The sequence below is a fragment of the Cetorhinus maximus genome, chromosome 2, assembly GCF_964194155.1.
Source record: "Cetorhinus maximus chromosome 2, sCetMax3.hap1.1, whole genome shotgun sequence".
NCBI classification, from domain to species: domain Eukaryota; kingdom Metazoa; phylum Chordata; class Chondrichthyes; order Lamniformes; family Cetorhinidae; genus Cetorhinus; species Cetorhinus maximus.
In genome coordinates, this window is record NC_135880.1 from 156,454,831 (window position 1) to 157,031,546 (window position 576,716).

Consider the following 576,716-nt stretch of genomic DNA (forward strand, 5'->3'; position numbering starts at 1 on the left):
CCCAAGACACTCAACCTGATTGTTAACCACCCATCCAATCTTTGTGTCATCCGCAAACTTACAAATCCTACCCCCCACCCCCCCATAGTCATCTATGTTGTTTATATAAATGATGAATAACAGGGGAACCAGCACAGATCCCTGTGGTACGCCACTGGACACTGGCTTCCAGTCACGAAAGCAGCCTTCTGTCATCACCCTCTGTCTCCTACAGCTAAGCCAAATTTGAACCCACCTATCAAATTACCCTGTATCCCATGTGCCTTCTTTATAAGTCTCCCATGTGGGACCTTGTCAAATGCTTTGCTGAAATCCATATAAACTACATCAACTGCACTACCCTCATTTACACACCTGGTCACCTCCTCAAAAAATTCAACCAAATTTGTTAGGCATGACCTCCCTCTGACAAAGCCATGCTGACTATCCCTGATCAAACCTTGCCTCTCCAAGTGGAGATAGATTCTCTCCTTCAGGATTTTCTCCCATAGTTTCCCTACCACTGACGTGAGACTCACTGGCCTGTAGTTCCCTGGCTTATCTCCTCAACCCTTCATAAATAGCGGAACCACATTAGCTGTTCTCCAGTCCTCTGGCATCTTCCCCGTGGCCAGAGAGGAATTAAAGATTTGGGTCAGAGCCCCTGTGATCTCCTCCCTTGCCTCCCTCAGCAGTCTGGGACACAAATCATCCGGATCTGGAGATTTGTTCACTTTTAAGCCTGCCAACACCTCCAATACCTTGTCACTCCCCATATCAATTTGCTCAAGATCCTCGCAGTCTCTCTCCCTGAGTTCCATACCTTCATCCTCATTCTCTTGGGTGAAGACAGATGTGAAGTATTCGTTCAACACTCTACCGATGTCCTCGGCTCCACCCATAGATTGCCTCCTTGGTCCCTACTCTTTCCCTGGTTATCCTCTTCCCATTGATATACTTATAGAATATCTTGGGATTTTCCCTACTTTTACCAGCCAGAGCTTTCTCATATCCCCTCTTTGCTCTCCGAGTTGCTTTCTTAAGCTCCACCTTGCACTTTCTGTACTCCACTAATGCCTCTACTGATTTGCTCCCCTTGTACCTGCTAAAAGCCTCTCTTTTCCTTCTCATCGTATCCTGAATATCTCTGGTCATCCATGGTTCTCTGGGCTTGTTACTTCTATCACCCTAGAGGGAACATGTTGAGCCTGTACCCTCCCCATTTCCTTTTTGAATGCCCCCCACTGCTCTTCTGCAGATTTCCCCACAAGTAGCTGTTCCCAGTCTACCTTGGCCAGATCCTGCCTTATTTTACTAAAATCCGCTCTCCCCCAATCCAAAACATATTTTTGCAACTTGTCTATTTCTTTGTCCATAACAAGCTTATGTTGAGCAGTTGGTTTGGAGATTCTTGGTTCTGCAGGTTAGCTGAAAGGAGTTATCCTGTTTCCTTTTCAACTCTGAATTTGCTGACTTGTGACTTGCTTCCAGCAATCGGGGAGAGACTTTTTACTTGCAAGCTCACGGATGTCTAGTTGATGTTCTTCAGCTGTGACCTTCACAGCACCCACTAGCACCAGAACAGAACGCCAAAACTAGCACAGAGGCCAGGGTTGCAGTTGGCTTTTAACCCCTTTTCTTCTATATTCCTGGAAGGGAAGAACAATCATGTCTTTCACCCAGGGTTTCTTTCGACTCAGATCATGTCCACAGTCTGGGATATAACTCAACAGAAGATGGTTTCTGTTGAGATGGTAATCAGTTTTTTTTTGCATTGTATCTCTTCCTTTGAAGTGTCTCTATCTGAAGGAGGCCTTGATGTCTTTTTAGGTGCGAAATTCTGTTCTCTCTGGACTAGTTGGTCACGTGTAATCCCCATAGGAATTTCAGCAAGTGGTTACTTTATAGTCCAAGGCAGCTTTTGCTTGAAGGTACTTCTTTAAAAAATGTCATGGCTCACTGTGGATAATGCGCTGTAATATCAAGCCTCACTGTTCCCCGAGCCGCAACAAATGTGAAAAGTTTGACCAAATCACCAGATTGCCCTAATTCTACCAAACTGTTTAATTTAGGTTAACAGAATATGAACACCAGCTTTGTAAACTTAATAAGTCAATAACTGTTTATTAAACAAATTGTCTTTATCTAGTGGCAAAAGAAAGAAATATGAACTGCTAACTTCTAACACTATAACTTAAACTCTACCACCTTCATAAATCCCTACACACACACACACACACATACACAAGACATAGATTTTAAGGGTGGGATAAAACAGCTCAATGGCACCAATCCGGTGTACAGGATTCGATGGGTTGATTTTGATCAATGGCTTCCAAATTCCTTTCAGTTCTTGTTGATGACACGAGGTGGTCTTTCGGCACTTTCAGTCTGTAGTTCACTGGTTGAGCACTTGCCTTTCAAAGTCTCTAACTGTGGTTTCCGCCTTTGCCTCTTGATAGGGGTTTTCAGAGAAAAAGAGAGAGCAGATTATAGAGATATGAGGAGAAAAAAAACCAGCTAGCTATTATTGTGGAATTACTGGAATCTTCCACACAGAGGAGAAAGAGGTTTTGGGTCTTGTTCCTTTCATGCTAGGAGCTAGTCTACCCACTCACACAAAACCTGGTTACCTGGTCAGGAGCCAATTAAAATGCTGTTGTCAGGCAGCTCCCTTGATCCAGGACTCCTTTCCAGCACCATCCTGTCTTTTATGGCACACTCTGTTCCAGGACTGCAACATTGTATATATCTCTCATCCTGTTCTAGTGGGCATGTCTATCCACTGCAGCCATTGTAATTTTACCACAGTCCAGCAGAAAATAAAAAAGATATGTTCTTTACCACAGTCCAACAGAAATAAAAAGATATCTTCCTTACACATGGCTTACTAAGAGGTTCTGAGCTATGGCTTCAAAGGAATAACAAAGATCATCTCCAACTAGGTGTTCGATTACAACATTTGCAGCAGTTGGGCTAACCAGAGGTGACATTAGTCTACTGCTGATATTGTACCAATTGGGCAAACAAAATGATAGATCTTTAACCTAAGTCAGAGTATAAAAGCTGGTGGTATTAGGCTAACTGTTGTGTGGCAAAGACATTTATCATTAGTTGCTTCTAGAACAACATTCCAACTGGGGGCACTTTTTTGCCAATGTCTAGTCCTAGTCCACTCCAGCCATAAGAAATTGTTTTTGGAATTCAACAATGGTAACGCTTTTGAATGCCAAGGGACGATGTTTAGATTCTCTCTTGTTGGAGATGGTCATTGCCTGGCACTTGTGTGGCGCAAATGTTACTTGCCACTTATCAGCCAAAGCCTGAATATTGTCCACGTCTTGTTCCATTTGCACATGGGCTGCTTCAGTATCTGAGGAGTCGCAAATAGTGAATATTACACAATCATCACCGAACAATCCCACTTTTGACCTTATGATGGAAGGGAGGTCTTTGATGAAGCAGCTGAAGATGGTAGGGCCTAGGACACTACCCTGAGAAATTCCTGCAATGAATTTTCTGGAACTGAGACGAATGACCTCTAACAGCCACAACCATCTTCCTTTGTGCTAAGTATGACTCCAACCAGTAGAGAGTTTTCCACAGATTTCCATTGACTCCAGTTTTGCTAGGGCTCCTTGATGCCACACTTGGTCAAATGCTGCCTGATGTCAATGGCAGTCACTCACGCCTCATTAGAGTTCGGCTCGTTTGTCCTTGTTTGAACCAAGGCTTTAATGAAGTCAGGAGCTGCGTGGCCCTGACAGAACCTAAATTGAGCACCAGTGAGCAAGGTATTGCTAAGCAATTGCCACTTGATAGCAATGTGAAGACCCATCCATCATTTTACTGATGATCGAGAATAAACTGATGGGGCGGTAATTGGCCATGTAGGGTTTGTCCTGCTTTTTGTGTACAGGACATGGCTACGCAATTTTCCACATTGCTGGGTAGATGCCAGTGCTGCAGCTGTACTGGAACAGCTTGGTTAGGGGCGCGGCAACTTCTGGAGCACAAATCTTCAGTACTATTGCCAGAACATTGTCAGGGTTCATAGCCTTTGCAGTAACCAATGCCTTCAGCCATTTCTTGATATCATGTGGAGTGATTTGAATTGGCTGAAGACTGACATCTGTGATGCTGGGGACCTCCGGAATAGGTCGAGACGGATCATCCACTGGGCACTCCTGTCTGAAGACTATTGCAAATGCTTCAGCCTTATCTTTTGCACTGATGTGCTGGGTTTCCCTCATCATTGAGAATGCGGATATTTGTGCAGCCTCCACTTGCTGTGAATTATTTAATTGTTCACCCGGATTCACGATTGGATGTGGCAGGACTGCATAGCTTAGATCTGATCCATCGCTTGTGGAATCGCTTAGCTCTATCACTTGCTGCTTATGCTATTTGGCATGCAAGTAGTCCTGTGTCGTAGCTTCACCAGGTTAACACCTCATTTTCAGGTATGCCTGATGCTGCTCCTGGCAAGCCCTCCTGCAGTGGACCAGGGTTGATCCCCTGGCTTGGTGGTAATGGTAGAGTGGGGGATATGCCAGGCCATGGGGTTACAGATTGTGGTTGAGCACAATTCTGCTGCTGATGGCCCACAGTGCTTCATAGTTGCCTAGTCTTGAGTTAATTGCAACTGGGCAACCTGGAAGTGCCTTAACAGACTTAGGACTGGTGTTGGTCGTTCAAAGGTGTCACTAAGCAAATGGGGATATTCAACCTGCCCGACAACTTGTGAATGTGGAACTGAGCCACAGACTATGCAACATCTCCTGCAATGTCTATTGCTAGAAGAACCCTGCACTGTTGCAGAGCTTGCCGGATTCAACAACAAGGCACAAAAATGTGTCCAGTTCTGGCTGGGCCATGTATAGACTATCCGTGGACATGATAAGAAGTCGTCTTGAGTTGTAGATCTGTTCGAAACCTATTCCATTTAACACAGTGTTAGTGCCACACAACACAATGCAGGATGTCCTCAACATGAAGACGGGACTTCGTCTCCACACGGTCTGTGATACCCTCCTACTGATACCATCATGGACAGATGCATCTGTGGCAGGCAGGTTGGCGAGGATGGGGGTCAAGTATGTTTTTCCCTCTTATTGGTTCCCTCACCACCTGCCGCAGACCCAGTCTAGCAGTCATGTCCTTTAGGACTCACCCTGCTCGGTCAGTAGGGTTGCTACAGAGCCACACTTGGTGATGGGCATTCAAGTCCCCCCACCCAGAGTACATTCTGTGCCTTGCCACTCTCAGTGTTTCCTCCAAGTGGTGTTCAACATGGAGGAGTACTGATTCATCAGCTGAGGGGAACAGTATGTGGTAATCAGCAGGTTTCCTTGTCTGTGTTTGCCCTGATGACATGAGACTTCATGAGGTCCAGAGTCAATGTTGAGGACTGCCAGGCCAACTCCCTCCCGACTGTATAATCCTGTGCCACCACCTCTGCTAGGTCTGTCTTGCCAGTGGGACAGGACAAACCCAGGGATGGTGGTGGTATTGTCTGGGACATTGTCTGTAAGGTATGATTCCATGAGTACGACTCTATCAGGCTGTTGCTTGACTGGTGTGTGAGACAACTCTCCCAATTTTGGCACTGGCCCCCAGGCATTCGTAAAGAGGGTTTTGCACGATTGATAGGGCTGATTTTGCCATTATCCCTTCCGGTGCCTAGGTCAATGCCAGGTGAAGCATCTGGTTCTATTCTTTTTTGACTTTTTAGCGGTTTGATAGAACTGAGTCGCTTGCTAAGCCATTTAAGAATCAACCACATTGCTGTGGGTCTGGAGTCACCACCCAGTTTGCAATCATTAATTTTGATAATAGAAAGCTGGATATTAAATGCTTGGTTTTAGATTTTAAAAATGACGTGTCAAGTGTCAATGGCATTATCAACAGCAGCTTGTGGGTTGGTATTAACTGATTGCCAATGATGTTTCTAACCCTAGTGCAAACTCCTAACCCTTGACTAGCACCTGACCCTCATGCATATTGTCAACAAATTGTCAATAATAAGGTATGCTTTCTAATCCTAACCACCAGCCTCAAAAACCAACTCCTAACCCTAAAAGCACATGGTATCAATAGTCCAACATTAGCTCATCTCCTAAAAGCAATGAATGCAATAGATAAATCACAGATTGGAGATTGATAGCAGACAGATGCTTAGTAATTGAATACATTTGTATTAGCCAAGGCTTATACTGGAACAGCATGCAGCTAAGGTGGCTACTGGAAGATCCTTGGGGGACTACAAAGATTAATGACCCATGGGTTGGGAAGAGAACCCTGGCCAGAGATGCTTTAGTTAACTTTGGAACCAAGTGATGGCAGCCACAATGAGCTGGGGAATGGACAAAAGGCAATTGAGGAAAAAAGTTATAGCTAGCCATTTCAACCCCTAGAAGTAAACATGACTACAACAGTTAAAAGAAAACATACACCAAACGCATACTGTTTTGGGACGCGCGAAAAGTCTGTTTCTTCCTTTTCCAATGCAGGTTTTATTTTCTCTTCCTCGCTTGTTTCTCTCCCCTTTCGTTTGTTTTCTTTACCTTTCCCTGAGCTGTGTGTGTGTGTTTCTGCCTTTTCATTTGCCTCTTCTCACCCCCGGCAGGGACAATGGCAAACTCAGCCCTCACCTGTAATGACCTAGAACTTGCTGCCTACGAATGTGGTGGAAGCAGAGATGATCAGTGATTTCACACATAAATCAGAATAGCACTTCAGGGAAGTAAACTTGCAGGGCTCCTGGGATCGAGCGGAGAAATGGGACTGACCCCAGCTATGACCTTTCTCCTCCCGATGCGTCTCCTAGCCTTTCCTCCCGCTAACAGCCTCGATGGGGGGGGGGGGTGGGTCTAACAGCATGGATTTGCTAGCTCACCACCGCGATTGAAGTTTAGTATCCGGGATTACAATCTAACAGGCGTTATTCCATTTATTCTAACCCAGCCAGCCAGTTTCTGCTCTAACGGGCATGGATTCCATTCTAACGGTTTTTCATTCCATCAGGCAACGCCCAGCTGCCGAAGTCCCACGCATGCGCATCCCGGCCACAGTGCTGCGCAGGCGCCGAGGGGAGGCCAGGCGAGTCGTTTCTCACCGGAGCCGGGAGCGGGATGACGGGTAATTTATTAGTATTCACGGTGGGGGGGTGGGGGAAAATATTTTAAACTGTCTGGAAGTAATGCTACGGGCAGGTATCTGGTGGGTGCGGGGCCAGTTTACGAGAGGGAAGTGCGTGGCGATTTAGGAACGACGGATTTTCTTTGGGATCGCGCCACAGAGGAGACCCTGAATAGGGAGGGACCCCATCACCCTCCTCCACCTCTCTAAGCAGTTATAGGGATGCGGCAAAGCCTCCCGTCTCTGGAACTTGTCTTTAGTTGAAGCCCAGAGTTTTAACTCTTCACCTCCGTGCACATCCTCAAACGCAGACAGCCAGTGCAAATACTGCAGAACCTCTCGCACCACCTCGCTTTTTATCCTTAATTAGGCTTGAAATTGCACCTCCCACCAATCATCAGCTAAGACTGAAGCTGAATAGCCACCGCCTTATCCTTAACCAGTGAAGTATCTGTACCACAACTCTAATTACCTGTGGTTCCAGTCTCTTAACCAGGGTGTTAAACTAAGTCCCGTCGATACCAAAGCACTAATATATCAGGAGAGGGGTATAAAGTGGCTGTGACTATTGGGCATGAGCTGAAACAGTTAGTCAATTCAAAAACTGAATATTCAGCATTGTGTTTATTGTTATTAGATTTAAAGTATTAGCTAAATATTTTTATACTTCGACTGCAGTTATGCTAACATGACTTAGAGTGTTTATTGAGATTTAAGTTGTTAACTAGTCCTGCAAAATTCCAGGAATATCTGGGAGACGGAAGTCATTGTCTTTGGTCTCTGCCTGAAATTCCATTCCCTAGCTACCAACTTCAACCCCCTCCCTGGCATCTGTCTGAGATAAACCAGACTGTTTGCATCCTTGGCATCCTGTTTCACCTTGCGATATGCTTTTGAACACATCCCTGCCATCACGAAGACACTGTTTCTATCTTTGTAATGTTTCCTGACTAAGCCCTCTGCCTCAGCTGTTCTGTTGCTGAAATCCTCATGTCTTCATTTCCTCTTGACTATTCCAACACACTACTGGCTAGCCTTCCACCTTCTACCCTCTGTAAATTTGAGGTCATCCAAAAGTCTGTTGCCCATGCCCTAACTCTCACCTATCATTGCTGTGCTCGCTAGCCTACATTGGCTCCCAGTCAAGCAAACCTTGATTTTAAAATACTCATTTTAAAAAAAATCTGTTCCTTCCTATATCTGTAATTTCCTCCGGTCCCATAACCCTTTAAGATATCTGCAGTTACCTAATGCTGACCTTTTGAGCATCCTTGTTTTTAATTGCTCTAACATCGACGACCATGCCTTCAGTTGCCTTGACCCTTAGCTCTGGAATTTCCTCCCGAAACCTTTCTGACTCCCTACCTCCTTTTCCTCTAAGACACTTCTTAAAACCGACCTCCTAGACCAAACTTTTGACTATCTGCTCTCATCTCGCCTTATGTAGCTCAGCATCTAATTTTGCTTTATAACACTCTTGTGAAGTGCCTCAGGATATTTTGTGTTAAAGGCACTATATAAATATAAAATGCTGTCAAAATATGAATTCTTTTTGAATTGCAATCACTTTTGTTGTTCAGGTACATTGATTTGGTTAATCCAAAATTTCTGTCCGTCCATGGATTAACTTCTCATTTTCTTTTCATTTTACATTTTGCTTGAATGTAATTTGTCTTAATTTAAAAGAATGAGCTTTGAAACCTCCCCTACTTGTCATTCTACCTTAAGGGCCTTACTATTCATAGAATTACATAGAATGTAGAGAACAGAAACAGGCTTTTAGGTTCAACTGCTCCATATGAGCTGCTTCCTATGCCTATTTGTCTAACTCTATCAACATAACCTATTCCTTTTCAAAGATGGAAGCTAGATCCAAAAATAAACTTTGATTAAAATCTGGTCCTCTGGCAATAATCTGATGATAGACTGATTGTCCTAGATCCATCAGTCAGATGATGTAGAGCTTGTCTGAACTGAGACCAAAGATCTGGTGCCAAAGAATCAGAGATAATTTCCAGCTTGCATGAACGTTAAACTATCTCCCAGTCTTATAACCAGCATTGGAAACCCTAGTTGGAGAGAGTGCAGCTTAGGTTTACTAGAATGATACCTGGACTCCAGGGGTTAAATTGAGAGGGGAGTTTGCTCAAACTAGGATTGTATTCCTTGGAATTTATAAGGAAAAGGGGTGATTTGATCAAAATATTCAAGATATTAAGGGGAACAAATAGGCTAGATAGGGAGAAGCTTTCTACTAGTTGGGGAATCTAAGATGAGGGATATAGTCAAAAAATTAGGGTCAGACTTATCAGGATTGAAATTAGGAAACACTTATTCTTGTAAAGAGTGGTAGAAGTTCTGAATGTGTCTACAAAGGGCAATAAATACTGGATCAATTGTTAATTTTAAAATTGAGATTGATAGATTTTTATTAACCAAAGATATTAAGGGATATGGGGCAAAGGAGGTTCATGGAGTTAGATCATAGGTCAGTCACAATCTCATCGAATGGCAGAAAAGGCTCTAGGGGTTAAATGGCCTACTCCAATTCCTATGTGTCATGTTGCATCTAGGGAAAAGAGTGGCTTCTTAAACCTTTGAGTAAAGTGGAAATGTTGAAATGCTTTTTGAATCCATTGTTTGGACCCTAAAGTTTTACCTCAGTATGACAGCCCGTTGGTCAATTTAAGAGCATACGTGACAATGCCAAAGTTTCCTTTGAAAGTCTGATTTGAGATGGCACAGGAGCTCAGGTTCTCAATATTCTTAAGCAATTGGCTTCTTGCCTGTTCCTATGTTTTCAACTTTCCTGTAGTCCCAACTGAATGGAAGGTAGCAGAAAACACATCTGTTTTCAGATCAAAGTAGCATCTTGGAAATTATTGAGTATCCCCAATGTTAATTGTGTAAAATCTCAAGAAAACAATACTGGATAAGAATTTGTTACTCGACAATAATTTGATTTCAAGGCAAAGCCACAAACTTGTGACAGACTTCATCTATGATTCAGAAATGGAACAGTTTTGTCAATGTTCAGCTCGGAGTTGGAAGTGTACCCTTGTATTCTCACCAGAGTACTTGATAGCATCAATGATACAGGCTTCATTGGGTAGTTGCTGCTTGTGTACTGTCTGAAGTTTTAACTTTGCTACAGGGTTTTCTCAGAAGATATAATACCAAAACAAAAACAGAATTACCTGGAAAAACTCAGCAGGTCTGGCAGCATCGGTGGAGAAGAAAAGAGTCGATGTTTCAAGTCCACATGACCCTTAAATAGAACTGAGTATAGTTAGGAGAGGGGTGAAATATAAGCTGGTTTAAGGTGGGGGGCGGGGGGAGAGAAGTTGAGGGTGGGGTGGTTGTAGGGACAAGCAAGCAGTGATAGGAGCAGATAATCAAAAGATGTCACAGACAAAAGGATCAAAGAGGTGTTGAAGGTGGTGATATTATCTAAGAAAAGTGCTAATTAAGAATGGATGGCAGGACACTCAAGGTACAACTCTAGTGGGAGTGGGGTGGAAAGACTGACAAGGTATTAGTTTTAGATTTAAAAATAATGGAAATAGGTGGGAAAAGAAAAATCTATATAAATTATTGAAAAAAACAAAAGGGAGGGGGAAGAAATGGGGTGGGGATGGGGGGAGGGAGTTTAAGATCTAAAGTTGTTGAATTTAATATTCAGCCTGGAAGGCTGTAAAGTGCCTAGTCGGAAGATGAGGTGCTGTTCCTCCAGTTTGCGTTGGGCTTCACTGGAACAATGCAGCAAGCCAAGGACAGACATGTGGGCAAGAGAGCAGGGTGGAGTGTTAAAATGGCAAGCGACAGGGAGGTTTGGGTCTTTCTTGCGGACAGACCGCAGGTGTTCTGCAAAGTGGTCGCCCAGTTTGCGTTTGGTCTCTCCAATGTAGAGGAGACCCCATTGGGAGCAACGAATGCAGTAGACTAAGTTGGGGGAAATGCAAGTGAAATGCTGCTTCACTTGAAAGGAGTGTTTGAGCCCTTGGACGGTGGGGAGAGAGGAAGTGAAGGGGCAGGTGTTGCATCTTCTGCGTGGGCATGGGGAGGTGCCATGGGTGGGGGTTGAAGAGTAGGGGGTGATGGAGGAGTGGACCAGGGTGTCCTGGAGGGAACGATCCCTACGGAATGCCGCCAGGGGGGGTGAAGGGAAGATGTGTTTGGTGGTGGCATCATGCTGGAGTTGGCGGAAATGGCGGAGGATGATCCTTTGAATGCGGAGGCTGGTGGGGTGATAAGTGAGGACAAGGGGGACCCTATCATGTTTCTGGGAGGGAGGAGAAGGCATGAGGGCGGATGCGCAGGAGATGGGCCGGACACGTTTGAGGGCCCTGTCAACGACCGTGGGTGAAATCCTCGGTTAAGGAAGAAGGAGGACATGTCAGAGGAACTGTTCTTGAAGGTAGCGTCATCAGAACAGATGCGACGGAGGCGAAGGAACTGAGAGAATGGGATGGAGTCCTTACAGGAAGCGGGGTGTGAGGAGCTGTAGTCGAGGTAGCTGTGGGAGTCGGTAGGCTTGTAATGGATATTGGTGGACAGTCTATCATCAGAAATTGAGACAGAGAGGTCAAGGAAGGGAAGAAAAGTGTCAGAGATGGACCATGTGAAAATGATGGAGGGGTGGAGATTGGAAGCAAAATTAATAAATTTTTCCAGGTCCCGACGAGAGCATGAAGCAGCACCGAAGTAATCATCGATGTACCAGAGAAAGAGTTGTGAGAGGGGGCCGGAGTAGGACTGGAACAAGGAATGTTCCACATACCCCATAAAGAGACAGGCATAGCTGGGGCCCATGCGGGTACCCATAGCCACACCTTTTATTTGGAGGAAGTGAGAGGAGTTAAAGGAGAAATTGTTCAGTGTGAGAACAAGTTCAGCCAGATGGAGGAGAGTAATGGTGGATGGGGATTGTTGGGGCCTCTGTTCAAGGAAGAAGCTCAGGGCCCTCAGACCATCCCAGTGGGGGATGGAGGTGTAGAGGGATTGGACGTCCATGGTGAAGAGGAAGCGGTTGGGGCCAGGGAACTGGAAATTGTTGATGTGACGTAAGGTGTCAGAGGAATCACGGATGTAGGTGGGAAGGGACTGGACAAGGGGAGAGAGAAGGGAGCCAAGATAACGAGAAATGAGTTTCATGGGGCAGGAACAGGCTGACACGATCGGTCTGCCAGGACAGTTCTGTTTGTGGATTTTGGGTAGGAGGTAGAAGCGGGCCGTCTGATGTTGGGTGACTATCAGGTTGGAAGCTGTGGGAGGAAGATCTCCAGAGGAGATGAGGTCAGTGACAGTCCTGGAAACAATGGCTTGATGTTCCGTGGTGGGGTCATGGTCCAGGGAGAGGTAGGAGGAAGTGTCTGCGAGTTGACACTCAGCCTCCGCGAGGTAGAGGTCAGTGCACCAGACAACAACAGCACCACCCTTGTCAGCGGGTTTGATGACAATGTTGGGGTTGGACCTGAGAGAACGGAGTGCAGTAAGTTCAGAGAGAGACAGATTAGAATGGGTGAGAGGAGCAGAGAAATTGAGATGACTAATACCATAATACCAAGTTGTAATAAGTGGATGCTTTTCATAGCATATACTCAATGTTCCCTCTGAAATAAGATGATTCCTAAACATTGGCTGGGGTATCTATTTTTGTGTAATTCATGATGAGCATGTGAGCACCAAGCAGCTTCCATGTTTATCTATGTTTTCATCAATAACACAGCGAATATTCATTAAAAGTGTGATCTTGCTGATTATAATATTTTCTATGGATTGTTTAATCCTCCATTAGTAGGGTAAGAACCAATGGAATTCATGTGGATAGATAGACTAGACTAGAAAGTGGACAAATGGTGTGTTACTTCAGAACTGAGAAAATATGAATATTCATGTAAGCAAATCAGATAATTCTGTTCCCCATTCAAAACTCTTCTGTACACATATAACATCTTCTCAGTTATGAATATCCGGGTTTGTTAGCTTTGTAACTCCCATCTGTGCAATGCTGGGGCAAATAAATGGTTAAATTGGCTGGAAAGCTGGTATGAAAGGAGTAATCATAAAGAAGGCTTGATTGTACTTGTTAGCATTTTTAGTATTCTATGAAGATCAGATCCATCCAGAAATGAATTATTACAACCCCATTTGCCAACATACGGAGAAATTTTTGTTCATGATATTTATATAATTGCGACATTAGACAGTGAAAATAACATATTGCATGCCAGAGTCCAATATCTACAATGTATGAGGAGGGGCCATTGATCTCTGCATAGTTCATGACTAGAGGAGCATGTTAAGTTGCTTTGGCATAATTGTAGCCTTCCACATTTATGCATGATTATAAGCTGTGGGTTCTCTTTACCATTCTAACATCTAGAATGTTTGCATCGGATATCACCACTGAAACTTCACACAGTTTGGCATAATCTCCCAGATTCAGTCCCTTATTTGCACAAGTTCAGAAATGGGGTCAACTGACATTGGTTTTTTGGAACATAGAAAAACTAATCCTGAATTTCTCTATATAGATTTTGCTGTGCAATAAATACTCTTCAGTTTCAAATTTACAAGACATTTGTCCTTGGAATTGCATCTGACTGTCACCTATAATAATGCATTTAAAATTTACTTCTGGGACATGATTTTAGGGAATAATTGTAACTGTAGCCCTGAAGATCCGTTGATGTTATATCAAGAAATTAATTTTATGATCCTTGGTTACTTCTAGTAACTGTGGAAGTCCTAACACTACAATTTCCAGGCCACATAAAAGGATATTCTATGTATATTATTATGATTCCAGTTAATGTTCGAAAAGAAATCCAGACATCCAGTAATTAACTGACAGAACTACAGCCCAAGATTTCATGTTTTTAAACAAAAACAACTTTTATTGTATACAAAAAGAAATTAGATAAATAAACTCCATTAATTTAACACTATAGTTTAAAAAGACTTATGTTATAAACTCAGTTCCACTTGTTACTTCCCACCAAGAGTTCCCTTATCTTTTGAAATCTTGAAGGTTTATTCACTTCATTAGGGACCAACCTAAATGTATGCCACAGTCCTTTGGAATTCACTCTAATTCTCTTCAATGTCCCAGCTATCCTCTGAGGTGAGATTTTATGGGGATCCTTCCATTCACTTTTTGGCTAAGCGGCCCTCCATCTTTTCTTTAAGACCTCATGACTGAGTTCCTTAGCTCTTTGTTTTGGTTGCTGGCAGATATCCAACAGCCTTCCAAGCTAACTCTGCTGACTGTTTTCTGCCACAAGGTTCTGAGAGGACCACTGTAGATTTCTTCATCTAGGTTCGAGCAAGGCTAATCTTCCAGCTTCTTTCCTCATGAATTTCAAACTGAGCTCAAGCCCTGCCCGCATTCCCCATGGTGAATAGTAAGGTTAGTATTTTCTGTGTTTGCCTGACCAACATTCATCTCCTTTTGGCTCCCTCAACTCAGTGAACTGCAGCCTACATCAAAACAAAACTGCAACTGCCTTCTGTGAAGAAAAGCACAGATAAATTAAACAAAAGAACCTTCTAACCCCCAAAGCATAGTAAAGGGTTACCTCTAATGATGGCTACTGAGTATGTGCGTAAGGAGCTGTGTCACAGTGATGTCACTCACTGAGAGATGAGATGAGTGAGAAGCACATCAGAGTAGCTCCAGCTATGTCTCGGTCTTATTTAACCTTTGTAAATAGTTAGCATGTAAATAAATGTTCATGAACAAAAGATCATTGCATCCAGCAAGATCTCTTCTATAGTTGGAAGCCAACGAACCCCAAGATAAACCCACAATAATAGATGGTGGTAACAGTGACTACATCCACAGAGGAACAGTAGAAAATGGTGGGAAAAGCTTCAAGTGAAACCCAGCAACAGTGCAGAGCAGTAAATAAAGAAGTTCAAGGCCAACCCAGCAACCATACCGGCAATGATCAAATAACGAGGGCAGCCCAGTGACTGGCAAGACAAGCAGCGTAGAAAAGGCAACCTTAAACCAGGTTGAGAAATGGCTACTATTTTGTCCCTACCAGAATCCTTTTAAAATATAGAGAGCCCCAGACAGGCTGAGCAATGACAAAATTGGCGAAGACGTTTTACTTGGTATGCAATGCCTCAGGTCTTGCGAGTAAAGAGAACAAAGATCAAGTTAGCACTTTGTTATATGCTGTTGGGAGCATAGCAGATGACATGCTAGTCAGATGGGGGCTGGACAAAGACACAGCGTTCTACGAGGATGTGATTGGAGCCTTTGACTCATGCTTCAGTCTTTGTAAAAATATTGTCATAGGACAAAATTTAATTGGCGCAGCCAAAACCAAGGTGAAAAGATTGATTGATTCATCAATGAATTGTATTGCTTAGCCAAAAATTGAGTATGGAATACTAAAAGATGGCCGAATTAGGAACAGAATAGCTGGCATTTTAAATGAGAATCTCTCTGACTTCTTACAATCTTGGGAAGGTTTAAATTTAAGCAAAGCAGTACAACTGGCCAGACAGGCTGAAGAGTGGAAGCAGAATAAGGCTTTTGTTCAAGATGAGAGGGAAATTTCCCAAGATGAAGTTGCTCAGTTTGTGGGTTGTTAAACTGAAAGTATAGCAAAGCAGCAACCAGGGAAATGCCCCAAAAAGGCTCCAACCACCATTTTCCAATGTCCCCACTGTGGCGGGAAGGAGATCCACAGGCGGGAAGAATGCCCCTCCTGAATTGCACAGTGCCATGGGTGTGGCAGGTTAGGCCATTTTAAAGTGGTTGGCTGGTCCAGAGGAGAAATCTGTGAAAGAAAATTCAAGAAACTCCAGTTGACTCAGAATGCTGTGAATCAATCTTCATATATTTGATTGCATAATTCTGTTTAACTCCGTCTTGATTATTCTGTGACTATGTTTCTCAGCAATTGCTACTAGACCTGGTTCCTGGCAACGTATTATTGCCACCATTTCCTGTTTTATTATGGACACTGGTGCATTTCTGTATGGACAGTTTAACTCGCTTTCAAAAGCATTCCTCTCATTTTTTATTTTAACTATCTTTTTAAACTCATGTTATTCCCTGGCCACTTATGTCCTTCCTTAGTTTAGTTTATCCTATGATCTCCTTTCTGTTTTGTTTATATTCAGGCTTGTTTCATTGCTCATGTAGACCTCCTTCTGAACATGTCCTAAGTCCTCACTACCTGACTTTCTGACAGATACTCCTTCCTCCACCTGTGCTTTTCTCTGGAATGTGACTGTGTTCTGAATAAAACAATTATCAGAAGTTCCTCCTGGTCCCTTATGTTTTAGAGTATCTCTAAATCGCACTCCAGCTCAAAGACTGGGCCAGAGTGATTGATTGAAGGAAGAGACATTTCCTGCAGTTGTGTCGCTGTCCAGTAATTCCCACATAACCACAGCCCCAGGACATAGCCCTTTCTAGTCATTTTCATTTTTTGTTTATTGATAGCCTGAAGTAATATTAAATAGATTGCTTTTGTTTGAACAAAATACTTTTTACTCACCCATTTTGCTCGCCCTCAGAGATCCTCCTCTGTGTGCTCTCTGTGATGTTACTTAGTTTGCACAGGTTCATTCACTATGTTGATGGTGTGAGACTTTTGCAAATTTACTTCAAAATTTGTTTACCCTTTACTGCTGCTATAGTTTAAATGCTTGGGGCTGCTCCTGTGGTGCTCACCCGGCCCTGATGCTCTAAGTCACTGCCATAAGACACTGACCTATAAGACTAGTTACCTTTGATAGAATAAGATACCAAAACAGTAAAATGTTAATGAAAAACAGATGGAAATGTTATCTACAAATACAAAACACATTGAAATTCACTCAATTGTAGTTTCCAATAGTAAAAAAACAATTTAATAAAACAAACAAACAAATATACAAATTCTTACCTGTTACCCAACAATCTGCTTGCTCCTCAGCAGTGACGTTCACCTCTGAATTTTTTTCTGTTTTCAACTTGCATTCTGACTCTAACTTTCGCTCTCACTGACTCTCTTCAGCTGATTTCCCAACTTTTATCTGTTGTCCTCTTGAACTATTTTCCCTCAAGCTAGCTCTCTCTGCTCTCACTTATTGTAAACTTTATTTCATATTTTGGTATGAACCCCTGTGGCCCAGGAGACACCCGAATGTTTCTCATGGCACAAGGAAACATTGATCCTCCTTTACCCCCAGCTTTCTTCCCCAATATCCTCTCACTTTGATTAGTCTGGACTCTCCATTGATGTTTTACTTGTTGGGGACTGTTTCCTCCCATCCCTGGATATCCAATTCTCATCCCAGTTTCCATTCTCACCCACTGGTCATAACTTTAAGCTGGAGCTCGACCATTTAAATGAGACTTGGAAATTGAAATGGTCAGAATTTCACAGTGAGGAGTCCATGGGGATTTTCTTTGCACCCGCCCACTCTGAGCACCTCAGGGCTGTGGTCGGGGCTATGGTATCTGCTTTATTCACTAATTCTGGGAGTGTATTCCACAGCTCCAGAACTCTTGTGTAAAAAGGTTTTTCCTACTCTTTACCCTAAATCTTTTGCATTTAATCTCATTGTTATGTCCTCATACTCTATACCCCGCAACCACTGGAAAAATCTGTTTCTATCTACCCTGTTTTCATTGTTTGAAGCACTGCTGTCAAATCACTCTTTATCTTCTGCTTTATAATGAAAACAGCTATTCTTTATACAAACACAAGGAGGATGAGGAACAAACGCAATGGATTACAGGTGCAAATTCATTTAGTAGAGTATGACATGATAGCCGTGGTTGCTTGCAATTCATATGCCATGTGGGAACTTCAAGACACTTCACATCTCTTGGAGAACCATGTTTAGGAAGTGTCTCCAGCTGCTTGAGTTTGAGCTCAAGATTTTCCAAACTTGATGGGCATCTGGAGTCACCGCGGAGCATTAGGGAGGCTGAGTTTTTCCTGGATCATATATTTCTGTCACACAGACAGAGGGAGTTCAGGATAGTAGATGGGTGGCCATCTGGAGAAGTAGGAAGATGCAGGGAGTGCAGGAGTTTGCGGGCTATGTGCCACTCTCAGACCAGTACTCAGCATTGGAGACTGCTGGGAGTGACAACACCTTGAAGGTATGCAGCCCAGACCATGGCACCAATGAGCAAGGGACAACAAAGGGGGAACAGTAAAACTTCAGTCATTATAGCAGATTTCATAGATAGGGGGATAGAGGCATTTTTGTAACTATTATTGTGAGTGCTGCATGGTGTGTTGCCTTTCTGATGCCAGGTTAAAGGACATCCCAGAGAGGGTGCAGAATATTTTGCAGGAGGAAGGGAGTGAGCCAGAAGTTATGGAACAAATCAGTACCAATGACATAGAGGGAGCAGATATTGAGGTCCTATGGTCAGACATTCAGTGGTTAGGGAGGAACTAATCTCTGAATTATCCCAGTATCACATGATAGCAAGAGTTGAAATAGGAAGATAGGGGGGATCAATGTGTGCTTTGAGGCATGGTGCATGAGGGAGATCTTCAGATTATTGGGACCAATACCCAGCCAGGAAGCACCTATGCGAAAGGGATGGGTTACACCTCAACAGAACTGGGACCAATGTCCTTGTGGGGAGGCTCACTGGGGAAGGTTTAAACTAAATTGGCAGGGTGGTGGGCACCAGCACATAGAAAAGAGGAATAAAGTGCATAAGTATTGGATAGTACTCGAGAAGGAAGTAGTACCATATTAGATATGAGCAATTGATGAAGAACTACGAGAAATACAAAGACAGATTTAGAATGCATCCATGTAAACACACAAACTGTGGTGAATAAGCTGATGAGCTACAATCACAAATAGCTGTGTAGGAATCTGATGTAGTGGCAATAATGGAAACAAGACTTAAAAATGGTGAGAACTTGGTGCTTAATATTCACGGTGAAAAGGCCCGGAACTTCAGTTACCCTGGAGGTTGTACCCTGGGCGTACCCCAGAGGTTGCGCTGGGGGACCGCCCAGAAATCCCCATGCAACGACTGCATGGCAATTGCCTGGAAAGTTTAAACTTCTGATCGGCAATTACCCTGCGCTGGGAACCATCCAAAACTCAATTTTAATTCAGAGACTTTGGATGATTCTGATTCTTTTTGCAGAATAGTTACACAAGAAAAATTAAAAGGATTAAAACCACTTCTAACTCCTGGATCTTACTACTAATTCCCCCAATATCCTCCCCCAACCCTACATTGGACCCCCCCCCGACTACCCTCCCCACATCTCAACTACACTCCCAACTCCCCTAAACAAACACACACCCTTTCAACTACCCTCCGGACTACCTCTCCACCCGCTCTGACTAACCCCTCACCCTCCCACCCAACCCCTGTTCGCTGACCACCTGACCCCAACCCACACGATGACTCAACCACCCCCCCGTCACCACCCATGGGGGAACACTTAGATGAGGGCAAACTAGCCAGATGAACGTAGGAGCAGGAGTTGGCAATTTGGCCTGACGAGCCTGCTCTGTCATTCAAACAGGTCATAGCTGATGATTTACCTCAACGCCATTCCCCCACTATCACCATGTCTCTTGATGTCATTTGTATCCAGAAATCTGTCAATTTCTGTCTTGGACATGCTCAATGATTGAGCTTTGACAGCCTCTGGGGTAGAGAACTCCAAGTATTCACCACTCTCTGTGTGACATAATTCCTCTTCATCTCAGCCTTAAATGGCCTGTACTTTATTCCGAGACTATGTCCCCTTGACTTAGACTCACCAGCCAGGGAAAACATCCTATCCACATCTACTCTGTCACGTCCTATTGAAACTTACAAAATTTTTTATGAGATCAACTTCAATTCTACGAAACTCTAGAGAATACAGGCCCTGTTTCCTCAATCTCTCCTCATCGGATAATTCCGCTATCCTATGGATTAGTCTGGTGAACCTCCGTTGCGCGCTCTCTATGGCAAATATATCCTTCCTTAAATAAGGAGACAAAACTGTACATAATACTCCAGGTGTGGTCTCACCAAGGCTCTATAACATTTCAGCAAGACATCTTTGCTCCTGTACTCAAATCCCTAGCGATGAAGGCCAACATACCATTTACCTTCCCAATTGCTTGCTGCACCTGCATGCTAGCTTTTAGTGACACGTGGACAAGGACGCCCAGGTCCCTTTGGACATCAACACTTCCCAACCTCTCACCATTTAAGAAATACTCTGCCTTTCTGTTTTTTTTCTTACCAAAATGGCTAACTTCATGGCTATTCACATTATATTCGTTCTGCCATGTTCTTGGCCATTCACTTAGCCTGTCCAAATCCCCTTGAAGCCTTTTTGCATCCCACTGGCAACTCATATTCCCACCTAGTTTTATGTCATCCACAAATTTGAAAATATAACATTTGGTTTCCACATCCAAATCGTTTATCTAGATTGTGAACAGCTGTGGCCCCAGCACTGATCCTTACGGTTCATCACTGATCATTACCTCACTGGTAATGGCCTGACGTCATGAAAATGCCCCGTTTATTCCCACACTCTGTTTTCTGTCTGTTAACTAATTCTCAACCCATATCAGTATATTACCCCCAATCCCATGTGCTCAAATTTTGTTTACTAACCTTCTGTGTGGGACCTTATTAAAAGCCTTCTGAAAATCCAAATACATCACATCCACTGGTTCTCCTTTATCTATGCTGCAGGTAACATTTTCAAAAAACGCCAAAAGGTTTGTGAAACATGATTTCCTTTTCATAAATCCATATTGACTCTGCCCAATCATATAATTATTTTCTAACTGTCTAGTTATCACATTCTTTACAGTAGATTCTAACATTTTCCCGAATACTGACTTCAAACTAACAGGTCTGTAGTTCTCCGTTTTCTCCCTCCCGCTTTTTTAAATACTGGGGTTACAATTGCTACTTTCCAATCTGCAGGAATCTTCCCTATAGAATTTTGAAAGATAACCACCAATGCACCCACTATATCTATAGCCACCTCCTTTAACACTCTGGTATGTAGTTCCATCTGGTCTAGGAGATTTATCAACCTTCAATCCAATTACTTTCCAAGTACTCCCTCTTTATTAATATAAATTTCTTTCTGTTCCTCATTTTCACAAGACCCTTGGCTCCCTAATATCTCTGGTAGATTCTCTCTATCTTCCTCTGGGAAGACAGACGCAACTTAATTATTCAGTTTCTCTACCATTTCCCTATTCTCTATTATGGATTGTGCTGTCTCTGCCTGTAATGGACACACATTTGTCCTTGCTAATCTTCCCCTTTTCATATATACCTAAAGAAGCTTTTACAGTCCACCTTTATGTTTCTCGCTAGCTTGCATTCATATTCTCTTTTCCCTTTATCAGTTTCTTGGTTCTCCTTTGCTGGATTTTAAATTGTTCCCAATCCTTGGGCTTACCATTTTTTTTGGCAAGTTTATAAGCCACTTTCTTTGATCTGATGCAATCTTTAACTTATTTCATTAGCCACAGTTAATTTGCCTTTCCTGTTGGGTTTTTCTGTCTTAGAGGAATGTATGTTTGTGTAGAACACGTAATACTTCTTTAAATACTAGCCATTGCCTATCTAGAGTCAAATCCTTTAATATATTTTTCTAATCCACCATAGCCAACTTGCCCCTCATTGTTTAGATTTAAGACCCTAGTTTCATAATGAACGAAATTACTTTCAAACTTACTATAAAATTCTATCATATTATGTTCACTATTTCTTAAAGGCTCCTTTACACCAAGAATATTAATTAACCCTTTCTCATTACATAATACTAAATCTAAAATAGCCCTATCTCCAGTTGGCTCTTCACTGTACTGCTCCAGAAATCCATCTCCCAGAAACACACTCCAGGAATTCATCCTCCACAGCATTAGTACTAATTAGATTTACCCAGTTTATATGTGACTTGAAGTTGCCTATTATTATTCTATTACCAATGTTACATGCAGCTCTAATTTCCTGATTTATACCATGCCCAACATTACCACTATAGCTTGGTGGCCTGTAAACAACTGCCACCAATGTTTGCTGCTCCTTGCTGGTTCTTAGCTCTACCCAAACTGATTCTACATCTTAATCCTTTGGTCTATGATCCTCTCACTAATGTACTGATCTAGTCCCTTATTAACAGCACTACCCCACATCCTCTTTCTTTTTGTTTTCCTAAATGACGAATATCTCAAATATTCAGTTCCCAGTCTTGGTCACCCTGTAACCATGTCTCTGTAATGGCAATTAAATCATATCCATTTATCTCTATTTGTGCCTTCAAATCAATACCTTGTTGTGAATGTGACATGCATTCAGATAGTGCCCTTAACTTTGTCTTTTTAACATTATCCGGTTTTTGTCCCCATTTGATGCCTTCTAATTTCACTTACCTACTTCTTTACTTCCTGTTACCAGCTTTTCTCCCCTGCAATTTGAGCTCCCTCTCAGGTTCCAATCCCCCTACCAATCAAGTTTAAATCTTCCCCAACATCACCCTGCAAATCTCCCTGTAGGGATGTTCTTCCCAGTCCTGCTAAGGTGCAATCAGTTCATCTTGTACAGGCCCCCACCCTACCCTAGAACCAGTCCTAATGCCTCAGAATTCTGATGCCTTCCCTCCTACGTAAATTCTCCAGCCATATGTTCAATCATCCAATCCTCCTATTCCTATGCTCACTAGCATGCAGCATTGAGAGTATTGCTGATATTACTGCTTTTGAGATCCTGCTTTTTAATTTCTCTCCTAACTCCCTAAAATCTGCTTTCAGAACCATATCCCTCTTCCTACCCATGTTGTTGGTACCAATGTGGAACATGACTTCTGGCTGTTCACCCTCCCCGAGAAGAATGTCCTGCAACTGCTCTGGGACATGCTTGACCCTGGCACTAGGGTACAGCATACCATCCTGGAGTCACGTCTACGGCTGCAGAAATGCCTGTCTGTTTCCCTAACTAATGAATCCCCTATCACAATTTCTTTTCCACTCTCTTTCCTCCTGTGCAGCTTAGCCACCCATGGAGCCACAGACTTGGCTCTTGCTGCACTCCTCTGAGGAATCCTCTCCCTCACATATCCAAAATAGAAAACTGGTTAGCAAGTGAGATTGACTCAGGGAACTCCTGCACTACCTGCATGGTTCTCTTATACTGCCTGGTGGTCACCCATTCCCTTCCTGCATGTTCCTAACCTGCGGTGTGACCACCTCCCTAAACGTGCTACCCACGTGATTCTCTGCCTCATGGATGCACCACAGTGACTCCAGCTGCCTTTTGAGTTCCGAAACCTGTCGTTCAAACTGCTGCAGCTGGTGACACTTCCTGCAGATGTGTTTTTCTAGGAAACGTGGGTCCATGACTCCCCACATTCCACGTGGTGCACTTTTCACTTGGCAGAGCTCTCCTGTCATACCTTAACTTTTACACCCATTTATTATAAATGGAATAACTTATCGTTTCTCACCAATCGGCTTCTTCCCCTGTACTGAAGTTTGAACCAAATACTGAAGGCTGAAAAAGATAGATCTAGGTACTGCTGACTGCCTCTAGGTCCTCCTTCCAGCCACTCTTCTTTGAGCTGTTGACTGCTTTTGGGTCCTCTTTGCGCCCTCTCTTCTAGGTGCTTTTGGCTGTCTCCAGGTACTCATTTCATCCGTGCTTCTAGGTGGTGGTTACTGCCTCTGCGTCCTCCTTTCGCCTGCTCTTGTAGGTGATGGTTACTGCCTCCGTGTCTTGTTTTAGCCCACTCCTGGAGCAATAATGGAACTAAAGACTCACAGGCAAAACTTTAATGGAACAAAGGCTGATCTTTAAGCCAAAGATGTTTCAGATATGGGTGAGGTACATTTGGACAAGAGGGAAAGATAGGAGAAATAAAGCCCATGGCTCCTTGAATGTGAAGAAAGATAGAGATGTTAAGTTGAACTGATAGGGTAAATAGAGAAAAAGTATTTTTGCTGATTTTGGAATCTCGGCCTGGAGGAAACAGACTAAAAATTAGAACCAGGCCTTTTAGGATTGAAGTTCTGCATCTAGTCTACCACTCTATACTCAAAGCATGGTGGAAGCTTGGAACTCTCTTTCACAATGGGCTGTTGATGCTAGACCAATTGTTAATTTTAAATCAGAGATTGATAATTAACTAAAAGTATTAAGGGATATGGGACAAAGGTAGATGTATGGAGTTAGTTTGCAGATCAGCCATCATCTCAATGAACGGTCAAGGCACTATTGCATACTCCTGTCCCTATGCTTCTGGGTTTTTGAATCTTTATTTTTATATTTCCTCTTACTAGGCAGCATTCCAGTGAATTTGTGTTTTTTCTCTCTACTATCTCAACATTCTTCCAATTGTGATTCCCACAACTGTATACAGTACTCCAATTGTGATGTACCTCAGGTTTTATGTCGGTTCACCATTACATCCCTGCTTTTATATTCTACAACTCTTGCCTTATAGCCCAATATTCCATATAAACTCCTACTTTTGTCGCAGATTCTATTGCCCTCCCTAATGTCCCAGGTAGAAGTTGAATGCAACCTCGGCATCCTATTTGACTGATCTGAGTTTCTGACCTCCTACCCTTTTCATTACAGTGACCTCCATAACATCACCTGTCTCTCTCTCTGTCTTTGCCTCTGCCTCTGTCTCAGCCTATCTGCTGAATCTCTCATCTATACAGTTGTCACCTCCAGACCGAACTAATCCGATGGTCTCCTCTCCACCCTCTATAATCCTGAACTCATCAAAAACTGTGTACTTCATATCCTGAACTGCAGTAGCCCCACCCATTCATCAGCTGTGTACTCACTGACCTACACTGGCTTCTGGATAGCAATGCCTCCAATTTGAAATTCTCATCTTTGTATTAGCATCCATTCATGGCTTTAACCCTCTCTCTGTATCCTCTTTCAGCCCTACAATCCTTTGGAAACTCAGCATTTCTCCAACTCTGACGTCATGTGCAGATGTGACTGTAACTGGGTTAGATTTAGGATAGTTATGGAAAAGGATGAGGTTGGGCCAGCAATAAAAGTTCTAAACTGGGGAAAGGCTAATTTTACTAAGATGAGATACGATTTGGCCCAAATAGACTGGGAGCAGCTACTTGCAGATAAAACTGTGTCAGAGTAGTGGGAGACACTTGAGGAAGAAATAGCGAGAGTACAGTGCACGTATGTTCCCATAAAGACAAAGGTGGGGGACAATGTCCAGAGAACCCTGAATGTAAAGGGACATAAAGGTTAGGATTAAGAAAAAAAGAGATGCTTATGGCAGATATCGAGGGCTCAATACGGCAGAGTCCTTAGAGGAGTATAAAAAGTGCAGGGGGGAACTTAAAAAGGAAATTAGGAAAGCTAAGAGAGTGCATGAGAAAGCATTGGTGGGTAGAATAAAGAAAAACCCAAAGGGGTTTTTAAAATATATAAAGAGCAAGAGAATAACTAGGGAAAGAGTAGGGCCAATTAGGGACCATAGAGGTAATCTGTGCATGGACCCGGAAAACGTGGGTACAGTCCTCAATAAATACTTTGCGTTGGTCTTCACAATGGTATAGGATGACACAGGTATAGACATCAGGGCGGAGAACTGTGAAATATTGAATGAAATTAACGTAGCGAGAGAGGAGGTACTAGCGGGTTTAGTGGCTTTAAAAGTGGATAAATCCGCAGGCCTGGAAGAGATGTATACCAGGCTGTTGAGGGAGGCAGGGGAAGGGATATTAGAGGCCCTGACAGTAATTTTCAAATCCCCTCTGGCCACAGGTGAGGTGCCAGAAGACGGCTAGTGTTATCCCATTATTAAAAAGGGAGGAAGCACTAGACCAGGAAATTACAGACAGTCTAACCTCAGTGGTGGGGAAGTTACTAGAAAGAATTCTGAGGGACAAAATATATCTGCACTTGGAGAGACACGGATTAATCAGCGATAGTCAGCATGGATTTGTTAAGGGAAGGTCATGTTTGACAAATTTGATCGCATTTTTTGAGGAGGTAACCAGGAGTGTTGATGAGGGTAATGCATTTGATGTGGTCTACATGGACTTTAGCAAGGCCTTTGATAAGGTCTCTCATGGTAGACTGGTCAAGAAAGTAAGAGCCGATGGGATCCAAGGCAAAGTGGCACATTGGATCCAAAATTGGCTGAGAGGCAGGAAGCAGAGGGTGATGGTAGAGGGATATGTCTGTGACTGGATGTCTGTTTCCAGTGGGGTTCCGCAGGGCTCGGTGCTGGGGCTTTTGCTGTTTGAGGTGTACATAAATGATTTGGACTTAAGTGTAGGGGGTATGATCAAAAGTTCGCGGATGACATGACAATCGGTAGGATGGTAAATAGTGAGGAGGATAGCTGGAAACTGCAGGAGGATATCAATGGACTGGTCAGGTGGGCAGAGCAGTGGCAAATAGAATTCAATTTGGAAAAGTGTGAGGTAATGCACTTGGGGAGTGCTAACAAGGCAAGGGATTACACTATGAATGGTAGGACCCTGGAAAGTACTGAAGATCAGAGGGATCTTGGTCTGCATATCCACAGATCCGTGAAGGTACCAGAGCAGTTAGATAAGGCAGTTAAGAAGGCATATGGGATACTTGCCTTTATTAGCCGAGGTATAGAATATGAGAGCAGGGAGGTTATGCTGGAACTGTATAAATGCTGGTTAGGCCACAACTGGAGTACTGCGTGCAGTTCTGGTCACCACATTATAGGAAGGATGTGATTGAACTGGAATGGGTGCAGAAGAGATTTACCAGGATACTGCCTGGGCTGGAGGGTCTGAGCTATGAGGAAAGATTGGCTAGGCTGGAGTTGTTTTCCTTGGAGCAGTGAAGGTTGAGAGGTGACCTGATAAAGGTGTATAACATTATGAGAGGCAGAGATAGGGTGGAAAGGAATGCACTTTTTCCGTTTGTAGAGGGGTCAATAACCAGGGGGCATAGATTTAAGGAAAGAAGTAGAAGGCTAAGAGGGGAGTTGAGGAGAAATTTTTTCACGCAGTGGGTGGTGGGAGCCTGGAACTCTCTGCCTGAAAGGGTGGTTGAGTCAGAAACACTGGTAACATTTACGAAGTATTTAGATATTCACTTGCGTTACCATAGCCTCCAGGGCTTTGGGCCAAGTGCTGGAAAATGGGATTAGGGTAGTCAGATCTTTGTTGACCGGCCCAGATACGATGGACTGAATGGCGTCCTTCTGTGCTGTAAACGTCTATGAGTCTATGTGACGAGTGGAGTCCCACAGGGGTGTGTGCTAAGGCCTCAACTTTTTACGATTTACGTTAGTGACTTAGATGAGGGGAGTGAAGACATGATAGCTAAATTTGCAGATGACACAAAGATAGGTAGGAAAGTATCTTGTGAAGATATTGCAGATGGATATGGATAGGTTGAGTGAGTGGGCAAAGATCTGGCAAATGGAGTTTAATGTGGGAAAATGTGAATTTGTTCACTTTGGCAGGAAGAACAAAAAAAGTAGAGTATTATTTGAAAGGAGAATGGCTGCATAGTTCTGAGGTACAGAGGAATCTTGGGGCAGAATTTTTCATATGGCGGGTGGGCTCAGCAGGAGCAGGCGGGGGCGGGCCCGGAACTGATCGCCGCCCATGATCGGCTCCGTGCCGCCATTTCATGCGGGCGGGCCAATTAAGGTCCACCCAGCGTAATATGCGGCCGGTAGCGCTCAGCGCCACCTGTGCAGGCGGGGGGGAGGAGGGAGAGTCAGGGCCAGCGCTCTTTCGCGCATGCTTCAAGCCCAGAAATTGAATTGATAATAAAATTATTAAAGGTGTAAAAATTTATTTAAACATGCCCCCTCGTGATTGTGTCACATGAGTTGGGACATGTTTTTAAGTTTATGAAAAAATTTTTATTTATTCAATAAGCGCTTTGGGAAACATAAAAAGTGTGAAGGCCGCTTGGCCTTTTCGCTTGCCCGTCAACCTTAAGATTGGACAGGCAGTGTTTAGAATAACTTTAATTAGATCCTTAATGACCTTAATAGGCCGTTTACAAATTGCCGGGCTCGCAGCTGATTCTGGCGCGTGCTCGCCGAATGAAACATCACTACTGAGCACGATGATGCCGGGACGCACGCCTTACGTCATTGTGCGTCATTTACGCGTCAGCATGTCGGGCCTGCCCCCACACGTCAACTGGAAAATTCTGCCCTTTGTGTTCTGATATACGTGTCACAAAAAGTTAGTATACAGGTACAGCAAGTAATTAAGAAGGCTAATGGAATGCTATCCATTATTACGACAGGGATTGAACATAAAAGTAAGGATGTTATGCTTCAGTTATACAGGGCATTGGTGAGACTGCACCTTGAATACTGTGTACAGATTTGACCGTCTTATTTAAGGAAGGATATAAATGTATTGGAGGCAGTTCAGGGGAGGTTTACTAGATTGATATCTGGAATGAGTGGGTTGTCTTATGAGGAAAGGTTGGACAGATTGGGCTTGAATCCATTGGAGTTTAGAAGAGTGAGGGGTGATTTGATTGAAGTATACAAGATCCTGGATGGCCTTGACAAGGTGAATGTCGAAAGGATGTTTCCTGTTGTGGGTGAGTCCAGAACTAGGAGGCACTGTTTTAAAATTAGGGGTCGCCCTTCTAGGACAGAGATGAGGAGAAATTTTCCCTGAGGCTTGTGCGACTTTGGATCTCTCTGCCTCAGAAGGTGGTGGAAGTGAGGTCATTGAATATTTTTAAGGCAGAGGTTGACAGATCCTTGTTGGGCAAGGGAATCAAAGGTTATTGGGGTTAGATGGCAATGTGGAAATTGAAACGCAAGAAGATCAGGCATGACCTTGTTGAATGGCAGAGCAGGCTCAAGGGGCCTCCTGTTCCTATTCCTTATGTTCTTATGTTGCTGTGTGAATCTCATGCTCCCTTTTTCCTGAAATGGCCTAGCAAACCACTCAGTTCAAGCAATTAGTGATGGGCAACACCCATGTCCTATGAAAGAATGAAGAAAAATGTAAATAGATGCAGGAGGAAGGGTGAGGCCAACAATGGTAAGAACCAAAAAATATATTCCTATGGTAAATTTCAGTGTGGAGAAATGGTGTGTTTTTGACCTTGCAAACACAAAGATTTTAATGATTAATCTGGAAAAAAAAGTGGAATTTTGGTTACACCCTGCAATCACTTATATATGTTCACAGAATATTGTGGAATTTATGGAGGAAGCTTGCTTCAATTTTTATACTTTTATTTTTGCCAGTGAAGTGTTGACTGCTAAATCTTAATTGATTCAGGATGTTTTCCACATTTTAGTGTTAGTAAATTATGTAATTGTAGATTTAATATAACAGTAATCAACAGTACTTAATGGATAATAACATTCTGAAAGTATTAATTAATTGGGCAACCCTGGCGAGTTAATTTTGCTGACTGTGGGAGATTTGCAAAATATACTCATGTAGGTATTGCTCGCCATTTTCAACAAAGTATGAAGAAGATTACCTGTGTTTTCTCCTCCCCTGACCCTCCATCACATTATCACTGACCTGTAGTATTTTTTAGATTCATTAATCTGTTGATAAGTATTAACTCTAATGATTCTGCCTCAGTGGTTTTAATCTAGGGTCTGTTTGAAGCATAGGATGAGCTCCTTATAACAGCTGCAGCAGTTTGGTGTTTAGTATTTGTGTTAGAAATTGATAGCTAGTGTCAATTAGTTTGTACACAGCCTGCTAGATGCACGCAGCTCTTTGAAAACTTCTACACATAGACCTTTACTTTTTTTAATGCACTTACCCTGATATTCAATGTTCACTGACAGTGTTAACTTCTTTTGGCCGACTTTTTTTTCTGCTTTTCATTGACTTGTCAGCCGTATATTTTCTCTGTCTTTCTGACACACTAAATTTCAAATTTTCTGTTTTTATAGTCTGAATATCTTACCAGCAGACATTTGTAGAACAGGATTTCAGCGATAATATTAAATGTACCTGCAGTGCAATATCGTGTGCATGTTAACAAGCTTGGCGAGAAGATAATTGATTTGTCAAATTATAGTTTTATTCATTAATGAAATACTTTATTTTTAAAGCTATTTTAAGTGAAATCAGACTAACTGAATTTAATTTCAATATTGATAGTGCTTGGGGGAATTATTTTAGTGCTAAAGCCAACTTAAAACATTAGTTCATTGTCTATGGTGATATACATCACTTGCAATGTTAAACTTGTTTTGATATCTTCTCTTGGTTGATTTATTTGTCTGTGCTTTTATATTATATTAAGCTTTTAATTTACAATAAAAATGCTTGACCAGATTTACAGAAGACTTACGTGACTCCCTTATGGCTGGCTGGGTTGCTTAACTTTGTCTTTTTTAACCATGACTGGAATTTGATCCCTCTTTAATGTCTGTAGACATTGATGTTTAATGTTTATTCATTTAACTTCTCTTCAGTTGGGATGGATAGCTTTGTGAAATAGGTATTTTAAATACATTTGTAATTAGTTTTCCTCTGTTTATGTAAAAGGTGGGGCATTCCACCTCAAAGACTTAAGGCTAGGATGTCAAATCTCAAGGGCAATGGTGAGATTGAGATTAAATTAATTAACCACAGTTAGCCATGCTGGTGTGCTGAGATAACCCTTTGAATAAATTCAAAACAACCAAAAACTGTTTCCATTTATTGGTCATGAAAAGTTACCTTTTAGAAACTAGCAATGAAACAGATTCAGCCAACCAAATTGCTCGTTTAAAATCACCAATTCAAAAGCAGTAGCTACCTCAAAGGAATAAATCACAATTTTCAAAAAAACTGACTCTTTAGAGCTGCAGCAACAGTTCCAATTTAGATTTTGCCATTTTAGTGAGTTCAGCCATCTTAAAGTTTACTGCTGTAATTCTAAGGTACAAGGAAATCTAATGCACAGGCAAGGTAAAAAAACAATATCTTTCCTATCTACAATATAAATATATATCCGGAAAACAATGGTAAGGATTTGCAGCAAGAGTGATGATGAGGCTAATGACACTCCCTGGTATCATGGAGTAAATCAGGCAGGAACTTCCAAAGTCCGCACATGTGCATTTTACCCTGCTCCTCCAAAAGCTTTTTTGTACCATCATCTCACTGAGAGACTTGGGATTAATGTACATGTAAGGGCGTGAAGTTGCACAACTTACCCAATAGGTAACCACTAAGGATGCCAGAAAAAGTTAGGGCTGGTTTATTTAGGTGTGAGTGAATTTTTAAAAGTGTAATTAGTGTTAATTACTACCAAGCAACCTCGCTGGTCCTGAAAGTTTAATTTTACAAGACTAAAGTTCATTCCTTCAGAATTTAATTACCGTTGGAGAGTTTAAAAAAAAACTTTTCTCCTTTCTTTTCTCTCTTAATCCTTTCTTTTATTCCATCTCTTGTTTCTGTACATGATATTATAGAACAGGGCAGACAGTGCCTTGGTTTAACACATTAGCTGAAAGATGGCACCTCCAACGGTGCACCACTTCTCAGTACTGCACTGGAGTGTCAGCCTAGATTTTTGCGCTCAAGTCCTGGTATAGAATTTGAACCCATAACCTTCTGTCAAGAGGCAAGAGCACTACCAACTGAGCCGGAGTTGAAGTTGGAAATCAGAGACGGGTGTGTGGGATTGTTGAGATTGGAGGGAGCTCAAAAGAATTGGGAGCGGTTGTTCAGTTATTGGTGTTGGCGAGGCATGAATGCTGGATCCAGCATGTGAATGGGAGCAGACTTACCTTCTGGATCCAGTAGGCCTCCCCCTCCTTTCGCCACTGGATTCCCAGAGGTCTGGGAAATTTGGCCAGCCAGTGTTTTGAATTTGAATTTGTGGAAATATCAGGCTGTCAACCTCACTATATTTAAATTACCAAACCACCTCCTTAAAGTGGATTGGCTGCTCCCTGGCCAATCTTTTCTCCGTTAAAACTGGAAGTGAGAAAGGTGGAAATGGGTATGGGTTGAGATTCAGATTTTTAACAAATTAGCCTCTCAGTCAACTCAACATGCCTGTTTTTTGAGCGGGGTTAAGATTCCCCCTGCATGTCTCGGTAAGGATCCTTCAGTCTGGTTGAAGAGCCATGCTTTAGCTTGTGCTGCTCACATACATCACAGATACTTTATAGACAATACCATGCTGAAAAAGATCTCTAGTAATTGTAAGCTGCTGTTTAGAAGAGCATTAAAAATCTCAGTAGCTAGAGGGCAAAAGGCCAGAATTAGTGGAATGCAGTTATCTTGGAGGATTTTGAGGCTGGAGGAGATTACAGAATTAGGGAGGGCAAGGCAATGGATTTGAAAACAAGGTTGAGAATTTTAAGATCCAGGCAATGTTTGACCAGGAGTCAATGTAGGTCAGCAAACACATGAGTGACAGGTGACCAGGACTTGGTGCAAGTTAAGACATGAGCAGCCAGCTTTTGGATGACCTATGGAAGGTAGAAAGTTGGAGACCAGCCGTGAGTGTATTGGAATAGTCGGTCTGGAAGTAGCGAAGGCTTGAATGAGGGCTTCAGCAGCAGATGACCTGAAGCAGGAGCAAAGTCAAGTGATGTTATGGAGGTTGAAATAGGCAGTCTTAGTGCGAGCGTGAGGCTGATAACTCATCTCAGGGTCAAAGGTGAGTCCAAGGCTGGGAACAGACTGACTTTATCTCAGATAGTTGCCAGGGAGAGGGATGAAGCTGATAACTAGGGACTGAAAACAGTGGTTCAGTCCTCCAAATATTTAATTGGAGGAAATTTCTGCTCATTCAGTTTTGGATGTCAGACAAGTAGTATAGTTGTTTAGTAACAGTGGAGGAATCGAGAGAGGTGATTGTGAGGTAGAGTTGGAAGTTCAGTGTACATGTGAAAAAGAACAATGAATCATTTTGCAAGGAACAGCATTTAGATTAGGAACTGGAGGGAACCAAGGATAAATCCTGGGGACACCTGCGATAATGGTGTGGGAACAGGAAGAGAAGCCATTGCATGTGATACTCTAGCCTAACCTAGATCGACAAGAATGGAACCAGGTGAGAACAGTTCCAGCCAGTATTGGAAGCAGATGTTGTGGTCAACCGTGTCAAAGACTGCAGACAGCTTGAGAAGGATAAGGTAGGAAATTTTATCTTTGTCACATAGGATGTCATTTGTGACTTTGAGAGCTGTTTCAGCACTGTGACAGGGTCAGAAACTTGATTAGAATGTTTCAAACATGGAGTTCTGGGAAAGGTGGAAATGGATTTGGGAGGCAACAAGTTCACGGACTTTGGAGAGATATAGGAGGTTGGAGGTGGCACGGTAGTTTGCAAGGACAATGAGGTCAAGGGGTTTTTTTTGAGGAGAGGGCAGATAGGGGCAGATTTGAATGAGAAATAGAACCATAGAAAGTTACGGTGTAGGAAGAAGGCCATTCAGCCTATCGTGTCTGCGCCGACCAAAAGAAGAGGAAAAAAAAGAAACTAGCCGTTCGTTTTTAATCCCACTTTCCAGCACCTGGTCTGTAGTCTTGTAGGTTACAGCACTTCAGTTGCAGATCCGCCTTTTAAATGAGTTGAGCATTTCAGTCTCAACCACCAATTTAGGCAGCAAATTCCAGATGCCCACCTCTGGGTGAAAAAGCTTTTCCTCATGTCCCCTTTAATCCTTCTACCAATCACCTTAAATCTATGCCCCCTGGTAATTGACCCCTCAGCTAGGGGAAACAGGTCTTTCCTGCCTACCCTATCTGAATGAAGAAGGAAAGTCGCCGTAGTCCCAAAGGACCATAATGTCTCTCATTAGAGGGAGACGACTGGTGGTGAGTTTAACCTGAGGGTCACCACAGCTCAGGCAAGAGGTGAGGTTGAGAAGGCTTCATCGATGACCTCAGCCGGTACGGGAATTGAACCTGTGCTGTTGGTGTCACTCTGTTTCACCTGCCATCCAGCAAATTGAGGTAACCAATACCTATTTCCTGTCACTGAGCCAATTTCCCCTGTATCCCATTGGATTTCATTTTTTTGACCAGTCTGCCATGTGAGACCTTGTCAAATGTCTTACTGAAATCTATGTAGACAACATCCACTGCACTACCCTCATCAGTCGTCCTTGTTACTTTCTCAAAAAAATTCAATTAAATTAGTAAGACATGATCTTCCCCTAATAAAACCATGCTGACTGATCAATCGTGCCTTTCTAAGTGACAGTGTATCCTGTCTCTCAGAATTGATTCCAATAATTTGCCCATCACTGAAGTCAGACTGACTGGCCTATAGTTAGCTGGCCTATCGCTTGCACCCTTTTTAAATAATGGCAAAATGTTTGCCGACCTCCAATCCTTTGGTACCTTGCCTGTATCTCGTGAGGACTGGAAAATAATCTTCAGAGCATCCGCTATTCCCTCCCTGGCTTTCTTTAACAGCCTGGGATACACTCTATCCAGCCCTGGTGACTTATCTACCTTGAAGGATGTCAGTCCCTCCAGTACCACCTCTCTCATTATGCTTATTGTATCTAATATTTCACACATCTCTTTAACTAGAATGTCTGCATCACCCCTCTCCTTAGTGAAGACAGAGCCAAAGTACTCATTGAGAACCTTGCCTATATCTTCAGCATCAATGCACAAATTACAATGTAGATCTCTGATAGGCTCTACCCTTTCCTTAGTTATTATGGACAACACTTGAGAGAGAACAGTATAGGCTAGCATGGAGACCTGCAGGAGAAGGTAGGTAGTCAGCAGTCTAGTTGTATTAAATGGAGGGAGCAGGAGGTGAGTCTCATGGCCGAGATGGGCTCAGGACATGAGGGAGAGATAGAAGAGAAACTAGAGAAAGATGCAAGTTTCAGGGTGAGGGCGGAGGCAGCATTGGAGCAAGTTTGGCCAGCTGGGCTAGTGGAAGGAAGGGACATGACAGAGGCAGTTGATCGGATGGTCTCAATGTTAGGGATAAAAAAGGTCCAAGAGTCCCTCGCACTTATTATTGCAGCTGAAGGTGGAGGAAACAAGGGAGAGGGATTTTAGAAGATGGTCTGCAGTTGAGACAAGAAACCAGGGCTAGCTTTGTTTTCCAGGATGATCCTAGAATAATGAACAGTTTCAGCGGACGCATGGGATCCAACAGTGTTTTATGTGGTTGAGGCGATCTGGCAGTGGATAGCTAAACCAGTTGTCCGCCATAAACTTTCAAGTCTGTGTCACTTTGACTTAAGGGAGTGGAGATGAGGGCCTTCTGGGGGAGTGGCCCTGGTGAGAGAGAATAATTCTTTTACTGGGGACTAGGGCATCAAAAGTAGAGGTGAGGGTGTAGTTGAGCAAATCAGTAGCTGCAGATATGTTGTGGTGAATGGAAGGCCAAAGGCTAGACGTTGGGGTTTTGAAAGTGCAGTTTTAAGTGAATTGGGGGATAGCTTTTTTTCAGGGGCAGGGATGGAAGGAGTGTAGGGTTGGGATGTGGAAGGGGATATAGGTTTTGAGTGACACTAGGATGGGACGGCATGAGATGGCAAGTCAAAGGGGTGGCTGTGGATATAAATTGGGGAGCTTACAGGGAGAGATTTAGGGAGGATAAGAGGTCAGTGAAATCAGAAAAGAGCATGATAAATTGAGATGGAGGTTGAAATCACTGAGGAACCAAAGTCATTTGGTGCAGAGGCTGAGGGAAGAAAGCAGTGAACTTATCTCATTAAGAACATTTTTATCGTGCTTGGGAGGGTGGCAGAGAATGATGATTTTAAGAAGGTTGGGGGATATTGAAGAAAGTGAGATGCTCAAAGGAGGAGAAAGTGCCAGAGGAGTAGAGGGTCAGTCTAAGGTCTGAACGGGTAATAAATGCCAAACCACCACTGCAACGGTCTTGGCTGACGAGTTATGGAAGATGTAACTAGATGGAGAGACTTCATTGAGGGGCAAGATGTCATCATCCCTCAGCCAGATTTCCATTAAAGCCATGATATTAGAAAAACATAAACGTGCCAGAAATTTTGTTGATCATAAGTTAAACTAAAGCTTTACAGGAAAAACTATATTTGAACGATAAGTGATCTTTAAGGAAGAAATGTTTCAGTTGAATTCCTTAAGCAAAGCCAACTATGATAAGATGAGAGGGGAAATGAACAGGAAAATAAGACTGGCAAAAAGGAAATATGAGAGTAAAATGCAGTTAACGTAAAAGGGAACCCAAAAATCTCTACCAATGTATAAGTAGTAAGCGGGCAGTAAGACATGTGGTAGGGCCTATTAGGGATAGAGAAGGTAATGTATGCTTAAGAGGTGTAGGATATAGTGAATAAGTTGCCTGATCCGGATGATTTGCATCCCAAATTGCCAAAGGAAGTGGCGTTTAAGATAGCTGAAGGGCTTGCCACAACCTTTCAATCTTCCCTTGATACAGGAGAGATGCCAGAGGATTGGAGGATGGCAAATGTGACACCCTGCTTCAAGAAAGGGAGTAAAGACGTTCCTAATAACTACAGGCCGGTCAGTTTAAAATAGTGATGGGTAAGGCTTCGGAAACAATAGCTGGGGAAAAACTTAACAGGCACTTAGAGAGGTTTGAGTTATTTAAGGGGAACCATGGATTTGACAATAGCATATCATGTTTGTTTAATCTAGTTCAATTTTTTTGTTGAAATAATTTTTGATGAGAAGATTGATCAAGGGAATGTAGTGGATGCTGTCTATATGGACTTTAACAAGGTGTTGACAAAGTACAACATAGAAGACTGGTCAACAAAATTGAGGCTCAAGGAATAGGAGGGTCAATGTTAGCTTGGATAAAATATTGGTTTAAAAACAGAAAACAGAGAGTCATGGTAAATGGTTGTTTTTCAGACAGGAGGATGGTACATATTGGTGTTCTCCATGGTCAGTATTAGGACCACTGCTTTTTGTTGATTTATAAAAATGACTTGGATATTGGAATACAAATTTGCCAATGATACCAAACTTGGAGATTGGCGAACAGTGAGGATGATACCAGTTGACTGAGTAGGCTAGCAGAATGGGCAAATAAATGGGCTTCACAAAGAGGTATTGAGTACAAAGGCAGGAAAGTTACACTGACCCTTTCGAAAGCTCTGGTTTGGCCATAACTACAGTATTACGCCCAATTCTGATCTTTACACTTTAGGAAGGATGAGATTGCCCATGAGAGGGAGATTTACCAGAATGGCATCAGGGATGAGTAATTTTAGCAACAAGGATGGGTTGGAGAAGCTGGGGGTGTTCTTGGAGCAAAGGAGTTTGAGGAGAGAGCTGATAAAGGTGTGCAAGATCATGACAGGTTTAGATAAGGTAGACAGAGAAAAACTTCCCATTAGTTGTTGGTACAAGGACTAGAAGACACAAATCTAAGGTTTTTGGGCAAGAGATGCAGGGGGATATGAGAAAGAACTATTGTGCAGCGAGTGATAATGGCCTGGAACTTGCTGTCTATGAGGAAACAGAGGTGATGAATGATTCCAGAAGGAAATTGGATGATGACTTGAGAAAAATAAACTTGCGGGGCTACGGGAATAGAGTGGGGTAATGGAATTGACTGGTTGCTCTACAGAGAGCCGGCATGGACTTGATGGGCCAAATGGCCTCTTTATGTGCTGAAATGATTGTACAAGGGTGGTTGGAGTCTGGAACAAACTTCCTGAAAGGGTGGTGGGGGTAGGTTCGATCGAGGATTGCTACCTGAAAAGAAAGAATGTGCAAGGTTACGGGGATAAGGCAGGGGAGTAGGACTAGGTGAAATGCTCTTTCAGAGAACCAGTGCAGACTCGATGGGCCGAATGGTCGCCTCCTGCACTGTAAAGATACTGTGATACCATGTCTCTTTAATGGCTTGTCTAACTCTGAGGTTGTATGATATTACAAACGCACAGTTGTAGTTCTCCATACTCCTACTATAAAATAAAAGGTTTTTGGATACAAAATCCATCTCCACAAGTAATGCTTTGCTTTGTAATAGAATCCTAGAATCAAAGGATTATAGAATAGTGCAGCATTGAAGAAGGCTATTCCGCCCATCGAGTTTGTGCCAGGTTTTTTAAAGAGCAAACCAATCTGTCCCACTCCCCCGCTCTTCTCATATATTCCTGCAAATTTTTTCTCCTTCAAATATTTACCCAATTTCCTTTTGAATATTACTGTTGAATGTACTGTTTTGATCTCTGTGGGGGAACTGTAAACCAAAATAACCAAATTTACCAAATGACCTCCAAATTAAGAAATTAGCAAGATTTCACTTTTTGGAGCATTTATCACTAACCAGAACTAACGCAAATTAAACGTGAATAAACAGGCAAATTATACTTCAAGTAAAAAGGCAAATTTCACTTTAAATAGTTGATGCAACAAATATATGCCTTACACAAGCACACGCATCCCTCTCCATAGACATGTGGCACAGTTCCAAAGTTCTCTAACTTGGCCTCTGGTATGTAGGATCGCTCACTTTCCCACTTAATTGATTTGGTTCACCGGCAGCTGTATTCCATCTGCGGTCCCAGGAGACTGTTGACACCCGAATGGCACCCCCCTGCAGAACCTCCTTGGCGAGGTTCACAACAGTCTTAATGGCACAAATTCTCCTGGGACTCCTTTACCACCCTTTAATAAACCCTATTAAACAATCTGGTCGACTGTCGCAAAACTGAAGCAGCAGCAGTAAAATTGTCCATTTCACAATCTCTATTCTAACCCTGTCTTCGACATTCAGTCTTGTTTAACTGTATTACACAAAGACAATTTCTTGTAAATGAATCTTCCCTGTTTCTGGTTACAGGGCTTTTTGTATCTTAACTTTCTTCCCGTTGGCACTGCTTCCAGGCCAAGGGTCGCCAGGCCATGTGCACTAGTATTTCTTATTATGCATGAAAATTAAAATTGATTCCTTTGCAATTGATGCAATCTTTTAAAAACTCCTTTCAAACATTCTTAAAAACAATTACAGATTCCCTAGACATTTTACAGAAATTACAAATTTTCCTTGCCATATTCCTTCCTGGCCAAAGGTCAACACAGTATCCATCACCCTATTGGGCAGTGCATTCCAAATTCTAACTCCTCATTGTGTAATATAAGTTTTTACTCAAGTCCCAATGTCATTATGGCACAAAAGGAGGCCATTGGGCCCATCTAGCCCCTGCCGGCTCTCTGTAGAGCAATCCAATCAGTCCCATTCCCTTGACCTATCCTTGTAGCCTATAAGTTTATTTCCTTCAAGTGCCTTCTCATCTCTTGTTCTTTCCTCAACCACGTTAAATCTGTGCCGTTTGATTATGGACCCATATGTCATTGGAAACAGTTTCTCTTTATTTACTCTATCATGATTTTAGATAACGCTGTCAAATCTCCTCTTAGTCTGCTCTAAGGAGAACAGCCTCAGCTTATCCAGTCCATACACATTTAACTGTAATTCCTCAGCATTCACACCCGTCCAAAAGTGTAGTGTTCTGAATTGGGCAAAATTCTTCAGCAGGAGCTGAACTAGCATTTTATGTAGGTTTAACATAACTTCCAGGCTTTTGTACTCTAATGTCTCTATTTATGAAACCCAGGGTCTCATATGCTTTATTAACTGCTTTGTTAACCTGTACTGCCATCTTGAAAGATTTATCTCTCTCTTGCATCTCCTTTAGAATTGTACCATTTAGTTCATATTGCCTCTTCTCTTGTCTAACCAAAGCACAGAATTTTACAATTCTTTGCGTTAGCTTTCATTTTCTATATCCGTGTCCATTTCACCACTATTTTTGTGTCTTCCTGAAATCTTATGCTATACTCATAGTTTGCTACATTTCGAAGTTCCATGTAATTTGCAAAGTTTGAAATTTTGCTCTGTGTATCCAAGTCCAGGTCATTAATACATATCAAACAGAACAGTGAAGTAGCTGTTTTTTTTAAAATGTAACTATATTTGGCATATAACAATCAATAGTTCTGATGAAGTATACATGTGCTGTGCTTTGCTGCATTCATGTCTTTTAAATGATCATGTGGCACTAAAAGTCAGTGGTTGCAAGAGGACTTTTTCCAATGGATGAGAGTCCAACAAAGATCATTGCTAATTTGCCACAAGTTGGAACACCTTTACAAGAAGTGGAAGCTTTTAATTGGTGGAGGAAGCAGTGCTTTATTTGCTATACTAAATTTGGAAGTATTGGACATAGTAGGAAGCAGTGTTAATGTCACTGGACTTGTAATCCAGAAATCCAGACTAATGCTCTGGGGACATGAGTTCAAACCCCACCATTGAATTTGAATACAATTAATGAAAAAAAAATCTGGAATCAAAAGCTAGTCTAATGGTGACCATGAAACCATAGTCGTAAAAAATCCATCTGGTTCACTAATGTCCTTTAGGGAAGGAAATCTGCTGTCCTTGTTTGGTCTGGCCTACATATGACTCCAGACCCAGAGCAATGTGTTTGACTCTTACATGTTCCCTGAAATGACAAAGCCTACAAAAAGGAATGGAACCAGATGGAACAGGACAGGCCCAGCAGAGGTGGTGGCACAGTGGTATACAATCAGGAGGGAGTTGCCCTGGGAGTCCTCAACATTGACTCCGGATTCCATGAAGCCTCATGGCATCAGATCAAACATGGATAAGGAAATCTCCTGCTGATTACCACGTACCGCACTCCCTCAGCTGATGAATCAGTGCTCCTCCATGTTTAACACTACTAGGAGGAAGCACTGAGGGTGGTAAGGGCACAGAATGTACTCTGGGTGGGGGACTTCAATGTCCATCACCAAGAGTGGCTTGGTAGCACCATTACTGACCAAGCTGGCTGAGTCCTAAATGACGTAGCTACTAGAGTGGGTCTGCAGCAGGTGGTGAGGGAACCAACGAGAGGGAAAAACATACTTGACCTTATCCTCACCAACCTGCCTGCCGCAGATGCATCTGCCAAGACGGTATCGGTAGGAGTGACCGCCGCACAGTCATTGTGGAGACGAAGTCCCGGCTTCACATTGAGGATACTCTCCATCGTGTTGTGTGGCACTACCACCGTGCTAAATGCGTTAGATTTCGAACAGATCTAACAACTTGAGACTGGGCATCCATGAGGCTCTGTGAACCATCAGCAACAGCAGAATTTTACTCGAACGCAATCTGTAACCTCATGGTCAGGCATATCCCCCACTCTACCATTACCATCAAGCCAGGAGATCAACCCTGGTTCAATGAAGAGTGCAGGAGGGCATGCCAGGAGCAGCACCAGGCATACCAAAAAATGAGATGTCAACCTGGTGAAGCTATAAACACAGAACTACTTGCATGCTAAACAGCATAAGCAGGAAATGATAGACAGAGCTAAGTGATCCCACAGCCAACAGATCGGACCTAAGCTCTGCAGTCCTGCCTCATCCAGTTGTGAATGGAGGTGGACAATTAAACAACTCACTGGAGGAGGAAACTCCTCAAATATCCCCATCATCAATGATGGAGGAGCCCAGCACATCAGTGCAAAAGATAAGGCTGAAGCATTTGCTACAATCTTCATCCAGAAGTGCTGAGTGGATGATCCATCTTGGTCTCCTCCGGAGGTCCTCAGCATCACAGATGCCAGTCTTGAGCCAATTCAATTCACTCCATGTGATGTCAAGAAATGGCTGAAGGCACTGGATACTGCAAAGGCTGTGGGCCTTGACAATATTCTGGCAATAGTACTGAAGACTTGTGCTCCAGAACTTGCTGTGCCCCTAGCCAAGCTGTTCCAGTACAGTTACAACACTGGCATCTACCTGGCTATGTGGAAAATTGCCCAGGTGTGTCCTGTACACAAAAAGCAGGACAAATCCAACCCGGCCAATTACCGCCCCATCAGTCTACTCTCCATCATCAGTAAAGTAATGGAAGGGGCCATCAACAGTGCTATCAAGTGGCACTTGCTTAGCAATAACGTGCTCACTGATGCCCAGTTTGGGTTCCGCCAGGGCCACTCAGCTCCTGACCTCATTACAGCCTTGGTTCAAACATGGACAAAAGAGCTGAACTCCTGAGGTGGAGTGAGAATGACTGCCCTTGACATCAAGGCAGCATTTGATGGAGTGTGGCATCAAGGTGCCCTAGGAAACTCCCTGCTGGTTGGAGTCATACCTAGCACAAAGGGAGATGGTTGTGATTGTTGGAGCCCAGTCATCTCAGCTCCAGGATTTCACCGCAGGTGTTCCTCAGGGTGGTGTCCTCGGCCCAACCATCTTCAGCTGCTTCATCAATGACCTTCCTCCCATTAAAAGGTCATAAGCGGGGATGTTCGCTGATGATTGCATGAGGTTCAGCATCATTTGTGACTTCTCAGACACTAAAGCAGTCCATATCCAAATGCAGCAAGTCCTGGACAATATCCAGGCTTGGGCTGACAAGTGGCAAGTAACATTTGTGCCACCCAAGTGTCAGGCAATGACCATCTCCAACAAGGTAGAATCTAACCATCGCCCCTTGATGTTCAATGGCATTACCATCACTGAATCCCCCACTATCAACATTTTGCGGTGGTTGCCATTCACCAGAAACTGAACTGGACTAGCCATATAAATACTGTGGCTATAAGAGCAGGTTAAAGGCCAGGAATCCTGCGACGAGTAACCCACTTCCTGCCTCTTCAAGGCCAGTTCTCTATCTAAAGGCACAAGTCAGGAGTGTGATGGAATACTCCCCGCTTTCCTGGATGAGTGCAGCTCCAACAACGCTCAAGAAGCTTGACACCATCCAGGGCAAAGCAACCCGCTTGATTGACACCACATCCACAAACATTCACTCCCTCCACCACCGACGCACAGTAGCAGCAGTGTGTACCATCTACAAGATGCACTCTAGGAATTCACCAATGCTCCTTAGACAGCACCTTCCAAACTCACGACCACTACCACCTAGAACGACAAGGGCAGCAGATAGATGGGAACACCACCTCCTGGAAGTTCCCCTCCAAGTCACTCATCATCCTGACTTGGAAATATATCCTTCACTGTTCCTTCACTGTTGCTGGGTCAAAATCCTGGAACTCCCTTCTTAACAGCACTGTCGGTCTACCTACACCACACGGAGTGCAGCAGTTCAAGAAGGCAGCTCACCACCACCTTCTCAAGGGCAATTCAGGATGGGCAATAAAGCCCACATCCCATGAACGAATAAAAAAAAACACCTTGCATTGACCAAGGCACTGGAAGAGGCAACAGCAAACCCAGCCTTGTTGACCCTGCAAAGTCGTCCTCACTAACATCTCGGGGCTTGTGCCAAAGTTGGGAGAGTTGTCCCACAGACTAGTCATGCAACAGCCTGGTATGGCATACCCACAGAATCATATCTTAGAGTCCATGACCCCGTCACAAACATCACCAGCCCTGGGTGTGTCCGATCCCACCTGCCACCAGAGGTGGTTGTATGTAGTCGGGAGAGAGTTGCCCTGGGAGCCCTCAACATTGACTCCAGACCCCTTGAGGTTTCGTGGCATCAAATCAAACATGCACAGGGAAACCTCCTGCTGATTACCACCTACTGCCACCACTTAGCTGATGAATCAGCACTCCTCCATGTTGAGCACCAATTGGACAAAACACTGGGGTGGCAAGGGCACAGAATGTACGCTGGGTGGGGAACTTCTATGTCTATCACGAAGAGTGTCTCAGGTAGCACCAGTACTGACCCAGCTGGCTAAGTAATAAAGGACGTAGCTGCTAGACTGGGTCTGTGGCAGGTAATGAGGGAACCAACAAGAGGGAATAAAACTACTCAACCTCATCCTCAGTCTGACATTTTTGATAGGAGTGACCAGTGGAGGCAAAGTCCCGCCTTCACATTCACGATGCCCTCCATGGTGTTGTGTGGTACTACCACTGTGCTAAGTGGGATAGATTTCGAACAGTTCTAGCAACTCAAAACTGGGCATCCATGAGGCGATGTGTACCAACAGCAGCAACAGAGTTGTATTCAGCCACAATCTGTAACCTCATGGCCTGGAATATCCTCCACTCTACCATTACCATCAAGCTGGGTGATCAACCCTGGTTCAATGAAGAGTGCAGGAGGGCATCCCAGGAGCAGCACCAGGCATACCCAAAAATGAGGGGTCAACCTGGTGAAGCTACAACACAGAATTACTTGCATGCCAAATGGTGGAAGCAACATGCGGTCGACAGAGTTACAACCAACGGATCACATCTAAATTCTGCAGCCCTACCGCATCCAGTCGTAAATAGTGATGGGCAATTAAACAACTAACGGGAGGGAGGCTCCACAAATATCCCCATCCTCAATGATGGAGGAGCCCAGTACATTAGTACAAAAGACAAGGCTGAAGCATTTGCAACCATCTTCAGCAAGAAGTGCTGAGTGGATGATCCATGTCGTCCTCATCCTGAGGTCGCCAGCATCACAGATGCCAGTCTTCAGCCAATTCGATTCACTCTACATGACATCAAGAAATGGCTGAAGGCACTGGATACTGCAAAGGCTGTGGCCCTGACAATGTTCTGGCCATAATACTGAAGACTTGTGCTCCAGAACTAGTCATTCCCCTAGCGACAGCTAAATTACTGACATCCACCTGTCAGCGTAGAAAATTGTTCAGGAATGTCCCATCCACAAAAAGCAGGACAAATCGACCCTGGCCAGTTACTGCCTCATCAGTATACTCTTGATCATCAGCAAAGTGATGGAAAGGATCATCAGCAGTGCCATCAAGTGACATTTGCTCAGCAAAAACCTGCTCACTGACACTCAGTTTGGGTTCTGCCAGGGCCACTCAGCTCCTGACCTCATTACAATCTTAGCAAAAAAACTGGACTCAATCCTGGAGCTCCCTTCCTAACAGCACTGTGGATGCACCTGCACCATATAGATTGCAGTGGTTCAAGAAGGCAGATTAGCACCACCTTCTCAAGTGTTGCCTTTTTGAGGAACTTCAGCTCAGAATTTATGAGCTGGAGTCTGAGCTGCAGACACTACGACACATTAGGGAGGGGGAGAGTTAACTGGACACTGTTTCAGGAGACAATCACACCCCTTAGATTAATTATTTCAAATTTGGACTGTGGTCAGGGACAGAAGAATGTGACTGCAAGTGAGACAGGTATGGGGATCCAGAATTTAGATTTGGAGGATCTTAGCCAGTGCCCTTGTCTAATAGGTATGAGGTTCTTGCTCCCGGTATGGATGAGGGCACAGACTGCAGGGAGGATGAGCGAACTGACCAGAGCACCATGGTACAGAGCGCCATTCATGTAGGGGGAGAAAAGAGAAATGTAGTAGTAATAGGGGATAGCATAGTTAGGAGAATAGATACTGGTCTCTGAAGCAAAGACAGAGAGCCCCGAAGGCTGTGATGTCTATTTGGTGCCAAGGTTAAGGACATCTCTTCTGGACTGAACTTGGAGTGGGAGGGGAAAGATCCAATTGTTGTGGCCCATGTAGGTACCAATGACATAGGTAGAACTAGGAAAGAGGTTCTGCTGAGGGACTACGAGCAGCTCAGGGCTAAATAAAAAGCAGAACTACAAAGATCTCCGGATTACTACCTGAGCTACGTGCAAATTGGCATAGGGTAAATACTGCAGGAATTCACCAAGGCTCCTTAGACAGCACCTTCCAAACCCACAGATAAAAACAAAAAACTACTGCGGATGCTGGAAATCCAAAACAAAACAAAAACAGAATTACCTGGAAAAACTCAGCAGGTCTGGCAGCATCGGCGGAGAAGATAAGAGTTGATGTTTCGAGTCCTCACGACCCTTCAACAGAACTGAGTAATATTAGGAGAGGGGTGAAATATAAGCTGGTTTAAGGTCGGTGGGGGGGTGTGGGGGAGGTGGTGGTTGTAGGGACAAGCAAGCAGTGATAGGAGCAGATAATCAAAAGATGTCACAGATAAAGGAACAAAGAGGTGTTGAAGGTGGTGATATTATCTAAGAGAATGTGCTAATTAAGAATGGATGGCAGGACACTCAAGGTACAGCTCTAGTGGGGGTAGGGTGGAAAGACTGACAGGGCATTACAGGTATAGATTTAAAAATAATGGAAATAGGTGGGAAAAGAAATATCTATATAAATTATTGGAAAAAACAAAAGGGAGGGGGAAGAAACGGAAAGGGGGTGGGGATGGAGGAGGGAAGTTCAAGATCTAAAGTTGTTGAATTCAATATTCAGTCCGGAAGGCTGTAAAGTGCCTAGTCGGAAGATGAGGTGCTGTTCCTCCAGTTTGCATTGGGCTTCACTGGAACAATGCAGCAAGCCAAGGACAGTCATGTGGGCAAGAGAGCAGGGTGGAGTGTTAAAATGGCAAGCGACAGGGAGGTTTGGGTCTTTCTTGCAGACAGACCGCAGGTGTTCTGCAAAGTGGTTGCCCAGTTTACGTTTGGTCTCTCCAATGTAGAGGAGACCGCATTGGGAGCAACGAATGCAGTAGACTAAGTTAGGGGAAATGCAAGTGAAATGCTGCTTCACTTGAAAGGAGTGTTTGGTCCCTTGGACGGTGAGGAGAGAGGAAGTGAAGGGGCAGGTGTTGCATCTTCTGCGTGGGCATGGGGAGGTGCCATAGGTGGGGGTTGAGGAGTAGGGGGTGATGGAGGAGTGGACCAGGGTGTCCCGGAGGGAACGATCCCTACGGAATGCCGCCAGGGGGGTTGAAGGGAAGATGTGTTTGGTGGTGGCATCATGCTGGAGTTGGCGGAAATGGCGGAGGATGATCCTTTGATTGCGGAGGCTGGTGGGGTGATAAGTGAGGACAAGGGGGACCCTATCATGTTTCTGGGAGGGAGGAGAAGGCGTGAGGGTGGATGCGCGGGAGATGGGCCGGACACGGTTGAGGGCCCTGTCAACGACCGTGGGTGGAAAACCTCGGTTAAGGAAGAAGGAGGACATGTCAGAGGAACTGTTTTTGAAGGTAGCATCATCAAAACAGATGCGACGGAGGCGAAGGAACTGAGAGAATGGGATGGAGTCCTTACAGGAAGCGGGGTGTGAGGAGCTGTAGTCGAGGTAGCTGTGGGAGTCGGTAGGCTTGTAATGGATATTGGTGGACAGTCTTCCAAACCCACTATTGCTACCACTGAGAAGGACAAGGGCAGCAGATAGATGGGAACACCACTGCCTGGAGATTCTTCTCCAAGTCACTCACCACCCTGACTTGGAAATATGTCGCCGCTCCTTCATTGTCACTGGGTCAAAACCCTGGAACTCCCTAACAGCTCACCACTACATTCTCAAAGGCAACTAGGGGTGGGCAATAAATGCTAGCCCAGCCAGCGAAGCCCACATCCTGTGAATGAATAAAAAAAAATAAGATTAGAGAGGTAAATGTGTGGCTCAAAGATTGGTGTGGGAGAAATGGGTTCCGATTCTTGGGGCACTGGCACCAGTACTGAGGAAGGAGAAAGCTGTTCCATTGGGATGGGCTTCATTTGAACCATGCTGGGACCAGTGTCCTGGTGAATAGTTTAACTCGGGTTGTAGATAGGACTTTAAACTAATTAGTGGGGGGAAGGGTTCAATTGAAGGGAAGTTTAAAAAATCAAAAAGAAACAAGAGAGCAGAGGTGCAGGGTAGTGAAGAGGTGAACGATAAACAAAGTGTGACAGGAAGGGGCAGAAAAAAAAGAGTGCAGCAGAAATTAGAACCAGAATGAATAACAGTAGTAAAAAGTCAAAGCTTAAGGCTATTTATCTGAATTCACGCAGCATTTGTAACAAGATAGATGAGTTGACGGCACAAATAGAAATAAATGCATTTGACTTGATAGCTATTACAGAGATGTATTTGTAGGATGACCAAGACTGGGAACTCAATATTCAGTGTTCCGGAAAAATAAGCAAAAAGGAAAAGGAGGTTGGTTGGCTTTGTTAATAAAGGAAGGTATCAGTGCGGTGGTGAGCAGTGATATAGGTGCAATAGATCGCGATGTAGAATCAGTTTGGGTGGAAATAAGGAAATAACAAGGGGAAGAAGTCACTGGTGCGAGTTGCCTATAGGCCCCTGAAGAGTTGCCTCACTGTAGGACAACGTATAAAACAGGAAATAATGGAGGCGTGTAAGAAGGGCACTATAATTGTCATGGATGATTTTAATTTGCATATTGACTGGACAAATTAGATTGGCATGGAAGACGAATTTGTAGAGTGAATCAGGGATTGTTTCTTAGAGCAATATGTTGCAGAACCTACACGGGAACAGGCTATTTTAGATCTAGTAACGTGTAATGAGGTGGGATTAATAAGTGATATCGTAGTTAAGGATCCTCTAGGGGGTAGAGTTCACAACATGGTAGAATTTCAAATTCAGTTTGAAGGCGAGCAACTTGGGTCTCAAACCAGTGTCCTCAACATAAATAAGGGCAGTTACAGAGGTATGAAGAAAGAGTTGTCTAAAGCGGGCTGGGAAAATAGACTAAGGGAAAGGTCAGTGGATGAGCAGTGGCAGACATTTAAGCAGATATTTCATAACGCTCAGCAAAAATTTATCCCAGTCAAAAAGAAGGACTCGATGAAAAGGATGAACCACCTGTGGTTAACAACGGTGGTCAAGGAGAGCATCCAGTCAAAAACTAAGGCTTACAAAGGGGCGAAAACTAATGGTAGGCCAATGGATTGGGAATTTTTTAGAAACCAGCAGCGGATGACCAAAAAGCTAATAAAGAGGGAGAAAATTGATTATGAAAATAAATTGGCAAGAGATATAAAAACAAACAGCAAGAGCTTCTATGGGTATATAAAAATAGAGTGGCTAAAGTGAGCGTGAGACCCATGGAGGATATGATGGAGAATTGATAACGTGGAACAGGGAAATGGCAGATAATTTAAACCAATATTTTGCACCGGTCTTCACGGTGGAGGACACTATAAACAGCCCAAAGATATTAGATAAGCAAGGAGCTAATGGGAGGAAAGATCTTGTAACAGTCTCTATCACGAGGGGCAAAGTATTTGGTAAACTAATGGGACAAGACACAGACAAGTCGCCAGGACCTGATGGCCTGTATCCAAGGATTTTAAAGGAAGTGGCTGCAGAGATAGTGGGGGCATTGATTGAAATATTCCAGAACTCACTGGATCCCAGGAGAGTCCCAGCGGATTGGAAAACCGCTAATGTGACATCCCTGCTCAGGAAACGGGGAGACAAAAAGCAGGAAACTATAGGCCATTCAGCCTCTGTCATTGGGAAAATGCTAGAGTCCATTATTAAAGAAGAAATAGCAGGATATTTCGAAAAGCTTAATGCAATCAGAGTCAACATGGTTTTGTGAAAGGGAAATCATGTTTGACAAATTTGCTACAGATCTTTGAGGATATAACAAGCAGAGTTGATAAAGGGGAACTGGCAGATGTCGTGTATTTGGATTTCCAGACAGCATTTGATAAGGTGCCACACAAAAGGTTATTGCACAAGCTCGGGGTTCACGGTATTCGGGGTAATGTATTCGTATGGATTGAGGGTTGGTCAACACACAGAAGACGGAGAGTGAGGATTACTGGGCCTTTTTCAGGTTGGAAAGATGTAACTAATGGAGTGCCACAAAGATCAGCCCCGGGGCCTCAATTATTTACTATCTATATTAATGACTTGGAGGAAGGGGCAGAGTGTAGTGTATCCAAATTTGCTGATGATACAAAAATAGGTGGGAGGGCATGTTGTGATGAGGACATTAGGAATCTGCAAGGGGATATAGATAGGTTGAGTGAGTGGGCAATAACTTGGCAGATGGAGTTTAATGTAGGAAAGTGTGAGGTCATGCACTTTGATAGGAAAAATCAAAAGGCAGACTATTATTTAAATAGAGAGAGATTCCAAAAAAGTGAAGCACAGAGGGATCTGGGTGTTCTTGTGCATGAAACACAATAAGTTAGCATGCCGGTGCTAAGAAGGCAAATGGAATTTTGGCCTCTATTGCTAGGGAATTGGAGTTTAAAAATAGGGATGTTTTGTTATAACTGTATTGGGTGTTGGCGAGGCCGCACCTGGAGTACTGTGTACAGTTTTGGTCCCCGTATTGGCATTGGAGGCAGTTCGAAAGAGATTCACTGGGCTGATTCCTGAGAAGAGGGGATTGACTTATCAAGAACGGCTAAAGAGGCTAACCTTTATTCATTAGAGTTTAGAAGAATGAGAGGTGATCTTATTGAAACGTGTAAGATTCTGAGGGGGTTTGACAGGGTAGATGTTAAGATGTTTCCACTCGTGGGGGAATCTTGAACTTGGGGACATAGTTATAGAATAAGGGGACACTCATTTAAAACTGAGATACGTTGGAATGTCTTCTCTGAGGGTAGTGAATGCCTGGAATTTTCTACCCCAAAGAGTTGTGGAGGCTAGATCACTGAAAGTATTTAAAGAGGAGGTAGACAAATTTTTGAAATAGTGGGGAGTTGAGGGCTATGAGGAGCTGCATGAAAGAGGAGTTGAGGCCTGGGACAGATCAGCCATGGTCTTATTGAATGGAGGGGCAGGCTTGAGGGGCTGAATGGCTTACTTCTGCCCCTATTTCTTATATTTTTATGTTCTCAAGGGCAGTTAGGGATGGGCAATAAATGCTGGCCCAGCCAGCGATACCCACATCCCATGAACGAATATAAAGAAATGGATACTGGGTGACAAATTTGACAAAATTACTTTAACTCTGTAAACACTGGCATTGTTCAACTTGAAGTGTGCAAATTCACCTCAAAGTAATGTAAACAAAACACTGACATGGTGGTGTTTCACTGAATTTTTGTTGTCTTGAAACCTGGAAGCACCATCTCCCAGAATCCATGATAGTGAGACTATTATAACTGATGCAACTAAAAACAATTATTGATTTTTTTTTGATGATTTGTCACTGAAATCTCTGCTCGAGATGAGGGCTAGGTGAACTTATGAACACTGTTTGGTTAAGGGCATGGATGATTGTTCTTGGTTGTGATCTCTTTTCAGTTAGGTGCAGGTGGGATTACATACATCCCTGTTGGTGCAGGGAGAGGAATAATGTTTGCTGTATAGGACTGAGTAGAAAATATCTGCTTAGCTGGTTGTGGTGTTCCTTGCTTTTACTTAAGCGAGGAGGGGGGTTCTGTGGTAGATGTTTGGGGTGTCTTAATAGGTTAGTGGAATTAAGATGATTGCTCGTAAGTGTGGAAGAAAGAAATGCTGTCTATACATTGTGTTGGGCATGGTAGGGAAGGAATTTTGTTGCAAGGTTTTTGTATGTTAACAATCTTGGGGAAGTGGTGAAAAGTTATGGTTGTTCTTGATGCCAATGCTTGGTGTGGTCCAGGAAACAAAACCTTTAACCTTTGTCACAGGTTTGGGTGCTGTTGAAAGAGACTTCGTGAATTGCTGCAGTACAGCCATGCTGCACTAGTGCTGGAAGTGGCAAATGTTTTTTTAAAGGTGCCGTATGGAGTGCAGATTAAACATGCCACACCCTCCTAAATGGTTTTGAGATTCTTTAGTGTTGTTGGAGCTGCAGACATCCAGGAATGTAGAGAACATTCCACCACATTCCTGACTTGTGCCTTATCGGTGATGAAAAGATTTTGAAAGGTCAGGAGATGACTCACTCATTAGAAAATACCCACCCTTTGAACTGCTTACGTCTTTGTTCAGGTACAATGCCCTAAGAGGTCAATGGCTACCATTAACCTCCATGTCAATCTTGCTCTGGAGGCGTGGATCATCCTTGTTGGAAATACATTCATCCAGTTTGAGAGGCCCATTAAAAAGATTGTTCTTTGTTCTTTGTCTACTTCCACCTCTTTTACCACTGATCTTTCCCGTCAGCATCAGACTTCTTGAATCATGATTTCCTATTACGTGCCCAAGAAATTCAAACTTTCTCCTCTTGATCTTGGTCAGCAGAGTTATTGAGGCCTCATTTTACGAGCACCCCTTCATTGGTAGTATGACTTGTCCAAGATGTCTTAATTATTTGCCTCAAAAACCGCAACTCTGCAGCCTCAGTTCTTCTCTACAATGCTTCACTGATCGTCCAACACTCAGTTTCGTATGTTAAAATTGGTGTGATGTAGTATTCCAGGATTCTCAGCTTTATTTTCATGGCTAATTTTGAGTTGACCATAATCATCTTCATCTTTTGAAATGCATCTCTGGCCATTTTGATCCTTCATCTTATTTCTTGGTCGCACTTTCCGTCCGATGTTAACATACTTCCTAGGTAACAAGATTTGTCTACCTGTTTGAACTTTCCATTCTTCACATTCTGGTATGATTTTCTTCTTGGATGCTACTAGACATTTTTGTTTTTCAATTTATGTTCAGCTCTTTCTTCTAACTACTCTATCCAAAATGTTTTGCAGTTTTTCTTCAGAGTCGGCAATAAGAACGGTGTGTCATTGGCGTATCTTACATTATTAAAGTTGTAACCTCCAACTAATAACCCAGGTCAGTCTTCAATCTCTCTAAGAATAAGTTCACTATACAAAGTAAAGAAATCTGGGGAGGAAACACACCCCTGCCTGATCCCTCTTTTAATCTTCACAAAATCGTTTAGATTGTTCTCAACTTTTATGGCTGCAGTTTGTTCTCTTATAAAGATTTCTTATCACTCTAATATCTTTGCCATCAAGGCCAAGAGACTTAGACATGCTCATCAGTTTTTCAGGTTTCACTTCATCAAATGCCTCGTTATAATCAATAGCAGGGTTGTCTAGAGATCCTCCAGGGTATGGTCCACCCTGCCCTTTTGCGAGTCCCAGGTTCAGCTGACCTGGCTGATAGTCCCTGGAAAGGTCTTGTGCAAGGGTTACGGTGAAACAGAGCAGTGGATTTTCTTGGCTGGCGGAGACGTGGTTCAACTGGTGTAACTACATCGTGCTCGAGCTATTGTTAGTTGAGCACTGCAACCTGAAGAAGGCAACAACAAACCACTGCATTACCTTGCCAAGTATAATTATGGACCAACACAACTCAAAGAAAAACCACAACAGCATCAAGGGGGTCCCCTGCAACCCAGGAGGGAATGCCTCGCTCGGTGTGTTATGTGCTACAGGTGACACCTAATCCTCATCATACTGCTGTAGCATCCAAAAAGAGAGCATAAGCGTCAGAACATGGAATGTGGGAAAAGTGGAAAATTGATGAATGCCAAGCATGAAATGAGGCATTTGAAAGTCAACATTCTTGATTTTAGTGAAACGCGCCGGAAAGGCAGATAACCTCAATCCCCTCCCACAGCACCTTCCCATGCAACCGCAGAAGGTGCAACACCTGCCCCTTTACTCCCCCTCTCCTCACCATCCAAGGGCCCAAACACCCCTTTCAAGTGAAGCAGCACTTCACATGCACTTCCCTCAATTTAGTCTACTGCATTTGCTGCTCCCAATGCGGTCTCCTCTACATTGGAGAGGCCAAACGCAGACTGGGTGACTGCTTTGCGGAACACCTTCGGTCTGTCTGCAAGCTTGACCCAGACCTTCCTGTCGCTTGCTATTTCAACACACCACCCTGCTCTCATGCCCACATGTCCGTCCTTGGCCTGCTGCAGTGTTCCTGTGAAGCTCAACGCAAACTTGAAAACAGCACCTCATCTTCCGATTAGGCACTTCACAGCCTTCCGGACTTAACATTGAGTTCAACAACTTCAGATCATGAACTCACTCCTCCATCCTGATCCCCTTTTTTCTAATAATTATTCTAATAATTATATATTCTTTTAATATATAAATTTTTCTTTTCCCACCTATTTCTATTATTATTTTAAAAATTTATTGCCATCCATTGTTTTATCCCCACCTTTTAGCCTATTTCGATCCCTTCCCCCCCACCTCACCCCCACTAGGGTTATCTGTCACTTGTTCATCCTGCTTTCTACCCTTAATGTCACCATTAGCACATCCTTTAGCTAATATCACCACCGTCAACCCCTTTGACCTTTTGTTTATGACATTCTTGGCAATCTCTCCTTTGCCTCCACCTATCACTGGCTATCTAGCTCCACCTGCCCCACCCCCCTTAAACAGCTTATATTTCACCATATTTCTATTTCTCTTTAGTTCTGATGAAGAGTCATGCGGACTCGAAACGTTAACTCTGTCTTCCTCTCCACAGATGCTGTCGGACCTGCTGAGCTTTTCCAGCAATTTTTATTTTTATTTTCGTGTTTCTAAATCCCTAGTTCAAGAAGCATCCAAAAGGGAAATACACCTGGAAAAGTCCTGGCGACATGACCAGAAATCAAATTGACTATGTGACAATAAACAACAGATTCCGAAATGCAGCACAACAACAAAAGACATACCCCAGTGCCGACTGTGGAAGTGACTTATGAATAGGGCTAGAAGCAAGATAAAGCCAGAAATTTTGGTTCTTCAGTGTGGTTTTGTAGAAGATAGAGGACTGAGAAATGCTATTTTTTTTGGTACGCATGATATCAGAAAGAGTCATTGAGATGAAAAAAGATGTATTTTATTGATTGTAGTAAGGCATTTGATAAGGTGAAGAGCTGATGAGCATGTTTAAGTCTCTTAACCTGCTTGTATAACCACAGTGTTTAGGTGGCTTGTCCAATTATCTTTCTGGCCAATGTGGAATCCCAGAATGGTAATGCCATTAAATGTCAAAGGGAGGTGATTAGATACTCTCTTCTTTGTGTCTGTTTAGGTCTCCCTCCCTCATTTGTGCTGCCCTTTCTTTCTCTCTTCCCAGTTTATGTTACTGTCTCAGGGCTCAGAGTTTCTAAGTAGTTTTCATCCTCGCGACTGAGAACAAAGTGGTGTGTTCAGAATAGTTGTTTGCAAGCTGTGATAATTGGAACACTGCACATGTGTGAATTGCATATACATGAACTGATTCTCCTGAATCAGCAGCAGCATTTGGGAGATCAACTATCCAATTCTGTAGACTTGTGTCCAAGGTTGAGTAGGTGTCTAGGTCTTTGCCCCCTGCTGTTTTTGAAGTGACCACAAAATTTGTGATAGGAGACATAGGATGACTCATTTTGTGTTTGCCATGTGTCTGGCTTGACTAAGAAACTTGCCAAATAGGAAAGGATTGTGCTTATATTGCTGAGTTGCACTGAATGTTGGTACACAAAAGCAGTACTGCTTTACTAGTTTGTTTTCACAAGATTTTGTAGTGTCTTCGTGAAGACCATTATATTCTTAAAGCACGTAAACGTACAGATGATGGATAATAGGGAGTGACTGGCACTACATTGTTCATTGCAAATCTTAACAGCATGAGTTCTTGTATCAACTGTACAACCATGGGAGGCTAAATCTGTCCTCATAACCAATAAAAAGCAAAAAATTACTTCTTGAATACCACCTACCACTCAGCCCAAAAGAAACCGTAGAAGATTCCCTGCTTTTGTTCCATAATTACGAAGTTTGAGAACAGGAGAGAGATGCCTTTCCCTGGTGAGCTAGAGTTTTATTTTACCTTCAAGATTGTGAGCATTAAAGTGTGGTCCTTCTCAAAAGTCATGGTTGAAACTGCATCCATTTTGGAGGCATTTATTCTCCAGGGTGGAACCAGTTCTGAACTGTAGATGTATGTGGAAGAAGTTGGTGTCCATTTATATTTGGGGCTGACAGAGGAGAGTGCAAGAGGAGGACTTGGGACAGGCAGCCAGCAGCACCTAGAGGAGAGTGCGAGAGGAGGACCCTGCGACAGGCAGTCAGCAGCACCAGAGGAGAGTGGCTCGGGATCCCCCTCTCGCAGGCAGTCAGCAGCACCTGGATGGGAATGTGAAAAGAGGACCCTGAGCCAGGCAGTCAGCAGCACCAGAGGAGAGTGGCTTGGGATGGTCCTCTCGCAGGCTGTCAGCAGCACCTGGACGGGAATGTGAGAAGAGGAGCCAGGAACAGGCAGTCAGCAGCACCTAGAGGAGAGTGCAAGAGGAGGACACTGAGCCAGGCAGCTCTGCTGTACAGGAGGGGTGAAAGAAGAGGGGAAAAGCAGTAGTAATAGGGGAATCGTTAGGGGAACAGACAAACACTTCTGTGGCTATAGACATGACTCCAGGTTGGTATGTTGCCTCCCTGGTGCCAGGGTCAAGGATGTCACAGAGTGGCTGCTGGACGTTCTTCTGGGGGAGGGTGATCAACCAGAGGCTGTGATCCACGTTGGTACCAATGACTTAGGTAGGAAAAGGGGATGAGATCCTGAAAATAGAATTTAGGGAGCTAGGAAGGAGATTGAAAAGCAGGACCAGTTATTGTGGTCCACGTCGGGACAAATAACATAGGTAAGACTAGGAAAGAGGACCTGTTTGGGGATTATCAGGAACTAGGAACTAAATTAAAGAACAGGTCCTCAAGGGTTATAATCTCCAGATTACTACCCGAGCCACGTACAAATTGGCATAGGGACGCGAGAATAAGGGAAGTAAACACGTGGCTAAAGGAGTGGTGCGGGAAAGAGGGGCTCCATTTCGTGGGGCACTGGCATCAGTATTGGAACAGGAGGGATCTGTACCATTGGGACGGTCTCCACCTGAACCGATCTGGGACCAATGTTCCAGCGAAAAGGGTAAATAGGGTGGTCAACAGGACTTTAAACTAGAAAGTGGGGCGGGGGGGGGGTGGGGGAAGGGTAAAACTCCAAGAAATATGACTAATGGGAAACAAAGCAGCAGGTTAGCGTGTGGGGGTGGATTCAACTTCATGGAAAATTATGAAAAAACTGAAAAGAAAGGAGAGCCCAGGAGAGGCTATTAAAGTCTCCAGAACACAAAATAGGACAGAGTGTTTGGAAAGGGCTTGGAATCTAACTTCAAGCACATCAGATAAAGAGATGACAATGAGAAAGGGGACGGGAAATACAGGACTGAAGGTGTTGTATCTGAATGCACACAGTATTCGAAATAAGGTAAATGAGCTTGTGGCGCAGATTGAAATTGGCAGGTATGATGTGGAGACATGGCTGCAAGGGGATCAGGACTGGGGGCTAAATATCCAAGGATATACATCCTATCGACAAGATAGGCAGGTTGGCAGAGGGGGTCGGGTTGCTTTGTTAGTAAGAAATGAAATTAAATCGATAGCAAGAAATGATGTAGGGTCAGATGATGTAGAATCTGTGTGGATAGAGTTGAGGAACCGCAAAGGTGAAAAAACCATAATGGGAGTTATGTACAGGCCTCCAAACAGTAGTCAGGATGTGGGGCACAAGATACACCAGGAGATAGAAAAGGTGTGTAAGAAAGGCAAGGTTACAATGATCATGGGGGATTTCAATATGCAGGTTGACTGGGAAAATCAGGTTGGTAGTGGATCCCAAGAAAAAGAATTTGTGGAATGTCTACGAGATGGCTTTTTGGAGCAGCTTGTGGTGGAGCCCACTAGGGAACAGGCAATTCTAGATTTAGTGATGTGTAATGAGGCAGATTTGATAAGGGAGCTTAAGGTGAAGGAACCCTTAGGAGGAAGTGACCATAATATGATAGAATTTACCCTGCGATTTGAGAGGAAAAAGCTGGAATCAGATGTAACAGTATTACAGTTGAATAAAGGCAACTACAGAGGCATGAGGGAGGAGCTGGCCAGAATTGACTGGGAGATGAGCCTAGCAGGAAAGACAGTGGAACAGCAATGGCAGGAGTTTCTGGGAGTAATTTGAGAGACACAGCAAAAATTCATCCCTAGGAAGAAGAAGCATACTAAAAGGAGGACGAGGCACCAATGACTGACAAGGGAAGTCAGGGACAGCATAAAAGCTAAAGAGAAAGCATACAATGCGGCGAAGAGCAGTGGGAAACCAGGGGATTGGGAAGCCTACAAAGACCAACAGAGGACAACTAAAAAAGAAATAAGGAGGGAGAAGATTAAATATAAGGGTAAACTAGCCAGTAATATAAAAGAAGATTGCAAGAGTTTTTTTAGATATATAAAGGGAAAGAGAGAGGCAAAAGTGGACATTGGGCCGCTAGAAAATGATGCTGGAGAAGTAGTAGTGGGGAACAAAGAAATGGCGGAGGAACTGAATAGGTACTTTGCGTCAGTCTTCACAGTGGAAGACACGAGTGACATCCCCAAAGTTCAAGAGAGTCGGGGGGCAGAGGTGAGTATGGTGGCCATTACCAGGGAGAAGGTGCTAGGAAAACTGAAAGGTCTGAAGGTGGATAAATCACCTGGACCAGATGGATTACACCCCAGAGTTCTGAAGGAGATAGCTGAAGAGATAGTGGAGGCGTTGGTGGTGATCTTTCAGGAATCACTGGAGTTAGAGGGGGTCCCAGAGGACTGGAAAATCGCTAATGTAACTCCCTTGTTTAAGAAGGGAGTGAGGCAAAAGACGGGAAATTACAGGCCGATTAGCCTGACGTTGGTCATTGGTAAGATTTTAGAGTCCATTATTAAGGATGAGATTTCAGAATACTTGGAAGTGCATGGTAAAATCGGGCAAAGTCAGCATGGTTTCATCAAGGGGAGGTCATGCCTGACAAATCTGTTAGAATTCTTTGAGGAGGTAACGAGTAGGTTAGACAAAGGAGAGCCAATGGATGTTATCTACTTGAACTTCCAGAAGGCCTTTGACAAGGTGCCGCACAGGAGGCTGCTCAGTAAGATAAGAGCCCATGGTGTTAGAGGCAAGGTTAGATTAGCATGGATAGAAGATTGGCTGTCTGGCAGAAAGCAGAGAGTGGGGATAAGGGGGTCCTTCTCAGGATGGCGGCCGGTGACTAGTGGAGTTCCACAGGGGTCTGTGTTGGGACCATAACTTTTCACTTTATACATTAATGATCGAGATGAGGGAACTGAGGGCATCCTGGCTAAGTTTGCAGATGATAGAAAGATAGGTGGAGGGACAGGTAGTATTGAGGAGGCGGGGAGGCTGCAGAAGGATTTGGACAGGTTAGGAGAATGGGCAAAGAAGTGGCAGATGGAATACAACGTGGGGAAGTGTGAGGTCATGCACTTTGGTAGGAAGAATAGAGGCATAGGCTATTTTCTAAATGGGGAGAGAATTCAGAAATCTGGAGTGCAAAGGGACTTGGGAGTCCTAGTCCAGGATTCTCTTAAGGTTAACTTGCAGGTTGAGTCGGTAGTTAGAAAGGCAAATGCAATGTTGGCATTTATTTCGAGAGGACTAGAATACAAAAGCAGGGATGTGCTGCTGAGGCTTTATCAGGCTCTGGTTAGACCACATTTAGAATATTGTGAGCAATTTTGGGCCCCGTATCTCAGGAAGGATGTGCTGGCCCTGGAGAGGGTCCAGAGGAGGTTCACGAGAATGATCCCAGGAATGAAAGGCTTAACATATGAGGAACGTTTGAGGACTCTGGGTCTATACTCGATGGAGTTTAGAAGGATGAGGAGGGATCTGATTGAAACTTACAGAATACTGAAAGGTCTGGATAGAGTGGACGTGGGGAAGATGTTTCCATTAGTAGTAGAGACTAGGACCTGAGGGCACAGCCTCAGAGTAAAGGGAAGACCTTTTAGAACAGAGATGAGGAGAAACTTCTTTAGCCAGAGAGCGGTGAATCTATGGAATTCATTGCCACAGAAGGCTGTGGAGGCCAGATCATTGAATGTATTTAAAACCGAGATAGATAGGTTCTTGATTGGTAAGGGGATCAAAGGTTATGGGGAGAAGGTGGGAGAATGGGGTTGAGATACTTATCAGCCGTGATTGAATGGCGGAGCAGACTCGATGGGCCGATTGGCCTAATTTCTGCTCCTATGTCTTATGATCTTATGACCTCTAAAGCAATAATCTCAAGACTACTCTCAGTCTCACATGCAAGCAAGCATAGAAATAGGAGAATTGAGCGAATAAACACGTGGCTGGAAAACTGGTGTCGGAGGGAGGGCATCAGATTTCTGAGGCATTGGGACCGGTTCTGGGGAAGCTGGGACCTGTACAAGCCAGACGTTCTACACTTGTACAGGACTGGGACAAATAACCTGGCAGGGAGATTTGCTAGTGCTGTTGGCGGGGGTTTTAAACTAAATTGGCAGGGGGATGGGAACCTGAGGGCAAATTCAGAGCAGGGAACGGGAGGTGGAGAATTAGTGAGTGGCTCTGAAAGACAGAAGCAGCACAGGTTAAAAAGCATACAGCACAGGAATTTGGCAGTGTTGAAAGGTATATCTGTAAATACAAGGAGCATAGTAAATAAAGTCAATAAACTGAGGGGACAGATAGACACATGGCAGCATGATATCATTGCTATAACGGAAACTTGATTTAAGGATGGGCAAAAATGGCAGCTCAACATCCCTGGATAGAGTTTTCAGGGCGGACAGGGAGGGGGATAAAAAAGGTAGGGGTGTTGCATTAATATTATAAAAACAAAAAACTGCGGAAGCTGGAAATCCAAAACAAAAACAGAATTACCTGGAAAAACTCAGCAGGTCTGGTAGCATCGGCGGAGAAGAAAAGAGTTGACGTTTCAAGTCCTCATAACCCTTCAACAGAACTGAGTAATATTAGGAGAGGGGAGAAGTATAAGCTGGTTTAAGGTTGAGGGGGGGGGGATGGTGGGGGGAGAGAAGTAGGGGGTGGGGTGTGGTTGTAGGGACAAGCAAGCAGTGATAGGAGCAGATAATCAAAATATGTCACAGACAAAAGAAGAACGAGGTGTTGAAGGTGGTGATATTATCTAAACGAATGTGCTAATTAAGAATGGATGGCAGGACATTCAAGGTACAGCTCTAGTGGGGGTAGGGTGGAAAGACTAACAGGGCATAAAAGGTATAGATTTAAAAATAATGGAAATAGGTGGGAAAAGAAAAATCTATATAAATTATTGGAAAAAACGGAAGGGGGAAGAAACAGAAAGGGGGTGGGGATGGAGGAGGGAGTTCAAGATCTAAAGTTGTTGAATTCAATATTCAGTCCGGAAGGCTGTAAAGTGCCTAGTCGGAAGATGAGGTGCTGTTCCTCCAGTTTGCGTTGGGCTTCACTGGAACAATGCAGCAAGCCAAGGACAGACATGTGGGCAAGAGAGCAGGGTGGAGTGTTAAAATGGCAAGCGACAGGGAGGTTTGGGTCTTTCTTGCAGACAGACCGCAGGTGTTCTGCAAAGTGGTTGCCCAGTTTACGTTTGGTCTCTCCAATGTAGAGGAGAGCATTGGGAGCAACGAATGCAGTAGACTAAGTTAGGGGAAATGCAAGTGAAATGCTGCTTCACTTGAAAGGAGTGTTTGGTCCCTTGGACGGTGAGGAGAGAGGAAGTGAAGGGGCAGGTGTTGCATCTTCTGCGTGGGCATGGGGAGGTGCCATAGGTGGGGGTTGAGGAGTAGGGGGTGATGGAGGAGTGGACCAGGGTGTCCCGGAGGGAACGATCCCTACGGAATGCCGCCAGGGGGGTTGAAGGGAAGATGTGTTTGGTGGTGGCATCATGCTGGAGTTGGCGGAAATGGCGGAGGATGATCCTTTGAATGCGGAGGCTGGTGGGGTGATAAGTGAGGACAAGGGGGACCCTATCATGTTTCTGGGAGGGATTATTGGTTAAAGAATGAATTACTGCTGTGGGCAGGGATGATATACTAAATGAAGCATCAAATGAGGCCACATGGATTGAGCTCAGAAATAAAAAAGGGACAGCCGCACTGCTAGGAGTGTACTATAGACCCCCAAATAGTGGAAGGGAGTTAGAAGAGCAAATATGTGGACAAATTTCTGAGTGCAAAAGCAATAGGGCAGTAATCGTTGGGGACTTCAACTACCCTAATCTCATTTGGGATACTAACAGTGTGAAAGGCACAGAGGGCCCAAAATTAAGAGAACTTTTTTAGCCAGTGCGTAACAAGCCCAATGAGAGGGGGCACAATCTAGATGTAGTTCTGGGAAATGAAGCTGGGAAAGTGGATGAAGTAGCAATGGGGCACCATTTTGGAGATAGTGTCCATAATATAGTTAGATTTACCATCATTAAGGAAAAGGACAAAGATAGAACAGGAGTAAAAGTTCTAAATTGGGGGAAGGAAAATTTTACAAAGCTATGGGGTGAGCTGGCGCGAGTGGACTGGATACAGCTGTTATAAGGAAAACTTTGTCAAATCAGTGGGAGGCATTCAAAGGCAAGATCTACGGCCATAGTGTAGACATGTCCCCACAAAGAATAAGGGTGGTACTGCGAAACCTAGAGCCTCTTGTTTATCTAGAAGCATACAGGCCAGATAAAGCAGAAAAAGATAGCTTATGACAGTCACAAAAGACTTAATACTGTAGAAAGCCTAGAGGAGTATAGAAAGTACAGAGGTGAAATAAAAATGGAAATTAGAAAAGCAAGGAGAGGATACGAGAAAATATTGGCAGCTAACATCAAATAAAATCCTAAGATGTTTTACCAGTACATTTAAATCAAGAGAATAACTAAGGAAAAGGTAGAGATGTACATGGTAACTTGTCGGTTGATGCAGAAGATGTGGGCAGGGTTCTCAATGAGTACTTTGTCTCTGTCTTCACTAAGGAGAGGGATGATGCAAACATTCTAATTAAAGAGGAGGAGTGTGAAACATTAGATACAATAGCATAGTGAGAGAGGAAGTACTAGAGAAATTGACACTCTTGAAGGTTGATAAATCACTAGGACCAGATAGATTATATCCCAGGCTGTTGAAGGAAGCCAGGGAGGAAATAACGGATGCTCTGAGGATCATTTTCCAATTCTCACTAGATATAGGTGAGGTCCCGGAGGATTGGAGGTCTGTGAACATTGTACCATTATTTAAAAAGGGTGCGAGGGATAAACCAGAAAATTATAGGCTGGTCAATCTGACTTCAGTGGTGGGAAAATTAGTGGAAACAATTTTGAGAGACAGGAAGAACTGTCACTTAGAAAGGCCCGGATTGATTAGGGATATTCAGCATGGTTTTGTTAGGGGAAGATCGTGTGTTACTAACTTAATTGAATTTTTTGAGGTAGTGGCAAGGAGGATTGATGAGGATAGTGCAGTGGATGTTGTCTACATGGATTTCATTACATGGGATTACAGGGGGAGGGTAGCAGGTTGAATCCAAAATTGGCTCAGTGACAGGAAACAAAGGTTAATAGTCGATGGATGTTTTTGCGAATGGAAAACGGTTTCCAGTGGTGTTCCACAGGGCTTAGTATTGGGGCCCTTGCTGTTTGCTGTATATATTAATGATTTAGACATAAACGTAGAAGGCATGATTGGGAAATTTGCATATGACACAAAAATTGGCTGTGTATTTGATACTGAAGCGGATGGCTGTTGACTCCAGAATTATATCAATGGTTTGGTTGAGTGGGCAGAGAAGTGGCAAATGGAATTCAATCTGGAAAAGTGTGAGGTAAATCAATTAAGGAGGACAAGCAAAACAAGGGAATACTCTATAAACGGGAAGTTATTGAGAAGGGTTGAGGAAGTGAGAGACCTTGGAGTGCATGTCCACAGGTCCTTGAAGGTGGTAGGACAGGTGGACAAGGTGGTCAAAAAATATGGAATGCTTTCCTTTATTGGGCGAGGTATTGAATACAAAAGCAGGGATGTAATGATGGAACTGTATAAAACACTGGTTAGGCCACAGCTGGAACTTTCTGTACAGTTCTGGTCACCACATTGCAGGAAGGACATAATTGCTTTGGAGAGGGTGCAGAGGAGATTTACAAGAATGTTGCCAGGGCTTGAAAATTGCAGCTATGAGGAGAGATTGGATAGGCTAGGATAAAAGAAAAAAACTGCGGATGCTGGAAATCCAAAACAAAAACAAAAATACCTGGAAAAACTCAGCAGGTCTGGCAGCATCTGGGGAGAGGAGCACAGTTAACGTTTCGAGTCCGAATGACCCTTCAACAGAACTAAGTAAAAATAGAAGAGAGGTGAAATATAAGCTGGTTTAAGGGGGGCTGGGACAAGTAGAGCTGGATAAAGGGCCAGTGATAGGTGGAGATAACCAAAAGATGTCACAGACAAAGGGACAAAGAGGTGTTGAAGGTGGTGATATTATCTAAGGAATGTGCTAATTAAGGGTAGAAAGCAGGACAAGCAAGGTACAGATAGCCCTAGTGGGGGTGGGGTGGGGTGAAGGAATCAAAAAAGGCTAAAAGGTAGAGATAAAACAATGGATGGAAATACATTTAAAAATAATGGAAATAGGTGGGAAAAGAAAAATCTATATAAATATAGAAAAGGGGGTTGGGATGGAGGAGAGAGTTCATGATCTAAAATTGTTGAACTCAATATTTAGTCCGGAAGGCTGTAAAGTGCCTAGTCGGAAGATGAGGTGCTGTTCCTCCAGTTTGCGTTGAGCTTCACTGGAACATTGCAGCAGGCCAAAGATGGACATGTCGGCATGAGAGCAGGGTGGAGTGTTGAAATGGCAAGCGACAGGAAGGTCTGGGTCATGCTTGCGGACAGACCGACGGTGTTCCGCAACGCGGTCCCCAGTCTGCGTTTGGTCTCTCCAATGTAGAGGAAACCGCATTCGGAGCAATGAATGCAGTAGACTAAGTTGAGGGAAGTGCAAGTGAAATGCTGCTTCACTTGAAAGGAGTGTTTGGGCCCTTGGACGGTGAGGAGAGGGGAAGTAAAGGGGCAGGTGTTGCACCTTCTGCGGTTGCATGGGAAGGTGCCATGGGAGTGGGTTGAGGTGTAGGTGGTGATGGAGGAGTAGACCAGGGTGTCCCGGAGGGAACGATCCCTGCGGAATGCCGCCGAGGGGGTGGTGAAGGGAAGATGTGTTTGGTGGTGGCATCATGCTGGAGTTGGCGGAAATGGCGGAGGATGATCCTTTGAATACGGAGGGTGGTGGGGTGATAAGTGAGGACAAGGGGGACTCTATCATGTTTCTGGGAGGGAGAAGAAGGTGTGAGGGCGGATGCGCGGGAGATGGGCCGGACACGGTTGAAGGCCCTGACAACCACCGTGGGTGGAAAACCTCGGTTAAGGAAGGAGGACATGTCAGAGGAACTGTTCTTGAAAGTGGCATCATCAGAACAGATGCAACGGAGGTGAAGGAACTGAGAGAATGGGATGGAGTCCTTACAGGAAGCGGGGTGTGAGGAGCTGTCGTCGAGGTAGCTGTGGGAGTCGGTAGGCTTGTAATGGATATTGGTGGACAATCTATCACCAGAAATTGAGATAGAGAGGTCAAGGAAGGGAAGGGAAGTGTCAGAGATGGACCATGTGAAAATGATGGAGGGATGGAAATTGGAAGCAAAATTAATAAAATTTTCCAGGTCCAGACGAGAGCATGAAGCAGTACTGAAGTAATCATCGATGTACCGGAGAAAGAGTTGTGGGAGGGGGCTGGAGTAGGACTGGAACAAGGAATGTTCCACATACCCCATAAAGAGACAGGCCTCTCCTCACCGTCCAAGGGCCCAAACACTCCTTTCAAGTGAAGCAGCATTTCACTTGCACTTCCCTCAATTTAGTCTACTGCATTCGTTGCTCCCAATGCTGTTTCCTCTACATTGGAGAGACCAAACGCAGACTGGGTGACCGCTTTGCAGAACACCTTCGGTCTGTCTGCAAGCATTACCCAGACCTCCCTGTTGCTTGCCATTTCAACAGTCCATCCTGCTCTCATGCCCACATGTCCGTCCTTGGCTTGCTGCATTTTTCTAGTGAAGCTTAACGCAAACTGGAGGAACAGCACCTCATCTTCTGACTAGGCACTTTACAGCCTTCCGGACTAAATATTGAGTTCAACAATTTTAGATTATGAACTCTCTCCTCCATCCCCACCCCCTTTCTGATTCCTCCCCCTTTTTTTTCCAATAATTTATATAGATTTTTCTTTTCCAACCTACTTCCATTATTTTTAAATGTATTTCCACCCATTGTTTTATCTCTACCTTTTAGCCTTTTTTGATTCCTTCACCCCACCCCACCCCCACTAGGGCTATCTTTACCTTGCTTGTCCTGCTTTCTACCCTTAATTAGCACATTCCTTAGATAATATCACCACCTTCAACACCTCTTTGACCTTTTGTCTGTGACAACTCTTGGTTATCTCCACCTATCACTGGCCCTCCAACCAGCTCTACTTGTCCCACCCCGCCCCCCTTAAACCAGCTTATATTTCACCTCTTCTATTTTTACTTAGTTCTGTTGAAGGGTCGTTCGGACTCGAAACGTTAACTGTGCTCCTCTCCGCAGATGCTGCTGAGTTTTTCCAGGTATTTTTGTTTTTTCTTTTGGATAGGCTAGGGTTGTTTTCCTTAGAACAGAGAAGGCTAAAGAGTGACCTAATTGAGGTGTACAAAATTATGAGGGGTCTAGATACGGTAGATACGAAAGACTTGTTTCCCCTAGCTGAGGTGTCAATTACCCGGGGGTATAGATTTAAGGTGATTGGTAGAAAGATTAGAGGGGTCATGAGGAAAAGCTTTTTCACCCAGAAGGTGGTGAGCATTTGGAATTCATTACCTAAATTGGTGGTTGAGGCTGAAACGCTTAGCTCACTTAAAAGGCACCTGGCTCTCCTTATGGTGTGCTGTAACCTGCAACGCCATGGACCAGGCGCTGGAAAATGGGATTAAAATGAGCTGCTAGTTTATTTTTTCTCTTTTTAGCTGGTGCAGGCATGATGGGCTGAATGGCCGCTTTCTGCACCATAACGCTTCTATTGTTCTACATCTGATTAATTATTAAATGAATGCTTAGCAACTTTAGATGACATACAATAGATATGAACTAAAATGAATGGGTCCAAGCACCACAGATTATCAATAAACATAATTGGAATCCCTTGTCTCTGTATTTATGCAAATTGCAAATACAATTTTATGAATTTCCTTTCAGGATAATTTTGACCCCAGTGAGATTGACTTCACCTTACAATTGGAAACATGTTGGAAGGCTTAGGTAAGAATCATGTTCAGTTGTCATGTTTTTGTAAAGAAAACGGTTTGCTAATTAATTGGTTCTTTATAAATGAGAATGATACATGCCTATATTCCCAAAACAGGTGCTGACACTGCTTCTGTGCCACTTAATTGTATTCATGGGCAGAAGAGTATATTATGGGTGAAAATCAAATGCAGTATAGTATTTAGCTGAACTCCAACTCATGCAGATTCAGCTTCTATTTTATGGGCCCCTGGAAAGAGTTTTGGGGAAGAGGGGTTATATTACAGGCGCAGTGTCTCAAAATTGGCATCCTTGGGCCCAAGTACACGCTGGATTTCAGATCTTGCCAGTTTTCTGGTCGGGCGGTTTATCTGGCGGGGTATGATGTTACTCTTGATCACTAACACTGCCTGAGGTCGCTGTGGGTCCTACCTTCAGTAGGATCGTAGTGAGAAACTCCCCTTAGCACCCTGGTTTTATGGAAGACACCTGGAAGCCTTTTGTTTTTCAGGATGTCCCTTCATGGAAGTTGAAACTGGTTCTGAGCAAACTAATATCAGAATCTTTTAAACCTGGGCTCGGTGAACTGAAGCTCCTTTACCTCAAAATAGTCGCAATTTCAGCACGGTTTGGAGAGCTTATGTATTGCAGATGGTAGAAACAAGTCTACTTTCCCTTGTTTGTAGACGGAGCAGTCCTTGAGACCAATCCTTCATTTTGCTTATAGTTAAGTTTATTGATGAGTCTGGAAATCATGCAGCAGGGTCAGGTTGGGCAGATCGGGCCGATCAGGGTTGGGTGGGGTCAAGTGTCCCTCTGGGCGAAACGACAGGCTCGCGAAGCAGATAACTAACCAACTCGCCAACAGCAGCACCTCGAACAAGCCAGTATGTTTTGTCACTCATTTAATAGGACTTAAAATTCTTGCGTGGCCCACTTAAAAAAAGGTTTTTGGACATTACTGGTTTTTGAATAGCCAAATTTGAGGTCTAGCATCTGAAGCACAATTGTGTGCAACCTTCACATTTATTTAGGTTTAAGCAATCAAGCATTTTTTTTTTGCTTACAGTTTTAACATTTTTCAGATTGGGAGAATTTAACTTGAATTTGAAAAAAAAAATTCTTAGTTGAGTAGGTGGAGTGCTGTGCTTTCACTCTGCCACCTAATTTTGAATTCAAGTCAAACTGGCTGTAATAATCCTAAAAGAAAATAATTCAGACAGTTGGGACCCAGCTCAAAGTGGGCACAAAAAGTGGGATGAATAAAACCAAAATACTTTAGAAATGAGAATAATATCGCCAAAAGGAAGGAAATTAAATTGATAAATACACAGCATTGATTTCTTTCAATGTTTGACGTCTACTGTAATAATATAAATTGTAGCAGCTTTTTAATATGTATTATGTTTTAGAGGGGCTATTAAATGGTACTTTGTGTTGTGGGGAGCGAGTTGAATAACAATTACAAAGGCTATCAGCATATCCATAGCAACAACTGATAGAATACTACTTGACAGATAAATAACCCTTCTTAGAAGTACTATTAATTTATTTAGTAAATAGTAAAAGAGTGAAGCTAGTGAGTACTAGAAAGGAGTTATGCTTGTGGAGACAGAGGCCATAGATGAGGTACTTGATGAGTACTTTGCATCTGTCTTCACCAATGAAGAGGATGATGCCAATGTAGCAGGAAAGGAGGAGGCAGTACTGATATTGGATAAGATAAAAGTAGAGGAAACACTTAAATTGTTGGTGGCCCTCAAAGTAGAAAAGCCACTGGCTTGGATGGAATACATCCTAAGTTAATGAGGGAAGTAAGGGTTCGAAATTGCAGACCTTCTGGCTAAATCTTTCATTCATCTTGGATATGGTGGTGGTGCCAGAGGACAGGAGTATCAAAAATGTTATTTCCCAGTTTAAAATAAGGGTGTTGGATTCACCCAGCAACTGCATTACTAATGTCAGTGATGGGGTAACTTTTAGAGACAATAATCCAAGACAAATTGAATTGACATTTGGAAAAACTTGGGTTAATAAATGTAAGTCAACAAAGATTTGATATAGGTAAATCATGTTTGACTAACTTGATTGAATTAATTGATGAACTAATGGAAAGGGTTGATGAGGGTAATATGGTTTATGTTATGTATATGGACATTCAAAAGGTGTTTGATAAAGTAACACATAATAGATTTGTAGCAAAGTTAAAGTCCATTTGGCTAAAGGGATAGTGGTAACATGGGCAGAATTGGTTTGGGGACAGAAGGCGGTGAATGCCTGTTTTTCAGACTGGAGCGTGTTCCCCAGAGGTCAGTATTAGGATCACTGCTCTTTATTATATATACCAATAACCTGGAATTGGATGAATTTCAAAGTTTGCTGATGGCATGAAACTTGGAAATGTAATAAACAACGAAGTGTATAGTAACAGATTTCAGGAGGACAAAGATTAGTGAAATGGGCATATACATGGCAGAAGGAATTAATGTGAAGAAGTGTGAAGTGATATATTTTGGTATGCAGAATGACAAAAGGTAATATGAACTCAATGGGCCAATTTTAACAAACAGGAGTAGAGAGACCTGGGGGTGCTTGTACACAGATCTTTGAAGGTGGCGGGAGAATGCGGTTAAAAAAGCATATGGGATTCTTGTCTTTATTATTAGAGGAATAGTGTACAAGAGCAAGGAGATTCTGGCAAAATTTAATAAAGCACTGATTTGGCCTCAGCTGGAATATTGTGTTCAATTCTGAGTGGCAAACTTTAGACTGATTAGGCCTTGGAGAGGGTGCAGAACAGAATTATAGGAATGGTACCAGAAATGAGGCAGTTCAGTTATGTGGAGGGACTGGAGAAGCTGGGATTATTCTCCTTAGAGCAGGGAAAGGTAAATGGAGATATGATAGAGGCGTTCAAAATCATGAACCGTTTTGAGAGAATAGACGAGGAGAAACTGTTTCTAATGGCAGTAATGTCAGCAACCTATGGGCACAAATTTATGCTGACAGGCATAAGAACCAGAGGTGGCATGAGGAATCTTTTGTTTTTTTACACAGGGAGTTGTTGCGATCTGAAAAAAGGGTGGCAGAAGCAAATTCAGTAGTAACATTCAAAAAAGCATTGGATAAATACTTGAAAGGAAATTCCTGAGTTTATGGGGTAAGAGCAGGGAAGTGGGAATAATTGGATAGCTCTGCTAAAGAGCCAGCACAGGGAAAATGGGCTAAATAGCTGCCTCCTGTGCTGAATCATTCTATGATTTGATCATCCCAGCTATCTACCTATGCACTGAGGCCAAATATGTAACATTCCATATGGCATATAGAAGTCCCACACTTGCCTCACATTACCAAATATGGAGGGCTTTTTATATTGGTACTCATCTGTTTGCCCTTATTGTTGGAATAGTGACTTCTTCAAGTTGGCATTACTATGTTAGCATTTGCTTTTGAATGAAATTTGCAAACAATCTGAACAAAGGAATAATAAAACTCACTCCAAGTATGCATTTGTGTTCTTTGGAGGATTGGTGAGGCATCAATCAGGTTACATCTGTGTACCATGTACCTATGTACTATATGCATTTATCATTGGATAATATGGATTCATATTATTTTGTCAAATTTTTCACCCAAATCAATTGTACTTATAGACACCCAGCGAGCTTTGCAGGCTGTGGAAAGATTACAGGCAAAGTTACGAGAAAGAGGGGATGTGACAAATGAAGAGAGACTGAGCTTATTGAGATCTGTGCTACAGAGCCCACTCTTTAACCAGATCCTGAACCTGCAGAGCTCTGTTCAACAGCTGAAAGATCAGGTAAAAATCAATGTTGCATGAAAAACATTATTAAAGTTGGTTTATTTTGAGTATTGAATGCATTATTGGTCTTTAGTTTCAGTTCTAACATTGACCATCACTGAGTACATGGAGTAAGTGCATCTTACTGGTATTGCTGCTGATCCAAACCTAAAATAAACAAAACTGAGATTCTTTACCATTAAGAATTGAATATATTTAAGATAATCTACCTTGCATTTAATCTTTATTACTGAAATATATCTCAATAAACATATAAAAATGAACAAGCCTTTGAACTGTGAACAAAATGTTTCTGTCCTGTTATAATTTTATGCAATATCAGTTTCATTTGTTCATCATCTTCTACTTTTTAAAAAATTTCCATTGTCAGGAGGCTGAACATAAACTACTTGCATTTAAAGAAAGAAAGACTTGCATTGTTATAGTGCCTTTCATAGCTTCAGGACATTCCAATAGGCTTTGTAGTCAACAAAGTTCTTTTGAATTGTAACCACTTTTGTGATGTAGGAAATATATGTGCTGATTTTAATGTAACAACATGCTCCACGGTTGAAGGTTAGACTCAAGCAAGAGTAAAGAAAAGTTAAAATCTAATGGAGTTGGTGAAAACAAGGATGATGAGTGAGTGGAACTTAGTAAGGGAGAGGATATAACTACAGAGTTTTGGATGAGTTGGAATTTTTAAGAACTGAGCTCAGGAGGATTGCAGAAAGGGAAGGGGAAAGTTTAGTTTGGAGATGCTGAAATCATGGAGAAAGGTTTTAGTGGTATTGGAGGTGAAATTGGAATAGTGACATATCAGCAATAGTAAAACTTGAATTTATAAAGCACTTTTCAACATAATACAATGTCCCAAGGCGCATCACAGGAGTATTATAAAACAAAATTTGACACCAAGGTCCATATTTTCCCCACAATGCAAATACTCTCCATTGTGGCGAAAATTGTGGAAATGCCTGAAAGTCCTAAGCACCGCCCTGAACACAGCAATCCCCGATTTTATGGGTGCGGGATTGGGGCAGGGTGCCTTTTGCGCATGCGCATTTTAAGGATGTAGCTGGCTATTTAACTCATCAGTTGCCTTAACTGAAGTGGGATTTTGGTAGGCCAGGAGTGTGAAACTTGAAGTGTGCAAATTGGACCAGGTAAGAGCAACTTTGAACTTTGTAGATTCATTTGGGTAGACAGGGTACCCTTTTGGAGATATAAGGTACCCCTTTGGATTTGTTCCCAGGACACCTTTGGGGGAGGTTAGGTGCCCTTTGGAATTGTTGAAAGTAGGCATAAATATTCATAAACTCACTGGAACTGTCAATAGACTTGTCAAGATCAACTGTCATAACTATCAGAAACACCTGCCAAAGGGAGCTGTCAAGCTGACAAGGCATTTAAAGGTCCCGCCCTTTAAATCTATGAAAAAAATGTCTCCAGTGTTGAAAAAATGATTGCTTCCCGCTTCACTCTGTTGGCTTAAGCCTGAGTGTTTCTATTCCTGGATCAGTGCTGCATGACTGGCTTCACAACCATCCATTATCAAAATATGCTGCTTGCATTACACAGTTTAATTGACAGCTACAAGTGGTTATAGCCCCTTTGATGCAGGACTATGAATTCCAATGCTTGTTATTAGAAGGGGTTGTGCACTTGAATGAAATATTTGTTGGCATAAGGCTTTATTTAGTTGAAGGAATGCAAATGTAGTAAATAGATTTGTATGAATGGGAGTGTTTTTTCAATATAATGAAGTGTGCAGTAGACATGTCAAAATTTATTTTATCTCATCTCTACATGGGTCCGGAGGTCTGCCAATGGCGGATGCTAGGTGAGTTGGCATGGTAAGTGTAAGAGCAAAGGGTGGTGGGTGGGGGACATGGTTTGGCATGAGTTGGCACTAAGCTGATAAAAGGGCTATAAATGGCCATGGGTGGTGGGTGAATGATAAAGGTTGGCATGCCAGGCATGAGGGGGCCACATGGGTGGGTACAGGGGCATAGTTGGCATGGTGGGAAAGTGGGACCATGGGGGTGGATACAGGGGCATAGGTTGGCATGGACGGAATGAGGGGCCAAGGGGCGTGAGTACTGGGCATGATGTGGCATGGATGGAGTATGGGGAGTGTGTAAAGAGATGTGAGGGATGAGGGCTGGAGGGATGCTTTATGTTTTAATCTTTATTTTGGACACAATGATGAAGCCCCGAGGCAGGCCTTCCACCCAACTGCCTGCGCACCTGGCGGTCTCCTCTCTTCTTCCTGGTTTGCCTGCCCTGATTCCTATTCTAGCCTGCTCCCCCAGACCAAAAATCTGATGCCTGGGCTGCCATTTTAAAAGGTCAGGCTTGTGGAGCCGGGAATTCTCCTAATTCTGTGCACCCGACTTGGGAGCAAAAATCTGGGCCCAAGTCATATGAGGAGATATTGGGGCAGATGACCAAAAGCTTGGCCAAAGAAGTAGGGCGGAATCGCCGCAGATTTGCACCAAGTGTGGGAGCAGGCAGGAAAAAGGGCGTTTTACCCGCTGGCCTCAATGGCAGGTTTTCATGTCGTATTGTCCCATTCCCGCCTCATCGTTCATTATGCATTCCCGGGAACCATGCCAGGTCGCTGGCGGGGGTCCTCTGATTCACTGGCCCTGCAATCATCTCAGGCCTTCAGTGAACCATGTACCATATTTAAAGGTTGCCCCTGCGCATAGCTAGCACTCTTCAAAGGATAGGAAGCTGCTGGGAACTGATGGCTGCCAAAAGGAGGAAACATGCTGCCCCCAGATTTAGCGATGCCTCCCTTGAGCGCCCACTGGATGCAGTGGAGGCCCGCCGCGATGTCCTCTACCCCCGAACTGGACGAAGGCCAGCAAGCAAGGTGACTAGTCGTGCATGGGAGGCAGTGGCAGCAGTGGTGAGCGCCAACACCCTGCAAAAGAGGACAGCCACCCAGTGCTGAAAGAGGATGAATGATCATCTCTGTTCCACCAGGGTAAGTTACTCTTCTCATCACTCTCTACTCACACGCTCACAAATCCATCACACATCTACAGGTATCTCACTCACTGCCAGTTCAAGGGACATCACTATTCACTCTTTCACACACACCTTCATCTGCCCTGTGGATCATGTCCTCATCCAGTCCATGGCACTACTCAGCAACCACACCTGGTAGGCATCCTTCTCATCTGGCCTGGCAGATGTTCTGCTTACACACTCTCCATCTGTCTTCATGCAGGACAGGCTGGCACACAACAAAAGGGAGAGGTTTGCAGACTGGTGGAGGAATGCCTGAAATCAAGGACCTCACAGACTTTGAAACATAGAAACTAGTAGCAGGAGTAGGCCATTCGGCCCCTCGAGCCTGCTTCACCATTCAGTATGTTCATGGCTGATCCTCTATCTCAACGCCATATTCCCACTTTCTCTTCATACCCCTTGATGCCTCTAATATCCAAAAAATTTATCAATTTCTTTCTTGAATATACTCAGTGACCCGGCTTCCACAACTTTCTGTGGTAGAGAATTCCACAGGTTGACTGCCCTCTGAGTGAAGAAATCTTTCCTCATCTCAGTCCTAAATGGCCTGCCCCATATCCTGAGACTGTGGCCTCTGGTTCTAGACTCCCCAACCAGGGGAAACATCCTCTCTGCATCTTGTCTGTCTAGCTGTGTTATAATTTTATACCTCCTTCTAAAATCTAGTGAATACAGGCCCAGTCGAACCAATCTCTCCTCATATGACAGTCCTGCCATCCCCAGTATCAGCCTAGTGAACCTTCGCTGCATTCCCGCTATGGCAAGTATATCCTTTCTTAGGTAGGGAGACCAAAACTGCATGCAATACTCTAGGTGTGGTCTCACCAAGGCCTTGTATAACTGCAGTAAGACATCCCTACTTCTGAACTCAAATCCTCTTGCAATGAAGGCTAACATACCATTTGCCTTCCTAATTGCTTGCTACACCTGCCTGTTTACTTTCATTGACTGGTGTACAAGGACACCCAGATCTCATTGTACATCTACATTTCCCAATATGTCACCATTTAAATAATACTCTGCCTTTCTGTTTTTCACACCGAAGCGTATAACTTCACATTTATCCACATTATGCTGCATCTGTCATGTATTTGCCCAAACACACAACTTGTCTAAATTACCCTGAAGCCTCCTTGCACCCTCCTCACAACCCCGCCCAGTTTTGTCATCAGCAAACTTGGAAATATTGCATTGGTTTCCTCATCCGAGTCATTTATATATATCATGAATAGCTGGGGCCCAAACACTGATCCCTGTGGTATACCACTAGTCACCATCTGACATCGGAAAAAGACCCATTTATTCCCACTCTTGGTTTCTGATCTGTCAACCAGTTCTCAATCCATACCAGTGTGTTACCCCTCATCCCGTGTGCTTTAATTTTTCCCACTAGCCTCTTATCAAAAGCCGCCTTGAAATCCAAATACACCATATCCACATGGTTCTTCCTTATTGATTCTACTTGTTACATTTTCAAAAAACTCCAGTAGATTAGTTAAGCATGATTTCCCTTTCACAAACCCATGCTGACTTTGTCCAATCCAGTTAATGCTTTCCAAGTGATTTGTTACAATGTCTTTTATAATGGACTCTAGCATTTTCCCCACTATCGATGTTAGGCTAACTGGTCTGTAATTCTCTGTTTTTTCTCTCCCTCTTTTTTAAATAGGGGTTACATTTGCCACCCTCCAAACTGTTGGAACTGCTCCATAATCTATAGAATTTTGGAAGATGACCACCAATGCATCCAATATTTCCAGGCCACTTCCTTTAGTACTGTGGGATGTAGCTTATCAGGCCCTGGGGATTTCCAGCCTTTAACCCCATTAATTTCTCTAGCACCATTTTTTTTACTAATACTGATTTTCTTCAATTCCTGCCTCTCACTAGAACCTTGGTTTCCTAACATTTCTGGGAAATTATTTGTGTCCTCTTTTGTGAAGACAGAACCAAAACATGTGTTCAATTCTTCTGCCATTTCTTTGTTCCCCATTATATTTTCCCCCGTTTCTGACTGTAAGGGACCTACACTTGTCTTTGCTAATATTTTTCCCTTCACATATTTATGGAAGCTTTTACAGTCAGTTTTTATGTTCCCTGCAAGTTTACTCTCATACTCCATTTTTCCCTTCTTGATCAATCTTTTTGTCCACATTTGGTGAATTCTAAACTGCTCCCAATCCTCAGGCTTGCTGCTTTTTCTGGCAATTTTATATGTCTCCTCTTTGGATCTAATACGATCCCTAATTTCTTTTGTAATCCATGGTTGAGCCACCTTTCCTGTTTTATTTTTGCACCAGACAGGAATGAATAATTGTTGTAACTCATGCACAGAATCACCCAGCTGGACGGCGACGACCTGGACTGTTCCTGGGCTGATGGTGAGGTCGGCAGTGCTCAAACAGGTAAGGATCCAGCAGTGCAACATCCATCAGACAATCACTATGACTTACTGTTGTGAGTCACTTCCCTTGTTCCACAGTCCCCTGTCATGCAATAATTATCTCTCCTTGCTTTTACAGGCACATCTGGGAAACCGCCGAGAGGGTCCATGACCCAGGTCCTCGACTCAAGCCACAAAGAAACCTCAGAAGAAGAATCTGATGACAACCTCATTGAAGACCGTCACAGTGCTCACCCACACCCTCCGCCAGTGCAGAGAGAGACACCTCAGTGGGACCTGTTCTAGAGTAGCCTCGGGATCACAATCTGGAGAACACATTGCACTGTCTGATTCATAGCAAGTGGCAGCAGGGAATTCCCAGGTTTCCAACACTCAGAGGACTGCGGGAGACGGGAAATCTGCTGAGCCCTAGTCAGACGAGGAGCCTCTGGACTCGGTCATACCTCAGTTGCTGGAGCTGCAAAGGCAAGCTCGGGAACATCAGGAAGGCATGTCCATTGAACTCTTCCGATTGCAAGGCACGATGGAAAAGTCCATCTACCTTCAGTCTGAGTTGATAGCACCAGCATGCCAACATGCTGAGGCCAACACTGGTAGCATGGTGGACACCATGGAGAGCTTGGCCCAGGACATCGGTCCTGCACTGCTGCATGGGCTGAACTCCATCACTGATGCCATAGTTGGCCTCCAGCCGTGTCAACGCAAGAGGGGTGCAGGGCAGCTCAATCTCACTTCAGCTTCCGCTTCCCCTTCTCCTCAAGGAGTCAGCCAGGGACCCTCGGGCATCCATAGGGAGGAGGATCAGCAGGTGCACACCCTGGGCCCATCCACCCAGATGACATGGGGAGTGTCTGGCACATCTAAATACCCTCTTCCTGTGACCCCAGCAGCTCCAGCTCCACTGCCACACAGCAGGACCCTGAAAGAAGGCCTTGGCCCTCCAGAGGACGCCCATCAAGGTTATTCCAGACAGGGCGTAGCAGTCAGCAGACTACCTCCACCTCCGCTGTGGATATCAGGGAGCACCGAAATGTAGCAGCAGGGTTAGGATGGTTAGGAAGATATAGTTGTACAGCCTGGACATGGGTGTTGATCACTTGTACATGATGTTCAATATTGTAAATTAACTCCCAAGAATGTCTCCTTGCCCACGGCTCCTTGTTCTGATAAGCAGTGCTCGTGTCGCTCAATTTGAAAAACTTTGACCCTGCACAAGATAAAGGCAGGTGTCTCAACCTAGGGCCTCTTCCCTGTGCTTTGTGCAACCTTCCCAGTACACTGATGGTGTGCTTTCACAGTCACTGGACACATCAGTCATGCCTGCACCCTGATGGGGCTTATCATTGCTGCCAGAATGTCCTGGGCCAGAGGCACAGAGTTCCGATATTCTCCCGCTGTTCTCTCAGCACCTTTGAGGTGCGACTGGCCCCCATCTCACCAGCATCTGTGTCTGGTGCTGGTGTGGTCCTGAAGCATTTAGCTCATGAAGGATGCCATAGGATCAGGAGAAGTTAAAGTTTCCCTGCTGCATCTCCATGATATGACTGCAAGTGAGCTGCCATCAGCCAGACAGGAGTCAGACATTCACATAAGCTGTGTGAGGATCTATGGAATGTCCCCACTGCATGTGGTTATCATCCCCCTGGAATGTAGGGACTGTGGGCATCCGCTGTGTCTCCATGACAGGTGCCTTATCACAGAGGGTATGTGCACTGCCATCAGCCAAACTGGAGTCAAACTTACGCAGATGGAATGTGAGGATCTGTGGAGTCTCCTCACTGCTTGTCATCGTCATCCTCCACGAATCTAACAGCTATGAGAGCCTCTCGAGCGCGCCTGCCTCATCTGGCCAGTGCGATGGCCTTACTGTCGTCATCGAGGACTACTGCACCCTCATCGGGGGAAACGTGCAGCTCCTCCATTGCCTCCTCAACCAGCTCCGCTCCGTGTTGCAACAACAGATTGTGAAGGGTGCAGCAGACGATGACGTTATGTGACACCCTCTGTGGACTGTATTGCAGGGCTCCACCAGACAGGTCTGGGCACCGGAACCTCATTTTCAACATTCTGATGGCTTGCTCCACCAAAGTGCGAGTTCCAGCACGAGCCTCGTTTTATCTTCTCTCTGCTGTACTCTGAGGCTGCCACACAGGCATCATTAGCCACGCCCTCCTTGTCCCCAAGGAACAAATCCTTCAGCCCTTCTGGACTCTGGAAGATGTCAGGGATCTGAAACCTACTGAGAACATCGGAGTCATGGACACTCCCTGATAACCATGCGCAGACCTGTAGGATGAGTTTGTGGTGGTCGCACACCAGCTGAACATTCAGCGACTAAGAAGCCCTTGCGGTTGACATAGTTGACCGCATGTTGCCACGGATATCTGAGTGCCATGTGAGTGCAGTCAAGGGCACACTGCACCTTTGGGAAACCTGAGATCTGGGCGAATCCCAGCACACTTGCTTACTGACTTTCCTGATCCCGGGCTAGATGCACAAAGTTGTGTGCCTTTGCCAATATGGCTTCCATGACCTTCTAGATGCATTTGTGCTTGGAGGCTTACGATTTCCCATAGAGGTCACCTGTGGAGCCCTGAAAGGAGCCACTGGCGTAAAAACTGAGCGTTGTGGTCACTTTCATGGCCACTAGTAATGGATGCCCTCCATGGCATCAAATCCTGCAGCAGGTGGCAAATGTGACCGACCATTTCCCTGGACATGTGCTGTCTTCGACATGGCTCTCGGTCATCTGCAGGAATGATGAGCGCTGTCTATAGAACCTGGGTCTAGCTATGTGCTCACCAGCAACGGTACGCTGTGGCTCTTCAGTGGCATGCATAGGAGCCCCAGCCGCCCTTTCTTCATGAGGGTGCTGCTCTTCCCTCTGTCCAGCCAGGCACCTCCGTCGCTGTCTTCTCCTTCATCTCCGCTCCCTATAAGCCATGAGGCATACAGCTAGGTCACCAGGTTCCGTGCTGCTGCAGGATGAAAGGGAGAGAGACGTGTGGGTTAGTATGGGTGTATTAGGAACCTCTCTTGGAGATCTGAAGGCCTCTTAACACATCCCGGCGAGTGCTGGCCAAGACTAGGATGGCCAGAGTTTAGTGTGCTGCATCAGGCTGTCCGAAACCTTACACACCACTGACCTATTCCACCTGACCGATTGGCGGCAGCTTTGCCGATTGGACTGCATGCTATGCTCTCAGCTTAGGCGCACACATCCTCCTAACCTGTAGTGGAAGGCTGCACTGTTGGCTTCAACTGTCAGGGAGACTGGTCCAAACCTGACTGATGACACTGCAAGGGGCTGAGAGTGCCTCCACCAGTGATTGCTCCATGGCCAGCTTTTGCAAGGAGATTGTACAACTTGCCCAGTTGTCCTGTGGTTCTGCAGTGAACTAAAATGCTCATTAGTTTGCAGTCTGTGCCCGAGGGGTGAAAAGCTCTGGAGCGTTTGGTGGCACTTCATGCCTCTGCATTGCTTGAGTGGGCAGATAAGCTAGAGGCCCGACTCCAAGCATGTCAGCAACAAAAACAGAAAATGCTGGAAAAACTCAGCAGGTCTGGCAGCATCTGTGGCGAGAGAAACAGAGTTAACATTTCGAGTCCGTATGACCCTTCTTCAGAGCTGAAGAGAAGTGGAAATGTAGAGAAATTTATACTGTTTAAGGGTGGTGAGGCAGGTGGAACTGGATAGAAGGCCAGGAATAAGTGGGGACAAAGGAGGGATTGACAAAGATGTCATGAACTAAAGCACAAAAGGAGTGTTAATGGTAGTGGTTAGTGGCATAAAGGTAAGAAAGCAGAATGTGATAATAACAGAACAAGGGAAGCATTGTGTGAAAGAACAACATTACAGATTGCCCTGTAGGGGATGGGGTGGTGGTGGGGAAAAAAAGGATGGAAAATAGGATAGAAGGGGAGATAAAAGGGGGATAAAACCACGGATTAATGAATAAAAATAAAAATAAGTGGATAAAAGTAAAAAATAAGTGGATAAAGATGAATGTAGCAAAAAGGGGATTAGAAAAAGGGGGTGAGGATGGAGGAGCGAGTTCATGGTCTGAAGTTGTTGAACTCAATGTTAAGTCCAGAAAAAGTGCCTAATTCGAAGATGCGATGCTGTTCCTCCAGTTTGCTTTGGGCTTCACTGGAACATTGTAGCAGGCCAAGGACGGACATGTGGGCGAGAGAGCAGGAAGGCTTGTTGAAATGGCAAGTGACCGGAAGGTCTGGGTCATGCTTGCGGACAGACAGGAGGTGTTTCGCCAAGTGGTCACCCAGTCTGGTTTGCTCTCCCCGATGTAGAGGAGACCACATTGGGAGCAGCGGATGCAGTTGACCAGATTGAAGGAGGTGCAAATGAAGTGCTGCTTCACTTGAAAGGAGTGTTTGGGCCCTTGGATGGTGAGGAGGGAGGTGGTAAAGGGGCAGGTGTTGCACCTTCTGTGATTGTATAGGAAGGGAATGAGGTGTTCGGGGTGATAGAGGAGTGGACCAGGTTGTCCAGGGGAGAATGGTCACTACGGAATGCTGACGAAGTGGGGTGAGGGGAAGATATGTTTGGTGGTGGCATCATGCTGAAGTTGGCAGAAATGGCGAAGGATGATCCTTTGAATGCAGAGGCTGGTGGAGTGAAAAGTGAAGACAAAGGGGACCTATCATGGTTCTGGGAGGGAGGGGAAGGTGTGAGGGTAGAGGCGTGAGAGATGGGTTGGACACAGCTGAGGGCCCAGTCAACCACAGTGGGGGGGGAACCTCGATTAAGGAAGATGGAAGACATGTCAGAAGTGCTGTTTTGGAAAGTGACATCGTCAGAACAGATGCAACGGAGGCGAAGGAACTGAGAGAATGGGATGGAGTCCTTACAAGAAGCAGGGTGTAAGGAGCTGTGGTTGAGGCAGTTGTGGAAGTCAGTGGGCTTGTAATGAATATTGATGGACAGTCTATCACCAGGAATGGAGACAGAGGTCAGGGAAAGGAAGTGTCGGAGATGGACCATGTGAAGGTGATAGAGGGGTGGAAATTGGAAGCAAAATTGATAAACTTTTCCAAGTCCAGACGTGAGCATGATACAGCATCGAAACAGTCATCCATGTACCGAAAAAAGAGCTTCGGAAGGGGTCCTGAGTAGGACTGGAATAGGGAATGTTCCACATGCCCCACAAAGAGACGGGCATAACTGAGACCCATGCAGGAACCCATAGCCACACCTTTTATTTGGAGGAAATGAGACAAGCTTAAGGAGAAGCTGTTCAGTGAGAGAACAAGTTCAGCTAGGTGGTGGAGAGTGGTGGTGGATGGCGATTGTTCGGGCTCCTGTTTAAGGAAGAAACAGAGAGCCCTCAGACCATCTTGGTCGGTGATGGAGGCATAGAGGGATTGGATGTCCATGGTGAAGAGGAAGCGGTTAGGGCCAGGGAACTGGAAATTGTTGATTTGATGTAGGGCATCTGAGGAATCGCCGATGTAGGTGGGAAGAGACTGGACAAGGGGAGAGAGAACGGAGTCAAGATAGGAAGAAATGAGTTCCATGGGGCAAGAACAGGCTGACACAATTGGTCTACCGGGATAGTCCTGTTTGTGGATTTTGGGAAGGAGGTAGAAGCGGGCTGACTGGGGTTGGGAGACTGAGGTTGGAAGTTGTGGAGGGAAGATTTCCAGAGGAGATGAGGTCAATGACAGTCCTGGAAACAATGGCTTCATGTTTGGTGGTGGGGTCATGGTCCAGGGGAAGGTGGGAGGAAGTGTCTGAAGATGTCATGTCAATTTGGCTACGCCTGAACTGTCCCAGCTGTGGAGGAATGATCACTTTATACAAAGTTTCCCCAGTTTGTGGCCACTTCCCTCCCTGGCATGTGCTTGTGTGCTACCATCAGAGAAGGCTGCTTTGTCCCCCTCCGCCCCAACTTGCCCCAACAGCAGTGCAGCCCTTGCACCCTCAAACTCAATTCACAGCGTGCTGCCTTGTCCCCCCCACCCCAACTCGTCCCAACCGCAGTGCAGCCCTTGCCCTGGCACTGTGCTGTCAGCCAGCCGGGAAAAAGCGACTTGTCTGCCCTTGCCTGAATACACGGCATCTCAGCCTTGAAGTCGAACAGGCAACCCTCACGATCACTGCGCAACTTTAGTGTGCATTCACCTCTGAGTTTCCCTCGAAGCTGAGCTCACCAGATACGTGCCTTTTAAATGCTATTGTGAAACATGTCGGCGTGCAATGACATGAATGATCCAGCATGGAAGCATGATTCCAGCGAGTGGAGCATATAATGAAATGCAGATGTATTAAAATGACCATTGATGGGCAGAGCAGACATTCGCAAACTGGTTTCACGACAGTGTGAAACAAATTTTTTGGCCTTCCTGCCATATTGTCTGCTCACGCCTGCCATGACTCCTGATGCCAACAGGGACGGAAGATTCTAACCGTAGGTTTTAAGGAGCGTCTTAAAGAAAGAAGAAGAGATTAAGAAGGAGAGAGAGGTAGAGAGGCATAGATGTTTAAGAAGAGAATCTCAGAACCTAGGGCCTTGGCAGAGGAAGGCATGGCATGCTCAAGAGGATAGAAATAGAAGATTGAGGCATCTGTGGTGCTGGAGGCGGTTACAGGGAAAGGGTGAGGTGAAGCCATGGAAGGATCTTTACTTCATCAGGAGCCAATGTTGATTTGCGAATGCAGAAGTGGTGGTTGAATGGGAGCTGGTTTGAGGTAGGACATGGCAGCAGAGTTTTAGATGACCTCCAAGTTTAGGAATGGTAGTCTATGAGAGGTTGACCAGGAGTACATTGGAATAGTCAAATCTAGAAACAACAAAAGCATGCATAGGTGAGAATTTTAGCAGCAGCTGAGTTGGGCACTGTTACGAAGGTGGAAATAGATGGCCCTACTGATGACATAGATATGTAGTTGGAAGCTCACCTTGGGGTCAGATATTCTGTCTAGATTACAAAAGATCTTCTTCAGTCTCAGTTGTCAGGGAGAGGGATGGAGTCATAGGCTAGGATAAAGTTTGTTGCGGGGACTGAAGGTGATGTCTTTGGTCTTATATTGGAAGAAAGTTTTGCTCATCTGGTACTGGATGTCAGACAAGCTGTCTGGCAATTAAGAGATAGTGAACGATTGACAAGAGGTGATGGGGCAGTAAAGTTGGGTGTTGCTGGCAATGTACGCTCTAACTTTTTTTAAGGGTGCATTGGTGATTTATTTAGCTGTGTGGCTTAAAGAGGCAAACTTGTGTGCCACCTGTGCAAGGATGTTTGGGTTGCTCTGCATTCCTGCAGCATCCCGTGAACATTCCGTCACCAGCATAAATGTGAAAATTGATGTTGTTCTTGAATGATGCTGCCGAGGGGCAGTATATAGATGAGAAATAGGAGAGGGACAAGGATAGACCCTCGTGGGACATCAGAGGTAACAGAGTGAGAGTAGACAGGGAGCCCATTGCAGTTGATTCTTGGGCTGCGATTAGATAGCTAAGTGGAAGCAGGTAGCTGTGGTGGTAAAATAATGCAGTAAAAGTTAAGGGTTGAGCAGTACATTGTTACACTACAATTTGAGTCTGTGTTAGCAGCCAGGAAGTGGATGGGACTGCAAAAGGTGACAGGATTACAAGTTAAGGTGCAAAATTTCCACTGGGGATTAAATAAAATGGATTCACTCTTGCCAGTATTAAGTTGCAGAAAGCTCTGGCTCATCATTATCCAAGTCGACATAACCACACAGGGGGAGGGCTGTGGTCAGAAGGGCACCCTTGTACACTTGTTCTGGCTGTATCTCCTGTTCTCGCCATTCTTGATGGAGAACACAGTCTAGCTACAGAGAACCCCCGCCCAGTGCTGGAGAGAAAGCTGTCCTGCCAAATATAGGCTGGCATATCTCCTGCAATTTGCTTAATTGCTGTATGGCAGAGTGCAGCTATCTTCAAAGCATCTGTGGGACACACACTAATCTGCATGTATGACATTCAGCTTCCACATTCTACATGAAACTTCTATCTGAGTGCACCACCATCTGCTCCATTTCTTGAAAAGAAGTCTACCTACAGCTGCTCATTCACACCCAGGGCAAAGCAGAGCTGTAACTCAGTAAACTAGACTTCCTGTTGAGCCAATCACATTTCCTGTCTTGTCAAAGACTTATTGTTTTAGAAAACTTAATCTGCTGTAGCTATAATAAGATCACATGTTGGCAATCCAAATTAATTGTTGCTATCGGTTGATTAAACTGTGATCTATTCTCACTTATTCAACAACAGGGCAGAAAACTTCCATTTTTTAGTGCTGACCCCATTCTTATATATGTCCTCAAATGTAATTAAGGACATGAGGGAATAAAAGACCCTATTTACATAGATAGAGCCTTTGATGACTCTGATCCATATAATGGTCTAATTTACCTCTAATTCTGGCCAATTTATCCCTGATTTTGGGCAAAAAAATTGTTTAGGAGTGGGTGTCATCATGTCTTTGCATCTGTGTGGCTCCGCTATTTCCTAGTGACCAAGTGTGTACATAGCGCAGTGCACCCACGGATTTGTGGGCAGGCATATGTTTAAAAAAGGTGAATGAGGGGAATACGTTCTCCAACATATTTTTCAGCATTTGCATCATTTGAATCCTGGATGCCAGTGTTGACAGTTAGGTTCAGACATTTCTGGGGTCAGAAAAGGAGCTGAGGAAATTTTTGAGGATGCTTGGTCAAACACTAACAAAGCATAGTATTACGAAAGGCACAAATAAGTCAGCAAAATTTTTTAAATTTTGAGGACCGGAGGGATGGCCTGTACCATTGTGGAAAACCTCAAAAGATCTGCTGCTGTATTTTGGCAAGGCTCCCTGGTGGAATATTTTTAAAGCTTTTTTTTTGCAAAAATATACTTTATTCATAAAATATCTTCAATCACATTCCAAACCATTTCAAAAACACCATTACAAGGGTACAATCCGGTTAAACTTTTACAAAATGTATCACCAGGTGCATCAGTACAAACAATATTACAATCATTTACAGCCTTTCATTTTGAGCTGTACAGCCCGAGGGGCTCTAAACAAGTTCCCAGTCTCTCGGTGCGCTCTGGCAGAAAGGTCTTAGACAGCGACCCTTCCCCATTGCGCCTTTGCGGCAGCTGCCCCAAGCTTTAGTGCGTCCCTCAGCACGTAGTCCTGGACTTTGGATTGTGCCAGTCCGCAACAATCGGTCGGGGTCAACTCTTTGTGCTGGAAGACCAACATTTTTAAAGCTGAGTTAGATAAATTCTTGATTGACAAATGAGTCAAAGGATTGAAGGTGTATGCAGGAAAGTAGAGTTGAGACTACATGCACATCAGCCATGATCTTATCAAATGTCGGAGCAGGTTTGAGGGGCTGAATGGCCTACTCCTGTCCTAACTTTTATGTTCGTATGTACATCAAAATGTAAGTGACCCCAAAGTTTGATCAGAGATGCGCCTCCTTGAAAAGCAGAATTCCATCTCATTAGAGATGCTCTAATCAAGAGGGAATGTAAAGTTCAAGCCAGTTTGTGTATTCCATCTAAACAGGCTGCTGCCAATCAGCAAGAACCAGTTTATAGTGAACACGATACTGATACGACTAAAAACCATCCATGGAAAAAAAATAGAATCATAGAAAGTTTACGGCACAGAAAGAGTCCACTTGGCCCATGTTGAGATTTTGAGATTAAACAAAACAAATCTCAGATCTATCACTAACAGATTTTAACATGGGTAAAATGCAATATATTTGTTTTTTCTCCCTTATTTAATTTCCCTCCAATTTTTCTCTCATGGAAGCAGCCACTTGTGTTGGGGTACAGTTCGATGAGTTTCTATTGGTTCTGTGATTGTTAACTAATTACTGTTGAATGATTCGGATAAGCAACCACCTTATCACTTTCTATGCCTTTTGTATAGCTGAAAGGTCAGCGTTTATTTGCTTTTGGTCACTTGTGTAAACCTCTTTGTGTAACTGGAACCTCTCCACAAGACTGCAGAGGCAACCCAAGTTCCACTGTCCTCTGTATTTCTCTGTGCTATCCGCAATTGATTTTTGGTTACATTTTTCAAAACTAGTAATATTAAATAGTTTTGTTTACTAAATTTTTATATTGTGACAGTATAGATAAGTTTCCATTAGTAGCATTTTACCTGTGTGCAAAAAAGTTCAATAACACCTGGATCTGCATTGAAAAGTGGAAAATAATGAAATACAAAGCTACAAAGTAGAGAAGAAAATAATCCTGAAGGTGGATTCTACCTTGTAAAATGTATGGAACTATTTTTTATTTGTTTTGTTTGTGCCTTTTTTAATTGCTGCTGAGAGGAATTTATTTTTTGACTTTTATTCTGATCTCGCAGGAGGAGGTTATTTGGCCCATTGTGCTTTTACAGGCTCTTTGAAAGAGTTACCTAATTAGGCCCACTCATGTGATCCTTCCCCATAACTCTACCATTTTTTTCTTTCCAAAATGTAATTGAATAAATGCTGGAAAATTATCATATCTGTTTCCACGACCCTTTCAGGCAGTGCATTCAGATCATAGTAACTTGCTGCTTAATTTTTTTCCCATCATGTCACCTTTGGCTCCTTTGCCACAAATCAGGGTCCACTTCACCCCTTCTACCACTAGAAATAGTTTCTTCTTATTTACGCTATTAAAATCCTTCATGATTTTGAACTCCTCTTTGAAATCCCTCCTTAAACCTCTCTGCTATAACCCCAGTTTCTCTGGTCTCTCCTTAACATCCTTGCTGAAGTGTGATACCCAGAATGGACACAGTGTTTAATGAAGCTTTAGCATAATTTCCTTTTGTACTCTATGCCTCTATTTATACAGGATCCTGTATGCTTTTTGAATAGCCTTCTCAACTTGTCCTACCACCTTTTGTGTATGTGTACTCCTGTTCCTGCACCCCGTTTAAATTGTACCATTTAGGTTATATTGCTCCTCTTCATTCATCCTTCCAAAATCCATCAGTTCACACTTCTCTGCATAAAATTTAACCTCCCATGTGACTGGTCATTTCTCTAGTCTATCAGTGTTCCCCTGAAGTCTGTTACTATCCTTACTGTTTACTACATTTCCAAGTTATGTAGTATATCTTCAGTAACTTTAAAAATATATGTTTGGCTTTTTCATCAATTTAACAGGTGTGAAAAAATGCAACAAAATATACTAAATGCCAATTTCATGGACTAGCTAAGGATTGTGTTTGACTGTTTAAATGTCTTGAAGATTGCTGTTAGTGCCAGCTTGATGCCAGATCATGAGAGTGATACCAGAGAGTGGGTTAAATTTTGAGGGTAGGTTCCATAAAACTGCTGTGTATTACCTTGAGCTAAGAACAGTGAAGAGCGATCTAATTATAAGGACCTAAACAGGAACCAGTGTAGGTCGTCTGATCCCTTGAGCTTCCTCCGCCACTCAGTAAGATCATGGCTGACCTTATACCACTTGCCCATCTGATCCTCTTAGTATCCCTCCAAAAAATCTTTAAATTGGTAAAGGGATTTGATAGCCAGGATATAGAGAAATGATTTCTTCTACAGGGAGAAGCAAAGGACATAACCTTAAAATTAGAGAAAGGCCACTTAAGAGAAAGTACTTGTCCATCAGAGGGCAGTGGCAATCTGGAACATTCTCTCCATTTCATAATCTCATCTGTGGCTGCTGGGTCACTTGACAATTTCAAGACTGATGACAATAGATTTTTGTTAATTAAGGCTATCAAGGTATATGGATCAAAGGTGGGCAAATGAAGTTGAGGCACAGCTCAGCTATGATCTACTTGAATAGTGGAACAGGATCAAGGAGTTGAATGACTTCCTCCTGTTCCTATGATTCCATACCAATCTGTTGGAGCTCAAGGTCATTCTCCTTTCACTTGATTTTTGATACTGTCGATGTTTGAAAGAGGAAGAAAGAGGAACTGATAATATCCAGTTTGTTACATTTAGACTTTGTTTAAATATTAAATCATGAGGACAGCAATGCAAGAGAAGTTATTATCTAGGTGAAGGATGCAAGGAATTTAGTTTACAATCCAAATGGAATTCCTCTCAATTAAACCGTTCAGGCTGTTATGATAAGACACATTCCAGACAGTATTTTTGATAAGTTAAATACCGTTTGTAATTTCTGTTCTTAGCATCACTGCACGTTTCATTCTTTGATGTGTAACTTGGGAATTTTAAAGAACATGCCCAGAAAAAAAATTGGACCTACTAGAGGGAATTTACTATGTGTGTACAGAAAGAAAATTACCAATGCTGTTGATGGTTGTTCAGCTCTTCTCAACTTCATGGAGTTATTATATGGGAATCCATAATGTATGAATTGGAACAGACATAAGTTGTATATAAATCTATAGGACAGCAATTAATCCTCCACGCTCTTAAGTACAGCCTAATATGCGCGATCTTTACTGCCTGCCCCCTTCTCCAGCATGCTATGGACAGATCTAAGCGATCCTACAGCCAAGAGATCAGATCAAAGTTCTGCCGTCCTACCACAGACAGTCGTGAATGGTGGTGAAAAATTAAACTAATGCATGGAGGAGGAGGATCCATGAACATCTCCATGCTCAATGTGGCAGAGTTCCGCACATAAGTGAATAAGACAGGGCTGAATCATTTGCAACCATCTTCAGTGCCAAATTAATGATCCTTTACATCCTCCTCCGAGGGCTTCACCATCACAAAAGCTAGTTTTCAGTCAGTTTGATTTATTCCACACAAGGACTAAGTGATCACGCAACCACAGATCAGGTCAAAGCTCTGCAGTCGTGCCACATCCGACCGTGAATGGTGGTGGAGTATTAAACAATTAACGAGAGAAGGCTGCATGAACACCTCTATCCTCCTTGATAGCAAAGCACAGAACATGAGTGCAAAAGACAAGGCTGAAGTGTGTGCAACTGTCTCTCCAACCAGAACTGGCGAGTGGATGATGTATCTTGGCTTCCTCCTGAGATCCCCACCATCACAGATGTCAGACTTCAGCCAACTGAATTTACTCTGTGATATCAAAAGAAAGACTTCCATTTATATAGTGTCTTCCATTGCCTCAGGAAATCTCACAGCTCTTTACAGACAATGAAGTACCGTTTGAACTTGTAATGCAGGAAATGGCTGGATACAAGGTTATTAGTCCCACCAGTATCCTGGCTTTAATTGCTGAAGGTCTGTTTTCCTGAACTTGCCATCCCTCTAGTCAAGCTGTTCAGTTACAGCTTCAACACTGGCATTTACCTGGAAATGTGGAAAATTGCCCAGCTATGCTCTGCACGCAAAAAGCAGGACAAATTCAATCTGGACAGTTTTGGCCCATCAGCCTACTCTCCATCAGCAAAGTTATGGAAAGTGTCATTGGCAATGTTATCAAGCACCGTGTACTTAGTGATAACCTGCTTACTGATGCCCAGATTGGATCCTATCAGGACTGCTCGGCCTTTAGACCTCATCCACCTTATGACCCAAAGATGTACAAACTGCTGAATTCCGGAGGGGAAGACAACATTGACTGAGTGTGACACCAAGAAGCTCGAGTAAAATTGAAGTCAATGGGAATTGGGGGAAACATTCTCTGCTAGTTGTAGTACTAGCACAAAGGAAGTTGGATGTGATTGTTGGAGCCCAATCATTTCAGCCTCAGGACATCGCTGCAGGAGTTCCTCAGAGCAGTGTCCCATGCCCAGCTGTCTTAAGCTGCTTCACCACTGATCTTCCCTCCCATTATAAGACCACAACAGGGGATGCTCACTGATAATTGGAACGTTTAGATATATTCACAACTCTGCAGGTAATGAATCAGTCCGTGTCCGTGGGCAGCAAAACATGGACAACATTCAAGCTGGGCTGCAGCGAGTAATGTTCATTCCACACAAGTGCCAGCCAGTAACCATCTCCAGTAAGAGAGGATCTAACCATATACCCCTGTCGTTCAATGTCTTTAACATTGCTGAATACTCCAGTATCAACATGCTGGGAATCATCATTGACCAGCAACTTAAGTTGACTAATCATGTAAATACTGTAGCTCCAATAATAGGTCAGGATCTGGGAATTCTGTGGTATGCAACTGACTCCCCAAAACCTTTCTACCAACTGCAAGGTACAAGTTAGGAGCATAATGGAATACTATCCATTTGCCTGGATCAGTATAGCAACAACATTGAAGAAGCTTGACATTATCTAGGGCAAAGCAGCCTGCTTGATCGGCACCCCTTCCAAAATGGAAGACAGTCACTTCCTCCACAATCGGTACATCATAGAGCTGTAGACCATCTACAAGAGGCACTGCAGCAAATCACCAAGGCTTCTTCAGTTACATTTGGCAAACCTTCGATCTCTACCACCTAGCAGAACAAGGAAAGGAGGCACGTGGGAAAATGACTATTTGTGAGTTCTCTTCAAGTCACACACTATCCTGACTTGGAATTTTCTGACCATTCCTTCTTCATTACTGGGTCAAAATCCTGGAACTACCCAGGGGTTTACTTAAACCACAAGGACTGCAGTGGTTCAAGCAGGTACCAACACGATAGTGGTGTCACACATCATGACGTTGTCTGAAGATGTGACTTTATCTCCCCAAAGACTGTGTGGTGGTAACTCCTACCTGTGCTGTCATGGGCAGGTAGATTGGTGAGGAGAAGGTAGAGTAAGTTTTTGTCTCATGTAGGTTCTCTCACCATCTGCTGCAAGCCCAGTCTGGTAGATTTGCCTTTCAGGACATGGCCAGCTTAGTCAGCAGTGGTGTCACCAAGCCACCATTAGTAATGGGCATTGAAAACCCACCCCAGAGTGCATTTTGTACTCTTCGCATCCTCAGTGCCTCTTCCAAGTGGTGTTCAACATGAAGGAGTATAGATTCATCAGTTGAAGGCGGGTGATGAGCCAGAGCCTTCCTTGTCCATTTTTGACTAGATGCCATGAGAATTCATGTGGTTCAGAGTCAATGTTGAGGACTCTCATGGCCACTCCTGGTCGGTCTGTCCTGTTTTGTGGTGATGCAGGAGTCTGGGACATTGGCTGTAGGTTATGATTTTGAGAGTATTACTGTTGAACTGTTGCTAGATTAGTTTGTCAACTCTTGTCAGCTCTCCCGATTTTGGCACAAATCCCCAGATGTTAGTGAGGAGGACTTTTCAGTGTTGACTAGACTGGGTGCACCTTTGTCCTATCTGATACCTGGATTGATGTCAGGTAGCCCATCTGGTTTCATTCTTATTTGACTTTTCTGTAGCAGTTTGATATGACTGAGTGGCTTGCTAGTCCGTTTTAGAGGGCACTTAAGATTTAACCACATTTCTGTGGATCTGGAGTCACAAGCAGGCCAGACAGGGAAGGACAGCAGGTTTCCTTCTCTAAAGGATATTAGTGAACCAGATGGACTTTTTTTCCCCCTGTAGGAAAATGGTCATTATTACTGAGAGTAATTTTTTACTCCAGATGTATTTAATTAGTTGAATGTAAATTCTACCAGCTGCTGTGGTGATATTTGTACTCATGCCTCCAGAGCATTACTCCAGGCTTCAAGATTACTAGTCCAGTAACGTAACCACCATACTGCTGTTCTTGCATAGTGTGACTTGTTCAGGTAGTCAACAAGTGCAGCCTGGCAAGGCAGTGGAAGAACAGCAAGATGAGAGTGATGATGAAGGTTTGATTTCACGCATGCAGCAACCAGCTCAATTACTGGCACTGTGTATATCTCAGAAGATGGATTCGAGGAAGGATCTGCACATAATGAGCTACAGGGCTCAAGTTGGCTGCAGCGCACAAGGTGCCAGCTCGGTGGAGGGCAAGATTGCTCATGACATCTGCTGCAGAAGACTGGAATGAGGACTTTGAAAGGCAGAAACAGAAAGAAGAATGATGGCTGTATTGGTAAAGCTTGGTGCATTGGGAAACCTAATGGGAAGCTTGTCAGAAAACCCCTGTTCAATGTCAGGGAGCACAGAGTAGTCTGGCATGAACTTGGCTCAGGCCTTTGTGCAGAGCTTCCAACCCATTCTTCCCAGCATGGAAGAGATGACCAACTTCAATAACACACTTGTGGACTCGCTCATGATGCACAGTTTGATGGCTGAATCTTGACTTCCTTAGCAATGCAAACAGTTTCCACCAGAGGTTGAACTGCAGAAGAAGCTGGGACTGAAGTCATGCAAGATTAACTTGCTGCCATGCAATCTCAGAATGTTTTTGTGTAAGATCAATTTGCTGCTATGCAAGCTCAGACTGCTGCCATCATGGCTGCAAATATCAGTGTTCAAAGAGGTTTTCAGGGTGTCACAACAGTCCAGTAATCTGTGCCTCAGTAGATTACTAGAATTGCTGAAGCGTTGGCCTGCAGGAGTGGCAGTGACTCCATGGGGCATGAACCTGCTGTCCCCTCAGAATGACAGCATGTGTGCACATTTTTGCCTTTATTGTTGCCTATTAACAAATCAGCCCAGGCTGCTGCTGCCCATGCTGAGATGGTGCCTTCTGAAGCTCGGCCTTCTAAAGTCAGAACTCTTGGTTATCTTCAATTTTAAAAAAAAAATTACATTTATAGATATTTTGCTTGTAGCTTTGATTTTGGAGGTGAAAAGCAAGTAGATGTAGACGCACCCACGCACGGGATCTCTGAATGGAATTTAACAAAGAATGAACTAGTTTGCTTTGGATTAGTGCTTTAGTAATAGCAGCTACGTTTGGAATGGGGAGAGGAGTTTTGTTTGCTGTACTCAGATGAGCTTTGGTATTTGCACTTGGAATTTTTTGCCCAATGACACACATTTCTGTGCTAAATGTAGAATTCTCAAGGAATTTCTGAACCATGTGTGCTCTTAGTTTTTGTGTCAGGATATAGTGGGATTTTTGAATTTGTGCGCAATGGCTGTTGCCATTTGTCCAGTTACTTCTGTGACATTTATACTTCTTTTAAATAGGTGAACATCATGCCACCTGCCACACATCCAAGCATTGACCTTTCTCAGGCATCTGGCTCACCGGTTACTTCAGTTCCATCACCATTAAATGAATCGTACATGATAGCTCAACAGAATGGAAGTAAAGAAATTGAACATGAAATTGCAGTGCAGCCTGGCTCTCCTCATGTTAATGACAAACAGTCCAATGAAGAATTTGAGCTGATTTTGAGAAAAATGGCTCAAGTAAGAGGATGATTCAGTGTAATATTTCATTTCATTGTTAGACATTTAATGACCCATTTAATGTATATTGTTTCAAAATTATTTTCCAAATAACCTCATTTTAAAATGTTCATGCATTTACTGATTAAATAGTTTTTCCTGTTACCAAGTTTTTGATTTCTATTTTTATTATTATTGCCTTGTTAGTTGACCCTTGTAACTGGAAATGTTGAAGGAAAAGGAGACACTATTGACAGCAGTTTCACTATTAAGTATTCCCTCATCTTTTGAAATGAAGGTGTTAACCTTATACCTGTTGGGTGATTCTGTTTTCCTGCCATTCCAAATGTCAGTTCACATCTTGAGCATTCCACTAATGAGGCTTGTTTGAAATGGCTCCATGCATGAGATTGATCTGAACATGACCAAGCTAAAATATATCCTACAGTTGAACACTGCTTTACCATTAACAAATTTTAAATATAGGTGGACATATCCCTTTTGAAGAACTTTTGATTTGGATATAAATTTTTGTGTGGTAGAAAGGATACTTCTGCTAATAATGACCAGAATCTCCCTCCCACTAGGGCCGCTCTATTGAATACATAAATCTGATGAAACCTGCCAGTGATGGTTTGGGATTCAGTGTTGTAGGACTGAAGAGTGAACAGAAGGGACAATTGGGGATCTTTGTCCAGGAAATCCAAGAGGGCAGTGTGTCAGCAAGGTAAGAATTTTTAAGAGGTTGCCTTCAACATTAGATCTGCTTTTCCCCATATGTGTATCATAACTACTGACTACTAGTTCTTAAAAATATGCTACTCCTGTGCTCGTCAAATTTGCTGAATAACCACCCGAATGATATAACTGGAATCTCAGTGATTTTCTGTATTGGTATTTTAGGAGTTATAAATACTTAAAGCTGTTTTTTGTAATTAATTTTCGACTGATTGAGATAAATATTTCACTCCATAATTTTGTCATCTTACTTCAGATCTCTGCTAGTTTTGTTCTTTGCCCCTATTCCTTTCTCTGAAGGACTTCCATAAGGCTTAGCTGCAAAATAAAAAAAAAATCACACATTCAGGAGCCAAATTGATAGCGACTTAATGCAGTTAATAGTTTGTAGTAGGGGTGGCAAAAATTGCTGAAAAAGTGGAAAAGAAGACTTATAACCAGGGTTTCAAATAGTAACCATTGAAACACAAATGTGAAGTTGAACATAAAATAAATTCTAAAGTGACTGCAACAATGAGTATTGAGATAAGGAAATGCACTTCTTCACTCTCAATCTTCCACATATTATTGGAGTGGGTTGGCTATAGACCACACTGGCCTGTGATTGAAATCACTTAAGAAATTACCTGTGATATTTTAGGTGCCATATTTTTAGGAAGGTCACCTCACTTCTATGAGGTATGCAAGATTTGGCATTGACTTGAAATGTTAGTTCGTTTTTTTTCCCAACTCAAAGGAAATATTTATTCTCGAGCTGTTTTTAGTTTGATGATTTTTTATCAGTTTTTTTATTCTTTTCAGCACTGGTGGATTGCAGGAATAACCTGCTTTGGTTTTGAGCACTGTGAATTAATACTTAAGGTGCATATTTTCCACGTGTGGCACTTTTTTTTGTGGTGTCTGCTGTCGTTTCTTCGCTTGCATTAGACAAGATTGTTTTCGGAGATTAAAGTCTAGACTTTGAGAGACTTTACCGCCACACTTCTATGGAATTAGGCTGTTTATACCTGTTTTTGCTGGTCAGCTCATGAGGTTACTTTCAGCTGTAGATTTTGTCAGATGTAAAGAGATGAACATTGCATGCAAGTTTAAGCCTATTTTCTCTAAGTTTAGGTGAATGAGAGGTGATCTCGTTGAAACATCAAATTCTTAAGGGGCTTGGCAAGTTGATGCTGGAATGATGTTTTTCTTGGCTGGGGAATCTAGAGCTAAGTGTCATAGCATCAGAATGAGGGGTCAGCTATATAAAGGCTCAAATAAGGTGAATCCTTGGAATTCTGTATCCCAGAATTATGGAAGCCCTGTAGTTGAGTATATTCAAGTCAGAGAACAGTAGCTATTTAGATACTAAGGGAATTGAGCAATATAGGAATAGTGTTGAAGATGTAGCAAGGGGCCAAATAGCTGTTCTTACTTCTTATATTCTTATGTTAAGTCAAATTTAACAACAAGGGGACAGAATTTTTGAAAATCCTTTAAGACACTCAAGTTTTGCCTTTCATTTTTAGTCCCCTACTCCTCAACCTTGGAAAAGATTAATGAAGAGGAAAGCCAAATTGCAGGTATAAGAGTGCAGGTAAGTAATAAAGCAGCATGGCACCTAGCCCACTCCATTGCCATATGATGGCTGTAGAAGTGGGGCAGATGCTCAATTAAGTTGCAAGTGGAGTTGCTCTCTGTGCCACACCAGTTGGGCCATCATCATAGATCGGAAGTCTTATTACCAGGAAACATCTATCCTAATCTTACGGTGTAAGCACACCAATTTAACTTGAGTTTACTTGTGTGCATTTGGCTGCTTCTTTGGTTCTGAGTCCAAGACTTTTCCTCTTTTTCTCCTCCATCTTTTTTCCTTCCTTTCTCTTTAGTTGCTCTACCCTCTCTCTCCTTCCTTTCCCTGTTCTTGGGCACTCTGCCCTTCCAAATCTCTACCCCAAACTTTCAGCACTGCTCAACATTCCAACTCCCCTGCTACTGCCCCAGACTTGCCTCCCTCTCGGATAAACCTATAGCTTCCCTTGGTGCCTCTCTTGGCATCTTCTGAAGGGCCCATTGTGGCACTCGGCTGCTTTTTTATGAGCAAGCATCTCATTTGCCCATCCTACTCTGGCTGATTTTGCTACCCTGTGTGCCCACTGGGGGCCAGCCTTCCCAATCTCCTTTCCCTCCCACTCACCCCTTAACGTTAATCCTGTGAACTGTACCAGTGAATTGGCTATCATTGTCCCTCTCTGCATCTCCTTCCAGAACGTCCATTCACTTGTTGACAAGGCCCTACCATCTATCAGCTTGTTGTGAATGATTGCATCAGCAAAATAGCCTTGACTATATACCTTCCATACCCTGCCCAGCCCAAACGACCGCAATGGTGCTGTAGCTCTTATCACCAAATCACACCTTAGCCTGTCCTCATATTCCTTTTATACTTTCTCCCCTTTGAGTGTCTCGCCTTGTTTTGCCTCTCTCGCCGCTCATTTGAAATCCTCATTTTTCAACCCTCTATCCAAGAACCACACCTTCTCACAGACATCTTCACCTTTTTCCCCTTTTAGTCTCTGCATTGAGCGATTTCTCATCCTTGGTGATTTCAACCTCCATTTAAACTCCTCATGCTCTCTTTCCTCACTGATGATACCCATCTCTACTTGATCGCCACCTGTCACAAACCCTTCACTGCCTCTGATTTGTCACACTGTCTGACATCCAGGAGTAGATGAACAACAATTTTGTCCAACTAAATGTTGGGAAGACCAAAGTCTTAGGCCCCCACCACCAACCCTGTTTTCTAACTGTTCACCCTATCCAACCCCCTGCCAATTGAAGTAAGTTAGTTTGACCCTGAGATGAGCTGTGAAACATATGTCTGCTCCTTCAAGAAGACTGTCTACTTTCACCTCCATAATGTTGCCTGACTTCCCACCCACCTGAGGTAATGTGCTGCTGAAACCCTCATCCATGCCTTTGTTACCTCTCCTCTAGAATTGACTATTCCAATGCTTTTCTGGCAGGCCTCCCATCTGCTACCCTACATGAACTTGAGCTCATCCAAAACTCTTCTGCTCTTATATTAATTGGCCCAATTCACGTATCACCCCTGTGGCTCCGGTTCAGCCACAGCTCGATTTTAAAATTCTCATGCTTGTTTTCAAACCTTTGGCTCTCTCCATTCCAGTAACCTGCTTCAACCCTGCAACCGTCAGATCTCTGCCCTTCTCCAAATCTGCCAATTGCGCATTCCCAATTTTGATTGCTCCGCCAATGATGGCCGTACCTTCAGCTGCCTGGACCCTATGCTCTTGAATTTCATCCCGAAACCTCAATACCACTTGTCTCTCTCCTCCGTTAAGATGTTCATTAAAATTTACCTGTTTGACCAAGCTTTTAGTCATCTGTCCTAATATGTCTTTAAGTGGAACAGTTCCAATATTTTGTCTGATAATACTCCTGTGATGTGCCTTGACATCTGACGCATAGCAGGAATTCATTGTTCATTGAAATTTCTGGGTTGGAAAGCCTTTAAGGAGTGAAACTGCACAGCTGCTTTCCTAAATACGTGAAAGTCTTGTGTTCACAGGACTGTTTCTCAGATTGTGCCTTCACGGCTTTACAGGTGATTTCCAACTTTTTGGAAGTCATTTCACCTATCTTGGACTTCACTCATCTGGACCTGAACTTTCTAGCTGTCAGCCTTCACTGCAGCAAGGAGCAGCTTAAGCAGCTCTATCTTGGACCTCTGTTGAGGAACAGGAACAGCAACAACAACAACAGAAGGAATAACACCAGCAGCAAGAACAATTCCAAGCAGCAGCATTTCCTCAGCTGCGTGCTGCTCCACAGGAGAGGGGATGAACACAGAGCTCCAGCTTGAAGAGAGGTGAAGCCGCAGAACAGTGGTAGAGAGACAGAAGATCGGCTTTCTAGACATAGTGGATCACCAGTGCTTCAGGAGGTACAGATTTTCATGGCACGTAGTTGCTGCCATCTGCTGTCTCCTGGAACAAGATCTCTTTTCCAGTGACCAGGTGGACATGCACTGCGAGTGGCATCAAGGTCACCACAACACTCAATTTCATTGCCTCCGGCTCCTCCCAAGGATCTTCTGGTAGCATTTGTAGGATTTTACAATCTGCTATCCATAAGTGCATCTCCCATGTGACCATTGCGATGTTTGTCAGTGCTGTCATTTATATCCACTTTGCTGTTCATGAGGACAGTCAGAACCAGAGGGCTTTTGCTTTGCTACATTGGCTGATTTCCCAAAGGTAAAGGGAAACATAGACTACACACGTGGCAATCAAAGTGCCCTCATTTTCTACCAAAAATCTATGTCAATCAGAGGATTCCTCTCCATCAGTGTTCAGCTGAAATGTGACGACCAGAAGGTTTACATGCATGTATGTGCAAGATATCCTGGAAACTGCCATGATGCATTCATTCTGTGCCAGTCACATCTCCCACAGATCTTCATATTTACAAGTAAAGTTCAAAGAGCGGGTTCTTGGAGTTGAGACTACCCTCTAAAGAACTGTGAGGAGCTCCACCACTGATGCAGAGGAAAGATGCAACCAGAGCCAGATGAGCTCAAGGGTGTTCATAGAGCAAACCATTGGGTTGCTGAAGAAGTCACTCAGATGCCTGGATAGATCTGGGGGTGCCCTTCAGTGTATATCAGCATGTGTCTCCAAAATGGTGGCGGTTTGTTGTGGACCGAGCTGCAAAATGAAGAAAATGAGCATTGCTCTGCATCCTCGGAGGAGGAGATGCCTAAAGCCACTTATCCAACTACCAGAGAAGCCAGTGACTGACGGTTCAGGCACTGTATAAAAAATGGATGTCTAATGACCTCATAAACGCTTAAGAAATTAATTGAATATTATAGAAAAGGTGCTCTCTTTTTCTGTCAAGAGAATTTAAGATAGCCTGCCGGGCTGACACAGAGACATTGCAGGCCTGTTATCACTACCAAGAGCATGTAGCACAGGGCCTGGTAGAAGACATTTCTAAGCCTGATTCCTAAACAAGAGATAAGCTGTGAGATGATTTTGTGGACTGATGAAGAGAAATAGGAGGGATTTACTTTGTATATCTGTCCCTTGCTAATTGGACAATTGAAGAAATGTTTGGCATGAGACACCCACCAGCTCCCTAGAAATAAGTTATATATGAGGGAGGGAAGACTTTGGATGGAAAGTAGCGGTCCGAGATCAAACACCCTGGTTAGCTCAAGAAGGCCAAGAATGGAAGAGACCGTTACTGCCAGCTGTAGAGATCAACATCACTCACTTCGTCAGCCCGCTCGTCCAATTGGTTGACAGTTCAAATGGAAATGTGAGGAAGTGCCTTGAGGGGGAGGAATGAGTGGAACTTCAAGGTGTGTAAAAGTAGGGAACTTCAAGGCTGGTAAAAGTAGGGGAAATCCCAAGATATTCTATAAATATATCAATGGGAAGAGGCTAACCAGGGAAAGAGTAGGGCCCATAAGGGACCAAGGGGCAATCTATGGGTGGAGCCAGAGGACATCGGTAGCGTGTTGAACGAATACTTCACATCCGTCTTCACCCAAGAGAATGAGGATGAAGGTAATGAACTCTGGGTGAGAGACTGCGAGGTTCTTGAGCAAATTGATACAGGGAGTGACAAGGTATTGGACGTGTTGGCAGGCTTAAAAGTGGACAAATCTCCAGGTCCGGATGATTTGTGTCCCAGACTGCTGAGGGAGGCAAGGGAGGAGATTGCAGGGGCTCTGACCCAAATTTTTAATTCCTCTCTGGCCACGGGGGAGGTGCCGGAGGACTGGAGAACAGCTAATGTGGTTCTGCTATTTAAGAAGGGTTGTAGAGCTAAGCCAGGGAACTATAGGCCAGTAAGTCTAATGTCAGTGGTAGGGAAACTATTGGAGAAAATTCTGAAGGAGAGAATCTATCTCCACTTGGAAAGGCAAGGTTTGATCAGGGATAGTCTGAGGGAGGTCATGCCTAAAAAATTTGATTGAATTTTTTGAGGAGGTGACCAGGTGTGTAGATGAGGGTAGTGCAGTTGATGTAGTTTATATGGATTTCAGCAAAGCCTTTGACAAGGTCTCACATGGGAAACTTATAAAGAAGGCAAATACACATGGGATACAGGGTAATTTGATAAGGTGGATTCAAAATTGGCTTAGTTGTAGGAGACAGAGGGTGATGACAGAAGGATGCTTTAGTGACTGGAAGCCAGTGTCCAGTGGCGTACCACAAAGATCTGTGCTGGGTCCCCTATTATTTTTCCTTTATATAAACGACATAGCTGACTATGTGGGGGGTAGGATTAGTAGGTTTGCGGATGGCACAAAGATTGGCTGGGTGGTTAACATTGAGGCTGAGTGTCTTGGGCTACAGGAAGATATAGACTGGATGGTTAAATAGGCAGATAAGTGGCAGATGGAATTTAACCCTGACAAATATGAGGTGATACATTTTGGAAGGAGTAATTTGACAAGGAAGTATTCAATGAACGGCATGACACTAGGAAGTTCTGAGGAACAAAGGGACCTTTACGTGTGTGTCCATAGATCTCTGAAGGCTGAGGGGCATGTTAGTGGGGTGGTGAAAAAGACATATGGAACACTTGCCTTTATCAATCGAGGCATAGATTACAAAAGTAGGGAGGTCATGTGGATTTGTATAGAACCTTGGTGAGGCCACAGCTGGAGTACTGTGTGCAGTTCTGGTCGCCACATTATTGGAAGGATGTGATTGCACTGGAGGGGGTGCAGAGAAGATTCACCAGGATGTTGCCCGGGATGAAACATTTAAGTTATGAAGAGAGGTTGGATAGACTTGGGTTGTTTTCGTTGGAGCATAGAAGACTGAGGGGTGACCTGATCGAGGTGTACAAGATTATGAGGGGTATGGACAGGGTGGATAGGGAGCAGCTGTTCCCCTTAGTTGAAGGGTCAGTCACGAGGTTCAAGGTGAGGGGCAGGAGGTTTAGGGGGGATGTGAGGAAAAACCTTTTTATCCAGAGGGTGGTGACGGTCTGGAATGCACTGCCTGGGAGGGTGGTGGAGGCGTGTTGCCTCACATCTTTTAAAAAGTACCTGGACGAGCAGTTGGCACGTCATAACATTCAAGGCTATGGGCCACGTGCTGGTAAATGGGAATAGGTAGGTAAGGTGTTTCTCACGTGTCGGTGCAGACGTGATGGGCTGAAGGGCCTCTTCTGCACTGCGTGATTCTGTGTGTTGGTCTGAGCAGTGATGTACAGAATGCTGGGGGCATCAGAGTGTGGAGGATCGTAACTGAGTGTGGGACGCCATTCGTCTTTCGTGCCCTCATTAGGTCGTTGAACCTCTCGTGGAATTGTCTTCAGGTTCGGGGGACCACACTTCTGCTTGCTTGCATGCCTGTTTGGTTTGAAAGGCTGGCCTCTTCCTCCTGCACACAAGAAACAATGCAACAAATTGTATGGATATGGGGAAAGAGCAGGGAAGTGGGACTTAATTGATATTTGAAAGAGCCAAATGTGGACTCGATTGGCTGAATGGCCTCCTTTGATGCGCTATTTTACGGTTTGGCATTGAGGGGCACATAGATGATTTATGAGCTTGGAATAATATGGGATGCTGCGATTAGTGAGAGCTTCAATTGAAACATTTGTTCATCTAGCCAATGGCTGACTTTCTGGAAAGCTCTTGTTTATGTTTACATTGTATACAGATTGCAATGATTCTTTAGACACTTTTGTTACTCGATGAATTTATCAAAATGTGTAAATATCACAGCATAATTATATAAATACCAAGTCTAATCATGTCAAATTTGTAAGAAAAAACATTCCAAGTATGGGCAAAATCAAATTTCAAGATCGTGATTGGATGTAAAAATTACAAAATTTATGTAGTCCATCTAAAAACTGCAAGTGTTGTATTGAGTTTTAGAAGCAGTTCCTTTGGGGCTTGTAGAAGCAGCCATCTATTTACATTACAGCGCTGCTTTTGTCAGTGCAGTGCTGTAACGGAAGAGGTATTAGAATTGCTGAACAATAAGTGTTATAAGGTTTAGTGTGACACGTCAGTTTGTTACATATATTTTGCTAGTAGATTTTTAACTTTTTATTGTCTTTTCTTTTTGACGACCTAGTTAGATATTGTGTAATATAATGATCTGTAAGAAAGAGATTGAGTAAGTTTTCTTTTCATAAGAAACCGCCAACTCCAGCATGATGTCACCACCAAACACATCTTCCCTTCACCCCCCCGGTGGCATTCCGTAGGAATCGTTCCCTCCGGGACACCCTGGTCCACTCCTCCATCACCCCCTACCCCTCAACCCCCACCTATGGCACCTCCCCATGCAAACGCAAAATATGCAACACCTGCCCCTTTACTTCCTATCTCCTCGCCGTCCAAGGGCCCAAACACTCCTTTCAAGTGAAGCAGCATTTCACTTGCATTTCCCCCAACTTAGTCTACTGCATTCGTTGCTCCCAATGCGGTTTCCTCTACATTGGAGAGACCAGACGCAGACTGGGCGACCGCTTTGCAGAACATCTGCGGTCTGTCCGCAAGAATGACCCAGACCTCCCTGTTGCTTGCCATTTTAACACCCCACCCTGCTCTCTTGCCCACATGTCTGCCCTTAGCTTGCTGCATTGTTCCAGTGAAGCTCAACGCAAACTGGAGGAACAGCACCTCATCTTCCGACTAGGCACTTTTCAGCCTTCCGGACTGAATATTGAGTTCAACAACTTTAGATCTTGAACTCCCTCCTCCATCCCCACCCACTTTCCGTTTATTCCCCCTCCCTTTTGTTTTTTCCAATAATTTATATAGATTTTTCTTTTCCCACCTTTTTCTATTATTTTTAAATGTATTCCACCCATGGTTTATTTCACCCCACCTCGACTAGAGCTACCTTGCTTGTCCTGCTCTCCAATCTTAATTAGCACATTCTTTTAGATAATATCACCACCTTCAACACCTTTGTTCTTTTGTCTATGACATCTTTTGGTTATCTCCTCCTATCACTGCTTGCTTGTCCCAACAACCCCACCCCCCCCAAACCAGCTTATATTTCACCCCTCTCCTATTTCTACTTAGTTCTGTTGAAGGGTCATGAGAACTCGAAATGTCAACTTTGTTCTTCTCCGCCGATGCTGCCAGACCTGCTGAGTTTTTCCAGGTATTTCTGTTTTTGTTTCTTTTCATAAGCACTGGTGTTGGTCAGTACTTGGTTACTGAAAGGTGTGAAGTTCACTGTAGGCTAGGCAGGTTGAATTGTTTGTTTTGCTGCCTTCCTGCTTGTGATGTTTTAGTTTACATTGGAATTTGAGTATTTGAGCCACAGCAGACATTCATAATCACCATTTTTGTTGCTGTTGTTAAAAACTATTTATTGAAGTTAATTAAGTAAGACTGAAATCATTAAACCATGGTGTGGAATAAATAAAATTAAGTATTCCATCTCTACACTCTATTGATAGAGATGGCAAACTAAAGGAATCAGACCAAATCCTAGCTATCAACAGACAGCTCCTAGACCAGACTGTCACCCATCAACAAGCCATTGGCATCCTGCAGAAAGCCACTGAGCAGATCCAGTTGGTGGTTGCCAGAGGATCCATTCCACATTTATCCAGTCCAGTAGTTTCACGTACACCATCGGATGCGAGTACACTCTCTGCACATTCTTCTATTGTAAGTACAGCATACTTCAGAGTCTGAGTAGATGTCAATGGCATGTCTAAAGTTAAATAGAAAGCGAGCATTTGTTTTAGGTTGCCTAAGGCACAAGAAATGCGTATATGTTGTATATGGTCTAATCTACTTAAGTGAACAGTACTTATAGGAAAATACCGTGCTCCTCATTTCTTTGGAATGTTTTTATTGAAGTGATTTTACTTAATTTTGTATATATTTTGAGTAATCAGTTGATTAGTTCTTTCACATTAATTCTCCTAAAGTAATTTTCTGCTAAGTGTGCTGCATTTTCACTCTAATTATTTGGGATACTTTAGTCCTGTCAGCCTAGCTTTTTAATTCTGGTTTGTTTTAATTGCTGCAAATGGTTTTCAACATCATGCTTATAAAAGGAAAATATTAATCACATTGCTAGAAAGGAAAGAAATGTTGCAACTGAGAAAATCAGCAGGGGTGAGGATCTGAGAGCAGGGCACCTTTTATTCTACTGTGCCCTTACCCCCACTCCCAACCCCAACATGACCACACTGTGCCTTTTTGATTGCAGAAGGTGAGTATAGTGAGAGCAACAGAAATTTAAAATGTACTTCATATTCATAAATAAACTTTTAGATTTTTGGCATAGTTTTCTTCTGTATATTTCTAAACCCGCTAGCAATCTTTTGAGAGTGCTAATTTTGAGGAATGTATGTTAGGAATGTGTGTTTGGTAATGGTATGAAATGGCTACCAATCCTGTTCACACCTATATAGGTTTCGATTGAAATTGGAGCTCCCAATATGAGCAATCATGTCTGTTCTATGTTGCAGTTGCTTTGTGTACTAACATGAGGTACACTGGCACCTTCATCAAGGCACATCTATTCAGAAAACCAATTCTTAAAAATACATTTTGTGTTTGTTCCATAGTATATTTTGCATACTGTTCCCACCTGATCTAAGACCAGTTATCACCATCCTCTTTTTAAACCCACTGTTAATCCCTTTATTCAACTCTAAGCTTTGCTTTCTTGTCAAAAACACAATTATGCTCCTATTCAAGACCTTCTAGTTTGGTTCTGCACCACACATAGCATTGACACCTTACTGGTCAATGTCACAAATAACATATTCTGTTAGTGTGTGGCTCCTTGACCTCTTTCTCGTCTTAGACACCATTTATCATTGCGTTGTTCTCAGGGTTTCTTCTCTGTAGTGTACCCCTACAGCACCACAGTCTCCGGGTTCTGCTTGTACCTCTTGCAACTACATCACCTCCAGCAGATTCTTCCACGCAACCTTTGCACCAAGGATGCATTCTTGGTCCTCTCTTGTTCACAGGGTACACATGGCTATCTTTCATATGTATGCTAATAGCATCCAACTGTAGTTGTATATAGTGTGTAAATTGTGTAAAAGTAACAATTCTTCTATAAATCCAGAAGATGTTGGTATAATCACAACTGCTTGAGTAACAGCAAGACATGGGTGGGCCAACATTCTATCCAGCTTTATGTTGCCAAAGCCAAAACCATCCTCTTGAGCTTTTGCTAGCTGAGACCTTGCATTCATCACTCATTCCTGCTGCTGCCTGAGTTTGAAGATGCAGAACCGTAGTGTACTCTTTGATCTTAGACTTCTCCGTGTCAGTGACTCTGTTGCCAAGGCCACTTTCTTTCACTTCTGCAACATTGCTCCCCTCTTTTTCTGTGCCTCCATGAATCACTTTCTACTTCCTCCTCCAGCAGGTGTCTTGGCTGAGTTTTTTTTTAGATAGTATATTCTGAAAAATGTCAATTTGCATATATATTTTATCCCATCTGGTTCCCCTTTAGGGAAGGAAATTTGCTGTCCTTACCTGGTCTGACCTACATGTAACTCCAGACCCACAGCAATGTGGTTGACCCTTAAGTGCCCTCTGAAATGGCCTAGCAAGCCACTTAGATCTGAAGGGCAATTAGCGATGGGCAATAAATGCTGGCCCAGCCAGCAACGCCCATACACCATGAACGAATAAAAAAAAAGCTGTGGTACAATTTGATTACACGGTGCTTGCAGCAGAGTTGTATTGTTGCATCACTTAGGTTAGATGTTTTATATTTTGGCTGCTCTGCTTTTCCATGTCTAAGACTGATGTGTCATGAGAATGTCAACTATTTTCCCACATAAACTTGAAATGGTTAGTTCCATAAATGAGTTTTTCAGAGAGGTATACTTTTATTCATTATGATCGGTAGCTGTCATGCTATCTGACTTTTTATTCTTATTTGTGTACTTTAGTGGCATGGAGTTGTGTTATAAAAGCAAGCATTGCAGACTCTCTTTATCCCCAACAGGTCCATTGGCAGCTTGTTGAGACTATCGAGCTGGTGAACGATGGCTCTGGTTTGGGATTTGGAATAGTAGGTGGAAGAACAACTGGTGTTGTTGTGAAGACTATTTTACCTGGAGGAGTCGCTGACCTGGTAAGGAGCTAAAAATACTGTTGGTTGCTTTACTCAGTATCTAATTTTATCAATGCTGTTCATCTTTGTAGTGTTATTGGGAAGATAAGTGAATAGATTGTAGAACTTCCACTGACTCTTAGGACAGAACTTGAACTTCCAAGGGATGGCGAGGTTGGCTGGTGGTGGTGAGTTAAAGCCCCGAAATAGCACCTGCCCAGGAGCCCAACATAACCCCCTCCAGGTTTAACCTGGATGGACTTGCAGGTGTGCTGTTGGGTACATAATTAAAATATTCAAAATGTCAATTGAGAATTCAACCTAGCATTCTGACCTTAATAGCCAATGTATGGGTTTCCCAAGTTAGAACTGGCCAGGGTCAGCAAGGTGACAGCAGAGTGGGGATTCGCTGACCAATGAAACATGTGCTGGAAGGCCTTTAAAGAGTGAAATTCCATAGCTTGTAGCCAGCCTTAATGACAGGCTTATGCCTACAGGAGTTGTTCTGAGTGTCTGATTTCATTGCTAGGATGGTAATTTCCAACCTTTTGGAAGTAGTTTCACCTACCTTGGAGTTTACTCACCTTTATCTCAATTTTCCTGCTCTCAACCTTTACTGCAGCATGAGAGCAACCTTTGCAGCAGTAGCGTCTCAGAAGTTGCCTTCTTTACAGCCACATGCCATTCCATATACAGAGGGAATGGGCGCAGTACTCTAGCTTGAAGGCAGTGATACACCCAGCAGAGTATACTGACAGAGGATAAACTTCCTCAATATAATGGAACAGTAGTGCCTCAGGAGGCTCAGGCTTTTGCAGTAGGTCATTGTGAACATCTGTAGCCTCCTGGAAGAAGATCTTTCCAAGAGGGCACAAGATCCCTATGGACATCAATATCATCACAGCCCCTGAATTTTTTAACCTCCTGCGTTCTTCCAGGGGTTTGTTGGTGAAATCTCCCAGATCTCATCAGCTGCCCACTAAGTTCATGACTCAAGTCACCGATGCCATGTTTGCTAAGGCTGCCACTTATGTTACCTTTACCATGGGTGCGTTCTGTCAAACACAGAGGGCTGTCATTTTTACTGCAATGGCTGGATTCCCACATGCAGGGAGTCTTCATTAATGGCAAGGGATTCCAGTCCCTTAATGTTCAGATAATTTCTGATCCCTGGAAGGTGATCTTGGAGGTCTGTGCTGGATATCCAGAGAGCTGCCATTTTTCTTTCATTCTGTGGTGGACACTTCCCACAGATTTTTGCTCCTTGATACCTTCAGTGACACCATTAGTGTCAGTGGCTGGCTCCTTGGAGCGCTACCCTCTGAAAACATGGCTGAATACTCCTGTAAAGAACCCTACCAGTGAACCAGAGGAAAGTTACAGCAAGAGCCCCATCCTCAATGATAGGGGGAGCCCAGCACATCAGTGCAAAGACAAGGTTGAAGCATTTGTAACAGCCTTCAGCCAGAAGTCTCGAGTGGATGATCCATCTCGGCCTCCTCCTGAGAGGTTGCCAGCATCACTGATGCCAGTGTTCAGTCAATTCAATTCATTCCACTTGATATCAAGAAATGGCTGAAGGTAGGCACTGGATACTGCAACGGCTATGGACACTGTCAACATTCCAGCAATAATACTGAAGACTTGTTCTCTAAAACTGGCTGTGCTCTGAGCCAAGCTGTTCCAGTACAGCTGCAACATTAGCATCTACCCGACGATGTGAAAAATTGTCTTGGCATGTCCTGCCCACAAAGCAGGACACATTCAACCCGGCCAATTACTGCCCCATCAGCCTACTCTTGATCATCAGTGAAGTGATGGAAGTGGTCGTTGACAGTGCTATCGAGCGGGACCTTCTTCAGAAACAATCTACTCGCTGACACTAAGTTTGGGATATGCCAGGCCCACTCAACCCCTGACCTCATTACAACCTTAATTCAAACATGGACAAAAGAGCTGAATGTAAGAGGTGAGGTGAGAGTGACTGCCCTTGACATCAAGGCCACAATTGACCAAGTGTGGCACCAAGGAACCCTTGCAAAGCTGAAGTCAATGGGAATCAGGAAAAACTCTCCAATGGTTGGAGTCATACCTTACACAAAGGAAGATGGTTGTGATTGTTAAAGGTCAATCATCTCAGTCTCAGGACATCACTGCATGAGTTCCTCAGGGTAGTGTCCTAGGCACAACCATCTTCAGCTATTTCATCAATGATCTTCTGTCCATCATAAGGTTAGAGGTAGGGATGTTCGCTGTTGATTGCACAATGTTCATCACCATTCGCGACTCCTCAGACACTGAAGCTGTCTGTTCCCATATGCAGGAAGTCCTGGACAACATTCAGACTTGGGCAGATAAGGGCAAGTAACCTTCACGCTGCACAAATACCAGAAAATTCCCATCTCCAACAAGAAAGAATGCAACCATCTCCCCATGACATTCAATGGCATTACTATCACTGAATCCCCCATTATCAAGATCCCAGGCGTTCCCATTGACCAGAAACTGAACTGGACCAGGCACATAAATACTGTGGCTACAAGAGCGGGTCAGAGGCTGGGAATTCTGCAGCGAGTAACTCACCTCTTGACTCCCCAAACCCTGTCCACATCTATGCAGCACAAGTCCGGAGTGTGATGGAATACTTTCCAGTTGCCTGGATGAGTGCAGCTCCATCAACAGTCGAGAAGCTCGACACCATCCAGGACAAAGCAGCTCGCTTGATTGGCATCCCATCCAGCACCTCTAACATCCAACCCCTCCACCACCGACATACAGTGGCGGCAGTGTGTGCCATCTGCAAGATGCATTGCAGTAACTCGCCAAGCCTCCTTCGACAGCACCTTCCAAACCTGCAAACTGTACCACCTGGAACGACAAGAGCAGCAGATGCATGGGAACATCACCAACTGCAAGTTCCCTTCCAAGCTGCACACCATCCTTGGAAATATATTGCTATTCCTTCACTGCTGTTGGGTCAAAATCCTGGAACTCCCTCCCAAACAGCACTGAGAGTGTAGCTACACCAAATGGATTGCAGCGGTTCAAGAAGGTGACTTACCACCTCCACTGAAGGGCAGTTAGCAATAGGCAATAAAAATGCTGGCCTCGCCAGTGATGCCCATGTCCCGTGAAAGAAAAAAACTCTATCTAGGTCCTGGACATCACACTCCTGCTGCTAACATCCTCCATAACTTCCAGCCACACCAGTTTAGTTTGGGTGATTGGCATTTTTCTCCTGACCACCTGCTTTCTGGTCCTCACTGCCCTCACTGCCTGCTTTAAACCAAGATCCTTCATTCACACAGAGTGTGGGTTATCTTGAAGTTCAGAGTCTGTCATTGTTGGGAAACCCGGAAGTGAGATGCTAATGCCGTGGCTGAGTTAAAGAACCAAGGCAAAGCCCACTGAGGGAGCAGATGGCTTTCTGATCCGCTACCTGCCTCCTCAGTGCGTGTGGATCTGTTCACATTAAATTCTGCCCTTAGTAGCTGCCAGTGCCTTTTCATAGGAGCACTTTTTAGTGATTTTTCTCCAGAGGTGGGATGAAAGGCTTTAAATTTCAACAATGCTGACCCCACAATAAATTCATTTGAGGAGTGTGGTTGAAAAATATTTGGTAGGTGATGTTGGAATTTGGCAAAGGAGCATTATATAAACCCTGCTATTTTGAAGAGCAAAGACTGTAGTGTGGAATGAAACACTCGAGAAAGAAAGACTTGTATTTGCATAGCATCTTTATTACACCGAATTGTGAAGTGATACACTTTGGTAGGCAGATAGGGAGAGTTGATATGAACTAAATGGTGCAGCTTTAAAGGGATTGCAGGAACAGAGAAAGTGTGGGGTGTATGCAAAGAAATATTTGAAATTGGCAGGACAGGTTAAGAATGCTTCCTAAAAACAATGTCCCAGAGCTTCCGATCTGGGCTGATATCCCTATTGCTGAACCAAATCTGACAAAAAGTTACCCACTTGGCTTCCTACAATTTTTGGACCTGTCTTCCAACGGATGATCCTTCCAAACTCTCTCAGTGCAGCAATCCTTGTGGGGAGCAGTGGCAAGAAACATCGTAGCAGCCACAGAATCTTTTTATGGCACTACCTGCCGTATTCTGGTAAGTAGATGGTTGAACTGCTCCAAAACCACGTGGAGGAACTATGAAAAGAATGTAAGTGTGTAAGGTGTTGGTGTGGGGGAAGGGGGTAGGGTGGCAGGTAAGTGGGTGCATGGGGGGTAGGTGGCAGGTGGGTGGGTGAGGGGTTAGGGTGGCTGATGAGTGGGTAGGATGGGTTGGCTGTGGATCGGGGATGTAGGGTCAGTGAGTGTAGCTGGGGGATGAGGGGAGTAGTCAGGTGGGGGGTGGTACTTGGAGGGCTGGGTAGTGGGGAAGGGGGAAGTTGGGAATCTAGTGGGGAGCCGGGGGAGTCAGTAGTGTACTTACTAGGATTTAGAACTGGTTTTAATCCTTCTAACTTTTCCTGGGTGACTATTTTGGAAAGTAAGTTGGTCCCTTCCGAAGTCTCTGACTCTAACCTCAGAGGTTGAGACTTTTGACCCCAGATGAAGGGGAATTGCCCATCGGAAGTCCAAACTTCCTGGGCAATCCCTGTGTCGTCAGTGCATCGGGACTTCTGAAGGGTTCTGTAGCACATCTTGGGGTGGGGGAGGGTACCTCTAGGATATGACCATCCAGAAGTTGGAAGTTCTGGGCCAATATTTAGGATCCTTGCCTTTATTAACAAAAGAGTAGAGTACAAAAGCAGGAAAGTTATGATAAACCTATACAAGCTATAGCTGAAATATTCTGTCCAGGAAGGACATGAAGGAGTTGGAATGGTTCCTAAGATGAAGGATTGTGGTTTTTTTTATTCATTCATGGGACGTGGGCTTCGCTGGCTAGGCTAGCATTTATTGCCCATCCCTAGCTCTCTTGAGAAGCTGGTGGTGAGCTGCCTTCTTGAACCGTTGCAGTCCATGTGGTGTAGGTACACCCACAGTGCTGTTGAGAAGGGAGTTCCAGGATTTTGACCCAGTGACAGTGAAGGAGCGGTGATATATTTCCAAGTCAGGACGATGAGTGACTTGGAGGAGAACTTCTAGGTGGCAGTGTCCCCATCCATCTGTTGCCCTTGACCTTCCAGATGGTAGTGATCATGGGTTTGGAAGGTGCTGTCGAAGGAGCCTTGGTGAATTCCTGCAGTGCATCTTGTAGATGGTACACACTGTTGGTACTGTGCATCGGTGGTGAGGGAGTGAACATTTGTAGATGTGGTGCCAATCAAGCGGGCTGCTTTATCCTGGATGGTGTCAAGCTTCTTGAGTGTTGTGGGAGCTGCACCCATCGAGGCAAGTGGAGAGTATTCCATCACACTCCTGACTTGTGTCTTGTAGAAGGTGGACAGGCTTTGGGGAGTCAGGAGGTGAGTTACTCGTCGCACGATTTCTGGCCCCTGACCTGCTCTTGCAGCCACAGTATTTATATGGCTAGTCCAGTTCAGTTTCTGGTCAGTGGTAACCCCCAGGATGTTGATGATGGGGGATTCAGTGATGGTAATGCCATTGAACAGCAAGGGGCGATGGTTGGATTCTCTCTTGCTGGAGATGGTCATTGCCTGACACTTCTGTGGTGCGAATGTTACTTGCCACTTGTCAGCCCAAGCCTGGATATTGTCCAGGTCTTGATGCATTTGGACATAGGCTGCTTCAGTACCTGAGGAGTCGCGAATGGTGCTGAACATTGTGCAGTCATCAGCGAACATCCCCCTTCTGACCTTAGGTTGGAAGGAAGGTAATTGATGAAGCAGCTGAAGATGGTTGGGCTTAGGACACTACCCTGAAGAACTCCTGCGGTGATGTCCTGGAGCTGAGATGACTGATCTCCAACATCCATAACCATCTTCCTTTGTGCTAGATATGACTCCAACCAGCGGAGAGTTTAACCCCGATTCCCATTGTCTCCAGTTTTGCTAGGGCTTCTTGATGCCACACTCGGTCAAATGCTGCCTTGATGTCAAGGGCAGTGACTCTCACTTCACCTTGGGTGTTCAGCACTTTTGTCCATGTTTGAACCAAGGCTGTAATGAGGTCAGGAGCTGAGTGGCCCTGGCGGAACCTAAACTGGGCGTCAGTGAGCAGGTTATTGCTAAGCAAGTGCCGCTTGATAGCACTGTTGATGACCCCTTCTGTTACTTTACTGATGATGGAGAGTAGACTGATGGGGCGGTAATTGGCCGGATTGGATTTGTCCTGCCTTTGTGTACAGAACATACCTGAGCAATTTTCCACATAGCCGGGTAGATGCTCGTGTTGTAGCTGTCCTGGAACAGCTAGGCTTGGGAGTGCAGCAAATTCTGGAGCACAAGCCTTCAGTACTATTGCGGGAATATTGTCAGGGCCCATAGCCTTTGCAGTGTCCGGTGCCTTCAGCCGTTTCTTGATATCACATGGAGTGAATTGAATTGACTGAAGACCGGCATCTGTGATGCTGGGGACCTCCGGAGGAGGCCGAGCTCGATCATCCATTCGGCACTTCTGGCTGAGGATTGTAGCAAATGCTTCAGCCTTCTGCAATGATGTGCTGGGCTCCTCCATCATTGAGGATGGGGATCTTCCTGGAGCCTCCTCCTCCAGTGAGTTGTTTAATCGTCCACCACCATTCACGACTGGATGTGGCAGGACTGCAGAGCTTAGATCTGACTCATTGGTTGTGGGATCGCTTAGCCCTATCTATCATTTGCTGCTTATGCTGTTTGGCACGCAAGTAGTCCTGTGTTATAGCTTCACCAGGTTGACACCTCAATTTTTGGTATGCCTGGTGCTGCTCCTGGCACGCCCTCCTGCGCTCTTCATTGAACCAGTGTTGATCCCCTGGCTTGATGGTAATGGTAGAGTGGGGATACGGCGGGCCATGAAGTTACCGATTGTGTTCGAGTACAATTCTGCTGCTGATGGTCTACAGCGCCTCATGGATGCCCAGTCTCGAGTTGCTAGATCTGTTTGAAATCTATCCCATTTAGCACGGTGGTAATGCCACATCGCACGATGGGGGACATCCTCAACATGAAGCCGGGACTTTGTCTCTACAACGACTGTGTGGTGGTCACTCCTATCGATACTGTCATGGACAGATGTATCTGCAGCAGGTATGTTGGTGAGGATGAGGTCAAGTATGTTTTTCCCTCTTCACCACCTACCGCAGACCCAGTCTAGCAGCTATGCCCTTTACGACTCGGCCAGCTTGGTCAGTAGTGGTGCTACCGAGCCACTCTTGGTGGTGGACGTTGAAATCCCGCACCCAGAGTACATCCTGCGCCCTTGGCATCCTCAGTGCTTCCTCCAAGTGGTGTTCAACATGGAGGAGCACTGATTCATCGGCTGAGGGAGGGCGGTATGTGGTAATCAGCAGGAGGTTTCCTTGCCCATGTTTGACCTGATGCCATGAGACTTCATGGGATCCGGAGTCGATTTTGAAGTCCCAGGGCAACCCCCTCCCGACTATATACCACTGTGCTGCCACCTCTGCTGGGTCTGCCCTGCCAGTGGGACAGAACATAACCACGGATGGTAATGGTGGTGTCTGGGACATTATCTGTCAGGTATGATTCCGTGAGGATGACTATGTCAGGCTTTGCTTGACTTGTCTGTGAGCCAGTTTTCCCAATTTTGGTACTAGCCCCCAGATGTTAGTAAGGAGGACTTTGCAGGGTCGACAGGGCTGAGGTTGCTGTTGTTGTTTCCGGTGTCTAGATCAATGCTGGGTGGTCCATCTAGTTTCATTTCTTTTTTGTGACTTTGTAGCCGTTTGTTGCAAGCCGAGTGGCTTGCTAGGTCATTTCAGAGGGCATTTAAGAGTCTACCACATTGCTGTGTGTCTGGAGTCACCTGTAGGCCCGACCAGGTAGGGTTGACAGATTTCCTTCCCCAAAGGACAATTCTGTTATGTGGATAGACTGGAGAAGGTGGGGTTGTTCTCCTTTAAGCCTATAAGGCTAAGTAAGAGGAGGTGTTGAAGGTAAGACTGTGGCAAATGGATTTAAATTTAGGGAAGTGTGAGGCCATCCACTTTGAAACTAAAAAGGATAGAACAGGGTACTTTGGTGAAAATCTAGAACCCCTGGAGGTCCAGACAGACTTGGATAGATCATTAAAATGCCATTGAGTAGGTACAGAAAATAATCAAAAAGGCTAATAGAATGCTGGCCTTTATATCTAGAGGCAAGAATACAAGGGGTGGAATAAATATTTTATCTTTATACAGCCCTGGTTAGATCATACGTACATACGAACATATGAACTGGGAGCAGGAGTAGGCCACTTGGCCCCTCATGCCTGCTTCACCATTCAGTAAGATCATGGCTGATCAAATCTTAACCTCAACCTCACATTTCTGCCTACTTCAGATAACCTTTCACCCCCTTGCTTAAGAAGAATCTATCTACTTCAGCTTTAAGGATATTCAAAGACTCTGCCTCAACCACCTTTTGAGGAAGAGAATTCCAAAGTGCGTCAACCCTCTGAGAGAAAATTTTTTTTCTCATTTCTGACCTAAATAGGGTACCCCTTATTTTTGAACAGTGGCCTCTAGATTCTCCCACAAGAGGAAACATCCTTTCCACATCTACCCTGTCAAGACCCCTCGGCATCTTATATGTTTCAATCAAATTTGCCTCTTACTCTTCGAAACTCCAGCGAATGCAAGCCTAGCCTATCCAGCCTTTCCTCATAAGACCTCCCGCCCATTCTAGATATTAATCTAGTAAACCTTCTCTGAACTGCTTCCAATGCAGTTTACATCTTTCCTAAAATAAGGAGACCAGTACTGTACACAGTACTCCAGATGCGCTCTCACCAATGCCCTGTATAACTGAAGCATAACCTCCCTCCTCTTATATTCAATTACCCTTGCAATAAATGATAACACTCTACTAGCTTTGCTAATTACACCTGCATACTAACCTTTTGCGATTCGTGCACTAGGACACCCAGACTCCTCTGCATCTGAGAGCTCTGCAATCTCTCAGCATTTAGATAATATGCTTTTTTCCATTCGTCCTGCCAAAATGGACATCCTCACATTTTTGCACATTATACCCCATTTGCCAGATCTTTGCCCACTCACCTAACTTATCTATATCCTTTTGTAGCCCCCTTCTGTCCTCTTCACAATTTACTTTCCTTCCTAGAATATTGTGAGCAGCTCTGATCCATGGAGGGAGTGCAGTGTAGATTTACTAGAATGATGCCTGGTCTACGCGAGTGTGGTCTATCAAATATTTCACTTAAAAAGTTACTGATACTTGCCTGTGTGAGTTGCAATACATCAAAATGAATACCAGCTGCTTGGACTGGGCTCTTAACCTTCAGGTCAGCACTCTGCATTGAAGAATCGTTTTTGGGCCTGCAGGTTTCAGGAAGCCTTCCTTTAGCATGGGAATGGGAGTTGAATTCTCCACTGGAGGCACCTCCTCTGATGAGGAAGGGAGGGCTAGAAGGGAGAGGAAGCCAGGAGTGCGCATTTAGCCTCCAGGGGAACCACCTTTTGGGAGGGGAGGCGCAGCCACAAGGGGTGTAGAGCCAAGAGGTAGTCTAAGGCGGAAGGGGCCGCAGAAGACACCACTGTCCTGCTGCCAGGGTAAACAGGCAGCGAAGCAGCTACCTCAATATGTCTGAGGTGCAGTGCGAAGGAGGCTCCATCTCTCAAAGGAGATAGTCAACTATACCTGTCAGTTGATAGGGCCTGAGATCTCTGCTGTGTGGGTGGACACCCCGTGCCAATGGCTCTAAAGGTCACAGCTGCCCTCAACTTCTATGCCTCCGGCTCCTTGCAGGGGTCAGTGGGTGTTCTTTGCGGTGTCTCCCAATCAGCTGCCCACATTTGGGTCAAGCAGGTTACTGATGCTCTGTTCAGGTGTGCATTGACCTTCATCCATTACCATTGGGACCAGGCAAGCCAGACACAGCGAGCCAGAGGCTTCAAGGCCATTGCTGGCTTCCCCCACGTCCAGGGTGTATTAGTCTGCACACATGTGGCCATCAAGGCGCCAGCAGGTGAGCCCGGTGCCTTCGTCAACAGGAAGGGATTCCACTCCATGAACGTGCAGATAGTTTGTGATCACAGGATGCTGATTCTACAAGTCTGTGCAAGGTACCCAGGCAGCTCCCACGACACCTACATCCTCAGACACTCCCAGGTGCCAGGGCTCTGCAGTGCTCCAGCCCAGCTTGATGGATGGCTGCTGGGTGACCAGGGCTATCCCCTCAACAGGTGGCTCCTGACACCTCTCCTCCATCCAAGAACAGAAGCTGAGCAGCGGTACAATAGGAGCCATGGATCCACAGGGCTGTGGTGGAGAGCGCCATCAGCCTTTTCAAAATGCGCTTCCGATGCCTGAACCATTTAGGGGGCGCACTCCAGTACCCCCCAGATGGTGTGTTGCTGGTAGTGGTTGCATGCTGCGCTTTCCACAATCTTGCGCTGGAAAGGGGGGACGTTGTGGATGAAGAAGATGTAGACGCAGTGGCTGCGGCTGCACACGATGAGTCCAGTAGTGAGTCCGAGAATGAGCACGCACAGGGAATTGCTGACCCGGGCATACTCCAGGGAGGCAAGGTCACCCGGAAGGCTTTAATCCAACGAACCTTCAGCTAGCACACACATGGACCTCCAGGACAAGCCTGGGCTGCAGGTCCCATACTCGATACCTGAGTGCAAAATCTGCCAGAATAGGAGCATTAATTAAGGGCCTTGTTAATAAAGCTGAATGTCCCACAAATCACTCATAATATTATTGGTAACCATCCACCTGCAGAAGAAAAGAGGCACCCTCAGCCATGGTGACATGTCTGAATTTAATGGTATAACAAAAGGAACTTAAGAGAACAAAATTACAAAGATGTTCAACACCACACCAACTCATAAAGATCTCATTGCGGGCCAACACAAAAGCACCAGTGATAAACCCGTGGTGTGCCTAAGATGCCTTATGTTTACACTTTTGGGTGCTACATCTTGGTGCTGCCCCCTTGCTGGGATTGGCATCTGGGACAGCCTGCTCACTCTGCTGTCCTGTTGGTCTCGATGACCTTGGCGGCCATCCTCTGGCCCGTGGAGCCTGTGCTGGCCCCGTCTGGGAGGGAGCTGCCAGTTCCACAGCTGACATCTCCCCAGTCATTGCAGCCTCATTGGATGCAACAGTCACTGGCAGAGGGGCGGAGGAGCTGCCGCCCTCATCCGGAGCGCCCTGAGCGGAGCCCACAGAGATGACAGGCAGCTGCTGCGCCGACGTGAGGTCGTTTCGGACCTCCCTGCTCACAGTGGATGGATGGGCACCGAACTAGGTTGCCATTGGATTCAGCAGGCATTGCAGTCCCGCCACCCGTCCACTCCCGCTGCCTTCAGGAGCCGCGATTCACGCTGGGCGGGCCTTAATTGGCCCGCCCGTGTAAAATGGCAGCACCGACCTGATCACGGGCGGCGATCGCATGCGCTTCCGCTCTGCCCACCTGCCAGCCAGAAAATCCTGCCCCATGTATTTCATAAACTCTTACATATTGGGCAGAATTTTCCGGTCGGTGATTTGGGGGCGGGGCCCACTCGCCGATGGGAAAATGACGCAGGAGGAACCCCCGACATCATCCTGGTCCACTTAAATATTGAGGAAACTCTTTCGAGTTATCAACAATCACAGATTGCAACTCGTTCGAGTACAATCACAGTTCTTGGTTTCCGGGAGTGGGACATGAACCCACAACCCTCTGATTCAAAGGCGAGGGTGCTATGAACTGAGCCACAGCTGACACCTCCATTGAGGAAGGCGGGCGGACAGCAAAATCAGAGGCTGCCCTCCGACCTGTCAATGGCCAATTAAGGCTATTGACAGGATAATGAAGCTTGTTAAATGCCCTGCCCGTCCAACCTTAAGTTTGGCGGGCAGGCCAGCAGGCCCAGAAGGCTTCTGATAATACATGAAACCTCATCCACTGGCGGGATCAGGTTTCATGTCTGCTTTTAAAAACTTCAATAAAGTTTATGTGCTTCTTATTAACAAGTCCCATCTCATGTGACATTGTCACATGAGGGGAACATGTTAATAATTTTAATATTTTTCTATTTTTAAAGATTTTTATACTGTCAGCAATCTCCCTGAGACAGCACTTAGTCTCAGGGAGATGTGCGCTCTTTCGCGCACATGTGTGAAAGAGCGCACTTTGACAGATGGGGAATCCCTCCACCCCCCGTGCAGGCCGCTGGGCAGGCCTTAATTGGCCAGCCCACTCAAAATGGCGGCGGGCCCCATTTCAGCAGCGGAGTTCGGCTGCCCACCCGCCACCGAGCCGGTAGGGCCCGCCCACCCATCAAGGTAAAAATGCTGGCTATAGTTTCTCTGACTCTTTTGGGGAGTTGGCAAATGGTATAGATGTTTGTCAAATCTTTGGTCTTAACAAAACAGTGTTTCATGTGCAATCAGCATAAACCATTGTGAGGCATTTTCTTCTAAGTAATATCCACCCCCAGATCAGCAAATGTGGATTTGTTCAACTTGCCTCCCTCTCCACAGAGACATCAAGACAATAAAGAATCTCTGTCAGATTTTAAGACGATAATTTTTTGTTACCTTTGTTTGAAGGGGGAAGGAAGAGTGGCATTATGACATCTGAAACCATGATACTCACATGTTGATCATTAGCAGATGCAGAGCACAGATGGAAAAACGTTCATTCTAAAGCCAGAAGGGTTATTGAATATACCTTGGGGGCGTAAAGCCATGCTTAACAAATCTTGATTGATCAGTTACAATACTTGCAGAATTTCACATGTAACTTCAATCAGCATGCTTCATAACTTCACTTTTCAAGAGGCCTCCCCATAGAGTTCAAAGATCAGAAGCCTCGGTGGAGCAAGATGGTGAAAGTGACAATGTGGGATTAACTGCTAAACAAAGCTGGAGCAAAGAAGACTGACTTGTCATCAGTTTATCGGTGTTTCAACCTACAAGTTAACTTCATCCTACAATGACATCTCTGACTTTAACTTTGGACTTGGTTTTATTTTCTCTCTATTCTCCATTTGCAGCCAGAACCTATCTATCCTAACCTTTGTCATGCCTGTATAACCTCGGTTTCCATTTGCTTGCACATTTTGCCTACCGGTCCAGACCCAAGTCTATTATTTTTGTTTCTCGTTTTCTTTTCCCTTTACCACTCATTGGGCTTTCCTCTCCTGTCTCCTTGTCTTAGTATTGCCCCCCCACCCCCAGCACCACAGCAAGTTTTCCACAAATTTTTTGCTGCTTTTCACTCTTAGCACTGAGTAACATCCCATCCTTTTTAACTCCAACTTGACTTACTTTGCCCTCATTCCTCTGAGTTCACTGCCTGTCTGTGCCCCTTTAACCTCTCCATCCATATAAATTCTCCTATCCATATTAATAGTCACGCCTCATGTGACCTCTCATCATCTCAATTGTAGACACCTCTAATCAATTCCTTTTATCCCTCGTGACACACAACCCCCTTTCAGCCCCCACTTCCTTCTACATCTACATTTGTTAAAAAAAAACTCTTCCCCAAATCATTTACAAATGGCACTTTCAGACTCCCAATTATCTAATCTTCCACACTCTGTTCGCCGCAATACTCCTGTTGCTACCAATTTGGTAAATCACAGCACCACTTCCACCTTTGATGCCCTTGTCTGCAGTAAAATCCTTCCTCTATCCCACCCTCCTCGCTCTTCTTTGTACAGTCTCCATCTTCACTCTTCACTCTCTTAGATCCAATGGATGTAAGTTTGAACATTTATGGCACACAACTGGTTTAGTCATCATATCTGGCTAGACTTCAGCAAGCACTAACTAGGCTTTGCTCTCTTCTGCCAACACTGCTCATTACTCCTGGATCATCCTGGAATGCAAAATAATCTCAACCTTTTTTCCATTGCTAACTATCTACATAAATCTTTCTCCCCTGTTCCTTCTATCCTCACCTCCAAAAACAAATGTGAAAGGCTCATTGCTTTTTTTGTTACTATACTTGAATCCACCCATTCAGTCTGTGGGCACAAGCTTCCTCCAAGTTTCCTTTCAGCCCTAGCCCTGAACACTCATCTTGGTATAAATTATCTTCTAAGTCTTCTCATACCTCCTGCAAGCTCATCTTGTCCATGACACCCACCTTTTGCTCTTTCAGCCCGACTTCAACTAAATTGCAGATCATTTAACCTCCCTTACTGGCTCCCTTGTTAGCTGACATTGTTAACAGTTTCCTAATCATTGGTAATCCCTTTCAAATCTGTCATCATCAGTCTCCTCTTCAAAAACCTACCCTTGACCTATCTGGCCTTGTAAATTGCCACTCCGCTTCTAGCTTCCCTTTCCGCTCAAGTCCTTGAACATATTGTGGCCACCTAAATCTTTGCCCAATTTTCTCGCAACTTCATGTTTGCATGGTGTACAAATCAACCATGTTTTAATAGAATGGCGGAGTAGGATTGAGGCGCTGAATGGCCTACTCCTGTTCCTGTCTCTGTTTCACCACCGGCTTCCCCGATCTGCGCATTGTGAATTATTCTGTGCTGCTTCCTCAAATTTTCTATTTAGATTATCCAGTAATGCTGGGCAGAGGGCACTATAAGCTGCTGACTGTTTTGGGACACTGGCTATGAAAGCAATCTGTTCTTTCTTTCGTAAGACAAAAACAAGTGTCAAAATGCAACCTCAAGTAACTACCTTTAGGCACTGCTTTCCATGTATCTGCGGGTGTCTGTGTGACAAGTTACTCAGTTCAACGACATGAACTTAATATTACTACTTCAGCTTCATTATTTCTCTCTCACTTGATGCTCTTGCAGCCAATGATTACTATGGTGGTCTTCTTGTTAAGAGTTTGTGACTAAAGCTACTTAGGACCTCCTCCTCCAGATTATTGATGATTAAATATCTCTACTGATTGTAGGACAAGTTTATATGTAATACACAAAGCAGGGACAATGTCAAGCACCTTGTGTGAAGCATATTTAAAAATTGCTGCTGTGCCTGCAGGCTGTCAGCTGTATTGCCTATTTGTAATTACATCATATGTCTAAAGTTTTAACATTCACACCAATTATTTCATACTTTAGTTCTTTTATGGTCAAACTTCTTGAGTTCTCTGCCTGAAGGCAGGCCCTTGAAGATTATTCACCAAACCATGGCAAGTGCAGGGATTTTTTACTGTGGGTAGGATGAGGAGAAAGGCCCCGAGTCTATCTCAGTCAGAATGGGGATCGAATCCTGTGCTTTTGGCATTGGAGGACTGAGTGCGTGCAGTTGTTGGGTAAGAAAGTCTAAGAGGACTGAGTGCGTGCAGTAACAAAAATAAAAATCCCTGGAAAAATTCAGCAGGTCTGGCAGCATCTGCGGAGAGGAACACAGTTAACGTTTTGAGTCCATATGACTCTTCCTCGAAACGTTAACTGTGTTCCTCTCCACAGATGCTGCTAGACCTGCTGACTTTTTCCAGGTAATTCTGTTTTTGTTTTGGATTTCCAGCATCCGCAGTAGTTTTTTGTTTTTATAACTATAGGCCAGTTAGCTTAACATCTGTCATTGGGAAAATGTTGGAGTCTATTATAAAGGTTGTGATAGAGCATTTAGAAATACATAATCAAACAGAGTCACCATGGCTTTATTAAGGGGAAATCATGCCTGACAAATTTCTTAGAATTATTTGAGGAGGTAACAAGCAGGATAGATAAAGGGGAAACAGTAGATGTAATGTATTTGGATCTCCAAAAGGCGTTCAATAAGGTACCGCACATAAGGCTACTTAATAAGATAAGAGCCCATGGTGTTGGGGGTAGTATATTAGCATGGATAGAGGATCGACTAACTAATAGAAGACAGAGAGTTGGGATAAGGAGGGCCACAATTATTTACAATATATGTCAATGGCTTAGATGAGGGAAGTAAATGTACTATCGCTAAGTTTGCAGATGACAAAAAAGTAAGCGGGAAGGCAAGTGGTGAGGATGACACAAGGAGTCTACAGAAGGATATAGGCAGGTTAGGTGAGTGGGCAGAAACTTGGCAGATGGAATATAATGTGAGAAAATGTGAGGTTATGCACTTTGGCAGGAAGAATAGAGGAGCTGAATATTATTTAAATGGAGAAAGACTGCAGAAATTTGCAGCACGGGAATTTGGGGGTCCTCGTGCATGAATCACAAAGGACTAGTTCACAAAAACACAAAAATCACAAGTTCAGCAGGTAATAGGGAAGGCAAATGGAATGTTGGCCATTATTTCAAAGGGAATGGAGTGTAAAAATAGGGAAGTCTTGCTAAAACTATACAAGGCACTAGTTAGACCACACCTAGAATATTGTGAACAATTTTGGTCCCCTTATCTATGGAAAGATATACTGGCATTGGAGGCAGTCCAGAGAAGGTTCACTAGGTTAATCCCGGGTATGGAGGGATTTTCTTATGAGGAGAGGTTGAGTAGGCTGGGCCTGTACTCATTGGAGTTTAGAAGAATGAGATGCAATCTGATTGAAATACATAAGATTCTTAGGGGCCTTGGCAGGGATGCTGAGAGGTTGCTTCCCCTTGCAGGAGAGTCTAGGACCAGAGGGCATAATCTCAGTGAGGAGTCACCCATTTAAAACAGAGATGAGGAGGAATTTCTTCTCCCAGAGAACAGTGAATCTGTGGAATTCTTTTCTGCAAAGGGCTGTAGAGGCTTGGTCATTAAGTATATTCAAAGCTGAGATAGACATTCTTAATCAGTAAGGGAATCAAGGGTTATGGGGAAAAGACAGGAAAGTGGAATTGAGGATTATCAGATCAGTCATGATCTCATTGAATGGCAGAGCAGACTCGATGGGCTGAATGGCTTACTTCTGCCCCTATGTCTTATAGTCTGATCCACACCCTAGCCGTTTAGCCAACTCAGCTAACCACGCCCCCTCCCACCATGGTAGAGCTATAAGTAATTTAGTCTTTCTGCTTAACATTCTCCAGCATGAACGTTTAAACTGTTAGCAGGGCGGACTTTATTTGCATGCGTACTCAAGGCTAATGCTTGTCATGTGGAACACTGTTGTTGGCATAGCAGATTTCTCCTAGTGTCTTTTCCAGTTTTAGTACATTTTTTTTCCCGTATCCACCCTTGTTGTCATTTCTTCTCGTGGATAGTGGCCATAAGCCCTATTCAGTGTGCCCTTTTCTACTGACTCCCAGAGTTACCTGGCTTTCATGTTCTTGTCCTGCTTCACTTCTCAACAAGATTTTCAGCTAACACCTGCCTTAGTTTTGCGGTGCTAATTCAACTATTTAAATGCCTCCTGGTTTCAGATCATAGCTGATTGTCAGACTTATTGTTTTGTCTTTCATTTTGGTTACTGTAAACCCATATGAAGCGCTGCTTTGTTCTCTGAATCCTTCCAGGAGGGCATCCATTTCAAGGTGGTTATCTGGCTTTCAGCATATTTCATACAACATTGTTAATGTAGAGAAATAAACATTCAGGAGCATACAAGGTACATCCTGAACAAGCTGACCAAGAGCAAAGCTTGTAATTGATATTTTCAGATAGTCTGTGTCCATCACACATAATGTTATCCTCCATTTATGATTAAAGGATGGGCGACTTCAAAGTGGCGACCACATTCTAAAGATAGGTGACACAGACCTGCTTGGAATGGGTAGTGAGCAAGTGGCTCAGGTGCTGAGGCAGTGTGGGAATCGAGTCAAATTGGTGATTGCTAGAGGAGCCATGGAAGACTCCTTGCCTGCTGGCCCTCAAGGACTTCCTGCTTTACCGTCTGTACCTCCTGTAGCAGAAGAGGCAAGTATGGTATCTGGTTTTCTCTGAACAAAGAGTGAGAAAAATATTTTCTACTTAATGGTCTTCTGGGGAAAAAGTACATTTTTGCCCAACAGGCTTTGAATGACAATTGAATACATTGACTGAAAATTTGAGACAAGTTTAAGTTAAATTTTCACCTAAACCTCTGTCTAAACACACAACAAAAGTACTATGAATGTTGAAAATCTGAAATAAAAACAAAAAATGCTGGAAGTCCTCAACAGGTCTGGCAACATCCATGCAGAGAGAAACAGAGTTAATGTTTAAGGTTGGTAATCCTTTGTCAGACCTGGGAGTGCTCAGAAATGTAGTTTTTAAACCATGTACTGAAATGTGGGGATTCCTTCAGGTTGCAATGAGATTCAAAGGGAAACAGCACCTCATCTTTCGACTAGGCATTAGGGACTCTAATGTTGAGTTCACCAATTTCAGACCATAGCCTCTGCCCTTCGGTCTTTGATGTCAATTCTGCATTCCCATTTATACCTCTTTTGTTTCTTGCCCTATAACTATCTATATTTACTTTGCCTGCTTATCCGTTTTGGCATTTAATTTTTATCCACCTTCCACCCCATCTCAGACCTTCCAGTCTGATCTTTCCTTCCCTCCCACTTTTTACTGCCTGGTTTAAAAACGATGCTATCTCTGACACTCCCAGTTCTGATGAAGAATCACCAACATGAGTCGTTAACTCTGTTTTTCTTTCCATAGATGTTGCCAAACTTGCTGAGTATATCCAGCATTTTTGATTTGTATTTACCTCGACTCTATTTGTTTTCAATCATTTTGGGCACATAATCCATCTTGTGCAAGAATGAAACCTTAGGAGTTGATCTGTTGTGGACACATTGATATATATGTACTGTAAGAGCTGAAGGCTGGAGATTGTACACCTTGTGTAAACTAATTAAAATGGAAATTGCTGAGTGTATTTTATCACTTCATTATAACTTTTTCCATAGCATCTTAGCATAAGGAACAGGAGTAGGCCATTCGGTCCCTAGAGCCTGCTCTGCCATTTAATAAGATCATGGCTGATCTGATAGTAACCTCAAATCTGTATCCTGCCTACCCCGATAGCCTATCACCCCCTTGCTTATCAAGAATCTATACACCTTTACCTTAAAAAAATTCAAAGATTCTGCTTCTACTGCCTTTTCAGGAAGAGAGATTCTCAATCCTCTGAGTGAAAAAATTTTGTCTCATCTCTGTTTTAAATGGGCGACCCCTTATTTTTAAACAGTGACCCCCAGTTCTAGATTCTCCTACGAGAGGAAGCATCCTTTTCACATCACCCTGTCAAGTTCCCTTAGGATCTTATATGTTTCAATCAAGTCCTCACTTACTCTTCTAAACTCCAGTGGATACAAGCCAACCATGTCCAACCTTTCCTCATAAGACAACCTGCCCATTCCTGGTATTAGTCTGGTAAACCTTCTCTGAATTGTTTCCAATGCAGTTACATCTTTCCTTAAATAAGGTGACCAATACTGTACACAGTACTCCAGATGTGGTTTCACAAGCGCTCTGTATAACTGAAGCATAACCTCCCTACTTTTGTATTCAACTTCCCTCACAGTAAATTATGACATTTTATTAGCTTTTCTAATTACTTGCTGTACCTGCACACTATCCTTTTGCGATTCATGCACTTAGACACCCAGATCCCTCTGCATCTCAGAGCTCTGCAATCTCTCACAATTTAAATAATATGCTTTGTTTTTATTTTTCCTGTCAAACTGGACAATTTCACATTTTCCCCCATTATACTTCATTTGCCAGATCTTTGCCTGCTCACTTAACCTATCTATATCTCTTTGTAGCCTCCTTATGTCCTTTTCACAAATTACTTTCCTATCTATCTTTGTGTTACCAGCAAATTTGGCATCCATTTCATCCATCCCTTCATCCAAGTCATTTATATAATTGCAAACAGTTGAAGTCCTAGCACTGATCCTGTGGTACACCACTCGTTACAACTTGCCAACCTGAAAAAGACCTATTTATGCCCACTGTCTGCTTCCTGTTAACCAGCCAATCTTCTGTCCATGCCAGTGTGTTACCCCCTATATCATGAGCTTTTATTTTCTGCAATAATCTTTATCAAATGCCTTCTGGAAATCTAAGTACAGTACATCCACTGGTTTCTCTTGATCCACAGCACATGTGACTCTGTCAAAGAACTCCAATAAGTTGGTTAAACACGATTTCCCTTCCACAAAACCATGTTGACTCTGCCTGATTACCTTGAACTTATCCAAGTGCCCTGCTTTAGCTTCTTTAATAATAACTTCTAACATTTTCCCTATGACAAATGTTAAGCTAACTGGCCTGTAGGTTCCTGCTTTCTGTCTCCATCCCTTTTTGAATAATGGAGTTACATTTGCTACCTTCCAATCTAATGGAACCTTTCCCCAATTTAGGGAGTTTTGGAAAATTAAAATAGAATTGAAAATAATGTGAAATACCTTTATCCACATTTTCTGCTGAGAATATTTGGAAGCTAATTTACAGATGTGCTACAATTCCTACACTTAACAACTGTGCTGAGTTTCTAGTCTCAGTCCTGCCATTGGAGGTGGCCCAATTAAGAGGCTGGATGTTTCCCTGCAGTTACTCCGATCGCATTCAATAAATGTGCTATAGAAATGCAAGTTGTTAATGTTGTAAATGTCCCAAGTTGTTTCATAAGAATATTATCAAATAAAATTTGGCACAGAGCCTTAAAAGGAGTTATTAGAGCAGATGACCAAAAGCTTGGCCAATTAAGTAGGTTTTAAGAATAATTTTAAATGAGGAGGAGAGAGAGTGAGAGAGATTTAGGGAAGGAATTATAAAGTTTAGGGACTGGCTACCAATAGTGGAGCAAGTAAAATTCTGGCACCTCACTAGATTGATACTGACAAAAGGAAGATGATATGCAGCCTAGAAGAGGAAAAGAAATGAAACCAATACAAGTCGCTGTAATTTAAAAAGTAATTCTCAGTAGGGAGGTTTAATGTGGTCCAATTTAGTACACAAGGGGCAATTTTTTCTTGACTATACTCTGACCTAAATGAAATAGAAATTGTTGGAAATACACGGCAGGCCTGCAATATCTATAGACAGAGAAACAGAGTTCATGTTTCAGGTCAATGACATTACATGAGAACTAATAAAACTAGCATTCAGTAGCGCTCATTTTGTTCTGATGAAAGGTCATTGACCTGAAACGTGAACTCTTTTTCTTTCTCCACAGATACTGCCAGACCTGCTGAGCATTTCTAGCATTTTCTGTTTCAATATCAGATTTCCAGTGCCTACAGTATTTTTCCTTTGATCTCAGTAATTATGGCATAATTGTACTTTATTTAGCAGAGTTGAAACTAGTTGGACTAGATAATTCAGTATAAGTATTCTAATTAAGATTTTTTTTTTTTAATTAGCCTGAATCGGTTTGCTGTCAGGATGTTGATGGTGAAATATTCGATGTGGAGCTTACAAAAGATGTTCATGGACTAGGCATAACCATCGCTGGTTATGTTGGAGACAAAAACTTAGGTATTATAATAGTTTTTATGATCTGTTTCTATACTGATCCTATTGTCCCACCCCCCCCCCCCCCCGACTTAAACCAACTTATATTTCACCTCTTTTCTATTTTTACTTAGTTCTGTTGAAGGGTCATTTGGACTCGAAACGTTAACTGTGCTCCTCTCCACAGATGCCGCCAGACTTGCTGGGTTTTTCCAGGTATTTTTGTTTTTGTTTTGGATTTCCAGCCTCTGCAGTTTTTTGCTTTTATCTGATCCTATTTCTTGCATTCTCTCAGTCTTCTGAGAGGAAATTAAATTGTTTTTAGATCAGAATTCCATCACGCAAAGTCTGAAGTTTTATTTCCCACAAAACCTTAGCGAATGTAGTTCCATGTTTACTGTGATTTTTCTATCTTGTTTATTTTGTGATGATGCTTATTGTACTAATGAAGTGTGTCCATGATGAGGTGGAACATTTTTTCATTTTTTTTGTTGCCTTCACTTTTTTGGCAATAATATTTGGTAATTTTTGCTAATATATCTCCACATCTGGAGTACTGTGTGCAGTTTTGGTCTTCATATTTAAGAAATTATATACTCGCATTGAAGGTGATACAGTGAAGTTTACTTGGTAATCAACTGTGACAATGGTTTCCTCTGAATTCAGAGAAAATGCTGTTGCACTTCATACAGTTTTGTACTTTACAAGCTTCTGACTGAATAATATGTTTTAACGAAATAGGACTTGCAAATATAGTAATGGGCCTGCCAAGTTTCTCCAGGGCTTAATACAAGGTCTCTTGCTGTTAGTGGGATATATCTTAATATATATTTTAATGTGGTGAATTGGATCAGCAAGTTTGCTGATGACACTAAGATTGGAGGCGTTGTGGACAGCGAGGAAGGCTTTCACAGCTTGCAGAGAGATCTGGACCAACTGGAATAAATGGGCCAGAAAATGGCAGATGGAATTTAATGCGGAAAAGTGTGAGGTGTTACATTTTGGAAGGTCAAACCAAGGTAGGACATACATAGTAAATAGTAGGGCACTGAGGAGTGCGGAGGAACACAGGGATCTGGGAGTTCAGATACATAATTCCCTGAAAGTGGCGTCACAGGTAGACAAGGTTGTAAAGAAAGCTTTTGGCATACTGGCCTTCATATATCAAAGTATTGAGTATAGGAGTTGGGATGTTATGGTGAGGTTGTGTAAGACATTGGTGAGGCCAACTTTGGAGTATTGTGTGCAGGTCGCCTAACTACAGGAAGGATATCAGTAAGATTGAGAGAGTGCAGAGAAGATTTACTAGGATGTTGCCGGGTTTTAAGGAGTTGAGTTACAGGGAAAGATTAAACAGGTTAGGACTTTATTCCTTGGAGCGTAGAAGAATGAGGGGAGATTTGATAGAAGTTTACAAAATTGTGAGGGGTATAGACAGAGTAAATGCGAGTAGGCTCTTTCCACTTAGATTAGGAGAAATAAACACGAGAGGACATGGCTTTAGGGTGAAAGGGGAAAGGTTTAGGGGGAACTTCTTCACTCAGAGAGTGGTGAGAGTGTGGAACGAGCTACCATCTGATGTGGTAAATGTGGGCTCACTCTTAAGTTTTAAGAATAAATTAGATAGATACATGGATAGGAGAGGTCTGGAGGGTTATGCACTAGGTGCAGGTCAATGGGACTAGCGGAATAATATTTCGGCACAGACTAGAAGGGCCGAATGGCCTGTTTTCTGTGCTGTAGTGTTCTATGGTTCTATATCACTGATTTAGGTTTAAATGTTGCGGGTATACTTAAGAAGTTTTCAGACGGACGAAAGTTGCCAGAACCTACAAGACTATGGACCAAGCGCTGGAAGGTAGGATTCGACTGTATAACTCCCTTTCGGCCAGCATGTTTCACTGTTTACGTTTGTTTTCTTTGTGGTTTGAAGATTACTTTGTAAGCTATATGCCACCTAGAGATCATTCTAAATTGGGAATATCATTAAGCCCACCTTTACTGCAATATCATTTTTTTCATTCATGGGATGTTGGTGTCACTGGCAAGGCCAGCATTTATTCCCCATTCCTAATTTCCCTTGAGAAGGTGGTGGTGACCGGATATCTTGAACCATTGTAGTCCATGTGGTGTAGGTACACCCGCAGTGCTGTTAGGGAGGAAGTTCCAGGGCACAGAAATAAGGAATGGTGATATATTTTTAAGTCAGATAATGTGCAACTTAGAAGGTAACTTGCAGGGAGTGATCTTCCTGTGTACCTATTACCCTTGTTCTTCTAGTTAGTAGAGGTCATGAGTTTGAAAGATGTTGAGAAGTATGGCAAGTTTCTCCAGTGCATCATGTAGATGGTAGATGTAGCAGCTATAGTGGTGATTAGGGTGGCGATGAAGTTTTCTGCTTTGTCCTGAATGATGTTGAGCTTCTTGAGTGTTGTTGGAGCTGCATTTATCTAGGCAAGTGAAGAATAGTTCACCACACTCCTGAACTGTGTTATTTAATTGACGGAAAGGTTTTTGGCAAGTCAGGAAGCAAGTTATCACAGAATTCCTCACCTCTGTCCTGCTTTTGTAGCCACACTATTTGTATGGCTAGTCCATTTAAGTTTTGATCAATGGTAACCCTCAGAATGTTGATAGTAGGGGTTTCAGCGATAGCAATGCTAATGAATGTCAAGGGGGGATTGTTAGATTCTCTCTTGTTGGAGATGGTCAGTGTCTGGCAGTTGTGTGGTGCAAATCAGCTCATGTCTGAATGGTGTCCATTTCTTGTCACATGTGGGCACTGACTGTCTCAGTATCTGAGAAGTTGCAAATGGTGCTGAACACTGTACAAACTTCCACAGGCCTCACCATATTATAGAGGGAAGGTTATTGATGAAGTAGCTGAAAGTGGTTTGGTCGTCTAGGTCATTATCCTGAAGATCTAGTGCTGAGACTATTGATCTCCAACAACTACACCCAACTTACTTTTTGCTAGGTATGACTCCAGTCAGGAGAGAATTTTCCACCTGATTTCTATTGACGTCACCACCCTCAGTCCAATGCTGCCTTGATGTCAAGGGCAGTCATTCTCACCTCACCTCTTGAATTCAGCTCTTTTGTTCACATTTAGACCAATAAAGTAATGAGGTTGAGAACTGAGTGGTCCTGGCGGAAGCCAAACTGAGCATTGGTGAGCAAGTAATTGGTAAAAGTGTATGTGCGCTTGATAGTATTGATGCCGATACCCTTCCATCACTTCGCTGATGATTGAAAGTGGACTGATGGAACAGTAATTGGCTAAATTGGATTTGCCGTTCTTTTGTGGAAATAACATACCTGGGCAATCTTCCGCAATATTAGGTAGATGTCAATACTGGAACAGCTTGCTAGGGGTTTGGCTAGCTCTGGAGCAAAAGTCCTCAGCACCACAGCCGCAAAATTGCCAGGGCTGATAACCTTAGTAGATTTTAATACAAAATATGAATACTAAAACACCAACTTGTCATACAAAGCCAACCCCTTTACTTACAATAAAACATAAAGTGGTATGACTAATTTCTGCTTTTAGTCATATTTTCAGAAACAGATGGTGTTCTTTTTACAGAATACTGAATAGCATTAAAGAAGAAACATTAATATGTTACAAATGAAATGAATAGATGAGACTAGCATTATTAACAAATCTGTTTGCATGGGCAGAATTTTCTGCCTGTTGGGCAGGGCGAGTGGGCGCGGGCGGGCGTGGAGCCAGTCGCTGCCTGCGATCAGCTGCGCGCTGCCATTTTACACGGACAGGCCAATTAAGGCCCGCCCAACGTGACACACGCCCGGTAGCGCTCAGTGCTACCTGTACGGGCAGGGGGAGGAGAGAGAGTCGAGGCCTGCGCTCTTTCGCGCACCAAAGAGTGCAGAAATCCTTCTGAGGCATGGAGCTGCCTCAGGGAGATTAAGTTCATATTAAAAGTTTTAAATAAAGAAAGATTAAAATTATTTGGACATTTCCCCTCATGTGACAGTATCACATGAGCTGGGGCATGTTTATGAATTGTGAGAAAAATATTTATTTGTTTAATAAAACCTTCAGGAAACTTCATCCCACCCATGGATGAGGTTTCCAGAAAAATGCGAAGACTGCCTGGGCTCTTTGCCTGCCTGTCAACCTTAAGGTTGGATGGGCAGCGATGATAATTACTTCGATTGGTTTTTTTAATAGCCTTAACAGGCCTTTGACAGTTCAGTGGGCGCACAGCTGCCTCTGGTGCGTGCCCGCCGAACGAAAGATCTGAATGACGCGTGGTGACATTGGGTTGCACACCCCACGTCACCCGCACGTCATTTTACGTGTTGGCGTGCCGGGCCCGTCCCCGCACGCCGACATGAAAATTCTGGCCCATGTGCATTTCTCTTTTGTTGGGTACAAGATTACTTTGTAAGGGAGACTCAAGCTAAGGCAGCACAAGTACCTGTAGCTGTCTTTAGTGCGCCGACCTGTTTCTTCATATCATGTGGTGTGAATAAATTGGCTGAACACTGACACCTGTGGTATGGGATTTTATCTCTAAAAGACTACCTCGTTGTTGCTCCTATCAGCACTGTCATAGACAGATGCATCTGCAACAGGTAGATTAATGAGGATAAAGTCAAGTAGGTTTTTCCTTCTTGTTCGTTCTCTTACTGCCTGCCTTATGCCTAGTCTGGCAGATTATCCTTCAGGACTCTGGCTGCTCAGTCAGTATGGTGCTACTGAGCCACTCCTGGTGATGGACATAGAAGTCCCCACCCAGAGTACATTCTGTGCCCTTATTACCTTCAGTGCTTCCTCCCAAGTAGTGTTCAGTGTGAATGAGTACTGATTCATCAGTTGAGGGAGGGCTTTCAATACTTAGCAGCAGAAGGCTTCCCTGCACATATTTGGCCAGATGCATGAAACCCTTTGGGATTGGAGTCATAATCGAGGTAGCCCAGGGCCAGTCCCTTCTGACTACTGTGCTGTCACATCTGTTGGGTCTGTCCTGCCAGTTGGTCAGATGGTGATGGAGGAGTCAGGGACTAAAACAAAAACTGCTGGAAAAACTCAGCAGGTCTGACAACATCTGTGGAGAGAAAGACAGGGTTAACGTTTCAAGTCTGTATGACGACTCTTCAGAGCTAAAGGGAAGTTGAAATGTGGTGAAATATATACTGTTTAAGGGGGGTGGAACAGGTGCAGCTGGATAGAAGGACAGGGATAGGTGGAGGCAAAGGAGAGATTGCGAAAGATGTCATAAACAAAAGGTCAGAGGGTTGTTAATAGTGGTGGCACTGGCTAAAGGAGGTGCTAATCGTAACATTAAGAATGGAAAGCAGAATGTGATAATGGCAGGACCAGGGTAATCATTTGGGATAGTGACAGATGTCACTTGTGGCGGGGGGGACACAGGAAAAAGGATCAAAGAGGCTAAAAGCTGGGGATAAAACAATGAATAAAAATGGAAATAAATTTAAAAAATAATAACAATGAAAATAAGTGGGGAAAAAAAATTAAAAATAAAAATGAATATAGAAAAAGGGGGTGGGATCAAAAAGGGTTGGGGATGGAGGAGAGAGTTCATGGTCTGAAGTTGTTGAACTCAATGTTAAGTCCGGAACGCTGTAAAGTGCCTAATCGGAAAATGAGGTGCTGTTCCTCCAGTTTGCGTTGAGCTTCACTGGAACGTTGCAGCAGGCCAAGGACGGACATGTTGGCATGAGAGCAGGATGTTGTGTTGAAATGGCAAGTGACAGGGAGGCCTGGGTCATGCTTGCGGACAGACCGAAAGTGTTCTGCAAAGCAGTCACCCAGTCTGCATTTGGTCTCTCCAATGTAGAGGAGACCGCATTGGGAGCAGCGAATGCAGTAGACCAAATTGAGGGAAGTGCAAGTGAAATGCTGCTTCACCTGAAAGAAGGTTTGGGCCCTTGGACGGTGAGGAGGGGGGATGTAAAGGGGCAGGTGTTGCACCTCCTGCGATTGTATAGGAAGGTGCCGTGGGAGGGGGTTGAGGTGTTGGGGGGTGATGGAGGAATGGACCAAGGTGTCCCGGAGGAAACAGTCAATACAGAATGGGGGGGGTGAAGGGAAGATGTGTTTGGTGGTGGCATCATGCTGGAGTTGGCGGAAATGACGGAGGATGATCCTTTGAATGCGGAGGCTAGTGGGGTGAAAAATGAAGACAAGAGGGACCCTATCATGGTTCTGGGAGGGAGAGGAAGGTGTGAGGGCAGAGGCGTGGGAGATGGGTCGGACACGGTTGAGGGTCCTGTCAACCACCATGGGTGGGAAACCTCGATTAAGGAAGAAGGAAGACATGTCAGAAGCACTGATATGGAAAGTGGCATCATCAGAACAGATGCGACGGAGGTAAAAGAACTGAGAGAATGGGATGGAGTCCTTACTGGAAGCAGGGTGTGAGGAGCTGTAGTCGAGTAGCTGTGGACTCCCGACTCCGGTGGGCTTGCAATGAATATTGATGGACAGTCTATCATCAGCCAGAAATTGAGACAGAAAGGTCAAGAAAGGGAAGGGAAGTGTCAGAGATGGACCATTTGAAAGCGATGGAGGGGTGGAAATTGGAAGCAAAATTTATAAATTTTTCAAGGTCCAGGCAAGAGCATGAAGCGGCACTGAAACAGTCATCGATGTACCGAAAAAAGAGTTGTGGGAGGGGGCCTGAGTAGGACTTGAACAAGGAATGTTCCACACACCCCATGGAGAGACAGGCATAACTGGGGCCCATGTGGGTGCCCATAGCCACACCTTTTATTTGGAGGAAGTGAGACAAGCTTAAGGAGAAATTGTTCAATGAGGAGTCAGGGACGTTGGCTCTGTATTATGAATTTCTTGATATGTCTTAATGACATTCTAGATCTTTACCAAAAGCAAAATACTGTGGGCGCTGGAAATTTGAAATAAAAACAGAAAGTGGTTTCTGGATAATTACCTCGTTTTTATTTGAGAGTTTTACCTTCACCTTGTTAGATAGAAGTTTGAGAATTATTTCCGTGACACTTTACTTTTGGGCTATTTTTTTCTCCATTAAGTACTAATTTGAGGGAGGCAGACTTGGTGGGTCAAACAAATAAAAACTATATACAGGTACTTGTGCTGCCTTAGCTTGAGTCTCCCTTATAAAGTAACCTTGTACCCAACAGAAGAGAAATACACATGAACACAGGTTTGTTAACATTTAACGCTGGTCTCTTCTATTCACTTCATTTTTAACATATCCATGTTTCTTCTTTAATGTTGTTTAGTATTCTGCTAAAAAGAAAACCACCTGCTCCTGAAAATATGATTAAAAGCAGAAACCAGTCATACCAATTTGTATAAAACAAAAACAGAATTACCTGGAAAAACTCAGCAGGTCTGGCAGCATCGGCAGAGAAGAAAAGAGTTGACGTTTCGAGTCCTCATGACCCTTCAACAGAACAGATCTGTTCTGTTGAAGGGTCATGAGGACTCGAAACGTCAACTCTTTTCTTCTCTGCCGATGCTGCCAGACCTGCTGAGTTTTTCCAGGTAATTCTGTTTTTGTTTTGGATTTCCAGCATCCGCAGTTTTTTGTTTTTCTACCAATTTGTATGTTTTATTGTAAGTAAAGGTGTTGGCTTTGGATGACAAGTTGGGGTTTTAGTATTCATATTTTGTATTAAAATCTCACTGCCGGTGATTCTGAAACTACACTTTTTGCCAATTTCATAGGACTGAACTACACAGTAAACTGTTCCAATTTCCTATGATCTTATGACCTGAATTTGATCTTATGCTAAATGAGCTACTATTTAGCAGTCACTGTTATTTAAACATGAATTTTTTTGAGATTTCCATAAAGATGTATATTTGAACATTTCCATTGATGTGTTTATACTTACAGAGCCCTCTGGTATCTTTGTGAAAAGCATCACTCAAGGCAGTGCAGTTGAACAGGATGGAAGAATACATGTTGGTGACCAGATAATAGCTGTACGTATAGTCCTAAATAATTTCTAAAATGGAAAAATGCCTTTGCTTTCCTTTAGGTACAGTGTACACTGCGTAAAATGTAGTAGTGGGAAAGTGATCATCTGGTCATAGACGTCAACAGCACAGAAAAAGGCCCTTTGGCCCATCGAGTCTGCGCTGGTCAAACATGTACCTAACTATTCTAATCCCATTTTCCAGCACTATGCCCAGAGCCTTGTATGCCATGGCATCGCAAGTGCACATCCAAACACTTCTTAAATGTTAAGAGGGTTTCTGCATCTACCACCCTTTCAGGCAGTGAGTTCCAGATTCCCACCACCCTCTGGGTGAAAACATTCTTCCTCACATTCCCTCTAAACCTCCTGCTCCTTACTTTAAATCTATGCCTCCTGATTATTGATCCCTCCACCAAGGGGAAAAGCTCCTTCCTGTCTACCCTCTCTATGCTCCTCATAATTTTATACACCTCAATCATGTCCCCCCCTCAATCTCCTCTGCTTCAGGGAAAATAACCCCAGCCTATCCAATCTCTGCTCATAATTAAAACTGTCCAGCCCAGGCAACATCCTGGTAAATCTCCTCTGTACTCTCTCTTGTGCAATCACATCCTTCCTATAATGCGGATCCCAGAACTGCACGCAATACTCTAGCTGTGGCCTAATCAGCGTTTTATACAGTTTCAGCATAACCTTTCTCTCTTATATTCTAGGCCTCGGCTAAGAAAGGCAAGTATCTCATATGTCTTCTTAACCACCTAATCTACCTGTCCCGCTACCTTGAGGGACCAGTGGACATGCACCTCTGATCCTTGGTACTTCCCAGGGTCCTACCATTCATCGTGTATTGCCATGCCTTGTTTGTCCTGCCCAAGTGCATCACCTCACACTTATCCGGATTAGATTCCAATTGTCACTGATTAGCCCACCTGACCAGTCCATCTATATCCTCCTGTAATCCAAGGCTATCCTCCTCACTGTTTACCACCCCGCCAATTTTCATGTCATCTGCGAATTTACTGATCAACCCTCCTACATTCAAGTCTAAATCGTTTATATATACCACAAAGGGCAAGGGACCCAACACCGATCCCTGTGGAACCCCACTGGACACAGGCATCCTTTCACAAAAACACCCCTCAACCATCACCCTCTGCTTCTGCCACTCAGCCAATTCTGGATCCAATTTGCCAAATTGCCTTGGATCCCATGGGCCCTTACCTTCGTTATCACTCTCCCATGCGGGACCTTATCAAAAGTCTTGCTGAAGTCCAAGTAGATTACGTCAATTGCATTGCCCTCATCTACACACCTGGTCACCTCTTCGAAAAATTTAATCAAATTGGTCAGACATGACCTCCCCTTAACAAATCCATGCTGACTGTCCTTGATTAACCCCTGCCTCTCCAAGTGTAGATTAATTCTGTCCTTCAGAATTGCTTCCAATAGTTTCCCCACCGCTGAGGCAGACTGACAGGCCTGTAGTTCCCTGGTTTATCCCTTCCTCCCTTCTTGAATAATGGTGCACATTGGCTGTCCTCCAGTCCTCTGGCACCTCTCCTGTGGCTGGAGAGGTATTGAAAATTATTGCCAGCACCCCTGCTATCTCCTCCCTAGCCTCAGTCAACAGCCTGGGATACATTTCATCCCGGCCTGGAGATTTAAATATTTCTAAGCCTGCCAGACCACTTAGAACCTCCTCCCTTTCTATGCTAATTTCTTTAACTATATCACAGTCCTTCTGCCTGATTTCCATACCGACGTCGTCCCTCTCACTTGTGAACACCAACACAAAGTATTCATTTAGAGCCCTATCTACGTCTTCCGGCTCCACACACAAATTACCACTATGGTCCTTAATGGGCCCTACTCTTCCCCTCGTTATCCTCTTACTCTTAATGTACTTGTAAAATAACTTTGGATTTTCCTTTGTTTTACCTGCCAATGTTTTTTCATGCCCCTTTTTTGCTCTCCTAACTTCCTTTTTAAGTTTCCCCCCTAAACATTCTATACTGCTCTTGGGTTTCTGCTGTTTTGATCCCTCTGTATCTGTCATAAGCCTCCCTTTTCCTCTTTACCCAATCCTGTATATCCCCCGACATCCAGGGTTCCCTGAATTTGTTGGTCCCACCCTTTACCTTTACTGGAATATGTTGGCCCTGTATTCTCCCTATTTCCTTCTTGAATGAGTCCCACCGCTCTGACGCAGATTTACCTAAAAGTAGCTGCTCCCAGTCCACTCTGGCCAAATCATATCTGATCTTATTAAAATCAGCCTTCCCCCAATTTTGAACTCTGATTTCTGGCACATCCTTGTCCTTTTCCATAACTCCATTAGATTCAAGGATGTTATGATCACTGTCTGCAAAATACTCCCCCATTGATACCTCTACCACTTGCCCGGATTGATTCCCTAAAATTAAGTCCAGGACCGCCCCCTCTCTTGTAGGACCTTCTACCTACTGGCTTAAAAAGCTCTCCTGGATGCATTTTAAGAATTCCGCTCCCTCTAAACCTATTACACTATGACTAACCCAGTTAATGTTGGGGAAGTTGAAATCCCCCACTATTACAATCCTATCATTTTTACACTTCTGTGAAATTTGCCTGCATATCTGCTCTTCTATTTCTCTGACTGTTTGGGGGCCTATAGTACACTTTTAGCAATGTGATTGCTCCTTTTTTGTTTTTCAGTTCTACCCATATGGCTTCATTTGAGGTGCCTTCTAAGATGTCATCCCTCCTTACTGCTGTAATTGATTCCTTGACCAATTTTGCGATACCCCTTCCTATTTTACCTCTTTCCTTGTCTCGCCTGAAGACCCTATATCCTGGAATATTGAGCTGCCAACCCTGCCCCTCTCTCAACCATGTTTCTGTGACAGCAATGACATCATACTTCCATGTGTTAATTTGTGCCCTCAACTCAACTGCCTTATTTGCCAGGCTCCTTGCATTAAAATAAATACCATCCAACCTTGCCAAACTCCCTTGTGCCTTAACTGGCCTATAATTTCTCTGCCTTCCAGACTCACTTGCTCTCTCTTCTAATTTTGTTGAACCTCCTCTCAGGACCCCACCCCCCTACTAAGTTAGTTTAAACCCTCCCCAACAGCACTAACAAACCTCCCCGCAAGGGTGTTGGTCCCATTCCAGCTCAGGTGCATCCCGCCCGCCTTGTACAGGTCCCACTGTCCCCAGAAACTGCCCCAATGTCCCAGAAACCTAAAGCCCTCCCTCCTGCACCATCCCACCAGCCACACATTCATCTGGACTAACCTCCTATTTCTATACTCACTAGCGCCTGGCACCGGACGTAATCCAGAGATTACTACCTTTTAGGTCCTGCTTATTAATCTGTTTCATAGCTCCCTAAATTCTGCTCGCATCCCTCTCATCCCTCTTTCTACCTATGTCATTGGTGCCAATATGTATCACAATCTCTGTCTGTTTGCCCTCCCTTTTAGAATCTAGTCCCTTTACCTGATGCTTGGCATCCAAGGGAGGAATATAATATCTCACATGTCTTGATCTAAAACTACAATTTTTCTTTGTTTCAGAAAAATGTTGATTTTGAAAATTCTGATGAACCTACTTCTATTTGTTCATTTCCTTTTCTAATATATTTAACCATTGCCTTTCATGTCTAAAAACTTGACTGTCATCTAATATGTGTTCTGAAAACTTAACGTATGGGTACTTTTGGCAAAACACTCATGTCCTGAAAGCCGGTGTTATTGAAATCTTCACTCATAATTCTAATACAGTTTGAAAATCTAGAAATCAAAAAACAGCATCGCTTTGCCTGTCATGTCAGCCAGCTATGCTATCCTTCTTTGTAGGACTATCATTTCATAATGGTTGTCTATTTAATCCCAATTTGGGCAATATAGTCTGTATCAGGAAGATATAATAATTTTCCTAATTTATTGTAAAGTAGAGTAATAGTGGGGGGGTGTGTGTGTGTTGGGTGTGGGGACTCAATTGAATTAAAGGCAGTTGATGTATCAGAAGATAAGCTAGGTTGGAAATGTTAAATAGGTAAACATAGGGGAAGGTTTAGAATGTGAGGTGTGAAGGGAACATTTGTATTTTTTAATAAAGCAGACTAGCTTGAATTCAAAAGAGGGGGTGAAATGTTACACCTAGCCAGGGGAAGTTAAGAAACTGTAAAATTGGTACTATGATAAATTTTTTATTATTAGAGAGCTACGGTCCAAAGACATTGTGAAACAATGGGAATTTGAATTCAAAGGGGAATATATATATAAAGGAGAGAAGGTTGTGTGTAAGGGCAGATGTTCTAAGATCTAACAATTGTGAAAACCCTCTAGCCTCTAAGCCTCAAACAGCTGTCTGCAAGAACTGAAGTTAAGAAAAACTGGCTTTGAATTCGACTGTTCAGGGTATTGTGTATCACTTTGCCTGGGTCTTTTAAAATCTGTCTTACTGTTACCTTAACAGAAGTGTAACTGGGAGTTAGATTAATTAAGGGATTTAGAAGTTATCATTGTAGTAATTTGTAGATCTATGTATGTGCTTAAAATCATTTAAAACCACTTCTTCTATTAATTAAGGTTTAATTTAACTTTGTAAGAAACCTGTAAGACTTGGTGGCCTTCTTTTACTGAATTCAAAGCCCGTATCTCGGAATAAGTACAAATTGCAAATAGTTATGGCAGCTGCTTCAAGTTTCCCTCTGGGATTTGGGCAGCTTGGCATTTACAGCCTGTCATAACAGTCTGAATATGTTTCCATTCAAGGTTGATGGAACAAATATTCAAGGCTACACTAACCAGCAAGCAGTGGAAATGTTGCGTCACACAAGCCAAATTGTGCGTCTTATTTTAATGAGGAGAGGACTCAAACCAGAAGCCTTGACACAGTCTGAGAATAAAGATGAAGCAAAACCTGAGATGGGTGGAGATGTCCTCACAATAGATGACAAACCTGCTTCAGGTACATTTGTGGTCCCTGTATGCATCATGTATTCCAATTGCAATTGTTCTAGCGCTTCAGTTCATGTTTTGTGTTGCACTAGAAAAGTGCTTAAAATCCCTGTTCGGATTATTTTATTTGTGCTCGTGTTCATGATAATCCAACTGAAGGGCCTGAAACCGTTTGATATTCTTGATTCAAGTATGCACAGAAATTGTAAATTGAGGAGCTTTTGGAGAAGATGGAAACACTGAAATTCAAGTACATGTGGATAAAAAAAAACAAAGATTTGCAGCGATAGTGTGTTTTCCACTAATCTGAATTTTAAAAAATTGAAGTATGACAGTTGAATATTGCCACTATTGTTGCCAGTTGTATTGTTGACTTTGGGGTTTTATATATCATGTTTAAAATCATAGATTGCCATAACTAAATCATTGTTTTCCTTCATGCAAATGATCTCTGCAGCAATATCTGCAATGATTGAAGAATCATCGGCACTGGTGAATAGGATTTCAAATGCTGCCCCTACTAAGGAGCAAGAAATTGAAGCAGAAGGTGAAACCAGGTTCACGGTAGCAGGTACATATTATCCTGGTAAAAAGTGTTTCTAAAAGCAAAGTTTTTTGTGCAAGATGTTCTCTAGATTTCATGTCATTAAATCTTATGTGAATCTTATGTTCCTTGGAGGTAGAGCTTTATTATCAGATTCTTAGTTAAACCATAGAATGACCTGGGGATTGTAACTGAAAACCCTTTCTGTATATGCCAGCAAGTAAAATATGGCAGATACAGCCTCTCTTTACAGAAGGCAGACAGGTAATCACTCTAACATGACAAGCAGAGCGTAAAACCTATACCTGGCTTATTTTACATAAAATAAATGACAGCACACTCTATAGCTGGCAGCTGTGGGGTTAGGAGTGGGGGGGCAGCGCGGAGAGAAAGATGCTATCATTATGCTTTCGTAATGACAAATGATGGAAGATGCATCTTACTATTTCCATTAATGTAGACTTACTTCTTTGCCTAAGCAAGACAACTTTTTGCTGCCTTGTACACTGGGTGGGGAGGATTGGGAGAGAAGCGGAAAGAGAGAGAAACTTGCCACTTTCCTTGAATTCTGTGTGCAAACACGATGGGTGTTATATTGACCCACATAGCCCTTTTCCTGAGGTAAAAGTGCATTATCAACCATGTTGGGAAAGGAGTTAGACCATAAGACATAGGAGCAGAAATTAGGCCAATCGGCCCATCGAGTCTGCTCCGCCATTCAATCATGGCTGATAAGTTTCTCAACCCCATTCTCCCGCCTTCTCCCCGTAACCTTTGATCCCCTTACCAATCAAGAACCTATCTATCTCGGTCTTAAATACACTCAATGACCTGGCCTCCACAGCCTTCTTTGGCAATGAATTCCATAGATTCACCACTCTCTGGCTAAAGAAGTTTCTCCTCATCTCTGTTCTAAAAGGTCTTCCCTTTACTCTGAGGCTGTGCCCTCGGGTCCTAGTCTCTCCTACTAATGGAAACATCTTCCCCACGTCCACTCTATCCAGACCTTTCAGTATTCTGTAAGTTTCAATCAGATTCCCCCTCATCCTTCTAAACTCCATCGAGTATAGATCCAGAGTCCTCAAACGTTCCTCATATGTTAAGCCTTTCATTCCTGGGATCATTCTCGTGAACCTCCTTTGGACCCTCTCCAGGGCCAGTTCATAGAATGCTTTCGAGATAGTTTCTTAGAGCAGCACATGAACCAACCAGAGACCAGGTTATGTTAGATTTGGTTTTGTGTAATGTGACAGAATTAATTAATGACCAAAGAGAACAGCCATCCCTAGGTAACAGTGACTACAATATGATTAAATTTTATATCCAGTTTGAAAAGGAGAAGAAGTTTATCTTAAACTTAGATAAGGGCAACCAGGTGGACATACATGAAAGCTGAGTTAGCTGAAGTGAACTGGGATCCAAGGCTAGGGGATGGATCAATAGAGAAGCAGTGACAGGCATTTGAGGGGATATTTCAGAATACCCAGAATAAGTATACTCCCATGATAACGAAAAATTCCAAAGGGAGGACCCGCCATCCGTGGTTAACTAAATAAGTTAGGGAAAGCATCAGACTTAAAGAAAAAGCATATAACTGCGCCAAGATGAGTGGCAGATCAGATGATTAGTCAGGATATGAAGAATGGCAGAGAATGACCAAAAGGTTAGTCCGGAGAAAGAAATTAAGAGTATGACAAGAAGCTAACTAGAAATGTGAAAATGGCTAGCAAGAGTTTCTACGTGTATTTTAACAGGGAAAGTGTAGGTAAAGTGAGTGTTGGTCCTCTAGAGAGTGAGAATGGGGAGTTGATAGTAGATAATAAGGAAATGGTGGATGAAATAAACAAATATTTAGCTTCTGACTTCACTAAAGAGGATAAAAATATTCCAGTAATAGCTATAATTCGGGAGGTGGAGGGGAGAGAGGAACTTGGTGAAATTACAATAACTAGGGAAGCAGTGCTGAGCAAACTGATGGAGTTGTGGGCTGAAAGTCTCCAGGTCCAGATGGATTTCATCCCAGGGTCTTAAAATAGGTGGCTAATGAGGTAGTAGATGCATTGGTGTTAATTTTCCAAAATTCCCTAGAATCTGGAAATATTCCATCAGACTAGAAAGTAGCAAATATAGCCACCCTATTCAAGAAGGGAGGGAGGCAGAAAACAGGAAACTATAGGCCAATTAACTTGACATCTGTTGTGGGGAAGGTGTTAATAGTCAATCATTAAAGAGGTTAAAACTGGGCATTTAGAAAAGCTTAAGATAATCGGGAAGAGTCAGCATGGTTTTACGAAATATTAGAATTCTTTGAAGGAGTAACTTGTGTGGTCGTTAGAGGGGAATCTGTAGACGTACTGTACTTAGATTTCCAGAAAGCATTTGATAAGATGCCACATCAAAGGTTATTACGGAAAATGAAAGCTCATAGTGTAGGGGGTAACATATTAGCCTGGATATAAGGCTGGCTGGCTGGCAAAAAACAGAGAGTATGCATAAATGGGTCTTTGTCTGATTGGCAGGATGTGATGAGTGGAGTCCCACAGCAGTCTGTGTTGGAGTCTCAGCTTTTTACAATTTACATCAATGACTTAGATGAAGGGAGCAAAGGCATGGTAGATAAATTTACAGATGACACAAAGATAGGTAGGAAAGTATGTTATGAAGAAGACAGAAGGAGTTTTCAGATGGATATAGTTAAGTTGAGTGAGTGGGCAAAAATCTGGCAGATGGAGTATAATGTGGGCAAATGTGACATTGTTCACTTTGGCAGGAAGAATAAAAATGCAGAGTATTACTTAAATGGAGAATGACTGCAGAATTCTAAGGTGCAGAGGGACCTAGGTGGTCTTGTGCATGAGTCACAAAAAGTTAGTATGCATTTACAGCATGTAATCAAGAAGGCTAATGGAATGATATCCTTTATTATGAGGGGAATTGAACATAAAAGTAAGGATGTTATGCTTCAGTTATAGAGGGCATTGGTGAGACTGCATATCAAATACTGTGCAGTTTTGATCCTCTCATTTAAGGATGGATGTAAATGCATTGGAGATTGTTCAGAGGAGGTTTACTAGATTGATATCTGGAATGAGCGGGTTGCCTTATGAGAATAGGTTGGGTAGGATCAGCTTTTTTCTACTGGCATTTAGAAGAGTGAGAGGTGACTTGATAGAAGTGTATAAGGTCTTGAATAGCCTTGACAGGTGGACGTGGAAAGGATGTTTCCTCTTGTGGGTGAGTCCAGAACTAAGGGTCACGCTTATAGGACAGAGATGAGGAGAATTCTCTGAGGGGGTTGTGCGACTATGGAACTCTGCCTCAGAAGGTGGTGGGGGTGGGGTCACTGAATATTTTTAAGGCAGTGGTAGATAGATTCTTATTAGTCAAGGGAATCAAAGGTTATTTGGGGTAGATGGGAATGTAGAACTTGAAACAAGAAGATCAGCCATGATCTGATTCAATGCATGCTCGAGAGGCTGACTGGCCTACTTCTGCTTCTATTTCATATGTTCGTATGTTCATATGTATGAGAAACAAGAAGCATCTCTTACCCATTGAATCACAGAATCACAGAGTGCAGAAGAGGCCCATCGGCCCATCGAGTCTGCATCGACACATGAGAAACACCTAGCCTACCTACCTAATCCCATTTACCAGCGCTTGGCACATCACACCATTCAAGGCTATGGGCCAAGTGTTCATCCAGGATTTAAAGGATGTGAGGCAACCCGCCTCCACCACTCTCCCAGGCAGCACATTCCAGACCGTCACCACCCTCTGGGTAAAAAGGTTTTTCCTCACATCCTCCCTAAACCTCCTGCCCGTCACCTTGAACTTGTGTCCCCTCATGGCTGACCCTTCAACCAAGGGGAACAGCTGCTCCCTATCCACCCTGTCCATGCCCCTCATAATCTTGTACACCTCGATCACGTCCCCTCTCAGTCTTCTCTGCTCCAACGAAAACAACCCAAGTCTATCCAACTCTCTTCATATTTCATCCCTGGGAACATCCTGGTGAATCTCCTCTGTACACCCTCCAGTGTAATCACATCCTACCTATAATGTGGCAACCAGAACTGCACACAGTACTCCAGCTGTGGCCTTCTATACAACTCCAACATGACCTCTCTACTTTCATAATCTATGCCTCGATTGGTAAAGGCAAGTGTCTCATATGCATTTTTCACCACCCCACTAACATGCCCCTCCTCCTTCAGAGATCTATGTACACACACACCCAGTCCCTTTCTTCCTCAGAACTTCCTAGTGTCATGCTGTTCATTGAATACTTCCTTGTCAAATTACTCCTTCCAAAGTGTATCACCTCACACTTTTCAGGGTTAAATTCCATCTGCCACTTATCTGCCCATTTGACCATCCCGTCTATATCATCCCGTAGCCCAAGACACTCAACCTCACTGTTAACCACCCGGCCAATCTTTGTGTCATCTGCAAACTTACTAATCCTACCCCCTACATCGTCATCTATGTCGTTTATATAAATGGTGAATAATAGGGGACCGAGCACAGATGCCTATGGTACGCCACTGAACACTGGCTTCCAGTCACTAAAGCATCCTTCTGTCATCACCCTCTGTCTCCTACAACTAAGCCATTTTTGAACCCACCTTATCAAATGACCCTGTATCCCATTTGCATTTGGCTTCTTTATAAGTTTCCCATGTGAGACCTTGTCAAAGGCTTTGCTGAAATCCATATAAACTACATCAACTGCATTACCCTCATCTACACACCTGGTCACCTCCTCAAAAAATTCAATCAAATTTGTTAGGCATGACCTCCCTCTGACAAAGCCATGCTGACTATCCCTGATCAAACCTTGCCTCTCCAAGTGGAGATAGATTCTCTCCTTCAGAATTTTCTTCAATAGTTTCCCTACCACTGACGTAAGAAGTAGGTGCAAAGCTATTTGCAAATGTAAATAAAAGGCCTATTGCCTGTTTCAGCTCTCTGCAGCTGTTTTGGATTGCCCTGTGTCATCCAACACCAGCACTTGCTGCATTCGGAAAAAGCAACTTTAAAAATCAAGTGCAAAAATATACAGAAGTACTCACCGCATTCACCATGGCGCACTGTCATGAGATCTAACCTACAGCAGCACTTCCCATCCAGATCTCCCTACCCCTACGCCTCGAACACCAGGAACTCTGATCTTCTTTGCCGGTAATCACAACCAGCAGGCCCTCCATGGCCAATGGCCCCTTCCTGACTCAGGACTGCAAGCCGAATGACCCCAATCTCCGTTCCCGACTCCCGACAGCAAGTCCAAAGATCCTGATCTTCCTTCCGTACTGCCAGTTGAAAGGCTAATGACTCCACTCTCCTCAACTCCTAACTCCTAGGCCCCAATCTCCCTTACTAATTGCAGGCCCAAGGTTTTAGGTCACCCTTCCAACTCTCAAAAACAAACCCAAGGACTTCGATCTCCCTTACTGACCCCCAGCTGCAAACCCATGAATCCTGATGTCCCTTTCCTACTCCTGACTACAAGCCCAAGGCCCATGATCTCCCTGGCTGAAGGCCCAAGGAACCTTATCTCCCTGCCCAACCCCCATACAAACATTTACTTACATCCCAAACATGGATGAATTCCCAACACTTGATGACTCCATCCACAACCTCTAATGTCTCCCCAACGCCTGTAATTCGACCTGACAACTTTCTTGGCACCACTAAGCTAACTTGGAAATTCTGGACTACTTAGCTATGTGACCACCTATCGTAGCGCTGTGTTTAGTCTGAAGAAGTCCACTGCCCGATAACCTGGGTTCCTCTGACCTCATCATTTTTCTGCGTATCTTCTGCCGAATGGAAAACATTTCACCAGAACTTTTTTCACCAGGGCACCTTGTTAATGCAGTCACTGTGCTCCAGTGGTGGAAGGAGTGAATATTTAAGGCGGTGGATAGGATGCCGATCAAACGGGTTGCTTTATCCTGGATGCTGTAGAGCTTCTTGAGTGTTTTTGGAGTTGCACTCATCCAGTCAAGTAGAGAGTAATCCATTATCAGCCTGACCTGTGCTCTATAGATGATGGGCACGCTTTGGTGTTACAACCCCTGTTTGATCCGTAAATAACAAATTTGCCAAACAACACCCCCAAATTTCACTGTTTTGTGCTTTTTGCTTCAGCAGAAGTCCGAGTCGACATAAACTAAACATAAATTAATCGGCAGTTCATGGACAGTATGAATTATAAATTACACATGGAATGGTAGATAAAACAGAGACTATCGCTGAGTTAGCCGGCAGTCCATTTTGCCTATTTGGATCCCTATTTCAGTCACACAATTTTTCTAAACAGAATTCTAACCCCTTTCCTTCAAGAACTTAACCAATTCTCCGCAGGCAACGGCTTCAACATTAACAGGGTTCCGCCTATGCGGTTTTCGTCTGCATGGTGCACTTCTTACTGGAACTTTCTCGGTTCTCAGTTCCTGTCAGTTGTGGTAATGTGGATCTTCCAGAATCACCTTTACTTCTGCACAGTATGGTTGGTTCTAGGCATTCAATTACTTGGAAGTGAAAGAAACAGTGGCAACAGTCCTAAACCTGCTTTCAAACCGTTCAGGAATGCAACTCTGTGACTCGGCTTGCTTGACCACCTTCCCTACCCTGCTCTTCCGTTTTCTCTTAGTGCAAATCTGGGAAAATTCTGCCCAAAGTGTGGGGTGGGGGGAAACAACGTTTTACCTGCTGGCCACAATGGCGGGTTTTCATGCCGTATCATCCCAAAACCGCCTCATTATTTATGCATTCCCAGGAAACACGCCGTTTCCATGGCAGGCGGGATCTCATTCTCCCTCTTGCCATCACCCCATTGTTGCATCACGCCGGCCCCCATGTTTAAAAGGCAGCCACCAGCACACACTGCTCATCGCCAACAACTCACCACCGTTGCCCGGGAGACATGGCCAGCAAAGGAAAAAAAAGACTGCAGCCACCCCAGTTTAGTGACGAGTCCCTTGAGCGACTGCTGGATGTCCTGTATTCCTTCTCTGGCCACAGGATGGGCAGCAACATGACCAATCTGATTTGGGAGGTGGTGGCAGGGTGGTCAGCACCAATGCCCTTCAGAAGAGGACAGCTGCCTAGTGCCGTAAGAGAATGAATGATCTCCTCCATTCCACCAGGTAAGTCACTCTTTTCATCACTCTCACCTCACACTCACAAACCCAGCACACATCCACAGGACCCTCACTCACTGCCAGTTCAAGGGACATCACATTCACTCTCTCACACACATACCATCATTGTCTTCAGCCTGTCCATGGGACCACTCACCACTTGCCCAGGCCAGGCACATTTATCATCTGGCCTGGCAGGTGTCCTGCTTACACTTTCTCCATTGATATCCATGCAGGACAAGCTGGCACATGATAAGCGAGAGAGGTTGCAGACCAGTGGCGGAATGCCCGAAGTCAAGGCCCTCGCGGACTTTAAAAACAGAGCCATCGAGCTGGCTGGCGAGAATCTGGACCGGTCCTGTGCTGATGGTGAGGTCGGTGCTGCTCTACCAAGTAAAGATCTAGTAGTACAACATCCATCAGACAACCATGCCGTGAGTGATGTGTCCTCTTTCGCAGGCCACTGCCATGCACTAATTATCTCTCCTTGCTTTTGCAGGCACATCTGCCAAACAGCCGACAGAGTCCTGACCCAGGGCTTCCAATCAAGCCCTGAAGAAACCTCTGAAGGGACCCTCCTTGAAGTTCCATCACAGCGTTCACCCACACCCTCCACCAGCGCAGAGACACACACCTCGGTTGACCTAGCTTTAGAATAGACACGGGATCACAATCTGGTGAGCACATCACACTGTCTGATCCACAGCAGGCGGCAGTAGGGATTTCCTAGGTCCCTGGCATTCGGAGCACTGTTGAAGGCCAGAAATTTGCTGAGTCCGAGTCAGAAGTCTCGGTCATGTCACAGTTGCTGGAGCTGCAAAGGCAAGCTCGAGAACACCAGGAAGGGATGTCCACTGTACTCCTCAGATTGCAAGGAGTAGTCCATCCGCCTTCAGGCTGAGGCGATAGGGCCGGCATGCCAATGGACTGAGGTCAATACTGGTAGCATAGTGGCCAGGACGTTGCTCCTGCACTGCTGCATGGGCTCAACTCCATCGATGACGCCATACTTGGCCTACAACAGTATGTACACAGTAAGGGTGTGGGGCAGCTTGGTCTCACTCCATCTACCCCTTCCCCTCAATGAGTCAGCCAGGCACCCACAGGCTCCCATAGGGAGGAGGATCAGCAGGTGCACACTGCAGGCCTATCCACCCGGGTGACTCTGGGAGTGACCAGCCCATCCGAATCCCCTCTTCGTGTCACCGCAGCAGCTCCAGCTTCACAGACCGAGGAGGGTGCCACTGCCACACAGCAGGAGCCCTAAAGCAGTCCGGGGCCCTCCAAGTCTCGGCCCTCCAGAGGACGCCTGCCAAAATCATCACAGACAGGGCATCACAGTCAGCAAGCTCCTCCACCTCCACTATGGATGTCTGGGGAGCACCAAGACGTAGCGGCAGGGTTAGGAAAGTTAAGGAGAATTAGTTGCACAACCTGTGCATGGGTGTTAATCACTTGTACATACTGTTGACTGTCAATAAACTCTCAAGAATGCCTCCCTGCCTATGGCTCCTTCTTTTGATGAGCAGTGTTCTTGTCACTCATCCTCGGAGGTGCTTGTCATTGCTGCCAGATTCTGGTGGGCAGGTGCCACAGAGTTCTCTCATTCTTTCGATGTGATCTTAGCACCTTTATAGGAGGGGCTGATCCTCATCTCTTTAGCACCTGTGACCACTGATGCTGTGCTCCAGCTCCTGAAGGGCTCAGGTGCTGAAGTGGACAAAGGATCAGATGCTTCTAAAGGTTCTTGCCTGTGTCTCTATGATATGACCCTGATCACAGAGTGCAAGCGAGCTGCTCTCGGCCAGACAGGACTCAGACATTCTCAGAGGCTACGTGAAGATTCATGGAGTGTCCTCACTGCATGTCATCATCATCCTTCTGCAATCAAGTGATTATTAGGGCCTCCACTGCATCTCCATGACAGGAGCATTCTCACAGAGGGTATTTGCGCTGTCATTAGCCAGACTGGAGTCAAGCGTTCACACATGCGCTGTGAGTACCTGTGTGAACACCTCACTGCATGTTGTCATTATCCTTCACAAATGTAGCTGCTATGAGGGTTTCCCGAGCGCGCCTGCCTTGTCTAGCCAGTACGAGGGCCTCATCCCCGTCATCGTTGCCTCTGAGGACCTCCTCACTTTCATCCCCATCAGTGGCGTCCTCATCGGAGGAGATGTGCAGCTCTTCCATCTCCTCCTCAGCCAGCTCGTCTACCCGTTGGAGCACCAGGTTGTAAAGGGAGCAGCAGACGACGATAATGCGTGACACCCTCTGTGGACTATATTGCAGGGTTCTACCAAACCAGTCCAGGCACCGGAACCTCATCTTCAGCATCCCAATAATCTGCTCCATCAAGTTGCAAGCTGCAGCATGAGCCTCATCATACTGCCACTCTGCTGCAGCCTGAGGCCGCTGCATTGGGGTCATCAGCCACGGCCTCTGCGGGTAGCCCCTGTCCCCGAGAAGCCATCCCTGCAGCTCCTGTAGACCCTGGAAGACTCCAGGGACCTGTGGCTGACTGAGGATGTAGGTGTCGTGCATATGTCCTGGAAACCATGTATACACCTGCAGGATGTGTTCTGGTGGTCGCATACTAGCTGCTCATTCAGTGAGTGGAATCCCTTGTGGCTGATGTAGTCCACCGGGTGCAGTGATGGAGACATGAGCGCCACATGAGTGATTCGATCGCACCCTGCACCTGTGGAAATCCCGAGATCTGAACGAATCCAATGGCCCTTGCATCCTGGCTGCCCCGGTCCTGGGCGAAATGCACAAAGTTGTGTGCCCTCGAGAAGTTGGCATCCATGGCCTCATGGATGCGTTTGTGGGTGGAGGCTTGTGAGATCCCATAGAGATCACCTGTGGAGCCCTGAAAGGAGCCATTGGCTTGGAAATTGAGTGCCGTGGTCACTTTCACAGCCACTGGCAGTGGATGCCCCCCATGTCCCCTTGGCACCAAGTCCTGCAGTAAGGGCAGATGTGAGCGACCAGGTCCCTAGACAAGCACAGCCATTGGCGACACTGGTTCTCAGTCATCTGCAGGAATGACTGACGGCGTCTATAGACCTTGGGTGTTGCTAGGTGTTGTACAGCCACAGCTCGCTGTCGCTCCTGGGCAGCATGTGCGGGAGCCCCAGCAGTCCCTTTTTCCTGAGGTTGCTGCTCCTGAGTTTGTACGGCCAGGTGCCTCAGTAGCTCTCCCCTTCGTTGTCTTCGCTGTCTGTAGGCCATCAGGCATACAGCTAGGTCACGAGGCTTCATGCTCCTGATGTGGTCCTCCTGTGGCATGAAAGAGAGAGAGAGAGAGAGACGTGGTTAGCATGGGTGAACTTAGCACCTTTCCTGGGTGAGCCTGTGTGAGTGCCCCTTAACACTTCCCAGAGAGTGCTGGCCTCCCCTTGGATGGCCGCAGATGAGTGCGCTGCATGCCTGCCCTGTCGGGCTGCGACATGGGGGAAACAGCTCTTAGCCAGGTTGCTGAGATTGCAAGGGGCCGTGAGCTCTTCCAGCAGTGATTGCTACATGGCCAGTGTTGTTGCGGAGATTGTACAACATGTGCAGTCCACCTACACCAAGGCCCAGTAAAATGCTCGCGGACTCGCAGTCTGTGCCGGTGGAGGGGGTGGTGGTACTTTGGTGCCTCGCGTTGCTTGCGCGGGCGCTATTTAATAAAATCATGGTTGATCTGATAGTAACCTGAAATCTGCATCGCGTCTACCGCCGATAACCTATCAACCCCTTGCTTATCAAGAATCTATCACCTCCACCTTAAAAAAAAATTCAAAGCCTCAGCTTCTGCCACCTTTTCAGAAAGAGAGCTCCAAAGACTCTCAACCCACTGATATTGCTGAAAAAATTGACATGCTGTCAAAGCTTTTTGTCTTGTACTCATCAGGACAGTTGCAAAAATGCCAAATTTCAAAAGAAAGCAATTTATACCACATGAAAAAAAGGTGCTGTTTGCTTGGCATTTCGATTCTGATTGGTTGAAGTGTTGCCAGGGAGAGCAAGTGCTGTCCAATCGTGGAATTACATCTAATATTGGACATCATGTCCTGAGTCTTGTAAGCATTGATTTTTTGAGTATGGCAGATTGTATTAAACAGCCCGCCCCTTCGGATGTTAGGCCACAGCAGGAGTATTTTTTTAAAAAGGTCTGAATTAATGTAAATTTCACATTCAATCAGTTTTCCAAGTAAAATGCAAAGATACAAAATGTATTACTACCGTGTGCAGTTTTTGCACTATAGAAAAGGTGTAATTGCCCTGGAGAAGGTCAGAAGAGATTTATGAGGATGTTACCTGGACTGGAGTTTTTTGGTTATGAGGAAAGATTGGATAGGCCAGGATTGTCTTTGGAGCAAAGGAAACTGAAGGGAGACCAAATTGACGTGTTTAGAAGGATGAGGGGCCTAGACAGAGCGGATAGGAAGGCCCTATTCCCTTTGAGGTGTCCATAACCAGAGGGCATAAATACAGGGTAAGAGATAGGAGGTTTAGAGGGAATTCAAGGGGACATTTTTTTCACCCAGATGGTAGGGATCTGGAACTCACTGCATGAAAGGAGGGTGGAGACAGCAACCTTCATGACATTTAAAAAGTACTTGGACATGCACTTGAAGTGCAGTAACCAACAAGGTTACAGACTAAAGAGCAGGAAAGTAGGATTAGGCTCGATGGCTGCTTGTCAACTGGTGCAGATTCAGTGGGCCAAATGGCCTCCTTTGGTGATGTAAATTTCTATGGCTGATTTCCAATACTAAACATTGATCTGCATGATTCTGCACTGACTTGCATATGTCGTATGTTAAGGCCTTAGAATCCCTTTTGGTTATAGTAAAGTTCAGAGTTGACATGCAGCATCCACAAAGCAATGTGTGTACATTCAATAACCTCCTGCATCTCCGAGTAGCCCATAATCTCACCTTGCTCTGCCTGCTTCCTCATTGTGAAACTGCAGCAGGTGGCAGATTTCAATGAGGGCACACATAATAGAGCAGAGATACCTAACGCACTGTTACTTTCTGAGGTTCAGGTAGGAAAATTAATCCCATGACGGCAGCTGGTGGAATTTAAATTAAATTAATAAAGTCTGGAATTGAAAGCTAACCTCAGTAATGGTGGCCATGAAACTATCATCAATTATAAAAATCCATCTAGTTCACTAATGTGCTTTAGGGAAGGAAATCTGCCACCCTTACATGGCCTGGCCTACATGTGACTCTAGACCTACAGTAATATGGATGACCCTTAATGCCCTCTGAAATGGCCTAGCAAAGCCAAGTTCAAGGGCAGTTAGGGATGGGTAACAAATGGCGACTTTGCCAGTGACGCCCATATCCCATGAAAGAATAGATAAAATTGCTCCCTGAGCACTCTGGGCAGATGTGGCCCCCTACTGAGAGCCTTTCTCCCCCTCCTCATCTCTGTTCCAGCTGCTTGAAATGCTATGCATCACTTCTGTTTTTCTCTGTTGTACTGTAGTCGAAGTGGAACGCCTACTGCTATACCCATGTTTGAAAGCAATGGTTTGTGCAGAATCCTTGAAGTCAGGACAAAGTCCTTCAGCACTGCAGCACTCCCTGTAGACATTTGTGACTTTAAACAAATCTAGAAACCAGGAAAAACTGCAACCTCATCAAGAGTCTGTGGAAATCTAGGAATAACAAACCTGTAACTAACCTGATGATCCTTTTAAAAAGCACTTATGGGTAGGGTGTGTGTGTGGTGAGCTGGATCCTTCACCCTGCTGCACGTATGTTCAGTTGTGGGAATTAAAAGTCTGATGATGACCATGAAACCATTGCTGATTGTCATAAAGACTGGTTCACTAATGTCCTTTGGGGAAGGAAGTGTGCCATCCTTACCTGGCCTGGTTTGCATTTGACTCTAGACCCACAGCAATGTGACTGACTCTTAAAATTGCCCTCTAAACAGGGGCAATTAGGGATGGGCAATAAATGCCAGCCTAGCCAGCGATGCATCTCATGAACGAATAATAAAAAAAAAACAAAATTGGCCTGTCTATAGGATTCCTCATGAATGGAAGCTTGTCCTTTTCTGTTGTGTTTTACATTGTATGTCCTAAAGATACCAGAGTTAATCAGAAGGCAATTTTGTAGATTCTTCATTCAACCCCCAGCTGCAGATATATGAGATCCTTCCCCCAACATCTTCATAATTAACCTTCCCCGAGCCGCCTTCCTGAATCCTGTATTGAAGGTGAGCTGTTTTGAAAGGAGATGACTACAGGAATGCTGAATTGGTGTACTCGGGCTTCAAAGTATTAAACCATAGGATCACAGGATAGGTGGGAAGGCAGGTTTGTACAATAAGGTTGGCCTATCTGAAAGATGCCAATGACTTCTGGTGGATTTATCATGTTTTGCATGGTTTCTGGTTGCTTCTGCTCCTCAAGAAATGGAAATGGAGAAAGAACTGCTTTCATTTGAAAGTGAGCCTATGAGATGTTTAGTCAATTTTTTTTTATTGTTGTTTCAGCAATTTCAGATTGGGAAAGTTCAGCTTCTCTTTGGTTAAATCAAGAATTGCTGATTTTATCTTTAGAACTGATTTGAATATTATTTGTACGGAACATTGTGGCAGGCAGGAGGGAGAAGAATGTTTGCAAGAGAGATTTTATTGATTTGGAGAATTTTTTAATACAATGACTAAAATGCTAAATATTTACAAGAACAATTTTTTTCAACATACAACCTTGGGTGGAATTTTGGATGCATTTGTGGTTATCTTTCAAAATTTGATTCTGGAAAGGTTCCTGCAGACTGGACAGTAGCAAAATTTAACCCCACTATTTAAGTAGCAGGGGAGGGAAAAATGGAGAACTACAGACCTGTTAGTTTGATGTCAGTAGTAGGGAAATAGATTCTATTATAAAGGATGTGATGACTGGATACTTAGAAAATAATGATATGATAGGGCAGAGTCAACCTGGATTTATGAAAGGGAAATCATGTTTGACAAATCTTTTGGAGTTTTTTGAGTACATTACCTGTAGCATTGATAAAAGAGAGCTAGTGGATGTGATGTATTTGGATTTTCAGAGGGATTTTGATAAAGTTAGTAAACAAAATTAGAGCACGTGGGATTGGGGGAAATGCACTGGTCTGGATTGAGAATTGGTTAATAGACAGAAAACGGAGAGTAGGAATAAACGGGCCATTCTCAGGATGGCAGGCTGTTACTAATGGGGTACCACAAAGATCAATGCTGGGGCGACAGCTGTTTACAATCTATATAAATGATTTGGACGTGGGGACCAAATGTAATATTTCAAAATTTGCTGATAACACAAAGCTAGGTGGGAATGTAAGTTGTGAGGAGGATGTAAGGAGGTTTCAAGGGATTTGGACAGATTAAATGAGTAGGCAAGAATATAGCAGATGGAATATAATGTGAATAGGTGTGAAGTTATCCAGTATGGTAGCTAAAACAGAACGACAGAGTATTTTTTAAATGGTGAGAGGTTGTGAAGTGTTGTTGCCCAAAGGGACCTGGGTGTCCTATTCACTAAAGGCTAGCATGCAAGTGCAGCAAGCAATTAGGAAGGCAAATTATATGTTGGTCTTCGTCGTAAGAGGATTTGAGTATAGGAGTAAATGTGTCTTGTTGCGATTGTGTAGAGCTTTGGTGAGACTGCACCTGGAGTATTGTGTACAGTTTTGATCTCCTTATCTAAGAAAAGATGTACTTGCCAATGAGGGAGTGCAATGGAGGTTCACCAGACTAACCCCTGAGTTGGTGGGATTGTTTTTTGAGGAGAGATTGAGGAAACTGGGCCTGTATTCTTTAAAATTTCGAAGAATGAGAGGTGATCTCATTGAAACTTACAAAATTCTGACAGGGCATGGCAGGGTAGATGTGAACAGGATGTTTCTCCTGGCTGATGAACCTAGAACCAAGGGACACAGTCAAGATTAAGGGCAGGCCATTTGCGACTTAGATGAGGGAGACCTTCCTCACTAAGAGGGTGGTGAATCTCTGGAATTCCCTACCCCAGAGGGCTGTGGAAGCTCAATCATTGAGCATGTTCAAGACAGATAGCGATAGATTTCTGGACGGTAATGACTTTAAAGGATATTGGGGCAAAATGGCGTTGAGGCAATGAGGATGATCAGCCATGATCTGTTTGAATGGTGGATTAGCAGGCCAAATGCACTACCTCGGCTCCTATGTTCCTGTGAAGGTTTTTAAAAACATAATTGAGGCAATACAAAGCTCAAGTGAAATAAGCATGATTTGTTTTGTTAACCCTCCATCATTTCAGGATTTCAGCTCAGCTCATCAGAAGAGGAAAGTCCTTGTGTTAAATGGCAAGGGATTCTTGGAGCTAAATATGAAATTGTGGTATGTAAATTAAAAAATGCATCTGTTACTTATTAGTTAGTAATTCCAGCATACAATAAGCTTATATATAATAACCTACTGTCAAATTATCACAAACCCTTTTCAGACAAAGCCTTTTCATGAACATTATAACCTTGATCCACCTACTTCTACTTCAAACCATTGGGGATGAAATTGGTCTACACCAGCAGCATGACACAGACTCGTAGTGAATTGGCAGCTGACTTTTCACCATGCCAGTTTTTATTTTCCATTGATTTGAAAAAATATTACCAGAATTTTTAATTTCAAACCAAATGAGACTAGGAAACAAGCTTCCAAAAAGAGTTTGAACTTTCATTCTGTGAGATTGTGTGGAAAGAAGACTGGGCGCAATGAAAAATCGGTTGCCAATTTGATGTGAGCCCGTTCGAAGTTGCTGGAATAGACCAACTTCACCCCCATTGCCTTTGATGCCCACTACATACTCCATTCTTCAGTCACCAACTCCATCCTCTTATATAAAAACAAAAAGCTAAAAGCTACTGCGGATGCTGGAAATCCAAAACAAAAACAGAATTACCTGGAAAAACTCAGCAGGTCTGGCAGCATCGGCGGAGAAGAAATCAGTTAACGTTTCGAGCCTTCATGGCCCTTCGGCAGAACTCCATCCTCTCCCTGGTTACTGTCTTAATGCTGAACCAGACTGTTCACAACCATATTGTCCTATTTGATTTTAAGATGAGCTTCTGACCACATACCTGCTTCATCACCAAGACCATCTACATTCACCTCTGTTGTATTGCTTGTTCTCCACTTCTGCCTTAGCTCATCAGCTGCTGATGCTCTCATCAGTGTTTTTATTATCTCTACTTTTAACTATCCCAATGTTCTCCTGGCTGGCTTCCTGTCTTTCACCCTTCGTAAACTTAAACCGATCCAAAATTCTGTTGTTCATATTCTAATTCATGCCATGTCCCTTTTGCAAATTACCCCTGTGCTTGTTGGCCTACATTGACTGCCTATCTGGCAATACCTCGATTTTAAGAATCTCAACCTTTTCAGATCCTTCCATGGCCTTGCCCCTTTCTATTTCTTTAACCTCCTCCAGACTTAAAACCCTTTGTGATCTTTGTGCTTCTCCAATCCTGGCCTCTTGTATACCTTATATTTTATTCACTCAACCATTGGCAGTCATGCCTTAAGGTGCCTGGGTCCTAGGTCTGAAAATCCCTCCTTGATTTCTCCACCCCTCAACTTCTCCTTCTTTAAAACGCTCCTTAAAGCATATCTCATCACACTTTTGGTTATCTGTCTTATCTCTCTATGTGGCTCAGTATCAAATTTTGTTTGATGATGTTCCTGTGAAGTGCCTTGAGATGTCTCACTACATTAAGGTTACTATGTAAATATATGTTGTTGGAGATCATATGTGGCTTATACTAACTGCATTTTTGAAATCCTCTTTTAAGTTAATAACCAAAGGCATTCTTTAAAAGAACAGGGAATTTTCAAAAGAATTCAAAATTTATAGAAATATAATGCTTGGGTGAAAGAAAAGTATTTTAATTAGACAATAGAGAAGTGAAGAAATGACTAGATTTCTGATCATCAGCATTTCGGGACGCGTAGCACAGACGTTGTGCCAGTGTTCTAAAACTACAATTTTTATGGCATTAGCTAGGCCCAACTATTCATTTTTGGCTTGGGATTTCTTACAGATAATAACCAAGAATAATAGGTTGTGTTATACTTTTATTTTCAGGTGACTCAAGTAACAAAGTTCAGTGAAAGCAGTGGCCTGGGCATAAGTTTGGAAGCCACCATTGGGCATCATTATATTCGTTCCATCCTCCCTGAGGGACCTGTAGGACGTAATGGAAAACTGTATGGTGGTGATGAGCTATTAGAGGTAAGTTTAAATTTGGCCTGCATTGTTTACTGCACGGATAACTTTGTGTTAACTGGTTTTTGTGATTAAAATGTTATGGCCCAGATCTTCCGGTCCCCAGATTGCCGGGACCTCTTGGAAGTTCCAACACTCCATGTTAATTGCCTGAAAAGCCTAAACTTCCAATGAGCAATTGCCCTGTTCCCAGGGACCCTCCAAAAGAGTCTCCAAATTGGAGTTAAGAGTTGGAGACTTTGGATAGTTCTGACTTACTCAACTGGAAAGTACCCAGGAAACTTTGGACAGGAATAAACCTCGTCTAACACCTGGGTAACTATACTACTGACCGCCCCTCCCCCACCGCAATCACTCACATTGACCCTCCTTCTCTCCATAGCTGTTTTCAAAGCAGCCTAGGGACATTTAAACTTTTGACTTATCGGAATATAGCTGCTAGACCCGTAAAAGGGAGGCATGACTTCTGTGCCGATTCTCCGCACTGCTCACGACAAGGATTGGTGCACAGGGTCGGTTGTGAAAGATCTTCCATCAGAAGATCGCACAGAAAAATCAGAGGAAGGTAAATGTGCATTTTTTGGCTGATCAGAGTCGGAAATTGGGTAACTGATTCTGATCGAAAGACTTGGGCCTATTAGTTATTTACCTCGGTCAACTGTTTAAAACTATTCTGACATTTTTTGCTAAGAAAACAAATTAACTCATCACATTTCAAATTTTTCAGAATATTGCACTTTTGATTTTTCCTTTTGTAGAGATCATGAGATAAAGGTGATTTTTCAATGGAATAGTTTTCTTTGCTTGCATTGTATGACTGTGGTTATTTTCCCGTGTTTTTTTAAAATTTGGAAACCTGTTGTGAGGTGATCAGCTGAGCCTTTTACAGATCTGCTGTTTAAAGAAAAGCCATAGTTCTTTTTGAAATTAAAAAAAGGTTTTATGCCTGTGTTCCAAAGAGGTCAACAGGAATAATTAACAGCGCACTCTTCAGCTATCTCTTCTTTTTACAGTTCTGACAGAGACACTATAAAAATATTGTACCAGACATTTTGTGTTGGATAGCTGAATATTAGAGCTATCAGGAAAATTACTTCCTAATCTGCCCATTAGATTTGGGAGAATGTCTTTCTCAAGATAATGGTACAGAACTTTTACCAATTAACTTTCTCTGTCAGAGGTATTGAAACATCAGTGGGAATATAAATCCTCCTCCCAATGATGTACAGGAGAGTGTTGGTTTGGGGGAAATTAAACATTAAGAGCATGAAATTCAATCGCATAGCGTGACTACAGAGACTTACCTCCATTCTCAGGGGGCAGGCAGTGCCATGGGTTGCTACCTGCATGCCCATGTGGCGCCCATTGGTGCTGCCCTGACAACACACAGCACAACTGGCTGCTGTGACACCAGGATACAAAAATTGTATAGCATAGGTTCTCAACGCCTGCATCGCCCAGCCTTTTTAAAAAAAAAGAAGCATGAGGAAGCAAGATGGGCCTTGTACCAGCATTATTTAAATAGCCAGACAACCTGATTGTATGGATGTAAAATTTATTGAAGTTCTTCCTTTGGAAAGTATCTGAAAATACATCACCTCCCCTTTACCGCCTTATTCCCAAATTCCTTGATTCCATTAGTGCCCAAAGAAATCTATTGATCTCAGTTTTGAATATGCTATCACCAACTTAATATGCACAACCCTCTGGGTGGAGAATTCCAAAGATTTACAGCCGTTTGAAATGAAAATATTTCTTAACTCAGTCCTAAACGGCCAAGCCTTTATCCTGAGACTGTGACCCCCAGTTCCCGGAAAATAACCTGTCAGCATCTATCCTGTCAAAACTATTAAGAATCTTAGACATTTCAATGAGATCACCTTTCATTCTTCTAAACTCCAGAGAATATAGGTCCATTTTATACAATATCCCTCTCACCTACCTTTGTATCATCAGCAAACTTGGATATATTGAACTCAGTCCCCTTGCCTAATTAATTGATATAGATTATAAATAGCTGAGGCCCTAAACATAATCCTTGTGGTACTCCACTAGTTACAAACTGCATGAGCTGCTTATTCCTACTTTATGATTTTGTTCCATTAACCAATCCCATGAGCCCTAATCTTGTGTAACAATTCTTGATTGGCAGCTTCTTGAACGTCTTCTGAAAATTCCAATATACTGCATCCACTGGTTTACGTCTCATTTACAGTACTAGCTACATCCTCAGAAAAAATCTAATGGATTTGTCAAACACGATTTCCCTTTCATAAAACCGTGTTGATTCTGCCTGATCATCTTGTGATTTTCCAAGTGCCCTGTTACCATATCCTTAAAAGTAGATTCAAACGTTTTTCCTACTATTGATGTCAGGTTAACTGGTCTCTAGTTCCCAATTTCCTTTCTCCCTTTCTTGAACAGCGTAGTTCAATTAGCTACTTTCCAACCCACAGGGAACGTTCTACAATGTAGGGAATTATAAAGAATCAAAATCAATGCATCCACTGTCTCTACAGCCACCTGTTTTAAATCTTAGGATATGCACCATCAGTTCCAGGAGATTTAGTACTTTACTAATATTAATTGCTATAAATTCCTCACCTGAGTGGTTCGGGTCTGGAATGCACGGCCTGGAAATGTTGTGGAGGCAGGTTTAATCGAGGCACTCAAGAGGGCATTAGATGATTATTTGAATAGAAACAATGTACAGGGGTACGGGGAAAAGGCAGGACAATGGCACTAGGTCATAATGTTCATTTGGCGAGCCAGTGCAGACACGATGGGCCGAATGGCCTCCTGTGCCGTTAAAATTCTGTGATTCATTCACAATAGATTCTTTGTTTCCCACAATTTCCAGTATGTCCTTGTGTTTTTACTGTGAAAACAGACGCACAATATTTCTTTAATGTCTCTGCCATTTCCTTATCCTCCACTATAATTTCTCCTGTCTTGACTTCCTCCCTGGTTGGTTCCTTGACATATAGTTCTAGAAATCTGTCTCAAATTCATTTCATTAACTTCCCTTCCAAGCCACTTTTGCCAATTTGATTTGTCCAGTCTATATGAAGTTTAAAGATCCCCACACAAATATTGTATTATCTTTGTTACATGCAGCCTAATTTCCTGATTTATATTCTGTCCAATGCTATTGTTGCAGAGGGGTGGTGTGGGGGGGAAGGGGGAAGGGGGTGGCTATGGAGTACTCTTACTAGTGTTTTCTGTCATTCATTTCTTAGCTCCACCCATATTGATTCTACACTGTGATGTTCTGAGCTAAGATCCATTTTTACTACTGAGTTTATCTTACCTTTTATCATCAAGGCTACCCCAACATCTTTTCCATTTTGCCTATCTTTTCTAAATGTCAAGAATCCTGGAATATTAGTTCCCAACTTACAACCACATTTCAGTAAAGGCTGCTAGGTTCAACCCATTTACCTGTATGTGTGCCATTAATTCCTCTCTTGTCACAAATACTTGTACATTCAGATATAGCACCTTTAATTTCAATTTTTTACTATTTTCCCCTGATGTGGACTTAGTTGCTAATGCTCTATTAATGTTATTAAATTTTCTGCACCTTCCTGGCGTAATTTGTTTGATTTTTCCCAAATTGCGACTCTGCTATGCAGCTTTGACTTTTCCCTTTAGGCTTATATATATTTTTCCCTACCTGAACCCTTCCACCCCCCCCCCCCACCTTTTATTAATTTAAAGTCTTATCTACCACCCTGGTTACTTGCTACGTCAGGGCATTGGTCCCAAGAAACAGCTCCATCTTTCCACAGTACTAGTGACTGTGCACCCTGAGCTGAACCTTCTACACCATTCTTCCAGCCACGCATTTGATTCTCTAATCTGCTTGTCACTTTACCAATTTGTGTGTGGCTCAGGTAGTAATCAACCTTTGAGACTCTGTTTTTTAATTTGTACCCTAGTTACTCAATCTCCTTAGCCAAATTTCATTCCTATTTCTACTTTGTCATTGATTCCAACATGGACCACAACTGGATAATCACAAGGAGATGCCCTTAACTGGCACTGGACAGTTTTTGGGCTTCCGAGTCACAGCTGCAGATAACAATATCTATTTCCGTGAGGTCTAGTGTTAGACAGTGTATGGATATTCTGGGTAGGGAGGATCCTTTCTCCAATTATGTTGTTCCTTCTCATGCCCAGGTCTCCTGAAGCTTGAAGTGGTTGTGATAATGCCAATTCTTAGATTTCATGCTGAACAAGGAAAATTGTTTCTATTAAACAGAAACTACCAACTCAAATCTCTTGAATTTTATTTCCAAATAATGCTGAGATTTAATTTTATAATTAAATTTAAAGCTAAATTTAGCTATCAAATTTACAGTTTAATACTGTGAACATGTATTATAGGAACTTAGAGCAGGAGGAATTTCATCAAGACCATCAGCATTTCTCTAACATCAAGATTAGTGAGAGTCTCACAAGCACTTTTAAGAACTAGGCATTGGCCATAGGCATTGAGACACTCCTGGGATCCTATTTTAGTAGCAGCTTTGTGAACTTCATTAGTCAGACTATTGGCATCTGTGATAATGGGAATCAAGAGGGAATAGATTTCTATCCCAGCTAATAGGTCACACAAAGATTTTGCCCCATGCTAGACCTCAGTCCCAAATCGACCCTGAAACAGGCTGAATTCAAATTGGTTTGGGTATCACAGGTTATACAGGAATTGTGCACAGGGGACTGTTAAAACCTTAAAGATGCACATTTCCATTTGGAATCCAGAAGTGTTTCTGATCCTGTGTCAAGGGTAAAGTTACCAGTGCAAGGTATTTCCCAGTTTGGGAATATGAACAAATTATTTGTCAATGGATTTGGTGCACCACTTGATCATTAGGGAGAAATGTCTAAGGCTGAGATCATCAAAGCCACACGTTAGTAAATAGTCCAAGGGGTGTGATTACAAGAAGTCTCAGTTGCATCCTATTCAGAAGCTAATCCTTTGGTTATTATTTTGGTCAACTTGGCTGCAAGCTTTTTTGCCTCTATGCCTGCTCTAACGTCTGATATCTCCTTTACAGGAGCACCATGGCTTCTGATAAAAGACTAAGAATGTTCAGCCTAATGATAGTATCCATCTTGGTAGCTCTCAATACCTGAATTTTTATGCACTGACTTAAACTGAACCTGTTCAGTCATTATGTTTCATGACCTCTTTTATTGATGCTAGCTTTATATTCCAGATTTATTTAATTAACTAAATTTAAATTCCCCAACTGCTGTGATTGGATTTGAACTCGTGCCTCTATCCAGATCATCAGCTCAGGTCTCTGGATTCCTAATCCAGTAACCTAACCATTATGCTATCATATATTCCAGACCATTGGGCACAATGGTTATGAGGCTTGTGACAGTGACACTGCTGTACCATTATTAATTTCAAACCAGGAAGGATGAGGAAAAAACTGTTGTTCATGTCACTCACCATGCTAGCAGTTTGAGTTTTTACTGAGCGTTATTACCCTGTATTACTTTATGAAATGGTGAGCAATCATTTCAAGTTATCCTCGGTCTTATGTCGTTGAGCTACCAAGTTCCATTTTCTTCATTACTTAGTCATCATGTATATGTTTATAGTGGCATAGAGGTCCTAAATTCATTAGATAATAGTATTATTGGACTGAGCATCTAACTGATCAAATCAAACAGAAGTCTTGAAGCATTTGGCACGGTAAGTATGTCAATTGCCATCAATGACTTCTTGACCACACTTTTGCATTACTAACGTAATTTATTGTATTGATGTATTATTTTTGCTGAATCCATAATAATTTAATAAGTTGACTTCTTGGATACAAGTGTTGGGTAAAGTAAAAGTTGTGACACGTTGGAATTTTGCTGTACTTGAAAACTTATATGAGAGAAATCTAATTTTGCAAAGCTTTTTGAATGTGATTTCCTTTTATCAAAGAATCATGGAATGGTTACAGCACAGAAGGTGGCCATTTGGCCCATCTTGTCTGTACAGGCTCTCTGAAGAAATATTTCACCAAGAACCACTCTGCCGCCTTCACCCTGTAGCCCTGCACATTCTTCCTTTTCAGATAATAACCCAGTTCCCTCTTCACTCTATCTATATAACTTAAGTTCCTCATCCCTGGAACCATTCTTGTGAATCTTTTCTACACTCTCTTGAACACCTTCACACTCTTCCTAAAGTATGATGCACAGAACTGGATGGAATACTCCAGTTGAGGCCAAACCAGTGTCTTATATAAGTTTAACGTAACTTCCTTGCTTTTGTACTCTTTGCCTTTATTAATGAAGCCTGGAGTGCTGTGTGCTTTATTAACCATTCCCTCAACTTGCCATCTTCAATGATTTATGCATACATGTACACACCCAGGTCTCCCTGCTCCTGCATCTCTTTTAGAATTGTACCCTTTATTTAGAACAAAAATTAGTAGATTCAGTCAACTGAATGTAGGTCATTTGGAAATACATTTGTTTTCTCATTGAGCAGCGTATCCTCTGATTTATTTTAAAAAGAACAACTGTTAACATCAATCAATCAGTATATTTTCAGTCAAATATTCTCTCTCACCTACTTTTGATGCTTTTTCATTAAATATTTAAACATTAATATTTATATTATTGAACTTACTGAACTGAGTGCATAGTGATGTTAACACAACTTAAAAATTGTAGAATAAATTCAGATGACTAGGAGGAAAGTGTTGCATTTAAGATATCAATATTCTAAGTAATAGACACTGCTTTTAATTAGGTTTTATTGAAGAATTCATATGGTTCTCTGCTATGTTTTAGGTGAATGGAATACCACTCCTAGGTCAGAATCACCAAGATGTTGTCAGTATCCTCAAAGACTTGCCTATCACTGTCACTATGGTCTGCTGCCGCTCAAACCTGAAGGCCAAGAAGGAAACTGATATAGATAGCATGATTCCCATAGAAGAGGCCATTCAGTCAGCAGAGGAGGTATTGTAGTGATAGCTTCTAACACACAATGTGTTTGCTGTATTGTTGTTGAGATGCCTTTCCAAGCTCTTCTACAAAATAACTATTTACTTTATACTTGTTTGTGTTTTATGTACATCATAATGGGTCACTCAGAATTAAATTTGTATAAGTTGTGACTTCAAAACATGTCATGAACTGTAAAAGTAAAGGTCAGACAATTTATATGAGTGATCTGAATGCAAAAATGCATTGGAATACTGTTACTGATAACTATTCCTAATAATTTTAAGCTGTGTTTTTTTTTTCTATTTTTTTGCCTTTGGTGCAAGGATCAGATATAAAATTGTTTTGCTCATTCTCTCAAAGTAAGATTAAGTGCAATGATGTAGTTCATGCATGTTGAGAAAACCATGGGATCAAATTCCCCATTCTAGCATTGAGATGTAGGACTATGAATGTTGTGTTCAAATCTTTTGGATAAGACTAAGCTTGAGTGATCCTCTGGGAAATGGGTTTATGTATTTTTTGCCTAGACTGCGCCTGGTGCTGGTAGCTCACTTAATGTAGAATGCATTCCCTGAGCCATGACAGCTCATAGAGCTGCGACTGACATTAAAGGGGAGTGTCAAAAACATTTGTGACAGAACAATGCAGTATGAATAACAGAGACATTTACTGATGCAGCTGCCAAGCTACTCTTTCAAGAAACATGTAAAAGGAGATTTTCTGTTTGGATGAAACCATGAGGTGTTTTGCAAAGTGGTACCAAACCAAGTATCTGGTGTACAGAGATAATGCGAGTATATAAGGAAGAATTTTGCTTACGTTATGAAATCTAACAAAGAAAGACTAGCTAGAATTTCTATAGACAGGGCAGATGGGCACACAGCAAAGTTTCCATCAATTCGCTAATGTGCCTGCATGCAAGGCACCTTTCTACTCTGGCGAACATTTACATGCCCATATAGTTTAAGGGCACACTTACCAGTTGCCATAAGATCTGTAAATATTGTCATATTTGCATCTTTAAAATTGTGCTTAAAAAGCATGATTCTGGTTAAGTCTTGTGTGATATATATTCATTTACTTTCACACATGTTGGGCCACGTGATGGACAGTTTTGTTTCAGTAGGGTCCAACAGTCTTGTGAATGCTCAGAGTGCTAGTGAGGTCTTGAGCTGCAACCTCCAACAGCTTTTCTTGTTGAGCTTCAACATGCTGGGGTATTATATATGGACATCCTTAAGGTGTGAGTTTTGATGCCTTAATGCTACTTTCAAGCCTGCAAACCATTCAACATGCTAAGGGAGTGCCCTGCAACAAGAACATGAGTCAAGGAGGTATAGAAGTATCTGCTGTCTTCCAAGGCAAGGCTGGATCCTGTTCTTTCAGATGCTCACCAAACTAATGCAAGTTGCGTTAGGAAATGAACAGGACCAGCTAATCACTGCAGCACTTGTATGGCACAAGCAATTGAAGGACCTTTTCAAAACTCAGCACAAGGGTGGGCCATCTCCATTCAAGGAGTTATAGATTAATGCTCAGCAAACAACCAGCTCATTTGCTACTGCTATTGGGGAAGCACCTAGAAGGAGCAAAAGAGTTTAAGAAGACAAACACCCAAATACTTGCCAAGTAGAGAACTACTAATGACACATATGATATGCTTGACAGAAAGAAACTGCACTTTGTATGAACTTGTTTCGAGAACTGGGGATAATATGTTATGGGTAAGAATTCACAGCAGCCAAAATTATGCAGAGAACAGTTTTAGTTATGGGTACATTGCAAGGACTTGGAAGGACAGTTCATTGTACTGAAGGATTGTTCAGACACTTAACTGAATATGCAACTATGAGAGCCTGTTATAAATTTTCCAAGCTGTAAATAGGAAAGGAAGAGATACCCTCTGGTTCATTCTCCCATTCTGCCATTAGTTGTAATTGGGTCTTTTTGTCCACCCTATGTTAGCGAATGCCTATCTGTATGGGAAATGTTTTGTTTGCACTGGAGTGCTGCTTTGGGCTGCATTAAAGTGCTTCAGTTGGAGTTTTGTGAGAGAAGGACTTTTAAGGGTTAATTTCTAACTAAAGTCTAATCTTTCTTTGATTTAGCAACCAATTAAAAGTTGTTCTTTGGGTTGGGAGAAGGTGAGATTTAGTCCAGCATTAAAACAGGGGTTGTACAGGCTCTGTTTGCAGCTGCAGCTAGTTAATTAGTTAACTGGCTTAAACAGGTTTTCAGAAGCCAGGTTCAGACAGCATAGAAGCAAGCCATCTACAGTGCTGCTTTTGTCTGCACTGGAGTGCTGTTTTGGGCTGCATTAGAGTGCTTCAGTTGGAGTTTGGTGAGAGAGGGAGTTCGCTGAAGAGGGAAAGAAGGATCCTTTCACTTTCTACCTTTCCTCAGTAAAAAGAGTGGCCACATTGGTAAGTAGCACCTGGTGAGTATTTCTTTTGTACTTAATATTTTCTAAACTAGAGGAAGTAAAAGTAAAGGAAGTCATTTAAGGCTAAGTCTTGGCAGGGCCAAGTGGAATGCTGCTCCTGTGCGATGTGGTAAGTCAGGGACACTTCCAGTGGACAGGGAAACCACGTGTACAGAAAGTGTCTCCAGCTATTCGAAATCCGTGTTTTGGAGCTGGAGCTGGAGTCACTGTGAAGCATCTGCAAGGATGAGATCTTTGTGGATAGCACATACAGTGAGGTGGTCACACCACAGGTAAAGAGTACACAGGCAGAAAGGGAATGGGTGACCACAAAACGGAGCAAAAGCACTAGGCAGGGAATGCAGGAGTCCCCTGGGTTCATCTCTTTCTCTAACAGATTTTCTGTTTTGGATACTGCTTGGGGAGGTGGTTCTCAGGGGAATGCAGCAAGAGCCAAGGGGGATGGGAACCTAAGCGGGAAGACACAGGAAAGGGAAACAAAGATAGGGATGAGAGACAGAAAAGTGGAAGGTAGAGGAAACAAAGGCTAGCAGAAACTAGGGCCATAGTACAAAAAAAAAATGTAAAAATGTTAAAAAGACAAGCCTAAAGGCACTGTATCTGAATGCATGGAGCATTCGCAGTAAAGTCGACAAATTAACATTGCAAATAGATGTAAACAGGTATGATATGATTGCAGTTACGGAGACCAGGGTGACCAAGGCTGGAAGTTGAATATCCAAGGGTACTCGATATTTAGGACGCACAGGAAAATAAGAAAAGGTGGTGGAGTGGCGTTGTTAGTTAAGGATAAAATCAGTGCGATAGTGAGAGAGGATATTGGCTCAGAAAACCTAGATGTAGAATCAGCCTGAGTGGAGCTAGGAAGCAATAAGGGGAAGAAAACATTAGTGGCAGTTGTCTATAGGCCTCCAAACAGTAGTGATAAGGTAAGGGGTCACATTAAACAGGGAATTAGAGATGCATGTAACAAGGCTGCTACAGTAATAATGGGTGACTTTAATTTACAAATAGACTGGGTAAACTAAATTAGCAATAATACTCTGGTGGATGAATTACTGGAATGTGTATGAGATGATTTTTTTAGACCAGTAAGCTGAGGACTAGGGACAGGCTATCCTAGATTTGGTGTTGTGCTATGAGAAGGGGTTAATTAATAATCTTGTTGTGCAGGGTCCTTTAGGGAACAATGGCCATAACATGATTAGAATTCTCCACTAGGATGTAAAGTGAAGTAGTCCGATCTGAAACTAGGGTCCTAAATCTAAATAAAGGAAACTATGAAGGTGCGAGGTGTGAGTTGGCTAAGAGTGATTGGGGAACTTCATTAAAGGGTATGACGGTGGATAGGCAATGGCTAATGTTAAAGAATGAATGTATGCATTGCAGCAGTTATATAATCCTTTCTAGTGCAAAAACACAACAGGAAAAGCAGCCCAAACATGGCTAACAAAAGAAGTTAAGGATAGTATTAGACCCAAAGAAGAAGCATATAAAGTTGCTAGAAAAAGTAGCAAGCCTGAGGATTGGGAGCAGTTTAGAATTCAACAAAGGAGGACCAAGAGATGATTAGGTGGGGGGGGAAATAGAGTATGAAAGTAAATTTGCAAGGAACATAAAAGCGGACTGTAAAAGCTTCTATAAGTATGTAAAAGGAAAAAGATTAGTGGGAACAAATGTCGGACCCTTGCAGTCCAAAACAGAAATTATAATAAGGGACAAGGAAATGGCAGAGCAATTAAACAACTACTTTAGTTCTGTCTTTGCGGAGGAAGACACAAATAACTTCCCAGAAATGCTAGGGAACAAAAGGTCTAGTGTGCAGGAGGAATTGAAGGAAATTAGTATACCAAAACAATAGTGCTGGAGAAATTAATGGGACTGAAAGCCGATTAAACCCCCAGGGCTGATAATCTACACCCGAGGGCACTAACAGAGGTGACCATGGAAATAGTGGGTACATTGGTTGTCATCTTCCAAAATTCTGTAGATTCTGGGACAGTCCCGACAGATAGGAGTGTGGCAAATGTAACCCCACTATTTAAAAAAAGGAGGGAGAGAGAAAACAGGGAATTACAGACCATTTAACCTAATATTGGTAGTAGGGAAAATGCTAAAGTCTATAAAAGATGTGACAGCAGGACACTTAGAAAATATCAACAGGATTAAACAAAGTCAACATGGATGTATGAAATGGAAATTATATTTGACAAACTTACTGCAGTTTTTGAGGACGTAACTAGCAGAATAGATGAGGGAGAACCAGTGGATGTGGTGCATTTGGATTTTCAGAAAGCTTTTGATAAAGTCCCACATAAGAGATTAGTGTGTAAAATTAAAGCACCTGGGATTGGGCTAATCTGTTGGCATGGATTGAGAACTGGTTAGCAGGCAAGAAACAGAGTAGGAATAAATGGGTCTTTTTTGGAGTGGCAGGCAGTGACTATTGGGTTACTGCAGGGATCAGTGTTTGGGCCCAGCTCTTCAAAATATATATGAATGATTTGGATGAGGGAGCTAAATGTAATATTTCCAAGTTTACTGATGACACAAAACTTGGTGGGAATGAGAGTGATGAGGAGGGTGTTAATAGGCTTCAAGGCGATGTAGACAAGTTGAGTAAGTGGATAAATACATGGCAGATGCAGTATAACATGGATAAGTGTGAAGTTATCCCTCTCGGTAGATAAAACAGAATGGTAGAGTATTATTTCAATTGTGATAGATTTGGAAATGTTGATGTTCAGTGGGACCTGGGCGTCCTTGTACACCTGTCACTGAAAGCAAGCATGCAGACGCAGCAAGCAGTTAAGAAGTCAAATGGTATGTTGGCTTTCATTGTGCAAGGACTTGAGTTTAGGAGCAAGGATGTCTTACTGCAGCTGTACAGGGCCTAGGTGAGACCACACCTGGAGTATTGTGCGCAGTTTTCGTCTCCTTATTAAGAAAGGATATATGTGCCATAGAGATAGTGCAGCGAAGGTCAACCAGACCAATTCCTGGGATGGCAGGATTGTCTTATGAGGAGAGATTAGGCTGACGAGGCCTGTATTCACTGGAGTTTAGAAGAATGAGCATTCAATGAGAACCTCATTGAAGCGTATACAATTCTGACAGGGATAAACAGACTGGATGCAGGGATAATGTTTCCTCTAGCTGTGGGGGGGTTCTGGAACAAGTAACAGCCTGAGGATATGTTGTACGCCATTTAGGACTGAGATGAGGAGAAACTTCACTCGGAGGATGGTGAACCTGTGGAATTCTGTACCACAGAAGGCTGTGGCAGCCAAGTCACTTTTAATGTATTTAAGAAGGAGATAGATTTTTGGACTCTAAAGGCATCAAGGGGTAAAGGAAGAGAGTGGGAGATGCCGTTGAGATAGAGGATCAGCCATGATCATATGGAATGGCAAAGCAGGCTCGAAAGGCTGAATGACCTACTTCTGCTCCTATTTTCTTTGTTTCTATGTTTCTGAATATGTGTATCTTGTCACAAACTGTACTATCTTGGGACCATGGTTGATCAGTGCATTACAAATGTGAACACAAATCTCACCTTCAGCCCCTTTTTAATAATAATCTCACAACATTGATGAAATGTGCACTATTACACCAGCATAAAGTTCTGGTGGAAGATTATACTGGGGATAACTGGGCCAAAAGGAGTTCTCCACCCAACCTGTCAACTGGAAATTGGAGTCAAGACCAGCTGTATTTCTCAGTTAAAGCGAGGCTAGAGCTGGGTTATAATTGAATTGGACAAGAAGGGAGAGAGTGGAAGGGTGAAGAACAGAGAGGTGCTGAGACAGTGGAAGAGGAGAGAGGAAGAAAAAGAGGAGGGGGTGCTGGAGGACAGCATTGTGTGGAAAAAGAGGGAGGGCGATGGGGAGATAAAGAGAAAGATGGAGAAAGGAGGACGGGGAGGTTGGCTCTAATCGTTAAGTGATGCTTAGTGGAAGAGGAGCAGGCTGAGTTCCAGTACCAAGATGATGGTCAGTATTGGAGGGAGAGTTGCTTGTCTGAGGTGGGTTGAAGCAGAGTTAGCTGGCTTGTGTTGTGGTGCTATATTGCTGGTTTTTGTGGGAGATCAGGCTGGAAGATTCATACTGCATGCCTGTGCTCTTGGAGGAGAGCATAATCTTCCCCCAGAACTTCATGCTGGTGGAAGAGAGGGTGGAAGATCAAGTACATGATTGTGAGTTCAACGTTTGCACACGGGTGCACACAGTACATCAGGTGCAGTGGTGTACCAGGACTGCATTGTATGATCTACTCTCATACAGTGATGAGACGTGATATTAATTAGACAGCAGCTAAAATCTTTTTTTAAGACTTTGCTGTGAGTAAACAAGGGATTTCTCAGGCGCACAAAGCATCTCTTACGCTGACTGCTTAATAATTCCTGTGGTACTCAGTTGACCTATACACTACCTCAATAAATTAATTGTTTGTGGTATGGAACTAAATATTTAGTACTGTGATGATAGTTTTGTCCATAAACGTACTTAAGTATGGAAAATGTTCTTAATTGTTTTCTCCATCATACTTGCACTATATTCCAATACAGCCCATTAATCTATCAAGCCAGAAACTAACTTCATAAATGTCTCAAAAGCAAAATAATGTGGTTGCTGGAAAACTGAAATAAAATCAGAAAATGTTAGAAAAAAAGCACAGCAGGTCAGGCCATATCTGTAGAAGGAGTTAACATTTCAGGTCAATGACCATAGGAAAGGCCTCTTTCCACATTTTTATTTCACACTGTACCTCTTGCTTAATAACAGCTTATTTTAGAAGATGTCTGCAAATATAGATCCCACTTAAATAACTGCAAGAGGTTATGTCACCTAAAATATTTGAGCGCTTTGTTTACCGTTACTTTCAATGGGCCATATTTCCTAAAACACTGATAAAATTGTTTTCCATTTATGTTGTGTATAGTTTGCTGGTGAAAAACAATAATTCAAATGATTATGTTGTAATCATTTTCTAGCCATTGGAGTTTCTTCCTCAGTCAGTGCCTTTAGCTTGGATTGATCATCAAGAGGAATCAGTTGTTGGCCAAGGCTTTTTACAGGTACTGATTTTTATTTGAGTTTAGGTTCAGTTTCATTCAAGTTGCTATTGAGTACACCCTGGTCAGAATCTTTTTTTTTGTGCTGATAGTTCAGGAATAAGCCTACGGATAAGTGATAAAGCAGCCCAGTATCTGAACTTTGTTTGCCTGATGAAGTAGAAGCCATGCAACATGATGTTCTTTCAAGGAAGATTGCCATTTGTGCCACAGTACGATCCACATTGCATCATGCCTGGTTCAGGCCACAGCTGACCATTATTATCTCTCTACATTCAGCCATCATATCTGAGCCCAGAACAAGCGCTCCATATAGACTTTTCAGTTTCAATCCTTTCTCTATATCTTTAGAAACCTGCTCTATTCAAATGCTTATCAAGTTCCCTTTTAAGTTATTTTGTAGACTCTGCTTCAGTAGCTAATTATGGTAAAGCATTCCGTGCTTTGAAGAACATCTGTATTAAAATAATTCTTCTAGCTTTCATTTTTGTTTTCCAATCGATAATTTGCCTACTTAATGATTGACTATCTAGTGGCAACAATAGTCCCGATATATGAGGCTGCATGTTTGGAGTGGCGGGGGTAGAGTGTAAGGATGTAGGGATGGGAAACTCGGAAGTATGGGTTTCCTGATCGTCCTGTAGTTTTCAACTATAGGCTGTCTTGTAAATCTTTTCCCCCCTGGGTTTCCCACCCTTCTCTTGAGAGGGTGCTGGAGAGAGAGGAATGGTGGGGGAGAGATGGTGGTCAGGGATCAGTGTCTGGTCATGGAGGAGCAGCATACAAATGGTCTTCAGAGGGGAGAGATTGTAGAGGGGGGAGAAAACAAATCTTGATGAGATTCTAGAGAAGCTTGTTCAGCAGGAGGAAACACTCCTGCTCTTCTTGGCCCACAATGTTGTAAAGGCGCTTGTCTTTATGGACCCATCCCTTCTTGCTTCCTTTTCCTTTATTCTTGAGACCCAAGAAACCCAGGCAGCAGGAGTTAAAAAATAGAAGTATTCTTAACATGAAGGCAAATCGTCTCCTCAAAAGATTTCACTGACAAACCTGCCCATGGGAGTGGGTTGGTCACCCACCCCTAACCCCGCCTCTATTAAAATGGAAAGTGGGCAGATTCAAGCTTGTTAGGTTAATGTTTTAAATTTTTAGTACCCTCTACCCGACCCAAATCATCCATTTTTGAGGGTTAAAATTAACCCCAATATTTCACTATTCACCCTTCCAAAATCTTTCGCGGTTTAAAAAATTTCTCTTAGACCCCTTCTTAACTTTACCTTTTACCATTCCTGATATCATGCTCGCGATGCTAACTGTAACCTTCCTATTCTAGTGTTAGTCTTGTACAGGGGTGATAAAATATTACACAATACTCCAACTGTGTGCTAATTGTTATACAATTCAACATAACTTCCTTTTGTATATTAGATGTCCCATTTTCTCTTTTAATGATTTTTAATCTGCACACCCATCTTTGAAGATTTATGGACTGAATCTTGATAACTTGGCTATGAGAGGGTAGGGGTTAGGTTTCTGGCATCAGAGTTTTGTTGGGAAAAGCAGAAGTTTGGATTTTGATTCCACAGAGTGCGTACTGACTCCACAGCATGCGTACTTTTACTTTGACAGATTCCCAGACTTCATTGGAAATCAGCATGATTGATAGGCTTGGTTCCAGTCGGGTGGGGTACCTCACAAATGAGGCACAAGCCGCAGGTAAATGGCCTGCTGCTGCTAGTGAGTGTGTTCGGGAGGGGTGCGGTCAGATCCCCGACTCTCTGGTGGTTGGGAGTCGTGATTTCCAAATCTGGGGAATGGGATATCCGATCCTCGAACTGGGTGAAGAGGGGTGTGGAGTTTGTGCTGGGGAAAAGCATTTAACTCCTTTGCAAAGCTCTCCTCGCCTCCCATCAGATGCCAAGTTTCCTGATGTCTGGAAACCCGAGCAGCCAAGAAGCATGTTAAAATAGAGGCTGCTAGCCTCATTGAAATATATTATTGGACAACCTGCCTTCCTGGGAGTTGGTTTACTGCTTGCCTCCATTAAAAACGGAAGCATGTAGATTGGGTTTGGGCTCGAGATTTTTAACATGCCGTCTGACCACAATCCACCTGTTTTTGAGGGCTAAGATTCAGTCAAGTAGACGACATTTTGACTTGCTCAAATTCCATTCAATTACTTGGAGTGAAAATTGGGCCCAATGCATCTGCGCACCTAGATTTCTCTGTTCCACCTGTCTAGATTAACCATTTTTGTGTGCACTCCCAAGTATATTACTTGTTTTTACTGTATGGAATTCTATCTACATATTTTTTCACACTGTCTGTATCCACCTACAATCTCACTTGTATTCTTCCTCACAGCTTGCTATCCCAGTTTGACATCAGCAAGCTTCAAGACTATCCCTTCAGTGCTTTTGCCTACATTGGTAATAAAATGTCCCAGTAGAAATCCCTAGGACAGAGTACCACTGACAAACCTTAAATCTGCAAACTTTCCTCTTTCTTTGCTCTTTGTCCTTTAACCAAACTGTTATTCCTGTGGCTTAATTTCCTTCAATTTTAAGTGAACTAATTTTCATAGTTTGTATGTAATTGAACACTATCACATAATCCATATGTACGATGCCCTTTATCTGTATGCTTTGGGCTGCATATTAACTTGGAGGTGTGGAGGTTGCTTTGAGGTCAGGAAACCCAAAAAAAAATGAGCTTCCCTCCGGTCTTGTCAGATTTAACATTTCCAGGCTGCAACCAGCCAGATTTAGAATCTAGCTGCCTCTCGGGTGAGTAGACCTTTGCACAAAATTAGTCAACGCTTCGTAAGATATAGGTTAATTCGGAGCACTCAGTATGGATTTGTATAGAGCAGATTGTGCTAAGTTTGTAAAGGTAGTAATGGAGGAGATTGGAAGTTTCAGGTAATTGGGCAGGGGTTGCAGACATTTGAACGTTTGGTGGAGGATTGCAGATTCATATCTGATCAGGGTTTGGGTATGGGGAGTCTGTTGGTATAGCAGGTAAACTGAGCCAGCAGGTATGTTGAAAGACACCTCTCTCCTGGGTCCAAGGGTCTTCACTTCCCTTCAACTGCCAGATTTCCTGAGGCCTGGAAAATGTGGCAAGGGAAAATTTAAAAGGTGGTTAAATATGGGTGCGAGTTGGTTGCCTGTCTTTTCTTTTCCTGCCTTCCACTTGAACAGAATTGGGCAGATTGAGCTGGGATTCAGATCTTTACAACAGTTTTACAAAACATCCAACCCAAAAATGCTTGTTTTTAGGGGTTAAAATCTAGCCTAACGCCTTTTGTAATCCCTTCAGAAAACTTAATTAAATTAGTCAAGGCCAATCTGCCATATACAAACCCTTACTGACTGCTATTTTAATTTATACATAACTATGCGTTTACTCATTTTGTTCCATGATGGATAAGATACAAGTCAAATGTTTTCCATGTAGGGATTTGTCATGGTTAGGAATTTCATTTATCATGAGTTCAATGGACCAAATGGCCTTTCTTGCTTTGGGCATAGTTGTTTCAATTTGGCAATAAATGTATACTTTTTAATTAAAATTTTTTTTTATATAAAGTGTGATTTTTTCTTTTTTCCAGAGGCACATCGATCAAAATGAGATTACTGCAACACCTGACGCAGATGATGATGATGCTGTTGTGGTTGATTTAGAAAGAAGACAGAGTGGTGTGGAGACACAAGGCTCTCATTTGGCAATGTGGGAATCTGAAATTCAAAACATAGAATTAGAGAAAGGTAGCTCAGGCCTTGGGTTCAGCATTCTGGATTATCAGGTATGTAATTCTTGTTTGTCTTTAACAGGTTGAATAGCATAATACTGGGCAGAATTTTGCCCTCGGTTGGCGGGTGGGCCCCACCGGCTGGGCGGCGGGCAGGCAGCCGAACTCTGCCGCCAAAGCGGGGCCTGCCGCCATTTTGAGTGGGCGGGCCAATTAAGACCATCTGTCAAAGTGCGCTCTTTCGCGCATGTGCACAAAAGAGCGCACTGCTCCCTGAGACTAAGTGCTGTCTAAAAAAACTTTAAAAATAGAAAAATTAAAAAATTATTAACATGTCCCCCTCATGTGACAATGTCACACGAGATGGGACATGTTAATAAATATCACATAAAATTTATTAATGTTTTTAAAAACGGATATGAAACCTCATCCCGCCAGTGGATGAGGTTTCATGTATTATCAGAAGCCGCTGGGGTTCCTGGCCTGACGGCCAGTCTTAAGGTTGGACGGGCAGGGTCTTTAATTATCTTAATTACCCTGTCAATGGCCTCAATTGGCCATTGACAGGTCAGCGGGTGAACAGCTGATTTCGCTGTCCGCCTGCCTTCCTAAAGATTTAAATGGACTGGGATGACATTGGGGGTTCCTCCCGATGTCATTCCGCGTCATTTTCCCATCGGCGAGCGGGCCCCACCCCCAAATCGCTGATGGGACAATTCAGGCCACTGTCTTAAGTTCTTTGTTTTAAGCATATTTTTATTTCCAGACTAAAGATAGAATTTACTGTCTTTACTTTCAAATTAGATCTACTGTAGTTTAACATAAAAGTAGTTTTTTTTTGCCTTTTCAGCTTTAAATTATTAACATTTTTTACACTTGGAACCACAGGATCCGATTGACCCAATGCGAACAGTTATTGTGATTCGTTCGTTAGTGCCCAGTGGTGTGGCAGAACAAGATGGTCGACTTCTTCCAGGAGACCGACTCATGTTTGTCAACAGCACCAACTTGGAGAATGCTACTCTTGAGGAAGCTGTTCAGGCACTGAAAGGTGCATCAGGAGGCAGTGTTAGAATTGGGGTAGCCAAGCCTTTGCCAGTAAGTTTTTTTTTTCAAATGTTATGTGGTGGGCTGATCTGAAATTCTGGCATTTAATAAGGGCGACATTAACCAAAACTACTTGAGCAGACTGGGATGGAAATTTGTATGCGTTTCACCTATTTTTGATATGTAAAATGGGCGAAATGTATACTAATTTCTGTGCGCAGGCTCTTGCCCCTATTCAGCACCTAATGTATTGGTGCTTATTGCTTTTAGGCCTTCTGAATGGTTGGTTAAATATGTAAAGCAGTTCCCTGTCCCTGCTTCAGGACATTTTGTAAATTGCGTAAAAATGTAAGTTGTGCAATCTCTGACTTTTTCCATTTCTACAGTATCCTTTAAAGGGACTGCTGATGGCTGCTGAAGAAATTGTAGGGAATTTTTAAAAAAAAATTTCTCTTCTGCAGAGTGTGGAGATGCAGGACAGCAGTATTACCGGCTGCTGCTGCCCTCTACTCAGCCCTCCTGCATCATACTCCTCGTGTTGGAGCTTGCAAGGGCAAGCAGCTTGCATGCTCTTTCTCTGTACCGTTACGATCAGGTGAGGAGGGGTTGGATGGCTCCCCTCTTTTCCCACTCCTCATTTGATTTCAACAGGTTTTTTTAAGATAAGGATATGGTTGCCAATTCCATGAGTGTTTAACTGTTTCCATGCTGTGACTGTAAAGGACATAAACAGGTTTTATTGAGTTTTTGAAAAGAAAAGAGAATAGCATTTATTGTACTTAACCTGATCTAAGTAAAATAATAAGAAAATGCTTCAGCTTTCATGTTCACATGCTCTTAGGTTCTCACACACACAAATAGGTTACAAAGTGGGAGGATAGATTAAGTGATATTTTAAAGTCCAATAACGATTAAAATTATATGGATCCCGTAGGTTGATGACTTGGATGAATCCAGGCTGAGCTCACTGGTCCATCTGGATTCGACGTCAAGGTGGCTAAAAGATGTTGGCAGTCATTTTATCTTTTCTTCCAGAGATAGCAACTGTTGGGTTGAGTTCTTCAAAAAAGTCTCCGCCTCTGACACGTGGATAGCCAAACAGACAGGGTTACTGCTTTCAGAATGGAGAGCAGGTATTCACTTGGCACCTTCTGTCCCCTCGCTCTTCTGTGAAGTTGATTTCCAGACTGGCTTTGTTCCTCCCTGGTTCTTGGAGTAAATAAGATTTGTTGTATGCGGTTAGTTTCGATCATGTGACCGCAGGATCAATACTTCTATGGTCCACATAAAAGATGCGAAGTTAGAAGCCTAGCTTAATGCATACAATCACTCCTTGGATGGTCTTCCAGTGGCGTAGTAGGTCCCTCAATGGAGTTGACCAGACCCTATCAACTCCCTCGACACAGTGGGATCTGACGATATCTGTTCCTGGTTGTACCATTTCTGCTGCTGACCTGGCTACCTCATTTCCCAAATTTGGCAATACTCCAAACCTTTACTCCTGACTGGCAACAGCCTTGATATTCCCTTTTTTAAAAAGAAAGAGTTTTCTCTGAAAGACACAAGTCATCTATTTCCTGCTGATAATCAACCTTCAGAATGACAGTCTTTCACACCTCTGATTGTCCTTACACCACATTGGAGCTAATCTTCTTTCATTGTCTGGTTCTTGAGGTCATAAGGCGCTTATCTCTTCTCCCATTGTAGGTACGGGGCACATATGTTTATTACGCCTTACTTCTCAATTGAGCAATGAGATGTTCTGCTCCTATTGGAGCTTTTACTCCTGCAAAAGCTCAAACAAGGAGTTAACTCATTGGTGTCTTTAAGCTGTTCACACCTACTTATAATGAACTGGTTTCTCTGCAGCTCTCTTTAAGTATCGAGCTTGGAGACAGTGAGTCTAGGAGCCCATGGATTTTGAGTTTTGGTAATCACACAGACAATAGGAGGTGTAGATTCCACAAGTGGATTTGTCCGCAGCATGTCCATTCAAGGGAGGGTACCCCACCATAGTCATTTAATTAAGAACTTTCCGGATACTTGAGGTAATTCTGAGTCTGTGCAGAAATAACAAAAATCAGCTGACTCTTGGTGGCCGTCTTAACTGCTTGCTGTTCTAGTCCTTTTAAAACATAGTCAGTGATTTTCAACAGGTAAATACATAATCATTTTTTAAAATGCATGGCTTCATAACAGTTCCTTTGTTCCCCATTTGCCACCAGTGGAAGTAACCTTACTTTATTTACTCTCACTAAATCTCCAGGTTTCATTCACCCTTTAATGGCTGCTTCACTGTCTGTGCTGTCAGCATTAGCATGTTACTGTTCCTGCTGCTCCTACCTTTGCAAGAAATGCTGAGTCCTATGCCCACTTCATTCCATTCCCCAGTCCTGTTTCTCCCCACCCCCCCCTTGCTCAAACTCCAATCCCCTTGAACTCCATTTCCCTAATTTCCCTCACGCAAGAGACTACCCTACGTCTGAATCTCTGTCTCCCTCTCCTTTAGTCCTGCTCCATGATCTCTGGTCACCCTCTTCCAAACCAATCTCAAACCTATTTCCATCCTATCTCTTTCTTGCTACCTTCGGCCAGCTGGTTCCGTTTCCATTATTCCACGCAATTGCTGGCAGGGTGTAATATCTTGGAGTGGAGTAATGGGGCTGCTATGGTGGGAAATTTAAAATGTGCAGTTCCTCCAGGCTTGGTAGAAGCAGTGTCTGCAAGATTCACGTCCCAGCAACTTAACACACAACACACGGGGGGACCACGTGAAACTGATCTAATGCATGCAATTTTTTAAAAAGCTATGAATCAAGTGTACTTCTAATGCTTATGAAACAGATTGGACTAAGTCAGGATAACTTTACAAAGGGCACATGACTGCCCCAGGGAACAGAATTGATTTTTAAAAATATAATTCTAGATTAGACAGCAATTCCCTCTTCTTACCCCATTCTACTAAACTGAACATTTTAAACAAGTTGAATATTTATGTCAATCAAGTGTAAATCTAGTGCAAGGTGGCACTTCTCTTCATTATCAGTACAATGTTCTCTGACATTGTTGTGCCATTAAACGTGATGCTGTTTCGGTACCTACAGTTACCCAATTAGCCACTGGGAGGATGTTGCTGGAATCCACATTTACCACTATATTGAGGGGCTTACTCTAGCTTTTTAGAATTTCAAAAGCTGTGTAATTCAGCTGTGCTTTGATTTTGAAACATGAAGTAATCAATCTGATTTAGTGTGTATTTTACTCTGAAAGACTGCCTTGTTAAAATTCATGCCTGGGCAAATTCAAATGGGGTTTACGATAGTGACTCCTTTGAATGTAAAATTTTTAGTTGAGCATCCTGGATAGAAGAAAATTCTCAATAGGACTAAGCTTTATGGGGCTGATAGGTTATTATTACTGATTTTTTAAGAACTTAAATTGTGTGCTTGAAATAATTGGACTGAAGTTCTCTGAGGAATATGTTGTACTACTAGTGTCTGTACATCAGGCGTCTGAATAAACACTGGAGAGTGGGCATATTTTGCACTTCAGTTGTATAGCTAGTTGGGAGCATTTGGATGTGCATGTTTTACTGGCACTATTTTAAGAATATTTTTTTAAATAACTAACTTGTATTTGAGCCCTAAAGTGCATTTAGTCTTGCAAGCATCTACTTTCACAATTTTGGATGCATTGCCATCCTGACCTTTCTGTTTGTACAATTTTCTTTAGAAAGTGAAATGACTGTGATAAGAAACAACATTGTTCCTTGTCTGTATGCAACATAGTTAGGCCTGAAATTTGATGGTTTTTTTCACTTTATGAAGTGCATCAATAGTTTCAAGTTTACCGTTCAAGTCTGTTCACGTCAATGAAAATTGCACAACAATCCAAAATTTATTTTGCTTTAGGGATGTTGCCTATTTTCTCAAAAACTTTGTGAAGGCTATGTCACAGCAAATTGCTATAAAAATTCAGGCACTTATAAAATTGGATTAAAAATTGCCTCTTTCAGGCTAACATGGAGTCTTCCAAGTAACCATAGTGTTTCACGATTATCCATTTTGCATGCCAGCTGCTTGTGGTACACTCAAAACTCCACTCTCTCAGCAGTTTTCTCCAGAGGAGGGAGATGTGCCTACTAAAGAGGAATCTTTACTCTACTTGGGTCAGCCTTGTGACGGTGATGATGAGGAGGAGGCAGCAGCCGATGCTGCTGTCTTTCGTGCAGAGTTAGCACTGGTTAGTTATCCTTTCATTCTGAACTGTGCATCTGTGGCCATCTTCATCTGGGCTTTTATGTCTAACGGCATCATAAATTAGTGTTGTATTATACACTTGGTCTAACCTGTGCAAAGCATGGATTAGGCTTCAACTGATTATCTTGCTCATGGGGTGTCAGTTATCAAAGATTCTGAATCAAGGATGAGCTCTTCGAGGGTAAGGAGAGAACTAAGCAATAGTAGCAAACACCAGTAATAGCAATATGGAGACCACTGATTGACAGTCTCAACCATAAATTATCAGGAGCTGGGAGTCACAAACATACTGGCTAAACTTATGGATGATACAAAGCTAATGAAGGTGGCAGACTCCAAAACAGAACAGAATGTATTACAGGAGGATTTGAGTACACATGGGATTTGGGCAAATAAGTGGCATCTGAAGTTCATTGTGAAAAATGCTTTACATGGGGACAGCAAAGCCAGGAAGGGATGATTACTTAAATGGAAAGAAAATAATGTGTATGGATAATGAAAAAGATGTCGGGTCCTGAGTGGCAATTGAACAACTACATCAGTTCTCTGTGACAGTTGGAATGTGTCAAGGATCAATATTGAACCACAATAGTGAGTCATCCTAACACTTGACACAACTGCACTCAGTATACTATGTGCAGTTCTGGCCTCTGTGGTACAAAAAAGATATTGCTGCTAATAAGCATATAGAAGAAATCAACCAGAATGATGGAAAGAATGGATAGATTCAATTATCAGGAACAGTTATACAAATTGAACATGCTCTTAGTGGAAAAGAGAGGTTGAGTGGTGATTTGATTACTGTTTTTAGGATTTGAAAGGAACCAGATACTGCAGACCATGACGAATGCTTTCTTCCTGTCAAGTACAGTAGAACCAGAGGACACAGCCTGCACTTGAAGGGGGGAAAATCCAAATTAATCTGCAGAAATATTATTTTAATATGAGAGTGGTTAATCTATGGAACAGGATCCCCAGGGAGATGGTGGAAGCTGATAGTATTGATTCATTCAGTGAAAATTAGCTAGATTTATTTCAGAAAATATCATGTTGGGATACGATAAATGAGTAATTTTGGTCATGACATGTGTTCAATGTAGCAGGCTTGTGAGGAACAAATTACTTTGGACCTATGGTCCCCAAAGCATTGCATAAACAATGGATTTTCCTTGCCTTATGTCTTGGTATGTTGTCATAGAGTTATGGAGTTATGACGACAGAGAAGGAAGTTTGCTGGAGAGCAAACTAGTCAGTTCCATACCCCCTGCCCCGCATCCTCGTAGCCCTACAAGTTTATTTCCCTCGGGTGCCTATTCAATTTCCTTTTGAACTCATTCACTGTCTCCACTTCCGCCACCTTCATATACAGCAAGTTCCAGGTCATTACCCGTGTTGCATAAAGGAGTCTTTCCTCACATCCTGCCTGTATCTCTTGTCCAAAGCCTTAAATTTGTGTCCTCTAGTTCTTGTCCCATCAGCTAATGGGAATGACATTTCTTTGTGAAAAGTTTAGATAATGGAGACAATCTTACATACCTTTATCAGATGTCCCCTCGACTACCTTTGCTCCAGGTTCTCCAACATAACCTTGTAGCTAAAATTTTTCATCCCTGGAACCGTTCTGGTAAATCTCCTCTGTACCCTCTCACGGACCTTCACACTCGTCCTAAAAAGTATGGTGATCTGATCTGGACCTAGTACTCTAGTTGCAGCCTAACCAGAGCTTTATAAATGTTCAGCGTAATTTCCCTGATTTGGATTCAGTACCTCTATTATTGAAGCGCAAGATCCCATGTGCTTTGCTAACTATCCTGTCAATGGCTGATCTGTAATTCACCTCCATTTATTTGTCTTTGTTCCATATCCCTTGCTCCCTTACCCATAAAAATTTGCTGATCGCATTCTTGAACATTTCAATTGACCCAGTTTCCATTGTCCTTCAGGAGAATTCCACTTTTGACTGTCCTTCGTGTGAAAATATGATTCCTGATTTCACTCCTGAACCAACCAAGCACTAGTTTTAAGATTGTGCACTTTTGTTCCAGATTCCACCACCAGAGGAATTAGCATCTCTGGCTGAGAAATATGAGTGTGCCCATTTTTGCACCTGTGGGGGACAGAGCTTCTGTCCTTGCACCAAATATTGAGGTCAATCAAATCTTGCCTAGCTGGTGGGGAATTGTGAAAATGAATTGCTGGGTGGTGGGATGGGGAAGTGGGGCTTGTGAATTGGGGAGGTGATTGGGGGCCTGGTTTGTGGGAAATCAGGAGCATTTTATAGGAGCGTTTTTTTAACATGGGGTTGGGGGAAACAATCCTGCTCCTCGGTTCCACATTCAGCTAAGTTTAGGGATCTTAGTGCCAGTTAGTGCCATGTTGTGCTGTGCAAGTTCAGCATGAAGGGCTTGGGCATTAAAAAAATTAAAATGGGTCCTGCAAAATATGCAGGATCCAAATCTGAATAAATTACTCTGCATTTTAACCGTTCCCAGTTGCGCACTTGATGCTAATGATCTGCCTTATTGGATTAGGCAGGTGGTGCTCTTCCAGCTGGAGATGAAATGCATTGCTGCTTCCTGTATTAGGAAGATTAGGAGGCTGATTAGCACCTAAGTTGTCTGGCCAAATTTCAACGCTCCATATCGACTCTATTGAATTATTTTTATTAGCATGAATACCTCAATTAGATACCCCCTCAAATATTTAAATTTAGGGGACTACAACCAGGTTTATGCAGCCTGACTTCATAATTTAACCCTTTAAGCCTTCGCATTCTGGTAAACCTGTGCTGTACCCTCTCCAAAGCTGATATGGAGTAGATGCAGAGAAACTATGTCCTGTGGCAGGGGAATCCAGAACAAGGGAGTACAACCTTACTACAAGAGCTAGGTCATCCACGAGTAATATCAGGAAGCACTTTTTCACGCAAAAGGTAGCGGAAGTGTGAAATTCTCTCTCACAGTGGCTATGGATGCTGGGTCATTTGAAATTTTAAAGATTGAGATTGACAGATTTTAATTAATGAAGTGTAATATGGATCAAAAGTAGATGAATGGAGTTGAGGTGCTGATCAGTTATGATCAAATTGAATGGTGGACAGGATCGAGGGACTGAATAGCCTACTGTTGCCCTTACATTTCCTGTTTCATTAAAACTAATATCTAGTTTACTAGTTTATTTCTTAAACTAATCAAATAAATTTGCCCTAAGTGGACAAAGCTTGTACTTTGTTAACTGCTTTAACTATGAAGGAAACAAATTTATGTATGTTGATTGTGTTGTACCTCAGTATTCCCTATAAGGCGTGCAGCCACTCAACAATCCATAATGTGCCACATAGGGAACAAACAAGCTGTACACAACCAAATTTTCCTTAAGATGTTTATGTGTGTACAGCTGCACAGCAATCTTAAGAGGACCATGCAGTACAAAATGCCATGCAGAACAAAGAGAAATTAAGAGGGAACATTGCTGTCCATCATCTGATTTTTTGAAGTTTTGTGATTCAAAAATGTAACTATTTGTAAATATAGAACAGCATCATTTTTGAAGAGATGGAGGCAATTGGCAAGTAACAGTTCTTCCCTGATTTCACACAAGGATGGAAAAGAAATCAGAGAGTACCATGTATAAATGTACTTATTTGCTTAGCAACTCTGGTTCACATGCGCAACTTTTAACGTGTTGTTAAAATTATGGTTTCTCTAATACATGCATCATCAGTCAGGAAAGGCTTTAGTTTCTTGAGTCTGATCAGAATAGGCACCAATGTCAGGCCAACATAAGCGTTGAGTATCTCCTGGGCTCTATAGTGTTGTTTTCCAACTCAGTGGTATCTTACCAATTATGGTAACCGTAACCAGATTTGACAGCCTGTTTTCATAATGTAAAACGCTGCAATAAAATTCAGTAATCATCTTTTCCTCCTAGATTCTTGCAGAGGGTAATTAATCTCTGTTTATTAATTTCTAGGTAGAAGCAAGTGAAACAAGCTTTGCCGATGAACAGACATTTGAGAGGGAGTTATCTTTTGAGGGAGAAGACGTCCATCAGGCTTCCACTGTGGCCATGCATGGCAGTGCCTGTAATGAAGATCTGAATGTTAACCTTTCAATTCCATCATTGATTTATAAGGTAATGAACGTGCAATACTTTAAACTGTCACTATAATTGTAAATTGTCAGTGGGTTGTCATTTTTAATTTGGAAAGGTATCTTCCTGTAAGTATCGTACATTTCACAGTATTGGATAAACTTTTTTATATCAAAATGGGTAGTTTAGGAAGGGGGTTCAAGAGAGGAGGATTATACTAGCTGAAGGCTTTGCCATTAATAATGGAATGCAAAGAGGTACACAGAGTGCTCGGGAGAGAATAAGAACATAAGAAATAGGAGCAGGAGAAAACCATATCACCCATTGGGCCTGCTCCGCCATTTAATATGATGGTGGCTGATCTTTGACTTCAACTTCACTTTCCCACCTGCTCCCCAGAACCCTTGATTCCCAGAGACACCAAAAATCTGACTATTTTAGCCTTAAATATATTCAATGATGGCACATCCACAATCCTCTGGGGTACAAAATTCCAAAGATTCAGGACCCTGTTGAGTAAAGAAATTTCTTGAAACTGTGTCCCCTTGTTCTAGATTCTGCAGCTAGGGGAAACAGCGAGTCAGTATCTACCCTGTTAAGCAGCTTCATAACCTTGAATGTTTCAATTAGATCACCTTTAATTCTTCTAAGCTTCAGAGAATACAGACCTAATTTACTCAGCCTGTCAACATAGGACAATCCTGTCATCCCAGGGACCGATCTAGTGAACCTTCGCCATACTGCCTCCAATGCACGATTATAGGATGACCTTTATTTTTGTACTCCAATCCCCTTGCAATAAAGGCCAACATGCAGTTTGCTTTCTTAATTGCTTGATGTACCTACGTGCTAACTTTTTGTGTTCCTTATACAAATGCATGCAAGTCTCTTGAACCTCAACATTTACAAATTTCACACCACTTAAATATTCTGCTTTTCTATTTTTAAGACCAGAGTGAATAATCTCACCCTTCCCCACATTCTACTTCATCTGCCACCTTGTCCCTCATTCACTTAATGTGTCGCTATCTCTTTGCAGCCTCTTTGTGTCCTCCTCAAAGCTTGCATTCCCATCTAACTTTGTATTGTCAACAAACTTAAATACCTTACTCTCTGTCTCTTCATCTAGGTCATTAATATAGATTGTAAATAGCTGAGGCCCCAGCACTGATCCTTACGGAACTCAAGTTCACAAGTTCAAGGTGAGGGGCAGGAGGTTTAGGGGGGATGTGAGGAAAAACTTTTTTACCCAGAGGGTGGTGACGGTCTGGAATGTGCTGCCTGGTAGGGTGGTGGAGGCGGGTTGCCTCACATCCTTTAAAAAGCACCTGGATGAGCACTTGGCACGTCATAACATTCAAGGCGATGGGCCAAGTGCTGGTAAATGGGATTAGGTAGGTAGGTCAGGTGTTTCTCACGCCTCTTCTGCACTCTGTGATTCTGTGAACTCCGCTACTCGCAGCCTGCCAACTTGAAAATGCTCTATTTATCCCTACTGTCTGCTTCCTGTCAGTTAACCCATCCTCTGACAATACTAAAAGGTTACTCCCAACTCTGTGAGCTCTTAACTTGTATATTAACTTTCTGTGTGACACCTTTTTGAATGCCTTTTGGAAATCCAAGTATACTACGTATTCCCGTTTATCTACCCTACTAATTAAAAAAAACTCAAATAAATTTGTCAAACAGAATTTCCCTTTTGTAAAACCATATTGTCTTGTTCTAATCATACTTTTCTAAGTGCATTGTTAAGAGTTCCTTAGAATAGATTCCTGCAATTTGCTGATGACTGATGTCAGGCAAACTGGCCTGTAGTTCTATTTTCTCTCTCCCTCCTTCCTTGCAGCGTGATGGGCACAATTTTCCACTTTTGAAATTAAGTGCAGTGGAGGGCAGGCGTATCCCGCTGCTCAGAATGGTGGGAAATTGTGCCCAATTCCGCACTTGGAAGCTCACCTAATTATTCACAGGTGAGTATCTCCCTGAATCACCTGGCAAGTCGGGAGCTGATTCGTCCACCCCGCTGTTACCTGGAGGGGTCAAAGGCCCAGGCACCATATTTAAAAGTCACTGGAGCACAAGCATCTAACTTTCTCCAGCCCGCCTGACTCCAGGAGACAGTTAAAAATGTCATTGAGCCAAAAGAAGAAGACTGCAAGCCTCAAGAAGAAGACGGCGCCCTGCTACAAGGCCTTGATCAGAGGAGTGCGGGCACATGGTGATGTCCTATATCCCAGAGAGCATATCAGCTTCACCTCTCCAGCCTGGGAGGCCATTGCAGGGGATGTCAGCATGGCTGGCAACTGCACCCATAATGCCATCCAGTGCAGGAAGAGGATGAAAGATCTCATTCACTCCGCCAGGGTAAGTCATCCTTCAGCTCCCTCCAATATCAAACTCTCATTGTGGCCTCATCTAATCAAAGGACTACTCTCTTCAGGGATCTCACACAATCATTAGTGGGGTCACATATCACCACTTATTGTCCCATGGAAACTTTCACATAACCACCATCCTATCTATCATGCTTCACGCTCTCCATTCTCAGACCTGCTGGAGTGGGCTCACTACACACAGGGGGAATACATGTTTCCCAACCCTCCATCCCTTCTCATCACATGCCTTTTGTCTTCATCCAGGGCAAGCTTGCCCACAACGGAAGGGAAAGAGCGCAAACTGGGGGAGGCATGGCCAACATAATTTCCCTCACTGAATTCAAGGAGGCTGCAGCTGAGATCGCTGCGGAGGACAGGGATCACTCCTGTGGGGAAGGGAGATTGGATTGTCTCAGCAACCTAGCATGGATCACACCTCTGTCAGTTCATCACATCCTGACAATCACAATGAATGACATGCAGTCTTATAATCCACTTGCTCATCAACTAAAACTTATTCTCTCTGTTGTATGCACCAGCAGTTCGAAGCCCACAAGGCAGCCCACCATAAGTCCAAGCCCCCAGACCACATCAGAAGAGGGAGCTGAGGAAAAACTGTCACTGCACTCACCCACACCCTCCACCAGTGCAGAGACACACACTGAGACATAGCTCTCGATCAAGCTCGGGCTCACCTACTGGAGAACACATCACTGCATTAGTTGGAGGCAGGGACAGCCAAGGTCGCTGGCACTTGGAAGGCTGCTGGAGGCCAGCTACCCGCTCAGTCAGAGTCAGATGATGAGTCTATGTAAGTGGTTGCCAACTCACTGTTGGAGATGCAACAACAGGCAGCGGAACATCACAGATTTGACAAGCACTCAGCAGACTAGAGCGAAGGATGGAGGAGTCTGACCGTGTTCTCAGTGATGTAGTGATAGCGACATGGGAGCACCTCAAGTTTACCATGGGAAGGTTGGTAACCAGCAGGCTTTGCCAGATTTGTGTTTGGCCCTGGACTCCATGGCCACACACCCTGGTGGACACCATTGAGATGTAGGTGACAGGGATGAGGCACCTTGCCTCCCTCCAGATGCACCATCTCCTCAAGAAGTCAGGAAGGGGCTCTCGGGCACCCACAGGAAGGATGAGCGTCAGGCGGACACCCCAGGGGCCTCCTCTCAGGACATTCCAAGTGTATCCAACTACTCAGAAGCCCCTTTGCCTGTGGCTCCATCTGCTCCAGCTGCTCGGGCCAAGGAAGGTGCATCAGCTCCTGAGCACGAGACTCTCCAGGCCTACGGCCACCTGAGGACGTCCACCAAGGTCATCACAGACATCAGGATGTAGCAGTCATCAGGCTGCCTCCACCTCAGCTGCAGATGTCGGGGCTGTACCCAAGCGTAGTAGTAGGATTAGGAAAATGAACAAATATTGAATTCACTTTTGGGTCACGGGTGTGCCACCACTGTGAAAATGTTACACTTTTGTAGATACATTTGATGTTTATGTGAATGGCTTCGTCAACTGAAGGCATATGATTATGTACATTTGAATTCTCTTATTTCATGGTTTAGCCATTCTCCCACTCAGGGATGGCATCCCTCTGTGAGATTCACATTCATGTGATGTCGACCTCACTGAAGATAGTTTATGCACCCTTGTGTGAATTCAGGGAGATGTGTTAAAATCTTTATTGGAAGTGTGTGATTTACGCGCTTGTAACCCTTCTTCCTCAAGAAAGACCAGTGTATGAGGGCAGCTCAGCAGTCTTGAGTGATTAATGGCAGTTGTGTCGCCTCAGTGGTAGTGCCAAAGGACAAGACATGGAAGGGAGGAGGAGATCCCTCACCATGTCCTCATTTCACTGGCCACTGTAGTTTCGTATTTATGTGGTGACAACTGCTTCAAGTAAGTTTTTGCGTTGCACTCATTGTTGACGGGACTCTCACTCCCCAGAGCGAGTGCATACAGAGGGTACTGCTGATCTCCTTAGAGATCATGGCCTGGTGCATCATGAGGCTAGAAGGTGCGAGCATGAATGCTTTACTAGTTTTCGATGCGACTGGTTGGACATCCCTTGAGATGAAATGGAATGGCATTGAGGGCCAGGAGAACTGTGGCCATCACCCTCTACCTTCACTTTACTCCTCCTGGAATCTGGCAGTGATTTAAGTGTCACGGGCATATCTCCCATGTCTTGCTTCTTATAGTCTCATTGCCTTTAAACTGACCCTCATCACCTTCTTGAAATTCCAGGGCCTCCTGATCTTCATCCTCTTCCATTTCACTCTCTGGCAAAGGATCACCTCTTTTCAGTGCCAGGTTGTGAAGGGAGCAATATGCAGTGATGATGCGTGAAACCCTATTGGAAGTGTACTGTCGTGCGCAACCTGAGCAGTCCAAACATCTGAAGCGCATCCTCAGAATCCCAATGTCTGCTTGATTAGGGAGGCTATGGAGCTGTGAGCAATATTGTAGCTCTCCTTGGAATGGCTGTCATCAGCCAGCATTTCAGTGGGGTACCTCTTATCCCCAAGCAGAAGCAGCCATCCAGAGAACCATAGAAAAGTTACAGCACAGAAGGAGGCCATTCGGCCCATCTTGTCCATGCCAGCCTGAGGCCACCCAGGTGCCCTTTCTAATCCCACCTCCCTGCACCTGGCCCATAGCCCTACAGCTTACAGCACTTCAGACATTCAGGCCCTTCAAAAATCTGAGGCATCTGGGAGTGACTCAGGATGTATGAATCATGGCAACCCCCAGGGTGCCTGGCACAAATGTGCAAAATGTGCTTTTGATGATCACACGCCAGTTGAACATTGATGAAGTGAATAGCCTTTGCGGTTTATAAACATTAGGGGCTGCCCTTGAAGCCACATCGATACAGTCGATTGCACCCTGCACTCTTGGGAAGCCTGAGATAACTGCAAAGCTGGTGAATTTTGCAGCCTGGCTATCTTTGTCCAGAGCAAACCTCAAATAGTGATGTGCCTTGTTGTAAAGGGTAAATGTTGTAAAAGGCAATCTGTTTCCTCCTTTATGCATCTATGTGTTGCAGACTACCAGACGCTGCTCGGGCCCCCTGTGGATCCCTGGAACAACACACAGGCAAAGGAATTGAGCACGGTGGTCACCTTTAAAGCCATTGTCAGTGGATAGCCTCCATCTCCATGGGGCGTCAGGTCTTCACAAACAATGTGGCAGATGTGATCTACCAGTGCTCGGGACAAGACCAATCATGCACGGCATTGTGTCTCACTCATTTGTAAATAAGAGAGTCTTCTTTGGTATACCCTTGGTCTATTGAGCCGCCTCCGTTGTCTGGGTCTCTCCTCCTGACCCACTTGTTCTTGCTCTGGCTCCTCTTGATTCTGGACCTCAGGCCGCGCCTCCTTCCGGAGCTGTGCTCGGCATTGCCTCTCTCTCCTTTGCTTCCTCCATTGCATTTGGACCCTCAAAAAGGCAGCATTGAGCCCTGGATCTATTTTTGCTTTTACCTTCTCTCTGAAATGAAACATTGAAGACATTAATGATGGTCACGTTAGTAAAGCTCACAATCTGTTACCAATAGCAACACTAATGGTCTGTAGTGGCTTCTGCCCTATTGCATTGCCGCTGATACAGCCTTGTCTCTGAGGCACTAGCACGCACGTCAAGGTGACCAAGATGCCATCCCAGAAGCATAACATTTGAATCCCTCTGGTATGAGAAGGTTTCAGTGACATGCGCGACCTAACCTAGCTCAGTGCTCCAATCTCTGATTTTGCATACTAATTAACAATAAGTAGCTCCTGATTAATGACTGGATATCCTTTGGCCCGTTATGAATGCCAATTCTTCGGAACACATGACTGGCCTCCATTGATGGAATGCCATATATGCTGCACCTGTGTCCCCTTTAACAGTTGCCTGCATTCCCAAATTTTACATTCCTATGTGTTAATGTGTTGAGATGCAGCGAATGTGATGTTAAGCCATTGACTTCTGAGCATCCCTGTTACAGTGCTGATAAAGGCATTGGCTTCCAATGGCTTTTTTTCTTTCTTTCCAATCAGATTCCAGTTTACTGTTGCGGCACCAACATGTTAGCGGGCACCCACCGAAACGGCCCCTTAGTCCAGCAGTGCTCTTCTCCCACACAGCCTCAGACCCCTCCCGTTCAGAATCTTTTCTTCTTTCGATTTATAACTGTGCCATAACTCCGATAGAGCAAGATGGTGGTTCTGCACTACTATTTCAAAATGAACTTGGACACCCCCTCTCTCACTGCCCATGTCCCAGAAATCTACCTAGAACCTCACAATATGAAGGTACAGCTCCCTCCTATAATTCTCCGGCCTCCCCCAATAATACTGGATCCCGTAGTTGTTGTAAACATTCCTACACTACCCCCCCCCCCCCCCCCGGTCCGAGTCCATCACTACTGATATGCCCATGTCCAATGTGGACCTCTACCCTCCCCATCTAGAGGCTGTGTGCACAGCCACCTCCTGAGGTGAACCCCCCTCCCCACCCCAGCCAGGAAAGCTTCACATACCCCCACCTTTGTTATGTGTTCCCCAAATATAGGCTGCAGATACCTCCCATTTAAGAGGCTCCTGTTCTTCCCCACAACATGCAAACAATTCTTGGACTTCAGGATTTGTAAAGAACAAAAATATACCGAAGCTGAGTTTGGCTCAACTGTAAATTTATTGTTTTATTGTACCCACTAATATCCCTAGTATAGGTACCACTACAATTAGTTGAAATAACACAGAAAGCCCCTTAAAAATAATGAACAATCCATCCCCAGTACAGAATGCTCTGGGATTTGACTGACAGACCACAAGCTCAAAGAAAATAAATAGATCCTCTACAAAAGTTCCCCAAAATTGACACACATACCCCAGTTCAAATCCTCCTGTGGCTAGCTGAAACTAGCACCTTTAATTCCCAGTTGAACCTTTTTGCGAGTTGACCACTGTCCCCCTTTAGCCTAAATGAAGTCATTATGACTTGTTTAAACCTGACAAAATACAGGCAAATATGCACGAGCATTTGAAACAAAATAGATGAACTGACAGGGCAAATAAAAATAAATAAGTACGATCTGATAATTATTACAGAGACATGGCTGCAAGATGACATAGATTAGGACCTGAATGTTGAAGGGTATGTGACATTTAGGAAGGACAGGAAGCGAGGAAAAGGTGGAAGGGTGGCTCTGTTAATTAGTGATGGTATTAGCACATTAGAGAGGGATGACCTAAGTTCAGGAAACCAGAATGCAGAAGCAGTTTGGGTTGAGATGAGAAGCAATAAAGGCACCAAGTCACTTGTGGGAGTTGTGTTTAGACTTCCTAATTGTAACTACACTGTAGGGCAGAGTATAAAGGAAGAAATAATTGGAGCCTGTGAGAAAGGTACAGTGATAATCATGGGGGGATTTTAATCTACAGATAGACGGGAAAAATCAAATGGGTAAAAGTAGCCTCAATGAGGAGTGCATAGAATGCTTTTGGGTTAGTTTCTTGGAACAGCACATTCTGGAGCCAACCAGAGAGCAGGCTCTACTAGACCTGGTACTGTGTAATGAAATGGGATTAAATTGATAACCTCATAGTGAAAGCACCCCTAGGTAGCAGCAATCATAATGTGAGGGAGAAAAGAGTGGGCCCAGGACTAAACTTAAATAAGGGCAATTATGAGTGCATGAAAGCAGAGCTAGCTTGAGTGAACTGGCAAATGAGATAAGGGACAGGCCCCCCATTAGAGATGCAGTGGCAGACTTTTAAAGGGATATTTCAGAATATACAGAATAGATACATTTCAATGAGAAAGAAAACTCCTAGAACCCACCATCTGTGGTTAACTAAAAAGTTAAGCGCAGTATCAAACTGAAAGAAGAAGCATGTAGTTGCACAAAGATGGGTGGCAGGTCAGAAGATTGAACCAAATATAAAGGACAGCAAAGAATGACAAAAAGATTAATAAGGAGGGAAGAAGTACAAGAGAAAGCTAGCTGGAAATATAAAGACGGATAGTAAGAGTTTCCATAGATATTTAAATCAGAAAAGAGTTCACAAAGTGAGCATTGGCCCTATAGAAAATGAGCCTGGGGAATTAATGGAAAGTAAGGAGATGGCAGATGAATTGAAGAGGTATTTTGCTTCGGTTTTCACTATAGAGGGTATAAGTAACATCCCAGAAATAGCTGTTGATCAAGAAATGAAAGTGAGGGAGGAACTCAGGAAAGTTATAATCACCAGAGAAGTAGTATTGAACAAACCGTTGGAGCTGCGGGCTGACAAATTCCCAGGTCCTGATGGGCTTCATAATAGGGTCTTGAAAGAAGTGGCTATTGAAATAGTTGGTGCATTAGTTTCAATTTTCCAAAACTCCCTAGATTCAGGGAAGGTTCTATTAGATTGGAAAAAACAAACATAATTCATTTTATTCAGAAAGGGAGGGAGATAGAAAGGAAGCTAAAGGCTAGTTAGCTTAACATTTTTCCTATGACAGATGTTAGAAGCTATGATTAAAGATGTTATAGCAGGATACTTAGAAAAGTTTAATGCAATCAGGCAAAGTTGACATGGTTTTGTGAAAGGAAAATCATGTTTAACCAATTTATTGAGTTCTTTTAAGGAGTCAGTGTGCTGTGGATAAAGGGGAACCAGTGGATGTACTGTATTGAGATTTCCAGAAGGCATTTGATAAAGTGTCACATCAAAGGTTATTGCAGAAAATAAACGCTCATGGTGTAGGGGGTAATATATTGGCATGGATAGAAGATTGGCTAGCTAACAGGAAACAGAGGATAGGCATAAATGGGTATTTTCTGGTTGGTGGGATGTATTGATTGGTGTGCCACAGGGATCAGTGCTGGGGCCTCAACTTTTTACTATATATATATATATATATATATATATAAATGACTTGGATGAATGGGCACATGGTATGGTTGCTAAATTTGCAGACAGCACAAAGATAGGTAAGTTGTGAGGAGGACGTAAGGAGGCTACACAGTGACATAGATAGGTTAAGTGAATGGGCAAAGACATGGCAAATGGAGTATAATGTGGGCAAATGTGAAATTGTCCATTTTGGCAGGGGTAAAAAAGCATTTTATCTAAATGGTGAGCGATTGCAGAACTCTGAGATTCAAAGGGATAGTTGTGCCCCAGTGCATGAATCACAAAAGGTTAGTATGCAGGTACAGCAAATATTAGGAAAGCTAATAGAATGTTATCATTTATTGTGAGGGGAATTGAATACAAAAGTAGGGAGGTTATGCTTCAATTGTGCAGGGCACTGGTGCAACCACACCTGGAGAACAGTGTACAGTATTGGTTTCCTTATTTAAGGAAAGATGTAAATGCATTAGAAACAGTTCAGAGAAGGTTTACTTGGCTAATACCGGGAATGAGCGGGTTGTCTTCTGAGGAAAGGTTGGATAGACTAGTTTTGTATCCACTGGAGTTTAGAACAGTAAGAAGTGACTTTATCGAAACTTTTAAGATCCTGAGGGGTCTTGACAGAGTGGATGTGGAGAGGATGTTTCTCTTGTGGGAGAGTCTAGAACTAGGGGTTGCTGTTTAAAAATAAGGTGTCGCTCATTTACGACAGAGATGAGGAAAATGCTTTTCTCTCAGAGGGTTGTGAATCTTCTGAATTCTCTTCCGCAAAAGGCAGTGCAAACAGGATCTTTGAACATTTTTATGGCAGAGCTAAATAGATTCTTCATTAACAAGGGAGTGAAAGGTTATCGGGGTTAGGCGGGAGATTACAATCAGATCAGCTATGATCTTGTTGAATGGCAGAGCAATTGAAGGGCTGAGTGGCCTACTCCGCTCCTAGTTCGTATGTGCTTGCGTAAAAACACTGTCTTTGTCCCAAAACCTTACAAAACCCTCGGATGAATATCACTACGATTTGGCTGAAACACTTACAATCCCCTGATCTGTCCAGTGCTGATTGTAGGTCCTGAGTCAAGATGACCAGTCCTGACCCTCCTGACTGCAGCAACCAAGCTCTGATGTGCTCTTTTTATAAAGATTCAACACAGACATGTCAAACACATTTCCTGTTGTTAATGCTGTTCCAATGTCTGGTAATTAACACCTCTTAATTTATTCTACACATAGTCTAGACAGATATGATCAGTTCATGCCGGTTGAAACAGTACAGACATTCCATGGAAAAATAGCCCAGGCGAATTTGATCACCTCTCACATTGTTTAAACAATTATCCTGCTGTTTTGAAGCAATACAGTAACAGGCTCTGAGGTTGATGAAGGTTTGAGTAACCCATTTCGCTCCTTGAGAGGAACCAATCAAAAATGGGCAGATTCCAGTACCATTGTCTGTGATGCTAGCCTTAGTTGCATTACAATTCCTTAATTGTATTATATCAATGGCATGTTTCTTGTACCATTGTACAAGGTAATGAGTCTCTTAATTGCATTAGCCAATGGCAGGTAATGGCATTTCCCTGGTACCATTGTTCCATGATAACAATCAGTCAATGTCCAAATTCTTTTGATGAGCCACTGTCTTTTACTAAACGCCTGAATTAGCCTCTTGCTGCCCAGCCCTGTGCTGTTGGCTGCAGCTTTGCTTTTGTATATTATGGTTCAAAACGTGAGGTCAAACATGTCCATGGGTTTGGGTTTTATATTCCATAAATTTCCCAGTTGGAGGGGATTCCGATCCTCCACCCATAACCATCACCATTCCATCTGTAGCCCAGTACAGAGACAGACAAGCCCATGTACAGCAACTGTGAGATAGCCCTGCACACCAAGCTGTGTATCATACCCATTGAGCACACAGCCCTTGTCCCTCAATGGGGCTATAGTACATCATGCTCCCAGTGAAGACTTGCAGTATGTTGTCTGCACCCCATGACTGTCTCCAATCTCTGACTTTTGACTGAGTCCCATGGAGTCCTAGGAGTTTCACTGCTCTCTGACTCCTGGCTGAAAGACCAAGGACTTTGACTTTCACAGAGTTCCCCATTGACCCTCATGGCTGAAGACTATACTGTGTCCCCTCCCAACCCCCGCCATGAGTCTCTGTGCTACCCAACCCTGTTGTGCCCCATGAACAACCCCCACCTTTTCCTATTCCAGAGTCTGCGAGCATCCCCGCCCTTTCATACATGTGATATCCCTTGCACCCCCTTGTTTGTCAGTGTTTCAGTTACTCTTGTTGGGCTGCAGCTCCCCACCCGTTGGTCTACCCTCTGCTTCCCATCGACCCCTCTTCTTCCACCTCCTTGCAAAGTCTTCTTGACCCTCTGCCTTCCATTCCCACCACCCCGCCCTCCCAACCCGTTGCAAAGTCATCTTTCCCCATTGCCCCTTTGTGGCCTTTCCCTACCATGGTCGAAATGCTGGTTTCTGAATGCTTGGCCATGTATGAGTACTGCTGCACAGTGGTGCCCTTCTAGACAACAGTGGCACCCACCAGAAGCAAACCATCTCTACACCCCCATCCTTGGTCGCAATGCTAGTCAGTGTCTAAAAGCTGAGCCCTGCAAAGTGATGTCCTTGTGACTACGGCCCCAACTACTGGGAGCAGACCAACTCTACAGCCCCAGCAGTGTGGCGTTCCACTAGCATTGCCACGAGACCAGTGCAGCACTGTGGATGGTAGGCTATATATGTTGCACTCACCTCGAAGTCGTGATTGAAGTGAGTCTGACCTGTGCACACCACCCTTTTCCAATGAGATTTGGACCAACATGATTCCCCACTGGCAGGATTGGAAGGCGGCACATAATTCCGGTGAGAAGCTAATTTAAGGAGCATTCATGAAATAGTAAATGAATGCAAATGGCGTTCATGCCACTACTCAGTGGGATACCTGACCTGCCATTAACCTGGGAAATTAATTGGGAAAATTGCAAATTATTTGTACGCCGATGGGTTTCTGATTTTTGCCTCCCGCTAGATTCACCGCTCTTATCTGCTGAGGGCAGGTTGGGAAATTCCACTTGATGTTCCAGTCTGTTGGAAATTTTGGAAAATCATAGCTAGAGCATCCACTATCTTGGCAGCGATTTCATTTAGAACCTTAGGATAAAGGCCCTCAGCTCCTAGAGATTTGTTGGATATTAGTACCTTGAGTTTTGCCAGTACTTTTTCTCTGCTGATATTAATTGCCTTAATTTTCTCATTCTTATTAAGCCCTAGGTTACTCTCTATTTCTGGTTTGTAACTGTGCCTTCTACTGTGAATATTTGTTCAATGCCTCTGTCATTTCCCACGATAATTTCTCCTGTCTCTGCTTCTAAAGGACCAATGTTTGCTTTAGCTACTCTTTTCCTTTTTATATACTTGCAAAAGTCCTTACAATCTATTTTCATATTCCTGGCTAGTTTACTCACATATTCTATTTATTACCTTTTTTAACCAACTTTTTGGTAGCCCTGTGCTGGCTTTGAAAACACTTCTAATTCTCAGATTTAACTACAATCCTTTGCAACATTATAAGCCTTATAAGACCATAAGACCGTGAGACGTAGGAGCAAAAGTAGGCCATTAAGTCTGCTCCGCCATTCAATGAGATTATGGCTGATCTGATAATCCTCAACTCCACTTTCCTGCCTTTTCCCATAACCCTTGATTCCCTTACTGATTAAAAATCTGTCTATCTCAGTCTTGAATATACTTAATGACTCAGCCTCTACAGCCCTCTGCGGTAAAGAATTCCACAGATTCATTGTTCTCTGAGAGAAGAAATTCCTTCTCATCTTTGTCTTAAATGGGCGACTCCTCACTCTGAGATTATGCCCTCTGGTCCTAGACTCTCCCGCAAGGGGAAGCAACCTCCCAGCATTTACCCTGCCAAGTCCCCTAAGAATGTTATATGTTTCAATAAGATCGCATCTCATTCTTCTAAACTCCAATGAGTACAGGCCCAACCTACTCAACCTCTCCTCATAAGAAAATCCCTCCATACCCAGGATTAACCTAGTGAACCTTCTCTGGACTGCCTCCAATGCCAGTATATCTTTCTATAGATAAGGGGACCAAAACTGTTCACAGTATTGTAGATGTGGTCTAACTAGTGCCTTGTATAGTTTTAGCAAGACTTTTTATACTCTATTCCCTTTGAAATAAAGGCCAACATTCCATTTCCCTTTCCTATTACCTGCTGAACTTGTATGTTCGCTTTTTGTGATTCATGCACGAAGACTCCCAAATCCCTCTGTGCTGTAGCTTTCTGCATTCTTTCTCCATTTAAATAATATTCAGCTCCTCTATTCTTCCTGCCAAAGTGCATAACCTCACATTTTTCCACAGTATATTCCATTTGCCAAGTTTCTGCCCACTCACTTAACCTGTCTATATCCCACTCTTTTTGTGTCGTCCTCACCACTTGCCTTCCCACCTATTTTTGTGTCATCCGCAAACTTGACGATAGTACATTCACTTCCCTCATCTAAGTCATTAGTATATATTGTAAATAATTGTGCTCCCAGCACTCTGTGGCACTCCACTAAGTTACAGGTTGCCATCCTGAGAATGCCCCAGTCATCCCAACTCTCTGTCTTCTATTAGTTAGCCAATGCTCTTTCCATGCTAATATACTACCCCCGACACCATGGGCTCTTTTCTTAGTAAGTAGCATTATGTGCAGAATCTTATCGAACGCCTTTTTCAATATTTTTTTAAATTCGTTCACGGGATGTGGACGTTGCTGGCTAGGCCAGCATTTATTATCCATCCCTAATTGCCCTCGTTCAGAGGGCATTTAAGGGCAGAATTTTACATTCAGTGTGCAGGCGCGTGCCTGACAACGCCAGAATGTAAAATGACGTGCGATGACTTTGGACGTGCATCCCAACGTCATCGCAAACTCGCGTGATATTTCGTTCGGCGGGCGCACACCAGAGTCGGCTTCGTGCCCGCCAATAAATTGAAAGACCTATTAAGGCCATTAACTAAATAATTAAGTTGCATTTTGCGCTACCTGTCCAACCTTACGGTTGGCGGGCAGGTGAAAAGGCCAAGCGGCCTTTACATTTTTTAGGAAACCTTTTATCCACAAGCGGGATGAGGTTTCCTAAAGCTAATACTACTTAAATGAAACTGTTATTTTCAAAATAAAAACATGTCCCATCTGGTGAGGATGACACAGTAACATGAGGGGACATGTTTCATTAGATTTTTCATGTCTCTATTTATCTTTTTGAAAAGCGCTTCAAACTCCCTGAGGCAGCTGCGTGCCTCTTCCGCGCACATGTGCAAACTGTGTGCTAGGCCCGGTTCTTCCTCCTCCCCCTGCCTGCATGGGTAGTGCTCAGTTACCTTAATTGGCCCACCCGCATGAAATCGCGGTGCGAGGCCGATTGCAGGCGGCGAGCCCCAGCGAGCCTGCCTGACCAATGTAAAATCCTGGCCTAAGAATCAACCACATTATTGTGGATCTGGAGTCACATGTAGGCCAGACCCAGGTTAAGGACAGCAGATTTCCTTCCCTACAGGGCATAAGATGGGTTTTTTTATGACAATTGACAATGGTTTCATTAGACTTAATTCCAGATTTTTATTGAATTCAAATTCTACCATCTGGCGTAGTGGGATTCGAACCCGGGACCCAGAGCATTATCCTGGGTCTCTGGATTACCAGTCCAGTGACAATACCATTACACTACTGCCTCACCTATTACATCTGCTGGTTCCCCTTTATCTATCCTGCTTGTTACCTCCTCAAAGAATTCTTCTAAATTTGTCATGCATGATTTCCCCTTCATGAAGCCATGGTGACTCTGCTTGATTATATTATGCATTTCTAAATGCCCTGCTATTACATCCTTTATAATAGACTGTAACATTTTCCCAATGATGGATGTTAAGCTAACTGGTCTATGTTACCTGTTTTTTGTCTTGCTCCCTTTTTGAATACTTTGGCAGTTTTCCAATCTTATGGGACTTTTCCAGGATCTAAGGATTCTTGGAAGATTACTACCAATGCATCCACTATTTGTGTAGCTACTTCCTTTAATATCCTAGGATACAACCCATCAGGTCCAGGGGACTTATCGACCTTTAGCCCTATTAGTTTCCCTAGTATTTTTTCTCTAGTGATAGTTATTATATTTATTTCTTTAACTTCCTTGGTTAACCATTGTTGGTTTATCCCCTTCCTAGAATCCTTCTTTCTCACTGCGATATATTTTTATTGTGAGTCATGAACTATTTTCTTAAATGTCTTCCATTGTTCATCAACTGCCTTTTCTGCTAAATCCCTTCTCAGTCCACTCTAGCCAACTCTGCCCTCATTCCTTTCTTATTACCCTTATTTAAGTTTAACACAGTTGTTGCCAACCCAAGTTTCTCACACTCAAACTGAATGCTAAATTCTACCATGTTATGGTCACTGTTTCCTAGGGGATCTTTTACTCTGGGATCATTTATTAAACCTGCCTCATTACACATTACCAGAATTAAAATAACCTGATCCCTGGTTGGATCCACAACATATTGTTCAAGGAAACTGTCCTGAATACACTTTATGAACTCTTGCTCTCTTGCTCTTGCCTTTTAATCTAACATTACCATTAACCTCCTAAGATAGATCTTACTTGCTGAGTTTTAGTTTTTCAATAGAATGTATTTTTGTTGAATACTTTGAATTGTTTTTTAAGTGTATCTGTTTATTGTCACCATACTTGTATTCCATTTGCCCAATCAACCTTAACCAGCTCTCCTACTACAACCACGTAACTAAGTTTTAAGATTCTTGTTTGTGATTGGAGTATGTTGTTTTCAAACTTAATATGAAATTTAATTGTAATATGATCATTATTTCTTAGTAGATCTTTTACTATGGCATTACTAATTAACCTTACCTCATTACACAGTACTAGATCTAAAATAGTTTTATCCCTCGTTGGTTCCACTACTCCATTGCTCCAGAAAACTGACATGAAAACATTCCAAACTCTTCTTCCAGACCACGTTTGCCAGTTTGATTGGTCCAGTCTACATGAAGATTAAAGTCCTTCACAACTATTATATTGCCTTTGTTACAAGCTTCATTAATTTCTTTTCTGGAGCTCTGCTCTGAAGAAGGGTCATACGGACTCGAAACGTTAACTCTCTCTCCACAGATGCTGTCAGACCTGCTGAGTTCTTCCATCATTTTCTGTTTTTATTTCAGATTTCCAGCAGTATTTTGCTTTTATTTCATTAATGCCTTACTCATTGCCCTGCCTAATGGTATAACTACTGTCGGGTGTCGGTGGGAGCCTATAAACTACACCCACTAGTGTTTTATAACTTGTGCCATTCATAATCTCTACCCATACTGATTCTGCTTCCAGATTTTCTGAGCTAAGATCCTTTCTCACTAATGTCTTTTTGTCGTCCTTTATTATCGGGGCTACCCCTCCTCCTTTTCCATTCTGCCTGTCTTTTCAAAATGTTGTGTACCCTGGAATATTAATTTCCCAATCTTGTGTCTCTGTAATGCCTCTGTAATTAGATCTATACCATTTATCTCTATTTGTGCCACTAGTTCATCTTATTGCAGATGCTCCGCATATTCAGATAAAGTGATTTCATTTTTTTTACTATTACTTCCTGGATCTCGCTCTCTGATTCACTATTATTGTTAAACTTTGTCCCTTCCTGTCTCACTCAGCTTGCCTTTATCCACTTCAAAGTGTTTTAGTGGTGAAAGAATTGAAGTAGGAGTAGAACCAGACGGAGGTGGATGTAATTAGTCTAGGTGACAGATAGGATGTGGTTTTTGAAATTCAGCTCAGAATCAAACACTATGCCAACAGTAATGCTTAGTCTAGTTCAGCCTGAGAGTTTGACTGGCGTAGAGGTGCAGTCAATATAAAGAGAATGGAGTATGCAGCATTGGCCAAAAAGAGTGGCTCTGGTCTTCCTGATGTGAAGAAATTATGATACATATTGGACAAGCAGTCTGATTTTTTTTTAACTATTCATTTACGAATGTGGGCATTGCTGGCTAGGCCGCCATTTATTGCCCATCCTTCATTGCCCTTGGGAAGGTGTTGGTGAGCTACCTTCTTGAACCGCTGCAGTCCCTGTGGTGTAGGTACACCCACAATGCTGTTAGGGAGGGAGTTCCATGATTTTGACCCAGTGACAGTAAAGGAACAACGATATATTTCCAAGTCAGGATGATGAGTGGCTTGGAGGGAAACTTCCAGGTGGTGGTGTTCCCATGTGTCTGTTGCCCTTGCCCTTTTAGGCAGCATTCGTGGGTTTGGAAGGTGCTGCCTAAGGAGCATTGGTGAGTTTCTGCAGTGCATCTTGTAGATGGTACACACTGCTGCCACTGTTCGCCGGTGGTGGAGGGAGTGAATGTTTGTGGATGTGGTGTCAATCAAGTGGGCTGCTTTGTTCTGGATAGTGTCAAGCTTCTTGGGTGTTGCTGGAGCTGCACTCATCCATGCAAGTGGAGAGTATTCTATCATACTCCTGACTGTGCCTTGTAGATAGTGGGCAGCCTTTGGGGAATCAGGAGTTGAGTTACTTGCCACAGGATTCCAAGCCTCTGACCTGTTCTTGTAGTCACAGTATTTATACGGGTAGTCCAGTTCAGTTTCTGGTCAATGGTAACCCCAGGATAGTGGTGAATTCAGTGATGGTAATGCCATTGAATGTGAAGGGGCGATGATTAGATTCTCTCTTGTTGGAGATGGCCATTGCTTGGCACTTGTGTAGTGTGAAAGTTACTTTCCACTTGTCAGCCCAAACCTGGATATTGTCCAGGTCTTGCTGCATTTGGACATGGACTGCTTCAGTATCGGAATCCCAAATGGTGCTGAACAATATGCAATCATCAGCAAACATCCCCACTTCTGAGCTTGTGAAGGAAGGAATGTTGTTGATGAAGCAGCTGAAGATGATTGGGCCTAGGACACTACCCTGAGGAACTCCTGCAGCGATGTCCTGGAACTGAGACGATTGACCTCCAACAACCACAACCATCTTCCTTTCTGCTAGGTATGACTCTGACCAGCAGAGTATTATCCCCCGATTCCCATTGACTCCAGTTTTGTCAGGGCTCCTTGATGCCACTAATGAGGTCAGAAGCTGAGTGGCCCTGGTGGAACCCAGACTGAGCTTCAGTGAGCTGGCTATTGCTAAGCTAAGATCCAACAGCATCCTGGTTTCAGTGCCGAAGACTTGTTCTCTAGAAATAGCCTCACCTCTAGCCATGCTGTTCTAGTACAGCTACAACATTGACTTTGGCCCGACAAAGTGGAAAATTGCCCAGATGTTTGCTGTCCACAAAAACCTGGATAAATTCAGTCTGAGAAATTATCATCCTACCAGTCTACTCTCAATCATCAGTAAAATAATATAAGATGCTGCTGACAGTTCTATCAAGCGACACTGACTGATGCTCAGTTTGGGTCCTGCCAGGACTATTCATACAGCCTTGGTCCAAGCATTGAAAGAAGAGCTGATTTCCAGAGGCGAGTGAGAACCTTTGCCCTTGACAACAAGACAGCATTTGACCAAGAATGGCATCAAGTAGTCCTCGTCAAATTGAAGTCAGTGGGAATCGGCAAAAACCCTCCTCTGGCTGGAGCCATTCCTAGTTTTTTGGAGGCCAATCATCTCAGCCTCAGGGCATTCCTGAGTTCTTCAGAGCAGTGTCCTAGGCCCAACTGTAAGAACACATAAAATGGCTGGAGTAGGTCAAATGGCCCATTGAGCTGTTCCACCATTAAATAAGAACATGGCTAATCTAGGACCTCTGTTAGCCTTATCCACATATCCCATGATACCCATGAAGTCCAAAAATATAACTATCTCAGTCATGAATATATTCAACGACTGAGTATCCACAACCCTCTGGGGTAGTGAATCCCAAACATTCAAAACTCCTGCGTGAAGAAATTCCTTTTCGTTTCAGCCTTAAAGATATGCCTCCTAGTTCTAGACATTCCATCAGGGGAAACAGCCTTAACTCTGATCCTTCTAGACTCCTAAGGAGTGTATGCCCACTGGAAATGGCCATTCAGCCCTTCATTCCTGTGTTGACTGGGTAACTATGCTGCTGACCTCCCTGACCCACCCACTGGACCCACCCACCCTCCGCCTTGTAAACACCCAACTACCACCCCCAATTGCTCCTCCTGACCCTCCAAACCGACACTAACCACCCGACTACCATCCCCCAACCCCGACAACCCTCTACCAGGCCCCAACAACTCCCAGTCCCCTGACCAACCTCCCTGACGACCTCCCGACCTCGTGAGACCCCCCCAAACCACCTGACTACACCCCCATACCCAAACACCACCTGACCCTCCCCTGACCCCTCACCCCCACCAAATCATCACCACCTACCCTAACCCCTCATCCAGTTACCTTGCACTCCTAGTTTTTCAAAGTGGCTGGGACATTTAAAGTTACCAGTTTATCGCAGCCATACAAAGTTGCTTTGTTTCCCCTGACGATCCTGCACCATACTGAAGGACTCCAGGAGCTGCAACACTGTACATTTCTCAAGGTTCAGACAGGAAATCCGGGTGGAAAATGTGGAGCTGCAGACTAAGGTAGAAAGATAGGAGCAGAGTGGCGACCTGGTGATTGCCACTCAGCGAAACATACAGTAGTCCAGTTGTAGCACGTCTTCCTTTCTCTTGTATTCCAACCCCCTTGCAATAAAGATCAATGTACCATTTGCCTTCCTAATTACTTGCTGTACCTGCATGGTAGCTTTGTTTCTTTTTGAAAGGCATCCAAGTCTCTTTAAACACCATCCTTTTAAAAGTTGCTCGCCTGTTTTTCTATTCTTCCTAGCAAAGTGAACAATCTCAGATTTCCTCACATTATATTCCATCTGCCATGTTATTGCCTGCTCACTATGCCTGTCTTTACCCTTTGTAGCCTTTTTGTATACTTCTCACAGGTGTAATTGCCACCTAGCTTTATAATGTCAGCAAACTTGGATAAATTACAGTCAATCTCTTCTTCCAAGTCATTAATATAAATTGTAAATAGCTGATGCTACAATGCAGAGAAAACTTATAAATAAGCTCCTGAACCAGGTCTACCTCTATTTAAATAGCCATGCTAGATATTTGAAACCTAAACGTTCTATTGATAACTAAACTGGCTGGGCACAAAACTTTCCCTATTCTTTTCTTCTCTAAGGTTCAAGGATTAACGATCATGGCTGTAAGGAAGGCAGGATTGGCAGTTCAATATTCCTGGTTAGAGTTTTCAGTCAAGATGGAGAGGGCGATAAATAATAAGTGTGAGGGTGAAATATTGATGAAAGAAACAATTATAGCTGTGAGCAGTGATGATATGGTGAAAGGATCATCAAATGAGGCCATATGGGTTGAACTGAAGAAAACAAAAAAGAGCAGTCACTAACTGGGAGTGTACTATAGACCCACAAACAGAGCAAATATGTAGGCAAATGTCTGAGAATTACAAAAGCAATAGGGCTGTAATGGGGGGGGGTATCAAATACCCTAATGTTAGCTGGGATAGAATTTGTGTGAAAGGCTCAAAGGTAGCAGAATTCTTAAAATGTATTCAGGAGAACTTTTTAACCAGTACATAGCCAGGCCAATATGAGGGAAGGCATTCCTAGACTTTGTTTTTGAGAATGAAGTTAGGCAACTGGAAAAGGTATCAGTTAGGGAGCACTTTGGTAGAAATGATCATAATTCAGTTAGATTTAAAGGACAAAGTTAGACCAAGTATATGTCTTGACCTTGAACGTTGATAGTACCAGGAAGAAGTTTGCAGACAATACAGAAATTGGCAATTAGAAGAAAGTTGTAGACTGCACGAAGATATCAATGGACTAGTCAGATGGGCAGACAGTGGCAAGTGAAGTTCAATCTGGAGAAGGCTAACAAGGCCAGGAAATTCATGATAAATGGTACGATATTGAGAAGTGCAGAGGAACAGAGGGACCTTGGAGTGTATGTCCACAGATCAGTGGAGGTGGCTGGACAGATAGATAAGGTGGTCAAGAAGGCATATGACATACTTGCCTTTATTAGCGGAGGCATTTTTTTTTCTTTCGCAGGATGTGGGCATTGCAGTCAAGGCCAGCATTTATTGCTCATCCCTAATTACCCTTAAGAAGGTGGTGGTGAGACGCCTTCTTGAACTGATGCAGTGTACCCCCACAGTGCTGGTAGGAATGGAGTTCCAGGATTTTGATCCAGCAACACTGAAGGAACAATGATATAGTTCCAAGTCAGGATGGTATGTGGCTTGGCAGGGAACTTGCAGATGTTAGTATTCCCATGCACCTGCTTTTTCCTTTATTCTATCATGGGATATGGGCGTCACTGGCAAGGTCAACATTTGTTGCCCATTCCTAATTTCCCTTGAACTGAGTGGCTTGCTGGACCATTTCAGAGGGCAGTTAAAAGTCAACCACATTGCTATGGGCCTGGAGTTACATGTGGGGGCCAGACCGGGTAAGGATAACGGATTTCCTTCCATAAAGGACATTAGTGAACCAGATGGATTCGACAGTCAGTGATAGTTGCCATGGTCACCATGTAAATTCCACTAGTTGCTTGGTGGGATTTGAACCCATGTGCCCAGAGCACTAGCCTGGGCCTCTGGATTGCTAGTCCAGTGACATCACCACGACACCATCATTTCCTTGTCCTCCTTGATGGTATAGATTACAGGTTTGGAAGATGCTGTCGAAGGAGGCTTGGCAATTTGCTGCAATGCATCTTGTGTATGGTACACATTATGCATCAATGTTGGAGGAAGTGAATGCTTAAGGTGGTGGATGGGGTGTCGATTAAGCGTGACGTCCTGGGTGGTGTCGAATTTCTTCAGTGTTTTTGGGGCTGCACTCACCTAAGAAAGTGGGGAGTATTCCATCACACTCCTGACTTGTGCCTTGCAGATGATAGACTGACTTTGGGGAGACAGGAGGTGAGTTAGATGCCACAGAATTCCTAGCCTCTGACCTGCCACTTTATTTTTATGGCTGGTCCAGTTCAATTTCTGGTCAATTGTAACTCCCAGGATCTTGATAGTGAAGTATTCAGCGATGGGATTGCTATTGAATATCAAGGGGAGATGGCTAATTTCTCTGATGTTGGAGATGGTCATTGCCTGGCACTTGTGTGGTGCGAATTTTACTTGCCACTTATTGCCCAAGCCTGAATGTTGTCCAGATCTTGCTGCATATGGATATGAACTGTTTCAGTATCTAAGGAGTCGTGAATGATGTTGAACATTGTGCAATCATCAGCAAACATTCATATTTATGACCTTAAAATGGAGGAAAGGTCATTGATGAAGCTGCTGAAGATGATTGGGGCTACGACACTACCCTGAGGTATACCTGCAGCAATATCCTAGGACAGGGATGATTGGCCTCCAAACACCACAACCATCTTAAATAAAAGCAAAATACTGCGGATGCTGGAAATCTGAAACAAAAACAAAAATTGCTGGAAAAACTCAGCAGGTGTGACAGCATCTGTGGAGAGGAAGACAGAGTTAACGTTTTGAGTCTGTATGACTCTTCATCAGAACATCCACATCCATCTTCCTTTGTAGTAGGTATGACTCCAACCAGTGGAGAGTTTTCCCCCTGATTCCCATTGCCTTGAATTTTGCAAGGGCTCTCTGATGCCGCATTTGGTCAAATATTGCCTTGATGTCTGGGGTAGTCACTCTCGCCTCACCTCTAGAGTTCAAGCTGTCTTGTTCATGTTCGGACCAAGCCTGTATTGAGGTCAGGAACTGAGTGGCCCTGGTGGAAACCAAACTGAGCATCAGTGACCAGGTCATTGCTGTGGCAGTGCCCTTTGGTAGCACTGTCGGCAACAGATTCCATCACTTTGCTGATGTTCGAGAGTAGACTGATCAGAAGATAATTGGCCTGATTGTATTTGTCCTGCTTTTTGTGGGCAGGAGATACCTGGGAAATGTTGCGCATTGTGTTGTACATGCTAGTGGTGTAGGTATACTGAAACAGCTTGGCTAGGGGTTTGGCTGATTCTAGAACACAAGTCATCAGTACTTCTGACAGGGTGTTGTCAGGGCCCCCAAGGTCTTTGCTGTATACAGTGCCTTCACCCATTTCTTGATATCGTGTGGAGTGAATTAGATTAGCTGATGACTGGATCCTGTGATGCTGGGGATCTCAGAAGGCTGAGATGGATCATTCATTCAGCACTTCTGGTTGAAGAAGGTTGCAAATGCTTCAACCTTGTATTTTGCATTGATTCCTGGGGCCCCCATCATTGAGGATGGAAATATTTGTGCAGCCTCCTCTACCACGTAGTTATCTATTGTCCACCACCATTCATCACTGGATGTTGCAGGACTTTGATCTGATCCATTAGTTGTGAGATTGCTTAGCTCTATCTATCGCATGTTGCTTCCACTGTTTGGCATGCAATTACTCCTGTGTTATAGCTTCACCAGGTTACACCTCATTTTTAGATATGTCTGATGCTGCTCCTGACATGCTCTTTTGCACTCTTCATTGTACCAGGGTTGATCTCTTAGATTAAAGGCAATGGTAGAGGGAGGGGTATGCCGGAGTCATGAGGCTACAGATTGTGGCTGAATACAATTCTTCTGATGCTGATGGCCCATAACACCTTATGGATGCCTAGTTTTGAGTTGCTAGATTTTTTTGAATCTATCCCATTTGGGAAGGTGGTAGTACCACACAACATGGTGCAGGGTATTCTCTGTGGAAAGGCAGGACTTTGTCTCCACAAGGACTTTGCGGCGGACACTCCTACTAGTACTGTCATGGACAGATGCACCTGCAACAGGTAGATGGGCGAGGACAAGGTCCAGTGGGTTTTTACCCCCTTGTTGGTTCCTCACCACCTGCTGCAGGCCCAGTCTGTCAGATATGCCCTTCAGGACTTGGCCAGTTCGGTTAGCAGTGATGCTACCAATTCACTCTTCGGATGTACACCTAGAGTACATTCTGTGTCCTTGCCACCCTCATTGCTTCTTCCAATTGGTGTTCAACATGGAGGAGCACTGATTCATCAGTTTAGGGAGGGTGGTATTTGGTAATCAGCAGGAGGTTTCCTTGCTCATGTTTGATCTGATTGCCATGAGACTTCATGAGGTCCAGAGTCGATGTTGAGAACTCCCAGAGCAACTCCCTCTCTCCTGCACCTCACTGTGCTACCACCTTTGCTGGGCCACTCCTGTTGGTAGGACAGGACATAGCCAAGGGTGGTAATGTTGGTGTCTGGGACATTGTAAGATGAGATTCCTGGAGTATGGCTATGTCAGGCTGTTATTTGACTAGTCTGTGGGACAGCTGTACCAGTTTTGACACAAGGCCCCAGGTGTTAGTGAGGAAGACTTTGCAGGGTCGACAGGGCAGAGTGTGCTGTCGTCATTTCCAATGCCTAGGTCGATGCTGGGTGATGCGTCCAGTTTCATTCCTTTTCAACATTTCTGTAGTAGGTTAGTATAACTGAGTGGCTTGCTAGTCCATTTCAGAGGTCAGTTAAATGACAAGCAGATTGCTGTGGGTCTGGATTTACATGTTGTCTGGATCAAGTATGGACAGTAGATTTCCTTCCCTAAAGGACATTACTGAGCCAGATGGATTTTTACGATAATCGATGATAGTTTCATGGTCACCATTTCTGAGATGAGCTTTCAATTCCACATTTATTAATTAATTGAATTTAACTTTCACCAGCTGCTTTGGTGGAATTTGAACCCATATAGTATTAGCCTCAGTCTCTGGATTACTAATTCAATGACACCTTCTCCCCTTAGAATATGAAATCAGGAAGGTTATGCTGGAACTGTATAAAACACTGGTTAAGCCTGTAAGTGGTTCCCGTTCCCCTCCTCAATGGTTCTTGGACTTTTGGATTTTTTAGAGAACAAAATTTCACAGACACAGGGTTCGGCTCAACTACAAACTTGCTGTTTATTAGAAATAAACATCCTAACGCCCTAATACAGAACTCTAAACTGGTTTAAATGACAACACCTCTATTGGTTCATCTGATTTAAATCCCTCCACGATTCGACCTCGGCTCCCAACCAAAACACACAAAGTCACCACAATTTATTAGGAAAAACCTTTACTGGAAAAACCACAGGCAAAACCCCACGTTTCTGCCCCCAACCGTACTTAGTTCAGACCCAAACCCCCTGGATTTGGTCATTACCCTTAACTTACTCTAACCTCTCAGCCCCAATACCCCTCAGATTTGGCTGATAACTTACAATCCTCCACCCGGTTGATCCTTCAGTTGAGAACTGTAGTTCCGCAAGCCAGGTTGACCCTTCCTGACCCTCCTCCTTGACTGCAGTGCCAAACCTTTCGCTCTTGCCCTTTTTATGATGATCCTTATTGAAATACCATGAACACCATGAGGCCATCCTGCTGCACTTTCTTTAATCTTTCAAGTCTGTCCCAGACAGACCTACTCGGTGCTGATGTTTCCACAACTGTAAACAATGAATCCTACTAGGCTGTTCTTTATGTGAAAGGTTTCTCTTTTTCCGTGACAGGATTGAATGGATGTTGTCTGGGGCCATTTGGTTGTGATAATGGCCTCCTTCATTTCTTAATTAGATTACCTGATGGTGGTTATCTTGTGTTCACTGCTGTAATGATGCCTTAAATTCCAGTCCTTTTAATAGTATCAGTTCTGTTATGATGTTGGAATGTCTGAGATTAACCCCCGTCCTACAATGTGGCCTGACTCGATGTGTTTTGTTTTGAGGCTGGGCTTTCATTCACAGTATTTGTGTCTGTGGAGGTTTTGGGGTTCTTCCATCACATTTTATACAGTCCAGTTGCAGGGGATTCTGATGCCACAGGCTGCATCTAGACTACCGCATACATTTCTAGTCACCGCATTATAGTAAATATATGGTTGCACTCGAGAGGGTATAGGGAAAATTTACAAAGATGTTGCCTGGGCTGGAGAATTTTAGTTATGAGGAAGGATTGGATATGCTGGGGTTGTTTTCTTTGGAACAGAGAAGGCCGAAGGTAGACATGTTAAGTGTATAAAATTATATGGGATCTAGATAAAGTGTATAGAAAGGCCCTTCTTCCTTTGATTAAGAGTCTATAACCAAAGGGCATAGATGTAGGGTAAGAAGTAGGAGGTTTAGAGGGTACAAGTGAAAATTTTTCACCTAGAGACTGGTAGGGACCTGGAACTCACTGCCTGAAAGGGTGGTAGAGGCAGAAATGCAGTAACATTTAAAAAGCACTTGGCTATGCACTTAAGTGCCGTAATCTACAAAGCAAAACCAAAATCTTGAACAGCTGGATGGCTGCTTGTCGGCCTTTTGCCTCCTCCTTTGCATTATTTCTACTGAATCATAGAAACTTAAAGCAATCTAAGTATATTCACACTGGCAAAGGGAATAATTGTTCTAAAGCCCCTCAGTACCTTACAAGGATGCAAAATATTGTAGTACATGCTTTGAGTGGGAGCAGAGTGAAACTACTTTTTGGAGTGCTCCAGCTTTCTTCTTCCAGCATGAAAGCATTTAAACTGTTATGGAACGGCGTACTTTTCAATATTAAAAAAAATTATTTTACACTTTTAAGGATGCACAGGAAAATTCATTGGGTGATGACAACCTATCCGCCACTGATGAGAGTGACTGGAAACAGATGTCCTTAGCCAGAGGATTTGAGAAAAGCATTTCCATCGCAAAAGGCAATGCTAGCCTTGGTATGTGTTCAGTATAGGTTTGTTAAATATGCTGCTAAAAATAATTTTTCTCATGATTACGCTTTTAAGTCGTTTTTGTTTGTTATATAGTCTTCCTGCCTAATATAGTTTCAATGAATAATGCTGTAAAAATTTTTCTGTGAACTCATGGACTTTATAGTTTTAGCAGTCTCTGAGTTTTCTCATTGCAGACTCGGGAGTAGCAATATCTTGTAGATGTCAAGTATCATAAGATCCAAGATATAGACCACATTTCCAATGAGACACGTCAGCCCACGACCTGGGCCTTCTCTCACTGTACAGCTGTTGGTTTACTAACACTTGTGATTTTGCTCTTGAATGGCTGTCATCTGTCAATATCCTTCTAAAACTAACGCTCCTAGTTCTAAAGTTGATTACATAAAATTGCAGACTCAAGTGGTTTACTTTCAGAAATTTTTTTTGAGGAACCACATTTTTAAAAAATGTATCCATTAGGGGACATTTTAAAAATTCTTTCATAGAATGTGGGCATCGCTGGAAAGGCCAGCATTTGTTGCCCATCTGTAATTGCCCTTGAAAGGTGCTGGTGTGTGGTGTGCCATCTTCTTGAACCGCTGCAGTTCATCTCGTGCTGCACTGACAGAAAGGGAGTTCCAGGATTTTGAAGTGACCATAAAGGAACGGCAATATAGTTCCAAGTCAGATAACTTAATGAATGTATCCACAGAAGAGCATTAAACAGGAAATTATTGGAGCTTGTAACAGAGGCAATGTGATAGTTGTGGGGGACTTTGTTGGTCCAGTCTACATGAAGATTAAATTATCAAAGGTGGTCTGGAAGATGAGTTTATAGAATTCTTTTGTGACAGTTTCCCGGAGCAATATGTTGTTGAACCAACTAGAGATAAAGCAATTTTAGATCTGCTATTGTGCAATGAGGCAGGGTTAATTAGTAATGTCATAGTAAAAGATCCACTGGGAAATGGTGATCATAATACATAAGAAATAGGAGCAGGAGTAGACCACACAGTCCATTGAACCTGCTTCACTGTTCAATATGATCATGGATGACCTTTGGATTCAACTCCATTTCCCACCGGCTCCCCATACCCTTTAATTCCCTGAGACCAAAAACCTGTCTATCCCAACTCCAAATGTATTCAACAGTGGAGCATCCACAACCCTCTGGCATAGAGAATTACAAAGATTCACAACCTTTTGAGTGAAGAAATTTCTCCTCGTCTCAGTCCGAAATGATCAGCCCCTTTATCCTGAGACTGTGCCCCCGTATTTTAGATTACCTGACAAATAGGAACAATCTCTTGGCATCCACCCTATAAAGTCCCTTCAGAATTTATGTAGGTTTCAATGAGATCGCTCTCGTTCTTCTAAACTCCAGAGAATATAAGCCCAATTTACTCAGCGTCTTATCACAGGACAAACCCCTCATTCTAGGGACCAATTTAGTAAACCTTCCCTGTACCACCTCCAATGCAAGTATATCCCTTTCCTAAATGTGGAGGCCAAAACTGCACATAGTAGTCCAAATGTAGCCTCACCAAAACTCTGTACAACTGTAGCAAGACTTCTTTATTCTTGTACTCCAATCCCCTTGCAATAAAGGCCAACATGCGATTTCCCTCCCTAATTGCTTGCTGCACTTGCAAGCTTACTTTCTGCTTTCCTTGTACCAGCACACCCAAATATTTTTAAACATCAACACTTAGAAGTTTTTCACCTTTTTAAAAAAAATTCTTTTTTTTTATTCTTATGACCAAAGTGAAAAACTTCACATTTCCCTATATTATACTCCATCTGCCATCTTGTTGCCCACTCATTTAACCTGTCTATATCTCTTTGTAGCCTCTCTGTGTTCTCCCCACAGCTTACCATTCTACCTAGCTTGGTATCAGCAGCAAACTTAGATACATAACTCTGTCTCTTCATCTAAGTCATTAATATGGATTGTAAATAGCTGAGGCCCCAGCACTGATGTTACGACCACAGTTGATGTTATTGCTGAGCAAGCCAACCCCCAGAGTGAAGCCTGTCTCGGTGATCATAAACCTCTTTTTTTTGTTGTTGTGAAAACGAGGAGGAAGAGCTACTGACCTTAAAAGCATAGAACTGCAGTAACACCTTTAGAATTTTTTAAAAATCAAAAGATTTATTAAAATGGAAAAAAAAACTTGAGCACACAAGATAAAAGTTACACGGTTAAAACAGTTTCACAGAGCAACCCCCAAAAAATACACTTGGTCAAAAGTACAGAATTAAACTACCTTTATGACAACAACCCCTTATAGATTTTTAACCATAAAAATCCAGTCATTATTACCCAAGTCAAGGAATTGTTGTCACTTTATTAAAGGTACACCTCTTAACTTCTCAGACATTTCCACTCTGATGTGGAATTCCAAAGGGAGGTTTAACACTGAGTGGCTGCTTCCAATTCAAAACTTTCTCAGCAGCTCACATACCAAAAAAGCTGGCCACAGCAACTCTCAATAGTTAAACGTCCCTTTCCTTAAATACCCTTTCCCCATTTCACCTCGGGTTCCATTGTCCTCAAACATCTCTTTGAAACTCAACTTCTCCAAGTATAAAAATCTTTCATGTTTTCTTTTTTGCCTCTACTTTTGAGTCAATAAATTTAATATACCTTCCCCTGTTTACTCATGGAACCTCTGTAAGATGCACATGTTCCTTGAAATCCACTGAACTCTTTTGAAATTCAACAGCTGAAAAAGTCAATTTCCCAATTTACCTCAAAATGCAAATTTCTGACCCGACCTATTTACTTGTAACTCAAACCCACCACAACCTCTCATTACAAATGCACAAGCCTAACAACTTTCATCTCTTACACCTTACAGACAACCTGTCGCTAGTAACCTGCACCCCCCCCCCCCCCCCCCACCACCACCGTTTAATTAACCCTGGATACACACACATACATAGCTCCACAGCTTTCTACACAGACAACATAATCACAAAAATATAATGGTATACATCATCTCACATCACACTGATCCTTGCAGCACTCCACTATTCATTGCCTGCCAACTTGATAAAGCCTCGTTTATGCCCACTCTCTGTTTTCTATCCGTTAACCAATCCTCTATCCATGCTAACATATTACCCCCAACTCCATGAGCCCTTATTTTGCCTATTAAACTTTTGTGCAGCACCCCATCAAGTGCCTTTTGGAAATCCAGATATGCTGTATCTACTGGTTCCCCTTTATCTACCCTATTAGTTACATCTTCAAAAAACTAATACATTTCTCAAGCGGAATTTCCTTTTAGCAAAACCATGTTGACTTGTTCTAATTGTACTATGCTTTTTTAAAGTGCATTGTTAAGACTTCCTTAATAATAGATTCCAACATTTTCCCAACAACTAATATTATGCAAACTGGCCTGTAGTTCACTGCTTTCTCTCTCCCTCTTTTCTGGAAAAGCACTGTAACATTTACTAACTTCCAATCCAGTGGGACCATTCCTTTAGCTAAGAAATTTTGGAAAATCATAGCCAGCACATCCACTATCTTTGCAACTATACATTTTAGAACCCTAGGGTGTACGCCATCAGGTCCTGGGGATTTGTCAGGTTTTAGTCCCTTAAATTTCCCCTTTACTTTATATCTGCTGATATAAATTTTCATAATTTCTTCACTTTTTAGCCCATATGTTATCGCCTGTTTCTGGTATGGAATTTGTGTCTTCTGCTGTGAAAACAGACACAAAATATTTGTTCAATGCCCTTGACATTTTCTTGTTCCCCATCGTAATTTCTCTTGTCTCTCCTAAGGGACCAACATTTACTTTAGATACTCCCTTCTTATGTACTTATAAAAGCTCTTACAATCTGTTTTTATGGGCAGAATTTTCCATAAATGAGACTAAGTGCGGTGGCGGGCGGTTTTGGCAGTGCCCAACGCGCTGTCCGAAATGGTGGAGACGCGCACCTGAGTCTGTGCTTGGAACCTCATTAATTATGAAAAGGCACATATCGGCTCGAATCACCTGGCGGGGAGTTGATTCCTGCGGCTTCCGTCAACTGGTGGATTCAAAGGTCCAGGCACCTTATTTAAAGGCCAGTCCAACACACAATGTGATGCTCTCCAGCCCACCAGAGATGTCAGGCAGCCAGAAGAGGAAGGCCAAGAGCTTCAAGAAGAAGGCAGCACCCTGCTTCACACACCAGGCCCTCCAGGTCTTAATCAGAGAGATGCAGGCGCAAAGGCATACACTCTATCCCAGGGATGGCTGCAGGAAGCGCAGCAGCTTCACTTCTCTGGCCTGGGAGGCTGTCACAGAGCAGGCCAGCATGGTTGGCAACCGTCCCCGAAATGCCACCCAGTGCAGGAAGAGGATGGATGATTTCATCTGCTCCGGCAGGGTAAGTCATTCTTTAACACTCCAATATTAAAATTTCATCATGGTGTCATGCACTCAAATGGCTACTCTCTTCAGGGATCTCACACAACCGTTAGTGGGGCACACATATCAACACTCATTCTTTCACTGAGACTTTCACAGCACCACCATCCCATCTATCATGTTGCTCGCACTCCATCCTCTGGGATCTCTGGGGATGGTTCACCACACACACAGGGAACATACATCTCACCCAACCTCTGCTCCATCCCTTCTCTTCACATGCCTTTCTTCTTCATACAGGCCAAGCTGGTGCACAACAGGCACAAGAGAGCGCAGACTGGGGGAGGGACGGCTGACATCATTGTCCTCACTGAGTTTGAGGAGGCTGCAGGCAAACTGGCTGGGGCGGACAGGGATCGCTCTGTGGGGCAGAGGAGATGGACCTCTTCTGCCAACCCAGTATGGACTACAGCTCCATCACTTCATTAAATCCTGACATTCACAGTGAGTCACATGCAGTCTTATCTAGCTCATGCTCATTGGGTGAAACTCTATTTTCTATTTCCTAGGTACCAGCAAATCAAGGCCCCAAGCCAGCCCAGCACCACCAGTGCGAGCCCACAGGATTCATCCGAGGAGGAAGCTCCAGAAGAACCATCACAGCACTCTTGCACCCTCCACCGGCTCAGAGAAAATCATGTCGGTGGGGCACAGCTGTAGATTAGGCTCAGGCTCGCTTTCTGGGAACACCTCACCGACATGTCCCTGCAGCAGTTGGAGGCAGGGAAAGCCAAGTCTCCGGCACTCGGAGCGGTGCTGGAGATCAGCCATTTGCTCAGTCCAAGCCAGATGATGAGCCTCTGGAAGCGGCTGCAAAATCTATGCTGGAGATGCAACGACAGTCGGTGGAACATAAAGCAGAGATTCGGAAGTCACTCAGCAGACGAGCGAATGATGGAGGAGTCCATCTGCGTTCTGCCTGATGTCGTGGTTCCGACATGCGAGCGCTTCGGGATCATCATGGGTGGTCTGGCAACCAACATGGAGACCTTGGTCCAGCAATTCTTGTTGGATTTGCACTCTGCCCTACACTCTATGGCCATACATCTTGGTGGGCACCATCAGGGTGTAGGCGGCATGGGGTTGTGGCACCTTGATCCCCCTCCATGTGCACCATCTCCTGCAGAAATTAGGGCGGGGCTGGCGGGCATCCACAGGGACAATGACTGTTAGCCGGACACCCTGGCAGCCTCTTCTCAGGGCACTCCAAGCATGTGCAGCTGCTCACAGCCCCCTCTGCCTGTGACCCCATCCACTCCAACTTCCCCAGCCGCCGAGGGCACTTCTGCCCCTGAGCAGGTGACCCTTATCTGGCCGGGGCCTTCCAGGCCATTGGCCACCAGAGGACGTCTGCCAAGGTCATCACAGACATCAGGTCGTAGCAGTCAGCAGGCTGCCTCCACCTCTGCTGCGGATGTCACGGCTGCACCCAGGCATAGTGCAAGATTTAGGAGATGTCACTTTTGGGTCATGGGTGTGCTATACATGTAAAGAAATTGCACTTTTATTCATACATGCGATGGTTATGTGAGTGTTCATGTCAATTGAAGGCGTTGTGATTTTGTTCTTTGGAATCTTCTTATCTCGAGGTTTAGCCCTGCTCCCACTCAATGATAATGCCCCACAGTGAGATTCACATTCTTGTGATGTCAACCTCAGTTGAACTAGTATCTGCACCCCTTGTGCGATGTCATGTGTTTAAATCTTTATTGGGCATGTGTGATATAAGCATTTCTAACCCTTCTTCCTCTAATATGACACAACTGATGGTAAATGCTGAGTGTTCAAATCCCAGAGGAAAACTTGAAACAACTGTCATAACCAATTTTTGCAATTTGTATGTTTTGAGATTCAGGCTTTGAATTCAGTAGTAATAAGACCACCGCGTCTCAAGGGTTTTTTTTATAAAAAAATTAAACATTTATTAAAACAAGAAAGATTGTAAGCACATACATATGTCTACAGAATTACTACTATAATAACTACAAAAATCCACTAATTAACCTGACTCTCAATTACACCTCTGTTAAGGCAACAGTAAAACACACAGACTTAAACAGAGCCCTGGCAAAGCACATTCTGGGCAGTCGCATTGAAAATGAGTTTCCTTCAGCTCTAGGTCCTTGCAGAGAGTAGCTTGAGGCTTACAGGCTGGAGGCTTTAGATCTTAGAATCCCTCTTGTTTTTACCAGCAGCCTTCTTCATCCTCTGATGAGCTCTCATCCTCCTCCAGTTCATCATCTGGCATAGGGTCACCTCTTTGCATAGCCAGATTGTGAAGGGCGCAACGCACAGCGATGATGTGGGAAACCCTGTCAGGAATGCATTGCAGTGAGCCTGAACAGTCCAAGAATCTGAAATGCTTTGTCAGAAGCCCTATGGTCTGCTGTATAAGGGAGCGTGTGGAGCTGTGAGCAGTGTTGTACCTCTCCTCAGAATGACTCTGAGGGCAACACACTGGTGTCATCAGCCAGTGTTTCTGTGGGTACCCCTTATCCTCAAGCAGCTACCCCTGCAGAAGTAATGGCCCCTTGAAAATCTCAGGCACCTGAGAGTGACTCAGGATGAAGGATTCCTGGCAACTCGCAGGTTACTGTGCACAAACTTGCAGTATGTGCTTCCAGTGATCACACACCAGTTGTACAATTGATGGAATGATAGCCCTTGTGGTTTATATATGTTAGGGCCTGCTGCCATGGAGTCTGCATAGCCTCATGGGTGCAGTCTATTACATTCTGCACTCTTGGGAAACCTGAAATGGCAGTGAAGCCAATGAATCTTGCATTCTGGCTATCTTTGCCAGAGCAAACCTGACATAATTATCTGTGACCGCCTTTATGCATTGATGTGTTGCAGACTGAGAGTTGCCACGTAAGTCGTCTGTTGATCCATGGAAAGAACCAGAGGCCAAGAAATTGAGTCCAGCGGTCACCTCCATAGCCACTGGTAGGGGACACCCTCCACTTCCACATGGCGTATGTGATGCACTAGATCTCAGGACCCAAGCGCAGACGTGCACAGCATTGCCCCTCACACACTTGTAAATAAGAGACTCCTGGACGATAATCCTTAGGTCGGCCCCGTTATCTGGGTGTCTTCACCTAACCCTCCTATTCGTGCTGTGGTTCTGCTTGACCATGCCCCTCCTGCTGGAGCTGTGTGCAGAATCGCCTCTCCCCCCTTTGCCTCTTCCATTGCATTAGGACCTAACGAAGGCAGCATTGAGCCCAGGAACCATACCTGCTTTTGCCTTCTCGCTGAAAGGAAACATTGACGACATTAATGATTCAAGGGGAAAGAAAGTGAAGTTCAGAAGATGACATGTTTGGAGACTGTAAGGGTCCATAGCTTTTCCTGCCTTTCTTGCATGGTAGCTGATGTGGCCTTCTCCCTGGGACACTAGCACACACATTGAGGTGACCAAGATGGCATCTCAGATATGTAACATCTTGAGCCCTGCGCGGGATGCTAAAGTTTAATGGAGATGAGGTGACCCAACCTAGCTCTGTGCTCCAATCTCTGATGTGCCATTTTAATGACCAATCAGTTGCTCATGGTCAATGAGTGGTTGTCCTTTGGCCTATTAGGAGTGTCAAATCTGATGAACATGTTTCAGGCCTTCATTGATGGAAAGCCATATATGATACTGCTGTGCCTCTATAGCCTGCATTCAAAAATTCTACATTCCTATCTGTTACTCTTGAGATGTAGTGACTGTGATGTGTAACTACCATGTTCTGAGTAGCCCTTTAACAGTGCTAATGAAGCCATTGGCTTTAAGTGGCTTTTATCGCAAGGAGGTATTCCTCCTTTCTTTCTAAGCAGACTCCTGCTCGCTCTTGTGGCAACAAGATGTTGGAGGATGACCCCAGAAAGGCCCCCATCGTGTTCGCCCTTCCCTCTCGCTGCCATTCCACTGCCTTCCCTCCCCGTTACCCCCATCGTGTTCGTCAACCCGACCCTCACCTCACAGCCCAACCCCGGTTGAAGTGCTTGTCTCTGAAAGCGAAGGCCTGCGTGAGTACCAAATTATAGCCTCTAATTCCCAGTGGATCTTTTACTATGACATTATTAATTAACCCTGCTTCATTACATGATACCAGATCTAAAATAGCTTTATTCCATAGTTGTTGCAGTACGTACTACTACAAAAAACTGTCACAAAAACATTAGAGTCATAGAGTTATACAGCAAAGAAACAGGGCCTTTGGTCCATTGTGTCTGTGCCGGCCATCAAGCACCTATCTATTCTAATTCCATTTTCCAGCACTTGGCCCGTAGCCTTGTATGCTATGGCATCTCAAGTGCTCATCTAAATACTTCTTAAATGTTGTGAGGGTTCCTGCCTCTACCACCCCCTCAGGCAGCGTGTTCCAGATTCCAACCACCCTCTAGGTGAAAACATTTTTCCTCACTTCCCCTCTAAACCTCCTGCCCCTTACCTTAGATCTATGCTCCCTGGTTATTCCTTTGCTAAGGGGAAATGTTTCTTCCTATCTACCCTATCTATGCCCCTCATAATTTTGTATACCTCTATCAGCTTTTCCCCTCAGCTTTCTCTGCCCTAAGGAAAACAACCCTAGATTATCCAGCCTCTCTTCATAGATGAAATGCTCCAGCCCAGGCAACATCCTGGTGAATCTCCTCTGCACCCTCTCCAGTGTAACCACATCCTCCCTAAAGTGTGGCGACCAGAATTGCACACAGTACTCCAGCTGTGGCCTAACTAGCGTTTTATACAGCCCCAAAATAGCCTCCCTGCTCTTATATTCTATGCCTCGGCTAATAAAGGCAAGTATATGCCTTATTAATCACTTTATCTATCTGTGCTGCTGCCTTCTGGGACCTATGGACATGTATACCAAGGTCCCTCTGATCTTCTGTACTTCCTAGGGTCTTACCATTCATTGTGTATTCCCTTGCTGTGTTAGTCCTCCCAAAATGCATCACCTCACACTTCTATAAAACCATTTTCTGGACCATTTTTGCCAATTTGATTGTCCCAGTCCAGATGAAGATTAAAGCTCCCCACGATTATTACACTTCCTTTGTTACAGGCTCCAATAATTTATTAATTAATGCTCTGCCCAACTGTTAGAGGGCCTATAAACTACTACTGCCAGTGTTTTCTCACTCTTTGTGATGGAACAGAAGTTAACATTGTATGTTTTTATAAAAATATATTTTCGTTGCTATTTCTTAATTTTAAACTGTACCTTTTGGCCAAACAAAAACCATTAAAATGGCAGACAATAACTCACAGAGAGAGGGTCAATGAGTCAGAAGGACAAAAGAAACCACTTCGCAATTTCAGAAATGTCACACCTTGTTATTTCTGAAGAGCTGCTAACAGACCACCTAACAGATCAACTTCAAAGGGAGCTACGTCAAGGCAATTTATATTTGATAAACCAGGCCTGCCAGCAGAGTCAGAGAATCTGTGGAGACAATGACTTTCTAAACACCAGACCCTCAACAAATAGCACCTCTTTCAACTCATAATGACTGAGATGTTATCAGCCTGGAACACAGCCAATTTCCAGACATTGGATAAATGCCCTTCGTTGACGATATTTTGGAGAGGTAAGGTCATATGACCTAAGTCTCTGGTTTGTTGAACAGGTTAATATTGCCTTCCTGGGCTGCAAACCTAGTCTTCTGTTTTAACATCTGACTAGCAGGCCACACAGAAGGTGCTCTGGTGAGGTTGGAGACCTGGCCCCCATCTACCCTGCCTCTGCTCACGGTTCTGTACCATCACCTACAAACTGGTTCGCCTCTGCATCTAAAACAAAAATACCTGGAAAAACTCAGCAGGCCTGACAGCATCTGCGGAGAGGGATACAGTTAACGGTTCGAGTCCGAATGACTCTTCATCAGAACTAAGGAAAAATAGGAAAAATATTTTTCCTTAGTTCTGATGAAGAGTCATTTGGACTCGAAACATTAACTGTATCCCTCTCCGCAGATGCTGTCAGACCTCCTGAGTTTTTCCAGGTATTTTTGTTGTTCTAGATTTCCAGCATCCGCAGTATTTTGCTTTTAGCTTTCACCTCGGCATGCTTGTTTCATTTTGTGAAGTCGCCATCATCGGAAAAGTGAATTTTACACCACCGGTTTTCAGCCCGTCGACCTCTGTGAAGGAATTCCTCATGGGACTTTGATTCTGGACCCTGGACCTCACATGAATCAATATTTATTTTCTCTGTGGCCTCTGTACTGTGAAAGCTTATTTTCTCTATCCCTCCCTTTACTCTGTGTGCATGGAGGGGGATGTTGTGGATCCTCCTTTTCACAGTTTTTGAATATGTGCAATAAACAAATCTTTTGAGTTAATCTTTCCTTGAGTTTGCCGTGGGGTTACGAATAGGAATTAGATCACACATAAACTGAGGGGTTGGGAAATACGCCACTGCTTATTAAAAAGGAAATAAATCAAAACACCTTTTTGTTTACAGGCGGGTGTTCAGAGGAAAAATTAGTGCTGGTTTGAACGTACCCGGTCTCCTGTCAAATCTGGAAGCGATGCGTGGAGTCATTTTTTTTTTGTTGAAAAATTAGCAGGACAGTTAAAATGGCCATCAGATGTCTGGATGTTTCTAATTCAAGAGAGCTGTCAGAGCCCAAAAGATCTACTCCATGCTGCCTCCTGACGTACCCATGAATTATGAACAGACCAAGGCTGCCATCCTAAGCACCTGCAAGTTAGTCTCAGAGGCATATCGCCAGAAGTTCCGGAATGCTCACAAGAAACCCAGACAAACTTACGTTGAGTTTGAACGGCAGAAGCAAATTGCGTTTGACCGATGGGTACGGCCTTTAAAAATCCTGCACACCTTTGAGGGATTGCATGAGTTGATATTGTTAGAGGAGTTTAAAAACTGCTTACCCTTCAGCCTGAGGATGCACTTGGAGAAGCAGAAAATCCTTATAGCCCAGAATGTAGCCGTCACAGCAGATAGCCACGATCTCAGCCATAGGCCTGGACACTTGGGCAGACCCTTTCTAAACCATTCCCATGACCATTTGAAAGACAAGAAGAGTGACACAGATTGGAAAGGCCCTCCACCCAGAAAAGAAAACACAAATGAGGCTGCAAGAAGCTCTCCTGCAGCCCAAAAGGAGAACACACGGAGCCTGGTCTTCCCATTGTAATAAAAATAGGCCATTTCAGATTTGAGCGCTGGAATTTGTGAGGAAAGCCCTGGTGTCTAATAGGGCTCCACAGGAGTAGTCCCTCAATGGGTAGTGCAGCATAGCACAGGGTCCCTCGCTGCAGAAGCTTAACCCTTAGATGGCATGGCACTGTGTGTGTCTGAGCCGGGCAAACTCCCAGAGAGCTTTTGGAGTTTTGCTGTTTCAGGAACCCCATCCCAAAATGTGAGCAAATCTGTTGTACTTCTCTGGGACACAGGGGCCACCCAGCCCTTAATGTTGGAGGGAAACATAAACCTACCTACCCACCCCCCTCACCTCCTCGAGTCCTCCCTGAAGACCAAGGCACTGATCAGTGTAGTGGGAAAAGGATCTGTGTTTGCACCCCTCCATAGGATCCGCCTAGAGTGTGACCTTGTTTCAGGCTCTGTCACAGTAGAAATTGCCCCCGAACTACCAGCAGGAGGAATCGATTTCCTCTTTGGAAATTATTTCACTGGCAGTGAAATATTAGCTAGAGAGGGAAAAGAGGCCAACATCAGCCAGCAGAAATCTGCAGGAGTGCAGAATTGAAGAATGTTCTGAAGCCCTAAAGGGTTAAATAGAACCCACAAACAATGAGTGAGAGCTGCTTGAATTTAACAAGGCCAGAGCCAGGCCAGTAGAGTTGAAAGAGGTCCAGGAAGGGCCAATAAGTTTCAAAGCAGACTTACAGAATATCCCAGAATTGAACAGGGACCAGAGCAGTCCCAGAGCATGGAAAGCAATAGTGAGGGAAATCCCCCATGTGTTCGAAGAGCCTGAGGGAAAGCAAATTATTAAAACAGGAAAGAAAAAGGTTAAGGAATTGCGTGAAGTATAGCTGGCAGAAACCATATTTCCAAATTTAAATATGCACCAAGGGATCCCCTAAGTAGACGAGCAGATTGGTTTAGCTGACAGCTTTATAGCAAGTTTAAATAGGGACCAGGAAATTTCCCAAATTGACCCAGAAAGAGAGAGGGTGATGTTTCACTTAGTTGAAAAGCCACAGTAGGTACAGCGAGAGCTGGCCATCCACCAGAGGGCAGTGGTGTTCCAAAAGACAGCCTGGAGGAAGACTCATTTCCCAAAGCAATAGAGAAGACAAGGAACAGTAACCATAGATTGCAGGGAGACATAGGTGAAGTCCACTTTGAAACCTCTATTATCCAACTGACCAGCAGAGAGATTCCAACAGGATTGGACCATACTCGCCAACCTTAATGCAGAATCGTGAGGCAACCTGACATAGGTGTCTACTGCATTTAAAATGGCCTGTGACAAGCCATGTAGCTACATCACTGTGGATCTACCTGGTATGGATGTGGAAGAGACCTCTCCCAGAAGACAGTCTTTTTATCATCCAGGCCCAGAAAGACTGGCCCAGGTTTGGGAAAAGATTATTGCACCTGTTGCGTTCCAACCCATAGCGCCTAGCAACAGTAACAGAACACCCCAGTTGTGCTCACGGCCGAGCTGGACACTGAACCGGAATCCCCAAAGGAGGCCAAAATCCCATTAAAAACCCCCAACATCCTAACAGTCATCTTGATCACAGTGCCTGTGTTTGAACAACTGAATCCACATGTTACCAAGGAGAACAGAGAAGAGCTAAGCTGGACAAGAATGGCACGCCCTACGATCAACGGACCTTACACTCACCGAGTGAGATATCCAGCATTCCTTTACAGAAAGCCCAGAACAGCTTGACCATTATTAAGCTCCTGAATGCTAACCACCCTGTAAAACCCCCAGACTCTTTAGAAGATACATAATTAGGATTTGGACAAATCCTGAGTTCTGAAAACAAGGGCTTTGCTTATGCCTGATCCCCAACAAGAAGAATTCAGAACTCTAACCCCCAAATAGACTCCGCAATAAAGATAGATTTTGAATCTTTCCAGGTCACCTAAACTTTCCACATCCCAGGAGAGGACAATGTTCTTGCTGACGCCCTATCCCAGGTTTAAACTTCAAAAATGCAGTAGGGAACTGCCATTTCCCCTGCTAGCTGTGTGTGTGACTTTCCAGTGTGAATGAAAAAAATGAATGCCTCCTTCTTTCCTTCCTGCTTTACAAGACCATATAAAGGAAAATGAAATAGAATTCATATTTTATTTCGAGGACAGGAGGACTGTAACAGAACAGAACCTAACAGTATATATGTTTATAAAATATATCCTCACTGCTATTTCTTAATTTTAAACTGAACCTTTTTGGTGAATAAAGACCATTAAGATGGCTGACCCCAAACTTGCTCGCATTTTAGAACGGGTACAGGAACACTGTTTCTGAAAGGACAGAACTCCGAAAGCTGTTTGGGAGTTTGTCTGGCTTGGACACACATGTCTGAGAGTCACCAGAACAAAAGAAGCCAATTCGCAGTTTTGGAAATGTCACACCTCGTTATTTCTGAGGAGCTGCTAACAGACCACCTGGCGACTGCGCAGCCCAACTTCAAAGCAAACTGCATGAAAGCCATTTATATTTGATAAACCAGGCCTGCCAGCGGAGTCAGAGTATACGGGGACAATAACTTCCCAAACACCAGATCCTCAACAAATAGCACCTCTTTCAACTCATAATGGCTGAGATATTATCAGCCTGGAACACAAAGCCAATTTCCATACACTGGATAAATGTCCTTTGTCGAAGACATTGTGGAGAGGCAAGGTCCTATGACCTAAGACTCTGGCTTGTTGGACAGGTTAAAATTGACATCCTGGGCTGCAAGCCTAGTCTGCTGTTTTAACATCTGACTAGCAGGCCAAAGAAGGTGCTCTGGCCAGTTTAGACACCAGGCTCTCATCTTCACTGCCTCTGCTTGAAGTTCTGTACCATTGCCTACAAACTGATTCACCTCTGCATGCCTGTTTCACTTTGTGAATTTGTCACCATCAACTGTGCCACCTGCAAGAGACTTTCAGCTGTACTGACGGTTGGTAACAACATCCTCCAGGAAAATGATGGAAGGGGAGGGAGTCTTGCCCAGTAGTGAGGCCGAAGCAGGCCCGGGGAACTGTCACTCAGCCTTCCGCTAGACTGCACCCAGCTGCAGTCCGCATTCAAGACACGAGCCACTGCTGGGTAACTGGAGGGGCCTAATTTGGTCCCCTTTGATTTTAGTGATACTAAATTATCTTGAGTGAGGCGTGTGCTGTGTCTGTGCAATCATAACTCATTACAGGGTTGGCTATGCAGCCTCCATGGGGTGGGGGCGTGATTAGTGATGGGAGGGAGGGAGGAAGAGGGGTTGCTTGTTCAACTCTGATCCATAAACTACTCTGTCTTTGTCTTTGAGGAAAGTAAGAAGCAACTAATGTCTGTGCTTCTCCCAAGTAAGCTCAGGCAGGGCCAGTCCGACTGCCTTCCTGAAGCACATCCTGCTTTAATTTTACAATGGAAATGGTTGCTGGTGGGTACAGAGTAGACATTGACCATGATACTGTTGTGGAGTATCTAAAAGACACTCAACACAGTTGAATGTAGGTAGATTCAGCAATAGTTCTTTATTTAGTATAAGTGTGCACAGATGGGAAATGCTCTTTCGGAATGCCCTAAAAGGCAATTCAAAGTTACACAGTTTCTGTTGATTATATATAGCACCTTTTGGGGTATGTAATCATTAACTCACAATGTTCCTATCTTGCATGTCTAATTGTTGCATCCTTAATTACAAGTGAGTTACAACATAAACATGGAATGACCTGTTTATCACCTCTGCAATTCTGCAAGAATTTATAAAACAATCACAGAATGACCTGACCTTTAGCACGAAAAATGTTGACAGTTCATTCCAAGACATAAACTTTGCTTATATATTCTGATATTTTGCTGCTGTGCCTAGTCATCTGCCTATCTTGACCCTGAGGTCAAACTATCATTTTATTGCAATATAACTGAGACCATTCATCAATTTATTTTATCCTGACCCAAAGGTCACATTCCTTAGTTTATCATGGACTGACCCATAAGGTAATCATCAGCTTCCGGGCCTGGCCAAAAGGTCATATGCATTCTAGTTTTTTTTCTAAACTGCAAACACTTAAAACTTATGTCTGCAACTTGGTCAAGCCTGAGTAATCCCATGACACATTCTGATATGCTTCTTCAATACTAACTGTGAAGCAAGGTGGGAGATTTAATGTCTAGGGAGTTCAGGTTTCCTGGAGTTCCTGCAGAATTTAACAGGAGGGCTTAATTTTTTATATATATGTCAGTTTCCCAGCTGCAGCCAATTAGATTGAGTGACTGTCTATCTGTGGGGCAGGTAGGCAGTTAGGGAATGGAGTGGAAGTGAGTTGACGTTGTTGGGAGAGGTTTGGAAATTGGATGTTTGACATCTGGGGCAGAATTGTCCCAGATTTGCACTAAGTTCAGTCATGATGAGATAAAGGACGTTTTACCGGGTGGCCACAATGGCGGCTTTTCCCGCTGTATTGTCCCAAGCCCACCTCACTAATCATGCATTCCCGGGAAACACGCCAGGCAAAGCCAGCATTTGTTGTCCATCCACAATATTTTTTGTCCGTCTTCACACAGAAGATACAAGTTACATACCAGGAATGGAGAGTAACCTAGAGGTTAATAGAAGTGATGAAATTAAGGTAATTAATATCAACAAAGGAAAAGTACTGATGAAAGTCAAATCCCTAGGACCTGATGGCCTACATCCTACGGTTCTTGAAGAGATGGCTGCAGCGATAGTGGATGCGCTGACTATGATTTTCCAAAATTCCCTAAATTCTAGAATGATCCCAGCAGATTGGAAGTTTGTTCAAGAAAGGGGGGAGAGAGAAAACAGGGAACTAAGGGCCAGTTTGCCTAACATCAGTCACCAGGAAAGTGCTGAAATTTATTATTAAGGAAGTCATAACAGTGCACTTAGAAAATCATGGTATGATTAGAACATCGTATACTTGGATTTACAAATCGCATTCAATGAGGCACCACACAAAAGTTTAATACAGAAGATAGGAGTTCATGGAGTTGGGGGTGATATATTATCATGGATAAAGGATTGGTTAAACAGCAGGAAGCAGAGAGTGGGGATAAGTGAGGCATTTTCAAGTTGGCAGGCTGTGAGTAGTGGAGTGTTGCAAGAATCAGTGCTGTGGCCTCAGCTATTTACAATCTATATTAATGATTCATGAAGAGACAAAGTAATGTATCACGTTTGTTGGCGATACAAATCTAGGTGGAGTGCAAGCTGTGAGGAGGACACAAAAATGATGTGAAGCGTCAAAGACAGGTTAAATGAGTGGGCAACAAGGTGGCAGGTGGAGTATAATGTGGGGAACTGAAGTTATTCACTTTGGTTGTAAAATAGAAAAGCAGAATATTTTTTAAAAGGTGTGAAACTAATATATCTGGAATAATGACTTTCCTCCCCCTCCTCACAACTGCTCCCCATCAAATGTGCTGTCAGTGCTGGCTGACAAGGCAGCAACATGAATAATGATTACATTGGCGAGATACCAGAAGATAACCTGAGGGAAGAAAGAATTTGTTATGAAATAGAGAGAAGAGAAGTATTCCTTATTACTAAAAGCATGTAGAAAATATACTGAATTCACATCTTTGAATGTTAATATGCATGGATAAAGTGCCAAACCAGTATTTGACCTCTTAGATAAAATCAAAATACTGTGGATGCTAAAAATCTGCAATAAAAAACAGAAAGTGCTGGAGATATACCCCTTGCTAGAGTATTTCCAGCACTTTTTGTTTTTATTTCGGTATTTGATCTTGCTAAGCTACGGCTTTTTCCATTGAAAATCCATATTATGTCAAAATTACATAAATATGGTTTATAACCTATGTTTTGCTGCTATCTGCTGCCTGTAACTGCAACTCGGTTATTACTTCACTGATGTATTAAATCAGTTGCCAATACAGAAAATTAGTTTGAAAATGGTGGCAAAGGACATTGTTTCTTTTTCTTGTATCTGTTGCAGGAACTTTGGTTTAGAGGGATATTTAGTCATTAATCCACAGGTCCTTGAAGGTGGACAAGGTGGTCACGAAAGCATATGGAATGCTTTCCTTTATTGGGCGAGGTATTGAATACAAAAGCAGAGATGTAATGATGGAGCTGTATATAAAACGCTGGTTAGGCCACAGCTGGAATTTTGTGTACTGTTCTGGTCACCACATTACAGGAAGGACATAATTGCTCTGGAGAATGTGTAGAGGAGATTTACAAGAATGTTGCCAGGGCTTGAAAATTGCAGCTATGCGGAGAGATTAGATAGGCTAGGGTTGTTTTCCTTAGAACAGAGGAAGCTAAGGGGTGCCCTAATTGAGGTGTACAAAATTATGAGGGGCTGAGCTAGGGCAGACAGGAAAAACGTGTTCCCCCAACTGAGGGGTAAATTACCAGGGGGTATAGATTTAAGGTGATTGGTAGAAGGATTATGGGGGACGTGAGGAAAAGCTTTTTCACCCAGAGGGTGGTGGGCATCTGGAATTCACTGCCCAAGTTCATGGTTGAGGCTGAAACACTCAACTCACTTAAAAGGTTCCTGGACTTGCATCTGAAGTGCAGTAACCTGCAAGACTATGGAGCAGGTGCTGGAAAGTGGGATTAAAAAGAGCGACTAGTTTCTTTTTTCCCTTTTTTGGCTGACGTAGACACAATGGGCTGAATGGCCTCTTTCTGCACAGTAACTTTTCTATGGCTCTTTAAATATGATTTAATACCCACATTATATTCTGAATTACATGTAAGTTAAAGAAAACCAGAACTGTCCATTTTGAGATAAAAACAGAAAATGTTGGAAAAATTCATGAGGTCTGACCACATCTGCGGAGCGAAAAACAGAGTTAATGTTTCAAGTCCAATATGACTTCTTCGGTACCAACCACTGCACAGACCTTGTAGAGACAAAATCCTGTCTTTGCATTGAGGATATCCTTCGTCGTGTTGTGTGGCACTACCACCTTGATAAATGGGAAAGACATTGAACAGGTATAGTAACTCAAAACTGAACATCCATGAGGCGCTGTGAGCCATCAGCAGCCGCAGAATTGTGTACAACTACAACCTGTAACTCAATGTCTGGCATATCCCCCACTCCACCATTACCATCAAGCCTAGGGATCAAACCTGGTTCAATGAAGAGTGCAGAAGGGCATACCAGCAATAGTACTAAAGACTTGTGCTCCAGAGCTAGCTGGAACTCACCAAGGCTCCTTTGACAGCACCTTCCAAACCCGCGACCTTACCACCTAGAAGGACAAGGGCAGCAGATGCATGGGAACACCACCACCTGCAAGTTCCCCTCCAAGGCACACATCCTCCTGACTGTATTTTTGTTCATTCACTGTCACTGGTCAAAATCCTGGAACTCTCTCCCTATCAGCATTGTGGATACTTACACCACATGAATTGATATGGCTTAAGAAGGCGGCTCACCACCAGCTTCTCAATGACAATTAGGGATAGGCAATAAATGCTTCCCTAGCCAGCGTTGCCCATGTCCTGTAAAAGGAAAATAAACAAAATGCGCAGCCTGCCTGTGGCTCTGCTGAAATATGGGCATCAACACATAGGAGCATTCGTAAAAGGAAGATAAAGAATTTGTAATTGCATTTGATTAACAGGGTTACTGTGTTACATTTCTGTTTCATATCTATGCATCATGACATTTAATTCACCACTCTGTCTTGCCAACTTTTACCTGCCACTTGCCAAGTGGCCTTCTGCCTTTTGAAAAATGAAAGGACAATAGTTAGCGATGAACAGTGGGTATCTGTCAAAGGGTTGGATTTTTGATTGCCTGACTGCTTTTGCTGAGGCTGGGGATGCTCATTGGGTTCAGAATTTGTGTGCCAGATAGCTACACTGTCTCAGTTTAAGTGGTGTGCCTAAATCAGACCGTCCCTGGCCTTCCTGGAGGTCTTCTACACGGCTACTTATGTCGTTACCATAACAAGTTCTTCTCCTCCTCCTCCTCCCGGAGCTTCAATCCTCGCTGCAGTACAATGTTGTGCAAGGCGCAGCAGATCACTATCATTCTGGATACCCTGACTGATGCTTACTGAAGGGTGTCCCAATCCATCCACACACCCAAAACGCATCTTTGGCATCCTGATTGCTTGCTCTATAACAGCTCTCGTGGTAAGGTGGTTTCTGTTTCTGTTTCTGAACCATTCCTCAGCGTCATTGTCTGGGCCGCGCAAGTGTCTTCAGCCATGTCCTCAGAGGGTAACCCTTGTTTCCAAGGAGTCATCTACTAACTTTGTTTCAAGTTGTCAGTACCTCTTGGAAGCTTGATATGAGACATCATGGCAGCTCCCTGGGAATTTTGCACAGGCAGGAATGATGATCTTTGGGGTTGTAGACAAATGGAACATGAGTGGAAGCCCATTTTGTTGAAGACTCTAGAATGATTTAGGGGGTGCCTTGATTGCCACATGTGTGTAGTTGATGATTCCCTGGACCAGAGAGAAGCCCGCCAGAGCAGCAAAGCCTAGGATCCGTTCACTCTGACTGCCCTAGTTAGGTGAGAATATCCCCTGCATATCTCTGGAAGAAGTCGGAGGTGAAGAAATTCAGGGATGTGGTGATTCTGACAACTACTGGCAATGCATGTCCAGTTGATCACCTTGGCAGGAAGTCCTCTTCCAGCCAAATTCAGTGACCAGTTAATGGGAACAGCTGCATCCTGAAGCACTGTTGCTCAGTCAGTTCAGGACACGTTCATCCCCTCCTGTGGACTTATGAACTAGGAGCAGGAATATGCCACTTGGCTCTTTGAGCCTTCTCCACCATTCAATAAGATCATGGCTGATCTGACTGTAACCTCCCGCCTACCTGTGATAATCTTTCACCCCAATGTTTATCAAGAATCTATCTACCTCTCCCTTGAAAACATTCAAAGACTCTACTTCCACAGCCTTTTGAGGAAAGGAGTTCCAAAGACTCACTACCCTCTGAGAGAAAAAAAAAATCTTCTCATCTCTGTCTTAAATGGACGATCCCATATTTTTAAACATTGACCCCTAGTTCTGGATTCTCCCACAAGAAGAAACAGCCTCTCCACATCCACCCTGTCAAGGTTCCTCAGGATCTTGCATGTTTCAAACAAGTCGCCTTTTACTTTTCTAAACTCCAGCGGATACAAGCCTAGTCTGTCCAATCTTTCCTCAAGACAAACTTCCCATTCCTAGTATTAGTTTAGTAAATCTTCTCTGAACTGCTTCAGCAGGGATGATCCCCCCAGTGTTCTTTTCGATATTTATTCTTCACTCAACATATATAAAAAAAGATTATCTGATCATTATCACATTGCTGTTTATGGGAGCTTGCTGAATGCAAATTGGCTGCTGCATTTCCCACATTACAACAGTGGCTAAAAATACATCATTGGCTGTAAAGCACTTTAAGACATCTGATAAAAACACCATATAAATGCACATCTGTCTGTTTCCTCCATAAACTTCTTGTCATCCAAAGCTGCGCTGTCCGTGTCCTAAGTCACTCCACATCCAGATTACCCATTACCTCCATGCCTGCTGGCCTACGTTGGCTCCTAGTCAAGCTCAATTTTTCAAGTCCCTCAATGGCTTCGCCTTTTCCTATCTCTGTAATCTCCTATAGCCCCACAATCCCTAAGGTATTTGCGTTCAACTAATTCTGGCTCCTTGAGCAGCCTGGATTTTAATTGCTCTACCATTGATTGCCAGGCCCTCAGCTGCCTTGCCCCTATCTCCTGAAATGCCCTTCCTAAACCTCTCCTCCCCTCTACCTCACTTTCCTCCTTTAAGATGCTCAATAAAACCTATCTCTTTGATCGAGCTTTTGGCCATCTGTCCTAATAACACCTTGTGTGTCTCAATGTCAAATCTGTTTTATAATGCTCCTATTAAAATTGCTGCATAAATATAAATTGTTTTCCCAGTCACTGGGTAGAAATGGTTTGGCTGGGCTTCCCTTGTGGCTGTATGCAGAATGACAATAGAGACAAAGAAGGGTTTTTACATCAGAGTGTGAGGGCATGCTTTAGTCACCAGGGCAGTGGTATTGAGCAAATTATTGGGGCTGCGAGCTGACAGATCTCTAGGACTGGATGGACTTCACCCTAAGGTCTTGAAAGAACTGGCTAGTGAGATAGTTGATGCAGTGGTTTTAATTTTCCAAAATCCCCTAGATTCGGGGAAGGTCCCATTAGATTGGAAAAAAGCAAATATAACTCCTTTATTCAGAAAGGGAGGGAGACAGAAAACAGGAAACTATAGGCCAGTTAGCCTAACATTTGTCATAGGGAAAATGTTAGCTACTATTAAAGATGTAATAGCAGGGCACTTAGAAAAATTAATGGCAATCAGGCAGAGTCAACGTGGTTTTGCAGAAGGGAAATCATGTTTAACTAATTTATTGGAGTCCTTTGAAGGAGTCACGTGCTCGGGATAAAGGGGAACTGGTGGATGTACTATATTTAGAGTTCCAGAAAGCATTTGATAATGTGCCACATCAAAGGTTATTGTAGAAAATAAACGCTCATGGCGTAGGGGGTAACATATTGGCATGTATAGAAGATTGGCTAGCTAACAGGAAGCAGAGAGTTGGCATAAATGGGTCTTTTTCTGGTTGGCAGGATGTGACGAGTAGTGTGCCACAGGAATCAGTGCTGGGGCCTCAACTTTCTACAATTTATATAACTGACTTGGATGAAGGGACCGAAGGAGTGGTTGTTAAATTTGCTGATGACACAAAAATAGGTAGGAAAGTAAATTGTGAAGAGGGCATAAGGAGGCTACAAAGTGACAAAGATAGGTAAAATGAGTGGACAAAGATCTGGCAAATAGAGTATAATGTGGGCAAATGTGAAATCGTTCATTTTGGCAAGAAGAATAAAAAAGCTTATTATCTAAATGGTGAGAGATTTCAGAGCTCTGAGATTCACAGGGGTCTGGGGGTCTCAGTGCATGAATCACAAAAGGTAAGTATGCAGGTACAGCAGACAATTAGGAAAGCTAATAGAATGTTATAATATATTGTGAAGGGAATTGATTACAAAAGTAGGGAGGTTATGCTTCAGTTGTACAGGGCATTGATGAGACCACATCTGGAGTACTGTGTACAGTACTGGTCTACTTATTTAAAGAAAGATATAAATGCATTGGAAGCAATTCAGAGAAGGTTCACTAGACTAACACCAGGAATGGGCGGGTTGTCTTATGAGGAAAGGCTGGACAAGTTAGGCTTGTATCCACTTGAATTTAGATGAGTAAGAGGCGACTTAATTGAAACCTTTAAGACCCTGAGGGGTCTTGACAGGGTTGATGTGGAGAGGATGTTTCCTCTTGTGGCAGAATCTAGAACTAGGGGTTACTGTTTGAAAATGAGGGGTCACCAATTTAAGACGGAGATAAAAAGAATTATTTTCTCTGAGGGTTGAGAGTCTTTGGAACTCTCTTCTTGAAAAGGAGGTAGAAGCAGAGTCTTTGAATATTTTTAAGGTAGAGCTAGATAGATTATTGATTAACAAGGGGGTGAAAGGTTATCAGGGGTAGGCAGGAATGTGGGGTTGAGGTTACATTGAGATCAGCCATAATCTTATTGAATGGCAGAGCAAGTTCGAGGGACTGAGTGGCCTACTGCTGCTCCTAATTTGTATGTTCATAGTCAGTCTCAAAGAGTAATGCACTCTGATTTGTTAGAATTTTTTTAATGATGGCATCTATTGTATTATGCAGAAATATAACACATTCTGCCAATACAAACTGCACTGAATTATGTTGATCGAATCATAATTTGCACAGTATATTTACTTTTATAAAATAAAAGCAGCTTAGACATCCTTGTCAGGTCTCACCTAAATGTGAGTTTGGTCTGGATTTGAAAAACATTGAAGATTTGACTAAGATTGTTACATTCCTGGATTATGCTATTGTGTAAGTAGATGTTGAGCAGTACGGATGCAGCCTTATACATAATTGAGTAGAGTTTCCGTTAGGCAATTCACCTGAGATCGGCCAAACTAGCACAAAAAATAATCACAGAGTTACAACTGCAAATTACATTCAGCGCAAATTGAGTTTGAGCAATCTTTTGCTGGAAGCCAGTCCAGCAGTCTACAAAACTGGCCATATCTCCAGATCTAATTAATTACCACGACAAGTTTCAACTCATTACGCCCATTTGCGGCCCTTTGAGGAAGCTTTTAAAATTAAGCAGGCTTCTTTTAGGTGCAAGAGCACTAATGACTAATGGACAGACCTTTTAAAAACGGTTAAATATTAAAATATATGTAGCTTATGCTGGTAATGGCTACTGTATGCCAATAAAACTAGCAAATTGTTCTGTGGAATTTTTAAAAGTTATTTTTAAATAATTAAAACTTGGTTATTCACAGGTGGTGGACTGGACACTTGGATTAAAAATGCTTATATTTTTGTGATAAATCCATTTTTCACCAGGTTAGCACTCCTAAATACAGCAAGGAATGTTTTTTAATGCAAAATAAAAAATGAAATTCTAAACAATGCCCGATTGGACTAGCTCATGTTTTTACGTGTGTGATTAGAGATAAGTTTGAGTGGAACTGTAAAATCTCGCACAATTTGCAACAAATTGCTGTTTGCTCCCAAAGCAGAAACTCTACCCCAGGATGCTCAGTTCACTTATGGGAGTTACTGTCACTGCTGTTCCCAAGAAAATATCTAAAGCAAGGCCTTGAACCTGTAACATCACAGAGGAAAAAAGTTAAAAAAAAACCCTTGTGAAGGAATTATGAAGGGAATTCCTATTTTAAAAAAAGAATCACATATAAATTTGGAGCAAACAGTAACCTGTTCTCATTAGATATTTTTGTAAATTGTCTGGAAGGTTGAGTTGTTACTTCTTACAACAATGGTTACTGTTCCAACTAGCATACTTTAAAAATTGAGTTTTCAGATTTGCAAGGAAAGGATAGAAACCAAGTAAATTCCTATCAAATATTGTTTTGATTTCGCCCCTTTTTTTTCAATGTACAACCTTAAAAATGAGCTATGTAGTTAAGAAAGGAGTTGAAAATCCATGTTTTGCTATCAACAAACACTGGTTTCAGTTCTTTTGGAACTAATGGAATGTTGGCAAAGGAAGCCACAACAATTAGTAATTAATGTCAGATTGGTTCCTTAAGATTTATAATTACCTTTTTTGGGGGACCTGAGAAATTTCAGAGCTTTTCTCTTGAAATGTGCTTTGTGGTTTTGCTCAGGAAATTAAATCTACTGGAGGAAGCACAATTATAAAAGTCTATTGGAACGAATGGCTTTTGGTATGTTAAATTTTTTTTAAAATTCATTTTTATGGGATATGGGCTTCGCTGGCTAGGCCAGCATTTATTGCCCACTCCTAATTGCTCTTGAGAAGGTGGTGGTGAGCTGCCTTCTTGCACCACTGCAGCCCATGTGGTGTAGGTGCACCCACAGTGCTGTTAGGGAGGAAGTTCTAGGATTTTGACCAAGCGACAGTGAAGAAATGGTGATATATTTCCAAGTCAGGATAGTGAGTGGCTTGGAGGGGAACTTACAGGTGGTGGTGTTCCCATGTATCTGCTGCCCTTGTTCTTCTAGATGGTAGCAGTCATGGGTTTAGAAGGTGCTGCCTAAGGAACCTTGGTGAGTATCTGCAGTGCATCTTGTAGATGGTACACACTGCTGCCACTGTTCGTTGGTGATGGAGGGAGTGCATGTTTGTGGAAGGGTGCCAATCAAACGGGCAGCTTTGTCCTGGATGGTGTGAAGCTTTTTGAGTGTTGTTGGAGCTGCACTCATCCTGGAAAATGGGGAGTATTCCATCATACTCCTGACTTGTTCCTTGTAGATGGTGGATAGGCTTTGGGGAGTCAGGAGGTGAGCCACTCGCCACAGGATTCCTAGCCTCTGACCTGATCTTGTAGCCACATTATTTATGTGGCAAGACCAGTTGAGCTTCTGGCCAATGGTAACCCCCCAGGATGTTGATAGTGGGGGACTCAATCATGGTTATCCCATTGAATGTCAAGGTTAATGGTTAGATTCTCTATTGGTGGAGATGGTTATTGCCTGGCACTTGTGTGGCACGAATGTTACTTGCCACTTGTCAGCCCAAACCTGGATATTATCCATGTCTTGCTGCATTTGGACATGAACTGCTTCAGCATCTGAGGAGTCGCGAATGGTGCTGAACATTGTGCAATCATCAGCAAACATCCCCACTTCTGACCTTATGATGGAAGGAAGGTCATTAATGAAGCAGCTGAGGATGGTTGGGCCGAGGACACACCCCTGAAGAACTCCTGCAGTGATGTCCTGGAACTGAGATGATTGATCTCCAAAAACCACAACCATCTTCCTTTGTACTAGGTAAGACTTTAGCCAGCGGAGAGCTTCTCCCTGATTCCCATTGACTCCAGTTTTGCTAGGACTCCTTGATGCCACACTCGGCCAAATGCTGCCTTGATGTCAAGGGCAGTCATTCTCACCTCACCTCTGGAGTTCGGCACTCTTGTCCATGTATCCCATGGCTGTAATGAGGTCAGGGGCTGAGTGGCCTTGCCGGAACCCAAACTAAGCATCAGTGAGCAGGTTATTGCTAAGCAAGTGTGCTTGATAGCTTGATGACCCTTTCCATCACTTTACTGATGATCGAGAGTAGACTGATGGTGCAGTAATTGGCCTGGTTGGATTTGTCCTGCTCTTTGTATACAGGACATACCTGGACAATTTTCCACATTGCCGGGCAGTTTTATGTTGTAGCTTCACCATGTTGATACCTCATTTTTAGGTATGCCTGGTGTTGCTCATAGCATGCCGTCCTGCACTCTGCATTGAACCAGGGTTGATCCCCTGGCTTGGTGGTAATGGTATATTGGGGGATATGCTGGACCATGAGATTACAGATTGTGGTTGAGTACAATTCTCCTGCTGCTGATGGCCCACAGCACATCATGGATGCCCAGCCTTGAGTTGCTCGATGTTTTCAAGATCTATATCATGTAGCACAACAGCAGTGCCAAACAACATGATGGAGGGTATCCACAATGTGAAGACGGGACTTGATCTCCACAATGACTGTGTGATGGTCACTCCTACCGATAATGTCATGGACAGATGCATCTGCAGCAGGCAGGTTGGTGAAGATGAGGTCAAGTATGTTTTTCCCTCTTGTTGATTTCCTCACCACCTAGCAGCTATGCCCTTTAGGACTTGGCCAGCTTGGTCTGCAGTTGTGCTACCGAGCCAGTCTTGGTGATGGACATTGAAGTCCCCCACGCAGAGTACATTCTGCTCCCTTGCCACCCTCAGTGCTTCCTCCAAGTGATGTTCAACATGGAGGAGTACTGATTCATCAGCTGAGGGGGCGTGGTATGTGGTAATCAGCAGGAGGTTTCCTTGCCCATGTTTGACTTCATGCAATAAGACTTCATGGGGGCCGGAGTTAATGTTGAGGACTCCCAGGACAACTCCCTTCCGACTGTATACCACTGTGCCGCTACCTCTGTGGGGTCTGTCCTGCTGGTGGGACAGAAGATATCCAGGGATGGTGATGATGGTGTCTGGGACATGATCTGCAAGGTATGATTCCGTGCATATGACTATGTCAGGCTGTTGCTTGACCAGTCTGTGAGACAGCTCTCCCAATTTTGCCACAAGCCCCCAGCTGTTAGTAAGGAGGACTTTGCAGGGTCCACAGAGCTGGATTTGCCACTGTCGTTTCCGGTGCCTAGGTCGATGCCGGGTGGTCTGCCTGGTTTCACTCCTTTTTATTGACTTTGTACAGGTTTGATATTACTGAGTGGCTTGCTAGGCCCTTTCAGAGTGCATTTAAGAGTCAGCCACATTACTGCAGGCCTGGAGTCACATGTAGGCCATATTAGGTAAGGACGGCAGATTCCTTCCCTAAAGGGCATTAGTGAATCAATTAACAATCGTTTCACGGTCATGATTTGACTTTTAGTTACAAATTTTTATTGAAACCCCTGGTGGGAATCAAACCCGAGTCCTCAGAGCATTACCCCGGGTCTCTGGATTACCAGCCCAGTGACAATACCACTATACCACCACCTCCCCTAAATGATTAATTCTTTGCTTCATATTTTTATGTTGCGCTTTATGTGTGAAGAATTCTCAAAAAAGTGGGACGGGTTGCACCTGAACCAGAATGGGACCAACATCCATGCGGGAAGGTTTGCTAGTGCTGTTGGAGAGGGTTTAAACTAACTTGGCAGGGGAATGGGACCCTGCGAGGAGGTTCAGCACGGGAAGATCCACAGCCAAAGTTAGAAGAGAGAGCAAGTGAGTCTGGAAGGCATAGACATTACAGGCCAGTTAAGGCACAAGGGAGTTTGGCATGGTTGGATGGTATTTATTTTAATGCAAGGAGTCTGATGAATAAGGCAGATGAGTTAAGGGCACAAATTAACACATGGAAGTATGATGTCATTGCTGTCACAGAGACATGGTTAAGAAAGGGGCAGGATTGGCAGCTCAATATTCCAGGATATAGGGTCTTCAGGCGAGATAGGGAAGAAGGTAAAAGAGGAGGGGTATCGCAATATTGGCCAAGGAATCAATTACAGCAATAAGGAGGGATGACATCTTAGAAGGCTCCTCAAATGAAGCCGCATGGATACAACTCAAAAACAAAAAAGGAGCAATCACATTTCTGGGAGTGTACTGTAGGCACCCAAACAGTCAGAGAGAAATAGAAGAGCAGATATGTCGGCAAATTTCAGAGAAGGGTAAAAATGATAGGATAGTAATAGTGGGGAATTTCAACTTCCCCAACATTAACTGGGTTAATCATAGTGTGATAGGTTTAGAGGGAGCGGAATTCTTAAAATGCACCCAGGAGGGCTTTTGAAGCCAGTAGGTAGAAGGTCCTACAAGAGAGGGGGCGGTCCTGGACTTAATTTTAGAGAATGAAGCCGGGCAAGTGGTAGAGCTTTCAATGGGGGAGCATTTTGTAGATAATGATCATAACTCCGTTAGATTCAAGGTTGTTATGGAAAAAGACAAGAATGGGCCAGAAATCAGAGTTCTAAATTGGGGGAAGGCTGATTTTAATAAGATCAGATATGATTTGGCCAGAGTGGATTGGAGCAGCTACTTTTGCGTAAATCGGCGTTAGATCAGTGGGACTCATTCAAGAAGGAAAGAGGGAGAGTACAGGACCAACGTATTCCAGTAAAGATAAAGGTTGGGACCAACAAATCCAGGGGATCTTGGATGTCGAGGGATATACAGGATTGGATAAAGAGATAAAGGGATACAGAGGGCTCAAAACAGCGTAAGTCCTAGAGGAGTATAGAATGTGTAGGGGGTAACTTAAAAAGGAGATTAAGAGAGCAAAAAGGGGGCATGAAAAAACATTGACAGGTAAAACAAAGTACAATCCCAAGTTATTTTACAAGTGCATTAAGAGTAAGAGGACAACTAGGGAAAGAGTAGGGCCCATTAAGGACAATAGTAGTAATTTGTGCGTGGAGCCGGAAGACGTAGGTAGGATTCTAAATTAATACTTTGTGTCGGTGTTCACAAGTGAGAGCGACGATGTGGGTATGGGAATCAGGCAGAGGGACTGTGTTATAATTAAAGAAATTGGCATAGAAAGGGAGGAGATTCTAAGTGGTCTGGCAGGCTTAAAAGTAGATAAATTTCCAGGCCCGGATGAAATGTATCCCAGGCTGCTGAGTGAGGCAAGGGAGGAGATAGCAGGGGCGCTGGCAATAATTTTCAGTACCTCTCTGGCCACAGGAGACGTGCCAGAGGACTGGAGGACAGCCAATGTGGTACCTTTATTGAGGAAGGGATAAACCAGGGAACTACAGGCCAGTCAGTCTAATCTCAGTGGTGGGGAAACTATTGGAAGCAATTCTGAAGGACAGAATTAATCTACACTTGGAGAGGCATGGATTAATCAAGGACAGTCAGCATGGTTTCGTTAAGGGGAGGTCATGTCTGACCAATTTAATTGAATTTTTCGAAGAGTTGACCAGGTGTGTAGATGAGGGCAATGCATTTGACGTAGTCTACTTGGACTTCAGCAAGGTTTTTGATAAGGTCTCGCATGGGAGACTGATAACAAAGGTAAAAGCCCATGGGATCCAAGGCAGTTTGGCAAATTGGATCGAGGATTGGCTGAGTGGCAGGAAGCAGAGGGTGATGGTTGAGCGGTGTTTTTGTGAATGGATGCCTGTGTCCAGTGGGGTTCCACAGGGATCGGTCCCTTGCTGTTTGTGGTATATATAAACAATTTAGACTTGAATGTAGGAGGGTTCATCAGTAAGTTCACTGAAGACACTAAAATTGGTCGGGTGGTAAATAATGAGGAGGATAGCCTTAGATTACAGGAGGATATAGACGGGCTGGTCAGATGAGCTGATCAGTGGCAAATGGAATTTAACCCGGATAAGTGTGAGGTGATGCACTTGGGAATACACGATGAATGGTAAGACCCAGGGAAGTACCGAGGATCAGAGGGACCTTGGTGTGCATGGCCACTGGACCCTTAAGGTAGCGGGACAGGTAGATAAGTTGGTTAAGAAGGCATATGGGATACTCGCCTTTATTAGCCGAGGCATAGAATATAAGAGCAGGGAGGTTATGCTGGAACTGTATAAAACACTGGTTAGGCCACAGCTGGAGTATTGCGTGATGTTCTGGAATCCGTATTATAGGAAGGATATGATTGCACTAGAGAGAGTGCAGAGGAGATTTACCAGTATGTTGCCTGGGCTGGAGAGTTTTAGTTATGAGGAGAGATTGGATAGACTGGGGTTATTTTCCTTGGAGCAGAGGAGACTGAGGGGGGCATGATTGAGGTGTATAAAATTATGAGGGGCATAGAGAGGGTAGACAGGAAGGAACTTTTCCCCTTGGTAGAGGGATCAATAACCAGGGCGCATAGATTTAAGGTAAGCGGCAGGAGGTTTAGAGGGGATGTGAGGAAGAATTTTCTCACTCAGAGGGTGGTGGGAATCTGGAACTCACTGCCTGAAAGGGTGGTAGAGGCAGAAATTCTCATGACATTTGAGAAGTATTTGGATGTGCACTTGCGATGCCATGGCATACAAGGCTATGGGCCTAGTGCTGGAAAATGGGATTAGAATAGTTAGGTACTTGCTTGACCGGCGCAGACTCGATGGGCCGAAGGGCCTTTTTCTGTTCTGTAGACCTTTATGACTCTAAAATACCTTTCTAATTTTGTAGGAATGACTGTGAGTGCCAGTAAGGATGGCTCAGGAATGATGGTGCGTAATATTATTAATGGCGGTTCCATCAGTCGTGATGGCCGAATTGGGGTAGGTGACTGCATCTTAGCAATCAATGGGGAGCCAACTACAGATCTCAACAATGCACAGTCCCGTGCGATGCTTCGAAGACATTCTCTAATTGGACCGGACATAATGTAAGTGACAAAAAATGAAAGTTCAGACAATTAGTAGTGTGATTGGCGATAGACATGTGATTAAGTAAAAAGCTATGAACATTTAAATCCCTCCAGGACAAGGGATATCAAGGAGTTGGGACCAGATACTTAATGTTAAAACCAGTATTTAGGCTGCTTTGACTATGCTTAAAAGTTGCCCAAAAAAAATTTAGTAATCTCTATGATGTGGATTTACCATTTACCAAGGGTCCACAGTCATGTATTCAAGTAGAGTAAGCAGCCAATCATGTTGAATTATTCTCAAAGACCGCAAACTAGAAAGTAAAATGCACCGGGTTATTAACTATTAAGTAAAGTTTCAGAGTGTGAAATAAATGGGGCATATATTTGGGATTAAGGTAGATGCTGGAATATAAATAACATTTTTTAAAAAAATGTTTTTTATTCTAATGGAAAATTTTGACATTCCACAAATATTAAATTAATTTTTCAGCGCCAGTGACACTCTTCAGCAGTAATAATGAACTTAAAACCCCAATTACACCTCATTTCAAGGGTTTTTACAGCAAAACTTACAGCATAAAAGTGTATATTTCTGCCAGATCATTGACTTCTACTTGATTGCAATCTGGGGAACTTTAACAACACATCCTATGGGAAGCCTAGAATCACTGACAGCAACTTCCAGGTTTCTACCTTTAACTTTACATGTATAGGCACTCCAGAAGCTGAAGTCAGTGTCAGTGGAGTAATGACGACGAACATGGGACAGTTTCACTATCATTATTACTGCAAACTCTGGGCCATAGATTAAAGTAAAGTAGTTTGTTTCAATAGTTTTGAAGATTGCATGGAAAGTAATAATAATTCTAACAATAATTTATATTGAAAAACATTTGGAAAGCAAAATGGAACCTTGTGGTCCATTTAGATATATTTCAAAGAAAATTTGATACAATTGGAGAAACTGAAATGTTAAACCACTAAGGCTTGAATTCTGGGTATTTGTATGTGCTTCTTCTAACCAGTGATCTTTGACTATGACTATGTGCTTTGCTCCATAGATTTTTAATTTTATTCCTAGGATTCCATCTCCAGAGTCAGGTGCTCCCTGCCAAATGTTCAACTTGCTGCCTGGGTCACCCTGACTTTTGTATTATAGCCACATCAAGGCAAACACATTCTTAATCAAAGCAATAAAAGCTCTGATTTAACAGTTTCTTCTATACAAAAAACCCTGATCCAAGGATAACTTGGCAAACTAATTGTGCCTTCATGTTGAACGATTTATATCCTTAACTATTTTACTTGGAAAAATGAGAAGGAATTTTAGGCTGTTGATCAAAGAAAATTTTAAGCCTCAACTAAAAATATTGAGAAGTGAATATCTGGAATTCCTTACTTTTAGTTGGAATGTTTGAAATGTTATTACCACAGTAGATTTTGTTACTTTTCAATGTACAACTCTTTTATTTACTTGTTCTCAATGGATGTCCCCAGAAGAACATTATGATTTTTCTCTCCCCTCATTTGGCACAAATTGGATTCACAAGGTTTTGAACTGAGAAAAAGTCAACTAATAGTACTTGTGCAAATGCAACAATCATCTTCATATCTTCATTTTTGAAAACACAATTCTTGCCAATGGATTGGAAGTCAATTCACCCTTTGTTAGTTTATTGCATCTTTGAAATAATTAATATTTTAAACATTTACATAATGTCAGTGGATTTTTTTCTACTTTCATTATATTTCATCTCATATTCACTTATCCAGTGACTGAAACCTCATGTGTATATGTAGTGTAACCTCCATTCGGTGCGATGTTATTTCTAAATGAGGTTGCATCTCATGTTTCTCACAACAAGGAGCTACAATCACGGCACTAAGAATGAGTGTACCCATGATTTTTTTTTCCGTAGTGAATTTGGTCCCCGAGGAATAGAAGGAGTTACTGGGAGAAGCAAAAAACAGCTTCTGATTTTTTGCAAGAAAGGGTTCTGGTAACTTGTATTTTTTGCCAGGCACAGATATTGAGGGTTGAGGATGGAGTTAAATTCAGATTAGGCACAATCTAATTGAAATGTGGAGCAAATTTGAGGGACTGAATGGCCTACTACTGTTCTTAGAACAGCGAAAAGGGATAACTCTTTTACATGGGGCAATTGATTCCACTTGCTGGAGGGTCAGTAACTAGAAGACACAGATTTAACAAGTGAAGAAGGCACTCAATAGAGTGCATACCTCTGCCACGCTGTGTTAACTCAACATTATTACAATTATGCAGCTCTTCCTTGAGGCTTTTCCCTGCCTGGTTGATGGTCTCCAATTACAAACCTGAAAAATTAAATATTTTCATTATGAGCTTCCATCTCACTGAGGACGCTTCATGCCAATCCACATAGAGGAGCCTGCTCTGAAAACTCTGCTCACATTTTGACAACTGACAAATTCCACCACAACAGTTGAGACAATCCACAATCAACAATATTCTAAACCAAACAATCCACAACAAAGAAAAAGTCAATTCCTCCAATTCCCAATGTGAATTGTTCCTATAAAAAATTCTAGGATCTGGACCTGGATCCGCATCTTCACTAAAAACTGTCCAGTTCTTCCTTGGGACATAGACTGTCTGTACACCAAGTTTCGTTGAAATCCGCCCATTAGTTTTTGAAATATATCGTTAACAGAAAAACAGACTAACGGGTGAAAACAGGAGGTGATAAGGCTAGCAAAAAAGCTGGAGATAGATTGGGGGAATTTTTATTTTGCTCAGTAAATTATGATCTGTAATGCATTGCCTGAAGGGGTGGTGGAAGCAGATGCAATAATACAGGTATAGTTTTCCAAAACTGGCAACCTTGGGACTCAGTCTGTGCCAGATTCCGAATCTTGCCGGTTTTCGGGCTGGGTCAGGTCGGGTGGTTCAGGCTGGGTCAGGTTGAGCCGATTGGGTCAAGAGTCGCTCAGGCCACTTGGAGCACGGGAAAAACCGGCGCGCAAAGCCAATCACCAGTCCTGAGTGCCACCGTGCCAATGCAGCACCTTGCCACACAAGCTGGTAATTTTAAAATGGTTATTTTACTAATTTAATAAGAATATTTAATATGCCATTTTCAGCTTAAAAAAATGTCCAGTTTTCGGAAAACTCCGGTTTTTGGATAGCCGGATTTGAGACACCTAACCTGTAACTTTCAAAAGGGAAAAGGATACATACTTAAAAAGGAAAAGAATTGCAGGACTGGGAGATAAAGGAGGGGAATGGTGCTAATTGGATAGCTATTTACAGCACAAGCACATTGACAAAATGGACGTATCCTGTCCTCTATGATTCTCTATATAAAACTATGAAATGAAATGGATTTGTTTTTAGTATGTATGGCATTAACCAGACTAAGTAAATTTTAAGTGCAGACAAAGCACGCCATTATTTTCATGTATGTATTATTAGTTCATATCTAGACTTTATTTAATGTGTGTGCATCTTTCATGAAATTAGCGCAAGGTATGTGGCTCTAGTGTAAAAGATGCTGCGTCATATGCTTTTCACATTCTAGATCTCCTTGTGCACCTGGTGATGAGCAATCCCCTTTTTATGTGTGAGTATTAGTGTGTTTTAAAAAACTGCTGTGAGCATGTAGATCATGAAAGTCAATACAATGATAAATTATGTCTTATTAATAAACACGGCATGCTTTAATCATGTTTGTTTCACTTGTGAGCTTTATCCAGATACATGTAGTTTCAATCTTACAGTTCCAGCTAAATTACTTCACATTCAAAATCAGATTATTCAATACAGATTTAAAAGATAGTGTATCGTTGAGTCAGATGAGGGTAATATGTTTGTCTGCTTCATAGCTACAAAGGCTCAGGACCCCAAAACTTTGCCATTTGGAGTATTTTGAAATATGCCCTGCCATGCATCTACTGGGATTCTGCACAGATGACCTGGTAGATTTCCCCAGATTAATCAGTGATTTCTTGATTCCCATAAAGGGCATTGATTTAAAAAAAACTATTTTAATTGCATCCTCTTTGGGGGTTCAAGCCATCTTGTGCCCTGTCTAAGCTACTTCCCACTGTCATCAGGTGTATAAATCAAAATACTCTAGATCCTGGAAATATGAAAATAAACTATCTCTGCCAACCATTTCCTAGGTGTCACTGACTTTCAAGGTTGCCGAAACTCAGTGCGTCCCCAACTTAGGAAGTCTCTAAAATATGGTCTGGCCATAGTTTATCTGACATCAAAGGAAGTTTAGCATTAGTCCCTACTGGGAGTATTTGGAATGACACTGGCAATGTTCAACTGCAAATCCAATGAATACCTTTCCTTTAAAAGCTTAACCATTTTATGAAACAGATAATTTTGAGTACTATAATGTAGTGGTTATGTTGAATTACTAATCCAGAGGATGTAATTTCAAATTCCACCATGAAAATTTAAACTTGGTTTTTTAAAAATCCAGAAATTAAAAATAAAACTGACAGTACAGGTGACTATGAAGCTGGACAATAATGTTGGCCATGGTAGCACTGCAAAATTCTGAGAATGAATTCAAACAGTGCATAAGCTTTTGCAGACATATCCTTGAAAACACAAAATCCTGCATTTGGTACTTTCATGTGTCAGGAAATGATTTAATGCTTGAAGTTACTTTTCTGTGTGTCAAAAGGAAAGGGCATGCTCTTCCATTCCATTATTTTGCCTACGCATATCTTTATTGAACATAAGGAGGGCAGAAAGTGGGTAGATTTTATTACCCCTGAGCAATGTCAATTCCTTTTTTCCTATGACACTGAATGGAGCTTTAGCAGCAATATCCTGCCTTTAAAATGTCTGATACTTTGGTGCCAGTCATGTGATATCATAAACTTACAATTCCAAATCACTAACGCTTCTGTTACATTGTTCACATTAAATTATGTCCTCTCACCAGCATGCTTATCATCTCTGACCTTCCTCTCACCCAACTCCACCCAAAAAGCTTGAAGTAGTATCAGATATCAATATCCTGTAGCATAAACTCACGGACTTTCTTATCTTTGTCATTTGGAGTCTTCAACTATTTCAGTTATTGTATCAATCTTCCAATGATAGCTGTCCCTTCCAACTCCATCCTGACTTGTGCTGCTTATTTTAAATTTTCTCCTTATGTAGCGTAGCTATGCAGCTGGGCTAATTTTAAATTGCACTGGAAGCATGGGTTGGAGTAAGGATTTGAAAGGTATGTTTCTAATTAAATCTCTCAATGCTGAATTAGCAGGGCAATAGCTACTAAGAGTGTGCTGATGTTAATGGTTACTTCGCTAGAATGGAAATGAAACGAGCTAATGCTGAAGGATAAAAACAAAAAGCTAAAAGCTACTGCGGATGCTGGAAATCCAAAACAAAACAAAAACAGAATTACCTGGAAAAACTCAGCAAGTCTGGCAGCATCGGCGGAGAAGAAATCAGTCAACGTTTCGAGCCTCCATGGCCCTTCGGCAGAACTGCAGCATAGTTTCAACAAGGGAGAAATATAAATTGGTTTAAGGTGGGTGGGGGGCGGGGGGGAAGAGACACATTGAGGGTGTGGTGTGAGCAGATAATAATCAAAAGATGTCACAGACAAAAGGGTCAAAGAGGTGTTGAAGGTGGTGGTCTTTAGAGCACCACCTTCAACACCTCTTTGACCCTTTTGTCTGTGACATCTTTTGATTATTATCTGCTCACACCACACCCTCAATGTGTCTCTTCCCCCCCGCCCCTCACCCACCTTAAACCAATTTATATTTCTCCCTTGTTGAAACTATGCTGCAGTTCTGCCGAAGGGCCATGGAGGCTCGAAACGTTGACTGATTTCTTCTCCGCCGATGCTGCCAGACTTGCTGAGTTTTTCCAGGTAATTTTGTTTTTGTTTTGTAATGCTGAAGGAAGTTGTTTTACTCAAAACTTATTTTTCCCCTCACCCACCTACTTCTAGTCCAGCCTGGGTATACATTTTTGTCATCAATTTAAAAAAAAAATCAGCCAGGTTATGCTGATGAGCCAAAGGCCAGCAGTGTCCTGAATTATGCTGATGAGCTAAGGCCAGCAATGTCCTGACCCCAGGAGTTTATAGGACTTGGCTTGGTTTTCTCCACATTATGATTTCCTAGTTTAAATTAAAGTGTTCTCTCATTTTATCCACTAACAAATTAACCAAATAGACACAGTGGCCAGAATTTAATGTCAGTTTTGGGCACACGGCTGACCTGGAAGGATGTTAAATTGCGCATGATGACGTCGGGTGCGCATCCTGACATCATGGTACACGTGCGATAGTATAGTCGGCGGGCATGCACAGGAGTCGGCAGCACGCCTGCTGACATCTAATTAGCCACTTGAGGCAATTAAAAGGGCAATTGATTTGAATTTTACGTTGCCCTGCAATTTTCTGTTTGCACACGGGCAGGTGGCCATCCTGCTTTTTCACTTTATTCGTCCAAGGGGGGCAGGAACATTGGCTGTGTGAGTTATGTGTTCAATTTACAGGTGAGAGTTTGCTGTTGCTTTATTTCTGAGATTTCAGACCTTTTCCTCTGGTTTCTTCTGAAATATTTGTTTTGTTAGCCTTGTTCTGAGGATCCTTTTGTTTTGGCAACTCTGTTGGAGCATTTCTGCCCAGTGGAGCCTTCAGTGCACGGGGCATTGCCATCTGCATCTCAGCTGATGAGGTTTGAGTACTCTGCTGGGGTCACCTCCTCCTCTGAGGAAGAGAGGGGCAGAAGAGAGAGGAGGCCAGGTGTCCACAGGCAGCATCACAGGCCTGATCACCTGTGGGAGAGGCGTAGGCACGGGGGAGGTGGGTGGGTGGGTGCAGGGACAGCAAGGTGACGGGAGTGCAGCAGACGCCACTATCCTGCTGCACAGGCAGCAATCCAGCTACCTCAACATGTCTGAGGTCTAGTAGCGCAGGGACTCTGTCTCTCAAAGGACACCGTGACATCATTATACCATATGATTGGGCCGGAGATCACCTCCAACTGTGTGGTGGGCACCCAATGCCAGTGGCTCTGAAGATCACAGTATCCCTCAATGTTTATGCATCCAGTTCTTTCCAGGAGTTAGTGGAGGATCTGTGTGGAGTGTCAGCTGTCCATAGCTATGTCAAACTCGTAACTGACACTCTGTTCAGATGGGTCCTCACATTCATTCATTACCAGACAGACCAAGCTAGCCAGGCTGAGTGAGCCAGAGGCTTTGCAGCTATTGCTGGGTTTCCCCCGCATCCAGGGTGCCATAGACTGCACTTGTGGCCATCCAGGCACCAGCGGGTCAGCCAGGTGCCATCTATGAATCGGAAGGGTTACCATTCCATGAACGTGCAGATAGTATGCGACCATAAGACCCAGATTGCAAATCTGTATAAGGTATCCTGGCAGCCCATGATGCATACACACTGCGACACTCCCAGGTGCAAAGGCTGTTCATGGCTCCAGCTTGGCTGGATGGTTGGTTGCTGGGTGACAAAGGATATCCGTTCAAAAGGTGGCTCATGGTGCCACTCCGTCACCCTAGGACAGAGGCAGAAGAGAGATATAGTTGGAGTCATGCCTCCACAAGGGCAGTGGTTGAGAGGACAATAGAGTTACTGAAGATGAGGTTCCGATGCCTGGACAATTCCAGGGGTTCCCTGCAATATTCTCCAGAGCATGTGTCACCTTTCATCATGGTCTGCTTTGTTCTGCACAATCTGGCACTGGCAAGGGGGGACCCACTCGAGGATGAGAATACCGAGGCAGCTCCACACGCCTCAGAGGAAGACTGCAGATGCAAAAGATGAGGAGTCCAGGTAGGCACAGGGTGAGGACGAGGAGGCAGACTTGATGAACGTTCAGGGAGGCAGGGACACCAGGGAGGCCTTGATTCAATGTTCCTTCAGCTAGGCTGCCAAGGCTTGGCTTCCATCTCAGTGCAAAGGCACTGCCTCCATCACACACATTTCTGAGAAGGCAATGTCATGACCCCAATGACGCCTCACAACCTCTGTAATAAAGTTTGCTGTCCCTGCCATATGTCATAAGGCACTGATGAGGCCTGCAACTATGGAAAACATGAGGGATGCTGAGGGCATTGAAACAAAATCTTGCTTTATATCTTTACCAAAGTTTCAAACAAGGAACAAAACATTAATATGGTTGCCAAAGTCACACAATAACAATAAATAGCAGCGATGAAATGCACGCGTGTCCCCCGTGAAAACCCCATCCTGTGCTCACAATGCCTTAAACTTATGCTTGTGAGTGCTACGTCTCAGCGCTTTACTCTTGCTGGCAGTGGCATTGGAAGCAGGTTGCTGACTTTGCTGTTGTATCGGCCCTGATGACCTTAGTGGTCATCCTCTGGCTGGTGGGGCCTGAGCAGGCTCCACTTGGGAGGATCGCATTCCTCAGTCGTTGCGGCCTCAGAAGATGCCATCATCAGTGGCAGATGGGTGGAGGAGCACCGTAAGAGGAGCCCACAGAGACGACAGGCAGCTCGTCCACCAGCATGAGGTCGGTCTGGACCTCCCTGCTTGCCATTGATGGACAGGCACCTAGCAGAGAGACTAGGTGCCTCATCCATTTCTCATACTCACAGTGACCTTCTGAGGTCAGAGCTGGTGAGTGGGCTTGCAGGTCCGAAAGTGACCCCAGGAGGCCATGTTTCTGTTTCTGAAGCTGCCTCTCCATGAGAATCACCACTCTCTCAATGGAGGAGGCTATGCATTTGGTGCTTAGGGTCAACACAGTGCTCAAGCTCCGCATGGACTCCTCCATGACATATACTATGGCATGCAGACCCTCAGGGATCTCTGCCAAATCTTCCTGTGCATCCTGCTGGACACCCAGCATCTGCCGTCTGATGGACACCCATCATCTGCCTCAGACTCAGCATGGTCCTGGTCTCCAGCAGTCCTCTGACTGCCAGCATCCTGGGCATTCTCTGCCTCCGACAGCTGCTATGCGAGTGTGATGTGCCCTCACCTCAGTGCACTCCAAACAGAGCCGACGCTCCATAGCCCAACAGTGTGCGTGTATCTGCGGTGGTGCTTGGTACAGAGAGTGGATGTGATGCAGGTGCATCGCTCAGCAGTTCCTCTTCGGGTGTCTTGTGTGGGTCCTCCGGGTCAGCTGCATGCCATGAGGATGGCGCCTCTGAGGGAGAAACAGAATACATCAGTTAAGAACATCACCACTAATGTCTGTGCAAGTATGACGTTTCCTTGCCAAAGCAGACACATGCCTCACTGTGGCACTGTGAGTGGCCAAGTAATGGGTACTCTGGATTTGAAAATCTCATTGGAAATGCCACAATCCTGCCCTTCTTGCACACTTCCCCAGTCTCTCATCTGCCTACTGCACTCTTAACAACCCCTGCCTCTCTGAGACCTGAGGGCCTTGCTCCTCGCTCGCATTCCATGTCCAGGGCGTCCATCTCAAACCTGGACAGGACCTGGATGTTGGACATCCCACCATCTGTTTGTGTGCGCTCCAGTGTGTTATGGCTTCTCTTCTGAATGTAAGCAAGTGTATTCATTCGTCCATCCTCTACCTGCAACACTATTCCTGCCTTGCGACCCAACCGCCCCCTCCGCCCTCCTGGAGAGCCAGCTTGAGGTGCCCATCAGATTGACATTCCTCACCTTTAGCAAACACAGCGAAATGTGCCATTTGGCACTATGCATCTCACACCCCTGAGTGCCACAACCTACAGCCACTCTCCAAGACATCTATACTGAGTTCCATGCTAAGTTGGTACTCACCCGTGTGGAGCGCTGAAGATCATTGAACCATTTCTGGCACTGGATTCATGTGCAGTGCACCACGTTATGTCCATTCACCTGGGTAGTCATCTCCGTCCAGGCCTCCTTCATCTGGGGGTGGTGGGGGGTGGCCTCTTATGCCATTCCACGCATGAGTATTTCACGCCGGGCACTCACTGACTCCATTAGAGTGCACAGGCAGTCATCTGAGAATCGCAGGGCAGAGTGCCCACCAGCTTTAGCATCCTGCCTGGATGCCGAGGCCGTCACTTATGTCAAATTTTCCAATCTCTCGTCAACAGCTCCGTTAGGCTCCTCCCCAACTCCTGGCAGCCTTCAGGCAAATTAATGAGCTGTCGCTTTTGGTTAGTGACACTGCAAACTTTAACATGAAGAAAATGGAATCCTAACACGCCATCCCATTTTTTGCCAACTTATAGGTCCCTGTGAGTGTAATTTTTGCCTCAAATATTTATCAGCACTTGATTTTCCATAGAGATTAATGAGCTGTAATTTTTGGTGAATAACCCTGCATACTTTCGCATGAAGATAATGGAATCCTAATGCACCATCTCATTTTTTGCCAACATTGTATATTTTGTACTTGACTGGGGGAATCATGGTGCCAAAGTTTCAGCCACCATCTCACTTTTCCTCCAATACTTAAGTAGCATTTCATTTTCCTTTCTTTGAAAGGAAATATTACATGATTCGTATTTTCTGCTGCATTGCCAACAGCTAGTATTGGATGAGCAGAAATTCCCTCTGGTTGAACATTGAAGTCATTGTCTTCAATCCTTGTCATAAACTCCCTTTCCGAACCTCCAAATCGACCATCTCCATAGCCACTGTCCAAGGCTGAAGCGATCCGTTCATGACCTTGCATGTCCTTTTTGATTCTGAGCTGACTTTCTGACCCCATATCCTCTCCATCACCAAAATTGCCAGCTACCAACTTGCAACATTGCCCATCTCCACCCGTGCCATAGACGAAGCTGTTGTTGAAACCCTCCATGCATGTTTTTGTTATTTCTAGACTCAGCTATCCCAATGTTCTCCTGGGAATTTTCCTACTTTGCAATTTCAATAAACATGTTCATCCATAACTCTGATGCCTGTAACTCAACTTGCACCAAATCCTATTCACCCACCACCCCTGTGCTCACAGTGGCCTAATGAACTACATCAGCCTTGAATTGAAAATTCAAATTATTTTTTTCAAACCCCTCCCTGGCTTTGCCCTTGCCTGTCTCTGTGACTTCCTCCTAGCCTACAACCCTCAGAAACCTCTGCACTCCTCCAGTTCTTGCCTCTCATTGTGGGTTCAAGTCCCACTCCAGGACTTGAGCACAAAAATCTAGGCTGACAGTCTAGCGCGGCGCTTAGGGAGTGCTGCACTGTCCTTCTGATCAGATGTTAAAATTGAGACCCATTTGCCCTCTCAGGTTGATGTAAAAAAATCCCATGCGGTATTTTGAAGAGCAAGGGGTTTATACCCAATGGCAAATATTTATCCCTCAATCCACATGACAAAAAAGTAGATTATCAGGTCATTGTCACATTGTAGTTTGTAGGAGTTTCATATATACAAGATTGGCTGCCACGTTTCCGACATTACAGCAGCGACTATACTATTAAAAGTACTTCATTGGCTTTGGGATATCTGGTGATATAAAAGGTACCATATGAATACAATTCTTGTTTGTTTTCTTGCATTTCCTGGATTTTCTCTATCCTCCTTTAAATGTTCCTTTAAATCTACCCCTTCAGCCAGCTTTTGGTCATCAGTCCAAATTTAAGAGTAGTTATTTAGGAGTAAAGTTAAAAAAAAATTAGTAGCAGTATGTGTTTTATATTATCATTGCTGGGCACACAACATAACAACTGATCCTACTTCTGGTGATCGCTAAGTAACAGATGCCATTTAATATGTCGGTGACCTAAAGCAGCGCATGCGCAATCATAAAGTTTCCTTTCCATTTGACAGTTCAGAACTAAGCAATTTGTACTGTAGTGCTTGCCAGAAGCTGTAGAATATCAGATTCTTGCCTTCTATTTTTGAACTACTTTACTGCAGTTAAATGAATAGGGAAATGGATTCAGATCATTTCCCTGTGGGACGATCTTTATGCAAAGAATTAACTTTGTTTCAAAGAAACAAGTGCTATCTATGTTAGACTGCATCTAACCTAGGTAATCTAGTATTCATTGTGGGTCTGGACACAAAGGCCCAAATAATCACTCCCGAGTTGGAACTCCAGACTCCTCAAACCTGACCCGGGATATGCTTCCCCAATGACTGGATTTTCGTTTCTGGGGCCGGGAGCAAAGGGTGGGGCTGTTAACTGGAACCGGGCCCGTTGCAACCCGAAAATAGTGCTGATGGAGCCACAGGGCCTGCCAAGTGCGGTGAAGCCATTTAAAAGTGCCTCGATGGTCTGGAATTATAATAGAAAAATTTAAGCCCCTCTAGCCGCCTCCCCTTATACCCCCTCAGCCGCCCACACACATTCCATGCCCCATCCATGCCAACTCATGCCACTTCATGCCTCCAACTTGCCTCCCCCATGCCAGTGTCTCTCACCAAGGCTTCCATTTTTCTGGGGGCAGCAGAATTTCAGTACCCTATGGGAAAATATAATTGCTGATAGGGTGACCATTTCCACACTAGGCCCCACTTGACCTCCAACATTCTCTGCTATTCAGGCATGATTTAACTATTCTGCTGTAGTACACCCCATGCCAACCTATGTCCCTTAATCCAACCCCATGGCTCTATATAGCCCCATCCCAACTTATGCCCTCTCCCACCCACCGTTCTTTGCCCTTACACCCTTCATGCCAACTCAGTATCCACCGTGAGCACATCTAGGAGCCATGCTGAGATTAAGTACAATAAAGTTCCAAGTATCTGTTACAGACTTTACTATATTAAAAAAACACTAATTGATAAAAGCCCATTCAGTACATTTAACTCTCTTCAAGTACTTAATCTCTTATAAAAACTTACATTTGTACTCATAGCACCACATTAAAGACAGCTAAATCCTTTATAACCACTTGGAGTTGTTAATCAAACTGTGAACTTACAAGCCCCTCACTGTGATAGTGATAGATTGTGGAAGCTGTCATGTAGTGGTAATACTATAATGATAGCACTTAGGTCAACAAACAGCCATTGAAATTGCAAGCACTGACTTTTATTTCAACTGCAGGTTTTTTTTCAAAATTTAAAGAGCAGGGTATTTAAATGACGATAGCTTAACAGACTTTACCCACTTATTGCGCACACTCATGTCTACTCTTAACAATCCCAATGGAGTACCTGACCTTTCCAAAAGAGTACCTGACCTCTCCAAAGAACTATGGCAGGTTTAGCGCTTTCCCTCAAAATTAATAAATCACAAGAATTGTGACCTTGGTGATAAAAGTAACTTTTGAATAAAGGCTGTTGTGCTTTTAAATGTGCTGCTGTCTCTGTGAAACGTTGATCTGTGATGTACATCCCCCGCCCCCCAACCCCCTGGTGAAAATGGTAGGTGCTAGATACTGGGGCTGGACTTGGGATTCGGGGATCCGTCGCCATTTTGGCTAGGGTGCGGAGCTCTTCAATCTCCGTGAAAATTCAGGCCTATCTATTGTGGTTTCCACCATACAACTATCATAGTTGAACATAAAGTTGTTCTCTTCTGACTCTACACATGCACTTCTAGCTGAGGTCACAAGACAGCGGCTAAGAAGGAGAATGCTGGAAATAGAGAGCACATCTGTCCACATCCGTAAATGGAAAATACAGGTTCAGATTTTGGGTATGTGCTGCTCTTTTTCCATATCACAAAATAAAACTCTTTAGGAATGTAAAAGATGCCCTGTCATATAAAATGCACGCGTTAACCTGTTGTAGGAAAGAGAAAATCAAGATAACTGAAATTACTTGTACTCAGCAGAAGCGTGTTTCATGTTGACCCCAATCTATTTGTAAACTTTGTGACGAAAGTATAATAATTTTTGCAATAATTTTCTAGTTTATTGTGAAGTAGGTTTATGGAGGTAAGTATAGTTGAGTGTGATTTCTTTGTGATTTAATTACAGTTGTAGTCAAGTAGACTGCAAGCTTGAAATTATCAAAAGAAGCTAGGTATAGAATTGTGCTTGACATGCTAATGAGTAAACATGGAAGCTGGCTTAGCATGTAAGGTGTGAAGGGAATTTGCATTCTTAGATAAATAAAGGGATTGTTGGATTCCAAAGGGATCTTAATCTGTTTACAACTAGCCAGATAAACAAGGCTAAGGAGTGCGGTTATTTTTCCCAAAGGTTACTGACAATATTATATTGACAACATGAAAATTTTTATGTTATGAGGAAGATACAGTTTCAAAGACATATGGAATAATAGAGTTCACATATTAAAAATAGAGAAACATATATAAAGGAGAATAAAAGGCTCCGTGGGAGAAGATCAAGTAAGATCTAACAGGAGTATGTGAAATAATCTTAATGAAGCCTCCGGCCATTTGTGCATAAGTCTGCTATATAATGAAAGTGAAGTTGGGGAAAAGCCATTTGGAATTCTACTGTCGTGTGGGTATTGTGTTGACTTGCTGGTTCTGTTTTAAATCTAAATTCTATTTTGGACTGTTGTCTTAAGGTGGATGTAACTGGGGGTCAGGTTAATTGGGAATTTTAGCAGCTATATTAGTAAATAACTAGTCTTATGTATGTGCTTGATATCTTTTATATTGTTAATAAATATTGTATTTTAATTTTTAAAATCTCTAAAGGTCTTGGTGGACTTATTACTTCTGAATTCAGTGCACACATCTTGTAATACATACAATTTGCAACACTGTTTGACAGCACGACCAGGTTTCCCATGTCGATTTGGTCCACCTGGCACACAAACAAATTGGGGGCTCTTTGCGGGATATTTGAAATTCCTTGATTTGGTTTGGAGTTGGTGAATCTTAAGGTTATGATGATAAGTAGCACATTGAATTCAGGAGTTGGTGTGAGGGATTTTAAAGTGGTGAGACTGCAAAAACGGCTGTATCGATGACTAAAACTTTTTTGGAAGTAGAAGACCTAACTCTGAGTTACAGAAAGTATCTATGGGTAAGTTAACAGAATTGGCAAGTAAGTTGCAGTTCAGGTAACCTGTAGGGGCAAAGAAACCAGACACATTTGAAGTGATAGCACAGCATTTGAAATTGGAAGTGATACCTGGCACTAGTGAGTCACAGCTGGAGGTAGTGAGACTTCAGTTACAAATGAAGAAGCTTGAACTTGAACGAGCAATGGAAATGAAAAAAAACTTGAACTAGAGGCAACAGAAAAAAGAAATGGTAAGGGCAGAGAAAGGAAAAGAAAGAGAAAAAGAGAGAATATTTCAAAGAGAAATGGAAATGCAAAAACTCGACCTCCAGAGGGAGAAGTTGGCAATGGAGGAAAAAGAGAAGGAGAGAGAAAGGGAATATTGGTGTAAATGGCTAGATCTTAAAAAAAGAGATCACAGCTGCTGAGGAAGGTTCTGATGATAAAAAATCTGCAACCTAAAACCCAGTGGGGCAATGTTTAAATTTGTGCCAGCTCTTCTGAAGTTGTAGTTCTTTATTTCATTTGAGAAGGTAGTTAAGCAGATGAAATGGCCACAAGAAATCTGGACATTGCTTTTACAGTCTAGGTTAGTGGATAAAGCTCATGAGGTTTATGCTTCACTGTCAGAGGAAGGGTTGGTGGATTATGATGCAGTGAAAAAGGCTATTTTGAGTGCTTATGAGTTGGTTCCTGAGGTGTACAGGCAGAAATTTAGGAATATAAGGAAATATCCTGGGCAAACTTATATTGAGTTTGAAAGAGTAAAGCAAAGTAATTTTGACTGGTGGATACGGGCATTAAAGGTAGAGACAACATATGCAGCTCTTTGAGAAGTAATTATTTCAGAGGAATTTAAAGATTCAGTTCCTTCGAGAGTGAGAACTCGTGGAGGAACAGAGGGTTAAAATAGTAAGACAAGCAGCAGAGATAGCTGGTGATTATGAGTCAGTTCATAGATCTAAACCTTTCTTTTGCCACCCTTTTTAATGAGAAAAGGCTAGAAAGTGGGAAAGTGAAAGGAAGGTAGGTAGTCATGGAAGAGAAGGAGTAGTTGGAAATTCTCAGGAAGTTTTTTCTCAGATTAAAAAGGAAGGTGCTGAGGATAGAAGTGACACTTGAAAATTGAGGTGTTTTCATTGTAATAAGGTTGGGCAAACAAACTCAATGTGTTGGAAGTTATAAGGAAAATCTGTTACAGTAATTGGAATGCAGAAAAGTTCTGGAAGTAAAAGTACTGTGGGTTCTGAGGTGCAGGCATGAGAAAAACGAGTGGTTTGTGTACAGGTGAAGCAGAAAGAATCAGTGATTGGTAAAGAAACGGGAATGTGTTCACAATTTACCCAAGGGAGTTCTAAAGAGCAGGTTGCAGAAATGTTTAAAGATTTTCTATGCGAAGGGGAAGTCTTTCCATGTGTACAGGGTGGAGCAGGTGAAGATATTAATATTTTAAGAGACACAGGTGCTAGTCAATATTTAATGTTATGGGACAGTGATAGGGAGTATTGCAGGAAAAGGTGATAACAGGAAGTATAGGGAGTATTGCAGGAATTGTGATGATAAGTAGGGTTGATGGAGATGCTAAACTTATTCCACTGTGAAAGGTAAATCTAAAGAGTAAGTGGAAAATAAGTGAGGTGATTGTTAGAGCAGTGGAAAAATTGCCCATTGTAGGGGTTCAGTTTATTTTAGGTAAATATATAGCTGGGTCACAGATGTGGGTGATGCCTATGGTGGTTGAGCAGCCTATGGAGGTTCATTCAACAGAAGTGTTGAAGAAAATGCATCCTAGATTGTTTCCAGATTGTGTAATAACAGATCACAGACTCACAGGTAGAAACAGGAAGAAGAGAAAGTTAAAAGGCAGGGAAAAGGTGTTGAAGTTCAATTAGCTTATATTATCTTTGATAAGATTGTTTAGGGAGAAAGAATTGAAGAAAATGAAGCTGAATTGTTTAGCTCAAGGAAGTTGGTAGAGTTACAACAAAAGGATCCCGGAATAAAGCAGTTACGTCAGACAGCTTACTCAGAAACAGAGGCTGAATGTATTCCAGAGTGTTATTACCTTAAAGGTAAGTTGTTAATGAGGAATTGGAGACTGTATCAAGTTTCAGCAGATGAAAGTGAATGGAAGTGCATTAGATTGTTATACCATCTGGATATAATAACATAAGAAATAGGAAGAGGAGTAGACCATTGAGCCCCTCAAGCCTGCTCCACCATTCAATAAGATCATGGCTGATCTTCTTGCCTTTCAATTTCCATGTTCCTATCTAACCCCAATAACCTTTGATTCCCTTGCCTAAAATGAATCTATCTACCTCTGCTTTAAAAATATTCAATGACCCCACCTCCTCCTCCTTCTGAGGCAGAGAATTCCAAAGTCGCACAATCCTCTGAGAGAAAAAAATTCTCCTCATCCCTGTCCTAAAAGGGCATCCCCTAATTATAAAACAGCCCCCCCCCCCCACCCCCCAGTTCTGGACTCTCCCACAAGAGGAAACATCCTTTTGACGTCAACCTTGTCAAGGCCATTCAGGATCTTGTATACTTCAATCAAATCACCCCTCACTCTTCTAAATTCCAGTGGAAACAAGCCCAGTCTGTCCAACCTTTCCTCATAAGACAACCCACTCATTCCAGGTATCAATCTAGTAAACCTCATTTGAACTGCCTCCAATGCATTTACGTCCTTCCCTAAATAAGGGGACCAAAACTGCACACAGTATTCGAGGTGCGGTCTCAACAATACCCTGTATAACTGAAGCATAACATCCTGACTTTTATGTTCAATCCATCTCGTAAAAAAGGATAGCATTCCATTAGCCTTCTTAATTATTTGCTGTACCTGCACACTAACTTTTTGTGACTCATGCACTAGAACACCGAGATCCCTCTGCACTTCAGAATTATGCAGAGGTTCTCCAGTTAAGTAGTACTCTGCTTTTTTGTTCTTCCTGCCAAAGTGAACAACTTCACATTTTCCCACATTAAACTTCATTTGCCAGATCTTTGCCCATTCACTCAACCTATCTATATCCATCTGCAACCTGCTCATGTCCTCTTCACAACATACTTTCCTACCTATCTTTGTGTCATCTGCAAATTTAGCGACCATGTCTTCACTCCCCTCACCTAAGTCATTGATGTAAATTGTAAAAAGTTGAGGCCCCACTACAGACCCCTGTGGGACTCCACTCGCTACATCCTGCCAATCAGGAAAAGACCCATTTATGCATACTCTCTGCTTTCTGCCAGCCAACCAATCTTTTATCCATGCTAATATGTTACCCTTTACACCATACACTTTTATTTTTCATCATAATCTTTGATGTGGCACCTTATCAAATGCCTTCTGGAAATCCAAGTACAGCATGTCTACAGGCTCCCCTTTATCCACTGCACATGTTACTCCTTCAAAAAACTCCAATAAATTGTTTAAACATAATTTTCCTTTCACAAAACCATGCTGACTCTTTCCTATTGCCTTGAGCTCTTCTAAGTGCCCAGCTATAACCTCCTTAATGACCAATTCTAATAACTTCCCCATGACATACGTCAAGCTAACTGGCCTAGAGTTTCCTCTTTTCTGCCTTCCTCCCTTCTTGAATAGAGGGAATCTTGAATATTTGCCACTTTCTAATCTGATGGAACTTTCCCAGAATCTAGCGAATTTTGGAAAATTAACACCAGTGCATTGACTACCTCATTAGCCACCTCTGTAAAGACCCAAGGATGTAGTCCGTCAGGACTGGATACTTGCCAACATGCAGCTCCATTAATTTGCTCAGTACCGTTTCCCTAGTGATTCCAACTTCACCAAATTCCTTTCTCCTGTCTACCTCCTGATTCGCAGCTATTACTAGGATGTTTTTGTATCCTCTATAGTGAACGCAGAAGCAAAATATTTGTTAATTTCTTCACCATTTCCTTATTATCTACTATTACACTCCCCAACTGTCACTCTCTAGAGGACCAACACTCATTTTACTTACTCTTTTCCTTTTTAAATACCTATAGTAACTCTTGCTATCTGTTTTTATATTTCTAGCTAGCTTCCTCTCATACTCTGATTTCTTTTTCCTGATTAACCTTTTAGTCATTCTCTGCCATTTTTTATATTCTGTCCAATCATCTGTCCTGCCACACATCTTTGTGGAGTTGTATGCTTTTTCCTTAAGTTTGATGCTTTCCTTAACATCTTTAATTAACCACGGATGGTGGGTCCTCCCCTTAGAAGTTTTCTCTAAAGCAGGAATATACTTATTCTGAACACTCTGAAATGTCCCCTTAATTGTCTGCCACTGCTTCTCTCTTGACCTATCCTCTAGCCTAGTTTCCCAGTTCACTTCAGTTAGCTCAGCTTTTATCCCCACATAATTGCCCTTATTTAAGTTTAAGATACTTATCTTAGACCCACTCTTCTCCCTTTCAAACTGGATGTAAAATTCAGTCATATTGTGGTTGCTACTACCCAGAGGTGCCTTTATTCTGAGGTCATTAATTAATCCTGTCACCTTACACAATACCAAGTCTAATATAATCTGCTCTCTGGTTGGTTTCAGAACATATTGCTCTAAGAAACTATCTCAAAAGCATTCTAAGAACTCCTCATCCAGGCTACTACTGCCAACCTGATTTGTCCAGTTTATATGTAGATTAAAATCACCCATGATTATTGCCGTCCCTTTATCACAAGCACACAATATTTTGTCATGAATACTTTATCTTATACTGTGGCTACTTTTAGGGGGCCTGTAGACCATTCCAACTAATGACTTGTTTCCCGTATTATTCCTCATCTCCACCCAAACCAATTCTACATCCTGGACTCCTGAACCAAGGCCATCTCTAATTATTGCACTAATGCCCTCTTTGATTAATAGTGCTTCCCCTCCACCTTTACCTAGCTTCTTATACTTCTTGAATGTCATGTACCCATCAATATTAAGGACCCAGTCTTTGTTGTCCTGCAGCCACTTCTCCGTAATTGCTATCAGATCATATTTATTTACTTCAATGTGGGCCATCAATTCAATTAATTTATTAAGAATGTTACGTGCATTCAGATAGAGGACCTTCAGTTTTGTCTTTTTGTTACCTTTGTAACATCTAGTCTTGATGGCTGATGTATTCTTAGGCTTTTTTCTCTCTGCCCCATCCTGCCATTCTCTGACCTTCATTTCTCATATTACTAATTTGCTTTCCTGCCTTGAATCTACACATTGAATTGCTACCTCTACCCAAGCTTGATCCCTCACCCCATATAGAAATGAGATACTGAGAGTAGCTCATGAAATTTCAATAGGGAGACATTTAGGGATTAGGAAGACCCAGGCAAAAATACAAAAATATTTTTATTGGCCTGGATTGCGTATAGATGTGGTTAAATTCTGTCGAACATGTCACACATGTCAGGTGATAGGGAAACTACAAGCAGTGATTAAACTGGCACCTTTAATTCCAATTCAAGCTTTCCAGTATCCAGTGATTTGCTTTTTTAAGTTAAGTTGTTACTGGTAGAAACCACTGGAAAAAATTGTGATTTTAGTAAATGAACAAAGCTGGAATCATTCAATACTAGCTTTGGAGAGCAAGGTTTGAAGGATAGAAACAAAATGAAAAAGATGGGAGGAGGAGAGTGATAAAATGTTTATTGGGGTACATGTTAAAGATTAGAGGCCCAGTAGGTATTTTTTCTTATTAGTTCAAGATTGAGTGTGTTACATAAGATTTCAGGATCAGACTGATAAGAATCCCAATTTGATTTCTGCACCAACTTAGCCTAAATACAATTTAGGAGAATTAAAAAAAACACTTCAGTGTATATTCAGTCATAGCCATCAGGATGTATTAGTCAGAAGTTCAGTTTGGTAATGTTAACTTCCCTTCTAAAATGAAGAGCAAATATATTTGTTTAATTTGAAATGCAGTTTCAAAATATTGCATCTTTGTAGTTAGCGATACATTTGAGAATGGATATTGTCAAGAATAAAGTATACTGCGATTGCCGACGTAATGATTAAAGTGTATCTGGATAAACTTCAAGTTTTATTTTGTATTCTTAAAACTAACCATCTTTCCATCATTGCTAATTTAACAAAGCCATAATCAGAGTTTCAATTATACTGTTTTGTGTTTTTAAATCTGAATTATAGACTGCTAAAAACAGTTAATGGAAATACATCTTGAAAATTAATTTTAGTAAATTGGATTGACTTGAGGTAAATAGGATACAGAAAAGGTATGTAAGTGACCCCATCTTCATGTGGGCGAAAAGCACAAAACATTTAAACTACTGGTTAGCTGATTGAACATTTTTTTATTGTTTTCATATTCTGCAACCAAACAGGTAAGGTTTAGATAAAAGAAAATGTTATGATCAGTTGCTCTTAATCTTTTTAATTTTCTGAAAATATCCTACATATAGGAGTTCATTGTAGATTTGTAATTGAAAAGGAATATTAGGTGTTTTGTTATTATCTAACTTCCTTCAAGTACTCATACTTATAATTTGAACAAAGAATTCATGGAATACAAAATAAAAACCACTGCATGAAAGAGAGCTATGAGCCAATTTGTCTTTGGTATAAAAATAATCTGTTCAAAATATGATCATGTTTGTATTTGTTTCTGATGTCTTTATAAGCCATACACTCTATAGCTTGTTGATATGTAACCCATATTGAAAAGTGATGTGGCACCTAAAGCTTCAAATGTTTCTTTTATAGATCAGAACAACTTCAGAATTTACTATTTTTTACATGAACTATACTTTAAACCAAATTTCAGAACTTCAAATCACTTTTTTTAGAGCCTTAAACTATTTCAGATACCCAAGTGGTCCTATTGACGCAGTCAGCCCTTGACAGTCCTCATGATGCTTTGTGCTTGCATGAAAATGGGCTAGTAAAGCAAGCGATTCCTTTATGGGTTTTTAAAATCTTCATCCTTTTTTGTCTTATTTTGTTGTAGTGTCACATATGTGCCTGCGGAGAATCTGGTAAAGTACAGGGCTATCATGAATCAACAACTTGAAGGAATCACAACTAATGCCTCATCACAGCTGCCTGCCAGGTAACTCCAAGTTCATCTGTCAACTTTTGTGTTTTTTTTAAATTTTGTGTAACTATACACTTTTAGCAGTTCTCTTGTGGTGCTTCTCATTTTAAGTTGGTAGATAGGCAATTTTTCAAAATGCACGTTTTACTGGGGATACATCACTTATAATTTTGCTGCTAAAGTGGAACTCTGGGTGGAATTTTCTGCTCCTGCCAACAGCAGGAATTGTGGGCAGGGGCACTAAGTTTGGAGTTATGGTATTACGATCTCAGCTGATGTTAATACTGGACAAGCCTGATCCCAGAGTGAAACCTTACTTGATAGATCTTAACTTTGATTTTCCCAGAAACCGTAGAGACCCATTACTGAACATATTCACAAAGGTCTGCCAGTGTACTTTTAACACAGAATAAAACGTTTATTAAGCAAGAAAAATGAACAATATTACACTAGCCAAAAGTTGAAAAGATTTCAATACAAGCACCAGAAAATTATCCTAACTCACACTACTGCTTTTACCCTTACATACACAAAACCCCAGTGAAGATTTGCCACTATCCATACACCACGACTTCTTGCTTGGGCTGGCACAATTGCATATGGTTTTCTGGTGGATTCCTGAGCTTCACAAACTGCTTTTCCCTCAGCTGGCATCTCTCCCTGAGACACCAAAAATAATCCCTCAATCTAAACTCCCTATTACTTTAACTTAAGATCAAGCACGTGTTCCTGAAATTCAGTTCCCCAGCAGGATTTCACAGTAGAGAGCTTAGAACTTCTACCTTCTGGTAGATAAGATGGTTAAGAAGGCATATGGGATACTTGCCTTTATTAGCCAAGGCATAGAATATAAGAACAGGGAGGTTATGCTAGACCTGTATAAAATGCTGGTTAGGCCACAGCTAGAGTATTGCGTGCATTCCTGGAATCAGCATTATAGGAAGAATGTGATTACACTAGAGACAGTGCAGAGGAGATTTACCAGGATGTTGCCCCTGGGCTGGAGAGTTTTAGTTATGAGGAGAGATTGGATAGACTGGGGTTATTTTCCTTGGAGCAGAGGAGATTGAGAAGGAACGTGATTGAGGTGTATAAAATTATGAGGGGCATAGAGAGGGTAGACAGGAAGGAACTTTTCCCCTTGGTGGAGGGATCAATAACCAGGGGGCATAGATTTAAGGTAAGGGGCAGGAGGATTAGAAGGGATGTGAGGAAGAATTTTTTCATCCAGAGGGTGGTGGGAATCTGGAACTCGCTGCCTGAAAGGGTGGTAGAGGCAGAAATCCTCATAACACTTAAGAAGTATTTGGATGTGCACTTGCGATGCCATGGCATACAAGGCCTAGTGCTGGAAAATGGGATTAGAATAAAAAAATGGCTTGACTTGAATTACAGCCTCATGCGATTCCTGAAGATTCACAAATACCAAATCCTTCGCCCAGTTTATCTCGAGACTGACGATCGTTAGAATAATGATAGAATAGTTAGGTACTTGTTTGACCGGTGCAGACTCGATGGGGCCGAAGGGCCTTTTTCTGTGCTGTAGACCTTTATGACTCTGTGCCTTCACCCTCTGGTAGACATGACTGAGTTGCCCTTCTGTCTTTCCCTGTGTCTCTGTGTGTCCCTCTCCCTAGACAAATGGCAGTTTTTTTCTTCTTTGTTTTTTCCCCCAAAACCACTGAACTACTAACCCCTTTGTAACCCTTCTCTTCACTTAAAGAGTTGTAAACCTCATTAAAAACTCATGTATACAAACAGGGTCTCCAGACATCCCGGCACCAAGCTCACAAAAAAAACTCTAAATGAAACTAGGACCATGTTTCACCTTTCTTAACACACAAATACAAATATAAATTAAACTTAAAGTTATACGTTGTTCCTAACAGCGGAAACGTCAGTTTCCTGCTGGTGAGAAATTAGTTTGAAATTCTGTTCTCCCAACTTTGATGGTGAGTTAAAGGCAGGCTGAGTTTCCCATTGATCTATGTGGGGAATTACATTTGCATTCATTTGCATCTCATGAATTTCCATTAAAAGGCCAACTTGCCGGAATTGCATTCCCCTCCAAATTAAGTGCCTATCAGGGGATAATTAGAACAGCCTGTTTCCCGATTGTATATAGGTGTTGTGCACCTGGCTAGTTTCACTTCATCCATGACTTTGAGGCCTATAGATGTTGCATTCTCCTTCTTGGGGACTTCGCATAACTTCATCCGAGTGCTGTTAGCAAACACTGCTCCAATGATGGACAAGGGAAGCAGACGAAGGCTGGGAGGATGGTGGGGGGAGCGGGGAAGGTAGGGTGGAAGGGTAGAGTGAAGGCAGGCTTATGGGGTAAGAATGGAGAGAGGGCCTGGGGAAGGGGGGATGGAGTGGGATGCATTTCAGTGGCAGGTCCAGGATGAGAGTCTGATAGATGAAAGTCTCGTCAGGTGGGTAACAGAGGGAGACAAAACAGTTAACTCGGATAACAGGAGGGGGCAGGTCGGGGTGGGCGTGGGGATGGTAACAGGTGTCAGCTCTGATGTGAGGAAAGGAATGTGGAGGTGGATTATGATAGTGTCCAGGTTAACTGGGGGAGGTTCAAGCATGACAGGGGAGAGCAGTGGTATATTGGGTGGCTATCTGCTGAAGTTAGTGGGTTACAGGGGGAAGGTAGAAGGTGGTGGAGCGAGTGTGAAATGTGACGTGCACCATTTTTCTGAAGTGACCTTGACCACGCAGTTAGTCAGTCAGTGAGATCCCTCAAGATGGGAGGAGGGTCTTCCCGAGTGGGTGGAGTTCAAAGTCAGCACAAGTGGCTGACTAGAGGGACACCCTAATAATTAAGAACATAAGAATATAAAAAATAGGAACAGGAGTAGACCATTCGGCCGCTCGAGCCTGCTCCGCCATTCAATAAGATCATTGCTGATCATCTTGTGTTTCAATTTCCACATTTCCATCTAACCCCAATAACCTTTGATTGCCTTGACTAACAAGAATTAAGAGGCAACTGGATGTCAAAGATGCTCACTTGTGTACAGTGTCTGCATGAGGCTCCTTGCACTTGGCTCACATCACCCTGGTCAAAGAACAATGTCTCCATACGCATTCATTTATGAATGGGAGGAACACCCATCTCTGGTCCTCCGGGATGTCCTTTACCTGGAAGGGGTGAGGTGGGGATGCCATGTCTAGTTGGAGGCCAGGTGAAGGGCGTAGCACTTACATGCTGGCTTTGAGATGGAGTGAAACATGTAAAGGGCATGCTTACTTAATGTATCATTTCAGTTCGTTCACCCATCCACTGAGGCATTGATGATGCAGATTTCAGGCAACTGCCTTGATAATGGCTCTCAACCAGATGAGGGGAAGGAGGGCCCCTCGCCATTTGGCACGGGTCCATGAGGAGCAAGGGCCTTAGCAGCAAGAGGCAGCAGGGCCTGTTTAAGGTCAAGAAACTGGAGAAGAGGGACCACTGCAAGGGAGAGCATTGGCCCGACCATGGGTGTATCACTGGTGGCACTCTTATCTAGAGGTGAATGAAAGGCAATGCTGGAGGGCCCCTTGTGGATGTGGATGCTCACACCTGCGAGCTTGTCCAGTTGGAGCTGTGGCCGCAAAGACTCTGGAGGAGTAGTGCGGAGCTCCTGGGCTGCAATAAATGAGTGTGTCCGGGTTCCATTTAAATATGGCACCAGGACCTTTGACCCTAAGAGGTAACAGCAGCGCAAGTGACTTCCATCTGCGCTGCCATGAGATTCACCAAGCTCTTTGCTGATGCATAATTAATGAGCTGAAAAGCAAAAGGTTGTGCATGTTCAACCAACCCCACCCACCCCCCCACCACTCAAGAGGGAATCACGCCGACTTTCCTGCCCACTCAATCTCCAGAATAGAAAATTCAGCACCATTAATAACTACTTACTATAATTATGTCAAATGTTTACTCAGGAATTAATTGGTTTTTTTGAAGGATCTTTAAAATTTGGTATGGGCTTGTTTCAGTTTGCAGCTCAGAAACACCCAGTTATTCTGTTTTATTGACCCTTTTCCATCATTCAGATATTCCTATGAACTTGGGGATAGATGCATACAATGGGCAGGATTTTCCCTGCAGGATTCAGGACCCTGGCTCCAGGGTCGAAGGGGTCAGAAGCCTGTCCCTGAGAGGAGAAGTCACTTGGCTGTGATTTTTCCCAAATTAACCATTTAGTGATCAGAGAACAGACATGCCGTCCAACTGAGGATGCCAGAGGAGGGCTTCTAGGAGGCCCTGCAGCCAAGAAGATGCCTAGGCTGTTTTTCCAGTTAAGTGAGAAAGAGGGCACCTCCATTTTCAGATACCCTCCGCCTAGACTTTTAAACTGTTAAAAAAAATAGAAAAAGCAGCTGAGCTACCATTATTGTAGGACAAGTCAGACAGGTGGGAGGGCCTCAAAGCCTCTCTGTAGTGCAGATCCCCAGGACGGAATTTTCCATTTAAGAGACTAAGTGAGGTGGCAACTGGTTTCGGCGGCGCCCACCCCGCTGGCCAGAATAGCAGGAACTCATGCCTGATTCTGCCCTTGGAGGGTCATTAATTATGCACAGGCAAGTATTGGGCTGAATCACCTGGCAGGTCAGGAGCTGATTCGTCTGCCCGGCGTCAGCTGTCAGGGTCGAAGGTCTGGGTGTCATATTTAAAGGCCAACCCAACACATAATCTCACTCTCTCCATCCACCTGTCTTCCGGACAAGTGCAGAGATGCCTTGCAGCCAGAAGAAGAAAGCCGAGAGTCTCAAGAAGAAGGCAGCATCCCTGCTCACCCACCAGGCCCTCCAGGCCTTGATCAGAGGAGTGCAGCAGCCTCACCTCTCCAGCCTGGAAGGCTGTCGCAGAGCAGGTCAGCGCGATGGGCAACTGCGCCCGAAATGCTATTCTGTGCAGGAAGAGGATGAATAACCACCTGCTCTGCCAGCGTAAGTCATCCTTCAACTCCCTCCAATATCAAGCTCTCATCATGGCGTCATTCACTCAGACAGCTACTCTCTTCACGGACCTCACACAACCATTAGTGGGGTACAGTTATCAACACTCATTCTCTCATCAAGACTTTCACATCACCACCATCCCATCTATCATGTTGCTCACACTCCATCCTCTGGCCCTTCTAGGGAGGGCTCACCACACTCAGGGGACATGCATCTCACCCAACCTCTGCTCCATCCCTTCTCATCACATGCCTTTCTTTCTTCTTCATACAGGCCAAGTTGGCACAGAACTGGCACAAGAGATCGCAGACCAGGGGAGAGACGGCCAACGTCATTGCCCTCACTGAGGTTGAGGAGGCTGAAGCCGAGCTGGCTGGGGACGGCAGGAAACGCTCCTGTGGGGAAGGGGAGATTGGCTTCTCCCAGCAACCCAGTATGGATCACAGCTCCATCAACTCATCAAATCCTGATAATCACAGTGAGCCATGTGCAGTCTTATACAGCTCATGCTCATTCAATGAAACCCTATTTTCTAGGCACCAGCAGATTGAGGCCCCAAAGCCAGTCAAGTACCAGTGTGAGCCCCCAGACCACGTCCAAAGAAGAAGCTCTGGAAGAACCGTCACAGTGCTCACACACACCCCCCACCAACTCAGAGACACACACGTCGATGGGGCACAGTTGTAAATCAGGCTGGGGCTCACTTTCTGGAGAACACCTCACTGACACGTCCCCGCAGCAGTCGGAGGCAGGGAGAGCCCAGACCTCCGGCATTTGGAGGGCTGCTGGAGACCAGCCACCCACTCATTCCGAGTCAGGTGATGAGCCTTGGGAAGCGGCTGCCAACTCAATGCTGGAGATGCAGTGACAGGTGGCGGAACATCAGGCAGAGATTCGACAATCACTCAACAGACTGGAGCAAATGATGGAGGAGTCCATCTGCGTTCTGTCTGATGTCGTGGCTCCGACATGCGAATGCCCCGAGGTCACCATGGGAAGGCTGGCAACCAACATGGAGACCTTGGTCCTGCAGATCTTGCTGGATATGCATTCGGCCCTGCACTCCATGGCCACACACTCTGGTGGCCACCATCAAGATGAAGGTGACGTGGGGACGAGGCACCTTGACCTCCCTCTGGGTGCACCATCTCCTGCAGGAACCACAAAATCTCAGGATGTAAGAGTCCTGGCAACTCCCAGGATGCTGCCGAAGGAGCCTTGGTGAGTTTCTGCAGTGCATCTTGTAAACGGTACACACTACTGCCATTGTTTGTCAGTGATGGAGGGAGTGAATGTTTGTGGGGTGCCAAACAAGTGGGCTGCTTTGTCCTGGATGGTGTCAAGCTTCTTTAGTGTTGTTGGAGCTGCACTCATCTAGGCAAGTGGAGAGTATTCCATCACACTCCTGACGTGCCTAGTAGGTGGTGGACAGGCTTTGGAGAGTCAGGAGGTGAGTTACTCGCTGCAGGATTCCTAGCCCCTGACCTGCTCTTGGAGCCACAGTATTTATATTCATACATACGTACAAACATACGTCTTAGGAAGAGGAATAGACCACTCTGCCCGTCGAGCCTGCTCCGCCATTCAATAAGATCATGGCTGATCTTATTCCTGTATACTCCGATAACCTTTCACCCCCTTGTTAATCAAGAATCTATTGAGCTCTGCCTTAAAAATATTCAAAGACTGCTTCCACCACCTTTTGAGGAAGAGAGTTCGAAAGACACTCAACCCTCTGAGAGAAAAAATGTCTCCTTATCTCTGTCTTAAATGAGCGACCCCTTATTTTTAAACAGTGACTCCTAGTTCTAGATTCTCCCAGAAGAGGAAACATACTCTCCACATCCACCCTGTTAGGACCCTTTCAGGAACTTAAAGGTTTCAATTAAGCTGCCTCTTACTCTTCTAAATTCCAGTGGATACAAGCCTAACCTGTCCAGCTTTAAGATAACGCCTATTCTTGCCATTAGTGTAGTAAACCTTCTCTGAACTGCTTCTAACCCATTTACATTTTTCTTTAAATAAGGAGACCAGTACTGTACACAATACTCCAGATGTGGCCTCATCAATGCCCTGCACTACTGAAGCATAAACTTCCTACTTTTGTAATCAATTCCTCTCACAATAAATGATAACATTCTATTAGCTTTCCTAATTACCTGCTGTACCTGCATAATAACCTTTAGTGATTCATGCACTGGGAGATCCAGATCCCTCTGAATCTCAGAGCTCTGCAATCTGTCACCATTTAGATAATAAGCTTCTTTTTTATTCTTCCTGCCAAAATGAGCAATTTCACATTTGCCCACATTATACTCCATTTGCCAGATCTTTGTCCACTCACTTAACCTATCTATGTCTCTTTGTAGCCTCCTTTCATCCTCTTCACAATTTGCTTTCATACCTATCTTTGTGTCATCAGCAAATTTAACAACCATTCCTTCGGTCCCTTCATCCAAGTCATTTATATAAATTGCAAAAAGTTGAGGCCCCAGTGCTGATTCCTGTGGCACACCACTCGTCACATCCTACCAACCAGAAAAAGACCCATTTATGCCAACTCTCTGCTTACTGTTAACTAGCCAGTCTTCTATCCATGCCAATGTGTTACCCCCTACACCATAAGCATTTATTTTCTGCAATAACCTTTGATGTGGCACTTTATCAAATGCCTTTTGGAACTCTAAGTACAGTACATCCACTGGTTCCCCTTTATCTCCAGCACATGTGACTCCTTCAAAGAACTCCAATAAATTAGTTGAACATGTTTTCCCTTCTACAAAACCATCTGCCCGATTGCCTTGAATTTTTCTAAGTGCCCTGCGATAACATCTTTAATAATAGCTTCTAACATTTTCTCTATGACAGATATTGGGCTAACTGGCCTATAGTTTCCTGCTTTCTGCCTCCCTCCTTTTTTAAATAAAGGAGTTATATTTTGCTGTTTTCCAACCTAATAGTGCCTTCCCCAAATCTGGGGAATTTTGGAAAATTAAAACCAGTGCATCAACTCTCTCACTAGCCAGTTCTTTCAAGACCTCAGGGTGAAGTCCATACAGAACTGGGAATTTGTCAGCCCTCAGCCCCAATGATTTGCTCAATACCACTTCCCTGGTGATTGTAATTTTCCCTAGTTCCTCCATCCTTTCCATTTCCTTATTTAAGGCTTTTTCTGGGATGTTACTTATGTCCTGTATAACCGACCCGCCATAAACCCACCATCGGGAGAATTGCAAGCTGTTTTTATGCCGGCGAATTTTTGACTTTTTGTCTGCTGCTGGATTCTCCGCTCCCACCTGCCACAAAACCCGCTACAGGCAGGATGGGAAAATTCCGCCCCTCAGCCTGCCACCAAGATGCTGCATGGAGGCAGCTGGGATGTTCCCTGATGCCTCTGGTGCCTGGAGCTCGATGGGAAATTTCCAGTCTGACAATCAGCCTTCATAAACCTTTAAACATCCTTAATTGGCTATCTGCCACTTTCAGGCGCTGGTCATTGATGGGGCCAAACAGGCTGCATGTTGGCTGGTAGCACATAATCCCACACACGTGCGCCACCGTGCTTTTTCCCATTGACACCTAAAAGTTCATTCTTATGTCTGCCTTCAAATCGTATTATCATGCCTTGAGTATAAAAATACTTCATACTTAATATGTTCTTCTATTTGTGTCTTAACAACACTAGGTGCAAGAGATGCCTGCGTATCCCTGCTGTCTAGTGTTGTTAAAGGCTTGGGATGAGGGATTTGAGCTTTGAAAGGTCAAACTTTAAAAGTAATTGATATTCTTGGGAAATCAGTCTCCAAAGCAAAGGAACAATATTTTTGAAATTTATCTCTTTGTGCTTATAACGCCAATCCACTTAAGTGGCAGCTAGGCTTGCTGTGAAATCACACCCTGTGTAGCTGAGATGAGAGCCCCAGTTACACCATTCCTTGTGCAGAATTTGATGAAAGTTCTGCTTGTTACAGACCTATGCAAAAGCCCTCCAGAGCAATATCAGGACGACTGGCTCTAAAATTTTGATAACATGAATTCTGATCAGATACAGAGATAGCCAGCAAGTATCTATAAATATCCAATCTTGTCCTAAATTGTTAAATTCCAGTGTTGCCACTGCTGTTTCTTTCTCCCCCAGAAAATATACTAAATTTATATCAGTTATAACCTGTAGAGGGTTATTAAAATAACTTAAGTCAAAAGTTAGAAAAATTGTAACTTTTAGTTTCAGACATTTAGACATAATGCTGAGAGGCACATTTTGTAAGATGAACATGTTAAGGATAGTATGATATTGAACATCTGACATGAATATTCACTTCTCTTTTCTGTACTGCTGTGTATAATTTTGGTCTCTGTACCTAAGGAAGGAAAACAATCTCCCTAGCTTAATTCTGTCTAACTTCTAACTCCCTTTCCAATCAGTTTTACACACCATAAAATCTCTTGTGCTGTTGACCTGCTAGATCACTCCTTTACCTTCAATGTGATTGATCATTGTTTGTTATACTTTTGACCATAATGTGTCACTCTCCTTGGTACATTGCCCATCTTCATGCTGTCAAGCTAGAAAGGCATATACACACCTATCAAATTAGCCTATTCATCACCTACCTGATTTGAATTGATCATTTCAAGCTTTGCAGTGCTTTGCTTTCCTCCCGCAGAATCAACAACTGCTCCGCGATCATCTCAACTCCACAACTAATCTTTTCCTCAATGCTTTCATCTGCTATCATTACCCACACCTCCAGTACTAATTATAAAGTTTGTCCCCCTTTGCTTTGTTCCTCTCTATGATGGCAGTCACCTGCACAGCCTTTACTAGTCCCTTCTCCTTATCTGCTCTAATCCCTCCCTTCTCTCAACCATTTCAACCCTAAAACTTATCACTTTGTTGTTTCTCCTCTCCTCCTTTCCAAACTCATGCCTTCCATGAGACCTAACTCCCTTGATTTCCTCCTTACTCCACTGTCGATCTCTCAACTACCACACTTAGCCCCCCAAGGAAGCTGGCATTGTTAATAGTTCCCTTTCCCCTAGCTTTGCCCTTCAAAACTAATGTTTTTAGCCATCCCCCCGGCCACCCCATACTCAAAAAATCCACACTTGGCTTATCCACCCTCTCAAACTATCACTCTGCCTCTAACTTTGATTTCCTCTTTAAGGCTCTTGATCATGTGGTTCTGAGCTCCATGCCCATCTCTACTGAAACTCAGTATTCAAATCTAATCAGTTTGATCTCTGCCCTTCTTGCCTTGAAATTACCTGAGCCAAAGTCAGAAACTATACATTCTGTGACTGTGATTGAGGTACATTTTTCCCCTTTATCCTGCTTGAGTATTCTGTAGCATTTATTATCATTTATCATACCATCCTCCTCCACTACATCTCCTCTGTTGTCTTTGTATGATCTGACTTATCTCTGTTTGTTAAGAGGAAATAGCTCATTACCACTCATGGATTCTCTTCCCTCATGCACGCCATAACTCCAAGGTTGTCCAAGGAACTGTTCTACCTCCTTCTCTTCCTTTTCCCTTTTTTATTTACCTGTCCACGACTTTAACCCCTCGACTCTTTCTATACTACTGAACTTCCTTCAGCCTGAATTTGGTAAATTGAAGCTATTGTTTGCAATGCCTGGTTACTCTCCTCCCTTGTTAATAATGCCAGCCCCATCGGGCTCATTAAAGCCATGTGTTGGGTTCAGCCCTAAACTTAGCAGCCTACCAAACATCCTTTCCATCACCAAGGTCACTTACTTCCAGCTCATCAATATTGGCTGCCTCTGCCTGTCTCAGTTACTGAAAACCTTGTCCACCCTTTTTTCACCTGAATTATTCCAATGGTCTTATTGCTGCCCTCCCAATATCTTCCCTCCATAATCTCTCAAGATGCCTGTAATTGCAGCCGGGGCTATCATGATCAGAACCTTTATGGCTGCTAATTGAGACTGGTAGCTAGATGGCCCAAGCACTTTCAATCTTCCTAGTAAGCATCCTCCTGCTCTCAACAGGCACCGCTCTCATGATGTACCCAGACTGGGAATTCATCCTGCTACTCTAAGAAACCCTACCACAGTTCCATTGTAACTAAACCTCCAGAAATCCTGTGCATCATAGTAGGAACTGCACTGCATCTGGGGTTTGCCAATCACCCAGGCGTAGTGCAAATGAAAATCTAGCCCTACGAGAGGTGAAAAATTGCAGTTTATCTGCTCAGTTTTAATTTATTGTTTCTCGGAATGTGGGCGTCGCTGGCTAGGCCAGCATTTATTGCCCAACCCAAATTGCCCTTGAGAAGATGGTGGTGAGCTGCCTTATTGAACACCCCCCCACCCACAGTGATCTTAGGGAGGGATTTCCAGGATTTTGAACCAGCAACAATGAAGGAATAGCAATATAGTTCCAAATCAGGATGGTTTGTGGCTTGGAGGGGTACTTGTAGATGGTGGTGTTCCGGTGTATCTGTTATCCTTGTTCTTCTAAGTAGCAGAGGTCACGGACTTGGAAGGCGTTGTCAAAGGAGCCTTGGTGAGATGCTGCAGTGCGTCTTGTAGATCGTACACACTGCTGCCAATATGCATCAGTGGGGAATAGGAGTGGATGTTGGTGGGTGGAGTGCCAATCAAGCAGGCTGCTTTGTCCTGGGTGGTGTCAAGTGTTGTTGGAGCTGCACTCATCCAGGAAAGTGGAGAGTATTCCTCACACTCCTACCTTGTGCCTTGTAGATGGTGGACAGGCCTTGGGGAATCAGGAGGTGAGTTACTCTCCACAGAATTCCCAGCCTCTGACCTGCTCTTGTAGCCACAGTATTTATAAGGCTGGCCCAATTCAGTTTCTGGTCAATGGTAACCTCCAGGTTGTTAGTGGGGGATTCAGCAATGGTAATGCCTTTGAAATAAAGGGGCGATGGTTGGATTCTGTCTTGTTTGAGATGGTCATTGCCTGGCACTTCTGAGGCACAAATGTTACTTGCCATTTATCAGCCCATGCCTGAATGTTGTCCAGGTCTTGCTGCATATGGGCACGGACTGCCTCAGTATCTGAGGAGTCGTAAATGATGCTAAACATTGTGCAATCAATAGTAAACATCCTCATTTCTGATCTTATGTGGGAGGGAAGGTCATTGATGACACATCTGAAGATGGTTGGATACTACCCTGAGGAACTCCTGCAATGATGTCCTGGGATTGAAATGATATACCTCCAACAACCACAGCCGAAGATCTTCCTTTGTGCTAGGCATGACTCCAACCAGTGGAGAATTTACCCCTGATTCCCATTGACTCCATTGGTTTTAATACAAGTTACACCATTAAGTAAAAAGTCTGAATTTATGGTTTATTTGAGCTGAGGAATTGTACAATTTCCTTGGTCAACTTGACTAGCACTGTTTACTGTAAAGAGGAACTATCTGCACCAGCAGTAAAAGAAAAAACATGTGGTTTAAATTAAAAGGAAACTGGGTAACAGAATAAAATCACTTCGTTATTTTTGTCACCATCTGCCACGTAATGACTATTTAAGTTCCAGTGACAGATGTGTTGTTGAACTAATTTAATGCAGTGCTTGGCTTGTAATAACTGCAAAATTTCAGCTCAGTGGAATGAATAGAGGACTAATCACAGATCACATATGCTTAACAAGTCTGCTTCACCCATCCAAAGCGTACAATTTCATAGACCCCATAAACATGCGGTTCCGTGGATTGCAGAAAGTAAGCAAAGGTAATCTCTAAACATGAGTGTGCATTATTATTGTCAAGAGACACTGAAAGCTTTGCATTGTGGAGTATTACACTTTCATAGTTAACATTTTGAGTGTGCTGCTGGTCAAGTTGCTGTTCATGTTTTCCATTTGTTTTATCATGGACTAATTGATAATTGCCTCCATGTTGCAAGCACTTAGTGGAACATAAGCATTTTAAGAATTGTATATTTATAAACTTTTCCATATCTGCTTTCATTCATAATGTTTTTATTTTAGTTTTTCTTCAAACAAACTTTAATTGTTTTTGTCGTTAAGAGTCTTTAGAGTTTAGATTTATGATGACAGTCATTCTTGATGGCATAAAAACTTAGTGAAAATACTTTCTATGAACACTATTTGGAGTGATACTCTGGATTTAATGATTGCATCTTCCTTGCCAGAACAGATTCTCTGCAATTGAACATAATAGTTTCAGACATGAGCTTTGTTTCGTTTGTGCCTATTAAATCTACTGCTGAGATATTTATTCGATGCCCTCTTATCTCTATGATTTTTTTTAGTTATAGTATAAAGACAAACAGCACAAAAGCCATCTGGCCCATTGTGCCTGTGCCAACTCTTTGGTAGATCTGTCCAATTAGTGCCCTGCCTTTTCCCCAAAGCCCTGCAGTTTTTTATTTTATCATTTCAAGTATTATATCCAGTTCCCTTTTGAAAATTACTATTGAATCTATTTCCACCACTCTTTCAGGCAGTAAATTCTAGATCGTAACAACTCTGCATATATTTTGCCATATTAGTTAAATCTGTGTCCCCTGATTTCTAACCTTCCAACCAGTGGAAAGTTATTTACTTTATCAAAGCACTTCATAATTTTAACACCTTTGTTGCATCTTCCCTTAGCCTTCTATGCTCTAGGGAGAATAATTCCAACTTCCCTAATCTCTGAAATTACTCATTATTTGCTCAATTAATAATTTTAAATCTGAGGTCAATGGATTATTGTTAGATGTATCTATAGAAGGATATGGAGCCAAGGCAGGTGGATGGGGTTAAGATACAGATCATGGGACCATTAAACAGATTTGAGGGGCTGAATAGCCTACTGTGAATCACAGTATATAAGTCAATCCCTGAAGACTTGAAAAATCCTCCCAAGAATGGGCTCAAGTAAAAATGTGAACTGCCAGTGTTGGTGTAGACGGTCACCATTTTGAAACATGAAAAAGCAATAACACCGGTAATTCAGATTAAACCAATATGATCATTTTACTGAATGAATTAATTCTATGAGGATATCTTTAACCTTAATCAAAATGTTCCAAAAACAGTCAAAATCATTCTATTCGGCATCTAATGTAAAGAGTTCATCAAATTCATTCTGAGTCACTGTGGCTATGCCATCATTGTAAGAATCCCACTCTATATCAGATTTGGTATTTTCAATTTCAGAATTATCCTACACAACAAATCATCCTCCTCCCCATCTGTTGAAATGGATGTCCCACACCTTTTGACAGTTTGTGCATTAATAGTGTCCGATGATTTGATGGCGAAACCACTCAAAATATCAAGTGGGGCAGCATGCCTATTTCCACTTTGTGAAGGTTTTCTTCACTGTCAACTATCCACCTATTCCATTTGGCGCAAACTTAAATATCTTGATCCTTAAATATCTTGTTGAGGCAAACATCCAAAGGTTAAACTACGGATGTTATACCCCCCAGAATAACTGAAATTTGTGCGTTATTTCTTCACATCTGTCTTGATCTCATCAGTTATATGGGATCTGAACATATTCCACACTAATAGCTGCATTTTTTGCCTATGCCACCGGGATGCCTGTTCCACATATTATCGATCCATAACTTCACTCCATTCTCATCCATCCAACCGTTATCATGGAGATGCACAAATACTCTCACTGATATTAAACTTGATGTTTGGCATGGTTTTACATTTAAAGATTACCATAGGCTTTAATTTCATTCTGTTAGCAATGCAGGCTGGTGCCACCATGAATGTTGTCTTGTCATGTACTACATGCTAGTACAAAAGCATGTACTAGCACTGCTTTTGAACTTTCCATTCTACAGTTCGGTTGTTGTGCATATCGAAATTCATATACGTTTCGACTATGTTGGCAATGTGGCATAATGGGTACTTGTGTTTTTGCTGCTGTCTGATGATATACATCACTTGAAACCAGTCATTTTGGCATCGAGGATTCTTTGGAATTTTAAGGAATCTTGGTCTTCTGCTGCAACATGAGACATTTTAATTCCATAAAGCGGCTACAGCAACTAGCTGTTGCTCTGAAATCCTTGCTGGACTCAAGGTGCATATATATGCTTTGCATTTCTGGTGACAATATAGCCATTCTGACGATTTACGAGGGCCCATTAGGATACATGCTCCTCAAGATCAGGCCAATGGCTGGTCGCTGTTCTGATGGCAATTTTGGTCTTGAGCATCTTCTTCTTCCATTCTCACACCCCAGTTTTTCACTAATACCGAATTTCCTCACTGCAGCACAGTTATTTGATGAGTAAACAAATGTTAGAACTTTTAGCGTTAAACCAGCTTCCTATTTCATTCTTTGCTGGAGGACCCATTTTTGTTCGTCGTTTGCCACATTCAGCCTGCTCTATCTGGGCAGGTCTTCAATTCCTGCGCATCTTATTGGCAACATGGCCTGCATTGCCTGCTTGATCTCATGGATTGATTTATAAGGTAAGTAAAACATACATTTCTTATGTGAAAAATTGAGACTGACTCCAAAGGCAAGTGTAACATTTCTTAGGGGAGAATTTCCTCCTCGTTGGGCGGGCTGGGCACAGGTGGGCGCACAGCCAATCGCCAGCTGCGATCGGCTGCACACCGCCATTTTATGTGGGCTGGGCCAATTAAGGCCCGCCCAGCATGACGCGCACCTGGAAGCGCTGAGCACTCTCTGTGTGGGCAGGGGGAGGAGGGAGGCCTGTGCTGGAGATTACTTTGCTTATGAAAAATTGAAATAAAGGAAAAAAAAATATTCAGACATGCCCCCTCATGTGACAGTGTCACATGAGCTGGGACATGTCAATGAATTTTAATAAACATTTTTATTACATTTATAAACCCTTCTTGAAACCTCATCCTGTCTGTGGATGAGGTTCCATGAAAAATGCGAAGGCCATCTGGGTTCTTCGCCTGCCTGCCAATATTAAGGTTGGACGGGCAGCCCTGTTAATTATTTCAATTACTATTTAAATGACCTTAATAGGCCTTTGACAGTTCGGTGGGCGCGCAGCTGACTCCGGTGTGCGCCTGCCAAACTGAAGATCGGAATGACACGTGGTGACATCATTTTATGCTTTGATGAGCTGGGCCCACCCCTGCACGCCAACCAGAAGATTCTGGCCTTAGCAGAAAAGGTGGGGTTGGTTGGGAGTGGACTTCTACACTGAATTTAGGCTTAAATATGGTTTTTAGCACCAAAAATGGTGTTGTCACATAAACCAGTTCAACTTATTTTTGAAATCTTTCATTGGATGTGGGTGTCGCTGGCAAGGCTAGCATTTGTTACCCATCCCTAACTGCTTGTAGTAAACCACCTTCTTGAACTATTGCATCCGTGTGGTGTAGGTAGACTTATAGTGCTGATGGAAAGAGAGTTCCAGGATTTTGATCCAGCGATAGTGAAGGAATGGCAATATAGTTCAAAGTCAGGATGGTGTGTGGCTTGACCGGGAAGTTGCAGGTGGTGGTGTCCCTGTACGTCTGCTGAACTTGTCCTTCTAGGTGGTAGATTAGGAAGGTGTCCGGAGGAGCCTTGGTGAGTTCCTGCAGTGCATCTTGTATATAGCACACACTACTGCTATTGTATGTCGTTGGCGGAGGGAATAAATGTTTAGGCTGGTGGATGGGATACCAATCAAGTAGGCTGCTTTGTCCTGAATGGTGTCAAGCTGCTTGAGTGCTGCTGGAGCCATACTCATCCAGGTAAGTGGAGAAGATTCCGTCACACTCCCCATTTGTGCCATGTAGATGGTGGACAGGTTTTGGCAAGTCAGGAGGTGAGTTACTTGCCTCAGAATTCCCAGTTTCTGACCTTTTATAGCCACAGTATTTATATGTCTGGTCCAGTTTAGTTTCTGGTCAATGGTAACCCACCCAGGATATTGATAATGGGAGATTCAGCGACAGTAATGCCATTGAATATCATAGGGAGATGGTTAGATTCTCTGTGGTTGGAGATGGTAATTCCCTGACTGTTGTGTGGCACAAATGTCACTTGCCACTCATCAGCCCAATCCTGAAGGTTGTCCAGGCCTTGCTGCATATGGACATGGCCTGCTTCAGTATCTGAGCAGTTAACAATGGTGCTGAACAGTGTGCAATCATCAACGAATATCCCACTTTTGACCTCATAATGGTGGGAAAGTCATTGATGAAGCAGCTGAAGATGTTTGGCCTAGGATGCTACCTTGAATAACTCCTTCAGCAGTGTCCTGGGACTGAGATGACTAACATCATCCTTGGTGCTCAGCATGATTCCAACCAGTGGACAGTTTTGCCCCTGATTCACACTATCTTCAATTTTGCTAGAGCTGCTGATGCCACACTCGGTCAAATGCTGCCTTAATGTCAGGGGCAGTCACTCTCACCTCTGGAATTCAGCTGTTTTGTTCATGTTTAGACCAAAGCTAATGAGGTCAGGAGCTGAGTGGCCATGGCAGAACCCATACCAAGCATCAATGAGCAGGTTATTGCTGTGTAAGTGCCACTTGGTAGCACTATCAACAGGACCTTCCATCACTTTGCTGATGATTAAGGAGGTTGATGGGGCATAATTGGCCGGATTGGATTTGTCCTGTTTTTTGTGGACAGGACAAACCTTGGAAATTTTCCAAATGGTCGGTTAAATGCTAGGGTTGTAGCTGTATTAGGGGCATGGCTACTTTCTGAAGCAAAAGTCTCCAGTACTATTGCCAGGATGTTGTCAGGGCCCTTGGACTTAATAATCCTGTTTCTATGTTCCTATTCCTGGTATCAATCTAGCAAATCAGTAACATATTTCATTAAATAATTACTTGTAAATAATCTACAAACTGATTAAACTGTTATGATCAGCTGTGCACATTGTAATCGCTATTTATAAATCAGTATCAGTTCTATGTGTCTCCATCACTGCAGTTCTATATTATTTAATGTCAGAAAATATGCAGCTATTTGATATGTTAGTATAACAATTTTCACATAATCAGGAAATAAAGTTGTGGCTGTCGAATTATGGTGCTGTATGCATTGTACTGCATCTCATAGCCAATACCTTGGCATCACTTTTACCCACTTGATAATTACAAAGAATGTCAGTATTTGGACTCTTAAAAATTAGTCCTGCAGGACTGAGAACTTGATGTATTTTACATGGATAGCTCAGAAACTTCATTAACTGGTTGGTGCAAAATCCATGAGATCTGTAGGTTTGTGGACAAAACTCTGGTGTCAGACTATCACAGAAAGGGAACTTTAGTTCAGATTTTAGCAGTTTTCAATTGTTTAATTATGCAAAAATGTTCATATGTCTTTGAAAAGCTACGGATTTTACTTGTGGATTTTTTGTATTATTTTTGCTGCAGTTAGTATTTTTAGAATTATACCCCTGTGGCAAACATCTACAAATGAACTTTTCAGTTTAATATTATTTCTTTAACTGCATGTCACTTTTGGGTAGGTTTTTCACTGATCTTCTCCCCCTGTCAGTCTGTATATCTAGAGATCGGGATAACATGTGTGCACAATCAAAATCACGCCCTGAGCCCATGTGATTTCACAATTGTGCAGCCCTGGCAAGCAAAACTGAGTACTTGAAAGTAGAAAATGGTCCCTGTGTTTGAAAATCCACATGTTAGACTATTCATGAGGTTTGACTTCAACAGGAAGATATGGATACATTTCTTGAGAAATTACTGTTTGCAGTCTCCATTTTTCAGTAGAGTGCTCATTTTAAAAAAAGAAATTATTCATATGGCATTTTCTCACTATTTTAAATCAATTGATAAAAAAAATCCATATTTCTGTTTTAGCACTGAGCTACCAGAGAGGGAGGAGGGTGAAGGCGAAGAGAGTGAACTGCAGAATTCATCTTACAATAACTGGAGACAAGCTCGGCGGTATGTGAATATGTTGTCTATCTGGCATGGCATAATAAAGGTATGAGAAACATTTGTGTCTTTCCTCACTGATGGCTCAGTTGATATGGTGTTACTGGCCTGAAGATGTCTCAAGTTTGATCAACTTCTGTCAAAGTAGCAGCACTGTAGTTAGCTTTAGTGCAACTGGAAAAGAGGTAGAAAAAACTAAATTGGCGCCTATTGACTCCTCCAAAAAGAATATAAATAATATTGGACGAAGACAGAATCAGTGTCTTCGATTATGACCTTCTGTTGGAATATCCTGTTATTGTTTTTACTGTCCAGCCACTGATGTGAAAAATAACTTTGAAATAGAAAACATCCAGGCTACCAGTTCTAAAACTGTATCCCACAGAAGTCTGCACCTTTATGGCAGAAAGGCAAAGTTGGAGGAGGAGGTGAAAAAACCTAAATCTTTTCAGGCCGCAAAATGGCACAGCTCATGAGATCTTTTGACTGAGTGCTTGTCTATCTTTGGTTGCATGCTGGGGTGGTGGGGAACAGTGGAGAGCAGGGTGGGTGCAGGCTACATTTTCCTGCTCTTGAAAGGTGAGATCCAAGACTCTCAAATATTGCACCTCAAGCCTCATTCTAATGGAGCTGACATGACATCAGAGACAGCCAACAAAGAGTATTACCAGCTCAGGCCGCTGATAGCTGCATAGCACCCCTTATATAAATGGGTCAGAGAGTCGGGACCAGGGTAGGGTTGAGGATTGCTGGGCCAGGAGCAGGGGAGACAGTGGCTAGAGTCAGAAGGTCGATGGTTAGGCTAGGAGTATAGGAGATCAGGGGTCAGGGTTGGGATTGGGAGGGGAGGGAAACTGCAGCAATTGATTCCTCTGATGTGAGGTACTCCTCCTGGCTCCTCATTCCGGTAAAGGTTAGCAAACTATTGCTAGGTGCAGTTTCTCTGTGGCAAACCAAACTTGGAATGGGGACCCCAGGTAGGTATTCAAACCCTTATTTGCATATATAAAGGAATGAACACATGTTTCAGGCTTCGCTAAAGGGCACATATTTGTTGTCCTTAACTGGATCGAACTGTGCTCATGTTTCTTCCCAATACTTTGAGTACTTATTAGTTCCAGTCACACCTGAAAAATAGGTGCTGCGCAAATCAATTCTAATGCTTCAATTGAACCTGTCTCCTCCACATTCTCAGGTAGTGCATTCCAAAGGTGAGGTGACAGTGTCTGCCCTTGACATCAAGGCAGCATTTGACCAAGTGTGGCATCAAGGAGTCCTGGCAAAACTGGAGTCAATGGGAACCGGGAGAAAAACTCCCCACTGGTTGGAGTCATACCTAGCACAAAGGAAGATGGTTGTAGTTGTTGGAGGTCGATTATCTCAGGTCCAGGACATCACTGCAGGAGTTCCTCAGGGTAGTGTCCGAGGCCCAATCATCTTCAGCTGCTTCATCAATGTCCTTCCTTCCATCATTAGGTCAGAAGTGGGGATGTTTGCTGATGATTGCACAATGTTCAGCACCATTCACGACTCCTCAGATACTGAAGCAGCCCATGTCCAAATGCAGCAAGATCTGGACAATATCTAGGCCAGGGCTAACAAGTGGCAAGTAACATCTGTGGCACACAAGTGCCAGGCAAAGATAATCTCCAACAAGACAGAACCTAACCATCGCCCCTTGACCTTCAATAGCATATATTCATTCACAGAATCACAGTGCAGAAGAGACCCTTCGGCCCATTGAGTCTGCACCGACACGTGAGAAACACCTGACCTATCTACCTAATCCCATTTACCAGCACTCGGCCCATAGCCTTGAATGTTATGATGTGCCAACTGCTCATCCAGGTACTTTTTAAAGGATGTGAGGCAACCCGCCTCCACCACCCTCCCAGGCAGTGGATTCCAGACCGTCACCACCCTCTGGGTAAAAAAGTTTTTCCTCACATCCCCCCTAAACCTCCTGCCCCTCACCTTGAACTTATGCCCCCCTTATGACTGACCCTTCAACTAAGGGGAACAGCTGCTCCCTATCCACCCTGTCCATGCCCCTCATTCCTTAAATATTAGCCATTGCCTATCCACTGTCATGCCTCTTAATGAAGTTCCCTAATCTATCTTAGCTAACTCATGCCTCATACCTTCATAGTTTCCTTTGTTAAGATTTAGGACCTTAGATTCAGATCAGACTATTTCACTTTCCATCCTCATGAAGGATTCTATCATGTTGTGGTTATTGTTCACTAAAAAACCCCACACAACAAGACTATTAATTAACCCCTTCTCATTCTACAATACCAAATCCAGGATAGTCTGTTCCCTTGTCGGATCCTTGACATACTGGTCTAAAAAACCATCTCGTACACACTCCAGGAATTCATCTGCCAAAGTATTATTGCTAACTTGGCTTGCCCAGTCTATATGTAGATTAAAGTCACCCATGATTATTGTAGCACTCTTGTTTTCATGTTTAATGCCATCTCCTATCTTACCACTACTGTTTGGAGGCTTATAGACAACTCCCACAAACGTTTTTCACCCCTTGTTGCTTCTTAGCTCCAGCCAGACTGATTCTACATGTAGATTTTCTAAGCCAATATCCTCTCTCACTATTGCACAGATTTCATCCTTAACTAACAACACCACCCCACCTCCTCTTCTTTTTTTGCCTGTCCTTCTTAAATATCGAGTACCTGTGGATATTCAGTTCCCAGCCTTGGTCACCCTGCAGCCATGTCTCCGTAATTGCAATCATATTGTAACCCTTTACATCTATTTGCGCTGTTAATTCATCTATCTTATTGTGAATGCTCCATGCATTCTGTGTCTTTAGACTTGTCTTTTAACATTTTTATACATTTTTTGTACTATGGCCCTATTTGTCGCTAGCCCTTCTTTCCTCTGTCTTCCATTTTTGCTTATTATTTTTCTGTCTTTCACTCCTAGATTTGTTTCTCTCTCTTGTGCCTCTCCACTCATGTTCCCATCCCCCTACTAGTTTAAATCCTCCCCCACAGTACTAGCAAGTAGCCCTGTGAGGATATTAGTCCCAGTCCTGCTGGGGTGCAAGCCATCCAGCTTGTACATGTCCCATCTTCCCCAAAATCGGTCCCACTGCCTCAGGAATCTAATATAAATATGTTGCTACAAGAGCAAGCCAGAGGCTAGGAATCCTGTGGCGAGTAACTCACCTCCTGACTCCCCAAAGCCTGTCCACCATCTACAAGGCACGTCAGGAGTGTGATGGAATACTCTCCACTTGCCTGGATGAGCGCAGCTCCAACAATACTCAAGAAGCTTGACACCATCCAAGACAAAGCAGCCAACTTGGTTGGCACGCCTTCCACAAACGTTCACTCCCTCCACCACTGACGAACAGTGGCAATAGTGTGCACCATCTACAAGATGCACTGCAGAAGCTCACCAAGGATTCTTAGACAGCACCTTCCAAACTCATGACCACTACCATCTAGAAGGACCAGGGCAGCAGATCCATCACCACGTGGAAGTTCCCCTCCAAGCCATTCACCATCCTGACTTGGAAATATATTGCTGTTCCTGTACTGTCGCTGGGTAAAAATCCTCAAATTCCTTCCCCAACAGCTCGGTGGGTGTACCTACGCCACATGGTCTGCAGCAGTTCAAGAGGGCAGCTCACCACCACCTTCTCAAGGACAACTAGGGATGGGAAATAAATGCTGGTCTGGCCAGTGACACCCAGATCCCGTAAATAATTTTAAAAAACACAGCGCAAAAGCATTTTTTCTCGTATCGCTTTTGTTTTTTTGGCAATTATTTTAAATCCATGCCCTCTTATTCTCTATCCTTTCATGAGTGGGAAGTTTTTCCCTGTCTACACTGTCCAGACCCCTTTTGAACACCTCTATCAAATCTCCTCTCATCTTTCTTTTTGCAAAGAAAAACAATGTCAACTTCTCTGATCTATCTTCATAACTAGCTGGGGGGATGGGAACCTGAGTGGAGAGACACAAGAGAAAGAAATAAATCTAGGAATGAAAGACAGAAAAATAGAAAGCAAAAATGGAAGACAGAGGAAAGAAGGGCTAGCAGCAAATAGGGCCATAGTACAAAAAATGCGTAAAAATGTTAAAAGACAAGTCTAAAGGCACTGTATCTGAATGCATGGAGCATTCACAATAAGATAGATGAATTAACAGCGCAAATAGATGTAAAGGGTTACAATATGATTGCAATTATGGAGACATGGCTGCAGGGTGACCAAGGCTTGGAACTGAATATCCACAGGTACTCGATATTTAAGAAGGACAAGCAAAAAAGAAAAGGAGGTGGGGTGACATTGTTAGTTAAGAATGAAATCCGTGCAAAAGTGAGAGAGGATTTTGGCTTAGAAAATCTACATGTAGAATCAGTCTGGCTGGAGCTAAGAAGCAACAAGGGGTAGAAAACGTTTGTGGGAGTTGTCTATAATCCTCCAAACAGTAGTGGTAAGGTAGGAGATGGCATTAAACATGAAATTAGAAATGCATGCAACAAGTGTGCTACAATAATCATGGGTGACTTTAATCTACATATAGATGGGCAAACCAAATTAGCAATAATACTGTGGCAGATGAATTCCTAGAGTGTGTACGAGATGGTTTTTTAGACCAGTACGTCAAGGATCCGACAAGGGAACAGACTATCCTGGATTTGGCATTGTACAATGAGAAGGGTTAATTAATAGTCTTGTGTGGGGATTTTTAGTGAGCAGTAACCATAACATGATAGGATTCTTCATGAGAATGGAAAGTGAAGTAGTATGATCTGAATCTAAGGTCCTAAATCTAGGATGGATGGAACCATTCTCGTGAATCTTTCTGCACTCTCTCCAATGCCTTTACATCCTTCCTAAAGTTCGGTGCCCAGAACTGTATGCAATAATCCAGCTGAGGCTGACTAGTGTTTTATGCAATTTCAACATAACCTCCTTGCTCTTGTACTATATGCCCCTATAAATAATGCCTAGGATACTGAATGCTTTCTTAAACGCTTTCTCAACCTGTCCTGCCACCTTCAATGACTTATGCACATATACATCCAGGTCCCTCTGCTTCTGCACCCGCTTTGGAATTGTACCTTTTATTTTATAACGTCTCTCTGTGTTCTTCCCACTAAAATGGATCACTTCACATTGCTCCACATTAAACTTCGCCTGCCACCTGTCTGCCCATTCTGCCAACTTCTCTACATCCTTTTGAAGTTCACTCTATCTTCCTGACAGTTCCATGTTTTGTGACATCTGCAAAGGATGGGGATAATTGGTGGCATGGGTACAGAGTTTGTGATAGAGGACAAAGACAATGGTCTTCTCAATGTTTATCTGGTAGGAATTGTGACCCATCCACCTCTGGATATTAGACAAAGCAGTCTGACATAACGGGCAGTGAAGAAGCTGGAAGAGGCCCTGTTGAGGTGGGGCCATTATTAGTGCACATGTGTAAACTGACTTCATGACTGCAGAAGATGTTGTTAAAGGCAGAATGTAGATGAGGAAGAAGAGAGCACCAAGTGTAGATACTTGGAGGTAATGGTGTGAGGACAGAGGAGAAACCATTGCTGGAAATGCTCTGTCCACAATTGATCGATAAAAGTGGAACCAAACAAGTACAGTGCCAACAAAATGGAGAAAGGAGAAAAAGTGTTGGAGTGAGGCATTGCAGTGACTATGTGAAAGACTGGAGAGGGCAAGTAGGTCTCATCCTAAAACTTTGAAATTCTACCGTGTATGGCAAATCCAGGTTATTAATGTATATCAAGAAGAGCAGTGGCCTTAATGCAATGAGAGAGTTTGGGACACAAAACTGTATACTTGCCTCCAGTCTGAAAAACAAAGCTATTGCTCTGTCCTTCCTGTCCTTTAGCCATTTGTAATTCATACTATCACTGCTCTTTAATCCCATGGGTTCCAATTTTGTGAATAGGTTAGGGGATAGACTGACATTTTTGCAACCTAACATGGTTCTCAACGGTGTGTTGAACGGGTGCAGGACATTTGCGAGAGGAAGACTGAAAGCCAACAATTGTGGTCCATGCTGGAGCCAAGAGGTAGGAAAAGGGTTGAAATCCTACAGGCAGAGCTTCAGGAGCTTGGAATAAGGTTAAAGAAAGATAGTGCATGTTTGTGATGACCTTTGATCTAGAAGCAGTACAGTCAGGAAAATTTGAAATTTCTTTAACAGGTCTGTGGAATCTAATTGTTTTTAAGTATGCTTGAAAAGGACTTTTAAAGGTTTGCATCAATTGTAAAGGGATCAATTGTTATTTTCTTGGATAATAAGAAATACTGATCCATGTGACTTGCCGACCCTTGACCTGAAAGCAGTACCACAGGAAGAAAGCTAAGATACAGACACAGTATGGCCAGCCGCAAAGGAGAGCTGCAGATAGAGGAACTGGAAGTGAAGAGGTCAATGCACAGATGCAGACACGAAGAGAAAGCAAGCAGCAACAGAAAGAGGAACACAGAGAATTCTCGAGAGGAAAAGAAGCAATACTTTCGGGAAGAGGTCAGTTTTTTTTGTTGGCAGAAAAGGAGACAGGGACTATGCGAGCTGGCTAAAATGGTCTAGAACCTGGAAAGCTGTGTGAATAATTGAAGACGCTAAAGAGCTGAGTGTTTTCCCAGAAGTGACCAAACCATGCACCAGGGTGTTATTGGTCGGTCGGTTGAAAGGTAACTCTGAAAAGCTACATCATCAGGACTGTTGTGACAGAAGCTGCGAAGGTTCGTAGAAATGTTCTTTGCTGATCATAATGGTACCGGGGAAACTCGAAGGTGTAGGCTGTTGTTGGGTAGGACTCCTGATTTTCCCTGTGTGAATGAAGGTCAACATATTGTGGAACTGTGTAGCTATGTAGTGCCACATTTGTGCGGAGAGTGATGCGGGTGCTTGTGGCTGTGTAAGGCACTCTTTGTTTTATCAACTATTTGAAGTGAAATTTACCTTTTTATTTGAAGTATCATTATTTTGTTAATTCATGTTTAATTAGTGTTGGTTCTAATTTGTGTTAAAGTAAAAGCTACAAAAATAATCATTTCCATCCCAGGACATCACTACAGGAGTTCCTCGAGGTAGCGTATGAACAGCTACTTCATCAATGACCTTCCCTGCGTCATAAGGTCAGAAGTGGGGATGTTCACTGATTTGCACAATGTTCAGCACCATTCAAGACTCCTCAGGTACTGAAATAGTCCATGCCCATATGCAGCAAGACCTGGACAACATTCAGGCTCGGGCTGATAAGTGGCAAGTAACATTGTCGCCTCAAAACTGCCAGGCAATGGCCATCTCCAACAAGACAGAATCCAACCATCTCCCCTTGACATTCAATGGCATTACCATTGCTGAATCCCCCACTATCAACATCCTATGGGTTACCATTGGCCAGAAACTGAACTGGACCAGGCATATAAATACTGTGACTACAAGTGCACGTCAGAGGCTGGGAATTTTGCAGAGAGTAACTCACCTCCTCACTCCCTAAAGCCTGTCCACCATCTACAAGGCACAAGTCAGGAGTGTGATGGAGTACTCTCCACTTGCCTGGTTGAGTACAGCTCCAAAGCACTCAAGAAGCTCAACACCATCCAGGACAAAACAGCCCGCATGATTGGCACCCCACCCACTACTTTCAACGTTCACTCTCTCCACCAGTGTGCCCCATCTACAAGATGCACTTCAGCAACTTACCAAGGCTCCTTCAACAGCACCTTCCAAACCTGCGACCTCTGCCACCTAGAAGGACAAGGGCAGCAGATGCATGGGAACACCACCACCTGCAAGTTCCACTCCAAACCACACACCATCTTGACTTGGAACTATATCGCCGTTCCTTCACTGTCGCTGAGTCAAAATCCTGGAACTCCCTAACAGCACTGTGGGTGTAACTACACCACATGGATTGCAGCAGTTCAAGAAGGTGACTCTCCACCACCTTCTCAAGGGCAATCAAGGATGGGCAATAAAAATACTGGCCTAGCCCATGTCCCGTGAAATCATTTTTAAAAAGTGCTGTCATATTGGTTACTTGTTCATTTGGGAGTCATTCAGTAAATTTGGTTATTTTGGTTTAAGGTTTCCCCACAGGGATCATAACAACATGAAATTATAGCTGAAGAAGTGATGCAGGAGGGAGTGTTCCATGATGCACTGGAACAGGTGGGACATGTACAAGCCAGACAAGTTGCACCTGAACAGTGCTGTGTCCAGTGCTAGCCTGGGGAGATTAACTAGTGCTATAGGAGAGGGTTTAAAATAATTTGGAAGGGGGAGGGGCACCAGGATGCTGCAGCAGAGCGAAGAGACAAGGTGCGTAGAAAACTAGAACATAGCATTAAAGCTTCCACAACAGATAAGTCTTCCTTTTTCCTCAACCAAGGATTTAACCCCCAACCATGGTTCTCAGCGTCCTCACCGTGTCCATTTTCCACAGTTCTGCTCTCATCACTTCCTCTCCTTCCCAGAACCACAATAAGGTTCCCCTTAACTTTGATTTATCTACTCAAGCCTTGGAATGGGACTTGAATGCAGAACCTTGTGATTCATAAGCTAGTGTGCTACCAAATTTACCACAGCTGACACCCTATCCCTTTCCCCTTTTTTGAACAGGGGTAAAGAATTCTGATGAACATTAACTCTGTTTTTTCTCTCCATAGGTGCTACTTGACCTGCTGAGTATTTCCAGCAATTTCTGTTTTTATTTCAGATTTGAAACATCTGCAGTATTTTGCTTTTTTATTAGAGTCTCAGTATTGATGTCCCTAGACTAGTCCTGAATTTTGCTGTGTACACAAACTACCTTTTCTATATCCTGGGCTAGATTTTCAATTGTGGGCAGGTTTGACAGCAGGTGTTGACGCAATTTGAAAATCGTGTTCCTATGGAGAGCACAACTGGATCACAAAGCCTCCAGAATGCAATGTAATTTTCAGAGTGGAGGGGAGCCAGCAACCAGCACACCTCTGATTAACAGGTTGTTGAACCCATTGATGAGCCCATTAGCAGGTGTCAGAGGAGCTGTTTGGAATTTTCAATTGGGAGGTACAAGGAACACGCAGTCTCTGGGATAGGTCAGGATGCAGTTGTCGTGAGCACTGTGAGGAGCCATGAAGGCTAAAGGATGCACAAGTCAACATATGTAGGAAGTGGAGAATAATGCTCAGTTGCTCAACCAGTGGCACAAAGTTACTATCGCTGGTGCTGAGAGGCTTGCATTTGTGATCTTTGAATAGTGGCACACTTGAGAGGAATGTGAGGCAGCTGGCATCACTTGGGCAGCAGAGGCTGGCTAAGGAACCCCTCCATGAGGGAGAAATGAGAACAGGCTACTCTGACATTGAACAGAGTTGTGAGGAGGAGCTTCAGCAGAAGCATCCTCCTAGTCAGGAGGAAGCCAGAAGAGCACAGCGAGGGGCTGCAAAGGGTAGAAGACACTACCCAAGACATTAGGTGTACTGCCTAAGAATCAGCTACTTGCAAATAACAGAGCGCCAGTGTTGTAGGAGACTGCACCTATCCAGGCAGATGGTCTTAGACATTTGTGCCCTGGTCCACAATGACCTAATGCCTATCAGCACCATGGAGGTCCCCTACCTGCAACCATCAAGGTCATTGTCACACTTAATTCTTATGCATCTGGGTCATTCCAGGGATAAGCTGCAGACCTGTTTGGCATCTTGCAGTCAGCAGTTCATTACTCCATCAGGCAGCTCACGAATGCCTTATTCCGGCAGCAGGGGATTACATTATCATAAAACTATGCCCCTTTGTTTTTGAAAATATAATTTAAACTTTCAACTGACTGGAAATTTTGCAATTTGAAATGAGATAGAACAAACTACTTAAAAATGCAAAGCCACCTTCCAAGGTGAACATGAAAAAACAAAGGTGGCACTCTCTTTTGGAACAAGTGTATTACCTGGTTCGGAAGCCAACGTTACTAGAAACCTGCCAGCGAACCGAGATCTCGCAATAATTGCAACATTTTCTACATCTAACTGCATCCACAAAACTAGCTAATCCAAATCAGCCACAACATTTGAAAATCTGTGCCTTAAGGACAATCAAAAGACACTTAACCGTATATTACTTTAAACTTTTTTTATTGGACTCTAACTTTCCTTATTTCTTAAAACTGTGTGTGAGAGACATTTTTTTCTCAGGTTTAGTGGTTAATAAATTTGCTCTTTCTTTAACCCATGAAAACTTGTTTGACTGGCTCCTTATTGTTCACAGCTTAAATAATTAAATACATTTGGATTCAGAAAAGGCATATCCTCTTGAAAAATAAACTTAAACCTTTGTTGTAACCAACCGAAGAGGCTGCCTCCAACCTCCTCCTCACCTGGTCATAACAACATCCATTTTCAGTCAGATGGGCCAGTGTAGATACAGAGGATATTGGAGTTTGCAGTCATCGATGGATTCCATCAGGTTCAAGGGTTCATCGATTGTACCCACATAGCCATCAAGTCATTAACAAACCAGCCAGCCAGATTCCTGAATAGAAAAGGAGTCCATTCACTGAATGCCCATCTGATCTGTCACCACAGAAAACACATCTTGCAGGTCAGCGTTCAGTTCCCAGGCAGCTGTCATTATTCCTTCATCCAGCCAAAGTCCAGGTGCCGCACCTCCAGGCCAACATCTTTACTCTGTGGGTGGTTGCTTGGAATAAGAATTATCTTCTGAGGAGGTGGTCCAGTGCCAGACAAGGATGCAGACAGATGCTACAATCAGTGCCATCTCCTAACAGGCACCTGCATTGAGCAGACCATTGGCATCTTGAAAGAGCTTCCACTGGCTTGTCAAGAACAATTAGGATGAGCAACAATTGCTGTCCTATCTGTGCATGTCAACATGCTGTTCCTGCACGCTCAGAGTGGTGCTGCATATGGTTCTCCAAGAGGGTGGGCCACTGTCTCAATGGGGGTGCTCATGTGCTCAAATCCCTGAGTCATCACAGAGCAGGTGCACTGCATGGACCCCTCTATTGTCTGTGTCCGTGGCTCTGCAGTGCCTCGGGAATCTCCGGTATTCAGGAACTTATCTGCCTTTGATACTCCAGGAAGACCCTCCTTGTTTGTGACACCTGAGGTCCAGCCTCTTTGCCCACCAGAGCATGGCTGGGTCTGTCCTCCATCCTCCGTGGGGGAATGCCCACAACTGTCTCTGCCTCACTCTCCTTCACTTGCACACTCCTGGTGTGATGCTTACCCAGTGTTCCCCAATCTAAGCTAGATTTAGGCCCAACCAAGGTGAGTGTGTCTGCGCTGGTAGATGATGCGGATGTATGATTTGACAGTGTAGGCTCTGTGGAGTCTCCACCCATCGAGGAGGCATTTGACGACTGTGGTGGGACACTGAGTTTCCCCTCTGCTTGAGGTCCTGTGGCAAACACAAGAAGGTAGTGATGAGAACTTGAGCTGCTCAGCAGGTTCCTCAGCACAATCAACCCATAAATGACAATGGTCAAAGAGCATGGGACTTCCCTGAATGCCCTTCACCTGAAGATAGAACTATCAAATGACCCTGCTATTCTGGGCCTCCCATCTCACCATCGCCCACAGCATACTGCAATACCAGCACAGCTATATCCAGCGCCACCACTCGTATTGGTGTCAGGTTGTTTAGGTTCAACACACCACCACCAGTTCAGGGCATCTCACATTTTTTGTGATCTCTCTTTTTCTGCAGGATGTGGGGAGAATGATTTATGAGTAAGCTGCCCTCCATCACCTATTCCAGCATAAAATTCACATGAGCTGTTGCGCTCCCCTTCTCAATTGCACCTCATATGTGAATGTGGTTGACTTCTCAGGGAGTCAACTGTCCACTTGCTCTGACAATGTGAGGGGTAACCGTGGACACTCGGTCTGCTTAGCTAGTGTGTATGCTGCTGCTTATAGAGTTAGAGGCCGTTTGTTGCTTGTCACTCAGCTTTTTAGATCTTAGGCAATTGAATTTTTTACAACACTGGACCCACGTCCTCCTAATCTCTCACTTACTGCTGACCTTTGTAGCCACTTCCATCCAGACTCTTTTGGCATCTCTGGCACATTTCTTCTACCTGACATACGAAACAATATCTATCACCTCAGTCTATGCTTCAAGAGAGGCCTCATAGAACCTAGGGGCCGCCATTGGATACCTGCCCATGCCAACATTGGTCCTCTATAAACCCTACTGCACCATGCCTTCAGCGAACAACAGGCCCAGTCATAGCTGTCGCACACCTTTTCAAAGCACCCTCCATGGATCTAAAAACCGCTAATGTGACGCCCCTGTTCAAGAAAGGATAAAGACAAAAAGCTGGAAACTATAGGCTAGTCACCTAACATCTGTCGCTGGGAAAATGCTAGAGTCTGTTATTAAAGAAGAAATAACAGGACATTTAGAAAAGTTTAAGGCAATCAAACAGAATCAACATGGTTTTGTGAAAGGGAAATCATGTTTGACAAATTTGCTAGAGCTCTTTGAGAATATAACAAGCGGAGTTAATAAAGGGGAACCGGTAATTGTAGTGTATTTGGATTTCCAGAAGGCATTTGATAAGGTGCCACATAAAAAGTTATTGCACAAGATAGGAGATCATGATATTGGGGTAATGTATTAGTATGGATTGAGGACTGGTTAACACACACAACACAGAGAGTTGGGATTAATGGGTCTTTTTCAGGTTGGAAAGGAGTGCCACAAGGATCAGTCCTCAGGCCTCAATTATTTACCATCTATATTAGTAACTTGGAGGAGGGGTCAGAGTATAATGTATCCAAATTTGCTGCTGATACCAAAATAGATGGGAGGGCATGTTGTGATGAGGACACAAGGAATCTGCAAGGGGAGATAGATAGGTTGAGTTAGTGGGCAAAAACTTGGCAGATGGAGTTTAATGTACGAAAGTGTAAGGTCATGCATTTTGGTAGGAAGAATCAAAAGACAGACTATTATTTAAATGGAGAAAGACTCCAAAAAAATGCAGCACAGAGGAATATAGATGTTCTTGTGCATGAAACACAAAAAGTTAGCATGCAGGTGCAGCAAGTAATTAAGAAGGCAAATGGAATTTTGGCCGGTATTGCAATGGGGTTGGAGTTTAAAAATAGGGAGATCTTGTTACAACTGTACAGTGTGTTGGTAAGGCCGCACCTGGAGTACTGTGTACAGTTTTTGGTCCCTTTATTTAAGAAAGGATATATTGGCATTGGAGGCAGTTCAAAAGAGATTCACTAGGCGGATTCCTGGGATGAAGCAGTTGACTTATCAAGAACGGCTAAACAAGTTAGGCCTTTATTCATTAGAGTTTAGAAGAATGAGGGGTGATCTTATTGAAAGGTACAAGATTCTGAGGGTGATTGACAGGGTAGATGTTGAGAAGACGTTTCCACTAGTGGGGGAATCTCGAACTAGGGGACATAAGGAACACTCATTTCAAACTGAGGTGCAAAGGAATTTCTACTCTCAGAGGGTAGTGAATGTCTGTAATTCTCTACCCCAGAAAGTTGCGGAGGCTAGATCACTGAAAGTATTTAAAGAGGAGGTAGAGAGATTTTTGTAACATCAGGGAGTTGAGGGCTATGAGGAGCCAGCACAAAAGAAGCGTTGAGGCCTGGGGCAGATCAGCCGTGATCTTATTGAATAGCGGGACAGGCTTGAGGGGCCAAATGGCCTACTCCTGCTTCTATTTCTTATGTTCTTATGCTGTTAGTTCCTATATCCAGCCTCCAGGCTGTTCGCACCAAACTCACCCCCAGGCCGATTAGACACTTTATATTTCAAAATCGGGTCGCGACACTGATGCTGACTGTTTAAAAATTTTAATGTACCTACTGGTGATGTCAGGCAAGGCAACATTAGTGAGCACTGGATCTCTGCACCAGTAAGTACATTTTTAATCCTCTATGTTTTTACTTAAAAATCTTTGTGCAATTGTACAAATCTCTCTACTATCTTAGCTGTACAATCTCCTTCAGACCTGGGTGCCTCCATGGTACCTCCACTGTTCTGCTATTGGCTTTCTTTGCATCGCCTTCCCCTCCATTCCTCCAATGGTGGCAGGGCCTTCAGCAGTCCAGATCTTACACTTTGAACTCTGTCTGTACAGTAATTGGCCTTGTTAGCACTCTCTATCTTTCAAAAGCTTCCTCATGAACTTACTCAAGAGCAAAATTTCTCAGATGCTAGAAACCTGAATTAAAGACAGAAAATGTTGGAAGTACTCAACAGTTCTGGCAGCGTCTGTGGAGAGAGAACCAGAGTTAATATTTCAGACCAATATCCTTTCATCAGAGTATCAAGCTTTCTATTTAACAATAGAGTTGGTAACTGTCCCTATTTCTTCTGCTTACAATTCATTCTATGTCTGAAACAGCTTGGGATTATTAGTACAGTAAAGAAACTATAGTAATTCTAGCAGCTGTTGTGCCAAATTCTCCTTATTTTTAGTGATTCCATATTGCCCTATCCTGAATAGCATTAGGAAATGCGTTATTTTATTTTAATTTTAGAGTGGAGTTATGGCGAGAACCTGCAAAGTCCTTGGGAATTAGTATCGTTGGAGGAAAAGGAATGGGAAGTCGACTGAGTAATGGAGAGGTCATGAGAGGAATATTCATCAAGCACATCCTGGAGGACAGTCCAGCGGGAAGAAATGGTACATTAAAAACTGGGGACAGAATTGTTGAGGTATGCTTTTCACAACTATGAGTTAATAATATCTACTTACAAATATATTTTTCAATTTTAAAAAATATTCTTTCAAAATAGATTGCCATTTTATTAAAATTTAAACTTGCTTAGTGGCAATGAATAATGGTTATGCAATGAGTTACTAGTTGAATCGAGGTAGAATTTTATGCCTTTTTGAATTTTATGCACTTAATAAACTGAAGTTCACATTACTGTTTTCCATCATTTCTTGTTATTCTTGATTAGCATCAAATGGAATGACTTTGCACTTATCCATATACAAATTAATCAAGGGGGAGTCAGAATTAAGCTACGAAACATGAGCTGTGACCACTCTGATCTTTAAAACTGTTTATTCATGTCATTTTTGATAATAATGGTACTTTATTCAAGAAATACTCACTGCTGAATTACTGTGTGACATACATTGAAAAATTCATATGTAGACTAAGTAATCAGATTAAAAACATGCAAACATGTAAAAGTCATGCAGTAACAAAAATAGACAAACAAATTCAGCAGGTAACAGGCAAGTGGTGGATGGAATATAAAAGCAGGGTAATATTGAATTAAAATCCTATTGAAATTACAAACAAATACACTGTTCCTACATTACAAGCACTGAAGTGCATCTACATTTCATAATTTAAGTACTTCAGAGAGGACCCGAACCATGTAAGGAACAGGGCTATGTCGGTATCTTTCCATCCTCCAACTTACAGGGCTGAATTGAGTCAAACTTCTTAGTTGCCTTGATTGCTCTGGGCATGGTAGTCCTACCAGAACACTTTGACATCATTTTTGCATTCAAATGTGCTCAAAAATGATCAGCGATCATTTGACATCAAATGTTCTAACTTAGAATGAGCTTTTATTGCAGTCAGCAGCGTTTTGCCATTTTTGACTTCAAATGCAATCAAAGGCAAAAGGGCTCGAAGGCATCAAGTGCACTCAAAGACATCAAAAACACTCAGTAACCTGCATTGAAAAACATAAGGAAATTAGTAATTTAAAACTTCATAAATTCAGATATTATTTATCATTTAATCCAAAAAATCTTTCCACATTACATGCTACACCCCCACCCCGCCCAGTCTAAGGGGTGTACACCACCGCCCCCGCCACCCTGCTGTTTTGGGGCCTACACTATCCCCCCAGCCCCCACAGCCTCAGGGCCTCTTCACCCACTGCTCCCCAAGCCAATGACCTTCGCGCCCCCCTCGCCAAAGTTCCACCCCCAGCTCCTGCTGAAGTCTGGGCCTTTGTTCCGTGCTACTGACTCTCTGCAACAGCAACCTCCTCCCCGCCACACTTCCACTTGGAAACCGCAGCAGGGCAGGCCTCACTGTTCTACTTCCGGTCGGATGTGCAACCTTAATCCTTCGGGGAGGGTGGTAGAAAGGGGGAGAGAGAGAGAGCACAGGGATGGGGGGGATGAGAGGAGTTGGGAGTAGTGGGGGTGGGGAGGGCGGAAGTGGGGGAGAGGGAGAAAGAGAAGGGATGGAAGGAGAAGAGGGAAGGACATGGAGAAAAGATAGGGGAGAAGGGGAGGGTTGAACAGTGGGGTGACGAGAGGGGGAGGAGAGGTGGGAAAAAGGGAGGAGGGAGATGGGTGGAAAAAATTGCTGCAATGCTGGGGGCAGGGGTGTGCTGCACTAGTTATAGTTATAGGTTATGAAGAAAAACACAAACTAGCTTATCAAAACATATGTTGAAAAAGAGCCTGCTTTCACTAAAGTTAGCTCAGTTTAGAATATTGAGGCCATAGAAATTCAGAAATATGGTGAGATATGATTGTTTTTGGTGTCAGAAAGCTAAGGTAAATGATGTTACTCATCACAAATGCTTGAGTGCTACGGTTTGGGGCAATTGATGACAATGATGTTAGTTAAGCTACTTGCAATGATAAATGATAGCTAAATGATTGCTGGAGTGCAAATGATATCAAATGCTAAATGATTGCTTTTGATCGTAATTGATGTCAAATAATTGTAAATAATGCTATGAATGTAAATGATGTCAAACCTTTCTGGTAGGGAGAGGTAACCATTTCTGAAATTGGGTAGATTGCGTAAGGGATTTCCCGAACTTAGGGTACATATTAACTCTTCTTATTTTTAGGGTTCGAGCTTTGTGACATGAGGGGCATTGTTGTATGTCTGGTACTGATTGCAATATTTCCCTCCATTAGTACTTGTATAGTTTCACATTATATTGTTTTTATATAGTTCTGATAAATAGAAATCATATAAATCGTGAAGGGCAGTCTTGTACGTGATTGCTGACCAGTGACCGTAGGAAAATTCACATGGGAGCAGAGTCAAGCTTAGCTGCAGTTTCTCTCTCTCGATCCCATGGTTGCTCAGCTTGTCATAGTCACTTTTTAAACTTACACCTGAAGAGTGGCCACTTGAGTAGAGGTGCAAGAGCTACTGACCCTGTTGAATTTTAGCCCATCATGATTTAGTTGCTTGAGGAGAAAACATTCTGGGTGGTAGTAGACACAATGGAAATTCATCCTAAATGGTTAGCATGAGAACCTACCTGTACCTAGTTACTATTTTTCTTTAGGATTGAATATATGATGTCTGTAAGTTATATTAAGGACTTTTTTAAAAATCTAATTGAATGTTGTTTTGCAGGTAGATGGGGTTGACTTGCGAGATGCCAGCCATGAGCAGGCAGTTGAAGCTATTCGAAAAGCAGGCAACCCTGTCGTGTTTTTAGTCCAGGGTTTAATAACCAGACCTCGGGTATGTAAACTGAAAAGCACAGAAGGAGTAAATGCTACTTACTATAAAATGAATTAAATAAACCAGTTTGTATCTAACATAGCATAGGTATATAAGAGAGATTAATTTATTTTGTTACATTTTAAACTGTTCATCTGTACAATCTACTTATGTTAAAAGTTTTATTGCTGTAGTACTGTGTAGTATTACTGTAGTACTATGTAGTATTGCAGATTAGTCTTTGCTAAATATATGACACTGTGGATGAAACAAATCACGCAAAGAACACATAAAGCAGACTTTTTTTTAGTTTTAACTGTACTAGTTTCTACTTCTAGCTTTCTTAAAAAAAAATGATCTTCTTTCGTAAATTTTCTCCCCAAGACCTCAAACCAAATAACCTTCTCAGCCTCAATGCATAAATCAAACTGCCATCTTTCTATACAACCTGAAAAGGCATCCTCCTGAGCTCAGAAGGGCAGTGAGCCACCTTGCTGCTGCTCTCTGGATCAGTTTCTGGGCTAACTTCAGTTTTGTTTCTTGCTGCCTATTCCATCTGTCAATGAAGTTGGATAGAAAGGCTTTTGGATGGGGATTAATAGCAAGAACCCTAGCCTGTACAATATGTACTATTGGAGGGCAGGTAACTGGTAAAGCTTCATTGCACTGAAAGTTATTATGAGGCTTACCCATGGTAAAAGGAAATTGAATACAGCACCTGAAACTCAATTGTTGGAAGCGAGACTAGAGAGACAGCATGCATGCACTAACATGTTTCCTAATCCTGAAATGAAAGTGCTTTTGAACAAAGGAATAATAATTTTTCATACCTCACGTAAGTAATATAATTATGCCCAAGTACTTCGGTAAAAATTGAATCTGAAGCCATGGTTTTAGAAAATAACTGTCACAATGACTGCTTCTACAGCTGAAGTGGTTGTAATGAACTTAGTTGAAAAGAATTGTTAATTCCCTCTCTAAACGGTTAGAGCCTAAGGCCAGAACTTTACGTTTCCCCCCCACCCCCAGGTTTTGAGGTGGTGGTGGTGGGGTTCTGAGGTGGTGAAATTGCATGGACAGGATTCCCTCTGGGATTGCACATGGCTCAACCTGGTCGCAATTTTACAGTGGGGTGGGCAGGGTCCCGGAGGGGAAGCCTGCTCTTGCCCCAATTTTCCCACCCAGCCTCAATTTTTAGGCTGGTGGGCAGATGACAGATCAGGGGGCAAACCCAAAAACTATCAGAGTTTGATCTTGGACACAAAGGGTGGGGCACCTCCATCAGAAGCCCCTTTCTGACTGGGGGCGCCCTCCTCTTAAGGCCCGATGACCTCCAGACCTCCCTATCCCCTGGGACCCCGATTGCCTCTCCTTGTGGCCCCCCAGGCCTTCCCTACCCTCCCCACCCTGGGATCCCTACCCCTTACCTCTCCTCTGGTTCCCAACTCTTAGTTCCACGCAGCTCCCTGCTGTGCCTCTTCTGGCCACTGCAGCGCTGTTCCTGGAGGGACTGGAGAGCTGCCAGCCAATCAGATTGACCAGCAGCTCTCCAAGGCGGGACTTTCCCCTGGTGATGGGCGGAAGTCCCACGTAATGCAATCAACCAATGCAGTGTTACTTACATATTTTAGATTTTTCCCTCGCCATAAGCAATTAGCACTCTCTTTGTCCCTAATAGGGCCCACTCCACCTCTTACTACCCAGTTACTATTTACATGCTGGGAGAAGATTCTTTGGTTCCCTTTTATGTTGAATGCATTCTATTCTCATATTCTCTCCTTCTCAATCTCTTTTCCTCTTCACTTCCCTTCTCAACTTATTGTATTTGACCTAGTTCTTGTTGAAAAATTCACCTGACGTACACCCTCTTTTTTTGCTTTTGTCATATTCTCCATCTTGTCATTGAAGGAACCCTGGTTTTGGTTTCCCTATCTTTTGTCCTTGTTGGAATGTCCCTAGCCAATACCTGAAGCATTTCCTCCTTAAGATCACCCATTGTCCTGTTTTCGTTTTCCTGTCAGTCTTTGGTTCCATTTCCCGCTGACACGATCATTCTTAACACATTGAAATTAGCCCTCTTCCAATTTAGACATTCCATTTCAGAGTGGTCCTTGCTCTTCTCCATTACTAATCGAAACATTATGATACTGTAATCACTGTTCCCCCACAGGCATGTGGTCCACTTGGCCCACCTCATTTCCCAGCACCAGATCCAGCAATGCCTCCTTTCTAGTTGGGCTGAGAGCATACTGATCAAGGAAATTCTCCTGTACACTGTTTAGAAATTCCTCCTTCTCCTTATCCTTCACTGCTCCATTATCCCAATCGATATTTGGATAAAGTCCCCCAACATCACCACTCTCTTATTCTTGCACGTTTCTGTGACCTCCCTTGAGATTTGTTCTTCTATCTCTCTCTCACTTTTTGGAGGCCTATAGAATACCCCCAGTAGCATGTTTTTTTCTTTCATGGAATGTGGGCCTCACTGGCTAGGCCAGCATTTATTGCCCATCCTTAATTGCACTTGAGAAGGTGGTGTTAAGCTGTTTTCTTGAACTGCTTCAGTCCATGTGGTGTAGATACATCCACAGTGTTGTTAGGAAAGGAATGTTCATGTCTTTTTTGCTTCTTAACTCTAAACAAATGAATTCTGTCATTGCCCCATAAGGATATCCTCTCTTTCCAACACTACAATGTCTTCCCTAATCAGTACTCTCACACCAATTCTCTTTTCTTCTCCCCTATCTTTTCTGAAGACTTTATATCCTTGAATATTAAGTGTCCACTCCTTACCACTGTTAAGCCACATTTCTGTTATTGCCTCTACTTCATAGTCCCACACGGCTATTTGTCCTCAGAGTTCAGCAACCCTTTAATCACAATGGTGCATTTACACACATGCATTGTAAACCTGTCCTTGTATTCCTTATAGTCCTTCTTTGTCCACTCCCATCTAATATGGTACTATTCCTTCTCTAATACATCAAACACTCTCACTTTATGCACCTTATTCCTCTTTCCACTTCTTTATGCTGGTGCCCATCTCCCTGCCAGTTTATTTTAAACATTCCCCAACCACATTAGTGAACTTCCTCGTAAGGACAATGATCCCAGTCTTGTTGAGGTGCTACCTGTCCCTTTTGAATAGATGGCTCCTGCCCAAGAATCTGACGCCCTCCCTTCTGCACCAAGACTCAAGCTACATAGTGATCTCCTCTACCTTACTCTTTCTACTCTCTACTCTCGCTGTCATATGGCAGTGGATTACTACCAGAGATTACTACCTTTGAGGTCCTACTTTTTAACTTCCTCTCCAGTTCCTGAGTGAGTTCTATTTGCAACGAATGATTGAATGTGGGTGCTTTTTTTTGTTGTTTACCATTTAAGCTGATGGTTTTTAATTATAGCTATGTATTAGTACAAATATTAGGGACAATGTGGAAAATATTGCACAGTAGGTTTTGAAATTATAGGAACCTATCTTCATATTTTGATAACTTTATAGAGAAACTTAAAACAGTGCTAAAGCTAGAATTCTAGAATTTGATGTACACACCAGAGAATCTGGACAGCAAAAATGGGAGGAAATCATTAATTGTGCCTGTCAGCATGTCAAGTAGCTTTGTCACTAGAGCACTTTGATTTTCAAAGCCCTTATCATTGTGTAAGTTGTCAAAACAATCTGGAGTGGTCAATGAAATATTTTACTTTGGTACTAAAGTTGTTTCTCTTTAGTTTTGAGCATTAGCTGTCATAGTAGTACAACTGAATGCTACCATGTTAAAAGTTTTCTTTTTAATATTTTATCTGAAAAGTGATTTGTGGTAAAAGATAAATTGTGGTTATAGATATTTACTTATTGCGTATCTATTTTACTAATACAATTGTGAATGGCACTCAAAGCACCCTTACTCCTACATACATATTAATATGGTTGCTTCCTTTAGTGCTAACTCTTCATTTTGATTTCATCTTTTTCTAACTTCATTTACATTTCCCTCCTTTTCATCCTTTTTGTTCCCAGCCAGAGTCTCTCTGTAGTCGTTCATCAACATTTGTTCTTAGCGGGCAGAAACATACCTCTACTAACCCCTTCTCCCTTGATCCATCCAAGGTAAAAGTGTCATTTTACATGTAATAGTAAACTCCGTTGAAAACCATTGGCTCATTCTTTGTTCGTCGGCAGTATTTGTTCAGTGTACTGAGTGTTTTGAATTTCACTGCTCTAAAACTAAACAAATGACATACTCATGATCAGTTAAATCTCAATATTGCTTTAAAATGTTGTATTTCTGTGGGCTTTTCAACAAACACCAATTTTTGGGCAGACATGTGGCATGTAAACAGTTAGCTCTGTGTTTCCTCACACTTGTCAAATGTTTTGACATATACTTATTTTGGTTTGGTGAGCTGTTTCCTTTGGAAATATGTATACCTTATAACATTTAGATAATCTAAAAAATATACATGTTTCTCGCGTGTCGGTGCAGACGTCTTGGGCCGAAGGGCCTCATCTGCACTCTGATTCTGTGATTCTGTGAATCTTTCAGAGACTTTGTACATTAGGAATTGTATCATTTTTATGAGTTTGGGTTTGTTTAAGAGAGCAAGTGGTGTAGACTGGTTGCAAATTGATTTTGTAAGTCTTGACAGCAGTGCAATATTTCAATCTATATTAACCTACAGTAATTTAATTGTTTAGCCAGTAGCCTCTGTGCTTTTACATTTTGGTGTAAAATGTGGAAACCATTTACTGCTGTTGTAATAAGAAATTAAAATGAGTTAGGGTAAACAGAGATGCAAGTCACAAAATTAAGCTCTTTAGAACTTGTTTTTTCAGTGCGACATGTACCATTATGCTTCTAAAATTGCATTCATTGCATGCATGTTATGTGGTGCAAAGCACATTGGACGCAGGTTTGGTGAGGGCATTAGTTTATAGAGGGAAATATGCAAAATAAGCAAATCATGATGTTAACCAGTGTATAAGGCTGATTTGGAATCGGGACATATATTTTAGCTGTGCTGGTTGAATGGCTGGAAGTATGTGCGTGCTACAAGGTGTGGGTGTGAGGCTCGCAGCAGTGCTATCTATATTAGGCAGGAGTCATAGTTAATAGAGATCGCTGGTAGGTGGGTGATTGTGATGTGGTGTATTAAGCAGTGTGTGAAGGCTAGTGGTGCAGTTGGTGGGACATGGCATTTGACAATACTTTCACTGACATCAACCATTCATGTTCAATTATTGAACTTGATGCAGCACTGCATCCAGATTCATGGAACTAGTCTACTAGCATGGCTTGATTGCCATGGTTATCTGGTCCCACTCCCTTTTTAAAGTTTGTCTAGAAGGTCTCCTGGCCCCTGTGGCCAAATGGCAGCTTTCCTCCTCTGTACCTCCTGCACCAAGGCCTCCAAAACAGCGCTGGAATTTTGGAGCACGGATCTTTGCCATGTTATACCACTCCTGTGTCTTTCCTAAGTCAAAATATTTTTTAGAATGACATCCAACTTCTACTCCAGTCAAAATGTCTTTAAGAGGTGCAGCATGGCTTTAAATAGTGCGGTCTGGCTTGAAACTCCTGCTAGCCTGTCATGGTTTTGCATTCCCTGCTCAGGCATGCAGCCACTCAACAGTGCACTTAGCGCTAACTGCATGCTACTGCGGTCATTTAAATTAGCAGATAGCATGAAGATCCCCGCTCCCATTTGGGGGGGGCTATGGAATTTCACAGAGGCTGGGTGCCTCTATGGAACTGAAGATTGAAAGCAAGTGACAGCATCTGATTGCCTAAATATACTTGAGAACCCTTTCCAAAATAGTTGTGTACTTCGCCAAAATGGCCATAGAAGGTGAGTATGCAAGGTCTTTTACAGACAACCCCTTTTTACAAAGAATTTTCTTTGCAGAGCACAGACCTGTATCTGCGTTTAGTTGATAATTATTAATGATGATCACATTTACTATCTTCTAAATGTAACATTTTATTTTCTGCATTTAATTTTGTTCTAATATCCATATTTTGTGAAGAAAGCAGATTAGAGACAGTATTGCATATACTTCATGCAGTCATGTACCATATTCAAATTGTGTTTGGAACTGAATTTAAAGTTGGTTAGAGTATGCCGTAGAATACAAAACTATGTTGATAAATGCAAGAGTGCCTTACATAAACAAATAACTTGTAAGGCTGTAGTTGTTTTTTAATCCCATTACAAAATCTCCTGTGTTAGCAGAAACATAATAACTTCCTATGCAGTTAACAAATCTCAACAAAAACATTGTGTTAGAAAAAACATCAAAATGTATCCCCTGAATAAAATTGTAGCTCAAAACATACTGACATTTCAGCACCTCTTTCTATTAAGAGAGGGCAATTTGTGATTTCCAGTACATATTCCTGACATTAATTAAACTCAATTTTAAGGAATTAGATTTGTAATTCAGAAAGGAATATTGGTTGTGGATTTGAATTAGGAGAGAGATTAAATTAATTAATGTGATCTTAAACAAAGGTAAGATGAAGGGACTCTCTGTCCTGTAATTTCTAATCCAATTCTACGTGTCCCATAGGAAACTCTGTACGAAAAGATTGTGGTTCAGAGCAGCAGTATGCTATCATAGCCCTGATTCTCTGATCCATATTCCTTTGAGCATGTTATCCTTTTAGGAACACAGGATTGCTGATTTTGCCCTTGTTTCTATCTGAAAATTCCTATTTGAACCTTGAGATATTAGGGATTATCAATTTTTGTGAGGACGTTTTGTGACTTTACTTTTGTCTTGGTTTCAGAAACAACCTTTGTCTTTCCTGCAATCTAACCCCTTGCCTGAATCGAGCAGTGGCAGCAGCAGTACTAACCCATTTGCTGACTCTTTTCAGACCCGCAATAGCCAGGTTGGATGATGCTTGCATGTTCTTTTTTTCAGTCTAAGAAATTTTTGTGGAGTGTTTGCTTTTATGTAATTGCACTTTACGATTTTAATAATACTTCTTAAACTAAACTGTTAACTATAGTATTTTGATACTGTTGAGAAATATCATTTATCAGTAATCTCAAACTGTTCTGCCTACACCATACAGTATTAATTCATAAGTAAAATTTCATGTTCTACATATTCCTAATTTTCTTCTATTAAAAAACTGTATTCGACAAACTTTAAGCTTATTCTGATGAGAAAGATAAATCATAAAGTGGATTAGAACTCAATCCTTTCATTGCTAGCTAAGGTCTTGTGTTCAATATCTAATGGATTGGCAATATCCTGTCTCTGGTGGCTGTGAAGATGCTGTGTTAAATGAGTTTGGGTAGTTTTAACTCAAATACCAGTGAGAATAAGTTTACAACTGTAAATTGCACTTGGCACTGAATTGATGATCATACTTAGGGGAGTTATATTTTCCTCTGTTCGTTGCTTTCAGCAAAGAGTAGTTGTAAGTTAAAGGGGTCCCTGTATTCAACCTAATATTTCCTAAAACTAATGAATGGAAGAAAGTATTCCTTGCAGAGAGGCTGAAAATTTGGATATTTGAGATATTTAAATAGCCCCATACGTGGCATTGTTCTGTGTTGAAGCAGGCTGTTGGGTGTGGAGAAACGTGAAGTTAATATCACTCATTGATCTCGGATTGCTTGTTGCTGGTATTGGGAACAAAAAGCACGAAAGTTCCTTTTCCAAACACAAATAATGCAGAAAATTCCCCTGTTAGGATTCTAAAAGGACTAGATAATGCAGACCATGATAAACTGTTTCACCTTGTCCAGAAGAATTGAACCAGAGTGCAGAATACTTAAATAAGAATGAATTCAAAACTAACCTGCAGAAACAATATTTCAGTGTATTAATCCATGGAACAGAACCCCTAGGGAGATGATGGAAGCAGGTTATGTTTCATTCAAATGAAAATTAGATGGGTTTCTCTAAGAATGTAATATTTTGGGATGCGTTATACGGATAATTTGAGACACATGGTAAGTGTGGCAGGTTTGGGAGGAACAGTTAATGTTGGACCTGTGATTCCCAAAGCTTGGGACACTGGATTGTACCTTGTGCCATATCTAGATCTGTTGTAAACCAATTGATATTGATTGCTCGCTATGATTAGTCAACTATGCCATTATTGGCATATATGCCAGATGGACTAGGTCTTTCTTTATTTACCAATTCCTGTGTTCCTATTCTGCTTCCATCAGACAGTATAATAAAGTATGTTTATGTGTGAATAGAATTTTTTTTAAGTGGCAATTTTTTTTTTAAGTGGAGCTATCTTGTTTTGTAACATAGAAACAGGAATAGGCCAATCAGCACCTGAAGCCTGCTTCACCATTCATATATATTAGCTACCTTTGATCCATATCCCTTGATACTCTTACCCAACAAAATCTATCCTTAACAGTCATGGACATTCCTATTACCCAGAATCCACAGCCACTTGGGGAGAGAATTCCAGATCTCCATAACCTTTAGCTCGGATAAAATACTTTCTGGTTTCACTCTTAACTGGCCTAGTACTAATTTTAATATTATGGCCTCTTGTTCTGGATTCCCTCACCAGAGGATATAGTTTCTCTTTATCTACCCCGTCAAAACCCTTTATCATTTTCAGCATCTTAATTACATCACCCCTCAACCTTCTAAACTTTCTAAATTTACGAGAATACAAACCAGGTTTATGAAACTTTCCTCATAAGTTAACTGTTTAAGCCCTAGTATCATTCTGGTAAATCACGTTGAACTATCTTGGCCAATATATCTTTACAGAAGTTTGGTACCCAAAATTAAATTCATACTCCAGGTGGGAACTAAGACTCTGTGCAACACAACACTTCGTCACTTTTGAATTCCAGTCCCCTTGAATTAAAGGCCAACATCCCATTAGTCTTTTTGTACTTGTACACTAACTTTAAGTGATTGTATAGATGGATTCTTAAATCCCTTTGCTTCTCCAAAGATCCCAGAAAATATGTTAGTTTTTCTTTCTCAGATCCACAGTTTACCTTATCTGTAACTTACATTTTCCCATATTGAAGTCCATTTGTTACAGTTTTACCCACTAACTTAGGCCTTTTTTGTTCCTTTGCAACTTTTGCTGCCATCCACACAACTTAATAACCCTCATAATTCACTGTCATCTGAAAACTTTGATATACTATATTCTTTCATCCAAGTTTTTGATGTAAATGATGAAAAGTTAGGCTTCTATCCAGATCCTTAAAGAACACCTTGTCACATTCCACCAGAGAGTGTTCCCTTTATCTCTACTTTCCAGTTCCAAACCAATTACCAACCCATGTCAAAACATTACTTTCAATTCCAATTGCTATTATTTGCTAATTATTTCTTGTACAGAACTACCTCAGCTGGACCATCCAGTCCTCTAAATAGAGGACCGGTGTTTCTCCGCAGAAGAGAAAGGGAAACCGACGAGTGAACCACTTGCCACTCAGCATCAGGCATGGCTTAAGTGTTGACAATAGTGTGGGAAATTATTGCCTTTCTATCTCTTAGCATGGGGGTGGGAAATCTAAAGGAGATGAAAGCAGAAGGGGAGAAAGGGTGAAAACACCAACAGTAGACAGATTTTCATAGTGTGAGTATCACTTTTTAAGACTCATATATAAATTAAAGTACTGGAGGAAATCTTAAAGTTACAGCATTCCTTATTATAAAGGCTGCTCTTGATATGTTGGAATTGTATATTTGTCTCTCAATAAGCTTCAAAATCATGACTGCTATCTTGGCTGAAATCTATTAACTCAACGTCAATTGAGGTTCAAACTTTGGAACTGCTTGATTTCTGTGGTTTAGCTACACACTGGGTAAATTCTCTGAGCCGTAGAGGAAACGTTTTCTTTTGGAATCTTTTTTCTTAATTATTTATGGTCCCCAGGACTTTAATTAGCTACTTATAATATAATTTCCACATTATGCTATCGAAAGTAGTATCAGAGGTGAAAGCATATGTTTCTGAAGTACAAAGAAAATTTTTTTCAATTTTTCTCAACCCTTCCACTGACTCTACATTGTCATCACTGCCTGTCCACCTCCGACACTGAATGAGTCAAAATTTCTTCCAATTAGATACTATGAAGACTCAAGCCATTGCCTTTTGTTTCTGCTACAGAACTCTGTTCCCTAGCCACTGATTCCTTGGATAATGTAACTTAAATATTTGAATGAGAAAACATTTAAATAAGTAGCCTAAAGATCCAAATGTTTCCTTTAATCAATACTAGCTTATATCCTGACCTGCTGTTTCATAAAGTGTTATCTCTAATGGGCTGGTTATGAATATTCCTTTATCTGATGGCATTTATGCATTTTAATAGACCTCTACAGCTTCAAATGATGAGAAGGCCTTCTGTCAAGCCCCTTATTTTATGACCAAAAATCCATTTTCTGAAAATAAATTCAAGGTTAGTGAATCACCCTGATGTGATCTTAATTCCTACTGACAGAGCGATGATATAATAATAACAGGAACATGTACTGGATTACTTAATCAATTAAAAATGTTTAATTGAATTACAGATTTAAATTAATAATTTTCAGAAATCGCCAGTAATATCTGAAGATGAGGATATTTGCCTCGTTTCAACCATTTGTTTGTTTTGTTGTCATAGGTTCCTGCATATCGAGCTAGGACTTTTCTACGCCCTTTCCCAACTAACCCATTTGCAATCAATCCATTTAAGGTTTGTCTCATCACACTGGGTTTTTGGATCAGAAGTAACTGTGCTGTAATTTACATGTGAATGTGATTCTTAAGGGTGATGTGGAAAGTTGAATTAAAATGGCTAAGGGCATTCTGCTTCAGGTGGAAATCTTGAGCGTAAACATAATTAAGGTTCATCACTAAATGCTCAGATTCCTACTTTAATTTTTGGAAAGTTAGCTGCAGTTCACTTTAGTTGTCTTGAAATTGATGGAAAGCACTGACAAATTTTCAATTGCATATCCAGCAACTTTGCAGAGTCAACATCCGAGATGTACAATCTAGGGAGATGCCAGTTTTGGTATCTGGTTGTGCCATGTTAGTTAAACTCAGCTGTAGTGCCATCAGGGGCACTGCAACTGACTTTAAAATTTCTGATTAATGTAAAAATTGAGCAAGCAGATTTCTCCTTACTGATTTGCTACTTTGTGAGATCCTGGAAGTGTGTTTGTGTTGATGTTGGCCAAGACAGGATAAGGCATAGCCATACTGTCTTTCAATGACCGATAACTTACCAAGATTCACTATCTAGGCTCAATAAAGAATGACCACTTAGATGATGTACTGTAAAATGTCTAGAGCCGCTAGAAACATGTTCAATAAGAAGTTGATGTTCCAAGGTGGGGAGGAGAGAAGCTTTTGGGGAAAAAGTTCCAAAAATATATGTTCGTACACTTCCTATCTACTTACGTTACATTTTTTAAATCCCAAAAGGTCTAGCAAACATACTGTAATGTTTCTGTTTAGGAAGCATCAGGATTCAAACATTAAAACTATTGATTTCTAAATTACTGGTTTCTGAAGTGAGTTTTAACAGTTTTTATAAAGGCAAAATACTGCGGATGCTGGAAATCTGAAACAAAAACAAAAAAATGCTGGAAAAACTCAGCAGACCTGACAGCATCTGTGGAGAGAGAGACAGAGATAACGTTTTGAGTCCGTATGACTCTTCTTCAGATCTAAAGGAAGGTAGAGAAATGGTGAAATATGTACTGATTAAGTGGGGTGGAACCGTTAAGCTGGATAGAAGACCAGCGATAGGCGGAGGCAAAGGAGAGATGGCAAAAGATGTCATAAACAAAAGGTCAAAGAGTTGTTAATAGTGGTTGTACTGGCTAAAGGAGGTGCTAATGGTGACATTAAGAAAGCAAAATGTGATAATGGCCGGACCAGGGTAAGCACCCTGGAAAGTGACAGATAGCCCGAGTGGGGGTAGGGTGGGGTGGGGGAAGAAAGATCGAAAATAGGCTAAAAGCTGAGGATAACACAATGAATGAAAATGAAAATAAATTTAAAAAATAATAATAATGAAAATAAATGGAAAAAAATTAATGAAAATTTTAAAAAATAATAAATAAATAAAAATGCATATGGTAAAATGGGGGGTGAAAAAGAGGAGTGGGGATAGAGGAGAGAGTTCATGGTCTGAAGTTGTTGAACTCAATGTTAAGTCCGGAAAGCTGTAGAGTGCCTAATCAGAAGATGAGGTGCTGTTCCTCCAGTTTGCGTTGAGCTTCACTGGAACGTTGCAGCAGGCCAAGGACAGACATGTGGGCATGAGAGCAGGATAGGGTGTTGAAATGGCAAGCGACAGGAAAGTCTGGGTCATGCTTGCGGACAGACCGAAGGTGTTCAGCAAAGCGGTCACCCAGCCTGCGTTTGGTCTCCCCGATGTAGAGGAGACCGCATTGGGAGCAACGAATGCAATAGACCAAATTGAGGGAAGTGCAAGTGAAATGCTGCTTCACTTGAAAGGAGTGCTGGGCCCTTGGACGGTGAGGAGGTGGGAAATAAAGGGGCAGGTGTTGCACCTTCTGCGATTGCAAGGGAAGGTACTGTGGGAAGGGGATGAGGTGTTGGGGTGATGGAGGAGTGGACCAGGGTATCCCAGAGGGATTAGTCCCTACAGAATGCTGACGGCGGGTGGGGGGGTGAAGGGAAGATGTGTTTGGTGGTGGCATCATGCTGGAGTTGGCGGAAATGATGGAGGATGATCCTTTGAGTGTGGAGGCTGGTGGGGTGAAAGTGAGGACAAGGGGTGACAACCCTATCATGGTTCTGGGAGGGAGAGGAATATGTGAGGGCAGAGGGGAGGGAATTGGGTCGGACACGGTTGAGGGCCTTGTCAACCACCGTGGGTGGGAAACCTCAATTAAGGAAGACATATGAGAAGCACTGTTTTGGAAAGTGGAGTCATCAGAGCAGATGTGATGGAGGCGAAGGAACTGAGAGAATGGGATGGAGTCCTTACTAGTCAGGGTGTGAGGAGCTGTAGTCGAGGTAGCTGTGGGAGTCGGTAGGCTTGTAATGAATATTGGTGGACTGTCTATCACCAGAAATTGAGACAGAGAGGTCAAGGAAGGGAAGGGATGTGTCTGAGATGGACCATTTGAAAGCGATGGAAGGGTAGAAATTGGAAGCAAAATTGCAAAATATTTCCAAGCCCAGCCGAGAGAATGAAGCGGCACCGAAACGGCCATCGACGTACCAAAAGAAGAGTTGTGGGAGGGGGCTTGAGTAGGACTGAAGCAAAGAATGTTCAATATACCCCATAAAGAGACAAGCATAACTGGGGCCCATGCAGGTACCCATAGCCACACCTTTGATTTGGAGGAAGTGAGACAAGTTTAAGAAGAAATTGTTCAGTGAGTGAACAAGTTCAGCTAGACAGAGGAGAGCCATGGTGGATGGGATGACGGTTTCAGTGCCGCTTCATTCTCTCGCCTGGAATTGGAAATATTTAGCAATTTTGCTTCCAATTTCCACCCCTCCATCGCTTTAACATGGTCCATCTCCGACACTTCCCTTCCCTTCCTTGACCTCTCTGTCTCAATTTCTGGTGATAGACTGTCCACTAATATTCATTACAAGCCCACCGATTCCAACAGCTACCTCGACTATAGCTCCTCACAACCTGACTCCTGTAAGGTCTCCATCCCAATCTCTCAGTTCCTTCGCCTCCGTTGCATCTGTTCTGATGACGCCACTTTCCAAAACAGTGCTTCTCGCATGTCTTCCTTCTTCCTTAACTGAGGTTTCCCACCCACGGTGGTTGACCGGGCCCTCAACCGTGTCCGGCCCATCTCCCGCACATCCACCCTCACACCTTCCTCTCCCTCCCAGAACCATGATAGGGTTCCTCTTGTCCTCAGAGATAAAAACAAAAAACTACTGCGGATGCTGGAAATCCAAAACAAAAACAGAATTACCTGGAAAAACTCAGCAGGTCTGGCAGCATCGGCGGAGAAGAAAAGAGTCGACGTTTCGAGTCCTCATGACCCTTCAACAGAACTGAGTATAGTTAGGAGAGGGCTGAAATATAAGCTGGTTTAAGGTGGGGGGAGGGGTGGGGGGGGGAGAGAAGTTGAGGGTGTAGGGACAAGCAAGCAGTGATAGGAGCAGATAATCAAAAGATGTCACAGACAAAAGGATCAAAGAGGTGTTGAAGGTGGTGATATTATCTAAGAAAATGTGCTAATTAAGAATGGATGGCAGGACACTCAAGGTACAGCTCTAGTGGGGGTGGGGTGGAAAGACTGACAAGGTATTAGTTGTAGATTTAAAAATAATGGAAATAGGTGGGAAAAGAAAAATCTATATAAATTATTGAAAAAAACATAAGGGAGGGGGAAGAAACTGGGTGGGGATGGGGGGAGGGAGTTTAAGATCTAAAGTTGTTGAATTCAATATTCAGCCCGGAAGGCTGTAAAGTGCCTAGTCGGAAGATGAGGTGCTGTTCCTCCAGTTTGCGTTGGGCTTCACTGGAACAATGCAGCAAGCCAAGGACAGACATGTGGGCAAGAGAGCAGGGTGGAGTGTTAAAATGGCAAGCGACAGGGAGGTTTGGGTCTTTCTTGCGGACAGACCGCAGGTGTTCTGCAAAGCGGTCGCCCAGTTTGCGTTTGGTCTCTCCAATGTAGAGGAGACCGCATTGGGAGCAACGAATGCAGTAGACTAAGTTAGGGGAAATGCAAGTGAAATGCTGCTTCACTTGAAAGGAGTGTTTGGGCCCTTGGACGGTGAGGAGAGAGGAAGTGAAGGGGCAGATGTTGCATCTTCTACGTGGGCATGGGGAGGTGCCATAGGTGGGGGTTGAGGAGTAGGGGGTGATGGAGGAGTGGACCAGGGTGTCCCGGAGGGAACGATCCCTACGGAATGCCGCCAGGGTGGGTGAAGGGAAGATGTGTTTGGTGGTGGCATCATGCTGGAGTTGGCGGAAATGGCGGAGGATGATCCTTTGAATGCAGAGGCTGGTGGGGTGATAAGTGAGGACAAGGGGGACCCTATCATGTTTCTGGGAGGGAGGAGAAGGCGTGAGGGCGGATGCGCGGGAGATGGGCTGGACACGGTTGAGGGCCCTGTCGTTGCTTTCGTTTTGTGTGACCTTATGATGGAGAAATTAAAACCAGATGTGTTACCATGGTTGAAGGTGGCTCCTTTGTTCTGCATTTGTATGTTTTACATACATGTCATGAGTGCTTGAGTGGACATTGAAGCTTATGTCCAAAGCCCTTAGTTGCAGCTGATGAAGTGGCAGATGTAGCACTTAAGTGCCGACTATGGAAGTGCCAGGCAAGGCTGGTCCTCCTGATCCATTTGTGTGGAGCTAGCTGAAGGTTCGTTGGATTAAAGTGTCCCGGGTGTCCCTGCCTCCTTGGTGTAGCCCCGAGTCAGCGTTTAGCCCCTCATCATTCCCCTGTGCCTCCTCATCATCAGAATCAGTGCTGGACTAATGGTGTGCAGCCGCATCCACTGCGTCAACATCTTCATCGTCCACTGTGTCCCCCCTTTCCAGTGCAAGATTGTGGAGAGCACAGCATGCAACCACTATCACCGAGACACAATCTGGGGGGGCACTAGAGTGGGCCCCCTGAGCGGTCCAGGCATCGGAAGCGCATCTTGAGAAGACCGATGGCTCTTTCCACCACAGCCTTTGTGGAGGCGTGGCTCCTATTGTAGCGCTGCTCAGCTTCTGATATTGGATGGCGGAGAGGTGTCATGAGCCACCTTCTGAGGGGATAGCCCTTGTCACCCAGTAGCCATCCATCAAGCAGAGCCAGAGCACTGAAGAGCCCCGGCACCTGGGAGTGTCTGAGGATGTAGGCATCATGGGAGCTGCCTGGGCACCTTGCACAGACTTGTAGAATTAACATCCTGTGGTCACACACTATCTGCACGTTCATGGAGTGGAATCCCTTCCTGTTGACGAAGGCACCAGGCTCACCTGCTGGTGCATTGATGGCCACATGTGTGCAGTCTATTGCACCCTGGACGCGGGGGAAGCCAGCAATGGCCGCGAAGCCTCTGGCTCGCTGTGTCTGGCTTGCCTGGTCCCAGCGGAAGTGGATGAAGGTCAATGCACGCCTGAACAGACCGTCTGTGACCTGCTTGACACAAGTGTGCACAGCTGATTAACTTTTTTCCATTTATTTTCATTATTGTTATTTTTAAAATTTATTTCCATTTTTATTCATTGTGTAATCCTCATCTTTTTGCCTATTTTCGATCTTCCTTCCCCCACCCCCACTAGGGGCATCTGTCACTTTCCAGGGTGCTTACCCTGGTCCGGCCATTATCACATTTTGTGTTCTTAATGTCACCATTAGCACCTCCTTTAGCCAGTACAATCACCACTAACTCTTTGACCTTTTGTTTATGATATCTTTTGCCATGTCTCCTTTGCCTCCACCTATCGCTGACCTTCTATCCAGCTTCACCGGTTCCACCCCACTTAGTCAGTATATATTTCACCACATCTCTACCTTCCTTTAGATCTGAAGAAGAGTCATACAGACTCGAAACGTTATCTCTGTCTCTCTCTCCACAGATGCTGTTAGACCTGCTGAATTTTTCCAGCATTTTTTGTTTTCGTTGAACATTTTTTTCTTGTTTTATCTTAATATATAAATAAAAAGCTGCTCTCCAAGCTGATACAGAGAAACAAATGGACCTTGCTCCTTCTCACTGCTATTACAGTGTGAAAAATAAATTTCATTTATGGGTGCCAGTAAGGTGTGCCTCAAATCAAGCGGTGTTTGCCAGAACACATTGAGTGAGGATCACACCTTATTAAGCGATAAGCAAGAGACACAGTTAAATACAGTGATAGTTCAGATTTCTGTCCCATTAGGTCTTTTGCTAATGTTGCTCACCTCCTACCCTTGCAACCATTCGTATTTTGTGTCCTTGATAGTATCATAGAATTGTTACAGCACAGCTAGAGGTCATTCAGCCTGTTGCCAACATGATAGTTCTCAGCAAGGGCAATTTACTTAGTCGCACTCCCCTGTCCTTTCCCTTTTGAAAGCCATGACTGAATATAATGTGAAAGAATGTGAGGTTATCCACTTCGGCATGAGGAACAGACGTGCAGGGTATTTCTTAAATGGTAAAAGATTAGAAAATGTAGATGTACAAAGAGACCTAGTTGTCTTCATCAATACGTCACTGAAGGCTAACAGGCACAAGCAGCAAGCAGTTAAGAAGGCGAATGATATGTTAGCCATTATCGCAAGAGGATTTCAGTACAAGAATAGCAAAGTCTTGCTTCAGTTGTATAGAATCTTCGTTAGACTGCACCTGGGGTACTGTATGCAGTTTTGGTCCCTTACCTTAGGAAGGATATTATTGCCATAGAGGGAGTGCAACAAAGGTTCACCAGGTTTGTTCCTGGGATGGCGGGACTGTCCTATAAAGAGAGATTGGGGAAACTGGGCCTGTATCCTCTGGAGTTTTGAAGAATGAGAGGCGATCTCATTGAAACCCACAAAATACTTAAAGGGATTGGCAGGGTAGATGAAAGTAAGATACTTCCCCTGGCTGGGGAGTCTAGAACCAGGGGACACAATTTCAGAATAAGGGGAAAGCCACTTAGGACCAAGATGAGGAGAATTGTTTTTTACTTAGAGGGTTGTGAATCTTTGGAATTCTCTGCCCCAGAGGGCTGTGGAACCTCAGTCATTGAGTATGTTTAAAGCAGAGATTGCCAGGTTTCTAAATACCAATGACATAAAGGGATGTGGGGAAAAGGCATTGAAGCATGATCATATTGAATGGCGAAGCAGGCTCAATGGGCTGAATGGCTTAATCCTGTACCTATGAATGTCCTTCCGCCACTCTTTCAGAAAGTCCATTCCAGATTGTAACCGCTCTCTGCATTAAGAAGTTTTTTCCTTATGTTGCCTTTGGTTCTTTTCCCAATCACTTTAACTCTGTGTCCCCTGGTCCTCAACTCTTCCACCAGTGGAAACAGTTTCTCTCTGTCTAGACCCCTCATGATTTTGAACACCTCTATAAAATCTGCTCCCAACATTCTCTTCTCTTAAGGAGAACAACCCCAACTTCTCCAACTTATCCACATAACTGAAGTCTTTCAATCCTGGAACCATTCTAGCGAATTTTTTTAGCACCCTCTCTAGAACCTTCATCTCCTGTCTTCCCAGGAATCCACAATTGTACACAGTACTCCAGTTGAGACCTAACCAGAAAAGCTCTGAAGAAGGGTCATACGGACTCAAAACGTTAACTCTGTTTCTCTTTCCTGCTGAGTTTTTCCATCATTTTCTATTTTTGTTTCAGAAAAGCAGTGATCCTATTACCAATGGAGTACACCACTGTGTAACTTCCTCCAATCTGAAAAACCGTCACTAACCACAACTCTGTTTCTGCTAACTTAGCCACTTTCGTACCTGTGCTGCCACTGTTCCTTTTGTTCCATGCACTTCCGCTTTGCTCTCAAGCCTATTTATCAAACGCCAAATGAAAGTCTGTATACACCACTTCAACTATTATCTTCATCAGCGTTCTCAGTTAGCTGACCATGAATCTCAATCAAGTTAATTAAACATGATTTCCCTTTGACAAATCCATGCTGCTTTTCCTTAATTAATCCACATTTGTCCAAATGGTTGTTAATTTTGTTCCGGTTTATTATTTCTATAAGTTTTCCCACCACCGAGGTTAAGCCGACCCGCCTGTAATTGCTTGGTTTATCTTTACCCCCTTTTTGAACAAGGATGCACCATTTGCAATTTTCCAGTCCTCTGGCACCATCCCAGTATCTATGGAGGATTGGAAGATTATGGCCACACTTCCACACTTTCCACCCATATTTCCTTCAGCACCCTTGGATGCATCCCATCCGGTTCTGGTGACTTATCTATTTTTAAGTACAGCCAGCCTTCCTAGTACCACCTCTATCATATTTTAGCACATGCAGTATCTCAACTACCTCCGCTTTCACCATGGCTTTAGCAGCAGCATCATCTTGGTGAAGACAAATGCAAAGTACTAATTTACTACCTTAGCCCTGCCTTTTGCTTCTGTGCGTAGGCGTCATTTATAGTTTCTGACTGGCCCTAACTATCCTTTAATACCCCTTTGGACTTTCTATGCTTAAAGAAAATTGGATTCCTTTTTGTGTTAGCTGACAGTCTCTTCTTATACTGCTCTTTTCCCCTCTTATTTACTTTTTTACTTCCCTTCTAAATTTTCTATATGCAGCCTGGCTCTCACTTGTATTATCAATCTGTCATCTGTCAGGCACCCCCTGTTTCTGCTTTATCTCACTCTCTAGGCTGAATTTTTGTCCTGGGGTCAGAACCCTAACTTCGGGTGCATTCCCGGGTTAATGCTGACTTGATTTTTAACGGGCCAGGGTGCATGCTCACTGCCCCTTTAGCGGCAGCGGAGACAGGACTTAGGCAGGAGAGCAGCAAAGCGAGCATAATTTAAAGCTGTACTGGCAGCCATTATTGTGGTTGCCAGTTTAGAGGAAATGGAAGAAGCGGGAGAACAGTGCAGAGCAGAATGACTGACGTTCAAGGGTGGCCCATCAGATTAATGATGCCTCCCTTGAGGTCCTTTTGGAGGCAGCAGCATCATGACATGCCACTCTATGCCGGGAGAGCGACAAGAGACCAAACTGGCCTGGCTGGAGGTGGCAGAAGGGATGAGTAACTGCTGCATGGTGAGTAGGACCTGGATGCAGTGCCATAAATGTTTCAATGACCTTCTGTGGACTGACACGGTCAGTGTAATGCTGCACTGGACAATAGGCCTCCAGGTCTGAAGTCCCAAGTGCGCACACAAGCTGAGCAGCCTGAGGGTGCAAAGTACTTCAGAACAGTCAAAACATGTGTGCCCAAGAGCATTATAGAGCCACTGGCACATCCAAGACAAGGAAAACAGCCACAGGAACTCTCAGTTGCAAGTAGACACAAACAAATAGGCTGATTCCACCTCATTCCCAGCCAAAGAGGAAGCACCCCTTAGGAGGGGTCATGACACTTTGTTAACATGGGTTATCTTTGAGTATAGTTATAACAACTCAATACAATGGATATGATGTTGTTTGATTGACAACCTCTGTGTTTCAGGTATTTGGTGAAATCACGGTAAAAGAAGGAAGATATGGGGGGAGCAAAGCAAAAGTTTGGGATGTGGTAAATCTATGGCCCATGGTGACTTGTGCCTCATTCATTGTTGGAGTAATGGAAGACTTCTGCATTGTATGGTTGATAGACGTCCTACCTCATTTAGATGAAGATGACTATCAGACCCAAGTGCTTTCCAGGATGAGGCGCTCTCAGGAGAAATCCTGTATTGCTTCTTCCAACTCCTCTGAAGAAATATGCTACCCACTGCTGCAGCTTCTTCGAGGTCCACATCTCTATGGAAGATGATATTATGGAGAGCACAGCAAACAGCCATATTGCGAGAGACCCTTGAGGAAGGATACTGGAGGGCATCTCCTGAACTGTCAGGGCATTGGAACCGCATATTCAGAAGTTCAGTGGCTTGCTCAATGATAGTCCTGTTGTTGAAATGTAGCGCCTAGATGCGTCCATTGCAGGAGCTTACATTGGTGTCAGGAGATATTCATTGTCCCCAAACAGACATCTCTGCTTTTAAGCTTGAACAGATGGCTGAGCTCTTTCAATGATTTCAAATATTTTAATGTATTTAGTTCTATAGGTTTTGTTTATACAGCTGTGCAATGGGATCCAATTATGAATGCTTGGCTGAGCTCCAACTCCCATTAATGGATTTAGCTCAGCAGGCGTTGTTGACAGCACTGTCAAGGGGACTGAGAGTTTATTTACCTTGGCAGTTTTATGACCACTTAATAGGATTATGTTTTTTGAAGTGGTGTTTGAATGACTTTGTTTATTTTGACAGTATCTTGAGCATCTCCAAGACTTTGCAGTATTATTATAGGGCTCAAGATTTCTGTACAGAATGGATACTGGGTGAGTGGGCATGGGGGTTGTGGGGATATGGGGGTATGGGATGTTTGGAAGGGCAGAGAGGCATAGAGAGTGGTGAGAGGGTATGGGAGGTATGGAGGGGGCATGGGTATGCAGAATATTAAGGGGCCTTGGTGGTAAGGGTTACGGGCCTCACACAATTCTACTGAACTAGGCCCATGTCCCAGGGAACTGAAGCAAGCTTTCTAACCTGCCTGCCTTGGCATCCACCCGCCTCAGTTCTCACCTTGGACCTGGACTCCAGCCGGTCCCCTCCATGAAGTTAGCGTGGGTGGGCACTGCTGAGCAGGAGGCAAGTATGGGACAACAGGAGATGTATGACTAGTCAAGTTGATGTTCATCGAGACATACAACATCATGTAATGAGGTAGATAAACAATCAGGAAGGGAAGAGTTTAATTTTAATCCCTTTTTCTTGGTTTTGTGCAAATTAAGAAAGATTTTACTCTGGTGCACAAGCTGATTGTCACATCTGTGGTCCAGCAGGGAAGGTTGCTGGCCTCCCATTCACTGACCCACCACATGCTGTGACAATTTAGGAAAAAAACCTGAAGGGCTATCACTTGTGACTTGCTATGTGATTATTTGGCATAATTGTGTCAGACCCTTCAGAATCTTTATTCTGTATCTTGAAGAGTGTTCTTGTCCTGATCTGCTGAGTAATAACTTCATTTTCTGACAATACCTCAACCTTATGTTTCTTATCTTCCTGATAAAGTAGTTCAAGGAGCATATCTGTAGTTTATTCCTGTGTCTCAGGGAATCTTGTTTCCACAATTTTACTCAGGACAAAATGTTTCAATATTTGGGCAATTTCTCTTTTTTTTTGGTGTGAAAACCTAAGCTTTTCCTCATCTTTTTTAGCCCTTTGAGATGTAACAGGAAAAGTTCAAACTTGCTACATTTATTTGGCCCTTATGCAGTTTATCTTGAGCTTATCAGTTGAACAGTACCATAGCGTATTTAGCAAAGCATTATTTTCTTTATTTGGCAAATGCTTCAGGTGCTTATCCAAATCCCTTTGAAAGCCTTAACTGGGTCTGCCTGCACCACCCTGTCAAGCAGTTTTTTCCTGACCGTAACCACTTGTTGAATAAAAAAGTTTTTCCTCATGTTGCCTTTGGTTCTTTTGCCAATCACATTGTATGCTGTTCTGTTTGTGGAAATTAATGGACAATGGTTGTCATGTTATCTACTATTGTCATGGTCCTCCTTATTCTTTGACTTTAGACCAGCTTTCACATATAAACCTATCTTTCTCCCCATTCACTTTTATTGACCTGGTAGAATTTTAAGACCCTATATTTATGTCTTTACTTTCAGATTAACTTAGGCTTCTCACCACTGCTTTCAGAGATGTGATATGCTTCTGAAATACAGCAGATATCTATAGCAGCAGTGAAAGACCACCTGACCATTTTAGTTTGAGTATGGTACCAAATTCCTACAGATTGTAGGAATAATTCCATGGTTCCATCCTCCCAGCTGAGAGTGCAAGTTGGGGAATCTAGGGCTATATTATCTATTGTGATTCATTTTTCCTGCAAGCATGGCTTTTTTCATTTAGGTGACAGTCTATTCATTTGAATCTAGAGATTGAAACACATTGAAAGAATAATATTGCTTCATGGGGAGAGTGGATGTTCAGGAATTAGAAGTGCTAGTTTTGATGGGAAAAGATAGAGAAGGTTAATAAAGGGAACACTGTTCATGTGGTGTATATGGATTGTCAAAAGGCATTTGATACAGTGCCACACAACATACTTGAGCAAAATTCTAGGTCATGGAATAAAAGGGAAAGTAGGCACTTGGATAAGAAATTGGCTGAGTGACAGAAAAGAGAGTAGTGATAAATGGTTGTTTTTCAGATTGGGGGAAAGCTTGTAGTGGAGTTCCTCAGGGGTCAGTGTTGGGACCTTGCTCCTCCTGATATTTATTAAAGACCTAGATTGTGGTGTGCAGGACATGATTTCAAAATTTGAAGATGATACAAAAATTGGAAGTGTTGTCAGCTGTGATGGAGATAGTCTTGAACTTCAAAAGGACATAGACATGTTGGTGGATTGGGCAGACAAATGGCAGATGAAGTTCAATGCAGAAAAGTGTGAGGTGATTCGTTTTGGTAGGAAAGATATGGTGAGACAGTATGAAATAAAGGAAGAGCCTCTAAAGGAGGTGCAGGAACAGAGGGATCTCGGTGGATACGTACATAGGTCATTGAATATGGCAGAGAATGTTTAGAGAGCAGTTAATAAAGCATATAGTATCTTAGGCTTTATTAATAAGGGGCATTGAGTACAAGATAAGGAGGTCATGTTGAACTTGTATAAGACACTGGTTAGGCCTCATCTGGAGTACTGCATCCAGTTCTGAGCACCACTTGAGGAAGGATGTGAAGGCATTGGCGCGAGTACAGGGGAGGTTCACAAGAATGATTCCTGTGATGAAGAACTGTAGCTACGAGCATGGATTGGAGAGGTTGGGGTTGTTTTCCTTGGAGAAAAGAAGGCTGAGAGGAGACTTGATAGAGGTATTCAAGGTCCTAAGGAGTATGGGCAGGGTAAATATTGAGAAACTGTTCCTGCTCAAGAGAACATCAAGAACTAGAGAGCACAGATTCAAAATAATTGGCAAAAGGAGTAAATGTGATGTGAGGAAAAAATGTTTTCACACAGAGGGCAGTTGGAGTCTGGAACAAACTTCCTGAAAGGGTGGTGGAGGCAGGTTTGATCGAGCTATTCAAAAAGGAATTGGATTGCTACCTGAAAAGAGAGAATGTGCAAGGTTACACGGATAAGGCAGGGCAATGGGTCTAGGTGGAATGCTCTTTCAAAGAGCCAGTGCAGACTTGATGGGCTGAATGGCCTCCATCTGCACGTTAAAGATACTGTGAATTGGTTGAAAAAATGCATGTTGTTGACCGTCAATGACAATAGGTCAATTGGACTTTTATTACTTTGCTCCTATGTCCCCTTATCCTTCAGTCATGATTTAACTTGCAAGTAGCCCTCAGGATTAGCCTTTACTAACGCAAAATAAAAACAGAAAATGCTGGAAATATTCCTGGCAGCATCTGCAGAGAAAGAGTTAATATTTTAGGTTGATGACCTTTCATCAGAACTGGAAAAAGTTAGAGGTATGACAGGTTTAAAGCAAGTACAGAAACAGTTGGTGTTGGGGGGACAGGGGGCAACAAACAAAACGGAATATCTGTGACAAGGTAGAAGACAGGAAAGATTATGTGACAAAAAGTTGGTGCAAAGCAACAGAGGTGCTGGTAATAGAACAAGTAAAGAAACAAAAGATATGTCTAGAGCAGGTATGAATTGGAAATTGCAGAATCATTGCCAACAGGGGTCTTTCCTTACCCACTTAATCTCCTGCATCCCTTTTTTAAGTGTCAAAGTTTTCTAATCTACCTTCTAAACTACCTTCTTTCTGTTTTTCTTTAATTTTGAAGTTTTCTAACCATTCCTCAGTCCTCTAACGCTGGCAATCAGCTTCATGGCTATCTACTTCCGTGCTGCTTCTATTTGGATATTTTTCATTGACCCCAGTGACCAGAATTAGATATTGTATTCATTTTACAGCCTAACCAGATGTCTGTATAGCTTTCGCATGATACCTTCAGATTATACTATCTTCATTTGACTCTACAGCTCACCATTGGTATTTTGATTACTGCTGTCCAGTGGCTGGATGTTGGTGGACTTCTGCTATCATTCCCAGACCTCTTTCAACCTCTCCCTAGCTGGTTTACCCATTAAACATGTCCCCAATCTTTTTTTCCCAGTGTCTGTACCTTTGTTCTTACAAGTGAATGTGATCTACCATCGTTCTGGCCAATAGTGAATATGTGCAGAACCTTCTGTAATCTCCTGATGTTTCATGAGATTCCATTACCGCCTTCCCTGTAAGATTTATTTTTAATAATTGAGATACTTTTATATTGAATGCCATTTGTTAACGATCATTCCAGCAACACACATTAATTTAAATATATGGGCAAGCTAAACAATTTAAGTAAACTTTACAGTACTGAGAATTGCTTCTTTAGTGTTTCTCAGTCTTTCCACATCACCAGTAATGATCACTTGCCGATCTGTCTCATTGCATTGGATGACCATGAAGCTGCTGACAACAGTATGCCGCAATGGAGTGGTGTTGCTGCGTAGGGGTCTTCCTTGTCAGTATTGCAATGGCAATTGAACATTTATTGCAATGGTCAGTTTTCTTTGAAGTAGTCTGATCTTGTTCACTGTAGGATTTCTGTGCTGTCTTTTGATACAATTTTGTTTTATCACAAATTTTTAAAAAAAATACATACCTTGGCTCATTTATGTGCTTGCTGAATTTAACAACTGACAACTTTCTCTTTTGATGCAATAATCATTTCAATAAATAATGGTATTTGGAGATGTGGAAAGTGGGAAGCAAAGGTAATCTGTAAACACTTGTTTATGATAATATTACCCCTCCCCCTATGCTTTTTATTGGTCTATCAGGGTTATCGTTGTTCTTTTCGAGCTAAATTGTTTTATACTCTGAACTCATCAAGTTTCAGCTGTGTCAAATAAAGAGGCCTGAGTGAATACCAATCGCAGTCCCACAAAGTGTAAAAATCAAAGGGAGAGCCCTCTGGTCTCTTTTATGTCTCTTCGTGCTTGGTTCCAGGTAGCTATTGGTAAAGGGCTATGAGTAGACTGCCTTCATAATTAGGATTCTTCAATATTGTGGGAGACCATTGTGGCAGAAAATATTTTTATTCAAGTCTCACTGTCAAGAAGATGGATTTTGTGATTTATAATTACAATACTGCAAAACCAGACAAAATAATTACAGAATTTATCTATGTCACTGTGCTTTACTGCTATATAAGTACCAGACTATACAAAAATAAGATCTGGGACCCCATCCGCCCAAGTGCTGCACAGTTATAACACACCCAGAATGTGCTATGCTTGTCTAGATTTCAGTGCATCCAGATTTGATGGTCTGAGCCATTTCTATGGTCTGGTGGCATCCCTGGCACATCCTTGCTCCCTGGCAGTGCCTACTACATGAAAGAGGGCAAGAAAGCCAACTGTCACTGTAGGCTGGAGGCTTGTAGAGGTTGCATTGGTTGCTCTCATCAGCGTTTTTTGGCTGTTCAAAAGCAACCTCTGATGCACCGCCGAAAACAGGAAGGACTTGCATGCAAGCACACCACCCGCCTCTATCCAATCACTGACGGGCCATGGGCAAGACCTTCAGTCCTGCTTCTAATGTAGGCATCCTACCAGCAAAACTATAAATGAGGCAGGAGGGTAATGCCTTTCGCACCTCATTTCCTTGATGCTGTTGGATCGGCTTGTAATGCTGGTACATGCCCAACTCTGTCCCTTGGGGAAGACCTAGAAATCCTTGGATCGATTCTTTGTTTGCTGATCAGTGAGCCTGAAAATGGTTGTCCCTCAGCACTGACCCTAAGAACATGGTCAGCTATTATTCATTATAGTAGCTTTACGATCGTCCATTCATTCCTTGCTCAGCTCAGTCATTTCTGTGCTTATTTACTCTCAAGACCTCAAAGCAGGCTGGCCGAACAGCAGTTCATTTTGGCTCAGAGGATTTGAAGTTAGATTTAACAACTGAAGGGCCACGTAAGGGGCACACTGAAGTGCATAGTTTTGGTAGAAGAAGTGAAATTTTCACAATTTCATCTCATGTGTAAATCAAATTGCCGTAATATACATTAAACTTTCCAAACTCCATTCCGTCAGTGAAAATCAGTCTTCCATATTATGTCTGGTTTTTTTTCTATTGTTTCATATTGCTCAAGCTAATGTGCCTTATTTGAATATTGTGCAATGCTTTCTTTAGTTTAGATATTTAATTAAAAACTTAAATGCTTTTCAACATAAATGTATGTATCTGAAATACAATATAGTTATAATTTCTCTTCATTTCCTGTTTGCTTTGTGCCTCACTGTGCTGTATGTGTTTAATATATAGACCACCAGCCAGCCAGATATAGAGACTGAAATTATATCAGCACTCAGAGATCCACAGCTGCTACCATCTGTTGAAAAAGAGGAAACAAGCAATGTCGTGGCATCACTGGGGAACATGGGCATTAAATCAGAAGATGGAGTGGAGGAAGATGATGAATTTGGTTACAGCTGGAGTACGTAATTTCTGAAAAAAATTGAAACATTGCAATATAGCACATCACATATTAACTTTCCATTTCAATGGACCTTCTTAGACTGCAACAACACACATACAATATAAGAGGCAGTATCCTCAATGTGAATTCTTCCAATGTAAATACTCCAACCACCTCGTTCAAAAGATTACGTGGTTAATGTTTGTTTAATGCTTGTCCTCTTAGGAAAAAAAAATCTTCATTTTAACTTCTGTGCAATGTTGTGGAAGCCTAATACTCCAGATTCTAAAAACTGACAAAGAACCACTATGTCAGTGAGAAGCTTCATTGAATTAATGAGTGTCAGTCAGCATTCTGGATACTAATAAAAGATCTGCAATTTTTACTGGATGATGCTATGTAGGCAGCCAGTGCTGAGTTTCAAAGTGACTAACTCTGCATTAGTATCCAGAATGAAGAAAGAAATCTTTCCTCACTGATTCAGCATGACCCTTTTTGTCAGTGAGGGCTAGTCAGCTGAATAGTTTTCAATTGTGTTTCTCTGTGAGACTACACTGAGAATTAGAAGAAAGATTTTCTCTCCCAACCAAATTTAAATATTGTTAAAGAGGTTGGAAGGAGTACTTTGCATTGTAAGTGCTTTTCTGTGCCCATGAGTATATAAGCTAATAACTTAACAGTAGAATTGCCCATATATGCTGCTATTAACCATTGCTTAGCACTATTCTGTAATAATTGACTGAATAGAATAGAATTGTATAGTTCAAAACATGCAATATTACAAGAGTTGTGAAGCAGAGCCTCTGTATGAAGGCTACTGGGTTGTCGAATCCACATAAGCTCATTCCTTATATCTGTCTACGTCAGCTGTAGCACACCAAGCAAAATTGATGCATTCTGTGTCTTAAGTATAACCAATTTTCATTCTAGGCTTGAAGATACATTACTATTTTATATATTTTTTTACTTTGCTAAATCATCCATCCATAGGAGATCTAGTCCCATAAAGCATAATATGTCTTTAAATAAGCATTGTCCTGTTTATGCGTTCAGCAGCATTTATAAATTAATGTCCCCCTGCTTATTAATGAAAGACAAAAGCATCCTTTTTTTTCCAGTTTTTTTCTGCTTATTCCTCCTGATTCATCTTGATTTATGGTTCCAAAGTTGTAGGTGGTTCTCTGGGACTGAGCTTTTCTTCATGTGTGAACCTAGTTAGTGAATGTAAACAGGCTGTCTGACAAATGATTACCCAGGAATTGCTGGATAGCAGTCAGAAGTGATAACCCTGCTTGTGTTCTTATTCTCTCTCTCAACTCAACAACGGACGCCAGTTACATGAGCACCAGAGAAGCTCCATCTCAGCTTTATACAAATATAAACGCAAATATTTACTACCAGCTCTCCTTAAGCTCAATTTGCTTGCCTGAGCAGCTGTAATATACAAATCAGAAAGGTACCAGGTTTGATGCTTGATTTCTTTTTTTTTTAGAGAACTTGGAACTGGTTGGGTGTTTACAAAAATCTTGCAGCTTCATGGTCCCTTTTATTGTCACCAGCATTTGATTTCCAGATTTTTAAAACTGAATTCAGGTTCTCAAACTGCCCATGGAGTGGTCTCAGCTAGAAAGGCCTTAATTGTCCCTAAATTAAGGAAGGAGAAATTAGAATAATTTCTGATCACTACCTAGCACCATGAAGACATTAGGTGAAATCAGATCAGACACCCCAATGAAGTGAACAATGAAGTCAAGTAGATTTTCAGTGTTCTGTCTAGATTAAGTCATGAAGAATGTAGATAAGTGAAGACTTACTTAACCAGGAATCATGATAAGCAGAGAAAATAAAAACAATAACAAAAGACTAATTAGAGAAGGCAGAAACAGGTGAAAGTGTGGTTAAAACAGAATTAATATGATTAGAGATCAAAGTTTAAAAAAAGATTTACTATAGTTGGGTTGTGCTATAGGTCAGCAAATATGAGAGGAATATTGAAGAGACAGATCAGAAAGGTCAGTAGAATGAACACAAATGTTGTTCTCAGAGATTCTAATTACCCATTTCTTCATTGAGTCAGGGTGAAAATAAACTGAGAGAAGGGTATTAAATTCCTAAAGTACACGGAGGACTTCTGCCTGAAAGAGCATGTTTGCATTTCTCCAAGGGGCAAGGCTGTATTAAATCTAGTTATGAGCAATTAAATAGTAAATGAGTTATAACCGGGTGAGAACTTCAGGAATAGTAACATAATATGAGGTGATTTAAAATTCAAGTAAAAAGGGGAAACATTGGTACATGATCAAGGGCACTGGATCAGAATAGAACAGATTTTAGAAAAGAGCCAGCCAAGATGAGGTGGAAAGAGAAATTGACACACAGGATTGTAAACCAACACTGGGTTATTTTTGCAAAGGAGTTTGAAGTAGTGAAGAATAAACAGTTTTTAAAATTTTCAGGATATTGTGAATAAACAATAACAACTTATATTTATATGGCAGCTTTAACATTGTAAAATATACCAATGTTTCAAAGGAGTGTTATCAAAATTTGACACCAAGCGACATAAAGAGATATTAGGGCAGTTGACAAAAAATTTAGTCAAAGAGGTAGGTTTGAGGGAATGTCTTAAGGGAAGTAGAGAGGTTTTGGGAAGGAATTCCAAAGCGTAGGACCTTGTTAGCCAAGAGCATGGCCGCCAGTGGTGGAGGGATTAAAATTAGGGATGTCAAAGAGACCAGAATTAAAGGAGTGCAGACCCTCAAAGGGTTGTAGGGCTGGAGGAAATTATGGAGATAGGGAGGAGTAATGCCATGGAGACATTTGAAAACAAGGGCGAGAATTTTAAAATCAAGGTGTTGCTTAACTGGGAGCCAGTGTAGGTGAGCGAACACAGGGTTGATAAGTAAATGGAACTTGATGGATTTCAGACACGGAAAGCAGGATTTTGGGTGTTTACAGAGGATGAAAAAGTGGTAGACCAACCAGTACCTTGTTGGCATAGTCGAGTCCAGAGGTAACAAAGGCATGGATAAAGGTTTCAGAAGCAGATGAGCTGGGGGAGGAGCGGAGTCAGGTGATGTTACAGAGCTGAATATAGGTTACTTTAGTGATGGCATAGATATGTGATGGGAAACTTATCTTGAAGTCAAATATGATACCAAGACTGCAAACAGTCTGGTTCAGCCTCAACAGTTGCCAGAGAGAAGGTTGGAGTCAGTGTCTGGGGAACAAAGTTTTTTGGGGGGGCATGAAAACAATGGCTTTTATCTTCCCTATATTTAGTTGGAGGAAGTTCCTGTTCATCCGATACTTGATAAGTTAGTAATAAGCTAAAATTGAAGAGGAGAGCACACAAGTATGAAAAAATAAGAGAGTATATGACACAATGAGGAAACAGGTTTACAGAGGAATAAAGAAAGCAAAGGAGGAGTGTGAGATAATATCAAAATAATTTAAAAATCATAAAATATTCCACAAAACGAAGAAAATTGTTAAAAGTTGAGTTGAGATTTCTAGAGGTGAAGACAGTAATTTAGTCAGGATGAATTTAAATTGGCGGGGAGACAAAACAAGTCATTCTCACCAGTGTTTGCAAAAGAGAAAAATAGTAAAAATGTGGCCAAAGAAAGGATGGGATGGATTCAGAACAAAAAATATCTTTGGGCAGAATCGTCCATGCCCGTTGGCGTCAGGTGTGTTCGATGGTGTGAGCGGACAATATGGCAAGAAGGCCAAAAATTGGTTTCACGACGTTATGAAACCAGTTTGCGATCGTCCACTCAGCCTGTCGATGGCGGGCTGCGTTCCCAGCCATTGAATATCCGGATCCTCATTGTAATACATCAGCATATGATTATAAGGCCAGCCTGCCGGACTTCCCCCCACTGCCCCCCCGCCCACTGGATCGTCGGCCCAGGTCAGCAGGAAAACATGCCAGTGTAGAACACGTCTTGACAAGTGTGATGTGGAGAAGTCGGGACTTACTGCCAGGACCTTGCTCACGTCGCAGACATCCACGGAACAGAAGATGCTGGAGCCCAACAGCAATGGCACACTGGAAGAACATCCGTGGCATGTTGGGTGGATTCTCATGGACATGGGTCTACTGTGAAGCAGCTCACGAAAGTTGGAAAGTCACAGTTGATGCTCACAACTGATGATGGTTGAGCGGGTAGTAGAGGAAGGACTAGGATTGAATGGGAGAGGAAGGGGTGTTGGGAGGTGAGGTTGGGAGTGGGGGAATGAAGGTGTCGGGGGATGAGGTTGGAAGGGGGGAATGAAGGTGTCAAGGCGGCAAGGAAGGGGTAACTGGGGAGAAGACGGCAACTGGGGAGGTAGGTGTAAGGGAAGGTGTTCGGGGAGGGAAGGAGTGCGGAGAGGGGAAGGACTCTGTGGGGAGGAAGGAGTGCGGAGAGGGGAGGGTGGAGTCGGAAGGAGTTGGAAGTGGGAAGGAGTAAAGCTGGAGGAAGAAGAGAGGGTGTCTGAGGAAGTCAGGAAGGGGGAACGAGTAGGGCAGGAAGAAGTGAGACTGGAGGAAGTGGTAAGGTTGGGAGATGGAGTCGGTGGGGGGAAGGACTAAGGGTGGTGGAAGGAGTAAGACTGTCTGAGGGAGGCAGGAAAAGGGAGGGTCTAAGCGGGGGGAGTCTGGAGTTTGGGAGGACTAAGAGGTGGTAGAGGTTCCGGAGACGGAAGGGCTCTGGAGGGGTAAGGGGTTCTGAGGAGAAGGGGTCCAGAGGGGTGGATGTCCAGATGAATGTGCAAGGGAGGGGTCTGATGGGTCCATGACTGCCTCGTGGGAAGCGAACGGAGGGTGGGCGTGGTATGAGGGAATGAAGAGAATGACCGAGGGCAGAGTGAAGGGGTAGGGTGGGACAGTGAGGGTTTGACGCTATCAGTACAGGGGATGGCAAGGGTGGCTGGTGGGTACTCGGAAACAGACATGGACCCTGGGGGTGGGAAGGAGGAGTTCGGGTGAATGTGGATGAGAGTGGGATTTTCGGGAAGGAAGGGAATGTGCAAGTTCACCTGGATATCCTTGAGAAGGGTTGTGACTGGTAGGTCATGGAGCAGAGATCGAAGGTGATGCCGGGGGTTCAACTGTGATGGGAGAAAGGAAATGGGTGACTGATGGAGGGGAAGAAACGAGGGAGCTTACGCGAAAGTGAATCCAGAACATGCTATCTAAATCGAAAGTGAAACGACAGTCATGGTGGGCGAGATCAGGTGCTGCAGGAGAGTGTGATCATTGGGTTGCGGAGATGCAGGTCAGCTCAGATGGACAACTGAAAGCAAACCCCAGCAGGCAGCTTTCAAAATGCTCAGGATATTGAGGTGAGTGTGATACGTGAAGGATCCGCGTGCATGGGAGAGTGCTTGCACAAGGCTCTGAAAGACCTTGCCCCACAAACACTTCTCCCTCCAGAATCACTCATTGGCCGGCTGCTCCCTCTGCGGTGACAGAGGATGAGGTTGAGGGGCTCACAAGCAAAGGAGACTCGGAGGGAGAGAACAGCCTCTGAGATTCCTGAGTGGATGACCCAGTGATGTCCAGCTGCCGCTCCTCCTCCCTTCAGGTGCCCGGGTGCCCTGTCCTGACTCCTTGAGGGGAAGGAGCACCTGGAGGGACGTCAAGGCGCCCCATTTCCCTCTTGCGTTACCACTGCAAGAACTCACCCATGACTCCTGTGATGGAGTGCAGGTCAGCACACATCTCCACTCATTCTGCTGGACCAGGGTCTCCATGGCATCTGCCGTACTCTCCATGGAGACCTCCATACACGCACATGTGGGCACCTCTTCATCAGAGAGCAGGCAGACGCACCCCTCCGACTCCCGTGCCACTCTGTTGAAGGCTTCCAACAGCTCTGCCTGACGTTCCCACGCTTTCTGCTGACTCTCCAGGATGATTTGGAAGGCCAAATCCAGAGGCTCATTGTCTGATTCAGACCTCACAGATGCCTGATCACCAGATGTCCTCCGAGTGCTGGGGAGCTTGGCCGAACCTGCCTTTTCCTGATGCGGACACGTGTCTGTGTGGTGACCACCAGATTGTGAACCCGAGCCTACTCTAAATCTAGGTTCCACCGAGGTGGTGTCCCTGCTCTGTTGGAGGGTGTGGGTAAGCACTGTGACAGGTCTTCCAGACTGCTTTCCAGTTCTTCAATGGAGGAGGTGTCCTCTTGGCTGTAGGTGAGGACATGGATGGAGCTGAGAGATTGGCTGGCTGAGTGTGTCAGTCACTTGGCAGAGCTCCCTGTGAACCAAAGTAGAGGTAATTATTGCATGGCAGCAGAGTCAAAAGCAGGAGAGAGAGCACTCACAGTTGCGTTGAGAGAGGGATGATGTGGTGCAGGATCCTCAGGTGGGTGTTCATCACCAACCTCACTGTCGTCGCAGGCAAGGTCACGTCCTCACTAGTCAGCATAATGGCACACTCCTCAAGGCGATTGAGGGGCTCTAGGTGGGCCACATCACCCCCAGTCTGGGACCTCTCCCTGCTGATGTGAGCAGGCTTCTCCTGCATGAAAACAGATGGAGAGTGTGTGAGCAGGACACTTGGCACTGCGTGGAGAGCAGAGCCTTGGACAGGATGAGGATGCAAACTCGAGAGGATATGAGCCTGATGGAGATGTGAGGGTGTGTGTGAGAGTTAGCGGTGTTGTACCTTGAGGTGTGAGATCCCTGTGGAAGTATGATGAGTTTGTGAGTGTGTGAGTTGAGAGTGATGAAAAAAGTGAGTTACCTTGGCAGAACGGATGAGACCATTCATCCTGTAGCAGCACTGGGTGGCTGTCCTCCTTTGCCAGGCATTGGCGCTGACCACTGCTGCCGCTGCCTCCCATGCTGGATTGGTGATGTCACTGGCCCTCCTGCGGCCAGAGCGGGGGTACAGGACATCACGGCGGGCCTCCACAGCATCCAAAAAGTGCTTGAGGGACGCATCACTAAACCTGGGGATTGCAGTCTTTTTGCCTTTTGGGGCCATCCTGTCTTCAGTGCAGCAGTTGTGGGCTGGAAGAACTGAGAGATGTGCACATGGCTGGACTTTAAATATGGCGCCCAGCATGATGAAGCAGCGAGGTGATGGTGTGGCAGGCAAATGAGAGCCTGCCTGCCATGGAAATGGCGTGTTTCCCTGTAATGGATAATTAATGCGGCAGGTTTGGGACGATACAGTGTGAAAAGCCGCCATTATGGCCAGCAGGTAAAACATCATTTCACCCACCCAATACTGCACTTAGTGCAAACCTGGGTCGATTCCACCCTTTGTGTGGAAGCAGAGGGCACAGCTGAGGTAATAAATGAGTAATTTGCACCTGACTTCACTAAGGAAGAGGATCCTGCCAATGTTACATGAAAGAATGAGGTAGTAAAGAAATTGAATAGGGTAAAAATAAAGAGGAAGCACTTAAACTGTTGTCAGTGCTCAAAGTAGAAAATATACTCTGTCGAATGGGATACACCCCAGGTTGCTGAGCAAAGTAAGGGTGAAAATTGCAGAAATTCTGGTCATAACTCCTCTTTAGATATGAGAGCGTTGCCAGAGTGCTGCAAATACTACACACCTGTTCAAAAAAAGATTGAGGAATAAACTCACCAACTACAGACCAATCAGCCTAATTTGGCGGTGGAAAAACTTCTAGGCCAGGATTTTACGGCCCTGCTGCGGTGTTTCTCCCCCCGGCGGATGTGGCAAGATGTTTAAATCTCCATTCAGTTCAGCGGGACTGGCAGGAGGGGCCATAAAATCCTAGTCCGAGAAACAACAATACAAATTAAAATTAATTGACACTTGAAAAAATACAGATCAATAAATACCATTGCTCTTTTTGATGCATACTAATGACCTGGACTTGCATATTCAAGAAATAATTTCGAAGTTTGCAGATGACATGAAACTGGGAAATGTACTATACAGTCAGGACGATTGTCACAGTCTCCAGGAGGTCATAGGGAGTGGGATTCTGGATTGTTGGAAGGGCAGGTGGTTGCTTAAACCCACCCCCTGGGTTGATGTGCTGCTTTCCCGATCTTAGCATGCATTGACGGAAGACGGAATCTGCCTGATCTTCTTAAATGGCAACTTAAGGTCATTAATGAGCTTATTTTTTTTTTATCCATTAATGGGATGTGGGCTTCGCTGGATGAGCATTTATTGCCCATCCCTAGTTGCCCTTGAGAAGGTGGTGGTGAGCTGCTGCCTTGAACTGCTGCAGCCCATGTGGTTAAGGTACACCCACAGTGCTGTTAGGGAGGAAATTCCAGGATTTTGACCCAGCAACAGTGGAGGAACAGCGATATATTTCCAAGTCAGGATGGTGAGTGATTGGAGGGAAACTTCCAGGTGATGGCGTTCCCATCTATCTGCTGCCCTTGTCTTTCTAGATGGTAGTGGTTGTGGATTTGGTAGGTGTTGTCTAAGGAGCCTTGGTTAATTCCTGCAGTGCATCTTGTGGATGGCACACACTTCTGCTACTGTGCATTGGTGATGGAGGGAGTGAATGTTTGTGGATGTGGTGCCAACAAAGTAGGCTGCTTTGTTCTGGATGGTGTCAAATTTCTTGAGTGTGTGGAAGCTGCACTCATCCAGGCAAGTGAGGAGTATTCCATCACACTGCTGACTGGTGCCTTGTAGTTCGGTGGACAAGCTTTGGGGAGTCAGGAGGTGAGTTACTCATCGCAGGATTCCTAGCCTCTGACCTGCTCTTGTAGCCACAGTATTTATATGGCTAGTCCAGTTCAGTTTCTGGTCAATGGTAACCCCCAGGATGTTGATAGTGGGGGATTCAGTGATGGTAATCCCATTGAACATCAAGGGACGATGGTTGGATTCTCTCTTGTTTGAGATAGTCATTGCCTGACACTTGTATGGAGCGAATGTTATTTGCCACTTGTCAACATAAGCCTGGATATTGTCCAGGTCTTGCTGCATTTGGACATGGACTGCTTCAGTATCTGAGTTGTGAATGGTTGAACGTTGTGCAATCATCAAGCAACATCCCCACTTCTGACCTTATGATGCAAGGAAGGTCATTGATGAAGCAGCTGAAGATGGTTGGACCAATGACACAACCCTGAAGAACTCCTGCAATGATGTCCTGGAGCTGAAATGACTGACCTCCAACAGCCACAACCAACTTCCTTTGTGCTATGTATGACTCCAACCAGTGGAGAGTCTTCCCCCCGATTCCCATTGACTCCAGTTTTGCTATTGTCAGCTCTGTCGGGGTAGAATTGGATTTTCTCTTCATGGGTCAGTAGTGTATGTACCCCGACATAAAGGAGAAGGCAGTGACATAGCGGGGAATCATCTGCAATGGCGTGACAGAGGCAAAAGACAGCATTGAGGAGATAAGAATGTGAGATGGCCCTTACAGTATTGACAGCAGGGATAATGTAGAGTTCTTAGCAACAGCAAATTGCCAAGGTATACTGAAGAGAGAGGATTCAAAATAGATCAAAATAAAAACAGAAAATTCTGATAACATGCTGGCAAGTCTATTAGCATCTGAAAAAGGAAAGAGAAGACTAACATTTAAAGTACACACCTCTTTTATGCTGAGTCTTCTTTATTTCTCCTCCATAAGCTTAGACTTTAAATTTCCTCAGGCTTCTGTAGGAGGTTTCTCTACAGTAAAGGTGTTATAGAAATAGAAGCCTACATTACCAATAGAACGGAATAGACCTGTCCACAGCAAAAACAGAATTACCTGGAAAAACTCAGCAGGTGTGGCAGCATCGGCAGAGAAGAAAAGAGTTGACATTTCGAGTCCTCATGACCCTTCAACAGAACTGAGTAAAGTTAGGAGAGGGGTGAAATATAAGCTGGTTTAAGGTGGGGGGGTGGGGGGAGAGAAGTTGTGGGGGGGTGGCTGTAGGGACAAGCAAGCAGTGATAGGAGCAGATAATCAAATGATGTCACAGACAAAGGAACAAAGAGGTGTTAAAGGTGGTGATATTATCTAAGAGAATGTGCTAATTAAGAATGGATGGCAGGACACTCAAGGTACAGCTCTAGTGGGGGTGGGGTGGAAAGACTGACAGGGCATTACAGGTATAGATTTAAAAATAATGGAAATAGGTGGGAAAAGAAAAATCTATATAAATTATTGAAAAAAACAAAAGGGAGGGGGAAGAAACGGAAAGGGGGTGGGGATGGAGGAGGGAGTTCAAGATCTAAAGTTGTTGAATTCAATATTCAGTCTGGAAGGCTGTAAAGTGCCTAGTCGGAAGATGAGGTGCTGTTCCTCCAGTTTGCGTTGGGCTTCACTGAAACAATGCAGCAAGCCAAGGACAGACATGTGGGCATGAGAGCAGGGTGGAGTGTTAAAATGGCAAGCGACAGGGAGGTTTGGGTCTTTCTTGCGGACAGACCGCAGGTGTTCTGCAAAGCGGTCGCCCAGTTTACGTTTGGTCTCTCTAATGTAAAGGAGACTCCTCTGCTCAAGTTGTGCTTCCATTTTGTGGACAGATGGCAACCTCAGCTTCTGGCTTGGGCCCACCTCCTTCCCATGTCCACCGCTGCTAATTGGACACTGAACACGACTCCTGGCCAATTAAGCACTTTGTATAAAAAAAACTATGGCACGTCCTCATTTCCACATTGCATGGCATCAGGACCTGAAGAATTCTCAATGTCGGCATTCCACACTGGGAATTGAAATCCCACCCAGACAGACTAGCAACATGGGCAGACACATGGCAGATGAAATTTAAACTGGAGAAACAGGAGAGGCAATATAAACCAAATGATATAATTTGAAAGTGGATGCAGGAACAAAGAAACTTTGGGGTGTATAAACACAAATCTTTGAAAGTGACAGGACAAGTTGAGAAGGCTGGTGAAAAGGCATATGGCATCCTTGGCTTTATAAATAGAGAAATAGAGTATAAAAGCAGGGAGATTATGCTAAAGGCCCCAGCTGTAGTACTTTGACTGATTCTTGGCACCACATTTTGATTAGAGGGTACAGATTGGTTAAGATGGTACCAGGGATGAAAAACTGAGTTTAAAATCATGACGGATTTTGATAGAGTAAGGAGAAACAGCTTCCAATGGCAGAAGGGTCAATAGCCAAAGGGCACAGGTAGAAGCACAAGAGGTGCCATGAAGGAAAAGAATAACTACACATGATCTGGATGCACAACCTGAAATGGCGATGGAAAGAGATTCAGTGTTAACTTTCAAAAGGAAATTGGATAAACACTTGAAGGGACATTTGCAAGGCTGCGACGAAGGAGCAGGGGAGGGGGAACAATTACAAAGATATTTCAAAGACCTGGCACAGGCGCTATGGGCCGAATGATCTGCTGTTTCTGAGCTCTATTGTTCTATGATCCTGTAATAGTTACTGGAGAGGAAGTAAATTCTGAATTGGTTAAAAGTGAAATGTAATTACAGTGACGTGTCAAATCTGGCTTTAAAAAGTGGATTGGGGTTCTGTGCACCTCAAGTCTAAAATTTCTTCTCGGGTGGTGTCACAAAGTGGGCAGCGTTGGATCGGCCACCATTCTGCACAGTGCCTGATTTTTAAATCCATTGACTGAAATGGAACTGAATATCGGGCAAAGTATATTACAGACAATCAGTCTGATACCACCAGTTTTATGCCACCGTCTGAGGCAAGTTTCTATCCTGAAATGTTTCCAGTGAGAAGTATAGTTTTATGCTTTCATGAGGTTATACTTGCACAGATGTGTGTCTCAGGCAAGAAAATGAAGTATTGTTTGATGTAGTGTGCATTCAAGACTGGTAGCTGCAATAGAAATGCATAATTGAAGTACCAGTCATTGCATATAATGTGAACCTTCATGTATCTCTTTATTCAGGAAGGCTAGGATTCATTTTTATTCATTGTAACCATAATTATTAGTTCATTGCATGAAATAACCTTGAAATTCAAGATAATTACAATTCCATGTGAAGATAAAATAATGTGGCATTTAATTTACTTTTACTTGTTATGGTAAGGAATTCTGCAGCAAATAAAATGATTAGTATGCTTGTGGTAATAATTTTATATTTATATTAAATATATGGTTTCTATAGACTTGCAAGGTACATAATTAGTTTCTTAATAAATGAATGTTTGGATTACTAAAACGCTCTAATATCTGTTCTGCTGAAAAGCTGGGAGTGGTATAAGGAATCAACGAAAGTGACTTTTGGTAAATATTTTACTCAATTTTTTATGATCTGCACAATCCATGAAGAAAAGATCAGACAGCGGTATGGAAGCTTGATGGGGGAACTGTATATGATTGAGCTGGAGAAAGGGAAGAGTGGGCTGGGCCTCAGCCTGGCTGGCAACAAGGATCGATCCAGAATGAGTGTTTTTGTAGTTGGCATTGATGCAAATGGAGCAGCTGGCAAAGATGGCAGGATACAGATTGCAGATGAGTTACTAGAGGCAAGTATCTCTCACTGTGATTGCTGTACATGACACTGGTGTTACAAAGAAGTGCATTAGCTATTGATATTGCTTGATTAATTATGTTTGAATAGACCCGTCATGTGTATTCTTATTTGATGGCCCCAAGTCCAAAGGAAACAGAACTAAGCATTTGTTTTTATTTTACTATTGTACCCTGTATTTTTATTAATAAATAAAGACATTCACTAATTTTATAATCTGTAATAAAATGCCATCTTGCACTAAAGGGTATTGTAACATTGAAAGGGGTTGTCTATTAGAAATGCTTGTTTTGTCCTCATCAATGGAGTGGCCAAGCTATTTTCCCCCAAATATTCTTCTTACAACAGTTTTGACTTATTATCCTATTTGAAGTTTCTTCCCTCATCACAAAGTAGAATTATTTAATTGATCTGGAGTTCACAATTAGGAGCCTGGAGTTCACAATTAGGAGCCAATCCTAAACGAAGTCAATGAATCAATACTAATATATTTCTTGCCCTGCCTCTGATGCAAACTCGCTAGTTCTCAGTGGAGTTTGTCCTGCTCTTTATGATTGAGAAGCAAAGTAGGCATTATGTTCCCTGTCCTCCGCTGCTTTACTTGTCAGATAGTGCTGACACTTTTCTTTCAATATAATGCCCTCTTTACCTCTAGTTGGCAGCTTCCCATGTCAGCTGAGCTGTGATTATGGAAGTAGCGTGTGTAGCGAATGTGGGTGCACAGCCACATTCTGCCACTTTATGACACAGTTCAGTTGTATACCAACAGAATGAGATGTCTCCTACTATTAAAATGAAATTATCTAAAAATATTTTTCTATAAACCTTCCCTTACATTATGATCACTTTTTCACCAAAGAACAGCACTTAAAAATACTGATATTTTGTCCCTCATATTTAATTTTTTTAAAAACTCCATATAAAACAAAGACTGATTTATAAATCTCAATAGAAAAAAAACTCTAAACTCTAACATCATGGCATAATGGATTTTAGGCACGTTAACAATTTCTGCAGAAGATGTGTATCTTCAAGGTGTTGGCAAGGTAATCTCTTGTCAAGGTTGGATATTTTTAATCCTAATGTTTCATATTTTGCTTAATTTGCAGATAAATGGGCAGTTACTGTATGGACGCAGTCATCAGAATGCTTCATCAATAATCAAAAGTGCACCATCAAAAGTGAAAATTATTTTTATCAGGTGTGTTCAGTTTTTACTAAATAAGCATATGCTATATGTCATACACAGGAGGGATGTTAAAATTTGAATTAATAATTAAATAAAAATGTACACACACACATGCCAGAATTTTGCCCTCGTCGAGCGGGCTCAACGAGGGCGAGCTGGAGACTGCTGCCCACGATCGGGCCACAACCATGATTTCACGCTGGCGGACCAATTAAGGCCCGCCCAGCATGAAACGTGTGCTGCAGTACTCAATGCTGCCTGTGGTGTGGGGGAGAGGAAGGCGAGCGAGCATGCGTGCGGGTGCATGCAATGAAAGCTCCCTGAGGCACAGAGCTGCCTCAGAGCTGAAGATTTAAAACATTAAAAATAAAGAATTTTGAAATATTAAAAAACATGTCCCCTCATGTGACCCTGTCACATGAGCAGTGACATGTTATGAATGAAATTTAAACATTTTTATTTAATTTTTATTTGCTGATGGAAAACTCATCCCGCCTGTGGATGAGGTTTCCTAAAAATTCCAAGGACCACTTGGCCTTTTCACCTGCCCGCAGCGGAAATTTGAACTTAATAATTATTTAACAGCCATAATAGGCCTTTTAATTGTCAATGGACGCGCTGCCAACTGCCGCACGCACCTATTGACCGAAATGTCGTGCGAGTGTGCGATGATGTTGGGACACTCGCCCGACATCATTGCGCATCATTTTACGCTCGTTTGGGTTGAGCACGTGCCCGCCCAATTAGCGAAAATTTCTGACCACAGAATGGAAAAAATATTGTATCATGCTGCCACATTGCATATCATACAATGCCATGTAATTTAGCATTTCTATGGTAAGCTATGAAATTTGCTGTTGACTGTTACCTCCAACTGCTTGATATGATGCTGCAGGGTGGCTTAACCACTGTTTAGTCAACATGATAAGGAAATTACATGTATTTTGAAACTAGTCAAAAATCAAAATTCACAGACAGAAAGTTGCCATTAATTTCTAAACACTAACCAACTCAGATTAACTATGGACATCAGGGGCTAGATTTTCACTGCTGAAAACGGGTAGCTCGAGTCAGGAAATTTCCTGACCCACTGGACCTGCCTTGGTAGAAAGGTCCCAAGTGCTGAAATCTTCATTCTTGGGTGGGGGGATAGTGCAGGATGGAGTGGGGCCCCCCCGACCCTGGAAGCAGAGCCTAGGTGGCCACGCTGAGTGTCATGGTGGTCTAGTTAGAACGCCCACCTCGGTTCTCAGGGAATTGGTCCCAGTGTATTAAAGGTCGTTAGGCCCTCTAGCCCTCACCCCTCTCACTCCACACCTACTCCCCATGCCACCTTCATGCCAACTCATGCCCCGCCACCTACACCCATGACTCCTCATACCCTTTTTGCCAACTCATGGCCTTCCCACCCAGTATACAATATGCATAGTACCAATGAACTATATGGTAAAAATGGCATATGTGGAAAAGCTCAGGGAAAAAAAATTCACAAATCTTCTTTTGAAAAAACACTTGTTCCTACAACCCTATAAAAGTGTCAATCAGACAAATCATCAAAGTATTAATAACGGAGGCTTCAAAAACTTCACACCTCTTAATCTTTTGCAACTAAACATTAAGACATTGACAAAAGAGATCACAGAAAGAACAATTTCTAACTACTTAAAATGTCAGTCAAGCAAAGTTAGCAATTTTCTCCATCAGTCAAAACAGAACCCCCTGCTGAAAAAATCCTTTTATGAGTCTAGGCTCTCAGCCATGCATGCATAATGAGGCCATCCAGTTCTACTGAAGAGTTCTTACACCTGTTCAAGGACTTTGGAAAGGAGTGGAAAGTCGGATATGAGGCAGAGTTTGGAAGGAAGGAGGGGATAAAGATTGGCTTTTGACGGGAGGGGTGATGACAGCAGATTTGAAGTATAAGGAAACAGTACATGAGGAGAGAGAACAGTTAACAATCTCAGATTAATCCAGATTAGAACCAGGCAAGAAATTTAGGTGGTCAGCAGTTTAGTGGGAATAGGATCCAGGGATTAGAAGATTAGTTTCATGGACAATATGAATTCAGAGATGGCATAAAGGAAGATAAGAGAAAAACTATAGGATGATACAAGTTCAGGGTTAGGGCAGGTGAGAGCCTTGGAGAAAGTTGGCCTGGTGAACAAGGAGAAGGGAGGGAAATGGTGGAGGCAGCAGATCAAATGGTCTCAATTTTAGTGACAGAGAATCCATGGGCTCCTCGCACTTGTTGTTGGAGGATAGGATGGGGGAATACAGGGAGAGGAGTTTAATATTACAGCTTGCAGTCATAAAAAGACGTCAGGGGTTTCTTTTGCATTCCAGGATGATCCTGAGATCATAGTGATCATAGCATATTGCACACAAACATAAATTAACCATCATTGTGCATTCCATTGTTGCCCCTTTTCAGTATACCTTTACCTATCCTAGTGCATCTGTTCGGTTCTACCCATGTGAGGTGGAAGGATGCTGACTTCCAGTGGAGAGCACTGCTAGCAGATGGCCTTGAAGGATGACTTCGGATAACTTTGGCCCAAGAAAACCCATCTTCAGACTGAACCATTTTGGCATGGGTGACAGCAGTCTGGGATGGCTAGCTGACAGGCAAGATCAAGAGCACTGGCAGAGTGGCAGGGATTGCAACACAAATGTTGTCAACCTGAAAGAAATTCATACTTCACACAGACTCAATGCCACTCCCCTAGAGTGGTACCTCAGCAATCTATTGGAGAAAAAAATATTGAACTGCTGAACACCAACTCATAGCCATGATGGAAGTACTTTGAGCTTGCATGAATTCAATCTGAGCTTACACTGCAGCACTCAGATTTCTGGTTGCAGCTGCTTGCGTTGCAATGGAAGCGAAGACATCAGCCATCAGACACTGTATCATGGTTGGTTCCATAAATGTATTATTGGAGTTGGAAAGGATGGCTCCAAACTCTGTGCAAAGCCCCGTGCTAAATTAGTGCCAGACTCCTCCATGCTCCTTGACATGGAATGCTAACTTTCTGGCAGACTTCCGAATGCGCTGAGCTTTTTGTCGTGTATATCCATCAGTCTTCTTCTGTATTCTGCCTCATTGAGGTCTACATCTGAGTCCTCTAAAGTAGAACTCATCTGCAACCTTAGCCTCAACGAACTGGCACCTTCACTATCCTTGCCCCTGCCCTGGCTGCAGCCCGGTGTCTCACTACATGCCGGTCCCACTTCTGATCTAAGGTACGCATCATGTCAGTATCTGAGCTTGTGGCTGCGAACTTGAAATCAAGTGATTTTATCCTCACTCACCTGATGTTCCTCCATTGCCTCGTCAGGTTGCAGTTCTCGATATCTGAAAGGAGAAAGGCACAAGAGTAGGGTTATGGTGAGGAGAGGAAAGGAAAGTAGAGGTGTGTGCTTGTACCCTCTATAGCTTATAAGTCGGAAGATATTGTGGGATGAGGAGGAAGTGAAATGTGAGACGGAGGATTGCCTATGAGAAAACCATGATGTTCAATTGATTCAGCTCAACTGCTGACCACGGCATCAGCAAAAGTTGTTCCAAAAATGACCAGTGCCATCTCCTCCATAAGAACATAAGAAATAGGAACAAGAGTAGACCATTTGATCCCTCGAGCCTGCTCCACCATTCAATAAGATCATGGCTGATCTTCTTGTGTTTCAATTTCCACATTCCCATCTAACCCCAATAACTTTTGATTTCCTTGCCTAACAAGAACCTATCTACCTCTGCCTTAAAAATATTCAATGACCCCACCTCCACCGCCTTCTGAGGCAGAGAATTCCAGAGTCGCACAACCTTCTGAGAGAAAAAAGTTCTTTTCATCTCTGTCCTAAAAGGGCAACCCCTAATTTTAAAACAGTGCCCCCTAGTTCTGGACTCACTCACAAGAGGAAACCTTGTCAAGGCCGTTCAGGATCTTGTATACTTCAATCAAATCATCCCTCACTCTTCTAAACTCCAGTGGAAACAAGCCCAGTCTATCTAACCTTTCCTCATAAGAGAAGCCACTTATTCTAGATATCAATCTAGTAAACCTCCTTTGAACCACCTCCAATGTATTTACATCCTTCCTTAAATAAGGAGACCAAAACTGCACACAGTATTTGAGGTGTGGTCTCACCAATGCCCTGTAAAACTGAAGCATAACATCCTTACTTTTATGTTCAATCCCTCTTGTAATAAAGGATAGCATTCCATTAGCCTTCTTAACTATTTGCTGTACCTGCATACTAACTTTTGGTGACTCGTGTACTAGAACACCTAGGTCCCTCTACACCTCAGAATTATGCAGCCGTTCTCCATTTAAGTAATACTCTGCTTTTTTGTTCTTCCTGCCAAACTGGACAACTTCACATTTTCTCACATTAAACTCCATTTGCCAGATCTTTGCCCACTCACTCAACCTATCTATATCCATCTGCAACCTCCTCATGTCCTCTGCACAACATACTTTCCCACCTATCTTTGTGTCATCTGCAAATTTGGCTACCATGCCTTCACTCCCCTCATCTAAGTCATTGATATAAATTGTAAAAAGTTGAGACCCCAGTGCAGACCCCTGTGGGACGCCATTTATCACATCCTGCCAATCAGAAAAAGATCCATTTATGCATACTCTCTGCTTTCTGCCATCCAGCCAATCTTCTATCTATGCTAATATGTTACCCACTGCACCGTGCACTTTAATTTTCCGTAATAATCTTTGACGTGGCACCTTATCAAATGCCTTCTGGAAATTCAAATACAGTACGTCTACAGGCTCCCCTTTATCCACTACGCATGTTACTCTTTCAAAAAACTCCAATAAATTGGTTAAACACGATTTTCCCCTCACAAAACCAGGCTGACTCTACCCAATTGCCTTGAGCTCTTCTAAGTGCCCAGTTATAATCTCCTTAATGATCGATTCTAATAACTTCCCCACGACAGATGTCAAGCTAACTGGCCTAGAGTTTCCTGTTTTCTGCCTCCCTCCCTTCTTGAATAGAGGGGTTATATTTGCTACTCTCCAATTTGATGGAACCTTTCCAAAATCTAGCGTATTTTGGAAAATTAACACCAGCGCATCAACTACCTCATTAGCCACCTCTTTTAAGACCCCAGGATGCAGTCCATCATTGAGATTTGCCAGCCTGCAGCTCCATCAGTTTTCTCAGTACCGTTTCCCTACTGATTTCAATTTCACCATGTCCCTTTCTCCCGTTCACGTCCTGATTTGCAGTTATTACTGGAATGTTTTTTGTATCTCTATAGTGAACACAAAAGCAAAATATTTGTTCATTTCTTCCACTATTTTCTTATTATCTACTATTAGAGATTCTGCAAAGTCTGTATGAGGAACAGGTACCAAGTTAAGAAGCAGAACCTCAAAAATAATAATCTCTGGAAAGTTGGAGCTGTACTGTTGGGCAAGTTTACACCTGAACCATGCTGGGACGAGTATCACAAATCGCATAACTAGGGAAGAACAAGAAGGGTGTCACTCTCTAGAGGACCAACATGCACTTTACTTACTCTTTTCCTTTTCAAGTACCTGTAGAAACTCTTGCTATCCGTTTTTACATTTCTAGCTAGCTTCCTCTCATACTCTAATTTCTTTTTCCTGTTTAACCTTTGAGTCATTCTCTTCTTTATATTCTGTCCAATCATCTGACCTGCCACACATCTTTGTGGAGCTGTATGCTTTTTCTTTAAGTTTGATGCTTTCCTTAACATCTTTAATTAACCACGGATGGTGGGTCCTCCCCTTAGAATTTTTCTCCATGGCAGGAATATACTTATTCTGAATACTCTGAAATATCCCCATAAATGTCTGCCACTGCTTCTCTATTGATCTACCCTCTAGCCTAGTTTCCCAATTCACTTCAGCTAGCTCAGCTTTCATCCGCACATAGTTGCCCTTATTTAAGTTTAAGATACATGTCTTAGACCCGCTCTTCTCCCTTTCAAATTGGATGTAAAATTCAATCATTTTGTGGTCGCTGTTACCTAGGGTTGCCTTCACTCTGAGGTCATTAATTAACCCTTTCACATTACACAATACCAAGTCTAATATAATCTGCTTTCTAGTTGGTTCCAGAACATGCTGCTCTAAGAAACTATCTCAAAAGTATTCTAGGAACTCCTCATCCAGGCTACAACTGCCAATCTGATTTTTCCAGTTTATGTGTAGATTAAAATCACCCATGATTATTGCCATTCATTTATCACAAGTACACAATATTTTCTCTTGAATACTTTGTCCTACACTGTGGCTACTCTTATAGGGCCTGCAGAGCACTCCCACTAATGACTTTTTTCCCCTAGTATTCCTCATCTCCACCCAAATTGATTCTACATCTTGATCTCCTGAACCAAGGTCATCTCTAACTATTGCACCAATGCCCCCTTTGATTAACAGTGCTACCCCTCCACCTTTACCTAGCTTCCTATTCTTCTAGAATGTCATGTACCTTTCAATATTAAGGACCCAATCATGGTTGTCCTGCAGCCACATCTCCATAATTGCTATTAGATCATATTTATTCACCTCACTGTGGTCCATCAATTCATTTACTTTGTTATGACTGCTACGTGCATTCAGATAGAGAACCTTCAGTTTTGTCTTTTTGTTACCTTTGTAACATCTAGTCTTGACTGTTGATTCTGAAGTTTTTTCTCTCTGTCCCTTCCTGCCATTCTCTGACCCTCATTTTTCATATTACTTTTTTGCTCTCCTGTCTTGACTCTACACCTTGAATTGCTACCTCTACCCAAACTTGATCCCTCACCCCTCTTGTTCTTCCCTAGTTATGCGATTTGTGAGGATACTCGTCCCAGCATGGTTCAGGTGTAAACTATCCCAACAGTACAGCTCCAACTTTCCAGAGATTATTATTTTTGAGGTTCTGCTTCTTAATTTGGTACCTAGTTCCTCATACAGAATTTGCAGAATCTCTTTTCTAGTTCTATCAATGTGTTGGTACCTACATGGACCACGACAACTGGATCCTCCCCTTCCCACATAGTTGGTCTGGTTTGCTGCAGAGAACTGCCGCTATACTATCGCCTACTACCACTACATTCCTTTTTGGTCCCTCCACTTGAACGGCTCCCTGCACCACAGTGCCATGGCCAGCCAGCTCATCCACCTTGCAGACTTCACTTTCATCCACACAGGCTGTGAGCACCTCACACCTGCTTGATAATTGCAAAGCCTGACGCTCCTCCCCTACTGTAAGCCTTACTGACAGTCATATCCTCCTGTCCATCACTGCTGACCAAAACAGATGACCCTCTTCTAAAAGGTGTGACTGTCTTCTGGAACAAAGATCCAGGGGCAGAATTTTTCAGTCAGCGTGCGGGGGCAGGCCCGACACGCTGATGCGTAAAATGACACACGATATTTCGTTGGGCGGGCGCGTGCTGGAGTCAGCTGCGCACCCGCCAATATGTAAATGGCCTACTAAGGCCATTAAGAAAGCAATTCATGTAATTAGTAACACTGTCCGTCCAACCTTAAGGTTAGCGGGCAGATGAAAAGCCCAAGCAGCCTTCATGTTTTTTAGGAAACCTCACCCATGGAGCTGCCTCAGGGAGATTGAAGCGCTTTGAAAAAAATAAAGAAATGCATTAAAAATTTAATGAAACATGTCCCATCTCATGTGACTGTGTCACATGAGATAGGACATGTTTTAATTTTTCATAAAAAGTTTTTATTTAATTCATAAAAGCTTTAGGAAACCTCATCTCACTCGTGGATGAGGTTTCCTAAAAAATGTAAAGACCACTTGGCCTTTTCGCCTACCTGACAACCGTCGGGCAGCATAAACTTGAAATTAATTACTTCGTTAAAGGCCTTAATAGGCCTATCAATTATCGGTGGGCACGCAGCCAACTCCGGTGCACACCCCCCAAGTGAAATATCGCGAGACAGCGCGATGGCGTCAGGACGCACGCCCGACGTCATTGCACGTCATTTTACTTGCCGGCGTGTCGGGCCTGCTCCCACATGCTGACTGTAAAATCCTGGCCACTGTCCCTTAGACTGGACACTTACTGGCTTCCTGTGACATCACAGTTGTTTTTTTTCTTTTTCCTGGACTGTGTTCTTTTTAAACTGAAGTCTCTTCTGCTCTCCACGCCCTTTTCAGACTGAAGCCCCCACCCTTTTTAGACACCACAAGGTTTAGAATTTACACTTCTAACCTCTCCTCCTCTGGTTATTCCCATTGCCTCTGTTTATGCACACCTTGACCTGCAAGAGAGGGAGAAGGGTGTGTCAGTACGTGTATTGCAATTTGTTTAGGTGATGTAGCTGCTATGGTTGAATTGCTGGTAGTGTGTGCAAGCTGTGAAATGTAACTATAAGGCTTGCAGCAGTGCCAAAGGTGTGAGGGTGAAGTCAAGCATATGAATGTTAGGTATGGGTCTGATTGACAGGGATAGCTGATGGTGAATGATAGGTTTGTGATGAATTGTACAATGTCTGAGGCTAATGGTGCAGCTGGCAGGCTATGCCATTTGAAGACGCATTCATTGACCTTGACCACGTGTGAGGTCAGTGAACTTCTTATGGCACTGCATCCAGGTCCTTGGGGCTTATCTCCTGGCATTGAGCTCCACAGCTTTCTGCTCCTGCTGCTTTCCGAGAGTTTGCCTGGAGGACCTCCTGGCCCCCGACATATAATGGTTCCCAGGTCAGATTTACTTCCTGGGTGTAGAACAGCACCTGCTCCAGTTACAACCCACCCCCCACTTTAAGCAGTGGAGGCTGGCTTTAAGTGGTGCTAGGAAGTTACAATTTTGGTCCTGCTGCTAGTGCATACAGCCAATGAACAGTTCAGTTAGTGGTGGCTACATGCAGCAATCATGTTAATCAGCAGGCAACTGGAAGATAGCATGCTGCCTGCATTTCATCAATGGGCACAGATTAATTGCATACTGTGATCCTCATGCCTGTGTTGGGGAGCTAGCAATTTAGCCCTCTTGTCTCGTGACCCAAATGAGATGTAATTTTATCATTCAATGCATAATTTGGGCTACTTTAGATCACAAAGATAGTATATTGTGCATATCATTTATTTCTCTCCTTGATTTCATTTCTGCCCATGGCGTTGTGATCTCACCAAGTTAGGAATACTATTTTATACTTTTCTCGCACATGCTGAAAGACCTTTGTCTTTTACTTCCATCTTTCCTTTTCCTAAAAAATTACATGAAGGAATTCTACAGACCTTTCGTAAGTGTGTGCATTCCAGACAATGGCATTCTGTGTTTCCTTTGATCCTTAACCATCAATATCTCTATCTCTGTAAATATATATCTCTATCTTTCTTTTTGTCTCTTATGTTTACATATATATAAAATATTTTTATAATATATGCACACAGTATATATATATTTGTTCCTGCTTTCTTGCTCTTTCACTGTCTCATCCGCTAAAGACAGTAAAATTTTTCTTCAAATCCTTGCGACAGATCTTTTCCCTAAGTAAATTTAGTATACACTATGGTCTAAAATTTCACACAGTAGAAGAGCTGGCACAATACATTATTTTTGAAAGCAGCGGGAACTACTTTAGTGGTTGAGGGCAAAATGCATTTAATTTCTCTTTTTCACCATCAGCGTTTTATTTCTTTTCCAGAAGCACAGATGCAGTCAGTCAAATGGCAGTCAGTCCCGTAAAATCAGCTGACACAACCACAATTACTTCAGGAGCCCAGCAAGAGGTATAGATTATTAAATACATTGCAATAATCTCTCTCTTTGTCTTCTGGTAAATACTTACACATTTCCACATTTTTGAAGATGTGTGCTTTTGTAACCATCAAAAAGCTGCAGTTCAGTTCTCTGATGATGCAGATTTTGTAGATTAAAAGAAAACCATGGTGTGTAGGCAATTAAATTGCTTGCTATGTAGATACTTGTTGCTCAAAAGGTTACTGGGAAAGTCTTGACTTTACTTTGGGTATCAGGTTAAGGGAACTGGCTAAGCTGTCCTCTCATTCACCTGCATATAAACATTTTGCAATCAACTGTCTTGCATTCCTTATAAAATTATGAAATTTGAGATTTGATCCTGTCTAAAAGCAACAGTCATTACTTCTTTAATGAAATGTGATTATCTTTCCTAATTTTAATGATTATTCAAAATAAAATTATTTATTATTGTTTCTTCCTGTCATAAATCTGTGCACTTTTAAACTGATACCACATTTTTATAAATATATTTTCTTCATTCCTCCTTTTACATTTCTCTGCATCACATATCGTCCCTGTAAATCAAGATGGATGCCTTCCATTCTCTATTCAGCAGACAGGAACAATCTAGCAGAGAGGTTGTGTGAATTTTTATACTCAGCTATTAGAAGATTTAAAGTCAGGATGTTACAACAATAGCATAGACATTTGTTATGTGAATTTCTCTTGATTGAAGAAAAGTTGGCATAAATAGTGTTGATAATGTCACTGGTGGAATGGGTCTGGAATTATTGAGCCTGAAGGAGCCAAATTAGCTGTATTGAAATGATTTAATCCTGAAGGGCCCAAGAAAAGGAAAATATTTTTTATCCAGTCAAAGCAACAAGTATCATTTTGAGAAGTAGGTTTTGGCAGAATTTTAAAGGTGCTATTACTAGCTTTTTATTATTATTGATGGTGACTATTACTGGCTGAAAGTATGCTTTCTAACTTTATTTTCAAGAAAGAGACCGGCACATCATTACTCCAAAGTGGAATGGATCTGACTGCATTTAAAAATATTCAGCATGTGCTACTTACTAAGGTAAGTTTATTGAGAAGCAGTTACTGTGTCTCAGGAACTGATGTTCATTTGTAGGAAAAATAATTGTAGAGCCACATTATTGGATATACAGAAAATATATGGACATGTTTAATCAAAGAGTATTTTGTGCATATAAAAAGGTAATTTGAAATTAATTGTTTACTTCTGTTCACTTCTATCAGACAAGTGAAACTGCTGCTCAGCAGCCCTCTGCAGCAATGATTAAACGTTTAGATTTTAGCTATCATTGTAAGGCACATTGTAATATTTCTAGCTAATTGGCATAAAGCATTGCTTTGAAGTATACAACTGTTTGGCCCCAAATTTGGCTGGGGCTGATTGTGAGAAGGGGAGAGGACATTGTTCAAGAAACCCAAAAGACTGGGTTGCTGTGGATTTTGGACTCCACGGTATAGATCCTTTAGTTCAAACATGTTCTGTCCTGAAGTCAGTCTGATTGATCAGCTTGGCTCCCTGTCAAGCAAGAAATGCCCCAGTTGAGGCCTTCAGGAAGGGAGCCAATGCTGGGTTGTAGGAACATGTTCGGGGCGGGTCCAGATCTTGCGGAGGGTTTGTTGCTCATATCTTGGATGAGATCCTCTCCCTTATCCCAATGTTGGTGGGAGGGTTCGTATGCCAGGCAGGGAAGGAGGTAAGCTAGGTGGGTGAAGAGGAAGTACTCCTGCTCCTGGCCCCCACAAGTGGTACTGGAAAGGCACTTAGTCCTCACCTGCCTTTAGCTACTGGGTTTCCCAAGACCTGGGAAATTTGGTCCACCAGAGTTAAACCTGGAAGACAGGTTAAATATGAAGCACACAACCTCATTATAATATTAAAGAGGCCTGCCCACCTCCCGGGAGTGGGTTGGTTGCCTGCCTCAGTTAAAACCTCAAGTGGGCAGGTTGGGGTCAGGTTTGAGATTTTTTGTAATTTAACATCCCACCCAAATTCAACCTACATTTCTTTTTGTGGTTAAAATTACTCCCTTTGTAACAGAACTGATCTTGAAACATCCTAGCTCTGTAGAAACAAACTAAAAGGATCCCGGGATATGACATGTTAGTCTTGTGACATCTGGATCTGGATCTGCCACACAGTAAAATAATTACCAGAGCAAGAAAACTATCTGGCTGTCTGAGTCTTTCTGTCAAATCCATCTATGCTAAACATCCTTTTAAATCCAAGGCCATGTTGACAAAACATATACTTGCTGCCCTGAGAAATATGCAAGATGTATTGGATTTCGAATTTATGTCTGTTAGCACTACCAGATGAGAATATTTCCAGGAGGTTTTGGCTCACTATCAAGTCTTTCTCAGCTTGATAATGAGTTATCTGCCTCATATTACACTTCAAAATTTTCCCAACTAAGCATTATCATTCCTTTGAGATGTCATTCCTGGATTAAGTAATGGCAGACTTTTTGTACCCATTTCTCATGAAATGAATAACTGCCTTTAATAGTTCTGGTTCTAATGTATCTGTGCATTTATGTAGATGTATAAATAAGAAAGCTAAGCATGATTGCTGTTTTTATTTGTACAGGATCAAGGTGGACTTGGAATTGCAATTAGTGAAGAGAGTACACATGATGGTGTCGTTATTAAGAGTCTAACGGAAAACGGTACAGCATCAAAGGTAAGTTAGAAGAAAGAACTTAACATTTGTATAGCACTGTTCAAGACTTCAGGAGGTAATTAATTACAGGTAATTAAGTACTTTTGAAATCTACCCAGTTTTAATGTAGGAAATGGGACAGCCAAGTTGAGAATAGCAAGATCCCACTTTTAGTGATGGTGATTGAAAGATAAACATTGGCAAAGACTCTGCTCTTCTTCAGAATAGGTACCATGGGACAAAACTCGGGTTTTGTGTTCATGTCTCTGGATTGGGTCTTGAACACACAACTCAGTTGAAAATACATTTATCTTGTGTAAAAATAATCAAGTACTGACTTACTGATATATATATTAATATATATTGCAGTAGTGCATAGGCAAACTTCTCAGATAGTGAGGGTGAAAAGGCTGCTTATAAAAAACATTCTACACACAGTTTCAGCAGTGTGTGGTATGTGTTTTGAAACATTGGCTGCTTGCAGTATTCTGTGACAACACACACATGCATATATGTGATAAGGGTAAATGATTTTTTGTAAGCACTAATGAGACACCATGAATGAATAAAGACATAAAGGAACAATTGAGGGTAAGGAAAGGGGCATTAATTAAGTACGTAGACAGCAGAGGAGTGCATGATAAAAGAGAATATAAAGAGATTAGGAGAGAAGTCAAAAAATTACTTGTAAGGCAAAGAGGAACTAAGGAATTAAATTATCAAGGAACATAAAACTGCAAAATATTTTGCAGGCACATCAATTAAAAAAATGAAGGTAGGGATGGGATGATAGACATCGTCGAGAGACGGCAGAAATATTAAATAGTTATTTTGCTTTGACATTTAACAAGGAAACCTAATCAGCTAAACATAAATTAGTTCATCTGCCACAATATCTCGTTATATTATTCGGTGTCATACTTTGTTTTATAATGCTCTTGTGAAGCACCTTGGGACGTTTCATTATGTGAAAGGTGCTATATAAATATAAGTTGTTATTGAGATAGAACAGGCAAACATGACATTGGATGATGAGCTGATGATGAGATACAGCAAGTGCATTTAAAATAAAAAAAGGAACTATTAAATAACTAAGCAAACTCAAAGTGGATAAAACCCCTGAACAATTAGGATTATATCCACACGTTTTCAAAGAACCTAGGAAAGAAATAGCAGAGGAATTATTACACAGATTTAATAATTTGTTGGAAACATGTAGTGCCAGAGGACTGGCGAATAGCTAACGTAATACCGGCATTTAAGAAGGGGAATAGAACATGTCTAGGGAATTATAGACCAGTCAGCTTAACATTCAAGATAGGAAGAGTAATAGAATTGCTACTAAAGGAGAGAATGGAAGAACATCTAGAAACAAAAAAAAATGAATAATGCATTTTAGGGGAAGCTAGGCAAGCATATGAAGAAGAGATAGAGGGTTACATTGACATTTTCATATGAGCACAGACGGGAGGAGGCTATTCAAATAAACTGGCATGGAATGGTTGGGCGAATGATCTGTTTCTGTGTCATATATCCTATGCAATCCTTTTATGTAAGACACAACATTTGTTTTATTAATCAATGTCTAATAGATTCTTGTTTCCACAGGATGGAAGGGTTAAGGTTGGGGATCGTATCTTGGCAGTGGATGATGAACCTGTTGTGGGTCACCCCGTTGAAAAGGTTCTGTATCTGTTTAATATTGCATTTTATCTATTATATCATGTAGTTGTTTCTCTACATCGCATTAGTTAATAAGTCCCCACCTAATGTAAATATTTGTTCAAAGAAAGCCTTGCTTAGGCACCAACTAATTTTGTATCTATATTACAATTCATGATGAATAGTGGGTAAAACAAAATTTCTGTCACATGAGGGGCTCCAGCTGGAAAAATAACTGTTCCACGGGCAATAGTTTTTCTCAATTTAAGACGTCCTCAAGAGCTAAACCATTGCAGCTCATCTCTTGAATTTGGTTCTTTTCAAATAAGGCCTCTTAGGACTGAATTTTACACCGGATCGGGCAGGTTCGTGCCCAACCCGATCTGGCGTGAAATCGCGTGAGCGTCACAACATCATCTGGTGCTCGTGCAATACTTCGGTCGGCGGGTGCGTGCAAAAGTCGGAAGTTTGCCCGCTGACAATTAGGAGGCTAATTAAGGTCATTAACGGCACAAATGTCTTTAATTTTACGTTGCCCGTCCAGCCTTACCTGGCGGATGGGCGAATCAGCCAGGCTGCCTTTACATTTTTCATGAAACCCCATCCAAAGGTGGGATGAGGTTTCCATGATGAAATAATATAAAAATAAAAATTGGTGGACAGCATTTTTATCATCTTTATTTTCAGGTGCTTGATTGGGATGCTTGGACATTTTTTTTCTGCTTTTCAAAACTTTATTGGAGGATTTTCAGGCCCACAGCTTCCTGAGACAGCTCTCTGCCTTAGGGAGCTTTCTGTCACTGTTGGCCCATGCCCGTGTTGACGTCAGCGCCCACCATCTACCCACTCCCACCCTGGCAACACTGAGCTTCCCAGCGCACATTTCACACTGGCTAGCCGTTAATTGGACAGCTAGCATGAAATCGCAGTCGGGGGCCGATCGCCGTCGACAGGCCCGTTCCCCTGCCAATCCTGAGCCCGCCAACCCCGCCCGCCGACCTAAAAATTCTGCCCTTAATGTTGGTTTGCAGTATTGATTTATCCAAGATTACATTGAATTTAATTATGGCCATTGGTACCCAAGGGAGCCACTAATTCCATTTTCAATGTGCTATCTGGGTTACGTACCATTTGCAAGTTGAGATGCTTATCATGGCATCCCTAATACACTGCTCAGAAAGCAGGTTTTTTACACATACTAGCTCAGCTTCTAGTGTACTTGTGCATTCGCAGCTTATACCCAATTGATAAAATCCCCCTTTGGTATGGTTTTTCTATTGGTTATCTGCTTATTTAAGCAGTGTTTTTTTAATTCATTCATGGGATGTGGGTGTTGCTGGCTAGGCCAGCATTTATTGCCCATCCCTAATTGCCCTTGAGAAGGTGGTGGTGAGCTGTCCTTTCGTGTGATTTTTATATTGGTTATCTGCTTATTTAGTCAGTGTGCATGAATCCCAGATAGCATGCAAATCATTAAAGCTATGAATCTCGATAGTAAGTACGATATTAGACAAATATTGAACACATGAATAATATATGAATTATAGAATGTTATAGCACTGAAGAGGGTCATTTGGCCTGTTGCATCCATGCTGACTCTCTGCAAGAGCAAATCAGTCCATCTCATTCCCTAGCCCTTTCCCTATTACCCTGCAAATGTTTTCTCTTCAGGTGCTAATCCAATTCCCTTTTGAAAATCATGATTGAATCTGCCTCCACCACACTCTCTGGCTGTGCATTCCAGATTTTAACCACTGACTGCATGAAGCAATAGGAAATTACATTGTCCACTACTTAGGTGGCGGTAACAATCAGTTTAATTGTGCAGTGCAATTTCTGGCACATGATGAATATGGCACAAAACCAATTGTTTGTGCATTCTTCCAATATCTGTAGTCCCGAGACCTTCCAAAGCCTCCCTTTTGAATGAATCTTCTATTCTCTCCTCATATTTAGTAAAAGGTTTCCTGTGATATGGTCCACTAGCAGTGCACTTTGCTTTTCTGTTATTTGCAAATTTTCCTCTTTAAGCTCTGCAATTCCCTCCCTAAACCTCTCTATCTCTCTTGCCTCCTTTAAGATGCTCCTTAAAACCTCAAGCTTTTGGCTATCTTCCCTAATATTGCCATAACCATATATGGTCGGTGTCAAATTTTGCTTTGTAACACTCCTTAGGACATTTTATTATGTTAGAGGTGCAATGTAAGTACAAGTTTTTTTGTTTAACTCAGCAAAGTGGGTTAGTTCAGGGTAATTTGGTCATTGAAAAATCTTTTCTACAGTGCATTTCTCTTGCAATCATAGCATGTACGCAGGTACATTATAATTTCATAACCTTGCTATTTTCATAACTTTGTATTGCCTTAAATCTTCTACAAATACATTCAACAACTGCAACTTTCATTTATCTCTATATGTCTCCTATGCTGCCTCTTTATGGTTATATTCTTACCTTTTCTTCTTGTTAAACCTTGTAAATTCTGCAGACTGAAGCCAGGGCTGGAAACAGAAGCAGGCTGGAACTGAAAATTGCCTAGCCACAAGCATGCCGGTTTCCCACCTATGGCCATTTTTGTGGAGGCAGGATGGGTGGCACGCAGCGAGTAGTCATTTCATGAAGAGCCTATTGAGATCAATCAAAGGAGACCAACTAGGATTTTCCAGTCTGTCTTCAGGTTCCACAGGCGACAATGATCAGTTTAGATGCATGGAGGAGGCCACCCGGCAGCAAGCCAGGAAGTCAGCACTCCAGACAAGTCTAGAGGCCCGGCCTGCTTGCCTGGGTGCAGGAGCAATGGCAGGTTGGCCTGTGATGGGCCTCTCTCCACCACTCCCTCCACAACCCCCACCACCACAGCGGTGTCCTGGCTGTAAGATCCATTTTTTAATATAAGGTTTACAAAAGTGGGAGAAAGTGCCATCTCCCTTACTCTTTTTTGCAGCCTGCTGCACCTCTGAAGCTGAAATACTCTGATTGACCCTCCAGTTTGAGAGCCACCTACCACTATATTTGGACAGCGAGTACATTTCCAGACCAATGAAAGGGTGCCCCCTTGAAAATCACAAGAAGTGATTGTTTCCCAAGGGAGGGAAACAGAGTTTGGGACTGCATGTTTCTGAGTGCCGAACCCGCCCTTGGAGGAAAAATCCTGTCCAAATTTCCCCTCTGCTTCTTTCAACTTCTTGTGCATCTGTTACTCCTCAGATGGCTAATGTCAATCAGGGTCACAACCCTGCACTGTGGGGAAACAGTCACCTGACAGTGATTTTCCCTGAATTGGCCAATTAGTGACCAGAGGATGGGATCGCCATCCAATAAGGGTGGCAGGTGAGCTTTTGAACCTGGAGGACCAATGGGAGGTCCTTCAGCTTGGGAAAAGCAGCAGTGCCCTCTCTGCATAATTTAAAACTTTTACATTCAAAAGTGGCCTCGGCAGCAAGGCCACCAATGTGAAGGCACAAAGCAGCCTGTAGCAGCAGTTAAGACCAGGCAGACAAAGAGGGCCTCAAAGCCTGCTTGGTATGTGGAATTCCAATTAGACATCACGAGACTGCCTCCAAACAGATGGCCATGTCCCCAACGTCTCAGGTAGCCTGCAGGCCTGCAAATTTTCATGCCCCCCCACCTGCCCCACATCCAAACCTATGGCAAAATTCCTGCCCTTGGGTTCACAATCTTTGACATATTTTCATAGTTACCTTCTCAGTATGTTTTGGAGCTTTCCTTCCACCCAAACCTATGCCCTGCCCTTTCTCCATGTGCAGTTCACACGCACATGTTGGTCACCATGGAAAATATTGTTTAAGTTGCCTCTGTTAGTTCACACGGTGGAATTTGATGGAGCCCTGGGAGGCGAGTTGCAATACAGGGTGAGGTGGCAGAGAATTGGAAGGAGACCTGCTGGACCAAAACCTTGATATCATGATGTTGGTTCCGCATTCTGCCAGAGGCAGGAAGCCTCCAGCCAACATTGCCGCTATGACATGGCGAGAAGGCAATTGAGCTCATTGACAAGGTAATTGAGATTCCCTTACACGCAATTGTGTGTAATTTTGTACAGAATTTGGAATGTAATGAGTGGTTCATGGAGATCACAGGCCATCAGATCCCTCAACACTTAAAGCTGGCGACATCACCAGTTCCACCTGTTCTACATGTGGAAGTCAGCCATCATAATACATTGGGTTGCCATCATTTGTCTTTGACATTAAATGGAAGAGAGGGGAAAGGAGACCACTACTGGACTGCAGCTGCAAGCCTCTAAGAAGGAGACAGTAGCCTGCTGTTGTACTCACAGGAGCAGTGGGACAGCAGTCTGCTGTTGTACTCACAGGAGCAGTGGGACAGCAGTGTGCTGTTGGACTCAGAGGAGCAGTGGGACAGCAGCCTGCTGTTAGACTCACAAGAACAGCGGGACAGCTGTCTGCTATTGGACTCACAGGAGCAGTGGGACAGCAGCCTGCTGCTAGACTCACAAGAACAGCCAGACAGCTGTCTGCTATTGGACTCACAGGAGCAGTGGGAAGCAGTCTGCTGTTAGACTCACAAGAACAGCGGGACAACTGTCTGCTGTTGGACTCAGGAGCAGCAGGAGCAGATTATGGTGTTGACTTTTCCGCACAGGTCAGCTTTCCAGTCTTCCGAGGCCCCTATGTGGAGGAGAAGCAGAGGGAGGGAAGACCTCTCTCCAAAGACGCCACTGCAACAGCAGCAGCAAGAGAGCCAGCCTCCGGCTAGGCAAACCACAGAAGGGCACATAGGGGTCCAGCAGTAAGCCATGAAGGGTCCAACTGTGACTGAGAGTGTACTGCAGATGTCAAAGCAACAGACTGCATATGTCAACGAAGGCCATCATCAATCCTGTGCACCATAGTGCAGGATGGCAGCGACCCATGGGTCTCAGTGGACACAAATGCCTGTGGCCCTGAAGGTCACAATTGCATTGATTTTTTACACATTCAGTTCTTTCCAGAGATCCACTGGGGACATGTGTGGGGTGTTCCAGGCACCGGCTCATCCTTATATCAAGGATGTGACCAATGCCTTGTTTAAGAGGGCCAGCTATTACGTGCAGGACCCAACTGACCCTTTCATCAGCTTTGGGACTATTACAATATGTCATTGATAACACGCATGTGGCTATCAAGACTCCCTGGGACCAGCCAACAATCATCATGAACATCTATGACCACTGAAAGCGCAGTAAGCAGCTGGGTGCCTTGTTCCCCGGGAGCAGTCACGATGCCTATATACTTTGACAGTCCTGGGTGCCACAGTGTTCTGTCCCACCCATGCACTTTTAGGAATGATTCCTTGGGGAGAAGGATTACCCATTGAAAACATGGCTACTGTCCCGAGTGAGGAAACCTCATTCTGCAACCAAGGAAAGGGTACAATGCCTGCCACGGTTGACCCAAGTGGTCATTGAACTGGCCATTGGGCTGCTAAAGGTAAAATTCCGGTGCCTACAACAATCTGGTGGAACTCTGCAGTATGCCACAGCGAAGTATTATTGTGGTCTGCTGTACTGTTTATAACCTCACACTCCAGAGAGTGAAGGCCTTGCATCTGGAAGCTATAAATGAGCCTCACTCCTCATACTAAGAGGATAATGTGGAGGAGGGGGCAGGGTAGGTTTGACAGGATGATGAACCCCCTTTACTAGAGGCAAGAGCTATTGAGAGCCTGCAAGGGAGACTTCGGGCAATCTTATTCGGATCCTACAACCATGATACCCTTTTCTAATAAAGGCTCTGGGGTTCCTGTTGTGAGCACTGGTCAGCCTTCAGGTTGGCGGGGTGCACTTGGAGGAAGTGTCCTTTCTGGAGTGCTGCTGCAAATTTACAGTATTTAAGGGAGGACTGGAAGGCCTTTAAAAATGGTGCCAACTGCTATCTCCACATCAGGTGACATGAGATCAGTGCCTCCTGGCCTGCCCCTGCAACAGCATTTTACGGTCCCCATGACTCCAAGTCGTTAATTGCCTGGCCAGTGCGTGATTGTGGTCAGATGGCTGCATTTCTCATCTGGGCAATAGCATCCGCTTCCGGGTCCTCCTCCAAGACCCACACCAGAACACTGAATTCAGCCCATAAGGTGCACGCCATATTTGGATCACCAAATTGTTTCATTTAAATTGTGGTTAATTGCTTCAGAGGAATTAAAGGTTTTGCTTTGTTCCCAGTAAATAATGCATACATTTCAAAATTACATACTTTCACTATTTTGTTAGTGAAAAAGTGGAATTTGCACTATTTTTCTGGAAAGAAAAAACGAAAAATATGACAGTAAATAATGCCCCGGATCTTATTGTGACGGTGATAAGGGAGCAAGGGGGCAATTTTGCGGTTGGGTGACCTGACGAATAGGTTTCCCACAGGCCCTTCTGAATTTAATGGCACGACAGAATGATATTTTTCAGCTCCGCCTCTCAGCAGTCAGCCAAATTGAGAAGCTGGATGGCTGTTGGGCAGGTAGGCTTTCAGCAACAGGCCACAGCAGGGGAGAGGAGGGGAGGGAGAGAGCGATTGGCAAGGCTAGAGTGCAGGGGTGGGGGCAAGATTCGAGGCTGCAGTTAGAAGAAAGTTGTGGTCGGCAGGAGAAGGGATGTTGGAAGGATCAGGGCGGGGAGAGAGATTAGAAGGTTCGTGGTGGGCTGAATTAGAATGGACGTTGGGGTTGAGATGGGGGTGCTGTGGTGTCTGATCCCTGTGGTTGAGTAAATCATAAACTAGACCCAGTGCATAAGCAGAACGACACCTAGCTCGTGGGTCCAGCAGTCTTCCGTACTTTTTAGCCTCCAAATTCCCAGAGACTCAGGAAACCCATCTGGCCAACATTAAGTTTAAAGTCTCGGTTAATTGTGAGGCACAGAGCTATATTATAATGTTTAGTTGACCAACTCACCTCCTGCAACCCCCCCAACCCCCAACTCACCTCCTGCAACTCCCCCCCACAAACCCCCACCTCATCTTCCTGCCTTCATTAAAACCAAAGTAAGTGTGTTGGGGTCAGTTTATAGATTCTTAACATCTTTACATCCTATCCATTTTTGGGCATTTAAATTCTCCCCAATGACTTTGACTTATTTCAGTGCTTTGCTGGATGATTGGCATTCATAAGTTCTCTGGGGAGGATTTTTTCCCTTGTCGGGCAGGCTCGGCAGGGGTGGGTGGGGGCGGCCGGGAAGCCGACCGCTGCCCGCAGTCGGGGCCGGAGCGCGATTTCACACTGCTGGACCAATTAAGACCCACCCACATGAGTCGTGGTGAGTGCTGGCTGTGTGGGGGGTGTAGGAGGGCGAGTGTGAACTTCGCACATGTGCGCGGTGCACGCTGGAAAAGCTCCCTGAGGCACAGAGCTGCCTCAGAGAGATGAAGAGTTTTGAAAATTAAAAATAAATTTTTCTTAAATGTTATAAGACATGAGCAGGGAAATGTTATTAATTAATTTTTTTTTTTTTTTTGCTGCTGAAAACCTCATCCCGCCTGTGGATGAAGTTTCCTTAAAAAATGCAAAGAGCCACTTGGCCTTTTTGCTAGCCCGCCAACCGCAAGGTTGGACAGGCAGCGAAAAATTTCATTCAATTACCCTTTTAATGGCCTGAATAGGCCTTGAGTATGTGGGAATGATGCAGCGAAACAATGATCTCATCAAGTATAACTTTAAAGAGAAATTTTAGCTGCTCTGGTGAAGAGCCCCATCTAAAACATTAGCCTGCCTTTCCCTTTCAGATGCTGACTGAACTAACCTGTTGTATGTTTCTACAGTTCCTGTCATTTTATTTCAGAGAAACCAGTGTAGTTTACAACCACAATTTAAACTCAGAGATCAAATTGCAATCTTGAAATCAGTGTGTTCTTTTTGTTTGATTATATGTGCCACTATCTCATGATTGTATTGTGCTTTGAACTGATTAATTTTGATTACAGTATATGCAATGATGGGTGACAGCGGTGCACTCTGTGTAGGCGTGTGATGACATCAACATTGAAGGAATAATGATTGTAATGTTGCTTTAAGCTGATTGCATGATATTCCATAATTGATTACTATGAAATATTTCAGTATTTTTTTTATAAGCTTGTAATCACTTGAGCATTGCTGAAAAAAGAGACTTGGTGTCGAAGCTTTTTGTCTTGCACTCATCAGGACAGACGCAAGAATGCCAAATTTCAAAGGGATCAACAATTTATACTGCATGAGAAAAAGGGTGCTGATTGGTTGGCAAGTCAGCTCAGACGGTCAAGATGTTGCCATGGCACATGCACTATGGAGCTATTATCTTCCGTGCTTTTGTTTATTCAAAGAAGGTGCAATATCTAGACATGTTCCTTTTGTTTGCAGAGACTGTCCCTGCATATGAATATATGTAGCTTCTAGCAAGCATAAGTGAGCTACATTGCGAGCACAACTGATAATCTTAAATTGGTTATTAGTCTAATTAGCACAATTAGGATTGTTCAGCAAATGCTGCCCAACCACGGAATCGCATCTAATGTTAGACATTATGTTCTGAGTTTGCAAGCACTGGTTAGTTGAGTACAGTCAACTTTTCTCTTGTCTCTTTTTTCAACACATCAATTAATTTAAATTAGTTACGTTTGAGTATTAATAAATTGCTGGGATTTTCCTAGGTTATAAATTTGCTGAAGAAAGCAAAGAATACAGTGAAACTAACCATCAGTTTGGATGATGTGAATATGCAGCTATCTCAGACACCACCTACGGTCACTGCTTTGTCAGATTCTAAAAACATTCAGTCTCCTTCAGTGCACAATATTGCTGTCTCACCTGATACAGATCCTATCAATAAGGGTAAGTAACAATCTAAAATACAAATACTTTGTGTTTCAAGTGTTATCTGGTCTCTTGTGCATCCCCAATTTCTTTTGCTTCTCTATTCTCTATGCCTTGAACTGTCCAGGCCCTAACCTCTGTATTTCCTGCCCTAACCCTCTCCACCTCTCTCCCCTGCTTAGGATGCTTCTTAGGACCTACCTCTTTGACCAAATCTTCGGTGACCGGTCCTAATATCTTCTTATGTGGCTCAGTATCAAATATTGACAGCTCACCTATGAAAGACCCTGAGATATTTTACTGTGTTAAAGACGTTGTATAAATGCTTGTTTTTATTTTTAGTCATAGAGAATCATTCTAAAAAGATGTTTTCTCAGTGGTTAGGAACCAAGCTTTCCAATATGTAGACTAAAGCCTAATGAAATATTTAGGATCTATACAGAACACTTTAGTCTAAATGATGAGCACAGATTGAGAGTACAGGGAGTCCTCACTTAAAATTGTGGTTGCATTCATGAAAATTACAACTTTAAGTGAATTGTGGGTTCCCATAGGAATCAATGTTAAAGCTGGAGTAAGGTTCCTTCTGACATCTTTTGCCCAGAAAAAAAAGTATAAGTTGACATACAGTACCGTACGTGTGCAGTACTGTGCATTCCTAGCTGAAATAATGTACAAAATAAAATAAATTATTAAATATTAAATAAATGCAATACATGATATAATTTTTTTTAAATTACACAATTTAAATTACAATTTTTTAAATTTAAAATTACTTAGTAATTTTAGATTGACTAGGCACCATCTATTAGCAGAACTTGGTCGGGTGCAGAAAGCTGTTGGAATCCTGGCACTACCTGCACTGACTAACTTCTACCACTAGATGCAGCCCTGGAACTACAGTTCAGAACCAGAGCCAGGAATGACGAGACCAGTGAAGCCTAGAGCCGAGCAGCTGAAAATAGACCTGGTAAAAACAGAGGGCATGAGGCATGATGGGGAGATAGGCCAGAGAGCAACATCAGGGAGTTGGGAGCAGGCTGGAGGGCAACTTCAAGAGGGTGGATGCAGGCTGGAGAGTAACGTCGGTCGGTGGGGGAGGTGGTGTAGGCAAGCCGGAGAGCAACGTCACGAGGCAAAGGCGGCAGCGGGGCGGGAAAGAGGGACCGAGGGTGAGAGCGGAGAGCTGCAGGGAAAGTTTTGTGCCTAGGCAGGCCACAGAAGAGGAAGTCTGTAGCAAATGACTTCAAAGTGAAAGTGGCAACATTAAATGGATATACTAACACTATTAACAATGTTCAAGTGAAACAACGTTAAGCAAGTTAACATTAAACGAGGATTTACTGTTTATTGAGAAGGTTGTAACAGACTTAAGTGGATGACATAAAGTAATGACAGAAGATTTGAATGATTTGTTGTCCAAACTTTGAGATTGCGCTACAGCTTCAGTGCACTTCCAAAAATCTTTTTGTCTGCTCAAAGTTTCTCTGCTGTATTGACAGTCATATCTTCTGTAACCACCATTGTATGCTGTTGTGTCCTGTAACATGAAGAGGAGAGGGTAAAAAAGCACTCTATAGTAACTGTATTATGGCTACTTCGAGGCCTTTTAAGTACCAATATGGCAAACACGACACATCTCACATTTCTGACATATTTGTAAAGAAGGTAGCTCACATGCAGGTCTCTCCTTACGAAACCAGCCATAATGCAGTGGTGGCTTTTCAACAGGTGCAGGGCTAGGGCTTGCTTGGAGATGGGGGAGAAGTGGCCTCAGGCAAGGGAAGAGGCTATAGGGCTAGGGCATTACTGGGGAAGGAAGGTATCCCAGGGTGTTTGTGGGGATATATGTTGATCTGAGCAAGTGGCCTCAAGAGGGTGAAGGCTGAGGAGGCAGTCTCCAGAGGAGATGAGTCCACATGAAGATGTGAGGGTGTATGTGGGATAGTGAGTGGTGATGTCCCTTGAGCTAGCAGTGAGTGAGATGCCAGTGAATGTGTGATGGCCTTGTGAGTATGTGAGTTTAGAGCGATAAGATGGCTGCCTTACCTTGGCAGCAAGGATGAGATCATTCGTCCTCTTTCTGCACTGGATTGCGAGCCTCTTCTGTGCAGCGCCTGCACTGACCACCACTTCCACTGCCTCCCAAGCCACAGTGGTGACACTGATGAGCCTCCTGCGATCAGAGCAAGGGTAGAGGACATTACGGCGGGCTCCAACGGTGTCCAGAAGACATCCCAGGAATGTGTCACTGAATCGGAGGCTGCAGTTTTCTTGCTTTTCTGTGCAGCAGTCCTGGGCTGGAAGCACTGAGAGGTGCGCACACGGTTGAACTTTAAATATGGCACCCAGTGTGAGGAAGTGGCGAGGAGATGGTGTGGCAGGTTAATCAGAGGCTGCCTGCCATTGAAATTGTGTATTTCCTGGGAATGAGGTGGGACTGGGACAATACAGCGCGAAAACCTGCCATTGCGGCCAGCGGGTAAAACGTCTTTTTCCCCACCCGCTACCACTTAGTGCAAATCTGGGATGCTTCCACCCAATGCTTCTCTGTTCACAGATGCAGCCAGACTTGCTGAGTTTTTCCAGCACTTTCTGTTTTTACTCACAGGTCTGTTTCTGGAATATTTTTCCTGGCTTTTGCTACAATTCAATGAACCTTGGAAGATATTGTGGGCCACCTTCTGCAAGAAAGAGGAGAGTGTGTCAGTGAGTGTCATGCAATTTGTTTGGGTGGTGTGAGTGTCATTGTTGAGTACTTGCCAATGTGGACAGGCTTTTAGATGTGACAACGCTATTAGACCTGATTGACAAAGATTGTTGGTAGCTGAGTAATGGAGATGGAGTGAATTGAGCAGTGGATTGGCTAGTAGTGCAGTTGGTAGGATACGGCATTTGAAGATGCATGCACTGATCTCGACAACTTACATGAGATTTTTAAAGTTATGCGGCACTGCACCTAGGTCCTTGAGGCTCACTCCTGGCATTGACTTTGACTGTCACTGCCTCTGAGTATGTGTGTGGAGGGCCTCCAGTCCACCCCCAAGGATATGGATCATCTCTCTCTTTCCACGAAGGCATCCAATGCAGCGTTTGAAAATCTGAGTGCATGCGCTCTCCCATGGTCAGCCATTGTCAATTCGTCCACAGCATAATAGCCTTAATGAACTCAGAATGACCAGCATCTGCAATGCACTTCCCCATTTGGTGGTGCAGGCTAGCTTTAGATAGTGCTAGGCATAAATGATATTGAGCCTTCTGCTGATGCATGCAGCCAATAAACAGCACAGGAAGTGATGCATGCATGCAGAAATCACAGATGCGAGCAGGCAGCACAAAGTTGGTATCTTGCCTGTAGTTCAAAGAACAGGTGCAGTTTAATCACGTCACAATCCCTGCTGTCATATCTGAGGGTTATGCAGTTTAACCCCTGAGGTATTTTACAACAGTGGAAGTGTTGTAGTAGGATCAAGTGTCAACAAGCATGACATTTGATTTTTTTTATCATTGACCTTTTCACCCGCATAGCCCACATTACCCTACCTCCACACAACAGATGGCTCACATAAATAGAAATAAAGTTAATCAATAAAGGAGCATCATCACCAAGGATTGCGGTGGGTAAAGAAGGAAAATCACTATCACAAATTCAGGGCAACCAAGGACAGGCAATAAATGTATTGACTTTATATATAGACACATAGAGTACAAAAGCAAAGGAGGTTACGATGTACCTTTATAAAACACAGGTTCGGCCTCAACTAGAGCATCGTGTCCAATTCTGAGCACCACAGTTTAAAAAGGATTTGAAGGCTTCAAGGAAGGTACAGATTAGTTTTACGAGAATAGTTCCAAGATGAGGTACTTTGCTTATATGGATAAATTGAAGAAGCTCCTTAGAGAAGAGAAGGTTGAGACGAGATTTGATAAAGGTATACAAAATCATAAGGTGTCTAGACAGAATAGATAGGAGTAATTTTCCATTGTTGGAAGGTTGGAAAACCAGAGGACACTGATTTTAGGTGATTGCCAAAAGAGCCAACGTGACATGAGAAAGAAATTTTTTATGCAGCTGGTGGTTAAGATCTGGAATGCACTGCCCGAGAGTGTGGTGGAGGCAGATTCAATCCAAAAATGATTCCGTCTTCCAAAAGGAAATTAGATAAGCACCTAAAGAGAAAAAAGAATGCATGGCTGCAAGGAAAGGGCCTGGGTGGAAGTAGCAGAGTTGCTCTTGCAGAGAGCCGGCACTGACATAATGGGCTGAATTGCCTTCTGTGCCCACTTTCTATGAACAAATTAAGGAGAAAGATCCAGGGCATTTGTACTTTCTGATTTACCTTCAGTTGCATTGGTGGCTCTCAGAGGCTGATGTTGCTTGGTCACTGCCATCTTCCTAGTCTTATCTGACTTCGAAACTTGAATCTGTTCCTTATCTATATCACTGCCGCAAAGGCAGAGAATCATAATGAGATAATCATATGTATGTGTGAAAATGTATATTCTACTCAAACCTTTTGGGTTAATTGCCTACTTCTGGTAGTCACTGCAAATTATATTTCACTTACATTGAACGACATCAGTAAGAACTGACGTACTGACATCTACTCTGTCGAGGTTAGATGAACTCGATTGTAAAATTTTCAGTGTCAAAGATGGGAGGTATCAACTTGTGACAAATAAACTTAACTAAAATCATCAAATTGCATATGTCACATGGGACATAGGAGCAGTCAAATCACATAGAGCAGGATTTTTCAGTCGGCATGCGGGGGCAGGGCCGACACAACAACGCTTAAAACTATGTGCGATGACGTCGGGCGTGCATCCCGATGTCATCGTGCTGAGTAGCGATGTTTCGCTCGGCAGGCGCGCGACAGAGTCAGTTGCACGCCCACCGATATGTAAGAGGCCTATTAAAGCCATTAAGGATCTAATTAAGGTTATTGTAAACGCTGCTCGTCCAACCTTAAGGTTGGCGGGCAGGCGAAAAGCCCAAGCGGCCTTCGCGTTTTTTAGGAAACCTCATCCACGAGCGGGATGAGTTTCCTAAAGCTTTTATTAAATAAATTTTAAAATTTTCATAAATATAAAAATATGTCCCATCATATGTGACACAGTCGCGTGAGAGGACATGTTGAAATATATTTCTAAACCTTTTATTTAATAACTTCAGAAGCCCTTCAATCTCCCTGAGGCACGGAGCTGCCTTGGGGAGATTGAAGCGTTCTTTTGCGTGCATGCTCCGACAGTCACAAAAAGTTTAACACTGTAGAAGGTCTAGAGGACTATAGAAAGTACAGGGGTGAAGCAAGAAAGGAAATTAGGGAAGCAAAGAGAGGATACGAAAAGATATTGGGAGATAAAATCAAAGAAAACCCAAAGATGTTTTACCAGTACAATAAGAGCAAGAGAGTAACTAAGGAAAGGTTAGGACCTATCAGAGATGTACATGGTAACTTATGCGTTGATGCTGAAGATGTGGGCAGGGTTCTCAATGAGTACTTTGTCTTTGCCTTCATTGAGGAGAAGGATAATGCAGACATTCTAGTTAAAAAGGAATGTGAAATATTGGATACAGTAAGCATAGTGAGAGAGGAAGTACTGGAGGGACTGGCATCCTTGAAAGTGGATAAATCACCAGGGCTGGATGGATTGTATCCCAGGCGGTTGAAGGAAGCCAAAGAGGAAATAGCAGATGATCTGAGGATCATTCTCTAATCCTCTCTAGATACAGGCAAGGTTCCAAAGGATTGGAGGTCTGCGAACGTTGTACCATTATTTAAAAAGGGTGCGAGGGATAGGCCAGAAAATTATAGGCCAGTCAGTCTGACTTCGGTGGTGGGAAAATTATTGGAGACAATTCCGAGAGACAGGGTAAACTGTCACTTAGAAAGGCCCAATTGATCAGGGATAGTCAGCATGGTTTTGTTCGGGGAAGATCGTGTTTTACTAACTTAATCAAATTTTTTGAGAAGTGACAAGGAAGATTGATGAGGGTAGTGTAGTGGACGTTATCTATGTGGATTTTAGTAAGGCATTTGACAAGGTCCCACATGGCAAACTGGTGAGAAAAGTGAGATCCCCTGGGAACAGGGGAAGGTGGCGAGTTGGATCCAAAATTGGCTCAGTGACAGGAAACCAAGGGTAATGGTCGATGGATGTTTTTGCATATGGAAAGTAGCTTCCAGTCATGTTCCACAGGGCTCAATGTTAGGGCCCTTGCTGTTTGTTGTATGTATTAATGATTTGGACTTAAACATGGGAGGCATGCTTAGGAAATTTGCAGATGACACAAAAATTGACTGTGTAGTTGATAGTAAAGACGATAGCTGTTGTCTCCATAATTATATTAGTGGTTTGGTTGAGTGGGCGGAAAAGAGGCAAATGGAATTCAATCCAGATAAGTATGAGGTAATGCATTTGGGGAGGGAAAACAAAGAAAGGGAATACTCAATAAATGGGAGGATATTGAGAGGGGTTTAGGAAGTGATGACTTTGGATTGCATGTCCTCAGGTGCCTGAAGGTGGCAGGAAAGGTGGATAAGGTGGTAAAGAAAGCATATGGAATGCTTTCCTTAATTGGATGAGATATTTAATACAAAAGCAGGGATGCAATGCTGGAACTCTATAAGGAACTGCTTCGGCCACAGCTGGAATTTTATGTAGAGTTCACCACATTGCAAGAAGGACATAATTGCTCTGGAGAGAGTATAGAGGAGATTTACAAGAGTGTTGCCAGGGCTTGAAAATTGCAGCCATGAGGAAAGATTAGATAGGCTTGGGTTGTTTTCCTTAGAACAAAGGAGGCTGAGCAGTGACCCAATTGAGGTGTAAAAAATTATGAGGGGCCTAGATAGGGTTTACAGAAAATACCTGTTTTCCCTAGCTGAGGGGTCAATTACCAGGGGGCATAGATTTAAAGTGATTGGTAGAAGGATTAGAGGGGACATGAGGAAAAACGTTTTCATCCAGAGGGTGGTGGGTGACTGGAATTCACTGCCTGAATTGGTGGTTGAGGCTGAAACACTCAACTCACTTAAAAAGCACCTGGATCTGCACCTGAAATGCTGTAACCTGCAATGCTACGGACCTGGTGCTGGAAAGTGGGATTAAAATGAGTGGCTAGTTTCTTTTTTTTTTCTCTTTTTTGGCTGGCACAGCCATGATGGGCTGAATGGCCTCTTTCTGCGTCGTAACTTTTCTATGGTTCTTTAAATAAGATGTGAACAGTGTACCCTTAACCAGTGTGCTTTTAATTGTATTTCATATCTTAAAGAAAAGATTATTTTAAAGTTTCTCCAAATTGACAGATATTTATTAATAGACACATTTTTGAGTCAAATAGTTTATATTCTAGTCATTTCATGCAACGAGAATAGAATTTGTTTTAATTGTAATTGAAGGCTCAAGCAGAGCTTCAACCCCTGGTTCATCAACAATAGACATGTCAACTTGTCCAATTGTCCCTGGACGAGAAACAACCATTGAAATTTCCAAAGGACGCACTGGACTTGGGCTGAGCATTGTCGGAGGGGCAGATACACTATTGGTGAGTATAATTGATGGGATTAATCCCCTAAGTTTTGGTACCCACACTTTTCAAATTGTTTCTTATTGTTCATTTTGTAAAGCAGTACAAATGCACATCGAATATGTTGTTTGCTAAGATTATGATCAGTACTGCTTTGTATTTTATACTGCATTTGGAAAGAAAGCATGTTATCTATTGTAATTAGTCTGATATTTCCTAATGCCAGTATATTTTCTTCTGCAAGATTCCTTTTGTATTTGTGTACTATTTTGAAATTAATTTGACATACCAATCATCAGCCACAATGTGATGGAAAATTTCAGAAGGAAGAAGAAATGCAGAAGCAAATGAATGGAAGTTTCAGATGCTTAGAGTAGAAAAGCATTGAGGTAAATGTTTCCCTTTTTGCACTTGAGTGTAAATGATTTGCTGGATGCAGCCCATAGAAGATTGGCCATGGAGGATCACATACATTTGGCAGAGCTTGCCCAATTTTTCATCTGTTAGCTTAAATGAATGCAAAACTAAGTCTCTGTTAAATCTCCAAGACCATCCCTGCCCAACTTCACTCAATATCCTGTGCTCAGGTGATCTTTTACAGCAAAGCATAAGAGGAAAATGTGCTCTCATGGCCCAAGCTTGACAGAGGCTAGTTGCATAGGCAGGAGGTCAGAGCTTGAAATGGGAAAGGATTTCACTGTGTGCTATGAAGTTTTGACTCCACAAGGATACTTTTTTTTGCCAGGTCTCCTGCCCCTTGACAAGGTTGGCTGCTAGTTGGGTGGGGACTTCTCTGGAGCAGGCCACAGCCCCAGTTAGGGAGGCTGCAGCTGATACTTGCAGTCTGGAGTCCATAGGTGGAATCGTCCCACATTTGCACTAAATACAGTAGCGGACAGGAAAGGTGGCTTTTCACGCCATATTGTCCCAATCCCACCTCATTAATCACACATTCCCAGGAAACATGCTGTTTCATTGATTCGCCCACCACGCCAGGACTGCTGCTCAGAAGGCAGGGCCCCACAAGGCTAGGAGACTGCGGCTCCCCAATTCAGTGACACATCCCTGGGACTCCTGGACACTATTGGAGACTGCCGTGATGTCCTCTACCCTGGCTCTGGCTGCAGGAGGCTAATCAGTGTCACCACGCCGGCTTGGGAGGCAGTGGCAGAGGTGGTCAGTGCCAAATATGCACAGAAGAGGTTCGCAATCCAGTGCAGAAAAAGGATGAATGTTCTCATCCTTGCCATCAGGGTAGGGCAACCATGTCACCACTCTAAACTCACAAGCTCACCACACATTCACTGGCATCTCACTCATTGCCAGCTCAAGGGACATCACCACTCACTCTCTCACCCTTACATCTCCATGTGGACTAATCTCCTCTGCAGACTGCCTCCTCAGCCCTCATCCTCTTGAGGCCACTTGCACAGATCAACATGTGTCCCCACACATACTCTGGGATACCCGCCTTTCCCAGTAATGCCCCAGCCCTGCAACCTCTTCCCTTACCTTAGGCCAGCTATACCGCTGCCCCAAGCAAGCTATAACCCTGCAACCATTGAAAAGCCACGCCCACCTCACAGCTGGTCTGGTAGGTAGAGACCTGCCTGTGAGACCCCTAAAAGTGATGTGGTGCTGCTTGTGAAGCCTGGTGCTGATGACCGCGAGAGCTGCCCAAAGCAAGGCAGGCAAATAAGCCCCAAAGTCCTGAGCAAAGTGCAGCTCACCAAGTGCAAGTTGCTTATGTTCAGTTATGAAACACGCCAACGTGCCCGGATGATCCAGCGTGGGGGGATGATTCCAGTGAGCAGGGCTTATAACGATATGCAGATGTCTTAAAATGAACTTCCAGACGTGCAGCGGCGGGAAACGGGCGCATCGGTCAATTGCAAACTGGTTTAATGCGTCATAAAACTGATTTTTGTACTTCCCGCCATATTGTCCGCTCACGCCCAGCATGATGCTGACGCCAACGGGCGCAGAAAATTCCACCCTATGAATCATGGAATCTTTACAGTGCAGAAGGAGGCCATTTGGCCCATTGAGTCTGCACTGGCTCTCTGATAGAGCATTCAACACAGCCCCGCTCCCCTGCCTTATCCCTATAACCCTGCACATTTTCTCTTTTCAGATAGCAATCCAATTCCCTTTTCAATACCTCAATCAAACCTGCCTCCACCACCCTCTCAGGAAGTTCATTCCAGACTCCAACCACCCTCTGGGTGAAAAAAAATTTCCTCACATCACTTTTACTCCTTTTGCCAATTATTTTGAATCTGTGTCCTCTAGTTCTTTATGCTGTACTGAGTGGGAACAGTTTCTCACTATTTACCCTGTGCTTACCCCCTCAGGATTTTAAATCCATCAAGTTTCCTCTCCAATCTATCCTCATAGCTACAGTTCTTTATCTCTGGAATCATTCCTGTGAATCTCCTGTACTCTCTCCAATGCCTTCACATCCTTCCTCAAGTATGGCACCCAGAACTGGATGCAGTACTCCAGATGAGGCCTAACGAGTGTCTTATACAAGTTCAATGTGACGCCCTTACTCTTGTACTCATTGCCCCTATTAATACAGCCTAAGATGCTATGTGCTTTATTAAATGCTCTCTCAACATGCCCTGCCATCTTCAATGACCTATGTACATATACACCAAGTTCCTCTATTCCTGCACCTCCTTTAGAGTTTCTCCCTTCATTGGACTATTGTCTCTTCATATTCTTCCTGCCAAAAGCTTCACCTCACACTTCTCTGTATTGAACTTCATCTGCCACTTCTCTGCCCAGACTACCGACATGTCTATGTCCTGTTGAAGTTCAGGGCTATCCTCATCACAGTTGACAACATTTCCAAATGTTGTATCATCTGCAAATTTTGAAATCATGCCCTGCACAACACAGTCTAGTTCATTAATATATATCAGGAAGAGCAAGGCTTCCAACACTGACCCCTGGAGTACTCCACTACAAACCTTCTTTCAATCTGAAAAACAACCATTTATCATTATTCTCTGTTTCCTGTCACTCAGCTAATTTCTTATCCAAGGGCCTATTTCCCTTTTATTCCATAAGCTCGGAAGTCCATTGTGTGGCACTTTATCAAATGCTTTTTGAAAATCCATATATACCACATCAATAGCATTGTCCTTATCAACCTTCTCTGTTAACTCCCCAAAAAACTCCCAAGTTAGTTAAACATGATTTTCCCTTAATTAATCTATGCTTGCTTTTCTTAATTATACTGCACTTATCTAAATGATTATTGATTTTGCCCCGACCTATAGTTTCCAGAAGTTTCCCTACCTGTCTAGTTTCCAGCTTTATCCTTGCACCCCTTTTTGAGCAAGGGGTGCAACATTCACAATCCTCCAGTCCTTCCGGCACCACCCCTGTGGCTAAAGAAGATTGGAAGATTATCACTAGTACCTCTGCAATTTCCACTCTCACTTCCCTCACCTTGGATGCATCTCATCCGGTCCTGGTACCTTAGCTATTTTAAGTAAAGATAGCTTTTCTAACACCACCTCCTTCTCGATTATAAATTCTTTTAAGTGTGCCAGTTACACCTCGACCTTGTAGCATCTTCATCCTTTGTAAAGACAGATGCAAAGTACTTATTTGATACATCCACTATTTCTCCTGCCTGCACGTGCAAGTCCCCTTTTTTATCCCTAATCGGACCTACTCTTTTACCATCCTTTCGTCATTTATATGCTTATAGGAGACCTTGGGATTCCCTTTTATGTTAGCTGCAAATCTCTTTTCATGCTCTCTCCTTGCTTTCCTTAATTATAAAATCAAAATACTGCGGATGCTGGAAATCTGAAACAAAAAAAAAATAGCTGGAAAAACTCAGCAGATCTGACAGCATCTGTGGAGAGGAACACAGTTAACATTTCAAGTCCGTATGACTCTTCATCAGAACTGAGGAAAAATAGAAATGAGGTGGAATATAAGCTGGTTGAGGAGGGTGGGACAGGTAGAGCTGGATAGAGGGCTAGTAATAGGTGGAGGCAAAGAGGAGATTGCCAAAGATGTCATAGACAAAAGGACAAAGGGGTGTTGACGGTGGTGATATTAGCTAAGAAATGTGCTAATGGTGACATTAAGGGTAGAAAGCAGGACGAGCAAGTGACAAATAGCCCTGGTGGGGTGGGGGGAAAGGGATAGAAATAGGCTAAAAGGTAGAGATGAAACAATGGATGGGAATACATTTTTTAAAAAATAAGTGGGAAAAGAAAAATATATTTTAAAAATATAAATAATTAGAAAAAGGGGGATCAGAAAGTGGGTGGGGTTGGAGGAGGGAGTTCATGATCTGAAGTTGTTGAACTCAATATTAAGTCCGGCAGGCTGTAAAGTGCCTAGTTGGAAGATGAGGTGCTGTTCTTCCAGTTTGCGTTGAGCTTCACTGGAACATTGCAGCAGGCCAAGGACGGACATGTGGGCATGAGAGCAGGGTGGTGTATTGAAGTGGCAAGTGACAGGGAGGTCTGGGTCATGCTTACGGATAGACCGAAGGTGTTCCGCAAAGCGGTCACCCAGTCTGCATTTGGTCTCTCCAATGTAGAGGAGGTCATATTGGTAGTAGCGAATGCAGTAGACTAAATTGAGGGACGTGCAAGTGAAGTGCTGCTTCACTTGAAAGGAGTGTTTGGGCTCTTGGACGGTGAGAAGGGGGGAAGTAAAGGGGCAGGTGTTGCATCTGCGGTTGCATTGGAAGGTGCTGTGGGAGGGGGTTGAGGTGTAGGGGGTGATGGAGGAGTGGAATAGGGTGTCCCGGAGGAAACGATCCCTGTGGAATGCCGCTGGGGGGTGAAGGGAAGATGTGTTTGGTGGTGGCATCATGCTGGAGTTGGCGGAAATGGCAGAGGATGATCCTTTGAATGCGGAGGCTGGTAGGGTGATAAGTGAGGACAAGGGGGACCCTATCATGGTTCTGGGAGGGAGAGGAAGGTGTGAGGGCGGATGCGCGGGAGATGGGCCAGACACGGTTGAGGGCCCTGCCAACCACCGTGGGTGGAAAACCTCGGTTAAGGAAGAAGGAAGACATGTCAGAGGAACTGTTTTGGAAAGTAACATCATCAGAACAGATGCGATGGAGGCGAAGGTACTGAGAGAATGGGATGGAATCCTTACAGGAAGCGGGGTGTGAGGAGCTGTAGTCGAGGTAGCTGTGGGAGTCGGTAGGCTTGTAATGAATATTGGTGGACAGTCTATCACCAGAAATAAAGACAGAGAAGTCAAGGAAGGGAAGGGAAGTGTCACTGATGGACCATGTGAAAATGATGGAGGGGTGGAAATTGGAAGCAAAATTAACAAATTTCAGGTCCAGACGAGAGCATTATTAGCTTCTTCACTACCCCCGGTCATTCTATATTCTGCCTGATTCTCCATTGTATTTTCTACCTGACATCTGTCATACGCACACTTCTTCATTTTCATCTTTACCTCTATCTCAGTCATCATCCTGAGCACAATGCATTTATTTTTCCAACCTTTCCCTCCAAGGGAATATACCTTGACATTGCCTGCAGTACTTTTTCTTTGAAGGTGGTTCGTTGATCAGCCAACATTTGATTTCAACTCACTCGATTCAGATGCATTCTCTTCCCATCGAAGTTGGCTTTTCCCCAATTAATTATCCCTGCTCTGAATTGTTCCTTGTCCTTTTCCATGGCCAACCTAAACCTTATGACTCAATGGTCACTGTCCCCAGAATGCTGTCCCACTGATTCACTTGGGCCAACTCATTCCCCATAACCAGGTCCAACAGTGCATGTCCTCTTGTTGAACTGGAAACATACTGCTGCAGAAAATTATCTTGAACTGTTCCAGGAACTCGTGCCCCTCTTGTCCCTTTGCACTATTCCTATCCCGGTCTATATTTGGATAATTGAAATCCCCCATTATAATTACTCTATAATTCTTGCACCTCTCTGTAATTTCTTTGCAAATTTGTTTCTCTACATCCCTTTCATTGGTTGGTGGTCTATATACTACACGGATTAACGTTATTGCACTTTTCCCATTACATCTAGTCAGAGAGATTCCGTCCTTGACCCCTCCGGAACATTCTCTCTCTCCAGTACTGTAATGCCATATTTAATCACATACTGCCACTCCCCCTCCCCCCATTTCTTCCTTTCCCATCTCTTCTAAACACCTTGTACCCAAGAATATTTAACGGCTAGTCCTTCCCTCCTTTGAGCCAGGTCTCTGTTGTAGCAATATTATCATAGTTCCATTTGTCCACCTGTGCTTGTAGTTCACCATTCTTATTAACCGCATTCCGTGCATTCACATACATGCACGTTAGCCCTGATTTAAGCTTTTTTACTCCCCCCCCCCCACCCCCCCTTATTCTGACCCCTTCTAATGACTTACTGTTGCCTTCTCTAATTCTTATCAAACTCTCCAAGTATTCTATTAACCTTGATACTACTCTCTGATATGAACTCCTTATTAGTTAATACCTCTCTACTCTCCACTGCCAGGTTTTCTCCCCTTCGCTCTGAATTTCCCCTCAGTTTCCCATCCTCCTGCCAATCTAGTTTAAACCCTCCGCAATAACACTAGCAAACCTCCCCACAAGGACACTTGTCCCAGTCCTGTTAAGTTGCAACCCTCCCTGCTTCTACAGGTCCCACCTGCCCCAGAACCGGTCCCAATGCCTCAGAAATCGAAAACCTTCCCTCCTACCCCATTTCTCCAGCCACGTGTTGAGCTGCTCAATCTTTCTATTCTTATGCTCACTAGCATGTGGTGCTGGGAGTAATCCTGAGATTACTGCTCTTGAGGTCCTGCTTTTTAATTCCCTTCCTAGCTCCCTAAAATCTGCTTTCGGGACCCCATCCCTTTTCTTACCTATGTCATTGGTCCCCAGTGTGGACCACAACTTCTGTCTGTTAACCCTCCAACAAAAGAATATCCTGCAGCTGCTCTGTGGTATTTTGGTCTTCATTGCAAGAGGATTTGAGTTCAGAAGTAGGGATGTCTCCCTGCAGTTATACAGGGCCTTGATGAGACCAATACCTGGAGTATTGCATGCAGTTTTGGTCTCCCTACCTAAGAAAGGATATACTTGCCATAGAGGGAGTGCAGCGAAGGTTCACTAGGCTGATACCTGGGATGGCAGGACTGCCGTATGAGGAGAGATTGGTTCAGCTGGGCCTGTATTCACTAGAGTTTAGACGAATGAGAGGGGATCTGATTGAAATAAAATTTTAACAGGGCTAGACAGACTGGATGTAGGGAGGATGTTTTCCCTGGTTGGGGAGTCTAGAACAAGGGGCCACAGTCTCAGGATACAGGGCTGGCTATTTAGGACTGAGATGAGGAAAAGTTTCTTCACTCATAGGGTGGTCAACCTATGGAATTCTCTACCACAGAAAGCTGTGGAGACCAGGTCACTGAGCGTATTCAAGAAAGAATTTGATAATTGTTTGGATATTAGGGGCATCAAGGAGTATGGAGAGAAAGCGGGAATATAGCATTGAGATAGAGGATCAGCAATGATCATATTGAATGGCGGAGCAGGCTCGAAGAGCCGAATGGCCTACTCTTGCTCCTAGTTTCTATCCTGGAGTCATGTTTACGGCCACAAAATGCCTGTCTGCTCCCCTGAATATGGAATCCCTTACCATTATAGCACTTCCACTCTTCCTACTCCCCTCCTGTGTAGCTGAGCCACCCGTGGTGCCACAAACTTGGCTCTTGCTACAAGCCCTGTGAGGAACCATCTCGTTCACCAGTATCCAAAATGGAAAAGCAGTTAGAGAGCAAGATAGCCTCAAGGGATTTCTGTACTACCTGCCTGTTTCTCTTAGATTTTCTGGCGGTCACTTGTTCCCTCTCTGACTATGTACTTCTTGGGACCACCTCTCTAAACATGTTCCATGTCATCCTCAGCCTTATGGAGGCACCACAGTTAGTCCAGCTGCCACTCAAGTTCTGCAACCCAGAGCTCAAGCTTCTGCATCTGGTGACACTTCCGGCAGTTGTTGTCACCGAGAGCGCTTTGTGCCTGCATGAATTCCCACATCCCTCAGGATGCACATTCCGCATGGCTGAACTGCGCTGACATACCTTAAACCTTATATAAAGTGTTTACTACAGAATAGTATAATATAATAACTCACCTGTCACTCACCAATCGTCTCCTCTCTGCTGAGTCCGGAAAGGCCTATACTTACCAACCAAAATCGTCTCCTTTGTACTGAGTTCAAAAAGGCCTATACTTACCAACCAATCAACTTAAGGGACTCCTGTGATGTCACTTTTACATTTAATCTGTAAATTTCCAGCTCTCTCTTTGCCCTCTGCTCTATGGGCTCCCTCTCCAAACCTCCTTTGGTTAATGGGCTTCCCCCATAGCAAAGTAAGGAGCCAGCTACGGAGGCTAAGGGAAGGTAGACAATGAAAGGATCATCCCCTTCCTTCTTCACTGAACTCCCTCACTCACCAAACTCCAACTTAATCACTCTAATACACACAGAACAGCACTGAAATAAGCAGCACTGAAGAACATCTGTTTTTATGCTCCCTGATTCGAGCTTCTGAAAATCAATTTAAGCCAGTTATCTAATTAGCTGGCTGCAGCTCCTAGCAAAGCCTATATACCCCTGATTTAAAGCTGGACTAAGCCTCAACTTATCCAAACCCAAAGAGCAACTTTAAGCTAATTGCTATATTAAAGAAAAGACTAGACTTTATATAGAAATTACTCTTTAAATTAAATTAACCCTCCCAGTTCCCTCACTCACCAAACTTCAACTTAAACACTCTAATGCACACAAAACAGCACCCCAGTGTCGGCAAAAGCAGTAGCATGAAGCTGAGAGTGTCCAATTCCTGACCCCAGTCAGTGGGAGGATCCAATCCCTAACACCAGCAAGTGAGGGGATCCAATCCCCTAACCCACTGCGGTCTTTGTGTGGGGGTGTCCAATCCAAAGCAAGATGATATGCTTGGGGGTCCAGATGACACTCCTGCTCCTCCCACAGTGCTGGAAAGGTGCCTAGCTTTTCCCTGAAGCTGTCCCTGCCTCAGTTTAGCTGCTGGGTTTTCTAAGATCTGAGAAACCCACCTAGCCAGAGTTAAACCTGCAAAGTACTTTAGATTGGAGGCTACTTGCCTCATTATAATATTTAGGTGGTAACCTGCCTGCTGGGAATAGGTTGGCTGGCTGCTCCTTGTCCCGTCTCCAGTAAACCTGGAAGCGGGTGAGTTGGGATTTAAGTTTTAACATCTCACCTGACCACAAACCAGGGTTAAAATAAGTCAATAGTAGTGTCTGTGAATCTAAGTTATTGTGAAATAAGGTTTAAGTTCCGCCTCTTGGTACTTTTCGAAGTATATAAACCAGTGCCCTTGGAACAGAGCACTACATTTCGAACCCTGCGCTTCAGTTGAAAATCCTTTTTTTAAAAAGCACTGCAAACAGTCAGAGAAGAACCAAGATCCATAAATCATGCAAATAGCCTGAAAATAGAGGTTGAGCACAAGACAATAAACATTCTGATTATTATTTTCTCTAAGTATTCACAAGGAAAGATAAGAAAAACATGCCATCACAAAATAGAGATTGCCCAGATCAACTTAGATATAAACATGTTGGAAGTCTTAAACAGGCTGTAGGGCTCAAAACCAATTTATCCAGCATCAGATGGAATTCATCCCAAAGTGTTGAAGAAGACTAGAGAGGAGATCAGTCAGGTATTGACCATCATTATGAGGGAGTTACCAGTAGACTGGAAACAGGCTTATGTAATGCCTATATTCAGATAAGTTAATTAATCCCTATAACTAAAAAGAAATAATGTTGAGCAAATTCAACATTTGGAATTAACCCAGCTCAGTGTAACTAAAGAGGGATTATTATAGTCACTAGTCAACTCAGGAGACAGAGGTTTGTTGTGACCGCTCAGAATTTTCTTAAAACTTCATAACAATTAATACTAAATGTGGCAGCTTTATGGGGTAATCTCATGACTGGATATCTTATAACTAATAGCACCAAGTTTCTTTAGTAAAAGTTTCTTCATGTTTTTCACACATCTTTAAACTTGTGGTACCGCTGATTTGCAAATGGCAGCAAATGTGTTTATTTCCATCAGCCTTTGAAAAGGTAATGACCAAAGAGGAAGCTTTGACAGCTGCCGATCAAATAGATTAAATTGTTCGATCTATGTTGAGTGCTGTTTTATTTGAATTTTATTTACAGGGTGCCATAATTATTCATGAAGTCTATGAAGAAGGAGCTGCAGCCAAAGATGGCAGACTATGGGCAGGAGATCAAATATTGGAGGTAAAGGAAGAGGTCTTGAAATCTAATTTACAGATGTTAGATTGTGACTGAGAAAGCTTTTCAGTATGTTGCAATCTTTAATATGCATTTATCATTGGGTTTTTAACATGAGAGTAAAATTCCAACAAAGCTTTACATTCACAAGAAGCATCAAAAGCACTTGATTGTTAGTTCCAGTTAGCAGATATTCCAGATCATAGAATTTATTTTTATATTGACAATGTAATTTGAAATTTCATTATGTTTCCATAGGTTAATGGAATCGATTTGAGAGTTGCCACTCACGATGAGGCAATAAATGTTTTGAGACAAACTCCGCAAAAAGTACAACTGACAGTCTACAGGGATGAAGGCCATTATAAGGAGGAAGATATGTATGACTTGCTAATTGTTGAATTGCAAAAGAAACCAGGGAAAGGGCTTGGACTGAGTATTGTTGGAAAAAGGTATCAAAGAAATTCCATTCACTAGATACAAATTTGATTGCGCAAAACGATCATTTGGACAATTTCCCAGTGTTATGATCTCCATTGCGACCGATAATATTTAAAGATAAATTCGAGCTCCCAGTTATTAACTGAAAGAACTATGCCACAAGATTTCATGTTTTAAACAAAAAGAGCTTTACTGTACAAGAGTAATCACAAAGCAATCACTGCTAACTTAGAACCATAGCTTGTTAATACTTCAGACTTGAAAATCTCAACAAAGCGTAAACACTGACACTTTAACCCTTTTCTACTTTTACTACCACCCAAGAGGTCCCATATATGTTAAAGGATCTTGATGGTTCATTCACTTCTCCTGGGATCAAACCAAGGTTTGCCACAGCTCTCTGGAATTCACTTTAATTTCTCCTCATTGTTCCAGCTATTCTCTGAGGTGACCTTCATTCAGCTAAGCGACCCTCCAGTTCTCCTTCAATAGCTCACGATTGTGGATTCCCCCAGCTCAAGCATGGGCCTCACTCGCATTCTTTGCTTAGAGGCTTTTAAATCCGAAAGCCGCCTTGGTTCCTGATAGTCCTCTGCTATGCTTCCAGCTGTTTTACAACTTCTGGCCTTCTGCCTTCTCCAAGCTGCAATCTAGCTGCTTCCAGAGTTCCAACTGAAACTTTGGACTAAATTTTGCCGTCGGCGAGCAGGGGGCGGGGCCCGCTCGCTGACACGCAAAATGATGCGGGATGACATCGGGGGGGAACCCCCGCCCCATTTAAATCTTCAGGAAGGCGGGGGCACAGCCAAATCAGCTGTGCGCCTGCCGACGTGTCATTGGCCAATTGATGCCATTGACAGGATCATTAAAACAATTAAAGGACCTGCCCATCCAACTTTAAGGTTGGCGGGTAGGCCAGGAGCCCCAGCGGGGAATAGAAAAAACATGAAACTTCATCCACTGGCGGGATGAGGTTTCATGTAGGGATTTAAAAAGTTGAATAAAGTTTTAATGAAATTTATTAACATGTCCCATCTCATGTGACATTGTCACATGAGGGGGACATGTTAAGGATTTTTTTTTTCTCTATTCTTCATGTTTATACAACTGTCAGCGATCTCCCTGAGGCAGCACTTTGCCTCAGGGAGATGTGCGCTCTTTCGTGCGCATGCACGAAAGAGCGCACTCTCGCATTTGGGGAATCCCCCCCCTGCCCGCACAGGAAGCGCACAGCGCTTCCCACCGGGTGTCACGCTGGGCGGGCCTTAATTGGCCCACCCACTTAAAATGGCGGCGGGGCCCGCATCTCCAGCGGGGATCAGCTCCCCGCCCGCCAGAGATTGGGTCGGGCCTGCCCGCCCGGTTGGCAGAAAATTCTGCCCTTTGTGTGGAATCACGGAGATAAAACCCAAAACAAAAGAGTACCTCCTTGCGTAGCCTACTTCTGTAGCAATGTGGCATATCTAGGATGTTCCAAAACTAATTTTGTTTTTCTCTTCAAAACATCCCTTTGATTCTGGGACTCACATTTAAAATTTATATCTCTAATGGGGACAGTTGCGATCTTAATAGACTCACTGGTCCCATCAAGATGCCCATTGTTTACCGGTTGTTTTCAGAGCTTTTTTGACCTGGGGTAACTACATGAATAATTTAAACCTCCCCGGTTTACACCCAAGCTTCAAAGTCTTCTTCGAGAGGCCTGGAGACAAACTATCTCCTCCATAGAGATTCAGAGTGGGCACTATAATCCTAGATGTGAATACCTTTAACCACCGTCCTAGTAACACAATCAGACTTCCCTTTTGAATTGTAATTACCTGAGGCTTGTTTGATGAACTCCTCAGCCCAGGTGTTTCCACTTATATTTAAAAATGCCAGTCCCCAATCTAAAAGTTATTCTTCTAAAAAAATATGAATTATAAAATCAGATATTCATAACACTAGAAATCCCATTATTACAGTACCTACTGATATTCAGTCAGTGTACGTTATAGATGTTAGCACTTGGTGCAAGTTTAATTTAAGCAGCTTGCATTTATATAGCACCTTCAGTGTATAAAAAAACCCTGAGCTGCTTCATAAAAACGTGAACATTAAAAAGGAATGCTGAACCAGAGAAGGAAATATTAGAAGGTGTGACCAAAAATCTGATCAAAAAAGTGAGTTTAAAGGAGGTCCTCATAGGATGAGATAGAGGGCGTGAGGTGGAGGCGAATAGGGAGGGAATTCCAAAGCATGGGGTCCAGGCGAGAGGAGGAGGGAGGAAACTTTTTCGAGTTATCAACTGTCACAGATTACAACTCTTTTTGAGTACAATCACAGTTCTTGGTTTCCGGGAGTGGGACATGAACCCACAACCCTCTGATTCAAAGGCGAGGGTGCTAAGCCAGAGTCAGTCAAAGAGCTCGGGGGAATTGTAGGGCTGGAGAAGGATTCAGAGATAGTGAGAAGCTAGTCCATGAAAGATTTTAAACATGAGGCTGAGATCTTAAACTGAAGCTGTTGGGAAATAGAACCTGAAGCCAATATAGGTTGGTGAGAACCGGGTGAGATTTGGTGCGGGTTAGAACATGGGCAACAGAATTTTGCAACAGCTTAGGTTTATGGAGTTAATATTTTGAGTCCGTATGACTCTTCTTCATACGGACTCAAAACGTTAACCCTGTTTCTCTCTCCACAGACCTGCTGAGTTTTTCCAGCATTTTCTGTTTTCATTTCAGATTTCCAGCATCTGCAGCATTTTGCTTTTATCTCAGGTTTATGGAGGCTGGCCAGCAGAACATTGGAATAGTCAAATTTGGAGTTAACAAAAGGCATGACTGAGGGTTTCAGCAACAGATGGGCTGAGATGAGAGTGAAGGCAGATGATGTTACGGTGATGGAAGCATGGGAGATTTGTGATGGAGACAATGTGCATTTGAGGGCTAATCCCATAAAATCTTTTGAATGTAATACCCATTTAAGATTTTATTGCAGAAATACAAAATTATGGCTCCGTTTATGGCAAAGCCAAGTGTTGAAAATACAAATGATACAGTTATAAAGGGATATAGTAGCTCCAGTCTAGTGTATGATATTGGCAAACACATAACCAAACAGGAGAAATGAGCAAACACGAAGCATAAGGTGGTTATAACAATTCTGATTATGATGAAGCAACCTTTTACTTGCATTCATTAACCTATACAGTACCTCTGCGACTGAGTGTACTGTACTTTTTAGCTTTTCTGTATTTAGTGTAAATATTTGTAAACTGGAACATAGTACTGCATTGGTTGTACTAACACAAATAGTTAAAATTTTGTTGATTAGCACTAATATTTCTCTTTTTTGCCAATGCTTCTTCCTTCTCCTGAAGGATGACTGCACTGTGGGCACTGGACATCCTCTGGTACTTCATTGAATGGTCATCTTCCATGCCATGACAGTGAGTGTGGGCAGGCTGTTGAACTGCAATAACAATTTGCATATCCCCTGTACCTGTACCTGTACCTGATCCTATCTTCAGATTTAGAAATTACATTTCCAAAATGGGTTGCTATTTAAAAGCAGGCCTTTGGTATCTTTTGTCATCTCTTACCCAGGGTGCTAAAATTAATTGTGTCATCCTGATTAAGCTAAGTTAACTCAGATGTAAAAGCAAAATACTGCAAGTACTGAAAATCTGAGATAAACATAGAAAATGCTAGAAACACTCAACATGCCCAGCAGCATCTGTGGAGGTCGATGACCTTTTTCCAAGAGTATTGACTTTAATGTTCCATGCTATTATATGCATTTTCAGAAGACATTTGGTAAAAATAAGAAAAAGGTGGAAATACTTAGCAGGTCTGGCAGCATCTGTGGAGAGAGAAACAGAATTAACATTTCTGCTTGTGACCTTTGGGTGAAAGGTACGCCTAGGGGAGAATCTTCGGCTCGACAAGCAGGGGCGGGGCCCACTTGCCGAGGCATAAAATGGCGCGGGGTGACGACAGGGGGAAAATTCTACCCCTAGAGTACTGTGAATAGTTCTAGACACCAGACATGAGGAAGGATATGTTGGCCATGAAGGGAGTGTAGCATAGGTTTTCCAGAATGATACCTGGTCTCCAAGAACTAAATTACAAGCAGAGATTTGTTATGACCCACCCCCAGGTGAGATTCCCCAAAGTTGTTGATCCAGGCGAGACCCCTCAATTTGTCATCGTCTGGCTGGGGCACCCCCGAATTTTTATGCCCCTGGTGAGGAGGGATGAACTGGCTTCCTGACTTAATTCAGTCCCCCACCTCATCACCCACGTTTTGTTGGTCGCAACAAGATTTAATCTAAAAAAGATCCCTTCTTCCCAGACCCAATTGTTCTGCTTTTGAAGGAGCTAATTTGATGAGACTTTCTTGAGTTAAAAGCAAATTGGGCAGAATTTTACGTTTGGCATGCGGGCGCATGCCCGACATGCCCGAATGTAACATGATGTGCGATGACATCGGGCATGCATCCCAACGTCATCGTGTGCCCGCGCGATATCGGCTGAGTCGACTGCGCCCCCTCCGATAATTGAAAGGCCTATTAAGGCCATTAACAAGCTAATTAAAATCAAATTAACACTGCCCATCCAACCTTACGGTTGTCAGGCAGGCAAAAAGGCCAAGTGGCCTTTACATTTTTTAGGAAACCTCATCCACGAGCAGGATGAGGTTTCCTAAAGCAAATAAACATTAACTAAAAACTTTATCCCAGCTCATGTGACAGAGTCACATGAGTGGACGTGTTATTTTAAATTTTTACTGTCTTTATTAATTTTTTTCCGTGCCTCAAGGAGATTGAAGCACTCTGTCACATGCATGTGCGAACTGCACGCCAGGCCTGCTGTCCCTCCTGCCCCTGCCCGCACAGGCAGCGCTCAGCGCTGCCACTTGCGATTCACGCAGGGCGGGCCTTAATTGGCCCACCCACGTGAAATCGCAGAACGGAACCGATCACGGGCAGCGGTCAGCTTCCCGGCCGCCCACTCCCGCCGAGCCCGCACGATGAGGGAAAAGTTCTGGCCAATAAGTTTATTAACCACTAAAGGCAAGAAAGGATAAAACACATGCATATATGGTCAAGCATGTTAAAAGGAAGAAGTTAGCTTGAAGTAAGTGAATATATATATATAGTTTTTAAAGTATACGGAGCAGTCCTTGACTTTTGGGGAGTAGGTGATTGAGTGTTGCGGCTGTTGTGATTCGAGATCCCAGAAGAATTGACTCAGGTAGATGAATAGTCAAATTCGAGGTTCCAGTAGTGTTGAATTTTTCAGAGAGGGAGAGAGATCAGGATACCTGCAAAATGGTGATTTGCAGGGGTACTGTGTGTCGCTCTTACATCTGAGTCAAACATACAGCACTTGCTCCCTCTCAGAACACCCACCAATAGACAGATACCACGGCAGCTTTTCAGCTCGCCTTTAACCCCTTCTTTGTATATTCCAAAAATCTGTTTGGGCAGTGCTCATTTCTTGATGAAATGATACTCATCTCCCATTATGTCCCATTGTCTCTACCGGAGGGAGCAGTTAGTTTCTGAATGTCTTTAGAAGTACCTTGTCTGGCAACAAGGGCAGGTTTCCATTACCTCTTAGAGAGTCACCCTGCAGCATTCCAGCCTGTGGCTTGTGTGCATTTTTAAAAACTCAGGTCTTATTTTTAAAGTCCAATGTTTCTGGATGCAATTCGGTGTTTTTTCCTTCATTATCATGACAGATTGCATAAACTAGGGTTGTATCCCCTGAAATTTTAAAGATTAAGGGTGATTTGATCAAAGTTTTCAAGATATTAAGGATAACACAAGGGGTAGTTGGAAATTAAGTTAGAAACTATTACTGTTGATTAGGGAGCCTAGGAATTGGGGGTGAGGGAGGTAGTATGTGGTGATGGCATACTTCAAAAAAATAAAGCCAGACTTTTCAGAACGAAGTTATGAAACACTTCTACATACAAAGGGTGGTTGTAGTTTGAGGCTAAAATGCTTAGCTCATTTAAAAGGTATCTGGATCTGCATCTGAAGTGCTATAACCTGCAAGGCTACGGACCAGGTGCTGGAAAGTGGGATTAAAATGAGCAGCTAGTTTCTTTTTTCTCTTTTTGCCTGGCACAGACATGATGGGCTGTAACTTTTCTATGGCTCTAAATTACAGTTGACCCTGTATCAATTGTAAATTTTAAATCTGAGATTGATAGATTTGTGTTACCCAGTTGTATTAAAGGATGTGGTGTAAGTTTTATGGGTTTGAGCTATGAAACCCTTTTATTTCAAATATCTATGTTCCGAATTCTTAATTTATAACAATGGGGTCCTCAGTTATGACTGACCTAACAAGGTATGAATGACCAGTATTGATGAATCACGTGAAATTTATGAAGCAAGATGTTATATATACTCAGCAAAAAACTATGAAGACAGCATGCAAGTTTCTTTTCCCTCAATGCCCAGGCTTCTTTGAGAGCTGACAGCATGGATGATGCCTTTCTTCTGTCTCTGAAGTAATGTTAAACTTTTGTCACAGAAGAATTGCACCATAGAAGCAATGGTGGAACTGTGCCAAGGAAGGCTCTGAGTTTTCAATTTTTATCCCTAATCCTGTACCTCTTCCCTTATTAGGGATTAATCCGAATTAACCCCTTTCATTGGGTAGGGTGTCACCTGGTGTTACCCCACCCCTGTAACTAGAGCCATGTAGGATGAGACAAATGTCCATCTCTTATTTCCTTTAGGCCCCAGAGGTTACATTCCATTGTGATCAAATGATACATCCTCTTATCAATAATTCAAACTATTGTAGACAATTCACATTGACAAATTAACCTATTCCCATGGATACTAAGGAAATTAAGAACATACATTAGCAGTGATTCCTAGTAAGATATCTTCATAAAACACTGCTGTTCCTGTGCCGTAGATATAGTTAATAGATCAAGATATTAGCAAAACAAAAACAAAAATACCTGGAAAAACTCAGCAGGTCTGGCAGCATCTGTGGAGAGGAGCACAGTTAACGTTTCGAGTCCGCATGACTCTTCAACAGAACTAAAGGTATTAGCAAATGTAAGTCTTAATTCAAAGACAAGATTTTGTCTAACAATTATCAAGATAAAGAAGCCATGTTGAGTTCAAACTGTTGCCCAAAACTTGCTTATCTCTTTAAGCCTTTAAGTTTCCTAGACATTTCAGCACCTTTAAGTTCATTAGGTTATCAAGAAGAACAGCAATCCTCACAGGCATAGCTGCTTCCCTGTTCTTAGCTTGCTTTGAATTGTAAATTGTCTTACTTAGCAGACAGAAATTAAACTGGACTATTTAAAAAAATGGCTAAGGTACAATTCTAAAATGTTACTTCAAATCAACATAGAACCCCAAAAATTAGCAGTAGTATCAAAATTTTGCAATGGGGCAAGGCAAGCATGTGGAATTAGGTTGTAGATCAGTCATGATCTCATTGAATGGCAGAACAGGGTCAAGGGGCTAAAAGCCTGCTCCTGTTCCTATATTACTATGTTCAGAGGCTTGGTAGAGGACTGGCAAGGTTGCATCTTCTGAACCCCTTAGAGGCGATGGTGTTCCAAATTATTGGCACAGCTTTCATTGAGGCTATTGCAACTGTTGTCGCTGAACCATCCAGAACAATTGTATATTGCTACCTTATGATCTGGTCAAATCTCTCTTCACCATCATCCCACTATCTGGTGTGAAGCACAAGTTGCAGATGGTGTGACCATGAGCCCCTTGTTTTCAACCCACCCTCAATTCCGTCACCCCAACCTTATCATTTTGCACTTATGCTTTCAGGTATCCAAGATTTTCCACCTGGCCAGCCACTGTAGCCTCACAATGAAGTAGGAGAGCAGAAATCTGGTAAAGAAGCGCCGGCACTTGGGGCAGAATTTTGCCCTAGGTGTGCGGGCTCGGTGGGGGTGGCCGGGAAGTCGACCACTGCCTGCGATCGGACCCGGAAGGTAATTTCACGCTGGTGGGTTAATTAAGGCCCGCCCAGCGCGAAACTCTAGCGGCAGCGCTGAGCGCTGCCTGCGCAGGCAGGAGGAGGAGTGTGAGCCAGGCGAGCGCGACCTGCACGCGAGTGCACACTACATAATCTCCTTGAGGCAGAGAGCTGCCTCAGGGAGATGAACTGATTTCAAAAAAAAATTAAAGATTTTATAAATGTTATGAAACATGTCCCCTCATGTGACTGTCACATGAGCAGGGACATGTTATTAATGAAAAAATAAAGTTTTTATTTGATTTTTATTTGCTTTTGGAAACCTCATCCCACCCATGTATGAGGTTTCCCAAAAAGTGCTTGGCCTTTTCGCCTGCCTGCCAACCATAAGGTTGGACGGGCAGAGAAAAATTTACATTAGTTACCTTTTATTAGCCTTAATAGGCCTTTTAATTGTCAGCGGGCACGCTGCTGATTCCGATGCGTGCACACCCACCGAAATATAGCACGTCATTTTACGCTCGGTCAGGCACCCGTCCACCGAGCTAAAACCTTTACCCCTGATCTTATACTCACAGTCACCAACTCAGATACTGGCACTATGTGAACTTTAGAGGGTAGTATAGAGGCAGGATCAACACATGACTTGACATTGGTTTTGTACAGAGTACTCAGTAGCAGAGACTTCTGAAGATCAGGTGCAAGTAATGAGTTTTGGAAGCTCATGGTGTGTAGTAGGTATTTGAACCAGTTGTGTATGCTGACATAATTCAGGTATAACTGATCCCAACTCACAAATGTAACACAAAATTTAATAGTTTTCAACAAGCCTTGTTTCTAAATCTCTTGCAGTTAACTTATTTCATGTTATAACTCATGCATAATTTGCACACAAGACAAGATTCTCCTGGGTCTGTATTCAGACATGCTGGATTTCTAGGGTGCAGTGGAATTTAAGTCGATTAGACTGCATGCTAATAAAACAAAAATACCACATGATTTTCCTTCCATTTAAATTAATAGAGGAAAACCGATAGGTTGTTTTACAGGTTTACAGTTTAAAATGCCCAGTTTTCCACTGTACAGAGACAATTCAATATTCCTGGTACAAACGCAGAAAAAAATCTCGCACAAGAAGTTATGGGATATTTGTCACCAAGCCCAGATCATTAAAATAATCTTTACCAGTTTCAGAACATAATGTTAACAGAGGCTTTTTTTTTCCCTTTAGGGGCAAAGCAGTTCCCCAGCATTTGTTGAATCTGACTAAAGTCTGTACTTGTTTTCGACAGAAATGGTACTGGGGTCTTTGTGTCAGACATTGTAAAAGGAGGAATAGTAGATCTGGATGGAAGACTTGTGCAAGGAGACCAGATACTATCTGTGAATGGGGAGGATGTTCGAAATGCAACTCAGGAGACTGTTGCTGCTATGCTGAAGGTCTGACTAATGCAGAAATTATGACTTGGCAAAGATTTGTAAACAGCAAGTTTGACCAAGACCTGTAACTTTAGCAGTAAAAAATTTAATGTATTTTGATGGTGATGTATTCTCGTTATGCGCACAATCAGTGATGTGTTTTATAATTTTTCCAAAATTAATGGAGAAAAACATTTTTAGAATGTATTTAAAATTTTGGCAAGCAAGTGTTTTTTGCTTCAGCCAAATAACTTTCAAGCTCCTGATTTATCCAAATGCAATTGTCCTGCATCCTTTATGCCACACCCTGCTTTTCAGAGTGAGAGAAATGTAAATGAATCAATGTTTGTTGGAGCATTAGCCTGTAAGTTGTTCATTTTTCCAGCCATTTATTGTAAATGACAAAAGCAACCTATGTAAGTCTTTCAAGTGCCGGTCTGAAATGTTCCTCATGAGACATAGGGGGTATTTTTAACCTGGAAGAGTGTCTGGGGTTGTATGAAGTGGGAGAGGGTTAAATTGAACACAAACACGAGTACATCAGAAAGCCCAACCCACCGACTGCTGCAATTTACCCCAACACATTAGACTGTATACAACTCCCAAGGGAGATGCGTGTTGTTAATTGACATAAGTTAATCACTCAGCTAGAGCAATATTGAAATGGATTTTGCATGTTAATTTTGGGACCATAGGTTTCCCAGGCTTCCTAGAACTCGGCAGTAAAAGCAAGGCAAGAACACAGTGACAATGAGGGGGCTACACTTTGATCTTTTGGAGGCCTGTCCTGCAATTTAGAGCTCTGATCTATCAGATCAGCATGGGTGTCATTGCACTGTGTTAGATTGGACCTCACATGAGGACCAAGGTGACCAGAAGCGGCAATAGGCTGCTGCTGACAGTCCTGTAGTTCCACAGCAGAGAGGTGCAACTTGCAGGACGTCATATCCAGTACATAGGTCTACAAGCAGAAGATAGCTTTTTTGACACGACTAAACACCAGTGTGCTCAGGGTATTCAATCAGGTGGCAGCATCCTGCTTGAACAAAACCTGCTGCCAACTTGACTAGGAGCTCTCACTTTACCAGTGGCAGCCAAATTCACCACTGCCCTTAATGGTTGTTCCCCTGTATTCTTCCAGGGATCTGCCGAAGACATTTGCAGGATCTTGCAATCAGTGATGAATAAATGCATAAGATAGGTGACTGATGGCTTGTTTTCCAGAACTGCCAATGATGTCAACTATGCCCACTATCACGCAAGTCAAAACGAGCAAACTTTTGGATTTGCAGCTCTGGCTGGTTTCCCATGGGTGCAGGGCATCATCGATTGCACACATGTGGCATTTAAGGCACCACAGATAAGCCAAGAGCATTCCATCAACCACAAGGCCTTGAACAATGTGCAGCTAGCGTGCAACCATAAAATAATTCTTATACAGGTGTGCACAAGATTCCGGGAAGCTGTCATGATGCTTTCAATCTGTGGTAGTCCACGCTTCCTGATCTCTTCCTCAAAGCAAAGTTACTGGCTGACTACCTGTAGGTAAGGGATACCCACTTGGACCTACAAGTGTAGCAAGGAGCTGGATTCTATGCCACCACCCCCCACGCCCCACAAACCATAAAGCAGGTTGTCAACCCACCCACCCAAAGCCCAATATTATGCTTGGAGCAAACTTAATTTTATCAGAGTTGGACTTCCTCCCCCATCTGGGAGTAGTCCCAGCAGTGGTAGGATCGAGCAGTGGCCAATGCTGGGAATAAGGGCATTCCCCAGGGAGGAAGACTGATGGAGCCAGGAAACAGTTAAGTCTAAGATTTTGTATGGCCCTGACTTGCAGACCCCAGCGAGGTGGGGAGGGATTCTGGGCTGGGTTTGAGAGGCCAGAGGGGGAAGGTTAAAGAAGGGGGTATAATCTTAGGGGGATTGCCTTTCATGGGCAAAGGAGGGACCCCCCCAAGAGAGGTAACCCTCGCCATTCCCCCTTCCTGCCCAACAGCAGCCCATGCAGTGAAAGTTACCGGGCTACCTGCCTTGCCTCAGCCTTCCCCTTGCGACATGTAAAACAGTGGCAGAGGCAGAATGAGGCCCTTAAATGGCCATTAATTGACCTCTTAAGGGCCTCAATAGGCCTAAGGGTGGGGGAGCTGCCTGACACTTTCCCCAGCCACCATAATATTGGAGACAAGTCAAGGGTGGGCAGAAAGGTAGTGGAAATGCCGCCCACAATTTTACGAGCCCCAAGTCCACTCCCACCTTCAGATTCACCGATAGGGAGGGGTGTAATATCCACCCCAAGGGGCAGGACGCAGATGCTCTTCAGAGAATTCTGTGGAGGAGGAAGACCAGGAGTAGGAGGAGGAACACAAGGAGGTGGAAACTGACACGGGCAGACATTGCTATCTGGCATGCCCTCACTATTGTGAGTTTCACCCTGGTGCACTCATCTATAAACCACATATATAAGTGGTCCTGCAAACAGCCATGCCTTCCTTTCACAGGCCTCTGTTGTTCCAAGTCAATTCATGTTCTTGCCATTTGTCATCACATTTCCAGTTATCAATCAAAAAAGGGCACGATGAGTAAGTGGTGCAAAAGAATATTTATTAGGTTCAAATAGGCAACATAAACTTAACAATTCAACAAAGTATAACAGACCCACATGCATACCTTTATGCAACTGCAAAGTTTTACTGTTTTCCTAGCACATCCACGTAGTGCAACCAACCCGTGCCTTTACGTAGAGGAAGAGGCACGCTGCTCAGATCCCTGTTTTGAATGTTGAGGTGCTCTTGGCCAACATCCTCAGGGTTTTGGAGGCCCTGCAAAAGACTTCCACCTGTACTGGGACATAGGGTGTTGGGTATTGACTGGGGGGAAGGAGCAATGGCTGAGAAGTGAAAACACTCTGAGCTGTGTTCCAACTTCCATTTCCCCTTTCACCTTCATGGCACTTGTGGCCCAGCGGCACTTCCCTGCAAGCAATGTCACTGGAGCACACTTTGCTGCAGATCAGTGAGGCAATGAAAGACCAATAGTAGGATATAATTCATCCTATTTGAGGTGGCTTTGAGAGCATGCAACCTATTAAAAATGCCTTCAAGCACTGGTGCGCCTCATGTTTTCATGAAAGAACATATCATCAAAAAAAGCCTTCAGCATTGTACTACTTATGCTTGAAATAGATTCCTCTAATCTCTGCAATTGCACCTGCCAGTACATCGCACATTCTCTGCTGCTGCTCAAGAAATGCCCCTACGTCAATAGCCCCCAGGGTTCATCATCTGCATTCAGCCAAGCAGAGCCTGGAAAATCCTGCACTCTCCAACTCGGGCTCACCATTCCTGCCCCTGATTCTGCTGTTAGTAACTTGTCAAACACAAGTTACCATGTGAAATTCCAATGATCACAGAAGTGTGAAAATCTGAGCTGATACATGGTCTGCATCAGTCCTATGATAGAGCACCCTCGGAGGAAGTGAGCTCCCCTCTAGAATCGTCATCATTGTGGTCACAATAGTGACCCTATTGAAACATAGGGAGTGGAGTTTGAGGTCACAATCAGATCAGCCATGATCTTATTGAATGGTCGAGTAGGCTTGAGAGGCCAACTGGCCTACTGCTGCTCCTAATTTGTATGTTTGCATAGACCATCTCTTGCTGGGCACATGAAGGCCCTCTGGCAGATAAGAGACATGAATGAATAAAGTGAAAGTAAAAATGTTTGAAGTTACCGCTATGCACATGATCATATTTCGGTGGTTGTTGACATCAAGTCAACACGACTGAGTGTTGTATGCCATGGCTGCTTGACATCTAATTCTGTCAGGTAGCTAGGAGAACCCCATCTCCTCATCTCTAACAGCCAAGCATGCCGAGACTCCACTGACCTCCAGTGCCGCCTCTTTTGACTTCACCTCCAGTTCTCTACCTCTCCGTGGTGTTCTGTGTTCTCTTCTGCAATGAGTGAAAGTAATGAGATTTGTTCACCCAATGAATGGCATGACATTGCATAAGATGAATGTGAGTGCCACTGGAGGATAGATAGATAGAGATGTGACTAAGTACATAGACAGGGTGATGTGAGAAGTGATGTGCTGGAGTAGTCTTGAGGTGGCAGAGGGAGAGAGGGTGATAAGGCACATCAGTATGTAGGACAATGTGCCATTGCTATCAACTTTTCTGCCCTGCTGAGGTCACTGAATCACTTCCTGCATTGGATCCTGGGGCATAGCCTCCTCAGTAACCTCCAACCACACCTTCTTTGACTCAGCTGCAAATTTTTCCCTCCTATCACTAGGAATCTCCTTCAGGCCCATGTAGCCCCCAATAGCACATCCAGGGAGATTTTGTTGAAGCAGGGTGCAGCCAGCCTTTGCCCATCTCAACCCAGAGTAGGAGACCAGTAGCTCTCCATGATAATTCCAAACTCCTTCAACTTGCATGTTATGAGTGTCCCTTTAAATCATTAGGTTGAAATTGCATCATGCATGTCATCATTACAAACACTGATGCTAACTGAATGGGAAGCCTGGAAGTAAAATGATAACGAAGTGGTTCTTAAAAAGCCACCGACAGCTGCATTGCACTTACTTCCAGATTTCTTACATTCTATTAGTGCTCTGCTCTCAGCGTGTCCCCATATTAAAATCCAGCCCATAAATTCTGTAAATAAAAATATTGTTGAGCTTTCAATCCTCCTGATTGTTTTGCACCTTTTTGTTATTCCTTCCCAATTAATTCATCTATTGTAAGGATCACAGCCTATAAAAATGTCTTAAAATTAGGATATGCTGATACATTTATTGATCTTCTAGTTTGACTCCCCCATGGGAGCATAGACTCAGTGAATTTGTTTCATTATGTATTTCTGCTTTGGCCTGAATCATGGATTCAAACACCATATGACCAATATGATATTGCATTAGTCGGTCAACATACAGCATCAGATATTACTGCTGCAGGAAGCTCATCATTTGAAATATTGTTTGAATAAAAACAAATCTTTATTAAACTATCCTACCCTCATCTCTTCCGTGATGTACATAAATGCTTGTCCATAACTTACAATGATTATGCAATCTTTGCTTCTGTTGTCAGTAGCCTTGTAATAGAGAGTTACAGTTACAAGACTGTTTAATTATAGCCTTGCTGTTTAGCAAATAATAAAGGACCTGGCCCAAGTTAATTCAGCAAAGAAGTTAGCAAACAGGATGACTGATCAGCAGAAAATCTTCAAATCTGAGATGGATGGTGTATAACAGAGATATATCCTATAAGGCAAAGAATGGGTTCATCAAAGAGCAGAATGGTTTTGATAAATGAAAAACTTAAAACTAAACTGGAACTAAAAGAGGGCCATTTGATTCTAGTGCTAAAAATGCTGAAGCAAGTTATGAGTAATATAGTGTAGTCCAGGGGTGAAAAGGGTAGTTACTTGGGCTAGGAGCAGATAATATAAAAGGAGATAGCAGGGACTTTTATAAACATGAAAAAGAATAATTAAAGCAATGATGAGTTGCTCAAGAATGAAGGCATTATTTTCCTTTTGTAGCATACTAGAACCAGTTACGTGGGCATCTCTGTCTGGATGCTGAGCATCTGAAGTGTGCTGTACCTATCTAGCCCTGGGATTCCCCATTTACTGTCCTAGGCCATTTAAGTGGCCTCAGGCAACCTCCACAGATCTTTATTGAACTCCAATTTCTGTGTAGGTATACGTGCAGATCTTTAGCCTGCCTGTGGACCTTCCAGTCAGCTGGGGCCCAGGGACAGGCCACATCACTGGGTTTTTCTGAGTGACTTTATGCTTGGGTGGGCTGTGATGCCCCATGCTGCAAGATCAGCAATGTTTCTTTTATGACCTGCATTTTATTCAAATGCAAGTTGCCCCCCCCACCTCTTTTCAGGAAGGGTGTTGGACTTCCATTGCAGCATTGAAGGAACAAAAGCCCAACATTCCAGGTCTCAACCCCATTCTAACTTGTGCACCCAAGAAATATTCAGTTCCAGCAAGCACAAGGAAAATTGGTCCTCTATGCCTTCTGTTCTGACACATGTGACAAACTGATTGCCAAAAACCTCACATCTTGTGAGAACATAATACATATATGTTTTCTTTTCTGTATCAGTTATCAGTTAAGTAAAATAAAGTAACCTTAAAGCAGTTTGCTCTAAGATGCATGCATTTTTGTGATTTTATATGATGTAATACACAGCATAAAGTTCCTACCAAAGTACCTCATTGCATTTGTTATTTGTACATGTTGAAATATTCTCAGACATTCAAAAAATAAAGTAACCTTTATGTTCTGATTTTTAGTGTGCACAAGGCACGGTAAGATTAGAGGTTGGCAGGGTGAAGGCTGGATCGTTCTCACCTGATAGAAGAGGTTCCCAAAGTAGCCAGGTTTGTGCCTCTAAGATCATGTTTGAACTTTTTCACAACAAAATAAAACAAGTTGGTTTATAGGGGCAGGAGTTTATTCATCTATCGTTCAGTTTGTGTCAACTGTAAACTATTGGAGTGATGATCATTTCGCTCAAGTATAATTAAATGATGCTGAAAGCTCTAGTGTATAAAATCAAATTATGGATCTAATGTTATCATGCTTTTATGTGTTCCTTAAATGTTTTGTTGATTTTAAATAGCTTCTTGGAAGTTTATGATTTTTAAAAAATATCTTTCAAAAAGGAGTGCTAAAATGCAGAGTTTACTGGGTTGAATTGAGTACGTTGATTATTCTTAATCTTGGATTTGTTATGTTAGAGGAGTAGAGATCTAAACCTACCTCTATTTTATTTCTAACTAAATGAAGTTCATGGGGACAAATCTTTAAACATGTGCTGTAGGAAACTCAAGCATCAGCTTCACTTAATTTTCCAATATGCTCTGGTGTCAGATAAGGTTCCCTTGCATCTTTTTTAGGAAATGGTTTCCACATATTGGTTTCCACATATGTTCACAATAATTTAATCTGAAGCAGGACTATTCAGTTTTGAAGAGTCTCTGTACAGTGCAGTTTCAAGTTGCCTTCTACCAATTTTTTTTCAGTTAACTTCATCATTTGCCATTTTTTAAAACATGCTTTATAAAGGTTTTAGAAAAATGAATGGTTGAGTGATGCTCCTTTATAACAACACTCCACCTCCGCTGTTTCCCTTGCCAACCCTTCTCCTCCCACTCAGGAACTGGTTTCCAGACTAAAACACAGGCCTTGTCTTGAACTGGCTTCTCAGACAGTTACCCCATTAGCCAGGTTTATGTTTTCAATTTTGGAAGAAAATGGAGATTTGTTTTTGAGGGTAAAAACATAAACTGATAATGTATTCTGTGAAAATAGGAAGCTTCAGGGAGTTTGTTTTATATTACTTCAGGATGAATGTTTTTTATTCGTTCATGGGGTGTGAACATCATTGGCAAGGCCAGCATTTGTTGGCCATTCTTAATTGCTCTTGAGAAGATACTGATGATAATCAGCGTACCATTAATTTTTCTTTTGGTTGTCATCAAGAACAGCCTATTTAAACTGGTAATGAGCACCATCAGCATTAGAAAATTAAGTCTGTAGACTTAAGTGGTATGTAACAGCAGATCTGTAATATTTGTATTCGGTAATTTTAAATAAAGGAAAAACTCACAACAAGTTTTTTGCCAACTTCATTGTGTTGTAGTTTCAATTTAATATAATTGATGTTTACAGACAGTGGGCAGAATTTTCCCGTCGGCGATTTGGGGGCGGGACCCGCTCGCTGACAGGAAAATGATGCGGGATGACGTCGGGAGGAACCCCCGACGTCATCCCGGTCCATTTAAATATTGAGGAAGGCGTGCTGACAGCAAAATCAGCTGTCCGTCTGCCGACCTGTCAATGGCCAATTAAGGCCATTGACAGGATAATTAAGCTTGTTAAATGCCCTGCCCGTCCAACCTTAAGGTTGACGGTAAGCCAGGAGCCCCAGCAGGCTTCTGATACTACATGAAACCTCATCCACTGGCGGGATGAGGTTTCATGTCCGTTTTTAAAAATTTCAATAAAGTTTATGTGCTTCTTATTAACATGTCCCATCTCATGTGACATTGTCACATGAGGGGGACATGTTAATAATCTTAATATTTTTAAAGATTTTTATACTGTCAGTAATCTCCCTGAGACAGCACTTAGTCTCCGGAAGATGTGTGCTCTTTCGCGCGCATGTGCGAATGAGCGCACTTTGACAGATGAGGAATCCCTCCACCCCCCGCACAGGAAGTGCATAGCAGGTTTCCATCCAATCCTGGCAATTGTGGGTTTCCCTGGTAAGTATCTCTATCGACTTATGTACTCTTTAAAACATGTGTAACTAGGCCAGAATTTTTACCTTGATGCCGGCGGGCCCCGTTTCAGCGGCGGAGTTCGGCTGCCCGCCCGTTGCCGAGCCAGTGGGGCCCGCCCGCCCATCAAGGTAAAAATTCTGGCCAGTGAATGGGAAAGTTGCCAGAATAAGTTTATCCTCCAGATCTGTGCATTTCATCCTTCTCTTTTTCCTGCTATTCCCTAGAATATTACACTTGTTTTTCAGGTATTGATAATCACTATAATTTACAAAATAACCCTAAAACTAATCATCGGTGATAGGATACTGTCATATGCTGGTGACAAACATTTTTATTTGTGAGGTGCTGAGCACTTATAAGGATTAGTTCTTATACTTCAGCATTTTAATTAATTGAATCATAATTGATTTTTTACGGCATTAATCGGAATGATCCCAGGAATTAAAGGCTTAACATATGAGGAACGTTTGAGGACTCTGGGTCTATACTCAATGGAGTTTAGAAGGATGAGGGGGGATCTGATTGAAACTTACAGAATACTGAAAGGCCTGGATAGAGTGGACGTGGGGAAGATGTTTCCATTAGTAGGAGAGACTAGGACCCGAGGGCACAGCCTCAGAGTAAAGGGAAGACCTTTTAGAACAGAGATGAGGAGAAACTTCTTTAGCCAGAGAGTGGTGAATCTATGGAATTCATTGCCACAGAAGGCTGTGGAGGCCAGGTCATTGAGTGTATTTAAGACCGAGATAGATAGGTTCTTGATTGGTAAGGGGATCAAAGGTTACGGGGAGAAGGCGGGAGAATGGGATTGAGAAACTTATCAGCCATGATTGAATGGTGGAGCAGACTTGATGGGCCGAATGGCCTAATTTCTGCTCCTATGTCTTATGGTCTTATGGTCTCAATCGAGCCAAAGGATTAATTACATCATAAAGTTACAAACATGAAGCTAAGCCTTTTATGGTTATCTGAACCCTGTACTTGTGTTACTATCTAAAATTCTCCGAAAAGCATTAAAGGGCTGTGGGAATTATTAAAACAAAACTTCCTGTCCAAAAAAAAACTATTTGTATTTTGATGATGCCTCTGGCATTGGTGGACAATGCAGAGATTTTTATCACCTGAAGGAAGTTTCTTTGCAAACTGATAGCAAGAATGTTTTTTTCCTGCCTTTCACAAAATATACAACATGGACCTTTTATTTCAGTATGTTTTTGAAGTTTAGGGCTACGAATAAAGGGTTGTACATTTTGAAAAGCTAAGTGGCTCAGTGCTCAAAAGAATAACACCAATTTGTACCATGATTTTAATATCAGGTAATTGACATACACTGGATATGCAAAACAAAGTTTAAAACATACTTATAAGAATATTAATATACAATTGCACTCATCTCAATTGTGATTATTCTCACAGGTCAGTGAAGGGAGCTGTGGTGGTGGACTGACCACATTCTGTTCTACTGCTTCTGGATCTACCCAACCTGATCTTTATGAAACTGGATACAGAAAACATGCCTGTAAGAATTATTCAATCCTGCATGGTTAATCTTGAGTATTATTCTTGATGGTAGTATTATTTGAGTGTGACCCAAGTCTGTACTCTTAAAGGGTAAGAATCCACAACAGCCCAAGAAAGTGTTGCGATATATCACTTATACAGGTTTTAGTGAGCCTTAAAAAGCTAAGATGGTCCTGTCTCTGTACTTGGCTGTAATATCTTGCCTTTCTGTTGTATTTAATTAAAATTTGCAAAAAAAAATCCTTTTTATGCATGAATGCTAATTTAAGGAGTCAGCTACATTGTATTTTTAAAATATAAATATGTTTTTATTGTTTTATTCCATTGTAGTGAAGCCAGTAGTTTACTAACAAATTGGGTATATCAGTGGCTTAGTAAGTATGCATAACTTAAACTGGCAGTAACTAGTTTATCAATATTAACAATTGACATTTAGTCATTTGATAATACAGAACTTGAGTATTGCTGGGAAAAAGACACATCGAAGCTTTTCATCTTGCACTCATCAGGACACTTGCAAGAATACCAATATAAGGGGAAAAACAACAATTTATACTGTAGTGAAGAGGGTGCTGATTGGTTGGCAGGTGGACTCTAATTGGTAGAGGTGTTGCCATGAAGAATGCACCAGTGATGGTAAATGACAGTTAACTGCCAACCATTGTTTGAAATTTAAACCAGGCAGCTTGACCCTGAGTGGTCAAGGCATTGCCCTGAGGAACGAATCAGCGAATGGCTGTTACTTATTTTGTTTAGCTGAAACAGGTACAATGTATGCACATGTTCTTTCTGTCTGCAAAGAACAGGGCCCTCTGTATTAATATATGTAACTACGCACAAATGCGCCACACTGCGAGCCTGACTGATAATTTTAAATTGGTTGTCAGCGTAATTCTTAGGACATTGAGGATTATTTAGCAAATGTTGTCCAATAGCGGAATCATATCTAATGTTGGGCACTGGGTTTTGAGTTTTGCAAGCATGGGCTGGTTGGGTACGGTCAGCGGCTGGGATTGCGAACAGCAGCTGGAACATGCTGTTTAATGCAATCTGCCAGTATTTGGGATGTACAGCTTACATGCCTAGCATCACACTGGCACTGAAATTCATATACCACATTACTCATTTGTGTGATAGGCAGAACGTCTTTTTGGCTTGACAGCAGCATCCAGTCAGTGGCAAATACCACTCATGTTGCAACTGCATAAGTAGCAGCGTGAAACAGCTAGCTTCACCTGTTGCTCAAAGTTTTGAGATATCTTGCCCTTCCAGGTTAATCTGAGGTAGACTGGGCACTTTTCAGGGCCGAAAGTGATGCCTTCAGCCCATTCAATTGACATTTGTATACAGATATCAACATTTATGTAAACAAGCCTCAAAAATATTTGAATGTGTCTGCATTCCTTTATCCTATGGAAAGGCTAATGTCAGTAAGAGTGAATTGTATAGGCATTATTTTTCCTCTGCATTGTATTAGGAGTAATGCCAGGTCATTAGCAGGGTGAACTGCGACCGTATTTTTGCCATTTCAGTGTGATCAGAACCTCACGTATTGACTGCCCACTCCATCTAAAATAATACAAACAAAAAGGAAAATGCTGTAAATGTTGGAAATTCACAAAAGGTTTGTCAGCCTCTATAAAAATTTAGGTTAACAGTTCAGTTTTATGCCTTTCTTCAGAACAGGAATCTGAAAGATAGGCAAGATGTTCATTTGTTCAGGAACTGAGTTTCCATTTAAAGGAATTAGCTTGATGCCTCATGTCTTATGAAAGCCATCTCTACTTATTTTCTCAGAATTCACTATCTGTACTTCTGGATCAGACCCAGAAAAGCCACATATCACCTGTACTAGCAGAGGTAGAATAATATCACATCCAGAAACATGTTACACTTGAAATTTTTCATCTTGTGCTACCACTGAATTATCTGTAATCTTTCAAATCAAGATAACTATAAGAAGATGCCCCTAGCGGGTATGAATCCTATTTCTGCTTAGTACACTTTTGAAATATTGTCCCTGGTTTGTGTCGTTTATACCGCATTTATTCCCATCTCTGCATCTGCGGAGAAGATGGAGATGGATCTTCTCCTTCAACTGCTACAATTTTTGTGATTGTGGTCCCTTTGCTAGGTGGACTATTCTACGATTTTGATCCAGTGACTCTGAAGGAACAGTAATAAATTCAGGGTCAGGATGGTGTGTGACTTGGAGGTAATGCTGTTTCCACAACATTGCTGCTCTTATTCTTCTCTGTGGTAGAGGTCATGGGGAGGGAGGTGCTGTCAAGATGTTGAGCTTCTGCAGTTTATCATGTGGATGAAACATACTGTGGCACAGTGCTCCAATGATGGAGTGGTGGACAATGTGCCCAGTGGCAGGGTAAAACTGCTCTGAGTATGTTGTTAACTTCTTGATTGTTATTATGGCTGACACATCCAGAAAGAAACCCTTATCGGAACCACCGCTGGACCTCTAATTTAAAAGCTGTTGCTTTCAACTATTCTGGCAATATTTTGTCTACATCAGGCTTAATACTAGAATTACAGAAGGAAATATAATCCTTATACTTCTGTCAGGAAGCTTCAAGAAGCTTTAATGTTATTGGATGTTATGACCATTGATACTTTATTAAGTAGTTGGTATATTAGCTAAATAATTTAGTTATTTACTGGTTCATGCTCAGAAAGAAATACAGTTTCCAAAGATTTTTTTCTATCCATTGGCGTATTGAGAAATATGTTTGTTTTAAATGTTGTCTCCCGGAAGATTAATTTGTTCAAATTTTATGAGATTGAACAAACTGTTGTTTTTGTTGAGCAACTAATTTGTCTCTGCAGTTTTACTTATTCCCAGTATTCTTCTCTCACTAGAAAGAGTGATGATGATCCTAACCCCTTGGCTAGAATTTTACGGACTTGTCGCAACGGGGAAGGAGCCGTAAAATGCCATTCTAAACTCCATTGACTTCGGTGGGACCGTCAAATCCAGCTGGCATAAAATTCCACCCCTTGGGGAGAATTTTCTCCCCGTTGGGTGGGCTGGTCGGGAGCGGGCGTGGACAGGCGCAGAGCCAATCGTCACCCATGATCGGCTGTGCACCATTTTACATGTGTGAGCCAATTAAGGCCCACCCAGCATGATGCACGTCCGGTAGCACTGAGCGCTAGCTGTATGGGCAGTGGGGGGAGGGAGCAAAAGAGCACAAAAATCTCCCTGAGGCAGCTCCGTGCTTCAGAAGATAGTTGAATTTAAAACTTCAAAATAAAAAAAGTAAAAAATCATTTATACATGTCCCCTCATGTGACAGCATCACATTTGCTCGGACATGTTTATCAAATGTTTAATAAATATTTATTAATTTAATAAACCCTTCATGAAACCTCATCCCACCGAACGGAAGATCGGAATGATGCGTGGTGCTTCGGAACGCACGCCCCACGTCAGCGCATGTCATTTTATGCACCAGTGTGTGGGGCCTGCCCCGCACGCCGAACAAATCCTGGCCCTTGTGTTTTTTTTCTGTCCAGATGCCATTTTTAATCTTATGTTTTGCATATGCAAAATCAGCCTGTACAGGGTTAACTTCTGAGGGCACTGAAAATATTTTTTTCAATAGAACCAGATTGCTTGATAATTCTTCCGTAAAGCATAAGTTTGTTTTGGCCTAAGCATTTACATTGTTAAGTGTTATTTGGCTAATCAGTCCAGAGTTTGCCGTTAATTGCAATCCTATGCCTCAGAGTAGATTATGACCCCTTGTTCCTTAAGGTTAACAGAACGTTCAGTTTTCCAAGTGAATCAGGCAGATCAATCATTGTGCAAGAGTTAATGGTAGGCAGGAAACTGTAAGTGTTCATATATGTAGACATTTTTACTCTGGAAAGGATAGACACTGCATTTGTAGTGTAGTTGTCAAACAACTTAATAAGCTATTCATGAAATGTAGAAGCATGCAAATTGCACAATTCTCTATCCTGCATCATTTTTTTTCCTCTGTTCTACAGATGAATTACTCATAATTAAACCTAATGATTTCAAAACAAAGTTTGTTCATAATATGCTCTCTTTTCATTTTTTCATCAAGGGACAGAGATTCAAGGATTAAGAACAGTAGAGTTTAATAAGGTAAGTGGTAATTTGGTGTCTTAACTCCACAGGAAGCTGCAGTTAAGAGTTTAAGATCTCACTTTTAAAAAATGCTTCAATTATCATTGTTTCTGATGGGCTAATTCTGTGAATAAGTTCTCCAAAATAGAGAATTGACTTGAAAATGCACTGCACTGCAGTTGACCCAAAATAACTTTGATAGTCAGCTAATTCTTATTTGGAAAGACATAAAGTTGTGCACTTACATTGTGTTTTTCACAACCTCAGGATATCCCAAAGTGCTTTGCAGCCAATGAAATATTTTTGAAGTAGTCACTGCAGGAAACATAGCAGCCAATATGTGCACAACAAAGAACCATGAACAGCAAAGTAATAATCAGATAACCTGCTTAGTGATATAAAAGCAGAAGGTGTTGAAAATACTCAGCACTGGCAGCATCTGAGGAGAGAGAAACAGAAATCGCCGTTCAGGTCTGTGAACTTTCATCAGAATAGCCACAGACCTAAAACATTAACTCTGCTTCGCTCTCCACGGTTGCTGCCAGACCTGCTGAAATTCCAGCATTTTCTATTTTTATTTCAGATTTCTAGTTTCCTGTAACCTGTTTGGTGATAAACATTGGCCAGGGCACCAGGGAATACTCCATTGCTCTTCTTCAAATTAATGACAGCATCTCCAACAGTACTGCATTCCTTCAATACAACATAGCCTCGATTTTGTGCTCAAGTCTCTGGAGTAGGGCTTGAACCCACAATCTTCTAACTCGGAGACAAGAGTGAGCCACAGCTGACACCAAACTGAGTAGAATCATGGAGTTATGACGTCACAGAGAAAGACCATTCAGCCCATTGATTCCATGTCAGCTCTCTCGTAGAGCACTTCAATCTGCCCCATTCCCCCCCACCCCCGCCGCTCTATCTCCATATCTCTCAAGCACCTTTCAAGTTCCTTTTTTGAAACTGTTGTCCCTGCTTTCACCAGCCTCACAGGCAGCAAGTTCTAGGTCATTACCACTCACTGAGTAAAATGTTCTTCCTCACGCCTCCCTTGTATCCCTAGCCTAAAACCTTAACTCTGTACCCCCTAGTCCTTGTGCCTTCAGCTAATGGTAGCAGCGATTCTTTCTCTACCTTATACAAACCTGTCATAATCTTGTACGCCTCAAAAAAATCACCTCAATCTCCTTTGCTCCAAGGAGAACAACCCCAGCTTCCCTAATCTAACCTTGCAACTAAAATCTTTCATTCCTGGAACAGGTCTGGTAAATCTCCTCTGCAACCTCTTAAGGACCCTCACATCCTACCTAAAATGCAGTGGCCAGAACTGGACGCAGTACTCTAGTTGTGGCCTAACCAGAGCTTTGTAAAGTGTCAGTATGACTTCCCTGCCTTGTACTCAATACCTCTATTTAAGAAGCCCAAGGTTCCATATGCTTTGTAAACTACTATCTCAATAAACCCTGCCACCTAGGTCCCCTTTCCCTGCTCTGAAAAGTGCCAATAAGTCTCTATTGCCTCTCCCTATTTCTTCTGCCAAAATGCATCACCTCACACTTTGATGTATTAAATTCCACTACCACTTATCTGCCCATTCTACTAGTCTATCTGTGTCCTGTTTAGTTAATTGGCATCATCCTTACTGTTTGTCACACCTTCAAGTTTTGTATCATCGGAAAATTTTGAAATTTCACTCCATATTCCAATATCCAAGTCATTTATAAATACATCAACAAAAAGCAGTGATCCTAATAATGACACTTCGGGAACACTACTGTCTACTGGTCTGAAAAACAGCCAACTATCACGAATCACTGTTTTCTGCCCTTAAGCCAATGTCTTTATCAAGCTGGCACTGACCCTCTACTTCCATGAGTCTCAACTTTGTTAACCAGCCTTTTATGTGGTACTTTGTCAAATGCTTTCTTAAAATCCATATAGACAACATCCGCTGTCTTCCCTTCATCCCTTCATTCTCTTTTCTGTTACTTCATCAAAAAAATCAATTAGATTAGTCAAACACAATCTTTTTTTTACAAATCCATGCAAGTTCACTTTAATTAACTCAAACCTCTCCAAATGCCTGTTGATTTTTTTCCATGATTATTACTTCTAAAACCTTACCCACCACTGATATTAAACTGACTGGTCTGTAGTTACTTGGAATGTCCTTACACCCTTTCTTGAACAAGCGTGTCACATTTGCCACTTTCCCATCCACTGATATCTTCCCCATATCTGGGGAAGATTGGGAAATTGTGGCAAGACCTTCTGCTATCCCCACCCCCACTTCCCTTAGCAACCTGGAATGCAAGCCATTTGGACCAGGCAAAGTATGCACTTTCAGCACAGCCAGTCTTCTGGTACATCATGTCTGTCAATTTTCACCCCATCCATTACCTCTATGATCTCCGCTTCTACCATTATTTTGTCAGCATCCTTTTCCTTAGTAAATACTGATGCAAAGTACTCATTAATTATTCAAGACTTCCGCTACACCCTTAAATATATATCACCCATTTTGGCCCCCACAGGTGCCGCCTAGTCTCTTTCTACCTGCTTACTATTTACATTCCATTTACATGAAAATTTTTGGGTTCCTTTTATGCTAACTGCTATTCTATTCCCATATTCTTTCTTTGCTAATCCTATTTTCCTCTTCACTCCTCCTTTCAACTTATTGTATTAGACCTGGTTCACACTTGAAGAATTTACCTGACATGCATCACATACTTTTTTTTGTTTCATCACATTCTCTACCTCCTTCATCATCCAAGGTGCCCTGGTTTTGGTTTCCTTTCTTTACCTTCTTGTGGGAATGTACTTAGACCGTACCTGAAACGTTTCTTAAAGTTTTCCCTGCCGGTCTTTGTTCCATTTTACCCTGTCTACACCCTCTCTCGTCCTATTGAAGTTAGACCTCTTCCAATTTAAAACTTCCACTTTATATTGTTCATGCTCTTCTGCATTAATAATCTCAACCTTTTGATATGATAAGTAGTACTTACAAGTAAAACTGTAGCAAGAGCAGGGTGAGCTCTTTGATACAAGCAAAAGCCCAACGGAAACTGGTGGAACAGCACCTCATCTTCCGATTAGGCACTTTACAACCTTCCGGATTTTACATTAACCAGGGTATTAGGGCCCTGCCACGACGTGTCTGCACCCAGCAGATGTGGCAAGCCATTTAAATCTCCATTCAATTCGGCAGGGCCATAGTATCCCATCGAGCAGCAAGGGGCCATAAAATCCTGGCCATTCAGTTCAACAACTTCAGACCATGAACTCTCCCCTCTATCTTTACCCTTTTTTTAATCTATTTTTACAATTTATTTATTCATTTTTTAATTGTTTTATGCTTTTTCCCCAACCCCCTTATCCCTCATCCAAACAAGGCCATCTGTCATTTGTTTTCATGTTTTGCTTTCACTGAGCACTGACCCTCGTTCTCCTATTAACACATTCTGTTCTCTTACTTTTATGACACTATAAGCACCTTCTTTAATCTTTAACACTACCATTAACACTCCCTTTGTCCTGTGTCCATGACATCTTTGTCAAATTTCTCCTTGGCTCCTACCTATCCCTGATCTTTTATTTTGCTCCACCTGCTCCACCCCCACTTCTCTTTAGCTCTGAAAGAGAGGCATACGGACTCTGTTTCTCTCTCTCCACAGATGCTGCCAGACCAGCTGAGTTTTTCCAGCATTTTCTGTTTCTATTTTATATTAGGATGAGTTCTTTATTTGATATAGAAACCGTAGTCATTACAATGATGTACCGATAATTATTTTGATCTGACCGAATATAAGATTGTTTCTGCCATGTAGGAGATCACTGGAAAAGGGGCTGGATTGATTGTGACATCTCTGTATCATCTTTTAAGACTTCACTTAAAACTTACCTCTGACATTTGATCATCAATATTGATCTCTTCTCCTTTGGCTTAATATGTTTTCCTTGTGCCTCTGTGAAGTGATATATAAATGCAAATTGCAGAAGTAATTATGATGTTATGGACAGGATTTGCGTGGTCCCTTCCAGTCTGAAATCAGGATGTTTGTGTGTAAGGCGTGTGTATTTCCTTACCCTGAGAGTGATTTTTCTTAATTTAAAATAAATTCCAGCATCAGGCTTTCTGGTGATTTTTAAAAATAAGCGAAGGTTATTTATTATTACAAACTTGCCCTGGATGTTTGAACACAATGTCTCAATCACTCGTCTCATTCACACTATCACACACACAAAAATTAGATCCAGATGAAGCTAAAGTCATAATTATAAAAATGGAATTTATAACTCAGTCCTTACATTGATGCAGGCTATGTTGGTTGAGTTGATACTTTAGCTGGAGTGAAGTTCTTATAGAAACAAAGGATTCTCATGAAGCTGCAAAGCCTCTTGTAGATGAATAGCCAAGAGGTTGGTTCTCAGATGGACTTGGAAGCTGGAACAAGTACAGTACTTTGGCTGCATTAGAAAACTTTCAGCTATGATGGTTCAAAATCACAGAATTGTTACGGTGCAGAACGAGGCTATTCAGCTCATCCTGTCTGCACCGGCTCTGAGCATTTTAACTTAGTGCCAATCTCCTGCCTTTTCCCGTAACCCTGCACATTGTTTCTATTTAAATAATCATCCAATGCCCTCTTGAATGCCTCAATCGAACCTGCCTCCACACACTTCCAGGCAGTGCATTCCAAACCCTAACTACTCGCTGTGTGAAAAAGTTTTTTCTCACCTCACATTTGCTTCTTTTGCTAAACACTTAAAAACTGTGCCCTCTGGTTCTCGATCCGTATATGAGCAAGAACAGTTTCTCCCTATCTACTCTGCCCAGACCCCTCATGATTTTGAAAACTTCTATCAAGTCTCCTTTAGCCTTCCCCTCTCCAAGGAAAACAATTCCAACTTCTCCAATCTCCAATCTGAAGTGTCTCATTCCTGGAACCATTCTCGTAAATCTCTTCTGCACTCTCTCCAATGCGTTCACATCCTTCCTATAGTGTGGTGCCCAGAACTGTACACAACATTCTAGCTGAGGTCTAACCAGTGTCTTTTATAAGTTCATCAAAACCTCCCTGCTCTTATACTCTATGCCCCTATTAATGAAGCCTAGAATACTGTATGCTTTAGAAACAGCTCTCTCTACCTGTGCTGTCACCTTTAATGACTTATGTACATATAGACCCAGGTATCTCTGCTCTGGCACACCCTTTAGAATAGTATCCTTTATTTTATACTCTCCATGTTCTTTGTACCAAAGTGTTTCAACTCACACTTCTCCGCATTGAAGTTCTCACAGTTTACAATTCTCCCAAGTTTTCTGTCATCCCCAAACTTTGAAATTGTCCCCTGCACACCAAGATCTAGATCATTTATATATATCAGGAAAAACAAGGGTCCCAATACCGACCCCTAGGGGACTCCACTACAAACCTTCTTCCAGCCTGAAAAATACCCATTAACAATTACTCTCTGTTTCCTATCCCTCTGCCAATTTCGTAACCACGTTGCTACTGTCCCTTTTATTCCATGAACTGTAACCTCCCTCACAAGTTTGTTGTGTGAAGAGGTAACAGAGATGGTTGATGAAGGCGTTCAATACAGTGCCGTATTGAACGCCTTCATCAACCATCTCTGTTACCTCTTCAAAAAGCTCCAGCAGGTTAGTTAGACACTAGTTTTCTCTAACAAGCCATGCTGTCTTTTCTGAATCAATCCACATTTTTCCACGTGTATTAATTCTATCCCAAATAATTGTTTCTAGAAGTTTCCCCATCACCGAAGTTAAACTGACTGGTCTGTAATTGCAGGGCAGATCTTTAGAACCTTTTTTGAACAAGGGAATAATGTTTGCAATTCTCCAGCCCTGCGGCACCTCCCCCAAATCCAGAGAACATTAAAAGATTATTGCCAGTGCCTCTGCAATTTCCACTTTCACTTCCTTCAATATTCTTGGATGCACCTCATCCGGTCCTGGTGCCTTATCAACTTTAAGTACCAACAGCTTATCCAATACCTAGTCCTTATCAATTTTAAACCCTTCTAGTGACTGAATTTCTTCCTCTGTCGCCATGGCGTGGGCAGCATCTACCTCATAGGTAAAGACAGATGCAAAGTATTCATTTAACACCTCAGCCATGCCTGTTGCCTCTGTGTGTAAAGCCCCTTTTTGGTCCCTAAACTGGAGTCAATGGGAATCAGGGGGAAAACTGTCCATTGGTTGGAGTCATACCTAGCACAAAGGAAAATGGTTGTGGTTGTTGGAAGTCAGTCCTCTCAGCTCCAGGACATCAGTGCAGGAGTTCCTCAGGGTAGTGTCCTTGGCCCAACCATCCTCAGCTGCTTCATCAATGACTTTCCTTAGAGTCATAGAAGTCTTCAGCACAGAAAAAGGCCCTTCGGCCCATCGAGTCTGCACCAGTCAAACAAGTACCGAACTATTCTAATCCCATTTTCCAGCACTAGCCCCATAGCCTTGTATGCCATGGCATTGCAAATGCACATCCAAATATTTCTTAAATGTTATGAGGGTTTCTGCCTCTACCACCCTTTCAGGCAGTGAGTTCCAGATTCTCACCACGCTCTGGGTGAAAAAAATCCTTCCTCACATCCTCTCTAAACCTCCTGCCCCTTAACCTTAAACCTATGCCCCCTGGCTATTAATCCTTCCACCAAGGGGGAAAGTTCCTTCCTGTCTACCCTCTGCCCCTCATAATTTTATACACCTCAATAATGTCCCCCCTCAATCTCCTCTGCTCCAAGGAAAATAACCCCAGTCTATCCAATCTCTCCTAACTAAAACTGTCCAGCCCAGGCAACATCCTGGTAAATCTCCTCTGCACTCTCTCTAGCGCAATCACATCCTTCCTATAATGCGGATTCCAGAACTGCACGCAATACTCTAGCTGTGGCATAACCAGCATTTTATACAGTTCCAGCATAACCTCCCTACTCTTATATTCTATGCCTCGCCTAATAAAAGCAAGTATCCCATATGCCTTCTTAACCACCTTATCTACCTGTCCCGCTACCTTAAGGGACTGGTGGCCATGCACACCAAGGTCCCTCTGATCCTCGGTACTTCCCAGGGTCCTACCATTCATCGTGTATTCCCATGCCTTGTTTGTCCTGCCCAAGTGCATCACCTCACACTTATCCGGATTAAATTCCATTTGCCACCGATCAGCCCATCTGACCAGCCCGTCTATATCTTCCTGTAATCTAAGGCTACCTTCCTCACTATTTACCACCCCACCAATTTTCGTGTCATCCATGAACTTACTGATCAACCCTCCTACATTCAAGTCTAAATCGTTTATATATACCACAAACAGCAAGGGACCCAACACCGATCCCTGTGGAACCCCACTGGACACAGGCATCCGGTCACAAAAACACCCCTCAATCATCACCCTCTGCTCCTTGCCACTCAGCCAATCCTGGATCCAATTTGCCAAATTGCCTTGGATCCCATGGGCTCTTACCTTCGTTATCAGTCTCCCATGCGAGACCTTATCAAAAGCCTTGCTGAAGCCCAAGTAGATTACGTCAAATGCATTGCCCTCATCTACACACCTGGTCATCTCTTTGAAAAGTTCAATCAAATTGGTCAGACATGACCTCCCCTTAACAAAAGGAGATGGGCCGGACATTGTTGAGGGCCCTGTCAACGACCGTGGGTGGAAAACCTCGGTTAAGGAAGAAGGAGGACATGTCAGAGGAACTGTTTTTGAAGGTAGCGTCATCAGAACAGATGCGACGGAGGCGAAGGAACTGAGAGAATGGGATGGAGTCCTTACAGGAAGCGGGGTGTGAGGAGCTGTAGTCGAGGTAGCTGTGGGAGTCGGTAGGCTTGTAATGGATATTGGTGGACAGTCTATCATTAGAAATTGAGACAGAGAGGTCAAGGAAGGGAAGAGAAGTGTCAGAGATAGACCATGTAAAAATGATGGAGGGGTGGAGATTGGAAGCAAAATTAATAAATTTTTTTCCACCCACGGTCGTTGACAGGGCCCTCAACCGTGTCCGGCCCATCTCCCGCGCATCCGCCCTCACGCCTTCTCCCTCCCAGAAACATGATAGGGTCCCCCTTGTCCTCACTTATCACCCCACCAGCCTCCGCATTCAAAGGATCATCCTCCGCCATTTCCGCCAACTCCAGCATGATGCCACCACCAAACACACCTTCCCTTCAACCCCCCTGGCAGCATTCCGTAGGGAGCGTTCCCTCCGGGACACCCTGGTCCACTCCTCCATCACCCCCTACTCCTCAACCCCCACCTATGGCACCTCCCCATGCCCACGCAGAAGATGCAACACCTGCCCCTTCACTTCCTCTCTCCTCACCGTCCAAGGGCCCAAACACTCCTTTCAAGTGAAGCAGCATTTCACTTGCATTTCCTCTAACTTAGTCTACTGCATTCGTTGCTCCCAATGCGGTCTCCTCTACATTGGAGAGACCAAACGCAAACTGGGCGACCGCTTTGCAGAACACCTGCGGTCTGTCCGCAAGAAAGACCCAAACCTCCCTGTCGCTTGCCATTTTAACACTCCACCCTGCTCTCTTGCCCACATGTCTGTCCTTGGCTTGCTGCATTGTTCCAGTGAAGCCCAACGCAAACTGGAGGAACAGCACCTTATCTTCCAACTAGGCACTTTACAGCCTTCCGGGCTGAATATTGAATTCAACAACTTTAGATCTTAAACTCCCCCTCCCCCCATCCCCACCCCGTTTCTTCCCCCTCCCTTTTTTTTTCAATAATTTATATAGATTTTTCTTTTCCCATCTATTTCCATTATTTTTAAATCTACAACTAATACCTTGTCAGTCTTTCCACCCCACCCCCACTAGAGCTGTACCTTGAGTGTCCTGCATCCATTCTTAATTAGCACTTTTCTTAGATAATATCACCACCTTCAACACCTCTTTGATCCTTTTGTCTGTGACATCTTTTGATTATCTGCTCCTATCACTGCTTGCTTGTCCCTACAACCATCCCACCCTCAACTTCTCTCCCCCCACCCCCCACCTTAAACCAGCTTATATTTCACCCCTCTCCTAACTATACTTCAGTTCTGTTGAAGGGTCATTCCACTTAGCTGAGCTGTCCTGCCGTGCCTTAACCTTAAGCTTTTAAATCATTTTTTTGCTTAAACTTCAGTTATTTTTACTTACTTTAACCTTACTCTTGTACTATTAACTATGAACTGGTTAGTAGAAAGTAGAAATTCTTCGCCCTTACTCACAAATCAGCTCCCTCTCCTGTACCTATAAATTCTTACCTTCCGTGTGCTTGTTTAGAAATTTATGTTTCTGTACTCGCACTGTTTTCAATTCCCAACTGTCTCTCCACTCGGCTGTTTTATCTCCCAAACTCCTGCTGTTTTATCCCCTGAACTCTCACTGTTTTATCTCCTGAACTCTCGCTGTTTTATCTCCTGAACTCCTGTTTTATCCCCTGAAGTCTCGCTATTTTATCTCCTGAACTCTTGCTGTTTTATCTCCTGAACTCTCGCTGTTTTATCCCCTGAATTCTCGCTGTATTATCCCCTGAACTCTCGCTGTTTTATCCCCTGAAGTCTCGCTGTTTTATCTACCGAACGCTCTCTGTTTTATCCCCTGAAGTCTCGCTGTTTTATCTCCCAAACTCCTGCTGTTTTATCCCCCGAACTCTCGCTGTTTTATCTCCAGAACTCGCGCTGTTTTATCTCCCGACCTCTCGCTGTTTTATCTCCAGAACTCTCGCTGTTTTATCTCCCGACCTCTCGCTGTTTTATCTCCGGAACTCTCGCTGTTTTATCCAAGTAGAAAATTATTTTAGTTGGCCCTACTTACCAAAAGGTACAATTCCTACTTTATTCAAACCTTAGGAATAGAATAAATCTTAAACACTTACTAGATGCTCACCAGATAGTCACCAAACAGCTAGCTTCTTCTCCAACCAATCACATTGCTTCTTTCCTGTGATGTCACAATTTGTTTTTTCTCAGTCTCCTTTCGAACTCAGCGTGGGCCGGTTCCAAGCAGTTGAAAGGCCCATCTCTCCGACTGCTCTTCCCGAAGGTGAGTGATGTAGGCCGCGCTCCTCAGGCTGTATTTATTCTCTCCCCACTCCGTGTATCACCCGCAAGTCCATCTCTCTGACTGCTCTTCCCGAAGGTGAGTGATGCAGGCTGCGCTCCCCAGGCTGAATTTATTCTCTCCCCGCTCCGTGTATCTCCCACAGGTCTGTCTCTCTGACTGCTTTTCCTGAAGGTGAAGATAGATTCCATATTCCTCAAACACTGGTTCAGCTGTTTCAGATGTTTCCTGGTTCTTCAGATGTTTCTCTCACATACACACATTTGCTTTGTTGAGGTTGTATTATACTGCAGTCCCTGGCAAGTAGTTGTCATCACATGACTGCAAGGTTAACACTCTGGAAACCAGACCACCATGATACAATAGCAGTTGACAATGGTCATTCACTCAATTTGAGATCAAATAGTCTCCTTTGTTCAATTTGAAATTCTGAAGCCAACAGTCTATAGATTCCATATTCCTCAAACACTGGTTCATCCTTACACAATGGGATGTTTAAATTTCAGAGGTGGCTGCAAAGTTCCCTTATTCAGGCCCATGTTTAACTAAATAATGGCCACAGAATCACTGTTCACAGTTTAAATGTCCATAGTCATGTGTTAAGTTTCAGCCATCTTAACAAAGTTTGTGGCTGCTTTCACAAAGTATGATGCATTCCATGATATTCAATATCCAATATCACATTTATACTGAGCATAACAATAGTCATAGGAGTAGTAGTAGTAGAAGTGGAAGCAGGTAAGTGTAGTGCAAAAGATTTATAATAGACTATCATGAGAGAAAAAGAGATTGTTGGCAAATGAGATTTGCAAAGACTGACACTGCTACAGAGCAAGAACAGTCCCATTTGTTAACATTGTTAAGAGCCCTTTTAAACCTATGAATAAATGTGTAAATCTTTTTATTTCCTCCAAATTATAATTCATGTGGTGTTGGTGATAATAGGGGCCGATTGATTCACTGGGAATCAGCATTGCAGGAGGAGTAGGTAGTCCTCTTGGAGATGTTCCCATTTTCATTGCAATGATGCAGCCAAATGGAGTAGCAGCCCAGACCCAGAAGCTGCGGGTAAGTCTGTATTTTAAATTTTTGACTGTTCAATTATTGAGAACTATTTCAGAAGTTTCTATTGTATGCATATTGTTTTTCCTATTTTCATATCAACATCTATCATAAATAGTTAATGGCTAGGATTTCTCGGGCGGGGGGCGGGGCCCGCTCGCCAACGTGGGATGACGTCAGGCGGAACTCCTGATGTTACCGCACTCCATTTAAATTTTCAGGTAGGCAGGGGCTCAGCAAAATCAGCTGTGCGCCCACCAGCCTGTCAATGGCCAATGGAGGCCATTGACAGAGTCATTAAAGTAATTAATGGACCTGGCTGTCCAACCTTAAGGTTGGCGGGCAGGCCAGGAGCCCTGGAGGGCATTGGAAAAAGCATGAAACTTCATCCACGGCGGGATGAGGTTTCATGTAGGTTCTAAAAAATGTAATTAAACTGTATTTAAAAGTTATGGACATGTCCCAACTCATATGACAGTGTCACATGAGGGGACATGTCAGGGAATTTTTTTTTTTCTTATTTTTCAGAGTTTTTACCGTACAGCCGATCTCCCTGAGGTAGCACGTAGCCTCAGGGAGATGCGTGTGCTCTTTCGTGCGCATGCACGAAAGAGCGCACTATCGGCTCAGGGAATTCCCCCTCCTCCCGCCCGCACAGGGAGCGCATAGCACTTCCATGCGGACGTCACGCTGGGTGGGCCTTAATTGGCCCGCCCACGTAAAATGGCGGCACGCCCCCAATTGGGGGCGCCGATCGGAGGCGCGCTTCCGTGCGCCCGCTCTTAAACTTCCCCCTCGACAGGGGGAAAATTGGTCAAGACATTGCCACAATGGTGTATTTGTGTGTGCTGGAAGCTGCATATATTAATACACAGGGCCCTGTTCTTTGCAGACAGAAAGAACATGTACTCACATTGCGCCTGTTTCAGCTAAATAAGTGACAGCCATTTGGTTGGTTAATTTCTCAGGACAATGCCTTAACCAATCAGAGTCAAGCTGCCTCATTTAAATATCAAAAAGTTAATATAAAGAATTACCTAAGCGTAGCTTTCAATAATATAGGATTATCTAAATATTAGGATATAGTCTTATTAAAACATTACAACACTATAGTGTTAAATGCAGATTTTTTTTCCATCAGAATTTACTTCTGATCTCTGCTCTTGTTTTCCCATAAATTACCTATCTTTTCTTCAGGAATGGCACCTCAGTACTCATAACAGCTTTGTGTGTTCTTTGCCTTCTCTATGCTGAACTTTATTCACTGTGCAAATGGGTATCATCTGTACATGGGACTTTGTTTTATTTTAGAGAGATGTTATCCAGATGGATTAATATATATCAAAGCAAATGTCTTTCAACACAAACTTTACCCGCAACCCCCCCTCAAAAAAATTACAACTGAATTTCAATGTTTAAAATTCAACCACAGCCAGCGTAGATCAGGAAATCATCCAAAAAGAATATTTTAGCATTGAAGGTCTTGCAGCAAGCTATCCTGAAATGTTCTCTTTGTCATTAATAAACATAGTCTGTGGGCAACTGATTGCATAATTCAGGTCTCCTGCCTGTACTTTAGATACCAGTTTGAGATATTTAGTGTAACTTCAATCCAAGAGATATATTAACAAGCTGTAAGAGCAACTAATTTTTAATTCTTTGTTGTTAAATATAGGTTGGAGACAGGATTGTAAGTATTTGTGGGAAACCTACAGAAGGATTGACTCATTCCCAGGCTGTCAGCATACTGAAGAGTGCTTCAGGTCATATAGAATTACAGGTATGGCAAAGCATCATGCACTTGAGTGTGAATTTGCCATTTGCTAACAATCTTTTGTTTCTTTTGAATCTTGATTGGTGGATTGATCTACTTTATTTTTGATGCCATTATATCTGTCAGAATATTCTTACATTATTTGACTGTTACACTGCTAAAATTCCCTTACATCTCTATGCTTTCTAAATCTAGCTGTAATGATTGTTCATAGGTGGTTGCAGGCGGTGATATTAGTGTGATAACTAGTCAGCAACAGGAACACACTGCAACTACACTTTCTCTCTCAGGGCTGACAGCAAGCAGCATCCTTCATGATGACCTAGGGTAAGTATTTTGTATTTACTGCACACAATATATGGTAGAAGTATTGTTAGAAAACTGAAGTGTTGGGTTGGTGTAGACCATACTGTCCTTTGCAACGTCAAGTACAACGATTTTTAATAAAGGCTGCATTGAACAACACTTGCCTGGTTCCATTTGTAACCAGCAAATCTCCTGTAATAGCATCTATTCCTGCTCCATACCACAACCTCTGGAGTCCCCCCTAGGATTTTCCTTGGCCCCTTTCCTTTTGCTCATTTACATGCTGCCCCTTGATGATACCATCTGAAAATACAATGTCAGGTTCCACATGTATACTGATGACTTCACCCCCACCTCTCTTTTGAATGAAGACTGGATTACAGAGATTTAGGAGGAGAGAATAAAGTTTCACATGACATACAACAACTTGTATTTATATAGCACCTTCAATGGCACTTCACAGAGGCATTATAAAACAAAATACGTCACTGAGCCATATAAAGAAATATTAGAGCTGATGACCAAAAACTTGGTCAAAGAGGTGGGTTTTAAGGAGTGTCTTTAAGGAGGAAAGTGAGGATTAGGGAGGGAATTCCAGAGTTTAGGGCTTAGATAGCTGAAGGTACAGCCACCAACGATTAAAATTGGGGAAGCTCAATAGGCCAGAATTGGAGGAGTACAGATACCTTGGAGGATTGTAGGGCTGGAGGAGATTACAGAGAAAGAGCGGCAGTCCAGAGAGGAATTTGAAAATAACGGATGAGAATTTTAAAATGAAGGCATTGCTTAACCAGGAGCCAGTGTAAGTCAGTGAGCAGGGATGATGGGTGAATGAGATTTGGTGCGAATAGGACACAGAATGCAGAATTTTGGGTGACCTCAAGTTTAGGGAGTGTAGATTGTGGAAGGCCAACCAGCAATGTGTTAAAATAGTCATGTTTGAAGGTAACAAAGGCATGGATGAGGTTTTCAGTAGCTGAGGCAGGGAAAGAATGGGGAGATGTTACAGAAGTGTACATAGGCAATCTAGTGTGAATAAGTAGTTGAAAGTTCATTTCGTATCAACTGTGACACCGAGGTTGCAAGCAGTCTGGTTCAGCCTCAGACTGTTTCTAAGGCAGTGCTTCCTAAATATTTTTCCCACTGTGACCCCATGCATGAAAATTGGTGCAACTCCAGAGGGGAAGGGTTGGAGTACAGAGTTGTTGAGCAAAGTGAGGAGATAAGTTGAATAGATTTAAGGCTGAGATGGACTCTCGGGGAATTAAGGTATATGGAGAGCGGGCAGGAAAATGGAGTTGAAGCCCAAGGTCAGCCATGATTGTATTAAATGGCGGAGCAGACTCAATGGGTCATGTGGTCTACTCCTGATCCTATTTCTTATGTTCTTAGGAGAGAAAGAGAGTTGTTGAGCAGGGGCTAATGATTTTGCCCACAACCATTTTGAAGACTCTAGGGCCTCAAAGCTAAGAATCCTGCATGCGCATGTAAGGGAGCCTCGACCCACGGGTTGAAAACCCTTGGTCTAGGAAGAAGATGGAGACAGTGGCTCGGGAGCAGAGTTTGTGCCAGGGACCAAAGATAGCAGCTTCACTCTTACTAATATTTATTTATCTTATTTGGATAATAACATGGAGCTTTCCCAAGAAATGAACAATGCCACCAACCCCAGAAAATTATGAAGTTTAAAAAACTAAGCTCAAGGTTGCATGTGGTGGGGTTGGGATGAGGAAAAGGCTGAGGGAATGATGTGCACTATTTAACATCATTGTTTCTATTATCCTTCAGTCCTCCACAATATAAAACAATTACTTTGGACAGAGGTGCTGATGGTCTGGGTTTTAGCATTGTTGGTGGATATGGCAGCCCTCATGGAGACCTGCCTATTTATGTCAAGACAGTATTTGCAAAGGTAAGCAGACAGTGAGGATGTTCTGAATTCTGAAGCTCTGGTACTGTTTATGTCTTTTTCATACAGCTCAGAGGCATGTCAATGCATTTTAGTTTATCATTAAACTAACCTGAGGCATAGGTCAATAATTCAACTGCCAACAAGGGGCAGGTTCAAGTGGGAGCAGGGCACTAAAGCCCCAAAAAGTGACATCAGGCCAGAAATCCAATATGATCTCATCCACTTCTGGGTTTAGGCGGGTTTGCAGGCGAGCAGGAAATTCCAGTAGAGCTGTCAGCCAAATAATTTCAATATGGAAATCCCCAATTAACCAAGAATTTAATCCAGCATTCTGATCTTAACAGCCAGTGACAGGTTTCCTAAGGTATGTGGAACTCGCCAGGGTCAACCAGGCGAGCGCTTAGCAGGGATTGTTTCTTCAGTGAAACTGACATGCTGGGAAGCCTTCAGGCAGTGAAACTGAGGAGCTGCAGCCATGCCTACATGAGATGCTGCTGTTCACAGCAATTTCACTGGTTGTCAGGTGAAGTCACTTCACTCACCTTGATCTGATCTTCACTGCTATCAGCCTTCACTGCAGCATGGAAGTAGCTTATGCAGCTTTATCTTGGACCTCTGAGGAACAAAAGGAGCAACACAACAGTGCCAAAAGCAGCAGGAGCAACATCAGCAGCAATGCCAGTTGCCTTCTCCTCAGTTACATGCCACTCCACAGGACAAAGGGGAAGAACACAGAACTCCAGCTTAAAGGAAGCAAGAGCCCAACACAGGGTCTACAGGCTGAGAATCAGCTCTCTTGACATGTGTGAACCAGCGCCTCATGAGGCGCAGGCTTTCAGGCCAGACATTGCTGACATTTGCAGGTTCCTGGAACAAGGCCTCCTTCCTGGTGGATCAGGTGGGCACACATTGCCAGTGGCCATTAAGGTGTCTGTCACTGGAGGGCCCTCACCCCTCTCCAACTTTTCTGCCTCTCCCTGGAAACCTGCACTTTCCTGCAAGGAGAGAAACTAGAGTTGTGAGTGTGAGAAATAGATTGTGCAGAGAGGATGGACAACATTTGTGAAGGGTGGCTGAGGCATGGGTGTGAAATGGCACAAAGACGAGGGTGAGTGTGCGTGTTGGCTGTTCAGATGGGGATGAGAGGAGGCGTCTGGAGAGAGAGAAATGAGTGGAGCTGAAAGATGTTTTGGTCTGAGTAGTGCAGGAAAATGCTGAAAAGGCGAGATTATGGGGCTTGGCACCTGAGCAGGTTACACCACTCACCTTCCCTTGAATCTCCTGGGGCAGTGTCTCCAGTTTCAAGGGATCACACTCCTGCTGCTCACTTCATTGGCCACTGCCATACATGCCTGCTACGTTTGAGAGGCTGACTTCTTCCTCCCTTAGCAAACATGTACTCACTTTAGTCACTCTGATCCAGCAGCAGGATCTCCAGTTCAGAGTCAGAAACCTGGGGACAGCCTTCCCAGGTCTCCTTTCATTCCTGTGGTTGCTGAAGCATCAGGAATGAATGTACAATCCAGTCATTCTGACTCCTGCCAAGGTCCTGTTAACTAGAAATCTCCCCTTTGTCAGGTTCAGCATGTCATCCTGCCCATCTTTGCTAATTTATCAGTAAACCCGGAAACCGGATGCTAATACTGTGGTTCCTGACCCATAGCCAGCAACACCCCCACTTTGTGCAGCTCTGTTAAGATAAAATTCTGCCCATAATGCAGAAGTATTCATATTTCACACTTGATTAAAGCCCTTTGGCTGAGCTACTGTATCTCAGCTAGGGCAGTGAGTAAGAATCCTACAGTTAAACTCAATGTTCCTGAGTTGTGCGGCGAAAGGTGGGTGGGGAGGGAAATCAGCCAGGAAAAGAGTTCTTAATACAATCCAGTTAACCATAGTGGAAGGTATAGCCTTGGAGTGCATCTGGAGACAGAATGTGATAATGCTTTGTGTGACTAAACAGCTTGTCAACACTCACTACCAGGCTCAGATATGATGAATAATTATTTGGGAGTGATACTGATGAGTGTCCATGAAACCTAACCTTCTGGAGGAATGGGAGGAAAATTAATTTGCAGAAGTTTGTTTCTTAATTGCAGGTGGCAACAAGCTGTATGAATGTATTCCATAAATTTCATTTGGAAAGACATTGTGGTATTTGCATAATTCACTGTGGCAGAAGTATCAATTTCCATGCAATCATGTAACAAAAGAAATTAAGCTAGATACAATGTTAGTCACTCGCATCTGCCAGATTATTATTATACATCATTTAGCAGATTCATGAGTTACAAAATGAGTATAATGTCATGGTAAACCCATTCTGATCTAAAGATATTTTAACTTTTAGGGGGCAGCTGCTGAAGACGGACGTCTGAAACGTGGAGATCAAATAATTGCTGTCAATGGGCAAAGCCTTGAGGGTGTTACACATGAAGAAGCTGTTGGTATTCTGAAGCGCACAAAGGGGACAGTTACACTAACAGTACTTTCCTAATGTATGTTGTTCCAGGGAAGACTCAAATGCTTAGTATATTGACATGATGAACAAGAATGGAAATGGGATGTTGTGTTTAGTTAACAACTCTACTAAATTTATAGAGTGCATTTTGTGATATATGGCTTTCTTCTGCTGAGGACTATTAGATAATGCGCAAAGGCATTCTTCAAAAAAGAAAGACGATATTACAAATATGCCCTGTGGGCTAAATAAGAAACGGATGAAAAAGATTAAATGTTTAGCTAGTGTCAATTAAATGTTTCTATTTTTAATTTGGAATCAAATAACCAAGAAAAAGTGTATTGCGAAATTGAAGAAATTTAAAAACATAGCAGGCTGCCATAGTACTTATGTACATCATGTTCAGGAGCTGTATTGTAGGATATACGTTACTACTTTACCTTGATACCACATGCTGTTTACAGTACTTTTTCAGATGCAACATTATTTTTAATTTTGCTCCCAAATTTACATATTTGCCCATTTTAGGCTTTAACATAGTTCAAGAATTACTGTGTAATTTCTGTTGTTTTCTGCTTTAAAATCATCACCAAATATTTTGCAATTGAACAGTTAATTGGATTAAATAAAGCATTCGTTGTCTCAATATGTCTGTTATGTAGTGGAGGACCTGCCACTGAGCAATTTCAGTGAAGAAATAGTGCTACATGTGCTGCAATTTAACTGCATTAGATTTTCACATTTTACAGCTCATTAACAGTTTTTTTCTGTGAAACGTTGAGTTATCTTGAAATAGCTGATTATGATGGATCATCTCTAGGTACTGCTTAAAAACTGTCAGAGTGTTCATATCTAGAATGGCAGTAGGGGAGGCAATACTCTGGAATTATTAGAGACAGTCAGATGTCATGATAGGTTTCTACGGAAAGCTGAGCTGGATGAACTGAATTGCCTCCCTCAGCTGTGGTTGCCCTTTTGTGAATTTTTTTTCTTTTCACCCTGAAAATAGTTATGTACTATGGAAGAGCTGTAGCAAAGAATGGAAATAAACAACGATTCAATCTCTTGCTGCAGAAATCAAGCTCATTTGTTATCAAAACTAGATTATGCTGAAATTGGCTTATTTGAGGAAAAATATTTGTTTTAAGTCCTAGGAGAGAGTGCAGGTTTTATTTAAGACTTAGCTTCAAGTTTTAACTCCTCGATGTGTTATTCAGAAAGGAAAATTGGAGAAATTAAATCAAGTTGGGGGTGAACATGGCAACGATAATCAGATAAAAACAAGAAAAAACTTTATACAGTACTTTATCAAGTGTGTGGGAAACAGCAGAAATACTTCATATACAGATTGAATTATTTTACAATATAGTGAGGTAAAGTTTGGATCTCTATGTCCATTTTGCAGGTGCAACAATGATCAAATTCAGCAACTAAATTAGGTTGTGTGATTTTTCAGGCGTCCCTGGTGGGTGACTATAATGGTGTAACTGAGGCACTGAAGGCCTATTATAGGCTCTTCACCAATATTCAATATCACAGAGCAGGAGCTGTAAGATTTTTTTTTTAAATTCAAAATCATTGCTGTGGAACTATAAGGAGCAGCAGCGACTCTACAGTATCCCAGTTGCCTTCTGTCCTCTTCCCCCTTTCCTTTAATGTTCTGCAATCTCCCTCCCAGGAGCAAACTTTGGGCAAAGCAAGTGACCAAAAGCAATTTTTAAAAAATGGTTAAACTGCCCACAAAGGCACCTGCAAGTCGACTAATGAACCTGAACTCAATTTCAGGCCTGCTTTGAGCTTCCCAGTTCAGGTGCACATTGGACCTGCATCCTGTCCTTCATGCCTGAACCTGAGTGTCGACACATTTAAACCCCAGCGGCTGTCGTTATGTAACTAAATCACAGCGACCTTTATCCACACAACAACCATTATTCACACAGCAAGATCCCACAAACAGCAATGAATTTAATGATCAGTTAATTTGTTTTCTTTTGGAAGAAAGGGGGAAAATGAACTATGTACAATAAGATTTGCAGTTCCAAATAATGCATTTTGGCTAAATATTTTAGCTATGATCAGTTGACTGTGCCTGCTCCTGAATTCTTGGAAATGTATGGGGAAAAAATATTTTCACCCAAGTCTGCTGCTTACCAAGCAAATTCAGTAGCTGTAACAGTGTATTAAGACTGCACCGAGCTAACCAGCTCAGTATAGAAACTAAGTTCTCCTCTATGGGATGGATTTTTGTCTTCACAACTTGGCAGGTAATCTGGCAAAGTAAATCACCTACCCTATATAAAGCCCACCAGTTGTTATTCCTTTCACTTCAATGGAATGAGAATCAGGCAGATTCTATAAAAGACAGCTGATTAATTTTTGCCAATTCATGGTCTACAGATGAAGACGAAAATCTATCCATATGAATTTAACAGTATTATAACTCAATTTAAAATAGTGTTTGGGTTAAAATTGTGTATTTTGATAAATATTGCATTTTAACACTAACCAAGTGTATTTTACTATATATTTATATAGACCTAAAAGATAAATGTTATAGCTGTCTTCTTTACAATTATTTGATCAAAGTTCCTGGATTTAGTTTCAACGGTACTGTTCCTTGGGATTAGCAACTTCTATGGACAAGAATTTGAAGCTAAACCTGTGTAATACAGTCATTTTAGGATATTTTTCTTTTATATGCTGTCTACTATCAGACTTTAGTATATGAAATCTGCTGAAATATATCTATTTTTGACTTTAATGTAGTGTACAGACATGTTTCTGTTAATAGTAACTAGTCTTGGTAATTGTAAAGACTTAGTTTTATAATGCTAAGAAATGTACTTTGTCATTGGTATTTGAATAAAAATAAATGTTCTACACCAGCCATTTTTGACTTGATCAGTTTTCTCACTGACATTACAAATGTAAAAACAATAAATTACCTGTGTGACAAAGATAGTATCCATCATTGTTTTTAAATAATATGTTGTATGCCCATTAGTACAGAAATAATAGAGACCTATTCAGTTCCTCCACTCTGATTTAATCAGTTTTCAACTTTTCTTGCCCCAAACACTAAATTTTACCTATGCGATACTGCTGAGCTACTCAAAGCACAGACAGCAGTTCATATCCCTACTTCGGCAGATTTGGTCCAGCTTTAGGGTGTTGGAGTGTAATTGAATTAGCTTTGAAGTTCACGGCTTCCTGTTATATAAACAAATACAACAGCCAGTTTTCACAAAAGATTCCAAAAGCAGCAATGAGATAAATAACAAGTAAGTCTTGTAATGGTGAGAATATAGGAGAATTGCCATGTAACCAAACTCTAGGAACTCTGTTTTGGTATCATCATGTCATCCAGCATGGGCACAGAAACTGAAGGAATTCTGATCAGTTGACTGTGCCTGCTTCTGAAGAACTGATAGAATCCACACAATTCTTAAAGCCCTTGAAGTTGCCCTGTAAATAATATTTTCACTTCAAGACCTCTCTGAAGACGCTTGATGGATATGGCCTTCTGTTGAAAGCCCTCCTCCTCCTCCTCCTCTTCCCTTTGTGCATAGTTTCCCCTCTCTACTGCCTGTGCTCCATCTCCCTGTTTCACTGCAGCCCAAGAGGGCCTGCTTGCAACTATAGCCCACATTAGCGAAAGCAGGCTTTCTGCTGGCAAGCCTTCCAGCACCATTCCTTCGTGCATCCAAAAATATTTCCAAAATCCTCCAATGACAACACTGTACTTCCATTCGCTCTGAGAAAGAAAAAGTTAAAAGCATTGCTCCTGGAAGTCACATGGCATTACTTTTAAGTAGTACTCGGGTAGGATCCTTTGTGCAGCTGAAAGCATGTCCATCTGGCACTGTTTAGGAGACAGTGTTATCAGGACCTGCGAGGTCCAAAAAAGCAGTTTGTGAGTCAAATCAGTGTTAGACGTTATTTATGCTACAATCTGCCTACTGCATGCTCTCAGCTAATGTATGACATACCCGTGCCCTTACAACCATGGTGTGCCAGAAGTGATCTGTCTGACATTTTTGGAGTTCAGACTTCAGTCGCGCTGAGACAAATTTTGCCACCAGAGAGTCTGGAGGCTGCAGATCAAGTGGGCTGCTAGCAATTTAATATTAATTTAATACTTGAACAATCTAACATATCAATATTCATTATTTCTTTCATATACCTAGGCCAAATTATAGTTGAGTAACCTTGGCCTACCTAGGCTTGTATGCTTTTACCAGAAAAAAGCAGGAAGAGCAGCCACATGACTTTTTCAGGGCAGTGGGATTCCCCCAGTAGTGCAGGGTGCCATCGACTGCACACAGTCTGCGAGCCCCAAATGTTAATAGGGAGATGTACCACAGTGGCTAATGCTCCATGAACCATATGCGACCATACATGATACATCCCGCCAGTGAATGCACTATCCTGGCAGGCAAAGCATTCATCCTATGCCAGACAGCCATACCTGCCATCTGCAGGCCACCACTATGAGGTAGAGGTGGCAAGGACCACCTGTTCTACACCTGGTTCTTAACTCCCCACTAAGGCCTGATCATGTGCAGATGGTGCACCTATATTGCTGTCACCAGCAACATTGTGGAGTGACCAATCCCTGTTCTAAAACAATGGTTCCACAGCCTGGGAAACTCAGGAGAAGTCCTCTAATACTTTGCCAGAGAATGTCTCATGATTTGGTGGCCTGTACAATCTCTCTCATGACGGTGCAGCCCTTGCCACCAGGGAGGGCATCTCAGGAGGAGAAGGAAGAGGAAGGGAAAAAGCATCCAGGACTCCTTCACTTAAGAAGGATTGTCCATGACTGGCTACTTAAATTCTGTTTTCCCTGAAATCTCATCCCCTCATCAACTTTTATCCACAATTTCCCACCCTCCCATCCAACACAGTGTCCCCTTGGCCAAAATCCTGAAATGAAAGAAGCCATGAAAAGATCATTCCATTACAGCTCCATCTGGCAAAACGTTCAATAATATATTAAAAACTGAGCTATACACTCTGGATGGCAGCAGTATGGGCTGGCTTGCTGAAAAGCAACAGTAAGGGCATTGGCAGAGTGGCTGTGATTGGAGCATGAATGCTGTCATTCTGAGAGAGGACAGCCACCAATGCTTAAGGTGGCATCTCAGCCATCCTAATAATCAGCTGGACCGTCATCCTGATTGTTCTTCGTGACATTGTCTCGCCAAAAGGGCTTAGAATATTTAGGCATGCCTGACCTTGCTGTTCCCTCCTGTTAGTTGCAACCTTGTCCTGCAAGGGAGAGGAAAAATGTCTGAGTGTGGGGGGGTAATGGACCTGCCAAAGTTGAATAGCTGGAAGTATGTGGAGGCTGTGAGAGGTGGGTGTTAGGCTGGCAGAATTGATAAGTGTGTGAGGGTAGGGTGGAGTACCTGAATGTCAGGTATAAGCCCTAATTGTTGATGGGCAGTGATGGGGCTGTAGAGCATTAGGTAGAAATTGTCATTTGAAGCTGTATTCACCAACCTTGTCCACCTGCAAGACATTGATTTTTTTCCAATACTGCAGTAAGAATTAACCACCATAGCTACTTGTTCCTAATCTCTTCAGGGGTGTTCCTTGAGGTCCTCCTGGCCCCTGAGGAAACGGCACCTTTCCTCTTCTCAATCTTCTGCAATAGAAATTTCAGTGGTGCGTTAAAGAAGCTGGGAACCCTCTCTCTGGTCTCTTGCTCCATTTGCAGTCTTCTTCCTTCCAGCATAGCCTTTCTGAAAAAGTTGCAATAGCTGCTGTAGCCTGAATGCACATTGCCTTTAAGAGGGGCAGGCTGCCACGTGAAATGGCAGGGCGGACCCGATCTGGGGCGCCGATCAGGTTTGTGCACTCTCCTGTCCATCCCCGCACAAAGCCCCCAACGGGGAGAAAATTCAGCCCCATGTTGATGAGCCACAGCATGATGTTTTCTGCTGCCTGCCTCAACTTGGCTGGGAGCGGGGAAATTAAGTATCACGATCCCGTGTCCAAAAATGGCCCGAATCCAACTTTTTAGCCCATTGTCATTTTGGATAACAGCTCTTATCGAATTGATTCTGTATTCCTGCCATTTTAATTGGCATTGCGATATACAATCCCATTTTGAATGCTTCAGTTGAGTCTCTGCACTAGATGGCAGTCTTGCATAAATTAATAATTCCAGAAGTATAGAACTCGGTTTAAATTTAGGTTTTACTTTGTGATCCTTGAATCTCTCTGTGTTCAAATTTTATATAGGAAAGCCTATCTTCATCTATCCCTTATTATTTAAAATCATGGATTATGTTGTAATGTGGGATTAATTTGAAACAATAAACACTTCGGCTGATAACTTAAAAATCATGAGATAAATTTTCATCACTAGTGCTCCTGGTGAAGGGCTTCATGTGCCAGCAACACACGTCCGAAATTAAAGCACTTAGCCGTGTATTTTTTTCATTCCCTGGGATGAAAACAAAAACGTACCCCTTTGCCTCTGAGATATCCTGAGATCCCTAGCTGCAGCCATCCAATCTCAAACTGCTGCCATCCAGGCACAGACAGCTGCCATCATGGATGGGGATCTCAGAGTTTGATAGGATATGCAGGTTCTCACAGTGGTCTAGCAACCTGTGTTCCTGCAGGTGGTGAGGAGTGCTAAAGGCCCACATTATGAGAGTGGCAGTGACACCGTAGATCCAGGGTGGCAGCATTCATGCGTCTATCACTGCCAATCCGACAGTGTCCTTATTGTTGCCTTTCAGCTAGCCAGGCCAGACTCCTAGTACCCCTGCCAAGGTGCTACAGTCTGAAAACAGGCCCCCAGGCCCAGGGCTGCTCAAGGCCTTTTACACTTTCCTGCAGTGTAAGTCAGCAGCCTTCCACCAGTTATGCTGCAACCACTGGGAGGAAGCATAATAGAGGCCTTCTGAGAAAACCAAAGAGATGCTGATATCACATGATATTTTAGCTCACTATGACCCGGAGCTACCCACTATCATCGCTGCAGATGCATTTTCTACAGGACTGGGAGCTGTACCCTTTCAAATACAGATGGATGGAAAGCACAGATCAGTTTACTACGCATCCCGTTCACTGACAGAGACTGGACAGAGATATGCAGTGATAGACAAAGAAGCACTCACTGCTACAGGGGCTTGTGAAAAGTTTGCAAATTATGGGCAGCTTTTTCCGGTCGGCGAGCGGGGGCGGAGCCCATCGCCGACACGTAAAATGACGTGGAGCGTGCATCCCAACGTCTCCTTGCGTCATTTAGATTTTCAGCTCGGTGGGCGCACAACTGACTCGGCTGTGCACCCACTGACGTGTTAACGGACTATTAAGGCCATTGAAAAAGTAATTGACATCGTTAATGGAACTGCCCGTCCAACCTTAAGATTGGCGGGCAGGTGAAGAGCCCAGGCGACCTTCAGAGAAAGCACAAAACCTCATCCACGGGTGGGTTGAGGTTTCATGAGGGATTTTAAAATTTCAGAATATTATTAAATAAAAGCAATGGACATGTCCCAGGTCATGTGACAGTGTCACATGAGGGAACATGTCAGGAAAATTTTTTTGGTACCCTTTAAAACATTTTTATAACTTCCAACAATCGCCCTGAGGCGGCACTTTGCCTTAGGGAGATCTGTGCGCTCTTTCGCGTGCATGCGTGAAAGAACGCACTCCTGGCTCAGGGAAATCCCCCCCCCACGCCCCACAGGGAGCGCTCAGCAATTAATTGGACTTAATTGGCCTGTTCTATTGTGGGATTGTCCTTGGGAAGAAAGATTGTTGATACACTGTCTTGGAAGCAAATGGGACCTGAACTTCCATGGAGTGGCAATCAGAGTCGGATTTCCACTTCGCTCCTACTTTTTACTTTCAAGCCTTCTCGATCCTGCCTTGCCTGACCTTCTGACTGAGACTGAGCAAGAACTGTGCAGGGCAGTGCACTTCTGGGGCCTTCTGTCGAAGGCTTCAGAGTCGGATGCAAGGAGGCCACTCGCTCCCCTTTTTACAGCACTGACTGGGGTTCAGGGTTTGTCCAATTGGTGGGGGGGGCAGAGCTTAGCGGGGAGTGCATCAATCAAGGGATCGATCAGTAGTTGAGGGGGGGTGGAATTGGCCAGTCAGGTGGGGGTGTCGGGCAGTTGGGGTTGTGAAGTTCGGGTAGTCGGTGGGGATGTGTCAGGCAGTCGGCGGGAGAAGATCGGGCAGTCGGGGGGTGTCAGGCTGTCGGTGGGGATTGTCGGGCAGTTGGTGGGGGAAGGTCAAGCAGATGGGTGTTGGATCGCGTGGATCCTTGTTGCACGCTTGTTGTGAGTGGTGACCGAGTTGGTACTATTGATAGAGTTAATCAGCAGACATTTCTTAGGTAGAGACTCTTAGTTTATTTACAAGGGTACTCATTAGCAACTAAACATGAGCTTTCACTTCAAACTCTATCTCTACACTACTAACACTGAGATAGCCCACGCTACTCTACTATTGGACAATAAGATCATGTGATCTTCCTTTATAACATTCTTCTTAAAGGTACATTACACATCAGATAAAACCTTGATTACCACAGTGGGGGAATGTCGGGCAGTCAGCGAGGGAATGTTGGGCAGTCAGTGGGGGAATGTCGGGCAGTCAGTGGGGGGAGGTCGGGCAGTCAGTGGGGGAATGTCGGGCAGTCAGTGGGGGGAGGTCGGGCAGTCAGTGGGGGAATGTCGGGCAATCAGTGGGAGGAGGTTGGGAAGTTGGCGGGGAATAGTCAAAGGCTGGGGGCAGTCCTATGGGGGAAGTCCCATGGTTGGAGGGAAAGTCCTATTATGGGGGGTGGTGGGGAGGGGTTCGTGTGGGTCTGTACAATAGCTACCCAGAAGCTAGAAGTGGTTTTAATTCTTCTAACTTTTTATGGGTAACTATTGATGTAACACAATCTGAACCATCCAAAGTTTGCGAATTCATTTGCATTTTTGGATGGTTCCCAATGCAGGACAATTGCCCAAAGGAAGTTTGCACTTCCTGGGTAATTGCCATGCAATCCTTATCTGTGAATTTCTGGGGGGAGGGTTCCCCAGCACAACTTTAGGGTACCCTCCAGTTACACTGCCCTGGAGCACAGACATTGCGGTCTAGGGTCTTTGTAGTTTGTGTGGATGGCTACCTTTGTGTTTTGTCATTGTCAGAGGGCATCACGTGCTTGTTTCTGTTAATTCCCACCGGGTTCATATAATATTTTATAAAACATGGTCAGTCTAATTTTCTCCCTCATTTGCTGTAATGATTACCATTCCAAATCTTTGATCAAGGAGGTGTCACTGGTGTATTTGCCATGCTGATTCATGCAGAATTGTGCAGCCTGTAGGACTGAATGACCTCTTTCTGTGTTGTAACCATTCTATGAAATGGGATTCTTGGCACAGGTTGCCACCTGCCAGCAAGGAAAGTGTGCAAGGAAAGGGTGGTGGTCGTGGTGCTACAGTGGCCTGGATTCCTCACATTTATAGGATATATGGCACAGAATAGGCCATTTAACCCAACAAGTCCATGCCAATGTTTATGCTCCATTTGAGCTTCCTCTCTAAATCTATCATCGTAACCATTTTTTCCCATCTCCCTCTTCTGCTTGTCTAGTTTCCCCTAAAATGCATCTAGGACTGAATTTTAAGTGGCACTGTAGTCCCTGAATCCCCCTAACTGGCTAAAAAGTCAAGGGGAGCCTGCTCACAATCCCGATGGCTACTCCGCAACAATTAAATGCTGGGAGCAACATTAATTACTTTAAGGTGAGACCTCCGCCCCTATTTCGGGAAGAAGTCCCGCCTTAGAGAGCTGCTGGCCAATTGGATGATTGGCAACTATGCAACACCAGCCAGAGAGTGGTGTTCTCTGCTGGGACTACAGGCATGTGAGGAATCAAAGTAAGTCCAGGGTCTGGTGTCTCAGTGAGAGTGGTGAGGGGGTGGGTTGCCTGGTTCAAGGGGATGGGGGAGGATTAAAGGGAGGATGACCTTGAGGGAGGTTTACCTCTGATGACTCAAGGGAACCCGCAAAGGAGGGCCCCGCCCTTGTCTGACATCAGCAGCTGCAGTTAAAGCAAGTGGTCTTCCTGCATGCCATAGGCTTCTCTCTGCACTGGTAACAATACCGGCTGAGGGATTGGCTACTTAAGGGCCTTAATAGACCCAAGTGCGCGCTGCCTGTGCAGAATATGCGGCAGGAAGGCCATCACACTGGATTTTACAAGCTCACCTCACTTTCAAACCCGCCGGGGGAGGAACCTAAAATCCGGCCCCTATACTATTTACTTCAACCACTCCCTGTGGTAGCAAGTTCCACATTCTCACCTCTCTTTAGGTGAAGAATTTCCTTCTGAATTCCCTATTGAATTACTTGGTGACTATCTTATATTTCTGGCCTCTATGCTCTTCCCCAAAACCTTTCACAATTTTAAAGACCTCCATTAGGTCACCCCACAGCACCCTTAATTCAAGAGCCTGGCAATCCTTTCCTGATATGCATGTCCACACTTTTCTGGAATCATCTTTGTAAATCTTCTCTGCACCCACTCCAGTACTTCTATACCTGCCATCTCTCTATCGTCACCAGTAGCATTATCCTGTCTATACCATAATGGTCCTGTTCCCATCATAGCCTTTTTTTTCAATTGATGTTGTCTGTAAAATATTTTTATATTTTGTTTTATGGTTCCTTCATTATTTAATTTCATAGTTCCTCTTTGCCTTCCTAATTTTTTTTTTACTTCTCTCCCAACCTCTTCAGATTTTCTTTTACCCTGCGCTCCTCTGACCTCTGCATACATAATATATGCCTCTTTCCTAACCATCAATTGCTTCCTTAGATCTTTGCTCATCTATGAATTCCCATTAATGTTTAGTTTGTTCTTTCCTTTTAGCAGAACACATTTTTTCTACACTCTGTTGAACACTGCTTCAAATGTTTTCCATTGGTATTCTGCATTGATTTTGCCAATAGAGTTGCCTATTTTATTTTACTAAGTTCTAGTCTCTCCCCTCAAACTTAACTTTTCTCCAACTATCAACTTGGTTTTCATCATATTTATGTCCATCTCTATCATAATTTAAAGCATATTATATTATGGTCACTATTGCCTAGATATTTCCCTACTTTTACTTCTATTATTTGCTCTGGTTCATTTCCCATTTCTAGATTCAATAGCGAATTTTCCCTTTTTGGACTTCACAGAATCACAGAATCACACTGTGCAGAAGAGGCGCTTCGGCCCATTGAGTCTGCACCGACACATGAGAAACACATGACCTACCGACCTAATCCCATTTACCAGCACTTGGCCCATTACCTTGAATGTTATGACGTGCCAAGTGCTCATACAGGTACTTTTTAAAGGATGTGAGGCAGCCCGCCTCCACCACTCTCCCAGGCAGCGCATTCCAGACCGTCACCACCCTCTGGGTAAAAAAGTTTTTCCTCACATCCCCCTAAACCTCCTGCCCCTCAACTTGAACTTATATCCCCTGGTGACTGACCTTTCAACTAAGGGGAACAGCTGCTCCCTATCCATCCTGTCCATGCCCCTCATAATCTTGTACACCTCAATCAGGTCGCCCCTTAGTCTTCTCTGCTCCAATGAAAACAACTCAAGTCTATGCAACCTCTCTTCATAACTTAAATGTTTCATCCCAGGCAACATCCTGGTGAATCTCCTCTGCACCCCCTCCAGTGCAATCACATCCTTCCTATAATGTGGCAACCAGAACTGCACACAGTACTCCAGCTGTGGCCTCACCATGGTTGTATACAACTCCAACATGACTTCCCTACTTTTGTAATCTATGCCTCGATTGATAAAGGCAAGCGTCCCATATGCCTTTTTCACTACCCCACTAACATGCCCCTCCTCCTTCAGAGATCTATGGACACACACGCCAGGGTCCCTTTGTTCCTCAGAACTTCCTAGTGTCATGCCGTTCATTGAATATGTCCTTGTCAAATTATTCCTTCCAAAGTGCATCACCTCACACTTTTCAGGGTTAAATTCCATCTGCCACTTATCTACCCATTTGACCATCCTGTCTAGATCTTCCTGTAGCCCAAGACACTCAATCTCACTGTTAACCACCTGGCCAATCTTTGTGTCATCCGCATATTGAGTTGGAAAGGCATCCAGTACACATTGTAGGAACCCCATTCCCATTTCTTCTTTACCTATCTCTTTAATCCAATTAATATCATGGTAGCTGAAATTCCCCATGATTATTATTCTATGTCTTTATTCAATTCACTAATGTGTCTCCATTTTTTTTCTCCACCTTCATTCTGCTTTTAGGTGACAACACCTATTAGCATGATGGATGCTTTATTATTTTTATCTTTATCCACTAGGATTCTATCATTGTCTTGCTGATAGCTGCATTTCTTTTTTCTACTGAAATTATGTTTTCCTTAATAAGTACAGCTACCCCACCTCCCCAGTTTCTCTCTCTGTCTTTTCTAAATATGTTATACTCTGCAAAATTTAATTCATGGCTGATTTTTCTGTAGCCATGTCTCAGTAATCCTAACTATTTCTGCTTCCTCCCAATGTATGATTGTCTCTAGCTCCCCCTTTTTATTGCGGTACAGACATTTTAACTCATTTTAATAGCAACTCCTCTCACTTTATCTTTAATCACCTTTTTAGACTCCCATCCTATAATTCTAATTATTCCCATGCCTTCAATGTCCTCCCTTATTTTATTCTTTCCTATGCTTCCTGCCCTGTTTTGTTTACATTTAGGCTGCTTACATTTCTTGTAGATCCCCTCCCCCCATTACTAGTTTAAAGCCTTTGCCACCTCCTTATTTATCCTTTCCACCAGGACACAGATCCCATCCCAGTTCAGGTGGAGCCTGTCCCATCCATATAGTGCCTTTCTGTCCCACAACAGGTTCCAGTATCCCAGGAAAAGGTTTCCCTCTTTTCCATACCAGCCCTTTAGCCACATATTATTTCTTCTGTTCTGTCTGTTCCTATGACAATTTACACATGGCTTGAGCAGTGATCCAGAGATTATGAGGTAATGCCTTTTAATTTAGAGCCCTAACTCCTGATACGCTTAGCAGGACCTCCTCCACCTTCCAACATGGACCACAACAGCTGGATTTACCCCCTCCCTTTCCAAGTTCCTCTCCAGCCTCAATGACAAATCCCTTACCCTGGCACCAGTTAGGCAACACCCTTCAGAACTCTTGATCTTGGCTTCAGGGGATGCTATCAATTCCCCTAATTATAGAGTCCCCTATTACTACCAAATTTCTATTCTTCCCTTCCCCCCTCCTTCCCTGGACAGCCTTCTGTGCCATGGTGCCTTGGTCTGCATTGTGGCTGTCCCTTCCTGCAATCTTCATTCCTGAACCTATGTTTTCCTCTGGGCTATGACTGTGTTCTGGATAAAACTATTCAGAAACTCCTCTCCGTCCCTTATGTGCTGGGGTCTCTACAACTTACACTTCAGTTCAATGACTGAGCCAGAGAGATTTGAGATGGAGACATCTCCTGCAGATGTGTTTGCTCGGGTACAGTCTCACCATCTGTAAACTCCCATATTCTGCTATCCAAATACACAACCTGCTCTGCCATATCTTAGATTAGACTTATTTAATTAATAAAATCCTTTATTTGATGATTATTTGTAGTTACATCAAGTAGTTTAACTAGTTAAGCTATTATTTAATATTTGCCCAGTCCTAGTTTAAACTGCTGCCCTAGTTTAGAAAAAAATATACCTTAAAATTCACCAACTTGTCACCTAACTACTTACCTAATTAATGCCTCTGGACTGCAGCTCTCAGATCTCATTGTGTGCTGCTCTCTCTATTGGAACACTCTTGTTTTGTAAAATACTAGAACAGTACCTTCTCCTTCACTGCACCAAATTCCCTCATTCACCAAATTCCCAGAATTAAGTCAGTACTCCATCCAGCAGTACTCCACCGAGCTGGACTCTGCTATTTATTTAAGTGGGACCTGGAGGAATACTCCCACAAAAATAATTTCATACTTGTGTTTGCTGGCGCTCTTTGGCACAATTACCTATTGATCTGATCTTAGGCCATGAGGTCTCAGCATACAGTAAACCACAATCATATGAGGTTCTCTTTGTAGGCTGTATTTGAGAAAGCCACTTGACCTGTCCAGGCAGTAGAATCATTACTCAAGGACTCAAATGGTCTATTCTATTGGTGCTCGTGTTAAGCCTTGGACCTGATTCTAGTGCTGTTTAGTTGTCAAACATGGGATCTAGAGAGGAACCATTAGCAGAATGTGAAAGGGATAGCCCCTGTTCTCAGGCAGGCAGCCTCTTAATTGTTGTGAGGGGGAAAAATTGGAGGAAATGAAATATTGTCAATATATAAAAACATCATGGCAGCTGCCAACAATGTGTACAGAGGCCTTTGCTGATTATTACATATCAGTCATATATTAATAAATTTCAAGCCCTTGTGATTCGTGAAGGCCTTGGGATCATTTAAAGGAGCACTCAGGTAGACACAGATGCTATCAATTACACCCGAGGCCCTTAAGAACACACCTTGTTCGTTTCTTGGTCTCCTTGTAAGTACCACTCTTTTTGATCTGTTGCTGCTCCTTATCCTGTCTAGCTGAAAGAACCCCAGTGAAGAAAAAAGTGCACTGCCAGAAGCTTTGTAAAAGTTAAGAATGTTGCAAAGCTATACAGGTGCTTTAGAGCTGCCTCAGTATAACTTTTGCCTCTGTCAGTAGGTTTTTCTTCAAGCAGCACTGTGCATCTAGGCTAGTGTTTCAGCATCTCAGGCAGCACTGAATCCTTGGAGTTGTTGGGCGGGATTTTTCGCACCTGCCCGCCGCTGCGATCTTCTGTTCCCATCGCAAGTCAATGGACATCTGGCTGGGGATCTGCCTTGCCCATGGTGGGTCCCACCCGCGACAGGGCCGGAAAATCCCAGCCATTGTCTTTTATATAAAAAGTTAAGTCAGATATATTCCAAGGGAAAAATAGGCCCCAGTTCAAAGAGCAGAGCTTGCTTCCTCCACCTCTTCTGGTGTCCTAATGTGAACTGGCCTATATAACAAAAATGGCTACAGTTTTAAAGTCATTAATTGACAGAGACATATTGAGATGCCCTGAGGATATGAAAAGTGCTTGCTAAAAGTATTTATTATTTTGAGATATAAGTATAAATGAACTATAATGTACAGAATGCACCCATTTCATTGTAAATCTCTATCTGAGAACTGAAACTATGTTTATCAATATGTCATCATGTACACCATTAATTATTTATCTTTGTGTTCCATGAAGCAGGAGGATTATTTATATATTACATTGTGAATTCCCACAGCAACACAAATCTAATCTGGTTTTAGTATTTTGTATAACCAATTGTAGCTATAACAGTGCTTGTTAAAGGAGCAAAATAGGTTTAAAGTCCAAATTACGCATAGCACATCAAGAGCAGTAAGATAAAGTTAAAAGTGGATTGCCTGATTATACAGAGGCACTGTAGCACACATTGTACTTTGGCCGTTTGTTTTCACAAATGAAAATATTAAATTGTATTTGCCAAAGAACTGTTTATGTGTCTTGCCTTTTGAAAAGAGTAAATCTAGACATTTTCCGTGTGTTTGGTTAACACCCATTCTCATTTGTTCTGCTCTTGGTCTATTCTAGTGTTCTTGCCCATAGTTTGTTTTAGATTCTACCAGATTTGAATCAGTGCCTGCAACCTTAAATAAAGTGCAGTGACATGTTTCCTGATCAAATTAAATGTATAAAGTCAGAAAGAAATTCTGAAGATGAACTTAAAGCACACAGAGAAATAAATAATTATGATTTGATAGCCATTACAGAGACATGGCTGCAGGAGGGCATGGATTGGGACCTGAATATTGAATGGCACAGGGTATTTAGGAAGGACAGGAAGTGAGGAAAAGGCAGAGGGGTGGCTCTGTTAGTTAATAGTGGTATTAGCACAATAAAGAGGGATGACCTAAGTTCAGGAAACCAGGATGTGGAAATGGTTTGAGTAGAGATGAGAAATGGTAAAGGCAAGAAGTAACTTGCGGGAGTTGCATACAGGCCCCCTAACAGTAACCACATGGTAGGGTTGAGCATTAAGGGAGAAATAATTGGAGCTTGTCAGAATAATCATGGAAGATTTCCATTTACATATAGGCTAGAAAAGTCAGGTGGGCAAAGATATCCTAGATGAGGAGTACATTGAATGTTTTTGGGATAGTTTCTTAGAACAACATGTTCTGGAACCAACCAGGGAGCAAGCTATACTATGCCTGGTATTGTGCAATGAGATGCGAGTAATTAGTGATCTCATAGTGAAGGCGCTCCAAGGTAGCAGGGACCATAATTTTACATTCAGTTTGAGGGGTAGAGGAATGGGTATGAGACTATGCTTTTAAACTTAAATAAACGTAATTATGAGGGCATGAAAACTAAGTAAAGTGAATTGGCAAATTAGGTTAAGGGATAGGTCAATAAAGATGCAGTAGCTAATATTTAAGGGGGTATTTCAGAATGCACAGAATAGACACATTCCAACAAGTAAGAAAAAGTCCAAGGGATGGGCACACCATCTGTGGTTAGCTAGAAAAGTTAAAGTTATTATCAAACTTAAAGAAAAAGCATATAGTTGTGCAAAGATAAGTGGAAGACCAGAAGATTGGACAGAATATAAGGAACAGCAAAAAACGACTAAATGACTCATAAGGAGGGAAAAATTAGAGTATGAGATAAAGCTAGCTAGAAATATAAAAACAGATAGTAAAGGTTTTAATAAATATTTAAAAAAGAAATGAGTTAACCAATAGGAAGTGACTCTGGAGAATTGATAATGGAAAACAAGGAGATGGCAGATAAATTGAACAGGTATTTCACATCAGTTTTCACTATAGAGGATATAAGTAACATCCCAGAAGCAGCTATAAACCAGGAAATGGAAGTGGGGAAGGAAGTCAGGAAACTTACAGTCACCAGAAAAGTAAGTGCTACTGAGTAAATTGTTGCAGCTGTGGGTTGACAAGAGTTCGGGTCCTGATGGACTTCATCCTCGGGTCTTAAAAGAAGTGCCCAGTAGACAGTTGATGCATTGGTTTTAATTTTCCAAAACTCCCTAGATTTGGGGGAGGTCCCATTAGATTTGAAGATAGCAAATGTAACTCCCTTATTCAAAATGACAGAAAGCGGGAAACTAGGAGCCAGTTAACTTAACATATGTCATAGGGGAAATATTAGAAGCTATTATTAAAGAAGTTATAACAGGGCACTTTGAGGAGGTGGTGGCATAGTGGTATTGTTACTGACTAGTATTCCAGAGACCCAGGGTAATATTCTGGGGAAGTGGGTTTGAATCCCACCATGGCAGATGGTGAAACTTGAATTCAATAAAAATCTGGAATTACAAGTCTGATGATGACCATCAAACTGATGTCATTAAAAACACATCTGGTTCACTAATGTCCTTTAGGGAAGGAAATCTGCTGTCCTTACTTCCAGACCCACAGTGATGTGGTTGACTTGTAAATGCCCTTTGAACAAGGGCAATTAGGGATGGGCAATAAATGCTGGCCTAGCCAGCGATGCCCATATCCCATGAACGAATTTTTAAAAACTTGAATAAGCTCAAGGTCACCAGGCAGAGTCAACATGGTTTTGTAAAGGGAAATTATATTTAACCAACTTATTGGAGTTCTTTGAGGACGTAGCATGTGCTGTGGATAAAGGGGAACTGTTGGATGCCAGAAGGCACTTGATAAAGGGCCACATCAAAGGTTATTGTGGAAAGTAAAAGCTCATGGTATAGGGAGTAACTTATTGGCATGGATAGAAGATTGGCTGGCTAACAGGAAGCAGAGAGTAGGCATAAATGTGTATTTTTCAGGTTGGCAAGATGTAACGAGTGGTGTGCCACAGAGATCAGTGCTGGGACCTCAACTATTTACAATTTATATAAATGACTTGGATGAAGGCATTGAAGGGATGGTTGCCAAATTTGCTGATGACACAAAGATAGGTAGGAAAGTAAGTTGTGAAGAAGACATAATGAGGCTACAAAAAGATATAGATAGGTTGTGAGTGGGCAAAGGTCTGGCAAATGGAATATAATGTGGGAAAATGTGAAATTGTCCATTTTGGCAGGAAGAACAAAAGAGAAGCATATCATCTAAATGGTGAGAGATTGCAGAACTCTGAGATTCAGAGGGACCTGGGTGTCCTGGTGCATGAATCACAAAAGGCTAGTATGCAGGTACAACAGATAATTAGGAAAGCTAATAGAATATTATCATTTATTGCGAGGGGAGTTGAATACAAAAGCAGAGAGGTTATGTTTCAGTTGTACAGGGCACTAGAGAGATCACATTTGGAGTACTGTGTACAGTATTGGCCCCCTTATTTAAGGAAGGATGTAAATGAGTTGGAAGCAGTGCAGAGAAGATTTACCAGACTAATACCTGGAATGGGTGGATTGTCTTATGACGAAAGGTTGAACAGACTAGGCATGTAACCGCTGAAGTTTAGAAGAGTAAGAAGCCACGTGATTGAAAATATAAGATCTTGAGTGCACTTGACAGGGTGGATGTGGAGAGGATGTTTCCTCTTGTGGAAGAATCTAGAACTAGGGGTCACTGTTTAAAAATAAGGGGTTGTCCATTTAAAACAGAGATGAGGGGAAATTTTTTCTCTGAGGGTTGTGAGTCTTTGGAACTCTCTTCCTGAAAAGGTGATGGAAGCAGAGTCTGAATATTTTTAAGGTAGAGGTGGATAGATTCTTGGTAAGCAAGGGGACGATAGGTTATCGGGGTAGGCAGGATGCAGATTTCAGGTTACTATCAGGTCAGCTCAGGTCAGATCCTATTACATGGCAGAGCAGGCTCGAGGGGCTGAAATGCTCTTTGTTTATATGTTCGTATGTAGCAAGAGTGGGTAGTTTAGAATGCACTACATCTTAGGGAAATTATTGCCTCATTGTCCTAGGTTCCAAAAAAGTGTCTGTTACTCGAAAGAAAAAATGTCACATTTTAAAAAAAATATACCATCCAGCAATAGAAATAACTTATAAATAGAACAATTACAGGAATCTGACAACCTCTTAGGTCCCTCTTGCAGAACATACAGGTACTGGACTCCAGTGTGAATAGATATGGAGTAGAAATTCATGATTGTTGTACCCATTTCTGGTTGGAAAATGAGGGAGAAAATGACCAGTGTTACGCTCTGCATCCCAAGAACACCTAAAACATGTCCAACACCATATTGACCTCAGGCGATTGCACATCACAATGGGAGGCCTATGCCAGTTTTTGGATACATTAGGGAAATTGCACTGTGCTGAAGATAAGCACTTTGGCCTAGCTGCTCCACTAGGTTTCCTAGAAACTGATGTGGACTAGTAAACAGCCGGCATGAGGCATATTTAATTTTATTTCAGGAGGAACAGGAGTAAGGCCCTGAAGGCAAGCGATCTGAGTTGCTTTTGGAACAAAAACAGAATTACCTGGAAAAACTCAGCAGGTCTGGCAGCATCGGCGGAGAAGAAAAAAATTGACGTTTCGAGTCCTCATGACCCTTCAACAGAACTCAGGTAATTCTGTTTTTGTTTTGGATTTCCAGCATCCGCAGTTTTTTGTTTTTATCTGAGTTGCTTTTGGAAGCTGGCTAAACTTATTGAATTGAGGCTCAAGGCCCAACTTGGGCTGACCTTAGGCCTCCCAGTTTGGGTGCGTGCTGCCAGTATAGTGCCAATTCTGAGTCTTAACACGTGCTTTTAAGGTGAAGATTGTATTCTTGAAGATAACTGAATATTCTTGAGGTTTACATTGCCTGAAGAGGGAAGAGGAGAAATAGAGATGGAAAGCGGAAAGTAAAGAAAATGAGTAGAGTGAAAGAACCAGATAATGAGGAGAATGGAGGCAGGATGGCCTTGTGGTCTCACTTTATTATGGATGAGGAATCTTGATCTTTACTTTTGGAGGTTGCAGAAACCAAGAAATAGAAGGGAAAATCAGACAGGGGAGATAACAAATAGCCTATTCCTTACTGCAGCTTTCAACCAGGCCCTAAACTGGAATTACTCGTCTGTGTACAAGAGGTATCACTTTTCTATGTATGGATCTTTCTCCTTGCATAATCAGATGTGGCCTACTCTAGTTCTGACAGGAATATTCAGGCTCCAGCTGCAAAAAACTTGAACATGCCCATATGTCCTTTGCAGTTCCTCATTTCTCCCCATTTCACAGCAGACATTTCTAGCACAAAAAGAGAAACCGACACATTAACCTGTCAATTACCTCAAATGGGAGGACAATAAATACAGTTCTAATTCCAAGTGTAGTTGGGTGTTAATCAAGATAAGACTAAATGTCTTGAGAAACTGACAATTTTTTTCTGTACATTGGAGATGGCATAAAACAGATTTGAACGAGGGTGACTAAGGGCAGAATTGTTCCAGGTTTGTGCTATGTGCAGTAGCGGACAGGAAAAACAACATTTTACCCACTGATTGCAATGGGAAGCTGCTGGGAACTGATGGCTGCCAAAGGGAGGAAACATGCTGCCCCCAGATTTAGCGATGCCTCCCTCGAGCGCCCACTGGATGCAGTGGAGGCCCGCCTCAATGTCCTCTACCCCCGAACTGGGCAAAGGCCAGCAAGCAAGGTCAGAATCCAGCATGAGAGGCGGTGATAGTAGTGGTCAGTGCCAATGCCTGGCAACAGAGGACAGCCAACCAGTGCAGAAAGAGGATGAATGGTCTCATCTGTTCCACCAGGGTAAGTCACTCTTCCCATCACTCTCAACTCACACACTCACAAACCCATCATACAGCCACAGGGATATCACACCTCAAGAGACAACATCACTAATCTCACACAAACCCTCACATCTCCATCAGGCTCCTATCCTCTCGAGTTTGTGTCCTCATCCCGTCCATGGCTCTGCTCTCCGTACAAACATTCCATACTGTGCTATGTGTCCTACTCACACTCTCTCCAACTGTTTTCATGCAGGAGAAGCTGGGTCACAGCAGCAGGGAGAGGTCCAGGCTGGGAGTGGAGTGACCCACATTGGGCCGTTCACTCACTTTGAGGAGTGTGCCATCACGCTGAATGGTGAGGACGTGAACCGTGTCTGCGGCGACGGTGAGGTCAGCAGCGAACACTCACATGAGGATCCTGCATCACGTCATCCCTCTCTCGACACAACTGTGAGCGCTCTCTCTCCTGCTTTTGAGTCTGTTGGCATGCACTATTTTGGTTCACAGGGAGCTGTTTATGATGTGGCTTATTTCCACACTTATTTGTGTGACTGTAATAGCTTCTCCAAATCACTTTGACACTTGTCTGGAAGGTAACTCAATATTATATTTAAATTTTTAAGTGCCCCCTCATTATTCAGAATCCTTCATTTCTACCTCTTTCTCCTTATCTACCACCAATAATACCTCCTTTTGGTCCTCTTCCCTGTCAAAGTACTTTTTAAGTATATTTACATGACACACCCTCTGCTTCTTTCTTCTATCCGGAGTACTTATTACATCATTTACTTCACCCAGTTTCTTTTCAATCCTGGAAGGCCCACTAGTCCTTGCCTTTACTGATTCACCCAGTACTGGTAACAAAACTAACACCTTTTCCCCAGCAACAAAACTATGAGCTGTGGCTCTCCTATCTGCCTTCACTTTCATCACTTGCTGGGATATCTTTCAATGTTCCCTAGCTAACTCACATGTTCTGTTCAATCTTTCTCTGAAGTTTGATACATAATCCAGGAGAATAGTTTCTGAATTTTGACCCAACAATTTCTCATGAATTAACTTTAGTGGTCCCCTTACCTCATGACCATAAATTAATTCAAAAGGACTATATAGTTGATGCATTAGGAGCGTCCCTCATAGCAAATAAAAGAATAGAATTCCCCTATCCTAATCCTGTGAATAATCTTGATTATAAACCCTCATCATGGTCTTTAAAGTTTGATGCCGTCTTTCCAAAGCCCCTTGTGATTCAGGATTGTAAGTCATTGATTTAAACTGTTTTAGCCCCAAACTGTTCATTACTTCCTTAAACAGCTGTGACATGAAATTTGAATCTGATTGTATTTCCTTTGGTAAACCATATCTTTTAAAAAAATTTTGAGCATTGCTTCTACTCAGCACCTTCCTTTTTAGTCTAGGAATTTCCAACTTCCTGGGAATTTCCAACTACTCCTTCTCTTCCCTGACTACCTACCTTCCTTTCACTTTCCCACTTTCTAGCCTTCTCTGATTTAAAAGGGTGATGATAAAAAGGTTTAGATCTATGAATTAACTCATAATCATCGGCTATGTCCCCTGCTTACCTTAACATTTTAACCCTCTGTTCCTCCACATGAGTTCTCACTACTGAAGGAACTGAATATTTAAATTCTTCCAAAAGAATTACTTCTCTAAGAGTTTCATATGTTGTCTCTACCTTTAATGCCCGTATCCACCAGTCAAGATTACTTTGTTTTACTCTCTCAAACTTAATATAAGTTTGCCCAGGCTGTTTCTTTATTCTTAAATTTCTGCCTGTACGTCTCAGGAATCAACTCATAAGCACTCAGAATAGCTGTTTTTACCACATCATAATTCACCAACACTTATTGTGACAGTGAAGCATAAACCTCATGAGCTCTACCCAATAAACTAGACTGTAAAAGCAATGTCCAGTTTTGTTGTGGCCATTTCATCTGTTTATTTATCTTCTCAAATGAAATCAAGAATGCCTCTGCATCCCTTACTTCAAACTTTGGAAGAGCTTGCACAAATTTAAACATCTTCCCACTGGGTTTTAGGTTGAAGTTTTTTCACTATCAGACCTTCCTCAGCATCTGAGGTCTCTTTTTTAAAGTCCACCTTTTTAAGGTAGATATGCTCTTTGTCTTTCCTCTCCCTCTCCTCCATTGCTAACTTTTCCCTCTAGAGGTATTCACATTTCCATTTCTCTTTGAAATACCCCCTCTTTTAAATACTCCCTCTTCTCTTTCTCTCTCTTTCTCTGCCCTTTCTTTTCCTGCTGCCCTTTCTTTTCCTGCTGCCCCTAGTTCAAGTTTTTTCAGTTCCTCTGCTTGTTCAAATTCAAGCTTCTTAATTTGTAACTGAAGTCTCACTCCCTCCAGCTGTGACTCACTGTGACTTCCAACTCCAAATGCTGTGCTAAGACTTCAACTATGTCTGCTTTCCTTGCCCTGACAGGTAACCTCAGCTGTAACTTATCCACCAATTCTGTTAACTTAGCCTTAGATACTTTTTGTAACACAAGCAGAGTTATATCTTCTACTTCCAAAAAAGTTTTAGTCATCGATACAGCCATTTTTTCAGTCTTACCACTTTAAAATCCCTCACACCAACTCCTGAATTCAATATGCTTCTTGTACTCATAACCTTAAGATTCACCAACTCCAAACCAATCAAGGAATTTCAAAAATGCTGCAAAGAACCCCCAATTTGTTATGACATGGGAGATGATGTGCGCCAGGTGGACCAAATCCATGAGGGAAACTTTGGTCACGCTACCACAGCGGCTTTGTGATTTGTATTTATTACGAGATGTGTGCATTGAATTCAGAAGTAATAAGTCCACCGAGACCTTTAGAGATTAAAAAAAGTAAACTAAATATTTATTATCAAAATAAAAGGTTTCAAGCACATAGATAAGACTACAATTACTCCTATAATAACTCCTAAAATTCCAAATTAACCTGACTCCCAGTTACACCCCCTTTAAGGCAATGGTCCAAAAATAGATCTTAGATTTAAACCAAACTCAGCAAGTTAACACAATACTCTGGACAGTGAAATTCCAAATGGCTTTTCCCCAACTTCTGTTTCGTTGCATAGCAGACTCATGCACAAATGCTGGAGGCTTTCACACACTCATATTAGATCTTACATGGCCTTCTCACACATAACCTTCATTCTCCTTTATATATGTTTCTCTCTTTTTAATATGTCAATTCTATTGTTCCATATGTCTTTGAAACCATATCTCCCTCATAACATAAAAACTTTCATGTTGCCAGTCTATATTGTCAGTAACCTTTGGGAAAAATAAACATACTCCTTAGTCTTGCTTATCTAGCTAGTTGTAAACAACCCAAGATCCCTTTGAAATCCAAATATCCCTTCATTTATCTAAAAATGCAAATTCCCTTCACACCTTACATGCTAAACCAGCATCCATGTTTACTCATTAGCATGTCAAACACCTAGCTTCTTTTGATGATTTAAAACTTGCAGTGTACTTGACTACAAAATGTAATTAAATCGCACACAGACCCAACTATACTTATCCCCATAAACCTACTTCACAATAAACCAGAAAAATATTATGAAAATTATTATACTTTCATCACAGAGGTCTGCCAAGTGACAGACACTCTCAGCCAGTCAGTCCCTCAGCTCCATCCAGGTCCTCTCCTCCCGCCAAGAGGACACCTCCTCCATTGAAGAGCTGGAAATAAGCAGACTGGAAGACCTGTCACAGCGCTTACCTACACCCTCCAACAGCACAGAGACACACACCTTGGTGGCACCTAGATCTAGAGTAGGCTTGGGTTCACAATCTGGTGGTCACCGCATGAACATGTGTCAGCAGCAGCAGCAGGAGGCAGGTGTAGCTGAGCTCCCCACAATCAGAGGACTGCTGGGCAAGAGGCGTCTATGAGGTCCAGGCCAGATGACAAGTCTCTGAATTCAGCCTTCCAACACATCCTGGAGAGTCAGAAGAAGGCGAGGGAACACCACGCAGAGCTGTTGGAAGCCCTCAACAGAGCATCACATGAGTTGGAGGAGTGCGTCCGCCTGCTCTCTGATGAAGTGGTGTCCACATGTGCACGTATGGAGGTCGCCATGGAAAGGATGGCAGGCGCCAGCAGAATGCAGAAATGCACGCAGACCTGCACTCCATCGCGGCAGCCATGGGTGAGTTCCTGAAGTGGCAACGTGAGAGGGAAACGGGGCACCTCAATGTCTCTTCAGATGCTCCTTCCACTGAATTAGTCAAACTGGGGTCCTTGGACACCCCAAAGGGAGGAAGAGCTGCAGCTGGGTCATCTACTAAGGAGCCCTCTTTGCCTGTGAACCCCTCAACTTCATCCTCTGTCACTCCAGAGAGAGCAGCTGGCCCACAGGAGGACAGCCAAAGCAAGCTGGTGCCCCCAAGGCCTTGTCCTCCAGAGGACCCACTCCAAAGTTATCAAAGGCAACAGGGTCAAACATTGCTCAGGCTGTCTCTACCCTTGCTGCGGATGTCAGGGCAGCACCTAGAAGAAGTGGTAGGCCTAGAAAAGTTAAGAATTTCTGATCACAGATGGTTGCACAGGTGAACACTTTTTGTCACTTTATAATCGGAAAATATATTCACTTTCACTGAATAATGAGTAATGGTATCTTTCAGCTTCATTGACAGGCTTAGCAAATCCTCCCCCTGCACCACCCCCAACTCGCAGTTCAGCTGCACGCAGCCAGACCATGAGTGATTCTGGAGGGAGAAGTGTGTGTGGGGCAGGGCCTTTCGGAGCCTCATGCAAACACCCTCTCACGCACTGGGATCCTTCCTTCCTCACACTCTTCTCAATCTCCCAAGCATTTTCAATGCTCCTTGCTGGGGTTCTCTTTCAGTTGTCTATCTGAGCTGACCTGCATCTCCGCCCACCCACTGATTGCACACCCATGCAGCACCTGTGCCTACTGAAGACAAGGCTTCTTTCACCTTCGATTTTGCAAGATGGTTGCGGTAAAGTTTGTCTTTAGTTTCCCCATCCTTTTCCCTCCCCCAGTCACCCATGCCATTTCCCATCACTGTTGACCCCCTTGGTATCACCTTCCACCTCGTCACCATCACCTACCAGCCAAAACCCTTTTCTTTCCAGGATGTCCAGGTGAATGTGCACATTCCATATCTTCCCAAGAATCCCACTTCCATCCGCATTGACCTCCCCGACCTCTTCCTCCCACCCCCAGGGTCTGTGTCTGCCTCCGAGTCCACACCAACCATCCTTGCCGTCCCTTCTACTGCTACAGTTGCACCCTCACCCTCCCATCCTACCGCCTCACTCTGGCCCCTCTCATACTCACCATTCTCTCCTACCACGCCCAGTTCACTCCCCAGAAGGCAGCCATTGACTCCACAGACCCATCCCTTGCACTTTACCTGGCGGGGTGGAAGGAGTAAGGAGGGAGGAAGGAGTCGGGGGCGGGGTGGGGGGTGTGGGGGGGATGGTATGCAGATGAATCTGCAAGGGAGGAGTCTGTGGATTCTTACACCCTCCAAATCCCTTCCTCGCTCTGAAATCCTGCCCCCTCCAAACTCCTTTCCCCTTCTGAACTCCTTCCTCCACCCAAAGTCCTGCCCCGCTTTCGAATTCATTCCTCATTCCGAACTCCTTCCCTTACACCTTCCTCCCCCATTACACCTACCTCCGCAGTTGCTGCATATTCCCCCATTACACCCTGCTCTGCCTGTACTCCCTCCCTCTCTCCCAACTTCATTCCCGCACCACCATCATTCTTCTCTCCAAACTCAACCCCATCCTGACACCATTGTTCCCTCCCTCCCACCCTTACCCCCCCCAACCCCATTGCTCCCCCACTCCCAACCTCACCCCTCCCTGGTATACCTTCCTCTCCCAATCAAGCTTAGACATTCCTCTCCCAACCCCCGGTACACCATCCTTTCCCACTCACAGCTGGGCCTTCCTCTCCACCCCATCGATGTTCATCCATAGCAGGCCATGGCCATGATACTGATGTCCTGAAGCAGAGCTTCAACAATGACCTTCCACCTTTTGTGAGCTGCTTCGCGGTGGAGGAATGTCGATGAGAATACAACCAGCATGCAACGTATGTGTTCCCCAGGGCCCGGTTGCTGTCAAGCTCCAGCATCTCCTGCCCTTTGGATGTCCACGATGTGAGCAAAGGCCTGACAGTAAGTCTCGACTTCTGCACGTCACACTTGACAAGATGTGTTCTGCACCGCCATGTTTTCCTGCCAATGTGCGTGATACATTTGATGTGGGGGGATGATTCCGGTGACTGGGCTTATGATTATATGCAGGTGCATTGAAATGATGTTCCCGACATCAGTGGCAGGAATGGGGGCCACCATTGACGGGCGGAGTGGATACTCGCAAACTGGCTTCATGACAGCATGAAACCGATTTTTGGCCTTCCCGCAATATTGTTCATGCCCAATGGCCATGGGGATGGAAAATTCCACCTTAAGGTAGACAAGGTGTCCTGGGAAATTGGTCCTGTACTTAAATGGAGCACAGACAACCTAGATAATTCTTTTGTGATATGCCAACAAGATGTGGTATAAAGGGTTAATAGCAGTTATACCAATTGTTCAAGTGCATCATCAGTGATGTCAGATGATGTCAGATCACATGTAATTGGAGTCTGAGGAAAGAAGGCTCTCATTGAATCAGCCTGCATCTGTAAATAGTCAATAACTATTCATTAGTTTGCAACAGCATGGTTTTCAGCTCTCCTCTTTCAAAGACTTCTAGAATTCAATCCTGATCAAAATACAAAACAAACAGGAGCTGGTGGCTCTTAATATTCTGGCCAATCTTCTGATCTGCCACTCATCTTAGTGGAGTTATATGTTATTTCTTCCAATTTGACACCACAGTATCTTTTAACTTCCTTAGTTAGCTATGGAAAGTGCATCCTTCCTTTAGAGTCTTTATTTCTCACTGGAATGTATCTTTTCTGAGTATTCTGAAATATCTCCTTTAATGTCTGCCACTGCATCTCTACTGACCTATCCATTAAGCTAATTTCCCAGTTCACTTTAGCCAGTTCCATCTTCATGCTCCTCATAATTGCCCTTATTGAAGCTTAAAACGCTAGTCTTGGATCCATTCCTCTCTCCCTCACACTGAATGTGAAATTCAGTCATATTATGATCCTAAGGACACATTCACTATGAGGTTATTAATTAATCCTGTCTCATTTCACATTACCAGATGTAGTATAGCCTGCTGTCTGGTTGGCTCTGGAGCATGCTGCTCTAAGAAACTGTCCTGAAAACACTCTATGAACTCATCATCCAGACTATCCTTGCTAATCTGATTTATCCAATCTATATGCAGATTAAAATCACTCATGATTATCGCCATACCTTTCTCACAAGCCCCCATTATTTCTTCCTCTATACCGCATCCCACAGTGTGGTTACCGTTAGGAGGCCTGTAAACCAACCCCACAAGTGACTTCTTATCTTTACTATTTCTCATCTCTACCAAAACTGATTCGACATCTTGATCTCCAGAACTAAGGTCATCTCTCTTTATTGTACCAATGTCAACCTTAATTATCTAAAGAACTATCCCTCCACCATTTGCTCACTTCCTGCCCTTCCTAAATGTCTTGTACCCTTGAGTATTCAAGGTCCCAATCCTTGTCATCCTGCAGTCATGTCTCTGTAATGGCTATCAGATCATACATATTTATTTCTATTTGTGCTGTTAATTCACCTGTTATGCTATGAATGCTACATGCATTCTGATCCTGAGCCTTTAGTTCTGTCTTTTTACATTTTTTGTAAATTCTAGCCTCATCTGCTCGTGTACTCTTAGGTTTGTACATTCTGTCTCTTCCTGGCATATTCTGATAATCATTTCCCTTATTGCTACCTTGCTCTCCTGCCTTGTCTTCTCTATTTAATTTATCAGATCTTCCCAAACATGATCCCTCACCCCAACTATTTAGTTTAAAGCTCTCCTACCGCCTAGTATTACGACTTGTCAGATGGTTCAGGTGAAGACCATTCCAACGGTAAGGCTCCCACTTTCCCCGGTACTGGTGCCAGTGCCCCATGAATCAAAATCCATTTCTTTCACACCAATCTTTGAGCCACACATTTAACTCACTCATTTTATTTACCCTTTGCCAATTTGCTCATGACTCAGGTAGTGATCCAGAGATTAATACCTTTGAGGTTCTGCTTTTTAATTTAGCCCCTGTCTGTTCATGCTCCCTCAGTAGAACCTCTTTCTTAGTTCTATCTATGTTGCTGATACCTACATGCACCACGACCACTGGATCCTCCCCCTCCCACTGTAAGTTCCTCTCCAGCCCAGAAAAGATGTCCCAAACCCTGGCACCAGGCAGGCAACACCACCTTCTGGGCTCTCTCTCTCGGCTGCAGAGAACTATGTCTATCTTTCTGACTATACTGTCCCCTACTACCATCACATTCCCTCCCCCCACCTTGAATGGCTTCTTGTACCATAGTCAGTTTGTTCATGCATCCTGCAGCCACTGCTTTCATTCAGAAAGGTTGCACGATTATCAAACTTGTTGCAAAGGCTGAGGCTCTTCCACTTCTACCTCTCAAACCCCATACATGCCTCACTTACATTCATACCCTCCTGTCCCTGACCACTGGCCAAATCAGGAGACCCTATCCTAAGGGGTGCGTATGTCTACTGGTGCAAAGTGTCCAGGTAACTTACTTGCTCCTGATGCACTACAGTGTCTGCAACTCAGCCTCCAGCTCAATAACTCTGAGCCAAAGCTCCTCAAGCCTCAGACACTTACTGCAGTCATGTTTGCCCTGGATCACACTGGCCTCCGGGGCTCGCACATTCTGCAGTGCAACATGTCACCTGCCCTGCCATTTTTATTATGAGTTAATTAATTAATTTTATTTCTTAATTAATTTATAAGTAATAAATCCTACTACTCCAAATAAGCAGGGTTACAAGGAGAAGGTGGGGTAATGGCTCTAATTGAATTGCCCATTCAGACAGCCAGTGCAGACTTGATGAGCCAAATGGCCTACTCCTGTGCTGTAATAATTCAGTGAATTCTGTGATTCTGTGAGAAGACCAAACAAGAATGTTTCTTGTTAAATCATGTACAATGGACATAATATGGGACATCACCACCCATTCTCTCACACACACCCTCACATGTCCATCTGGCCTCATCTCCTCTGGAAACTGCCTCCTCAGCCCTCACCATCTTGAGGCCACTTGCACAGATCAACATGTGCCCCACACACACCCTGGGTTATCCTCCTTCCCCAGTACAATACATTCTTAATTAGCACTTTTCTCAGACAAATGTCACCACCTTCAACACCTCTTTGACCCTTTTGTCTGTGACATCTTTTGATTATCTGCTCATCTCCACAATCACCACACCCTCAATGTCTCTCTCTCCACCCCCCCACCCCACCCACCTTAAACCAATTTATATTTCTCCCTTCTTCTAACTATGCTTCAGTTCTGCCGAAGGGCCATGAAGGCTCGAAACGTTAACTGATTTCTTCTCTGCCGATGCTGCCAGACCTGCTGAGTTTTTCCAGGTAATTCTGTTTTTGTTTTGGATTTCCAGCATCCGCAGTAGCTTTTAGCTTTTTGTTTTTAAAATATGGACTCAGTCCATCTACTCTCAGTTCTTAGGGGAGAAACTTCAAGCAAGTAAATCCCTAACATTCTCCCTAACCCATTGAAATTGTTCGAGTATGTATATAGTTGGGATAAAGACTTGGGGGGAGATGTGGGGTAAAGGAGTAACATCAGAAGCACCTGATACTGATGTAACTACCAATGTAACTATGATACAATGTTGCATTGCTAAGTGATTGTGATCTGGTAGGAAGCAGGTGTACAACTCAGTGTAGGGTACTGAGATGTACATAGATCTGAAAATAAACAAGAACGTTTTTTTGTGAATAACAGTCTATGGTTGCATTCTTAGGATATCAGGCAAACCCTAAAGAAACCCCATCTAGACCCAAACTCAAGACAAAACATGGTGGCAGAGGACAGAGTGTCGGTGGTAAAACACAACGACGTGTTTCACAATAGCACATAAGTGACATGCACCTGGCGGGCTGCACTTCGCTCGGGACTTTAGATTTGTTTGCCTACTTTGCTTCGGTCAGCACTCACAGTCATCAGGGCCAGGCTTCACAGACAGCACTTCTATGGGGCTCACAGGTAGGTCTCTACCTACCAGACCAGCCGTATGTGGGTGGCTTTTCAATAGCTGCAAGGGAAGGTCTTGTTTGGAGAAGGGGGAGAAGTGGCCTCAGGCAAGGGAGATGCAGCAGGATGAGAGCTGTACTGGGGAAGGAGGATAACCCAGGGTGTGTGTGGGGCACATGTTGATCTGTGCAAGTGGCCTCAAGATGGTGAGGGCTGAGGAGGCAGTTTCCAGAGGAGATGAGGCCAGATGGACATGTGAGGGTGTGTGTGAGAGAATGGGTAGTGATGTCCCTTGAGTTGGCAGTGAGTGAGATGCCAGTGAATGTGTGATGGACTTGAGTGTGTGAGTTTAGAGTGATGAGATGGTCACCATACCCTGGTTGCACTGATGAGATCATTCATTCTCTATCTTCATTGGATGGTCAATCTCTTCTCTGCAGCATTGGCACTCATCATTGGCCTACCAAGCCGGAGTACTAATGCAGCTGCCCCTCCTGCAGCCAGAGTGGGGATAGAGAACATCACAGCAGAACTCCATGGCGTCCAAAAGGTGTAAGAGGGCTGCAGTCTTCTTGCCTTTTGGGGCCATGTCTTCTTTGCTGCAGTCCTGGTCTGGAAGCACTGAGCGTGGCTGTGCTTTAAATGATGTGATGAAATGGTGAGGTGATGGCGTGCTGGGTGAATGAGAACCCACCCACCATGGAAATGGCATGTTTCTGGGGAATTCATAATTAATGCGATGAGTTTGGACGATATGGCATGAAAAGCCGCCCTTCAACTGGTGGGTAAAACATCATTTTACCTGCTCGTTACTGCACTTAGTGCAAATCTGGGATGATTCCACCCTAAGGGTGAATGCTAAGCCTATATGTCTCTTCACAGTAAGGAAGGTACCTCATTCATTCTTGGATAAAGTCAAGAGCAAGGTTTAACAAATGTTACAACAAGGGGTCATCTCTCCAGTAGCCATACCGATGAAGTGGTATCTTGGAATGGTCACAGTACCAAAGCCTAATGGTTCAATCAGAATCAGTATGGACTTTTCTCAATTAAACAATTCAGTAGATTATGAAATCCATCCGATGGTATCAGTGGATGAAAGCCTCACTAAGTTAGCAAAAAGCACCCTCTTCACAAAATTCAATGCTAACAGCAGCTTTTGGCAGTTGTCTCTGGACAAAGAATCCAGGATTCTAACTAATTTTATCACCCTACTTAACATGTTACCATTCAGAATTGCTTCGGCACCTGAAAGACCAATGTCTCAGACCCTGGAAGACAGGAAGGCATACAATGCCATATAGACAACATTCTTATATACGTTCATCTAACAATGAACATGGCTGTCGAGGGAGAATAGTTCTCAAAGTTCTACAAGAAACAGGCTTGACATTAACCAGCAAATGTGAATTTGCAAAGCCCATGATAAAATTCTTAGGGCACGTTGTGCAAGTTTTGGAAATTACTGCCGACCTGTAGAAAACAAAGATGATTTGAGTTCCCACAACCTAAAAACATTACTGAATTACAAAGTTTCCTTGGGATGATCAATCATGTAGACAAGTTCCTAACAAGCTTGGCAGAAACCTATGAGCCGTAGGTCAACAATGGTGCTGAAATGTGGACCAGCAAAATGCCTTTGACAATATCAAAAATCTCCTAATTTCACCAGAATCGACTTCATTTGTAGCAGCCAACTCATCACCTACCGGCTTGGGTGCAGTACTGTTTCAAGTCCAAAAAGATGGACAAAGAAGAACAGTTTATTATGCCTGAAGATTGCGGTAGGACACAGAGTAGAGGTATGAAACCATTGAGAAAGAAGCCACAGGGGCCCACAAGAAGTTCTCTAATTATGTCATGGGATTGAGATTTAAAATTGAAACTGACCACAAGCCTTTCATTACTCTTCTTAACCTAAAGGAAATTGCAAAACAGCCACCTAGAATTCAACATTTTAGTCTGAGACTCAAGAGATACGATTCAGTTGCTGAGTATGTTCAAGGGAGGTACCAGGCGACAGCGGATGCATTATCAAGAATACCAGCAGATGGAGTCAAACTGGAAGATTTACATTTTATTGAGAAAGTACTTTGCTCCTTACTAAACACTTATCATCCAGAGATTATAAGAAAATAAGCAAGCATAACAGCAGGTTGATGAATGCATCCAAATAAGAGTATTGCCAGAATGGATCGCTAGCTTACACTCCAAAAAACACAATACTTCACCAATGCTTTGAACATAGAAAACATCTCACAATCATCAATGATTTATTCATTTTTAATGACAGACTAGTCATCCATAAAACATTTCAACTCGACCTTCTCCAGAAAATCCATCAAGGTCACTTGGGAATAGTGAATTGCCGAGCAACAGTCCAGCATTCAGTCTGGTGGCCCATCATCAGTCTCTCCATTGAAGAGTTAATCATAAATGAACTTACATGTGCAGTGAATAGCCAACATCAGAACAAACTACAGGCACCCTCCACTTTTCTTTCGAGGCCTTGGAAACGCCTGGAAATTGAGTTATTTGAGTTCAAAGGCAAAGTTTTCAACGTTGTCATTGATTACTACTCCAGATGGTTTGAAGTGAGTAGACTGCATAGCACCATGGTGGAGGCAGTCATTGCATCACTAAGAAGAATCTTCAAGGCAGATGGTAACCCAGACATTGTGGTGTCAGACAACGGTCCTCAGTTTTCTAACAAGCTGTTCTACAATTTTGTGTAGGAATATGGTTTCATGCATGTGATTAATTCACCTGGATATCCTCAGTTGAATGGAGAAGCAGAAAGAGAAGTTTGAATGATCAAGGAATCGATTAAAAAGAAAGACGATAATAACTTAGTCCTTCTTAACTACAGAATCTCCCTACTAAAACGGACTTTCAATATCAGAACTATTGATGGGAAGCTGGCTGCAGACACAACTTCCAGCTCGATAACAAACACGACAACCTAACATTATCTCAGATGATTGTGAGAAAGTTAGGAAGCATGAAGGGCAACAAAGAGCCAGTCAAGCTCGTAACTTCAACTTTGGCCACAGAGCACGAAACTTGAAAGTGCTACAGCCCCGGGGAAAGAGTGTGGATATAGGATTAACAGAATGAAGGCAGAGTAATAGAAAGAGCTCCATGAATTGGGACAGATCAGGGAAATATCAGAAGGAACCAAAGAGTCTTGATATAATTGGGAAGGAAACCGATGGACCCTTGGACTTGCTATTTAGATTTGGATGGAGACAAGGAACCAGAAGCAAATAGCAACTGTACAACCACCCAGGTGGAAGACACTACTATTGAATGACAAGAGAATGCAGTTTTCCCTCAATCTTGAAATGAAATCAAGGCCAGTTCAGGGGACTTGCTCAAGACACGACAGAGACTAACCCTGTGAAGTCTGGGACTTTGCTGATGGGGGGATGTAGGAGTATATATTTAGTTGGGATAAATGCTTGCGGGGGTGGTGGGGGGAGGGGCAGGGTGGTAGATGTAGAGTAAAGGGTTAACATCAGGAGCACCTGATACTGATGTAACTACTGATGTAACTATGATGCAATGTCACATGACTGGGAGACTACAATGTCATTTTAAGTAGAAGTACAACTTTGTGTAGAGTACTGAGATGTGCATAGATCTGTAAATAAAGGAGAATGGATTGTACAAATAACAGTCAGTAGTAGCATTCAGCAAACCCTAAAGAAATCCCATCTAGACCCCATGCTCAAGGTGAAACAGAAAAGCTCAAGCAGAATTCTATCAGCCTTATTCTAAGGTAGCATAAAACAGAGTTCAGCAAGGAGTACTGTGAAACTGACATGGCAGTTGCTTGAAATGCAGAAAGATTTGGAGAAGTTATGTTGGTGAACTATAGATGTTCCAGATCCTAATTCATACTCCAACAAACTTGGTTCAGTCAATAATGGGTAACTGATGGTTAACTTCTCCAATCTTCTGAAAGGTGGACTGATTAACACTTTAGTGAGTCAAGACCAAATGTAAATCGATGTGCTGGTTCATTTCACAAAGGGTAAATGAGAAGTGTAATATCTATAGTGTATCCTATTTTAACTTGTCTCCTTGTAAAAAAAGAAAATATGCCACACTTTCTCTTTTAGGCAGCTGAAGGTAACTTTTCTGGACAGAGGAGTTTTGGAAATTGGTCAACACTAACCTAAAAGAAAATTTTCTCATTCTCTTGCCTTGGGTCCCCTGTTAGTCTAAAATTGACTGTCTCTGCAGGCCATGTGTTCACCTGATCCCTTGTTTTTCAGCTGGACAGGAAGCCAAGAGGTTGACTTCTGACCACCCCCTTCCCCATTTTTTTTGCATATGTTGGGGGTGTCAATTAGATCAGATACTGCACACTTCTAAGAAATTCTAGAAGCTAAATCCTTCTGAGCTCAAATGTTTAGGCATTCCAACACATAATGAGCATGGCTGTTTACTGGGATGGCTAAATAATTTTGAAAATTCATTCAAGGGATGTGGGTGTCACTGGCTAGGCCAGCATTTATTGCCTATCCCTTGAGAAGGTAGTGGCGATCTGCCTTCTTGAACCATTGCAGTCCATGTGGTAAAGGTACACATTCCTTATTGACTTTCTAGCAGTTTGATACAACTGAGTGGCTTGCTAGGCCATTTCAGAGGGCTGTGGATCCAAAGTCACATGTAGGCTAGACCAGGTAAGGATGGTAGATTTTCTTCCCTGAAGGGCATTAATGAACAAAATGGGTTTTTATGACAATGGTTTCATGGTCATCATTAAACATTTAATTCCAGATTTTTATTGATTGAATTCAAATTCTACCATCTGCTGTTTTGGGATTGGAACCCAGGTCCCCAGAGCATTACACTGTGTTTCTGTATTACTAGTCCAGTGACAATATCACTACGCCACTGCCTCACCCTTTCTGCTGCCTCAAGTTGAAGTGAAATGTGGGAAGCTTCCTTCAAGACAATTATTTCACCTTGTCATTTATCCACAGTTCCCAGAAGCTGCTGCCTTGTGAACTTAATTTCTTGTGAGCAGAATTTAATTTTGTTTCACCACTTTACAATAACACCACGTTCATATAACCATCACTTTAAAATAAATTACACCAAATAATGAGAAATTCCAAAACATAACATTGTCCCTTTAACATACAAAAATATCAAATAGAAAATGAATTATAAAGGTTTATTTTTAATTTGAAGTTCAAACAATTTCTTTGTAGCAGTCAAGTAATCGAAGAGTTAACGGTTTTACCGCTTTGATGAAGAACAGAAGAATGACCTAAGACTTGTGCCTCCACTTGATGGCGCCGACACACTTCAAGTTAGACTGATTTTAACACATGGGACAAGAAATTTCATTTGGGACTGTTGGCACTAAGAATAATTCACATGAAATAGCCTTTTGAATAGTTCCATGGAAACAAGCACTGGGTGGAGTTTTGGACAGTGTGAGAGGGATATTAAATAGCAAATACGCACTGAGAACTCACATACATATGGAATAAGTTGATGAGATATAACTGAATGCAGCCATCTCCATGTATTGACCATCCGTATTATCACAAACAATCACTACGTGTTATCACTGCAGGGACATGTTGCACATTCCCTCAGGTAAAGCTGAATGGTCAACTTTCAGATCTTTCCCAATGTTGCTCCACAATCCTACCTAACATTGTCTGTATAGTAGTAAACTCTACTTCAAATGTACCTCCTATGGCACAAATGCAATGCACAAATAAAAATCTAAAACTACAAATATTTGTTTTATTCAAATCCATACTTAATTAAATCACTTAATTCCATATTTAATGCTTTCAATTAATTAGACAAAATCTACGTTTGTGATATTTATGATAAGAATATGTGGTAAAGGGTGAACCCAGGAAAAATTATAAACATCGGCATTATATTAACAATATTAAATATTCTATGGATAGGATTTTCCCTTTGGCGTGCGGGCCTTGGAGAAGCCGCGAAACAGACTGCCACCCGCGGCTGGGCCCCAGCCACGATTTCACGTTGGCTGGCCAATTAAAGGCTCAGTGCTGCAGGGATGGGGGCAGGAGGAGGAAGGTGAGTGCGGAAGTCTGCGTATGCGCGCGGGGAAAGGCGCGCTGACAGCTCCCTGAGGGCACAGAGCTGCCTCAGGGAGCTGCCAATTTGGACTAAGGAAAATAAAGATTTAATAAATGGTATAAACATGTCCCCATTTGTGACTCAGTCACATGAAAAAGGACATGTTTATAATGAAGTGGAAATTTTTTTTTTTTTTTGCGTTTTTTTACTTACTGTTGAAAACCTCTTCCCGCCTGCGGTTTTTTACAAAGCCTTATGGTTTTGTAAAAAATGCAAAGGCCCCCTGGCCTATTCGCCCTCCCGCCAACCGTAAGGTTGGATGGGCAGCGAAAAATACAAATTAATTAATTGCTTAAGGGCCTTAATAGGCCTCTTAATTGTTGGCGGGTGCGCCGCCAACTCTCTTGCGTGCCCGCTGAGCAGAAGATCGCGAGAATGTACGACGACATCGGGATGCTCGCCCGACGTCACCGCACGTGATTTTACGCCGATCAGGTCGGGCGCCTGACGAACATAGAATCCTGCCCATGTGTAAGAGGGGCACGATGTGTTTGAGATCAAATATTGTGCTGTAGCATGGTAAGACTCAGCTGTCTCTGCGCAATATCCTATCCTGTGAGTTACTGATTCTGAGTGTAGATATAGGGAAAACGGAGATTGAATCACAAATACTTTCTCATAAAGGAAAGGCAATCACAAGACAAGGCAGCCTCTACTACTCTTAACAACCTAAAGATCAGTTAAAAAGCAGGACGATAGGTGATCTGTTCCTTTCTCAGTATGTGAAAAGGGATATTGAAAACAGAGAAAATTGCAAAAAAGTTGAGTGAAAGAACTATTTGTTCTGCATTTAAGTATTGAAGAACTTACACATAAAACTCTAATTTCATTATTGAGGTAATAAATTGCCAAATGGAACTCCCATTGTATTCTGTACATTAGTCACTTATACCACTGGCATACCAATACAAGCTCATTGATTTGATTGGCATGTAGAATTGCAATTGCAGCTGTTAGTGGCATCTGTCTTTCTTTGAATTGACTAAACAAACTGAGCAGCAGGCACCAGTGAATCTATTGATGGCTGCCAGCAGCTGCCATTGCAATAAGGGTGCTTCTGTTATTGGAAGAATGAGAAATGGGCCTTTGTAAATTGCAATGTGGTAGTTGCTTACTGAAATTGTGTCTAATAGGATACTCCAGACAGGATGAGTGACTAGCCGCATATTAACAAACAATCCTATTGATGGTGTTGCTGTTTGATATATTTTGTTCCTGCTGTAGCTTCCGGGCATTTTACATTCACATTAATAATGTGCAGCAAGATTTCGCATTTTCTCAATTTCCAGCAAAATCACTAGAACACTCCAAAACAGTTTGTTTACAATTTAGCTAGAAATAGCAACCAGACAAAATCTGTTATGCTTATGTCATTAACACAAAGAGACCAAAGCAATTTTACCCTCCTTGATTGCTTAACAGCAAAAGTGATTATTTCAATTAAACACTTTCACTTTCACATAATGTATAGTTATCACTTGCTATTCTCATTCCTCATGCATTTTCTAACACCCTCAGTTATCTCCTATGTAATTTGCTTTGAAAAGAATTGGAAGCCAGATGTTAATTCATGTGACGCTATTGTCAAGAACTTGCAACATTTTGGCACGCCCTCACAACATAGAAACGACATCTTACTCTTCCTTCAGCAACATCATTCGGGGTGAGCTCAACAACTTGCATTTTTCAAGAGCATTCTGCCTGTACTAAAAGTAATCTCAATATTTCACAGGACAGTGAATAAAAAAAATGGGCACAGCGGAAGAGGAAAAGTGAAGGGGGCATGAAAGCACAATCATAAAGCATTCATGGGGTGTTTAAAAGCAGCCATGGATGGGGTTGGGGGTAGGGGGGGTGTAGGTAGGAAATGAGCAACTGATGCCGGAGGAGCAAAGAGTGCAAATGGGCAGGAATAGGGTGATGCTGGGAAGGTTTTAAAGCTAGAGGCAAGGATCTTGAAGTCTATTCATTTGGACATGCTGGGAAATGCAGCTTGTGAGGAGGGTGTTAGGGTTGAAACAAAGGCTGACAAAGGAGGTGAGATTGGAATAGAGGCAGGCAATGTTTCAAAGGTGGACAAAGTCAGTCTGGTAACCAGTTAGATGTGTGGGAGAAACTGACAATGAGATTGGATAATATCCCTGGGTTCTTCATCATCAGGCCTAGGTTGAGGTAGTGTTCAGGGTGATTGATGGAATCAAAGGCAGAGTTGTGAAATAAATTTTGGAGGAAAAAGGGACAGTTACTGACCTCTCTCATAAGTCCTTTACAAACCACCATACACAATCTGACAAGTAAACAGAATAAAAAAAGATTGAACAGAGAACATTAATCACTATGCTCTACTTATGGGTTATATCCCATAGGTCACACATTCTCCATCATTTTGATAGCTATCAAGTGAAAGCTTAGGAAAAGCACTAGATAAATTTATTGAACATTCAATAGATTTTTAAAAATTATTCTTTCTCAGGATATGGGCATTAGTGGAAAAGCTAAATTTTATTGTCCATCCCTGGTTGTTGTTGAGAATGTGGTGGGCTGTCTTCTTGATCTGCTGTGGTTCTTGCAGTGACTGTACTCCCACTATGCTGTGGGGTAGGGAGTTGCAAGGATTTGACCCAGCAATAATTATTCCAACTCAGATAACCATTTGGTTAAGGACAGAACAGGAGCCTAGTCTTTATAGAGTTACAAGCTTTTATTTGGAGAGATGTACATTACACATTGCGCACCTCCAATTCAACAACCACAATTTCAGCCTGCTCCAATATATATGAGCACAGGTGAATCTCGAGTTCATGTCAACCACCTGAATACAATTAAACATCCAATTAATATACAATTAACATCAATGAAGGAAGATGATATATGTCCCAGTGAAGATGCTGTGTGACTTGGAGATCACGCATCTGCCGCCCATGTCCTCCCAGGTGTTGGAGGCTGTGGGTTTGGGAGATGCTGCTGAAGAAGGCTTGATAAGTTGCTGTGAAACATCCTGCAGATGGTGTACACTGCAACCATGGTACATCAGTGGTGGATGGAGTGTGGGTCTAAACTGGTGGATGGGGTGTTGATCATGCGGGTTGCTATGTCCTGGAGGGTGTCGACTTTTTTAAGTGTTGCTAGAGCTGCACCCATCTAGGCAAGTGGAGGGTATTCCATTATACTCCTGACTTGATGGAGAGCTTTGGGAAGATATGTGGTGAGCCACCTGCCATAGCATATTTAACCTCTGATCCTGCTCCAGTAGCCATGCCATCTATTCAGCGGGCCCAGCAGTTGAATTTTTGGTCAACGGTAATTCCTGAATTATAGACGTCTACAGCACTGAAGGAGGCCATTCGGCCAATCATGTCAGCACCGGCCAACAAAGATCTGACTACACTAATCCCATTTTCCAGCACTTGGCCCATAGCCCTGGAGGCTATGACAATGCAAGTGAATATCTAAATACTTCTTAAATGTTATGAGAGTTTCTGACTCAACCACCCTTTCAGGCAGTGATCGTGGGGTTGAGTAAAAGGTGCTTATATAGTTTGACATAGTATTTAAAGCACAGGAGAAGGCCATATGGCCCAACGTGAGCCTTCGCCTATCTTTCTTCATCTAACACTATTAAAACAACTTTCTATTCCTTTCTTTCTCATGTGTTTATTTAGTTTCCCGAGAAATGCGTCTTTGCTCTTTACCTCAACTACTTCTTGTCGTTGTGAGTTCCACATTCTAACCACACTTTGGGTAAAGAATTTTTTCCTGATTTTGGATTTATTAGTGACATTTTTATATTTATCGCCCCGAGTTCCAGTTTCTAGCCGCACAAGAAAACAACTTACCTACGTCTACTCTATCAAACCATTTCATAATTGTAAAGCCACTATTAGGTCACCTCATTTTCTCTTTTCAAGATTAAAGGGCCCCTGCCTGTTCAATCTTTCTTCATAGGTATAATCTCTAATTTCTGGTATTTTTCTAGTATTTTTGTTGCATCTTTTCCAGTGTTCCTACACCTTTTTTATAATATGGAGACTGGAACTGTTGAGCATACTCCAAATAGGGTCCAACCAAGGTTCAATAAAAATTAAAACATAGCCTCTCTGTTTCAATTTTATCCTTCTATAAATGAACCCACTGTTCTGTTTGCTTTTTTTTAAAAAATGGCCTTCCTACATTGTTACTTTGTGATATCTACAACTCTACCTCCAGATCCCTCTACTCCTCTACTCCACCGAGACGTTGATTTTCCAAGGGGGATGTGGCCTCCTTAGTCTTCCTACCAAAAAATACCATAGGGGGAGGCAGTGGCATAGTGGTATTATCATTGGTATAGTAATCCAGAGACCCAGGGTAACGCTCTGGGAACCCAGGTTTGAATCCCACCATGGCAGATGGTGGAATTTGATTTCAATGAAACTCTGGAATTAAAAGTCTAATGATGACCATGAAATCATTGTCATTAAAAGAAATACATTTGATTCACTCAGGTCCTGACCTCATTACAGCCTTGGTTCAAACATGGACCAAAGAGCTGAACTCCCGAGGTGAGGTGAGAGTGACTGCGCTTGACATCAAGGCAGCATTTGACCAAGTGTGGCATCAAGGAGCCCTAACAAAACTGGAGTCAGTGGGAATGAGGGAGAAAACTCTCTACTGGTTGAAGTCATACTTAGCAAAAAGGAAGATAGTGTGGTTGTTGGAGGTCAATCATCGCAGTTACATGATTGTAACTGCAGGAGTTCCTCATGTTAGTGTTCTTGGCCCAACCATCTTCAGCTGCTTCATCAATGACCTTCCTTCCATCATAAGGCCAGAAGTAGGGATGATGATTGCACAATGTTCAGCACCATTCGCTTCTCCTCAGATACTGAAACAGTCCAAGTCCAGATGCAACAAAACCTGGACAATATCCTGGTTTGGGCTGACAAGTGGCAAGTAACATTTACACCACATAAGTGCCAGGCAATGACCATCCCCAACAAGAGAAAATCTAACCACCATCCCTTGACATTCAGTGGCATTACCATTGCTGAATCTCCCAATATCAACATCCTGGGAGTTATCATTAACCAGAAACTGAAATGAATTAGCCATATAAATACTGTGCCTATAAGAGCAAGTCAGAGGCTGGGATTTCTGTGGTGAGTAACTCACCTCCTGACTTCCCAAAGCCTGTCCCAGCATCTACAAGGCACAAGTCAGGAATTTAATGGAATACTCCCCGCTTGCCTGGATGAATGCAGCAACAACAACAATAAAGGAGATTGACACTGTCAAGGCAAAGCAGCCCACTTGATTGGCATCACATCCAAAAACATTCACTCCTTCCACCACTGTTGCACAGTAGCAGCAGGGTGTACCATCTACAAGATGCACTGCAGGAACTCACCAAACCTCCTTAGATAGTGCCTTCCAAACCCACGACCACTACCATCTAGATAGACAAGGGCAGCAGACACATGGGAACACCACCACCTGGAGGTTCCCCTCCAAGCCTTCCTGACTTGGAAATATATCACAGTTCCTTCACTGTCACTGGGTCAAAATCCTGGAACTCCCTCCTTAACAGCACTGTGGGTGTAGCTACACCACAGGTTCAACAGTGGTTCAAGAAGGCAGCTCACCACCACCTTCTCAAGGGCAATTAGAGATGGGCAATAAATGCCAGTCTAGCTAGCAACACCCACAACCCATGAATGAATAAAAAAAACCTCACAGTTGAACTTCATTTGCTAATTTACACACACATTCTGCAAGTTTATTGATGGCTTCCTGTACTTTATTGAAATCCTCCACCGTAACGTCTACATCCTTCATTTTGCATAAATTAGGAATTGTAATTCTGATTCCTGAGTCCAAATTATACAAATGGTTAACAACAGTGGTCCAGCACTGATCCTCATGAAACACCACTTCCCACCATTTGCCAATCTGAGCAACTACCTTCAACTCTGTACTGTTACAAAACAACTTTGAGTACAAGTAGCATATTTACTGCAATTACAAACTCTACTGATCTTGAAATGCCAAAGCAATAAAGATGCTTGTCCTGCACTAACATTCAAGATAATATTAACCCTTGAAGCATAGTTACTCCAACATAGCTATGGCATTACCACAAACCCTGTAATTAGCTTCATTTCTCTGATGGGGCCAGACTGATTTTTGAGCAGATTGCAAAAAAGCCTAAATTTAAAGCTAGAATTTGTACCTCTGGTTACTTTTCAACAAAAAGACTACAAAAAGTTATTAATCTTCTACTCTCACAAATTGACTCAAGATGGACTATAGGACGTTACAGATATATGGAGGAGCTAGACCATGGAGGGGCTTGAACATTTGAATGAGAATTTTAAATTGAGGCATTGGTTTATCGTGTGCCATTGTAGGTCATCGAGCACTGAGGTGATGATAGGTGAATTGGAGCTTGGTGCGGATTAAGGTAGGGCGAACAGGTTTGGATGAACTCAGGTTTTATAGAAGGTGGAGGATGGAATGCCAACCAGGGAGAGCTTTGAAATAATCTGGTCTGGAAATATCAAATTCATGGGTGATGGGTTCAGCAGCTGATGAGTTCAGGAACCATCATAGCTTGGCAAGGACAGGGAGTTTTAAACTCTCATCCTTGCTTTCAATCAATCCCTCACCTCCATTTTCGATGCCCATTACCCTATTAAAATAATTACTGTTTCTTACCCTGGCTGTTCTCCCAGTACAGACTCATTTCCATTCCCATAAATCCAAAGGACGCATACTTCAATGTTATGGCAGGCAACTGATTCACTGCCATTCATCGCCACATCTGGCTGGACGACATAAAGCACTATTGGGTCTTGCCCTCCTCATCAAAACTGCTCACTGCTCCAGGGCTATCCTCAAATGCAAGGATATCCCCTGGCTTCTCTTCACTAAAATCATCTGCTTAACTCCCACTCCCCTGCCCTTCCATCCTTACCTCAAACAACAAGGTGAGTTGCTCAAAGGAGGGGTGATGCCACAGGTGACTGAGGTGAAATTTGATAATAAGGGGTGCAACCACCACCATGGCAGGGCAAAGTAGTGTAAAGTATAGCCAAGAGGCGAGGCTTCAGCAGGATGGTATCAAACTCATGAACCAAGTTTCCATTGAGGCCATATTGCACATGTAAGCATTCACAATAATGTCCTAGATGGCAACAGCTTTGTTTGCAAGTAAATGGATGTTCTGGTGGAAGAAGCAAATGGGCATTAACTTCTGAGCTCCTGGCTGAATCCAAAGGATCAGAGATGGCAGGGGTGCAAGGGATGTGATATATCAATTAATCTAACCCATTCTTTTAAAGTATTTCCAGGACAAGGCTGTTTGAATTGAAATTGGAATTTGGAATGTATTGAGCTATTGGCTTTGAATGTGTGAGAGAGAGGTTTTCAGCTACGGGTAATGGCCACCGCAAACCTTTGCAAATCAAAGGCTTATTCTGAGATGTGAATTCTTTGGAGTCTGCAAAAACTGTTAGCAGTAACCATTTTAATCCCGTGTCTGTTGTAACCTGCTGCCAGTGAGGCAGGTGGCCCTGTATTGCTGTTTACCTTCAGGCCAACTGGTAGAGGAAGAGAGACCATGAGTATGCAGATGATGTCCACGGTCCAATTCCTATGAAATGTAGACTTTGTTGCTCCATCATCTTTCAGTGGATTTATTCCTGAGGGATACTCCAATTGTGTTTTCCACCAGTGTTCCTGAGGTCTCCCTTGAAGATGGAGCTTAATGCAATCCACAGAGCGGTCATCTCTAACAGTGTAGAGTATGACGGTTGCTATGTGATCTGTAAGAAATCACTTGGCTGTTCAAATGAATATGAATTCCGTACTTTATATCTGACCCTGTAATGGTGGAATCAGAATGCCATTCAACAAGCTCAGTGGCAATACTCAGCCTCCACTCAGGAACAAGCAGTCATTCTCCAGCTGTCACTCGGACCCTTCCATACCTATGAGAAGAGACTAAGCCGATTGAACACTTGGTGATGACACTGAGTGCTTTATTAAGGTTTGTTGCTAAACAAAAGAAATCAGCCCTCTTGTCCTCATCCCCTCTCACCTCCCACACATTCCCCATGCCCCATCCATGCTAACTCATGCCAATTTATACCCTTCTAATCACCACCCTTTATAGCCCCTATGCCAACTTGGTGCTAACTCATGCCAACCAATGCCCCCCACACACCGCCATTTCATGTTATACCCTCCATGCCAATTCATCTAGTATTCACCACGGGCAGACCTCAGGACCCATGCTGAAAGGGAATAAAATAAAGTTCTAAGTGTCGATTGGTGAATTCCCTAGATGAAGAAAAATATTCTCATTATACACCTTTCACGTTACATTTAAATTTCTTCAACTACTTAATCCCTTATAACAACAAGCATTTGTATTCATAGCCCCACATTAAATGTTTTCTAACAACTTGGACTGCCAATCAAAATGTGAACTAACAGGCACCCTACTGTGATGACAGGTTGTGAAATCAGTCAAGTAGCTAAAATCCTATAATGATAACTCTCAGGCTTAAGTTGACAGACTGAAATAGCAAGCACTGATTTTTTAACTGGCATTTTTTTAAGCTAAAAGCCAGGAGATTTAATTCCCCTGACAGCTTGACAGTTGAAATGAGCTTTGACAGTTCCCATGAGAGTTTGACAGCTCTCTTGACAGCTTCCTTTACAGTTCCCTTGATAGTTCCTTTGACAGCTCCCTTGACAGTTCCGATGAGGTTGACAGTTCCACTGAGTTTATCCACTTTTCATGCATATTATTTCTACTTTTAATGATCCCAAAGTGCACCTTACCTGTCACACAGGGTAACCTAGCTCTCCAAAGAACTCCACTAACTTTAATTTCCTCCTGATAGGTCTAAAGTGCATAAGTTGTGTTTCAGACATCACATTCACCAAAATTGGGTCTGACTGAAGGCAGTTGCAATTTAATATGTGCACTTGCCTCCATGAACCAGAGATGTGCAAAGTACAACCCATTCCCACCCCCCCTCCCCACAAAAATAGTGTGGGGAAAATTCAGGGGCAGGACTTCCAGATTCAAGCTTCCGGCGCCATTTTTGCTAAGGTGGATCTAAGCTCCATTTACACAGAAATTCAAGCCTTGGTCTTGATGGTTTGATCCAACTTGCTCCTCTGTGAACAGAATTGCGGCATTGAAACAAAATTCATGTGCCTAATTTTCCAGGTTGGTTGTGGGGCTTAAAAATGCGATCAGGTTGAAACGGTGTTATAAAACCATGCTTTATATCGAAAATGACTTTATGACCAGAATTTTACATTCAGCGTGCGGGCACGCGCCCGACATGCCAGAATGTAAAATGATGCACGATGACATCAGCCGTACCTCCCGATGTCATTGCGAACTTGCGCGATGTTTCGTTTGGTGGGCGCGCGCCATAGTCGGCTGTGCACCTGCCGATAATTGAAAGGCCTATTAAGGCTATTAACAAGGTAATTTAGTTGAATTTTACGCTGCCTGTCCAACCTTAGGGTTGTTGGACAGGTGAAGAGGCCAAGTGGCCATAACATTTTTTAGGAAACCTCATCCACGTGCGGAATGAGGTTTCCTGAAGCTAATACTAATTAAATAAAACCTTTATTTTGAAAATAAAAACATGTGACATTAAATTTTTAATGTCTTTATTTATTTTTTTAAAAAGCACTTCAACCTCCCTGAGGCAGCTCCATGCATGCATGCGCGTACTGTGCACTGGACCCGACTCTTCCTCCTCCCCTGCCTACATAGTTGCACTCAGCGCTATCACTTGCGATCCATGCAGGGCAGGCCTGAGTTGGCCCACCTGCGTGAAGTTATGGTACGGAGCTGATCACGGGCGGCAGTTGGCTCCCTGACCGCCCCCGCCTGCTCCCGCTGAGCCCGCCGGACGAATGTAAAATTCTGGCCTACGTATTTATTGGTCTGAAAATCAGTGGTTGAATTTTAAAAGACTGAAACATTATTCCCATGACTCAAAACAGCAGCTGCTAAGATGCCGAAATATTTGCATCACTGTACCTAATAAATTCCAAAACCATTAAAATGGAATCAGCCTGTCTAGAAAACCCCATCAGAGACAATCACCTTGAAGGAGTGTGAATGGACCATCTCCTGACCCATTCACCAAACATGCATGTGTGCGTGTGTGTGTGTGTCTGTGTGTGTGTGTGAGAGAGAGAGAGAACCCTTGAATGCACATGTGTGTGAGAGACAGAGGGTTCTCGATTATTTTTACTTAGATCGGATGTCAAGTACAATAAATACTACTCTCTTTTCTTCTAACAACTTACAAGGAAACCTATTTGTTTACAGCCACAGCACTTAATCAATTAAACACTCGTTGAATTGGCAAGCATATTATTTTTTAAAAACCTGCTGTGGTCAAACGAGGAGTGGGAAAAGAGGGGGGCCATTCTACCCCTCCTCACCTGGTCATAACTGTTGGTTTTTAGGGTCCTATACGATTAGCAGGAAACATGCACTTATCACAATTTGGAAATGTGCCATCCACTTGGATTGGGTATTTCCATGGGCTTCCAGGGTGTATGTCAGAACTATTTAAAGCAATAAATAACATAACTTAGGTAAATAAGGTCCTATGCATGTTGTAGGACCTTTTTGTTATATTAGGCAAGGTGATAAACCCGCCCAATGTCTCCTGGCTGGTTAGAAAGATTCTTCACTAATGCAATTTAAAGGACTCGTGTACTTTGTGTGGTTAGTTGCTGGTTTGTCATTTCGGTCTCTGGTAGACTTCCGGATGTTCTTGGCCCATTATTCTGACTCTGGAAAGTTAATTTTGACAGCTAACAATAAGACATTGCTGCACAATTTTTGGATGCTTTATAAACTGTTTGAAAGCAGGTTTTGATGTTGGAAGGGTGGGTGGGGGGTGGGGGGGTGGTGGCGCAGCAAGGAAGGTGGTAGAGAGCAGGAGTAGCTGGGACAAGAGGGATGACAAGGGCACTACACAGCAGGCCATGCCCAAAGTGAGATTCTGGGAGTACGTTTTTAAAATGACCTTTTCGGAGAAGCAATGTATGAAGCACCTTCACTTCGAAAATGAGACTGTCACCAAGCTATCTTAGCTTCTGCTCTCAGCAACTCAAACTTTGCATCTTGCCATGAACAGCACTGCCTATAGACTCTGGGGGCTTCACCTTTTATGCCATGGGTTCCTTTCAAGCTGGAGTAGGTGGAATTAACAATTTATGCAGTTTGCAGCCCACTGCTATATCAGATAGTTCACCAAAGTTCTTTACACCAGGAGCTTTCGTTGAAGTTACTTCAGATGGCTATTGTAGATGACCTCGAGCAGCTCTAGGCCTTGAAGTCCCCTGAATATACACTGTAGCATCTCAGCAAGGACTGGGACAGTATGGCCCAGCTAGCTATGTGGTATTCACAAGCAGACCAGCTGAGTGTCTGGCAGGGGAGCAGGCATTCCAGTACAGCTGCAACACTGGCATCTACCCTGAAATGTGGAAACTGTCCAGGTATGTCCTGTCCACAAAAAGCAGGACAAATCCAACCCGGCCAATTACCACCCCATCAGTCTACTCTTGATCATCAGTTAAGTGATGGAAGGGGTCATCAACAGTGCTATGGAGTGGCATTTACTCAGAAACAAACTGTTCACTGACACTCAATTTGAGTTTCACTAGGGCCAATCAGCTCCTGACCTCAGCTCATTACAGCCTTAGTCCAAACATGCAAAAAAGAGCTGAACTTGTGAGGTGAGAGTGACTGCCCTTGACAACAAGGCAGCATTTGACCAAGTGTGGCTTTAAGGAATCCTGGCAAAACTGGAGTCAATGAGAATTAGAGGGAAACCTCTCTAATGGTTGGAGTCATACCGAGCACAAAGGAAGATGTTTGTAGTTGTTAGAGGTCAAGCATCTCAGTCTCAGGGCATCACTGAAAGATTCCCTCAGGGTAGTGTCCGAGGCTCAACCATCTTCAGCTGCTTCATCAATGACCTTACTTCCACCATAAGGTCAGAAGTGGGGATGTTCATTGATGATTGCACAATGTTCAGCACCATTCAAGACTCTTCAGATACGGAAGCAGTCCTTTCCCATATGCAGCAGGACCTGGACAACATTCAGACTTGGGCTTCTAAGTGGCAATCAACATCCGCACTACACAAGTGACAGGCAATGACCATCTTCAACAATAGAATATGTAACCATCTTCCCTTGACATTACCATCGCTGAATCCTCCACTATCAACATCCTGGGGGTTACCATGGAACAGAACCTGAACTGGGACAGCCTATAAATACTGTGACTACAAGAGCAGGTCAGAAGCTGGGAATTCTGTTTTGAGCAACTCACCACCTGACTCCCCAAAGCCTGTCTACCATCTTAGGATCATCCTCTGCCATTTCCGCCAACTCCAGCATGATGCCACCACCAAACACATCTTCCCCTCAACCCCCTGTCAGCATCCTGTAGGGACCATTCCCTCTGGGACACCCTGGTCCACTCTTCCATCACCCCCAAAGCCTCATCCCCCTCCCATGGCACCTTCCCATGCACTCGCAGAAGATGCAACACCTGCCCCTTTACCTCCTCCCTCCTCACCGTCCAAGGGCCCAAGTACTCCTTTCAGGTGAAGCAATGCTTCACTTGCACCTCCTTCAATTTGATCTACTGCATTTGCTGCTCCCAATGCTGTCTCCCCTACATTGGAGAGGCCAAACGCAGACTGGGGAACACCTTCAGTCTGTCCACAAGCACGACCCAGACCTTCCTGTCGCTCACCATTTCAACACACCATCCTGTTCTCATGCCTACATGTCCATCCTTGGCCTGCTGCAATGTTCCAGTGAAGCTCAATGCAAACTGGAGGAACAGCACCTCATCTTCTGATTAGGCACTTTACAGCCTTCCGGACTTAATATTGAGTTCAACAATTTCAGATCATGAGCTCTCTCCTCCATCCCCACCCCCTTTCCGATCCCCCTTTTTCCAATAATTTATAATTTTTTTACAAATATATTTTTCTTTTCCCTCCTATTTTTAAATTTATTTCGATCTATTGTTTCATCTCCACCTTTTAGCCCATTTTGATCCCTTCCCCCCACCCCCACTAGGGCTATCTGCCACTTGCTTTCTATCCTTAATGTCCCCATTAGCACATCCTTTAGATAATATCACCACCGTCAACACCCCTTTGTCCTTTTGTCTATGACATCTTTGGCAGTCTCTTCTTGGCCTCCACCTATCACTGGCCCCCTATTGAGCTCTACCTGTCCTGCCCATCCCCCTCTACCAGCTTATATTTCATCTCATTTCTCTATGTCTTAGTTCTGATGAAGGGTCATACGGACTCGAAACGTCAACAGTATCCCTCTCCGCAGATGCTGTCAGACCTGCTGAGTTTTCCCAGGTATTTTTGTTTTTGTGAGAGAGAAAGAAAGTCAGTATGTGTGAGGGAAGGAGAATAAAGAAAGACATCAGAGAGGGTAATCATGAACTTTGGAGGGTTCAGGGTCTTTGGAGAGGTGATCATGGGCTTCAGGAGGCTCATGGGCTTCAGACATTGGGAAAAGGGGAGGTTGGGGGCCTGGGAGCCTAGGGAGCATGACACAGGATGGGGAGATTGGCAGTTGATGAATCAGTTAAAATGAACATAGGTTGAATATATACAATTCTTTATGACTGAGATTCTGCACTAGAGAAATTCAATCAGAGAATTTAACTCCGTACTCTTGGTAATTATCCTGATGTCAAGAGGATTTCTTCACATATACAGTAAAGTCTCAAGGGGACAAAGCAGTAAAGAGATTTGTATTGATAAAAAATAACAGAGAGTCTCAGGGAATAAATGACAGTTGTGGGAATTCTTGTTAATTTAGGGTCTGTAGGGGTGCAAGTGATGACTTGTTCAAAACCAATTTTGAGCCACATACACATCTGTTATTCACCCCAAGCTGTCCATTGTTCTGTACATTATTGCCGATAAATTTTACAAATGTGCTTTTATGTGTGGGTGTTTACTTAGTGTAACAGGCTGATATGATTTAGTAGTGCAGGTAGGAAGAATTTCAAAAGAATTCCTTATTAAATAGTTTGGAAGTTGGGTGAGATGACAAGGTCAACAGGTTTGATTTTGCAACCATATGATCTTTACGATGAACTGGCTCATTGTATGTGATTGATTTTTGAAGCAACCTTATATTAAGTGTTATTTTACCATTATTTAAATTGTCTCCTGACATCCAAACGAAAGAAAACTTAAGAATGCTTAAGGTCAGCATTGAGATAATAAGATGACTCGACTAACGATCTTGTTTTCCTTCTTGTGATAGTGAGAGATACTTTCTCCCAGTAAATATTGTAAAATATCATCATTGGGAATGATATGTTCAGAGCTTCAGGGCAAGATCAACGCAAGAATACCAACAGATGTTATAGTGAACAGACAACTTGAAATATTCTGACAAGTTTTAGTAAATATTTAACACTAATAAAAGCATTTATTTTTCAGGAATTCAGCACATCCATTTTATTCTAGAATTTATCTGCTTTTACACACGCTTCTGCTTTTTGGCATCTCTTCAAACTACAATATTTCAGTGACATTATGGACAGGGTGTTCAATTATAGAGCAGGAAGCATATTATTAGTGATAATATTACTTGTCTGCAGTATGCAAAGCAAATGCAAGGGTTTCCTGCCTGCTCAATGGTCGTTAATAGAGAGGCTAGTCTTTTTAAACTGTCTGAAACCCGGTAAGACACCCCTGGGCAAAATTGGGTTGGGTAGTGCCCACTTATTGGGCAGCACAAATGCCCTTAGGTTTCCAAACTAGCATCCATGCACACTTCTGACATGAAGTGCACTGGATGCCACTTTGATAAAGGGGTTAGTTTGTGCAAATTTAATATCTTCTAGAAATATGCAATGGCAGCTTATGGTAATAATCAGAGTACAATGCTGACATGATGCCAATGCAGTGCAGGTCATTTGCTGGTTGATTTCTCCTGGCTGTTACTATGATTCAAATTTCAAAAGTTTACAGTTTACAAGATCATTGACTGCATGGCTTCTGCACAGACCGTTACTCCCAGGCATGGTATACTAGTAGGCATTCCTTATGGAATCAAGCATGACTGGGAGAATGAGCAGAAGCATGCAGCAAAAGGTAATAGGAGGGTGAAGTGGAGATGGGCTCTCAGCACGAGGCCATATCCACCTGGGCGTTTGGCGAGCAATTCTCTTATCTGAGCCTTAGAGATGGCCAATGTTTACACTTTGCTAAGGAGGTCCTCAGCGATATCTGCCTACTAGAACAGGGCAAGGGCAGTATTGCCAGTGGCTGTGAAGGTGACCATGGCTATGAACTTTTATAATTCAGGCTGCTGCTGGCAATATTAGCAATATCTCACAGTTTGCAATCTGCTGTTGAATAAGGGATGTCACCGAGACTCTCTATTCAAAGCCAGATAAATTAATTCCATTGCCTCTTGCCAGAGGCACGCAGAGTGTACACAAGGGTTTGCAAAGGGGTCGCATGTCAACTCTGCCTTTACTGCAACCAAAAGTGATGCCACTCCCTCAACATGCAGCTGGTATGTGACCATAGACAGTGTATCATGCAGATCAATGCCCAGTATCCTAGCAAAAAATAAAAAATACCTGGAAAAACTCATCAAGTCTGGCAGCACTGGCGGAGAAGAGTACAGTTGATGTTTCGAGTCCTCATGACCCTTCAACAGAACTAAGTAAAAATAGGAGAGGGGTGAAATATAAGCTGGTTTAAGGGGGAGAGAGAAGGGGGGGAGGTGGTTGTTGGGACAAGCAAGCAGTGATAGGAGGAGATAACCCAGTACCCAAACACTCCTTTCAAGTGAAGCAGCATTTCACTTGCATTTCCTTCAACTAAGTCTACTGCATTCGTTGCTCCCAATGCGGTTTCCTCTACATTGGTGAGACCAAACGCAGACTGGGTGACTGCTTTGCAGAACACCTTTGGTCTGTCCGCAGGCATCACCCAGACCTCCTTGTCGCTTGCCATTTTAACACTCCACCCTGCTCTCTTGCCCACGTGTCTGTCCTTGGCTTGCTGCATTGTTCCAGTGAAGCTCAACGCAAACTGGAGGAACAGCACCTCATCTTCCGACAAGGTACTTTACAGCCTTCCGGACTGAATATTGAGTTCAACAATTTTAGATCTTAAACTCCCTCCTCCATCCCCAACCCCTTTCCGTTTCTTCCCCCTCCTTTTTGTTTTTTCCAATAATTTATATAGATTTTTCTTTTCCCATCTATTTCCATTATTTTTAATATATTCCACCGATCATTTATATGTAGCTTTTATGCCCTTTTAGTCTTATTTCACCCCACCCCCACTAGAGCTATCTGTATCTTGCTTGTCCTGCTATCCATTCTTAATTAGCACATTCTTTTAGATAATATCACCACCTTCAACACCTCTTTGTTCTTTTGTCTGTGACATCTTTTGGTTATCTCCTCCTATCACTGCTTGCTTGTCCCAACAACCAACCCCCCTTCTCTCTCCCCCATAAACCAGCTTATATTTCACCCCTCTCCTATTTTTACTTAGTTCTGTTGAAGGGTCATGAGGACTCTAAACGTCAACTGTACTCTTCTCCGCCGATGCTGCCAGACTTGCTGAGTTTTTCCAGGTAGTTTTTATTTTTTGTTTTGGATTTCCAGCATCTGCAGTTTTTTGTTTTTATCCCACTATCCTAGCAGCAGTTATGATGCCTTCATTCTATGGCAGTCTGCAATGTCAGCTGTATTTCAGCACCTACTGCAAACCAAAGGGTGGCTACCAGACAACAAGAACTATTGGCTGATGAACATAGCTCATGACTCTAGTTTGCACCCCCTCAACACGTGCACATTGAAACCCATGCTGTCACTGAAAATGTGATAGGGAGGACCATTGGTGTGCTGAAACAACAATTCCAACAGCTCGTATCACACTGGAAGAGTTCTGCACCACTAAGCTGAGCGGATCTCCAGGTTTGTGATGGTATGCTTCATAACCTTGTAAAAAACTAATTCAAGTATGATACCAATGATGTGCATCCCGATTCCTCATTCACCAACAGGTCCAACACTCCTTACCTTACCTCTATCACTGATCATTGTATTGTCCTCTTGGTCACAATGCAAAACAAAAACAATACAAAATATACACTCTGAAGCAAATTTATTAATTAAAAGCCTTCCATATTACATACAGAATGAAACTAATTATCCTTACATGAATTCCCTTGGTGCTTGAATTGCGTGTGTCTTTGCCTGTCCTGCTGCTCCTATGAAGCGCTACCCCAGCGATTGCTGCATGGCTGATGGATGGCTGTTGACTTTCAATGGAGAAGATTGCAGCTGGCCTTACAGGACAACCTTGAGTGCCTCTGGGCCTCAGATGCTCAGCTTCACTGTTTCTGCAGCCATTATGGCAGCAGACTGAACTTGCATTGCAACAAGCTGAGCTTCCATGACAGCAGTCTGAGCTTTCATCGCGGCTCTCAGACTCCTGGTGGGAACTGCTTGTGAGGCAATGGAAACTTAGAAAGCAACCAGCAGACATTGCGTCATAATTGAGTCCACAAGTCAATTCTGGAAAGGTTGGTCTCCAAGCTCTGTGAAAACTTTATGCCAAATTGGTGGCATACTTTTACATGCTCCTTGACATATAACACAGGTTTTCTAGCAGACTTTCCAATACACCAAGCATTTTGGGATGTACATCCATCAGCCTTTTCCTGTAGGTGGCCCATCAAACTCGTCATCTGAGTCCTCTGCAGCAGAACTCGTATGCAACTTCATCCTCCGGCAAGTTGACACCAGCACTATCTTTGCCTCACACCTTTGTTACAGTGTAATGTGCCTAAGGCCTTACCACGTGCAGATTCTACCTCCATGCCATCCTCCTAGGATATGTTGATCAAGCCCCTGAAGTCTGAAGGGAAAGCATGAGAATTCATTCACAGCGCAAATCTAAATCTCCCATCATAAAATTCTGACATAGACTCAATGAGCTGAATGGCCTCCTTCAGTGCAGCACTATTCTATTCTACGTACAACCTGAGCTGGTTTCTCGGAGTGCAAAATCAAGTGATAGTGTGTCTTCATCGTCAATTTCTTCTTGCTCTCCCTCCATTGCCTGGTCAGGTTGCAATTCTCCTCTAAAAGGGACAAGGGTGAGGTTGTGCTGAGAGGAAGGTATAGGAATGAGAAGTGCTTGCTTCCACCATGTGCAACTTATAAACCAGAAGAGTATGTGGGATGAGGATGAGGTGAGGCCATTTTAATGGCACCCCTCAGCCCCCAGCATGCAGCACAATTAACTACAAATGTTCTAAGCTTTTATTTTTGTGTCAGATTAGAAATGATCATTTTTATACTATTAATGCTGAAGAAAAAAATCTGAACAACATTCCTAGATAGATTCCAATATTCCAGTGCCAGTATCATTCTGTCAATTCAGATCTCTTGCTCTTGCCTTCTAAGAACAGGATAAACCAAAACAGGGACAAATTAATCATCTTCCATAATCATACTCTTTCCCTTTCCTGAATGTTTGCTGTGTGGAACTCAAGATTCACCAGCTCTCAAATTCTGGCCGTGGAAATTCAAAACATTACCCCGATAATGTTACTGTGATCCTGGTACATTACTGTTTTGCAATGTACTTCAGCCTGAATTTTATATATTTATTATTGGGGCAGGCCAGAAAGGGTCATTTGCTAAATTACTGAAGCTGCAGTGACGTTTGCCAGGTAACTGCAAATAAACTAAATGAAAACCTTGTATTTGAGGTCTTTGCTAATCCAGTTGAGCTTTGTAGCATTTCAAAAATCCACCAGTAGGTGTATTGAGGGGAAAAATTGACATATCTCATCAATGTGCCAGATGATGCTCATAACAATGGAATGCACTGCCAGAATATTTCAGTGGAGGCAAAAATCTGTAATGGGTTACAAAACAAATTAATGCTACAATGATGACAGATCAGGGTCATGGGTGAACTAATATTGTCTTCTTAATTTGTTATTGCCTCATGAACAATCCAGTGAGATCTTTCAGCATCAAGCCTTCAAAGTCCCTGACTTTATACCTTTCCCTTGCTGCATCATGTATTACGCCATCTTAAACATGCATTCAGAAAAGAATGAAATAGGTCTAATACTGTGAAGGATTTTCTATTTAAATAATCTTTTGGACACGATGAAATTATAATTCTTACCTGCCATAATTTTAGCATAAAGGCTGTCTTGAGTGCAAAAAATGAATTCTGTTAATGTTTCCAGCAGGAATATTATCACACCCAAAGATTTTAAACCTGAAACCCCACCACACAAAATTCCCTCTCCTGCCTTGACTCTAATGTTTGCTTCCATGTGTTCTGAAAGACAATGATTATGAATCCATCCAGGTTGGGGCAATGTCTAAGGCTCTGATTGACAGGCCAACATTTGGTAATTCCTGGTTAAATCATCTGGATTGAAGAGCTAAATCCCTTATGAGTCAACATTAAAGCAAAGAACAAAGAAGTGGTGTCTGAGGATAAATGCTAATCCCTGGCTGTCATAAAAAATAAAGGAAGGAAATGTTTTATATTATCGTAGTTCACCCTAATCCCTGTATTCATGGTTACAGTGAATGATCCAGCAGGTTTCAAAAAAAGAAAATTAAGAGTTGGGTGGTGTTCAGTATCAATTATAAAGCTTCAGCTGATGAATGTGGCTTTCCCTGTATCCTACATTTGTATATGTTGCAAATGATCCGAGAGGATCCTGGATTAGTTGTACCAGCTCAAACCCCTTATTTGCTGGCAAGACTCCTGACTACGCACCTACAGAGAGACCAATGCAGAAGTGCAACCAGGAGATTTGCATCCAACAGTCGGAGTAAGCATTGATTATTCTAAATGCTCTGAATAGATTAAGAGATTTGTGATGTAGGTAGTCTCACCTAGTTCCTGAAATGAATGTTAATCCACAACTCACAACTTTCCTTATTGCAGACTTCAACATTGAATTCATTGTATTCACAGAATGGAGGTGCCATTGGGCAGAATCATCCGTGCCCGCTGGTATCACAGAATCACACAGTGCAGAAGTGGCCCTTCAGCCCGTTGAGTCTGCACCGACACGTGAGAAACACCTGACCTACATACCTAATCCCATTTACCAGCACGTGGCCCATAGCCTTGAGTGTTATGACGTACCAAGTGCTCATCCAGGTACTTTTTAAAGGATGTGAGGCAACCCGCCTCCACCACCCTCCCAGGCAGCGCATTCCAGACTGTCACCACCCTCTGGGTAAAAAAGTTTTTCCTCACAAACCCCACTAAACCTCCTGCCCCTCACCTTGAACTTATGTCCCCTCATGACTGACCCTTCAACTAAGGGGAACAGCTGCTCCCTATCCACCATGTCCATGCCCCTCATAATCTTGTACACCTCGATCAGGTCACCCCTCAGTCTTCTCTGCTCCAACGAAAACAACCCAAGTCTATCCAACCTCTCTTCATAACTTAAATGTTTCATCCCGGGCAACATCCTGGTGAATCTCCTTTGCATCCCCTCCAGTGCAATCACATCCTTCCTATGACGTGGCAACCAGAACTGCACACAGTACTCCAGCTGTGGCCTCACCAAGGTTCTACACAACTCCACATGACCTCCCTACTTTTGTAATCTATGCCTCGATTGATAAAGGCAAGTGTCCCATATGCCTTTTTCACCACCCCACTAACATGCCCCTCTGTCTTCAGAGATCTATGGACACACACGCCAAGGTCCTTTTGTTCCTCAGAACTTCTTAGTGCCATGCTGTTCATTGAATACTTCCTTGTCAAATTACTCCTTCCAAAGTGTATCACCTCACACTTTTCAGGGTTAAATTCCATCTGCCACTTATCTGCCCATTTGACCATCCCGTCTATGTCTTCCTTTGCCCAAGACACTCAATCTCACCGGCCAATCTTTGTGTCATCCGCAAACTTACTAATTCTACCTCCCACATAGTCATCTATGTTATTTATATAAATGACAAATAATAGGGGACCGAGCACAGATCCCTGTGGTACGCCACTGGACACTGGCTTCCAGTCACTAAAGCAGCCTTCTGTCATCACCCTCTGCCTCCTACAACTAAGCTAATTTTGAATCCACCTTATCAAATTACCCTGTATCCCATGTGCCTTTACCTTCTTTATAAGTCTCCCATGTGGGACCTTGTTCAGTGTTTTCGGTGGCATGAGCAGACATAATGGCAAGAAGGCCAAAAATCGGTTTCATGCCATTGTGAAGCCAGTTTGCGATCGTCCGCTGAACCCAATGGCAGGCCGTATTCCCTTCCACCGGATGCCAGGGACCTCATTGTAATACAGCAGCATATTATTATAAGGCCAGTCTGCCAGAATCATCCCCGCCACCCACCCCCCCACCACTGGATCGTCCATCCACATCGATGTGATTGCATGCTGATGTGTTTCACAACAGCACATAAAAGGTGTGCACTTGGCGGCCTGCATCCTGCAGGTCTGCGCACGGTTCCCAGGGAGTGTGCACAATTCCTACATTCTCAGTCGGTCACAGATCCCAGATATCCTCCAGGGTCCACAGAAGCTGCAGGGATGGCTTCTTGGGGATGTGGCTGATGAAACCCGTGCGGCAGCCTCAGGCTGCAGCAGAGCGACAGTGTATAGAGGCTCATGCTGCAACTCGCAACTTGGTGGAGCAAACCATTGGGATGCTGAAAATGAGGTTCCGATGCCGGGACTGGTCTGATAGAGCCCTGCAATATAGTTCACAGAGGGTGTCGCACATTGTCATTGTCTGCTGCACTCTTTACAACCTGGCACTGCAATGGGGAGAGAGACTGGCTGAGAAGGAGATGCAGGAGCTGGAGGTCTCCTCTGATGAGGACGCTGATGGGGATGATGGTGATGAAGTCCTTGAAGGCGACGATGATGGCAATGAGGGCCTCGCATTGGCCAGACGAGGCAGGCACACTCAGGAGGCCCCCATAGCTGCTAGATTTGTGGAGGATCATGACGACATGCAGTGAGGAGACACCATGAGATCCTCACATTGCACCTGCGAATGTTTGACTCTAGTCTGGCTCATGGCAGCATAGATACCCTCTGTGATAATGTTCCTGTCGTGGAAGCCCTAATAGTCGCTTAATTGCGGGAGGATGATGACAACATGCAGCGAGGACACTCCATAGATCTTCACATAGCCTCTGAGAATGGCTGACTCCTGCCTGGCTGAGGGCAGCTCGCTTGCGCTCTGTGATCAGGGTCATATCATAGAGACACAGCCATGAAACTTTAAAAGCATCTGATCCTTTTTCCACCTTCAGCACCTGAGCCCTTTGGGAGCACAGCGTCACTGGTCATAGATGCTGAAGAGATGGGGGTCAGCCCCACCTTAAAGGTGCTGAGAGCACACAGAGAGAATGAGAGAACTTTGTGATGCCTGCTCATGACATTCTAGCAGCAATAGCAAGACTCTTCGAGGTGCAGGCATCAGTAATGTCTTCAGCGAGTGTGAGGCTGGACCATCACTTTGGTCTGAAGGCTGCACAAAGCGCAGGGAAGAGGCTCTGGACTGAGGCACCAATCTTTATCTTGTGCAAAAAGGTTTCATATCTGACTGACAAGAACACTGCTCACTAGAACAAGGAGCCATAGGCAGGAAGACATTCTTGGGAGTTTATTGACAATAGTGAGCATTGTGTGCAAGTGATCAACACCCATGCCCAGGCTGTGCAACTGCATCCTCTTAACCTTCCTAACCCTGCCGCTATGTCTTGGTGCTCCCCAGACATCCACAGCGAAGGTTGAGGCAGCCTGCTGACTGCTACATCCCATTTGTGATGACCTTGGCGGGTGTCCTCTGGAGGGCCCCGGCCTGCTTTCGCGGACCTGCTGTATGGCAGTGGCACCTTCCTCGGCCTGTGGGGCTGGTGCTGCTGATGTTACAGGAAGAGGAGGTTCGGATGGGCCGGACACTCCCAGAGACACCTGGGTGGATGGCCCTGGGGTGTGCACCCGTTGATCCTCCTCCTTATGGGTGCCTGGGGGCCCCAGGCTGACTCATTGAGGAGCAGGGTTAGCTGGAGTGGGATCAAGCTGCCCGGCACGCCTCTCGCATACACAATGTTGGAGGTGAACTATGGTGTTGGCGATGGAGTTTAGCCCGTGTAGCAGTGCAGGAGCGACATCCTGGACCAAGGTCTCCATGGCGGCCGCCATCTTGTCAGTGTTGACCTCGGTGCGTTGCAATGCTGGCACAATCACCGCAGCCTGAAGGCAGATGGGCTCCTCCATCGTGCCTTGCAATCTGAGGAGTGCAGCGGACATCCCTTCCTGATCTTCCCAAACTGCCTTTGCAGCTCCACCAACTGAGACATAACTGAGTCCAGAGGCTCGTCATCTGATTTGGACTTAGCAACATTCTGGCCTCCAGCAATCCTCCAAGAGCTGGACACCTGGGAAGTCCCTGCCACCACTTGCTGTGCATCAGAATGTGCTCACCAGATTGTGATCCCGAGGCTACACTAAAGCTCGGTCCCACTGAGGTCTGTGCGCTGGTGGAGGGTGTAGGTGAACGCTGTGATGAAACTTCAAGCAGGGTGCCTCCAGATTCCCCTTCAGAGGTTTCTTCGGGTCTTGATTGGAGGCCCTAGGTCATGGACTCTGTTGGCTGTCTCCCAATGTGCCTGTGAAAGCAGGGGGAGATAATTAGCACATGGCAGTGGCCTGTGAAATAGGACACATCACTCACAGCATGGTTGCCTGATGGATATTGCACTGCTGGATCCTCACTTGGTAGAGCAGTGCCAACCTCATCATCAGCCCAGGGCCGGTCCAGATCCTTGCCAGCCAGCTGGATGGCTCTGTTTTCAAAGTCCGTGAGGACCTTGATTTCAGGCACTCCTCCACCAATAAGCAAATTCTCTCTCCTGTTGTGTGCCAGCTTGTCCTGCGTAAAAGAAGATGGAGAGAGTGTAAGCAGGACACTTGCTAGGCCAGATGATAAGTATGCCTGGCATGTGTGGGCGGTGAGTGGTCCCATGGACGAGATGAGGACATGAAGGTGTGTGTGAGAGAGTGAATGGTGATTGTTGTAGGGTGACTGAGTTGTGCTATTAATGATAGAGTTGATCTGCAGACACTTCTTGGGTGGAAACATTAAGTTTATTTACAATATACTCAGCAGCCATTACATGTGTGTGCTTTCAACTCCAACTCTATCTCTGCACTGACTGCTGAGGTAGCCTGTGCTACTTTCCTATTGGTAACTACAGATCATGTGATCTTCCTTAACAAGTATCGTTCTTAAAGGTGTATTACACACTAAATAAAACCGGAATTACTGCAGTGATGTCCCTTGTACTGGCAGTGAGTGAGATCCCTGTTGATGTGTGATGAGTTCAGAGTGATGAGAAGAGTGACTTCCCCTTGTGGAATGGAAGAGATCATTCATCCTCTTGCAGCACTGGGTGGCTGTCCTCTTTTGCAGGGCGTTGGCACTAACCACCACTGCCACCGCCTCCCAAGCCGGATTAGTGAGGTTGCTGCCCATCCTGAACCAGAGCGGGGGTAGGAGACATCATGAGAGCTTCCACTGCGTCCAAAAGGCATTTGAGGGATGTATCATTGAACCTGGTGGCTGCAGTCATTTTGCTATGTCTTCTTTGCAGCAGTCATAGGTTGGAAAGCACTTAGAAGTGTGCACGCAGCTAGGCTTTAAATATAGCGTTCAGTGTGATGAAGCAGTGAAGTGATGGCATGGCGGGTGAATGAAAGCCTGTCCACCATGGAAATGGTGTGTTTCCCAGGAATGCATAATTGATGCGACGGGTTTGTGACGATATGGCTTTAAAAGTCGCTATTGCAGCTGCCGGGCACCTGCGACCGCACTTAATGCAAATCTGGGACAATTCTGCCCATTGATGTGATAGGGGCAACTGAAGTGACACAGGGATTCAGACAATATTTGGTAGAGTTGATGGAGATTTTTGCAGTGGTACCTTTTAGTTTGACAAGGAGAAAATGCATTAAATTGCTCAGTTTGCACTATACGATCCAATTAACTTCTAGGTATATTTGCCTCTATTTACTAATGTTAGGGAGAAGATCAGCGCGGATTTGGAAAATACCTACCATGGAATCAGGCTCTTCCAAAAAATGATACCTATCAAACACACCAGTTGCCAAACTGCCTGAAAGTGCCTTTTTTTTAAATAGAGAGTCACATACAAGATATTAATTCTGACTAATTCGGATTTGATTTCAGAGACTACTGGACTATTATCCCTAATATCTGACAATAATATGTAAAAATTCTTGGTCACTATTCAAATTACTCATGGGGTCTAGTTGTGTTAAAATATTCATTAACTAAAACTACGGATTTGCTTTGAAAAGTCTTGCTTGCCTGTAATTGTATAGCTCAGGGCAACAAATAGCATCACCACATATGAATAGGTCAAAAGATGATGACCAACTTGTATTTAGCTCCATAGCACAGTGTGGATAACCATATGCCAGGTTTGGGATAGCCCCACTTGCAAACGATGAAGTTGTAAGTTGAAACATGTTTGAAGAGTGAGTTAGACACTGTTAGCACTATATTCTCCATAGCTCAATGGAATATATGGCCGCAAAATTTCACAGGAGCCAGTCTACCAGAAATCCCAATCCTCCCTTTCAATAAGATTTAGATGTCATCTTAGGTTGCATGATTGGGTGGGCAGCTTGTGCTTCTTAGATTGCTTAAATGGTGCATGCCCTGATTTGGCCTGCTGAGAGAGGGTTTCCTACAAACACTCCTCTTGAATGCTTTCTGGCTGATGATAAAAAATATACTTGGAAGTCTCCAAATAAGAGACATTTTGTCTCCAAGTGGGAACTGGTTATTCATTTACCTATGTATCAATTGTAACTGTACTTCAAAAGTTATTGAATGGCATTGGGGGTATGGTAAGGTGAGATGTATATACATATTTTATTATATATATATATATATATATATATACGCAAGTTCTTTCTTTATCCTCCATGTAGCTTGTGGTGTTTTAACTCACTTCCTGGGGTGAAAGAACAATGTTCTGACCCACTGCACCATGCAATGGTCTTTGATTATGATAAGTGGGGGTAGATTTTCTTCTTCTGTGCTTGGGCATAAAAAGTATCTGGGTGAAGTGCATCGAGGAAGGTTGAGGGTGGAGAATCTCCTGTCTCTAACAGAGCTTGCTTGATATTCTGTTCACTCCATGAATAGGTATCAAATTGGGTAGGCTCAATTGAATAGGCGTGATTCTTACTGCTTGCTATTCCTTTGGGTGCTCTGGCCAGATAATTAGTTACGTTAAATGTGAAAAGGAAAAGATCTCTTTTGATTTCTCTCCTTAGCCCATATAGCAGTCTACTGCCTGAATGCCACAAATTTTGATAACATGTCTTGGGGGAAGTGAAAATGTCGAATTCTCAGTCTTTGAGAGTGTGAGGTACCCTATCTCAGATTAAATTATCCACAACATGAGTTCCTTTAGACAGAGAGCTTCAAAAAGGTTTAAATGCAGACTCAAGATTTTGAACTGTTAAACACAAAGGCACAGAGATTACTGTTTGAAATATTGATGTTCAAATGCCTAATGAATTATCTGCTTCAATGGAGGTGTTAATTCAATGGTTTATACTGCTGTTAAAAGAAGACCACAAGACCATAAGGTATGGGAGCAGAAGTAGGCCATTCGGTCCATCGAGTCTGCTCCGCCATTCAATGACTGATCTGATAATTCACAACTCCACTTTCCTGCCTTTTCCCCATAACCTTGGTTCCCTTACTGATCAAAAATCTGTCTACTTCCAGCCTTGAATATACTTAACGACCCAACCTCTACAGCCCTCTGCGGTAAAGAATTCCACAGATTCACTACCCTCTGAGAGAAGAAATTCCCCCTCATCTCTGTATTAAGTGGGCAGCCCCTCACTCTGAGATTATGCCCTCTGGTATTAGACTCTCCCACAAGGGGAAACAACCTCTCAGCATCTACCCTGTCAAGCCCCCTAAGAATCTTACATGTTTCAATAAGGTCGCCTCTCATTCTTCTAAACTCCAGTGAGTACAGAATGAAGATGTGCCAATGTCAGATTGCAAGCAAATGTTTTTAGAACTAAATGTTAATAAAAGAACAACTGCCGGAAGAAGACAGGGAAATATGAAGTGATGCACTATGGCAGGAATATGGCAATATTTTGGAAAGCGTAGCTTGATATCCAAAGACAAAAATCCTTCAAGGTAGCAGGGCAAGTTGATAGAAGTATATGGATTACTTGGGTTCATAAATAGATGAATGCAACATAAAAGCAAACAGATCATGCTAGAAATTTATAAATCACTGGTTCGGCCTCAGCTGGAGTATTTGTGGACAATTCTGGGGACAGTACTTCAGGAAAGATGTAAATGTTTTAGAAAGGGCACAAAGGACATTTATCAGAATGTTACCAGGGATTAGGGAATTCAACTGTGAGTAGAGGCTGGAAATGTTAGGACTGTTCTTCTTGGAAAAGTGCCAAGCTAAGGGGTTTTCAAGATGGTGAAATGTACACAGGGAAAAAACCGTTCCCTTTGACAAATAGGTCAATAACTAAAGCACATTGATTCAAAATCATTGGCAAGGGATCTAGAGGGGAAATGAAAAGTTTTTTCCTTCAGAGAGTTGATGGAAACTGGAATGGTCTATCTGAAAAGGAACTTACAGGGTTATGGGTCAAAAGCAGGGATGTGACACTAAGCACAACTGCTCTTTCAAAGAACCAGTACATGCACAACAGGCTGTAAGGCCTCATTCTATGCTGTAAGTTTTAAGTTTGAGGGAGGTTCCTTCAAAAATATGGGAGAAAATTATGGGAATCTCCAATGTAGTGAATATAATGGAGATGCAGTGGAGACTTCAGATGGTTTAACAATTGCCTTATTCAAGTATACATAGGGAGAGCGCCTAGAGTCACAGAAGGCAGCGGGAACTCTGGCAAATGCATTCCACATTACAATAGTTATACACAGGAGGGTGTGCTCTTAGTCACATCACAGGCTTTCTGCATGACAGTGTGGATCCTGTGCAACCACCAATGTTTCCCACCTTCAACTAATACTCACTCTAGGAACATTCTTTCTCTCCCTTCCCCAGATTCTACTTTATCTACTCTATTATCTAGTATCAGAAGACTATATCTATGTACTAAATTACTGCTATTCAAAGCTGTCCTTTACTAAACTAAGTTTCATTCCACTGTAACATCCAATCAGGTGCTTTGAGGACTGATATTCACCATGTTGACTCTAAGGGCTGGATTTTTGCTGTGGAGGTGACAGGCTCAAGTTGAGAAACCTCCTGACTCGGTGAGCCTGTCTCCATGGAAACGATCCCTGCATGCAAGATTTTTGCTCTGGAGCGGGGCTGTGATTGAATCGGACCTGCCACCTCTGGGTGATACACAAAATTGCTGACACCCTAGTTTAAGTGTTGTTTGCAGTTCTGACCAGCTAGGCAGTGGCAGTAGATAATTGCTAATGAACCACCTTTGATGTTATTTCCTGATGCATTGGAAATAAGAGTAATTTGTTTTCATTTCTTAGTAATCAATACAATACTCACCCGCTTTTTCTTAGGAGGTCACTGATCCCAGGCATTCAGCAGAAGGCTTGGGAGGCCTTGCATTTTTGATTGTGGGGAGCAAGAGACAAGACATAGTCAAGTAGCGTTTTATTGAATCAGGAAGGTTGTTACGTCTATCAGGTTTATTAAGAAGAAAAACTGCAAGGGTTTAGGTGGAGTCCAAAGTTTTAGAGATAGTTAAGATAAGTTAGGGGCAATTTTGATTAAATCAGGTAAGATGATCTACTGATGTGGAGAAACATGGAATATTCATTTTAATTATTGTACAATGAACAACTTGAGTTTGATCATAATTACTGTTCTGTTGGTTAACTTCACTTTTAATTTTTAAAATTTCTTCATGGGATGTGGGTGTCGCTGGCAAGGCCAGCATTTATTCCCCATCCCTCATTGTCCTTGAGAAAGTGGCAGTGAGCTGCCTTCTTGAATGGCTGCAGTCCATGTGGTGTAGGTGCACCCACAGTGCTGTGAGGGAGGGAGTTCCAGGATTTTGACCCAGCGACAATGAAGGAACAGTGACATTGTTCCAAATCAGGATAGTGAGTGGCTTAGAGGGGAACATCCAGGTGGTGGTGTTCCCATGGGCTGAATTTTCTGTTCGGCGGGCGGGTGCTGAAGCAGTCGCGGGTGGCCGCGGACCCAATCACCACCGGCGATTGGGGCCGTGCCGCCATTTTGCGCGGGTGGGCCAATTAAGGCCCGCCCAGCGCATTTCACACTCCCGTGGAGAGCGGGACTTTTAAAATTGTGACGGGCGTGTACAGACCGCTGGTTCCAATGGGGAATCGGCAGACTGGATAAAAAAAGGCCAGCAAGCCTCCTTTAGGCTGATCACTATGGCCAGCTCCAGGTTGTACTGCAGGGTATCTGCACAGCAGGCTGTGGTAGGGGAAGGCCAGAGGAGGAGGGCAGGCTGCAGGGTAGGCCAGCGGGGGGCCAATGTGCCCCATGCTTCTCTGATGACTGCCTTGCTGCCCTTGTTGAGGAGATGGCAGCATGATGATAGGTCCTGTTTCCCCAGGATGGGAGGAGGAGGGCCCCCCATGTGATGAAACGGGCCTGACAGGAGGTGGCGGAGATGGTCAGTTCCAGGGATGTTGTGCGGCGAACATGGATCCAACCTTGAAGTGCTTCAAAAATTTGTTGCACTCTGGAAGGTGAGTACCATGTCGGCCTTGGCCTAGCAGGTAGCCTTAGCCTTTGAATGCCCACCGCCCCCCCCGCCCTACGTCTTAGTGTCGTTACTGCATTGGGCATTTAGCACATGCTGGGTGGTCAAGCAGATAGTGACAATGCTTACATCAGCCTTAGTGGTTGAGGAGAAGATGGGTTATCCCTGCACCATGTGTTGGTCTTCATCGCACTTGAGTAGTTTGGGGGCAACCTGCAGGAGAGGCAGCTAGGCACATACTCATAACTCCAACACATGTCTTATTGATAGTGATGAGATGGTGGAAGGGGAGCCTCAAGGTGTCGTGGCCAACAGCCATCTGCTTGCCTCGGCGCCGCACCTAGTTGCGCCTCCTTGCCATGGGCGCTAAGACCCGTGTTTTATTCAAAGTGATGAACACCGAATGTGTCCAAGGTGGCAGTTGGGGGAGGGGGTTGGGAGCAGCCGTACTATCTTCTGGTGACTGATCACCAGTAGTGTGGACAGAAGCCGCTGGAGGTCTCAGATGGGTCACTGTGGTTGGGGTGCGGCGTGCGCGTGCATAGTACATGACTGATCAGCCCCAATAAATGGTGTTCTCTGTTCTGCAAGAGAAAAATGCGCACAACATCTATGAGCGTTTGCGCACTGGTGGTGGCCAGCCCATGCATCTCATCCTCAGCCGATTTGAAGAACAGGCCGTGGATCTGGAAAGGTGCCAGGGCGGCAGGTGTCGGTGAGGCTGGGTGCAGCGGCCAGGTATTTGAGGTCCACAGTCCCATCCAGTCTGTCTTCCCACCATCCAAAGCACTGATGGCTGCTGCAATCATTAATGCTGCAACACTGCTCATTCACAGACTGATACAGTCAGACATGTGGGTCATACACAAAGGTCCCTTGGCTCCTTGAGGATGCGCGTCTCTAGCACCTTCCAAAGTCGCCTTCTCCCATTTGTGACCACTATCCCCATGGCCTAACATGCCATGGCATTGCTGTTGCACATCCAAAGACTTATTGTATCTTAGGAGGGTTTGTACCTCCACCACCCTTTCAGCCAGTGCGTCCCACATTACTCTGTCCAAAAGGTCCTCAGCACCTCACCTGTCAACCTCATGCCCCTCAACTTAAATAAATGCCACCAGGTTAGTCATCCCTGCGCCAAGGGGAAATGTTGCTTTCTGTCCACCCGGTCTTTGCCCCTCATAACGGTATGAAGGTCAATAATGTGACCTGTCAATCTCCTGTGTTCCACGGCAAATGTCACAAGTGTATGCAATGTTTCCTCATCACTCCAACTCTCCAGGCCAGCATGCATCCTGGTCAGGAACCTCTGCACTCTTTCTACTCCAATGCCATCCCTCCCATGAAGCGCAGGTCACAACTGAACGCAGAAGTGTAGCTGTGGCCTCAACAGCGTTTTCTGCACTTGCAACATGACCTCCCTTTTCCAATATTCTATTCCTCGGCTAATAAAGGCAAGTCTGGCTTTTACCTTGTTAAACGCCTTATGTTCCTGTTCTGCTACCTTAACGGGCCTGCCCTGCAAGGTCCCTGTAATCGTCCTTACTTTCATCGGTCCTACCATTTCTCCTGTATTCCCGTACCTTGTTTGTCCTGCCCCAGTGCATAACCTCACACTTATCCACATAACATTCCATGTGGCATTCCTTAGGCCATCTGACCAGCCTGTCTGTATGTGCGTGTAAAGTTTGGGTCTCCTCTTGACTCCACACTCTTCACCCCACCAATGTTCGTCTCCTTAGGTTCTTGAAAGTTGAGTGCATTATGAGCCTGGGGGGGAAAGGGATGAATTGTGTTACTGACTGAACGCTAACTGATGCACTGTCCTTGTTGTTAATTTCAGCATCACCATTGCATGGCCGCAATGAAGACGTCCAGATGCCCCCTTCCACACCTGAGGTGCGTCAATTGTCATCAGCGTCACACCATTTCAGCGAGGCAGGCACCAGTGCAGCTACTACCACATCGGTGGGGAATATAACGTCTGCTAGTGTCCCGGGGCATAGTGGAGGGGTCACTTCACAATCGCTGGAGGAGATGGCACAGACAGAGAGTGCCGATGGCACCAGCAGCTGGAGGACTGCAGGGGACTAGGCACATGCTGAGTCGGGCAGTGATGATGTGCCTCTGGAGGCATATGCCATGCAGCAGCTGCAGGACAAGCAGCAGGATGCACGAGAGCATCTGGCAGGGTTGCATGAGGGTGTGCTTCACTTGGTCTCTGTGGTGGAGGAGTCCAGGCAGAGTGTCAGTGATAGCATGAATCTCATGTCAGAGCGTCAGGCTTCCTTCATAGAGAGATTGGCGACTGTCATGGAGAGGGGCTTCCAACGGATTGATCAGCTTCTGATGGGGGTACGCTCGGACCTGCAAGCCCTCACAGAGCTATTGGCTACAGGTGGTCATTGGCAATGTGGGAGATGTTCTGGACACCAACTGTCCCAGCTCGGTGCCCATCCATCTGCGGTGAGCAGGGAGGTCCAAAGTCGACGCAGCAGCTGCCTGTCATCTCTGTGGGCTCCTCTAGGAGACTAACCTGGTGGCTCCGGGTGAGGGCAGCAGCTCCTCCGCCCCTCTGCCAGTGACCGTTGCATCCAGTGAGGCTGCGACAACTGGGGAGGTGCCAGTTCTGGAACTGGCCACGCCCTCCCAGGCGGGGCCAGCAAAGGCTCCTCTGGCAAAGGCCAGAGGACAGCCGCCAAGGTCATCGAGGCCAACAGGACAGCAGAGTGAGCAGGCTGTCTCATAAGCCATTCCGAGAGATGGGGGCAGCACCCAGACGAAGCACCCGTAAGCGTAAGCATAAGGCACGTTAGGCACTCCACGGTTTTGTCACTGGTGATTTTGTGTTGGCCCTAGATTCGGAAATTTATATTTTTCAACTTTGAAACAACGTTTTGTTTTGATTTTTGTGGCACCATATGGATGGATGGAAATAAAATCCACATTTGTTACCATGGCTGAGGGTGTCTCCTTTGTGCTGCATTTGTATGTTTCACAGACATATCGTGAGTGTTGGAGTGGACATTGATGTTTATGTACTAAGCCCTTAGTTGCAGCTGATGAAGTTGAAGATGTAGCACCTAGGTGCCGTGTATGGATGTGCCAGGCAATGCTGGTCCTGCAGATGTGTGTGGAGCTAGTTGAAGGGTCATTGGATTAAAGTCTCCCGGATGTCCCTGCCTCCTTGGTGTAGCTGCGGGTCGGCGTGCTGCCCCTCATAATCGCCCTGTGCTTCCTCATCCTCTGAATCGCTGCTGGATTCATCATGTGCAGCCGCATCCACTGTGTCAAGGTCTTCATCGTCAACTGCATCCCCCCTTTCCAGTGCAAGGTTGTGCAGAGTGCAGCATGCTACCACTATCACAGAGACGCGACCTGGGGGTACTGGAGTGCCCCCTAAGTGGTCCAGGCAATGGAAGCGCATCTTGAGAAGACCGATGGCTTTCTCCACCATAGCCCTTGTGGAGCCATGGCTCCTATTGTACCGCTGCTCAGCTTCTGTTCTTGGATGGCGGAGAGGCGTCATGAGCCATCTTCACAGGGGATAGCCCTTGTCACCTAGCAGCCATCCATCCAGCCGAATTGGAGCACTGAAGAGACTCGACACCTGGGAGTGTCTAAGGATGTGGGCGTCATGGGAGCTGCCTGGGAACCTTGCACAAACTTGCAGAATCTACATCCTGTGATCTCACACTATCTGCACATTCATGGAGTGGAATCCCTTCCTGTTGACAAAGGCACCCAGCTCACCCGCTGGCGCCTTGATGGCCACATGTGTGCAGTCTATAGCACCCTGGACACGGGGGAAGCCAGTAATGGCTGTGAGGCCTCTGGTTTACTCTGCCTGACATGCCTGGTCGCAGCAAAAGTGGATGAAGGTCATTGCACGCCTGAACAGAGCATCTGACCTGCTTGACATAAGTGTGGACAGCTGATTGGGAAACACTGCAAAGATCACCCACCGAGACCTGGAAGGAGCCAGAGGCATAAAAGTGGAGGGCAACTGTGACCTTCAGAGCTGCTGGCATGGGGTGTCCATCCACATAGTTAGGAGAGATCTCAGGGCCAATCATCTGACAGATGTAGTTGACTGTTTCCCTTGACAGTCGGAGCCTCCTTCGGCACTGCACCTCAGTCATATTGAGGTAGCTGTTTCGCCGCCTGTATACCCTGGCAGCAGGATAGTGGCATCTTCTGCGGCCCCTTCCACCTTGGACAACCTCTTGGCCCTGTGCCCCTTGTGTCAGTGTCTGGCCTCCCAAAGGTGGCTCCCCTAGAGGCTGATTGTCCACTCCTGGCCTCCTCCTTATTCTATCTCTCCCTTCCTCCTCAGAGTAGCTGCCTCCAGTGGAGATGTCAGAACTCATACCCAGGTTAAATGGAGGCCTCCGGAAAGCTGCAGGCCCGATAAAGATTCCTGACTGCAGACTGGTGAGCTGAAGCTTCAAAGTACAGAGAAAGCTGCTGGAATGGAACCCGTCCCCCTGCACATCACCCAGAAAATTCCATGTCTCAGCTGCCCTTGTCCTTCTGGATGGTAGTGGCTGTGGGTTTGGAAGGTGTTGTCTAAGGAGCCTTGGTGAGTTCCTGCAATGCATCTTGTAGATGGTACACACTGCTGCCACTGTTTGTCAGTGGTGGAGGGAGTGAATGTTTGTGGATGGGGTGCCAACCAAATGGGCTGCTTTGTCCTGGACAGTGTCAAGCTTCTCGAGTGTTGTGGGAGCTGCACTCATCCAGGCAAGTGGGGAGTATTCCATCACACTCCTGACTTGTGCCTTGTAGATGGTGGACAGGTTTTGGAAAGTCATGAGGTGAGTTATTCCCTGCAGGATTCCTAGTCTCTGACCTGCTCTTTCAGCCGCAGTATTTATATGGCTAGTTCAGTTCAGTTTCTGGTTGATGGTAACCCCCAGGATGTTGATAGTGGAGGATTCAGCAATGGTTAGATTCTCTCTTATTGGAGATGTCATTGCCTGGCACTTGTGTGGCGCAAATTTTACATGCTATTTGTCAGCCCAAGCCTGGATATTGTCCAGGTGTTGCTGCACTTGGACATGGATTGTTTCAGTATCTGAGGAGTTGCGAATGGGGTTGAACATTGTGCAATCATCAGCGAACATCCCCACTTCTGACCTTATGATGGAAGGAAGGTCATTAATGAAGCAGCTGAAGATGGTTGAGCCTAGGACACTACCCTGAGGAACTCCTGCAGTGTTATCCTGGAACTGAGATGATTGACTTCCAACATCCACAACTATCTTCCTTTGTGTTAGATATGACTCCAACCAGTGCTTTTCCCCTGATTCCCTAGTTTTGCTAGGGCTCCTTGATGCCACACTTGGTCAAATGTGGCCTTGATGTCAAGGGCAGTCACTCTCATCTCACCTCTTGGAGTTAAGCTCCTTTGTCCATGTTTGGACTAAGGCTGTAATGTGGCCCAGGTGGAACCCAAACTGAGCTTCAGTGAGCAAGTTATTGCTAAGCAAGTGCTGCCTGATAGCACTGTTGATGACCCCTTCCATCAATTTACTGATGATCAAGAGTAGACTGATGGGGCTATAATTGGCTAGGTTGAATTTGTCCTGCTGTTGGTGTACAGGACATACCTGGGAATTTTTCCCATTGCCAGGTAGGTGCCAGTGTTGTAGCTGTACTGGAGCAGCTTGGCTAGGGGTGCGGTGAGTTCTGGAGCACAAGTTTTCAGGTCTATTGTGGGAATATTTTCATGGCCCATAGCCTTTGCAGCATCCAATGCCTTTAGCTGTTTCTTGATATCACGTGGAACTAATTAAATTGGCTGAACATCTGCACCTGTGATGCTGGGGACCTCTGGAGGAGGCAGAGACGGATCATCCACTCAGCCCTTGTGGCTGAAGATTGTTGCAAATACTGCAGCCTTATCTTTTGCACTGATGTGCTGGGCTCCCCCATCATTGAGGATGGGGATATTTGTGGAGCCTCCTCCTCCAGTGAGTTATATAATTGTCCTCCACCATTCACTGCTGGATGTGGTAGGACTGCAGAGCTTAGATCTGATCCATCGGTTGTGGAATTGCTTAGCTCTGTCTATCACTTACTGCTTATGCTGTTTGGCATGCAAGTAGCTCTATGTTGTAACTTGACCAGGTTAATACTTCATTTTTAGGTATGCCTGTTGCTGCTTCTGGCACGCCCTCTTGCATTCTTCATTGAACCAGGGTTAACCCCCTGGCTTGGTGGTAATGGTAGAGTGGGCGATATGCTGGGTCATGAGGTTACAGATTGTGGTTGAGCACAATTCTGCTGCTGCTGATGGCCCACAGTGCCTCATGGTTGCTCAATCTTGAGTTGATAGATCTGTTCGAAATCTATCTCATTTAGCCGTGGTAGTGCCACACAACATGATGGGGGGGCGCATCCTCAATGTGAAGTTGGGATTTCGTCTCCACAATGTGGAGTCGATGTGGAGGGCCCCCAGGGCAACTCCATCCTGCATGTGTGCCACTGTGCTGCCACCTCTGCTAGGTCTGCCAGTTGGAAGGACATAACCAGGGATGGTAATGGTGGTGTCTAGGATATTGTCTGTAAGGTATGATTCTGTGAGTATGACTATGACAGACTGATGCTTGCCTAGTCTCTGAGACAGGTCTCCCAATTTTGGTACAAGCCCCCAGATATTGGTAAGGCAGACTTTGCAGGGCTGAGTTTGCCATTTCCAAAGTTTAGGTCGATGCCAGGTGGTATATCTGATTTCATCACTTTTTATTGACATTTTAGCACTTTAGTACAACTGAGTGGCATGCTAGGCCATTTCACATGTAGACCAGACAAGGTAAGTACAGCAGACTTCCTTCTCTAAAGGGCATGTAGTAAATCAGATGGTTTTTTATGACAATGGTCATCATTAGACTTTTCATTCCGGATTTTTATTGGATTTGAAGCCAGGTCCCCAGAGCATTGCCCTGTGTCTCTGGATTACTAGTCCAGTAACAATGCCACTATGCCACCGCCTCCCCTTTTAAATACTGCAGCTTAATGGTTTGTATCTGTCCCTATCACACCAAGTGTTTCCTCAGTTAACCTTTGGAAAGATTGAAGAACACTTGCAGAACATTTAGAAGGTGCAAACATTCATGAGAGAGTACTATTATTATATACCTAGGTTACTCCATCATGCAAGTAAATATAGGGCACTGTAATTTGACTCCAATAAAAGTAAGAGGCTCAGTCTGTTAATGCAGGTGACTGGCATTGCCATACTTAAGAAGATATCTATGGTAGATTCAGTTCCATCATTTATTGTGTTATCCGTTGCACATCACACCTAATCAAAATATTAAAACATTTCGCATATAACTGTGATGCAACACAAAAGCAGAAATACCTGGAAAAACTCAGCAGGTCTGGCAGCATTGGCGGAGAACAGCAAAGTTGACTTTCGAGACCTCATGACCCTTCAACAGAACTAAGTAGAAATAGGAAAGGGGTGAATTATAAGCTGGTTTGGGGGTGGGGGGGGGAAGAAAGTGGGGGGGTGTTGTTGGGACAAGCAAGTAGTGATAGGAGGAGATAACCAAAAGATGTCACAGACAAAAGAACAAAGAGGTGTTGAAGGTGGTGATATTATCTAAAAGAATGTGCTAATTAAGATTGGAGAGCAGGACAAGCAAGGTAGCTCTAGTGGGGAAGGGGTGAAATAAACCATGGGTGGAACACATTTAAAAATAATGGAAGTAGGTGGGAAAAGAAAAATCTATATAAATTATTGGAAAAGACAAAATGGAGGGGGAAGAAACGGAAAGGGGGTGGGGATGGAGGAGGGAGTTCATGATCTAGTGTTGTTGAACTCAATATTCAGTCCGGAAGGCTGTAAAGTGCCTAGTCGGAAGATGAGGTGCTGTTCCTCCAGTTTGCGTTGAGCTTCACTGGAACAATGCAGCAAGCCAAGGACAGACATGTGGGCAAGAGAGCAGGGTGGAGTGTTAAAATGGCAAGCGACAGGGAAGTCTGGGTCATTTTGCGGACAGACCGAAGGTGTTCTGCAAAGCGGTCACCCAGTTTGCGTTTGGTCTCTCCAATGTAGAGGAAACCGCATTGGGAGCAACGAATGCAGTAGACTAAGTTGGGGGAAATGCAAGTGAAATGCTGCTTCACTTGAAAGGAGTGTTTGGGCCCTTGGACGGTGAGGAGAGAGGAAGTGAAGGGGCAGGTCTTGCATATTTTGCGTTTGCATGGGGAGGTGCCGTAGGTGGGGATTGAGGAGTAGGTGGTGATGGAGGAGTGGACCAGGGTGTCACGGAGGGAACGATCCCTACGGAATGTTGCCGGGGGGGGTGGGGTGAAGGGAAGATGTGTTTGGTGGTGGCATCATGCTGGAGTTGGTGGAAATGGCGGAGGATGGTCCTTTGAATGCGGAGGCTGGTGGGGTGATAAGTGAGGACAAGGGGGACCCTATCATGTTTCTGGGAGGGAGGAGAAGGCGTGAGGGCAGATGCGCGGGAGATGGGCCGGACACGGTTGAGGGCCCTGTCAATTACCGTGGGTGGAAAACCTCGGTTAAGGAAGAAGGAGGACATGTCAGAGGAACTGTTTTTGAAGGTAGCATCATCAGAACAGATGCGACGGAGGCGAAGGAACTGAGAGAATGGGATGGAGTCCTTACAGGAAGCGGGGTGTGAGGAGCTGTAGTCAAGGTAGCTGTGGGAGTCGGTAGGCTTGTAATGGATATTGGTGGACATTCTATCACCAGAAATTGAGACAGAGAGGTCAAGGAGGGGAAGGTCAGAGATGGACCATGTGAAAATGATGGGGTAAAGATTGGAAGCAAAATTAATAAATTTTTCCAGGTCCCGATGAGAGCATGAAGCAGCACCGAAGTAATCATCAATGTAACAGAGAAAGAGTTGTGGGAGGGGGCCGGAGTAGGACTGGAACAAGGAATGTTCCACATACCCCATAAAGAGACGGGCATAGCTGGGGCCCATGTGGGTACCCATAGCCATACCTTTTATTTGGCGGAAGTGAGAGGAGTTTAAGGAGAAATTGTTCAGTGTGAGAACAAGCTCAGCCAGACGGAGGAGAGTACTGGTGGATGGGGATTGTTCGGGCCTCTGTTCGAGGAAGAAGCGGAGAGCCATCAGACCATCCCAGTGGGGGATGGAGGTGTAGAGGGATTGGACGTCCATGGTGAAGAGGAGGCGGTTGGGGCCAGGGAACTGGAAATTGTTGATGTGACATAAGGTGTCAGAGGAATCACGGATGTAGTTGGGAAGGGACTGGACAAGGGGAGAGAAGGGAGTCAAGATAGCGAGAAATGAGTTCCGTGGGGCAGGAACAGGCTGACACGATTAGTCTGCCGGGACAGTCCTGTTTGTGGATTTTGGCTAGGAGGTAGAAGCGGTCCGTCCGAGGTTAGGTGACTATCAGGTTGGAAGCTGTGGAAGAAAGATCTCGAGAGGAGATGAGGTCAGTGACAGTCCTAGAAACAATGGCTTGATGTTCAGTGGTGGGGTCATGATCCAGGGAGAGGTAGGAGGAAGTGTCTGCGAGTTGACGCTCAGCCTCCGCGAGGTAGAGGTCAGTGCGTCAGAAAACAACAGCACCACCCTTGTCAGCGGGTTTGATGACAATATTAGGGTTGGACCTGAGAGAATGGAATGCAGTAAGTTCAGAGAGAGACAGGTTAGAATGGGTGAGAGGAGCAGAGAAATTGAGACGACTAATGTCACGGCGACAGTTCTCAATGAAAAGATCAAGAGAAGGTACGAATCCAGAGGGAGGGGTCCAGGTGGAGGGAGAATATTTGAGGTGGGTAAAAGGATCAATTGAACGGGGAGAGGACTCCTGCCCAAAGAAGTGAGCACGGAGACGAAGGCGGTGGAAGAAGAGTTCAGCATCATGCCAAGCCCGAAATTCATTCAGATGAGGGCATAAGGGTATGAAACTAAGTCCTTTGCTTAGCACTGAATGTTCAGCGTCGGAGAGGGGAAGGTCAGGGGGTGTAGTGAATACACAGCCGGGGCTGGGATTGGAAGATGGGGTGGGGACGGAGGGACAGGCAGGGGTGGAGGGTCCTAGATGGGTATTGGTGTCGATGAGTTGTTGGAGCTTGCGTTCCTTAGCACTTGAGAGAAAGAGAAAAAGTTTCTTGTTGAGGCGTTGGATGAGACGAAGAATAAAATGAAACTGGGGGCATGTGCAGCTTTGAAAAAAGGTGCGGCGGTGCTGCTGGAGGGAGAGGTCGAGTGTGTTCATATGGCAGCGCATGGCACTGAGTGTATATCTCAGAATGTGACGGGAACAGCAGTCCGAGAAACGTTTTATGTCCCGGAGATACCTGTAATCCTGGGTGGGTTTGAAACATGAGGGATGGAATTTCAGTTGAAATCCATGTGGGGTAAGCCGGAGACGGAGACAGTCACTGAGAAAGGAAATATGGCTGTGAAAGCGGGTTTTAGTAAACATCTTGTCAAACACCAGGAGAGAAATGGAAAGCAATGAAGGTGAACAAGGCAAAAGAGAGATTCGAAAATCCTGACGGAGAGTAGTACAAAACTTATTCAAGGTAGGCATTTCTTGAAGAGAGGTGGCAGTCAATTAAACACAAGAGATAAAAACAAAAAACTGCGGATGCTGTAAATCCAAAACAAAAACAGAAATACCTGGAAAAACTCAGCAGGTCTGACAGCATCCGCGGAGAACAGCAAAGTTGATGTTTCGAGTCCTCATGACCCTTCAACAGAACTAAGTAAAAATAGGAGAGGGGTGAATTATAAGCTGGTTTAAGGGTGGGGGGGGGAAGAAAGAAGGGGGGATGTTGTTGGGACAAGCAGTGATAGGAGGAGATAACCAAAAGATGTCACAGACAAAAGAACAAAGAGGTGTTGAAGGTGGTGATATTATCTAAAAGAATGTGCTAATTAAGATTGGAGAGCAGGACAAGCAAGGTAGCTCTAGTGGGGGTGGGGTGAAATAAACCATGGGTGGAATACATTTAAAAATATTGGAAATAGGTGGGAAAAGAAAAATCTATATAAATTATTGGAAAAAACAAAAGGGAGGGGGAAGAAACGGAAAGGGGGTGGGGATGGAGGGGGGAGTTCAAGATCTAAAGTTATTGAACTCAATATTTAGTCCGGAAGGCTGTAAAGTGCCTGGTCGGAAGATGAGGTGATGCAACAACTTTTTTTAAGGCAAATGGTCTTCATTGAATCTTCCATGCTAAGTAGTACAATTAAGTTCATCATTTGAAGATATAGATTGTTCAGGAGTTGCCACACATTTGAGGATTCAATATAATGCTGGACACATGTTGTTCAGGGCCTTACGACAATTATATGTTTTTGAGGAAGGAAGAAAATGTCTTAATATTTGACAAGGCTTAATAACATGAATTCGTGCTTGATATTTGGTGTAAATAATTACTAGGTGGTGGCTGGAGCTGAGTTGTAGGGGAATTTTCCCAGGCTGGCAGAAGCAGGCAGATTGGAGAGGGGAGAGGGGAGAGAGGCGGGTGGGGGGGTGGGGGGGCAAGTGGTGGAGGGCAAGAAAATGGTAAAGAAAAAATGGCATTGGGTTAATATCACTTTGTGCTCCTGCCTTCTTCTGTTTCTTCCGGTGGGTGGGGGAGTGGTAGGAAATGAAATCAGGAAACCCCGTGGCTGAAGCAAGAAGCTAATTACAGTTGTTAACCAGGCGATTAAAAAATATTTTATGCATAAATTCTCTCTTTTCCAACAGGAGATCAGTTCTACTCTGTGTCTACAACCTGACAGGCTAAAGAAGGCAAGAGCACAGTGGGAGGGGCTTCCTCAGTGAAACTGACAATGCTTTGATCATTTTCACTGAAGAGCTACGGACATATCCAAGTGAGAGGCTGCTGTGCAATGCACTCCTACGTTCGAGAATATTATCACTGCCTGACATGTGATTGCCCACTGTTTAGAAGGCACTTCACATGTCCAGCACTTCACCCACCTTCAGCTACATTCCCCTGCTGCCAGCCTCCAGACTGACATGGGAGTAGGTTATGCAGCTCCACTATCCACCTCTTCCCAGGGACAAGGGCAGGGAGCTTACCACAGTTAATCTCTTCAGCAGCAGCAGGAACACCACCATCTCAGTCACATGCTTCTCCACAGGGAAGAGGGGATGGTCACTGAGATGTAGCTAGAATGAGGTGAGATTCCTAACAGAGGGTCTAAAGATAGAGAATCAATAATATCCTGACTAGGTGCCTGATATTAGATTCCACACCTTCACCCACTGGCATCCCACCACCGCCACCCGCCAGCCTACCCCCCCAACCCTCCCCCTCCCCCCCCACCACCTTGCCCAGACATATGTCTGTCTCTTGCAAAGTTGTGTGCTCTCTTCTCCTGCAAGGCAAGAAAGCAGAGAGGCATGGCTAGTTGTAATGGCTTGCAGAGGCGTGAAGGACATGATTTGTTTTGGGTGACTGAGGGGCATGGGTGTGAGAGGGTAATAGGCTGGGGGCAAGTGTGAGAGTTGACTGCTCAGACAGGGATATGAGGGAGGGGAATGAATGGAGTTGCAATGTGTGTTGACCTGAGGGGTGCAGTGCAGAAGAATGCTGTGCAAAGCGGAGTATTGGGCTTGGCACGTGAAGGTGCTTGCCCTCTGAAGGTCTTGGATCCTCTTGGTACACGGTCTCCAGGTCGCGAGGACACAGTGCCGCTGCTAACTTCCTCAGCCATTTCCATCCTTGCAACTTAGCTTCCTCCCTTCCTTAGGAGATTTCACTGTGCTGCAGCCCCTCAGATCCCGGGTCTCCAGGTATGAATGGGGGCTCCAGGGGCCAGCCTTCCCAGATCCCCCCCTCTTTCCTGTAGGTGCTGAAACCTAACAAATCCAACTGGTGAGCTTCTTTACAACATGCCATGGTCCCTTTAAGCAGAGATTCCCTCTCTGACAAAAAGGCTGCCTACCTTCCTGGCTGCCCTCTCTAATTGGTTGGGGAACCTGGAGGCAGCTCCTAATTGGTCGCCTTCTGGAAAGAGCAAATTGAAAGCCAATTATTCTTATGTTGGGTTCCCAACCCGAAAATAGTCCCAATGCTCAATCAAAAGCTAAGGTGGTAGGATTCTGCTCATAGTATTACAAAAATGTAATTCTGTGAATAGAACCAAGAAGATATAGCTATGCTATCCAATGTATTCAAAAACAGTCATGATGACATTACCAGGAATAAAACACTATCAAAGATAGATGGCCCTTAAATGTGACTCAATGCAAAATCACACCTCTGCCCAAAAACGACATATGTAATGAACATCATTGCTACATGGGTGTAAGGTGTATCAACACCATTATAAGTGTCTCAATAATACAGTAATAAATCTAAAATTAGGGCCCCTTTGCATAGATGCAATGGGATCTAATGTTGTTAAATTATGGAAGAATTGTGTGGGGATTGTTTTCATGGTAACCTGAAAACAGATCCTGGTGTTTATGAAGTGTAAAGAAGGATACCTTTGTCCAGTTTTCCAGCCTCATTGCTGCTTCAGCTTAAATCCTGGGAACATACCTGAAAAAGCACCTTTTAACTAATTTATATTTACGATATAAATTGCTTCACTTGACTGATTTCTGGAGTCTTTAAAAAGCTCCATTGTCTGACTTACATCAAATCCCATCCATTGGATGACATCCCCTGCTGCTGAAATAGAGTTCCAATTCATCAAACAATCATAATGTGTCCGGCGTTGCCAGCACTGAAAGCCTTACTTCATTTTCTGACATGACAGAAATATTAACATGAAGCCTGGACTGCTGCTAGAAGTTGTCCACAGCCTCGTAACCCAACACTCCTCCACAGGATATTATGTGATAAATAGACTCTTTGAAGCTTCCATGTAATCCTCTTTCACATAATGGCGAAATTAATTAGATTGAGATAAAAAGAAACTTTGAAAACCTTTGTGAATATGGACAGCCATGTTACAGAATACATCTCTGTGCTGCCAAGAAAATGGCAATATATATGGTGTCAGTATTTGATGGTGGAAGAGTAGGAATATATATTATTTACTACATGAGCTAAACAAAAAAGGGAGTAAAACTGGCCTGAACAAAGGAAAGATCATTTATGCAGCTAAGGCTAAATATGAACTTGCTGTGATTCCATGAGGGGTTTCAATATATAACATATCTTTTAACTGAACTTTATTACAACGTCAATGAACCCATATGAATATTACATAAAGACAGACGCAGTTGACTCAATCTCAATTCTGGCTAACTCACTGTATGGTGTGGCACCGAACAGTGCTGCAGGGGTAATTCTGTTCGACAAAATATAACTGATACATCAACTATTTTTCTGTTTTCGTTCTGATTTTTTACTGTTTAAAATAGTGACTAGAAGTGGAGGGCTGAACAAGGGAGCTGTTTTGTCCTAATGGTGTGAAGCTTCTTGCGTGTGTTTGGGGCTGCAAGTGCATCATGCTCCTGACTTTGAGGAGTGAGGAGGTCAGTTATTTACCATAGACTTCCCAGCCTCCGATCTGATTTTTCAGCCACAGTATTTATTTGGCTGGTCCAGTTAAATTTATGGTCAACGATAACCCCTGGATGTTGGTAGGTTGCGTTTTAGTAATGGCAATGGAATTGAATGTCAAAGGGAGATGGTTAGATTCTCTCTTGTAGGATAAGGTCATTGCCTGGCATTTGTGTGGTGCAAACCTTTTCCCACATATCAGTCAAAGCCTGATTATTGCCCAGATCCTGCTACCAGTGAACACAGACTGCTCCAATATCTGAGAAATTACAAATGGGACTGAACATTGTGCAATCATCAATGAACATCCCCACTTCTGACCTTCTTGATGGAGGGAAGGTCATTGATGAAGTAGCTGAAGGTGGTTGGGCCAAGGACCATGCTGAGGAACTCAGCAACTGAAATCATAGGCCTTCAATAACCACAACCACCTTCCCTGAACATGGATGCAGCACAGGAGGAAGTTTAATGATCTTACATTAGTTGTAAAGGTAAGTGAGTTCATCTTTAAATGCCATCTCCTACCAACTGTGCTACTAGCCTTATCCACTGCTTAACTCACTACCCTCCCATTACCCAACTATCAATCAGGAATCAATGCTACCATTCATATGCTTCATATCATCTTCACACACTTAGCGTAATCGCAAGCCTAGCAAGCACAACTCACAGCTTGCACTCACTGTCAGCCATTCAATTGTGATAGGTGCATCACCCAAACATATTGCGTAACACTCACTGACACAAGTCTCTATTCTTGTAGGGAAAGAGGACACATCAGAGCAGTCAGCAGCAAAGGACTAGAGGAGGACACGCACACCATGTTTGAACACTGAAGGAAGAAACAGTGCTGGGCATCATGAGAAGGGGCATCACTGAAGCAATTTATATTGAAGGTATCAGCATACCTAATCCTCCTTCTTCCATTCCACTTCTCCCTCATCCCACAATCAATTCTGATTGACAAGTGCAGAGGTTTAAGCACACACTACTTATCTTCTCTTACTCATCTCCATAACCCTTTTCCATTTTTTGTTTCAGATATCCAAAAACTGAACTGATCTGAAGCTAGGCAGTGGAGGATTGGAAAGAAGAAAGTGAAATGAAGAGACACCATCACTCAATCTCACGATCGCAGCCATCAGCCCACTGTGAGTCCAGGATAAGAGACGTCGTATGCATTGGTGAACCACAGGCACAAGTGCATAGGAGCCAGGATGGGTTGAAAGGGTAGTGTGGATGCCAGCTGGCTGCAGTTGCGAGTCACAGACTAGTTCTGCTGCAAGGACTTTGGTGGGCCACGCTAAAGCAGAGGGTTGCTGGTTACGCACTAACAAATGTTTGATACACTAGAAAACCTGCCAGAAAGCATGTGCTCAATGTCAAGGAGCATGGAGGAGTCCAGCATCAGTTTAGCAAAGGGCCTTGCCTAGACCTTGGAGCCCATCCTTTCCAACATTGAATCCCATCAGCACATCTGTGGAACCTGATGGCCAATGTCTCAGCTTCCATTGCAGCGCAACTAGCTTCCACCAAAGGTCTGAATGCTGCAGCCGAACCTCATATTTCTGCCATGCAAGCACGGACTGCTGCCATCATGGCTCTGGACATGAATGTTCAAAGGGATTTCCAAGGGATCACAGTGGTTTATTAATTTATATTCCAATACATTACTAGGATTTCTGAAGCGCACTCTGGGGGAGTTGTAGAGGTTCCATGAAATGTCCCCTCTCAGAATGGCAACATCCCTGCCCCCACCACTGCCACTCTTCCTTGTTATTACCTATTGGTCAGCTAGCTCAGACTGCTGCATCCGAGCTCAGATGTATCTGGAGTTTGAATTCAGGTCTCTGGGCCAGAATTTTACATCCCACGGGCGGGTGCGTGCCCAACCTGAACGGGCGTAAAATCGCGTGAGATGGCGTTGCTGATCATCCCGCCGTCATCGCACACTCACGCAAAATTTTTCTCAGCGGGCACACGCAGAAGTCGGAAGAGCACCTGCTGACAATTAAGTGGTCAAGTAAACTCATTGACAGCCCAATTGTAAGCGAATTTTCGTGGCCTGTCCAACCTTACGACTGGTGGATGGGCCAATTGACCAGGCGGGCTTTACATTTTTGATGAAACCTCATCCAAGGGCAGGATGAAATCTCAGTTAGGATTTAAAATAGAAAGAGATATCTGGAGACTTTTTTTTATGAAGTATGCTTTCAGGTGCTTGATTGTGCTGCGTGGACATTTTTTGCTGCACTTTTGGGTTTTCTTTTATTATTTGGAGGTTTTTAGCTCCCTGAGGCACCTTCAGGGAGCTCAGTGGAAGTGCTCACCAGCACCCACTGTGACGTCGACGCCCGCCCTCTTCCCGTCCCCAGCGGCAGTGCTGAGCCTTTCTCAGGACGCGTTTCGTGCTGGCTGGCCATTAATTGGCCAGCCAGCATGAAATCATGGTTAGGGGATGGTTTTCCATCCGTTCCCGAGTCCACCAATCACACATGCCCGATGAGCACAAAATTCAGGCCCCTGGAATCAGAATTTCCCGTGGTCGTACTCGAAGACCATTTGTAGTCCCCTGAATTGAAGGTCAACAACCTTCCACCGTCAATGCTGCAACTGTTGAGGAAACACCACATCCCAACATTAGGAGAGGTAAAGACAATTGTAAGACATGCAATAATGGAATGTTCAAGAGCTATTAGTTTATTTTTGTATACATTATGATGTGATTGAATTATAAAATTGGATCGAATGTACGTTTTCTGTCGGCTTTTATTTTTCTGTTGTCAAAAAGAGTGATGGAAAATGAGGGAAGTGTGATGATTAGTGATAGAAGAAAGGTGAGGAGTGTGGGACTGTTGGTGAACAGGGAGAAATTGTCGAGTTTACTGAATTATTTGCTCACCTAGAGCCCAGACAGGAAGGATCTGCTTATGTTGCATTCTCTCTTCCTCTACTTGTTCCTCCACTTCCTGTGGGGCTTCTTCCACTTCCTTTTTCCTCTTGGACATTGAGGGAGTGAAATCACTTTCAGTTCAGGAAAATGGTTGTGCTGACATGAAATGCACACAAGGCAATTTATGGGCTCTCAGTGGCACCCTGCATCATAGGGAAGCCTACATTCTCTGCAAACTCTCATGCTCACTGTCTCCTTCTCTCCTGCAAAAACAAATAAGATGACGCTATCTCTCTTGTAGTAAGTCTCAGTGATCTCCCTAATGCTGCAGTAATACTGCAAATTGTGAGATATTGCTTGTATCCCCAGCCGCAGCCTGGGTGGAGGTAAATGCACTTGAGTTAAGAGCTGGATCATCTTGACAGCCACAGGCAATGAGTTCCTTGCCCAGGTAATAGTTGTGGCCCCAGAAATTGGCATATTTCGGTCACAACCTCTTTAACTTCAGTGAGGACATCTTATGCATTGGTCCTCAGTGAAGTTCAGGTCAGAGAATTGTTCCCTAAATACCACTGGCAGATTATGACCTCCTGCCAAGAGCTCTTCACCTCCTTCCCTCTTTCAGCAGCTTGACTTGCTCAGCATGGCTCTTCATTTTCCTAGTCATGCTCATTTCCAAGACAAAGGCTTATCAGGACACCCATGTCTGAAACCAACTTGTGCAGTGCAAGGTTTTAGATCACCAGAAAAAATCTTTGACACCAACCATACAATGTCCTGTGGAGTACAGAAACATTATGCAAGTATAGGAAAGCATCAAAAATATGTGCAATTGCACCAGCAAAAACAAGAAGAAATAATCCATGAAAGTTAATGATCCATTTAAGAAGTGCTGGTTCGGGTAGGAGGTGAGGCGGTGTGTGGGGGGGTCCTTCATTTGTCAAATGCGTTTGGCTGTGTGACATTAAGATCGGAGCCATAGGCTTGAGTGTGAACTTCCAACAGCGCTGGCATCAAAGCAGCATCACGCACAGAGCAACATCATAGGCCAGTGTTTTCCCAGCTCTTTGTGATGAGAGAGTGTCTCTGCCATGCCATCTTGCTAGTGGTGGGAAAGTTTGCAGATTGGCTGTCTGCCCTGTGCCAAATGAGCCACTTAAGAGGCCAATAAAGGGCCATGGCCGACTTCTGCTAGCATTTTGTGGCTGGGGAGCCTGCTGCTGTGTGGGGAGACTGCCCAGTGAAACCGGGGACCTCCCAGCAGACTCTTGGAGGTGGGGGGTCTTCATTTTTGGAGGCACTCCATGGTGCATGACAATGGCTGCTGTGCAGCAATGTCACTGCCTGTAAGCCACAAACTGCACTGTTCCTGATTGCCAGGGCCTGCCTGCTAGCCCCAGCATGGTTCTAAGCCTTGTGAAGTCTATATTTTAAAAGCAGATCTCCAAATTAAAATAGGTGAATGGAAAATCAGGGGTTGAGGATGTGAAATTTCCAATAGACATTCACAATATACAATGAAGCAGAGAATTTTCCTTTAGTTTCATCAGTATAGAAATGTTGGTAGTTATGTTCAATTTTTTCCCCTGTGTGTTGCTGATCAGAGTATAAGAATAAACAAAAATTGGCCTATAGCTGCACCCATAAAATAAACAGGGAAACACAGAGAAGGAAGGAGCCGAAATGGTTACAGTTATAACCTTTCTCCCTCTTCAAAGCTTTTAGAGTTTGTTCTTACCATAACTTTAAACAAGAGAGCACTGAATATTTAGACTTAGTTTAGACCTTGGAAAGTGCCTGTGCTGGATAGACATTTCCTTGCAAGTTCTCTTTATTCGAATACTTTGAAATACAAACTAGGTAGCACTTCAGTGAGCAGAGGCTGTGTTGTTTCTCAGGTCAATTTGAATGAGTTTTAGTTGAAGATCAAACCAAGGTCAGCGTTAAATGTAAATAGAATAGATGATATTCACCCATATTCACTAAGAAATAAGCCACTGGAACAAACGGAGATGAAAATAGTTTTACATGGTAGTCATGGGATCCTGAGAGTTCCATGTTGCTTCTCTTTCTGAAATCTTCATGGTGTAACTTTATGGATTATTGTGTGTGTGTTTCAGACATTTTTAAGGTACATATGATCGGGTAATGATATAACCACATTTTAATATCAGGAGCACTGTAAATATTGCCCAGGATTGTCTCCCTGGTTGTACATTTCTGTACATGATTATTCACAATAGTCAAAACAAACCAGCAAAACATGACTAGCTATAATCTTATCAACCACATGTTTAATTTTTAAAACGCTGAAGTAAAAATGTAACAATAAAACCTTAGTAGCTAATGAAAGCACTAATTATATTTGCAGACAAACTTCAGATATTACATAAGGAGAGGAACTGTGAAGACATCTGGCCATAAGGAATTTTCAGTCAGCCATTTTTGTATTTAGGAAAATATAGCGATTTCTTGCCTTCGCTCTGATCTGGTATTGAAGGTAGATTCGATCGTAACTTTTAAAAGGGAATCAGATAAAAACCTAAAGGGAGAACATTGCAAGGCAATGAGGAAAAAGGGAAGTGGGACTAACTAGATAGTTTTTTCAAAGATGGGCTGAATGGCCTTAATCTGAGTTAAAGCATTCTATGATCATGAGGATGGAGGAGGGCGAGGACTGATTGACTATTTTTTGCCCAATTTGGCGGTAGAAACAATTTTAACACTGGTGAGTGTGTGGGCTTGGGTGTGAGTGGGGATAAAATCCTGGAAAAGCATTAACATTGCAGGCTCCGGAATTCACAGAATTTCACAGAATCTTTGCAGCACAGAGGGAGGCTATTCGGCCCATTTATGTCTGCAATGGTTCTCCAAACAACCAACTTACTTAGTACAACAGTGATGTAAGGTTATCTGGCATAGCAAGGGTTAATGTGGGACTGGGAAATAGTACCACCCACAGTGTGATGTAAGCAGATACATGGGTGAGAATTTTTCCTATGGTGGGTGGGCTGGGCGGGAGTGGGCGCGGAGCCGATCGCCACCTGCGCCACCATTTTACACGAGCGAGCCAATTAAGGCCTACCCAGCGTAACGCACGGCCAGTAGTGCCCAGCACTACCTATGCAGGTGGGGGGAGGAGGGAGAGTTGGGGCATGTGCGCGAAACAGTGCAGCAATCTCCTTGAGGCATGGAGCTGCCTCAGGGAGATTGAATGGATTAGAAGACTTTTCAATAAATAAAGTAAAAATTTATTTAAACATGTGTCCCGGCTCATGTGACACTGTCAGATGAGGGGACGTTTGATAAGTTCGGAAAATTTATTTCTTTATTTTTTCAAAGCTTCAGGAAACCTCATCCTGCCTGTGGATGAGGTTTCCTGAAAAACGCAAAGGCCGCTTGGGCTCTTCGCCTGCCCACCAACCTTAAGATTAGGTGGGCAGCGTTCTTAACAAGTGTAATTACTTTTTTAATGGCCTTCATAGGCCGTTAACAGTCTGGTGGGTGTGCAGTCGCCTCCGGCACGCACTCGCTCAACGAAATATCAAAATGATGCGCGATGATGCTGGGCGCATGCCCGACCTCATTGTGCGTCATTTTACGCGTCGGAATGTTGGGCTCGCCCCTGCATGCCGACTGGAAGATTCAGCCCATGATCTGAGAGTAGAACCAATTGTGGACTGGACAGAGACCTGTGTAGAAGCAAGCATGTAGTTAGCTCACAGCCTGGGCTATACCCTGTTCCCATATATATACCCATATATGAACATAGTTATGAATGTTATCATGTGTTAGCAATAAAAACTCAATGTTCAACCATAAAAGACTCAGAACCTCTTCGTAATACCTGCTGAACACACAACATACAATATCTCCTGCCTGCTGCCACCACAAATGTCTCTGGTGCTGCATCAGTGGAATCCTCTCTCTGCCCTGGAGCTCCATTTTCCATGTTGACAAGGGACAATCTGCCTTTAAGAGCAGGAGGGTGGCTGCACCACGCGTTATTAGCACAATGCCGTTTGGCCCCCTCCAGAGATCAGAGGCAATCAATACCGTGGCAGATGCTCAGCCGTATGGTACAATCATGGGAAAGAGGTGGCAGCACCATATTTACTCCCTGGGCACCTCCAAGGGAACTCTGTAGGCAAGTCACAAAAATGGTGTAAGCTAATTTTTATCCCAATAATTTTATTGTTGGCAGGGAAAGATCTTTCTCTGCACCTGTAGCCATATTTTCCCATTACAGAATGTTAACTTATCTGCTTATTTTAAACTTTCTACAATTTTTAAATAATTGTCTCCTTGTTGAATATTTTTGCATTTCTGACATCTCAAAAAGCTTTGTTAATAGCTGAGCCTTTTATACATTCTATGTTGTAGGGCATTTGCTGACAAAACGTGTTTGAACTTGAGCCTTACTTCACTGAAACAAGGCAGTGTGCATGTTCTTTAGTTGTCATTTTCTGCGCTTTTGTACCAGAGCATTATGGGTCATGTTTTGTTGTTAGAGAAATAAATTTGAATCATTTCAACTGACAGGTAAAATTTAATTTTGCTTCACCCATTTTTCAGCTATGAAATAGCTCCACAACCTACCGATTTTTGCCGTCAATTCCATATGACCTGAAGGCACGAGATGTGACTACGTGTTTGCTACATTAATTAGGGCATCCCTCAGTCATCCCTGGTGCCTGCCTTAACCGAGAACCAATAGAGGTCCTATTACAGCCCATTTTGATAAGTATGTCTTACAGTGGATGCCCTGAATGCTCCAAGCAGTTTTCTGTCCCTTCAAGAAGCCAAATCAATTGTTCTTAAAGGATCTAAAGGAGCTTGCAGCCAAAAAGGAAAGTTAAAAAATGCACTTACCTAACTGTGGAGCCAGGAGTAGTGAGAATGCTCCAAGCTGAAATTGCATGTCATTCTGGCCTCCACTTACTATCCTCTAGATTTTCGGCCCACAGTTTTACTATGGACTCAATATTCCTCATGCACTGTCTTTTGAGTGCGACCTGGGCCCCATCTTGCCTCTCATATCCTAATGGTCCAACAGGACTGATTTCGCATTGAAGGCTGGTACTGGCCTTAATCTTTATGTCAAAGAGTCATCGTAGAAACCAGCCCCTTATTTGCTGTCAGACAAATAACTCTTTTTTCTTTATGATTGAGATCCTGCAAGATACAGTAAAAGGTATTAATTTTGTTCAGTTGTACACTGGTTGTGGTGTATGTGCTTAATGCTGTGTATCATGTGTCATGACCTTTTCCATTAGAGCAGTGCATGTTGCCGTACTAACATTTTTTTATTCATTCATGGGACGTGGGTGTCGCTGACTAAGCCAGCATTTATTGCCCATCCTTACACCCACAATGCTGATAGGAAGGGAGTTCCAGGATTTTGACCCAGCGACAGTGAAGGAAAGGTGATATATTTCCAGGTCAGGATGGTGTGTGGCTTGGAGGGGAACATTCAGGTGGTGGCGTTCCCATGTCTCTGCTGCCCTTGTCCTTCTAGATGGTAGTAGTTGTGTGTTTAGAAGGTGCTGTCTAAGCAGTCTTGGTGAGTTCCCGCAGTGCATCTTGTAGATGGTACACACTGTTGCTACTGTGCATCGGTGGAGGATGGAGTGACTGTTTGAGGAAGGGGTGCCAATCAAATGGGCTGCTTTATACTGAACAGTGTCAAGTTTCTTGAGTGTTGTTGGAACTGCACTCATCCAGGCAAGTGGAGAGTATTCCATCACACTTCTAACTTGTGCCTTGTAGATGGTGGACAGGTTTTGGGGAGTCAGGAGGTGAGCTGTTCACTGCAGGATTCCTAGCCCCTGACCTGCTCTTGTAGCCACAGTATATGACTAGTTCAGTTCAGTTTCTGGTTAATGGTAACCCCCAGGACGTTGACAGTGGAGGATTCAGTGATGGTGATGCCATTGAATGTCAAGGGGCGATGGTTAGATTCTCTCTTGCTGGAGATGGTCATTGCCTGGCACTTGTGTGACTTGAAAGTTACTTGTCACCCCAAGCCTGGACATTGTTACGGTCTTGCTGCATGTGGACATGGACTGCTTCAGCATTTGAGGAGTCGTGAATAGTGCTGAACATTGTGCAATCATCAGCGAACATCCCCACTTCTGACCTTATGGTGGAAGGAAGGTCATTCATGAAGCAGCTGAAGATGGTTGGTCCTAGTGTAACTTCGCAGAGATGGATAGATGTATAACTAACTGGTAAGTAGCAGCAGATCTAGAAGATCAACCGCTACAAATGTTTATGTCCATATTAGATTATTGATTCAAAGTTATTTGTCACTACCGTCAATGCAAAGGTTAAAACCTATGTTCACTAAGAAGTGACTAGGCACTTTCTGAAACACCGACTAAAAGTCCAGACAGATTTTGTCTGAATGGATATTAATAATATAACATTGAAATGAGTGGTCTGACATTAGAAGTGTTGTTTGACATTGAGACTGTCTGGTGTGACCTTGATGTTATGGTCTGATATTGAGGGTGGGTTGTTCAACATTGATCTAACATAGATTTTGTCGTGGACTGTTGGGTCTGTTGAGTGAGCTGTAGTGGTAACAGAATTTAACTAGAGGACTATTTTCTGGGATTAACTAGAAATTGACAGCATGGTTGGGTGAAGGCTGCAAACGTTTACTTGAAGAGAAAATAAATATCCCGGGTAATAAAATGGGGTGTATAATATTTTTGCAAAACGCTTTATTTTCTTAGATTTTTAGGAGAAAAAAAATCACCGGGTTTATGAATTTTAACTTGCTAAAGTAGTTAACTGTTTAAACTGCATGTTAGCTGCTTCAGAAATATGAAGCTGCCAACTGCAAACAGCTACTGGTTGGTCAGTTTCTGCTGGCTGAGATTACTAAATTTGTGACGCATGAGTTTGACAGGACAAGTAATGACCAGTGCAACCAAAAGGCAATACAAAGAGAAATGGTTAAGCTTTACATATTTCAAAAGAGAAGTATGGATATATGTACTGATGTGTTTGTATGGGTGTGACTATGTGTATGTGTGTGTCACTCTTCAAGTTCTTTCACCTCCTATGGTATTTGTCTTTGTGAAATGTGTTGTTAAATGTTTGCAGGTGTGTCTACCGAACAAGTCAAATATGGGACAGGAAACATGAACGATGTAACTTATTGATGTTCACTGTTTGACTGAATAGCTTCCTCCAATCCCCTGCAGGCAATAGGCAAATAGTTAACCAATTGTGAAGATTCAGAAGAGGGAACTTTATGGTGTCTACTTTACTCCTTTCATACTCTGTCCTGTTACCCTATCCATACATGTGAATAAACTCTGCAATATAAGAGCTAATAATCACTCTATTCTCATATAAGTTGTAAGTGGCAATACTAATTTTTGTATCATGCACATCATCTTGCAGCAACCATGAATTGCCATGATCTGATTACAAGAATGCAATAAAGCCACACCTTTGGAAACACTTACCTGGCATTACATTGAACTGTCTTTAAACAATTTTCTACAATCTGAAGAGAATGTGAAAAAATGTGACATGAAAGGGGAGAACAACGTTCATCCTAGTGTAGGGTGATAAACTAGGGTGTGGTCAAAATGAACAGGGAATTAAATTATTACTGGTACTCTTGTAATGCGTGGATGGAAAGGGAATCAGAGTTTTCTGTTCAGTGCAGACTAGATAGCTGTAGTGATATTTTTGTTACTGGCAAATCGATCACTATACTGGGTTTCATCGTAGTAGGAGAGCAGGAACTAAGGTTGGTATTTTCTGCTCCCATTTGCGGTGGGCATTATGGCGGGCCAGATCGGAAAATATTGTGAGAAGGCCGACAATCGGTTTTACGGCGTTGTAAAACCAGGTCACGATTGTGAGTTCCAGCCATCAATGGCAGGCCTCGTTTCCCACCGCAGAACATCATTTCAATATTTTTGAAAGTCATTATAAAGTCTCCTCGCCGGAATCATCTCCCACCAATGCTGGATCATCCAGACACATCAGTGTGCAATTAGAATGACGACCTGCACTTTGCTCCTCACTTCGAGGATAGTTCACTTATCTTGCATCGTGTAGCACTCACAGGAATCAGCGCCAGGCTTCGCAAGCAGCACCACTTCACTTTCAGGGGGTTGTCACAGGCAACTCTCTATCTACCAAGCCAGCAGTAAGGCGGGGGTGGCGTTTCATGGGCTGCAGGGTTAGGCCTGCACTAGTGAGGCCATTAGTGGCTTCACACAGGAGAAGGGGCTGCAGGGCTAGGGCTATACTGCGGGCTACGAGTGAGGAAGGTTGCATTCAGACACATGATTGGAGGGGGTGGGTGTTGGGGCTGGAAAGTTGAACAGTGTAAGTGGCCTCAAGATGGAGATGTGTGAGGTCCACATGGGCCATTGGCACATCCACTTCAAAATGTTCAGGGGCTAACAAACAGAAATGCACCAGAAGCATTTACAAGCAATACAGGGGATGGATGGGGAGGTCTATGAGGGAGGGAAATGGGAACATGAAGCTCCTCCAGGGCGATGGGAAGGGATTCCATACTCACACAGAGCGGGTCCAAGCTGGTCTGGCAGTGACAGTTCTGCATCACCATCTTCCAACCTGGAGTGATGGTGCAGTGCAAAATTGCAATGAGGAGAAGCTTTGCTGGTGAGGGCTCTGCAGGCTGACTGGAGGGCAGCTGCATGCACTGGGAGGGCTGGTTAAAGGGGCGCACAACTGAACTGTGCATTCCCAAATGAGGAGAGACACACAGCTGAGACATGTTAGGACCCTTCCAATGACAGAGAAGGCAATCAAGAAAGTGAAGCAATGATGCCCATTTATGCGAGACTAATCTCACAAAGTGGTACTAATTGATCTCCTTAATTGCAGCATGGAAATTCTCCAGAGTAAGAACAACTGGGTGAGTTGACAAGCTCCAGAAGCCTGTTGGAAAGTTGGTGCTGGACAGTTCACTGAAGAAAAGCCTCAGGTCTCCCTCAAATAATCTAATTTACTGAATGAACATTTACCTTCATGCTTATTTGCAAGAGTGCAGTGTTAGAGTGCAGTGAATGAGGCTCCCAGTGCCTGGGCTGAAAGCAGCACATCCAAGCGCTTGGCCAAGGGAATGTCATAGTAGCCACTCATGTTGGGGGGAGGAGGGGGAGGGGGCAGAAGACCTTGATACGCACACCACACTGGCCATCATTTCAGGGGCGAGTACTGTTCGACATGGGAACAAAGCACTTGAACCCACATTCACTGACGAGTCATTGACAGAAAAAGACCTTTGGAGACGTGTCTCTTTCTCAGTGATACTGCAGAGAGCAGACCATCAGGAAGATAGAGGCTGGATTTATCGCTGCTTGCATTATCGCTTACAAGCAGGAGAGAATAAGGAGAAGATTGCAATGGAATCACGTGGATGGCCAAAGGGAGGAACAATACCCTCATGACCAAGGGCCAGCAGGTCCTCCTCTGGACCCAGGGGATGAGGCACACAGACACGCTGTGCATGGGCAGCTCACAAGACCCAAGGGCTACAGAATTCACATGTCTTATTTGCAGATGAATGAGAACCGACACCCACATGTCCAGGGATCTGGTGACTCACATTTGCCACATCATCCAGGAATTGGCACCACGGGGACTGGGAGGGCATCCATTGCCAGTGGCTGTGAAAGTAACAGCTGCTCTGAACTTCTACACCAATGGTTCCTTCCAGTGCTCCACTGCAGACCTCAGTGGGGTCTCTCAAGCGTCTACGCACAAATACATTCATGAGGTCACAGACACCCTTTTTGTAAGGCCCACAATTATTTCAACTTCGACAGAGATCAAGCAAGCCAGGAGGCAAGAGCACTGAGCTTTGCTGAGATTGCCGGATTCCCACAGGAGCAGGGTGCCATCGACTGCACTCATGTGGCTATAAAAGCTCCCTGGCAACAGGCACTTCAGTGCTTAAACCGGAAAGGCTACCACTTGCTCAATGTATAATGGTTCTGATCCTAAAGATGCAATTCCAATGGCTGGATAGAACTAGTGGAGCACTCCAGCACACTCCCCAGAGGGTCTCACGGATCATTGTGACTGCACAACCTGGCACTGCAAAGGGGGGAGGACTTGCTTGGTGATGAGATGGAGGAGCTGCATGTCTCCTCCAATGAGGAGGGCCTCGAAGGGGATGAGGGTGATGAATTTGAGGAAGACGAGGCTGCAGGGGAAGAGACCATAGCATGAGCCAGATGAGGCAGGCATGTAAGGCTCTGATAGCCACCAGATTCCACCAGGAGGATGACGAGTTGTGGTCAGTACACCCTTGGACAAGTGCCCTCCATCATGGGCCAGCATGAGCACCAGCATTGAAATTCCTCTCAATTCCCCCATGAACTTCAATGTGAGAGTGAATAGTTACACATCAGGCTCACATTGCCCTGATCCTTTGAAGGATGGTGAACCCTTGGCAGCATGTGTCCTTGCTGAGATGAGGTGCTAACTGGAGGACGGCTCCCAGCGTCAGGTGTTAGATGGTGCTGCCTCTTCAAGCGCTTCTCCAGCACCCCAGTTGGAGCAACACTTTATAAAGGGCAGGAACCGCGGTCGATCATCAGTGGTCTCATAGCTGTATGCCTTCAACGTGACATGGCTCGTCAAGGAGATCCAGCTCAAGCAATGGAATACACACTCTGTACAACATCGACGCTGAATCAGATGATTCACATTTGGGATAAGGCAGCTGATGACATTCCACTGCTGTGAATCCATTTAAACATGACTCAGTCGTCTGTGGTGCGTTCTTCCAAATCACACTGACATCCAGCACTCTCAGTTTGGGATCCTGGGCTGCATTTATCCTCAGCTTAATATGGAGACTTTGCATGACAACGTCAAACACTTGCCTACCAGACATAAAAATGGCTCTTCTTTAACGCTGACATTGTGTCCTCATGGCCAGCTCTAGTCCTTGCCAAGTCCACAATGCACACACCCCCAAGAAGCCCTCAAAGGCACATGGCATTGTGAATAAAGAGCAAACTTCAGCTTCAGTACATCCTCGTTCCTATCCCATTTCTCCCCTCCACATCATCCAAAGCAACCATGTGTGCTCCCAGAGCATGATCAAAGCCTCTACCAGTGGCCAGAAAACATCATTTGAAATTAGCATCAGTGACCTCTGTGAGTGCTCAGGTGAGAGGACGCACAGCGCTGCATCCATAGTTTGTGATGAGAGCCTTGTCTCCGCAAGACACACAACTGTAGGGTGAGAGATGCTCAAGGGTGGATATTCAAGTGCCAGGACTATAATGTGGCTAAGAGGACCAAGTTTCATCACTTCGAGGTGGCAAGGTGCCCCCACTTATTGGTGAGCTTAGCAGCTGTATACTCTGAAAGTCGAAAAATGCGGTTGGCTGACAGCAGCACACACAAGCTCTGAGTATGGACTCATATCATGAAAACACTGCCGAGAGACAGGGAGTTGCACAATATTTGACCCTTCTCCATGCGTGACCACATGCTTCCTTAGGCACTGCACCTTCACCTTTGAAGAATGCAGACGAGTTAGGGGAGCACCTCCGCCTCAATCTTACACAGCCAAGAATAAAGATGACATGATCCTGCAAAGCATGTGAACGAGGTTTGATCCACAAGCACACTTACATTAAGTTTGAGACATCACTGATGCTGAGAACAATGTGCAAAAGGGACACACAGTGCAGTAATATGGAAGCACACTACATAGACGAGATGCCCATGATAGCGACATGTGCGATAAGCGTTGGAGGGTGGGGGGAAGCCATGGTATGACACCTGATTGACAGCAACACAGCACATCGTAAAAAGAAGACATACACAACAGGAGATGTGAAATGGGTGCGATTCTATTTACATTTGTATACATTACATACATGTTGTGAACACCCGTGCCACTGCTGTGCTCCTAAATCTTTTTAAACTTTCCTAACCCTACCGTTATGTCTTGGTGCTTCCCCAACATCCATAGCGGAGGTGGAGGCAGCCTGCTGACTGCTGTACCATGTTGTCTGTGATGTCCTTGGTGGGCACCCTCTGGAGGGCCGAGACCTGGAGGGTCCCGGCCTGCTTTGGGTGTCCTGCTATGGGGCAGGTGCATTCTCCTCGGCCTGTGGAGCTGGAGGTGATGGGGTCACAGGAGGAGGGAGTTTGGATCGGCTTGAAAGTCCCTGAGTCACCTGGCTGGATTGCCCTGGGGTGTCCAGCTGCTGATACTCCTCCCTATGGGTGCATGAGTGTCCCTGGCTGACTCCTTGAGGAGAAGGGGCAACTGGAGTGAGATCTAGGTGTATGGATGCCACCAATGGCTACAGCGATGGAGTGCTGCTCCTGCAGCAGTGCAGGACCGATGTCCTGGACTTAGGTCTCTATGGCGGCCGCCAACCTGCCAGTGTCGATCTCAGTATGTTGGCATGCCGGGGCTCGCACCTCGGACTGGAGGTTGACAGACTTTTCCATCGTATGTTGCAATCTGAGGAGTGCAGCTGACATCCCTCCCTGATATTCCCTTGTCTGTCGCTGCAGCTCCTGCAACTGATTTAGGACCGAGCCCTGAGGCTCGTCAGCTGACTCGGACTCAGCAGAATCGTGGCCTCCAGCAGTCCTCCGAGTGCCAGTGACCTCTGCTGTCCCTGCTTCCATCTGATGCGGAACAGACTATGCACAGTGCTCACCAGATTGTAACCCCGAGCCTGCTCTAGAGCTAGGTCCCACCGAGGTGTGTCTCTCTGCGCTGGTGGAGTGTGTGGGTGAGCACTGTGACGGGTTTTCTATGGTGCTCTCCTCTGGGTTCTCATCTGAGGTGCCCTCGGGGCAGGAGATGAGGCTTGTGGATGCTGCTGTGCACTTTCCAGAGGTGCCTATGAGAGAAAGAGATTCTGAAACAGGACAAAGCACTTACAGTATGGTTATCTGAGGGATTTGCTGGAGCAGGATCCTCACTTGGGTGTGTGCTGCCAACCTCACTGTGGGCGCAGGCACAGTCGATGTCCTTTCTGGCCAGCTTGATGGCTCAATTCTCGAACTCTGTGAGGACCTTGATGTCGGGCACTCCATCTCGGGTCTGGGACCTCTTCCTTTTATTGTGCATGAGCTTGTCCTGTACAAAGACAGACAGAGAGAGTGTGAGCATAGTGTATGCTAGGGCATATGATCAGGATGCCTGGCATGTGTGGGTGGTGAGGAAAGCCATGGACAGGGTGAGGACATGATCACCAGAGGAGATGAGCCCAGATGGAGATGTGAGGGGGTACGTGAGCAAGTGAGTGGTGATGCCCCTTGAGCTGGCACAATGTGTGATGGGCTTGTGATTGTGTGATTTGAGCATAATGAGATGGTAGATTTATCATGCAGGAAGGGATGAGATCATTCATCCTCTCCCTTCACTGGGTGGCTGACCTCTTCTGGACCGCATTAGCACTGACCAGCGCTGCTACTGCCTCCTGAGTTGGATTGATCGCTTTGCTGGACCCCCTGCAGCCCGAGTGGGGTAGAGGCAGCGGGCCTCGACTGCATCCAGCAGGCGTTCCAGTGAGGCGTCACTGAATTTGGGGGCTGCCATTTTCTTGGGTTTCGGGGCCATGTCTTCAGTGGAGCAGTGCTGGACTGCCGGCATTAAGGAGGCTGCGCATGCCTGCACTTTAAATATGGTGCTTGGAGTGAGGAAGCGGTGAGCTTATGGCACAGCGGGCAAATCAGAAGCCACTTGCCTACGACCCGATGTGTTTCACATGCACACATAATTAATGAGGCAGGGAGCAGACAATATGGTACGAAAACTCATAATACCATAAGACGTGGGGGAAGAAGTAGGCCATTTGGCCCATCGAGTCTGCTTCGCCATTCAGTGAGATCATGGCTGATCAGGTAACCCTCAACTCCACTATCCTGCCTTTTCTCCATAACCCTTGATTCCCTTACTGATTAAAAATCTGTCTATCTCAGCCTTGAATGTACTTAACGACCGAGCCACTACAGCCCTCTGTGGTAAAGAATTCCACAGATTGACTACCCTCTGAGAGAAGAAATTCCTCCTCATCTCTGTTTTAAATGGGCGACCCCTTACTCTCCCACAAAGGGAAACAACCTCTCAGCATCTACTCTGTCAAGCCCACTAAGAATCTTATATGTTTCAATAAGGTCATCTTTCATTCTTCTAAACTCCAATGAGTACAGGCCCAACCTACTCAACCTCTCCTCATAAGAAAATCTAGTGAACCTTCTCTGAACTGCCTCCAATGCCAGTATATCTTTCCTTAGATAGGGGGGCCAAAATAGTTCATAGTATTCTAGGTATTCTAACACCTAGGTCTCTATGGCGGCCGCCAACCTGCCAGTGTCGATCTCAGTATGTTGGCATGCCAGGGCTAGCACCTCGGAATGTGGTTTTAGCAAGACTTAGCTATTTTTATGCTCCATTCCCTTTGAAATAAAGGCCAACAATCCATTTGCCTTCCCTATTACCTATTGAACTTGTATGTTAGTTTTTTTGGAATTAATGCACAAGGACTCCCAAATCTCTCTGTGCTGCAGCCTTCTGCAGTCTTTCTCAATTTAAATAATATTCAGCTCCTCTATTCTTCCTGCCAAAGTTTATAACCTCACATTTTCCCCACATTATATTCCATTTGCCAAGTTTTTGCCCACTCACTTAACCTGTCTATATCCCTCTGTAGACTCCTTGTGTCATCCTCACCATTTTCCTTTCCAACTATTTTTGTGTCATCCACAAACTTGGCGATAGTACAGCCACTTCCCTCATCTATGTCATTAATATATATTGTAAATAATTGAGGCCCCAACACTGATCCGTGTGGCACTCCACTAGTCAAGTTGCTATCCTGAAAATGCCCCCCTTATCCCAACTCTCTGTCTTCTATTAGTTAGCCAATCCTCTATCCATGCTAATACATTACCCCAACACCATGGGCTCTTATCTTATTAAAGTAGCCTTATGTGGGGTACCTTATCAAACACCTTGCGGAAATCCAAATGTATTACATCTACTGTCTGTAGTTACCTGTTTTTGTCTCCCTTCCTTTTTGAATAAGGGTGTTACATTGGCCGTTCTCCAATCCTCTGAAACTTTTCCAGAATCTAAGGATTCTTGGAAGATTACTACCAACGCATCCAATATCTCTGCAGCTACTTCCTTTAATCTCCTAGGATGCAACCCATCAGGTCCAGTGGACTTAACAGCCTTTTGCCCCATTAGTTTCCCTAGTACTTTTTCTCTAGTGATAGTTATTGTATTTATTTCCTCCCGCCCTATTTTGCCCCTTGATTATTTAGTATTTTTGGAATGCTATTCATATCTTCTACTATGAAGACTGAAGCAAAGTATTTATTCAACTTCTCTAACATTTCCAGGTTCCCATTATTATTTCCCCAGCCTCATTCTCTAACAGGCCTATGTTCACTTCGGTCTCTCTCTTCTTTTTTATATATTTAAAGAAGCTCTTACTGTCTGTTTTTATATTACTTATATTACCCTCAAAGTTTATTTTCTCCCTCTTTATTATTTTTTGGTCATCTTTTGTTGGTTTTTAAAACTTTCCCAATCCTCTGGCTTACTACTAATCTGTCATGTCTTTTCTTTTAATTTGATATTATCCTTAACTTCCTTGGTTGCCCATGGTTGGTTTATCCCCTTCCTTGAATCCTTCTTCCTCACTGTGAAGTATCTTTGTTGAGAGTCATGAACTATTTTCTTAAATGTATGCCATTGTTCATCAACCGTCTTTTCTGCCAAACTGCTTTCCCAGTCCACTCCAGCTAACTCTGCCCTCATTCGATTGTAATTACCCTTATTTAAGTTTAGCATAGTTGTTTCCGATCCAAGTTTCTCACTCTCAAACTGAATGCTAAATTCTACAATATTATGGTCACTGTTTCCTAGGGGATCCTTTACTGAGATCATTTATTAAACCTGCCTCATTACACATTACCAAATCCAAAATAGCCTGATCCCTGGTTGGATTCACAACATATTGTTCCAAGAAACTGTCCTGAATACACTCTATGAATTCTTGCTTGTGTCTACCTCTGCCAATTTGATTTTCCCAATCTACATTAAGATTAAAGTCACCCATGATTAATGTACTGCCTTTTATACATGCCCTCATTATCTCCTGATTTATTCTCTGTCGTACAAGTATAGCTACTGTCATGGTGCCTATAGACTACTCCCATCAGTATTTTCTTCCCCTTGTTATTTCTTACCTCCACCGATATGGATTCTACATCTTCCGATCCATGATCCTTTCTTGCTACTTAGTACTTATTCCATTTTGTACTAACATACCTACCCCATCACCCTTTCTTTCCTGCCTGTCCTTTCGAAAATTCACATACCCTGAATATTTAGTTCCTAGCTTTGATCTCATTGTAACCACATCTCCATAATGGCTATAACATCATATCCATTAACCTCTATTTGTGCCGTTAATTAATTCATTTTGTTCTGAATACTCCGTGCATTTAAGTAAAAGGCCATTAATTTTGCTTTTTTTTAACCATCTTTTCCCCCTCTGACCTTATTTGCTGTTGTTTTTTTTATGTGTCTACATTCTGTCCCTTCCTGTCACACTCTGGATATCATTACCTAAATAGCTGCCCTGCAAGGCTGCCACATCCTTTTACTTTATAAGCCTACATATCCCCTTTCCAGAAACCTACACCCCTCTATTTAGTTTAAAGCCCTCTCTATAGCCCCAGTTATTCGGTTCGCCAGGACACTGGTCCCAGCATGGTTCAAATGAAGCCCGTCCCACCGGAACAGCTCCCTTCTACACCAGTACTGGTGCCAGTGCCCCATGAACTGAAACCCATTCCTCCTACACCAATCTCTGAGCCACGCATTTAACTCCTTGACTTTATTTACCCTATGCCATTTTTCCCGTGGCTCAGGTAGCAATCCCGTGGCTATTACCTTGGAGGTTCAGCTTTTTAATTTAGCTCCTAATTGTTCAAATCCTTTCAGCAGAACCTCCTTTAGTACGCCATCTGGATCCCTCCCCTCCCACTCTAGGTTCTTCTCCAACCCTGAGGAGATGTCCTTAACCATGGCACTGGGCAGGCAACACAGCCTTCAGGACTCACACTCACTGCTGCAGAGAACAGTATCTATCCCCTTAATTATACTGTCCCCTACCACTACTATGCTCCCATTTCCTCCCCCCACTTGAATGGCTCCCTGTACCACAATATCATGGTCAGTTCGCTCATCCTCCCTGCAGTCCCCGCTCTCATCCACACAGTTTGCAAGAACCTCATAACTGTTGGACAGTTGCAGGGGCTGAGGCTCCTTGAACGCTACCCCCTGGGTCCCCACAGCTGCTTTACCTGCAGTCACATCCTCCTGTCCCTGATCACAGATCAAATTTGAATGACCTAATCTGGGGGTCTGACCACCACCTGGAGCAAAGTGTCCAGGTAACTTTCCCTCTCCTTGATGTGGCACAAAGTCTGCAGCTCAGACTCCAGCTGCTTAACTCGGATCTGAAGTTTCTCAAGCTGCAAACACTTAGTACAGATGTGTTTGCTCTGGATCACCTTGGTGTCCAGCAGTTCCCACATGCTGCAGCAGCAACACACCACCCATTCTGCCATCGCTATCGTATTTCATTCAATTAATAAATTACTCTAGTATCCTGACTCTTGGTACCTTATTATAATTTTTTTAATACACACCAGTATCAATCTTATACTTAACATGCCATCTTTAAGAAAAAGCGAAAAAAAGACTGGAGATCTAAACACAAACTAAAGACCTTACTTTTACTTTAAAGACTAGAAATACTCATCAACCCGACTCACCAATCAACTGCTCTCCACGTTCTTTTCCCTCTAGCGATCTGTAATGGTCTCACACTCTTCTCTCACTCTCTCACTGTTAAAGGCCCCGCTCATCTCGCACTGTCTCATTGTAAATGACCCTGCAGTTTCTCTCGCACTCTCTTGCTGTAAATGGTCCCGCCATTATGGCCGGCATATACAATGACGTCTTTCACTCCCACTCCTGCACATAGTGCAATGGGGGTTGACTTCCCATTCTAAATATAAAAGTAATAGTGCAGATATGAGTGAAAACACAGCACTTGAGTAGGTAGGAATGGTATACAGGATAAATTGCATGAAGCAGTAGCAGAGCTGAGAGCTGATGAAGAGGTAAAGTTAAAAATGAAAGACTGATTTACAGACTTAGGTGAGGCTGCTTTCCAAAATATTTGCTACAACAACTGTACTGTTTTTTTTTAATAAATAATCAGTTGCACACAATCATGTAAGGTAGTATTGGATGAACAGTTGTCTGCACTGAAGTTAATCATTGTGCTATCAACAGTGCTTCTAGGGAAGCATAAGCACAGACAGTGGCAACAACATCCTTCATGAATGCTTCCTCTATTGCTCGGAGGATGTTCATAAGACCATAAGAAATATAAGCAGGGGTAGACCATTCGGCCCATCAAGCCTGCTTTGCCATTCGATAGATCATGGCCGATCTGATTGTGGTCTTAACTCCATTTCCTGCCTCTCCCCCATAATCTTTAATGTCAATCAAAAATCTGTCTAGCTCAGCCTTGAATATATTCAATTACTCAGCCTCTACTGCTCCTGTGGAAGAGAATTCCAAAGACTAATATCCCTCAGAGAGAAGAAAATCCTCCTTTTCTCTGATTTAAATGGGTGATCCTATATTTTTAAACTGTGCCCCCGGTTCTAGATTCCCCCATGAGAGGAAACATCCTCCCAGCATTTACCCTGTCAAGCCCCCTCAGAACCTTATGTGTTTCAAAATGATAATTTCTCATTCTTCTGAACTCCAATGAATATAGGCCCAACCTGCTCAACCTTTCCTCATAAGACAACTCTTTCATCCCAGGAATCAGCCTAGTGAACCTTCTATGAATTGGTTCCAACGCAAGTATATCCCTCCATAAGTAAGGAGATCAACTGTACACAGTCCTCCAGGTGTGGTCTCACCAATGCCTTATGCAGCTTAATCAAGATTTCCCTAATTTAAGACTTCATTACCTTTGCATTAAAGGCCAACATTTACCTTCCTAATCACTTGCTGTACCTGCATGTTAACATTTTGGGATTCATGTACAAGAACATCCAGATCCCTCTGCACTGCAGCATTCTGCATTCTTTCTTCATTTAAATAATATTCTGCTTTTCCATTCTTCCTGCTAAAGTGGACAACCTCACATTTTCCCACATTAGACTCCATCTGCCAATTTTTTTGTCCACTCACATAACCTATCTACATCCCTTTGCAGGCTCTTTGTATCCTCATTACAACTTGCTTTCCTAGCCTTGTATCATCAACAAATTTGACTACAATATAGTTGATCCCTCCATCCAAGTTATTAATATAAATCATAAATAGTTAAGGCCCCAGCACTGATCCCTGTGTCACTCCACTAGTTACAGTTTGCCATCCTGAAAATTACCCTTTTATCCTGACACTCTGTGTCAGTAAGCCAATCCTCTTTCAACCATGCAGAGTATAAGAGAGTTCATATATGCTCAGCATTCTGTGCTGACATGACCACATGTCCTTTAACAGTGGCATTCATAATGAATGCAAGGAACACTAGGCATTGTTGATACCAGTGTCACTACTATGCCACTAATAACCACTGCAAAAGTGACAAAAGACTAGGAGCCCACAATGACCGTATAAGGGAAGACTTTCTGTATTCCATGAACTCTTTAGTTGGTTGATCAACCATGTACCACTGCTATGACCTTAGCTCGGAGAGTATATGGAGCATATAACCATACAAATTAGGAGCAGGAGTAGATCACTTGGCACTTCTAGCTTGCTCCGTCATTCAATGGTTGATCTGATTGTAACCTCATGCCTACCCCCACCAACCTTTCATCCCATTGTTTATCAAGAATCTATCTACCTCTAATTTAAAAATATTCAAAGACCCTGCTTCCACTGCTTTTTGAAGAAGAGAATTCCAAAGGCTCACAACCCTCTGAAAGAATACCTTTTCCTCATCTCTGCCTTAAATGGGCAACCCCTTATTTTTAAACAGTGACCCCTAGTTCTAGATTCTCCCACAACAGGAAACATCCTCTCCATATCCATCCTGTCAAGAACCGTCAGGATCTTAAAGGTTTCAATCAAGTCACCTCTTCCTCTTCTAAATTCCAGTGGATACAAGCCTAACCTGTACAGCCTTTCCTCATAAGACAACCCACCCAATCCTGGTATTAGTCTTGCAAACCTTCTCTGAACTGCTTCTAATGCATTTACATCCTTTCTCAAATAAGGAAACCAATGCTGTACACAGTAATCCAGTGGTCTCACCAGTGTCCTGTACAACTGAAGCATAACCTCCCTACTTTTATATTCAGTTCCCCTCGCAATAGATGATAATATTCTATTAGCTTTCCTAATTATTCACTGTAGTTGCATAGTAGCCTTCTGTGATTCATGCACAAGGACACCCAGATCCCTCTGAATCTCAGAGCTCTGCAATCTCTCATCTTTTCAATAATATGCTTCCTTTTTATTCTTCCTGCCAAAATGAACAACTTCACATTTGCCTACATTAGACTCCATTTGCCAGATCTTTGCCCACTCACTTAACTTATCAATGGCCTTTTGTAGCCTCCTTATGTGCTCTTTACAACATACTTTCCTACCTATCTTTGTGTCATCAGCAAATTTAGCAACCATACCTTCAGTCTCTTCATCCAAGTCATTTGTATAAATTGTAAAATGTTGAGGCCCCAACACTGATCCCTGTGGCACACCACTCATTACATCCTGCCAACCAGAAAAAGACCAATGTATGCCTATCCTCTGTTGCCTGTTAGCTAGCGAATTTTCTATCCATGCCAATATGTTACCCCCTACACCATGAGCTTTTATTTTCCGCAATAACCTTTGATGTGGCACTTTATCAAATGCCTAAATACGTATGCACAAAGCTTTTCCAGACATTTGCAAATCACAATAGCAATGGTAAAAGATAAAAACATACAACACATATACATCACAATGGATCTATCTTCATCAATTTGCATTCTCTGTGATCCATTGGTTCTATCTATCCCTTTGATTTGTTTTCATTGTAAATAAACTTATGCACTTATTGTTGTGATGTCACGTGTAATCAAGGTGTGCATGGATAAAACCTAACACAATGTCAGATGTCAGATCTGGTTGGGTTACAAGAAAAATATTGAAAACAAAACCTTTTTCCCCTTAACAGTTGAAATATTCTCAGTAAGCAGGAAAGTAAAAGCTTTGTAAGCTGTTTGAAACACTTTTAGGATGTTCTGAAATTGAGTTAAATCTCCAGCAATACTAAATGTGACAGACAGTAATATTTCTACAGTTCCTCTAGTAAAATCATAACTTTTGGAAAATCTAAGAAATGACTGAAATACAAACATATAAATTAGGAGGAATAGGCCACTCGTCCTCTCACGCCTGCTCCCCCATTCAATAAGATCATGGCTGACCTAATTCTAACCTGAACTCCACATTCCTTCCTACCCTGATAACCTTTCAACCCCTTGCTTGTCAAGAATTTATCACCTCTGCCTTAAAGATATTCAAAGATCTGACTCAATCACCTTTTGAGGAAGAGAATTCCAAAGACTCACAATCCTCTGGAAAGACCATTAGAAATGCTGATGTATTCTTTAACAACAAGATGATACAACTGACATTTCATAATAACCACATTAAAGCAGACAATGTTTTAATAGAATTTAATCTAATAGACAATGAAAGTAAAAAACATAACAAAATGATACAAAAGAATGAAGCCATTTCAACACAACAAAATGCAATGAAAGGGCTGCAATCAGTTATCGGAGTATAAATTGGACAGCAACATCTGGCAACTAACATGGAAAACAGAAGGTTGTCCTTCTTTTCCAGAACCCAGGCTTTAACAGTATCTCACTGAGAAACCTAACATTGAGATACATCGAATAACATTAAGTTGTTGTACTTGCATGATAGATAAACACTATGTTCACCAGAAAAAATTAGGCCTCGTCTATTCCGGTGTAAGTAAATGTTTAATGGTACGATAAGTCTTCATTATCAAACAAACAGGCGCAAAAAGCTTAATTTTTACAAGTCTGTATTCTTATTCCTTCAGACTTTAATTATCAGTGGAGATTTAAAGAGTAAAAATAATGTAATTTAAAAAAATTTTTTCCTTCCTATCTCTTTTTTCCCTCTCTCTCAATTCCATTTTGCATTACCTCTATTTCACTTTCTGTGCATGATCTCCCATTGAATTGCACCTTCTAGCTAACACTTCCTGGTTCAGGCTGTGATTCATTAGTGATCCTTCGATCTGATTGGTTAAGGAGATACACAAACCAGTCATAGTCACACAAATCCCAGGTCCCCTTGCAAAGGTGTCATATCAAAATGGCCTTCTAATTATAGTACCTTGAAGTTCATAATCCCATAGAAAGCCTCTGGACAAATGCAAGTTTAATGAACATCTAGTGCCGTTTGTTTGGCGCTGAGAGCAAAATCTGGCCCAAAAAGTTCAGTAGGTGTGTGTTATTGAGTTGATTTTCCAGGCAGCTTTTCTTGGAGGAAACATTGAACTTTATTTACAAGACAGCAACAATAGCTACATGTGTGCATCAAACTAAGGAAGAACTCTCTCCTAGAGGTTCCCCACACTGCTAGCTCATTAGTTTACACAGATCATGTGATCTTTCAACACAGGATTGTTCTTAAAGCTACAGTCCTATGTTTATCAAAACTATAATTATTACAGTATTGTAGATGTGGACAACTGCAACACAACAGGAAGAATTGCCAAGATAAGTGCTATAAAAATAGGAACAATTGATGTTTGATGTTTGAATCAATTAATTTGTACACTAAAAGAAAATTATATAGAAGAGGAGAGGAAGTATCTCAAAATGAATTGTCCATTTCCTCTTGGAAATAGTTACAGTGGAAGATGATGACATCATAGTCGGCAACACTGAAGGGAAAACTTTTAGCCCTCAATAGGGGTGGCACAGAGGCGTGTGAGTGTGGAATTTCACGCCAGTGGCTGGTATGCTGGTTCCTTAGCTCTGTCGAGCCCCCTAGCCATTTTCCCAGATGCAGGATGGGGTGTCCGGCTGGGCTAATTAAGAGCTTATGAAGGCCCATTGCCTGAGGCAGATTAGAATTTTCCAGTCAGCCTCCAAGTCCCTGGAGTTGAGGGGGAACTGTATACATGCCTGGAGGTGGCCTCTCGGCGGCAGATAAGAGGCCAGTGCTCCAGCAGGCTTAGAGGCCTAACCATGCCTACCTGGCTTCAGCTACAGCCAGAGATGGCCCTGTGGAGAGGTCCCTCCCCATCCCAACAATGGAAGCCTGGTTATTAAGGCCATTTTGCATTATAATTTAAAAAGTTGGAGGGAGGGCCACTTCCATCTTGGGGTGCCTTTTCCCTCATTTAACTGCAAAGGCAACCTGCTGCTGTTTCCAAGCAGGAGAGAATCCTATTGGCCCTCCATTGAGAGCACACTGTTGTTCTTGATTGGACCGCAAGCTTGTCCTCTGGCCACTAATTGGCCAATTTGAGGAAGATCACATTTAAGTATTTGTTCCCCATGAAATACGGGCATCTGACCCCAATTTGAGCCTGACAGGGCGGTCCTGGAGACTGCTAGGAAAATCCTGCTGATTTAAATTAACTTTAAACCCAATCCAATGTTATAACATGGGAAAAAATGCAGTTTAAGGAAAAGATATTAGAGCCATCAGATATTAAACTGATATCTTTGAACAAGCTCAGAGTAAACCCAGATGAACAAAAAAATTTTGCAATCAGCAATAAAGGGAAAAGCAACTTTTCCGTTATGGTGGCTCTTGCTGAGAATGCTTTTGTGAAACAAGCCTGTTATAAGAAATGAAAAGGTGGACAACAGACTCACATATAAACAAAGATTAAGGTGACCTGTGGGTCTTTGGCCAAAGCTATGGCTGAACGATCAGAAGAACCTCCGCCGGAATTCAGCACATGTTAGTTTGCTCTACAGATAAAAAAAAAATCAGATTCACATTTGGAGAAATTACAATGACACAAACAAAGCAATCACGAGGGTACATTGAAGAGATCACACCACTCATCCCTTGCCTTCCCCACTCACCCCTTGCCTTCCCCCACTCACCCCTTGCCTTCCCCCACTCCACCTTGCCTTCCCCCAACCCCCTTGCCTTCCCCTACTGCACGTTGTTTTCCCCAACTCCACACCTTGCATTCCCCCACTCCTGCTGATCCCATTCCTGGACGTAAAGTCCAGATACTAGGAGCTGTTGATGAGTAAAGCAGTAAATATCCTGTTTGGATGACAGAGATTCACACATGTACCACTTAAAATTCAAGATGTGTCCCAGCAAAATATCCATTTAGTCTTAGGTGTTCTTAGGGAGTATAAGTTATAGCTAACAACAAGTTGGTATTCTAAGCTATAAATGCAAATGTAAATGTCTCAGAGCACAGCTTCAGTGTTATTATGAACAAAACCTGAGGTTCAATAAGAAAAAGATGCACATTGCATCTCCAAAAGTAATGTATTTTGTACAATATCACTTCTAATGGCCTTCACTAGATCTCAGAAGAGAAAAACAGAACCTGAGACAACTAAGGGTACATTGAAATATTTTATGGAATTTGCTCCAAGCCCATTGCGGTTGATAGAAACATTTTGCTATCCAATGGAAAAAATGAACGTTTCAATTTTACATCAACAAACTAAAAGCTTTTGAAGAAACAAAGTAACTGATTGTAAAATCTCCAGGATCAATGTTACAATATTCTGAGGCCAAGAGATCATACTACAAAGTGACACATTACAGATTGGGTTGATTGCTGTGATCCTTCAAAATGGCAATGTATAGCTTACAACTCTCATACACTGCCCAAAGCACATAATAAATTATATGTAAAAAGAGAAAAACATGTTGGCTACTGAATGAACATAGGACCAAAGTGGAAGTTCACCAGACTTGGAGGATGCTGAAAAAACATTGGCCTGAATTTTACGCTCGGCGCAGGAGTGTAATCGACGATCCCGGAAGCAGACGTGATATCCGCTTCCACCTGCGATTGGCTCCCAACCTCAATTTCACGCTAGCTGGCCAATTAATGGCCGTCCAGTATGAAACGCACAGAGACTGGCTCAGCATTGCCAATAGGGGCGGGAGCAGGGCAGGTACCAGGCCCAATGGGGTTCTGGGATGGGGTGGCGGTGGGATTTAAAAGTGGACAGGGAGCTCGCTGAAGACTGCCTAGAAAATGCAATAAACTTTCTGAAAACCACCTCCAACCAACACACAGCCAAACTCCTACCTACTTCAATTGCCAAGATCCTGTTCGGCTTCCATTTCACCCTGGATCAAGTATTAATTAAAAATGTGATGGCCGCCTGGCTAAGTAGCCCATGCGCCGAGCGTGAAATTGAACAAGCCACATAAACTCCGGGTGAAACACCTTTTTAATTGGCCTGATTGCCCCTTTAATTGTCAGTGGGCATGCCTCCGAGATTTGTGCGCATCTGCTGACCGTAATATTGTGCGACGGTGCGATGACATTGGGATGCTCCCCTGATGTCTTGTCACGCCATTTTACGTGAGATCGGGACCACTGTGTGCCCGCTCTGACACCGTAAAATTCAGGCCATTGTCTCCATTACCATCACAACTGCAGGTCGTGATCTAAAAACACCTAAGATCAAACTTAGATGTCCGGCATGGGTCAGAAACTCAAGAATCTGGAACACGAGGGAAAAAAAAGAAAAATGCATGATGGGCTTATAATGTTGTATAACGGCCAATTTACGAGGCAATAAAATGGTTGAAAAAACAAGACAGCTGCAGATGATACACTGTCATACTGAAATCAGAAACATCAGAAGCCAACTTATCTGTTGGTATCAAGGAATACTGTGTCAGGGGGCTAAGACCTCACTGTATATTTCTATAAATGTATCATCCAAGCTAATCTATAAAGTTATTTAAAACAAAACTGTACAAAGGCTGTAAAACAATTGAAGCCAGGATCGCCTATGACTCATACAAAAGGAATTTCTGGCCTTCAGAAGCAGCAGTAACTTTGTTATCTCTAAACAGGTGCGAATGCCCCTTGTGACTGCCGAGATCAAATCTTAAGGAGTTGTACAAAGAAAATTTACATTTCTAAGGCCAGGCTCTGCCAATGGAGATAATCCATCTGCAAGGACAAAGGGCCCTGACACCTAGTTGAACTTATTAATGGATGAAATATTCGCCATCTCAAGAACCCAGACCAGGGATATAAAATCCTTTGTCCAAACCAAGAGAAGAAATGGGAGTTATGTAATATGACACAGTCACTACCACCCTCCCCCCCACCCCCATCACCACCAATCAGCTAGACTCTGTAATACTGCCTTGTGGAGCTGAAAGAGGCAGTCTGCCATCTTCCATGAACCAAACAGCAGAAGAAACAGAGCTTTGTCCAGGTTTACATTGCCTGGCCCTCATCTGTACTGTTTCTATGATAACTTCTGTACCTGTGTCTATAAGACTAATTGCTCCTTTGCTCCCTCCTAGCCCATCTCATCATGGAAGTAGTCATTTCTACTGGAAAAGTGAATTTTCCAGCATAAGTCTTCAGCCAGTCCACTCTGAAGGAATACTTTGATTCTGGGCCCTGGACTCACGTGAAACAATAATTATTATTTTGTTTGTGGTCTTTGCCCTGTACCGCTTCCTTTCCCTTATCCCTCTTTTATGGTATGAATGTACCAGGGGTTTTGTAATAACATCCCCTCCCCATGTTTTGAATGTATGTAAAATAAACTAACTCTCTGATTTTACCCTATCTCAAGTTTGCTGTGGGGTTATTAATTGAGGACTGAATCACTCCAAAACTGACAGATAGTATGAAACAGCCCTTCAGCTGTCTGCAACAGGCAGAAAACTGACCATACTCAACAAATCCATGCTTGCAAAACTCAGAACATAACGTCTAACGTTAAATGTGATGCTGTGATTGGACAGAACTTTCTGAACAATCCTGAGTGTGCTAAAAATTACACTAACAATCAATTTAAGATTATTAGTTGGGCTCGCAATGTAGCTTACTTAAGCTTGCTAGAAGCTACATATTCGTATGCAGGGACCTGTCTTCTGCAGGCAAAATAAATATGTCCATTGCACCTTTTTTGAATAAACAAAAGCATGGGGATGATAGCTCCCTGGTGCATTTGCCATGGCAAAGTATCAACCAATCAGAGCTGACTTGCCAACTAATCAACAACTCTTTACTCAGCAATGTCCTGAGGTGGAGATGATCAGCCTCCAACAACAACCATCTTCCTTTGTGCTGGGTATGACTCCAGCCAGTGACCCTACCAAACTTCCACACATCCCCAACCCCCGACCCCATCCATTGAACCCACCAAACTTCCCATCCCACTCAACCTCCATCCATTCCCACCCTCCATCCATCTGCACCCTTCATCCCACAGTGCCAAGCAGGGCATCCATCGCTCTACCTGCTTTATTAAATAGTAATGTTAAATTCATCTCAAGCTACCAAACAAGGGACCAGTTTTTTCACATCCCCATCACTTGCCAGAGAATCTGCTCGTGTCTCATGTTAAGTTTTCTTTTAGTTTGTTTTTGCTTGGCACTTGTTTCCCCAATGTCTTTCTTTTCCTTCTCCCCCTTTACAGTATTAAGGAAGGTTGAGGAATAATTAGAATAAATTTTGATGCTTTTTCATGTCTGAAACTATAATTTGTTTCCATATATAGTTACTTAAGTAACTCAACTTGAGCTGTTAGTTGGAGTTTCGACATTGTGCATTTGACTGACACAGGGCCAGAATTATGCTGTGTTCATAATAATCATTTCAATGGAAATGACCCTGGAAAATTGTAGACAATCAACTCAGTACACATTCAGCTGGCAAACTTTGGAAAGCTGAAGTGCTGTGAGGAATTAATAATCAATATTGTATGGGGGAAACAATGGCTTTGAACAACATGACCTCTGAAAAAGTCATTGTGGTTTATCATTCCATCACATTGCTAATGGATTGCCTCAGGGTGGAGAACACAAAGGGCTAATGAAATGTCCAATATTCTGTCACCATCAATATTAACAGCAATGCAGCTAAAATGAAACTTGAGTTTAACCTTCAAATACCAATTTTCCAAAAACTAATTGGCCTGAATTTTGCAGTCAACGGTCAATGAATGGGAACAGCCATTCATTACACTTACACTTGCCCTCAGACTTTACAGGCTGAATTTTGCGCTTGACGGATAGGTGGGCCTGACCGACTCGGCGGTGGGCAGGCAGCCGATCCCTGCCGCTGAAATGGACCGTGCTGCCATTTTGCGCAGGTGGGCCAATTAAGGCCCGCTCAGCGGGGTTGTGACTCCCGTGTACAACGAGAAAATCGAATCAGCAGCGGGCATGTTCAGACCGCTGGTTCCAATGGGGAACCGGCAGTCTATATAAAGAGCGGCCAGGCAGCCTCCTTTAGGCTGTTCACCATGGCCACTCATAGGGCAGGATTTGAGGGCAGAGAAGGAGGAGGGGGGCAGGCTGCAGGATAGGCCAGTGCCCCTCGGTTCTCAGATGCCTGCCTTACTGTCCTCCTCCAAGAGGTGTCCAAACATCAAGATGTCTGGTTTCCTGAGGATGGGAGGAGGAGGGCCCCCCACGTCACTAGGCAGGTGTGGCAGGAGGTGGCGGAGGCTGTGAGCTCCCATGACGCTGTGCGGCGCACCGGAACGCAATGCTGCAAGTGCTTCAATGATTTGCTGCGCTCTGGAAGGGTGAGTACCATGTCAGCCTTGGCCATTTTACCCAGCCTTAGCCCTTGAGGCCCCCCCCCACTGCTTAGTGTCATTACTGCATTGAGCATTTGGTGCACGCTGGGTGGGCAAACAGATAGTGACCATGTTTACATCAGCCTTAATGGTTAAGGAGAAGATGGGTTCTCCCCGCAGCATATGTTGGTGTTTGTTGCATTTGAGTAGTCTGGGGGCAACCTGCAGGAGAGGCAGCTAGACACATACTCAGAACTCCAACACATGTCTTATTGATAGTGATGAGATGGTGTAAGGGGAGCCTCAAGGTGTTGTGGCCAAGAGCCATCTGCTGGCCTCGGCGCCGCACCTAGCTGCGCCTCCTTGCCATGGGCGCTAAGACCCGTGTGTTAGTCAAACTGATGGTCGCCGAAGGTGTCCAAGGTGGCCATTGGAGGAGGGGGTTGGGAGCAGCCGTACGATCTTCTCGTGACTGATCACTAGTAGTGTGGACAGGAGTCCCTGGAGGCCTCAGATGGGCCACTGTGGTTGGGGTGCGGCATGCGCCTGCAGAGTACACAAGCGATCAGCCCCAGTAAATGCTCTTCTCTGTTTTTCAGGAAAAAACTGAGAGCAATATGAGGGATTGGCAGCTGACTAGTGGTGGGCACGCTGTGCTGCAGTGCCACACCACCTATGAGGAGCAGGCCATGGAGCTGGGGAGAAGGCAGGCGGCCAGGTCGGCAGGTGTTGGCGAGGCTGGGGTCCAGCGGCCAGGTGGGGTCCACTCTGTCTCCCCACCATCCAAAGCACTGATGGCTGCTGCAATCATTAATGCTGCAACACTGCTCATTCACAGACTGATACAGTCAGACGTGTGGGTCATACACAAAGGTCCCTCGTCCCCTTGAGGATGCGCATCTCTAGCACCTTCCAAAGTCGCCTTCTCCCATTTGTGACCACTATCCCCATGGCCAACATGCCATGGTATCACTGCTGCACATCCAAAGACTTATTGCATCTTAGAAGGGTTTGTCCCTCCACCACCCTTTCAGCCAGTGCGTCCCACATTACTCTGTCCGAAAGGTCCTCAGCATCTCACCTGTCAACCTCATGGCACTAAACTTAAATAAATGCCACCATGTTAGTCATCCCTGCGCCAAGGGGAAATGTTGCTTTCTGTCCACCCGGTCTATGCCCCTCATAACGGTATGAAGGTCAATAATGTGACCTGTCAATCTCCTGTGATCCACGGCAAATGTCGCAAGTGTTTGCAATGTTTCCTCATCACTCCAACTCTCCAGGCCAGCATGCATCCAGGTCAGGAACCTCTGCACTCTCCCCACTCCAATGCCATCCCTCCCATGAAGCACAGGTCACAACTGAACGCAGAAGTGTAGATTTGGCCTCGACAGCGTTTTCTGCACTTGCAACATGACCTCCCTTTTCCTACCTTCTATTCCTTGGCTAATGAAGGCACATCTGGCTTTGACCTTGTTAAACAGCTTATGTTCCTGTTCTGCTACCTTAACGGGTCTGCCCAGTAAGGTCCCTGTAATCATCGTGACTTCCCATGCTCCTACCATTACTCATGTATTCCCATACCTTGTTTGTCTTGCCCAAGTGCTTAACCGAACACTTATTCATATAACATTCCATGTGGCATTCCTTAGGCCATCTTACCAGCCAGCCTGAATGCTCCTGTAATGTTTGGGCCTCCTCTTGACTATTTACCACCCCACCAATGTTCGTCTCCTTAGTTTCTTGGAGGGTGAGCGACTTATGAGACTGGGGGGGGAAGGGATGAAAGGCGTTACTGACTGAATGCTAAGTGATGCACTGTCCTTGTTGTTATTTTCAGCATCACCACCACATGGCCGCCCCCAACACATCCAGAGCACCCCCTCCACACTTGAGGGCCAAGACTTGCAACTTGTGCCACATCATTTCAGCCAGCCAGGCACCAGCGCAGTGACAAACACTTCGGTGGGGAATATGTCTCCCAGGTACAGTGGAGAGGGCACTTCACAATTGCTGGAGTAGATGGCACGGACAGAGAGTGCCGATGGCGCCAGCAGCCGGAGGGCTGCAGGGGACTAGGCGCATGCTGACATGCTGAGTCCGGCAGTGATGATGTGCCTCTGGAGCTGTCAGCAATGCAGCAGCTGCAGGACAAGCAGCAGGATGTGCGGGAGCACCTGACAGGGTTGCATGAGGGTGTGCTTCAGTTGGTCTCTGTGGTGGAGGAATCCAGCAGAGTGTAAGTGATGGCATGAACCTCAGGACAGAGCTTCAGGCTTCCTCCACTGAGAGATTGGTGACTCTCATGGAGAGGGGCTTCAATCGGATTGAAACTCTTCTGATTGGGTTACGCTCTGACCTGCAAGCCCTCACAGCGCTAATGGCCACAGGTGCGGTGAGCAGGGAGGTCCAATGTGACCTCACGTCGGCGCAGGAGCTGCCTGTCGTCGCTGCGAGCTCCTCTCATGATTCTCCGGATGAGGGCAGCAGCTCCTCTGCCCCTCTTCCAGTGACTGTTGCATCCATTGAGGCTGCGACAACTGGGGAGGTGCCAGTTCTGGAAGTGGCCACTCCCTCCCAGGCGGGGCCATTACAGGCTCCACGGGCCAGAGGACGCCCGCCAAGGTCATCGACGCCAACAGGACAGCAGAGTCAGCAGGCTGTCTCACAAACCACTCCGAGCGATGGGGCGGCACCTAGACGTAGCACCCGCAGACGAAAGCATAAGGCACGTTAGGCACTCCACGGGTTTGTCACTATGATTTTGTGTTGGCCCTAGATTAGGAAAAATATACTTATGTACGTTTGAGCGACGTTTGTGTTTTATTTTAGACGGAATAAAGTCCACTTTTCTGACCATGGCTGAGGGTGTTTCCTTTGAGCTGCGTTTGTATGTTTCACAGACATCTCATGAGTGTTTGAGTGGACATTGATATTTCTGTACTAAGCCCTTAGTTGCAGCTGATGAGGTGGAAGATGTAGCACCTAAGTGCCACGTGTGGAAGCGCCAGGCAATGCTGGTCCTGCTGATCTATGAGTGTGGAGCAAGTTGAAGTTTTGTTGGATTAAAATGTCCCGGGTGTCCCTACCTCCTTGGTGTAGTAGCGGGATGGTATGCTGCCCCTCATCATTGCCCTGTGCTTCCTCATTCTCTGAGCCACTGCTGGATTCATCATGTGCAGCCTCATCCAGTGCGTCAATGTCTTCATCATGATCCCCCTTTTCCAGCACAAGATTGTGCCGAGTGCAGCATGCTACCACTATCACAGAGACGCGAGCTGGGGGGTACTGGAGTGCACACCCTGAGCGGTCCAGGCATTGGAAGTGCATTTTGAGAAGACCGATGGCTCTCTCCACCACAGCCCTTGTGGTGCCGTGGCTCCTATTGTAGCACTCCTCAGCTTCTGTTCTTTAATGGTGGAGAGGCATCATGAGCCATCTTCTGAGGGGATAGCCCTTATCACCCACCAGCCATCCATCCAGCCGAGCCGGAGCACTGAAGAGTGCCGGCACCTGGGAGTGTCTGAGGATGTAGGCATCGTGGGAGCTGCCTGGGTACCTTGCACAAACTTGCAGAATCTGCATCCTGTGATCACACACTATCTGCACGTTCATGGAGTGGAAGCCCTTCCTGTTGACAAAGGCACCGGGCTCACCTGCTGGCACCTTGATGGCCACATGTGTGCAGTCTATTTCACCCTCGATGTGGGGGAAGCCAGCAATGGCCATGAAGCCTCTGGCTCACTGTATCTGACTTGCTTGGTCGCAGCGGAAGTGGATGAAGGTCAATGCATGTCTGAACAGAGCATCTGTAACCTGCTTGACACAAGTGTGGACAGCTGATTGGGAGACACCGCAATGAGCACTCACCGAGCCCTGGAAGGAGCCAGATGCATAGAAGTGGAGGGCAACTGTGACCTTCAGAGCCGCTGGCATGGGATGTCCACCCACATAGTTCGGGGAGATCTCAGGGCCAATCATCTGACAGATATAGTTGACTGTCTCCCTTGACAGATGGAGCCTCTTCGGCACTGCACCTCAGTCATATTGAGGTAGCTGTTTTGCCGCCTGTATACCCTGGCAGCAGGATAGTGGCGACTTCTGTGGCCCCTTGCACCTTGGACAACCTCTTGGCCCTGCGCCCCTTGTGCCTGCGCCTGGCCTTCCAAAAGGAGGCTCCCCTGGAGGCTGATTGTCCAGTCCTGGCCTCCTTCTTATTCTATCCCTTCCTTCCTCCTCCGAGGAGCTGCCTCCAGTGGAGATGTCAGAACCCATACCCAGGCTAAATGGAGGCCTCTGGAAAGCTGCAGGCCCGATAAAGATTACTGTCTGCAGACTGGTGAGCTGAAGCTTCAAAATACAGAGAAAGCTATTGGAAATCAATCGGAACTGCTAACAACCACACAGGCAAGTTTAAAACACTTTCTGCGTTAAATACTTCAGAAAAAACATGAACAACCCCCCTGAGCCTACATACCCACCCGTGGATGAGGTTTGTTAAAAAATCAGTTACCCGCCTGCTCGTTGGGCCCGTGCGCCGAGCCAAAGATCGCACGGGCTCCTCAAAATTGGCATCGATTGCCGAGTTAAGGCCCTTGACAAGGCCTTTAATTAATGATGGGTGTGCGTCGTGCTTCATAGCGCCCGCCCACCTAAATATCGCGATGCCGCGCGCTGACATCGGGACGTCGCGCTACGTCAGCACGTGACATTTTAAGTGCTGACGTGTGGGGCCCGCCACCCACATGTCAGCCATAAAATTCAGCCCCTTTTGCACCGGAACTTGCTGTAATTAGAAAGCCATTTCAGCATGGTGCACTCTACAGGAGATCTGGGACATCTGTGAAAATGACAAGCAACAATATATCCCTTTCATCAATCAAAATGAAAAATCCTTACTGGGGCATGCAGAATCTGAAACAGGAAATGTAAATTCGAATATTTAATTCAATGTCAAATCAGGTACAGAAAACAAATTAAAGATAGGAGAAGAAAGATAGACGAAAGGGAAAAAAAGCAAGAAAAAGTTCTTAAAAAATTACTTTTATTTTTTAAATCTTCAAAAATAATTGAAATCTGAAGGAATAAGACACCATATTTAAAAGCTTGCTTTCTGTGCCAGAGAGCTTGTTTAGCAGGTAATAAAACTTGTCACACTGTTAAAAGTTTACTTGCACTGGAATGGTGAGTTTAGTGGGCATGTATCATGTAAGTACTGCGATTTCATGCCTTTGCATGTATTTCAGTGCTGGGCGTAGCACAGCTTCTGGAGGAGCAGGGCAGCTAGGACTTCCTGCCTTCCAAGTTAAACTGCACAGGTATGGTCACCGGATGTTGCTGTCCCATTTGCACTTGGATAATGGTGAGCACTGATCACCTCACTGGTACTTTTACAGCAAAATCCGGGCCACTGTTTTTGCCTAATAGCACATAAAAAGGTTATAATCATTCCTTAAAATGTTCTTGTTTTTAAATTGGGGTTGGGAAGAAACAAGTGATTTGAAACTTACTGCAAGTTTTTTGTTAACAGGTTCATTATTAATTCTTATTCACTCCACATCGTGTGTGTATCTTTAGTGTTGTGTTGCCCCTGAGGGATAATATTCAGGGCACTATTAATGGTTTTATATTTAATAAAGTGCTCTTCAGAGCAATGAGCTGTAGCACATATTTTAAAGTCAATCTAACTGCCAACTGAAGGGAAATCAAAAGTTTGTCTTTTCAGTGCTGTTAGTTGGGAATGCACATTGCAGTGCATGGTGGAAAATGAGTTTGTATTTCCCAGCTACACCATCAGAGTAGTGTCGTCTCTGGGATTTCATGCCAAAATAATGGATTTGTGAAATTTTCCTATTATATATCCATTTGAATTCTGAGGAAGGCACAGTAAATATGGAATCTGACTGAACTCATATCCTTTTAAACTTGAGCCCATAAGCCTAGCTCTTGTCTTTACACTTCAGTTTGTAGAGTGAGTATTTTGATATATATGAAGTCATGGTTGTTGGACTCAATTTAAGGCAATGAACTGTACAACACAAGACTAAACCATATTGACATGAATACCATTACGCTGAATAAGCTTAGTTTGGTACCAGTGTTGGTAAATCAGATAATGCTACTGCTGATGAATTTAGTTTTTAATTACTTCCTTCAGCAACAGTAGAGAAAGTGGGGGCTTTCTGTCTTCCAAATATTTATTTTGAATTAAGTTTCTCCTGTCCACCAAAAGAATAATGAAGATGCCTGCCTCTTTATAAGGCCATGCCTATTGAGCTCTCTCAATCAGAGACATTTATGGTGCCTGAAGCTGATCAGAAATATTAAAATAAAATCCCTGAAATTTTGGCGCAGATTGTGCTCCACCTTACTTCTGGTCGGGATCTCGCCCAGATGGAAAATTATGGACAAAATAATCAAATATTTGAAGGAAAATAATATTCTTATCATCTGTGGAATTAAAATAACCAGAATCAAACAATGTAGCTAGAGGAGGTGGTGGCGTAGTGGTAATGTCACTGAGCCAGTAGTCTCAGAGACCCAGCCAAATGCTCAAAGGACATGGATTCAAATCCCACCGTAGCAGCTGGTAGAACTTAAGTTCAGTCAATGGATCTAGAATATAAAGCTGGTCCCAGTAATGGCAACCATGAAACTATCACTGATTGTTGTCAAAACCCATCTGATCCACTAATGCCCCTTTAGAGAAGGAAATCTGCCATCCTCACCTGGTCTGGCCTGCATGTGGCTACAGACATACAGCAATGTGGTTGACTTTTAACTGTGCCCTGAAAAGGCAATTAGGGATGGGCAACAAATGCCAGCCTTTCCAGTGATGCCCACATCCCATTAAAGGATAAAAAAAAGTAATTGTTAGATTTACACCCAAATGTTTTGTGGTGCAGGGTGTAGCATCCCTACCTTTGACCCAGAAGCTCTGGGTTTATGTCCCAATCTGAGACTTGATGGCCAAGGAAGGTGCATTCATAATGTGCCCAAACAGGTTGATTATCAACCTGCAGGCACCCTGGCACGTGGTAAGGATGGGAGAATCTCCTGTTCAGCAGAACTGTGTGATAGCTACAGTGCAATGGCCTCGCCATGTTAAAAGGCTCCACGCACAGGTTTTTGCGAAGGGCTCCATGGCAAGTGTCCTCCTTGTTTTGAAGGACTAGCTGAGAGAGAGATATTTACGCCCTAATGTTGTTGCATAATTGACTTTTAAGGCTGAGATATATGTCACAGCAGTTCTGTGTCTTGGAAGTTTTAATTGTGACTATTCACTTCCTCCACAAGACTAACTGGAGGCAAGGAAAAATTGAAAAGGTAAGCATTCATGCTATTCATAAGCTAAAGGGCTTACCCCTCTGAAGTTAAAATGGCAGCAGCTCATCACAGGTCAGGGGAGGAGCCAACATTAAGAACTTGGACAATTCAGGGGGTCCTCAACCTCCTGGCAGCTTGTGGGCATCAGAGTAGTGGGCAAGGCTGCTTTGACTCCAACTGAGCACTAGATAGCAAGAGTGGAGCTGGAAATGAATTCTGCATGCTCAGAAATTGAGGCCATGGGAGATGAGGAGCAGCATCCTGAAAAGGCTTCAGGAAGTCAGAGGAAAGGGCGAAGGGCATAATACAAACACTATCCTGGGTACAGGACCTGCAAGCAGAAGCAAAGAGACCTGGACATGACTGAGAACCAGTGCCGAAGGTGACTCTGGGCATATGGTCACAGACATTTGTGCCCTTGTCAGTGTGGTCCTCTGTGGCATCCAGCAGTGGGGGCTGAATGGGTTGAGTGGTGCTCTCCAATATCCTCCTGCAAGGATCTCGGCCATTGTGGTGGTCTGCTATGCTCTCTATAACATGGACGTCCAGAGAGGTGTGGACCTCGAGGACTTTAAAGCCATAGAAGGGGGCAGCTCACTGGGGAAAGAGCAGGAGACGGAGGTAAGAAGGGAGGAGGTATTGGAGGCAGAGGCAGGCGGTGCTGAAGAGAGAGGTACCCCTGCTGCATGATGAGGTGGTGTCCTCCTCCCACCCTCCAGGAAGAGAGCCTACCCACTCTCCCTCATGGGTTCCAGGCCTCTGCTTCCTCTGTGACACCTTGCTCCTTGGTGGTGTAGTGGCTGACTTTGGCCAATCATTCTCCCACAACAACCAGAAGCCTCAACGATGCCTCCTTGGATGTCTGAAACCCACCTCCACTCCTGCCCACACCAGCTTTAATTGGACAGGAAACCCATCTCCATATCAATTCAAAATTCAAACTTCAGTAAGTTTCTCACCAGGGACAGGGTGACTGATACAAACACTGATCCAGGTCCTGTTTCCTGCCTTTGTGGTGAAAATCCAGCCCCCCAGTATCACCTCGTATGGGTGAAATCTTCTGCTCCTGCTAGCAGCGGGAATCGTGGGGGAATGAATCAAAAAATCAATTGCCTGATAGCAGGAAAATAACTTGGAATTTTGTTCCCCTGACTTTCAAGGTGGATCAAGTTTCCCACTGAGCAGTGTTGGGAATCGTATTTACATTCATTAGCATGTCATGAATGTCAATAAAAGGCAAACTCGCTGGAATCACGTTCTCCCTCCAAATTAAGTGCCCTGCCAGCGGCTAATTAGATCATTCAGTTTTACGACTGTATATAAGTGGCACACCTGGCGACACACATGGTCACTTTATCCATGACTTGGAGATCAGTAGATGCTGATTTCACCTTCCTTTCACACCGTGCTTGATATATATTGGGTACCTGTAACAGAAGCTGTGCCAAGGCTGGGCACAGGAGGCACGACCAGTGGGGAAGGGTGATATGGAGGCAGGACTGGTGGGGGGGTGGGGGGGGTGAAGGAACAGAGGGGGAGGGGGAGATAGAGGCAGGACTCAGGGAGGGGGGGCTGCGGAATGGAAGGGGAAGCATGAGATGGAGGCATGATTGGCGGGGGGTAGGACCAGAGACAGGAAAAGTAAAAGCCTGTCCAGGGACAAGTTTAAGAGACTGTCCGGGCAAAGAGGACACACTACCCAGGCCATGTTCGAGGGCTTGGCATGGCATGCACATCTTGGTCCCGGTCTTGTGTGGGATAAGGCCTCTCTGGGCCATGACGGTCATGCACAGAATTGTGTGTGGGGTGTGGTCAGTCATCTCAGGTATTTGGCCCTGGGAGTTCCTGGCATGGTGCTGGGTCGCAGAAGGCACAATCACATTCAGGGGACGCATTTGGATCCGTAATTCTAAATTCATGGGGGGTATTGGATGGTCTCATGGGATGGATGTCTGAAAGTAATGATGCAGGTGGCCTCAAGAAAGGGAGGGGTCAGCTAACAATGGGCTTGGCAACATCAATATTGAAGGGAACATTGGGGAGAACAAGAATATCTACATAAATTATAATGGGGTTAAGGGTAACAGGGAGAGGCGGGATGGCCACGGGAGGCAGTGACTGTGGAGGAAGATGGGAGGAACTTGGTGGCAGGGCCATGGAGAGAAATCATGGGCCCTGGTGCCTCTCCTTTTTCTGGGTTCCTTATTCCTCCCAACACCCCACCCCCCTCCCTCCCTTCAACTTTAACCCTCCCTGTCAATCATGCATGATATTTTTTCCCCTTTCAAGATTCACTAATCAATGCACGAAACAATCACAAGGCCCTAGTAAAATAATGACGTCTATTTTTGGCACCTGATTACAAATATTGTTCGATACATATGCAGCATGGGTCACTAATATTCAGAGCAGCAGCGAGAAAAAGCAGTGTTAGTTTGTATGTACCTTATAGGTGATCCCACCATGACTATTAAGCAAACCAGAAAGTACATATTTAACTTTAAAAGCAATATGCAACATTGTCAATTTGACAGGAAAATATTCCATTAGTTATTTATAACATTGTGCAGACGATAACAATGATTTCGGTGACTGCCTCAGCCCTCATTAACATGTTCTGCACATTGTACCATATGGGCACGGTGATAGTAAATTCATATTTGGGAAAAAGATTCAACACTTGCAACCCAGATAAACTGAACAAGATCTTTTCCATTTTGTAGGAGTAGGAGGTTTTCTTCTGCCTGGGTGCATATTACTCAATATAATCATATCATACAGTTTATCAATAATCTCATAGGGTAGAAAGCTCAAATGACTCCTGAGCAACAAAGTGGAGGGATTGAACAATATAGATCTTTACTATCAGTGAGAATCATTGAAGCCCTCAGGTGTCTCTGTGCAACACAACTTTTAGGAGGCCAGAGGATAAAGGTGGGATGGTTCACAATTGTATTTGTTTTTTTGATCACAAGTCTGAAGACTCTGCTGATTGCTGCTTCTCACTACGATATATTTTCAATATCTACTATGCAACACAACTTTATCACGATATTTCAACACCTCAAAAAACTCATAAGAAGCACCAAGATGGAATGGGATAATAGATAAGTAAACAAAGGGACAAGATTGAAGTTAACAGGAAAGATTCTTGAGAATCATGTGCAGTGTAAAACAGGTTGCTGATTCATTATGAGCCCATTACGTACTCCTGTTCTGGCAATCTCACTCCACAAAACCCGTTCACAGCAAATTAATAATAGCAACAAAATAAACAGAAATCCAGCCATAATTTCACCCTCTTTTTGCAAGATAGTTACGGATGACAATGACCATCTAGCCTAGTTCAACCTATCCATCCCAGAATGACATATGAACATACGTATTAGGAGCAGGAGTAGGCCATTCTGCACCCCAGAGCCTGCTCTGCCATTTGATAAAATTGCCTACAATATACTGGCAACTACAACTTAAAAGTACTTAATTGGCTGTAAAGCGATTTGGGACATCATGAAAAGTGCTGTATTAACGTAGGTTTTGACTTTCTTTCATTACACCTGCATGCAGTAGGCAGAGTGACTGGAGCAATGGTGAAATTGGAGGCCTAATGCTGATTCGCTATCAATCTCCCTCTCAACCTTCCCCCATCCCCCTCCTAACTTCACCCATCCCACCCACTACCCACACACACAAACAGACACACACACACACAAACACACGCGCATGCACAGCATCCAGTTGGTTCTAACATGATGGGGATTTGACTTGTCATTTTTTTAAGCAATAGTTCTCTCCTGATGTTTGCTGCACTGCTGCTGACCTTTAGGCAGCTTCATGGTTTTCTGGCGGGCTTTTCAAAAAAAAATTGGAACCACAATGCTGCTTGTAGATTGGAAGCTGCAGCACAGCAACTACTGAAATTGACACTGACATCGAACAGACTAAATTTTTAAAAATTGGAACCTTCAACCTGACAGATCCGCTTTTTTAAGCTGGTCGCTCAGGCCTGCAGCTCTGGCTGCAGCCTGGATGGTGAGCAACTCTGTTTGCAACACAGAGCCTGGCACCCCCCCACCACCTCCCCCTCCACCCCAACTCCTGGGCCCTGGTATTTGGTACCATCTTCACCCGCGTCTCCCGGGCCCTGCTTAGTGGGTGACGGGGGAGGTCTTTGACTTTACACAGCAATGATGCTGTTGGAAAAACAAGCATGAGAAAAATATGGGAGGGGTCTTAAAGTGTGTTGGAGGAGGTCAGGAATGCTCTTCTGGGCCAAATGAAGAGGCAGCCTCATAATTATTTGCTCAAGCCATGCAGAGCAAGGCTCAGATAAGTACTGGTTTCAAGAGTCAAATGCCCATTGAAGGAGAATTGCTCCTTGACTATTGGTGCGCATTCATGTGCGAACCCATTAGGTTTTGGGGCTACATTTGAGTTGGTGTGATTGGCCATCTGTTCTTGACAGAGACATGTGAAAAGGGATGGAGGTTAAATCATTCAAGGGCCACGGCTGCTGGACAGAAGCTACAGGCACACTCCAAGCCTCATTAATCCCCATTAAATAGTCATGGTTTACAAGGAACAATGCTTAAAGCCTGTGACAAGGCTATGTCACAGAATCATTACGATGCAGAAGGAGGCCATTCGACTCATCGTGTCTGCACTGGCTCTCCAAATGAGCATTATGACTAAATGCTATTCTCCTGCCTTTTCCCTGTAACCCTGCACATTGTTTCTATTCAAATAACCATCCAATGCCCTTTTGAATGCCTTGATTGAACCTGCCTCCATCACACTTTCAGGCAGTGCATTCCAGTTATAACTTTTTGTTTAATACTTATTCATTGAATTAATTTAATATTTATTAATTAAATGTGCTGTCAGCTGTTATTGTGGGACTTGAACTCAAGACCCCAGGGCATTGTGGCTTACTAGTCCAGTAACATTACCCCACTACCCCACCACAATGCCCTCTGTTTTATAGCAATCAACAATGGCTTCATGGTTACCATTACTGAGACTAGCTTCATAATTCAGATTATTAACTAATTTAAATTCCACCTGCGTTGAGATTTGAACCCTTGCCCCCTCAGAACATTAGCTTGGGCCTTTGGATTACCAGTCCAGTCACACTACCATGATGCCATCATTTCCCTATGTTCTGCATATAAGGTGTCTAGGCTCATGGAGGCAAGCTGACAATTGCCTGACAGTTGGTTCTCACACATGGCTGTATTCACCCTGATCAAGACCCTTTTTGTGAATGCGCAGTCATGTCTGAGGAGGAGGATCTACCTGCAAGGAGTGGCCTGGAGATGCTATGTTTAGATGAAGGCCAGCCCAAGGGCTTTGCACTGGCCTCCTGCCTTGAAGATGGAGGGAAACTAGTCAAGGGAAAGTTTAAATAAATTCTCAAATGTATTCATTGACGGATACAAAGATGAGTGGTGAATGCAGACTGCAGGCCACACTTCCTTGTTTATAACTCTAATTCGAATGAGGAGATAAAGAATCCGTCAACAGATTGGCACAGGCCCAGGATGGCCAGTGACATGAGATGCAAGAGGGAGCGGGGCCCCAAGAAGTCCAGTCCCGAAGAGGGACAAATGCAATGAAGACCACAGTATATAGAAGATGCTGTTCATGATAGAGATGAGTGAAAGACAATGCTCTTGTAATGGTCTCTATCACGAGGGACAAAGTATTTGACAAACTAATGGGACTAAAGGCAGACAAATTGACAGATCCTGATGGCCTATAACCAAGGGTATTAAAGGAAGTGACTGAAGAGATAGTGGAGGCATTGGTTGAAATATTCCAGAACTCACTGGATTACAGGAGGGTCCCAGCAGATTGGAAAACTGCTAACGTGATGCCCCTGTTCAAGAAGAGAGAGGGACAAAAAACGGGAAACTATAGGCCAGTCAGCTGTCATTGGGAAAACGCCAGAGTCCATTATTAAGGAAGAAATAGCAGGACATTTAGAAAAGCTTAACGCAATCAAACAGAGTCAAAATGGTTTTGTGAAAGAGAAATCATGTTTGACAAATTTACGTGAGTTCTTTGAGGATATAACAAGCAGAGTTGATAAAGGGGAATTGGTAGATGTAGTATATTTGGATTTCCAGAAGGCATTTGATAAGATGCCACATAAAAGGTTATTGCACAGGATAGGATCTCATGGTATTGGGGGTAATGTATTAGCATGGATTGAAGATTGGTTAACACACAGAAGACAAAGAGTTAGGATTAATGGGTCTTTTTCAGGCTGGAAAGACATAGTGGAGTGCCACAAGAATCAGTCCTAGGGCCTCAATTATTTACTATCTATATTAACGATTTAGAGAAGGGGGCAGAGTGTAATGTATTCAAATTTGCTGACGATACAAAAATAGGTCCCGTATCATTGTTGTTTGCTGCGCTCGGCACAGTCTTGAGTTGCAAAGGGAGGATGTGTTGCCTGAGGGAGAAACAGGTGAGCGAGACATCTCCTTAGATGAATCCAGCAGTGCCTCAGAGGATGAGGAAGCACAGGGCGATGATGAAGGGCAGCACGCCGACCCACTACTACACCAAGGATGCAGAATTTTACACCTCGCGGGCGGGCATGCGCCTGATACGATTGAGTGTAAAATAGTGCGCGAAGATGTCGGGCAAGCATCCCGACGTCATCCGCAGGCTTTCAATCTTCAGGTTGGCAAGCACACGCTGGTGTCAGAATTGTGTCCGCCATCAATTAAGAGGACACTTAAGGCCTTTACAAACCCAATTGAACCTGATTTTATGTTGCTGTGCGATTCCGCGCTTGTCGCACAGGCAAACGAGCAGGCTGGCCGCCCATTTTTCACAAAACCTCATCCAAGGGCAGCATAAAAAGGGTCAGCAGCATTGCCAGTGTGAGTAGTGAGGAGTTTAGGAGATAGTTTGCTGCTGGTTGCTTATTTGAACTTGGCAGCTTCAACTCTGTTCTGAGCTTCATGCTTAGCATTTCTAGGCTTCGTTTCAGGACTCATTGATGTCTCCAAGATCCCCAAAGGATTTTGACTGTGTGGACCCTTCCAGGTATCAGACAGCTTTCTGTTACCCTGATAATGGGGATTGTGGTCTCCGCTGGTGGCACCTCCTCTGAGGAAGAAGAGAGGGGCAGAATGGAGAGGAGGCCAGGTGTCCCAGTGCAGCTTCCAGGGAAGCGACCTGTGGGAGGAGAGACGCAGGCACAAGGGGTGCAGGGCCAGCAGGTAGTCCAAGGCGGAAGGGGCTGCAGAAGACACCACTACCCTGCTGCCCGGGTTTACAGGCAGCGATGGAGCTACCTCAATATGTCCGAGGTGCAATGACGAAGGAGGCTCCGCTTCTCCAGGGAGACAGTGACCTCCATTTGTCAGATGATCACCTCCATCTGTATGGGTGGACACCCCATGCCAGTGGCCCTGAAGGTCACAGTGGCCCTCAACTTCTATGCCTCCGGCTCTTTACAGGGGTCAGTGGGATATCTTTGTGGAGGGTAACAATCAGCTGTCCACAGTTGCGTCAAGCTGGTGACAGAAGCTCTGTTCAGGTGGGCAATGACATTTATTTATTTCCGTACGGACGAGGCCAGCCAGGCTGAGTGAGCCAGAGGGCTTGCAGTGATGGCTGGGTTCCCCGCATCCATGGTGCAATCAACTGCACACATGTGGCCATCAAGGTGCCAGCGGGTGAGCCGGGTGCCTTTGTCAACAGGAAGAGATTCGGCTCGACGAACGTGCACATAGTGTGTGACCACAGGATGCAAATTCTGCAAGTCTGTGCACGGTATCCTGGCAGCTCCCATGATGCTTATATCCTCAGACACTCCCAGGTGCCCATGCTATTCAGTGCTCAGCTCAACTGGATGGATGGCTGCTGGGTGACAAGGATTATCTGTTGAAAAGGTGGCTTATGATGCCTCTCCACCACCCGAGAACAGAGGCAGAGCAGTGTTATAATAGGGGTCATGCCTCCACAAGGACGGAGATAGAAAGGACCATAGGTCTTCTGAAGATATGCTTCTGATGCCTGGACCATTCGGGGGTGGCACTACAATACCCCCCCGCAGAGTGGGTGTCACTGATAGTGGTTGCATTCTGTGCTCTCCACAATCTGGCACTGGCTAGGGGGGACCCACTGGAGGAAGAGGATCTCGATACAGCTCCACAGGCCACAGAGGATGATCCCAGTAGTGAGTCAGAAGAGGAGAACAGCGAGGAGAACACTGAGGGTGTGGAAGCAGACCTCTGTATCCTTCAGGGAGGTAGGGGCACCAGGGCACCTTGATCTAATATTCCTTCAGCTAGGCTGCAAAAGATCTACTTCCACTGATGCCAGGGCTGCCACCTCCATCCTGGGTGTCTGAAATGACACTGTCTTTGCACCCAAAGTCCACTCAGTGCCTGTGAAATAAAGTTTAGAGCCACTCACATCCAGCATTACATACTGGCGTACCCTGCACCAAAAAAATACAAAGGTGAAGAATACTCAGGCCATTACAACAAAAACAAAATTTATCTCATTTTGACAATCCAAAAAAATTAACAGAACCTTCTCTGGTCTTTGTTCCCAGACCAGTAAACATAAACAAAATGTTACGTAAACATAAACAACAGAAGATCACTCGTGACCAGTCCCTCTTGTGCTCATGGTGCCTTAAACTTATGTTTGCAAGTGCTATGTCTAGGTGTTCCTCTCTCGCTGGCACCCGCATTGGAGGCAGCCTGCTGACTCTGCTGCTTTGTTGGCCTTGATGACGTGGCAGTTGTCCTTTGGCCAGTGGAGCATTTGCTGGCTCTGCCTGGGAGGGAGTGGCCAGTGCCATGACTAACATCTCCCCAGCTATCGCAGCCTCATCCTTTGCCATGGTCACTGGCAGAGGGGCGGAGGAGCTGCTGCCATCATTCAGAGCACCCTGAGAGGAGCCTGCAGCGATGACAAACTGCTCTCGTGCGCCAATGTGAGATCTCTCTGAACCTCCCTGCTCGCCATTGATGGACGGGCACCTAGCTGGGATACTGGGTGCCTCATCTGTCTCACACATGGAAACTTACCACCCGAGGCCATTATCCGTGTGAGGGCTTGCAGGTCCGAGTGCAACCCCCGGAACCCCTCATTGTGTTCCTGGAGCTGCCTCTCAATGAGAGTCGCCACTCTCTCAATGGAGGAGGCAGTGCGCTCAGTCATGAGGGCCAACGCATTGCTCATGCTCCGCATGGATTCCTCCACAACAGAGACCATGGCACGCATACTCTCATAGATCTCCACCAGATCGTCCCGCACATCCCACTGGACATCCAGCATCTGCTGCCTTTTGGACAACTTCAGAGGCTCATCATCTGCCTTTGACTCAGCATTGTACTGGTCCCTAGCAGTACTCCGACTGCCGGTGCTCTGAGCACTCTCTGCCTCCTCCTGCTCCTCAAACAAGTGTCAAGTGCCCGCACCTCAGCGCTCAGACATTCTAGCCGAGGACCTAACGCCTACTGAGGTGCTGGTATCTGCGCTAGTGCCTGGTTCAGAGAGTGGGTGTGACACAGGTGCAGCTGAAGCCTACCGATCTTCTGGCGTCAGGGGTGCCTCTTCAGGGTCTTGAGAATGAGTGTGTGCTGGCAAATCTAAGGGAGAACAATAACATGTCATTAGTTTAAGTCATCACAATGTCACTGTGCATGCCAGACACCCTGGTGAGACAGTGGAGATCTGCATCATGGTGCCATCGTCTTTCAATGTGGGGAATCCAGTTTTGAGGTTCCCATCAATAATGAGACTACACAAGAATGTTTGCACCATCCGAAACTCTCACCTCTGTGCACTGCACTCTTACCCTCATCTGACACCTCAGCCTCTCCGCGGCCGGTTGACCGAGGTGTGTGGTGCCTCTCCGGCTCCAAGGCACCTGCTCAAAACTGGATAGGATTAGGAGGTTTGGGGGCCTCTGCCTGTCTATGACCTTTCAATGGATTAGTCCACTCTCTACCTGCAGCATCATTGCAGCCTGGCCAACCCCACTTGAGGAACACCTTGCAGGGCACATCCAAGTCATGGCCCTCGAGCCGCAAGGCACTCAGTCCAAGCAGCCAGGGCTCACCCCCTTGGCCAGCTCCGGCATCATTGACAGCTGGCACTCAGATTATAACACCCTTGAGCTCCACGGGGGGAATGGCCAGATCTTAACACTTCAACACACTGGTCCATGCCAACCTTTCCCAAGCGCAGCAGGTCATTAAACCTTTTGTGGCACTGTACCCAAGTGCGCCGCTGACCTGCGCTGCTACCTTCTCCCGAGCTCTTTTTGTTAGGTGCGGTGGCCTCCTCCTTCCATCTCTGGGGAAAGGGATGTCCCTCCTGGTATCCACCTCCTCCAGGAGGACCACGAGGCACTCATCCAATGCTAACCCACAGACGCTCACCTCCCAGGTCACCATGGTCAGGTGGGACGGCCTCCTGCTCCCTTCCCTCAGAAAGAGCACCTGCCGTCTTTCCTAGATAGTCTGAAGGAGAGTCTCCAGGGAGGAGTAGTTGTACTGTGGGGCCGAAGGTTGCTTTCTCTTTTTAGATATATTGATGGATGCAGAATCTGGAGCTCCTGGCCTGCAATGAGTGAATGGCTGTCTGGGTGCCTTCGGCCCATGAGGCAATGGTGGAGCAGGTGACCTCCGGCCCACTTTGCCTCAAGATTCACCGAGCTCCTCATGAATGCGTGCTTAATGAGCTGAAAAGCAGAAGATCGAGCATCTTCAGCTGTCCAGGCACACAGCGGGAATCACTCTGACTTCCCCACCCACCACAGGGCTTAGTCTCCAGAATGGGAGATTCTGCCCTTTGTCTTGATGTCCATTCTTGTCTTGTCAGCTCTGTGAAGTGCCTGGGGTATTTTGCGATGTTAAAAGCATTGTATAAAGGCAATTATCGTGGAAATCACACCTACAGCACAGTCTAATTGCAGTTTTGGTCTCCTTATTTGAGGAAGGATGTACTTGCTATAGAGGAAGTGCATCGAAGGTTTACCCGACTGATTCCTGGAATGGCGGGACTGACATGTGAGGAGAGATTGAGTCGATTAGGATTATATTTGCTGGAGTTGAGAAGAATGAGGGGAGATCTCATAGAAACCTATAAAATTCTAACAGGACTAGACAGGGTAGATGCAGGAAGGATGTTCCCGATGGTGGGGGAGTCCAGAACCAGGGATCACAGTTTGAGGATATGGGGTAGACCATTTAGGACTGAGATGAGGAGAAATTTCTTCACCCAGAGAGTGGTGAGCCTGTGGAATTCGTTACCACAGAAAGTAGCTGAGACCAAAACATTGTATGTTTTCAAGAAGCAGATGGATATAACTCTTGGGGCGAAAGGGATCAAAGGGTATGGGGAGAAAGCGGGAGCAGGCTATTGATTTGGATGTAAAAACAAAAAACTACTGCGGATGCTGGAAATCCAAAACAAAAACAGAATTACCTGGAAAAAATCAGCAGGTCTGGCAGCATCGGTGGAGAAGAAAAGAGTCGACGTTTCGGGTCTACACGACCCTTCAACAGAACTGAAGTATAGTTAGGAGAGGGGTGAAATATAAGCTGGTTTAAGGTGGGGGGAGGGGGGAGAGAAGTTGAGGGTGGGGTGGTTGTAGGGACAAGCAAGCAGTGATAGGAGCAGATAATCAAAAGATGTCACAGACAAAAGGAACAAAGAGATCCTATCACTGCTCCTATCACTGCTTGCTTGTCCCTACAACCACCCCACCCTCAACTTCTCTCCCCCCGCCCCCCACCTTAAACCAGACTCTCCTAACTATACTTCAGTTCTGTTGAAGGGTCGTGTGGACCCGAAACGTCGACTCTTTTCTTCTCCACTGATGCTCCCAGACCTGCTGAGTTTTTCCAGGTAATTCTGTTTTTGTATTGATTTGGATGATCAGCCATGATCCTAATGAATGGTGGAGCAGGCTCGAAGGGCTGAATGGCCTACTCCTGCTCCTAGTTTCTATGTTTCTATGTATTTAAAACAGAAAATGGCGGAAATATTCAACAAGTTAGGCAGCATCTGTGGAGAGAGAAACAACAGTTAATGTTAGGTTGATGAAAGGTCATTGAAACATTACGCCTGTTGCTTTCTCCACAAATTAGATCATTAATCCTCTGTGAAAGCCTTGCTCCTCCTTCAACTCTGAAATCCTGATACAGTCAAAGGGAATTGGCAGACACATTGAGTTGCAGTGAAATGCTGATGACAGGTATGTGTCCTGGATGGAGCCCATATTCTTATCTGTCACACACATATGCTTAACCAAATAAAGTAGAAATTCTTTGCTTTAAAATTTCAGGGTTATTCTTGATCATGGTACATTTAACAATTTGAATTAATAAACTGACTTCAATTTGAGAACCTATCAGAGCATTACTACATTGGTCAAAATCACTGCACATGACCTCTGTCTGTGCCACTTTGCTGCCTTTAAATTATGTTTCGAAAGGATGCTAGTTAACAAGCTGGAATAAAACATTACTTCAAAAAAGGTATGATTTTTAAAGCAATCCTGAACCTTATGGCTAAGGACCATCACAGGCTTTTGTTGGGATTTTCCTATTTTTTTCATATCCTTTCTAGGTTGGATACTAAATCTTATCCCAGTCAGTCTCAATCAGACCCATATTGTGGTGTTAGGAACAGTTTGTCATTTTTCACTACCTTTTGCTTTCTATTCTAACCTAAATTCCTTGCATCCCTCTGTCATGAAGCTATTAATGTATATAATATTATTGGAAAATATTTTTCTTTTAAAATAGAAATTTAACCTGTGGGTATGCCTTAATTGGATTAAAGCCAACTAGTTTGGGTGCTTTGATGTGTACTAGTTTTGAGATATAAGAGAGATAGCGTGCATTTGCATTTTTTGAATAGAATATTCAAGAAGTGGGGTGAAACCTGGCACCTAGCTAGCAGAGGCCAAGCAATATGTTTATATCACTATTAAATTGGTACTATGAAAGGGGTTTTATTATTAGAAGAGACTGGTGATACAATGAGAATTTACATTCAATGAGCTGGGCTAGGTATAAGGATAGCAGTTTTGTATGCGCAGAGCAGAGACAACGCACAATCAAAGTAGCTATAAGCCTACAACTGTCTCCACAGGAACCAAAGTGAAAAGAACCTCATTTTGAATTTGTAAGGTGAACATGCTTTGCCTAGTATCTGGGTTGCTGTTGCCTTAATGGAGATTAGTTTGGGAATTTGTTAAAAGTTATGATAGCAGTAATTTGTAGTCATGTGTAATAATTTAACTTGTGTAAATTAATCAAATGTTTCCTTTAGTTTAATATAAAACCTCTGAAGAACTGGTGGTCTGATTCCTGAATTTAGAGTTGCATCTCAAACATACCACTTAAAACTATGGGTTATGACAGTTGTTTACAGTTTCCCTCAGGGAATGTTTCCTTTAGTTTAATATAAAACCTCTGAAGAACTGGTGGTCTGATTCCTGAATTTAGAGTTGCATCTCAAACATACCACTTAAAACTATGGGTTATGACAGTTGTTTACAGTTTCCCTCAGGGATTTTTAAATAACTCAGCTTTACCGAAATCTTGCCAGGATAAGAATATTTCTAATTCCTTGATTGGTTTGGAATTGGTGATTCTTAAGATTGCGAGAATGAGAAACACTTTGAATTCAGGTGTTACTGAGGTATTTTAGGAGTGGTGAGACTGCAGGATGGCTTTGACAATTGCTAAGACTTGTCTGGGAGTAGAAGAGATAACTCTGCTTGGGTTGGAGAAAATAACCAAAAGTAAGTTAACATAGTTGGCAGATAAGTTAAAATTGGGGTTACCTGAGGGTGCAAGGAAATCACATATAATTAAAAGTATAGCACAGCATCTACAGTTGGAAGTGAAACCTGACACTAGTGAGTCACAGCTGGAGGTAGTGAGACTTCAGTTGCAAATGAAAAAGCTTGAATTAGAAGCAAAGGACAGGGAAATAGCTTTTAAAAGGGAATTAGAAATCATGAAGATAGAGAAGGAAAGAGAAAGAGAGCGAGAGAGAGAGAGAGAGTTCCAACTGAAAATGTTGGCAGTTAAAAAAGAGATGCCAGTAGGTGAGGAAGGATTTATCTCTAGAGTAGAACCCAGTGGGGTTATGTTTAAGTTTGTACAAGCTCTTCCAAAGTTTGAGGAAAAAGATATTGAAGCATTCTTTATTTCATTTCAGAAGCTAGTTAAACAGGTGAAATGGCCACAGGAAAACTGGATGTTATTATTACAGTCTAAGTTGTTAGGTAGGGCGCATGAGGTACATGCTTCGCTGTCAGAAGAAATGTTGGTGAATTATAATGTGCTGAGAAAGTCTATTTTAAGTGCATATGAGTTGGTTCCTGAAGCATACATTTGATACATACTATCATTAAGAAATTTAGGAGTATGAGAAAACAGCCTGGGCAAACTTATATTGAGTTTGAAAGAGTGAAACAAAGTAATTTTGGCCGGTGGATACAGGCATTAAAAATAGAAACAACCTATGCAGCTCTTAGGGAAGTAATTATTTTGGAAGAATTTAAAGATTCAATCCATTCAGTAGTGAGAACTCATGTGTAGGAACAGAGGGCTGATTCTGTAGACAAGCAGCAGAGATTGCCGATGATTATGAGTGGGTTCATAGAGCTAAACCTTTTTCTGTCACCCTTTCAAATTGGAAAAAGATAAAAAGTGGGAAGGTGAAAAGAAGGCAGGTAGTCAGGGAAGAGAAGGAGTAGCTGAAAGTTCCCAGGAAGTTTTTCCTCAGAATAAAAAGGAAGGTGCTGAAGGTAGAAGTGACATTCAAAAATTGAAGTGTTTTCATTGTAATAAAGTGGGGCACACAAAGTCAGTGTGTTGGAGATTGCAGGAAAAACCTGTTGGAAATTTTGTGGTACAGAAAAGCTCTGGAAGTAAAAGTGCTGTGGGTTCTGAGGTTCAGGCACAGGAGAAACCAATGGTTTGTGTACTGGTAAAACAGGGAGAATCAGTGAAAGGTAAAGAAGTGGGAATGTGTTCACAGTTTACTCAAGAAAATTCTGAGGAGCAGGTTGCAGAAATGTTTAAAGGTTTTGTATGTGAAGGGAAAGTCTTTCCTTGTGTATAGGGTGGAGTAGGTAAAGATGTTAAAATTTTAAGAGACACAGGGGCTAGCCAATCCTTAATGTTGTGGGATAGTGATATTTGTTGTTCAAAGGGAGTATTGCAGGAGAAGGTGAAATTAAGTGGGGTTCATGGAGATGCTAAATCTATTCCATTGTGGAAGTTAAATTTAAAGAGCAAATGGAGGACAGGTGAAGTTATAGTTGGAGTGGTGGAAAAATTGCTCATTGTAGGGGTTCAATTTATACTGGGTAATGATATAGCTGGATTGCAAATGTGGGTGACGCCTAGTTGAGCAGCCAGTAGAAGTATTTTCAACAGAGATGTTACAGAAGGAACATGCTGGATTGTTTCCTAACTGTGTTGTAATGAGATCAAAGGCTCATCGGGAAGAACAAGACAACCAAGATAAGCAGGCAGTTCAAAGGTAAGAAGAAGGTGTCGAAATTCAATTAGCTGGCATTGTATTTGATAACATTATTCAAGAGGGAGGAGTACAGCACAATTCAGCTGAAGTGTTTAACTCAAAAAGGATAGTAGAATTGCAGAAAAATGATCTGCAATTAAAACAGTCATATCAGAAAGCTTATTCAGAAACAGAAGCAAAATGTATTCTAGTATGTTATCTTCGGGAAGGTGGAGGTCAGATCATGTCTCAGCAAATGAAAGCTGGAGGGAGGTGCATCAGATTGTTATCCCATTAGGGTATAGAAATGAGATTCTGAGGAATGCTCATGAAATTCCATTTAGGATTCCATGACATTTAGGAATTAGAAAAACACAGGAAAAGACACAGAGGTACTTCTTTTGGCCAGGATTGCATAGGGATGTAGTCAAGTTCTGTAGAATCTGTTATACCTGTCAAATAACAGGAAAACTATAAGCAGTGATTAAGCCGGTGCCTTTAATCCCAATACCAGCATTTGAAGAACCTTTTGCCAGGATCATGATTGTATAGGACCCCTCCTTAAGACTAAAAGTGGAAATCAGTATTTACTGACAATAATGGATGTGTCTACCAGGTTTCCTGAGGTGATACCTTTAAGAAATATTACAACTAAGAAGATTGTGGAAGAGTTAATAAAATTTTTTACAAGATGCGGTTTACCTAAAGAAATACAATCAGATCGGGGTCAAATTTCATGTCACAGCTTAAGGAAGTACTGAACAGTTTGGGGATAAAACAGTTGAAGTCAACAGCTTATCATCCAGAGTCACAAGGAGCTTTGGAAAGATGACATCAAACTTTAAAAAACTATGACAAGAGCACACTGTCAGGGTTATGCACAGGATTGGGATACAGGAATTCCATTTTTGTTATTTGTTATTTGAGATGCTCCTAATGCATCAAATGGTTTTAGCCCTTTTCAACTAATTTATGGTCATGAGTTAAGGGGACCACTGAAATTGATTCATGAGAAATTGGTGGGACAAAATTCAAAAAGTATTCTCCTGGATTATGTATCAAATTTCAGGGAAAGATTGAACAGACTATGTGAGTTGGCTAGGGAACGTTTAAAGACATCACAGCAAATTATGAAAGTGAAAGCAAATAAGAAAACTATAACTCGCAGTTTTGTTTCTGGGAAGAAAGTACTAGTTTTGTTAACAATACTAGGTGATTCGTTCAATGCAAGATTTAATTGGCCTTACAGGATTGAAAAGGAATTGAGTGCAGTAAATTATTTAATAAATGATCCAGATAGAAGAAAGAAGCTGAGAGTATGTCATGTAAATATGCTTAAAAAGTACTTTGACAGGGAAGAGGAACAAAAAGAGGTATTAGTGATGGTGGATGAAAGAGGTAGAAGTGGAGATCTCTGAAATTGATTTCCTTCTAATCAAATTGGATAATGAGGGGGTGCTTGAAAATTTAAATGAAATATTGAGTTATCTTCTAAGCAAGTGTCAAAGTGATTTGGAAAAGGTGGAATACAAAGACTGTGTGTGGACTATCGAAAGGTGAACGTGGTGACAAAAGTGGATTCATATCCTATCCTTGAAAAGCGGAGTCTGAGGAGTGACCTCTCAGAGGTATATAAAATTATGAAATGTTTTAATTGGGTTCAAGAAGGCAGCTCATCACCACCTTCTCAAAGGTAAATATGGAAGGGAAGCAAATGTTGGGCCTTACCAGCGACCCCAACATCCCAAGAATGAATAAATTAAGCAAAAAGTCCTGAGGTCCAACTCACTCTGTCACTTGTTTCACGATGAACATGATGGGACCATTGGGCAAATGTGCAATGTGGATGAATGGTTGAGGTTCATGCAAATGGAAAGGGTGGGACTGGGGGAATGGTTGGTGCTGGTGTTGGGAGCAAACCGTATGATCTCATTTCTTCTGTTTATACTTGGTGAACTTTCACAATATTAGGCCATCCCAGCTGATGCAGACAGTGATATAAACCCCATTATCATCCTCCCCTACCTTCTTCTTTTCTTATTCCTCTATGTTCTGCTCAACTGAAGATGAGTGGTAGGTCCCTTTGGCCACGGTTTTCTGTGTGTGCTGGCATCGGGCATGTTCGGTGGCATGAGCAAACAATATAGCACGATCGGTTTCACGATGGCATAAAGCCTGTCTGCGATCGTCCGCTCAGCCCGCTAATGGCGGGCTGTGTTTCCTGCCATCGGACATCAGGAAACTCATTGTAATACATCTGCACATCATTATTAGGCCTGCCTGCCGAAGCGTCCTCTCCCCACCGCTGGATTGTCCGCCCACGTCGGCAGGAAAGCACGCCAACGTATTTCACAGCAGCATATAAAAGGCGTGCACTTGGCAGGCTGCACTTTGAGGAGGTGAGTACACAGTAATGTTGCGTAGTGCTCACCAGGACTGCCTGTTGGACTTCAAGTTTGAGACGTGTTGTGGTGGGTTTGGGGGGCCGGGGGGCGAGAAAGGGCAGCCCTGCGGTTGAGGTGACATGGGGGGAGGGGCTAGGTCTGCCCTGCTGTTGAATGTAGCGCACAAGAATTAGGGGTAGGGGGTAGGGTGGGCGAGGGAAGCAGCCACGCATTATGGACACCTTATATGAAATGACCACTCCTCTGCAACTGAGACATTTCAGGTACAGCCATTAATATGATTGGAGTCGGGCTTCTAGCTTATCTGCCCACTCAAGCAAAGTGGAGGCATCAAAGTGCCACCAAGTACTCCATAGCTTTTCACCCCTTGGGCACAGACTGCAACTAATGAGCATTTTAGTGGATTGCAGAACAGTTGGATGACTGCATTGTACAACCTCCATGCTAAAGTTGGCCATGGAGCAGTCACTGGTGGAGGCGCTCACAGCCCCTTCCAATGTCAGCATCCCAGTTTGGGATATTTTGAATCAGATAGTTCAAACTAACAGTGCAGCCTTGCAGTGCAGGTTAGGAAAATACCTGTGCCTGAGCTGAGAGCACAGCATGCAGTCTAATGGGCAAAGCTGCCACCAATTGGTCAGGTGGAGTGGGGCGGAGGTGGGTGGGGTTTTGGGCAGCCATACAGCGCACTAGACTCTGGCCATCCAAGTGGCAGCCAGCTTTCTCTGTGATGCGCTAAGGGACCTTCACACTTAACCATGACAGATTCTTAGTACAACCATGCTAACCCCGTGTCTCTCTCTTTCATCCTGCATGAGGAGTACATCAGAATCATGGAGCCTGGTGAACTAGCCGCATACCTTTTGACATACAGAGAGCGAAGACGATGGAGGAAAGAGCGGCTGAGGTCCCTGGCTGTGCAGAGGGAGGAGCAGCAACCTCAAGAATAAGGGGCTGCTGGAGCTCCCGCACACAGAGAGCCACAGTGAGCCATTGCTGGTCAGCACTTAGCGTTTATAGACGCTACCTTCTATTCCTGCAGGTGACCGAGAACCAGTGTCGCTAAAGACAGCACATGTCTAGAGAACTGGTTCGTCACATCTGCCAACTGCTGCAGGATTTGGCACCAAGGGGACATGGAGGGCATCCACTGCCAGTGGCTGTGGCAGTCACAGTGGCGCTCAATTTCTATGCCAGTGGCTCCTTTCAGGGCTCCGCAGGTGACCTCTATGGGATCTCAGAAGCCTCCTCCCACAATTGCATCCATGAGGTCACAGATGCTATCTTTGCGAGGGAACACAACATTGTACATTTCGCCTGGGACTAGGAGAGCCAGTTTGCAAGAGCGATTGGATTTGCCCAGGTCTCATATTTCCAACACGTGCAGGGTGCCATTGACTGCACTCACACGGCGCTCAGATCTCCATCGCAACACGCGGCCAACTATATCGACTGCAAGAGATTCCATTTACTGAATGTACAGCTTGTGTGCCAGAAGCGCATCCTGTAGGTCTGCTCACGGGTTCCATGGAGTATCCATGACTCCTACATTCTAAGTAGGTCACAGATCCCTGACGTATTCCAGGGTCGACAGAAGCTGCAGGGATGGCTCCTCGGGGACATGGGCTACCCGCAGAGGCCGTGGCTGATGACACCCATGCGGTGGCGTCAGACTGCAACAGAGCGAAGGTATAATGAGGCTCATGCTGCAACTCGCAACTTGGTGGAGCAGACCATCGGGATGCTGAAAATGAGGTTCTGGTGCCTGGAGTGGCCTGGTGGAGCCCTACAATATAGTCTGCAGAGGGTGTTGTGCATCGTCATCGCCTTCTGTGCCCTTTACAACCTGGGGCTGCAATGGGGGGAGGAGCTGGCTGAGGAGAAGATAGAGGATCTGGAGGTCTCCTCGGAGGACGCCGATGGGGATGAGGGTAAAGAGGCCCTCGAATGCGGCGATGATAGGGATGAGGCCCTTGCACTGGCTAGATTTGGCAGGTGTGCTCAGAAGGCCCTCATAGCTGCTAGATTTGTGGAGGATGATGACGACATGCAGTGTCATAGATCCTCACATTGCATCTGTGAACGTTTGACTCCTGTCTGGCTTATGGAGGTGTGCATACCCTCTGTGATAATGCTCCTGACATAGAGACACAGTGGAGGCCCTAATAGTGACTTGATTGCTGAGGATGATGATGACATGCAGTGAGGACATTCCATAAATCTTCGCATGGCCTCTGGAAATGTCTGACCACTGTCTGGCTGAGGGCTAATTACTTGCGCTCTGTCATCTGGGTCATATCATAGAGACACCGCGAAGAAACCTTAGAAGCATCTGGTCCTTTGTCTGCCTTCGGCACCTGAACCCTTCAGAAACACAGTGTCACTGGTCACAGATGCTGAAGAGATGGGGGCCAGCTCCACCTTAAAGGTGCTGAGAACACACAGAGAGTATGATGCAACTCTGACGCCTGTCCATTACATTCTGGCAGCAATAACAAACACTGTCGAGGTGCAGGCATCAGTAATGTGTCCAGGGAGTGTGAAGCCAGACCATCACTTTGGTCTGAAGGCTGCACAAAGCACAGGGAAGAGGCCTTTGGACTGAGACACCTGCCTTGATCTTGTGCAGAAAGGTTTCACATCTGAGTGACACGAACACTGCTCATCAGAACAAGGAGCTACAGGCAGGGAGACATTCTTGGGAGTTTATTGACAGTAGTGAACAGTAAGTACAAGTGATTTTAACACCCAGGCTGTGCAACTACATCTTCTTAACTTTACTAACCCTGCTGCTACGGTTTGGTGTACCCTGGACATCCATTGCGGAGGCGGAGGCAGCCTCCGACTGCTATGCCCTGTCTGTGATGACCTTGGTGGGTGTGCTCTGGAGGGCCGAGACCTGGTGAGTTCGCCTGCTGATACTCCAACCTATGGGTGCCCACGGCCCCTGGTTGACTTCTTGGGGAGAAGGGGTAGCTGGAGTGAGATCGAGCTGCCCGGCACCCCTCTCGCATACACACTGTTGGAGGCCAACTACAGCATCAGCGATGGAGTTAAGTCAAGCAGCAGTGCAGGAGTGACATCCTGGACCAAGGTCTCCATGGCAGCCGCCATCCTACCAGCATTGACCTCAGTGCGTTGGCATGCTGGTGCTATCACCTCAGACTGAAGGTGGATGAACTCCTCCAACATGCCTTGCAATCCGAGGAATGCAGTGAACATCCCTTCCTGATGTTCCCGAGCTTGTCTTTGCAGCTCCACCAATTGTGACATGACCGTGTCATGGGGCTCTTCTGACTCGGACACAGCAAATTTCTGGCTTCCAGCAGTCCTCTGAGTGCCGGACACCTGGGAAGTCCCTGCCCCCACCTGCTGTGGATCAGACAGTGCGATGTGTTCACCAGATTGTGATCCCGTGGCTATTCTACAGCTAGGTCCCACCGAGGTGTGTGTCTCTGCGCTGGTGGAGGGTGTGGGTGAGCGCTGTGACGGGACTTCAAGGAGGGTGCCTTCAGATTCCTCTTCAGAGGTTTCTTCAGGGCTTGATGGGAGGCCTGGGTCATGGACTCTGTTGGCTGTTTCCCAGATGTGCCCGTGAAAGCAAGGGGAGATAATTAGTGCATAGCAGTGGCCTGTAAAACAGGAAACATCACCACATCACTCACAGCTTGGTTGTATGATGGATGTTGCACAGCTGGACCCTCACTTGGTTGAGCACTGCCGACTTCATTGTCAGCACAGTACCGGTCCAGGTCGTCACCAGCCAGTTGGATGGCTCTGTTTTCAAAGTTCGTCATGACCTTGATTTCAGGCATTCCTCCACTGCTCTGCAACCTTTCCTTGTTGTTGTGTGCCAGCTTGTCCTGCATGAATAGAGATTGAGAGAATTTAAGTAGGTCACCTGCCAGGCCAGATGATAAGTATGCCTGGCATGTGGTCCTATGGATGGGATGAGGACAATGAAGGTGTGTGTGAGAGAATGAATGCTGATGTCCCTTGAATTGGCTATGAGTGAGATCTCTGTGAATGTGTGATGGGTTTGTGAGTGTGTGAGCTGAGAGTGTGAGAAGAGTTACTTACCCTGGTGGAATGGAGGAGATCATTCATCCCCTTGCGGCACTGGGTGGCTGTCCTCTTTTGAAGGGCATTGGCACTGACCACAGCTGCCACTGTCTCCCAAGCCTGTTTGCTCACACTGCTTTCCACCATGCAGACAGAGTAGGGGTACAATACATCGCGGCAGGTCTCCACGGCATCCAAAAGGTGTTCCAGTGACATGTCACTGGAGGCTGCAGTCTTTTTGCCTTTCGTGGACATCATCCCTGCAGCAGTTGTGGGCTGGAAGCACTGAGATATGTGCGCATGGCTGGACTTTAAATAAGGCGCCCGGCATGACAAAGTGGCGAGATGATGGCAGGTAGGTGAATGAGAACCCACCTGCCATGAAAGTGGCCTGTTTCCTGGGGATGCATAATTAATGCTGCGGGTTTGGGATGATACGGCGTGAAAACTCACCATCATGGCCAGAGGGTAAAACATCGTTTTACCCGCCTGCCACCACACTTGATGCAAATCTGGGATGATTCTGTCCTTTGTCTTCCATCTGCATGCCTCTCTGCTATGCAATGAAGTGCAGGACATAGCGCACCACTATCATTCTGGACTCTCTCACTAGCGAGTTCTGAAAGGCACCTCCAAACCTATCTGAGCACTGAAACACAACTTCAACATTCTTGTTCAATGGCAGGCTTGGTGGTCATGTGGTTTATTGCTGGGATTGCTCACAGGTGTCATGGGCCACATTTGAAGTGGACATTCCTTGTCTCCTCTGTGCTAGCCCTTAAGACTCCCTCATGGAACAAAAGGGGCCAGGATGTTGAACTGCTTCATAACAGTTCCTAGGGAATCTGGCACGTACCTACATGAATGTCTTCTTGAGATTGCACACCAAATGCATATTGATTGATGGATGAATATTCCTTGCAGTTTATAAAAACTCCTGGTTGCTGCGACAGTAATCAGATTTCCAGATGAGTCCAGTCATTGGCACCCTGCACTTGGGGAATCCAGCCCGAGGGGTGAATGTGAGTGCACACTCATTCTGGCTATTGTCATTATGTAATTGTCAGCCCTGCCAAACATGTTGCTCAGCATACTGCAACACGAGCATGAGACAGTCTTTGTAAATTGTATTGCAGGAAGCCACCAGGCCTGTCCAGGCAGCAGAAGCAATACTTAAGGGCTCCAATGTTCTGTCCAATGAGGACAGCCAGGGATCTGATTCTGGAGCAGTTCTGCCACAGAATATGGATTCCTGAGAGGGGCCATCAGCAAAGTGCACAAGGGTAACTCTTGCCCCCAAACAACTACACTATTAATTGCTATGCAGGCACAAAGAATGGAGAAAATGGAGGATTGCTGAAATGTAAAAGTGTCATGGCAGCTGCCAGGAAGTGGACACAGGCTTGAATGATAGTCTATGCTCAGGCACCCGTTCTGCATTAATGCAATGAAAGCAGTTGTGACTCATGAAGGCAACAAGTTCATGTGACAAGGTCTCCAGGAGAAGTGGATACAATTAATGAAGCTCCAGGGCTGGGGAAAGCCTGCAATCTGCACAAAGCCTGGAAGTCTATCCTATTGCTTCCTGTGATGAAAGCATAGCATCAATCACCTGCTAAATGCAGACTGGTAGCTGTGACTGATAGCCCCTGTGCAGTAGCTGGAGGGTTATGATGAATTTGACTGCAACAGGCAAAACTGTGCACATGTGCAACTTGGTTGTAGATTTTGTGACAAAAGGTGATGCAACTCAATCACAGCCTTCCTAGTGAAGCACAGCCCCCTTATTTAGAGTTCCTGAGAGAATGACGGGAATGTTATCCTGAGTCTGTACCCTCTGTGTTTGGGTTTGAAATGCAATCTATTCTACATGTCCCATCTGGCTTTCTGTAGTCAGGTGACCTCTGACATGAGGCAGTCTCGGTAAGCAGACATCATGCAACCAATTCAATAAAGACCTCAGACTGGAAAGCACTGCAATCATTGAGCTCGAAACGTGGTGTCAGGAAGTGGAGATAAAACAAAGTTTTAACAACCCTGGAAATACTGCAGAGACTACACAGCTGAGACAGGCACACAGAAATGTTCAACTCTGCTAAATAAGATCAAGGAAAAGCATATACCGAAGACTGCAAGCAAAATATTGAGTGAGTAGCATGGCTGCATAAACTTCCCCTCCTATCTCCTGTCGAAATGAAAGGCATTACATTGCAACATTGGCAGCTTTTCCACTTGCAATGGCAAAACTACAAGCTTGCAACAGATTTAATTAACAAGCCGGAACCAATAAGAGCAGCCACACTCGTAACGCTGCTGGGGAGGGACTGCTACAAATTGTATACCACTCTAAATCTAATCAACAAACAAAGCAAAAAGACGGCAGTGATTTTGAACGCCTTGGACAAGTTCTTTGAGCCCCAGGTGGAATGTTACATATGAATGCTATGTATTCAACACTGGAGCTCAAGGTAAAAAGGAAACCACTGAACAGTATGTGACTGCAGTAACACAGCTGGAAGAATCCTGTGAATTTGGACAGCTAAAAGATGATCTGATTAGTGAGAGCAAGTCTACTGAAAGATGAGAAACTGATGCTCAAAAAAGTGATAGACCTGTGTAGAAATGCCGAAGTTGTAAAACTTCAGCTAGAGCATATGTGTGGCAGAACCGACCAAGAAATACATTTTGCTGAGAGACATTCCAAGCTGAAAGAGCAGAGCGATCACAGACAAATGGCAGGATACAAATACAGTGGAGCATATCATATCAAAGAAGGTTTGCCCAGCATGGGGAAAGCAGTCTTTTAACTGCAAGAAGCAGAATCATTTTGCACACAAGTGTTTGGTGAGAAAAAAGTAAAACAAGCCTATATAGATGGCCACTGGAGAGATATCAGCAGAAGAGTCTGATGAAGAGCTATCCATGCTACAACAGGTTGGTTCCGTCAAGTTGATAGGTGATAAATGAATTGTGCTGTTACAATGATGGCTGTAGAAGGGGAGTATCAAGCAATCGAGAAATGTTAGATAGACATTGGTACATCATGCAACATTATGATATTCACAGACCTGTGTGAAATATGTCAACATGGCGATCCAAAAATGAAACCCTCGAAAGTGAAATTGAGGCTATTTGCTGGCATGATGCTCATAGCAAAGGGACAAATTTGTCTGAGAGCCTAATGCAATGGCAAGAAGGAAGAACTAGAGTTCCAGATCATAGATGGGATGCAACGGCCACTCTTTTCAGCTGAAGCAAGTCGACAACTTGGACTGGTAACCTTGAACATGCCAACACAGAAAGGCAGCAAAAGACCCCAGAGAAAGGGCATCAACAGACCCCAGAGAGAGGGAAACAAAAAGAAAACCCAGAGAGAGGTAAACAAAAGACTCCAGAGTGAGGGTGACAATATTCAAGTAAGCCACAAGATGGTTGTCGACCACGTCAGTGCAATGAAATGCACGAGCTGAAGATAAATGAAGCAGTTTGATAGGAAAATGTCCGCATCAAAGCTGAACTGGAAGGCTTGAAGCACAAGATTCACACTGAGTATACACCTTTGAAAATGCACGATAAACTGAAGTCTTCAATGAACCAAGCTGTTTGAGATCTGAACAAATAAATTTCAGGGACAACACAAAGGTACCAGGAGGAAATAATGCCCCTCAATTCCACAGTTGGCAAATCAAGGTGGGAGTTGGGAAAACTCAGCCAGATGTACAGCCAGGCTAAACAGCAGGCAGAAAGGCATACAAAGTTGCAACCCTGAAAGACTCCTTGAAGAAGCAATATGTAGCCATGGAAGAACATGAGGAGCCAGTCAAGGCACAAACCCTCAATATTCTCAGTAGGAATCAGCCCATGTGGAAACATGGGACATGCGTAGAAACACTGTCACCTCGATCATACGAGGTGGAAATAAATGACCAAACGTACCACGGCAACTGCAGGCATATACAAACAACTAGCAAAGCTGTTCCTTCAAAACAATTGGCCTATCAGGAAGATGGGATCTCACCAGCTGTACTGAGTACAGAACTACTATCAATCTCAGAGGTCCACATGCCCCCAAGAATGGCAATGGAACACAGCAGTTGTTAATGCATGAGAACAGTGGATATATAGTGGACAATTTGGGTAACTCACAGTCACACATGATCGTGCATGAAAATTTGTCTTTTGTTCGCTAGGAAAAGGGGAATGTTTGTATCTTTTGCTTGGTATGAAATGGGGGATGTTTAGGTTTGATATGCAGTCAGGCTTTTCATATTCAGGTGACCTCTGCCATGAGGCAGTCTCTGTAAGCAGACATAGTGAGACCAGTTGAATAAAGACTTCAGACTGGAAAGCATTGCAATCATTGAACTCGAAACACTCTGTTGAGATAGTAATTATTTTTGTGAGCATGCCTCCTTTTAGTTGGTCTCTGCGGTGTAGCTGCCTCACTTTTTACTCTTTCTTTTTCTTTTCTCATGGGCATTGCTGGCTAGGCAAGAATTTATCCCCCATCCCTAATTCCCCTTGAGAGGGTGGTGGTGAGTTACCTTCTTGAATCGCTGCAGTCCATGTGGTGTAGGTACACCCACAGTACTGTTAGGGAGGGAGTTCCAGGATTTGGATCCAGTGACAGTGAAGGAACAGTGATATACTTCCAAGTCAGAATGATGCATGATTCCGATCACTGCTGATTCTCCTTCTCAAGCCACAATAAAATCATTAGGAAAAGGTACACTGCCAGAATAACCTCTTAAGAATTTAGAGCATTGTATATTCACCAAAGCAACATTAAAATTGTTTAAACAGTAAAACTCTAATGCCAAATGTCTCTCAAGCACCTTAGCCAAAAGCAGGTGAGGATCCCTTTAAGTATCACGGAAAATAGCTACGTTTTAATTTGTACTTGTTTGTGGGCAGGTTGGAGAATTGACAGATACAATGTGGGCAGAGACAAACATGATGATGAGTCTTAGTGTTGCCAATTAATGCTGATTTTCATATATTACTGAGACCCCTGTCTGTTTCAGGTGGGAGCTCTGCCTGAAAATTGAATGAGTGGGTAACCAGCAGTAAGTGGGAAGCTCAATCTTTCATTTTATTTTACTCACATTATCACTCCATGTTTAGACATAAAGGGTGTTAGTGAGGCAAAAACTGTCCCCATGGTTGTTTAAAGGTAGCAGAAATTCAAATAGGTGTATAGAACTTTAGAAGTGTTTTAGTACTTTAGACTGTTTTATATCCTAGTTCCACACACTTCCATTTCAGGAGGAGAGGTAAAATGTGCTTCTACAAATTGACCCCCAAAATTTTCTAAGAACAGAAGTAAGGAAACAAAAGTAGGCCATATAGCCCCTGGAACCTGTTCTGACATTCAATAAGATCATGGCTGATTTTTCTACCACTTTTCTACTCTATTCCCATATATCTTAGAATGCCAAAATCTAACAATCTCAGTCTTGAATATACTCATTGGTGAGGTATCCACAGTCCTCTGGAGCAGGGATTCCAAAAAAGCATGCCCTCTGAGTAAAGAAATTTCTTGTCATCTCAGTGCTAAGTGGCTGACTCTTTGTCCCGAGACTGTGTTGCCCAGTTCTATACTTCCCAACCTGGTGAAGTAGCCGCTCAGCATCTACCATGTCAAGCTCTAGTGCTCAGAGTCTTATATGTTTTAATACGGTTCTTTGGAACTTCAGAGAGAAATAGGCTCACTCTACTTGATCTCTCCTGTATGCCAGTTCTCTCATACCAGGAATAAATCAAGTGAACCTCTGCTGCAGCCTGTGGTAACTGGATGTATAGCCACTCTTTCCTGCCAATCACGGGTCACGTGATGTATTGTGAGTCTCCGACCAGTGAGCTCTTAGCGTGGGCAATCCGCGGGGCGGGGCTTTTCCGATGAGAGATCGAGCATGCAAGCACTGAAAATGTCTCTGTAATAAATTTTAACTGTTTCTTGACAAAACTAGTCTGCTCCATTGAGTCATCGCATTTAGTGACGAGGGTAAATTCTGCACCTTGCCCTGTTGCTGAGTAAATTGAATTTTAAAAAAACTACTCACCTGTCATGCCACTGTTTGGAAGAATCGATCCATATGATGCTAATGTTGAAGATTGGAGCCAGTGTGTAGAGCACCTCGGATTTTACTTTGTAGCAAATGAAATAGCCGCTGAAGAAAAGCAGAAAGCGATCCTCTTAAGCATATGCCGCAGTAAAACTTATAACTTGATTCGTAACTTGACTACCCCGAGCGTGCCCAATTCTAAGTCATATAGTGAATTAGTGGACCTAGTGAAAACACATTTCTAGCGGAAGCCATCCATGATAATGCAGCGTTTTAAATACAATTCAAGAGTTCGGGTGCTGGGAGAGTCCATTGGAACCTATGTAGCGAAGCTCAAGCAGTTAACAGAATACTGCGAATTTGGAGATGTTTTAAACGATATGCTGTGGGACCGATTGGTATGTGGAGTCAAGGATGATGCCATTCAGCACCGATTGCTTGCCGAGGTAAATATTGATTTTAACTGCGAAAGAGCAATCTCCCTCACCATGGAAAGTGCTGCGAGAGACTCGCAGGCTTTACAACACATGGAAAATGGTGCCGTACTTCATGTTGGGTGAGACCCTGCTGCCGAGCATGGTGTGAAAGCCAGATCTGCTGAATTAAAGCATGATTCAATGGCCATTGTGAAAAACATTAAGAAGCCTTACAGAAACACTTCATCATCGGTTTCAAGACAAAATTTCAATAGTTATGGGGATGACCACAGAGCAGGTACCTGTAAATTCAAAGGTGCAGAATGACATTACTGTCATAAGAAGGGTCACATGATTAGGCAATGCTGAACAAAGTTGAAGCAGTCTGTAAAACAGCAAACAACCATGATAGAGGTAATGGGTACAGCAACGGCTGAAGCTGCTGCTCCTGACGTTTACTCCTTTTATAATGTGACTGCTGTGAAGACTGAGTCTATTACGGTGACAGTACAAGTGAATGAAAAGCCACTGACAATGGAAGTGGATACTGGTGCCTCAACTATGGTGGTTGGAGAGCATACTTTCAGGTACCTTAATGAAGGAAGACAGCCAATAAACTTGGAGTAGACAACTGGTAAATTGAGAACTTACATGGGAGAATCTATTCAAGTAAAGGGCATTGCCACTGTCCCAGTCTCTTACAAGCGGCAGACTGCACAACTGCCTGTAATAATAGTGAACAGAGAGCGACCCAGTCTTTTAGGCCGTGATTGGCTACAGAAGATCAAACTCGACTGGTCTGAGGTATTTCAGTGAAAATCAGATGGAATCGCGGATATTCTAAGGAAATACAATATAGTTTTTAGGGATGAATTAGGGAAGTTAAAAGGCATGCACGCCAAGATACACGTTGATCCTCAGGTGACACCACATTTCTTTAAGGCTAGACCTGTGCCTTATACTTTGAAAGAAAAGGTGGATGCAGAACTGTGCCGGTTGGAAAAGCTGGGCATCATCCAACCTGTCCAATTTTTGGAGTGGGCAGCACCCATAGTTCCAGTGGTTAAGTCTGGGAACACCATACGCATCTATGGACACTATAAATTGACAGTAAATAAGGCAGAAAAACTAGACAACTACCCCATTTCAAGGATAGACGACTTATGTGCCAAGCTGGCTGGAGGCTAGTCCTATACGAAATTGGGTATGAGCCATGCCTACCAACAATTAGAACTGGATAGCATATCGGGAGAATATGTGACTATTAACACACACAAGGGTCTTTATCAGTACACTCGTCTACCCTTTAGAGTCTTGTCAGCATTTGCTATTTTCCAGAGAACAATGGAGAGTCCTTTGCAAGGATTCCCATGAGTGGTAGTATATTTGGATGATGTTCTCATCACTGGGTCAACTGAGATGAACCCTTGGCCAACCTGGAGGAGGTGCTAAGAAATTTCATGGAAGCCGGCATATGGTTAAAGAAAGAGAAATGTACATTCCAAGCGCCAGAAGTTACTTAACCTGGGTCACAGGGTGGACGCCATGGGTTTGCATCTGGTAGAAGAGAAAGTTTGGGCAATAAAAGATGCACCATCACCATCCAATGCAACAGAACTCAAGTCCTTCCTGGGTATGATCAATTGCTATAGTCGTTTCTTACCCAACATGTCAACTGTTTTGGCACCATTACACTCGCTGCTAAAAAAACACCACCGTTGGTCATGGGGTTCACATCAGGAAGACGCCTCTGTGAAAGCAAAGAAATTGCTGCATTCGTCGAGTTTATTGGTACATCACGACCCACTTAAAAAACTGGTATGAACATGTGATGCCTCTCCTTATGGTGTAGGAGCTGTGTTATCACATTGAATGGAAAATGGATCAGAAAGGCCCATTGGCTTTGTCTTGAGAACCCTTTCCTAAGCCAAAAAGGGCTATTCTCTGTTAGAAAAAGAAGGATTATCAATAATATTCGGTGCAAAAAAATTTCACCAATACCTAAATGGACAACATTTTACCATTGTGTGGGACCATAAACCATTAGCGGGATTACTCAGCGAGGACAAGGCCATTCCACCAATAACATCAGCAAGAATACAACACTGGGCTCTGACATGACCTGTGAATCAGTATATTTTATGTACCATCCTGGCTTACACATTGCAAATGCAGATGCACTCAGTCATTTCCCGTTACCAGATATTATTGTAAATACTCCCATTCCACAAGAATTAGTGCTATTCTTGAATTTCTTAAATTCTTCGCCTGTGTGTACGAAACAAATTAGCAATGAATGAATAGAGATCCAATATTGTCGAAAGCCAGAGACTTTGTTTTGCAAGATTGGCCACACTCGCCTGTATCTGAAGAATTAAGGCCATTCCATGTCAGAAACATGAAATTAAGTTGTCAGGATGGAATTGGGGTTTAAGAGTTGTTGTCCCATCACAAGGTAGAGAGTAACTCTTGACGGAGCTCCACAGTGCACATCCAGGCATATCAAAGATGAAAATGCCTGTGTGAAACTATGTCTGGTGGCCAGGCATTGACGGTGACATTGAAAGCTTGGTCAAGCACTGTCTCCACTGTCAGCAACAACGGAAGTTGCCTGTTTCAGCTCCCCTGCATCCGTGGGAATGGCCTGGTTTACCCTGGTTTTGACCACATATCGATTATGTAGGACCATTCATGGGTACCATGTTGTTGTTAATTATAGGTGCACATTCA

At 43.5% G+C, this 576,716-nt stretch overlaps 1 protein-coding gene across 16 annotated transcripts; it reads left to right on the plus strand.

The window, feature by feature from the left end:
• The first annotated feature begins 7,053 nt into the window (after positions 1–7,053).
• On the plus strand, positions 7,054–427,799 carry mpdz (multiple PDZ domain crumbs cell polarity complex component). Of its 16 annotated transcripts, none has more exons than XM_078570536.1 (50): positions 7,054–7,119; positions 66,733–66,795; positions 70,434–70,600; positions 92,964–93,188; positions 93,755–93,894; positions 103,365–103,578; positions 105,896–106,024; positions 123,626–123,832; positions 127,279–127,393; positions 135,244–135,332; positions 140,092–140,287; positions 140,735–140,848; positions 156,260–156,339; positions 158,084–158,230; positions 165,035–165,205; positions 172,630–172,713; positions 176,324–176,518; positions 177,353–177,562; positions 181,625–181,753; positions 185,743–185,904; positions 212,799–212,925; positions 243,717–243,915; positions 247,458–247,499; positions 265,743–265,844; positions 284,572–284,658; positions 299,177–299,354; positions 302,000–302,110; positions 308,884–308,988; positions 312,422–312,508; positions 312,716–312,787; positions 329,070–329,241; positions 341,437–341,633; positions 342,748–342,839; positions 352,481–352,565; positions 353,540–353,620; positions 355,166–355,258; positions 356,846–356,920; positions 365,537–365,717; positions 373,106–373,251; positions 383,462–383,545; positions 383,798–383,991; positions 393,234–393,381; positions 399,685–399,771; positions 403,096–403,198; positions 407,289–407,329; positions 418,341–418,463; positions 420,133–420,237; positions 420,446–420,558; positions 422,326–422,449; positions 424,800–427,799. In XM_078570536.1, the coding sequence occupies exons 2-50, from the start codon at positions 66,780–66,782 to the stop codon at positions 424,944–424,946; spliced, it is 6,291 nt and encodes a 2,096-aa protein (XP_078426662.1). In that variant the 5' UTR covers positions 7,054–7,119; positions 66,733–66,779; the 3' UTR covers positions 424,947–427,799. The 16 variants fall into 16 exon arrangements, with proteins under 16 accessions (XP_078426662.1, XP_078426661.1, XP_078426656.1 ...); XM_078570535.1 differs by lacking the exon at positions 308,884–308,988 and adding an exon at positions 306,114–306,203 and having other exon boundaries at positions 7,059–7,119; positions 140,735–140,863; positions 181,622–181,753; XM_078570530.1 differs by having other exon boundaries at positions 7,059–7,119; positions 140,735–140,863; positions 181,622–181,753.
• The last annotated feature ends 148,917 nt before the right edge of the window (positions 427,800–576,716 follow it).

What these genes read in the sequence shown, in the direction of transcription:
- mpdz (XM_078570530.1), top strand. An exon ending in TCAGCATTCTGGATTATCAG is followed by an intron (nt 176,519 to 177,352) that starts GTATGTAATTCT and finishes TTGGAACCACAG; the next exon opens with GATCCGATTGACCCAATGCG. An exon ending in GTTTAATAACCAGACCTCGG is followed by an intron (nt 302,111 to 308,883) that starts GTATGTAAACTG and finishes TCTTGGTTTCAG; the next exon opens with AAACAACCTTTGTCTTTCCT.